Source organism: Eumetopias jubatus, unplaced genomic scaffold (genome assembly GCF_037043125.1).
Source record: "Eumetopias jubatus isolate StellerSeaLion01/CBP00866 unplaced genomic scaffold, mEumJub1_p1.0 scaffold_13, whole genome shotgun sequence".
NCBI classification, from domain to species: Eukaryota; Metazoa; Chordata; class Mammalia; order Carnivora; family Otariidae; genus Eumetopias; species Eumetopias jubatus.
The window spans coordinates 56,825,073-57,368,155 of record NW_028274819.1 but is presented as its reverse complement, the minus strand read 5'-3'; the positions used below and the strand labels follow the sequence as shown (position 1 = coordinate 57,368,155).

At 43.2% G+C, this 543,083-nt stretch overlaps 4 protein-coding genes, 1 long non-coding RNA gene and 2 pseudogenes across 6 annotated transcripts; 1 reads left to right on the top strand and 6 right to left on the bottom strand.

Moving 5' to 3' along the window:
• The first annotated feature begins 24,934 nt into the window (after window positions 1–24,934).
• WNT11 (Wnt family member 11) lies at window positions 24,935–40,501 on the top strand. Its single transcript, XM_028116083.1, has 5 exons — window positions 24,935–25,017; window positions 31,987–32,222; window positions 33,810–34,087; window positions 36,496–36,788; window positions 40,327–40,501. Exons 1-5 carry the CDS (start codon window positions 24,935–24,937, stop codon window positions 40,499–40,501), a joined length of 1,065 nt encoding a protein of 354 aa, XP_027971884.1.
• A 44,728-nt stretch (window positions 40,502–85,229) lies between these two features.
• Window positions 85,230–412,975, bottom strand: UVRAG (UV radiation resistance associated). Of its 2 annotated transcripts, XM_028115861.2 has the most exons (15): window positions 412,677–412,975; window positions 373,296–373,413; window positions 365,633–365,667; window positions 348,366–348,527; window positions 339,927–340,001; window positions 318,591–318,676; window positions 268,391–268,496; window positions 250,203–250,329; window positions 223,811–223,895; window positions 221,915–222,002; window positions 219,723–219,783; window positions 212,151–212,316; window positions 170,189–170,267; window positions 110,320–110,411; window positions 85,230–87,132 (listed from the first exon to the last, which is right to left on the bottom strand). In XM_028115861.2, exons 1-15 carry the CDS (start codon window positions 412,791–412,793, stop codon window positions 86,430–86,432), a joined length of 2,100 nt encoding a protein of 699 aa, XP_027971662.1. In that variant the 5' UTR covers window positions 412,794–412,975; the 3' UTR covers window positions 85,230–86,429. The 2 variants fall into 2 exon arrangements, with proteins under 2 accessions (XP_027971662.1, XP_087873801.1); XM_088017675.1 differs by lacking the exon at window positions 348,366–348,527.
• Window positions 190,677–191,091, bottom strand: LOC114218670 (large ribosomal subunit protein eL31 pseudogene; annotated as a pseudogene).
• On the bottom strand, window positions 192,214–193,137 carry LOC114218669 (small ribosomal subunit protein uS5 pseudogene; annotated as a pseudogene).
• A 17,015-nt stretch (window positions 412,976–429,990) lies between the features above and the next one.
• Window positions 429,991–460,802, bottom strand: DGAT2 (diacylglycerol O-acyltransferase 2). Its single transcript, XM_028115831.2, has 8 exons — window positions 460,542–460,802; window positions 445,664–445,792; window positions 440,326–440,433; window positions 439,858–439,928; window positions 434,126–434,330; window positions 433,341–433,515; window positions 432,732–432,934; window positions 429,991–431,135 (listed from the first exon to the last, which is right to left on the bottom strand). Exons 1-8 carry the CDS (start codon window positions 460,579–460,581, stop codon window positions 430,981–430,983), a joined length of 1,086 nt encoding a protein of 361 aa, XP_027971632.1. The 5' UTR covers window positions 460,582–460,802; the 3' UTR covers window positions 429,991–430,980.
• A 503-nt stretch (window positions 460,803–461,305) lies between these two features.
• LOC148162663 (uncharacterized) lies at window positions 461,306–472,142 on the bottom strand. Its single transcript, XR_015766672.1, has 6 exons — window positions 472,059–472,142; window positions 471,477–471,644; window positions 471,213–471,357; window positions 469,512–469,606; window positions 464,495–464,606; window positions 461,306–461,503 (listed from the first exon to the last, which is right to left on the bottom strand). It is a non-coding gene; the product is annotated as an uncharacterized LOC148162663 (long non-coding RNA).
• A 12,084-nt stretch (window positions 472,143–484,226) lies between these two features.
• Window positions 484,227–508,650, bottom strand: MOGAT2 (monoacylglycerol O-acyltransferase 2). Its single transcript, XM_028115829.2, has 6 exons — window positions 508,492–508,650; window positions 502,943–503,121; window positions 494,265–494,469; window positions 493,736–493,910; window positions 492,921–493,120; window positions 484,227–491,468 (listed from the first exon to the last, which is right to left on the bottom strand). The coding sequence occupies exons 1-6, from the start codon at window positions 508,580–508,582 to the stop codon at window positions 491,314–491,316; spliced, it is 1,005 nt and encodes a 334-aa protein (XP_027971630.1). The 5' UTR covers window positions 508,583–508,650; the 3' UTR covers window positions 484,227–491,313.
• Window positions 508,651–543,083: the final 34,433 nt, after the last annotated feature.

Here is a 543,083-nt window from a genome sequence, read left to right as displayed (position 1 = left end):
GGCTCAGTCACATGTGCGGATTCCGTCGTTTAGCTCCCAAACCTGGGTGGAGTTCGCCTACTCTGGTTCCCGCCGGGGTGGGCCTCCCAGAACGTGGGGTGCCTGGGCCCCTCTTACCGGCTTCGCCTCCGCGACCACGGGCCAAGGCTTCTAGGCGACCCGAGAGGCCTCTGTGGGGGGCAGGGATGCCAGACCCACCCAGAGAAACAGGGGTTCCCTGGAGCCCCTCAACCATGTAAACTCATCAGGCCCCTGGGAAGTAAGAGCCAAAGTGTTTGGGCTGCCCGCCTGTTGAAGTGGAGGTAACAAGATCTGCCCTCCTCTCTCTGTTGAGGGGGTGGGGGCGAGCGCGCGCGCACACACACACACCCTGGGGAGTGGAAGGTTAGTGGCCGTGCTGGTTCCCAGTACACAGGCTACCTACCCAGTGGTCCACCCAGTTCTGGCCAGTTGCATTGCTTATCATCCCTCCCCCACACACCCTGATTTCAAGATGGGAAAACTGAGACAGTAAAGCTCCGGAGGGACTTTCCCCCCGTGGCCCCCAAACCCCTTAGAGCTGTGCCCTGCGTTTTCAGGAGCTTGCCAGAGTCTCACGCCTATTCCCAGGTCTGAGGATGTGCGGGCAGGAAGAAATACCTTCAGTCAGTCTGCTGGAAGCATTTGTAAGGCCTCTTTCACCCCAGGGCACACTTTTCCTGGCGCCTGCTCTGCCCCAGCCCTGGGCTGGGCCCTGGGGACAGGGATGAGTCAGGCCTGCCCCCAGAGCCCCGTCCCCAGGGGTGGCCACACTGCCTGTGCCTTCTGCCTAGTCCAGGGCTGTGGGCTGGTCTGGAGGAGCTCAGGCTGGGCCCCTGGCTGTCTGTGGTTGCTGCGGAATGAGGCTGTGGCCTGGACACACAACCCAGGACCTCACCTCCTCTGCCCAGGCCCTCCACGCCCCCAGAAAGGCCTTCTTCATGGACAGTCACGCTGCCCTCAGACCTTGCAGGGGCTCTCCATGTGCTCTTTGCCTCCCAGTCTCACAGCTCTGAGGCCCTCCTCATTTCGCCTCAAACACCCAGGCCATGACTATATTCAAAGCTGCCCCTGCTACCAAGGATGCCCCCAGGTCCCTGTAAATTGCAAGCCTTGCCCTTTCTGTTCTAGAACCACCCCCTCAAGGCAGACCTGACCTGGGGCAGGGCCTCCTTCAGTGCCACCAGCTTCTGAACTCCCTCTCATGCTGGCTGCCTGCCCCTTGCACACATCTGTGTCCCCACCAGTGGAGCTGGAGAAGGGCTCCTGGGGAAGGCCAGTGGCCATGTCAGCACGGGGCCAGGCGCAGATGACCTGGGGTGGGGGGAGTGTTGTCGAAGGAGTTTCATTTTGTCTCTTTCTCTAAAAGCTGAAACCAAAGAAAAATGTCACGATGGCGAAAAGTCTTGTGTGAGTCAGAGGTTCGAGGCTTATTTGCCCTCTCAAGGGGCACAACATGCCTGTCAGCCACAAAACTTCTTAGGAGGGTTCTCTGGTCCCTCTGTCAGAGTGGGGGCCCTTGGAGATGACCTCACTGGACGGTGGGGTGACAAGGCAAGAGGAACCCGGTGGGTGAGAAGGTGACTTCCTGGGTCAGGGACCTCAGTGTGAAGTGAGTAGGCCCAAGAATGTCTCAGGAAGGCCAGAGTAGAGGCCAGAATCTGGGGGGCCTGTGGGTACAAACGCCTGAGTTTGTAGCGAGGAAAGGGGCAAGGATGTATGTGAGTGTGCTTGGGAGGAGGGGTGGTCTTTGTGCCTGCTGAGCCCGGAGGTGGGATGTTAGACCCATCAGGCCTGAAGGCTACTCCTCCAGGCACATCTGGGCTGCTGTCTGGGCTGAGCAGATGGCGCGATGTAAGTATTTAGGCCCCACTAGCTGTTCTCACTCTACTGTGGGGAAAACCCCAAGCCTTCGCAGATGCAGGGCTTTGATTGGTACTGGGTGTTTGACAGCGTTGCTGGAGAAGCACAGACAGGGAACCGCGGAGACGGTTGGCAGCCGGAGCAGAGGGCAAGGGGCAGTCTCCTCCACACACACCCGCACTTACCCTGTCCCCCCAGCAAACAGCCCGGGACAGGGACCTCGGGGAGGCACTCAGAGCCATAAGCTGATTGCTAAGGTGCTCTGTCCAGCTAGGGTGCTGGTGCTCCAGAGAGGAGAGGAAGCCTGGGGAGCAAAAGGGAGGAGGGGAGGTGAGCAAGGAGCGGAGGTGAGAGGGAGAAGGGGCCAGGGAGAATGAAAACCCAGCCTGTTGGTGGTTTCTTCTTTTTTTGAGAGCCACAAGCTGAGATCAAAGGTGATATTTTTACAGCAACTGAAATAGAAAACCACTGGGCGCACAGTGGGAGGTGAGCGGCCGGAACACAGGCCCCTTTATGCAGCCTGCGGCCACGGCAAACCCACTGCCCTCTGCCCAGCGAGCGCCGTGGGGCGTGGGGGCCAGCGTGGCCTCCATCTTCCCAACTCGGCTTCCAGAAAGAAGTCAAGGGAATGAGCTACAGCCCTCCTCACGGGGAGAGGAAAGGGCGGGCAGTGAAAGATGGTAGTGAGCACGGTGGCCCTGACACCTCCCCCATCCCACTCTCACCGTTCTTGCTGCAGTCGGAGTGACACCAGGCTCTGTTTAGAGGGTCGCGGGGCCCTATGAGCAAGGATTGCCGAGACCCCTGTGGGCCCGAGGAGAAAACCAAGGCTGCAGGGGGAAGAGGACTTGGGTCAGTCCCACGGGGAGTTGGGAGCGAATTCAGGGCGAGAACCCCGGGGCTCCTGGCCCAACCCCCTTTCTGCTCTCTGGAATCATTTGCAGAAGCGCTGGGTCACCGGCCCGCACTGGCCCTGGCACAGCGGGGACCATGCTCAGCTCTGCGAGAGCTCAACTCCAGCTGTCACGGTGTGGGCGCTGGAGCAGCGGTATGGGCCCCAGCTGGGACCATGCCAGAAATGCCCATTCTCAGGCCCCAACCTGGACTTAACCCGAACCAGAAACCCTGGCAGTGTTTCCCAGAGTTTAATATTTTCATGAACTCTCTGGGTGATTCTGACGCACGCTAAGTTTGAGAATCACCGTGCTGCTACCTCAGTTTTCCACATCTGCACTTCAGGGAAAATTCGAAGGCCGGTCTCAAAGCCCATTATCCACGAACACATATGCTTGGTGTGTACCCTATGCCAGCCAGCCTTCTAAGCCCTTTACAAATATTAACTAATTTAATTTCAGCACTCTATGAGACAGGAACTAATATTATCCTCATTCCACAGATGAGGAAATGGAGGCACAGAGAGGTAAAGTTACCTGCCCAGGGTCACACAGCTAGTAAGTGGCAGAGCTCTGGAATCTCAGCTCGTTAACAGGTAGCCAACAGAAAGTCTCCAGCAGAGGGTCTGGCTCCCAGAATGTGTTCCAGGCATGGCTGAGGATGTTATGATGGCAACTGGTATTACCTCACCTGAAGTCGAGATGATGATCCATATTTTGTACATGTGAAATCTGCTGTCTCGTCCAGATGGAGGAGGGAGTTAGCTGCAGACGCGGCCTCGGTATCTGAAAACCCCAGGGCAGCCCACAGATCCTCACCATTAACGCAGTTTTGAAACCACAACATACCATCTTGGTCTTCTGGAAACGTGTCAGTTTGCTGTAGGGAAGAGCATGGGCTCTGGCAGAGGTCGGCTAGAACCCCAGCTTGACCATTCCTGGGCTGTGTGACCTTGTACAAGGCACCTCACCTCTCTGCACCTCCCCTTCTTCATCCATCAAGTGGATGGTGACAGACCTAGCCTGGCAGGGTTCCTGTGAGGTCAGAGAAGATGGTGTTTGTGCCCCACCCAGAGTGTGCCCGGAGCTGGGCACCTCCCTGGGGCTACCTCAGTGCAAAGACCAGCTCTGGACCCAGAAAAGTTTTGAAAGAAGAAGAAATTGTTCCCAAATGCTCAAAATGCCCTTGTCCTCCAGCCTCCCAGTCCGTTTCCAGATCTTGAAATAACCACCCCAGCCAGGGACCCTGGGGAGAAACGGTGGCACCTGCCGCATCCAGGCAGGGAGTTAAGTGAGCAGTGGAGGGAAGATGCGACCTCCGTGCGCCACCGCCACTGGCCAGGCCTCCGCAAGCAGCGCCAACATCTGAGCGGCCGCCTGCCGTGAAGCATTTTGGCCCAGACATCTGAAGCTCGTTAGCTGCCTGCTCCCCGGGGGACTGACCCTGCTCGGTGAGAATTATCCCAGACAGAGCCACAGAGGATGGAGCAAACGAAGACCAGGTGAGGTGTGGCTGCAAAAGAGGGGGGAACATAGTCTCCTAAGCAAAGAGCAGAGGAGGCCGGGAGAAAGCCCTGGGGCCTGAGCCCAGCTCCAGCCCAGCCACCAGCTCCCTGGCTATGCAAACTGGAGACAGGAGGTAGAAGGGGGTCCCTCTCCCTCTTTGGGCCTCAGTTTCCCACCCTGTGAGCTTTAGCGGAAGGGCAAGTAAGGCCCATACTGAGCACCTCCCAGCCTGACACTGGGGGGTCCCAGCCTGACCTAGAATTCCTGGCCGCTGAGGTTTAGCTCAGTGCCGACAGGAGGTGAGTGATGGGTGGTGGGTGCGGAGATGATTCAGGGGGTGGAGAGCCAGTGATTCCTCCCTTGGGCCCAGACATCAGAGGGGAGTTGGCAGGGGAAGACCAGAAAGTGATACTACATTTCAGAACAGTCAACTGGGTGCCCTCTCGGTGTCCATAGGGGGCAGGGCTGCTGTGAGCCTCCTGGAGATGATCCCCAACTGGGCAGATAGCGGGGGTCAAGACACCCTTTTCTCTTTAGACTTCCAGTTCCATCCTGCTGGCCAGATAGGCCACAGTTAACTTTCACCTAGCAGTTTCTATTAGCTCATTTTTTTATGCCAAGCACTATTCTAAACACTGTACACATATTAAAATCATTTAACACGTTCACTGGTGGCAGGTCCTGGGTGATAGACCAGCCTGGCATCTGGCCCTCACCTGCCCGGTCCTGACGTTGAGCTTTCTCAGGACCCCCAGAGAGGTCGAACAGGCTGACCCTAACCATGTCCCTCAAGATCGATGCCTCCTCCCATCACTGTTATATCCGACACGGAACAATCTCCCTTTCCACGGACAGGAGTGCTCTCGTCCCCTCCCCCAGTCTCCTTCCCTCCTGGCAGCCGAGTCTCTGCGAAACTGTTGCCCAGTGGGCCCAGAATATGACCGAAGGGGCGAGGGCGACTAGTGCAGAGGATTGTTCACACAGGCCTTGGTGAAGCCTGCTGAACCATTTCCACTCTGAGCAGAGAGGCCCTCTGTGGGGACCCGATGGGCATCCTCAGACAGTAACTCTGCCCTTCTGGACAGCATTGGACATACACACGCGGGCTTCTCTGAACCTTGGCTTTTCTCTGAACACCTCATTCCTGGATCGCTGTGTTCTTTTCTTTGGATGGGTCGGTATCTGTGATGACCAGGCGAGAGAGCTGTGTCCTGAGCCAGGGAGCCTTTTGGATTCATTTACTTCTCGTGGGGCAACCTCATTCCTGGCATTTCTAAGAAAGGCCTAGAGAGAGGTAGGGACCCACTCAAGTTCACACAATCAGTCAGGACCGAGGCAGCCCTGGATTCCCAGACCATTTTCTTTTCTTTTCTTTTTTTTTTTTTTTAAGATTTTATTTATTTATTTGATAGAGAGACACAGTGAGAGAGGGAACACAAGCAGGGGGAGCGGGAGAGGGAGAAGCAGGCTTCCCGTGGAGCAGGGAGCCCGATGTGGGGCTTGATCCCAGGACCCTGAGATCATGACCTGAGCCGAAGGCAGAAGCTTAATGACTGAGCCACCCAGGCGCCCCTCCCAGACAATTTTCAACTAAATAGTTCATCAATTAAATAGTTCAATTAAATAGTTCATCATTTTCAAATAAAAAAATGAATTATGTAAGTGCAGAAAGATTAGAAAACACAGATAAGCAAAAGCAAACTAAATATAGTTTTTATATTTAGTTTGCATCTCTGAGAAAGTTCCATTGCCCGTTCCCACCCCTTCTCCCTCCCTGGGGCCTCAGCCACACTCCCCCAGCCCCAGCCATGATCAATACCTCGCCTCCTTTGGCCAACAGCTGTTCCCTGAGGAACAAGCCTTGACAGCAGATCCTGGAAGACAGCTTTAGACCGGAGGCTGGAGAGGCCTGGCGTCTCTTCCGGAACAGCACAGCTTCTGCCCAAACGGAACTGTTTAAATGCAGGTTATAGGAAGAAACACTCCCAGCTAGGAGTCCAGAGCCTGCAACCAATGCTGCCAGGTCTGTGGGTCAACTGTGTGATCTTGGGCCAGTCCCTGCCCTCTCAGTTTCTTCCACTGTAAAATGAAGACTTAAACTTGGCCCAGTCGTTCCCCCATAGCCTTTATCAGTCTGCCGGCTTCTTGTGGGCAAAGACCATGCCCTCTCCTTTCAAGTGAGCCATAGAACTTAGAATCAGAGAATGGGGTTCCAGCTCTCCACCACTCGATGACTGTGTGACCGTGTGCAGGGCACCACCCCACTCTGCGCTCTGCTCCCCCATGGAAAGACACAGAGCAGAGTGCTTGTCCTCTGTGTGTCTCAAGGCTGCCTTAGATCCCGTGAGAAGTGGATCTTAAAGACCCCCCGTGGATGACGCAGAGGGAGTTGCTATACTAGGTTATTGCTCCGGGGTACCCCCTGCTTGCCTGGCTCCACCCTGACTCAGGGGGTCGGGCCCAGGCTTGTAGATGGAGCCTGTGCCTGCCCGAGGGCTCACGTAACTCTGGCAAGAGGAGTGTGTGGACCCTGGGCCCGGCCCACCGTATGAAGTGTCAGTAACGTTGCCCAGAGGGCCTCGGGGCCCATGACATCATGGACAGCCTTTTCCATGTTGGAGCTCACAGAGCTAAGGCCATTTTAAAAAATAACACTGCCTTTTTTCCTTTCTTTCTTTTTCCATTTTGGCTAAGGCATGGAATGTGAAAGCGGCTAAATTACTGCAGGAAGGGGTAGAGGCTGGGCTCAGAGACTGACTCTGCTTTCTGGGGCCCTAAGGACAATGGCAAACCTGGGAGGTCTGGCCCCTGCTTCCTCATGCCCACGTTGAGCCCACCCCAGCCTTCCCTGACAGGACCAAGGGTGTGGCAGTAATGGTCTGCCTCTGGTTGCCAGATGACCTTTCTGGACCTCAGCTTGCCATTTATGATGGACTGGATGTTCGTATTCACCCCCCCTCCCCCCCAAATTCAAATGTTTGGTCCCCACCCCCCAGCATGATGGTATGTGGGGTAGGGCTTTTGGGAGGTAATTAGATGAGGTCATGAAGGTGGGCCCCCATGATGAGATTCGTGTCTTTACAAGAGGAAGAGAGATCAGAGCTCACTCTCTGTCTCTCTCTCCCCCGTGTGTGCACGGAGAGGTCACGTGATCACACAATGAGATGGTGGCCATCTGCAGGTGGGGAAGTGGGCCCTCACCAAGAACCAATCTGTCAGCACCTTGATCTTGGACTTCCCAGCATGCAGAACTGTGAGAAATATAAATGTGTGCTCTTGAAGCCATCCGGTCTATGGTGTTTTGTTATAGCAGCCCGAGTGGACAAAGATACATCTGTGCATAAGGATAATAATCCCTCCCCTAACTATTGCTGATAAGAATAAAATGCAACCACAGCTAACCATTCATTGTATCACGCACTCATTCAGTCAGTGGTGTTATGGAACGCCTGTGTAACAGGCACTGTTTGGAAGCCGGGGGACAGCCGGCAGCAAAGCGGACAGAGACCCCTGCCCTCAAGGAGCTGAACTCTTGTAGGGGAAGACAGACAGTAACCAGAGGAAGAAGTGAAGGATACAGTCTGTCCGGTGGAGGATGGTAAGCGCTGTGGAGGTAAAGTTCACCTGGAGGGTAGCATCAGAGTGTTAGCAGGGCCCTTCTGCACTTTTAAATAGGGTGGTCTGCACAGGTGACCCTGAGGAGGAGGCCTTCGGGGATGCTGCAGGAGGCGAGTGGAGGCCATGCGGTCACTTGGGGGAAGGACATCCCCAGCCATGAAAGGACCCTGGCGATGGTGGGAAGCAGTGTACACCCTTGAAGTGACCGCCAGGTGTGTCTCCTGTGCCTCCAAAGAACCTCAGCTCCATTGTGGGTGCAGGTGGGCTCTGAGCCGTTGGGGGGCATAGCTGGAGGGGGGTACAGTCTCATCTCACCTGTTCGGCCTTTATTGAACAGCTCTTTCATGTCAGGCCCCAGATGGTGCCCGGGGGGGCCAGAGAGAACCCAGACATGCTGCCCAACCAAGCACACTGCGTGTCGGGAGCCCGAGGCTCCAGTCTTGGCTCGGCTGCTGGCTGGCTATGGGACATCAGGTGGGTGACGGGGTTTCTTTCTGGGTTGATGAGAATGTTCTAGAATTAGTAGTGATGGTTGCACAACTTTGCGGCTATACTAAAATCCACTGAATTGCACACCTAAGAAATAACAATAACAACAAAAGAAAGATGGTTGATCGGACAAGGGGTCCTCTAAAAGAAGGAACACCAGTATTTTTTTGTGCCTGCAATACCCCAGGGCTTGCACTTGGCGTGTTATCTCATGATCTCTAGGGTTCCTTCTGGTTTGGACTTCTTGGAATCTGCCGCGATGCTATTCACATTGTGATCGCTCCTCAGTAAATCCAACTGGAGCCCCTCCTTCCGGCCCCAAGCTAGCCTAGAGGCTGGGGAAGAGAAGGGATGGGCGCACAGGCTCTCCCCGGCCGAGCTCAGAGCCCGTGGAAGAAATCAGAAGTGCACCTTGTACCCAGAAAGTTATTCTTTTGAGGATTAGCTTCCTTTCCTTTCCTCATATAGGAAAGAACCCCAAATTACAGGATGGCACCCACGTGAGTGGCCATACAGGGGGTCCTGGGAGCTGATTTATTTACTGAAGCACTGGGGTCTTTGGCTGGGTGTTCAGGATCCAGCCCTGCCCTTAGCAAGGGAGACAGACTTTTAATCAAACACACAATGAAGAATTTCTTTCATGACTGTGATTGTCATCGGTGCTGGGGAGAAAAGCACAGTGGGTATTGAAGGCCCTGGCGTGGCTGGAGCTGAGTTCGGAGGGCGAGGAGAAACAATGAAGGGGTGTGGCGAGCTGGTGGTGATGGCCTAAAGTGGGCTGTTCCAGACCATGTCGAGGCCCTAGGTGTGTGCAGAGGAAGGCCAGTGTGGATGAAGGGAACCGGGGGACAGCTGCAGCAGGAACAGGCCTAGAGGCTAGGGGCCATGCCTCTCTGTGTGCGCTTGCTGTCCCCGCTCACTCTCCAGGGTCCTGGTTCAGAGAAGAAACTACAGCCACGCTCCTTGCAGGCCGCATTAACAGGTCCATGCTAAGAACAACCAGTGTCCCCGGAAGGCCTGGTCATGGCTCCTGGCCTCCCGGCCCCCGAGCCTGCTGCTCTGCACGTCCAGGAGCAAGGGCCTGCCAAGCTCAGCAGCCACGGGGCTTATCTGAGCTGGACGATGTGCGAAGAGCCCTGCTTGGCAGCCCCCTGGCCATCCGGCCCTGCCACCCTCCTCCCAAGCAGACCCTGCACAGCAACCACGCCCCCCTGCCCCCCCGCCCCCCGCCGCCCCACGCCAGCTTCCCCACTTCAATACCTTGAGGTGAGAACTTTTCCACCAGGTCTCAGGCCAAGCATGGTTCTTGGCTCCAGGTTCGGTGAGCTGGTTCCCGGCCATCCCCGCCCTCCGCTGCTCCCCAAGGACCCGCTCCAGGCCTCGGCTGCAGCCTCACACTCTTTCCACTCTTGTTTTTTTATTTTTTGTCTCTCTTTATTTTCCTTCCGGGGTGACTCTCCCCAAGCCGGGCCTCTTTCTATCCTGCCCCCCTTCTTTCTTTCCCCCCTTTTCTCCAGGGTAGCTAGGGCATGAAAGGAAAAGCATGTGCTGTAGGACAGATGGAACAGGGCTCAGAGCCTAGCTCTGTCACTTATCATCTGGGGCAGATGTATCCTTCCCTCGGAGCCAGTTTTGGGTTCTGTGCAATGGGGATGATCCTAGTTCCGGTTCCTCTGGGCGGTCCTGAGCTGAGGTGAACGTCACAGTGTGCCTCTGGGGAATAGTAAGTGCTCCACTAATGGTAGTTTCTTCTTACCCTCCTGCACATTCTTCTCCCTGAGCATCTGCATGTTTTGCTCCCTTAACCACAAAGTAAGACACAGAAGGCCCAGCCCCCCACCCACCCCACCCCCGCTGGACCCCAACCACCTTGCTCTCTCTTGCACAGCCCCACCACCCCCAGACTGAGCGCAGCCAACAGCATCAGGACACGTGCAGCCTGCTTGCTGCTAGCCCTGCGGTTCGGAGGCCTCCGTGGATGTCCTAGCTGGGCCTCTCTGCCATGGGGCTCCCGAGGGGGACATGGGAGGTGTCTTCTGAGTTGTGCTATGACGCAGGCACCAGAGTTTTTGGTTTTCCATCAACCTAAGAATAAGAGAGGCAGCCTTTCAACATGCCCCCACCCCGTACAGACTTCTTACTGCTCCTCCCCCAACATCGCCCCCGACACTTTCTAGCTTCCAAACCATCGCTTGTGTCCTTGACCCCACCTGGAACCCCCTTCTGCTTCCTCCTTCTCATTTTGAGCCTTACACCAGCTCTAGGGCTTAGACGGGACAGAAGAGAAACTGAGGCTCAGGGATATCCAGACGTTGGTATTTTTTACAACGAGAATGTGTTCAGGGGCCCCTGGCTCGATCAGTCGGGAGAGCATACAACTCTTGATCTCAGGGTCATGAATTCAGGCCCCATGTTTGTTGTGGTGCCTACTCAAAGAAATAAAAATAAAAAATAAAAGAGAGAATGTGTTCAGTATAACATATTGTGCTCTTTTTTAAAATACTTATTTAGGGCGCCTGGGTGGCTCAGTCGGTTAAGCAACTGCCTTTGGCTCAGGTCGTGATCCTGGAGTCCCGGAATCGAGTCCCGCATCGGGCTCCCCGCTCAGCGGGGAGTCTGCTTCTCCCTCTGACCCTCCCCCCTCTCATGTGCTTTCTCTCTCTCTCATTCTCTCTCTCTCAAATAAATAAATAAACTCTTAATAAAAATAAAAATAAAAATATTTATTTATTTGAGAGAGAGAGAGACAGCATGAGGAGGAGGGGCAAAGAGAGTCTCAAGGAGACTCCAAGCCCAGTGCAGAGCCCCAGTGGGGCCTGAGCCCAGGGCCCTGACCCCATGATCTGAGCCGAAACCAAGCATCAGATGCCCAACCAACTGCGCCACCCAGGTACCGCTTGTGCTTTTCCTTAAAAGACAAAAGAAAGCAGTTTCCTGGGGTTATACTGGATCCACTCCACAGGATTCCACATTTCTCACTTGTTCTCCTCTCTTTTCCACACTCCTTGTCACACAGTTGTGACGATGCAGACCTTACTATAACTTACTCTTGGATGTCACTTAAAAGGTAATGACGTAGATAAACCCATACATTTATGACCAATTGATTTTTAATAAGAGAGCCGAAACAATTCAAGGGAGAAAAAACAGTCTTCTTTTTTTTTTTTAAGACTTTACTTATTTGACAGAGAGAGATGGAACACAAGCAGGGGGAGTGGGAGAGGGAGAAGCAGGCTTCCCACTGAGCAGGGAGCCCGATGTGGGACTCGATCCCAGGACCCTGAGATCATGACCTGAGCCAAAGGCAGACGCTTAACGACTGAGCCACCCAGGCGCCCTGAAAAAACAGTCTTTTTGATAAATGGTGCTGGACAACTGGATATCCACATGCAAAAAGCATAAGTTGGACCCCTACCTCACACCATTTACAAAGACTAACTCAAAATGGATCAAAGACCTAACTAAGAGCAAAAGCCAGAAAGCCCTTAGAAAACCACACAGGTGTGCATCTTTGCAGCCTTGGATAAGACAATAATTTCTAAGATATACACCAAAAACACAAGCAAACAAAGGAAAAGATAGGGAAACTGGACTTTATAATAATTTTTAAATTTGTGCTTCAAAAGACACTATCAAGAAAGTAAAAAGACAACCTACATAATGGGAGAAAATACTTGCAAGTAATGTATCCAGCACAGATATAGCATCCTAATCTCCAGTGCATATAAAGAACTCCTACAATTCAACAATACTTTTTTTGAATGATAACCCAATTTTTTAAATGAGCAAAAGATTTGAATAAATATTTCTCCAAAGGAGATCTACAAATGGCCAACAAGCACAGGAAAAGATGCTCAATCATTAGTTACCGGGGAAATGCAAATCACAACCACAATGAGAAACCACTTCATATTCACTAGGATGGCCAGAATAAAAAAGTTAGAAAACAGTAAGTGCTGCTGAAGATGTGGAAAACTGGAACCTTCGTACCCTGTGGGAAGACATGTAAAATGGTGCAGCCGCTGTGGAAAACAATTTGGCAATTCACCAAAAGTTATATAGACTCACCCCATAATCCAGCAATTCTACTCCTAGGTATATATGCAAGAGAATTGAAAGCATATATTTCATACAAAGATTGTACGTGACCATTCTTAGCAGCATTATTCATGATAGCCAAAAAGTGGAAACAACCCAAATGTCCATTAACTGATGAATGGATAAACAAAATGGGATATATCCATACGATGATATATTATCCAGTTATAAGAAGAGATGAAAAAGTACTGGTATATGCCAAAACATGGATGAACTTGAAAATGAACTTGAAATGTCTGGAATAGGAAAATCTATAGAAACAAAAAGGAAATTAGTAGTTGCTAGGGGCTGAGGCGGTGAGTGGAATGGGGAGTGATCGGTGTGGGATTTCTTTTAGGGATGATGGAAATGTTCTGAAATTAGATAGTGGGGATGGTTGCATACTAAAAACCACTGAACCGTACGCTTTAAAAGGGTGAAGGTATATCTCAATGATATGTTTTTGATTTTTTTTTAAGTAGTTGCATAGATCTGGAGAGGATCTTGCAGAACATTGCACCCAACATCCACCTCCCACCACCACCCCTGCCCATGTGAAAAGTAGGGAAATTACAGGCCAGCGAGGGGAAAGAACACACAGCAAGTCTGAGACAGAGTAGGGATAGAACCCAGAACTATACTCTCTCCTCTCCCTCCTAGCCAGATTGTTAGTTCCTGGAGGACAAGAACTTTTATTACACTTCTATTAATCCTGTACCTCCTATCACAATGGCATAACTCATCGCAGAAATAAGAGTCAGGACGGCTCCTATTGCAAGAGCCTAAAGACCCACTTCCTAGGAGCCTAAGGAACACGGATCCCCTGGCCCACACACCTGGGAGGGACGGGGGTGTGGTCAGGGACTCAAATGACTTCCCCCACTCTCCTGCCTGTTTCTTCTCTTCCTTCCTCAGTCTCCTGGTCTTCCTCACAAGGCAGGCAATCTGGTTGCTGGAAGCTCTGGGGAATTATACGTTTTAGAGCTTGCATTCCAAAGGGGAGCTAAGTGCTCCCTCCCAGAACCTATTTATGCAAATTGAGGACAACAGCTCTGTTTGGTCCAGTTGGGTCATATAATATGGCTAGGAAGATGGAATTCTCCGAAAGGCCAGGCCTTCTAGCAGATGACTGGTCTCTGTGACTATTCGCTAGAAACTCAGAAAGTGGGGGGATGGCAAGGGTGGGGTGCTTTTACCATCAGAAGGAAGGGAGATGGGGCACCTGGGTGGCTCAGTCAGCTCAGGTTGTGATCCTGGGACCCTGGGATTGAGCCCCTCATCCATAGGGCTCCCTGCTCAGCAGGGAGTCTGCTTCTCCCTCTCCCTCTGCCCCTCCCCGCCCCTCGTGTGTGCACTCTCTCTCTCTCTCTCTCTCTCTCTCAAATAAATAAATAAATAAATAACATCTTTAGGGGAAAAAAAGGAAGTGGGGGGGAGGCTGGGCAGGCAAACACTCAGCCACCCCCTTCCTTAAGGGTCCAGTGTGGGAGGATCTAAGAGCCAGAGGAGAAGGCGGTCACAGTTTTTAGGTGCAGAATGACCTGGGGTGTAAGTCCCAGCTTTTGACTTTCCGGCTATGTGTAGGAGGGCATGTGACAGCCCCCTCAAACCCCTCTCAGCCTCTGTTTTCTGGCCTGCTGAGAACAGTGACTCCTAGCCCATACAGTTGTAAATATTTCTGATAGGGAACATAGAGCCAGGCACCCAGTAGGGGCAATGCTAAGGGCAGTTAAGCATTGTTATTGATGCTTTGGTTGATCATCAGCCTTGGGTCAGGAGCTGGGGATTCAGAGAAGATGCTTTAAACAATGGGGACTTCCCAAGGCCTGGATCTCTGGCCCAGGGCTGAGGGGGCGGCAGTGAAAGGGATCACTCCTCCCTGAGTAAGGATCATATAAGGTGTCATACCCATGGGGGCATGACTCAGGGTGAGCACAGTGCTGCCCCAACCTGCTGGTGACCTTGGCTTGGTGACCTGCTCTTTCTGAGCTCAGTGGCCCCTGAACCAGAGAGCACTGCTCAGGGTTCCTCCTCATCTAAGGCTACTATGACTTCACAAGTGTCACCTCCTGAAGTGGCCTGGACACCCCATTCTATACAGGGACCAAGTAGCCCTCACTACAGAGTTGAGCTCTGCTCTTGGCAAGGCCCTGTGCTGGGCATGGGGACTCAGATGACTCTGACCAGGCCCTGCGGCCTACTAGATGAATAGACATGGTCACCTAATGAGGGAAGCTCAGGTCATTGACTCTGTGTGACCTTGGGGAAGTCACCACCCTGCTCTGGAGATCCCTTCTGCCCTGTTTGTAAGGGAAAGAGTTAACCAGGAGAATGACAGCCTGTGGCCAGGACCACAGCCCCATCTGGTCCCAAAGAGATGACTGGGTAGCCCATCCCCCATACCTCAGCCTCCGAGTCTAGTGACATCATTTCCAATCCTCTCTGTTTCCTCGGCAACTGGGGTGCTGCTGAGGCTCCCCAGGGGCCCAGACCGTCTGGATTTCCTTACATATAACTGTACCTTGTCCACATTTTCACAATTAAATTGTCAGTTTAGGTTAAGTGTTGTCTGCTGACAGCTGTCAACCTCTCTCTGGCTCCCCTCACTCTTCACCCAGAGCAGGTAAGTGAGAACATCTTGCCCAGTCCCTCAGTGCTGTGGAAAGAGGCTAGGATGGGAGTGGGAGGCAGGAGGTCCGGCTTTCCGCCCAGCTCTGCTGTACATTTGCTGTGTGGTCGTGGGCAAGTCACTCGCCCTCTCTGGGCCTAGGTTTCCCCATCTTAAAAAACAGAATCATCTCCGCTCAGCCTCCCTCCCTCCCAAGGCAGCTACAAGTCTCAAAGGAGCCCATAACTGTGGCAAGGCTTAAAAAACCGTAAAGCTCAGCTTGGAGGCCGAGATGGTTCGTAAACTGAGCAAGCAGATCGTGAAAGGGACTTCTCTGAGTCCCCACCAGAGAAATGGGTAAGATTAGTTCTCCTCTGGTCTACCCTGCATCTCTCTGGCTGCAGACCTAGGTCAGGTGTTCTCTGGATTCTCTCACAACCTGCTCCCAGACTGAACAGGCAGAAGAGGTGGCTCTTCCCAACAGGTCCTGGCCAGAGGGTCAAGGGCCCGGCTCCTCATGACAGGCATGCACATGCTGAGTGGCCAGGCTCTCCCTCCCCATGATGCACCTAAGCACCCCCTGCTCCCACCCCAACTGTCCCCCTCTCAGGCTCCCAGAAAATCTCTCTCCCCTCCCCTCCCGACCCCAACCCCCCTGAGATCTGCACAGACTTGAATCCCACACCTGACCTCAACCCCCTGCTTATGACCTCCTCCAGGCTGCCCTCGAAAAAGCCCACGCTGCTTAGTCCAACACTCAGGGTCCTCCCTGGCATGGGCCTGTCCTCCCTGGTCATTTCCCTTCCTGCTGCCTTCAATGCCGGCAGCACTGGGCCCCTGACTTACCCTTCCCTGAAACCAAACTTCTCCCTCTTGTCTTTGCTTCAGCTGTTCCCACTGCTGGGAATGCACCCCCTCGCCTCCCGCAATCCCCAGCCACCTGACAATTCCTTCCTGACCTGCACATTATTTATATAGACATGAACGCTAAGCACAAATGAGCTCTCCATCTGGAACTGTTTATGTACCTGGCAGAAAAGGAACTAACCTTTATCAAGGACTGATTGCATGGAGAGCGTTTTACATATATCATCTCTTTAAGCCCCATGGCAACCCTAGGCGGTACATTTCACTACTCCTATTTTCCAGATGAGATGACTGAGGCTCAGAGACAGAAAGTGTCTTATCCAAGGCCATAGAGAGGTGGATTTGGGGTTAAAACCCCAAACTGCATGATCCCAGAACCCATGCTTGTTTGGGGCCCTGGTGGAAACACTTCCTTAAGGGTCTGGGGCAGCTGGCCTTCTGTGTACATGGAAATGCTTGCTATTAAGGGAGGTTCTGCAAACACCAGGGACCACTGTGATATACATAAGGCCGTCCTATGGAAGAGCAGATGCAGGAAGAGAAGCAGCGCCGCCAGAGGAGTCAAAGATCTCTGCTCTAGATGGAGGAGAACCTTCTCCCAGGGAGTGCTCTCTCATCAGGGAAGAGGTTGTCCTGGAGGAAGGGAGCTCCCTTCCCTGCAGGTTTGTGAGCAGAGGCTGGGTGAGGCCATTCACTCACTCACTTGGCAACTTTGGCGCAGCCCCTGTTGGTTGGTCTTGAGGGAGCACCAGGGATGCAGCGTGGGCCAGACAGAGCCGGTCCCTGACCACATGATGTTCCCAGAGCAATGGAGACATTCACAGGGGGCTCCAGGGGCCAGAACTTCAGGGACATGCCCAGGTGAATGGTCCGACTCTAGATTCCCAAATGACCTGAGACAAAAGCACATTTTTAGCTTTTTCACAAGCGAAGCCCGGTCACTTCAGGTGTCACTTGCCAGGTGACAAACCATGTCAAAATGTAGTGGCTGACAGGAACAGCTGACTGATTCTCCTGATCCTGCGGGCTGCCCGGCCCGTCGTGGTGCTCCCAGTGGGCTCGCCTGGATGGCTGCATTTGGCTGGTGCGTCAGCCGGGCCTGGGTTCGGCCGGGCCGGCTGGTCCAGGCTGGCCTCTCTCCGTGTGGCCCCAGGGCCTCCCTCTCAGTTTGTAGCTCTGGCTGGACTTCTGACATGCAGTTGGGCTGGGCTCCAGGGGGTGCGCACAGAAGCTGCAAGGCCCCTGGCATCTGGGCCCCAGAACACGCACAGCTTCACTTCTGTCACATGCTTGGGTCCCAGCGAGCCACGAGGCCAGCCCGGAGGAAGGGGTGGGGAAATAAACTTCACCTCTGGATGGAATCACATTTCAAAGGGGGGGGGGGTGTGTCCCAGGATAAGAGGAATTGGTGCCTGGTGCCGTTCAAAACTACCTCACTGGCCTTCCCAGAAAGAGTCCAGACCAGTGACAATAATAATACTCTGCCCAGACCCCTGTTCACCTGCCTTCTCAGGAACACCTTCTAGAAAGCACCCTTGAGCTTGAAATAGCACCCTTCGGTCTCATAGTGTGCACCATGTCCATGGTTCATCCTTCGACACAGGTTAAGTCAAGGAGATCCAAGACCCAGGTTCTGGAGCCGGAAAAGCCCACAAGGGTTACCTAGTATAACCCCCTCACAGATGAGGTGCCTGGGGCTCTGAAAGGGCAAAACAATTATCTGCTATCACCCAGCAAACTACTGACAGCTTTAAGGCCTATTTCCAGGTCACCTGTCTCCCCATCCAGCGCTCCCGGAAATAGCTGATTCGCCCCAGCAGCTCCACCAAGGCCTTGGCCCCCAGGGAGGGAAGTTGAGGTGGGTGGAGGGGCCAGTAGAGGCCAGCATGATGAACAGAACTAGAACTGTAGCTTCGCCCACCCCATGTCCTTTCAGCCTGGGTGCCCCCCGCCCCAGCAGGCTGTGTGCATGGGTGGGGGATGGAAAGATGTGTGCCCCTGACCAATGGCAGTCAGGCAGGGGCTGAGAAGCCCGTGGACAGGAAGCCCCCAGCACGTCTGGGCGATCAGAGAACCAGAATCACTGGGGGTAACTGAGGAGAAGGAAAATATACTAAGATCTAGAGCAAGCAGCAGCCAAGAGCATGCCCACCCAGCCTAGATCAGAGCATCCTGCCCCTGCAAGGGAGCTTGCAACCCAGGCAGCCCAGCTCCCTTGAGGAGCCCCTGGACAGAAAGAAGGAGGAGGAAAAGGGAAGGGGTGAGTTCAACTGGTCCTAAAGATAAAAAATTTTTTTCTCACGAGTGTCTCTGAGAATCCTAGAATATGAGATGGTAAACTACTCCCCTTATACAAATGGGGAGCCTGGGGTACAGGAAGGGGCAGACTTTTGCCCCAGGCATGCCTTGACTCTGAATCCAGGGCTTTGCCTCCACTTCATGCCTCCCCTCACCTCCCAGGGCAGGGTTTTCAGCCCTAGCTAATGCCTGGGTCTTGATTCACAAGATAGAGCTGGGGGTGGGGGGTGGGCAGGAGGGCTCAGGGTTGCACTTCAGGAATTCTGGGACTTTCTCCTGGCTTCCCTCAACTCCATTCAGACAGTGGGAAGTCAGGATCCTCGCATTCGATTCAATAGGGGCCATCAGCTATAGTGCACACTAAGCCAGAAAGATCCAGGTTCAGATATCAGCTCAAACACTTGCCAGCCCCACCCTTTTGAGCCTCAGCTTCCATATCTATGAAATGGGGATACGAATCCCATCTTGGAGGATACAGAACATTTGATGGGATTGCATTATTCCTATTTTATGGATGAGGAAACTAACACTCAGGGAGTTTAAGCAACTTGCTCAAGATCACACTGTTAAAAAATAAAATAGGGCAAAATCACTATTGGAGTCCAAGTGTGTGTGACTCCAAAATGCTTTCTGTTTCTACTCTAGCTGGGAGCCAGAAGGAGATTTCTGGCTGAAGGACCGCTTATGCAAATGTTTGCAGGCAACTCATTTAGCTTCTCTCTGAGCAGAAAGACCCAGAGGAGGGTGCATCCTAACTGGACAGAGGCCACCTGGAATGGCTCTGACTGTGGTGGCCAGAGTGCCTTGGGCTGGGAGAGCTAAGGACAGTCTGGATGCCTCTTAGGTGGAGCAGCCTTGTCTCTCCCCGCCCCCTTTCTAGACACCCCACCCAAAGTCCCACTACCTTCCTGCAGCTTTTATAACCCCTAGCCTCCCATAGCTTTTACTGACCCTAATGCTCTGGGAGAGGAGATGGGGGTGTCCCAGCCTGTGTTCACAAGGACATTCCTATGACTCTACGCGGGAGTATATGTGCATTTGGTGTGACATGCTTGGAAACTGCGTGTGCATCCTCACTGTGTGCAAAAGGAAGCACATGTGTGTGCACGAACTGGATGGGGGCAGTCACGTGTTCGGCCTCAGCTTGAAGATGTATACGGCCATTTCACCGGGAATCTGCTACTGAATGAATGTGTGTGGACATATGGTGTGTGCAAGTATCTCCTGAGTGTGCTGTGACCATTTGTCGGGTGATATGTCCCAGCCCTGCGTGTGACGTGCAGAGGGTATTTGTATGGCCGAAAGCCTGCAGTGGGCTCTGTGGGCACAGACGTGTTTGTGTAGGTGGTGGTACCCGCAGCCGGGCTGGGGCAGCCTATGGGGGCCACTTGGTGGACAGCTGCAAAGAATGGACAAAAGTGTACCGTGTGTTTTTGGCACCTGAGGCAAGCCCCTTGTCACAGTCTGTATCTCTCTTCTACTAATGAACTAGATTCTCCTTGAGATTATGCTTGGGACTGAGGCCCCTGGCTTTGGGGCAAACAGAAGCCATGGAAACCTCAGCACCTGACTCAGCAAGTTAGAAATGGGAGAGGGGGGTGTACCCTCAGCCAGAAAGGCCAAGGGGTGTGTGCAGAGAGGGATGGGCACTCACCTAACCAGTCCCAGGGGAGTTGCCTCAGAAACACAGCCCTAGCCGCAGGCTGGCTCCATGCTGGGTGGGAAGCACCTCTGTAGTCCTAACTAGTTTCTAAAACCCAGTTCTCCGCTGGTACCCCCCTCCCCGGGGACAGGAGGCAAGGTGTCCAGAAAACTCCCCACAGTCACCCCAGAGGCTGGACCGCCTGCCTTCCTGGGCTTCAGGTTTACAGCGCGCTTCACAGGGCAGCGCGCTCTCGTTCCTTTTCTCCGCAGAAAGCTCTGGATGGCGGATCCCTTCTCCAGAACTGGAACCAGAGGACTAGAGAGGTGACCCTTCGAAGGACGTCCTGGGACCCCAACGCAGTCCTCAGGGACCCTCGACGCCTCAAGTAACCGAGCTGCAAGACGAGCACCTCGTGATACCCGCCGGGCTCCAGGCTGAGACCCAAGCGGGACTTCCCTGTGAGCCTTGGCTTCCTCCTCTGTCCAAGCAGACTGGTTGAGATTCCTTGCTCGGCTGGCTGCAAGCTTTAGAAACCTGCCCTACCTGGGCCCCGCGCACCGCAGGTCCGCAGTAGGCTGGCCCAGGCACGCTTATTAAACACGGGCTACAGTTAAGAAGTCCCCCCCTTTGTAACTCGACAGGGTGCGAAGTCCTCTGTGCCGCCGGCGCCGCGGGTCCGTGGCGTCCGCGGGGACCCCGCCCCCGCCCCCCGCGCGCGGCCCGAGCCACCCGGTGGGGTTTCGGCGCGCTGACGTGGGCGGATCAAAGAGACTGCCCGCGCCTTATAAAGCAGTTTGGGCGGCCGGCGCCGGAGACCGTGCGGCGCGAGGAAGAGAGCCAGGGCGAGCGGGCGAGCGGGCGAGCGCAGGCCCCGACAGCCCAGCGCAGCCCCCTGCAGCCTGAGTCCGCGCTACAGGAGGTCCTCGCGGAACCGGAGCCGGCCGCCGCGCGCCGGGATCCCGGGCGTCGTTCTGCGGCCGCTGCGCGGAGAGGGCGCCCTCGCCGCCTGCCCAGCCCGGAGAGCGCTTGGGGGCCGCTGGGGGCCGCGCTAGCCGCTCCACCGCCGGCCGGGGCAGCGGGGCACTCAGGGCGCGCCCGACGAGCGCCCCAGGAGGTGAGCAGTGGCCGCGGGCAGCGCGCGGGTGCTCAGCGGGGACCTGCTAGGGCGGCGGCGTCCGAGTCCGAGGGCGACGGCCCGACCCCGGAGGGTGCCGACTCGCGGGTAAGCACATCAAGTCCTCCCTCCACACCTCCTTTCTGCGGTTCTCCGAGGAATCCCCTGGAGGAGCGCAGCCGCGGGGGCTTGGGGGGCGCGGGCTTTCCCGGCTCGTATGCCGGAGGTGGGTTGTGCCAATTGTGCGGGCCGCTGCCAGCCTTCCCGGCCCAGTTCCCTCGATTCGACCCTCTCCCTCCCACTCGGCCCGAGAATGAGGTCATGCCCGAGCCATCCCGGGGGTGGGGGACTTGGATCGTGCGGCTGGGCAAGAGGGTGTGTGTGGCGGGGCGGGAGAGGGTGGCCAAAGGCAGAGACCTACGGCAGCTCCTACCAAATTGGGGTGGGGTGGGGATGGGGGCGGACGCCTCGCTTTGAGACCGACTCCCCGAGGCGGCGGGGGAGGGGGAGAACTGGGACTTTGTTTACAGACCTGAGCTCCAGGCTGGGGGTTGGGGAGGAGGAGAGTCCTGTCCCGGGACCGAGGCGCATCTGGAGCCGCCGCGAACATCTGGCTGAGCTCGCGCACGAGCCCCACACCCCCCACCTCCTGGTGCTGAGGTATCTCCGTGACCCTGAGTGTCCTTAGGCTCTCAGGGTCCGGCTCCAAAGGGGTGGCAGGAGGTGCCCCGCGTTCTCCCACCCCACCCTTCCCATTTCCAAAATAACCCGTCTCGCGGGTGACCCGGCGCGTCGTTCGCAGCCTAGCAGACAGATTTCGCAAGACTCCCGGCTGGGGTCAAAGCCGGGTTGTGAGCCCGGCCTAGCTTCGCGTCGCAGGTAACCTTGAAGCGGTCGCTCGGCGTCACCGGCTCGGAGGGTCGGCTCTGCCAGCTGCGCAGCCCGAGGCTTCAGGCCCGGCCCACGCCGACCTTGCGCGCGGCGTGGACACTCGGCCCAGAGCGCGGTGCCCGCTCCCGGCTCAGTGCGAGCTCATCCCGGTAGGGGAGGCCCGGCGTGGCTCCGCCGGCTTGACTCAGAGGGGCGGCCGCCCTAGCGGCGGCGTTTCCAAGGACTTCCAGAGCCCAAGCCTTATAACCACCTGTTGGAGCGGGTTGCTGCTACTGAGCTCACGGAGCGCAGCCCGGGAGGCCACTTCTCTCACCAGCTGCCAGTGGAGTAGCTTGGGCCCTAACCCCAGCGCGGGGAGGAAGAGACAGCTTGTCTCTCCCAAAGGCGCTGCGCTTTGACGCGGGCCCACTACGCGCCTGGCCCCAAGGGAGCTTCTGCGCTGGGGCCTGAAGCAAGGGGTCGAGCAGTTCGGGGCTGACCGCGGCAAGTGGATGTCTTATAGAACGACCAGCGCGGAGAGGGCACTTAGCCTCCTCCCATCCCCAGACCGGGACACCGGGGCCCAGGAAGAGGAGGGGACTTGCCCAAAGTCCCACGGCGCGGGAGGCAGCTGCGGATCCCACCTCGAACCCCGGCGTAGCGCCCCCTGGCGGGCCGGGGGCTCCGGGAAGCGAGTGCGCCCTGACTCGCAGGGCGCAGGCTGAGGGTGACCCAGCAGCCCGCGCCGCTGTCCTGGACGCTCTTACACGGGACAGGAATAATCCGCCAGGACTCAGAGGGCCAGGCCAGGCGCTGCCTCTCCCAGCAACATGCAGGGGTGGTGGAGTGAGAAGCCCGGGATCACCGGGCCTCTCAGAAAAAGCCTGGAGTAGCTGTAGGCCTGGGTCCCTGATTGCTGTGACCAGGGCGGCCCCTCCTCTCTCTGGGAGAGTTGAGCTGGACACGGATTCCCCGCTGTGAGTCCGCACTCTCCTCCGCCCTCTTGCACTCCCTTCCTCCTCCCCACTCAGGAATGCAGGGCGCCTGGCGGGGGGTGGGGGGGAGAGCCCACATTTCGGGACGGGGTGGGGGCGAAAAGAGACTGTGGCTGGAGTTTTGATCCTCTCCCCTCCCCCCCCCCCATTTCCAGCCGATATACTTCTCGTCCTCAGGAGTGTGGCAAACTTTCAGGGCCATAAAGACAAAGGTTTTGGATGCAGGCTGGGTGGAAGGAGGGGGCTCAGTTACACCGAGAACCCCGCTGAGACCCCTAGCCTTGGACTCCGCACGTTTGTAGTGAGCGCCTCCGTGTTAGGCGCCTAGCGGGAGACTGGGAAGGAGGAAAAAGAAACGTAATTCAGGGTTTTCTCCCTGCCTTCTGGGTTATGCCGCAAGCCTTCAGAAAACTGCGGTTTCAAGTCAGTGTGTGTGCTTAAGGCACACACGTACACGCACACACTACACAGGTATACGTGACAGTGGAAACTCAGGCAGAGAGGGGAGCTCAACGACCCGCAGGCTCCTGGGAGGCTTGAAAGACTTAGGGAGATGTGCGGTCAAGTCCACTCCCTTTTTTCATAGAAGGGGAAACAGCGTGGGAGTGGTGGAGAGCTCGCCCAAACTCACACAGCCAGATGAGAACGCCCCCTTCCCGCTCAAGCGCCCCCTGTAAAGAGGGCGCCTCCTTTTCAAACTCCCCGGGCCCTTTAGAAAGGAATCTCTTTCTTTGTCTCTGCTCCTCCCCAGGGGTGAGGGGCTGGAGAGCTGTGTTTGTCTCCGGGAGAACGCTAGGTGTTGGTAAATTTGGGAGAAGCTGGGAAGGGAGTTAATGAGGTGAGAATGAAGAGAGGGAAGACCAAAAAAAAAAAAAAAAAGAAGAAGAAGAAGAGGAAGAAGAGGAAGAAAAAGAAAAAAGCCCGAGAAGCGGCCCTGCGACCTGCGGGCGGGCGGGCCGGGTAACGGTTGCTCCGCGGCCCCAGGACGCCCCCTGGCGGCCAGAGGCGGCTTCGCGCCGGTCCCGTGAGTACTGCTTAGCCTTGGTCAGGCTGTCCCGCCTTGGCTCCGGCCTGGGCACCAGACGACACTCCAAAGGGGGGGTGGTGCGCTAGGCGGGGACTTGGAGACTCGCGACCACTGTACAAAGACCTTTGTCATTTCATTTCTCATCCCCCCTTCACTGATGCCCAGAGCAAGCCCCTATTTCCTAGTCTTCTGACATCAGCGAACTCACAGGACATCTGGGAGTAGAACACGGGGCATGGACCTGCCGCTCACTGGATAAACGACGCCCTTCCACATCCCCCGGCCTCAGATTTCTCATCTGTGAGATGGGGGCAGTGATGGTACCTATCTCACAGGGTTGCTGGGAGGAGCAAAAACGATCATGAACTTCCTTTATAAAAGGCGAATTGTGTCTGAATCCCAGATCGAATCACAGTTGTGTCCCTAGTTTACAGAGGAGGTAAACTGAGGCCCAGCGGGGAAGGAGAATTGCCAAGGCCCTCCCTACTCACTAGTAGTTAATATTTTGCAGATAACGCAGATCCTGGGCCCGCCATCTGCCCGCGCGCGCGCCCGGCCTCGGCCCTGATCCCCTTCCTCCTTTCCTTCCCTTCCCTCCCGAGGTCTGTTTGTGCCCGGCTGCTCCCTCTGCCGCGGTCTCTGACCGGCCGTCTCCCCCTCTCTCTCTGTCTCTGGTCCAGTCGCCCCTTTCCCTGCCCGCCGGCAGCCTGGATCCCAGCCTGGGGCCGCGCTAGGTGGACACACCCTCGGCCGCGCTCGGGCGACACCTAATTTGAGCCAGACGCCTGCGGCGTCCTGGGCTATGCGGGGCGGGAGGCGACGCCCGCCGCGCGCTCGGCCTCCCGGGCGGGACCCCTCCTTTGTAATTTGAATAAAACGCCCCCCCCCCCGGCGGCCCCCGCCCTGCGCGCCGCCTTAACCCGCCGCCTCGGCTCTCCCCGACTGCAGGCGGCGTGCGCGCAGGACGAGCGGCTGTGGCCGCGCGCGGCGGGACTTCGGTGCAGCTCCTCCGGGGTGCGACCCCCGACCGCGCGTGCCGCGCGACCATGAGGGCGCGGCCGCGGGTCTGCGAGGCGCTCCTCTTCGCCCTGGCGCTCCAGACCGGCGTGTGCTACGGCATCAAATGGCTGTAAGTGGGGACCTCGCGTCTACGCAGTCGGGCTGTGGGACAGGCGGCTGGGGGCAGCGGCTAATGTGAAGGGGTCCCCTTGGGGATCGGGTGAGCGTACCCAGACCCGGGAGCAGAAGTTGGCTTGGGGGTCCTGGGCAAGTCACTCTTCTTTAAGCCTCCTTTTCCTACTCTGTAAAATATTGTCCTTACCTCCCCGAGGGTTGTGAGGCAGGAGCGACACAGGGCGTGGGGAGCGACAGCACTGCCCGGTCGGTGCGGCTGAGCGTCGCGCAGGACCTCCACCGGGGCAGATGGAAAAAGACAGTGTGGTCAAGGGGCCCAATCGGGAGGGTCTGTGCCCCTGCGCGCCGGCCTGCTCAATATCACGTTTCCTTGTCAGTCTCCTGACCCCTCCACCTGGGTGACCTTGGGGAAGTGTCACTCAACCTCGGGGAGCCTCAGTGTCCTCTGTCAAAGGAGGGAAGGAGTCTCTAGCTCACTCAGATCGGATGAGAAGCGGCTCAGATGCTGTGCACATGTGAAGGATATTCCTTTAGCTAGAAATTATCAATGGACCGGTAGGTGGGAGACAGAGGCTCTCTTCCCTCCGGCAGAAGGGAGTGCGGCTCTGTTCAGGGCTGTGGGCCGTGCAGGGGGGCGGAGAGAGGAGTAAAACCCAGCCCCTTCCTGGAGGAGCCGCCCTCCGGGCTGGAGGAGAGAAGCCCAGGCCGTAAATAACTCCCAGGCGCCCTAGGAGTGACCAGGGTGGTGGTGTGGGGTCCGGGGGGTGGGGGAGACTACCTGGTGTGGGGCACGTACCTGGGCCCCCCGGGGTGATCTGTGAGCCATGGTGCCCCTAGGTAGGGCCTGAGGAGTCTCTGGGACTTCGATGGGTGGGGGCAATGGGGAGGAGGGGACGTCCAGGACGTCCAGAGAGGTCTGGAGTTGGGGGGTGGAGAGGGAGCCACGAAGATAAGACAGGCAGGGACAGATTATGGGAGCTGGGGAGGGGCTATGAGGAAGGTGCTTGGATTAGCTGCAAGACAGGGCGATTGTGGCTAGGCCACCAGCAAACAGTCCTGAGGTCACTGGCCCTGCCCCTCCTGGGGCTGAGTTATCGATTAATTGGTGATTCAGAAGGGGGACCCCATCTTCTTTCTAGCATTTCTTGTTTGCAAGAAGCCTGGGCTCAGTGGCTCTTCTCAGCTGCTTCTGATTAGTTTTGTGAGACGTCAGCCACCTTCTACTGCGGGTGCCTGGCACTGTGCCAGCTGGTGGGACCCTCCAAGCGTCCAAGCCCTCCTTACTAACACCACACCATTGCCAAAGGACACTAGGAGCGTCAGAGGCTAAGAATGAGGCTTGCTCCTAGAGCACTGTGGGGGACGCTGCTACCATTCCCACGCCACAGCAGGAATGCTGAGGCTCTGACAAGTGTGTGGCTTGCACGAGCCCCCATGTGGCATGTGGCCGGGGAGGGCCTGGAATAGATGGCTAGCTAAGCCCAACATCCATGCCGTCCCCACTGCACAGTTTGGGCTGCTGCAAAAATGGATACAACTCAGTGTCTGCCTTACAGGAGCTCCTCTCCTTGGAGGAGATGGACATGTAAAAATGCAAAGTGGACTTTGGGCTGTGTCCTAGGAGAGGGAGTGTGGGAGCCCAGAGGAGGAGCGCGGATAGTCCCATCTAAGGGAGGTGACTTTGGGCCGGGCTTCAAAGGGTAGGTAGGATTTCGATGGCCAAGGATGGAATGCAAAGCAGGCATCTCGGCAGGAGGAACAGCAGGGACGAAAGCAGAGAGGCAGGACAGTGCCCAGTGGGGAAACAGAGAAACCAGGAGTTATAGGAACCCGCTTGTAAATCCTCAGACTCTGTTCCAAGAGCTTTCGTCACTTAAGTTTGATAATACTCTCATGAGGTAGGTGATATTCTTACCACTAGCATTTTACAAATGAGGAAACTAAAGAACAGAGGTTCAGTTACTGGTCCAAGGTCATACAGCTAGTGAATGGTGGCTGTGGGATCAGAATCCAGGCAGATGGGCTCCATTCAGCCAAACCCCTTGACAGTGGTTAAACTCTTGCTGGAGCTGAAGATATAGCGGGAGACAGGAGTGGAGTTTAAGCATAACAACTGTGTGTGTGTGTGTGTGTGTGTGTGTATGGCCTTGTTACATGCCAAGCACTGTTCTGAGAGAGAGAGAGAGCGAGAGTGCACAAATGGAGTGGGGGAGGAGAAGAGGGAGAAGCAGGCTTCCTGCTGAGCAGGGAGCCCGATGCGGGGCTCCATCCCAGGGCCCTGAGATCATGACCTGAGCCGAAGGCAGACGCTTAACTGACTGAGCCACCCAGGCGCCCCTGTTCTGAGCACTTTATGTATATTGTTTCATTTGAATCTCTTGACCAGCATGGGAGGTGGGTTCTGCTGTCACCCCCGTTGAACAGAGCAGGAGATGGAGGCGTGAGGGGCCCCTAACTCACAGGGTGTCACAGTTAGTAGGCAGCAGAGGCAGGATGTGGAGTTAGGGGGTCTGGTTCCGTGGCTTCTTGGTCGCAGGGGGCCATGGGACAGTTGGAAATAGGGAAGTGTACAGTGGGGCCAGGAGGCTGGGGGCTCACCCAGGAGACTCAGCTGTCCCAGCGCTGTCCCTGGGGGTCCTGCTGCCCTGGGCTTCAGAAAGCAGCTGAAGGTGAAAGGGGCATCTGACACAGAAACTGAAACCAGATGTGGCTCGGTGGCGCAGAATGCCCACCTGTTGGGAACCTGGACCTCAGCCTGAGCTTTGCCAGTCCATAAGCCACGAGCCATGCCCCAGGCAAATCAGTAGCTTCTGCCTCTCTGAGTCTCAGTTCCCTCATCTCTAAAATGGGACTGAAAGAGCTCTAGCCTGGGATCTGGGATGCCTGGGTTCTGGTTTGGCTCTGCCTGATGGGCTGTGTACATGTCTGGGCAAGCCTTGCCCTTCTCCGGGCCTCGGTGTCCCCACTTGCACAATGAGATGGGGACACTGAGGCCCAGCAAGGGCCAGTGACTTGCCCAAGGTCTCACGCTGGTTGAGTGACTGAGCTGGAGCTGAAACCCAGGTGTCTGGCCCCGAGCCACTCCCAGGAGAACCCTCGACTCCCAGATGAGAGAGACCTTGACCACCACAGTGGTATCCTTGGCACAGGCCTTGCTTGTGAACTCTGTTCCCTTCTGTCCTTTCTTCTACCCTCTCCCCCATGTCCCCATCCCCTGATAAACCAAAATGTTTTCAATTAGGGGTCTGCTGCAGCGAGGTAAGCCAGAGGAGATGTCCAGACGGGTAACTCCCCCGCCTCCTGCCCTAATCCTTGATTACCTCCCCAAGGGGGACATAGTTAGAAACGGTCATTACCTCTAATTACCAGATGACCACATTGCCCTCCACAGGGGGGGACTCCACTGCCCCCTGCTTCCAGATCTCCCAGCCTGCGTGCTGCGGCTGGCCGCTCCAACTGCCCTACTCTCTCCAGCAGTTCCTCGCCCACCAAGGCTCTCCAGGATGTTTCCTATCTGTCCTCTGCCCTCCTTGGCGGTCCAAGCCTCATCTTGGGGTTGGGGGTTCCTCACTGGGGTTTCCCCTAGCACCTCTTCTTACCCCCAGCTGGGGAGGTGGAGGCTGGGTGACTTCAGAGTGGGACAGACGGATACCCAGAGTGGCCCAGGTCCCCAGGCCAGGAGCACAGAGCACCCCCAACTTTGGGGCCAAAGCACGTGGCACTGAGGAATTGGCAGCGCTGAGCTCCTCTGGAAAAGCCTGGGTCTTCATTATCCACTGCTGGGCTGGAGCAGGAACCCAGGGCAAGGGCTCGGAAGGCAGCCTCACTGCCTGAGTGCCCACGGCGTGCTCCCCGGGGCTGTGCCAGGGATTTTCTCGAATATCTCCTATCACCCTTCCCACTGTGAAACAGAAAACTGGCACGGAGGGGAAGGAAGAAAGTTGGGCCAGGATGAAGGGCTGAGCGGGCTCCGGACAGGCTGAGTGTGGGCAGCCCCCAGCCCAGCAGAGAGGGGGCCCAGGAAGGAGAGGCCAGGTCTGTGGGAGGATGGTGCCAGTTGAAGGCGGGGCATCCGGGCCCCAGAGCGCCCCTGTACAAAGGGCAGGGGGTAGTCATCTCCCAGGCTGACCCCTCTGTGAGCATGGGATGGGCCGTGAAGCAAGAGGCTCTGCCAGCGGGGGGGGTGCCCTGCCTCCGTGGGGTAGTGCATCTGCGTGTGTGGGTAGTGTTCACTGGGTGCAGGTGGGGGGCTGTACCAACTAGGAAACAGGCTGCAGGGATGGCATCTGCCTCTCTGTGGCCACACCTCACCCAGTCTAGGCTGCAGGAATCCAGACCAGAGATTCCCTGAGGGGTCCTGGCCTAGACAGGCCCCCAGGGCTCAGAGGGCCAGGGAGGAGCGGATGGCTCAGTGTAGGTCAAGAAACCATGCCTAAGCTCTGCATCCAAATACACCAGACATTTCCTTGCTCATAGTTTGGAGGGTAGGGATGGGCCGGAGGTAGCAGTGAGGAGAGGGGGCCCTATATAGCCATGATTGATCTGAGGCTGGGTCGTCCCAACTGGACTGCAGACATCAGGCTGGGCCCACTTGTCCTGGGTCTGCTTTCTCTACTTTGGAGTCATAGGATGGGTGGGGCATATGACGGAGAGTGAGAGGCAGGGGCAAACTGACTTATTAGGACTTAATGTAGTTCCTAGTATCCCTCTCAGCCCCTCCAAGACCTCTAGGAGTTCCCGTTTTATAGGTGATGCTCAGAGAGGTGCAGCAATTTGCCCAAGATGAACAGCACATAGAGGGCAGAGCTGGCACTAGAACCCAGGTCTTTTGACTCTCTCTGGTCCAGGATTCACCCGGCAATAAGCAGAGGCAATCCCATGTATGAATGTTCCAGATGTTTTATATGCATTATCTTATTAAAGTCTTGCCCTCACCTTTTGAAGTGGGAATTATCATTTTCCTATAACAGATGAGGACCATGAGGCCCAGAGAGGTTGGGTAACTTACCCGTGTCACACAGCTGTGCCCTAAGCCTGGGCTCTTCCCTGGGCCAGCCCATGAGCTGGAACATCTGGATCATTGCCTTATAACTGTGGATGGGTCTGTGTAGCCATTAGACTCAGGGCTCCTTGAGGAAAGGACCTGTGTCGTGTTCATTACCAAATGAGTTCAGGAAGAGTTGGTGCTTAGTAAATATTTCTTCCACAAGTAGATCAAGTTCATTTATTCATTTAGGTACAGGAGCAAGGGGAAAGGTATTCCTGGGCAAAGGCATGGTGGTAGGGCAGTCCCCCATCAGAGGAGCCAGGAGTCTGGTATGGCCAGATGTTAGAGCACACCAGGGCCAAGGACGAGACACTGGAGAGGTCTGGGGGACCTTGACTAAGTGGGCGCAGGTAGGAAAAGACCACCGGGTCAGTGACTGTAGTAGCTTCCCTCCCTGAGCACTGACCGGGTGTGTCAGCCCTGGGCAGAGCACACGAGGCCCACCGAGTTACTCCCCCAGGTAGTGCTGAGAGGTTGCTGGCCTAGGAGAGGCCAAGTGACTCGCTCAAGGTCACAAGGGAGAATGACAGACCCGGGAGTCTACCCCAGCCTGTGCTGTTCTTTAGCACGTTGCTATGTCCCTTGGGAATCTCAGGTGGGGGGGTTCTGGGAACTTGGCCTCACTAGGTCTTAGCCCTGACCCTGGGTGAGGACTGTGGTGGTGCTCCAGCAAGCGGGGTGGGGGTGGGGGGGCAGCACTGTGGCTGCAGTTTGGCCCCTCCCCCCCTCCCCCGCCCTGCTTCCTCTAGAGTTTCTGCTGGCCTGCTGAGGGCTAGCTGGGTCTGGGGCAGGGGATGAGTCTATGCAGAACCCTTTAAGGCTCTTGGGGTCCCTGTAGCCTGCACTTAGATTAGGAGCTGCCTGATGCAGCCTGCTCCTTGGAGAAGGCCCTGGGAGAAACGTGCGTCCAGGATGGAGCCTTGCAACCCCAGTACCTAGAGCCAGGATCTGGGAAGCTCCTCGGTGCTATAATGTCACCAGGGTTCATAGAGACCCCCAGGCCAACATTTCCCAAAGCATGGATGAGGTCCTCGTTTCTTAAACAAAGGGCTTTGTGCTTAGCCACCTCCTGAGTTAAACAAAACCAAGCCTGTTGCTTTGCTGTGGGACTTCTCAGGCAGGGCCTTTAAAATGTGAATGTGCTTCAATTACTCTCCAAAGGGGGACAGAGTATATCAGGTTCCCCCAAATGTGCTTATGCATAGATCCCGTTTTTCAGAGTATCTCACTGGAACCGATTCTGGGAAATAGGGTTTACAGGTACAGACCCTGAAGCCCAGAAGAGGACAGTGATTTATCTAAGGGCACACAGCAAGTTCATGGCCAAGTCTGATTTATCACAAAATTGAGTGGCTCCTTAATCCTTTAATAAATTCTTTGCATGTGTGTGGGATTTTACAGCCCAATAAATGACTTTAGTAATTACATGAAGGGATGTATGGTAAGCTCCTAACTCATATTGTGCATCTAGTAAGTGCTCAGGTAATGGTCTGGATTCTGAGGTGACTGTAATAATCTAGCATGTAGCGCGGTGTCCGGCACATACAGGGGCTCGGCATTGACTGCTGAGTAAGGCGTCGCAATTCACAGCTGTGTGAGAACTAAACAAGGAAGCAGGTGTGAGTGCTTTGTGAGCTGTAAAACTGTTTATTGTTAGGCTAATGATAGTGAAGCGTAGGTGGGATGGAGGTCATGATCCTGCATTATGAATGAGGGCCTGGCCCAGAGAGGGACAGTGATGTGCCCAAGGTCACAGGGAGCTGGAGGGTCTTAGTTTAGTGCGTCTTAGCTTCCCAACTCCTTCCAGCAAAGGCCCCCACGCCCACTGAGGGAAGGCTGGGACCAGAGGGGCAGGTGCGACGTGGCCCCTCACGCTGTCTTTCCTTCCATTGGTTGTTGCCCTCCGGTGGTGTGCAGGGCGCTGTCCAAGACCCCGGCGGCCCTTGCGCTGAACCAGACGCAGCACTGCAAGCAGCTGGAGGGGCTGGTGTCTGCGCAGGTGCAGCTCTGCCGCAGCAACCTGGAGCTCATGCGCACCATCGTGCACGCCGCCCGCGAGGTCACGAAGGCCTGCCGCAGGGCCTTTGCGGACATGCGCTGGAACTGCTCCTCCATCGAGCTTGCCCCCAACTACCTGCTTGACCTGGAGAGAGGTAGGGAGCCGGCGGGGGCTGCCAGGGCCTGCGGAATGCGTGCAGGTGGGGATGGATGAATTCAGGCGTACATATATGTGTGTTTGGATAGGTGGGTGAATTCATGGCTGGCTGGCTGGATGTTGATGGCTGTGCGATGGGTGGACGAGTGACTAGGTGGGGGATGGACGGGTGCACAGAGAAGAAGACAGGTGTGGATGGATGGGTGGCTGAAGTAATCACAGACGTGGGTATCCAGGCCTGAATTGATGAGTGAGTGAGCACATAGTGAGTGAATATACCAGTGTAGGGGGAGCACAAATGCATGTGTACCCTGATGCATGAAGCAAGGGTGGATGCAGCCCAGGAGGCTCTTGGGAGGGGAGGCGGTAACACGAGGGCGGGAGAGCCCCCTCCTCGGGCAGACAGGTGGGCACAGGTCATTCTAGACCGAGGTGACCGCAGAGCTGTGAGATGCACAGCGGGAGGTAGCGGCCCCACTGTCCGGAGCAGGTGCCTTCCGGGGTGGGTTTGGGGGTTTCTGATGGGCAGAAGGGCCCCAGCGGGTCTAATCTCTCCCCTGCACGGTAACAGCTAAGGTTTGTGGAGCACTTGACAAAGCTTCCTTCCTTCCCAAATTATTTGAACTCTAGAGGAAGCCTGTGAGGTAGGTATTATCATTCCCATTCTATAGTTAAGCAAACTGAGGCTTGAGAAGGGGAGGGGACGTGTGGGGAGCTAAGGCGAGGGCACCCTACAGCAGAGGCACGTTGGGCTCCAGATTGGTTTCCCGAGGCTGCTGTGACAAAGCCCCACAAACAGGGGCTTCAAACAACAAAACTGGATCTTCCCATAGTTTCAGGCTAGAAGTCTGAAATCAAGGGGCCGGCAGGGCTGTGCCCCCTCCGATGACCGCGGGGGGGATCCTGCCTTGCCTCTTCTTAACTTGCGGTGGCAGCCAGCAGCCTTGGTGTTCCTTTGCTTGTCGTTGCATTGCTTTAGTCCCTGCTTCTGTCCCGTGGGGCGCCCCCCTGCCACGTGTCTCTGTATCCACGATTCCCCCTTCCTGTAAGGGCACCAGTCATTGGATTCGGGCCCACTGTGATCCAGGATGCCCTCATCTTAGTTCCATCACACCTGTCAAGACCTTGTTTCTAAATAAGGTCATGTTCACAGGTACCAGGGGTCAGCACTTGACCCTATCTTTTTGGGGGACAAATTTCAACCTACAGCTGGCTTTTTGCACACTCATGTGCCCCTCGGGGACAAGTTCTCTGAAGAGTAGCCCCTAACACTGAGCGCAGGGAAGCAGGGGCAGATCCAGCATCGTGAGTGTGTGGGAGCAAGGGTGCCTGTGGGTGTGCGGGCTTTGCGGGCCTCTGGATGTGGGAGTGAGTTTGCGAGTGAGTGTCCAAGTCCGCTAATGTATGTGTGGGAGAATGGGTGAGCGACAGATTAATGTCCCTAGTGCTGTCCTCCCCCTGGTTGCAGCCCCTGTCCCCTGCCGGCCCCACCGAGGCAGGCAGGGGCTCAGGAGGAGGCCCTCAGGCCCAGGTGGGGTCCTGTCCCAGGGTCACCCGCGCCAGCTGACCCGGCACCTCCCCACAGGGACCCGGGAGTCAGCCTTCGTGTATGCGCTGTCGGCGGCCGCCATCAGCCACGCCATCGCCCGGGCCTGCACCTCCGGCGACCTGCCCGGCTGCTCCTGCGGCCCTGTCCCAGGTGAGCCACCCGGGCCCGGGAACCGCTGGGGAGGATGTGCGGACAACCTCAGCTACGGGCTCCTCATGGGGGCCAAGTTTTCCGATGCTCCTATGAAGGTGAAAAAAACAGGATCCCAAGCCAATAAACTGATGCGTCTACACAACAGTGAAGTGGGGAGACAGGTAACCACCCACCCCCCCCACCCCAGATGGTTGTGCTTGTGCCAGTCGGCCAGGAAAGGGCCACCAGTGTGCCTTGATGGAGTGGGGGGCGGGCGGCGGGCCCTGATCCACCCACACCCATGTGCTCCCGGCCCCCCCTTGGCTCTCCCCTTTCCAGCTGCTTGGGGCTTGCCAGGCTCCTCCTCCTCTAGGGGGTCCACCAGGATTTCAAGTGAAAATGTTGGGTGGAGCAGAAGGAACACTGGGCTAGGAGTCAGGAGCTCCGAGTTCCCGCCTTGGCTCTGGCACTAAACTGGCTGGGTGATGTTGGGCAAGTCACTTCCTCTCTGGCCTCAGTTGTTTCCAACTATAAAATGGACTGGCTGGGTGCGCTCTAGTCCCCGTTGGCCGTGTTCCTCAGGCTCCTCCCGTGGGGCCTCCGGCTGAGGCTGGGTGTGGGAGGAGGCGTGGGGAGGGCTGTGGGGCAAGAGCCTTAGCCTCTGGGGTTGTCTCCTTGGCCCTAACGGGGATTCCCGCCCAGCTCCAGACTCAGATGGCCCTCAACATCTGTGACTCCCCGTGTCTCATTAATTACTCACCTCATTCCACAGAAGGTTGGGATGAATGCATAAGTGAATGAATGGACCTTTTTATCTTTAGAAAATTAAAAAAAAAAACAAAAACGCTTTATACCAATCTGAGCACTGTGAGCGCTGCGGTGGTGCCTGATGAGTTTTCTGTCTGGTGGTCCACAAACCCCCCCTGTGAGGAGGGGCTGCTACCCCCTTACACACGGGGAGCGGGGGGCCTGAGGGGCGGAGCATCAGGTGCAGATGGTGTCTCACGGTTTCCTGCAGGCCCAGCAGGCCCATTGTACAGAGGCAGCAAGGGGGGCAGAGAGAGCTTAGGTGGCTTGGCCAAGGATGCAGCCCAGGTGCAATGGAGCCCAGGTCTGTGGGACTCCCAAGTCCAGAGGTTTCCACGTCCTCACCTTCCTCTCTCACTGGGCTCCCTCATGGAAGGATTCTAGGACGTCCAGGCCACGTTTGGACAGTTGGGGAAACTGAGGCCAAGAGACACTAGGGGCCTGCAGCGGTAGTTACCTGTCCTTGATGATTCAAAAGTACCTTGATGCCCTTGGGAGGTCGAATGTGCCCTGCAGGTGGGTTCACCTCATTCCTGTGCTCTTCACAGGCTTTGCTGAGCCAATTCCAGATTCTAGACCCAGTGGACTCCCTCATTCCCCACTTCCTGGCACCAGTGAAGGAGAGGAGCCCTGGGACCTTGCCAGCTCCTGCACTAACTCACCGAATGACTTTGGGCAAGTCTCTGCCCTCTCTATGCCTCAGTTTCCCCATCTTTCTAATGCAGGGGTAGACCCAGGGGACCCATAAACCTTGCAGCTCCGCACAGGAGGGCTGGCCTGGGCAGAGGGATCCGAGTCTTGTGTGCCAAGAAGCAAGGGTTAAAACGCAAAACTTCACTGCCTGCAGAAGACATTTATCTAACTCGTGCCCCTCAGGTACACCTGGGGAAACTGAGGCCTGAGGAAGATGATGGGACAGAGTCATTTCGGAAGCCGGGACTAGAGTCTCCCCAAGCTCCAGAGCCCAAGCCTCCCGGCTCCACCACAGTCGGTGGTTGACTGTTCACTGATTTTTCAAACCAGTGTTGATTTGATTTTTAGAGTTCACAGAACCCTTTCATCTGCAACCATTCTGCAAGGTAGCAGTTACGTGTCTGCCCTGCACAGAGTAGGACAGAGCTGCTGACTGGTGGGGGGGGGGTGGGGGCTGCTGGGGGCCACCAGGCAGTGGAGGGGAAGGGCCAGCCAGGCCAGGGCATACACCCCCATGCACTTACCTCCTGCCTCTTTCCCCTCCTCCTCCCCCCTCCTCATTTCTCTCCTTCCTTCCTTCTCTTTTTTCCCTTTCTTCCAACAAGCATTCAGTGAGCCCCAGCTTTGTGCAAGAGAAAAGCGTGGAACAAGTAAAAGCCATGGCTTTGGGAATTGCCTTCAGACCTGAGTTCACATCCCGGCTTCAGGATTTTCTAGCTGTGCAACCTTGAGCTTGTGACTTGGCCTCCCGGAGCCTTTGTTTCCTCTTTTGAAACTGGGGAAAGTAATGATACCTCCCGTGAAGGACTGTTATGATGATTAAGCCATATTATGTTTTTGGGCACTTGACATCTGTTACCCCTGCAAATGCCACTCCCTTCCTGTCCCTGCCAGCCACCCCCAGGCTAGGGAAGGAGCCGAGAACCTGCAATAGTCCCCAGCTTTAGAGCCAAAAGCTCCCTCACCTGAGGCCCAGAGTAGGCGATGACTCCCTGAGAGCACCCAGCATGTGTGGGGGTGGGGCAGGGTCCCCGGGCAGGCCAGGGAGAGGGCTCTGGCCACCCAGCCCAACGCCCTCCCCTGTCTGCAGGCTCTGCGCGCCTCTCTGGAAATGAAGTGTAAATGCCACGGGGTGTCTGGGTCCTGCTCCATCCGCACCTGCTGGAAGGGGCTGCAGGAGCTTCGGGATGTGGCTGCTGACCTCAAGACGCGCTACCTGTCGGCCACCAAGGTAGTGCACCGACCCATGGGCACTCGCAAGCACCTGGTGCCCAAGGACCTGGATATCAGGCCTGTGAAGGACTCAGAGCTTGTCTATCTGCAGAGCTCACCCGACTTCTGCATGAAGAACGAGAAGGTGGGCTCCCATGGGACGCAAGACAGGTAAGGCCCTGCTGCCACCCTGGCAGGAAGGGGTCAGCTCTGCTGACAGGCCCCGCGCCAGTGCAAGGCCAGGCATAGAGCCTCGCCTCAGCTGCCATTTGGGGGTTGGAGTCCCTGCCCGGTTGAGGGAGGTGTCCCCAGGAGTGCGGAGCAGAGGTGCCAGGGTCCGGGGGGGCCCCCAGCAGAGCTCCTGGGAGGGGCCGCTGGGGAGTGGAGGCTGGTGGGGGACCCCTCCTTCCCCCTGGTGGGGGAGATAGGGAGAGACAGGACCACACTGGGAGGCTGGCAGGGACAGAAGCTGCCCCGCGGAAGACAGGTCCTCATTAAGTGTCAAATGAGTGAGTGAAGGGTCAGCGTCGTCTAAGCCGCTGGTTGGACAAATAAGGACCTGAGGCACAAGGGCTCAGTAGCCAGCCCATAGCCGCGCAGGGAGTCTGCACAGAGCTGGAGACAGAGCCCGGGCGCCTGCTTTTCAGAGGGCCCCCAGGAGCGGGAGGCCTGCCTTGAGGACAGACAGTGTCCCATGTCCCCTGACGGGCACGCGCCCACCTCCCGGGCCCCAGCTCTCTCTCCCCTTGGTCCCCAGTTTCAGAGCCGGGGCTGGGGCCCCATCACTACCGCCAAAGCTGGCTCAGGACAGGAGAAAGAAAGGGAACCCAGGTGACTGCAGACCTACTGTGTGCCGGGGCGGGGCTGGTGAGGATTCAGGGCAGCAGTATTTCCCAGAGATGGCTCTGGGGGAAGTTAGTCCTGAGATGCTATAATAGAGACAGTCCTGCAATCAAATGTGAGTGGGAAATTCTCTTTGGCGATTCACAAAGCATGAGAACATTTTAAAGGCTTGGAGGAATCCCACAGTAAAGGATCTGCCTAAGCCAACGTTTCCCAGAGGTGTTTGGCTGTGGAACTCTTTTATTAAGGAGCCCCTAATAGCATTCCACAAAACTAGTGTTCTGCGGGGTTAAAAGAATATTGAACCAGAGCGAGGGTGTCTGAGAACGTGTCTGGCACATAGTTGGTGCCTGGCCAGCATTTGCTTCCTCCGCAGCCCCCGTTCCTGTCTCCAAGAGAGGGGGGCTGGTTTGGGGGGGGGGCTCCATCTTCACAGGCCAGGGCAGTAGGCTCTGCGAGGAGGCCCTGGCTCCCATCTGGAGGCCAGATTGAGGGGGTCGGGTGGAGTGAAGATGGAACCAGGTCAGGCCCGGGAGACAGGAAAGAGCGAGAGTCTGGTCTGAGGCAGCCAGGGTGGGTGTGATGAGGATGGGGTGGGGGCAGAAGGATTCTAGAACCCAGAGAGGCTAGGGAAAGCCCAGAGCACACAGAGGGCCTCCCCGGATCCATGGGAGGATGTGTACACGCGCGTGTGTGAGGGAAGGCTCGTTCCCACCCCGGCGCCACAGTTTCCTAGCTGTGGGACCTTTAGCGAATCCCTTCACGTCTCTGAGGCTCAGCCTCATCTTCTGTGCAATGCAGAGGGTACCACACCCCTCAGAGGGGTGGCCAGCCAGCTCCAGTTACACTTACGGGGCAGCTCCTCTGTGCTATGTCAGTCCCATGGGAAGGGCTCATCAGTGGTGCTCTCTCCTCCCCATCCCCTAGGCTGCCAGGCCTCTGCTTTCCCAGGGCCCCCCACTCTGCTTGCTGACCAGGAGGCCCCATCCTACAGCACCAGCTGCCTCCCTTGCTTTCTCTGAATGCCTCCTTCCCACTTGCCACCAGGTTGCCTGCCACGCTCAGCTCTCAGCCATTCCTCTGAAGATGGGCTTTTGCAGACATCTGTGTGGGTCAGCTTTTCCTGCAGTAACAAACAGCTCCAAGATCTCAGTAGCTTACAACCACAGACTCTTTCCCGTCTATTTATTACGTGAAGCTCTGGCAGGCATAGGGAAGGGGGAGAGACAAGTGGTTGGATTGTGACAGAGGAAAGCCCAAGGGTGAGGGGAGTCTTGAGGTGCCCTGACTCAGCCTGGACATCGAGGAAGGCTTCCTGGAGGAGGGGGAAACGTGAGCTTTACTAGGTGAGGAGATTTGGAAGTACAAGGGGCTGGAGGGAAATGAGCTTCATTAACTGTAAGAAGCATGTGCTCAGGTGGCACCTCTCTAGAGGCTGGCCCCCTAGCTGGGGACAGTGCCCTGCGGCCCTCCTCACATCCAGCTTGGTGACCTGAGGCCTCAGCAGCAGTCAGCATTCCAAACCCCGGTCCTCTTGTCATGGTTCTTTCAGTGGCCCCTGCACTGATGAAACCTTCCCTGGGCCCCTGGCTCTTTCTCCAAGTCCCACTCTCCTCAGTGCCTCCCCCGCCCCAGCCCCCTGCAGATCTTGTCTGGTTCTGGGGTTGGAGGCCAGGTTTCAGACACTGCATGTCAGGGATCTAGAAATAAAAATGAAACTCTTCCCTCTTCCACCCTTTCCTGGAGGAGTCATCCGGACACCTCCAGGATATGGCTGAGGGGCACGAATGGTGTTGAGTGACTAGACAAAGTCACCTTTGTTAAGTGGCTTGCCTTGATTCACACGGCCAGTAAGTGGCAGTGCTGGGGCTTGAACCCAGGTCTGTCTGCCTCTTGGGGCATGTGTTCTTCCACTGTTCCTTCCTGCCTGGAACTGTTGGCAGCCCTGACCTGCAGGCCACGGTCACCTCCTGACTCTCCTTCCGGACACCACCACCCCCTTCCCACCCCACGGCCTCCTCCCAGACCTGGTCTCAGCCTCTCTTTCTCTGGCCTCCCTACTTCCAGCCCTACCCCTTCCATCTGTTCTCGACTCTTAGATTAGGTCCGGTCCTGTGCCTTGTCTTCTCCCACAGGAGTGTGATTCGGGAAGAAATGCAGCCCCTGGAAGCCTCTGGGTTGTCTGCCGTTAGGGTAGGGAGAGCGTGTGCTAGACTTGGTTTCAGGACCACTGAGCTTCAGCCCTGCTTGCCCACAGACTCCTGTGAGAACTTGAGCAGGCCTCTGCCCTTTGCTGAGCCCATTGCCATCTGTACAATGGGCATAATAATCCCACTGACCCAAAGACGCTGCGTGCCTCCTAGAAGATAAAATACTGGCGGGAAGCGCCTGGCACATAGGGGCAAATGGTTGATAGAGGCTGTCTCTCAACGAACAGAGCGCCCCATACTCACTTTGCCTCGCCTCCAGTGCCGTTTTGTCTATTCCAAAATTATCCTGGGATTCTCAATGTAAAAACGATCTTTACATTTGTTACAATATAATTCAAGAACGGATATGAAGACAGGATCATTAGAGTGGTTTGAGGCTCCTTCCGGTATTTAGAAGTAGAAGGAATAGAAAAAAAAAAAAAAAGACACCTCCAAGAAAACAAGCCACTCCCGTCATTTTGATACATGCCTATTAGAAATCTGGGGGAAAGTGAGAAGTACCCTCAGGGAAAGGGATTATTTACAATTCCCCCAAGACCAAGACACCTTCCAAGAGGAGCTGTGGGGGCAGCCCGAGGGCAGCGGGAGGCTGCGGGCCCCGAGTAGGGGGAGCGGGCCCTCCCTGACCGCCCCTTGCCCTCCCCCCGCCCCCCCAGGCAGTGCAACAAGACGTCCCACGGCAGCGACAGCTGTGACCTCATGTGCTGCGGCCGCGGCTACAACCCCTACACGGACCGCGTGGTCGAGCGCTGCCACTGCAAGTACCACTGGTGTTGCTACGTCACGTGCCGCCGCTGCGAGCGCACGGTAGAGCGCTATGTCTGCAAGTGACGCCGCCCCGCCGGGACCCTCGGAGCCCCGCCCCCACCAGGGGCCCAGACACACCCCGGGGATGGTCGCTTGGGGATCCCAGATGCCAGGCGTGGGAGGTGGCTTGTGCTTGGCCTCCACTTGGAAGCTGCCGGGGACAGAAGGCCTGGCCACCCTGGAAGGAGGGCCGGGACATCAAAGGAAACCGACAAGATTAAAAATAACCTGGCAGCCGGAGCCCGGGAGGGCCCACTCGCCGCCTTCCAGGCCGCTCTGAGAAGCCAGGGGCCTGGGGTTGGCAGGACTGGTACGGACTTGACCTTTCACGGCCAGAGACGCCAACCTCCCGGGAAGGGAGTGGCGGGGTCTGCCTGCCCTCATCAGAATGTTCTGCAGGCCCTGCCCTTGAGACCCCCACGGCTGCCCCCAGGGTCTGAGCCTGCTGGGCCCACCACATGGAACCACTAGCTTGGGTTGTAAATGTTTTTTTTGTTGTTGTTGTTTCGTTTTGTTTCTTCCTTTGGGATGTGGGAGCTACAGAAATATTTATAAAACATAGCTTTTTCTTTGGGGTGGCTTGCCTCAGTTCCTCTTTATATATTTTATATATATATAAAAATAAATATATATAATGATCTCTATTTTAAACAAGTTTTTTAAACAGCTGTATGAAATAAACGGTGAGAGAACCCCAGCCCGCCCCTCAGGTCTGTGGCCTCCTCAAGTGAACTCGGAAGGTCCAGGGCTGGGTGAACTCTCGGGTTTCCAGGCAAGGCGGCTTCCGATTGATGTCCCTAGCCCCCCAGCTCCGGCCCTGATCTCCCCGTAAGATCTCTTGGTCAAGGGCGAGGACAGACGTCTTGAAACATAAACCCAGCTGGCAGATTCTTTGTTCCTCAGGGACATACACGCAGGCGGGCGCGCATAGCCTGGCTGTGTCGTCAGACCTGCTAAGCTAGCTTCCAGAGAAAACCTACTCCAGGGAGCCGGGGACACAGACCTCAGGGAGGTAGTGGCAGACCCAGGCTCCTGTCAGCCCTCGTGGGTGTTCCGTGTGACTGTGGGCGAGGTTCCCCCCCCCACCCACCCTCTGTGCCTCAGTTTCCCCATTTGTAAAAGGGGGATGGCGAAGATTAAGGTTGGTGGTTGGGAAAGCCCCCCCCCACCTCTGCCTGGGCCAGGCTGGCTGCCCTGGGTGTGGTGAGAAGTGCCTCGATTCCTGTTCTGTGTCAAAGGTGGAGCCATGGGGATTTGCTCTCTTTATGGCTGTGGAGTGTGGGACAAGGAGGGTCAAGAAGGTCGCAAGCATTTGCCCGGGGTACCTCGAAGTCCTGAGACGGGGATGGAGAGAGGGCTGGTGCTCAGACTTGGCCACGTGGGGACTGTGAAGTCGATTCGGTCCCAAGTGGCACTGGTGGGGAGAGGCTGAGATGCACATTTAGGCATCATCACTAAGGGGGGGTGGCGTAGAATAGCAAAGAGGACCAAGGCCAGGGTCTGGGGCATCTTTGCTTCGGAGGTCAGGGAGATGGAGGGGGAAAGAGGCAAAGGCGCTGAGAAGTAGCAGCCAGGGAGATGGGAGGGTCTCCGTGTGGTCAGCTCTGCCCTCTCTGAGCTTCCGCTTCCTCTCCTGAGTGGGTGGTGGGTGGTGCTGTTGGGCAAGTAGAGGGTATCCTCCGCGCCTGGCCCTCGGCAGGTCCCCCCAGATAGAAGCACTAGGTGAATCACACATGCTCTGGCCGTGGGGTGACCCCACAAGTCCAAGGCTGTAAGAGAAGGGAGTAACCAGAATTTCTGGGTGGGGGGGAGGAGATGCGGACACGGGGGAGGGCTCTCCACTGCCCAGAGCTAGCTAAGGCACCCCCTGGAGGGGTTGGGGCAGAGCAGGGCCTCGGAGCCCGGGCAGGATTTGGTGAAGCGAAGCAGGCACCTGGGGGTGGGACGTCATGGACATCCACCCCTGCCCCCACCAGAGGCTGGTCTGATCACTGAGGGGAAGAGAGAGGGCTGTGTGGCCACCCTCCAAGTCCCTGCCTGGGAGCTTGCCTCAGGGTGGCCAGAGTCACGGAATCACAGGCTGGAAGGAACCTCAAGATAAGTCTTCTGGTCTCCCAATCTGTTTTGCAGATGAGGAAATTCCGAGATGGGAAGGGCCTTTCCTGTGGTTACAGAGCTGATAAGGCTTGGTGGTGGGGTTGCAGGGCATCCCAGGGAGAGGCTCTTGCTAGCATCTCTGCAGAAAACTCAGTCTGCATTGAACAGGCCCTGGAGTGTGCTGTCTTCCGGGCCCAGGGCTGCCCCTGCTCCACACGGCCCACAAAACCAGTCCCCAGTTCCCTGGCCCGGCATCCAAGGCCTCTCCCCCAGGTCATAGGTCACTCTTCCAGGGACATTTCCTGCAATTGCCCAGGCATCCCCTCTGCTCCAGCCACAAGCAGACCATGCATGCACTCATGGATGCAGAAAAACCTGACTGCTAGGCCTGCCTCTGGCTATCTGCTGTGTTTCACAGGCCTGGAATGGAACTTTCCCTGTTGGAGTCCTGTTCAGCCGTCATGGCCATCTCTAGCAAGCCTTCCCTAGCGACCCGGGTGGGAGGGATCTCTCCCTCCTCGGGCTCCCTGCAACCCTTTGAACCATTAAGGCAGCCATCACACTGTTGCTCTCTGTGGCCAGCCACTGTCCAATCTTCCTTCAAGGCCCAGCTGACTGGTCCTCTCCTCCGGGAAGCCTTCCCTGACCACCCTCAACCTGGGCCTCCTCTGGGTTCCCACAGCCATTGTGCTCCTCTGGGACATTGCATTGAACCAGGTTGTAGTACAGGTCTGTGTTGTGTCTGTATCTGCCTCCCCCACCCATCTGGAGCCTCCTCGGGAGCTAGGACCAGCCCAGTGCACCTGTGGGGCCCTGGGATCTGGGAGTGGCACACCTGGGGCTGAGCTCATGCCTCAGAAATGTTGGATTTCGGGGTGTTCTTTGGACCTTAACCAGAACAAGCAAATGAAAAAATCGGACCAAGGACCCAGAGTGATTCTCAAAAAGGGTGATCACAAACCTCAGGGCTTTGCAGAGGAGGTGGCTTGCCCCAGATCTCACAGTAGGTCCACTGTGGTGCGGTCTGGAGGCCCAGGTGTGTCTGCCACCAGACCCTGCGCTCTTCTCACGAGTCCTCACTCTGGCCAGGTGCAGGAAGAGCGGCATAAAAGGCATAAGACTCTTCCCGGCTCAGGACAGGAGACCCAGCTGGGCCCCCGACTCAGTGGGCCTTATACACTTGCCACTTGCCAGTGCCCAGGCCCTGCACCCCTCTGGCTGGTCAGGGGCTGGGCAATCAAGAGGGGTTGGGGGGCTGGTGTCTGCGCTGTTCCTCCCCGGCCAGGTCAGGGTTCGAAGCATGCAGCCAGGCTGAGCCTCCACCCAGGTGAGACAGGGGTGGGGCCTCCAGTGTGAATCCCAGAACCTCAGAGCTCTAGGACCTCAGGATCTCATTGTGTGCAGAGATTTCAAGCCATAAAATCTTGGTACCTTGGACTTTTGGAGTAGAAATCTTCAAACCATTGCCTTGGAAGCACTGTAGAGGCCCCTGAACCAATAGCCAACCCTGAAAATATAGAAGGCCCAGGTGTGGCCCTGTGGGTGTCAGAATGCGGGCCACCGGCAGGATTGCCATGCTCCACCTCCCTCCTGCCTAAGAGAAGCGCAGGCCCAGACTGGGCTCTGTGAAGCCCAGAAGGCCCGCGAGAGAGCATGACTCCCCAAGGATGACAGGACCAGCTGCTCCGAGGAGGCTTCTGAACCGAGTGTGGGAGGCCGGCTGGAGACATGGGAGAGACGGGGCCTGAGGAGGGAGACAAGAAGGCGGCAGAGAGGAAACAGGAACTCCTGAAAAGAGGGAGAGATTAGGTTGGTGGGAAAGGAGAGAATGGACAGATAAGGGCCCCTGGGGAGGCCAGGTCAGGCCAGAGAAACAACCAAGGGGGGCCCGGGCGCAGCCCTGAGCAGGCTGATGGTCTGTTGTTCCTCAGGTCATGGTGACCAGCTGCCAGGTTACACGGAGCAGGCCTCCAGCAGGATGCAGGCTCCTGCCCGGGACCCCGGACCAAGGGAGGCTGAATGGGGTAGGGGGAGTTTGGGGCTGGGAGGCAGAAATCCCGGCATGTTTTCCACTCTCTTGCTATGTGACCCCAGGCAGGCACTGGCCCTCTCTGGGCCTCTGCAACAGTTGCCTCATTTAATTCTCACGATTTTGAGAGGTAGAGCCCAGTATCTCTATTTATTGATGAGGAAACTGAGGCCCAGGGAGAGAAGCAAGTAGCCCAAGGTTATAGAGCCGTAAGGGGCAGGGCAAGGATTCAAGCCCCAGACTCCCTGGCTGCAAGTCTGTGATGGGTGTCCGAGGGATGGAGGTGGCCTCTGGCTGAATGGCTATTGACCATGAACCGGAGTAGCCAGACAGGGCTTCGCACGGGAGGGAGAGGAGAGACCAAGCAGTTTTTAATAGGTGTCACGGGGCCTGGAGAAGGCAGTCCAGAGAAAACCCACCTCTCTCAAAGTGTCGGGGATAGGGAATAGAAAGCGTGGAAGACTTCATGGAGGAAGTGCCATTTGCACTGGGTCTGGAAAGCTGAGGAGGATTTCAAGAGATGGAGGAAGAGGCAAAGGGGAGGGGTCTGCATGAGCAAAGACATGGTGCCCGGTTTGCTGGGAGGAGGCCAAGAAGTGGGGTGTGGCTGGAGCTCAGGGGTCTGTGGGCACCAGGCCGCCTCGGGCCCCAGGCTAGTACATTAGAGCCAGGGTGTCCGAGACCACCCCCACCAGGGTGCTAGCCACAGGCTGGCCCAGCCACCGCCTGCCCGCCAGGTCCCCTGGCCACCCGCAGAGATGGCTGGCTTCAGGCAGAGCGATTTCACAGCAGCCCGTTTAACGGGTCCCTTTGCTCCCATAGACCAAATCAATATCCGCTCGGCTCCCCGGGCCTATGGCTGCTGAAGACATTCTCCTCATCGGCCCCTCGGTCCCCATTGCCTCACCTGCCGGGCTCCAGTTCGGGGCTGGAGGGCTGGGGGAGGGGCGGGGGGGGGCAGAGGTGGCAGATCACACGACCATCCAGACACCGCATCCAGGCTGGCCTCGGGGCTGTCAGGGGAAGGCAGAGTTTGGAGAGGCCTGGGCCCCAGAGCTCCTGGACAGGGGCACAGCTGTAGTGAAAACCCAAGTGTTCATGTCCCCACCATCTTTGCATCCATAAAAGTGTGCCTTGCTTGCAGGGGCTGCCGAGCGGGTGACTGTCTGGGAGGTGCGGGCGCAGCAGCCCATTAGGTGCCATGCCCTTGAAGGCACCTCCTAACTCAAGATCCTGATTCAGCTTTCCTTAGATTCTGGACCACCGCCCAAAACATTCCACGGTCCGGGGAGCCCAGGACTCCAGGATGCTAAGAGTCTAACATGTCTAGAATCTAAAGAATCTAAAACCATGCCTTTGTTTTCCTCTTCCTGACATGGGAGTGTCATGGTGATTTTTCTAGGGTTTATATCGTCCTTCTTCTCCCCCAAGAGCTGTCCTGACATCCCATCACATCTGACCCAAGGGAGGGTAGACCTAGCAGGCAGGAAGCCTGCTTGCTGCAGACCCTGGCTCTGGACACTGCCGGATAAAAGGCTAGGTAACCATCATCAGCTGGGGACCCGAGGGCAGCTTCTGGGGACAGGACGCTTGTCTGATGCTTTCCCCACAGGCATGTGACGGTTCTTACCTGCGGTGCTCCATCGTATCCCTTAGCAGCCCTCCTGCCCCCCCGGTGTCAGTTTGGGGGTCCATTCTCCCCCTGCTAGTTGCTGCCCTTCCCTCCTGCTGTCCCTGAGAGCTCCTCTCCCCGCCAACAGAGACCCCATCGTCACCAACGGTGGCTCCAGGATCCTCAGGAGTGGGGGGCAAGGATGGCGGCTGCTGACCCTCCCCGTCTGTGCCAGAGCCCAGGCGGAGTCCAAAGTCCATTTCTGAAGCCTAGGGAAGCAGACATCCACCATCTCCAGCACCCACACAGCCTCCCTCCCACCCCAGCCCGTGTCCACATCCACACAGCAGAGACAGCCCACCAGCCTCTCTACCTCTGTCTCCAGAACACATTTGAAATGCACAAGCTATGCAGGAGGCCGCACCGTGTAGCAGGAAGGGACATGGCCTGTTAAAGGCACAGAGCCAGGGCTTCATCCAAGCCACTGCTCCTACGAACCAGGTGACCCTGGACAAGTCTCAGCTCCCAAGATGCCACTGCCTCACCTGTAAAATGGGGGTGAACACAGGCTCATCCTGACCTTAGGACAGAGCGTGGAGCACCTCACTGGGCTGGACCGCCCAGCCAGGGCTTGGCCACGGGACCATGTAACACACTTTCCTTCCCCAGAGCTTCCCTGAGCTTGGGCCCCAGGCCCCTCTCTGTGGTGCATGCCAGGGATACAGGAAGGACACCGGAAGACACACCTGCGGGGGGCAAAGGGAGGACTCTGCCACGGGAGGGGCTAGGAGCACGGCTGTGGTTAGGGGCACGACTTTGCTCTTGGCCAGGCCTGCCTGGCTCCTGGCTCTGCCCTCACTGACTGTGGCACCTGGCAGACGCTTCTTCCTTTATGAGCCTCCGTTCGTTCATCTGTAAAGTATCATGAATAACAACACCCACCTCTCTGGATTATTGTGAGGTTCAAACTAGATCATGCACAGCAAACACTGGGCACTTCAGATGGCAAGAGTTATTTATTGGTAGCCATTGTTATTAAATCAGAATTCGGTCACTCGGTCAGTCAACAAACCTCCACAGAGCACTGTCCGGAAGCCACACTCTGCCAGGCACTGGGGAATCAGAACCAAGACTGATATGGCTCCAGCCCTCAGAGTCTCCAGACATGGGGGGAGCAAAGTGAGCTGGGAGCCTGGGGCCGGGGGATAGGGAGGGAGTCAGGGAATCCCTACAGCTGGACCTGGAAGGACTAGAAGCAGTGCCCAGGTGGACTGGAGGACCCCCAGGCAGAGTGGGCAGTGTGGCACAGGCTCAGAGACTGGGAGAGCAAGGTTTCTTCCTTCCGGAGACATGCTCTCAGGGACTTGGGGTTGGTGGAAAAGCCCAGCTCTGGAGGGGGCGGGGGGCGGGGCGGGTCCCACAGGAGGCTGTGCGGAGGGCTGCGCTGCCGTGAAGCCCAGCTCTGCCCTCACACACTGCTCGTTTCACAGCTGGGATGGAGTCACTGAGAGGGTTTGCCCAACTCCTCCATGAGGCCCTGAAGGCCCGTGGCCGCCGGAACACACAGGCATCCCCTCACCCTCTCCCCAGGAGGCTGTGCGCTTCCAGGAAGGCCTTTCCCCACATCAAGTCCCGAGGCCCAGCCCTGCACAGTGCCCCTATGGGTCCCTTAGGCTGTCCTGGGGTTCGTGGGGACACCATCTCGTTCCCGCTGTCTCCTCAGAACCCAATGCAAGCCTGGCCCAAAGACAGAGAAGTCCAAGGCCTGATGGGGTGAGGACCCCCACTGGAAGGGCAGGCGCCCCCCAAGGCCTGAGGCTGGGGTTCTGGACCAGGTTCTAGGTGGGTATCACCCACTTGGCACACAGAGAAATTTGTGCCTTCTGGAGGATGCCTGGTGACTGGTAGACGCTCAGAGAGGCAGCCAGATTCCCATTCACCTCCAGGTTAATGCCAGTTTATGGATGAGACACCTGAGGAGAGAGGCCGTTCCTTCCGCTCTGATGCCCAGGGGCTCTGACAGCAGCAGGCCCCATGGTGCTCCCCCCTCGTTCATGCTCATGTTTCCTGAACACCTGCTGTGTGCTGGGGCTGCCCCTCAGCATGCGTGCACATGGGGGTGTCCCCCAGAGCCTCCAAGGACTGGGGCCCATGGAGAATTTGAGGCACAAGTATCCAAGCTCAGCTCCACCACCTGGCTTCCAGGGGGTGCCTGGCTGCTTAAGGCTGGACAACTCTCCCCTGGAAGAAGCTCACAAATGGGGCGCCCCAGGAAGGCAGACGGCTTTAGAATCAGACTCCTAGATCTCACATGCCTTGGAATGTAGACACCTAGACTGAGCCTCTCCCGCAGTGATGAGCAATGGCTAGCACCTACTGAGCGCTTCTCACACACTGGGCACGGTGGCGCCCACACGCCCTGCCAGCCTGATCTTCCACACAGCCCCGGGAGTCTGTCACCCCGTTATCACTATACAAACAACTCATTGGAGGGGACTCTAGAGCCAGGCCAAGGCTCAGCCCCACCGTTTCGTTCCTGGGTGACTGTGGCATCTTGTGTGCCTCAGGTTCTTCATCTGTAAAATGGGGACAATCATAGCCCCCACCCCCACCCCTTCAGGATGTTGAGAGACATGGGTGAGGTCAAGGGCTCAGGACAGCCTGTGGCAGAGTCGAGGCCTTGTAAATATTTGCCGTGAAGATCAGGCTGCTGGGATTTAACACCTCCGCTCTTCTGACGAGACTCCACCCTCAAAGCTGGAGCCAACAGGCCATGTCCATCGGGCCCCCACTCCTGGCCTCCTGCTCAGCCCCTGCCACGATACTGGACAGGTGCTTTTCCTTATTTTGGGGAGGAGGGACAATATGAGTGGCATTTGGAGGTGCTTTCACATAAGCCAGCCCCTCCCCTGCAAAATGCCAATCTGGTAAATAGAGTTCTTCCAAGGCCTTCCATCTTTGGTAAAGGTCCATCTGTGCTGTCACTGCGTCTGCCCACCTCCCTGCTCAGAAGGGATTGTCCTGTTTTGCAGGTGCCCTACCCAGGGCTCACAGAGGGCCGACTCTGACAGGTGCCTTGGGGGAGGTTCAGCGAGGCTGCCGTCACCAGGAAGCCAGAAGGGGCCTTGGAGGTCATCAGCCTGTTCAGCCCTCCTGCCCCTCTCCGACTCCACAGATGGGGAAACTGAGGCCCAGAATGGCAGGTCTGCCCCAGGTCTCACTGTGTCAGAGGCAGATTCTCCGCTGGTGGTGCTCTGTCCTTTGAGGGACTGGCTGGTCCAAGCAGGGCCTTCTGTGATCAATCTCCACCACCCGCCTGCCTCGCCCCTGAGGCAGGGCCCTCCCCCTCCACAGCCCCAGAATCCAGAGCGGCCACACCACAGGGGTCCTGGGTCCCGCCAGGCCGCCAGGCCCGGGAAGGGAAAGCCCAAATATTTAGTCTGTGCGGAAGGAAGCAGGGCTCAGATCCCGGCTCTTGGTGGCCCTTCCCCAGGCCCCACGCCAGGAACTACATCACAGAGGGGTGTGAGCCCCTATCCACCCCCCACCTTGCATGTCCTAGGGCTCTCATCACAATTATTTTTTTGCACAAATTTATTATGGTGCCTGGAATGCCATTCACTATTGCTCTGGGTTAAGGCACCATATTTTCTCGCTAAGTCTCCAGTCCCTGGAGTAGTGGTAGTAATATAGCAACTCGCCCATGCACACGGGCGTGCAGCGTGCACAAGGTTTCCTACCCCGCAGTACCCGCAGCAGCTCTGGAAGGCAGGGACTATTATCCCATTTTAGATGGGACTCCTGAGCTCTGAGGAGTGTGAGTCGACCAGGGTGACAGAGAGTCTTGGGGGACTAGGCTCAGGTCCCTGTCTCACAGCACTCTTGGGTCTGGGCCTGGGGCTTCCTGGAGGCTGGAGCCTATGCTGCAGAGCTAGGTCTCTGGGCAGCCGGGCCTACGCCAGAGGCCTACTCCCCCCCCCCCCACCCCCACCCCCGGTCAGGGCAGGGACCAGTGGTGCCCCAGGGGCCTCCCCTTTTCCTCTCCAGCCAGATGCTTGCCCCTGGCCTCAAGCCTGCCTGCAGCCTGACACCAAGATCTGGGTTCCTGCGGGTCCTCTGAGGCCTCAGACTTTCCTTTCCTCACCCCCTAGTCCTGAGCCCCTCTGGGTTCCTGTCTCAAGATGGAAAGCCCAGCCCTTCCCTACCCCGGGTGTTAGAAATGCAAAAGTGCAGGCCCCACCCCAGCTCTACAAAATCACAGGCTCTGGGGGTGGGGCGGGCAATGGCTATTTAACCAGCCCTCGCAGGGGTGGCTCTGATGCTAGAGATTGAGAACCACTGCTCTAGCGCACACCCTGACTCAGCACTCTCCTGCTTCACACTCCTGTGCTCCCGAAGGCCTGCAGGATACATCCGAGGGCCCCTCTGACCTCGCCTCTGACCCTGCCAGAGCCCTCTCTCCCAGCCTGCTCCTCTCCACACCCACACGCGCACACTCCCTCCGCTCCTTCCCACCTCCTCCCTGAGCCCCACAGCCTCCCACAGGCCATCTCCTTCCACATCTCCCAGCCAAGTCCAGGCCATCTCTACTGCCTGTCCCTAGGCAGCCTGGAAACTTCTTTGATCCTGCGACACCCTCTGTCTCTGGGAAGCCCTGCCTGACTCCTCCAGGCAGAGAGGGCTCCAAATGGTACCCAGTGCTTCTGGGCTCTCTCAGGGACAGGCCTTGTCACCCTGTGTGGTCCTGCTTCTGGGGACATCCACCTCCCTCAACAACTGGTCTATGTCAATACTTGGGCCCAGGGGAGGCCTCCATGAACACTGAGATGACAAGAAGAGCAACAGGAGGTTGGGCTACATCAGGGATCAGGGGCTGCATCTTCTAAACTGAGCCTGGCTGCTTAGCTCGTCTCTGGGGACCAGGCCCTGGGCTGCCCCCACCGCTCCTGCCTCACCATAGTCCCTGAATAGGTAGGTCCCTGCCCCCGGGGTCTCTGTTTCCCCACGTTGGCGGAAATGGAGCCGAGGCAGCCCCTTGAGGTCAGTGGCCCTTGGGTCAAAGTTGCAGTGCCCCTCCTTCCGGGGACCCAGGTCCCCCCGCTTTTTGCCCCCGAAGCCCCGGGAATGGTGACCCCAGCCCCTGCCTGGGTCCCTGCACAGTCAGGGCGTCGTTGACCTGCCCCTCCCCCACCATGTCTCCCATTTTACAGAACGGGAAAGTGAGGCTTGGGCAAACAGGCCCTGGCTGCCAGCTGAATCCACTGAGGGTTCAGGTCACCCCTCACGGGGCTGACTGGGAAGATGTGAGCTTTCCCCTCCCCCCAGCTGGGGAAACCAGCTCCCCGAAAGTCTCCGTGAGCTCACTAGGGCCAGGCCGACCTGGTGGGAACCCTTAGTACTGGCCGAGTTCGTCCACCTCTCTGCTCCTGTTTGCTGTCCTTTTACACAGCCCGGCGCTCCGCAGGGGCTCCGCACGCGTCGGTCTTCTCCCCAGCACACCTTTCCTTCCGTCTGTTCCATACCAGCACGCTGGGCACAGAGCAGGTTGGTCCTGCTCTGTCTAGGAAAAAGTTCTGCCTCCCCGTTATGAGCCGGCGGGTCTGGGGGGCCCTGCTCCACCCGTGCTTGAGGCTTCCCTGCCTGGGGTTCCTGGGGCGAGGCCCCTAGCAGCGGCGGCCACTGCCCCGGAGTGGGATGCTGCCCCCTGGAAGCCTCCTACCCAGGTGCCCTTCTCCCCGCTCCAGACTGCTGCCCGTCACCCCGCGCTCCTAACTCCCGCCCTCAGTCCTGGGGGCCCACCCTGGTTACCCCTCCCGAAGCTTAGCCTCCGAAGTCTGGATGGTTCCTAGTTTCGTCCCTTACCAGCTGGGCGACTTTGGCCAGTGTCTTCCCATCTCTGTGCTGCCGTAGTTAACGGGAAGTTTGGAGCTAAGCTTCACTTTAATCACAGCCATCGTACAAGTTACGACGTGGCTGACAAGTGTACTTCCTACCCTGTCTACAGGGTTTTCGTTCAGGTCTCTGTGGCATCCTTTCTTTTAAACGACCCCTAATCTTTAAAAAATTATGTTACTGTTATGAAAATTACTGTTACTTTTCAATCCTGCCTGCCCCACGCCTCCTCCGGCCTCCTCCCGGCCCACCCACCCCTCTTCTCCAGCATCTGGCTTCCTTGCATTCCCATGTTCATGTTTCATGTCCACGCCTGTCCTCAGGCGTTTGGTTGGACCCCAGACTACAGTGCCTTCCTCTACCACCTGGCAAATGCCCAACGCGGTGCCATTCCCCCAGATGTTCCCTGGCTTCGCCAAGCCACGCCTTCCCTTCCCCAGAGTCCCACTGCCCCCCTCCCTCTCCTTCCTCCCTCCCTCCCTTTCCCACCTGCCCACTGGGGCATCTACTTTGTTCCAGGCACTGTCCCAGGGATTCCACAGTAAACAAGAGACAAAAATCTCCACCTTCCTGAAACTGATGTTCTAGCTGGGGAGAATGACAATAAACAAAACTTGGATTTCTTTTTTTTTTTTTTTAATCAGGTGGTGGCAAATATTAAGGACAAGGTTAATACAACAGCCTGAAGAGGATGGGGACTGTGGGCCAGGAAGGGCAGTTGGGGGGAGAGGAAGGAGTCTGTTTTGTTTAGGTTGTCCGGAAGGCCTGACAACAGAAGTGGGGTGAGGGCGCAAGCCGTGTGGACCCGGTGGGGGGGTGGGGCGGGGAGTGTTGCAGGCAGGGCCCCCAGGGCCGGAGGGAGGGCCGGAGGGAGGGAGAGCGTGGGCAGACGTGAAGGTAGGTGGGGCAGGGGCAGACAGGGAGCCGGGGCGCCACCGCAGGTTTGGGAGCAGAGGTGCAAGGAGACCCACCGTGTGCCCCGGGCCAGGCTCCGAGCAGGACGCTAGATGTCCAGCTCCTCACTCGCTCCTTCTGGCAATTAATTCCATCATCTGAAGTTGGTTTTCGGACCCATTTGAAAGGCAGTGGAGGCCCAGAGAGAAAGGACCTGCCAGAGGTCACACGGCCCTGAGGCCCTTTCTCCACCTCCTGTGTCTGTGGCAGGGTGGCGGCTGGGGAGGACTGGGGACCACCGTGCCCGAGACTGCTTGTGTTTCCCCAGCCTCCCCTCTCGGCATCTGCCCATAAATCACTCTGACACCCGACGAGGCGGAGGCGGGGCAGGGCAGATTCCACATCACCTCGGTGGGTTAGCGCTTCCCGGGGCCCTGGACTCCAGGGGAGCCTGTGGTTCTTGGCTCCAGATGCTGGCCACCCAGCCCGGGGCTCCAAAGGCCAGGCCCACAACACCAGGGGAGTTGTGTTTGCCCTGGGCTGGGAGCGGGGTTCAGGAGAAACACTCAAGTCCTGCCGCCCCGGCCCATCCACTGGCAGGTGTGGGGGACGAGGTGAGCCGGGGGCTCAGGCCTACCCTCACAGCAGGGGGCCTCCCTCTCCCTAGGCCACCCCTCCCTGCCCAGGGTGCTGAGAGCTCCAGGCGGTGCCAGAGGTGTCTGGGATTGTTTTGGAGCTGGCAGAGGAGAAGAGGCATTCTGAGAGAGAGAGAGAGAAGAACCCCCTCAACCCCACGGCCTTCCACCCCCGCCCCCCACGCTGGTGAGTCACCAGCACAGGAATTATCAGATGCTTCGTACCTGGAAGTGGGCTGACGGGCTCTTTGGACAAGACCCCAGGGCTTCCCAGGGCCCCCCTGGAGTGGGAGCAGCCCTTGTCTGGGACCTGCCTTGGGGATTTGGGGAGCACCTGCCCTGTGTGCGGCTCTGAGCGGTGCTGAGGTAGCGTCATGAACAAGGCACCTGCCCTCAAAGAGTGGTCAGCCTCCAAGGAAGACCCACTTCTCAGCTTGCACTCAAGGCCTTCCCGGCGGGCCTGGCTGACCTCTCCCACCCCCAGCCCCGCCATGCGTCACCCCATCATTTTCCATACTTGCCTTGGACTCAGAAGCCATCACACCTCTGTTCAGGCCCACCCCTCCGCCAGGCCTGCCCTTCCTTCCCCTACCAACTGTCAGAGTCTAGATCAAGTTCTCTGCCCCCCTCGCGTGTCCTTAAGTAGCCACCCACACCGCACCTCATTTCCGGGTTGGCAGTCACCGGGCATGGGTCACACCAGATGCTAAGAAGCAGGGTGGTGCCAAGGGGGTGGCAAATCATGGCTTCCGGGGTCAGAGGGGCTTGCTGACCTCTGGCTCTGCCACTTGCTGCACAGCGTAAGCCTCGGCTTACCGATGGGACGCTTGGGGCCAGTCTTGTGAGGACACACGGCGTGCTCTATGCGTGCGTGCTCATGGAGGGCAAGCGCAGGACTCAGCCCAGCCCTGGGGAGCACTAGCAGCTCTAGGGCCTGAGCCCCAGCGGCTGGCCCCAGGAGTCACCCCTACTGGGACCCCCGCTGAAGCTCCCACCGGCCACCTCCAGCCACAGGGTGGGCGCAGCCTCCAGAGGGCGGGCCCTCCCTGGATGCCCATGCTGCTCTTTTCCTTTCTGATGGGGACCAAGGGCAGCAAGGACAGGGCTGCTCCAGGGAACAGGGGGGAGTCAGGACAATGGAGGCCAGAGATGGGCCATGGGTCTGGGCCCTCCCAGGATCCTAGAATTCTAGAGTTCTAGGAGGTTGAGGATGATGTCTGCCCCCCCAATCCCCCCAATTTCAGTCCCCCTCCCTTCCAGAGTTGAGGGCAGTAAGAGGCTGACCCTTAACGTTTGTCTGCTCCTCGTGGCCTCTCCTGTCCTAACAACTGTGGGCCCCCAGCTTCCTCTATAGCTGGAGTTCCTCCAGCCCCAGCGTCACTTAGCAAGGGGCAGAGCAGGCTGTGCCCCCAGCGCCCTCCCCCTCTGGGGGCCCTGGTTGTGTGGCAGGTGAGGTATGGAGGGGGCCTTGCCATCCCTAGGAGCCCTGCCTGCTCTGAGTTTGTGGGGCCCCTGCTCCCCTCCCCCCAGCAGAGGGAGCTGCCTGAGCCCAGCACTGGCTCTTCCCTGCCTCACTGTGTGGCCTTGGACAAACTGCTGCCCTCTCTGGGCCTATTTTTCCTCTGGTCCATGGCAGGGTCAGCCTCAGAGGGTGTGGAGGAGTCCATCCAAGGTGCCTGAGGCTGAAGAGGGATGAAGCCCCACCTTGTTCACTCAAGAGTTGTTGGTGCTTTAGGCGAGGGGGAGGGACCTGGGGGGCCCAATAGAAGGGACTGTTGGGCAACGGCAGGGTGTGGGGGATCGGTGAGGGTGGGAGTTGGCGGGTGGCAACCTCACTGCAGCCCCTCCCCCGAGGCCCCCTAATGGACCCCACAGAGGCTGCTTGTCAAGGCTTCTTGCCTAATTATCAAATTGCTGCCAGATCCCCTCCTGCAGCCTGACGCCCTCCCAGCCAGAGTCTGCTAGGACACATCAGGCCGAGCCCAGAGATGGGGACACTGGTGTGAGGGCAGCCGGACCCTGCCAGGGCCCTTCCCTCACTCCCAGCTGTCCAGGCCCAGGCCGGGGTCTGCCCCCAAGTCCCATGAGGGACAAGGGTTGGTTTAGGAGCCAGTCCCACTTGGGGACCTCGGCTGGGTTCTCTGGTTCCTGTTTTCTTCTTCCTTAGAATGGGATTTTAATCTCAACCCCCCACCCAGGGATATAGAGATAGTGTTTACCAACTCCTGGGGGACCCATGCCCGGTGACTGCCAACCCGGAAATGAGATGCGGTGTGGGTGGCTACTTAAGGACACGCGAGGGGGCAGATAGTGTCTCTGAACCCCAAACCAGACTCTGGGAGGTGGAGTGTGGGCTGACAGCTGGCCCCAGGCTGCACCCCTGCCTAACCCTGACACCAGGCTTGTTTTGCTCGAAGCAAGTGCCCCTCACTCCTGCAACCTCCTGGGACAGACTCAGCCTCCCCACGAGTCAGCCTCTCTGTGGAAGACTGGCTTTCGGCTGGCTAACCCCCATGCCAGAAGAGAAGGTGCCTCAGGCTCCCCCACAGCCCCAGAGCCCTGCTGACATCCTGCTCTGCGGGCACTGCGCAGGGTCCTGGGGTCTCGTGCAGATGTTGGGAGGCTATTTCCCAGGGTCCGGCTGTGAGCCACGGCACAGCCATTCCACCCCCAGGCCCCCATTCGGTGCTTTCCCCACTCCCCAGGGCAACCTCACACGTGTGTGCACACCCCCCCACACGCATATGCACAGGCAGCCGCACACAGATGCAAGGTTGCATGCCCGCGCGCTCAGGATCCGGCGGGGGTGAGGGGCAGCTGACATCTGCCCACCAGGTGCGGCCCAGCTGTTAATCAGTGCTTGGAAGGAGCGGCTGGTGCCGGGACCCCTGGGGAGATGAGGGCAGCCAAAGGTCACCTGGGGTTCCCACAGCCCCTCACGGTGGCCGCAGGGACCGTGCCAGGAGCCTGTCAGCCCCCGGCTGCCCCCTCCCACTTCCAGATGGGGAAACGGGGCTCGGAGCTGTGCGGGGACAGAGTGGGGGCCACACATCAGCGGCAGGTGGGGCTGGACTTCCCGCCCTGCGTTTGGGGCCTGAGCTGGGCCTCTCCCCTCCCCATTCGGCCCCAGATGTTTGCCCCACATCTGCCCCTGCTCCCTGCCTGGAGGAAGAGGGCCAAGGGGACCTTGGCCACTGTCTCCAAACCCTAAGAGGCCACAAGAAGGCACAGGGCACTCAGCTCCATGGGTGGAAAGACATTCCTCCAGTCAGAGCTGTCCCATACGGGCGGAGGCTGCCCCAAATTGAAGGGAGAGAGCCCACTGTCCCTGAGGGTGTTCAAGCAGGGGCTACAGGCTACTGGGGACTTTGATGGGTAGGCTCACTAACCACCAAGAGTCTTTCCCGACAAGGCATTTTCCTGTTCTAAGATTCTGAGTGTTAGTGACCCCCTGAGTTAAGAATTCCTCTGAAGTTTGGATTAAATGCACCCCCCCCTCCAGGCTCCACCCAGCCCCCTTACTCCGGGACTTTCTGAGCCTCTAGAATCCTCTTGGCCAAGCCCCACGGTCTGTGAGCAGACCGCTCAGGACTCCAGTCCCTGCTCATCAATGACTCTGTCTCATCAGACTTAGTGGCTCCATCTGTAAGGTTGGGCCCATCCCAACAGCACCTGCTTCTCGCACTGTGGTTGTGGTGGGGAGAAATTAAGGGCCACACATGAAAGCTACTGTGAACCAGACCAGGAGCTGGTGAACTTGACTCTGGCTTGGAGGGTTCTGCAGGAGGAGGAGACAGTAGGAGCGGAGACTGGAGGTGGTTGGGGAAGATAAAGGAGCTAGGGTGACCAAAGGGCTGGGTGTGAGCAAGGGAGCTATGGGGGCCAAGTCTGGGGGCTTCGGATAGCAGACAGAGGCCCCAGGACCTGTGTTGGTGGACATGTGTTCCCCAGCGGGACACCGGGAGGGCGCATCTATCACTGCCCGTGGCCTGCCAGCCCAGGCTCCAGCCACTGGAGCTGGTGGTGGATCAAAGGGCTGTGAAGACGAGGCTGACAGCTGGCCCAGGCCCGGGTCACCTCATTGACCCCAGCTGGTGGCCCAGGCCTTGAGAAAGTGGGGCTGGGAAGTGCTTGAGGATGGGGCTCCAGGAGGCAGATTCTGGTCTTCAAAGAGCACCTGCTGAGCACCAGACTGGGTGGGGCTTTGCCCTCATCATGGGTGCCCACGTCGGGATGACCCATTTTACAGATGAGGACACGGAGGCCCAGAGATCTCTTCTGTCTGGGTCTCCTCCTGCCCCCTATCCTCAACCACAAAGGAGAGGGTGTATCCAGGGAAACAGGGAAAAATTCTGGGAAGCACCCAGATTAAATGGGGAAAAATTCTAGAAACTGGAAGGCAGGACATGGGCCCTGGAACACCGGGATCATGTCTCTAGACATACTCTGTACAGCTCGGAGAGCTCCAGAACCACACTTCTGCCTGGCCTGGCGTGGCCCTCCCAGACGTACAGCAACCCACAGCGGCCTTGGAGGGGCTTCTTCAGGCCTCTGTCTCCCCATCTGTAAAACGGGTCGCTTCGACTCACCATTCTCCAAGAGGCCTTCCAGCCCTGAGGTGGAATGGGGAGGGCTGGCGAGGGTTCCAGAGAGGAGGCCTCTTCAGCTCAGATTTAACGAGCCGTCTGTTCAGTTGGAACTGATCAAAACCAGACTTGAGCTCAGTCGTGTCTCTGATTTGCACGGACTGAAGCCGCCAAGAATTCATCCCTCACTGTTTCCAGTAAATAATTGGGCTCCCGTGGGGTTCCCAGGGCGGGCCGGACGTCTCACCTCCTCTCTTCACAGTGAACTTGACCAGGGGAGGCCTGGTGGGAAGGAAACCCACAGCCGGGCCTCCATCTGTGCTCCTACCACACCAACCCGTGGTGGGTGGGGGTTAGCTCGGGGCCCCCACCCCTCACATGGCCAGGGTGGTCAGGCTGCCAGCTGGAGCCCACGGGCCCGTTCGCCGGGAGGCTGGCGCCATTGTTTCCTTCGTGCACACGGCCCACAGCCCCTCACAGAGCTCCCGAGAGGCGGGATGGGAGGCAGTGGCCCGGCCCCTCCTCGAAGCTCCCCACAGCCTCTCAGAGGTCCTGAGGGGTCACCACCTCTTCCTTTGTTGTTCCTCCCCTTTCTAAAAGAAACCAAGAAACGCCAAAACCGGGCTTGGAATAGTGCCGTCGTGGAAGTTGTGCGGTGAGCCCCGTCTCTCAGTTCTGTGGGGCACTGCCATGGCTGCGAATGTGCCACTGTGGGGTGAGGGGCCCACGAAAGCCCAAGGGGCCGCAGCGGGGGGCGGTGACGCCTGGATCAAAAGCCCGCCACACAGCGGGCGCACGTGCACGCACACGGCCGGGTGGGGCCCCGGCTAACGCACAGGGGCGGACGTGCACGCACACGGCCGGGTGGGGCCCCCGGCTAAGGCACAGGGGCGCACGTGCACGCACACGGCCGGGTGGGGCCCCGGCTAACGCACAGGGGCACACGTGCACGCACACGGCCGGGTGGGGCGCCGGCTAAGGCACAGGGGCGCACGTGCACGCACACGGCCGGGTGGGGCCCCGGCTAACGCACAGGGGCGCACGTGCACTCACACGGCCGGGTGGGGCGCCGGCTAACGCACAGGGGCGCACGTGCACGCACACGGCCGGGTGGGGCCCCGGCTAACGCACAGGGGCGCACGTGCACTCACACGGCCGGGTGGGGCGCCGGCTAACGCACAGGGGCGCACGTGCACGCACACGGCCGGGTGGGGCCCCGGCTAACGCACAGGGGCGCACGTGCACGCACACGGCCAGGTGGGGCGCCGGCTAACGCACAGGGGCGCACGTGCACGCACACGCGCAGTCGCGTGGGCTGCACAGCATGCTCTTGAACAACGGTCCGGGGACGGGGCGCCTGGGGGGCTCAGTTGGTTGAGCGACTGCCTTCGGCTCAGGTCATGATCCTGGAGTCCCGGGATCGAGTCCCACATCGGGCTCCCTGCTCAGCGGGGAGTCTGCTTCTCCCTCTGACCCTCTTCCCTCTCGTGTGCTCTCTCTGTCTCTGTCTCTCTCTCATTCTCACTCTCTCAAAATAAATAAATAAATCTTAAAAAAAAAAAAAAAACAAGGGTCCGGGGAGATTCCACCTTCCTGCCATGTTTGGGAGCGCAAGATCAGAGACCCGACTTTGACAGAATATCCACTCTACCCCTAAGATTGTAACTTTGGAGTTCTCTGGACTCCCAGTCACCCTTCTTGCTCCAAAAATAAAAATAAAAAACCACAGAAAATAGAAAGATGTGGGTGATAATTTGCTGCCATGTCACACTGAAGTGTGAGCGATTGCATTTGACTGCATAGGAGAGTTTGCACTGAGGAGGTGAGGACGGGCCCAAGGAGTCAGTGGGTTGCCCTGTACCAGGATAGAGAGGCCTAGACGACTGGCCTCTCACAGTCCCCTTCGGCCGGGAGGAGAAGGGACACCGGCACATCTGTGCTCTGCCCACTGCGGCCTCCACCCTGCTGCGGATCGGATCATAGTTCGGCATTTGCATTTGCTGAAAGTGGGGAAGGCAGGAAGGCCCTATCAAAATAGGGGCACAGCTAAATCCCATTGTTCTCATGTGCTTTGAGTGACAGGGTTGAATTCATTCTGAATCTCAAATAATATTCAAAGATGGCAGGAGATTGTATGTTTACTCAAAGGGAGCAGGATATTTTGAAGTTCCAGAACTAGTGCTAAGAGTTGGTGGCTGCCGGCCTACCCAACCTTCCAAGAGTCCTCCGTCTGGGCTCAGCATCTGCATTCTGAGTTCAGGCTCTGAGTTACCAGTTTTGATTCTAAGCTCTAGTTGGTTCAAGGTCAAATAGATCCTCCATGGTCCTCTGGGCTCCAGACAACGTTCTATGAATAAATCTACCAACCAGCTAAGCAGAAGAAGGGGGAAGGAGGGAGGGGAAGGTGTGGAGGGGGAGAGGGGTAGGGGAGGGTGTCTCAGCCTTCCCAGACCTTGGCTCTGCCTACCGGCTGCATTTCCCTCGGACTGTGGTTATCTCATCCTCCCTTTGGGTCTCAAAACCACGGTTGGGGGGCGGGTGTCCCTGGAGACGGGGCTATTCCTTCTCTTGGTACCCTGAGAAAGGGATTTGGAAAAATCTCTTTCAAGCCCCCTCTTACTGCCTGGACCACTTTTGGCTCCCTCTTCCTCTCCCACCAGCCCGTCTCCTGGGGGCCAGCAGCCCAGTTTGGGAAAACAGCCCTCTGGCCCTTCCCTGCTTTGTCCACCTCCCGGCTCCCCTGTGCACAGGTGGGCCTTTCTCTTCGACTTCGCCTGCAGCGCAATGAAGCTGAATGGGGGAGGATGGGGGAGGCCTCTGCCTCCCACCTTAGGTGGATGAAGCTCCAGAAGGTCAGTTTGCAATTGGAGGGGGCTTAAAAACATGGGGGTGGGGAGTCTGCAGACATTGCCTCAGTTGGCCACTTGTTCCCTTAACAAGCCCTTTGTCAGGCTCTGGGGACCCAAGAGGAGTTTGACCCGGTACCAGCCCACCTGGCTCTCTCTGACCCCAGACTGGGGGCACCTCCTAGGTGAGGACGGGGTCAGACCCTCCTGATCCTGGCATCCAGCCCGCGCGGGGTCTAAAAAGGTTTTGGAAAATATGAGCGAGGCCCCAGCCTCCCCCACACTTACCACATCCAGCATGAGATTGACCCAGAGAGAGTGTGAGGTGTGAGAAGCAGGGAGTGCTCCCCCAGGGAGCCCCGCTGGTGGCAGCACCTGTGCCAAGTGTGCATGGGTGTCAGGTCCACGTGAGAGCCGTCCTGCTAGACCCCAGCACCCTTTTCCCTGAGTGCCCGCCTCTCTGCGGGGGACCCTTCATGCCTCAGGAAGCTGCACTGCCTGCCCAGGCTGCCAGCACCTCTCCCTGCCCCGAGGCCTCCACCGGGCCCCTGAGCTGCCCCGGAGGGGAGAGGGGCCAGCCAGCCAGCAGAGGGCTGGGGGCTGAGGTTGCCATGGACAGCTTAGCTTCCCCGGGGCCAGCCTTCCCACCCACACCTGAAATAACAGGCGTTTCCAGTCTGTGACTTTTACTCCCTTGTGATTCCCCCCTCACTTGACAGATTAATATTCAGGGAAGCCCCAGGGAATGGCTGGAGGGAAAGCCACTGCCCAGGCTCCCCCCATCTCCCTGGCCCGGGGCCCCTGCTGCTGAGGAGGTGGCTCTGGTTCTGCCTCATCTGCATCTCAGACCTGGATGGATGGCAGACAGGTGCCTGGTGTTCCGGCCACCTCCCTGTCCTTCCCACGCCTAGCCAGAGAACGTCACCAGCTTGCACGTAATTGGCCCCGGAATCCCCGTTGCAGGCCATTCTGGCCACCGGTTCTGGGAGCCAACCTGGGCACAGCTGGCCTACCGATCCCCAGTGAGACCCCTGTAGACCCTGCTCCCCGCAGAGACCTGGCCACAGAGGCTTGGCACAGCCAAGACTACGAGGCCCGAATCAGGAATGCCGCCCTGAGAGAACGAACCACAGCCCAGAGGGGTCAACGACCATTGCAGCAGTAACCGCGGATACCGATTGCCTGCTTTCTCGGTGCTGTTAGCCAGGCTAAGTGCTTTGCATTATTAACCCATTGAATCCTCAGAAAACCGCAATGAGTCTGGCCCGGCTTTCAGCCCTATTCCACAGAGGAGGAAACCCAGGCTCCGAGAGGTGAAGGGCTTTGCCCTTGGCCACACAGTTTGTGAGCGGTGGCGCTGGGGTTAGAATCACGACATGGGACACCCAGAGCCTGTTATAACCTATACCTGGCGAGACTCAACCCCAGATGTGCTAGCCCATAGTTCCCCGGATGTGTCTGTTCCTGCTGCCTCTGTAGGTCCGTGTGTGGGAGGAGACTCCCAGGCTGCAGAGGGGGACCAGGACCAGGAGAGCGAGGCCTAGTTCCCTCCCAGCCGAGCACTTCCCAGCAGACAGTGGGGCCTGGGTGCGAGGGTGCTGCCTGCCTCGGACCTGGGCTGCACCCAATTCCCCAGAGGCCAGGGCTGCGCACAGAGCGGCCAGTGGCCCGGGGGTCCTCCCTGCTGCCCCACCCCCACCCTCCCCTTGTGCTTGCGGAGGGAGAGCTTGGGGGCCTTGTTATCTCGGGGCAAATGCAGACTGGGCTTTGGTCACCAGGCTCTTGACCTCTAGATGAGCTCTGGGAGAAGGAGGCCAGGTGGAGTGTGGCTGCCCTGGAGGGTTTCTTATCTAACGGCTCCCCTCCCCTCAGGGTGAGAAGGAGAAACTGGCCCCTAGAAGGTCAGTGACTTGCCCAGGGTCATGTAGCCAGCCAGTGCTGTCTGCAAGTCTCTGGGCCTCAGAACCATGGCCCTTCTCCTCTAGCTACCTTGAGGAAGTCAGCAGGGAGGGGAACTTGCTGAGGAGAGCCCAGAGGCTTCTTCCCCTTTCCCCTTTGGGATCATGGGTCTCAGGATCCAGAGCCAGGGGTGAGCAAATATCTCAGGCCACCGCACAAAGGGCTCCTCTCCACGCCACCCCCCCGCCCCACCCAAGCCGTGGGGCTCTCTTGCTGTATGGCTGTGTGAGAGTCTGGGCCAGCTCCCTCCTCACGCGCACCGGGATGGGGGAGCTACTGAGGGGCAAGGATAACCGCGATATCCCCAGGTGCTTTCATGTTGCCAGGAGGCTCAGGGACCCTATCCCACATGCCAAAGTGCCGCATGAGTGCTCATGACACGCTGACTTGTGCACCCACCCAGCTTCCACTGCAGAGGAAGGCCCCATAGAGCAGGGACCGGCTTGGGAGCCAGAGGCCCAACCTGAATGAGACAGAGATGGAGAGAGACGGCCTCAAACTTGCACTCTGGTCCAGCCACGCCCCCGGGTCAGCCCTCCTTCTTCTCGTGTAAAGTGGGGACGTTGCCCCTTTCTTTTTTTTTTTTTTTAAGATTTTATTTATTTTTCAACAGAGAGAGAGAGACAGCGAGAGAGGGAACCCAAGCAGGGGGAGTGGCAGAGGGAGAAGCAGGCTTCCTGCCGAGCAGGGAGCCCAATGCGGGGTTTGATCCCGGGACCCTGGGATCATGACCTGAGCCAAAGGCAGACGCTTAACGACTGAGCCACCCAGGCGCCCACGTTGCCCCTTTCTTGATGAGAGTTTAGGTGCAGGTCCGATGAGGTCCTGTGGGGGGTGGGGGCGGGGAGGCATTCTCAATAATCTTAAAGGCCTTTTCGTCAGACACGGGCTGGGGCCTCCGCCCTGCCTCCCGGCCTTCCCCTCTTGGTCTCTGGCTGTCCATCTGTTCAATGAGGAGATAGGGCTGAAGGATCCAGAAGGCTGCTTCTTGCTCTTAAAAGTCACTTGTCACCTCCCCGGTTGGGAAGGAGGGGCCCAGCAAGATCGAGGAGGAGGGTCCACAGAATACTAGGGGGTTGGCTGGACCTGCAGAAGTGAGATTCCTGGGTCCCCTGAAAGCCTTCGATGTCCAGCAGAGCCATCTGGAGCAGTCTGGAGCAGGGCCAGGCCTGCCGTGCTGGAGATGAAAAACGGCCCCAGGGATGTGGCTGAGGGGGCAAGAGGGTGGGGAGGGGGTCTGTCACCCGCCGGGCGGGTGGGATGAGCCGAGTCTAAATAAATCACTAACACACGGGTGGAGAATTCCTTGAACAGGCGCCCTGGATTATGGACAGCAGAAGGGGAGGGGCTGGGGGAGAGGCTCAGGGGAGCCATTCCTGTGATCTCCCCCTCTCATGCACCAGGGCCCTTCCCCCTCCCACATCGGGGGTTGTGACTATCTGAGGACTGGCCGCCTCTGGGGTGGGGTTGGCCTTGGTCGGGGGGCTCTCGATCCACGTCGTGAGAAACTCGAAAAGCCCCGAGCCCCTCCGAGGGGAGAGAGGTGTTGAAAGCCGCATCCTGCTCGGAGGGTTGCGCCAAGGCCAGAGATAATATCATGTGCCGGAGAGCAGTGGGGCTGGGCCTCACCAGCCCCTGCCTCACCCCCACCCCCTGCGCCCTGCACCCCTGCCTGGGCCTGAGTCTGTGCTCTTGGGCAGGGGCCCTGTTGCTCTCAGCCTGGGAGGTGGCCTGGCCCCCATCCCACTGGACCCACTCCAAGCTTGAGAAACCCGAACCGGCGCGGGGCAGGGTCAGAGATCGGTGTGGGGGTGGGGAGGAACAGTCTGATGCTGAGGTCTGGAACTGGTCAGATCATCCTAGGTTCCCTCCGGCCTCTGGAAAGGGGAGCTGGGGAACCCTGATCACCTCTAAGGGGGTCTGAGGGCTTACAGGGCCTGTCCTGGGCAGGGGCACGAGGCTGGCTCTGGCTGATGCTGTCCAGGCTCTCCTTGCAGCTCTGGGGGCGGGGGTTGGTGGCTGCCGACTGGACAGATGGATGGGTGAGTGACTGAATAAGAAACAGGCAGGATCCAGAAACCCTACAATCCAAGCATGACTGGAGAGCAGGTCCAGAGAAGGGTTTCCACTTCCCTGCTCAGTAATGATACCTCATGAGTCTCATGCTTCACGACTTAAAAAGGACCTTCGCATTCACTCCCCTGGCCCCAGGAGGAAGGACGTGGTCAGATTCTCCCTGTGGCAGATGAGGAAACTCGGAAAGGCCCAGCTCGGCACCAGGCGGTCTCCCTAAGTCTTCCGTGTCCTCTGCCTCTGAGCTCCCAGGAGCCCAGAACTGCTAACAGGGCAGGAAATGTCAACCTTCTCAGTAGATGAGACAGCCAGGTCCTGGGAGGGTCAACATAGGGGACTAAAGGCCCAGCCAGGACCAGAATTCAGCTGTTCAGCTCCGAGCCTAGCCCTGTGAGGGCCAGGCTTGAGCACGCTGTATGACTCTGCGGGAGACGGACGCAGCCATTTCCCCGAGCAGAGAACGGGGGCCGCGGAGGCCAGGCCCCAGGTCTCTCTCCTGCTCAAACCCCTTCCTTGCTCAGGCTCTCTGCCCCGCTGCTGCACCTCACGCCCCGGCCCCTGCCAACCTCTGTGGTGTCCTCCCTCCGCCCCCTGCAGCTGGAGCCCCGACCATGTGCCAGGCAGGACAGGGAGGCCTTTCCTACAAATCGGGAACCACTTGCCACCCCTGGAGCCTGAGCCACTCCAGACTGCAGCCCCCATCTCCCTGCAACACACATCTGTTCTGGAGCCTGAAAATGTCTCATTGAAGAATGGCTCTGCTAGTTCATTTCCTCTCATCAACAGCCCAAGTGTTCTCTGCCGGATCCCAGGCCCCTGCCAGGCCCTGTGAGGGATAGAGAGAGGCTGGGCTTTGGCTTTGAGTTGGGTGGACTGTGCCCCTTACCCCTTGGGTAACCCTTGCCCACCCACCACCTTTCTCTGAGCCTTAGTTTCTTCACCTGTAAAATGGGACGATGACTCAGGTCAGAGGATGCCCAGTATTGCAAGACTCAAAGGAAAGAAGAGATGTGAATGTATTTTGCAAATTATAAAATGCTGTTCAAAATACAAATGAAATATGAGGGAGGAGCCTAGGTGACTTCCCAGGGTCACACAGAGGTGGTCCCAGAAGCGGACCACGTCAGTGTGGGAGGGCTGGACCATGGGGGCACCTAATTCTGAAGGGCCTGGGGAGCCGCTGTGGGGTCCCTGACAAGCATCTTCTCAGGGAGGGCTGCCCTGCGCTGGTCAGAGGGCTCCTTCTCTGAGAGCAAGGGGAGGCCTTCCCTGGGAACTTCTCAGTTGCTCCATTCAACCTCTTAGAAAATAGGCCCATTGAGGGGAGAGACCTACCCAGAGTCACATGGCCACTTGGAGGGGGCCAGGGACAAACCAGGTCAGGGTGTCACCAGCTGGGGCAGCTTCCTGGCGACCCTATGAGCACTCACACCCCCTCAGGCCTAGGAGCCCAAGCCCCTCACCCTCAGGCCACACCTCAGACTCCAGCCACGAGTAGCCCGTCAAAGCCCAGCAGGAGGCCAGGCAGGGCACCTGGCGGTGTGCAAGTACAGGTGGAGGGGCAGAGAGGGGTCTTCAGAGAAGAACCAGAGTGGTGGTGAAAGGGGCTGGAGGAGGCTGGTCATGGGAGCCAGAGGCCCAGGGGAGCGGCTGCTCTGGGCCCATCCCAGGAGTCTCAGTCAGGGAGACTGAGGCCTGGCCCAGCACAGAGCTCGTCGTGCCTCCTCAGCCACTGCCCAGCGATGTCCCCACACAAGGTGGGCCCCACAGCAGAGGGGTCAGGGGCCAGCCAGTGCTGGCAATCGGGGATTTTGTGAGGCTTTGGTACAAGTGACATTTACTCCTCAGAAGAGTTTGTGAAGCTAATAAATAAAGTCAACATGATTGCTTAACCTGCTGAGGAGTTGAGGGGTCAGTCAGGATCAAGGGCAAATCAGTTCAGTGCCCTCTGCCCGCCCGGGAGCAGTGAGGCCTGACCATCTGTCCGCGCCTTGGTGATGGTGGTTTCGTTAGCTCCTTACAAGAGCGCTGAGGTGAAACAAGTACTTCCTGAGTTGTCGATGAGGACACTGACATTCAGAGAGGTTAAGTCACTTGCCAGCAAAGGACAGAGCAGGCATCTGGACTCAGGTCTGTGGATTTCAGGGCAAGGGTCCTTTCCACTCCCTCCCCTGCCACCCCTGCACTCCCCACCCCCACCCCCACGCTATGGTCCAGAAAGGAATCTCACAGGAGGACGGGGCTCTGTCCTGGCACCCCCACTGGCCTCGGCCGGGCCATCCCTAATGCCTGTCATCCCTGCTGTCCTCAGAGTTCACCCATCAGCTCCCTATGTTTGCTGTCCCCCCAAAGCCCACCTCCCACAGCTCCTTAGGGAACGAGGGGAGCTAATAAAGTCCCCGGTGACCACTGAGGACCTGAATGCCCAGCTTTTCCCTGGGGGCAATGGGGAGCCACAGAAGGGTGTTGAGCAGGGAGAGACAGGGTAGGACTCAGCTGAACTGGGTTTCCAGAGAGGCTGATGAAGCTCGAGCTTCAGGTCCCTCATTCATCTGGGTTTCTTTCCAGGCTGGCGGCGCTGGTAAGAGGGTGGAGGCTAGCAGTGTGTTCATATGAGTATATGGTTTTGTGAAATTGGCCGAAACAAAATGTGTGAACTCCAACTGGTTAAGACCTCTGTCTCTTTCCACTTTGACTTTCACCTCGCGGGCTGCTGGAGAAGCCCAATACTTTTGGAATCTGACTAAGGGCAAGTTGAGTGGAGTTTGAGTTTCATTTGGGTTTCTGGGGGTATAAGTACATATGTGTGGCTGAGTGCTGACCATCCTGGTGTGGACTGGCTTCTGGAAATACTCTCCCTGCCTCCTGCCCGTGCTCGGCCGGCATCGTGACCTCATGGTGCAGGGCCACAGGTCATGTTGTGACATCAGTGTGTCCTACAGACCCTGGTGCTGCCAGCATGTGGGCCGCAGGGGAGAAGCAATAGTTGAAATTGGCAGAGCCAGCCGATAGTCTGTGGCGAATTCTGCTGACCATCAGATTGTGTAAGACTGTAAGCAGATTTGTTTCTCATTTATGCATACCCAAAAGAAAAGTTTCCTTCTGTCCAGGATATACTCAGTAAGGCAGCAGGTATAACTATAAAAGCACCATTTGGGTTTTCTTTTCTCCAATGCCAATCACACAAAATAAAATTTATTGGAAGTCCCGTGTCTTCGGCAAACCTGTAGCATTAGTACAAACGGCGAATGTAACTGTGTGTGACCCATCTCTCAGCGTTCTGGTACCTGAGCCCTCCTCCTCACGGGGGCTCAGCCTCTGCCCCCATACCTGCCCCTACCTCCACCGTGCTCATCCCCACTCCGGGAAGCTCCTTGCACCCTGGCCAGTCACTTCCGTGAGAAACCCTGAGTGGAGGGAACCTCAGCCTCCTCGCGACCTCCACCCACCCGCAGGCCTTGGGTCCACCGCTCGGAGCAAGCAGAACAAACACAACCTCCCTTTACCACCTGGAAAACCCTCGCTCCACCTCACCCTGCAGAGCCCCGGTCAAACACTGCTCCTCTTTGAGGTTTCCCCTGCTCCCCATCCAAAGTCCAGGGGCTCCCATGCAGGAACTCTTGCAGTGGGAGGGGACTGGGTAGCCATCTCCCTGTGCACCGAGGACCTAGCACGCCTGGCCCAGGACAGGGTGTGAGGCCACAACCCCCATCTTCACTCCTCCAGGAACTCCCCCCCCCACCCCCTGATGGGGTCAGAGCCTCGCCTCCCCCAGCCCAGGCTCAGACCTGACTTGGCAGCGACCTTCACCGCCACTGGCCATACCCACTTCAGGAGAGCCCCCTTTCCTCTGGACTCCCTGCCTCCCTCCCACCTTTCTGGCCATTTCCTCTTAGTCTCCCGTGAGGGCTCCTTTCCTCCTCTTTCTCCCACCTCTAAATGAACCCCAGAGCTCAGTCTGAACGCATTCCTCCCACTCTGTAGTCTCTCTCTGACTAGCCAGTGACCTCTTGTCTGCACACACGGCCCCTACCGACCTCTACCCTCGGGAGTCAGGTGGGCGGGCCCCTCAAACAGATCGCGTCTAAGTCGGAATCAGCATTCCCCGATCAAGCTGCCTTTCTTCTTGTTTGCACTACGGCCCCCATCCTGCTTCCATTCCCGTCTAAGTTACCCTTCTGTCCCTCCATCCTCAGCATCCACTGTGCTTTTTCTTTTTAATTTAAATTCAAGTTAGCTAACATATAGTGTATTATTAGTTTCAGAGGTAGAGGTCAGTGATTCATCAGTTGCATGAACCCAGTGTTCATCACATCACGTGCCCTCCTTAATGCCCATCACCCACTTACCCCATCCCCCCACCCACCTCCCCTCCAACACCCTTAGTTTGTTTCCTAAGATTGAATCTCTTATGGTTTGTCTCCCTCTCTGGTTTCGTCTTATTTTATTTTTCCTTCCCTTCCCCTATGTTCCTCTATTTTGTTTCTTAAATTCCACATATGAGTGAAATCATATGGTATTTGTCTTTCACTGACTTATTTCACTTAGCATAATACCCTCTAGTTCTACCCACATCGTTGCAAATGGCAAGTTTTCATTCTTTTTGATGGCTGGGTGATATTCCTGTGTGTGTGTGTGTGTGTGTGTGTGTGTGTGTGTACCACATCCTTAACCATTCACCTGCCAATGGACATCTGGGCTCTTTCCACAATTTGGCTATTGTGGACACTGCTGCTATAAACATTGGGGTGCAGGTGCCCCTTCAGATCACTATGTTGTATCCTTTGGATAAATACCTATAGTGCAATTTCTGGATCATACGGTAGCTCTATTTTTAATTTTTTGAGGAACCTCCACACTGTTTTCCAGAGTGGTTGCACCAGCTTGCATTCCCACCAACAGTGTAGGAGGGTTCCCCTTTCTCCACATCCCCGCCAACATCTGTCGTTTCCTGACTTGTTAATTTTAGCCATTCTGACTGGTGTGAGGTGGTATCTCACTGAGGTTTTGATTTGGATTTCCCTAATGCCGAGCGATGTTGAGCACTTTTTCATGTGTCTGTTGGCCATTTCCATGTCTTCTTTGGAAAAATGTCTGTCATATCTTCTGCCCATTTGTTGACTGGATTTTTTTCTTTTTTGGGTGTTGAGTTTAAGAAGTTCTTTATAGATCTTGGATACTAGCCCTTTATCTGATATGTCATTTGCAAATATCGTCTCCCATTCCGTCGGTTGTCTTGTAGTTTTGTCTACTGTTTCCTTTGCTGTGCAAAAGCTTTTTATCCTGATGAAGTGTCAATAGTTCATTTTTGCTTTTGTTTCCCTTGCTTCTGGAGACAAGTTTAGTAAGAAGTTGCTACGGCCAAGGTCAAAGAGGTTGCTGCCTGTGTTCTTTTCTAGGATTTTGATGGATTCCTGTCTCACATTTAGGTCTTTCATCCATTTTGAATTTATTTTTGTGCATGGTGTAAGGAAGTGGTTTAGTTTAATTCTTCTGCATGTGGCTGTCCAATTTTCCCAGCACCATTTGCTGAAAAGACTGTCTTTTTCATGTTGGATATTCTTTCCTGCTTTGTCAAAGATTAGTTGACCATAGAGTTGTGGGTCCATTTCTGGGCTCTCTGTTCTGTTCCATTGATCTGTGTGTCTGTTTTTGTGCCACTACCATACTGTCTTGATGATGACAGCTTTGTAATAGACCTTAAAGTCTGGAAATGTGATGCCGCCAGCTTTGCTTTTCTTTTTCAACATACCTTGGCTATTTGGGGTCTTTTCTTGTTCCATACAAATTTTAGAGTTGTGTGTTTCAGCTCTGTGAAAAATGCTGGTGTTATTTTGGTAAGTATTGCATTTAAAAAAAATCCACCTTATTGAGGCATAATTACATGCAGTAGACCACACCCTTTTAAAATGTACTTTTATAATTCTTATGTTTCTCCATGTATTGAGCTTTTTATTGTCATTCTGGAATACACTTCTTGATGCCTGGTGATATCTTCTTTTTGAGTCTACTCTATCTGATATTAATATAGCCACTCCAGCTGTCTCGTGCGTACCATTTGCATGGTCTATTTCATTCCATCCTTTTTTTTTCTCCCAGTCTGTGTCTTTATATTTGTGTGTGTGTGTCTTTATATTTAAAGTGTGTCTTTTTTAGGAGGCATGGAATTTGTTCTTGCTTTTTTTTTTTAATTCAGTCTGACAATCCCTGCCTTTTGATTGGAATATTTGTTCCATTTGTATTTACTGTAATGATCGAAATGCTTTTCTTTTAGGGGCGCCTGGGTGGCTCAGTCGGTTGAGTGTCTGACTCCTGATTTTGGCTCAGGTCATGATCTCAGGATCCTGGGATCAAGCCCCGCATCGGGTTCCATGCTCATCCGGGAGTCTGCTTGAGGTTTTCTCTCTCCTCTCCCTGTCCCCACCACCCCCTGTGCTCTCTCTCTCTCATAAAAAACTTCAAAAAAATATATTTTTAGTCTGTCACTTTGCTGTACATCCTTTGTGGGTTTTGTTCCTTAATTCCTCCTTTCTGGCTTTCTGTTGAGTTAACCAGATATATTTTAATATTCCATTTTTAGTGGCTTTCTAGCCATATCTCTTTGTATAACTTTTAGTGGTTGCTCTACGGATTACAATATGTGTCTTTATTATATTCATATGAACATTATACACACACACACACACACACACACACACACACATCTTTATCAGAGTCTACTTGGAGTTAATGAATTACTTAATTTAGGAATGTTGCAATAATATATTTCTATTTATTCCCCACTCTCCTTAATGCTATTGTTGTCAATTACATGAACATACTTTATAAGCCCCCAAAATATATATGTAATCTTTTCATTGACCACATATTTACCAGTTCCAGTTCTCTTTTTCCTTACTGTAGATCTGAGTTCCCTTTAGCCTGAAGAACTTCCTTTAGCATTTCTGGTCATGAAGAACTCCTGGTCATAAATTATCTCCTTACTTATTTATCTTAAAATGTCTTATTTTATCTTCATTTTTGGAGGATGGTTTGCTAAATATAGAATTATCTGTGAGTTTTTTCTTTCAGCACTTTGAAGGTGTTGCTTCAATATCTTCTAACATCTACCGTTTCTGATGAGAAATGGATCACTAATTGTATCACTGTTCTGCATGCAAGGTACCTTTTTGTTCTGGCTGCTTTCAAGATTTTCTCCTTAACTTTGGCTTTCATCAGTTTGACTATTTTTTTTTAAGATTTTATTTGTTTATTTGAGAGAGAGATTGAGAGAGAGAGGGCGTACATGAGTAGGGGGACGAGTATAGGGAAAGGAAGAGGGAGAAACAGACTCCTTGCTAAGCACAGAGCCCAACTTAGGGCTTGACATGGGGCTCGACACGGGGCTCGACATGGGGCTCAATCCCAGGACGCCAAGATCATGACCAGAGGCTTAACCAACTGAGCCACCAAGGAGCCCCTCATCAGTTTGACTTATGTGCCTAAAAGTGATTTTCTCTGTGCTTCTCTCCTTGGGATTTATTGAGATTCTTAGCTCTTGAAGTTAGTTTTTCACCAAATTTGGGGAGATTTTGGCCAGTATGTATTAATACATTTTCCTGCCATTTTATCTCTCTCTCTTTTCCTTCTGGAATTCCAATTACACAGATTTTAGACTTCATGATATCCCTCAAGTTTTCAATCTTCAATCTTTCTTCTCTTTTCAGATTAAGTGATTTCTATTCATCTGTCTGCGGGATCAGTGATTCTTCTTTACGACCATCTTCAATCTATTGTTGAGCTCAGCCAGTGAATTTTTCATCTCAATGATTGTACTTTTCAGTTTTGGAATTTCCATTTAGTTTTATACACACACACACACACACACACACACACAGACACACAGACGCACATAATTTCCATTTATCTGTTGAGATTCTCTTTCTCTTCATTCATTAAGGCCGTTTTTTTCTTTAAATCTTTGAACATATTTTCCTTTTACTGAATGTATAAAAGCTGCTTTGAAATGTTTGCTAAATCCAACATCTGCATCCTATTTAGCTGCTTGTTTGTCTTTTGTCACATTTTCCTGTTTCTCCGCAGTCTGAAAACTAGACATTGTCATAATTCTGGGTTCCGTTGTGCTCTTCTGATAACTCTTGGTGTTGATTCTGATGAGCCGTTAGTCTGCCTCGTTCAAACTGCAAACTCTGCCCTCTATGGTGTGCAGTAACAGGTATTTCTGTTACAACTTCCACATGCTGCCTTTTTTTTTTAAACTCCTGACTCCCAGGGGTCTTCTCCCCGAACCTCTATAGGTTGGCAATCATCCAAGCATTGGGGCAGTTTATATTCAGATTTGGGTGCTCACTTTTTGGTGGTTCCCTTGTTTCTGTGGCTTGTCCCCTAAATTTCCAGCAGTTCTGCCAGTCTTGGATTCTGTACTCTGAGCCTTCTGCTACCTACGTTGCTACAGGTTGGGAAAATTCACTCTTTCTTAAAAGCAGAGTACTCACACATCTTCCCGGTCTGGTGTAGCTCTGTCTTTCATGGGTAGATTCCTCTCTGCTCCCTATTTTTCCATAAGGCCCTCTAGCACTGGGCTAAAGATGTGGACAACGTTTATATTCAGATTTGAGGTCTTAGACCTTCTGCAATTCTCTCACTTCCAGAATTTCCCCTTTAAATTTCTGGCTGCTCCTAAGGTTCTGAACTCCACTCTCTGCAACTGAAGGAGGCGAGGCTGTGTCCCGCCCCCTACAGTGGTGGAGTGTGGGGAGCACCACCATGATTCTTGCATCGTCCAGGGGCAGTTTTTCCAAGAGTAAACTTTCCTCTGGCTTCTGTCTGTTTTGAGACACTTCCCAGGGCCTTTCAATGGTTGTTTTGTTTTGTCTTTAAATTTTGTCCAGATTTCTTAATTGTTATCTTCAGGAAGGTTCATGCCTTCACTTCATACCACCGCTATTACCAGAAGTTTCTCCCACTGCATTCTCTTTAAAACATATCCTACAGCATGTCACTCCCCATGCTTAAGACCCTTCAAAGGTTTCCCACTGCCCTAAGGTAAAGTTCACAACCCCTAGTAAGACCTGTGACACCATACAAAAAGTAAGGTACAGACTCTTTTAAAGTTAAAAATTCCTGTGGAAAAAAAAATAAAATAAAAAAATAAAAATTCCTGTGGATCCCCTAAGGTTCAAAACATTTTTATTTATAATATTGCCTAAACAAGTCTGTGCCAGCATAGGATCTTTTCCTTCCCTTTCCATCCCCTTCCCAGGGCCTGGCATACACTGAAGCCAGAAATCAAAAGGAGCATTTGGGAATGCGGCCAAGGTGAAGCAAGAGACAGAAACTCTTCTGGCGCAGCGATGCTAGGAGGCGCCCCATGCAGGCCCTGCAGATGATCAGGCTGTCTGGTGATGCTCAGCCGGCAGAACCCAACGTTCCTCTCCTTCTGCCCAGACCCTCCAGGGGCTGAGGGGAAGAAAAACTGAAACCCCAAAGGGGAGGAGAACCCAGGAATTAAAGGCATCCAGGGAACTAGAAGGGAGGGGAGAGCCTTTGGAACAGAGGTGTTGGCCACAGAGGACGCTCAAGGATCTAGACCAAAGGCCAAAGCTGGGGGCAGGTGAATGCGACTTTCCTACAGCCTGTCCCCCTCCTATCTCAGGGACGGGCAGGTACGGCCCAACCCCGAAGTAAAGACTCCTGACATTTCCTCCTGGATCCTGTTGTTTTGTTGGGGGGCAGGGGGGGGCGGCGGCTGGTGAACAACTGCAAGGAAAGTTCATCTAGTGTAGACTATCCCACCCTTCCGTTTTTACTCTCAAGAACATTTGACAAACAAAACACCAAATATAAGCTAATGTTTATAGCTCTCCTACAACCAAAAACCAAAACAAGTTTACAAATTTCAACCACACAAAACTACAAAGCCCATTAAATTCATATTAGCGATAGGAGTCTAATGCGACGGACGACGTTTTTGCCAAGACTACGTCACCGCCGTCATGCGACCGGCACTGCCCCAACGCACTAGCAAGTTCTTCAGCCTCTCATAAGTCCCTACGCCGACGACGACTCGCTTCTCCCACGGTTCTCTGCCTCTGAACTTCTGGGATTCGTGGGGGCCACAGGCCCTGATGTCATTTGGACTTCACTCAGCAGGAACCCTTCGTTACTGGTCCAGTTGGCTTCCGTCGTCCCTGCTCAATGGCGGCGAGAGCAGCGGAGCGTTCAGCGAGGTGTTTGTCATGCCTTTGACCCCTCTGCTTGCCCCCACCCCCCGTTTACTGCCTCCAGGGCAGAGAGTGGATACCGTCCAACACAATAAAGGGATTTGAAGGGCCGAATGTCCCAAAAGCCGGGCTTTCATTGCAAAGCCAGGCTTTGTTGAGCAAGAAAAGGATTTGTAAGTTCTGACCAGACAAGCCTGGAGTCTGGAGAACCTTGAGCGGTACAGTCATAAAAATAAAATTAAAAATTAAAAAAAAAAAATAGAAGCCATGGAGGGGAGAAGAATATAGGCTGGTGTTGTTGTAGAAATGTTTTCCCACCTCTCAAAAAGGAAGTGAAAGTTGGGAGAACCTCAGGGTGCGCTATTTGGAAGGGGCAAAGCTAGACCCCAAAGTCAAAAGACTGGTAGAGCCTGAGAGGAGCGCTTCCCTCCAACCCTGTCCCCATCCGGAGTCTAAGCAGGAGGTAGGTTTGGGGCAGTCCAAGACAAGGGACCCAAGGGTCTAGGGTCTGCCAGGGAGACCTAGGCGAGCCTTCCCAGAAGCGCCATGTTTCTCAGGGTGTCTGGCAGCCACCTAGCAGAGGGGGAAAGTCTAGGCAGGGGGGGCTGAGGGCAGCCTCAGGGCAGCGAGAGAAAGGGGGCCGGGTGGCCTGAGTCCCCAAGGGAGGCGAGCAGGGCCGAGACGGTCTGGGCCAGGGGAAGAATGACACAGAGTATAAGGACCCAGAGACCAGACCCGTGGAAGAACCTGAGCCGTGGAGGCCAGCAGCCAGCACCCGAATGAGCCACACCATGGGCAGGTCCAAGAGACTCTCGTCGGAAGCCCCAGACCTGGGGCCAGAGTGGGTGAAGGGTGGAATCAGGGAGGATTTGGGAATTTGAACCCTTCCCGTGAAGAGGTTAAGCTTTAACCAAAGATCACTGAGTTGCCTTGAAGTGGCACGATCAGGGGTTTTCTGACCCCAGCTGAAAGGGCATAATGAGCTTGGCTGAAGAACAGTTATGGGGAAATCGAGTTACATCTCTGCACGCCTGGGTTGTGGCTGCGCATCTGACCCTGCCATCTACGGTAGAAGCCCTCGTGCCAGTGGGAGGGCCCGCACAAAGGCAGGGGCCAGCCAGAGGGGGCAGGATGTAGTTCTATTCTTAAAAAATCATCAAGACTATAAAACATAACTGGAAGCAAATAGTCCTGAGAGGGGGAGGGTTTTGTCTGTGGCCTAGCCGCTGTGCACCTCTCCAGCGCCCTGGTGTGTCACTCTCCTCTAGCCCATGGTCATCCTCAAGTCCTTCACACGTGCTAGGCTCCTTTCTAGTCCAAAGCTTCGCATGTGCTCTTCCGTTGGTTGGAATGGGTTCTCCGTGGCTTTGAGCTGTTTAAATTACACTTCTGCAATGAGCTTGCTGAGATCCCAGGGCAAAGTGGCTCCTCCGTGTCATACTCCAACAGTCACCTCTGGGTTTTCTTGCTCGTCCCGGCCCCACGATTTGTTTGGCCAGTGCGGACCAACAGGGGGCGCCCAATCAATGCTAAATGAATGAATGACGGCAGGAAGGGACCCGTGCCCAGGGGCCCTGATGGAGTTCAGAGACAGGACTCAAGGGTTCCGGTTTTGGCTCTAGGGACTTGGCTATGACACTGACTTCTCTGGGCCTCAACTGCTTCATCTGTACAATGGACACTCAGCACACTGACACTGATTGAGCAAACCTTCCTGGGCACTAGCTGTTCCCTAAACAAAATGCCTGTCCTCTGGGAGCTCGCAGCCTCCTGGAGGTGACAGACCAGGAGACACACACCTAGGAAAAGTGTACGAAGGGCTGTGGTGGGAGCACGCACAGGTGGTGGGAGTAGCACATGGGAGGGTGGCCTACCTGTTGTGGGCTGGAGGCGGAGACCAGGGCAGAGGGCAGGGAGGACTTCAGTGAAGAAAGGAGAATGGCTGACCCCTGGCTTATAGGATGAACAGAAGTTTGCTGTGGGCGATGGAGAAATATATTCTAGGCTCCGAGAGATGCAGGAGCAGGGGCATTCTGGGAATGACAAGCATCCAACTGGCTGGAAAGCCAGGTGCAGGCCAAGAGGCACTGGGGGTGGGAGTAATGGGCCCCCAGTTGACTGTCACCCATCATCCACCACCAATCCTGTATCATCTACACCCCACTACACACCACACCCCCAAACCCAGACACCTGCCTTTCACCTGCACATATTTCAGTATGCATCTCTAAGAGACAATGGACTTTTAAAAAAAATGTTATATTATTTTTTTCTATCACTATATCACACCTAAAAAAAATAACAAGTCCTTAAGACAATCAAATATGTAGTCAGTATTTGCATTTTGATTATCCCTTAATTTTTTTTTTCAGTTTGTTCAGTGTATGGGAACCAAACCAGGTTCATCACAGAATGGATTGATATGTCTCAAAGATATTGAGTCTCTTTTTAGGAGGTTTTCCCCTCCTTGTTTCTATTTTTTCTTACAATATATTGGAGAAACCAGGTTGTTTGTCCAGCAGGGTTTCCCACTGTCTAGATTTTGCTGACGGCATTTTCCGGGTGTTAACATGCTCATCTGCCCTCTGCTTTTCCTATAAACTAGTCGTTAGATCCAGAGCTGTTCTGTACAATATAAAGTGAGTCACAGATGCAAATTACATGTGTGCTTTTAAATTTTCTAGTAGTTACTTTTTTTTTTAAGATTTTATTTATTTATTTGACAGAGACACAGCGAGAGAGGGAACACAAGCAGGGGCAGTGGGAGAGGGAGAAGCAGGTTTCCCGCCGAGCAGGGAACCCGATGCAGGGCTCTATCTCAGGACCCTGGGATCATGACCTGAGCCAAAGGCAGACACTTAACGACTGAGCCACCCAGGCGCCCCTAGTAGTTACATTTTAAGAAGTAAAATAAACGGATGAAATTAGTTATATTTTACTTAAGTCACTATATGCAAAATATTATCATTCCAACATGTAATCAATATGAAAATTGATATAAAGTTATCATTCTATTTTTGTACTAACTCTCTGAAAATTCAGGGTGTATTTTACACTCACAGCACACCTCGGTTTGAACTAGCCACTTTGCAATTGCTTAGTAGCCATACAGGGCCAGTGTCTATTACACGGGACATCACAGAGAGAGCTTTGACCCTACTTAGGGTCAAACTTTTGCTAAGAGTACTTCATGGGTGTGGTGTTCTTCCATCAGGAGGTGTAAATGCCTGGCTCGCTCTGTAACACGAGCAGTGACCGCCCATCATTGTCTTAGATCCATCAGATTCATTAGGAGTTGCATCGTGGTTATAGTTTAGTTCCATTGTCCCTTCTGGATCTTTTTACTTGGAATATTTCAGTAAGAGAATTTTCCCCTCATCAGCGATTCGGTTAACTTAGCAGAGTACAACCCATCTGGTGGAGTAAGTAGTATCTGTCTCTTTCCTGTAGGTAACAGTTCTGGAGGGTTCGAGCTGTGTCTAGGGAGCGTGGAGGGTGGCTGAAGGCCGCCACCAGGGAGAAGGTGACTGCAATCCAGGCAGAGACCCCAGCCACCGGCTGCCCCCTCCCTGGGCAGCCAGCCAATCCTTGCCCCTGAACCTCCGGAATCGCCCTCAAAAGGCTGGAAAGCCCCCGCCACCTGCCTGTACCCTGGGACAGTCATCCCATCAGGCCGCGGTCCCAGGCGCCGGGCGTCAGGGGCTAGGCGGGAAAACCGCAGCTCCCACCGTCTGCAGAAGGACGCTCTAGTCCAGTCCTGCCCTCCCTGCCTTCCTCCTGTCCTCCTCTGACCCAGGTCATGTCTGCGCCACCCCCGGGGCTCCCGTCTCCCTAACCCCCTCCCATTTGCTCTGAGACCTTGCTCCTGTCATTGCTCTTCTTCCTGAACCTTCACCTGCTCCCGGCTACTGCCTACTGGCTTCCTCCCATTAGCACTTACATGAAATCTGCCCTCGGCCTCACATTCCTCTCCAGCTTCCACCCTATTTCTCTCCATTTCTTTACAGCTAAACTTCTTGGGAGTGTTGTCTACACAGGCTGTCCCCGTTCTCACTACCACTGCCCCGGCCCCTTCACTGGTCCTCTGAGCGTGCAGGGTGCAGACAGTAACGACCTGTGGCATGAAGAGATAAATACAGGGCCCTGGAAATTCCTTCTCTCCAGCTTCTTGCCCTGGCTGGTAGCCCTGCCCCCATTTGATCCCCTTGACATACCTGTTGGACGCAGCTAAGGTGCGTCCTCAAAGGTGACCCTCTGGCTCCCTGTATCTTACGTGTCTGTGAGTCACGCTTCACATGGCTGAACTCATGAGCTTTGTCAGTTACACCACATTCCTGACAGTTACAAATGGACATTTCCAGTCCCTGGAAAGTTGCGATCCACCTCACAACACAATGCTCATGAGGTGTGGACTTTTTCTACTCCTTGGGCAGGAGCGTCCTCCTTCTTAGCAAGGGGCTCCCGAATGGGGAAGAGCTACTGTAGCTGGCAGGATGTTCAGATGGCCGGGCAGAGGGAGCTGGCTACATACGGGGTCTTGATAAGGCTCAGGGTGCAGAAGGAGCTCTGGGGAGGGGTCGGGGTTTGGTTTGGCCCCAGCGTGGCTCTGGGATCTGCGTGATCTCAGGCAGGTCACCCGCACTCAGGGGCCTTCTGCGGGCTTCCTGGTCAGGTGGTGATGGTAACACAGGGCCCCCATCTCCCCACGGCTGTCCTCAGCATCAGATGCCGTCATGGAAGCGGCTGGGGTGGGACGGGACACACCACACATTTGAGGAGTCACGGCGTCGAAGGGCAGGTACCTGCACAGCAGCCGGCTCAGCCCCTGCACTGGTTTCCCAGCTAGTGGCGGCTCATTCCCACTCCGGATGTGCACTGAAACTCTGATAATCCCTCAAACGTGCACCTCTTTTTACTGTTTACAAAAGCCCCGCTCCAGAGTCTCAGCTAATCCGTGGACAGTTCTGCCTCTAAAGGTCGCCAGTGATTTTTGAGGCTGACTCTGGGCATGCTGGGCCCCCACAGAGCTCCCAAAGGACCAAGAGAAAGGCGCAGGTGAGTTACAAAATCCTCACATCTATGCTCTCATTCTGCCATGCCCCCAACTTCAGGAGCACCTGCCGTGTGCCACCAGAGAGCTCAGACAGGGCTGGGGACAGAGCGATCAAGACAACTGGAAGATTTCTAGAAGCAAAGGGTGTGGCCTCGAGGTCAGCAAGCCTTAGGGACCTCTTTTGCAGGAGCAAAAGCTCCCGTACCATCCGCATGAAAGGTAGCCTGGGGCGGGGAGGGGGTTCTCCTCCCATCACAGTAACAAGGTGTGGCCAAGTCCCTCACCCGAAGAGCAAGAAATCTGCGGACACGAAGTGATGCCTGTTTCTTCAAGGAACAGGTTGTTCCCTGTAAGTGAAGTAAACATTTTTTTTGCAAGTAAAATTTTGAGAGAACGAGTTTATCCTAAAATATCAAAACTTAGTTCAACCATATCCCTTAAAATATTTTATGCACTGTCCTATCAAACTAAAACTAATTTATCATTTTCCTGAGGACAGAGGGCCATCTTTAGGAACGGTAAAAATCATTCTAGCTGAGTTTTATTGTTTTAATTTTTGTTATAGATTTCACAAGGATCTTGAGTAGATGGCTGTTCTGCTGCACCCAAATCCCTGAGCAGAAGTAGGCTGTGTTAAATGGCTTAGCCCCAAGCTCTCCACCACAGGCAGAGAGGGACAGGGGAGGGTCCTCTCCTTTTCCACCATGCTCTGGAGCCCAAGGCCAGCCGAGGCAGGTTTTGAAGAATGAATACCGAACTGCTCTTTTTTTTTTTTTTTTAAAGATTTTATTTATTTGTTTGAGAGAGAGAGGGAATGAGAGATAGACAGCACGAGAGGGAAGAGGGTCAGAGGGAGAAGCAGACTCCCCGCTGAGCAGGAAGCCTGATGTGGGACTCGATCCCGGGACTCCAGGATCATGACCTGAGCCGAAGGCAATCGCTGAACCAACTGAGCCACCCAGGCGCCCCCGAACTGCTCTTAAGGCAAGAAGAACCTCTGTCTGGGCACAAGGGAAAACCTGAGCAAGGGGCTAGCTTCACTTTTCAGAGGATCACATGGGCTCAGAGAAGTCAAGGGCCTTGTTCGGGTCACACAGCTGGTGAACAGCAGGCTGGGTGGGATGTGTCAGGCTGCAGGCTCCTTGCTCATACATCCAGACCGCTTCCTTCCCGCTTCTATCTGCTTCTTGAGAGTCAGGTTACCCCATATTTCTGTCCACTCGTACCCTCCATTCCTCTGAATTTGCTGCCTGTAATTAACGGGGACTGAGGGAAGCTGATTGCAGTCGTGTCTTGGACAGAACTGAAGGGATCCCCGCCTGCCGCGGGCCCACTTGTGATGTCCCCCTGGGGCTCGGCTGGCCACGCCCAGCCTCGCCAACTGGCGGTCTTTCTCGCTTTTATCCAGACTCAAGACCGTTCTTCTGGATTGCTGACATCGCCAGCCTCTAAAATGTGTGCACGTATTTTATAGACGTGTTTTTTATTCATTTAAAATCCACAAGGCTGAGCTGTCTACCTACAAAACTGTAATTAGATGCGCTAGGAGGGGGAGAAAAAAAAAAGAAAAAGAAAAAGCTTCTATCTACTTCAAGCAAAATTAAGAGCTCTGGGCACTAGTTCAGCATGCGGTGAGGCGGCCAGGGGCTGTTTAAGAGAATATTTATGGATGAGGTGGGCCTGAATAAGCTCATCTGCCAGGTGTTAAAAAACATACAAATTAAGCTAATTAGGCTTATAGACCATGTCTCAACACTGTGTCCATACCACCCACTAAAACACCTCAGAACACTTGACATTTGTTTAGAGCTTAGTTTTTCAAAAGCCCAGTTTCAGCCCTGACACATTCTCAATGTGTACAGAATAAATATCTGCACTTCAGTTGCCCCCCTCCGGCCCCCATGGCCTGGTATAGATGATGCCAGAAATCCTTATTGAAGGACTAACTCCTCCCAGTGTGCATGGTGCTTTGCAGGGATCACTAAGTGCTTTCATAAAAATATTGATCTCTTTTAACACTAAATCCAACCCTGTATGGGGCGGGGGTGGGAGGCACCATCCCTACTCCACAGAGCAGGGGCCAGATTCAGAGATGAGGTGGCTGTGCCCAAGTGTTAGAACGGGAAATGGTGAGAACAAGTCTTGGGCATCCTGTCACTAGGCGGTGGCTTCCTGTAGAACAAAAGGGACCACCGTTGATGGCACAGGCTCCATAGAAACATAAGGGTAAGGATAGAGTTCACTCCAATTTTTTAGCTTAAGAAATGGCAGGGGGGGTGGGGGCCCTTAAAAATTCAATGACTTGAGCAGGGTCACAGGTTCAAAGTGGCCGAGTTGGGGCCTGGGAGTCAGCTTCTGCAGATCAGATGTTGGCTGTGCTGTGTCCGCCCAGTACCTGTCCTGCCCGTTACCCAGTACTTACCCTGAAAACATCAGGATGCAAGGAGGCGCCTCTTTTTCAGACAGACTTCTTTTTTTTTCACAACAAAATAGGAAAGAAGATTAAACAGACTCAAGTCTGCTTACCACTACTAAAGTCCAGCCCCGACTTGGCTGCCGGCTGCTACTCAGATCTAACCAAGTTACTCTTCTGCTTCACTGCCTGGAAAGGGTGCCTCCCAGCTGTGTCTCCGCCCCCCCGCAACCCCCCCCCCCCCCCCCGCAGGCGTCTAAATCTCCTGTCTCAGCACCTGACGGCCTTCCCCACCGGCCTGCAATTCAATCTCTCCTCACCTTTCTTCACGTCCACTCAGGCCACTAGCAGGGGAAACTTGCCAATTTGCAAACACTCGAGGCCCTGCCTTGCCTCTGGGCCTTTGCCCATGCTGTGCCCTCCACCTGCAATGTCTTAAGACATCTTTCATCCTATCTAGCTTTCATCTGCTTGACCTCCACGAACCTTTCCCAATCCCTGAGTCAGTGAGCTTTCTCTGCATTCCACACCCTGGCTATACATCTCTCCATCACAGCATTGATCACACTGAATTCTAACGCATCAATACGCCCATCCCCTACCCTCCACCCCTAGAGCACATGGCAGAGGCCAAGGCTTATTGGTCTTTGTATTAACCTTGCTTAGCCCAGTCCCTCACAGAGAGAGAGCTAGCTCAGTAAATGTGAAATGGCTGGTTGACGGTTTTACGCACAAGGTTTTCATAGTTAACTCAGCTTCAACATGAAGTTCAAAACAATGAAGAAGACGGGACTCAAACATGGCAGGGAAATAACATACACTTTTACTCTCAAAATAAATACTAATCAATTTTATTTTATAAATACAGATGCTGAGTTTTCTTCCAATTACCAACAGATCAGTTTCACATGCCATTTATTATTGGTGGTGGTTTAAAAAATTATTTAAATAACCGGTTAGGTCAAGATAAATGGGCACCATTAGAACTGCTAAAAAAATATAGCTGGATACAATCTTCCAAAACTAATATTCTGAGGGGGAAAAAAAATCTCTGGAATTTCTAAAGTGGGTAAGGGGAAGTGGAGAGAGAGAACACAATCAAATATTCATTTGATAACATTTGCCGGCTGTTAAAATTGTCTCAGCTACATGAAAATGGAAAGGGCTCTTAGCAGTTCCGACATGGATAGCAGTGAATTGCATTTCAGCTTATATCCTCAAAGCAGATTTTATTTTTTAGTGATTTACAAGACTAATTAAAAAGATTAGTAGGAGATAGTAACTCATCTCATATTTTGGCCTTGGACACTTTAAACAGAAGCAAAACGAATTCTGCAGCTTTGGAAAATGTCGAGTAGAGTTCCTCCTGAAGATATATAATACTGCAGGTTCTACCCAAGGCAAGGCCGCAACTGGAGGCACCGAACAAACTCAAGGAAAACCTGAAACCCCAACCAAAGGAACCCAAACCTAGGGGGTGGCGCTGTGAGGCATAATGTCACTGAACACAGCGTGGACCGAGCCAGCGCATGGGTAACCGGTTCTGAGCTAATGACATTTCAGCGACAGGGCTCCGTGCTGTGGGTCCCAGAATTAGGAAGTCCAAGACAGAAGACTGACAGAGCCCCAGAGCCCCGGGCTCTGTCTGGCTGTGTGGAACCTGAGATGAACATTGTAACTAGGGGTGCTCATCCAAGCACGGGGATGGCCAAGACCCAGGCTCCAGGACCTGCACCTCAGTGTACCCTGTCTTTAAGTCTGGCATGAAGTTTAAAGTCCACTCCCATCTGTGGACCTTAAGCCACATGTGATGTGCCTCCCATTGTTCAATACTAACACAGTCCTCCCAAAACCTTGTCCTTTTGGGGGGTGCGGGTGGGTGTTATTTCATTGGAGGGCTCCACACAACCCAGTCTGACGTAGAGCCAGGCCCACGGCTATCTCCCCCCTCGTGGACTCTTAACATGAGTGACAGTACACTGCGAAGAAGCTGTGACTCGACAGATGGCTTCTGTGTTAGGTCTGGAGGAGTTCCACCTCTTTCTGTGGAATAAGATGGATTTCTCCAGATCAAGTTAAAGCTTTTAATTGCTTGCAGGTCGGGTCTGTCTGTCAAGCATGGATTCAGTGAGATCTCTTTATGTGGAAAATAACAACATGAACTATTCTCCTCGATAATGTAGTTGTCAATGAGAACTTGAGCCCAAGAGTGCTTAGACAATATATGAAAAGGACCGCGAGACCTCGGAGTCCAGCTGTTGCTGAACTACCGGGCGGTGAGTGTGTGAGGGTGTTTGCGTGGCTACACAAACCGTGTTGACTCAAGCCAATGACATTAGTGTGGACACAGCCACAGTTTTGGTTCAGGCTCGCCCTGTTATGATGTAACATGGAGATGCAGGTTCAAGATGAATGTCAAAACTGGAAAAAACAAATCGGGTCAAGTGAAGCAACTTCAGTTTTTATTCTTCTATACAATACATGGATATATGCATACATTTTCCTTAAAGAGCTTGCAACCCTGAGGCAATGTCCTTGGGTATATAGAGTATAGAGCAATAGCAAATGAGATCTGAGCTCCAGGAATGAAACCGGACTTCGAGAACATGATTTACTACGAATACACCTGCACATACACCAATGGTATCTACGCCTCATCTAAGCCTCTTCATCCAGTTAAGCCCAACTGCCTTGTGGTCTGCACATCAGACAGCCTGACTCTCTCCAGATCCTACATCCTACCCAGCATCTTCCTTTCCAGCTGGAATTTAATACATCAGCATGGAATTTACATATAGGGATTTCTGTCTGGTGAGTGCATTGCCAGAGAGCATGCCTGGTTTTGGACTACAGCATCTGCCCACATAGAAACTCTGGCCCCCAAAGGGGACTGGATACCATCTGACTGTTGTAATCTTGCGGGGGGGTGGGGTGTCCTTGAGCGTCCCCTGGGATCTACCACAGAGGTGAGGTTTTTCCTCTGATTTCAGGGTTATACCAAGCTGGGGAGGTGGAAGGTGTTGGCTTCTGCATTCAAGAACCAGTGAATCTGATGTCCTCAGTTTTCAGGGTGCACAACCCATCCACTGTGAAGATGCGGCAGCAGATGGGGTGACTGGGGGCGGGAGCAGGGAGGCCTGGGTGTAAGGAGACCATTGTGCTTCTTATTCATCAAACTCATGGATGGTCAAAGGTCTTTCAGTAAATGGTGAAAACCTTTTTTGGATTATTTGGTTTTCCCAAGCTTTATAAACTATGGTGAGGGCAAATGCTTATGAGAAACTAAAAGTGAGTTTATTATATTATTTATATATTATCATCTCCCCTCCGAGGATAGCACAGAAGTGTAAATTAAAAAGCAGACAAATACCTATACGGTGACTCGAGCTAGAGAGTGACTTTTGCCTTAAAACGATCGTCAGGCCTGAAAAGCAAATCTTGCAAGCAAAATCTAACTTTGTTTGGCCCACTGATACACATGATCCTGAGTCCCTCCTTGATTTACAAAGTCTGTTTTTTGAGGAATATCCTCCATTAATTAATATTCATTTTGTGTCATAATTATTACAAGGGGTAACCAGTGCAGCTTTATCCTTTTAGGCAGCGCCCCTGTCCTGGTCCTACTGGCTGTCTGCTCACTTCACTTATCAGAACTCCTGCGTGGCCGGCGGAAGCTGGACACGTTTTCATTCAGTGCATAGATCCTTCGGGAGAACTCTTCAAATTCTCCCAGAACTTGCTCGTCACACTCCACTGCCACGGCACTATCCACTGGGATGCAGTTAAAGGCTTCCAGCTGATCGCCTGAGGTGAAACCTGTGGCTTCCATGCCGATGATCTCTTCCGCTTGCTCCACAGTACAGCAGAGCTCGGGCTCTGAGACTGGGTGGAAGTCCCCCGGGAGGTGGACGCCGGGGGAGCCAGCCTGCTCGCTGGGCAGCAGAGTGCCATTGACGGTGGCTGCATGCCCGGAGAGGCCTTCTTCTTGTTCCTGGCTAGTGTTCACACTCGCATGACCTCCGTTTAATCTGTCACCCAAAGCAACTCCTTTTTTCTTGTTTTCTTTGGAGAAGTCCAAGGAGGTATCCAGGGAGGAGGACAGAGATGTTGTCTTTCTCTCGGACTCTCCTATGGAAGGGATGGCGGGAACAGGCTGGGCGAGTGCTGAGTTGTAACTAGGGGGAGGGGTTTTGTACTGGAGTCTCTCATTCTCTGAGCTGGCCCGTTTTCGGTGTCCTTTGTCTGGGGACGGGATCCCCCCAGAGAATCCTACATCTGCGCCTCCAAATATGGAGCTTTGTCTCTTTGGAACAGGGATTGCACTGGAGGTGTGATGTCTGTCGCTGGAAGACAAACAAAAATGAGAAGTTACTTTCAACTTCTGAACTCAGCCTAAGCCTTCTGGACCCAGAGACAGGAAACGACATACTTAGGTTTGAGAGAATAAAAATTGATAATAATCAACCTTAGCATTAATTGTAGTGTCCAAATGCAAGAAAAAACATGAAGCATTCTGAATTCAAGTTTGAGAGCTTCCTTCAAGAAGGATACAAGACACACTAAAATATATCCAGAGGACAGTGCTCAGGGTGGGATGGGGGATGGAAACGATGTCGTGTGGGGAAGAGTTGAAGTAACTGGAGGCATGGGATCTGAAAGAAAATTATCTGAGGGATGTAATCAACCCCATGGCTGAAGTGCTATCAACATCCTTATTCTTGTTTTATATATTCAACTCTTAGGGTACCTGGGTGGCTCAGTCGGTTGGGCAGCTGACTCTTGGTTTTGGCTCAGGTCATGGTTGTGGGGTCCTGGGATTGAGCCCCGCATCAGGCTCTGCACTCAGTGGGGTAGTCTGCTTCAGGATTCTCTCTCTCCCTCTCCCTCTGCCCCTCCCCCTGCTTGTGCTCTCTCCCTCTCTCTAAAATAAATAAATAAATGTTAAAAAAATATTCAACTCTTATTTTATCTTCATAAAGCAGGCATCCTTATTTGGCAGAGAAGTTACATGACTTGTTCCTGATAACCTCAGGGAGGTGGTGGCAGGCTAAACCAAAACCCCTGACTCACGACTCAGTGATCAACAGCTTTTCTGACACCCAGCGCGTTACGGAACCGGCGGGGTGGGGGTCTGCACCTATGTCTATACCTGCCTAAGAGGTTATTATCTAATACCTAGATCCAGCTATTTCTTTTAATGAAGCATTAACTTGGAAAACTGCTTCTCCTTCATAAGGCTATGTAAACACACATGGTTTACACACATGTGCAAACACACAGGGTTGACAATACTCGGTCTTCAGTGCCTTCTTCTGAACTTCACTTCCTTCTCAGGAAGAGACTTTAGGGCCCGCAATAACAATCACTGTTTCGCTATACAAAGCATTTTGTTTCTAAAGTAATTTCATATATATCGTTTCACTTGGTTCTCACAAAAACCCTGTCAAGAAAGCAGGGTAATACACTATTACTCTTGAGTCTGAAACAATAATCACGACTTTTAATGGAAGTCGAGCATCTAGACCCTGGAAATGATGGTCATGTGATATGCTGTGCTAGTTGAGCCATCCTGGAGTATCGATCTCTGTTCTAGATATTACACTTGGATGAAGCCAGTCAGCTCAATACACTGGTACGAAAAGACTGGGCCCAGAGACAGGAGGTGCAAACACAAGACCCGTTTGACTTGTATTCTTCAGAGGAGGACACATACAGAGAAGTGGCTGCTCACAAAACAGCAGCTACGAGGCAGGCACAGAGGCTAGACTTGAAACTAAACCCACCCACCAAACAGCTATCACACGAGCCAGGCCTTGGGGAGGGGAAACACGCAAGACAGAGCAGGTCTGCCTCTGAGGAGCTTCCAGTCTTGCAGGAGAAAGACAGCCATAATTACCGAAATAATACATTGTCAAATTAGTTGTGATAAGTGCCCTGAAAAAGAAGGCAGGATCTAGGGCCCCTTCCACCTCTGTCCACAGCCACAAGCCCTCGTACCAGCTGCCTGCTCCCTCTTTTCTCAGATTTTTTCTGATGCTTGATTATGCCTGTGGTCTCAGACACCTAAGAAAGGGTTATTCTTCTTGCAAAAAGGCAACCACCAGGCTGCTAATCCATGGGCTCATCAGACTCCGTAGCTTGGCTGTAAGTGTTGGTGCCAGGAGAGATTTCATAATCAGGGGTAGTCACTGGTGCACATAGAAAACAAGGCAAGTAGACCAGCAAATTACTGTTTTTAGTTCTCAAGAGAAACAAAACAGAGAAAAATCTACTGGCCTTAATCTAGGTTTTCAGTTAATATGTTGTCAAAACTCACAGTAATTGGGTAAGCCACACATTTTTTGCCAACCTTGTTGTTTTTACTCTACCACTTGCTGACAGTATCCCTCTCTAAATGATTTTGCAGGGGGCCTAGGGAATCAAACCAAAACAGAGCATCAGCACCACCCACAGACTTTCTACTCTGGGCAGCCAGGCCAAGCTTTCAGTCGCCACCCCAGCCCAGGAGTGGGGGATAAATCACGTGAACCAGCCTAGAATGCTGAAGGGTGCTATCGCTGGAATACAGCCAGAGGTCCGGGGCTTGACCACTCATGGCTATGAAGGGTGAACGACAGGATAATCCCCACCGCCACTGCCACCCGCCCCCACCCCGCAAGCACCCTGTTCCACTTCTCTGCTGGGCTGCAGGGGAGCTGATAAAAGGCAGGGCAGGAGAACAGGCTTGGGCACAACAAGCTGTGCTTATGACACGAGAGGAAAGGGGGTTTTGTAGCCCTCTCAGATTCTGAGACTCTCTGAAAGCTCTCCACAACTTTGTACAACAGAAAACTAACAAAGTGTGACATCCCTCCCCTCAACTATAATGGGAAGGGAGCCATGATTTTCTTGCCCATCAATAAAGCTGAACCCTCACATCTACCTTGTGGCAAAGGTAGGTAGGTGGATGGGTTATGTGGTTTGTTCAAGGCTGCAGAACCCACATCTGAACTAGATTCGGTCTGCCTCCAGAGCCCATGCTGTCTGTTGCGTCCCAAGTGGGAACATCACATTCAGATTCAACTAACATTTGCTAACTGCTAATGAAATGCCCGACCTCAAGCTAAATGCCATTACATAGGCTTTCTCATTTAACCCACCCAGCCTGTCTCTAAGCTCTGGGGTGCTACTCCTATTTTAATGGATGGATTCTAAGGTTTTGCAAGGTACAGACTAGCATTTTCTGACATCCTGACATCAAAGTTCCTTTAGATTTTTAGGAGAACCCAGGTAATGACAGTATCAGATACAATCTGGAAAGCCCAAGTAACAGGAAAATGTTCCCCCTGGAGAATGGTAAAGAAATCAGTTACTATAGGTAGTCAGGAAAGTCTCCGTGTCTAGAGTTTGCCCTTCAATCACCACATGTTGTCTTTCCCCCATTTTTAGCCACATGTAACAATACCTTTTGAAACTTTTTATTAAAGTCTTTCTTATAATCTTAAAGAGAGTAAGTTGAAGAGAAGGGGATCTTCTTGATAACGCTGGGCTATCGATACGAACATGTATGACTGAACTGTGACAAGGGGAAGAGATGACAAGACGCTCAGTGGCGTGGCGTCTGGGTCTCAGGCTCTCTCGCCCTCACCCACGCTTCCCTGGGTCCTCTCTCACCACCGGGCTGGCGGTGCACCTGAGACAGTGCCCTCATCTGCAGGCCCTTGTCTATTGTTAATGTCTGCTTTGGGCTCGCTGTGCCCGCCTGTGGTGGATGGCCCGAGAACTGTGTGCAAAGTAAGAGTACAAAGGCCTGAGTGAGGGGCATATCATGCTTGACTTTATGAGTTTTGTAACATTAGTTTTGGCTGCTCAGAGTTAATTTTTTTTATTACTTCCAGGATCTTAGCAGTGGTCCAGATTTTTCAGATAGCTGAGTTCTAAACAGCTCAAGTGTTGAATGATTACATTAAAATATATACAAACACACATGCATTTTTAATTATTATAATAATTTATACTCCCCAGAAAACTAAAAAAATATAAACTATATAAAAAATAGAAATCACTCACAAGCCCATTACCTATCAAATAACCACAATTAATTGAGTATTTTGTTTTTAGACTTTGATTTTACATTATGTGTGTTTAAAAAAGAGAAAAAAACCTAAAGTTATGTTTGTGGCCTATATATACAATTCCGTACCCTGCCATTGGATTTCATTAAAACCTTTTGGTAAACAATTCTAAACGGCTGCTCCATTGAATGGAATACCATTCCCTTATTTTGTATTTCTAAAATTTTACTATTAAAAAACAAACTGCTACAAGCATCTCTATATAGAAACACAATGTATAGATTTTTGATAAAATAATTTGGATTTTAACATTTAAAAGAAAGTTCGCAGAAGAAACCTTTGTTACACATTTTAGTACAAGCTAAAGTCTTTCTTTCTTTCTTTATATATATTTATTTATTTATATTTATATATTTATATATATTTTTATATATTTATATATATACATATATATACAAAATTTATATATATATACATATATATAAATATATGTATATTTATATACAGTCTCTCTGTATTTCTAAAATTTTACTATTAAAAAACAAACTGCTACAAGCATCTCTATATAGAAACACAATGTATAGATTTTTGATAAAATAATTTGGATTTTAACATTTAAAAGAAAGTTCGCAGAAGAAACCTTTGTTACACATTTTAGTACAAGCTAAAGTCTTAAAATAAGAAGAGGGGCGTTTTACCTCTACTACCGCCTAAAATACAGAAAGGTAGCAATTAAAGAGGCAAATGAGAGATGAAAAAAGAATGCCTGGAAGGTTTCAAGATTCTTTCTGTCTGATTACAGTCTGGCTTAATGACTATTTCATCTAAATGGAAGAAGAGGTCGAAATGCATAGACTTACTAATTACATGACCAATTTTTAAAGGCTGTTGACAATTTACTTATCAAATGAAATTAGTACATTATTTAAGTTGTGATGATGAGTCACTTATTGGGAATTTTTACTCTTAGAAACAAAGAGAGTAAACCTGGATGTTTTGGGGAGGGGTGGATGCTGTAGGAAACATGGTAGCTTTGCTTCATCCTCCACTCTAGCCAGGGGTCCCTAAGTGTCCTGCAGCACTAGATCAGGGCCCAAAGTCTGAGGTTTGGCAACTGGACCGAGTCCCCTAGTTCACCGCACACATTCTCATTAGCCATTTGCCTTGAGTGGATGTCTTTTCCAGCTTGGCCTAGGTCCAAACTGGAAACCTGGAAACATGACATCTGGGGTTTAATGCTGAAATTAAAAGGAATTTATTAAAAAACAACCACCCAAAGATACTGTAATTGCCAATTTACCAGGCCACGGTTTAGGGAACCATGGGATAGGTTGTTGAATAATTGAACCACATCGGGACTGTTAGATTACTTCATAATCAACCTTTTGCTACAAGTACAAAAGGATACCCTAGAGTCATAAACAATAGCCTGATGAGGGAGAAGCCAAGTAGTTTGGAGTTTAGAGATCAAGGAGGGCAGTCTGGTTTAAATTTGGCTTCTTTGATCAAGTCTTTTCTGATCTCTCTAAATTAAGGTGATTAATTTATTTCTCATTCTGTGAGTCCTTATTTATTGTAGTCAGTTACCTTTTGTTATGTCTTCAGCTGTATCTGGAGAGAGTGCTGGTGATGACAAAGGATGCTCAAAACGTGGATTCTACTCCAAGCTCTGCAACGATGACTGTCTATTTGGAGTTACAATTTAAGTCAGACTCTGCACTTGCTCATTATATGACTATATGACTGTAGGCAGCCCCTCATCTTCTTTGTGCTTCAGTTTTCTCCTTCATAAAACAGATCACTGGACTACAGTAAGAATTAAAGAGAATAACGCACTTGCAATCTTAACAGAATGCCTGGCATATATGCTACTGGCAGCAGTAGCTGTTAATTGTGGTTGCTGTCATCAGCTTCCATGGGCTTCGGATTCCAAAAGAATTGCCCTCATGTTACAGAAGGGGTAACCGAGGCTCAAAGGCATTAATGTCTGGGACCATAGAACACAGGTAATCAGAAATAAAGACCAGAATCTCGGTCTCCTTCCTCCTGCCACGTCCTCCTATACGGAATGCTGTTTAGAATAGGGACAAACAGAACTCTTCCCACCTGCTCCAGCCCCACTTCTGCACAGAAGGGAGCCAGCTGCAAGAAGGAGAAAAAGAACTGAGGCAAGTGTAAAAGAGTTCTGGAGGAAAAGAACTAACTCAAAAGCAAAACATCGCCCCAGTTTTTTTTCTTTTTTCTTGAAGACATGGGGCGGGGAAGGCTTTATGCTCAACTGCCTCTATTTACATGATCTACCAAATGCTCAGGGACTATAAAAACTTCCCAGAATCCTTGGAGGTACATTCCAATTGTCCCCAAACCCCTGATGTATCATTTTTCTATATGAATCTAGCTTTGGGGAGAAAGAATTTTTGTAAGAGGGGAATTTCTGTTGTCCCAGCCTAAATATGGAGGACCCTGCTCTGCCTTTTATGACCGTAATACGGATACTTTGCCGTGAAGCCAACCTGGGAGACAGCAGAACCCAGTTCATCCCCACCCCCTGCCACTAATCTTGCCTCTGCCACTTTCTTCTTTCTTCTCTTCTTTCTGCTAGTTTTATTGCTTAAAGCAATAGCCTCCTTTAAACAGAAGGATTGGGAGAGAGAAAACAAGGTAAGAAAGCACTGGTCCAAAATGTGTTTCCATTTCTGCGTCTCCCTATATAATGTTCCAGATGTCGGTAAGGAGCCCCGCCAGCATGGGGCACGGGACACAGGACATGACTGAGCACTGACCGCTCTGAACCAATGTCTCCTCTTCTGCAAAACGTGAAGATCCACCTAACAATGCTTAGGGTAGGAGTAAAATTCTTAGCACAATGAGTAGGTACTCCACAGATTGCTATTAATGATAGAACAGCAGCAGCTAACATTAACGGAGTGTGATGAAGTAGGTATTCTGTTGATAGCTTTCTACGTGGTCTTGCTTCATCGTCACATCTCTATGAAGTATTACGAACGTCATCCTTTTACAGATGAAGAAACTGAGGCTCAGAGGTTACGTCACTTGCCCGAGGTCAAAACAACCCACTGTGCTTGAACAAATGCAATCTGACTAAATAAATGTTAGTTTCGTTCTCTCTCTCAGTCCCCAGGGCTTGCCACCAGAACACTGACATTTGATCAGACTTCTATTTGAGGGAGGAGTGAGACTCAGAGGGATAATTTTTAGGCTAAGTGTCTTAGTGTCTTTTTTTTTCTTTTCTCTTCCTGCCTCTGTTATTAAGTTTGGGTGGCTTTTTTGGCTTCCCAGGAACTGTTGTTCTGTTATAAGAATGCTGATGGATTCCAAGCATCAATTATGAAAACAGGAAGACACCTTGCCACAAAACGATATAAATGTGGAGACTTAGGGGAAAGGGAAATAGAGGAAAAATGTAAAGATTTACCACATCGAGGCAGTTCTTGAAGGCAGGGTGAATTTTTAGCCATTTGAAATGATTTTGTTCCCTATTCTCTTTCAGATTCACTTGTGCTGGTTTTATCTGTCTACAACCAGGTTTCATTCTGTAAGGTACTGGGAAAGAACACAGTTCACAGTCTCAAATATGTGTCTTTCCCTCCTACAAAATGTTTCCTCTGAGGAACATTACTAGATCACAGCTGGTCAAAATGCTAAGTCTTGATTGTCTGGATCCTGGCCAAAGTCTACAGCTACAATTCGGTGGACTAAGAATACTTAAAAAGAAAAAAATCCCACTTTTTTAAACAACATTCGATCTTCTTTCTCCCCCTGCAGCAAGCTATGACCTCACGGCAGTGAGGTCTCTCCATGGAGGTGTTTAAGTTGGTTTACGGCCATTAGAAATGTTTGAAGCTCTAGGTACTACTCTGCGCCAATAGCATGTCAACTGTGCTAAAAAAGCAATAATAGTTTCTCACCTTCTTAAAGATTACTGCTTAAATAATGCAGAGCAACGCCAGGGCTACGGAGAGTGCCAAAAGCAGGTTGCCAAGGCGAAGCTGAGGTAGAATTACGTCTGTTGGCAGCTACGAAATTATGACATAAAGTTAGTTTTTTTAAAAAAACAACCTCCATATATTAGACTACTATCCTTTTTCAGAATCCAGCAAAAGCTGGGATTTATCTTCCTCCTTGCTCTCTCTTATATCAAGTAGAAGCACAGAGATTCCTTTTGGGAGAGCCAAATTTTACAGCTAGATCTTATCTCTCAGGAGGTGGCTGGGGGTTAACAGTTTTAAGCATGCAGTCTCCTGACCACAGGCAAGCAATCTAAAGGCCACTCGCCATTACCAGATAAGCGAAAGTGCTTCATCTTTGCCCTGGATGTTAACAAAAACAAGAAACAAAATAAAAATAGAAACAATCTTGGGCCAAAAGCATAGGCTGAAACCTGTGCCAATGGTCACCTTTCCCCTGGGCTCAGCTTGGAAGGTTTACTGCCGAAGTCTGACTAAATAAAAACAGAAAGTTTAAAAAGGTATAACCGAACAAAGGAGCCTTTAAATTTTATTTAAACTAAGGACTAATGGAAAGATGAATTTGTGAAAGAGAAAGTTCCATAGGCAAAGGGTAAAACAAGCAAGCTGAAGAAATCCATTTCCCCAGGCTATGTGATTCGACCGAGGGCCTGGCCATCAGGCCTCCGTCGCCCCGGACAACAGGGCTTAGCTTGGGAAAGAGAGGCCTCAGCGCAGGGCAGTGGACAGAGGCTAAGGGAGTGCCCACAGGCAGGAGCCCATCTGGAGGCCAGCTCACCTTAGTCTCAAGGCTGAGCTCCCTGGAATCAGGGAATAGAGAGAGATCCTTAGGGAGATAGAGAGGGGTCTCAGGAGGAGTCAAGTCAACCACTTCACCCATCAGCTTTCACTGTAAGAAATCATCATACAAACTGATGTTTTAAAATCACATTATGTGGGCCCATTTTAAAATGGTCTGCAGAAACAGAAAGAGGTGCCAGAGATGATACCGGGCCCTCCCTGGACAATACTTGGGACATGGGGAGTAATAAAGTATTTATGCTGAGAATTAGTGGGGGACAAAATAGCCCTGACCTTTGCCAGGGAGGAACAGCAATCTCACAGAGCCCAGCCTCAGAGAGACCTCAACAGAGAGACTAGACTAAAACCTTGGTCAGGGAATGTTTTCTGAATTTCAAAAAGTAGACTTGCAGAGAGAAAACTAAAGGAAGTTCTAGGCTCCAGAAGCCAGTGACAGACTCTGTGAAAGATACTGCTAAAGCTGAGCTACCACTACATTTCTAATAAGCTCTGACATGAGCTGAACCATGGGGCTTTAGTGCTTTGTTATTTTAAAAGAAAAACGAAGAGCTCTGCCTCCATTTCCCGAGACGCTGGAGGCCTTCAGAAGAACTGCCCGAATTACACTTAGCCACCATCTAATCATTACTTAGTGACAGACTGGGGGGCTCCAGGGGTAATATCTGGGGAACCTTATCTTTGGTAGTCCTCCAGACTATGAAGAGGTGCAGCATGAAACTGTATGCATATTGACAAAGAATTTACTCCCTAATTCAAATATATATTGAATGTCTCTTATGCACTAAAGACATTTTCAATAATGATTGAAAATAAGGCCACAGCTCCTGCTTTGTAGCGCTTACCCCAGAGTGGGAGAGGACACATACCTGTCACAAAATTATGACAAAAATGTAAAATGATAACCTCTGACACATGCTGTGCAGGAGAGGACATGGGCTTAGAGAGCGTGTAACAGAACTGACCCAGAAAAGGCCAAGAACTGAAGGGTTAGAATTTTTCACCAGGTAAAAATTGGTGGGCAAGAGCATCTTCCAGGCAAAAGGAAGGGCATATGCTAAGACCCTATGTCAAGACAGAGAACACATTTGAGGACCCAAAGGGTCATCAAGTGGAGAGCAGCATGGTAGAAGATAAAGCTGGCGAGGGAAACATGGGGATCATGCAGAAGTCCACAGACCATGTTGGTAATTTTTCTCTTTAAGCCTTTAAAATGTTTAGGCTAGTGGTGTGGGGGCGGGGAGGGGCGAAGGTGGTAGAAAGAGAGATCTATTAATTGATTGATTGATCTGTATTTTGGAAACTGCCCTTTGGCTGAAGTTGGACAATAGACTGGAGGGGCCCCAGAGCGGACACTGGGGACCACAGGCTGTGTGGCAGTGTAGGTGAGAGACGATGGGGGCTTGGAAATATACCAATATAGACAGGCAGACCCATCAGGGGAAATCAGCGGGTGTTGCTAAGGTTAGATGTGGGGATGAGAGGGAAAGTGAGGAAGCAGGGATTATGAAAGCTTTCTGGCCACTGTGAACGAATGGGTGGAGATTCCATTTGCTGTAAACAGAGCACCAGAAGCCCACGATGCTCATGGGGGTTGGGATGGACGGCAGGAAGAAAAAAACACAGGCACACAGAATGTGCCATGAAAACATCCAGGAGGCAGTCTGAAGAGAGGCGTAATATCTGAAAAGAGACCTGGGATGAAGATTTGTACTTGTGCTTCATTTCAATGGGGGTGATAATTAAAATGATGGTGATAGGTAAGATCACCTTGGCCTGGAGAACAAACTGAGAAAAAAGAGGGTCTAGGACTGAACCTTGAGGAGCTGTTTTTTATGCTGAGGTAGAGGAAGAGGAGCTTGTAAATGAGATAAGAAGGAGCGGTCAGAGAGGAAAGAAGCAAACTAGAAGAGGGTTATGATAGCATTCCTTCTCTGAAATCACAAGGTGCTAAATAGTCCCTTGTATGAAACATTTTAGTCTTAACATTGTTACAAGCGAGGCTGTACTGAGTAACCAAGTGGGGGCCTAAAATTGTCCGGCCTGAACCCAAGGCTGGGTCACCTTTAAGTTATTTTAACCTCTCTGTGCCTCAGTTTCCTCATCAAGAAGATGAGGCGGGATAATGGGTCCTAATTCCCAGGGTTGTTATGAGGATTACATGAGTTAACTAATATATTCAAAATGCCCTGGAAGAGTGCCTGGTTTGCTGTAACAGCCATTTGACATTAGCTATAATGGCATTACTTACTATATACTGCTCTTTACTAACAGAAGAATTGTTGAGGAAGCATCATATAAAATGATCTTTAATGTTAAACTCCAAACTTAAAACACAGGGAATTGTATCTGAATTGATTTTAAACTCAAAGATCTTACTGAAGTAATCGGCGGTCACTTTTACTGCTGCAAACCCTTGTCAGCTTTTGGCGGGCACAGACCATAGTTCTACAGGCTTCTTGAAACTTAATATAGTGCTTTAGATCAGCTTATCTGCTGATACTTAGCACGTGCTAAAGAGTCCCTCCTAAAAAACACTGACTTCTTAATGCAGGATATGTAAGGGCTTTTCTGCTAATTCTTTCCCTCCATTCATTTAAATATGCCCATCTTCCAAAGCCCAATTCAAGTCCGACCTCCTTCACTAAGCCTTCTTTAACCATGTCAACTTAAAGTAATCTCTTTGAACAGCCACGGTACTTGTAATTATCCCATCCAACTCATGTTTAATATGACCACTTGTGTTTCAACACCTATTTCAGTAGACATTACTGACATCCACATTCACTGCCTAGCAATCTGCTTGGCTCTGGAAATAACGAAACGTATAAAATAAGGTTTCTATCAGTAAGGAGTTCCCACTATAGTCGAGAAGATGGAGAGAGTTAACCAATAACCAGCACACCACGGGGCTTTGCGTACAATATATACTTTGTATATTGTAATGGAGGAGGGAGCCGGTCTTCATCTGGAGGACTCATCACAGGAGGCTATATTCAATTGGCATCTTGAAGGACAAGGGGGCGTTAACCAGGCTGTGTGTGTATATAGAGGGAAGAGTAAGAAATGATGGGAAGGATAGTTTAAGGAGGATATGTGTGCAGTCCAACTATGGAGCCAAGTCTTGTAAACACTGTAAGGGGGAACTTGTCTTCTATTTCTTGAAATCTACTCCTTCACTTTCCGATCTAATGTAGTAAAGATTTAGTGAGTATTAACTGAACTTACTTGTTTTATGAATAAATGGATTTAATTAGTTATACTCAAAAGGAATAATTTATGGTTTTTTCTTTTGGCAATGTGTTGAGAAACATTCTGTTAATATAAAAAAAAGGTAAAAAGAAGAATACTACACGGTTACTTATAACATGAAAAAACTATTTAAAGATACAGCTATAGTAAATCTAAATGAGAATATTATGCAACCATTAAAATGATGCTAAGAAGTTTTAAATGGCAGTTATAAGAGGCTTAAGATATGATATACAAAAAAGTCTGGTATGTACAACTGTATCAGCGATGCTGTCCGACACTGTAGCCACTAGTGTATCTGCAATGTGGCTAAGCTGGGTCTGAGATGTGCTGTGTTAAAATATATACTGGATTGAGAAGGCTTAGTATGAAAAAAGGAATGTAAAGTATTTTATGAATAATTTTAAAAATCATGATTATATGTTGATAAGTTATAAATGGATTTTATTGGGATTAAAGAATATATTATTAAGATTAATTTACCTATTCCTTTTTACCTTTTTATAATACAGCTGCCAGAAAATTTAAATTTACATATGTGGCTCAGACTATATTTCTATTGGACAGTGCTGGTATAGACCACAGGATCTCAACTATGTAAGAAACACACAGAAAATGGATCAACTTAACAATGGAGTTTGTTCCTAGATTGTGGGGTTATTGTTCTCCCTTCTTCTGTATATTTTTACATCTTCCAAATCTGATTCATTGAGCACTTATTATTTTATAATCAGAAGGAATTAATAGAAATAAACAAGATACACGTGAAAAACAAAGAGAAAAAGATTCCAAGTTGGTTCAAGACTTGGTTGCCGGAGGTTGAGAAACGAAGCCCAGGGATACCCAAATGACCTTCTGTCACTGATGGAGTGGTTAGCACACAAAGGATGTTGGCCACAGCTGTTCTCCATCCTGACTGGAGACAGAAAAAAGCGGAAATGGGTGTTAACCGCAGGAGGGGGCCTGTAAGTTAAATATAGGGAAGAATTTCCTGAAGCGAGGGTGTTTAAACTCTGGAATGAGTTATGGAAGAAGCCTGGTCCCCCAAGGTCTTTTAAAATACTACAGATACCCACATGCCTTGTGTGTTCCTGTCTAGAGGCAACGAGATGCCTTGTAAGGTCCTTCTAAAATAGCGATCTTAGAGTAAATAACTCCAATAAAACTTTCGTTTTCATTTATTTTTGACCAGGCTTCAGTTTTCATATTAAGGATGCCAGCCTGCAAGAAGTACTTGAAAGGCAAGACCATCTGATGCCGCTACCTTAAGTGGTACACTTGAGACTTCAAAGACAATGTCATTTGATCTAAATTTAAAACTAACATCAGTTAGACAGCATGTTTTTTAAGTCCCTCAGGGTCTCCTGCCAGAAACACTAGTTAGCATAAGCATGATGGAGGGAAGGAAAGAGGACACATTTGCTTTTAAAGAGGATTTAAAAAGTTGCTAATGCTGGATACTGCCTCATTTCCAAAGGTGAATAGTTTGGCTTGAGAGCCAAACTATTATATTGTTACCCTCAGCTTTTAAAGAAGGTAGACTGGCTCACTTGCTCTTGATTTTCATTATCCTCAGTTTACTTAAGGAAAAAAAAAAAGACTTTCTTAAAATGTGCCAAAGTTCGTTCTTTCCTTCCTTCCTTCCTTTAGCTGTTCAGCTTGGTCCTCTCTATTTATGAAAAGGAATGGAAGACTAGATAAAAAGTAGTTCAGCAGAAACACTATCTAGAGATTTATACCACTTAAGTGAGATGACCATACATAAAGCCACTAGTCGTTCCTTCCTAAGTCACATCATTAAGTACTAGAAGGAATCTGAAGAAATATCCCAGCAAGCTGCGGAATAGTCAATGATGCTTCTCTTTAGTGTCTCATCTTCAATAAGGTCACTGAAATTGACGTGGTCTCTATAAAAAAGGCACACCTGGTCCTAAAACGTCAAACAACTCAGACCAAGGTTGACCTCCATCGGTTAACAGACTGTCCACTGAAGCTGGGTCTCAGGCTCCAGGCCCCACATGACAGCAAGAATGCACAATGCACAGGAAAATTTTTGCAAGTCACGTCCTTCAAAATATTAATTTGTTTTATCTATTCATTTAGATTCTAAACTAAACAACTGTCATCTAAACAAAGCAGGAATTATCTTACACTTTTGAATCTTTTTCGTCTCTTAAATAGTGCTCTATGCAGAGGAGACCGTTAATGAATTGTTAAAAGCATAAATCCTACTTAATAATATTTTGCACAGTCCTTTTTAGTTTATAAATCGCTTAGACATGATCTTATTTGCTCCATACAACTATGCTTGGGAAATAAGGCTGGTGCTATTAACTCCATCTAAAGAAGTAATACTCAAAAACAATTTATGAAAATTAAGTGACAGAGCTGAAGTTGGAGCCTACATTTTTTGATTCCCAAATCTAGTGCTCCTTCTGCTATATCACGCTGCCTTGCACAAAGCTGCTGGTTTAAGCTCTATAGTCGAGAAAAATTAAGCAGAATAAAAAATTCCGTGTATAAAGCAGGACAGATGGTTTTGAAATCCCACTTTTATCATGTCTTATTCTGAAAATAACAACATGAAATTGGAGGACAGCAAACACTGGAGGCAAGCATATGTTTTAGGCCAACCCATGTCCTTCCTTCAGTTTTCTTGTTTCTTCAGGGAATGGAGTTGAAACATAATCATTTTTGTTTCTTTTTGTTCTTAAAGTTCCCAAATTCTTCACAAAGTTTTAAGATTCTGAGTTTCTACCTCTCTGAGTATATGGGGTAGGATAAGCTTCAAAGATTGTTTTTACCAGAACTGCAGCCCTGATATTGTAGCAGTGTATTTTTCTAGTACTCTGGACTTGACTCTGGTGCATTTCCCTGTGGAAGGTAATAGGTGTTAGGTGGTAGTTGGCACAGAGACAGGAGAGCTGGCAGGGCAGAGAAGGAGAAAGATGACCACTGACTAAGAAGGGGCAGCATCGTGTGATAAAAAGACAAGAGCCAGATATCTGGGTTTCTGGCCCTAGCCGTATCACGTAGGAGCATGTGACCTTGGCAAATCACTTTGCATTTTTCTTTTTAAGATTTATCTATTTGAGAGAGAGAGCAGGGGGAGAGACAGAAGGAGAGGAGGAGAGAATCCTCAAGCAGACCCCCCTGCCACCCTGCTCCCGCAGAGCCCTTATGGAGCCCACCGTTGCTGGGCTCCATCTCACAACCGTGAGATCATGACCTGATCATGACCCGAGCCAAAATCAAGTGTCGGCCACTTAACTGACTGAGCCACCCAGGTGCCCCTCACTCCACACTTCTAAGTCTTGGCTCTCTGGTCTGTGAAATGGTGATTATCGGCCTTGTCCTCACAGGGTTATTGCAAACTTAAATAAAAACATGGAACATTTTGCAAGTAAGAGACTTATTATTTATAACTTCTAATTCCATGTGAGAGGTACCTAAGAAGATAGGTATCAAAAGAAGTAGGTAAGCAAACAGATTTGTAGGATACCAATCTCTATGGCTCTCAAAGGGTTTTATAAAGGACTTGGGGAAAGCAAGAGGGAGAAGATGACTATTTTGTATCATTAACATACAAGAGCCACTATTAAAAAATGTGACCAAGAACCATATTCTATACCTATTTGTAGATATTAAAGGAAAAACAAAATACCTATAACAAAGAATGGATTACTACTTGAAAACAGAGATTCACTTATCCATTACATGTGTATGAGAGCTATCAGTAACTGCTGCTGTGTGCCCAGCAGTATGCTAGACGTCTATCTATTTAACCCTCATAGCAATCTACCAGGTAGGCATTATTGACTCCATTTGCAGATAAATTTAAGCTGACAGTTTCAACTTGTTTGAAGTTTTAGAGACCTTGTCCCAGCTCTCACCCACAGCCCCCACACCAGGAAGTCAATGACTTCCTCTGACTGTTCCAAAGAACTTATCTACCTAGAATACTTCATGCTTTCTATTTCTATTATATATTGCTTGTTCCTATTTCGTTGCCTCAATTAGACTATACCCCCCCTGAATGTAAGTTCAAGGAGTATATTCCATGAATAGAACAAGATGGATGGCTAATTTATCTACTCAGTCCTCAGCTGCTCAAGAGCCTAGCGGTTAAGATTTTGGTGGAAGAAATGAACCTATGCTACGGAGGGACTACATATTCATCTCGGCATCTGCCACTGTGCCTGTTGAGTAAATGAATGAAGTAGGATGTGTCTTAAAAGTGAGAAAGCAACATTCGGATAGGGCAGAGGCAAGGGGAGGCTATTCTGGGTAGTGGGAACTTCAGTTCTGAGTAAAGTCTGAGTAAAGAACTGAAATCAGAAACGAGCGCGGTCTGTCTGGGGCTTGGCGGAGAGCGGGTGAGAGAGCAGAGGAGAGACACAGTCAAGGCACTGTCCCAGGACCTGAATGCTGGGGCCCCATCACACGGTCCGTTCACGCCCACCAAAGCAACTCAGTTTTAAACTTACTGCCTTACCGGCAGGCATCAAGCAGCAGCTTTGCGTGTGCATTTTTCCCTGACTGTAATTTAGCATTAGCATCAGCTGTGCATGTGCTTGTCAGCTTCAATCATGGGACTTTGTAGTTAGTAGTAAAAGAAAAATGGGATGTTTAAATGGCATGCTGGTGGCTTTTAACCAAATGACTCAAGAGTACAACCTCTGACTTGAAATTCTGCTTTTCAAAATTGTGTTGCTTGGCAGTTACACTGGGGTTAAGTGATCCTAGGATGAGAAAATGGGGACTTCTTTTGGAAAGAGCTAAAGCACTGAGGACTGTGCCCCATGTAACTGTGTTCAAGAGGAAAAGGGGTTAGTTTTGGGATTAATCAGATAGATGCTTTTGATATTAGATCAGAATTCTGTAATGGGAAAGAAAAAAAAAATCACGTCCTTAAAGAAATTTTCATCACACTGTCTGTTCTTTAAAAAACAAAACAAAACAAACAAGCTGTCACATAACTTTGAAGCTTACCATAAGGAGGAATTCAGTGACTGCACTGATCCTCAGCCAGTTTGAAATCCTTGACACCAAAAGAACATACAGCAAATCTGCTTCCACTGGGATCAGTCTGTGAATGGTAACAACCACACAGAACATGGAAGTGTTTTCTTTTACAAAAGATGTAAGAGGCTCCCTCAGGAGTGTGAGTTTTTTTACCCTCTGCCCTAAGGAGCACAGGCTTGGGAGGTAACTCCTCAGTCCATGGTTGCTCTCGGAAATTCTCAGATTTCCTCGGAGGCTAAAAGTGCTTGTTCCAGCTTTGTTTACATTTGTAACTTCCAGCCTGGCTTCCCGCAGTGGTTTTTACTTGGGCTCATCATGTGGCACTCATTTTGTGGTGCTTCGCCTCTACCTGTAGCCCATTTATCACTAGAGTACCATAAAGTGGTACCTGCTACTCACTCAGTGCTAATGCGCTTGGCACAGTTGGCACAGAGGGGCATTACATAAATGTGTGCGCTTTGGGCTTAATGGCTTTACTACATCAGTGCCAGGAGACCTAGATTCTAGTTTTATTGCTACAGGTTCATGGGTCAACCATGCTTGGAAAGTCATTTATTTTCTCTGTACCTTAAAAGGGAGAATTGCTGGAAACTGCAGTGTTTTAGGAGAGGAAGGGTGGGCAGGCTGCAATGTGGAAGCATTTCTATGTAAGCATTTTGGGTAAACTGTCTAAAGAGATCTCAGAAGAAAGGAACTGAATCTCTAAAAGTTCCAGACATTTACTGCAACTTTGTTTTTTTAATTTTAAGTATTTAGATTTTTCTAATTTTGTCTTTGTAGTCTTGTATTCTTTTTCTTGAAAAGGGGTCCCAAATTGTATAAGCTCTAAGTACCATAAAACCCAGATTCTCTCTGCTCCAAATGTGAATGTGCACTCTAGCCAACATGGTCTGTCCTTTGCCAATAAAGCTACCGGGCCTTTTCTAAAACCGTTCCCTCCATATGAGGGGATAGGTGAGGATGGTGGTAGGAGAGAAAGAAGAAGAAGAACACACCCTAGACAGAGGAGCAGCGAGTCAGGAGAGAACTTGTTCCTGTAACTAAGAGGAGGCCAGGACAGAGACCATCCATGAGAGGACAGGAGAATGGTGTCAGATGGACCATGCCAAAGAGCGTGAATTTTATTCTGGCCACTGAAACCAGTAAGCGATTAAGATTATAGCTAAAATTTAAAAAAGACCCCTCTGGCTACTGTGGGGAATGAAGAGAGGCGGGACAAGAGTGAAATTAGGGAGACAAACCAGACCAGCGCCGTGTGGGGCAAGAGAAGGTGGTGCCCTGGACTGGAGTGGTCACAGTGGACATGGAGGGCAGTGGCTGGATTCGATATATACACTTTGCAGGGAGAGATGACAGGGTTTGCTGATGAATCAGGCTGGATCTGGTGGGAGGGGAGAAGGGAAGGGAATCAAGGATCATGCCCCGGTGTGAGCGTTTGCTGACAGGAAGAAGAGAGTAGAATGACAGTTCCAGATATGTTCAGGCTGAGGGGCCTGTGCTACTCCACTGGGAGGCATCAAGTAGATCTCAGACTTGGAGAGTGGGGAGGAGAGATCTACACTGAAAGTGTAACTTTGGGGGTCATTAGCATAGAAATGGTTTTCAAAGCTGAGGGAATGGATGAGATCACATGAGAAGAGAGAGGAGGACCTAAGATGGGGCCATGGTGAACTCCATATTTGATGATTAAATAAAGGGGGAGGAACATGAAAAACAGAAAGAACAGCTGAAGGGTAGAAAACCAGGGGAGGGTGGTGTTAAGGAAGCCAAGAGAGGAGATGCTTCAAGGAAGGCCAAACACCAGCTGTGGAACAGGATAGGGTAAGGACAGAAAAGTGACCTTTAGGTTTTGTAACACAGAGTTCCATAGGCATCCGCTTAGATAAAAGGAATTTCAGTCTACTGACAGAACTGGAAATCATGCTGAAGTGAGTTAATGAGGAACTGGAAAAATAGAACATAAATAGACCTATAATAATTAAATCAGAAGTTAAAAATCTGCACTTCTTCCCTCAACAAATAAAAAACACTACGTTTTTTCTGAGTTCCTTTTTTTTTGGTTTTTGCTAAGTTTTATCAGACCTTCACTATATAATTTTTTTTTAAAGATTTTATTTATTTATTTGAGAGAGAAAGAATGAGAGATAGAGAGCATGAGAGGGCAGAGGGTCAGAGGGAGAAGCAGACTCCCCGCTGAGCAGGGAGCCCGATGCGGGACTCGATCCCGGGACTCCAGGATCATGACCTGAGCCGAAGGCAGTCGCTTAACCAACTGAGCCACCCAGGCGCCCCACTATATAATTTTTACCTTACACAAACTATAAACTGTTCCAGAGAATACAAAAGAAGGGAAAGATCTCCATTTATCTTATAAGGCTATTAAAACCTTGTTACCAAAATCAGACAAGGATTATTATATGAGAAAGAAAAATACAAGGCTAGCTTCATCTCAGTTCACAGAGGTAGATCTTCTAAAGATTAGCAAATTGAATCTAATAATATAAGAAAAAATAATTACACATCATGACCAAGTAGAGCACATGCCAGGAGGCAAAGATGATTTAACATCCAAAAATGTATTAATACTTATTAACATATTAATATAGTAAGGGAGAACAAATATAGTGTTATCTCAATAGATTCAGAATAAGCATCTGATAAAATTCAAAATATACACTCAGTGTATGTGTGTACACATACACAGATACACGCACACACAGAGGACTATTATTCAGTCATAAAAAAGAATGAAAGCTTGCCATTTGCAATGATGTGGATAGAGCTAGAGAGTATAATCGTAAGTGAAATAAGTCAGAGAAAGGCAAATATCATATGATCTCACTCATGTGTGGAATTAAAGAAACAAAACAAATGAACAAAGGAAAAAGAGAGAGAGAGAAACCAAGAAACAAACTCTTAACTATAGAGTACAAACAGATGGTTACCAGAGGGGAGGTGGGTCAGGGGATGGGTGAAACAGGTGATTGGTATTAAGAGTACACTTATCCTACAAAAAAAAAAAAAAGAGTACACTTATCCTGATGAGCACTGAGTAATGTACAGAATTGTTGTCACTATATTATACACCTGAAACTAATATAACACTGCATATTAACTATACTGGAATTAAAATTAAAAACTTAATTTAAAATATGGAAAAAAACCCCAAATACACACATTCATGATTAAAAAACAGTGAGCTGGGAATAGAAATTTCCTTTTGCTAATAAAGGATATCTATCCAAACCTGCAATAAATATAATATTTAATGGTGAAAAGTTAGAAGCATTCTCTCTCTTTTTTTTTTAAGATTTTATTTATTTATTTGAGAGACAGAGATGGCAAGAGAGAGCATGGGCAGGGTGGAGATGGAGAAGCAGGCTGAGCAGTGGCAGGGAGCATGACACGGGGCTAGATCCCAGGACCCTGGGATCATACCCGAGCTGAAGGCAGATGCTTAACCAACTGAGCCACCCTAGCATCCCTAGAAACATTCTCTTTAAAGTCAGGAATAAGACAAAGCTATTCACTATTGCTGCTCCTCTTCCATAATAAAATATGAGAAGAAAAAGTAATAAAAGTAAAAACAGAAAGGAAGAAAAAAATGCCATCATTCACTAAAATAGTATGATTGTATACAAAGAAAATCTAAGAGACTCTAAAACAAACTACTGTAAGTAACGTTAGCAAGGCTGCTATATATACTCTCAAAATACAAAAATCAGTGGTACTCCTGTACACTAGCCACAAAAAAGTTGGATGCTATAATAAAAAATTTGTAACAGCCACCAAAATGGCAAGCTACCTGGAACTAACTAATAAAAGATGTGTAAGACCCTTTATGAAGAAAATCTTAAAACTTCATGTTTAAAAAACAGAAAGAAAACATATAAAGAGATACCAAGGGGGCGCCTGGGTGGCTCAGTCAGTTAAGTGCCTGCCTTCGGCTCGGGTCATAATCCCAGGGTCCTGGAATCGAGCTCCACATCGGGCTCCTTGCTCGGCGGGGAGTCTACTTCTCCCTCTCCCTCTGCTCCTCCCCTGGCTCATTCTTTCTCTCTCTCTCTTTCCTCTCTTAAATAAATAAATAAATAAATAAATAAATAAATAAATAAATAAATAAATAAAATCTTTAAAAAAAGATACCAAGTTCCTGGTAAGGAAGACTTGATATTATAAAACTGTCAAATCATACAAATACAATTCGTAAGTCAAGGAAAGCCAAAAGAGTTTTGAAGAACTGTAAGTAGGAGCCTCACCCTATCAGATACCAAGAAAATTGGGGGTATCTTCTTTTTCCCTTGCTGTGAAGGAACAGGATTTAGGAGTAGCACTCCTGGCTTTTCTCCATCCTCTCCCTCTCTCTGTGAGGAGGGACTTTTCTGATGGGTGAATTTAGGGGTAAAAATAAAACCTGGGTATTCTTGGCTTAGCCCCATCTGGTTTCCTACAGGAGTCTCTGACTGCTCGCCACAGTGTAGTCAAGGGCCTGCCTCTGTGGAAAAGCCTGAGATTCTCGAGTTCACAATGCAACCATGAAGGGAAGTTTTATTTTGAGTGACATTTTTGCAAGCCCTTTTTATTACAGATCTTAAGCCACATTTTCCAAGAGGCTTTATCAGTAATGAAACTGACATTTTGACTTCTATTAGTCTGTCTCTTGTATCTCCTCTCTCCAATGGTTCCAAATTTAGGGGGAGAAGGGATGCTATTTATTGGGCATCCTCAAACCTCAACATGACTTACAGAAATTACAACTTATAATAGTTTAAAAATGTGGTATTAGCCCATAGATAGACAAATCAAAGGAGAATTGGGAGCCTGGAAACAGATTCATGTATATAAGTAAACTTGGTACGTGAAAGAGATGGCATTACCAAATAGTGGACAAAAGATAGACTCTTCAATAAATAATACTGGGACCATTTGCTGTCTGTACTGAGCAAGATTCATTTAGTGATTAATCAGGTGGTATTATGGGTTGCCTCTTTTTTAAAAAAATATTTTAGGTTATTTATCATTTGCATTATAAAGCCTTTCATGAATTATATGTCTTATTTCCAACTAGATCACAATCCTTTGAGGCTAGGGCTAGAAACTTATACTTCTTGTTAACTCTCCAGAGTGCCTATCACAGAACTTTACACAGAGACAACAACACTAAGTAAATGTCTGCTAGCTCATTATTATTTTACATTAAAACTCAATTCCTATCCCTCATGCCTCAAGGCATACAGGTCCATATCAGTAATAAGCTTTTGTAGTTATTTTGATATTCTGAGTAGAATTCTTGAAACAATTGTGCATTCACTTAACAGGAGTCCTATCTAAAATCAGACAACCAGAACTTGCATTTTGAGGATCACATAGGACAAAAATAAAAAATGTCAAAGTAAAGGTCAAAGATGTCACTTTCTCAGTATTCTCAAGGCCTATCCTTATGGCACAGAAGAAAATGAAACCGATCTTGTACCTTCCTCTCCACAAACAGTTTTTCTGTCTAACCTCTTATTTCATCCTCACCACAAACTGGTGAGATGAACAGGGCAGGGATTATAGATGAGGAAATTCAGTTTCTGAGAGGTTACACTTTAGGCTCACCAAGCGGCTTAGAGAAAGATGTGGGACGAGGAGCCAGTGGTCTTTAGAAGAAAATACGCTGCTCCCAGCTGTCTAGCTCATCAGGCCTGATTTCCATTTACATGATTTTGTAAGTTACTGCCCATCACCCAAGAATTCAAACTTCAAGAATTCCTAAATGGCTAGAGCCAACAGCTTTCTACTTATTTAGTCAGGTGAACCAATCGAATGATTTTGCAACAGACCTTCCCTTGCTCCTTCTCTTTTTCAAAGAGTCAGTCTATCCTGACAAAGCATTTTAAAGCAGCAATTTGCCCTCATGGTACAACAGGCACTGACATCAAACATAAGAAACATTCTAACATGTGTCTCCTGGTCTCAGACAAGGTCCTGCCAAGCTGACCTATTTGTTGTCTGCTTTCTTCCCTTAACTCTCATGGCCACTGATCCTGATGTTATTTCTGTAGTTCTGTCCTTCACTTGTTCTTTGAAGAAGTCCTAGTGGCTCCATGTCTCCCTTTTATGAATCCCATGGGCTGTCCCCCAGTCTCTGCCTCAGCAATGAACTCAAGGATTCCTCACCCAGCCAACCTCCCAGTGTTCAAACAATACCCCTTCGAACCCACTCTCCTCCTGAGAGTGCTTCACCCTGCTTAGCAGGACTGGGGCTTAGACCCACACATGTACAATGGCTGCCTTTCCCTTTCTTCAAGTATCTTAATAAAGAAGGAAACATAGAAAGCAGGTGAGGAGCAACCTGGAAACCAGGAAAGTCTTCCCAGGATTATCATCCACATCCCAGTTTCTGGGTGTCAGAGATAAAAGTACTTACCACCTGACCATTAGTCCATGTTCCATGAAGTTTTTCAGGTTAGGGAGGGTTTGCCTCAAGTCTGGAGTCCCTAGTCCATGTTGATATCTTAGCTGCAAAGGTGGAAAAATAGAATTAAAAGAAATTCTGGCAGATACTAGGCAATGTTTCTCAAACGTGGTCCATTCACTAAATTTTTCTTTCTTCTTTTGAACTCTAAAAGAGGAAATGTAAATATATGATTCCAATATCACTGACCACACTTTTGGGATAGTATTTAAAGGTAGCCTCTTGGGGTGCTTGGGTGGCTCAGTCGGTTAAGTATCTGCCTTTGGCTCAGGTCATGATCCCAGGGTCCTGGGATCAAGCCCCACATCAGGTTCCCTGCTCAGCAGGAAGCCTGCTTCTCCTCTCCAACCTCTCCCTGCCGTGCCCCGCCAGCTCTTGTGGGTGCTCCCTCTCAAATAAATAAAATCTTAAAAAAAAAAATAAAGGTAGTTTCTTTGTCTCCTGCTCCCCTGTCTCCTAAAGCTGGAGAAGACAATGCATGATCAACTATGGAATCAGCATATTTCAAAGAGCCCCGTAGGGTTTGCTAACATCAACTCCAGGGACATATACAATAAAACCAATATTTTGTGTTATTTTATTTATGTTTTAAAAAAGATTTTGTTTACTTATTTGAGAGAGAGAGAGAGAGACAGAGACGGAGATAGAGAGCATGAGCAGGGAGGAGAGGGAGAAGCAGGCTCCCCATGAAGCAGGAAGCCTAAAGCAGGGCTCAATCCCAGGACCCTGGGATCATAACCTGAGCTAAAGGCAAATGCTTAACTGACTGAGCCACCCAGGCGCCCCTCAGTATTTTTAGATACTGAATGGCTGGCATTACATACTCTGGGCACATTCAGCCCATCTTTCACTGACCCTTTCCCTTTGTATAACAACCAAGGTTAAGGGTCATGTTGTGTTCATCTCTAATCTCCAACAGTGTCTGACAGTGCTAGCACTCAGTTAATGCTTATTAAACAAACAAACTGCAAGCCACTTTTGAGGACGCTGTGCTCTGTTTTTCTTTTGGATTCCTAACTTTCCCTTTTGTCCAGAACCAGTACATAAAGTTGTAGAGCTGGCATGAGAACACTATGACCTGTGGATGGATCTGGTCTTAGTTCTACTTATTTCTGCTTGAGCTGACTTTCTAACCCTAGGTCCTTCTATGGACCTTGAGTAACTCACTAAATGGTTTTCATCCGTCTGTTTCTTGCCTTCTCCCACTGTCTCTGAATACCATTTGCTTCCTTAACTGGTCATGACAGAGATCCGAGGTAAATATATGTGCATATTCATACACATGCTCTCTCTCTTACACACAGAACATCAACTACACAGTAAAGGTACAGCAAAAATGTATTTTTCAAATGACATATATGAAAAAGTACTCTGTACACTGTGTACTGGTGTACAAACATGAAGGATAATCACTCGTGAAGTTTTACTTTTCCAGCACCTAAATTTAAAGTTTGACAAAGTCAAACTTCTAAATATTTTCCTCTCTTAAAAAATAAAACCACTATGAACAAAAAATATCAAAGTTTTCTTTTGTTTGTATCTAGTACTCAACTGATTTTTTTTTACTTAAGTGTGAGTGACACTTAACAGAGAAAGAGTTTATTCTTTTTTTTTAATTAACATATAATGTATTATTTGTTTCAGGGGTACAGGTCTGAGATTCATCAGTCTTACACAATTCACAGCGCTCACTATAGCACATACCCTCCCCAATGTCCATCACCCAGCCACCCCATCCCTCTCACCCCCCTCCACTCCAGCAACCCTCAGTTTGTTTCCTGAGGTTAAGAGTCGAAAGAGTTTACTCTTACTACCCTGAACTTTTAAAGGAAAACCCCCAAGCCTAATCAGATCTCTTGAATGGTCTGAATACACACATAAAGTAAGAAGCAGGAAACACAGAATGTTAAAGCTAAAATGTATTTTGAATATTATTTAAGGTAATTCTTTCCTTTTGCAGGTGGGGAAACTGAAGCCCAGAAAGAGGAAATAAATTCTCCAGGGCCGCATGTTTCAATAACAAAGATATTATTAGCTAGAGCCTCATTCTCACAACCATGCTATTCCACCATCTACCCCAAAGTCTGAGAGGAAAACTGGTTGAAATACTTGAGAAGACAAAGGGAAAATATTCTTTTCCCTTTCCAAAGCTAGCTTGGTGACCTAAATCACCTCCTGAGATTTGCTGACCTTGAATTATAAGATCTACTCCATATTAAATGACATCATTTCTTATATTACTATAAAAGCATTTTTTCCATACATTGATAAAAGTAAAATGGCTGATATCCCAATATGACATTCCTGAATTCATTGTTTCAATAAAAAAGTGAAATTGTTTACACATGGCATGGAAATTTCACCTGTGATTCATACTGAAAAATATTAAATATATATAAAAAAAACCCTAACCCATACTGAAATAACACTAAAGCTATGTGTCCCTGAGCCAGTACATAGTCAATTGCCTGCCCCAGGCTCCACAATGGAAGGTAGGTGTTGAATTCTTTTCAGAGACCACAATGAAAAATTTTCTTCAAGTCTGATTTCAACCAAAAAAGGAAAATATGGGAATTTCAAGCCTCTACCCAGGTCTTAACTCTTCATTTGCTATATAGCATTATCATTTTTATCATAGAATCATATGATATTATAGCTTAAAGAGATCCTGGAGATCATTTTTCCAACCTCCTTCCTTTCATAAATGAAGAAACAAAGGCTCAGTAAGGCAAGTGTCCTGCCCAATGTCAGAACTGACAAGGGACAAAGCCAAGGCTGGAATATTTTTAAATTTTTATTTATTTTTTAAATCCAAGTATAATTAACATAGATTCAACATTCATCATGTATAATGATTCAACAATTTTGCACATCACTCAGTGCTCATCACAATAAGTGTACTCTTAGTCCCCATCGCCTGTTTTACCCATTTCCCCTCCCACCTCCCCTCTGGGAACCATTGGTTTGTTCTCTGTATCTCAGAGTCTGTTTTTGGTCTCTTTTTTTCTTTGTTTTGTTTCTTAAATTCCACATATGAGGGAAGTCATATGGTATCTTTCTCTTACTGACTTATTTCACTTAGCATTATATCCTCTAGGTCTATGCATGTTGTTGCAAATGACAAGATTTCATTCCTTTTTATGGCTGGGTAATATCCCATTGTGTGTGTGTGTGTGTGTGTGTGTGTGTGTGTGTGTATCACATCTTCTTATATTCCACTGCATGTATATATACATGCAATATTTATATATATCACATCTTCTTTATCCATTCGTCTATGGATGGACACTTGAGCTGCTTTCATATCTTGGCTATTGTAAGGCTATTGTAAATAATGTTTCAATAAACAAATAAACATGGGGTGCATATATCCTTTCAAGTTACTATTTTTGTTTTCTTTGGAATAAATACCCAGGAATGGAATTACTGGATAATATGGTATTTCTATTTTTAATTTTTTGAGGAAACTCCATACTGTTTTCCATAGTGGTTGCACCCAGTTTACATTCTCATCAACAGTGCATAAGGGTCCTTTTTCTCCACATCCTCACCAACACCGGTTGTTTCTAGTGTTTTTGAATTTATAAGGCTAGAATTTCTTTTCTTTCTTTTTTTTTAATTTTTAAATTTTGAATTTTTGAAATTTTTTGAATTTTTTAGAATTTCTTTTTTTAAGATTTTATTTATTTATTTGACACAGAGAGAGATAGTGAGAGAGGGAATGCAAGCAGGGGGAGGGGCAGAGAGAGAAGCAGGCTTCCCACTGAGCAGGAGCCCAATGCAGGGCTTGATCTCAGAATTTTTTAGAATTTCTTAAAAACAACTCCAAATTTTTTCTACCATGTCACCCTTTTGATTTTTAACATATAAAACCAAAAAAATTCACACATAATACATATATATTACATTTTAAAAATAAAGTACATGTACTATTTAATAAGCCTAAATTGCTATAGGCTTATAATGAAAAAACAAATTCTTTGCTCTTCAGTAGCAACTACTTTTAGCTGTTTCTTCTTTACCTTCATATTTCTAAGTAATATGCTTGTATTCATTTTCCTATTCTTTCCTATTCTTCCCAGTTTTAGATATCTATTGCATTCCTATTACAAAAAATGAAAATTCAGCTTTTATATTACTCTTCTCTTACACATTTTATCCCCTCACTCATACATCATCTACTGACTTTTTGTTAAAGAATATGAGGATTTAACTACCCTCCTAGATAAACTTCTCTTTATCCTCAAGATATTCAATATCACATTTTTGTTAGATCAGTATTTAGCACTCACCTTATTACACCTGCAGAAATACTGTGCACTGCCAAGCCATGTAATATACTATTCCTTTTCTGAACTTTTTTTTTTTTTTTTTTAGGTTTATTTATTTGAGAGAGAGACAGCGGGGGCTGGGGAGAGGAGGGGCAGAGGGAGAGACAGAATCTTAAGCAGGCTCCATGCTCAGTGCAGAGCCCAACTTGGGGCTCGATCTCACCACCCTGAGATCACCAACTGAGTTGAAACCAAGAGTTGGAGGCTCAACTGACTGTGCCACCCAGCCACCCCTATACTTTTTTGTTTGTTTCTCCTGAAGTGATAATTGTCATTTTTTCTATGCGTTTAGTACCTATCTTGATGAGAGTATTACTTGTGTACTTAGGTACCTATCACCAGATCCTTCCCAAACTAGAACAAAACCTTAAAATCCTTCTTATTCTGATTAAATACACCCTATAACCTACAACATCCACTTCCCCCTTGGAAGCACCCCTCTCTGTTCCATTCTCAGAACTTTCCTTCTCTGTCACCCTGGAAATCACTTACTTCTCTTCTGTATCAAAGCTGTTGTTTCTCAGATCTCATGACTTTCTGGATTTAATGCCTCACCTTGGTGGCACATATCCTATAATAGCTTTCCGGGAAAGGAGAGCATGGGAGGTATCTTTTTTGACACCTTGAATATTTAAATATAGCTTTATTCTGTTCTCAGACTTGAATGACAGTTTGCCTGGGTAAAGAATTCAAGGCTAAAATAATTCCCCTTTGGAATTTCTAAAATATTGTTTCACTGTCATTTAACTTTGTACATGGCAACTGAGAAACCTGATAACATTCTAATTCCTGATCTTTTGTATGTGAGCTGATTCTTTCTGGAAGCTTGTAGGATTCTATTCTTTAAAACCCCAGTGTTCTAAAATTTCACAGTGCTAAGCCTCTGTTTGGGTCTTTTTTCATTCATTGTGCTGGGCACTTTGTGAGTCCTTTCAATATGAAAATGCTTATCCCCGAATTCTGATCATTTATTATTATTATTGTTGTTGTCGTTGTTAGCAACAGCAGCCTTGTTTTGTCATCTCTTCCTTCTCCCTTTCCTGTTACCTCTGGGTTTCTTTTTCTGTTCTTCTCCCTCCTCTCCTAGACTTAAAGAAACATTAGAGGCATTACAAATGAGACTTTAAAAAGCTGAAGGGAGAGTCTATGCACTGGCAGCTGCTTGCGCACTGGGGAGTTTCACTGTAGACTGAGTGGATGGAAGCCTAGCCCCTTCTGTGGGGCACACTGAGATCCCAGCAGTTTTCATTGCAGGGACTATACTTCTCCAGAGGGATTCCCCCAACCTTTTGTCTAGGAGTGTAATCTGGATACCACTCTGAGACTTAAAGCAGGAAAAAGTGGTTGGGGGAATTCAATGTTCGTATGTTGGACTTCACTGACTCCCCTTGTTTTCAGTAAGGTATCTTACTTCTTACCCCAATATACAAGGCAGTTCAGAGTTCAGAGGTTCTTCTGTTCAATTTTTTCAGAAAGTCAACCTCCATTCCCCCAGTAGGGTGTGTGCAAGGATAATTGTTTGACCATATGCAGGGTGGGTGAAGTGAACTGAGAATCTTCTCTTTCTCTAGACTTTCAACCAATCCTCCTGGTTTTTTGACCTATTCCTTACCCTACACTCTATGAGATACTTGATACCTCCAAATCCTAAATCCTTCTGGAGTCCTATGGCTTGAATTGCATTGCTACTTGAAGGCTTTAGGTTTTGTTTTTCTCCATTCTGTCAACTCAGTTTATCACTCATTTATTTGTTTGTATTCTTCTAAAATTTTGTTGACTATCAACTCACTCTTGTCTCTTCTGTTCTTTCATCCTCATGAGTTTGCAAGTTTAAATTGTTTTATCTTTATTAGTATCATTTCATTAGGGAGCTGACATAAAGGAGTATATTTGTTTATCATGCAGTCCCCTATATACATTACAGCGTTTCAATAGTGGCTAACAACCTTCCTTATACCTTTTACAGAGTACTCAATAGAGCTCTATTTTCTGTCTATAAGTCTCTCTCTACGCATTGTCCATCTAGCCATATTCTATCCACTCTCAAAGAGCCCATCACAAGTTCCATTAGCTCTCTCTGACTACTCCAAGATAAGGGAGTATTTTACCTCTCTCCCCAAATCCCTTCCTACACCATGTTTGTATGTACTGTCTTTGGAAAGCCTTAACTAATTCAGTAGGTACTTGATAAATATTTGTTAATTAATAAGTTAAATCAATGCTGTATGGGAGAGAATAAGAAGCATCATGACACACTGCTATGAGCTTTGATGGAGAAGATCTGGATGTGAATAACAGTGCTGTCACTTACTAGTTGTTTGACTTTGGATAAGTCCTTTTGCTTCTCTGAGGAGTTTGCTTCTTCACCTGTAAAATGGGGAATGTTGTCTGTCTTGCAGAGCTGTTGTTGTAAAGTTTAAATATGATAAAGTGTATAGAGTACCCCAAACAATATCTGGTACATAGTAAGTGCTCAATAAACTATACTTATTACCATTATAATACATATATACTCTATACATTATCATTATCATAGCATCTGCCACTGGACTGGGCATAAATCTGGAGCTCAATGATGGCTTATCACTTAATTAATTAAAATGAGAATCAGAAAAGGGAAAAAAAAGAGTTCAACTCAAAGGGAAGAAATCTTAAGTATATTGTTCACTTTTTTAAGTGCTAATTCTTACTAATTTACTAAGCTTCTGACTGCAAGCACTCCAAAGGTGCAGCAATGAACATAATACATGTCAGTATCTTTAAAACAATTGCACAGGGAAATGGAAAGACTGATATGTGACGTGGACAGTCAGAAGATCTGGGGGACAAAGCTCTGCTATATGATCAGGAACGAGGGCTGGCCAAAGAATTTTCAAACTTCTTTTTGTAGCCCTGGAATCCTTTGTTCAAATGAAATATTATTTATAGCCCCAAGTGTAAAACAAATAGAGAACCACTCTAACTGTAGGAAGTGGTGGAGTAGAATCAGAGCCCAGGTAGGCATCCCATCTTACAGGTAAAACGCTCCTGAACTACAAGATCTCTAGGAGCCTTTCAAAGTTCTGTGAGTCCATTTTAAATGCTCTAAAATTACAGGTTTGCACCATGCATCTAAGGATTTTAATATAAAAACATGGTTTGCATAGTGCATGTTCACAATGTGAGCAAGGAAAGAACATCAGCCCAGTCAGTCCCATTTCTGATGGTGTCAGAAGTCAAACTTGGCTAAGAGGGTGTCAAATATTTATGTATTCACTTGAGGGGTAGGTTTGATGTTAGAGTCTACAGAAGGTACCTTTCTGGACACCTGAGGGGAAATGCATAAAATGGAAGGGATAGGACGGGCTTCAATCTTTTCTTATTTTAAAGTTTTTGTTTATCTATCTATCTATCTATCTATCTATCTATCTATCTATCTATTTATTTATTTGAGAGAGAGCGAGAGAGACAGAGAGGAGAGGGAGAGGGACAAGCAGACTCTGTGCTGAGCACAGAGCCCAACACGGGGCTTGATTCAACGTCCCTGAGATCATGACCTGAGCTGAAATCAAGAGTCGGGTGCTTAACCCACTGAGCCACCCAGGTTCAGTCTTATATGCTATACTATGTCAGGTAGAGCTGAGCCACTATTAAAATGTAAATACTTCAGGAAAGAAACAAATCTAGATTTTTATTAAGTAATTTTTGAACAAGTTACTCTGGTGATGTATTAGTAGAAACAGGAAGACACAGGAGTTAGGCTGAGGAGGAAAAGACAAGGACAGGGCAAAGGGAGAAAGAAGTACATTTACTAAGTTCCTACACATTCTGTTCTTTTATCCAACAAGTATTTATTTAGTGTCCACTAGGGTAGGCACTGTAAATCAGCTCTGTCTCTGGAATGACAGGTCTGGACTCACAGTTTGTTCTCACCACGTAATGTATGTTAATCTTGAACAAGTCACATAACCAATCTGTGCCTTGTCTATAGAACACGACCAGCACTATTTGTCTCATAAGATTGTTCTAAGAGTTCGGTTAGGATATTTATAGAGAATGGAAACTCCTGAGGCCTGACGTTTAGAGAGCAGTCATTAAAACTGTTGAAGGCCTAGAGTCACTAAGCTCAGGAGTTCAGACTTTAACTTCCTTGTCAGCAGTGAGAATCTACTACAGGGTTTTAAGCAGGAGACTGAACGAGGAAAACAACTCCAGGAACAGCTCTGAAGGGCAGGTTAAAAGAACTAAGTACTCTTTCCTCTAAAAAATCTTATTTCACATTCCATCCAAACCTGCCCTCACCAACTACTATCCCTACCACACTTCCCTAAAGAGCTCCTTCTGCTCTCAGTTCTGATTAGAGACGGCAGATGCCAAGAAACCCAGGCAAATAAAATATTGCTTTGGGTCTGTCTAACTGCCTCAAATTAGTCTCTGAAATAAACACCTTTTGTAACAACTTCCTACTGCACCACCACCCAAAAAGTCTAAGCAGTTTTTAAGTGGAATTTTGGTTTCAATTAGCTTGAATTTCAGCTTTACTTTGATTGGTTTAGAACTCCATGGGAGCAATTAAGCTTTTGTGCAACTCTAGAGTAGGCTGGTAGGTGAAAACTACATATACATGATAAATTAGATGGGAGAGTGGGAAGAAGCAATGTTCAGTGGTTTCCCTGGAAAAATGAACAAATGCTATTGTCTATTAGCAAAAGAAAATCCCTATACTAAAATAACCAGGAAGACCTGGCTTTATAGTTACTGGAACAAGTATAAGGAAATAAAACTAGGGCAAAGAATACATTTAGACCTCAACAGACAATTATAACCATGTCAATTCCATTAAGTATCTTTCTCTATTTTCTTCTCCCACACCATCTTCTTGTATAAAAATACACTATTTTTCCGAAGCCACACGCTGGTTTCATCCCAAATCACTATACATTCACTGTGTGTTTCACCAAATTAGACTGATCATCTATGACTTTAGAGCCTTTGTAGTTTAAATTAACTAGTTCCTATAGCTTGATAAATGGTGCTCCACTGACTAGGTAAGAACATTTGCAGCTCTGTAGATCATATTTTAAAATAAAGTGTGATTGTACCTCTAAGAAACAAATGCTGAGTTCTTGTACTCAGTGAGCATCTGCTTATTGAGCTAAGAGACCTAATTTAATATCAAAGTGCTCAATTTTATTTTTTTTAGTAAACACACAATTTTTCCAGACCAGGAAAGGCTCTAGGGTTCAGGAATCATTTTGTCATTTAGGTTTTGGCAGGAGAAATTCAGTTTAGACAACAGACACACACACGTGTGCGTGCACACACACGCACTCACACACACACCCTTCCAAACTATATTCATCTACACAAGGCCACTTACTGCGTGGCTTATTAGTTCCATATGGGACTTGAGCTGAGCTGCATGATATGTTTGATACAAACCGTCTGTTACTGTGAGGGAATGTGGATTAATACAATGCTTCAATAAAGGTTACTAAAAGATCAACACTCCCGTGATGGGATTACAATGAATTTGACTACAAAGAGAACTGGACTATAGGAACTGAAAAAATAAGAAATTAAAAATGTACATATGCATCAGAGACTTAACTCTGGAGTTTTGGCTTACATAGTCAAAAATCTCTATTGGACTAGTTACCAATATTTCAATTCATTTTTAAATGCTAAGGTTTCACTGACATGAAGAAAAACTACATTAAGAGCTTAAAAAAAAGGGTACCACCATGTCAAAAATAAAACCTGTTTTCTTAGAAGAAACTACAACTCTTTCAAAGATAATGGAAAAGCTACTTAAAGAATATTTAATATGAGCAATAATATCATTTCTTACAGTGAGTCATTGCAATATATACCTCTAAGGAAAAGTATAAAAACCTGATTATGGGCCTCTGGTTGCAAGCACAACCTAAGTAGTTTTCCATCCCCATCTACAAACCATGCCAGTTCTTTTTCAAAATAGGTTATGTTTTAATGTAAACACTGGACACAGCTGACCTCAGACCTCAGAAAAGCCTTTCAAAAGTCAAGTCTAAGAAATGGAAACGTTTCTTCTATTCCTCCTCCCAATTATACTATCAACTACTCTTAGAGTCATGGGATTCATATTAGAGCTGAATGGCACCTTTGAGAGCATCGGCCCACCTGCTTCAGTGACTCTGTATGGTAAGTGCAAGGCTATGCAACCTATCTAAGGTTGAACGAGTTGAGTCTAGGGAGCAGAATCTAAGTTTGCTGAGTTCTAACGACAGGCTCTTTTCTTTATATTAACATGTTGTATTTATGAAGCACAGATTTTATTTGAGCCAAACTTATCATTATAAAAGCTGTCACATTAAAAATACTTCAATTAAGATAGTCCTTTGCTTCAGAAAGTTATGTTTGCCAGAAAATAGCCAGAAGCACTATTACACATTGACGAAACTCCGGGGTCAACCTGATCTGTAAGTGTGGTCTCTGTCGCTGCCAATTCTTAGGAGTTGCTAAAGAGGGTCAGTAAAGCACACTGCAAATGGACAAGCTAGGCAGAACTGGACATCTGTCAAAGGCAGGCAGATCATACCCTTGATAGCAACTGCAATCAGCTTTAATTAATGATCATCAAAGAAAGGTTATGTTTTCTGGAAGCTAAAGGCTATGTGAGAAGACAAACTTGTAGAGGATCCACTGAAGCAGACATTCATGCTGTTGGATCCAGCCTCCTGCCCTCATGTTAATAGTCCTGTGCATCCCGATTTACCCCAAACTACCCTGTATTGACCTTTGACCCAAACTAGATTCCTGATTCCCTTGGCAGCTATACCTTGGTTCCCTAAACAGTTCAAACTCAGCATTTCTGCTTCCAGTTCATTGACTTTGATGCAATCTTGGTGCAAAGAGCTATATCAGACCAAGAAGATCACAGTCTAATAAGGCAGAAACTGTTTTCTAGAATGTCTTATAAAGGAATCTCTTATAAAAGGAATATGTAGCCTATTGTGCTTGTCTTCCTTCATTTATGTTTTTGAGATTTATCCATGTTGTATGTGGATCCTTTTTATTGCTGGTGGTATTCCATTGTATGGATATACCACCAATTGTTTATCTGTATGCCAGTCGATGAACATTTCGGTTGTTTCATGTTTAGGCTATTATGAATTAAGGTGCAATAAACATGTGGGCACAGGTTTTTGTTTGGACTTGTATTTTTATTCCTCTTAGACCAATACTTAGGAGTGGAATTTCTGGAGTGAATGGTAGATATATGCTTAACTGTATTTTTAAAATACCAAACTGTTATCCAAAGTAGCTACACAATTTTGCATTCCCACCAGCCACATATGAGTGTTTCAGTTGCTCTACATCATCATCATCAGGACTTGATACTGCCAGTTTTAAAAATTTTAGCCATTCTAATAAGTGTGTAGGAGTATCTCACTATATGTTTCATCTGCATTTCCCAAATCCTACTAATACCATTGAGCATTTTTTCATATGCTTTTTTTGCCATCTGTGTCTCTTCTTCTGGCCCCCGTGTAGTTTCTGTAAGCTACTTCTGATGAATACCTGATATATCTGATTAATACCCTCTGATTAATCTTAATACCTTCTAACCAATAACTTCTAGTTAATACTATTTCTACTTAATCTAGCTAGAGTAGATTCTGTTTACAACAGCACCACGATCCTATTTGTAATAAGGTTAGTCACAGGGAGTTCTTATGTATGTAAAAGTCAAAAATGAAAATGCTCTTATGAATGCAGGAATTCGCTCACAGAAATTTAGGTAAATCCAAGTTACCAGTTTTACTGGAACGAAAAATGCCCTTAAATCAGCTGTCATAAATTTGATTACGTAAGAAATAGAAAAGCCCAATCTGACATCTCCCCAGCAATGCACAGTGACTACAAATACCTGACAGGATCACTAGTAGAAGTTACTTAATTCAATTCAACAAATAATTACTGAACAGTGTGTGTATATGAGGGGTGTGTGATAATGATAGAAATGGAGATATGTATATGGCATTGTTTGTAAATGGGGGGGAATTTGGAAACTGAATATATGCTAAGCCTTTGGCCAGGTTACATGGTGGAATAATGACTGTGTTACTGATAATGAAAATAATGCTAGAGCTGCTAATATATTTACTGAGTGATTAGTTATGTACTAGGCATTGTGCTAAGCATTTCACATTACATTATTTCATTCAGTCCTCACTATTACTCTCTTACAATTGAATATACTAAGGCTTAGGGTTCATAAGTGGTAGAGCTTGAGCTGGTACCCCAAGTTTGTCTGACCCTAGCACTTTGAACTCTTAACCACTCAACAGTGATGACAATAATGGCAATGTCAATAGCATCTACTGTTCTTTTCCACCTGCAATCTGTGCCAGACATGGAACTTGACTGTTTACTTATGTCATTTCATTTAATCTTCATAATAACCCCATGACATCAGTGCTATAATTCTCACTCTACACATGACAAAGTTTAAAAGGTTAAAGGAGTTACCTGAAATTTCATAGGTAAGCAAGCCGAGGAGCTGGGATTTGAATTTAATGGATACTTTACATCCCAATACACAGTCTAAATGCTGCTTATAAGTTGGTTAGAAAAGATTGTTTTCTCATTCCCCATTTAATTCCAATACTTGGAAAGAGACTCTCAACTCTTCAGAGAAACACATTCCTTCTCTTGATACCAGACATTTGACAATAGCTACATCTCTACTCAGCTGTCATTCAGCTAAGTTATAAGTATTTAGTCTTTTAAAATCTTTGCTTGTAAATTAATCCCTACAGCCTCTTCATCATTCTTGGTGTCTCTGAACTCCCTCCAGTTTCCCTTAAAGATTCTGGTAACGAGGTGCCCTAAATGGAACAGTTTTCTACAATGCTCCTTTCTCTCATTAATGATTTTTTCCTTTAAAATATTAATTTTGCTATATTATCTACTACTTCATGCCTTTCAACTTTTTTCGTGGAATTCTTCTGACCTCAGAAGTCTGCACTGGAGTCTAAAGCCCATGTGTCCACTATTTTAGTCTCCCTGGTTGATCATAAATAAATGTAGTTTCAAAAAAAGAAAAAGGAAAAGAAGACAAAAATGGCAATGAACTGTCAAGTGTACACTGCTCCTCCAACTGGACAGATACTCTTATAGTTTGGTCTGGTAATATTATTCATCTTTTTGATCTCACAATTCATTTAATGAAAAACAATTCGTTAGGTATGTACTGAATGTCTACTACAGGCAAGGTATGCAAAGTATGATAGGGTATCACAGAATGACTCAGCCGGGAATGCTATCCTGAAGGAGGTTACCTTTTAAAATGAACCCAGGGCGCCTGGGTGGCTCAGTTGGTTAAGCGACTGCCTTCGGCTCAAGGTCATGATCCTGGAGTCCCAGGATCGAGTCCCACATCGGGCTCCCTGCTCAGCAAGGAGTCTGCTTCTCCCTCTGACACTCTTCCCTCTCGTGCTCTCTATCTCTCCTTCTCTCTCTCTCAAATAAATAAATAAAATCTTAAAAAAAAAAGATTTATAAAATGAACCCAGAAGGAAAGTATAACCTTCTATGAGAGTTTGAAGGGTGGGATAGTGGTCAGAATTTTAAGATGGCCCCCCTGACCTTTATGCCCTGGTGTTACTCCCCTGATTATTTCATGTTTATGGCAAAGGAAGATTATCTGGATGGGCATAATCTAATCACACGAGCCCTTTAAAAGCAGAGAGTTTTCTTTGGCTGGCAACGGAAGAGAAAGTTCTGAAGGATCTGAACTGTGAGAAGGGCTTGATGGGACATTACTGGTCTGACGACAGAGGGGTCATGTGAGAAGAGGTGCAGGAGTCCTCCAGGAGCAAAGGCTGGCCCCTGGCTGAAATCCAGCAAGTAAACATCACTTCAGACCCACAGCTGCAAGGAACTGCGTTCTGCCAACAATTTAAATGAGCTTGGAAGCAGATTATTCCCAAGAACCTCCAGATAAGAGCCCAGCCTGACCAACACCTTGATTTTGGCTTTCTGAGACCCTGAGCAGAGAAACCAGAGGAGTCCACCCAGACTTCTGACCTACAGAACTGTGACATATAAATGCATGCTGTGTAAGCTGCTAAATTTGTGGTGATTTGTTATGAAGCAATAGAAAACTAATAATGGTGAAAAAGATTCCTTCTACCTTTTACCTGAAGATACCTGAAGTGAATTCATTGGGGATAATGTGGCCTGAGCAGTTAGTTCCTTGATGGACAGATAACATTTTTGTGTATCTACTATGTGTCAGCACAATGGGGACAGCTCTATACACGGGCACAGAGGTTTTTAGTTAGCAAATAATATTTTGAACATTAAACACATGCTGGGACATACTTCTCTGATGGCTAATTTAAGTGCTCAGGGGAAAGGGTTAGAGACACTGAAGAATCATCTCTGACTTTATCTATTTTGGGGAGTCTGAGTTTTTGTTCTCCAGAGATACTGATTCTCTAAAATATTCTCCACAAGATCCTGTCAGGCTAAGAGCCAAATTTGGATGTTCAAGTTTATAGAAGACAGACTGAATAACTAAAAACACACGAATGACTAGTTCAGAACAGGACAAAATCTCTGGCTGTTTAAAGCAAAGCACAGCAGTAAGTGACCTTATTTATCAAGCTGGGAAAACAAAACACATTGTATATAATAATCTTTTTCAAGTATAGTAGTCACAAATCAAGAGTCACAATATAAATAACACAAGCATGTTCACTACCATCACAGCACAAATTAGGTAAGAGAAAGAGTTAAGAGATATAAAAATTGGGGGAAAAAAGGCAAAATGATCATTTTTTAGAGATGATATGATTATATATTAAGAAAATCCAAGCAAACCAACTGAAAACTCATCACAAACTATAAGATAATTCAGTAGAAAATTTAAAAACAAAAATCAGTAGTCTTCCTTCATATAAATAACAATGAATTAAAAAATTATATGGTGCCATTTTAAATAGTAACAAAGATAAAATATCTAGAAATAAACATAACCAAAATGGCAAGATCTATATGAGGAAAACTATTACATTCTATTAAGAGATGCAAAAGATATTTTAATAAATGTAAACTCACCTTGTTCTTGGATAGGAAGATGTTAGTATAAAGATGACTTTTTTTTTAAGATTTTATTTATTTATTTGACAGAGAGAGACACAGTAAGAGAGGGAATACAAGCAGGGAGATGGGAGAGAGAGAAGCAGGCTTCCCACCGAGGACGGAGCCCGATGCAGGGCTCAATCCCAGGACCCCGGGATCATGACCTGAGCCAAAGGCAGACACTTAACGACTGAGCCACCCAGGCGCCCCAAGATGATATTTCACTATAAACTAATCTATAAGTTTATTATGCTACCAGTAAAAATACCAATAGGATTTTTTAGAACTAGATAAAGTGACTGCAATGTTCAATATTGTTTTGGTAAATAAAAACACTTCTACAGCATTTTCTATTTGCTAGGACCTACCTTAGGAACTTTATAAATATTAACTCATTCAATCATTGTTAAGAACCCTACCAAAGCAACTACTATCATCATCTTCATATTATAGATGAAGAAACTGAGATACACAGAGATTAAATCATTTACTCCCACAGATCCTACATAATATCTACAAGACCATAAACTCTTTAATAGTGGAGATCTATTTTATTTATCATTAAATGCCCAGCACCTAACATTATGCCAGGTGCATGGTTAACTAATAATTTTTTTTTTTTTTTTGGAGCACTGAGTTACAAATTGCAGGGGTGAAATTCATATTTGCTCATTTGATTTATAAAGAAATCTCTGTGGGAAAAGCTTTCTTGAAGTGTTGGGACCTAAGCCATAATCTGACAGAAAGTGGGCTGAGCCGAGCTGGAGAGTAAATAGTAGGGTAGGATGAAAGCCTGTGGAATGGGAAGAAAGAACCTAAGCAAAGCTCAGAGGCAGGGAAGTGCGCTAGATGAATGTACATGGTTGCAAGGGTGGGGGGTAAGTGGGGTGGGGGTGGTGGCTGAGGAACAGACTTGCCAAGGAACTATTTTATTTAATTTCTCATAATAGAGCAGGAATGCTAATTTTTTCTTTGACAAGTGCACTGAAAATAAAGTTTCTATAATGTGTTAACCATCAAAACAGGTATGAACAATTTTGGACAACTTTATTGGGGGTACAAAAAAAATCAGCACAAATTTTAGACTATGTTAAAATTTCCATCAAGAGATTTGCTAAATGAGAGCTCCATTTGCTATTTAAATATTAGTCTCTGGCACTATTAATCTTTGAACAAGTTATGACACAAAACCACCCCATCAAATCAATTAGCTGTTCCAAGGACTATGCCAAGGTTCTTAACATGATCTTCTATCTTCAAACGGCTACTTTCATATTAACTTCCTAGTTAACTTCCAAAATTCTTACATCAAAAATAATCAAATAAAAGACTAATTTAAAATATACGGACTGGCGTAGGAGAAGGAGTTAAAAAGTGAGAGTCACGGGTTGGAGTACGTGTGTGAACTCAAGCAAGTCACTCAAACCCTCTGAGCCTCTGGTTCCTCATCTACATGGGATGCCCATCACAACAGCTGCTTCGTGGGGTTATTGTATGGCTTAAATAAAACAATGTATGTAAAACTCTCAACACACTCTGTGAGCCACAAGTACCTTACAATTATTAGTTCTTGTCCTTTTTCCTCAACAGCTATTCTTAAGAACATTACTGTTTTTACACTAAACCATTAATGCTGTACCTCATTTTTCTACTTCATTCATTACTAGTTTTTCTTTCTAACTTCCTTTAGTTAAGGCTGTATGCTATTTTTGGTCTCAACTGAATCAGACACATTTTAAATGTGACATGTTAAAGCCTCAAAAAACAAGACTCACCAGAAAGAAAACATCCAAAGTAAACAATATATCCATAGCATTTTAAAGATAAGAAATGGCAAAATTCTGTGGATGAGAGTAGATTGAAGTAAGGGGATTGGAAAATTGACAGAAAAACAAAAGTGGGATGATAGTGCTAGGGTTATCAGGTAGAAGGCATAAAACCGTAAGAGGTAAAGGGCAGGCTTACATTCTGAACCTAAGTTCATCAGAGTGTGTGTGTGTGTGTGTGTATGTGTATGTGTGTATGTACATATGTATATATGTATGTATATATATGTTTCAAACAGAATTTGAGCTAGAAATAAACTAGCTATAGTAACAATACCAAGTCTATTCCTTTCTGTTCTACCTTTGGTCTTATACAGGTACAAAAAAGACAAGCAGCTGAAATCATGTATTCATTCAGTCAATAGATACTGAATGTTTTCTATGTGCTAGGGCCATGGGCTGAAGTCACAAAATAAAGAAAAGGCAGTTTCTCCTTTTAAAGTAATCTTAATAAGGGGTGCCTGGGTGGCTCAGTTAAAAGTCTGACTCTTCCTTCAGGCTCAGTCATGATCTTGGGATATTAGGATCAAGCCCTGCATCAGGCTCCATGTTCAGCAGGGAGTCTGCTTGAGGATTCTCTCCCTTTCCCTCTGCCCCTCCCTGGCTCATGCCCTCTCTCTCACATAAATAAATCTTTTAAAGAATAGTCATAATATAATGGAAAACAATCAGAAACATAATTAAAGAATAATAAGCATCACATCAGAGAAAATTAGAGGAGGGAGACCTAACTACGTTCAGGGGAGGCAGGGACATTTGGAAAGGAAGTGGTAACCTATCTGGTTAACATAGTACCAGTTGGGTTTTACTAGGTGGAAGGGCGGGGAAACAATATTTCAAACAGAGGAAACTGCATGTGGAAAAGCCCAGAAGCAAAAGTGAACATGGAGAATAGCAAGCAGTTTGGCATTGGAAGAACAGGGATGAGACTACAGCAATGCAGGGTTACTACAGGAATAGCAGCCTAGAAAGGAAGGCCTTTAGCAAGGTTCTTAATTCTGACCGTACTTATTACTTCCAAAGAAGTAACTAGCATGTCAGATGACCGTGACTTGGTGTGAGACATAATGGTTTTACACAAGGAGGGAAAAGTCATGGTCTGGAGAAATGGACAAACTATCCATCCCTCCCCTCGACCTTCACCACCTCGCTGTTGCTGAGTCTCAGAAAACAAGGCTCCAGTAGAAGGGGCTTTAGGTTTCGGTTAAGATAAAGAGAAGGAAAGAGATCTATGGCTGCTAGGGGCTTGCAAGGGGCTGGCAAGCCCTGTTCTGAGGTGTCTGGAGGCTCCTGTTCAGTGAGGATGCCCTTCAGATCCATGGAACAGCATCACCTGGATGATTGTGTTCAACAGCCTTTGTGGAGAAGTTCCTGGGTAAGGCACCAAGAGGAGCCTGTTCTAGTGAAAGCTGCTGGAGGTCTACGAAGCAGCTGAAACTGCTGTGACTCAAAGAAGGGACTGCCTCAAGGTATTTGTAACAATCCTCAGTGTCCTTGTTTGTGGAATAGGCAAGGCCTGAAGCAAGGTGTACATCTCGATGACAGCAAGAGCCCTGGTTAGGCACAGAATCATATGCAGTAGAGTGTAACCTTAGAAGGCACTTGGTTTCACCTTTTCTCAAAACAGATCTGTAGTTCTGTAGCATCCTTGACAATCATTTAGCCTCTCATATCATTTAGATACTTAATTCCTCCCCAAGTTTTTCATTCCAATGTTGGACAGTTCTGTTAAAAATCATGATTTTTCACATGAACTAGAAATGTCCCCTTTCTGATTTCTATCTTTTTGTATTAATTTACTCCATCAGCAAAGTTTAATTTTATTCCTTCCTTTCAGATAGAAAGCCTTTCAGATACAAAGATAGGTATCTTCTTCGCTTGGACATAATCTTTACTTACGTTTTTGACTTGTCTACAATAACTATATATATAACAAACATGTTTCAGGTTTACCAATAACTCTCATTATAATTTCGACCTCTATCAGATCAAGTTGTTAAAGAGTCGTATTAAGTTGCTTTAACAGAGAAGGGATCCTGGTCTCCCCAGCGGTTCTTTGTTTTGTCTGTCTACTAAGCAATGCAGTATATGAGAACACCAGCTTTTGTTCTACTAAGGTGCCCTACCTATGTCAAAACCTTTCAGCCTCCGTCACATTATGCCTTATCATTTCACATGTTCCATAATCCAAACACCTAGAATTCTGTGCCTATTCCTAAATAAGCCTCAGACTTTGGTTCTTTGCATAGCTATGCTTTTGTAATGCTATTCCTTCAGTCTGGAAGGTCTAACCTAGTCCTTTCCATCTCTCTGCCTTTTCTATTAGAACCTTACCCTCTCTTCAGGTCTACCACCGAAACGCTTTCCCTGGTTGACTCAGTAAGAAGGATAATGGGTATCACTTAATGATCAGCCTCCCTGTGCTAAGCTCTTTGCCAGGTTCTTCAATACTTTATGGTGTTTAAAGTTTATTAACCCTCAAAGTATTATTATCTTTGTTTCACAGATGAAAATACAGGTTCAGAGGATAAGTAATTCCTAAAGGTAATACAACTATTAAAACAAAAAAAACCTCTGGATCTACCTAATTTAAAGCCCATGAATATCAAATAATGCTGCTCCCAAAATATTGTTTATCTTCTTTATAGCATGTATATTATGGATAAACATTACAGAGTCAGAACTAACCTTCCATTTCCCTTGCTTCCTTCACAAACGATCTAAATGTATGAAATGTCTCAGAAGGTAAATACACTCCTTGTCAATTAGTTTTAAGAATATCTAAAAAGATATTCCTACCTCTTAGGACTACTATGGAAAAATGTTGGAAATTAGAGGAGGTGTCTCTGATCTCTAAATACTGTCTCTGTGGACTTTAATTCTTGACCAGGAAAAGACAAATATTCGGCAAAGCCTGGTTGTGGCTTTGGGACATTCACTGGTTGTACTCAGATCTCACTCTTTTACTGTTGGAAATGCAATAAAATCAGACTGAATTTGGTTAAAATAAAGAAAATATTTTAACATTCACTGTTTTTCTCATACCTTTAAAAAACCTAGTCTCTTCATTTAAAAACTTATTTTGGGGGACTTGTGGGTTAAATTGGCAAACTGAACAGATATATTTACTCCTGAAACTCCAATAACATGCCAGGAATGAGATTTTCTATCTTTATCCTTCCATTGTTTCTAATGAGAAGACTGTTGTTACCTCTATGTATCGTACTTACGTATAAATACAAGAAAGACAATAAGGGAGGATATAATAACAACAAAATTTTGGAAACTGAAAAGAGGATAAACAAGTGGTAAATAACTGAGCAGACTTTAAAAAGCTGAGTTGTAAGCCAGCAGAAGGAAAATGAGAAGGGATTACTATACTTCAGTAACCCCCATAAGGCTCAGAAACTGGCGACCCCATGTACTTCTTGAAGTGGCAGCAGCAAAACTGGGGTTAAGAACAGAAGACTGGGTGATCATCTTGCAGTGTATACAAATACTGGATCACTATGCTGTACACCTGAAATTAATATACTGTTGTATGCCAGTTATATCTCAATTAAAAAAAAAAGAAAGAAAAGGAAGACTGGTTGAAAATCTATAGGACAATTGTATCTCCAGATCCTCTCCCAACTCCACAGAGCCGGGTGATAACCACTCTTACACACTAACAAATAAACTCGAATTTTATTCTTTGGAAAGGGAAATATTAGCACAATTAAAGACCAAGGCACTGTGTTGAATGCAAGGTAATTAAGTGAACATATGCGTATTAAAAGCTGAGACCGCCAGTCATCTTCCCCCCACTCAGCTTCCAGAATACAGGCCAATACTTGACAGGCTTATACTTTACAGCTGGATAACTGCAAGACTCTCGGCAAGCCCACGAGGGAAGACTTAGGTAAAATGACGTTACGTATTCCCCAATGAAAAGAGCACAAATTACCCTACAGTGAACTCCAAAGTTAACAACCTCTATCCACACGCTAAAAGCTTCCTATGTTTTCCAATCTTCTCTTCTCAAAAATCAATGTGCAATCAAGTAGTACCAGACTTCCAAGAAAAGCCTCTCATGAAAATAATATATCAAAATCAAACCAAAACCAAAAATAAGAATAAAAAAATTTTAAATCATTACTACGCTCTGGTAAGAGAAGACACCACACACATAAAATAACAGGATGCTACTCAGAGAAAAGGAGTTCTTAGAAATTTAAAATATAGGGGCGCCTGAGTGGCTCAGTCAGTTAAGCATCTGCCTTCAGCTCAGATCATGATTCTGGGGTCCTGGGATCAAGCCCTGCACTGGGATCCCTGCTCAGCGGGGAGCCTGCTTCTCCCTCTCCCTCTGCTGCTCCTTCTGCTTATGCTTTCTCACTCTCTCTCTGTTAAATAAATACATAAAATCTTAAAAAAAAAGCAGAATATGAAAAATGAAAACACAAGGGCAAGATGCAGAGTTAAAGGAATCTCTCAGGAGGTAGAACAAAAAGACAGAGATGGAAAATATGAGAAGAGATAAGAACATGAGAAGATAAGTATGGGAAATCTAATACTAAATAACAGTAGTCCCAAAAGAGAGATAAGAGAAAATAAAGAAGAAATCATCAATGAAATAATTCAAGGAAATTTTCCAGCACTTCATGACTTGAATTTTGAGACTGGAAGGATCCACTGAGTACACAGGACAAAGAATAAAAACAAACTTTTGTATGGTTTTGACTAACAGAAAAGAAAATGGCACCCAATATCTTATTAACAACTTACTACCACAGGCATATGTTTTGGGGAAAATGCTCACTGACTGCATAATTTTTCCTTAACCTCCCTCCACTTCTCAAAGCCCTGCATTATCTTTCTGGACATATAACAAAGCCAAACACATATAAGCGAAGACAGTAATTTCATCTGATACAAATGTGTGTTGCCCCTTCTCTTTTCAAATGGCAGGCTATTCCTTTCAGCGTTGAATTCTCAGTCCTTAGTCCAAGTAGGAAAGCCACTGATTGACTCTATCTTCCACGCACAAACCCTTCCTTGGCCCATTTGATGTGCTAGGCACTGTGGCAGGATAAAGGGGTGAGAAAGCTTCAGCCCCTGGCCCTTAAAGAGTTTATTCACCTAGTAGAGGAGACACACATACTAAATAATAATGGAAATGTAAGAATACTGGTATGCTCGATTGACTTTTTAAAGAAAATTTCAGCAGGGAGATCAGAAGATGGAGGATAACTTTGTTCAGGAGGGTAAAGAAAGGCTTCATGGAAGAGAACGGCCCCCTTCTGGATAGTGGAAAACGAGTAGGAGTTTAGCACATGGATGAGAGGGGGAGATTTCAGGCAAAAAGCGTATATATAAAAGCAAAAGCAGAAGGTGGGTCTCACATCAGTGTAGTAGTCTAGCTTTCCCGGCACAAAGGGCCAGTGGCAGGAGTTTGGGGGTAAGTGACAGCAGGAGGTAAGGCTAAAAAGGAGGAAGAAGAACATGCAAAGCCTCTGCCAAGCTAAGGTTTTGTTGTTGCTATTATTTTTTGAGGGAGAAGGGTTGTGGGAAGGTAGCCTCCTGAAAACTATTAAAAGTTGTTTTTTTGTTTGTTTGTTTGTTTTGAGAGCACACACATGAGGTGGTGGGGAGGTGCAGAGGGAGAGGGAAAGAGAGAAGCTTAAGTAGGTTCCACACGCAGCTTGGAGCCTGACACAGGGCTCAGTCTCAGAACCCTGAGACCATGACCTGAGCTGAAATCAAGAGTTGGACCCTTAGCTGACTGAGCCACCCAAGAGCCCCTGAAAAGTATTAAAAGGTTTTAAGTAGGGGGTTGACATGAACAGATTTTTGTAAGGTTTCTCCCACCTTCCCCATTGTTTTTTCACTGTAAGAGTGCTTACTTGAATGCCAAGTACTTGAGCAGGGATTCTATTTCGGAGGCAATGAAGAATGTCTTAACAAAAATTAGCCAATGAGAAACCACAGGGGCATTACAATGCTGTGGTCAATGCCATAACTGGCAGATGAACGTCTATAAATGCCAAGTAATATCAGGGTTTAGAGGGTAGTATCAGACTGAACCCGGCCCAATGCAGTGACCATGGCTAAATTACTAAATCTCTTTAGTGCTAAAATGAGAATAGAAAAGAATTTACATTCTGTCCACTTCAAGGATCATTATAAGGATCAAATAAAATAATGCACATAAAAATCTTTTGATAGGAGTACCTGAGTGGCTCAGTCAGTTAAATGTCCGACTCTTGATTTTGGCTCAGGTCATGATCTCAGGGTCCTGAGATAGAACTCCGTGTTGGTCTCCATGCTTAGTGGGGAGTCTGCTTGAGATTCTTTCTCTCCCTCTCCCTCTGCCCCTCCCCTGATCTCCACCCCACACACACACACACACAAATATTTTGGTAAAGTATCCTGACCCTCCCTTTATAAACTGTATGACTTTAGGCAAACTGTTTAATTTTTCTGAGTTTCGAAGTCCTCATTTGTAAAGTGGGGATACTCCCATCTATCTTAAAGGGTGCAAAGAGGACTGAAGTGCCTTGCCTGACACACAATGTTTGTAATAGTATCTTAACCATTTACATTGGCTCACTGAATAGCAATTGGTCAGTTATGAAACCAATAAGTATTCACTGAGGACACAAAGTGTACAGAGTCCTGATTAGTCAGAATTCCTAGAAAAAATAAGCAAAACTGGAGCAAAATTTTAAAATACTGCCATAATGCTCAAGATCAGGTTAATTCAAGAGCACGGCATCAAGTACCTATAAGCTTAAAGCTTTCTCTAGAATCTCATGCAAGAATTATCCAAGAACACGTCTGACTTTCTCACTGGCATTTCTGTGTACCCACACACATTCACAACCATGTGTGTGCACGCATGCAGAAACATTAAGACTCACTAAGGAAAAATAAATCTCTCACACTTGAAAATTAAGGACTGCATAGGCAGCAAATCTCTGGGTGAAGGTGATACAGAAGATTATACAAGCCAATAATTTATGTTAGGGCTTCACAAAATGTTCGGCACTAGGAAAGGAACCAAAATAAGTCCAATTACATCAATAAAAAGGTATGACTAGCTGTGCTGCCTGGGCTGGGATGCTATTTCTTGCTATAAACAGAAATGGCTAGAATTTGGATGACTAAACAGTGCAATAATAAAAACAAAGCATGTTAAAATAGCTGCTGCTAGATCCACAACCTTGGGGATCAATCAAATAATGCCTGTTGCCATATATACACAATCTCATGGGTTTTTGTTTTTGGGGAAAAATAGGTTCAGATCATTTCTAAACTAGCAAATTGCCTAGGTTTTGTTAAGTCTGTTATGGTTAAGAGAAAATATGATTTTTCATAAATCATTTATGACCTTGGTAAAAATATTACTTTATATTAACTGACTCTTGGGACACTTTAATTTTATGAAACATGCACTTTAGTTTTTAAAAGTATGAAAGCAAAACTACATATTCCTAATCTACTACATCATGTTAACAAGCTATCAAAGATCTGGGAATATAAAGGGAAAAAATACACGAATCTCCATCTAGTTAGTTTCAAATGCGAAAGGATACCTGCAATTAGAAACAATATACAGGCAATACTTTAAATCCTTAAACATATAACAAACACATTTGACTGGCTCCCTGGATTCATATCTCCTTGCCCCATATTCCACAGAAGAAGGTTACCAAACAAAGTAAAAGGTTATGGGAAAATCCAACACGCCCTTTAGGGTAGAGGTCAGCAGCTTTATGGATGTGATGACAAGTATTTCTGGAATACATAGTAAAAAGAACTAAAGAAACATTATAGCTCATGGATTAAGCTAGGGCATCCACAGTTCAAAAATATTTCTTACACAGTTCCAGCAACAAGCTCAAATTTTAAATTATTAATATGTAACTAGGAAGAAAGTCACCTTTGTATTACTTATTTAAATCAGATTACTTTCTTCTCAATTAGTGACCTATCTGCTTCCTGAGGGAATGGGACTTTGACCACTCTGGAAAAGTGAGGGGAAGTGGATTTTGGTGGGGCCTCACAATTTGGGGGTTCAACAAGGTTGTGACATAGCAGCGTGAGAACAATGGGCATCAGCAGGTACATGGTATCTGGAAGGCAGCAGAAGTTCAACGAATATATGCTAATAAATGAGTTGGGAAAAGGACTTGGAAATATGACAATGACAAAGCTGCCTACTTTGATATTTGATCATGGGCCCTGAAACTGACAAATGTTAAAAGTGCCACTGGCTGCCACTGACATAAATAACATGAACTGCCAATGTCCTGCTTAAAGTGGTTTCCTCTATAAAAGACAAGCAGAAATACATATGATAAAGCCCCATATGTTTTGCTTTTATATTTTACTAAACCCCAATGCTGCTCAAAGTGCCAGTATACAATAAATAAGGAGCTTGTGCCAGAATACAAATAAATGCACTACCTTCCTTAATTGAGAATGTCTTCATATTAAAAAAAAAACTGCATCTAAGCTAAGCAGTGTGTTTACTGACCTAGCTGACTTTGGTACAAGTTCTTTTTCTTGCTGCACAGTGGTAACAAGCAGCTCTGTGGACTACAGACTGCCTGTGGGTCTATGGACCACACTGAGCAGCCCTGGTATAGACAACCTCGGCACAATTTATACTCAAATGATGTTTTTCTAAGAAAAATAAGTTAGAAAACAATCACCCGCTATTATAGAAGAGGTCTATAAAGGAAACTAACACTTATGATTATGATGATGATGATGATGAAGATGACGATGATGTTCCAAGGCTTTTACATATATAACTTTATTTAACCTTCACAATTACCCTGTATTGGCAGTATTACTATTCACAACTGAGGTTCAGAGAGGTGCTAATCTTATCTAAAGTCTTGCAACTAGTACAGAAGCCATGAAATGTGCCCCTTAGATCTCCTGCAGAGGGAGTATAACTGGCTAATGGCTCCAACTACTGTATGTTTGGATCTTCACTGCATTTGTGCCCCCACTCCTGCAGGCTGCTCCCAGCCAATGACTGCACCATTTGGGTGAGATATGGGACGCCTCCAATGGTCAACTCTGGCTTGACTTCTCATCAACCTGGATGAGTCTTCCTTAGAACCGAGTTGTAGTCTAAGACTCTTCTACCCAGTCCTCCTTTCTTCCCTTTCTCCTCCTACAAATATGTCTGCATTGAGTCTGAAGGCTCTTTCCACCTTCTTCTGCTCCCTCCTCCAATAAATCTTTGTACATTTAATACCCTCTGCTTCTTGCTAAATCCAAACTCGTGCAGTTAGTAAATGCAGATATTAGTCCTGACCATGTGGTTATTTTGGAGGAAGAGAATGTTGGTATAGAATTAACTACAGTGAGTCTAACACAATGTATTTTACTCCCAGTAAAAGAATTTTGATACAAGGAGCAAATTTAAAAGGCTGCCACTGTCTTTCTCTTTCTGCACCTGGGATAATACACTAAGAGTGAAGGCCAGAAGTGGAAGGTAATGATTTTGGTAGCAAGACTAATAGAAGTGTTGTGGGCTAGCAGATTTGTAAAATTGCCACTTATTGGTATTAATAACTTCATATTGCCAGTTTTTAAAAAAGCAGTAACAGCAAAAACCCAAAGTATAACAAAAGGGTACCATGTTACCATGGTGCTGCCATAGCCCCAGAAGGCAGTAATTTATGGACTCCTCAAATGTAAAGTCACACTAGCAACTTTGCCAAATGTCTCAAATGGATATGATAATGAATGAAACTGAAGAGAGATTTATTGAGCCTCTATTTCGGTTAAGGTGGTATGGTGAGGAATTCATCAGAATAATTAGATTTTATGGACTATTTTTCATACAGAACATCTTCTCTTATACCCTCTTATCCACCAGAGCCTCATATAGTACATTTAATTAATATTTTTTGGCTGGCATATGTAAAAGGTACACAAACTCTGTATATATTCTGAGTTTTAGATTAAAAGTAGAAAACCAAGATAATTTATAAAGTACAGGGAAACTAGAATAATGTATTTTGTTTAGAAAAGGAGATTATATAAAAGTAAGATATTAATTAACTTTTAAAATAAATGATATTATATATCTATTTTTAATGGCTATGATTTAGGGAGAGAAAGAGAATAAAAATCACAACATAATAATGAATGTCTTTGTTTCTCACATCTTCCATATCTCACCAGAATAAAGATCTTAGACCAGTACTAAAAGCTTTGCATTCTTAGACTCTTAAATTCAGATATTAATAACTCCTTTATAGAAATAAATAAAAAAGCACTGATGGAAGATGGAAAGTGCATTAGTGTTCATGTTATCTCTCCCAGTATGAATTTAATGGGTATCTTAATAAGGAGATATAAACTAATGTCACTGATTAGGAAATATATCCCCTCACATCCTTTAGTCACCTCCAATGGGGCTTGATGGTGATGTCTGAGTGGAATTACTATAAAGCAGATGATGAATTAGTGTCGGGGCAAAGGGACACATAAATGTGTCTCAGAGATGAAACAATTATATTCTATATCACAAGTTAAAGGTCAACGCAAAGACAGTGCAGTCAGTCCTAAAGCAGGGCTAACCAATTTGGCTAAGCCCATGGCTTGGAACTTGCTGAAGCTAAGCTGTTTTGATAGCTGGGCCACAGGCTTCCTTGGCTATAATAACCTGAAAGTAACATTTACGTGTTTTAAGTCTCTTTTAATCTCCTAAATACCATGAGGTGATGTTTATCAGATTTTAAGATGCAGGCACATTCCACGCAGATGATTTCATTCTCGGGGGACCTCGTCATTATGAAGGCTTATTAAAAGAAGGTGAAGGTTCATAAGCTTTTAGAAGAATCCTAAGTGACACTGCAAACTAAATCTAAAAAACTTGTTTTGGGCTTGGCTATACAAAGTAATTTCCTTTCTGTGGTTAGTTTAGTGGTCATAGTTCAGCAAACTTTGGATAAAGTGACCACCACAATTAGTCTATCAAAAATGTAGACATTGTTTCTCTCACTTTCTCTTCTAATTACATTCAATTTTAACACTCAGCACAGGGGCTTGACCTGTAAGTGGTAAATGCCCTAATACCCACAAACTCATTTACTACTAGGTATTTCAAATACCTTCCATATTCTTCGGCACATTTTTAAGATTTATTTACTTATTTGAGAGAGAGATTGTGCACACATGCGCGCGCGCGCACGCACACGCACACACACACACACACACACACACACACACACACACAAGCGTTGGTGGGGGGGTGAGAGGGAGAGAGAGAAATCTCAAGCAGACTCCTCACTGAGTGCAGAACCTAGCACAGGGCTCAACCTAACACGGGGCTCGAACCCAGGACCTTGAGATCATGACCTGAGCTGAAATCAAGAGTTGGCTGCTTAACCGACTGAAATCAAGAGTTGGCTGCTTAACCGACTGACCACCTCTGGGCACATTTTAAAGAAAAGAGATCTATCCAAAACTCAGTCTATTGATTTATTTGGGGTTTATTTTTATATTACACATCCTTAAAATGGTCACAAATGTTGCTTCCAATTTATCTTTCCACAACATGAAGGAGAAAAAAAGTATCAAAAACACTCCATGCTTATTTGTTTCAGTGATTTATTTAGAATTCCTCCTTGGCCAAAAAGTGATTTAATTACCCTAAGCCTCAGTTTCCTCATTTGTAAAATGAGGATAATAATAAAAACCTAAAAGGGTTATTATGAAGATTGGGGATAAAGGATAAAAAGTGTTTTGCATAGAGATAGTTAATAAAAATAGACATTCTTATTTGTGAAGCTAAGATAAAGGAACTTCCAAGTGTTCTAGTTCAAAATCCTTTTTCTTTTGTTATAGGACACTGAAATATCAAGTCCTTAGTAGTAGCAAGTATTTTTCAGAGACTACAAGAAATCACTGAAACAGTACCACACATACTTTTTTTACTGTTGTTATTCTATAATGTTTTAATGTGAAGATATACATATAGCAAAATGCTTGAAATGCATATGTGCATTGCTTAAAGGACCATTATAAAGCAAGCCCCTGTGCTGCTAGCACTCAGTCATGAAAAAGAATGCTGCTGGGGCCCTAGAAGCTCCCCATGAGCCCCTTTCTCATTACTACCCCTCTTCTCTCCCAGAGGTAGTCACCATGCTTGCTTTTTGCATAGTTTCCATCCCTTGCAATATAGTTTAACCTTGCTTATTTTTGAACTATACATAAACGGAGTAACATTGTGGAAATTCTTTTTGTTTTTCTTCTTTTACTCAACATTATGTTTGTGAAATTTGTCCTTATCACTACATATAGCTACGGCTCCATGGCTGCACAGTATTCCATTACATAAATATATCAGGATTAATGATAAACATATTGCTGACAGAGTTGAAGCTGTTTCCAGTCTCTGGCTATTACGATTAGTGCTGCCATAAACATTCTCATATGTGTATCTTCAATTTCACCAGATAATGCCAAATTGTTTTCTAAAATGATTCTTATCAATTTATACTCCCATCACCTCTACTTTAAGAGAAATCAATTTGGGGTGTGTGTGTGTTTCGGGTTTTTTTGTTTTTATCATGTCTGTGCTCAAAACAAGATTGGGAGGAATCCTAGAACATTACTGCTAGAAGGAAATGGAGAGATTATTTACTTCAACATCCTTACTTTAGAAGGGTCTAGGGCTTAGAAAGATTAAGAGAGTTGCCTAATGTCATAGTGGGTAAGAGGCACATTGAGTTAGAGATCTCAAGAGAAACAGAGGCAACGCTGAAGGTAGGATGAATATAGGGCTTTGTCTATAGACATTAAGCTGCCTTACAAGGCTGTCTAAAAACAATGATTCAAAACTATTTTCTGTAAAGGTGAACACAATGAGGTGAAAGACAGAAATGTTTCAGAGCAGTTTTTAAAAGGCGGCAACAACATTATGTTGCACAATAGACCTCTGTGAGCCCCATCATATACATAAAGACATGGAGGCCCAGAGAGAAATTTCTCATACAACACTACAGTCATCAAATGACAATACTGAACCAAGAATTTAAGCCATGTCCATTTGTGCTTATGTTCCTAACCCTATTATACTGCCCTAAAACCTACTCAGCCAATGGAATACCGCTGTATTGTAGAAAGTACAAAACAGAATAATGTTGATTTTGTTAATTTTACTAAGAACTAATGAATACCACAGGTCAAACACGTATTATGAAGAAAACAATGTCCCGAGGTAACCTCTTTAAAACTGGAATCTTTATACCTCCTGGTATATCAGTACAATTTGATGGTAGAAACCTAGCACTAACGGATAGATTAAGGAATGTTGTTTCTACTCCCAGGTTCACTACAAAGCATTCATGCCATTTTGAGAATGTCAAGAAACCTTACTAGGCCTTGGTTGTTAGCTGAAAATATATATAATTATATTTTTTAATATTATTATATGTTTATACATATTTTATTATAGAAGCAATAATGTACTCAATAAAAAGAATCAGAAATAGGTGTAGAAAAATTATGCCAAATCCCACAAAACAAACATGTAATACAATTTTGGCACACATCTGGGCAGTATTTTCCCCCCATAAAGGATGAATGTTTATTTGGTGCCTTTAAAATTTTTATTTCCATAACTGTAGCATATACATTCAACTCCATATCTTCTTTTGTTCACTAACAACAAATGCATTTCTATACTATTACCTAATCTTCATAAACATTTTAATGACTGTGGATGCTCCTCAGTTTATTTAACCTACCCTTAGGTAGCTATTTTCACTTACGATAAACATCTTTTAACTGTTTCCAGGGAGTTAGAATTATTTCCTTATGACAGAGTTTCCAAGAAGAATTACTAAATCAAAGGTGAAAATTCTTATTAAATCTACATCAGAGGAGAAATTGTGAGGATCAGTATATAAGCTTTTCCTGGGAAAACACTTTTGAAAACTACCAAGCACTACATAAACATATGGTGGTATTATCATTATTATAAGTCCATGTCATATGGACTTCTATTGACCCATTATTTACCTGGAATGATACTCCATAAATCTCTGCTTATTTTCTACAAATGAAATCACTACCATATAATACTGTTTACAAGTTGTATCTTAGAGAATCATAAAATCTTTTTGATCTTGCTGTGGTAAGTTAAAAAACTTGAAGGTAATAATAAAAAGCAACAAACAGATTGAAATATGAGTGGTAAAGTTAAGAAGCACAAATTCAAAGAATAGGACTGATATGGACCTCAGAGTACATAAAGCTCAACTCCTTTACTCTTTAGATGAGATGACTGAGGCCAAATAGAAACCACTTGCCCAAGATACCAGCAAGTAAAAAGAGATGGAACAGAACACCAATATTTCTAATTGTTGGTGCTATGTTCTTTCTATTAAACCATTTCATCTACCTTTTTGGAGTCCACTGGATGATAAAATTTCATTCCTCCCATTATATCTTCCCAAGTTACTTAAAAATAAAATGCTAGCTTGAGTTTATAATATATACATCTTTTAAACTGACAACTTATACAAGTATCTATAAAGCTAGTGTTCTAAATATAGGACTATGACTTGGGTCTATCCACAGATAACTGTGGGTCTGTTAGAATAACTGTCTTTTCTTGCTCTCTTTTATTAAAAGATAAATTAGCAAAATATAATCATTAAAAAAGTTTCAAAATCTAGAATCTCAAATCAACTGTGCTATCTTCCCCTAAAAGCTAGAGATCCTGTGGGTTTTGAATCAGAAGACCAAGGTTCAAGTTTGGGGCACTTAACTTGTTCAAAGCTTAGTTTCCTTATTAGCAAAAGAAGACAATAATAATTTCATGCCTCATAGGGTTATGAGAGATTATAAGAAATGTGCCCTGTTACCTGTACAGTGCTAAGCTATAAACATCATTATGATTATCTGTGTAACCATTATACCAAGCAATAGAGAAGAAATAAAAGTTCAATGCTCAAAGTCCAATCTACCGTGCTTAATCCAGGAGAATCAAAGCCAGACTCAGTTTCTGTTTTCATAAGGATGACTAGAACAAGAGATTTGTATTTTTTGTTTTAATATCTTGAATATATAGCACCACATCTCTTTATGCAGTTCTAAAATTATTCCATTATGAGATAAAAATATCATATCAGTTTGCAAATAGCAAAACCGAAAAAATACTGCTAAATTTTGGGGGAGCACTCTAGGAATGTAATATTCCCCCTGATTAAAAATGTAATGCTCCAGTTCCTCAAGAAGTTGAAAATAGAGCTACCCTATGACCCAGCAATTGCACTACTGGGTATTTACCCCAAAGATACAAATGTAGTGATCTGAAGGGGCACATGCATCCCAATGTTTATAGCAGCAATGTCCATAATAGCCAAACCAGGGAAAGAGCCTAGATGTCCATCAACAGAAGAATGGATAAAAAAGATGTGGTAATATATACACAATGGAATATGATGAATCCATCAAAAAAATGAAATCTTGCCATTTGCAACAACCTGGATGGAACTAGAGGGTATTACGTTAAGCAAAATAAGTCAATCAGAGAAAGATAAGTATCATATGATCTCACTGATATGAGGAATTTGAGAAACAAGACAGAGGATCTTAGGGGAAGGGAAAGAAAAATGAAACAAGACAAAACCAGAGAGGGAGACAAACCGTAAGAGACTCTTAATCTCAGGAAACAAACTGAGGGTTGCTGGAGTGGAGGAGGGTGGGAGGAATGGGGTGGCTGGTGATGGACATTGGGAAGGGGATAAAAAAAAGAAGAAAGGAATGATGACAATGAAAACAAATTAAAGACTGCAAAAAAAAAAAAAAAATGTAATGCTCCAGGTAAGGGTAACATGTTGTAGAGACAGTGAGAAGAGTTCATTGTCCAAGAACACAGAATAAGTCACGTCATCAAGAAGCCTAGGAGAGGCACGGACTGATCTCAGTGTGTGTACCTACTCTGAGCTTTGTTCACACTCATACCTATGTTTTTTCTGGGGGGTGGGTCTTTACCTTCCTATTTCTACTTCCCTTCCCTCTACTTTTGGAGCAAACTTTGACTTGCCCTTAAAGGTCTAGCTTGAGTGTTTCCTTAGGAATACCTCCCAAAGAAAGTTTCATATATCTCTATCACTAGCACACGCTATACTACGGTGTTGGTTAGAAGGTGAACACCTGGTTTAGGAACCAAGTCCTATTCATCCTTGTCTTCCCCAGTGCCTAGTCCGGTACCTGACACAGAGTAAGTGATGAATCAGCCCTACTTGCAGCTACAGAAACACCAAGAGAGGAAACAGAAATAGTCATACTAGTCATAGGACTAAGATGAATGAAAAGAAACATTGACAGCAAATAAAAAGTGCCAAGCAGAAGAAAAGAATGAAGAAATGAGCCAGGCAGTGGAGATGGGAGTTTAGAGGCTCTTCCAAAAAATGTCTTCATCCAGCCTTTGCCCTAATGCCAGAAAGCTTTTATATGGCAAGAGAACTGACAATCCTAGAGAGGACTGGGGGAAGAAAGGAGGTAAAAACAGAGAAATAAAATAAAGACTGACACAAGTCTGTGACTAGCAAATTCTCCACTCTTAGTTGCAAGGCCTATGCATTATTTCCTTATATCTTATATCATTTTGGGGATTCTACAGTCCACCTACAATTTTTAAAAAGGCTCATTTATCAAAAGGTATTGACTATTCACAAAAGAACTTGAAACAGCAAATAACATAAGGAATAGCATGGAGGACATTAGGAGGAGGAAAGGAAAAATGAAGGGGGGGAAATTGGAGGGGGAGACGAAACTATGGGAGACTATGGACTCTGGGAAACTGAAGGTTTTAGAGGGGAGGGGGGTGGGGGAGGTGGGTTAGCCTGGTGATGGGTATTAAGGAGGGCATGTATTGCATGGAGCACTGGGTGTTATACACAAACAATGAATCATGGAACACTACATCAAAAACTAATGATGTACTGTATGGTGACTAACATAATTAAATTAAAAAAAAGAAACAGCAAACAAATATATGAAATACATGAACTGAACATTCACTAATAATCAAAAAGCTACAAATCAAAGTACAGAGATACATTTTCTCTCTCACATAAAAAAAGTTAATAAACATACAATATGCAATAACATAGAATATATATATAATATTGGCAAGAGGGTAAAGAAGCACCTATATATAACTTTAAAATGTATATATTCTTTGACCCAGCAATAAGTATTTATCCTAAACAAATAACCGAGCACAGGTATAATTAAGTAGAAAGATGCTTTCTCATTACAAAGTTGTTTACAAAAGAGAAATTTTGGAAAACAATCTAAATGTCCATCAATAAGGAAACTGTAATAGTATGTCCATACAACAGAAGGCGATGCAGACAAAATTTTACACAACTATATTTATCAACATGAATCTATCTTCACAGTATAGTTAAATGAAAAAAGTGGAACAAACAATAAATGCACAGTATGAAACCATTTACAAAAAATTTTACTTATTTAACTTATGTATGTATATTTGCACAGATGTTTGGAAAGGTGTTCATCAAGATATTACAATGGTGTCTCTGAGTAGTAGAATCTCAAGCGGTTTAAATTTTTTTCTTGAATGCTTTTCTGTATTTTAAAAACAAATTCATAATGAGATTGAATAATTTACATGATAAGAGTTATCTTTATTTTGAAAAAAGAAAACTGTTACCTTAACTTGAAACTAAAAGTTCATTTATAGTGAACAAGGTATCTGATTATTTTCCTTCCATATACATGGTACTCACTAATACAGCTAAAAAGGCAATTTTCCCCTTTCTTTGCTTATTTGTAACTTGTATTTAGCTTGTAATCTACTTCCACATGTTGTTACCTTATTTCTATTTGTGGAATATGGGATTTATTTATCACAAAGTTATACTGTACTTTGCATTTTATGTACTTAGCAAACATTTATTTAGCACTTACTCTGTTCCAGGCACTATTCTAAGTCTTTAGAAATATTATTTAATCCTCACAACTCTAAGAGATAGGAACTATACTATATAGGTATTATTATTATTATTATTATTTTCCCATTTTACAGGATACTGAGGCACAGAGAGATTAAGTAACTTATCCAAAATCATACAGCTAAAGTGATACAACGGGAATTTGAACCCTTGCAGTCTAGATTCATAGTATTTAGTCTTAAACACTCAGCTATGATGCATTTCTTTTTTTTTTTTAAGATTTTATTTATTTATTTGAGAGAGAGAGAATGAGAGATAGAGAGCACGAGAGGAAGGAGGGTCAGAGGGAGAAGCAGACTTCCTGCTGAGCAGGGAGCCGGATGTGGGACTTGATCCCGGGACTCCAGGATCATGACCTGAGCCGAAGGCAGTCGCTTAACCAACTGAGCCACCCAGGCGCCCAGCTATGATGCATTTCTTTTAGTTCATTTTATTCTAGGATTTTGGCTTTGATAAAGTTACATTCATTAGGATAATAATTTTATCATCCCTGGAAACCCAAGTCGACATTTTAAAATGCTTTTCTCTAATAGGTACCAAAATTTACATATAATAATTTTTTTGAAGTTCATTTCCTTAAATAGCTTATACCTAGGTTATGCTTGTTCCTTTGATGCCAGCTAAAATCACTTTTCATAGATATTATTTCTCATCATTCATTTCATGAGGCTTAACCATAAAAAAGTTAGAATTTATAGTCTACCTTCTCTGAACTAAGCACTGTGTATTTCATTTCACTTGAGGTGCATTCTTTAAATGCTTTTCTCCCAGCAAAAAATGTCACTCATGGTGGCGATTTGGAAAAGGCTAATGTCATTACTGAATACGGAATTTATTTCTTTAATTGAAGAAAATAATTTGGCAGCCTAAAATATTAAAATATGCAAAATAAAATGCTAAAGTAAATCTTTTAAAACAACTAGGAGAAAGGAAGAGAGAGAAGTTATCAAAGAGGCTAAACCAAATAAGCTGCTAAATTTATACTTAGTTCTTGGGTAGCCACAGATAAAAGGGAAACCTGTTATTTACTATGTTTCTTTCTGTCTGATAAAAGGAAACCAGCAAGTACAGTCCCTTGAACTTAGTCAGATGATTAGGGTCTGAATTTCTTTGCTCACCTTCAGAGGTTCAGTTTACCTAAACGTAAAATGGGGATAATACTACTAACACTTCTAGGACTTTTGCAAAGAAAAAAAGAGATGATATATGTGAAAGATCTTTGTACTCTAAAATAAGCTATATAAATATAGGTTATAATTGTTTTATTTTTCATTTGGAAAGATATTTTTGACATTGGATTTCTACTTTCAGTTTAAAGTGAGAAAAGATATCCAATGAAGGTAAAAATAAATTATTTTGTCTTGCCAATTTATCACTCAGCTTTAAAGAGTACAGTGATCACAGTCAATATGTCATTAAAAATGTCTAGTAAACCGGTTAATAACTAAAATGGTTCTTAATAATGAGAACTTAACCAATTACTTACAACTACAAAAAGGTAATATTATCCCTTTAAATACAGAATACTTTTGAAAAACAGCTATATATACGATTTTTCTACCTCAATTAAAGCCTTTATGTAAATAGATATTAAGTCAAGATACATTCAAATATATATTTAAACATACACATATTTAAATAGAAATAACTATCAACCTTAACAAGGAAAAAACAATCTTCCGGCTAATTCATCCACCATTCATTCTTTCAGTAACTATTTACTAAACATCCCAAACATGCCCAGGGAGCTCATACAGACCACAATCAGGTTCAAGTATAAAGACTGGTAACTGACCAATGGTGGTCAACCAAAAACGTCTTTCCTATCTCTGCTATTAAGGTAACTCTCTGCTTCATCCAGGCTGGCCTTGCTACACCTTAAGCAGTGCTTCTTCTGCACCTTCGCTCCCCCTCCTCTCTCACTAGCCAAACACCTTCATCCTTTAATTCCCAGTTCGGGTGCCATAGCTTTCTACTGAAGGATTCTTTCTCCCTATCAGACTAACAGGAATGACAAATCAACATCAAGAATAAACAATGGCAGCTACCAATGATTGAGTACCCTTTCTGGGGACAAATTCTTAGCTATAAACTTGACATTCATTGTTTCTAGTCCCCACAACAATCCTATGAGGATTATTTACAGAGATAAGTAAATGGAGATGCAGTGAGATTTTATTATGCCCAAGTTCATCCAGACAGTCAGTGGGATGCACATCCAGGTCTGTGGAACTTTAAAACCACCATAGGGCTCTACCTGCCATGAGCCAGATATGTACCTTGGACAGAAACTCTCCTTTGATAGTGATTATTGTATGTCTTGTACTGCTGGCTAACTATTTACATATTGTACATATTTTTTTATCCCCCCACACCCAAAATATAGACAACTTGAGAGTAAAGTCAGTTTCTCATAGACCTTCTACAAACACTCAGATATTTGTGGGTTGAGATAAATACATACACAGAAGAAAATGTGATTTTTCTACTTTTAAAGAGAAAAAAAAATCACACAAAGGAGTAAATATGAGTTAATTATGATCATCTTCAAAGTAAGGATTTGACTGAAAATCTGCTTTGTCCACAGCAGCATAAAGCTTAGGTTTGAAATGATTTAGTGGAAACACTACATGATCCACAGAAAAGTTTGAAAGACAAGATTTCTGCCACTGCAGAGCTGCAGTGAACTGCTTTAATATTCACCTTACTATATCTCATATCTGAATATGTCATTCTACAGGGGAGAAATATATTAATATATACATAACATAATAATATATTTAACAATAAGTATATGTAAACATTAGTGTTAATATCATAACCAAAACCATATTTTTAAGAAAACTCTAGAAGAATATATGTCCAAGATTATAAGAATGGTTAAATTAAAATATATGCATAGAGTGGTACCTGGATGGCTCAGTCGGTTTAAGTGTCTGCCTTCAGCTCAGGTCATGATCTCAGGGTCTTGGGATCAAGCCCTGTGTCAGGCTCCCTGCTCAGAGGGGAGTCTGCTTCTTCCTTTCCCTCTGTCCCTCCCCTCTTGCTTGTGCTTCTCTCTCTCTCTGTGTCTCAAATAAATAAAATCTTTAAAAAATATATGCACAAAAATGAAATATTATATATTTAGAAATGTATATTTATGTATTAAAAATATTGACTAAGTTTTTAATGGCTTGGGAAAAAGCGTGTGTTCAAAAAAGCAAAAAGATATAGAGCAGTATATATAATGTTACTTCAACTATGTAAGAAAAAGACAAGGGGCTCCTGGGTAGCTCTGACTCATGATTTTGGCTCAGGTTATGATCTCATGGGTCATGAGACTGAGCCCCGTGTTGGGCTCCACACTCAGTGGGGATTCTGCTTGAGATTCTCTCTTTTCCTCTCCGTCTGCCCCCCACACACCATGCATGCTCTCTTTCCCTCTCTTTCTCTTAATTAAATAATAAGTAAATCTTAAAAAAAAAAGAAATGGAAATTAAAAAAAGACAAAGAGTTTGGAAGATTTGGAAGGCACATATGAATGATGAGATTATAGAATCTTTTATAAATTCTGTTCTTCTATCTTCTTTTGTACTTCAAAAAGTTTCTATGGGGCACCTGGGTAGCTCAGCTGGTTAAGTGGCCAACTCTTGATTCTGGCTCAGGTCATGATCCCAGGGTCCTGGGATCAAGCCCACTTTGGGCTCCATGCTCACTGGGGGGACTCTGCTTGAGATTCTTTCTCTCCCTCTCTCTCTGTCCCTCCCCCCACTCACATGTGCTCTCTCTCTCTCAATTAAATCTTTAAAAAATTTTCTACAATTGGCATATATTATTATTGAATTTAGAGAGTATTTTTTAGAAAATATTTTAGAAAAAAGATATAGGGTGCACCAGCATAAGGACAGACATAGAGATTAATGGAATAGAGTTTAGAGTTCAGAAATAAATCCTCACATTTATAGTTAATTTTCAACAAGAATGCCAAGACAACTCAATGGGTAGAGAGTAGTCTTTTCAACAAATTTTTCTAAGACAATTGGATATTCACATGCAAAAGAATGAAATTGGACCTCTTCCCTAAACTTTACAAAAAAATTAATTCAAAATGGATCACAGACCTAAACATATGAGCTAAAACTACACAGAAGCAAACCTTGTGCTAAGCTTTCTTAGATTTTTTTTTTTAACACCAAAAGCACAAGCAAGAAAAGGAAAAATAAATTTAAAAATTGAACTTTATTGTGGCGCCTGGGTGGCTCAGTCAATTAAGCATCCAATTCTTGGTTTTGGCTCAGGTCATGATCTCAGGGTCGTGAGATCGAGCCCCACATTGGGCTCTGTGCTCAGTGCAGAGTTGGCCCGAGGATTCTGTTCCTCCCTCTGCCTCTCTCTGCTCTCATGCTCTCACTCTCTCTAAAATAAATAAATAAATCTTCTTAAAAAATTGGACTTTATCAAAACTAAAAACCTTTCACCTAGCATAATTCTCTCTAGCTCCAACCATGTCATGGCGAATAGGAAGATTTCATTCCTTTTTATGGCTGAGTAAATATTCCACTGTATATTTACACACCATCTCTTCCTTATCTGTTCTTCAGTCGACGGACATTTGGGCTGTTTCTATAATTTGGCTATTGTAGATAATGCTGCTATAAACACAGGGGGGGCATGTATCCCTTTGAATTAGTGTTTTTGTATTCTTAGGGTAAATACCTAGTAGTGCAATGGCTGGATTTTTAAGTTTTTGAGGAAATTCCATACTGTTTTCAGAGCGGCTAGACCAGTTTGCATCAACAATAGTGCAAGAGAGTTCTTCCTTCTCCACATCCTTGCCAACACTTGTTTCTTGTGTTATTGATTTTAGCCATTCTGGCTGGGGGATGGGTTAAATGCGTGATGGGGACTAGGGAGTGCTCTGGTTGTAATGAGCATCAGATGATGTATGGAAGTATTGAATTATGATATTATATACCTGAAACTAATATTACACTGTACGTTAACTAACTGGAATTTAAATAAAAACTTAAAACCTAAAAACCTTTGTGCTTCAATGGACACTATCAAAAAAGTGAAAAAAGCCTATGGAATGGGAGAAAATATTTGCACATCATACATGTGAGAAGGGACTTGTGTCTAGGTTATATAAAGTACTCTTACAACTCAATAACAAAGACAAATAATCCAACCTAAAAATGGGCAAGGAGTCTGACTGAACATTTCTCCAAAGAACATATTACAAATGTCCAATAAACCCATGAAAAGATGCACAATATCATTAGCTGTTAGGAAAGTTCAACTCAAAACCACAATGAGATACCATGTTGCATCCAGCAGGATGATTATAATCAAAAACACAGAAAATAACAAGTGGTGGTGAGGATGGGTAAGGGAATTGAAACTCTTATACACTGCTGCTGGGAAGGTCAAATGGTGTAGCTGCTCTAGAAAATTGTCTGGCAATTTCTCAAAATGTTAAACAGTTATCATATGGCTCTTCCACTCCTAGGTAAATAACCAAGAGAAATGAAAACATATGTCCTCACAAAGATCTGTATGTGAATGTTCATAGCAGTATTATACATAATAACCAAAAAGTGTAAACAACCCAAATGTCTACCAACTGATGAACTGATGAATAAAATGTGGTATATATTCGTACACATCTTCAAAAAGCCAAAATGATTTGACAAAGAAAAGGAACGAATGATACATGCTATCACATGGATGAACCTGGAATCTATGAAAGTGTAAGAAGCCAATCACAAAGACCACATACTCTAGAAATCTATTTATATGAAATGTCCAGAACAGGCAAATCTGTAGAAACAGAAAGTAGAATGGTGGCTGCCTAGGGATGGGGGTCTTGGGGAATAGGGAGTAAGTAATGGGTACAGGGTTTCTTTGGGGGCAATAAAAATATTCTAAAGTTGACTGTAGTGATAGCTGCACAACTCAATGAATATACTAAAAACCATAGAATTGTACATTTTAAATGGATGAATTGTATGATATGTGAATTACATCACAGTAAAGTTTTCTTTAAAGATATAGGTATAGGATTTAAAAAAAAAGTTTCTACTACATTCCTGGCAAATTTTGTAGGCAGCAGGGGGAGAAAATGGCAGTCTGACTATTAAAACATCCTTGGAATTTATATTCTCGATTCCAAGAATTAAGAAAATAAAAATACATTTTCTCCCCACATGTCATATAGATTGGACTGTATGTTGGAGAAATAGACATGAATTTAAGCTGCTGGGTGTAAGCTGGCATTGATCCCTTCTAAAGAGCTCAGCACTGTGGGCCCCACGAGTAGTCAAGGTTTAGATAAAGACCATGTCCTTGGCAGAACAGAGGTTTCCAACTGTTTTTGGAAGGAGAAGCTACTTTTACTTTCTACGAAGCCTTAAAATAACCTGAGGGGAAAGAGGTAATAGAGTAAAAGGAAGAGCGGTCATGAAGTCCCCGGGTTCTAGTCCTGGTTCTTCTATTGAACTCATGCTCTCAGCCTTCCTATCTGTAAAAGGCAGATCACTGTCTGTGACCTATCTACCTCATAGGATTGTTAAGAAGGCCCACATTTTTTAAAAATTTAAAAAAGAAAGGAAAAGAAAGGTCAGTAGGATATGGCCGGATTGACGTCAGAAGATTTGGTCTTGATTTTTGTTTGCCATTTGACAGTTTTGTCGTTCTCTGGAAGTTAGCATAGCAGCAGTTCAATTTTTTATCTCTAAAGATAGACCCGGTCAACATGCTTCATGGAGCATGAAGTGTGATAAAGAAGTAAAAGCATAATTAAAGGCCATTACATTCAAAACAAATGTAAATCATCATTAGTATTTGTAAACTGGATCCTCAAAGTGTTACTGTTAAGTCCCTGAGGTTTCAAGAAAGCAGAGAAAGACGCCTGGCTTAAGAAAAGCCAAAGGCAATAAGCAAAGAGCCCACTGATAGCAGCTGGCCTTGTACTCAACACACTGCACTGGACTTGTACTGAACATATTACCAGACTTCAAACTGTTAAGTCTCTTATATCATGTTCCAAATTTGGGGAACCAATAAGTGTGTCTTAACAGACGATGAGCAACTCAGGTGTTTTGTAGGAAATCTGGATGGCCACATTCTCTAGGATAGCAGTTCTTAAACTTTTTGGTCGCAAGATCTCTATACTTCTTAAAATTACTGAGGATGTTAAAGAACTTTTTTTAAAAATATGGGTCATTTATACCAAATGTTTACCATATTAGAAGTTACAATTGAGAAAACTTTTAAATATTTCATTTAAAAATAGGGAATTGGCTTTGTTCCTCTGCTGAATACCTCAGCTCCTGTCTGGTAGCTTTTACCTGAAGTTCTCCACAGGTTCTGGTTCCTCTTCTCTCCCCTGCCCCTTCAGATTTTGATGATTAAGAATAAATCCGAGGGGCGGAGCAAGATGGCGGAGGAGTAGGAGACCTAGATTTCATCTGGTCTCAGGAATTCAGCTGAATAGGGATCAAACCATTCTGAACACCTACGAACTCAACAGGAGATCGAAGAGGAGAGTAGTAACAACTCTTTGAAGAGAGAAGCGACCACTTACTGGAAGGTAGGACGTGCGGAGAAGTGAATCCGAGGCGATATTCGGGAGGATAGATGGCGGGGGAGGGGGCCTCCATCGGCCGCTTCTGGCAAGTGATAGAGCCGCGGAGCACAAAATCGGAACTTTTAGAAGTCGGCTCCGCTGAGGGACCTCGCTCCAGTGGCTAAGCGGGGAGTGGAACCCTCGCAGGACAGTCTGGTCTCAGGACCCTTGGGGTCACAGAAAGACTGGGGGTGCCTGAGTGCGGCAGAGCTCCCAGGTATTGGAGCGGGGAAGCCAGCTGCAGAGACGGAGCCGAGGCGACGGGCTCTCAGCTCGGGGTTGCCATAAACTGTGATCCGCGGCCCAGTCGGGCCACTGCTCCTCCAGCAGGGATCCAACAAGCGGCAGAGCCGGGGAGACTCCCCTTTCTCCCCCGGGAGGAGCGGCGCGGGAACGCACCGCAGGGATCTGCTGGGTTTGGAGACTCCACACGGGGTCGGGTGCCAGAGACAGAAACGCTGGGTCACAGGCCGGGTGAGCACGGAGTGTGGCCAGAGACCGGGGAGACGGGAGTGACTGCTTTTCTCTGGGGGCGCACTGAGGAGCGGAGCCCCGAGTTCTCAGCTCTTCCGGGTGGAGATTGGGAGGCCACCATTTTCACCCTGGTCCTCCAAAGCTGTACCAAGAGCTTACAGGGAATAAAAGCTCCTGAGAGCAAACCCGAGCAGCTTGCTTAGCCCAGAAGGACAAGGGCGGGGCAATTCAGCCTCCGGCAGCACGAACAGCCAGCAAGCCCAGACCAAGTTTACCGATCGAGGACAACGGAAGAACTCCAGCGCTAGGGGAATACTGCACATAGAATTCATGGCTTTTTTTTACCATGATTCATTAGTTCATCAAAGTTAATTTTTTTAACTGTTTTTTTTTCCCTTTTTCAACCAACATCTTATCAATCCCTTTTAAAAAAAAAACATTTTTTATTTTTCATTTTTAGAGTCATATTTTACCCCTTCATAGTAGTTACCCTTATTTTTGGCATATATATATATATATATATAAGTTGTTCTCTCTTTAAAATTTTGAGATACAGTTTCTTCTAACAGATCAAAATATACCCTAAATCACTAGTGTATGGCTTTGTTCTAGTCTCCTGCCTGATCACATTCTCTCCCTTTTTGCTTTTTTTTTTTAAATCTTTCTTTTTTCAAACAACTTATCTTATCAATTCCTTTTATAAAATCTTGTATAATTTTCATCTTTACCGTCGTCTTCCATCCCTTCATTGTATCAACCCTTATTTTGTACATATATGTCTTTCTTCCTTTAAAATTTTAGGAGGCACTTTTTTCTAACAGACCAAAATATGCCCAAAATCTAGTGTGTGGCACTGATCTATGCACTAGCCTGATCATATTTGATCATATTCTGCTTTTTTTGTATTCTGTTTTTGTTTTTATCTTTTTTTTTCCTCTTTCTTTTTTCTTTCTTTCCCTTTCTTTTCCCCTGGTTTCAGGTCTTTTCTGATTTGTATACAGTATATTTGCTGGGGACGTTGTTAACCTGTTAGCATTTTGTTCTCTCATTCATCTATTCTCCTCTGGGCAAAATGACAAGATGAAAAAAATCACCTCAGCAAAAAGAACAAGAGGTAGTACCGTCAGCCAGGGACCTACTCAATATGGACATTAGTACGATGTCAGACCTAGAGTTCAGAATCATGACTTTAAAGATACTAGCTGGGCTTGACAAAGCATGGAAGTTATTAGAGAAACGCTTTCTGGAGAAATAAAAGAACTAAAATCTAACCAAGTCGAAATCAAAAAGGCTATTGATGAGGTGCAATAAAAAATGGGGGCACTAACTGCTAGGATAAATGAGGCAGAAAAGAGAATCAGCGATATAGAAGACCAAATGATGGAAAATAAAGAGGCTGAGAAAAAGAGAGAGAAACAACTACAGGATGACGAGGGCAGAATTCGAGAGATAAGTGATAGGATAAGACGAAAAAACATTAGAATAATTGGGATCCCAGAAGCAGAAGAAAGAGAGAGAGAGGCAGAAGGTATACTGGAGCAAATAATAGCAGAGAACTTCCCTAATGTGAGGAAGGAAACAGGCATCAAAATCCAGGAGGCACAGAGAACCCCTCTCAAAATCAGTAAAAATAGGTCAACACCCCGACATCTAATAGTAAAACTTACGAGTCTCAGAGACAAAGAGAAAATCCTGAAAGCAGCTCGGGAGAAGAGATATGTAACCTACAATGGTAGAAATATTAGATTGGCAACAGACCTATCCACAGAGACCTGGCAGGCCAGAAAGGACTGGCAGGATATCTTCAGAGCACTAAACGAGAAAAATATGCAGCCAAGAATACTATATCCAGCTAGTCTGTCATTGAAAATAGAAGGAGAGATAAAAAGCTTCCAGGACAAACAAAAACTAAAGGAATTTGCAATCACGAAACCAGCCCTCCAAGAAATATTGAAAGGGGTCCTCTAAGCAAAGAGAGAGCCTAAAAGCAGGATAGATCAGAAAGGAACACAGACAATATACAGTAACAGTCAACTTACAGGCAATACAATGGCACTAAATTCATACCTTTCAATAGTTACCCTGAATGTAAATGGGCTAAATGCCCCAATCAAAAGACACAGGCTATCAGATTGGATTAAAAAACAAGACCCATCAATATGCTGTCTGCAAGAGACTCATTTTAGACCCAAAGACACCCCCACATTGAAAGTGAGGGGGTGGAAAACCATTTACCATGCTAATGGACACCAAAAGAAAGCTGGGGTGGCAATCCTTATATCAGCCAAATTAGATTTTAAAACAAAGACAGTAATAAGAGATGAAGAAGGACATTATATCCTACTTAAAGGGTGTATCCAACAAGAAGATCTAACAATTGTAAATATCTATGCCCCTAACATGGGAGCAGCCAATTAGATAAGGCAATTAGTAACAAAAGCGAAGAAACACATTGACAACAATACAATAATAGTGGGGGACTTTAACACCTCCCTCACTGAAATGGACAGATCATCTAAGCAAAAGATCAACAAGGAAATAAAGACTTTAAATGACACACTGGACCAAATGGACTTCACAGACGTATTCAGAACATTCCATCCCAAAGCAATGGAATACACATTCTTCTCTAGTGCCCATGGAACATTCTCCAGAAATGATCACATCCTAGGTCACAAATCAGGCCTCAACCGGTACCAAAAGACTGGGATTATTCCCTGCATATTTTCAGACCACAGTGCTTTGAAACTAGGACTCAATCACAAGAGGAAAGTCGGAAAGAACTCAAATACATGGAGGCTAAAGAGCATCCTACTAAAGAATGAATGGGTGAACCAGGAAATTAAAGAAGAATTAAAAAAATTCATGGAAACCAATGAAAATGAAAACCCAACTGTTCAAAATCTTTGGGATACAGCAAAGGCAGTCCTGAGAGGAAAGTATATAGCGATACAAGCCTTTCTCAAGAAACAAGAAAGGTCTCAAATACACAACCTAACCCTACACCTAAAGGAGGTGGAGAAAGAACAGCAAATAAAGCCTAAACCCAGCAGGAGAAGAGAAATCATAAAGATCAGAGCAGAAATCAATGAATTAGAAACCAAAAGAACAGTAGAACAGATCAATGAAACTAGGAGCTGGTTCTTTGAAAGACCTAGCAAGATTGATAAACCCCTGGCCAGACTTATCAAAAAGAAAAGAGAAATGACCCAAATCAACAAAGTCATGAATGAAAGAGAAGAGATCACAACCAACACCAAAGAAATAAACAATTATAAGAACATATAATGAGCAACTCTATGCCAGCAAATTAGATAACCGGGAAGAAATGGGTGCATTCCTAGAGATGTATCAACTACCAAAATTGAACCAGGAAGAAATAGAAAAGCTGAACAGACCTATATCCACTAAGGAAATTGAAGCAGTCATCAAAAATCTCCCAAGAAACAAAAGCCCAGGGCCAGATGGCTTCCCAGGGGAATTCTATAGGACATTTAAAGAAGAATTAATACCTATTCTACTGAAACTGTTCCAAAAAATAGAAATGGAAGGAAAACTTCCAAACTCATTTTATGAGGCCACCATTACCTTGATCCCAAAACCTGACAAAGACCCCATCAAAAAGGAGAATTAGAGACCAATATCCTTGATGAACATGGATGCAAAAATTCTCACCAAAACACTAGCCAATAGGATCCAACAGTACATTAAAAGGATTATTCACCAAGTGGGATTTATCCCTGGGCTGCAAGGCTGGTTCAACATCGGCAAATCAACCAACGTGATACAATACATTAACAAAAGAAAGAACAAGAATCATATGATCCTCTCAATAGATGCAGAAAAAGCATTTGACAAAGTACAGCATCCTTTCTTGATCAAAACTCTTCAGAGTATAGGGATAGAGGGTACATACCTCAATATCATAAAAGCCATCTATGAAAAACCTACAGCGAATATCATTCTCAATGGGGAAAAGCTGAGACCTTTTCCCCTAAAGTCAGGAACGCGGCAGGGATGTCCACTCTCACCACTGCTATTCAACATAGTATTAGAAGTCCTAGCCACAGCAATCAGACAACAAAAAGAAATCAAAGGCATCCAAATCGGCAAAGAGGAAGTCAAACTCTCACTCTTTGCAGATGATATGATTCTTTATGTGGAAAACCCAAAAGACTCCACCCCAAAACTGCTAGAACTCATACAGGAATTCAGTCAAGTAGCAGGCTATAAAATCAATGCACAGAAATCAGTGGCATTCCTATACACCAACAACAAGACAGAAGAGAGACAAATCAAGGAGTCGATCCCATTTACAATTGCACCCAAAACCATAAGATACCTAGGAATGAATTTAACCAAAGAGGCAAAGGATCTGTACTCAGAAAACTATAAAATACTCATGAAAGAAATTGAGGAAGACACAAAGAAATGGAAAAACGTTCCATGCTCATGGATTGGAAGAACAAACATTGTGAAGATGTCAGTGCTACCTAGAGCAATCTACACATTCAATGCAATTCCCATCAAAATACTATCCACCTTTTTCAAAGAAATGGAACAAATAATCCTAAAATTTGTATGGAACCAGAAGAGACCCCGAATAGCCAGAGGAATATTGAAAAAGAAAAGCAAAGCTGGCGGCACCACAATTCCGGACTTCCAGCTCTATTACAAAGCTGTCATCATCAAGACAGTATGGTACTGGCACAAAAACAGACATATAGATCAATGGAACAGAATCGAGAGCCCAGAAATGGACCCTCAACTCTATGGTCAACTTATCTTTGACAAAGCAGGAAAGAATGTCCAATGGAAAAAAGACAGTCTCTTCAACAAATGGTGTTGGGAAAATTGGACAGCCACATGCAGAAGAATGAAACTGGACCATTTCCTTACACCACACACAAAAACAGACTCCAAATGGTTGAAAGACCTAAATGTGAGACAGGAGTCCATCAACATCCTAAAGGAGAACACAGGTAGCAACCTCTTCGACCTCAGCCACAGCAACTTCTTCCTAGAAACATCACCAAAGGCAAGGGAAGCAAGGGCAAAAATGAACTGTTGGGATTTCATCAAGATAAAAAGCTTTTGCACAGCAAAAGAAACAGTCCACAAAACCAAAAGACAACCGACAGAATGGGAGAAAATATTTGCAAATGACATATCAGATAAAGGGCTAGTATCCAAAATCTATAAAGAACTTATCAAACTCAACACCCAAAGAACAAATAATCCAATCAAGAAATGGGCAGAAGACATGAACAGACATTTTTCCAAAGAAGACATCCAAATGGCCAACAGACACATGAAAAAGTGCTCAACATCGCTCGGCATCAGGGAAATCCAAATCAAAACCTCAATGAGATACCACCTCACACCAGTCAGAATGGCTAAAATTAACAAGTCAGGAAACGACAGATGTTGGCGGGGATGTGGAGAAAGGGGAACCCTCCTACACTGTTGGTGGGAATGCAAGCTGGTGCAACCCCTCTGGAAAACAGTATGGAGGTTCCTCAAACAGTTGAAAATAGAGCTACCATACGATCCAGCAATTGCCCTACTGGGTATTTACCACAAAGATACAAATGTAGGGATCCGAAGGGGTATGTGCACCCCAATGTTTATAGCAGCAATGTCCACAACAGCCAAACTGTGTAAAGAGCCAAGATGTCCATCGACAGATGAATGGATAAAGAAGATGTGGTATATATACACAATGGAATATTATGCAGCCATCAAAAGGAATGAGATCTTGCCATTTGCAATGACGTGGATGGAACTGGAGGGTGTTATGCTGAGTGAAATAAGTCAATCAGAGAAAGACATGTATCATATGACCTCACTGATATGAGGAATTCTTAATCTCAGGAAACAAACTGAGTGTTGCTGGAGTGGTGGGGAGTGGGAGGGATGGGGTGGCTGGGTGATAGACATTGGGTAGGGTATGTGCTATGGTAAGCGCTGTGAATTGTGCAAGACTGTTGAATCACAGATCTGTACTTCTGCAACAAATAATGCAACATATGTTAAGAAAAAAGAAAAAGAAGAAGATAGCAGGAGGGGAAGAATGAAGGGGAGTAAGTCAGATGGGGAGAGGAACCATGAGAGACGATGGACTCTGAAAAACTGAGGGTTCTAGAGGGGAGGAGGGTAGGGGGATGGGTTAGCCTGGTGATGGGTATTCAAGAGGGCACGTTCTGCATGGAGCACTGGGTGTTATGCACAAACAATGAATCATGGAACACTACATCAAAAACTAATGATGTAATACATGGTGATTAACATAACAATAAAAAAATTTTTAAAAAATATTTCATTTAAAAATAACAATAGAGGGGTACCTGGGTGGCTCAGTTGGTTAAGTGTCTGCCTTCAGCTCAGGTCATAATCCCAGTGTCCTGGGATCAAGTCGTGTTTTGGGCTCCCTGCGCAGCGGGGAGTCTGCTTCTTACTCTCCCTCTGCCCCTACACCCTGCCCCCCCATGCTTGCTCTTTCGCTCCCCCCACCTCAAATAAATAAAATCTTAAAAAAAATCAATTACTTGTTAATATAAATAATTTAAATGAAAAACAAGCATATTTTCTAAAAAAAGAAATTTAGATGAGTGACATTGTTATACATTTTTGCAAGTGTCTTTTGCAATGTCTACCTTAACAGAAGACAGCTGGATTTCATATATCCTTCTGCATTCATTTTGTTATGCATATGCATATGCATATGTTTGCATATGTTGTTTGCTAAGAAAATCCAGCCTCATACAGATAATATAGTTGGAAAAGAAAGGAGTATTTTAATAGCCTTTTCAGATAATTATGGATATTCTTCTCTAATACTACCCCAAACTCAACAAGTAGTTGTTTTATTTTTATTTTTTTAAGATTTTATTTTTAAGTTATTTCTATACCCAATGTGGGACTCAAACTCACAGCCCTGAGATCAAGAGTTGCATGCTCTACTGACTAAGCCAGCCAGGCAACCCTCAACAAGTAGTAGCTTCTTAAATGTTAGTTATCAGTGTAGAATCTGAAACCACACCAATATACTTTTCACATCTGTTACATTAAAATCTTTTTTTTTTTTTTTTGCATTTTAAATAAGAGGTCTTTACCTACACCTGATTTCACAGCATCATATACTGGTCACTTGGAAAATACTGGCTAACTAGTTATATAGATTTTAAATGTTGACACATTCATTACACAATATTTAAAAATCACATTTGTTAAATACCACTACCAATCTCATCAAAAACATCCTTAAGGAATGGAAAGCTGTCAATCTCATGGCAGCAAACACAAGTTTTCCAAAATACTAATTTTCATTTAAAATCTTAAATTTTATCATCAGTTGATTTCCTTTGAGAGGCTCACTTCACTCATTTTTGAAAGAGTATTTTTCAAATACCTAAGTCTGAATAGTTTGTTGGTTTAGTCATTCTTTCAAGTAAAGATGGTGCTCCATGAAAAACCAGGTAGTTTAGTTGGCAACTCAACTGCATAAGTGCTTTTCCTTGAAACACCATTATACTTCAGTATGCAGCAGAAGTGCTTTATGTCTATTTCCATTTCCATCACACAGAATACTGAAAAGATATGTACTTAAGGGTCAATAATTTTACTGCTTCATCAAAGGCACTCTTAAATGCAACTGGCTTTTCTTTTTTTTAAAATAAGTTTGTTGCAAGTGTCCCCTTTTCTTATTTTAGGTCAACATGTTCACTTATGTTCTGTATCCTATTTCCTCTCCCCTTCTCAAAGACTTTACTCCTTCAAGTATCCCTTCTTTATCTTGTATTGATAATTTCTCTCTTTATTTGATCACTCTCATCAGCCTATAAACATGGCCTGCTATTTCCCATCTTAAAAAAAACAAATTCCACATTCTCACAAAGGAAACAAACAAACAAAAAAAAACCCCAAGGACCTTCTCCTAACCCCAGTCTTTTCTAATTATGAACCCATTTATCTATCTCACTTCACAAAAAACACCTCAAAAGAGTGTCTACAATCAATGTCACTTCTTCACTTCCTATTCACTCTTCAGCACACCTAATGATCTACTGAAATAGCTTGTCAACGGCTTCCATGTTCCCAAGTCTACTGCATGCTTCATCTTATGGTAGAGTTTGACATAGCTGATGACTCCTCCCTTCCAGAAATTTACTTCTTTTAGTTTCCAAATTATTACTTTCTCCTGGTTTTCTCTCCTACCTGATTGGTTATTCCTCTCAGTCTTTGCTAGGACATCCTCTTCCGCCCAACTGCTAAATGTGATTTCCCAGACTAAATCCCATTCTGTGTTTCTGTCCGTATTTGTCTCTCTCCTCAGATCTGCATTCTCTCCCTGGTTGATATCATCCAGTTCCATGGATTTAAATATCATCTTTATATTGATGACTCCCAAATTTGTATCTCCACTACTGACCTCCTTATCCCGAGTTCCAGACCCAAAGACCCTCTTGCCTATTTGATGACTCTACTTGGATTTCTTTTCTTTCTTTTTTTTTTTAAAGATTTTATTTATTTTTTTATTTGAGAGAGAGACCGCAAGAGCAGGGTGGAGGGGCAGAGGGAGAGGGAGAAGCAGGCTTCCTGCTGAGCAGGGAGCCTGACGCAGGGCTAGATCCCAGGACCCTGGGGTCATGACCTAAGCTGAAGGCAGATGCTTAATGACTGAGCCACCCAGGTGCCCCTCTACTTGGACTTGTAAAAGGTAATTGAAACTTAACAGTGCCAAAGCAAAACTTTTGGTTTCCCTACCCCCATCTCCTAGATCCTTCCCTATCTCAATAAACGGCACTTCCATCCATCCAATTGTTCATACACAAAGCCTAGGAGTCACCCATGATTAGTCCCTTTCCTTCAATTCCCACATTCAATCCATTAGCTCATCTCCCATTATATAATCTTATTTTTTATTAATATATAATTGACATGAAACATCATATTAGTTTCAGGTGTACAACATAATGATTCGATAGGTGTATATGTTGTAAAATGATCATCACAATTCGTCTAGTCATCCATCACCACACAGTTACTATTTTTTTTCTTAGGGTGGGAATTTTAAGATATATGGACCATCTCTAACAATGATTTGACTTACGATTTTTCAATGTTGTGAGTTATGGAAGGTTGAAAGTGATGCACATTCACCAGAAACCATACTTTGAAATCTGAATTTTGATCTTTTCCCAGGCTGGTGATATGTGGTACGATCCTCTCTCATGATGCTGGGCAGCAGCAGAGAGCTACAGTTCCGTGAGCCGTGTGATCACAATGGTAAACAACTGATACTTTTACAACCGTTTTGTCCCCATAAAACCATTCTGTCACTTTCAGTAGAGTATTCAATAAATTACATGAGATATTCAATACTTTATTACAAAATGGGCTTTGTGTTAGATGATTGTGCCCAACTGTAGGCTAATGTAAGTATTCTGAGTATGTTTAAAGTAGGCTAGGCTAAGCTATGACATTCAGTAAGTTAGCTGTATTAAATACATTTTGGACATGGTATTTTTAACTTATAATGGGTAATGGTAATCAGACTGTAAGCCCATCACAAGTCAAGGAAGATCTGTACTTTCTTAGCAACTTTTTTTTTAAAGATTTTATTTATTTATTTGAGAGAGACAGAGACAGTGAGAGAGAGCATGAGTGGGGAGGAGAAGCGCAGGGAGCCCTACGGGACTCGGGGCTCTATCCCAGGACCTTAGGATCATGACCTGAACTGAAAGCAGACACTTAATCAACTGAGCCACCCAGGCGCCCCTCTTAGCAACTTTAAATATACGATACAGTTTTATTTACTATAGTTACCATGCTGTACATTACATCCCCAGGACTTATTTATTGTATAACCAGAAGTTGTACATTTGACCACTTTCAGACATTTTACTCACTCCTTAACTCCCTCACCTCCGGCAACCACCAAACATTCTCTGTACCTGAGTTCGATGTTTGTTTTAAGATTCCACATATAAATGAGATCATTTGGCATTTGTCTCTCTCTACCTGACTTGTTTCACTTTGCATAATACCCTCAAATCCATCCATTTGTTGCAAATGGCAGGATTTCTTTCATTATGGCTGAATAATGTTCCACGAAGTGTGTGTGTGTGTGTGTGTGTGTGTGTGTGTGTGTGTTCACATACCACACTTTCTTTATCCTTTCATCCACTGATTGACATTTAGGTTGTTTTCATATCTTAGCGATTGTAAATAATGCAAAAATGAACATGTGGATAAAGATACCTTTCAGAGTTAGTGTTTTCATTTTCTTTGGTTAAATAGCCAGAAGTGTAATTGCCAGATCATATGGTAGTTTTATTTTGAATTTTTTGAGGAGCTTCCACATTGTTTTCCATTCTGGCTGCACCAATTTACATTCCTGCCAACAGTGCACAAGTGCTTCCTTTTCTCTACATCCTTGCCAACACTTGCTAATTCTTGCCTTTTGATAATAGTGAAGTGATATCTCATTGTGGTGTTGATTTGCATTTCCCTGCGGATTAGTGAGGTTTAGCACCACCCACCACATATTTTAGATCTGTTCAATTCTCTATCCCTACTATCCTAGCCCAAGCTACCCTCAACCCTCATCAGGTCTTTTGAAATAGCCCTCGCACTGGTACCGTACTTCTATTCTAGTTCTCTATAATTCATGAGAGCAGGAAGAACAGTCTTTGAAAAAATAAATCAAGCCATTCTCCTGCTTAAATTATTCAATGGCTTCCCTTTGTATTTAGAATAAAATTCAAACTCTTCATAATCTCTAAGGCCTTATATGATATGCTCCCTGGCTACCTCTCTCCGTACTTACTATACCCCTATCACATTAGCCATCTACACAACAAGCTCTTTCCTACATCAGGATTTCTGCACTAACTGTTCCCATGACCTTAACTTACTGTTTCCTAGCTCTCTGCATGGCTGGTTATTTGTCATATCCACGTCTTAGCTCAATATCGCTTCCTCAATAAGGCTTATTTGACAACGTTATCTAAAGCACGTCCCTCTCCAGTTACTTCCCATTATATTGCCTAAATGATTTCTATTACAGCACTTACCACAAATCTAAGATTATTTTGTTTACTGTCTGTCTTTCCATTAGCTTATAAGTTTAATGAGACAGTTTCTTTTCTTTTTTTTAAAAACAGCTTTATTCTGATATAACTCACCTACCATAAAATTCACCCATTTGAAGTGTATACTCCAATGGTATTTAGTATATTAATTTTTTCAAATTACAATAAAATATATTGCATAATATATGTCACTTTGGCCATTTTTAAACTATTTTTAGTGTATAATTCAGTGGCATCATCATTACATTCACAATGTTATGGAACCATCAACACTATCTTCTTCCAAAATTTTTTCATCACCCCAAACAGAAACTGTAACAGCATTAAGTAATAACTCTCCCATTTCCCCTTTTCCCAGCTCCCAGTAACCTCTAATCTACTTTCTGTCTCTATGCATTTGCCTAGTCCAGATAATTCATATAAGCGGAACTATACAATATTTGTATTTTTGTACCTGGCTTATTTATGAGGCAGGGATCTTGTGTGTCTTATTCACTGCTCTCTCAGCTGAGACCTAACTCAGAATATATAGCACATGGTAGAGGCACAACAAATACTGGTTGACTCAATTCATCAATTTTAAGCAAGTCACAATTTTTCTGGATCTCAGTTTCTTGATTACTCACTGAAATATCATAATGTGCAAAATAGCTGTCTCTGCTCAATGAACATTCAGTTTCTTTCCTATCTGGGAATGTCATCTTCTCTGATTCTGTTCACTTTTAGGATGGAAATACAGTGGACCATTGAATAAGGGTTATGGATGCTAACTGCCCACACAGTTGAAAACTGCATTTATCTTTTGACTCCCCAAAACCTAACTACTAATTGCCTATTGTTGACTGGAAGGCTTACCAATAACATAACCAGTTGATTAACACATATTCTGTATATGTATTACATACCGTGTACTTACTCTTATAATATGCTAGAGAAAAGAAATTAAGTAGTAAGAAAGAGAAAATACATTTGTAGTACTGCCCTTAGCAAAAAAAAAAAAAAAAATCCATATTTGAGTGGACCCTCGCAGTTCAAATCCATGTTATTTTAAGGGTCAACTGTATATGGAACAATGAAGCATACGGAAGTAAGGGAATCTCTGCCTCACCTGTCAGAATACGTGATCCTAACTGGAGTGACAGATGTCAAAAGCCATACTGTCTTCAAATTCATTTAACATTAGCTGCACCTTTCATTCTGTAGGGTGATAATGAGGGTCACGTGGATATATATATATGTGCGTTTCAAACTATAAAACTCTCCATAAATGTAAGGTAAAAGTATTGTAATTTTTGATTTATTACTTTTTATGCTCTGGGAACTAAAAGCAAACTACTGCACTATATACAAATTCTAATGTAATGTACTTATAAACTTACTGACAAACGTGGCAGAACCTGGTTTTTTAAATCAATGTTAATTATACTGTGCCTGAATTTTGCCAGGCCTGTTCCTATAGTGTTACATGTTGACCAACAAAGAAAGCTATTTCCAGACAAAGGGGCTGATGGTACTAAAAACAAAGCACTATGCTTTATTCACTTTCAATACCCAGCACAGCACACACACATACCTTTAAACCGCAATGACACGAAGAGGGCAAGCAGGCCTTACCAACCCTCTCAGCTCTTCAAACAACACTTGAGGATTTCTACTTGAAGGCCTGTCTTCCTAAGCTTGTGCTTTCAAAACGGGCTGGACTGATCCCAAATACTGAAGTAACAAATATTACTAAATTCTGTCATTTCCTCTAACAAAAAAGTGATTTTACTACTACTTCTGGTTGTGATGAAAGGTCCTATTGACTATTCAAATCCGCAACCAAGTTATGGATGCAGTATTAAATGACTTCACTCCTTTTTTTCTGGCACTTTAACACATGCCAATGCTTTCATCCACCTCCACTAACCTGGCTTATAAATTACTGAGGTGGGGCCATTTTAATAGTATGATTTGTTCACATCTCTAGAGATGGGGTACAAATGAGACTGGCTGAGAAGACAAACTCTCCTTTGACAACATATATTAGTATGTAAAGTATAGAAAAATAAATCTTCAAAAAGTTGGAAATTTTTTACTGATATATAATGTGGTTAGGGCCATACTAATTAATGGTTCTTTGATTTGTTATAAATTGAAATGTAATAAAATGATGGTATTAAAGACAAAATGAAACATTCCCCAAGAAATAGTAAAAGACGGAACATAAACACTTGAAGCAAAAAAAGGTTAAAGGTCACAAATTTGCTAAAAAGTTTCTTTCTAAATTGTCAGAAGGGGACTCCTGAATGCACTCTGAAACCTAAGAAAATTTGTTTATAAAAAAAGTTTATTGTTCTCTCCCTTTAAAACTGCCACAGAGTGATGAAAAAACATCAGAGAGCAAGATGCTTGTTCTCTCTGGATTTAAAGGAATTAACTTATCCATCTCAAACCCACACACAAGTGACAAGTGTAGTCACTCAAATCTTCAAAAAGATTATTAAGTTGCAGAGGATACAAAATAACTAAAAACTATGAATTGCTTAAACAGATGAATAAAACTAGTTCAGCATGCTTGTGGCCTTAGTTCAGTTAAAAATAAAGTCAGAAGCTTCTTGGGAAGTGCTCCAAAGTGAGGACCAAACAGGTACCAGAGTTAAGAGTCTGAGATGCAGGGTTGACTTTCCCAAATTTTCCACTGCACACAGCCTCCATCTCTGTCTTGTTTTCAAAGCAAGCTGGGCTATCTGTCGAACCTCTCTCTCTCTTTTTTTAAGATTTTATTTATTTATTTATTTATTTATTTGCGAGAGAGAGAGCACATGAGAGGGGAGAGTGTCAGAGGGAGAAGCAGACTCGCCGCCGAGCAGGGAGTCCAATGTGGGACTCGGTCCCGGGACTCCAAGATCATGACCCGAGCCGAAGGCAGCCGCCCAACCAGCCGAGCCACCCAGGAGCCCTGTAGAACCTCTTTCACCATACTCTGGCATTCTTATTGGGCCCACAGAAGAAAGAACTCAATGTGTGTATGCCTCCATGTGGATATATGTGTATGTGTGCACGTATGCACACGCAAGTATGTGTCTTCAGCTGAGATTTACCAGGAAATCCAGGCATTTTGGCTTTACCTTAATCAGCAGTAGGCTCCACCTGGAATGTTCCAACAGACTTGGGACCTTAGTGTAGGTACTCAGGGCAAGAAACAGAAAATAGGGCAAGGAGAAACAAATCTCTGCATTCAGATCAGAACTTAGGTCCACCAACTCTTCTGACATCTTGCCCCCCAGACTCTGGACTCCTGTGCCCTTTTCCACATTGGCTGACTTCACCTGGAGATACTCTCTAATTTACTTAGACCTCTTCTCCCTTCATGCACTCTTAGTTAGGCCACATCTGTCTAAGCACTGCCTTTTCCATAGTATGACAACTATAATCAGTAGCATAAGACAGCCTTGAAATTAAGTCCTTTCTTTCTTTCTTTCTTTCTTTCTTTTTCTTCCTTCCTTCCTTCCTTTTCTTCCTTCCTTCCTTCCTTCCTTCCTTCCTTCCTTCTCTTTCTTTCTTTCTTTCTTTCTTTCTTTCTTTCTTTCTTTCTTTCTTTCTTTCTTTCTTTTCCTTCCTTCCTTCCTTCCCTCCCTCCCTCCCTCCCTCTCTCTTTCTCTTTTTTAAGCAGGCTCTATGCCCAACATGTGGCTTGAACTCATGACCCCGAGAGCAAGAGTAGCATGCTCCACCAACTGAGCCAGCCGGGTGCCCCTAAAGTCCTATTTCTTAGACTAAGGTACTTTTCTGCCAAAAACGGAGGGAGGGAAAGCATCAGGTGTGGGAAGAATGGCACATGGAAAGATGAGTCACAGGCCAGAGACTGTGAGCAAGGCTGCCTGCCTAGAGTAAAGAACATGGGCTGGAACGGCAGTAATAAGAAAGCAGTATGACTGAGAGGGCAATGAGTATGAGCTTATAAAGCAAATGATTAACTAAAGACTGCAGAGTAGAAATTTGATCCAATATCAGAAAAGGGTAAGAATCTGGGGCGCCTGAGGGGCTCAGTCAGTTCTTTCCTCTGTAGGAGGCTCAGGTCATGATCCCAGGGTCCTGGGATCGAGCCCCGCATCAGGCTCCCTGCTCGGCGGGAAGCCTGCTTCTCCCTCTCCTCCCCACTTATGTTCCTGCTCTCGCTGTGTCTCTCTCTCCGTCAAATAAATAAAAAAAAATCTTAAAAAAAAAAGGATAAGAATCTAAATAAAAATCAAATTAAAAAACATTAAACTGATATTTGATGAGGGATAGCAAGGCAAAGATGATACCATAGGGAGGAATAAATCAAGAAAGAATAAGGGAACTGTTCAGTGAGTCTTTAGATTCACATGGATAAAAGGCAGCCTTTTAAAAACAAAAATATCATAAACCTTCTTGCTCCTATTAAAAGAAAAGGTCTGGGTGCCTGGGTGGCTCAGATGGTTAAGTGTCTGCCTTCGGCTCAGGTCATGATCCCAGGGTCCTGGGATTGAGTCCCGCATCGGGCTCCCTGCTCAGCGGGGAACCTGCTTCTCCCTCTGCCTCTCTCTGTCTCTTATGAATAAATAAATAAAATCTTTAAAAAAAAAAAGAAAAGGTCTGAGGATACAGCTGATAATGTCTTTAAATAACAGTCAAACTGTGGATACTCATCCATGTGATATTCCAATTGGGTATGTCCAAATAAAAACAAAGCACTGAAGCTGATCTTCCTTTACAACTAGAAAATATATGAAATGTCTACCTCTTAGAAGTACAATCAAGTATGCTAAAGAAATACTGCATATTTCTTTCAGGAAAATGCAAACCCAAGCATCTGTTAGTCTTTCTACAGCATATGGAAAGACTTTATTTAAATGAGATACTAACTGGCTTAATGTTGAGAGAGTCACAAAAACCCCAGATGGGTTGGAAGGACCACGTGGTTGGTCTTTTCTTTTGGTTCTTGCATAATAAGGTGAGGAGACCATTAAGGACTTGCCAAAGGCACTAAACTTTTACTCCATAAACAAATCCCAATGCAAAATGAGTTCCTAAAAGTGGTGATCTAAGAGAAGAAAGCTGTCTGAGAAGCTACAGAGGAAAGAAGTTATAAACACACATTCAAGTACAGTCTACTAGCAAGTAACAACCTAGTAAAGGGCTTCCGAGTTTAGTAGGGTTTCAATGTGCACCCATTGCTTCTCAGTAGTATTTATAATGGCATGAAATAAGACTGTGGCCAAAAAAGAACTTCACATTATCACCGCAACTGTTTAAATAAAATAATCAACCACAGTACTTATTTATAAAGAAACAAGGTCAGCAATCCAAAGAAGTAGGTTGTATGTGAGAAGTAGAGAAGGAATGAAGAGAAGTTACTTACCTGTGCTATATTTTTGTTCAGAAGATAGACACCATAATCGAATTGTAACTTCTCCCCTCCTTTTGGATATAATGGAAACCTAAAAAAAAATTAAGTAGGATCAGAAATTTTCCAAAGCTTGACTAAAACAACCTCCAAGTTGTTGACAAAGATAGAAGTTCCTTGAATACAGCATAAATATCTGGAGACTTGGACTACACCACTTGGTTATAGTCACTGCAACCTATTATCTTAATATCTTCATAATTGGTCAAATCAGATCAATGGTTGCTTTGTTTCAAAAAAAAAATTGAGGTGGCTCAGTTGGTTGAGGGTCCATCGGACTCTCAGTTTCGGCTCAGGTCATGATCTCAGGGTGGTGAATCTGAGCCCCGCAATGGGCTCTATGTGCTTAGAGGGGAGTCTGTTAGGGATTCTTTCTCTCCCTTTCCTCTGCCCCTCCCCTCCCCCCACACGCACGTGCTCTCTTTCTCTGTCTCTCAAATAAATAAATATTTTCATGCAATTGAGTAGGTCATGCAACAAGGAACTAATACATAAAAAAGTGACCCACTAAGCCCAAGGAGTTGAGGCTACTATGTTTCATATTTACGTATCATAAGTTTACCACCCTAAAATTAAGATTCTAGAAGCTTTTTCCTCTAATACTTTGGGCCTGACATCTCAACTTCTATTAAATAGAAAAGAAGATTAAGGGGGAGAAAAATCAGACTTGAAAGTAACATATAAGATTTCTGTTTCTTTCAAGGTGGCCAGTCAAATCAACAGTACTAATGAGTGAAAATTCATCCAAAATTCATTCACATCCACAGGGGTGGCTATTTGGATGTTATTCCTCCAAGGCAATGTCATGCCACAGAGCTCTCATAAGACTTTCCATTTTAACCTGACTCACTGAATTAACAAAGGCATGAGATTTGTGGATCTACCAAGATGATGTTATTTTAGAAAACAAGTTTCCCTCGCTGTTACCTTTTTCCTATCCCTGCAAATGAAGAAGAAATGGTTATATTCTACCCATAGTTTCCCCATTCTCAAGACTAAGCATACATTTCTATCCTCTGAAATAAACACACAAACACAGATCAATCACAATTCAGATACGATCAAGAAGAAAACTTCACCTTCCTTAGTTTTGCAATATATGATTATTCTCAAAAATAAAATAATCCTATTGAAATGAATGGAAGGTGACAATTAGAGGATATTCTTAATTTCAATTGCCCGAGGGAAAGATACATTCCATACAATTTGGTGGATATTGTTTTCCAGGAAAAATAAAATAAAGGAAATAATGAAAAACCTTTATGTTAAATTCTTGAAAACTGTTGATTACAGTTTCCGAAAGGTAAATTCATTGTGCTATAAAATTACAGGCACTGGAGTTTGAGCAAGATCATGAACCTTCTTTTTTCTCTACTAAAGAACACCAAATGCTTCATACATCCATCAAGAAGATACAGCTTTGTATTTAACTGAAGCAGCAAAAAATAAACTAGGCCATGTAGTATGGCCCTAAATTGAGATACATAAAAATAACAGCAAATTCAGGATAAGCAAAGCGCAATACTAGGCTTTCCCAGGGTGTTTGGGAATCATCCAAATTTGTATGAGGTAGCTTGCAAAGAAACTACCTAATTGCAAAGACATACTAATACGGGGGCCTCTGGAAGGAATCGAGTGGAGCCCTAAAGCTCTGTATTACGGTAGTTGTTATTCTATGAACCATCACATGTAGACTATCTGCACAGCTCTCCGACCCCACATATATCTCCACTTTCGAGTTATCAATACAGAAACAGTTTTAAATGTTAGAAGAGTACATTGAAATAAGCACACTGAAAGCCAAGTCTCTAAATTCCTGAAAAATGGATATCACAACATGGACTTTATTACTTCATCAGGACTTCTTTATAGAAAAAGTCACAAGGTGTATACTTAACATTAAAATAAATCTGAAGAGTGATTAAAGCCAAAGGTTCAAATAGGACAATTTTAAGACAGATCAATCATTAGGACAGAATTCATATCTTATACTGCTTTCAAATTCTTAAGGGGCCACTTCAAGTTAACAATATAACAGCTTATAACTATTATACATGCATCTCACTTTGCAAAAGTACATGGATCTATAGATCTATTAGGCAATCTAGAAAAATGAAATCCGTTTTAAAGGGTAAAACCTATTACCATCAGGACATAAGATACAAATCAAAGGCATCATAATTCAATATAGATAGAGAATCACATTAGCAAACTGTAGAGGGTTTAGGTAAGAATCATGGTCATTCAAGTACAACGAGAAAAATGTCCTTAGCTCCACAAATAGGATTTATTAAAGGGGAGTATTACATTAAATAACTGGAGGAAGAACCATATATTCCCTATTATAAAACTCTTACAGAAAAGGCAATTAAAATGATTGATATTAAATTCATTTCAAATTAAATTTCCAAACTGTTTGAAAAGTTCACTAACTCTACATGGTACATATCAGTGAATATAAAAGTAATAAATAGATTATGTGTGAAGATGATCTGGAGCTCTCGAGTACATAGTAATTTCAGTATGAATAAAGAATTAGGACACGACTACCACAAAGCTATTGTCATCCCAGGCTGTATTAACATAAACAGAGCAGATAATCAGGAAACATGCTACCGGCAACTACTTTGTACTGGGTCAGACTATACTGAGAGATTTATGTTCAGTTCTGGATATAGATAAACAACTGGGAACTTCTTACAGGTTATGTTTATTACAGGTTTTATAATAATCTCATTTGACTATAAAAAGCATGAAGTGAAGTAGAGTGGTCCAGAGTTTTTGTTAAAGAAACTGATTTGCCTTGATCACCTACTCAGTGGAAGAGACATGACTGGAGTATCAGGTCTTCAATTATAAATTGAGTATTCTTTCTATCACCTCTGAGGGCTTTAGAGAAGCAGCACACCCAAGATCACTAGAAGAATGGGAGCTGTGGTTCTGAGAGAAGTGGCTGAAAGAACCGGAGATGTTTCGTCTGGAGCACAGAAGTCCCAGAGAAAACCAGTGAAGGACTTCCAGAGAGAAAAATAATTGTTTTTGTTCCCATGGTGTCAAATAGGGAGAACAGAAGTTAATGGTAAAAGTTATAAGAAAATTCATTTCACCCCAGAGTTAGTCAAAATCCAAAAGATCCTGGGTAGAGGCAGCCAATCAGAAGCTGGACAACAAATAGTGGACATATATGCAGGGGCGTAATAGGCTGAATGGTGGCCCCCAAAAGGTATGTCCATATCCAAATTCTGTGAATGTGATCTTTTTTGGAAAAAGGGCTGCAATTAAGTTCAGGATCCTAAGACGAGATCATCCTCAATTATCTGGGTGGGCCCAAATCCAATACATGTCTGTATAAGGGAGACACAGAGGAGAAGGTCATGTGAAAATGGAGGCAGAAATTAGTTACATAGCCACAAGCCAAGGAATACCTGGAACCACTAGAGGCTGGAAAAGGCAAGGAAAGATTCTCCCCGAGAGCCTCTGGAGGGAGTGTGACCATGCTGTCACCTTAATTTTGGAATTCAGGTCTCCAGAACTATGAGAGAATAATTTTCTGCTGTTTGAAGCCACCAAGTCTGTGATAATTTGTTACAGCAGCCCTAGAAACTGACACAGGGGTGTGTGTGTGGAGAGGGAAGCAAACACTGAATGACTCATTAGACTAAATGAAGTATACCTCCTCCATCTCCGAGATTCTGTAATATTGAATAAGCAAAACTAAATATACTGAATATAACTTCATCTTTCCTTCAGGAACCAAGAAAATATTTCAAGACTATAATGCCAAAGAGTCATCATGATAGGCAACAGCTAAGGATGCAAAGTGTATCTACTGAGGTGCTAGTAAATGGAATGAGAAAAAGAGATTCATATGTATATGAATTCATACACACACACACACACACACACGCACACACACACACACCCCCAATTACTTTATATGTGTGTGTATGTGTATATACATGAAGAATATATCTCACTCAATTTGGAAAAAAGTTGTAAAATAAAGTGATTTTGAATCATTCTTACTTTAAAAAGATACAGTTATTAAAAGCACTATCCTCTCCCCAACCTAGACATTTTTATAAAGGACTCCAAATTGGTGACAGTTTCTTGCCTTCACCTTCAGAACCCCACATCAAGGTCTGGTTCTTTAATTATTCAACTGGGGATAAGGATATGGTATAGTTAATTCAAATTTTTTTATTGTGTATATTAAGATCAATTCTGCTCAATGCATTTGTAGAAAATGTGACAATACATACTCAACGTTTTGAGGTCATGACTTTACTTCAAACTAACACACTTTCTCCTGCTCAGATTAGTTTTCTACCACCACTTTTATCAGTTACTCAGGCCTAGAATGACATTCAATTTTTACCCACCTTCTTTGCCTTTTATATATGCAATGATTCACCAAGTCAACAAGTCATTTTTCCTATGAAACATTCTTATCTCTCCATTCCACTGCCACTCTGGAAAATTCTTTGTTGTTGTGCGCATTGTAGGGTATTTTAGCAACATTCCTGTCTACTCACTAGAAGCCAATATTATTCTTTATCCTCTTAAGTACAAGTTTTTATCATGTTGCTTTTCAGCCCTGCTTCCTAATCACTTATTGTCTTCAATTTCCACTCCTCTGCCCAGCTTTCCAGGCCTAAGCGATCTGACCTGTCTGCCTGATTTATGTGTAGCTTATTATGCTCAAGTGGTTTCCTCACAGTCTCATGAACACACGAAGCTCATCACTCTCTGCCTTTGTTCACTTCCTAGAAATGCTTATCTCCCTTTCCCTCCACCTGGCAGAGGAAAAGAGACTGTTTCACTTCATCACGACTAAAGAAAAGAAACTCACATTTTTCTACTGAGTTGTATAATATCCCTAAAGCCTTATCGCTGTGTCACTGCAAGTTGATGATAATGCAGTGACACCATAAGGCAGACCACAGGCATACATACAGGATGGGAAATGGCTGCAGTAGAGTGAGGCAAAGGGAAAGGAAATAAAATCAGCAAGGTAAAGGGTCTGTCCGGATCATGCCGGGTCTTATAAGTCACAATAAGGACTTTGGCTTTTACTCTGAATGAGGGGATGCTCTGGAGGGTTGTGAGGATAAACTGCAGGGGAGCAAGAAAGGAAACGTGGAGAGGCCACTGCAAAAATCCAGGCAAGAGAAGAGGGTGGTTTAAATCAGGATAATACCTGTGGAAGTGGTCAGAAGTAGTTGAATTCTCCTATTTTGCAGACAGAGCCAACATGATTGGTTGGCAGATCTTATATAAGGTCTGAGAGGCAGGGGAGTCAAGGAGAACTTCACAGTTGTTGGCCTCAGCAAGTAACAGAATGAGGTTGTCATCTCAGTGTTGATAAAAGTACAGGTGGCATTAAAACAGACAGCTAGGGGCTGCCGTGAGAAACAAGAGTGAGGGCTCAGTGCTAGAAGATTCGGCTGGAGAGGCCAGCAGGGGCCAGACAGGGTGGGGTCCTATAAACCATAAGACATCACGACTATATCTTTAAGGACAATGGGAGGATAATCAAAGACTTTTTTAAGTGTGGCAGTGATAGGACTGGGGTTCTATTTCATAAAGAGCACTCTGGCTACCGTGTAATAAATAAAGGGGAACAAGACCTGGGTAGGAGGCTACTACAATGGTCTAGGCCAGAATGGTAACAGTTTTGATTAGGATTCCAGTAGTGGAGAGGAATATATGTGAATAGATTTGCACCATAATTGATGGGTGGAACTGAAAGGACTTTGTGACAGATTGGTTGTAAAGGTGGTGAAGAGGGAGGGGCAAAGGTGGCCATCTGGGGTCTTGATTGAGTAAGTAGGTAGATGGTGGTGTCTATGAAATGAGACTGGGAACATTAGAGGTGGAACAAGGATATATGTTATTTATGTATATAACACATATAAAATATATGTGTTATATACATAACACAAATATAAAATATATGTGTTATATACAATTTTATTACATATAAAGTTAGAAGAGCAATTTGGGATAAAAATATTAAGGAATTATAAAAATTGAGATGGGGGCGCCTGGGTGGCTCAGTCGCTTCAGCGTCTGCCTTCAGCTCAAGTTGTGATCCCAGTGTCCTGGGTTCAAGCCCCACATCGTGCCCCCTGCTCAGCGGGGAGTCTGCTTCTCCCTCTCCCTCTGCCTACCGCTCTTTCTACTTGTGCGCTCTTCTCTCTCTCTGTCAAATAAATAAATAAAATCTTTAAAAAAATAATTGAAATCGGTACTAAAGCCATAGATATGAATGAGATGGCCTAGAGAAATCATAGAGAAGACAGCTATTTCAGAGCCTTGAGAATATCAACAAAGGATGGAGAAAATGAAGAGCAGCCAAAAAGCACTAGTCAGAAAGATTTGAGGAAAACCAAGTGCCTCACCAAAAAAGCTCAGAGAAAGTGTTAATTAAGAAGGAAGATATTATCAGTAGTCAAATGCAGCTGACAGATTAGGCAAAATGGACATGAAAAACATGTCTAATGGGTGTAATTGTAAGAGTTCATTGGTAGGTAGATTTGGTAATATGGTAAACACAAGTTTAAATGAAGTAGTGGGAGATGAAGGAAGGCTGGTATGAGTTCAGGAGTGAAAAAGTGGGAAAATGGAGCTGATGAGAATTTGGCACAGAGAAAGGAGAGCTCAGTAACAGGAGGACAGGGTGAAGCATAGCAAAACTTCCTGAGAAGGTGAGACAGACAGGCTCTCCATCCTACAGGTGAGGATGCAGGAGGAAGATCCATCCTAAGATGGCAGGTGGGACAACTGTCCCATTATAACAGGAAGGATGAAGGAAAACGAAAAAAAACCTGGATGGATACAGTTTATCCATTTGAAAAATTTTCAATGAACTCACACTGTGCCAGCTATAGTGCTAGCAGCAGAGATAGGAGGGTGAGCAAACACAGACAATGAAGCCTAGAGTCCAATGGAGTACACAGGCATTGCTCACATAATCATATTAACAAATATATAATTTATAAATTAAGTACCCAGAAGGAAAGAAGACTATTCCAGAAAAGAGCCAGACAAAAACTAAGAGTCAGGGAAGACTTGTGAAAGATAGTGACACCCCAGCTGAGATCTCAAAGATGGGTAAAAGCTAAGGGAAGGAATGTTCCAATTAGAGAAAGCAGCATATGTAAAGGCCCCAGTGTCAGGAAGGAGTATGCTGCCTCAAGGATTGGAAGGAAGGCTGAGGGGAATTGTGCTGAGAGATAAAGCTGAAGCTGGATAGGAGGGGAAATTATGCAGGGCCTTCTACCCTCTAGACATGGTCTATCATGGTCTGACTTTTTTCCTAAGAGAAACAAGAAACCATGGAAGGACTTTATTTTTTTTTTTAAGATTTTATTTATTTATTTGAGAGAGAAAGAATGAGAGATGGAGAGCATGAGAGGGAAGAGGGTCAGAGGGAGAAGCAGACTCCCCGCCGAGCAGGGAGCCCGATGCAGGACTCGATCCCGGGACTCCCGGATCATGACCTGAGCCGAAGGCAGTCGCTTAACCAACTGAGCCACCCAGGCGCCCCCATGGAAGGACTTTAAACAAAGGTGTTAACTTGCTCAGAATTATATCTGATACCTTCCTTCTTAAATGAATACTTTCTCTTTGAACTTTCCTGATGATGACAGATTTGCATTTTGAAGAAATTAGGGCTGATTACAGCAGAAAATGGTTTGGAGAAGGAGAGATCAGCTTGCTGCAGTAATCTAGGGGAAAGATCATGGTTGCTTGCACTAAGGTGGTGGTTTTAGAAATGGTAAAAATAAGACTAATTTAGAAGGCTTTGAGGAAGTAAAATCATAAAGATTTGGTTATGGGTTGGAAGTGAAGAGTAATGGAGAGGGAGAGATCATGGATAACTCTTAATGCTTGCTTTGCCGAACCAGATAGGAGCTTGATCAAATGGCAGAACAACTTGAACACAGAAATGTAATAGAACTGCTGAGCACTACTGAGAGCCTAGAAGTGGTTATTCATCATGAGTTTATAAGGATGCTATTGTGTGACTTTCTCTAGACATCTGCTTGGATGCAGCAAACAGAGAGAAAATGGACAGCAGGGTTATAAAGATGACAAAAAGCCACAGGGGGGCCACGATAAGGTGTTACTAAATAACGGGCCGTAACATCTAAACTGGAAAAAACGGGCCAGGGTCTAAAGGTCACCAAGAGGAGCAATGAACAAGTGTCTGAACGAACAAGCAGAAGAAGAGGAAGTAGTCATCAGAGAGCAAGACGTTCAAATCAGATTTTGGATGTGAACTGAAATGATTACATGAACCATAAGAGTAAGTGAAAACAATGAAATCCAAGAGGTCATTGGTGACAAAGATCAAGAAAATGAGAGGCCAGGGTGTTGGATGAATCATCCACTTGGGTGTTAATTTAACCCATAATAGCAAGACTTTGAATAAAGAGAAAGAGTATTTCTCTTTCCTAAGTTCTCTGCTTTCTCTGTTTCTCGGTTGCCAAAATATATGGGTAAGGGCATTACAACAGAGAGACTGGTAGGGGAAAGAGTGGTATAGTTGAAGAGTATATGTCTCAAAGGAGAAGGGTCTTGTATGTTTACTTTACCGACAGAATAGAGAAGTGAGAATCTAGAAAAAAAAATGAGGAGCAAGAACACACTAACCTCACCTCATAAATCTGAATACCTAGCATTTAAAAAAAATGAATAATTACCAGTGGAAAGGCTATAGGAAAAGTGGGGTCCTCAGGGAAAATTCAGGTTCAGTTGGGGCAAGAGGTAGGCTGAACTCTGATAAGAGCCTGAAGATACAGGAGAGTTTGCTGATTATACAGATGCACTTTCAGAGGACCCAGCTGAAGGACTGGAGGGCTGGGTCAGGGTCAAGGAAGCAGAGGGCATTTTAAGGATGATGGAGATGATAATACAAGATTTTTTTTTTTAATGTACGTTCAAATGTCAACTTATTTTTTTTTATTTAAAACTTTTTATTGACAATAAAACATTTTGAAGTGTTTTGGTGGAAAGTTGAGGTACTCTCATTTGATAGTGTCTGTTTTCTCTGTAAAATCAGAAATGAGGCAATTTATCAAGCATGAAAGGGAAAACTGGGAATGGGGAAAAAGGAGAGAAGGTTTGATATAGTCACACAGCAGGAGAATAGGTATCTAGGATGTATCACTCCAACTGCGATGGATGACTCTGAATATACACTGCTACCACTCTTTCTGTGTGACTGTTTTTCCAGTAGGTAAGTGGATTAGAGATAAGAATGATGAGATAGGGCATTTAGGATATTGACAAGAGAGAGGCTATGAGTAAGAAGCTACTACGATAGAAGAGTAATGACAGTGGCCTACCAGGGGCAGGATGATGGGGCTAGTCTATGAGGGGGTACAATATCCATAGAGACTTTTTAAATGATCATAAAATAGATCAAAAATTGGTCCATGTTTTATCATCACTGTGAGCCAACAAATCTAAACAGTGTCAATGATAAAACATTTCTCCCAGAAAAAAATCTTTTGTAGGTCTAATTTCTAAACAATTTCTGCAGTGACTGTTTAATTTCAATATATATGTAAGCTCCAAATCAGGATTTTTTTTCATTATTCACACTCTAATAAAAATTTTATCTATATGGAAGTTAGTTCAGAGAGCTCCCAGTTATACAGTCAGCCCAACAAAGTGGATTAAGCTTACACTTCCATTTCTACTATATTTTGAATGGTCTGGAATACTCTGGGCATAATCGGTGTCTCCAAACTGTTCCATGCTACATATTCCTGTGTTTAAATAGTAGATTCAAAATAAACAATGATAGCAACATATAATTTCTTTTCTGAGTTTTTTTCTGGTGTAGAGTTTTAGATAAGGTTATTCGGATACAAAAATACTGCAGTTGGCCTTAAACAAGGTACAGTGACATACAAACTTTTAAAATTGTTCTTTGAAGATGAGCACACCAAAACTGTGTTCAATATGAGTAAATGCATATACATTTTTCAAAGAAAATTTTCTGCTTTTCTTTTTTTGCCATTATTATTTGTTTTATTTCATGATCATTCCTGAACATAATTTTATCATATAGAGAAAACAGTATTAAAAATGATCCACTGAGCACCTGACTCTTGATTTCGGCTCAGGTCATGATCTCAGGGTTGTGAGATCCAGGCCCACATCAGGCTCTGTGCTCAGCAGGGAGTCTGCTTCTGCTTCTCTCTCTTTCTCCCCCTCTCGCTCTGCCCCTCCCCCTGCTCATGCTCTCTCTCTCCCAAATAAATAAATAGTGATCCACTCCAAGTATCAAAAACAGTAGGTACGTGCCACTGAGAAATGATTTTAAATTGATACCAGGAAACACAGTGGATATTAGCTGCTTTAGACCCAGAGATAATGGGAGGTGTGACAAGAAACAGTCTCCCATTAAGAAGGTTCTAGGGTAAGTGATACTTCTAGGAGAAAGCCACTTAATCTACTTACATCAAGCAGTTGTATATTCAGTGGTATATCTTAGTTGTATACACAATAATATAGTAAAGGGGTTGAAAGCTTGTGTGTATTATAATCATTGAAGAAGGGTTTCAGAAAGCACAGAGGAAAGATCTAGGAGGGAAGTAAGGACAGTGGTAACAGATGAGAGGAGAAGCAGCAAACAAAAACTAACAATGTAGAAATAATTCATGGGCAGAGAGTGACAAAAGTCCTTACAGGAGAATAATAAGAAGAGTGATTTTTCCCCCCTCTTGCTTTGGGGGGAAGAAAAGGGAGAGAGAGTGTATAATAGGAGATCATATATGCCAGTCAAAAGAGATTACATTTGATATGACAGGTAATAAGATGCCATCACAAATTTTTAAAGGAGAAATCATGTAATGCAAAGATTTACATCAGATTATTTTCTTTGCTAATATTAAATATAGTTCTTTATAACTGTACTAAAAAGAGAATGGAATTTCAGGGAAATAGAATTCCAAATAATTTCAGTAAGAAGGTTAAAAATAATCCCCATTTTTTTTACTTGGTAAGCTGCAGGGTTGTGGAAATTGTTAAAGAACTCAATATCAATTTCCTTGCAGAAACCCAGTTTTTCCACACCCTTTTGGGAACTGTTGAAAAATAGTCTACAGGCAAATTTCAGTGAACAGGACAAAATTAAAGGATGGAAACCATGTCTTTTTTAATAGTCAGTTTTGTAAAATAAAAATTCTGCCAAGTAAATCAAAATCACATTCCACAACATTAACAGCCATCTTCTATTTGCCTGGGTTTAATAGCACCTGTTTCCCACAAAATCTGCAAATGTTAAAAGACCCCCACAAAATCCTTCAATTAAACATGCAAGGTGCATAAACCTACCGTATTTGGTAATGCCAGAAGATTTTTCCATCTGGAACAGGAATTTGGAAAAAAGACCATTCACCATCTAAAATTTCTAAAGACAACTTCCCGAAGTGTGCATATAATATAGGTTTGTTTAAATATATCAGTGCACCTAATGGCATATTCTCTGTAAACCACTTCTTTATCAGTGCTAGGAACATAATAGGTGCTCAATGTTGTGTATCAAAATAATGTATTCAATTATAGTACCTATTTCGGGGTGGGGGAAGGAGAATGAGAAAAATAGAAGGGGGACATGAGGCTTTGAAGTTATGAAAGTCAGAGTTATAAAAGTCTGGCTTTGAAGTCAGAGAGGCATGGGCTCAGATTCCAAAAGCTTTGTTATTTACTTATAGTGTGAACTTAGGCGTAATGCTCTAGAACCTGTTTCCAAATCTCTACAATGGGTTTAATAATACCAATCTTTCAGGACTGCTGTAAGAATTGAATTAAACAAAAAATCTAAGAGCAAGCACAGTTACTAGGATACAGAAGGCATTCAATTATTATTACTACTATGCCTTATTTCCCGGCCTCACTTCTCCCACACCTATCTCTAAGTACTACAATGGGAGATACCATATTTTATTCATTTTGCTGCCTCCTGAAATCACAAAGTATTCTTATGCACCTGGTACTTTCTATCCTATATTTTAGTTGTTTACACAAAGCTCTTATTTTCTCTATTACACTATAAATCCCTTGAGAACATAAGTGTTAAACTCAGAGTCTTATCCACAGTAGGTATCCAACAAATACCTGCAAATAAATGAATAAAGAATAAATTTAAAAAATAAATGTTGAAAACAAATATCTAATGATACATAGCCCTGTGAATTAAAAAAACAATAAAGATTTTAAGACTGAGAAATATTTTCATCATTCTTTCTTAACCTTAATATACCTAGACAGCCAATTCCTATTTTTAGAAAGTGCTTTGAACTCTGCTCAAAAGAAAAATTTTTTGTTGGGAAGGAAATTTCAAGTTACAGAATGGTGTTTACTGTGGATTAATAGGAAGCAGTGCCCTCCAGCACTACAGTAAAGGAGCCAGTGAGCATGGCCAACACAACAGCAACACTGGATTGTGTTCTACTGGATATAGAGGATGCATGAGGTATCCCATTTAACATACATTATCCATACAATATGACTGTCCTATAGGTGCCCACGGTCACAGTCTTTCTTAACACTCAACTACAACCACCAATCCCACTCTACTCCACCTCACCCCTGCCCTGAGTTTGGATTAGTTATGTCCTCACAGAACCCTGTACACTAACACAGTACCTTTTACATTGTATTGTAATTGCTTGTTTATTCCTTTGAATCTTTCATAAGAATGAAAAATGTGAGGCTAAGTCTTAATACTGTACCCAGTTTCTAGAGCACAGCATCTGGAATATATTTACTTGTGGAATGGACGGAGGAGAGAATGTATAGATGGATGGTAGAGCTACAATTCCAACTCATGCCTGTTTGACCCCTAATCCTATGCTTTCAATTCTACACCATTCTCCGCCTCTAGTAATAAACCCATTTTGTGAATCTGTGTTATTTTGTAAACTTCATTTATTCAAGATTTCTATAAAAATTCATGGGATTTCCTTCTTCATCTCACAAATCAAATGTTCATGAAGCAAATTATTACCAAATTCATCAACTGCCTGGATAAGCTGGCACCTTGAAAACCACCCAAATCTAGCTTTTATATGACAACATTTTGGGTTTGTAGCTAAGTTGAAAAGGCAGAGATTGTTAACACCAATAACTATAGACCTCATTAAAATCCAAAATGTAACTTCTAAAGTCCTAGCAACAACATTACGTATATTTATTACTTTGGGGATTTATACATAAAGAAGAGTGGATACCAAATATGGAAATGAACCCATAAGTTTTTGAAATATCCACTTAATTTCACTAAACTGATTTTTCAATAATTGGGTACATAAATTTGTTAACTAAAGTTTTAAAGGTTCATTTTAGATCATTTATCATAAAGCCTAAAAACTTCTATGTGCTTTCTAGATGTCAAAGCTCAAAATTACATATATAAGTTAACTAAAGTGAGTTTTCTAAAATAAATATGCTGTCTAGGAATTCCATATATTTAGAATATATTTGAGAAAGACACATTTCAATTCTGAAATTGCAAAAGGAATCACTTCAACTCATTTTACCCAATTTCAGAGCACAGAAAGATAATTTAGTGGCCCTTAAAAGTCATTCTGTTAGGGCGCCTGGGTGGCTCAGTTGTTAAGCATCTGCCTTCGGCTCAGGTCATGATCCCAGGGTCCTGGGATCGAGTCCCACATCGGGCTCCCTGCTCGGCGGGAAGCCTGCTTCTCCCTCTCCCACTCCCCCTGCTTGTGGTTCCTGCTCTCTCTCTCTCTGTCAAATTAATAAATAAAATCTTTAAAAAAAAATAAAAAATAAAAAAATAAAAAAAGTCATTCTGTTAAAGTATGGATTTCACAGGAGGAGGAAACTCCAAGGCTCACTGATCTGACAGCAAACAATGCTAACATCTAGGCTGTCATAATCAATCTGCTTTAATTATCAACAAGTTTTATCCATTTCTGACCAGTCATTTAGAGCTGACCTCTGACAAGTACTTACAAGTCATCGAAATCTCATTTTATTTTATAGCCTCATATTTGTTATTGGGCTAATCTTTACCTGTTCTACATCACACAACAGCTTAAATATTTGAATGGCCCAGCAATAAATTTCCATGGTCCCCCTGGGTCAGTCAGATGTTAGCTGTTAAGTAAAGCTAAAAGGATCTATGCTTCATAAATTTCCTTCAGGGTCCACATTTGCTCTTACAGGCTAGGCTTTCAAGCCCAAACATCTTTATAGCTATGTGCAGTGATTTATTAACTCCTCCTTGTTTTTATCCAAAAAGATCAATCACATATGTATCAATAAGCTGGTGTGCCGGTGACTGCTTTTTATTGTACATATAACCACCTGCCTTTAATACAAACTTGAGTCTAAAGCTTTTGTAAGCGCTTGCCGGATTTAACTACCTTCACCTGTTTCTAATTTGGTATAAAACATATGGTTTAGCTCTGCTATTTAGTTCTAAGTCAGCCTTTCCTCTTATGGACCCAACAATATAAAACAAATCCAGAGCACAAAAAGCTAAATTTGGAGGATGTTAGACACAGACAGACACAGACACAGACAGACACACACACACACACACACACACACACACACACGCATAATTACTTCTGAAGAGCACTTTTGACAAATAACAGGAATAAATTATTTCACAGTTTTCTTTGCAAACAATTAGATATGTCTATATTACTCTCGAGGGTTCTAAGAATTATGCCCAAACTGCAGAAGTCTCAGGACCTCAAGAAAGGTAACAGCCATATCTAGCTGCCTGTGAGGTCAGGGAAGAGAGTTCCCATCTTTACATTCAGGAATCTACATCCAGCCAGGTGAAAGCAAGATTTTCTTTTCCCTTCCCTTATCCTTCTCTAAATTAGACCAAAAGTTTAAGAGGCGGGATGCCAGCAGAGAGAGAACCACCACCTACCCCAGCATGGTAAAGTCAATACTAAAATTAAGAGTGTCTGGGTGATAGGGGCAGGGAGGAGTAAATCCTCAGGAAAAAATGACTAATAGAAATGTCTAGGAAAGGCAGAGAAGTCAACACAGCCTCCCACAGCTCTACCAGACTTCTTTCCTGCTCACATTAACTCTTCCAGTCATGGTGGGACCTGACAACACTGGCCACAGCTGGCATTTAATCTCCCAAATTCCTCTCATCCTTTGAGGTCCAATGCAAAACCTCTATCTATTCTAGGTTTTCCCGAATCCCCAATCAGAACTGATGGTGCTTCCATAAGATATATTAGTATTTATGCATCATTTGGGGGCTTTGTTTTACAATCACATATTTACATGCCTCTCTCGTACAATAATCTAACAGGCATTGAATAAATGTTCACTGAATTGTATTAAATTGGTTCACAAATAAAAAGATTTTGTATAAATGAAGTACATGGAGATTAATGTTATTTTTATTAAAATAATATTTATACATGGTTTAAAAAGTCAAATTTCTCTACAAACCTGACAGTAAAAACATCAGTTTGCATGCTTATTAGCTAATACCTTAACTCTACCTCAATTCCTAGATCCCAGAGCCAATTATTCTCAACATTTTAAGCTGCTTTTTCCCCTTGCTTATTTACCTTACGTATATCTAATTAATATCCTGTATTCCTGTTTCTTAATTCTATGGCTTAAAAAATAATCTGTTGACAACCTGCTGGGGAAGATGAGGATATAGCTCTCTTACACGTCGCTTCCCCATCTTGTCCCCAAACACCCACATTTCCCCTTCCTCCCATTCTCTCAACAGGGTCAGCACTACAACTTTTGGTTAAATCAATATGTAACATTATACCATCAAAAGCACCTAATTTGGTATATATACACAATGGAATATTATGCAGCCATCAAAAGGAATGAGATCTTGCCATTTGCAACGACGTGGATGGAACTGGAGGCTGTTATGCTTAGTGAAATAAGTCAATCAGAGAAAGACATGTATCATATGACCTCACTGATAGGAGGAATTCTTAATCTCAGGAACAAACTGAGGGTTGCTGGAGTGGTCGGGGGTGGGAGGGATGGGGTGGCTGGGTGATAGACATTGGGGCGGGTATGTGCTATGGTGAGCGCTGTGAATTGTGCAAGACTGTTGAATCACAGATCTGTACTTCTGAAACAAATAACGCAACGTATTTTAAGAAAAAAGAAAAAGAAGATAGCAGGAGAGGAAGAATGAAGGGGAGTAAGTCAGAGGGGGAGACGAACCAGGAGAGATGATGGACTCTGAAAAACAAACTGAGGGTTCTAGAGGGGAGGAGGGTAGGGGGATGGGTTAGCCTGGTGATGGGTATTAAAGAGGGCACATTCTGCATGGAGCACTGGGTGTTATGAACAAACAATGAATCATGGAACACTACACCAAAACAAATGATGTAATATATGGTGATTAACATAATAAAAAAAACTCTAATTAGAAAAGAAAAAAAAAAGCACCTAATTATTATTTTGAGCTAAGCTACATAATGTACAATATTTACATCTTCCTTCTTTTAAACTTGGTTCTTCCTGGAGTTAGTAACTATCGAGTTTGTTCATTTGCTAAATTTATCGATGTATACCTCTCACTAATTCAGTTCCTGACTCCCTGAAAGCCACGAGAATGCCTTCTTCATATAGTTAAATACATCAGATACTCTATCCGTTTCAACTCTTTCTCCGAATCCTTAGTCCTCCTGCTCACTAGGCCAGTTGAAAAGCTGACCTACAAATTCCCTTCATCATCATCCTGAGATCCCTTCTTTTCCTTGAATGATGTTTTCCTTTTACTTGCTTTATTCCCTTGTATTAATAGAGCACATCTTCCTGGAGCTCCCTAGGAAAGGTGCAGAGGTAGGTTTTTTAAAGGACTTTCATGTCTGAAAAGTCTTTTTTCTAGCCTTACATTTGATTGATGGTCTGACAGATATATAAATCTAGGTCATAGGAATGACTCTCCCATCACGGTCTGTCGAGGGCATGTCCCACTGCTTTGTAGTTTTCAGTGTCGCCTTTGAGCAGTCAGATACTATAACTCCTATTCCTTTGTATGTATTTATCCCCCCTTGCAAGCTTTTGGGATCTTCACTTTACCTCCAGCATTTTAAAATATCACAGTGCTGGGCACTCAGTGGGCTCTTGCAATCTGAAATCAAGGCTTTCAATTATCGGAATTTTTCTCACAGTATTTCCTGGATGATTTCCCACACTCTGTTTTCTCCGTTCCTTTTCTGTACACACCTCTCTAGCCTCCTTGCCCTCAGAAGAAATAGATTTCTCAGTCTCTTGTGGAGGCTGGAGAATGTGAAAGTCCTTATAGGAGGAAAGAGTGCTCATTTTCCTGATGGTTGAATAATGACTTACACTCCAACAACCATCTTGGTACGATGAGGGCCACACCCTAGGGATGGCAGAGCAGAGAGCTTCATGGAGCCTGGATTTTCTGAAGCTTTTATGGAACTGCCATTCTAGCCGTGGATTACTGATCCCTGGATTTTTATGTGCAATAATAAAATTTTATATGTTTAAGTCATTGTTAATTTGAGGTTTCCATTACATGCAGACAAACCCCAAACTGATACTCTTTTCCCAGATTGAAGCTTGGAGAGCGACCTGACCAAGATTAGAGTGAGGAGGAGAGCTAACTCAGGTCTTACACCAAGGTTGATACATACATACCTTACTTCACTGTGCTTTTGCTTTATTGTGCTTCCCAGATACCACCATTTTTTGCCCCCAAATTGAAGGTTTGTGGCAATGCTGTGTTAAGCAAGTCTGTTGGTACCATTTTTCCAACAGCATTTGCTCACTTTGTGTCTCTGTGTCACATTTTGGTAATTCTTACAATATTTCAAACCTTTTCATATTACTGTATTTGTTATGGTGATGTGTGATCAGTGATTACAAATTGCTGAAAGCTCAGATGATGGTTAGCATTTTTAGCAATAAAGTTTTTAAATTAATACATTGGTTTTATTTAAGACATAATGCTCCTGCACAATTAATAGACTACAGTAGTGTAAACATAACTTTTATATGTACTGGGAAGCCAAAAAATTCATTTCACTTGCTTTATTACGGTATTTACTTTGTTGCGGTGGCCTGGAACCAAACTGACAATATCTCAGATATGCCTAAACTTTCAACTGCAATTGGTTTTCTTTACGTTATTACATTCTAGAACCAGATACACATGTATGTCATAATTTAAGAACTGTATACAATTACTATCCCAAGAAAAAATAATATAATTTAGGGGTCAGAGTTCTGATCACTCTCCCACCAGAGATAAGAATAAAATTTGTTTTATAAATTTTACTTAGCCAAATGATGGAGCCAGACATGTTTTTAAAATCATGCAAAATATGGTTATGGAGGTTTTCACCAAATTTGGATATAATGTTGGAAGTGGTCTAAATTTAAAATGTAGACTTTAAATAAATAAAAGTAAAATGTAGACCTTAGTGTAGACATATAGGAAGTTATCCTACAGAACACTGAAGACATGTACCAACATATTAAGATGCTCTTTATAAAAACAAACAAAAAAACCCCCCAAAACATAGTGATTTCAAGTATAAGTCCCAAGCTGAATGTCACAGTTGCTTACACACAGTAAAAGCCCAGTAAATATTTATTAAATGAATACAAATTAGTTCTTGATTCATTTGCCAAAAAATATTTCCCAGCTGTTCCTCAACTTACAGTAACCATTCCCACATCTTTGTTCCTGATGTTTATACAATTCATCTGTCACCTTTTCTTTCTTTTTATTTTTAAAGATTTTATTTATTTATTTATTTAAGAGACAGAGAGAGAGAGAGAGAAGTCAACTCCACACTGAGCAGAGAGCCGGAAGTGGGGCTTGATCTCATGACCCTGAGATCATGGCCTGAGCTGAAATCAAGAGTCCAATGCTTAACTGACTCAGCCACCCAGGCGCCCTTATTTTTAAAGATTTTTTAAAAAGATTTATTTATTTATTTCAGAGAGAGTGAGAGAGAGAGAGAGAGAGAGTTGGGGGGGGAGGTGGAGAGGATGAGGGTAAGCAGACTCCCTGCAGAGAGGAGCCCAATGCAGGGCTCCAGACACTGAGACCATGACCTGAGCCAAAATCAAGAGTTGGATGCTTAACCAACTGAGCCACCCAGGAGCTCCGAGATTTTTTAAAATTAGAGAATAACAAGCAAATAACTATATATCCACTACCTAGGCCTGACAATTGATATTATTTTTGCATTTTTTAGTTAAAATAAATAAAACATTGCAAATAAAGTGAGCCTCCTTTGTCCCCCACACCAACTACTTCCCCATCTTTGACAACAGTTAGGATGCTTTCAACTTCAAGTGACAGAAAACTCAAATCAACTGATTTAAATAAGAAGAATGGAGACAGACTAGTTCCAAAATTGGCTAACTCAGGAACTTGATGGCTTTATCCAGGACTCAGGTTTTCCCATCTTTGGGATGGTTTAGACCCATTCATGGTCATAAAATGGTTGCAACACATTCAGGTCTCATTTCTGGAGACAACATATAGTAGATGATGATGGACTTTTCTCCCGTGCCATTTGTCATACATCACATATATATTATATATACATTTTTCATTAAAGTACAACATATAGGTAAGTTCAAAACCACTGAATTTTCACAGAATTAATGCTCCCATGAAACCAGTTCTGAGATCAAGAAATAGATTATTATTAACATCCTAGCCATGTCTGTCATAGTGCATAAAACCACTCCCAGAAACACCCCTTAAAACTAGCCAGAACTGTGACATATTTTATGTCAAAACCAATCACTGGTGAGAGGAATGGGAATACCATGGTTGGTAAAAAGCCAGTTGTGGTTTAGTCTCTGGGGCCCACCTTCCATATAGTAAATGAAGAGAAAGGGTAACGAAATTGAGCTTCACTAATAAAAAGGAAGCCAAGAATGGTTGTGGGTAGACAAGCAACTGCATCTGCCATAGCATCTCCCACAAGTCACTAAGCTTTATAAATTTGGTGAACATCTGTGTATATCACTTTTTATACTTTTTAAAATTCAAATGTTTACATAAGTAATAATGAGCCATGCATATCATTCTGCAACTTAACTTTTCCCCCTCAATATTGTTTTTTGAGAACTATTTTTGCCAATATGTGTGTGTGTGTGTATAATGCGTTCCTTTGAAGTCCTAATTAGTATTCCATCTTACATATATTCCAAATTTGATTTCTCCACTCCATTACTGATGAGATGTAAGCTGTTTAATTTTTTCTATTTATTCGTTAGTACAAATGATAAATTTATTATATTATCTTTATATGCCCTCCTGTGAGCAAGTTTCTCTAGTATGTATGTACAGTCTCTAAGTATGTCCCCATTTTACTAGACTCTGCCAAAATGTTGCTGCTGTTAATCCTAAAGAAAAATGTGTAGCCTTGGAAGTAAATTTTTTTTTTCAGTTTTATAACTTTATTTGACAATCAGCGATTAGTTCTCATCCACATTAACTGTCTGTAGATTTTTGAAAGTGGTGACAGGTACATAGGTAACCAGTGTGTAGAGCTTGTTTGGTGAATCTTCATCCTTGTTACGTTTTCTGGACAACCGCACATGGATACGGTATGGAACATTCCTTATTCCTTTAGCCCAGACAGCTTTGTTGAGCCTGGTGTCAATGCACACATCTGGAGTTCCCATCTCCTTCATGGCAAATTTCCAGATCTCTTTGAGTGCCCGAGGGGCACGCTTCTTGAAACCCACTCCATGGATGCGCTTGTGAATGTCGATGGTGTATTCTCTGGTCACTACTTCGCTGATGGCAGAACGGCCCTTCTTCTCGTCACCCTTCTTCGCGGGAGCCATTCTGCCGGGCCCTGGTTGGAAAGCGGAAGTAAATTTCTTGACCTATCGGTGACTCAGTCTACACATCAATATAAGGGAGATAATAACAGTATTAATCTCATACTGCTTTTGTGATGGCTGTGACAACTGCTGTAAGATATATATAACAGCAGTACCTGAAACACAGCAAAAGCTACTATAATTTTCTGAGTGATTACTATTCTCTTGTTCTTATTTATCTTTATATTCCTAGAATAAAGTATAGGGCCTATTCATATCTGTTGTGGGTTTTTACTGTGTTCACTTGGCTAAGCTGGAACTATTTCCCAGAATACCATTGCCCATATGGATCCAGGCTAGAGTTGAACAAAAGATAAATTTGCATGAGGTTTGGAAGACAGAAGTGAAGCAGCGGCCATTATACCCTGAAGTTCACAGTGGTTAGACACAGAAAGAGGCAGACATAAGGCTGCCTACAGAGTCCATCTGGTCTTTGTGCTCCTGTTCTGCATCTAGCTTTTGTTCCCAACGGCTGGCCTTACTGACAAATCGTGACTCCAAGCCCACTACCAGATGCAGTGGCAACAGTCTTCCATAGATGTCTCCACCTGCTCCCCTTTGGGGTTCCGCTGAGCAGCTGGACAGATCTTGCTTCCCACTTCCTGGACTGAGTTGCCCACCTGCACTGGACTTCTGAAGGGCCGGTCAGTGACTTTTCTCTAATCCTCCAACTCCCCCTTTCGGGCTCTTATTCAGCTTCTCTCACAATTGTGTAATATCTTATTCCTATAAATAATTACCTTTATGCCAAACACTCAGTGATTCTGCTTTCCTGACTGAAATCTGACTGATGCAACATCCTTTCACTATTTTTCAACTGAGCTGTTTCTTTTTAACTATTGAACCAAAATGTTCTTTATATAATCTAGATTGATTCCTTCCTTTCTTCTTCTGTTTGCTATTTTTGTGCTAAAGTTTTCACTAATTTATACTCTGGTTTCTCTTCAGATCGCATAAATCTTTCACCTTTTACTCACTAATTTATAAATGGAAACTTCTTATTGAATACTGACAGCAATAAGGGGTTCTCCCATGATTTTCTGGACAAAGGCCCCAAATGTGCCCCCCAAAATTTGAGTATCCTATAATTTTTTTTAACAAGCTTTAGTTCACTTTATTTTTCTTGTATAAAACTAGGTGGTGGCCACAGCTGGAGCCTGGGTCCTCTGCACAGAGACTCTGGTGTGGGTCTTCACAAGACAGTCGTGAATTCCTGATACGGAGACTTGGTGAACACCGTCTCCTTCCAGAGGTCAGGGGTGAGATAGCTGTAAGTCTTGGAGATGGCATCAAAAGTAGCCTTAGCGAAGTTCCCCAGCATGGCAGTGCAGCCTCTGGCTGAAGTGTAGCAGTCGTCGATACCGGCCATCATCAGTAGCTTCTTGGGCACAGGGGCTGAAACAATGCCAGTGCCTCTGGGGGCGGGGATGAGATGCACCAGCACAGAGCCACAGCGGCCAGTCACCTTGCATGGGACAGTGTGAGGCTTGCCTATCTTGTTTCCCCAGTAGCCTCGCCTCACGGGGACGATGGAAAGGTTGGCTAGGATGATGGCCCCACGGATGGCAGTGGCGACCTCCTTGGAGCACTTGACACCCAGGCCGACGTGTCCGTTGTAATCTCCGATGGCAACAAACGCCTTGAACCTGGTCCGCTGGCCAGCACGGGTCTGCTTTTGCACAGGCATGATCTTCAGAACCTCATCCTTGAGGGATGCTCCCAGAAAGAAATCAATGATCTCAGATTCCTTGATAGGCAGAGAGAAAAGATAGATCTCCTCTAGGAACTTGATCTTCATGTCCTTGACCAGGCGGCCCAGCTTCATGACGGGGATCCACTCGTCCTCGGCCTTGCCTCCACGAGCTCCGCGGCCTTGACCCCTGCCCCAACCACTGCCGCAACTGCGGCCCCGGATGCCGCTGCCGAAGCCTCCGTGGAAGCCGCCGCGGCCTCCCATTCCAGGGCCCCCCGGGCCTCCAGGGCCCTCTCGCAGCACCGGCGTCATCCGCCATTTCGTGTTCTCTCGGAGAAGTATCCTATTCATTTTTAGACAAACTAATTTTTTTTAAAGATTTTATTTATTTATTTGACACAGAGAGAAAGAGCACAAGTAGGCAGAGCAGCAGGCAGAGGCGGAGGGAGAAGCAGGCTTCCTGCTGAGCAGGGAGCCCGATGCAGGACTGGATCCCAGGACCCTGGGATCATGACCTGAGCCGAAGGCAGATGCTTAACTAACTGAGCCACCCAGGCGCCCTGGAAACAAAAACTTACTCAGTGTTCCCATTTCTTTTCGAATCAATATTGTTACATTTCTTTAAAAAAAGAAAAATCCATCCTAACTTTTAAAAGTTGTTCAAAGTACATTATATGATTTTTCAATCTTTATTGTATCTGCCTTTTTCTTGTTGTCATAAGTCTTCTCTGTATTTTTTTTCTTAACCATTTAAAAAATATTTCTTCCTTGCCATTCCCTCTAATCTCTACTCCTAGAATTCCTATTATACGTTGATACCTCAATCATCCTCTATGTCCTGTAAGTTCTGTTTCATATATTTCTCTCTTAAGTGTGTCCTCTCTCCTTAAGTGTGTCCAGTCTAGTATTTATCTTAAGAGGTTTTTTGTTTTGTTTTGTTTTTTAAGAAAGAGACTTTTCCTTTCCAATACGACCTTCTAAAAAATCTTTTTTTGAGCCACAATTGCCTATTTCTGTTTCATAAGCCCCCATTCTTGTTTTATGGATGCTATTTCCTCCTTTATCTTTTGAGAATTCTGAATATATTTAAAAGCCTTTTTTTTTTTTCAAATTATTATTTCTATTTCCAAAGGTGTGCATTCTATTTTTTGGCTTCTTTCCCACCTGAGTCCTTGAATTTCCCCTCTGGATTTTCTATTCCCAGGATGTTTTATAAAAGATTAGAGTGGAAAAAGAGTCAATTGAAGAAGCCATAAACAATTTAACCTTCAGTGAGTATACTACTCCTGGACGGATAGTAGATTGGGCAGTCTTTATGTGTATTTATGGTGAATCTTATTTTTAGTATCTTCTAGGAGTTAAAATGTTTGGAACACAATAGAGAAAAGAGGATATTTTACTCAAAAGATATCTGGTGAACATAATGATTCTAGGAATCCTTGTGTTTTTAAGTATTATCTGATATTGCTCTATGTCTATACATGTGTACACTCAGGCACACCCATGTGTGAAACTCGTAACAATAAATCATGGTATTTCTAATTCAATATTATAACCTTTTATTTCACTGGCTAGGTTTGAGCAGATAAACACTATTTAACATCCCTCTGAATTAAACTTGTCAAACAAATAGGTCCTCATGCTAGCATATTTTTGCTGGGAATAAGCACTGGGTCATTTAAGCATGTTATTTTCACTTGAAAAGCCAAAAAACTAAAATAGATATCCTGAGCAAAGTAACTTTTAAGTTGGTCCCAAAACTATAAAGTACTTTCTAGTCAATAATCAGTCCTTTACTTTTAACAACAAAATGGCTGTTGAGACTGTTCCCAAACCACCTCTACCGGCCATATCTTTCTTTGCTCAGACTGAATGGTCTTTCTTGCTCTCCCAAGGGGATGCCTAATTAATCCTACAATGTGTTCACAAGACAAGGGCATACCAGATAAAGAAAGAAGTGATACTGAATAAACGGCATGAAATAAGGTAGTTTTTGTTATTTCTTGAATTAAATAATAAGTTTAGATAATATGCTCACTTTCTTAGTCTGTATCTGTTCTGTAAAACCATCTAGCATAAAGTCTATTCATATGGCAGATAGTACTATTTGTGGGATTGATTTTAAACTAATCATTTATTTTATTTATTATTTTTTAAAATATTTTATTTATTTGAGAGAATGAGAGAGAGAGAGAGAGCACATGAGAGGGGGGAGGGTCAGAGGGAGAAGCAGACTCCCTGCTGAGCAGGGAGCCCCATGTAGGACTCGATCTGGGAACTCCAGGATCATGACCTGAGCTGAAGGCAGTTGCTTAACCAACTGAGCCACCCAGGCACCCACTAATCATTTATTTTAAAGAAAAAAAAAAGATAGTTTTAATTGCTGATGTTGCTCATACTGTATTCCAAAGACTTAGAACAATGTCTGCCATACATTACACACTTACTAAACATATGATGAATAAATAGGTGAGTAGGTTCATTTGTGCACCTATAATTCTGATACTATATGGCTTGATTTTGAATTTGCACTTAATAGTACAAAACTGAGTTAAGTGCTTATTCCAAATTGCATACTAAAAAGACAGGTAGGCTTCCCCCAAAATGATACAAAAACGGGAAGGGGAGCTTCTCACAATTTAATGTGACTAACCCGTATCTTCTTAGAATGGAATACTACTACCTATCATTTCCCCTGAAAATCTGAGGGAAAATAACAGGCTATTTACCAAATTGCTTTTCAACCAGCTTATGAATCTCCTATTTTGTGATTTAAGCAGAGACCACAATTAATACAGAAACCAGAAAATAATAAAATAAATTCTGTCTCTCGTGCAGAACAATATTTAGCAAATTCAGTATTAGGAGGCTGCTTCTAAAAAAGTTTTTCCTCTAGTAAGTAATTTTTTTAAAGCTGGAATGACAAAATTATGCTACTGCACACTCAAAAACAAATATTTCCTGTATGGAATATCTTACAACATAAGTTGTCTCAATAAATTCATGCGTCATCTACACATTTAAAAGAGTTTTAGTACAGGTGTCAATCAAACTCCAAGAGACCTGCCACTTCTCATTAGCTTACCAACCTTATATTTATACAAATTAAAATAATAAAATGCTTCAGTTGCTTATTGGTGTGTTTAATTAACTCAGAGCAATAAATTTCTATAACTTACTACAGTTAACACTTCTAGGATTTCATCACTAGACTCTCCACACCATGAACCTGGGAGCCATCATTTACATTAATGAGAGTTACTAACAAGCAGCATGGGAAAAATTAATTCGTTTGTAAGTCTTTTAAAAAGGTTTCCAATAATATAAATGAGTAGCACTCAAAATTCTAGGCATTATTAACATCAATATTTGCTCTAAAGGAAATAGGGAGAACTACTGCTATAAATTTAAAACCAATCAAGAACTGGTATATAGAAATGATATGAATTATGAGAAAAAGTAACCACCCACATCAACCCTGTGTTAGTAATGAGAAAGAAGCTGTATATGAAGAAACATGTATTCCAGGCTTAAAGGAAGTAGTTGTAAAAGAAAAGAATGTTTTATAGTAATAGAGATTCTGAAAGGAACAGTACAAAAGGATAGATGCACTTTAAGAAAATTAAATGCCAGCTATATAATTGTGAATAATTTTAATACAGAATAGAGGTAACCAAGAGATAATCTAATTATCTATCATAATGGGATACAATAAACATTTGTAGACCACATCCATATAAAAGCTACTCAGGAATCTAGTATATAAACCGGGAGTGAGGTTGTTGGGAAAGGTTTGTAAAGGTTTGTATTATCAAATTATCCTCTGAAATAGATTAACTGAAATTTTCACAAAGGATGAGAGCTCCTTTTCCTAGAAATGTTCACCAAATTAGGTACTAAAACATTCTATTTTTCCCAGGTTGTATCTCTTCTGGTATAAATTTGTATTTGCCCGACCTGAGTATCTTTTCTTACGTTATTAGACATTTAGGGCTTGTTCTTCTGTAACAGCTTCTTTACATACTAGGTCCATATTCCTGTTGGGATGATTGTTCCTTTTCTTATTGATGATATAAAGGTTTTACTTATATATTCTAGATACTGACCCTTGGTTAATTTATGTGCTAGAAAATATTTTCCGATATGTAGCTTGCCTTTTCATTTTTGTGTATGTTTTCTTTTGTTTTAAACAAGTTTTTTTCTAATGACAAATTTATGGATTTCTCATAATATGGTCTGTGTTTCTGTGATTCATTTAAGAGATCCTTTCCAAATTGAAAACTAAGGACTTTCCAAGTTTTTCATTTCTACTGGAAAAAAGTAAGATCAAAAAGTTCAGGTAGATGGGAAAGAAATCAATGCTGTGACTACTGTGTGCATTTATTCAGGGTACAAATATTTACTGAATGACCATATGCAATGGTAATTTTATATAAATTCTTTTACTCCTCACATTTCTCTAAAGTCATTATCTTCATTTTCAGATGAGTACACTGAGGATGGTGAGGTGAAATAAACTGATTCAAGGTGTGTTTAATGCCAAAGTTCTTTCAAAAGACTGAAATGGGAAGTTCATGATTTCTCCTTTCCTAACTTTAGAATACACAGTTTTTATTATTTAAATACCAATATGGTTTTTATCCCTGTTAATACATACAAAAGTGAATGTATGTTTAAGTCAAATTAGTCATATATTTATCATAACCAATCTGTGATCCAAAATACTTTATAAAGTTATATTACTATGCCTTGAATAAATGTATATTGATATTAACCACTTATAGCTAATCAACTTTGAGAGTCATTTTTATTTTTACATAGACTACAGACTGAAATATAAATTTTTCCTTCTTTTATCTATGCCTGAAGAAAACTGCTGAGCAACTTCAAGTGAAGTCACTTTACAAAGCTAGGTGAGACACTGGAAGCTTTGGTCAATGGACAGGTGTAATACCTCTTTTGTGTCAGTGTATGTGTTGGTCTGCTGCATCTAGCCTTAGCTGGAACATCTCTTAATCTTCTACACGCAGAAGCTCTGATGTTTAGGGGCCATCTCCTCATGCATGCCTATGCTGGCCACCCCCGACTCAACCCCATTCTGATCTCCAACATGGCCCTTATCATGCTATGCATGACTGTCTGCCCACTTACTGTCCATTCCTGATGCCACTTCAGCAATGAATGATTTTACCTAATGCTGGCATCTTGAACAGTAACTGATAACGGACTAGTCCTCAATACATGGTTTGACTGCTGTGATGTAACCTTTTTATAATTTAACTCTCCTGTGAATTAACTATGTATGAGTTAACTCTCCTATCAATTTTTCATTTCAAGGAATTAGAGAAGAAAAACACTATGAAAACCAGTCGATCATTTAATCTGATTCAGCAGTAATGTTTGGTGATCTTATTAGTTATAAATTATTACGGGGAGGGGTATAAAAATATGGCAGCAAATAGAACTCTCTGGTTAAAAGAATGACATAAAATTGTTTTATAATGATACTATTATCCTGGACATAAATGTTATCCTTAGAAAATTGTCTAAAGAGGGGCACCTGGGTGGCTCAGTTGGTTAAGTCTCTGACTCTTGGTTTCGGCTCAGGTCATGATCTCAGGATCTTGGGGTGGAGCCCCGCATCAGGATCCCTGCTCAGCAGGGAGTCTGCTTCCCCACCCCTCTCTTTCCCTCTGCCCCTCCCCCTGCTTGTGCTCAATATCTCTTTCTCTCTCTCTCTCTCAAATAAACAAAGCTTAAAAAATGAGAGAAAATTGTCTAAAGAACTATTATCATATGATGTTTTGGGAAGTTAAAATAAGTTCACATGTACCTAAAAATAATTTTTTTATTCTTTCCATGCATTTGTTTCTTCAGAAAAACAGAGTCCATAAATCACCTACTCCAAACTTTCTGGCTTGATACAGTTATCCCCATATCTCTCATTATTTGCCTACCAAAAAATCAAACATATAAGAACTAAAGAAAAGAACAGTGCTACCTTCAATGTAACACCAACAAAATAAAGTCTCATTTATTAGAGTAAATGATTAATTCATATCAGAACCCAAAGCATCTATACTGTCATATGATACATATTGGCAGACTCCAAAAAGCCAATTCATGGACTACCTGGAGAGCTCCCTGGTGCTCTCTTGAGAAACACTGATTTCACATATTCTAATAATGTAACGTTCTTTACCCCATGACACCATGACATAGTCCACTATTAACTAAATATTTTATCCTCCTCCACCAACCCTGCCAAACATTACACTGAACCTCTATTCTGATTTGAGTACACTGCAAACAAGAAAAGCACTAAGTTCAAGTTGGGGTCACATGTCAGAGTCATCTGGTTTTCTTTTTTATCCCGCTGTCCCATTACATTACTGTATTTTAATTTAGTTAGTTGCAGAAAGCTGAGATGACAATAATACTAGAGAAGACTTCCTCATCCAGATAATAACATCAGCACTGTAAAAGCACACTTCATTAAAAACAACACACACAACAATATGCTTCCAAGTGTCAGCAATGAAATAGCTGCACAATTACTTTGGACTCATTTCCCACATTTCCCTTCTCTCAATGGAATGCCTAATCTTCACAAGGTGTTCATTTCCTGTCTCACCCAGCAACCACCTTCTGCATTTTTATTTTGTTGATCGCTCCTGCTTAAATTTCCATGGGGATTCCTCATTTTAAAACATGCTTTTTGCTCTCACTCCTGAACACAACCCCATCAGCACTGCTGCCTGTGCCTGGGATTACAACAGGCACTGGAGTTAATAGCTTGCCATGGTCCTACGGGACCGTATGAAATAATGATCGTCCTGGCCAGAGCATCTAGAGTTAAAACTATGGGCCTACGGTGTGGAGTGTCAGATTACCTAATAGCATTTCCAAAAACTGAACATCTCTTTTGCTCTCCTAATTCAATTCAAGAAATATTTATTGAGTGTCTACACAATACAAGGCTCTCTGCAAGGCAATGGAGTTAAGTTTGATGCCAAGTAAGATGCAGTTTCTACACTGAAAATATTTTGGATAAGAAGAGGACAGACAACTCTAGCACATGACTTGTATCACTGGATTGTTGTTAAATGAAAAAGAGTATACATAAACTTAACTTCATTCTGAGACAGTACTTAGAGAGAACTGCTCATAGGATTAAGGAAGGCTATGAGAATACACCAAACTATAGGAAATCAAGAGTTTATGAGAAAAGTTTTAGATAAAAAGAGAAGGGTTTTATGTACAACAATTCCAGGCATTCCAGATAAGCAGAATAGCATAAAGAATATCAAGGTGAAAAATAATGTAATATATCTGGAAACCAACAGTTAGACTGAAGCATTGGTTATGAACTCAGAGGGAACTGGGATAAGACCAAAAAAGTAAGTAGCAGGCCAGGCTGGGAAACAGTTTGTTTGAACATGCTGTATTTTCCTTCAGCACTCACTAAACTGATAGCTTCTAGGATACAGACACTTGCTTGACTCATTAGTAGATAACAGGCACTAACCTCCCTGCATAGTTGAAGTCAAAGAGCCAAGTCTTCAGACCTGGAAGTTTTTTCCCCAGCACTATGGGAAACCTCACTAGTCCTTTGCATTGATATCACTGACTGAAAAAATGATGTACTTCGTGGCATTACTATAAAAGAAAACCTAGTGCTATGCCACTGGGATTTTTGATTTTCCTTAACCTTTCCTTATGTCCACCTTTCCTCTTAGCATCTACATTTAATAAAAAAAATTACATGGCTGCCTGGAATTCCAGTTCCAAAGCTCAATGTATACATAAAAGGAGCTGCAGATTTTACTGGGAGCATCTTCCATGTGCCAAGCACTGTGCTTCATTTAATCCTCATAATAACCTAGTGGCATGGGTATTATATCAGGCAAACCAAGACTCAGAGAGGACATTTCCACAGCGGCTCAGTGATAAGAGGTGAAGCCCACATAATTCTAAAGCCTTATATAATTGGAAATAAAAAATCAAGACAAATCCTACCAAATTTAAATAAATTGAGGCAAGAGAGAGAAGGAAAGAGAGGCATTTTACATTGTACCTTTTAGAGAAAAAAACAAATGTCAAGTGAACCAACTGATAAATGGGATTTAAATAATTAACCTTTTTCACCAGAACTTAACAGAATGACAACATACAAGAATTCACATCATGGTATTTTCATCAAAGAGATTTCCCTAAATCAGGAAGAACAGTATTTCAGTCTCATATACAGCCCCTTCTTGATAAACATACTTATTTCATCTCCCAAGTGTTTGCTTAAAAGTACTACACTTATAGTTAGCATACCATCTTCTGGGCTTGCTTTCCTCAGTGGGCCATATTAAAGTGAATGCTTAATTAACTTGTTACATGACCTCATTTCATTTCTCAACCTGTTTCTCCATGTGTGAACTGAAGGGTTAAGTCATAGGATCTGATAATACTCTGGTTCTAAAACACAATGAATCTGTAATTCTTCATAGACATAAACATTTTTTTTCTATCTTCATTTTTGTTCGTTCCATGGTGTTCCCTTAGGCAGTTATAATGGAGTCAGACCACAGACATTTGGGAAAGTTTTCACACTAACAGAGATTTTTTCATCCTAGGTCATATTCCTGTAAAGTGAAAAAGCTGAAAGAATAATTGCATTCATTTCAGTAATATTAGTCACCTTGAAAAATATTTGTTTGATTATACTTTTAAGTTATACAGCAAGGAAAAAATTAAAAAAAAAAAAAACACCAAAGCATTTGGTCCACCCAACTGCCTTAAGTTATCACATTTGTTGTTCAATTTAAGGTCTGAGATCTAGGATACTGAGTGTTCTAAATGCCAGCATCTGAGCAGCAAACTATAATAAAATGAAAATGAAAGGTTATAAAGAATATTCAAATTTATAGGATAAAGAGAAGAGTTGAAAATTAAAGCCACAGCAGTGAAGCCTAATCATGATGTGAAAATCTCTACTTCTGGAAGGAGGCCATCAGATTTAACTGGATGCTATGAAAGCAAACAGATGCTAATTTAGTGAAAACAGCAACCCAATTCTGAACGGTCTGCATTAAAACAGCTTGATTAACAAAGAGAAGCGGAGGATTCTTATAGGAAGGAGTCTGTCATTCTTAATATAAGATGTGTCAGCAGGTAGTTAAGAATGCCTGAAGCAGGTAATAATAGAAATGAAGAGTCAGAAGTATAGCAGTCTAAAAACATTTGTGTTTTTAATATAAGTTTTATACCAACGAAAACCCAGGTCCTGGTCACTATTTCTATAGAGAATTTCCTTCTTTGCAAGCAATGTTCATGGTATCCTAATTGCTTCAAGGAGATACCATTAGAAAAATTCTCATTCATTTATTCAACAAGTCAGTGTTGCCAAGTCAAAAAGTAGGCTGAAGGAATAGAGAAATAGGGAGTCTCTCAGCTCATGGCCACTCTGAAAATTCCTGTCTCCTCCTTCCTGGCAAAATGCAATCTAGTTATGCTGAAGAGCAAGCTCCAGAAACATCTAGACATGCCACGGTGGCTGCAAGAAAACTAAAAGACTCTAGTCACAGGACTGGAACCTGTCTGACCAGTCTCCTTATATATAAGCATATATGACTGCCTTATGCATTCAGTCACAGAAAAGGTGTTAGATAATTAAAACAGACCATTCCTTCTCTCATGGGCATCAGATCTACATGCAATGACTATGATCTGGGCCCAATATTATCTGTTTTTGAACACACCATATTTTCTTTATATACTCTAAAATTTCTGTCTCTAAAAGAAACCAGAATCAGCCAGGTAAAAAAGACAACTCCTAGGGTTTAGTCCAAGATCTTCCATAGGAATAAACATAAGAACAAAACAATCAAGTAAATGGGAAAAGCAGCATTAACATGTGTCTAGGTGCCAATGATTCCATTATAGAAAAACAGTTACCCATCTTTTAGAGTTTTGTAAAAGTCTTGTTGTGGACAGGTCAGGAAGTTTCGAAAGTGCGTGCCAATTATACCACTCCTTCTGAGAATAAAACAACAACCTTAAGACATTTTTTGAGGGCTTGAAAAAGCCATATGCTCTGACTGGCTATGTCCTAGCTCAATGATTGTTTCAATAATCCATCCGGAACGTATCATCTAGCAGACAGTTAAGTAGCACAATAACAATGACTAATACATTTCATTTCAAAAATCACTTTAAAACCTACTTTTCAGTCCTCAGTGAAAGAAGAAATAAAGGGTAAAAGAACATTGTGGCTGGACTCTGGTTACATTCCTTCGTGTTTTGTGGTCTGAGCCTCAAAATGAATGCAGCACAGATTTCAGAGTTTCCCTTTACAGTGTGCAGGTGCACAAGTAATGGTTTAGGCAAGGCATCAGCAGTTCAAACCTGTGTTTCAAACAGGCCAGACAAAGAACTGTCTCCACCCACCTGCACAGCAAAACTGGCTAAATAGGACTCTGAACTCCACTATCTCATGTGCCAATAGCCAGATGAAGCAGGTAATCAGAGAGGGCAGAGGCTGAGATTCGTAGGCCGATTACAACAAGTATAATGTATCCGATGAGTCATTCAATTCCTATTTTCCATCTCCCATGAAGACCTGATTCCATCTAATAACCTGGAAAGGTTTACATCAACATTGACACACTCAGAAGAAAAGAAAACCAGGTCTCATCTGCTATTCCAATGATCCAGGCTAAGAAAAACTGAGAGATTGATTCAATCAACAAGCATAATCAATAAATTTATTTTTATTTATACATCTATTTGTACATCTATGTTGTTCCAAAAAGGATACAAAGTGTTTTACTAAACTGCATAAAGCCACCTAAAATATTTGATAGTTTATAAAATCTAAGACAGCATCAACTGTGAACTGCATCATTAATTTATGTACCACTAAGAAAAGATAAATGCTCTCAATCATAATATGGCATGCCATTAATTGTAAGATGCACCTCATTTTTAACAACATGAAAATGTCAAAAATATTTATATTAGAATCAATAAAATACAATATATGTTTCAGTAAAGGGGGAAGACAGAGGTAAAATGCAAAAATTAGTTCACAAAAATGCAATTCCTGTGTTTCTTGTGGCTGCCAAAGAAATGGGTAACACAATAACCTAAATCTAGCTGGCCTTCCCAAACTAGTTAGGAAAATAAATTAATTGATAAACAAATTATTGCTACTACTCACACTGGGGCATACTATTTGGAGCTGCCCACATGTTAAGCTGCTCCTTCACAAATTAAAGTGTGCAGCTGATCTGGAGAGAGAATATCATTTTAAGGGACACCCTTCCTTCAAGCTCCCAAACTGCTTTTCTTACATAACTAATATTTTAAGTCATATCACAATGTACAAATTTGATAATTTGATAAATTTGATAAAAACCTAGAGATATTTAATTTGTTTAATATGGAAGCTAGGGAATGTTGGGAGGAGTGACCATTCTCAAAACTACAAGGTGATGTTATGTGGTCATGCTTAATTAAAATCATGGGTCCCCTTCATCCCTTATAAGTAATGTTTTTCATCATTAAACAAACAAATGGAATGATGGCAGCTAAAAAAGAGGAGGAGGTAGATCTAAGGACTTGTCCCTCCAGAGAAACTTTTTTTTTTAAAGCAAAAACTGTTAGAATCAACTTTACTAAAACTCTGGAAAAAGTCAAGAGTGTACAACAGGCTGAACACTGAATCAAGAAAAAGGAAACTCAAAATCAAGAGGAAAGCTTCACAGAATTTCTATTCACACTATCCTTAACTCTATCCCCAACTCAGCAGTGATCTTGAAGAAAGTAGCCTGCCATTGTGGGGCCTTGATCCCCAGTGCATAAGAGAGCCAAGCAGACTTTATTCCAAAAACATTTATGTCTGTCTGTCCTAATTTGTCTGGGGGCTACTCGAAGTACAATGCAAGGGGCTTGCCTTGGCTTTGCATAGTCCAAACTACTCACTCAGAGGTGAAAAGCAGGGGACATTGTTCAAGATATAAGGCAAACAAATCCCATAGCCTCCTTGTACAGAAGATCAAGGCTGAGACATACAAAAGACTGTCTAAAACCTGGGAGGTAAAGCTGGGGAGAGTTTCTTTGAAAAATTAGTGTTTTCAAAAGTGCCTGTATATAACTGGGGAAGGAAGAAGTTACCTACATGCCCAGAATAGGATGCATACTCAGAAAAGACCTGAGAAGGTCCTAGGCTTTCACCTTTGGCTGAGTGCTAGGCTTACTGAAAGCAAGAAGTGAAGGCTTCATGTTGAAATGAAAGGACACCAGACAAACTCAAAGCTGTACAAAGAAATAGTGATCGCCAGTAAAGGTAACTGCATAGGTAAATGAAAAAGTATTATGGGCACACAGTGTATAAAGATTAATTTCTGACAATAACAACATAAAGGTGGGAGGACGGAGATACAAAGGGGCAGAGTTTTGTATACAATTAAAGCTAAGTTGTTATCAATTCAAATTTGACTGTTATAAATATAGGATATTTATTATATATATTAACTGTAATCCCCAGGGTAATGAATAAGAAAATATCTTTAAAATATATTGAAAAGGAAATGGTATACCAAATCAAAAATGTGTACTGAATCAAAAAAAACGGGGGGGGGCCGTAATGGAAAAAATGAAGCACAAAAAGGTATACGAAATACAGAAAACAAATAGCAAAATGAAAACAAATAGTACTTCCATACAAATAATTATATTAAATGTAAGCAGATTAAACTCTCCAATCAAAAGGCAGAGATTTGCAGAATGGATTAAAAAACATGATCCAAATATGCTGTTTGTAAGAGATTCATTTTAGATCCAAACATACAAATAGGTTTAAAGTGAAAAGATGGAAAAGATGTTCCATTCATACAGTAACCAAAGGAAAGCTGGGGTGGCTATACTAATAGCAGACAAAACAATCTTTAGGTCAAAATTGTTACAAAAAGCAAAAAGGGTTGGGGCACCTGGGTGGCTCAACTGGTTAAGCATCTGCCTTCAGCTCAGGTGGTGATCCTGATCTGGGAGTCCTGGGATCAAGAGTTCCAGGTAGGCTCTCTCTCAGCAGGGAGTCTGCCTGTCCCTCTCCCTCTGCTCTTCCCCCCTGCTAATGCTTTCTCTCTTTCTCAAATAAAATCTTAAAAAAAAAAAAAAAGGCAAAAAGGTCAATGAACGGGTCAATTCATCAAGAAGAAATAACTAAAAACAGAAGCACCAAACAAAAGAGCCCCAAAAGAGCCCCAAAATGAAGCAAACATTGACAGAAATGAAGACACAGTCCTACAATAATAGTTCAAGAGTATATTTAATACTACACTTTCAATAATGGATAAAATATCTAGACAGAAGATCAATGAAAATATAGAGGACCTGACAATACTATAAAACTAACTACACCTAACAGATATATATAGAATACTGCATCTAACAACAGTAGAATACACGTTCTCCTCAAATGTATGTGGAACATTCTCTAGGATGGATCATATGTTAGGCCACAAAACAGTCATAAAAATGTTAAAATACTGAAATCACACAAATTATTTTCTCCATCACAATGGAATAAAAGTAGATATAAATAATGGAAGGAAAACTAGAAAATTCATATATATATGAAAATTAAACAAACTCTCTTAAACAACCAATGGGTCAATGAAGGGAATTAGTACTTTGAGATGAATAAAAATAAAAACACAACATACTAAATTAATAGGATGTGGGAATTTATAGAATTAAACGTTGACATTAAAAAAAAGAAAGATCTTGGGTGTCTGGGTGGCTCAGTCAGTCAGGCACCCGTCTCTTGGTTTCTGTTCAGGTCATGATCTCAGGGGTTGTGGGATCCTGGGATTGAGTCCCATGTCAGGCTTTGTGGTCAGCATGGAGTCGGCTTGTCCCTCTCCCTCCCCCTCTGCCCCTTTCCCCCTACCTCTCCCCTAGCTCTTGCACGGGCACTCTCTCTCTCCCAAATAATAAATAAAAATCTTCAAAAAAAGAAAGATCTTATATCAATAACCTAACTTTACATCTAAAGAAACAGAAAACAAAACCCAAAGCTAGCAGAATGAGGGAAATAATAGAGTGGAGATAAAATAGAGAATAAAAAAACAGTAGAGAGAATCTATGAATGACAGATGAGACTGAGAGCAGCTTATTAGTCACATACAATCACAGCCCAGGGAGGAGGACACTACATGCCATGCAGGGTTACATGAGGGTTACACACAGGAAGATAGTGAACAACCAGGGTCTGTGGGAGACAAGACTTTTTTGTATTAAAAGGAGGCAATGCTGACTGGTCCCTGTGGGAAGATGTGATTGGTTTCTTTCTACAATTCCCTGGCTGGCAAGGAACTGAAATTCACTACTCAGGAATAAGAAGAAACTACACCTAGGTCCCTGGATAAGGAGTCTTGTTTAGATAAGGGACCTTTATCCACAGGAGCAGCAAAGGGAGGGGATATTCTAGGCCTTCCAGGTTTCACCAGACATCAAGGCTGCACATAATACATACCTTAGTTTTAGGCCTTAAACTATAACAACCACACAGAGAATGGGAAGAAAATATTTACAAATGATATATCTGATAAGGATCTAGTATCCAGAATACATAAAGAAGTCTTCCTGCTCAACAATTAAAAAAAAAAATGAATGATCCAATTAAAAAACAGGCAGAAGACTTGAACAGATTATTTCTCCAAAGAAGATAAACAAATGGCAGCAAGGACACAAAAAGATGCTCAACATCATTAGTCATTAAGGAAATACAAATGAAAATTACAATGATATTCACACCAGGAAATGTAAAGTGGTGTAGCTGCTCTGGAAAACAATTTGGTGGTTCCTCAAAGAGTGAAACATAGAATTACCGTATGACCCAGAAATTCTACTTCAAGATGTATACTCAAAAGAACTGAAAATGGATACTCAAATACTTGTACATGAATGCTCAGAGCAGCGCTATTCACAACTGCCAAAGGTGGAAATAACCCAAACGTCTATCAACAGATAAATGGATGAACAAAATGTGGTATATACATTCACTAGAATATTATTTGGCCGTAAAAGTGAATGCAGTACTGATTATGCTACAACATGGATACCCCCTGAAAACACAGGCTAAGTCAAAGAAACCTTAAACAAAAGGTCACATATTGTATGATTCCATTTATATGGAATACCCAGAATATAGGTAAAGCTACAGAGACAGAGAGCAGATGGGTCACTAGCAGGAGCTGGGGGGAGGGGGTACTGGGCGGGGTAAGAATAGGGAGTGACTGCTTAATGAGTACAGGGCTTTCTTTTGGGGTCATTAAGTGTTTTGGAACTAGACAGAGGTGGTGGTTGCACAACAATGCAAACATACTAAATGTCACAGAATTGTACACTTTAAAAAAGTTAATCTTACGTGAATTTCACATCAATTTTTTAAAAAAGAGAAAAGAAAACCCACCAATGTCCCCTTTTGTCAAACATATACATTTCAGGATCTCTTTATATGTTTCTGAAATAATACTTCGGCTATCAACTAACCAATGGTTTTAAAAGGCACTGATTTAAAGTAAACATGTGCTCCCTGCCCTCTATTTACAAGCTGAGTGTCACTGTCCTACCAGATACAGTACTAAATTCCTCCATTTGGTGCCTACCTTTTCTGCCTCTCCTCTTGCAGTTTCCTAAATATAGTGGAGAATATTTCATTTCTTCATTCCAATGAACACAACAGTCTCTCAATCTAGAACAGCGGTTCTCACCCGACTGCACATTAATAAAATCACTTCAGGAGCTTTAAACAAAACAAAACAACAACAACAAAAAACCCCCCTCATGTCTGGGCCCTGTTAACTGAATCAGAATTTCTGGGGAAGAAGACAGGAATCTGGGGGTCAGGAGCTCATTTTTAAAGGCTCCCCAGGTGACAATAATGCGCAGCCAGTGTTGAGAATAATTGACCTAGAATCATCTATATCCACTTCCCTTTAGCCAAGTGCAGTGTTTTCTAAACTCCATCATTCACATATCAGTTTTGGAAAGTTGTGTTTTTCTAGAAATGTAGCCAATTGCATTTGAATTTCAAATTGAAAGCACAATGTTGTTCCTAAGATCTTATCTTTTTTAATGTCTATATATCTGTAGTGACGTCTTTTTTTCCCTTTACTTACACTTGTTTCGCCTATCTCCTCTTTCTAAATTAGTCTAAAGGGCTTATCCATTTTCCAGTTGTTTCAAAGGCTAGAATTTTTTTCTTTTTTTAAATAAAGATTTTTTTATTTATATGCCAGAGAGAGAGAGTACACACACACAAGCAGTGGGAGCGGCAGGCACAGGGAGAAGCAGGTTCCCCGCCGAGCAGGGAGCCCGATGTGGGACTCCATCCCAGGACCCTGGGATCATGACCTGAGCTGAAGGCAGACGCTTAACGACTGAGCCACCCAGGCGTCCCAAAGGTTAGAACTTTTGCCTGTATTTTTTTTCCATTGTTCAGTTGTCCATCTAATTTCTGCTCTTACCTTTCTTTCCTTCCTTCTAATTTCCTAGGGTTTAATGAACTCTTCTTTCTCTAGGGGTTTCAAAAGGAGACTTAGATGAATGATTTGTAAATCCTTCTTTTTTCTAATACACACACATTTAAGGAAATAAATTTCCCTCTGGGAACAGATTTAGCTACACCTTACAAGCTTTCATATGCTATATTCTCTTATCATTTAGTTCAAAATAATTTCAAACTTCCTTTACAGTTTCTTCTTTGACCTATAGGTTTTACAGAAGTATACTGTTTAATACCTGTACATTTGGGGATTTTATTATTAATCTCTCATAAATTCCACTGTGGCCAGTAAACATACTGTAAATTACTTCAATCTCTTGAAATTTGTTGAGGCCCACCATAATCAATTTTGGTAAATGTCTCATGTATACTTGAAAAAGAATGTATTTGGTGTTATACGCAACTAATGAATCACCAAACACTACATCAAAAACTAATGATGTACTATATGTTGGCTAACTGAACATAATAATAATAATAATAATAAAGAATGTATATTCTATAGCCATTGGTGCAATATTCTTTACCCATAACTCAGGTCTAGTTCATTGCACTGTTCAAGTCTTTTAGATTCTGATTATCTGCTTTATCTAATAATTAGTAAAAAAATTTAAAGTCCTCTGCTATGATTGTGATTTCCTTGTAATTCTGTGAACTTTTGTCTGTATGTTTGAAGTCATGCTTTTAGGTATGTGTGTGTATAACTGACAGTTTAAAACACCCCACTTTTTAAAATTGCCTTAAACTTCATTTTGTCTGATATTAGTGTAGTTATCTTAGCTCTCATATGGATATTTGCATAACACATCTTTTTCACTCTTATATTTTCGATATTTCTGTGTCCTTATATTTGAGGTACCTCTTGCAAGGAGGATAAGGGTAGTTTTTTATCTTTAAATAGTATATTAATAACATTTACATTTAATGTAACTGCAGAACAAGTTTGGGTTCATAAGTAAAAATTTACTATTTGTCCCACTTGTTTAATGTTTTTTCCTTTCTCTTCTTGCCTTTTTTTGGATTAATAAAGTACTTAAATTTTTTTCTATTTATATCCTGTATTAATTTTTTGCTTGTACCCAACAGTTCTTTTAGTAGTTACAAGATTATGACATGCATCCTTGATTTAGTAGTCTACTACAAAGCAGTATCTTTACCCTTTTCCAAACAACGCTAGGATCTTGGAATACTTTAACTCCATTTCTACTTCCCAACTTTTGTGTTAGTCATGCATTATAATTCCACATATATTTTATGTATATGTATTTCATTATTTTATGACCCTACCATTTGTTTTGTAGTCAAAATTAATTTAGATATACGCACCCTTTCTTTTTTTTTTAAAGATTTTGTTTATTTATTTGTCAAAGAGAGAGAGTGCACAAGCAGGGGGAGCGGCAGGCAGAGGGAGAAGCAGGCTCTCCACTGAGTAAGGAGTCCAATGTGGGACTCGATCCCAGGGCCCTGGGATCATGACCCATGCCGAAGGCAGATGCTTAACTGACTGAGCCACCCAGGCATCCCACATACTTACCCCTTCTATTGTCTTTTTTCCTTCCTGCAAATATTTCCATGTTTCTGTGCTATGTTTATTTTTATTCTGCCTTTAGTTTTTCCCTTAGTATAGGTCTACTGGGATGCATTTTCTCAATTTTAATGGTCTGAAGTGTCTTTTATTTTGCCTTTAATTTGAAGGATTATTTACTGAGTATAGAATTCTAAGTTGGCAGTATTGTTTTATAGTACTTAAAAAAAAAGATTTATTTATTTGAGGGGGGGTGGGAAGTGGCAGAGGGGGAAGGAGAAAGAAATCCAAGCAGACTCTGCACTGAGCATGGAGCCTGATGCTGGGCTCCATCTCATAACCCTGAGATCACAACCTGAGCCGAAACCAAGAGCTAGACACTTAATTGACTGCGTCACTCAGGCACCCCGCTTTATAGTACTTTTAAAATGTCATTGCATCACCTTTATGGTTCCTAAAGATTCTATTGAGAAATTAGCTTTCAGTCTTATTAATGCTCTTTTAATGCTAATCTGTCTTTTTTCTTCTAGGTACTTTTAATATTTTCACTTTGTCTTTGGTTTTCAGCTATTTTACTATAATTTCCCTATGTTTGCTTTGTACTTACTATGGGTTGTATTTAATGCTTCTAGAATTTGTAGCTTAATGTGTTTCATCAAATTTGAAAAATTCTATCATTACCTCTTAAAATATTGCATTTACCCTATGTACTTTCTTTTCTCACTTTGTGACCCCAATTATACGTATCTTAGACCTTTTTATTGGGTCCTACATAAGTCTAGCACTTTTCTATATAACCCATCTTTTTTGTTCTTTATGTTTTGGTCAATATATTTTCTACTGACCTTTCCTCCAGTTCACTAATCTACTTTTCAGACATGTACAACCTGCTGTTCAGTCTTTTATGCTTTTCTTGCTTGTCTGACAAATCTTTAATCATTTCACTTGGTAACTAGCAGGCAACAGGTACTACATGAATACCTGCAGAGTATATAATACTTGTTTCTCACAAAAGCAAATTATACTTAAAATGAGTCAACCTTGCTATCATTAACAATTTTAAGAAGTGTAGGATTTGATTTATTATAATCTAAATTAATAACCACATTCTACTTAAAAGAAATGGAGCACTTTACAAAGGATATACAAAAAATCACCACAGTCTAGGTCACATTTCATATTTTTAATATACTCCATGTTTCAAATTGGCTTATGTTAAAAGTACATAAAAAAAGATACTTACTCTCTCTCCTTTTCAGTCAGCTTATCATTGATATTATCTTTGATTGTTGATCTAGATCCCTTATGAATTATAGGATATCTTAGGGGCACTTGTAAGAAAAAGGAAATCATGGAGACCAAATGTGCTGTGTAACCAAGGGCAACAGCAATGCTTCCATCATCTTTTGCTGTAAATTCAAAAGCAGAGAAAAAGCAAACAACTATTTACCTTATAAACGTAGCTACAAGATCATAACCAATTTCAAGAGAATAAATAAAATATTAATCACATCTAAATTACATGAATTTTATACAAATCTAAACATATTAACAAGACTTGAAATTTCATCTACTATATTTAGAACTATTGTTCAATAATTACTGTGATGAGATTAGCATTCCATATACATCTTAAGAAAGAGTTCTTAGTACACTCAAATATCCATTACTTTCTTTCCTTCCCAGCATTTTTTTTTTAAAGGCAGAGATAATACCTAGTCTATCATACGATGTGAAAATGAGTTTCAGAGGTTTAATCATAATGCATTATATGAGCATTATGTATTTTATTCATTACCTTTATAATCAATATAGTTGTACTGTTGTACTATTGTACAAATTAAGTCTAAGGTGAAGTAAAAAAGCACAATGCATCCTTATGGGATATGTTCTCAATATCCATAAAGATGGTGTTGCATAAATAAGACTGAAATTTGACATAGGATAGGGAAGAAAAATATTTTAAACAGTAAAAGTAAAATGTCAAAAACCACAGTTAATATATATCCTATTCATGCAATTTAGGTGGAAGCAACTATTAGGAAAAAAAATGTATGTACCCTACAGTCAAACACAAGCATCTATCTTTTTTTTTTAATTTTATTGTTATGTTAGTCACCATATAGTACATAAGCATCTATCTTTTAAGAAGTCACAGATAATTACATTTTTAACTCACCATCTAGATTTCTGCTACTACCTACCAAGTGATAATAATCATCAGGTACTCAGAACAGAGTAATACAACAAAACATTTTAAGCCTGCCCCAGGAGGAAGAAAAAAGCAACTGTTTGGTATATAGTATTCCCAAAATACTTTTAAAAGTTCACATACACACACTCTGAAAGATTTAACACATAATCTAGACTATCTCAGGCTAGAGAGAAGCTGAAATAATTGAGATATCCTTGGCTTGACTGTTTCCTGATTTCTAAGGGTACCTTAACTTCAATTATTAGAAATGTTTTTCACATTCTTTTTAATATTTATACTTAGTTATCTAAGTACTAGCTTCTTGTTGTAGGAATGCCCCTATAGTCATCTATTCATCAGTTCGTTCTCCACCATTGACGACCATGGCAGATTCTTGGTTTCTCTTTGATTATACTATAAAAATAGGTAACTTTCATTGTATACTGCTCTTCCGCCAGGAACTGACCATAGTACTTTATTTATGACAGTCATCAATTCATCAACAATTACTAAGCTGGGCACCTTTTTATATGCTATTTCATTCATTTCATAGATGAAGAAACTAAGGGTCAAAGAAGTTAAGGAATCTGTCTCAAGTAATAGAGTAATACAATATAGGTTGGCCTGACAACAATGCCTCTGTCCTTAAGCACTCTACCATACTGTCTCAGAAGTTTACTGTGGAACACATAACAATTTCTTAACTTGGGAACCTAGAATGTACCAAGCAGATGACACACATGTACCACCTCAGTTTCTTCACACTTTTCTTGTAAGGGCAAAGAACACAGAGTTCCCGGTGACTTGGACCACGCTAGACTGAGAATGGGCTTCTCAAACTAATGTTTGATGTTCTCTCAAACCAAACTGATAAAAAAAAAACAAACAAAACAGCATTCATTTCAACTCACTACTCAGTCATGCCCTAACTGACAAGAATCCTAATTGTTTTTAGAGACCATGTCCTCTTGCCCCAGTCCCACCCAAGTACCTTGAGTACTATAACACTTTACTTCTTTTGAAGTCTGTATATCACACCACCTTAGAGACTAAAATTAATTACACTACACTGTAAATTCATTACATTATAATTTAATCATCATATAATGTTAGAGCTAGGAGAAACCTTTAGAAATCACTGAGTCTGATGCTATCAATTTAGAGATGAGAAAAATGAGATTTAGGTGGTATAAGTGACTTGCTCAGAACCATATAGGTAAAATCTATGAGTGATGGAATAAGAGGGAGAATTGTATATACACCCCTGCCCCCCAAAATACCTATCCCTGGAGTCAGAGCTGGGACAGTGAGTTCTATCAGAGGTCACTGAATCCTGCGTCTCCTGCTTTCCATAAAGGATAGAGCTTATGGAATTTGAAATATTCCTATCAGTAAAAGAACTTGGTCTTTAAGAAACTTCTTTTGAAGGGAGAGGAGAAGAAGAAGACGATTTACAGTAATAAAGGATAATGCTACACTAAGTTTGGACCTTCCTGTATGTGCTTTACACTAAGCTTTTCCTTTCCTATGTGGCCGGACAGAAAAGAATTTGCAAACTTCTGGAAAGCAGGAGAAGGCCTCTTAATTAGCCTTCCGAACAGCTCAAATGCAAACTGAATGCTTAAAAACAAACAAACAAACAAACCTATCCAATGCTAAACACGCAAGCATCTACATTTTTCCATATTTCTAAAAGCTTAATACTAAGGAATTGCATTTGCAAATCTTGAGACCACATCCACATATCTATTAAAAGAACAAAAACTAGTCTTCTAACACACCTCTCTTCAATGATCAAAACAATTTTGCTTAAATTTAAGATAAAAAGGCATCTCTAAAAGAAGTCTCCACATGGAAATAAAAATCCAAACAGAAACAGCAAAACCTAGAAACTAGATAATACTGGAAATCAGCTTTGATTCCGATTATTTGCACTCACCATTGTTTCCACCACAAGACTCCCTGCTCCACCTATTAAAAACCCTAGGTTGTTTCCCATTCCAGGCCACGGTGCTCAGGCACAGCCTCACTGTTAAACACCATGGTGTTGGATTTCCAATATTGAAGCTTTATATTAAAAAGCATTTTAAAAGACCACGGGTGAGGCATTACAGGGCCCAAGGGTATTCCAATACCCTCAAAAGGAAAACCACCTCCTGGTAGGGAAGTCACTTTCATCACCCCAAGACCACTGAACCTCCAGTGGGAAAATGTGAGCTCATGTGGTTAATTATGGCTATTGCCGGCCACGAACCTCAGATGTCACTTTCTGTTGCCAATCACTTTAGCTAAAAAACCAAAAGGTTTAAGGTTTCCAGCATTCCAAGATCTAAAGGACTTTTTACCTGCCAAAGCCAAAACCTGGCTCTCTGGGGTGTGCTTTTCCAGTAAGCATTAATGATGTCCCTAACACCAAATGCAGAGCAGAGGTTTGTGTTCCTTATGCTGCTCTGAGGGTTAGAAAGGTTACAGATGATAGGTTTGTTGGTGAGAAGAAGTTGGGGGAGGGGAGGGAAGGATTCAGGGAGGAACACAGGAATAAACTGTAAGACTCAGGTGTGTGAAAAAGATTCTATTTAACAATGTTTTCAGGGGCTTAAAAACAAAACAAAAATCTGCAGTTTCCTCATAATAATTAATTCTGATTTGTTTTTTAAATGTAGGATAGTTATTCAGAGTGGCAGCTTTTGTGTAATTTTTATGATAATAAATACCATCAACCCACAATGGCCATGACAATATTAAAAATTAATTCAAATGCCCCTTCAACTTATATGTTGGACAAACTATTAATATTCAAATGCATCCAAGTATAATAAGTGATCTAAAGGCTCTTACCATCCTGCCTTCCCAATCACTGAGGCAGCTGATTTGTTAAGGAACCAAGCACCCACTGATCCAGACAGGACAAAATATTTAAGACTCTAATCACTGCCACAGCATCTATGGAATCATTCCATGTTCTCAATGAGACACTGTTTGACATATGGTCTCTCCTTTCCAAGAAATCATGCCTGCATAAAGGGATACAGACACAGAAGGAAATCTGGGTCTCATTACCACAAAAGGCTCTTGTGTTATGGATTACTTAAAAACACACACAAACAATTTTTTTTACGAGAAATGTCTCAGTCAATGGAACTCAAATGAATACCCTTCAGCAGACAACTTTCTCCCATCATGTCCAGGCCTCCTTGGCATACTCTACCAGTAACTTACCCATTTAAAAAAAGCACAATAAAGGTTGGGCCGCTATGGTAGAGTTTCTTAGTGTCAACCCAAGCAATGGAAAGTTTGTCCCAGCAAAGTCTCGTGAATATCAAAGAATAACCAGTTTGGAGGTCCTGACTAGAGAAGGACCGCGAATGCAGCTGTTATAGAACACTAAAAAGTCGTCAGAAGTTTGGAAGAGGTTTTATTCAAAACAAGGACACAAAGTGCATCATGGCAGGAATAATATGAATCTTAAAATCAGGCTGACCAGAAATGACTTTAGCTCTGCCACTGGCTAGTATGAGTCTTTGGAAAAATTAACTAATCTCGCTGAGCTTCAATTTTCTTGTCTTAAGAAAATGAGTAGAATTCTTTCTCTCACAGAAGGAATTCGTCCTCACAGTTGTGAGAATTACACAAGAAGCACCACGCATAATGTCCCATGCTACCGTATTTCTCTACCCGCCCAATCTAAAATGTCCTCCTCCTCTTCCTTCAACAGGGAAACACTACTTTGTCTTTTAAGACACCTCAGGCACCATCTTCTCTGCAAAGGTTTTCCTGCTCCCCTCCTGATGGCACTGATTATTTCTACTTTTTTGAATCTGTGTCCCTGTTATAAACTTCAAAGTGTCTGACACAGAGTATGAAATCAATAAATATGTCTTGATGGCTTTGATTACAAGTTTAATGGCCTCACCTGGACTGAAATCTCACTGAGGTAGGATCAATACCCTACACATCTTTGCGTATTCTCAGCACCTGGCCCGGCAGGTGATACACACAAGAGGCACTCAGTGAATTGAGTATACGGAAGTGCCTTGCAGAATGCTAACATAAGATCTTAAAGTCTAACACTACCACATGTGCTTCTTAAAATTTCTGATTGCCGGGCGTCATAGGGATTGAATAGGGCCTTAGAGTAAAATTACATATTTGTTTCATTTCATCTCCCATTTCATTTTTCAGCAACTACACTAAAAAGCTAAACTAATTTTTTAGAGGGCAGGAAAAATATATTGTTTGGTGGACATACTAACAACAGAGAGCTAACAAAAGCTATGAAAAACTAGGGAAATAAAAAAAACTTCATATAAAACAAAAGTAGAATCAAGAAACATCTCCGAGTGGAGTAAGGTGACCATCACCAATACGGAGATCCTTCCCTTACTGCCTCCCTGCAGATCATTCTGTATTTAGCAGGCAGAGTGACTTTTAAAAACATAAATCAGCTCATGTCATCCCCCTTCTTAAAGCCCTTAAGGGTTTTCCCACTCCACTGAGAATAAAACATAAACTCCTTACAGTGGCCTCAAGGCCCTGGCTGACCTTTCCTACGTCCTCTGATGTAACTCTTCCCCCTGCTCTCCACTCTCCAATCATACAGCTCTGGTCTTTTCTGTCCCTCCTTCTTTCCCTCCTACTTTCTTTCCTTTACCTCCTCTCTCTTGCAACTAATTTCAATTACATTTATATAAATACTTTATATGAAAAGTGCTTTCAAATATTATCTCATCCAGCTGTCACAATAAATTATAGATGTAGATATTACCTCATTTTACAGTGAAAAAATTAAGCTGAGAAATTACGTGATGTGCCCAAAACATAGGTCTTTTCTCCCATACCCCCCCACCTTGAATTTTTTTCAGATATATCAAGCCTATTCCTCCATCATGAACTTTGTACTTGCTGCCCCCTCTTCTAGGAAAGCTCTTCCCCCAGATATAGCAGAGGTGGATTCTTTCAGCCTTCAAATTTTCTGTTAAATGTTTTTCCTCAGGTCTTCTCTGACTGCTTTATCTAAAGTAGTTTCCCTATTGTCTATGATAGTGTATTCCTTTACGAAACACTTGTTAAATATTTATTTTCTTATTTATTGGCAGTCTCCCTTAATAGGATATATGCTCCATGAAAGGAGAGAACATACTTGTTTTTTCTATCATTATATCCTCAAAACCCAGTACAGTGCCTGGCATATTGGTGTGCTCAATTAATATTTTTCCAATGAATGAATGTTTTGTATCCCTGGAACCTGGCACAGGGCTCAAGGTACTCAATAGGTTTGTTGAATGAATGAACAAATGAGGAAAAAGATGTGTTATGGCCTTCAGGCCATCATAACTGCTAAAATTAGCAACAAAGCACATTTGTATGACTTATAGAGATTGGAACATTTTATAATGGAAACCAAACAAATTTCAGCTAGATCATTGCCTAGCTTTGTGGTCTTGAGCAAGTCACTAAATAGCTCATTTACACGTTGTAATATGAGATTACACCACTTTCCTTATAGGTTTCCTTTGTTTTTGTGAGGATTAAAGATTAGGCAAATGTCATGCTTTTACAGATTTAATCTTCACAATAATAACATAGAACAGGTAAGGACATGAATCAGTATGTTCATACTATCGATGAGGAAATCAACTCAAAGCACGGATGGTTTGCTCCAAACTACATGGTTTCTAGAAAGGGAACCAGGACTTTAACATAAGTTTTCCCATTCCTTTTTTATCACTCATATTATGTCCCAACTACTTGTTATAAGGCCCGTTGTATAAAGGCCAAAGGAGGTAATAAGTTAGTCTTAAATGTTAAAGGACCATAAATAACAACATTTTCTTTATCGGGAGATGGAAGAAGGTCTCAAACAAAACTAGCAATGCCCTTTTTTTTTAATAACTTCTTCCCAAATAGATAATACACTACCTTTGGGAATAATCTATAAAGCTATTTAATAGGCCTCAAAGCATTGTATAGGCTAAGGGAAAAGAACCCACTCTGCTAACAATAAAAAAAAATCTCTTTACCAATATGTCAAATAAAGTAAGTTTTTTCCTTTGGCCTACTGGTAAAGAGAATAGGAAAATTAAAATAATTTAAATATAGCAACTACTAAGAATCATAGTCTATAACATCTTTAATGTCATTTTTTCTCACTGGAAAGAGGACAAAAATGACAGTATAACAAAAGTTGAACCTGTCGTAGTGGTTTCATGTTACCAGAAATGTAATTTTCTAAATAACAACAAAACAGATTAATGTTTGTTGTTCTGCTCTCAACCACATACAAATTTTTCATGAAAATCAAACCAAAAGGACAGAGAGATTATTAGTATTCTTACGAACCCTACTGTCTGATTTTCTTAAAGCTCACTTAAAAATGATTTTCTTTAAATTTCAAATAGACAACTCAATAATTTTTTCCCATGATTAGAATTAAATATTCTCTTAAGTCTCCCATCAGAGAACCTGACTCTATATACTTTCAGTTGGGAAGGGACAGAAGGTCCAAAAATCCTCTGGATAAAGTGCTAGGCAACCAACACTTCAAGATACCTCTATTTTTCTCTGAAACATATCCGTTTATTATATAAACCAAATCCTTAGATGTAAAAAGAAATAAAATACCTTGGAAGTCCTCAGAATTGGGCAACTTGACACCACATACAAAGTAATCCTTATGCTCATTCTGCGAATATAACCAAAGAACGAAATTAATTTTTTTTCTACGTAAAGCAAAGAAAGCCTAAGTCAAATCTCAAAGAATTCAGTAGGTCAGTGTTAACTCAAAGACAATACTGTCCTACACTCAAAATATTATCATAATGATAAATACTGTTGAAGCTAGATGATGAGTATATGATTCATTATACTACTATCCGTACACTTATATATACTTAGTTTTTAAAAATATAAACATTTAAAACATCATGTCCAAGCAAAAAGCCATGTAAAAATTTTTATTACAAAAATATCCCTTGGGGGCACCTGGGTGGCTCAGTTGGTTAAGGGACTTCTTTGGCTCAGGTCATGATCCCGGAGTCCCAGGATCAAGTCCTACATCAGGCTCCCTGCTCAGCAGGGAGTCGGCTTCTCCCTCTGACCCTCCCCCCTCTCATGTGCTCGCTCTCTAAAATAAATAAAATCTTTAAAAAAAAAATCCCTCAATCAATTCATAGTTATAAATGAAGATTTTTAAGTGGAATTAACAAGATTCCGCAAGCAACCTAAAATCCTATTAGCTTTCCTCTCAGAAAATCAGTCTTTTAAATCACTTTTTGTTAAAAAGAAAATAAAACCTTCAAATTTAGCGATTTGGCTCTCTAAAGAATTCTCATCATTCTAAATTTTTTGTTTGCTTTTAAAAAATTATTTTTTTAATTTTATTTTATTATGTTAGTCACCATATATTACATCATTAGTGTTTTTTTTTTTTAAAGATTTTATTTATTTATTTGACAGAGACACAGGGAGAGAGGGAATACAAGCAGGCAATGGGAGAGGGAGAAGCAGGCCTCCTGCCGAGCAGGGAGCCTGATTTGGGGCTCGATCCCAGGACCCTGGGATCATGACCTGAGCCGAAGGCAGATGCTTAACGACTGAGCCACCCAGGCACCCCACATCATTGGTTTTTGATGTAGTGTTCCATGATTCATTGTTTGCATATAACACCCAGTGTTCCATTCAAATACCTGCCCTCCTTAATACCCATCACCGGGCTAACTCATCCCCCCACCCCCTTCCCCTCTAAAACCCTCAGTTTGAATCTCAAGAGTCCATAATCTCTCATGGTTCATCTCCCCCTCCAATTTCCCCCCTTCATTTTTCCCTTCCTACTATCTTCTTTTTTTTTTTTAACATATAATGTATTATTTGTTTCAGAGGTACAGGTCTGTGATTCATCAGTCTTAACACAATTCACAGTGCTCACCATAGCACATACCCTCCCCAATGTCTATCACCCAGCCACCCCATCCCTCCCACCCCCCACCACTCCAGCAACCCTCAGTTTGTTTCCTGAGATTAAGAATTCCTCATATCAGTGAGATCATATGATACTTGTCTTTCTCTGACTGGCTTATTTCGCTTGGCATAATACCTTCTAGTTCTATCCACATCATTGCAAATGGCAAGATTTCAATTTTTGATGGCTGCATAATATTCCATTGTATATATATACCACATCTTCTTTATCCATTCATCTGTTGATGGACATCTTGGCTCTGTACATAGTTTGGCTATTGTGGACACTGCTGCTATAAACACTGGGGTTGCATGTACCCCTTCAGATCACTACATTTGTATCTTTGGGGTAAATACCCAGTAGTGCAATTGCTGGGTCGTAGGGTCTCAGTAGTGATCTAATTCTAATTTTATTGAAGTTTTACTTTTTACACTTACTCTAAGAAACTAGATTCAAAAACTTTACATCCTGACATTTACCCCAGGAATTTCTTAAGTAGTACTAATACAAATTAATTAGCAATTATATTTTTAAAGCAGTACATATGCATCTGCATGTATGTGTCAGAATTGATGGTAGTTGATAATTTGGCTCAGTAAGAAAGATTTTAAAGAAACCAGAAATTATTTGTCATTTTTTTCAGATGAAGTTGAGTGCATTCTACCACCAAACTGATATAAAAAATCAAATGGTGGAACCTAACATCCACCCACTTTTTAAATGGATATTAGCTTCTGAATGAATCATGACAGAGCATATGATTAAAACTAGAGCAATGAGTTTTTTCATTGAGAAAAAATGTCAAACAGAAACCATCTTTAAAAAAATTTTTTTTTCCAGAAAATTTGAAACTTACCAAATCAATAGGGTAAATGTAGGAAAGCTCAGATAGTAATTGCCTGCAACGAATTGTCAACTGAGCATTAGTCTTCAGAAAGAGTTCTCTGATGAGGAAAGATAAAAAGCACATTTGTTAAAAAAAAAAAAAGTTTTCATGCTTTCTAACATTTAATTCCACATAATGATATGGAGGAAGATTAAATGGCCTGCAGTAGGCCACAGAAACTCAGAAGTAGAGTCAAGCATAATAGCTAACATGAGTTCTGACCTATCTCTAAATAGTATAAATCAAGATAAATATATACTGAGGCCTACTGTGTGTGTCTAGCACCATGCTAAGAGATGGAAAGGGTAAAAATAATCATTGACTAAGCACCTACCACTATATGCCAGGAGCTTTACAAATGGCTTTATTTAATCATTACAACAACTCTATTAGGTTGATGTCATCACACCCATTTTACAAACAAGGATACAAAATTTAGAGAGGCTCAGTAAGCAGACTAGGGTCTCATTTAATCTGAGGCCAATGTGATTTCAGGAAATATCCAGATGGTATTATTTTAAAGAAGTATTCTCTTTTTCACTCACAGTTACCTCAAAAAATAGCCTGTTGCCATATTCGGAAAATAACAGAATAAAAAGAACAAACAGTAAGTTGTGGCAAGAGATGATGTAGCTCTTCTCTTGAACCAAAGAAATAAGACCCAGAAATAAAACACCTATAGGATAAATTACCTGCTCAACTGTGTTAACAATTTAAGAAAAAGAGGGATTCAGAAAAACTGTAGGTCAAAGTGGAATGTAAAAGTAGTAGGAAACACAAAGAGCACTAAAGACCTAAAGGGATCTAGTCCTGTTTTCCTCGTGATCTGGACAAAGTAACTTCCCATAGCTTTGCCTTCCTATCTGCAAATTGAGAAGATTAGACCAGATGATTTCCACGGTTCTTTCCAGGTCTAACATTCTTGAATGTTCAACTGCTAAGGTTTCTTGAAGAAAAATGTAGGATGAGATGACTTTCCAGAAAAAGTGAGTGAACATGAGCAAAAGAACAGAGGTGGCATCAAATTAAGCATGTGCTGGAAAAAAATAAAGAGAAAAACTATTAGCATCTGTTAAATGAATGTTGTGGAGGACAGAAATTAGCTAGTTGTATAGTGCCAATTTATTGAACACTATTTGAAAATTTGGCAAAATAATCACCATGACTCCTTAAGAGGAGAAGAAATATGATAAAACTAGTATTTTAAGAGGAGAGGTCTGGGGCGTCTGGGTGGCTCAGTCAGGTAAGCGTCTGCCTTCGGCTCAGGTCATGATCCCGGAAGCCCTGGGATCAAACCCCTCGTCAGGCTCCCTATTCATCAGGGAGTCTGCTTCTCCCTCTTCCTCTGCCCCGCCCCCTGCTCATGTGCATGCTCTCTCTCAAATAAATAAAATCTTTAAAAAAATAAAAATAAAGAAGAAGAGAGGTCTGATAAGCAACATGGAGGATGAACTGGAAAGACGGAGAGACTGATGTTAGACAAGCTAGGAGCTATGGCAGTAATCCCAATGGACTAACACTAAACAGGAGTAAGTCTGAAGACATGACTGAAGAAAATAAGCTACACTACACGTAGAAGATAAGAAGATTGAAACATTAAGTCATGGTGCTGTGGGCTTAAAAACTAGATGACCAATGTTCACGTTTCTGATTATGACTATACACTAGGAGCTCTCATAACTACTTCTAGCATGTGCCTGACACTGAGTAGGTGCTTCATAAATATTTGTTGAATAAATGAATGTGGCACTGACGTGTGTGAAATATAAATTCATACCAGCAGCTTTTAAAGAATGCTACTTTTCTAAATCCTATCCTCAAAGCAAACCCATCACTCTGAACCATTATTCTCAGTGTTGCATTTACCTTTTCGCAGTACACTCCTTCCTCAGTTCATTCAAGGATTCCTTCTGGAGTTGAAGCTTAAGGTGCTCAGTTGAAAATGCACTCCCTAGAGAGAGACGGAGGGAGACAATTTCAGACGTGACATTGCAGATATGACTGCTCAATAACAACCAAAAAGGCAGATCCCATGCCCTGACGGTGAGGGAATAGAGTTCAGAGGCAAAGTAAGCTGCGTATAGAGGTCTTCGGGAGGGGTGACTGGAACAAACCTCCCAGCTTGTTCAATTTGACCAAGTCTGGCCTCTAGGAGGAATCAAAGAGTCTCTGCCTCCAGATTTCTGGATTACTGACCAAGAAACCCTGATGAAATTTCAAAATTCAACTTCATTTTAAAAGAAAGTGAATATGGACTCTGAGTGTTACTGCTTATTCACTAAAGGTGCATCAGTTGTAATAAATAGACCTCTCTGGTGAGGGATGTTGATAATGAGGGAGGCCATGCAAGTGTGGGAGTTGGGGATATATGGGAAATCTTTACAACTTCAGCACAATTTTGCTAATGAACCGAAAACTGCTCTGAAAAATGAAGCTGATTTTTTTAAAAAGTGGTTAATGTCTTTTTACCTACAAATGCTATACAACATTTCTGAAAGTATAAAAAGTAAAACAGAAAAAATTACTTGCATTTTGACTACTTATTTTTAGTTCATAAATATATGTAGTTTTAGCTATAATCACAGTGTGTAGAAAATGTATATTCTGATTTTTCCATATTATGTCACAAGCATTTTTAGATGTTGACGGTCTGAGTTGTAATGTTTAATGGCTGTGTAAAATTCAACTCCATGGATGTGAATTATATGAATATTCTACATTTTAACTGATACCCCATACCCCAAATCCTATTACAGAACATTTAATTTCCTTTAAGTGCTTGCTTTAGCACTACACAGAGATTTGTGTTTGTGTTTATATGCCTGATTGTTGTATTTATATCAACTTTTGGAACCTACATTTCCATTTATGTGATCATAAAATCCTTTTACATCTTCCTACTCTAAGAAATGAGAGCATCTTCTGTTCTTTGACAATCCAGGCCTGATAACACCAGAAATACCGAAGCACAGAAAAACAGTCTTAGATCCAGACACACTAATCTCTGGATCTTACAAAGGGGGAGTTTCATAAACCATGATCCAATAGGAAAAGTGCCTTCAACTAGTCTGCACATCTCCTGCAGAAAGGAACAAGAAGTACATTACTGAACATAATACAGTTTAGACCTTAGCACTAAATTCACCATCCTAAGTAATTTTATCAAAATACTTCTCTTCTCTCTCAACTGTACTTAAATGATCCGTACATTGGTAACTTTGCCCCCAAAACAGAACATAACCACTTATCTTTTTTAGCCCCAGCATAAGTCCTCCCTCCAAATCTTCACCCGCCATGATTTCAGATGACATTCAGGTTGACAACCTCCACCACCCACCCCATGTATGTGTTGAACAATTATCAAATATTTGAAATTTTCCAGATATCTATTAGTGATTTCTAGTTTCTTTTAGTCAGAGACTGTATTATACATCATTTTGATTCTTTTGTATTTGTTTTATGATAACAACTATGGCCTAACTAAATGCTCCATGTACACATGAAAAAAGGTATATCCTGCTGGTATGCAGTGGGGTGGTCCACTCTTATTCGGGTCAAGTTAGTTAGTAGTGTTATTAAAGTCTTCTATTCTTACTGATTTTGTCTTCACTTGTTCTATGAACTACAGAGATGAGTGTTGCGGTTTCCAGCTATAAATACAGATTTAGCTATTTCTTCTTTGGTCTATATATATATATAGAGAGAGAGAGAGAGAGAAGCTCTGTTATGTTCATACATATTTAGAATTATTATGTTTTTGTGACTGAACCCCTCCACCATAATGTAAAATCTGTCTTTATCACAGGTAATATTCATTGTTCTGAAATCTACTTTGTCTAATATTAATATAGCCACTCTGGCCTTTGAATTCATATTTCCATGGTGTACTATTCCTATTCTTTTACCTTTAATCAATCAATTTATCTACCATTATATTAAAAGTGGGTTTCTTATAGGTAGCATTCAGTTGTGTCTTTTTTTATATAAAATCTGAACAATCTTTTTTTAACTGATATATTTAGACTGCTTACACTTAATATAATTGATGTTTAGATTAAAACCTACCATTTTGCTAGCTGTTTTCTATATGTTCCACCTATTCTTTGTTCTTTTATCCCTCTTTTTTTATGCTTTTGGACTGAAGATTTTTTACGATTCCCTCTTTCTTCACTACGTGGCTTAGTCTTACCTCCATTTTAAATTTTTAGTGGTTGCCCCAGAGTTCATAGTATATAACTTCAATAAATAAGGAAAACCCAAAAGACTCCACCCCCAAATTACTAGAACTCATACAGCAATTCAGTAATGTGGCAGGATACAAAATCAATATACAGAAATCAGTTGCTTTCTTATACACTAACAATGCAACTGTAGAAAGAGAAATTAGAGAAACGATTCCATTTATAACAGCACCAAAAACCATAAGATACCTCAGAATAAACCTAACCAAAGAGGTAAAGGATCTATACTCTAGGAACTATAGAACACTCATGAAAGAAGTTGAAGAAGACACAAAAAGATGGAAAAACATTCCATGCTCTTGGATCGGAAGAATAAACATAGTTAAAATGTCTACGCTACCCAGAGCAATCTATACCTTCAATGTCAACCCGATCAAAATTCCAATGACATTTTTCAAAGTGCTGGAACAAACAATCCTAAAATTTGTATGGAATCAGAAAAGACCCCGAATCACCAAGGAAATGTTGAAAAAGAAAAACAAAGCTGGGGGCATCATGTTGCCCAATTTCAAGCTATATAACAAAGCAGTGATCGCCAAGACAGCATGGTACTGGCACAAAAACAGACATATAGACCAATGGAAGAGAACAGAGAGCCCAGATATGGACCCTCAACTCTATGGTCAAATAATCTTCAACAAAGCAGGAAAAAAGGGCGCCTGGGTGGCTCAGTTGGTTAAGCGACTGCCTTCGGCTCAGGTCATGATCCTGGAGTCCCGGGATTGAGTCCTGCATTGGGCTCCCTGCTCAGCAGGGAGTCTGCTTCTCCCTCTGATCCTCTTCCCTCTTGTGCTATCTCTCTTATTCTCTCTCTCTCAAATAAATAAATAAAATCTTTTTAAAAAAGCAGGAAAAAATATGCAGTGGAAAAAAGACAGTCTTTTCAATAAATGGTGCTGGGAAAATTGGACAGCCACATGCAGAAGAATGAAACTCGACCATTCTCTAACACCATACACAAAAATAAACTCAAAACGGATGAAAGACCTCAATGTGAGACAGGAATCCATCAAAATCTTAGAGGAGAACATAGGCAGTAACCTCATCGACATCGGCCACAGCAACTCCTTTCAAGATACATCTCTGAAGGCTAGTTAAACAAAAGCAAACATGAAGTTTTGGGACTTCATCAAGATAAAAAGCGTCTGCACAGCAAAGGAAACAGTCAACAAAACAAAGAGGCAACCCACAGAATGGGAGAAGATATTTGCAAATGACACTACAGATAAAGGGCTGGTATCCAAAATCTATAAAGAACTTCTCAAACTCAACACCCAAAAAACAAATAATCAAGGCAAAAAATGGACAGAAGACATGAACAGACACTTCTCCAAAGACATCCAAATGGCTAACAGACACATGAAAAAATGTTCATCATCATTAGCCATCAGGGAAATTCAAATCAAAACTACACTGAGATACCATCTTACACCAGTCAGAATGGCAAAAATGGACAAGGCAAGAAACAACAAATGTTGGAGAGGCTGTGGAGAAAGGGGAACCCTCTTACACTGTTGATGGGAATGCAAGTTGGTACAGCCACTTTGGAAAACAGTGTGGAGGTGCCTCAGAAAATAAAAAAATAGAGCTACCCTATGACCCAGCAATTGCACTACTGGGTATTTACCCCAGAGACACAGATGTAGTGAAAAGAAGGGCCATGTGCACCCCAATGTTCACAGCAGCAATGTCCGCAATAGCCAAACTGTGCAAAGAGCCAAGATGCCCTTCAACAGATGAATGGATAAAGAAGATGTGGTCCATATATACAATGGAATATTACTCAGCCATCAGAAAGGATGAATACCCAACTTTTACATCAACATGGATGGGACTGGAGGAGATGATGCTAAGTGAAATAAGTCAAGCAGAGAAAGTCAATTATCATATGGTTTCACTTATTTGTGGAACATAAAGAATAGCATGGAGGACATTAGGAGAAGGAAGGGAAAAATGAAGGGGGGGAAATCGGAGGGAGAGATGAACCATGAGAGACTACGGACTCTGAGAAACAAACAGGGTTTTAGAGGGGAGAGGAGTAGGGGGGATGGGTTAGTCTGGTGATGGGTATTAAGGAGGACACGTACTGCATGGAGCACTGGGTGTTATACGAAAACAATGAATCACCGATCACTACATCAAAAGCTAATGATGTATTATGTGGTGACCAACATAGCATAACAAAATAAGATAAAATAAAAAAGAATCAAATGAAGTAATAAATATAAATCATCTTTAAAAATAAATAAGTTCACCTTCAAATATTATTATACTACTTCATGTAGGGTATAAAAACCTGAAAGTACCATACTCCCAATTCTTCCTTTCCCCACTCTTCACATTCCTCACACATTTTACTTTATGCATGTTTTAAGTTCCAAAACACTGCTATTTTTGCATTAGAAAACAGTCTTTTATAATTACAAATAAGAAAAAATGTGTTTATAATATCTTCAACCATTTCTGGATATCTCATTTTTTTGTATGTAGAGCCAAGTTTCTGTCTGGTATCATTTTCCTTCTGCTGAAGAATTTTTTTTCTTTTTTTAAGATGTATTTATTTGAGAGAGAGAGAGAATGAGAGTAGGAGGAGCAGAGGGAGAAGGGGAGAGAATCTCAAGCAGACTCTACACTGAGCACAGAGCCTGACTCAGGGCTCAATCTCATGACCCTGAGATTACGACCTGAGCTGAAACCCAGTCAGAAGCTTAACTAACTGTGCCACCCAGGTGCCCCAAGAATTTCTTTTAACCTTTCTTAAAATATAGGACTGCTGGTAATTAATTATCTTAGTTTTGTCTGATAGAGTCTCTTTGCACTTCAGTTTGGGTAATTTCTATTGATATATATTCAAGTTCACTTAATTCTTTTCTTAGTTGTGTCATATATGCTGAAGAGTCTGTCAAAGGCATTCTCCATCTCTGTTACTGTGTTCTTTATTTACAGCATATCCATTAGATTTTTTTTTATAGTTTCCATCTCTCAGCTGAAATTTACGATCTATTCATGCTTGTTATCCACCTTACCACAAAATCATAGTTATTTTAAACTCTCTCTGATAGTTCCAACATCTGACTCACGGCTGAGTTTTTTTTCTTCTTTTGAGTTAATTTCTTCTCTATAACATTTTGTTGGTGTTGGTGGGAGGGAGGGATAATGATGGTTTTTTCATTTTTGCTTTTCCTTGTCTCAAAAAGTTTGAATACTCAACATCATGTGCAACAGAGAATATAGGACACTAGAGAAAGAAAAGAGCATGTATCTTCTACTGTTAATTTGGGAGTTGAGTCAATACAATTAGGAACTGGGCTGGGTTTGGGTTTTGTTGCTGCCATTTTGTTGTTACCTTCAGTGTAACACATTCTTCAAATTTCCTCTAACTCCCCCTTTTTGGAGGTGGTGATGGTGGTGGAGAGGATTTGCTACAGGGTTTTTCTCAGTGAACCTGTTCCACCCTCAGATTTAGGTATTCCTTGTGAACCTGCACCTATGTAAGAGTGATTCACTATGTTCTTGCCTCTCCTCAAGTGGTACACTATGGTGGATTATTATTCCATGCTCTCTAGCCTGGTTGGGGAGGAGAGCAGAGTTTCTCTTTTATCTTGTTTGAGTTAACAGACCCTGTGTCCTTAGGTATCAAGGTAGGGCTTTCTCAGTGATACTGGCTCTCCCCAGGGGATAGGAGGTTTCCAATAGTCCAGGTCCAACACTGTTCCTGCCCCACCCTCAAGGGTAATGTGTTTTTGTTTTTGCTTTTGTTTTTTCCTTCCTCCAGTCCTTCACCTGTGCCTGGGGGAGTGCAGGGCTTACAGCTCCTCCTCCAGAGGCTTAATGCTTTTGTTCTTAGAAAAGAGTTCTGCTTTCTAGCAACAGTATCCACTCGCCTCCCTCCAGACCTATACCATACCAGGGGAGGCTTTCTACATTTTCTACCCTGTCTCCAATCTTTCTTGTGAATATCCAGTGTAGGTTCACACAGAATAAACTATAAGCAGGTGTGAACTGCCTTCTAGGTGCTATGCAGTCTTACAGTTGTGCACACTTAGTGGTTAGCAATTTGTTAAAAACTCTGACTGAATTATTTTGCCTTCTTAGAGATAGTGGCCCAACTTCCCCCCACACTCTGCCACTGGTGAGTCAGTCCTCACATCCTCTCTCTTCTTGGACACACCCATCTTTTCTTACGTATCATGCTCCTTGGTTGCCCTGTAATCTTAGTTCTTTAGATTCAAGAAAAGTTATGATTTTGTATATTATCCAACTTTCTCTTGTTGTCAGGGTGGAAATGAAGTTCCTTCTATCTTTTTATATCTTAGGCTAAAAAGTTCTTCTCTGTTCTTTGTATTTTCTGCTCCTTTTGGGTCCGCTATTCTGTTTGTTCAACTTGGACTAGTTTATACTGTTTTCCTCAAACATCTGATGACTCTTGGTTTTCCCTTCAAATCCATGAACAGGGGCGTCTGGGTAGCTCAGTCGGTTAAGCGTCTGCCTTCGGCTCAGGTCATGATCTCGGGGTCCTGGGATCAAGCCCCGCGTCAGGCTCCCCACTGAGCAGGGAGCCTGCTTCTCCCTCTCCCTCTGCCTACACTCTCCCTGTTTGTGTCCGCGCGCGCTCTGTCAAATAAATAAGTAAAATCTTAAAAAAAAAAATCCATGAACAAGTAACTAGATTGATTAGTATAGGCAACTAGGGTAGGTTTCCTTTGAAGCTATAAAGATTTATTTACATGAAAGGCATTATTCTCGAATGCCAGCTCAGTGTTAAGTGTGTAGGTCCTATTGACAATTAGGCTTTCCTTCTAAGTATATATGCCATGCTGGAAGAAGGGAGTACCTTTATGTTTAAACTACCACAACTGTCAAGTAAGGAGAACTTTACTTTGGGATTGTGTTACTCTTAGGCATTTCACTTCTAAGTAGAGCTGCCTTTCATGTTTTCCCTCTAGGTCAATTGTAAAAGTCCACAGTAAGGCTCTGTTCCACTTTTCAATGCCAAACCCTTGTACCATGGGACCTAACCAGGTCAAGAATCCATTATGTTTAGAAAGCAGTTGGAGCAAGTACTATAAGTTACTCCAAATTCACAGAGAAAAGAAAATGAGCCAGTAGGCCCAGCTACCCTAATTATTGCTCCATCATTCCTGATTTCTATACTTGGAAATTCCAAGTTGAAGTTTCTGAGAGCTGTACCAAAAACCTTTTCTATTTGTGTTCCATGCTGCAGTTTTTCTCTACTCTGGTTTATGCATCAAAACAATCCTATCTATGTCGTGTCCTTGAGAACTGTGTCAAAATCTTTGCTATTCCAATGGTACCCTCTTTTATTTTCACTACCACCGATTTATTCTTTATGCATGTATCTTTACTATCTTATCACTGGGTCCTTGAGAGGGAGGGAGAGCAAATGCATCTGCTTGGTTTACCATATTCCAAAACTGCTTTCTGAAATGTTTGGCCCTGTCCATGTACACATTAACATTCCACTCTGTTAGGAAGATGGCTCCTCTGTATAGCAAAAACTCAAGTCAGACACTTCAATTTTAATAACCAAATGTCAATGTTGTCTCCTGAAAATCTAATAGCTAAAGAATATGAATCTTGCTTCCATCAACAAAACAAAACACAGACTCTTTGGGCTCTCTCTCACCAGAGAGTTTGGTCTCAGACTGGACAATGGCCAGCTCCTGTCAAAATTACAGTTAAAACCAATAAACTGTCATTCTTCTGGGTTTTCTACATCAAGTCAGATGACCAAAAAGCAATATACTTGAACTATTTTAGTTTCCTTCCCTGCAGAATGGCCTTTTCTGTACTATGATTTATGATGCCGCCCTTCTCAAGGGTTAATAGATACTTCTCGCTGTAACTTTTGCAAAATTGCAATTGACTATATTTCATTATGATATTTAATACATTGCACATAAGAAACTACATGCTAAATTCCTCTCAGAATTTAGTGCCAATAAATTTTTTTTCTCCCTAAAGAACTGATATACTTTCTTCTAACATGCAATGAAGCACTGGACTCCTTTCATAATTCTACACAATTGGCTTGATGGCTAAGGTCAGAGCTCATTTTAGTGTTTCAATACAATAGGCAGATCCTATGGGAGGCAGAGTACTATACTGGAAAGCCCATGTACTTAGGAAGCAGAAAGATCTGGGCTAAAATCCTGCCTATGCTACTTTCAGGACTCTAACCAAGTCTCAACTTCTGAGTTTCATTTTCCTCATCTGTAAAATGGGGATTAATTTCACTTTCGTTCAACATTTTCATTCTCTCAACTTGTCTCTATGAAGCTCTAAGTGGGTAGAGAAAATTACACAATAGTCTGATTGATTCTACTTTAAAAATACAAGCACAGGGTCCACCAGACACACTGTCCAGCAATCCTACTCTAATTCCCTCATTAGTTTGCTTTCCCACTCTTGGCCCTGACTACTCTACATATTGCCCTCAATCCTTAAACCTCCTCTAAATCGAATATAATTGTCTCACCTCATACCATCCTGAAATAATCAGATTCCCTCACAGTCCTACCCACTACCGAATATGTAAACCTGCCCTTGTGCCATTTTCTTAGGCTTCTCCTGTTCAGTGGGTAAGGCAAATAGCTTCATTTATATAAATTCTGAATTCCTTTTCATTCTAATCCATGTCAGTCACACTGCTCTCTTCCTAACAAATTATGTTCCAGCTATAGTGGCCTCTTTTCTGTTCCACAGCCCAAGCCCTTTCCAAGCCTTTTCACTTGCTGTTCCCTCTTTTTCCAGCAATTCTTATCTTCAAGGCTGAGCTCCTCCGGCAAACTTTTTCTGAGCAATCTCTGTAGAAATGGTCTCCCACCGTTAGCATCTATACCACAGCTTGTTTTTAGTACTTGTCACAACCCGACATCTACTTTATTTGGTTTCTTGTTTCCTGTCTTACCCACTAGGTAAGTAACCAAAATTGGAAGTCTTAATTAATTCTTCCTTTTTCTCTCTTTACTCCAATATCTGCTTTTCCTTCAGCATTTGTCTCTGTTTAATCATCTGGTCAGTTGTCAAAACTAGAAATTGGAAACCAACCTAAATCCTTCTCTCCCTCTCTTCTCAAACCCACCAAGCCATTAACAGTAGAGTCTATCATCGAAATATTTCTTGAACCTATATACTCCCTCCTCCCTTTACACTGCCAATCTGTTTTGATTTTAATTACGGAAGGCTTAGATTATTGTAATAACTCCCTAACAGTTCTCTATTGTCAACTCTTCAAAGAGAACATTCTAAAATATACATTTAATCCCCATTCTGTATTATAGTCATCAATATGGTCCCATCTACTTTTTGTCTTTAAGAAATTTGCTTAAGTTATTTCAGTAGATCTCCAGACCTTCCAACAAAAACTTGCTTTATGATTAGGTCATTCTTTACCCCTCTGGCCTCGCCTTTGGACCCTTAAATGTATCCTTAGTTGTAGCTTTACTAGAATTACCTGCAATTTTCTAACCTACCTCTATGTTTCTGTATAAACTGTTCCCTCTATCTGGAAAGTCTCACCTTCTCCCCCTAGCTATACATCAGGTATTTTTCTAGACTCAGCCTAAGTGTGACCTCCTTTACATGGTGCTGACTTTCAGATACTTATCTTCTTTGCTCCTATGACACCTTCGAAATATCTGTGTCATAGACTTTTCACACCTGTCGTTACGTTTCTAACATCTTACATGGTGCTGGAGTTGTTGTAGGTGTTCCATAAATGATGACTAAAGGGCTTGACGAAGGTACACATGCACACACGTATTCAATGTTCTTCCTATTTCCTTTACATGCCTTCTGACCTCTTATTTCTATGTTGAGCCATCTAATTGCAAATGTATTTTTTGTAAATGCCACGTCTAGCTTTTTGGAAGTGGAGAAAAAACGATGGCAAGCCAAAAGAAAATTCTGTCAGGAGGCTATTTCTGCCTATCTATACCTTCCTTTGCAAAGGAGGGAGATTAAAATATGATAGTTTACCTTCCCTACAATCCAATTAAGATACTGGAATAAATCATTACAAATATATGGAAACAGAATCATTCTGAAAAGAAAATCTGAAGTTTACTCAGGACCCACATTTGTCCTCCCCACTGCAAAGCTGTCTGCTTTCACATGCTGCATACAATGTCAACAGCTCAAAGTAAAGAAACTTTAATAGCATAAACCCCAGGGAAAAACTGTCCTCAAGTTCAGAAGTTTTTAAAAGGCAGATGTTAATAATTTTTAAGGAAGTCTGTTTAGGAATTTCTGTCAGATGGCTATAAAAAAATCAGAACATATACACAGGCTAATAAAATTTAAATTCTGCCATCACTTCAAATAAATATATCTTGAATTATAAAATCAGTAAGGTAATATTTCAGTTTGTGACCTTATGATGTAAGAGGAGAAAATTGTTACGTAATGCTTAATAATGTCTTTATAATTTCAAATAGAAACCTATGACCTTTTAATAGAAACTAAAGCCCTGTATGATTCTTTTATGAGAAAAGAGCACAATACTTTACCGACCAAAAAGAAGCTAATTAAATAGAACAAGATACATAATTCATCTTACTCAAATTTATTACAAAATGACAATAAAAATGATTATAATTGATGGGAACTTCATATAAAACAGTTATTTCGGCAATAAAGGATCAAAATGTTCTGTTTACTGAAATTACCAAGAGGATTTTTCCCCCTAAATCTAAGCAATGAAATCTGACATAGCTGACTTCCACATACTACATCACTAAAAGAATGTGCTTGTTTTTGTTCTTGCTTACCAAAATGAATTGAGGATCTTTAAAACACAAGGTTCTCCCACATGGCTTTCCAGTTAATAAACAACATCTATAGACCCATAGACACACTTGGGGTCAGAGAATCAATCTCTCTATTTTTGTACCTTTCACTGCTGGGAAATAAATGTTGGCATCAAACTTGGAAAAATAGAGATTCATAAAAAAGATTAACAGATTTCCCTCCTTTTTGCCAATCCTATCCTTCTGAGATATCTAGAATATTAGAGATGTAAGAAGTCTGGACTGTAAAATTCAAAATTTTTTTGTTTGTGAAGAGGAGATAAGACCAAAAAGGTTGAATGACTTGTCTAGGGACAGACTGAGAGAATGGCAGATCTTTAATCCAGATCTCTTAACAAATTAAGATGTATCCAAATCAAAGACATCTTTGGGGAAAAAATCACTTCACCCATCCTGTAATAAAAAGGAAAAGAATAGAACAAAGTTCTTTATCTAATAGTCCACAGGCCAAATGGAAAACTAGCAAACCATCAGTCAATTTATCTGTTGGGCACATACTAGAGAAAGCAACAATATTTTGTTTAGTGGAAACAAGACAGGTGTTGGAGTCAGAGAAACCTAAATTTGAATTTGGATCTGTTGTTATTTGTGAGAAATGTCTCTGAGGCCCAGTTTTTCTCATTTGGAAAAAGGGGGTAAAAATTATTCCATTAGGACCCTTTTAAGAACTAAATGATATACCATAAGTGAAATATTTAGCATGTTATGGGATTTCAATAAAAGTTACCCACTTTTTAGGATTTATGTAGGGTTTAAATGAATGTATTTTATAAGGTTTTAGATAATATGGAAGAGTGACAAAAGCACAGATTTTAGAGACAAAAGGTCTAGGTCCATATCCCAACTTTGCTCCTAACTATCTGTTCACACCTGGCCCAAGTCACTTATTTTCTCAGTATCTCATATATAAAATGAAGCTAAGAATATTTGCCATACCTAGCTCTTGGGGATACTTTAAAGATCAAATATGATAATCTCTGTGCAAGCACTTTCTAACTATAAGGTACCTCATATATGTTATTGTTACTATCAAGAAAACTAATTGCATTAAAAAATAGCCTCTTCCTACAAAGCTTAGAGAACTGTGCTTTTATAAAGTTCATATCGCTCCCCAGGCACCACTGAAGAGTGCTTAGATTTTATCAACATTTATAAAATGTGTTTAGATTATAACCTAAACACATTTCCTTAAGACCAATGTTTCATACCAATTTCTAAACCAAATTTCAAGCAAACTAATTTAGATAGAGTATTGCTTCTCTAAGATTTGGGGATTGAGTTAAGGCAACAGACCCTGTAAGCCAACATATCATTAATTAACAGGAAGATTATTTGGTTTGAGACACTAATAAGGGGAAATCTGTTTTTTATTAACATCATAAGTTAAACTACCAAAATCTGCCAACAATGAAAATGCATACATTAATAAACATTAATACTGAAGAGATCAGCTCATGGCCCAGCTGGAAGTTGCTGTAGACAAGCTGAACACCACTGCCTTTGAGGTGTGGGAAGTGGAAACTTATAGGTGTGGAGTAATGAGGTCCCTCAGAGTACGTGGCCACTCAGCAAGTCAACAGCATGGACAGAAATTATCTTTTTGCCTCTTTCCAATATATCATCATACTGCAATAAATTTTTATTAAAAAAATATAAAATGTATAATAGACACCTGGTTTCTTCCAAATGTTTACGCAAATTAATCCCAAAGGCACTATTACGAGCTGCTATCCTCACTACACAAATGTGTAAGAAGATGCAGAAGTAATTCCTTTATGATCATTCAGAAGAATCAGTAGCAAAGACTAAATATCATATATTACTGACTTTGTATCCTAACTGAGCTCTTGGGCTGAGAACCAAGTGCCTAGATAAGCCCCAAGTTCCAAAGAGAAGTCATAATACGTAAGATGCCATTAGGATTATTCATATTAGCAAATCATTTCACAAATGACTAGCAAACATGCTAAGTCAAAGCTACAAGCACAAGTAACAAATACATTTTCCCCTTCATGTTACCAATACCAGTCACTCAGATGTTTCTAAATATTTTAACCTGACTCAAGATTCATTAAATAGTACATTCAAAGTCAGTATACAAGAATATTGTTCAACACAAGTGTTCTTTCAACCGATCAGAATAAGTATGTCTCTGGTTACCTAGCACAATCACTATGAAGAACAGGGGTCCCTAACAAGTAGAACAAGATCTACTGGTACATAAATCTGGTTATCTGTATCCAGCCACTCCTGCTTTCCAAACCCCCAGCCCACCCCAGTGCTGATCACTACAGTCTACAGAGATACACAATGGCAGAAAATCTGCAGCCAACAGCAGCATTCTATCCCTTGCTTACATTTTTTATATTTTATATTTTTTATTTATTTTTTATTATGTTATGTTAATCACCATATATTAGATCATTAGTTTTTGATGTAGTGTTCCACGATTCATTGTTTGTGTATAACACCCACTGCTCCATTCAGAACGTGCCCTCTTTTTTTTTTTTTAAGATTTTATTTATTTAAGAGAGAGAGAATGAGAGATAGAGAGCACGAGAGGGAAGAGGGTTAGAGGGAGAAGCAGACTCCCCACCAAGCAGGGAGCCCAATGTGGGACTCGATCCCAGGACTCCAGGATCATGACCTGAGCCAAAGGCAGTCGCTTAACCAACTGACCCACCCAGGCGCCCCAGAACGTGCCCTCTTTAATACCCATCACCAGGCTAACACATGCCCCACCCCCCTCCCCTCTAGAACCCTCAGTTTGTTTCTCAGAGTCCATAGTCTCTCATGGTGCATCTCCCCCTCTTCATTTTTCCCTTCCTACTATCTTTTTTTTTTTTAACATATAATGTATTATTTATTTCAGAGCTACAGGTCTGTGATTCAACAGTCTTACACAATTCACAGGGCTTACCATAGCACATACCCTCCCCAATGTCTATCACCCAGCCACCCCATCCCTCCCACCCCCCCTCCACTCCAGCAACCCTCAGTTTGTTTCCTGAGATTAAGAATTCCAAATATTAGTGAGATATGATACATGTCTTTCTCTGATTGACTTACTTCGCTCAGCATAATACCCTCCAGTTCCATCCATATCACTGCAAATGACAAGATTTCATTCCTTTTGATGGCTGCATAATATTCCATTGTGTGTGTGTGTGTGTGTGTGTGTGTGTGTGTGTGTGTGTGTGTGTGTGTGTGTACACCACATCTTCTTTATCCATTTATCTGTCACTGGACATCTTGGCTCTTTCCATAGTTTGGCTATTGTGGACATTGCTGCTATAAACATCGGGGTACACATAACCTTCAGATCACTACATTTGTATCTCTGGGGGAATTATCCAGTAGGGCAATTGCTGGATCGTATGGTAGCTCAATTTTCAACTTTTTGAGGAATCTCCATACTGTTTTCCAGAGCGGCTGCACCAGCTTGCATTCCCACCAACAGTGTAGGAGGGTTCCCCTTTCTCTGCATCCCCGCCAACATCTGTCATTTCCTGACTTGTTAATTTTAGCCATTCTGACTGGTGTGAGGTGGTATCTCACTGAGGTTTTGATTTGGATTTCCCTGATACCGACCAATGTTGAGCAGTTTTTCATGTGTCTGTTGGCCATTTGGATGTCTTCTTTGGAAAAATGTTCATGTCTTCTACCCATTTCTTGATTGGATCATTTATTCTTTGGGTGCTGAGTTTGATAAGTTCTTTATAGGTTTTGGATACTAGCCCTTTATCTGATATGTCATTTGCAAATATCTTCTCCCATTCTGTCGGTTGTCTTTTGGTTTTGTGGATTGTTTCCTTTGCTGTGCAAAAGCTTTTTATCTTGATGAAGTCCCAACAGTTCATTTTTGCCCTTGCTTCCCTTGCCTTTGGCGATGTTTCTAGGAAGAAGATGCTGCAGCTGAGGTCAAAGAGGTTGCTGCCTGTGTTCTCCTTTAGGATTCTGACGGACTCCTGTCTCACATTTAGGTCTTTCAACCATTTTGAGAATATTTTTGTGTGTGGTGTAAGGAAATGGTCCAGTTTCATTCTTCTCCATGTGGCTGTCCAATTTTCCCAACACCATTTGTTGAAGAGACGGTCTTTTTTCCATTGGACATTCTTTCCTGCTTTGTCGAAGATTAGTTGACCACAGAGTTGAGGGACCATTCCTGGGCTCTCTATTCTGATCCATTGATCTATGTGTGTGTTTTTGTGCCACTACCATACTGTCTTCATGATGACAGCTTTGTAATAGAGCTGGAAGTCTGGAATTGTGATATCACCATCTTTGCTTTTCTTTTTCAACATTCCTCTGGCTATTCGGGGTCTTTTCTGGTTCCATACAAATTTTAGGATTATTTGTTCCATTTCTTTGAAAAAAGTGGATGTATTTTGATAGGGATTGCATTAAATGTGTAGATTGCTATAGGTAGCATTGACATCTTCACAATATTTGTTCTTCCAATCCATGAGCATGGAACGTTTTTCCATTTCTTTGTGTCTTCCTCAATTTCTTTCATGAGTATTTTATTGTTTTCTGAGCACAGATTCTTTGCCTCTTTGGTTAGATTTATTCCTAGGTATCTTATGGTTTTGGGTGCAATTGTAAATGGGATCGACTCCTTGATTTGTCTCTCTTCTGTCTTGTTGGTGTATAGGAATGCCACTGATTTCTGTGCATTGATTTTATATTCTGCCACTTTACTGAATTCCTGTATGAGTTCTAGCAGTTTTGGGGTGGAGTCTTTTGGGTTTTCCACATAAAGAATCATATCATCTGCAAAGAGTGAGAGTTTGACTTCTCCTTTGCCAATTCGGATGCCTTTTCTTTTTGTTGTCTGATCGCTGTGGCTAGGACTTCTAGTACTATGTTGAAGAGCAGTGGTGATAGTGGACATCCCTGCTGTGTTCCTGACCTTAGGGGGAAAGCTCTCAGTTTTACCCCATTGAGGATGATATTCGCTATGGGTTTTTCATAGATAGCTTTTATGATATTGAGGTATGTACCCTCTATCCCTATACTCTGAAGTTTTGATCAAGAAAGGATGCTGTACTTTGTCAAATGCTTTTTCTGCATCTACTGAGAGGATCATATGGTTCTTGTTCTTTCATTTATTAATAAATATATTGCATCTCATTGATTGATTTGCAGATGTTGAACCAACCTTGCAGCCCAGGGATAAATCTCACTTGGTCGTGGTGAATAATCCTTTTAATGTACTGTTGGATCCTTTTGGCTAGTATGTTAGTGAGAATTTTTGGATCCATGTTCATCAGGGATATTGGCCTGTAATTCTCCTTTCTGATGGGGTCTTTGTCAGGTTTTGGGATCAAGGTGATGCTGGCTTCATAGGATGAGTTTGGAAGTTTTCTTTCCGTTTCTATTCTTTGAAACAGCTTCAGTAGAATAGGTATTATTTCTTCTTTGAATGTTTGGTACAATTCCCCAGGGAATCCATCAGGCCCTGGACTCTTGTTTTTTGGGAGGTTTTTGATCACTGCTTCAATCTCGTTACTGGTTATTGGCCTATGCAGGTTGTCAATTTCTTCCTGTTTCAGTCTTGGCAGCTTAGAGGCTTCCAGGAAGGCCTCCATTTCATCCAGATTGCTCAGTTTATTGGCATATAGTTGTCGATAATAATTGATTCTATTTCCTTGGTGTTAGTCGTGATCTCTCCCCTTTCATTCATAATTTTATTAATTTGGGTCCTTTCTCTTTTCTTTTGGATAAGTCTGGCCAGTGGTTTATCGATCTTATTAATTCTTTCAAAGAACAAATTTCTAGTTTCATTGATCTGATCTACTGTGTTTCTGGTTTCTAATTCATTGATCTCTGCTTTAATTTTAATTATTTCTCTTCTAATGCATGGCTTAGGCATTGTTTGTTGCTTTTTCTCTAGTTCTTTAAGGTGTAGAGTTAGTTGGTGAATTCGGGATTTTTCTATTTTTTTGAGTGAGGCTTGGATGGCTATGTATTCCCCCCTTAGGACCACCTTTGCAGTATCCCATAGGTTTTGGACCGATGTGTTTTCGTTCTCATTGATTTCCATGATTGTTTAAGTTCTTCTTTGATTTCCTGGTTAACCCAAACATTCTTAAGCAGAGTGGTCTTTAGCTTCCAAGTGTTTGAATTTCTGCCAAATTTTTTCTTGTGATTGAGTTCCAATTTTAAAGCACTGTGGTCTGAGAATATGCAGTGAATAATCTCAGTCTTTTGGTGTTGGTTGAGACCTGATTTGTGACCCGTTATGTGGTTTGTTCTGGAGAAAGTTCCATGTGTACTCGAGAAGAATGAGTACTCTGTTGTTTTAGGGTGGAATGTTCTGTAAATATGTATGAGGTCCATCTGATCCAGTGTATCATTCAAAGCTCTTGTTTCCTTGTTGATTTTCTGCTTAGATGATCTGTCCATTGCTGAGAGTGGAGTATTGAGGTCTCCTACAATTAACATATTGTTATCAATATGACTCTTTATTTTGGTTAACAGTTGGCTTATGTAGATAGCTGCTCCCATGTTAGATATTTACAATTGTTAGATCTTCTTGTTGGATAGACCCTTTAAGAATGATATAGTGTCCTTCTGTGTCTCTAATTACACACTTTAGTTTAAAATCTAATTTGTCTGATATAAGAATTGCTACCCCAGCTTTCTTTTGAGGTCCGCTGGCATGGAAGATGGATCTCCATCCCTTCACTTTCAGTCTGGATGTATCTTTAGGTTCAAAATGAGTCTCTTGTAGGCAGCATATGGATGGGTCCTGTCTTTTTACCAATCTGCAACCCTGTGCAGTTTTATGGGAGCGTTTAGGCCATTCACGTTGAGAGTGATTATTGAAAGATATGAATTTATTGTCATCATGTTGCCTGTGAAGACCTTGTTTTTATAAACTGTCCCTGTAAATTTCTGTTGTATATCACTCCTGGGGTCTTTCTCCTTTTATAGAACCCCCCTTAATATTTTTTGCAGGGCCAGTTTAGTGGTCACATATTCTTTCAGTTTCTGCCAGTCGTGGAAGCTCCGCATCTCTCCATCCATTCTAAATGAAAGCCTTGCTGGATAAAGTATTCTTGGCTGCATGTTCTTCTCGTTTAGTACCCTGAATATGTCTTGCCAGGTCTCTGTGGATAGATCTGACGTTATCCTGATGTTCCCCTCTCTGTACGTAAGGAATCTCTTCCCCCTACCTGCCCTTAAGATGCTTTCCTTGGTTCTAAGATTTGCAAGTTTTACTACTACGTGCTGGGGTGTTGGCCTGTTTTCCTTGATCTTGGGAGGGGTCCTCTCTGCCTCTAGGATGCGAACGTTTGTTTCATTCCCTAGATTAGGGAAGTTCTCAGCTACGATTTGCTCAAATACATCTTCTAGTCCTCTTTCTCTCTCTCCACTTCCTCCGGGATTCCAATTATTCTGACATTGGAACGCTTCATGGTGTCACTTATTTCTCTGATTCTATTTTCATGGATTCTGAGTTGTTTTTCCCTGGCCTCCTCTTTCCCCTTTTTGTCTATTATATTGTCTTCCAGGTCACTTATTCATTCTTCTGCCTCACTTACCCTAGCTGTTAGATAGATTATCTAGATTGGATTGGATCTCATTGATAGCATTTTTAAGTTCTGCCAATTCAGCTTTCATTTCTGCTCTTAGAGACTCTATGTTGCCATTAATTGATTTCTCCATTCTAGCCATTGTTTTCACAATTGCTGGCCTGAATTCCACCTCCGACATCTTGGTTATATCTGCATCCATTTGTAAGTCTGCGGCATAAGTCATAATTTCTGAGTCTTTTCTATTTTGGGGGCTCCTCCTCCTAGTCATTCTGTTGATGGGTGTTTGAGGGAATGTATAGAGTCCAAATTATTGACCAGAACCCAAGCGAGATGCACCTGTTTTCTTGGGACCTTAGGGTTGTTGGCCTCTTGTTTTCCCAGCCTGTCTTCTGGGGGAGAGGCCTGCCGCGCTGTTGCTCAGGCAACCCTGTTTGGGCGGAGTTGCCCTGCCTCCCTGTGGCGGGGGATGGGCTCAGCGGGAATCAGTTTTTGGGGCTTTTGTTCTCTGGCGGCTTTCCACACCTCTTCCGCGAGTCAGAGCAGAAGAGACCGTTTCCAACCCTCTGCCTCAGAGCAGAGAGACTGCAGTCTGTTCTTCAGTGAACTCTCCAGGCCACACACCGTCTCTGTTTCTGTCTGTGCTGGTATAAACTGCAGCAGCCTGGGTTGTGCGCCCCCTCCACAGCGCTCCCAGTCCTGCCTCCAGGTTGGAGCGCTTCTCTGCCCTTTGTGCTTCTAAAACCGCCAGCCGCCCCTAGATCACATGCGCGACCCCGCTGCTCTGGGTTTCCGCCCTGGGGGCTGCCCTAAGGTCCTTTCCCCCACCGCTACCAGTCTGCGAATCTGTGCCCCGTCCCCAGCGCGCAAGGCTCACGGGCAGTGTAGGATCCCCACAGCCAGGCTCCTTCCTGCTGCCATTTATCCCCCAATATCTGCCTGCGGAATCAAGGCTCCCCGCTTCCTACCTTGAAACCAATTGCCTGTGATATTCTGTTTGTAGAGATCTAGATCTTCTTACATCTCAGGCTGGTTTCGTGGGTGCTCAGGGTGGTCTGATAGATATCCAGCTCAATTCTGGGGACCAGTTGAAATAGGGTCCTCTACTCCTTCACCTTCTTTCCTAGTCCTCTAGAGTCTTCATTTTTTATTGTACCTCATTAATAGCCTTTTTGATTTCGACTTGATTAGATTTTAGTTCTTTTATTTCTCCAGAAAGGATTTCTCTAGTATCTTCCATGCTTTTTTCAAGCCCAGCTAGTATCTTTAAAATCGTCATTCTGAACTCTAGTTCTGACATCTTACTAATGTCCGTATTGATTAGGTCCCTGGCAGTCGGTACTGCCTCTTGTTCTTTTTTTTTGAGGTGATTTTTTTTCCATCTTGTCATTTTGCCCAGAGGAGAACAGACGAATGAGAGAACAAAATGCTAACAGGTTAACAACGACCCCAGAAAAATATACACTAAACAAATCAGAAGAGACGTGAAACTGGGGGAAAGAAAGGAAAAAGAAAAAGATTAAAAAAAATATGATCAAATATGGTCAGGCTGGTGCATAGATCAGTGCCACACACTAGATTTTGGGCATATTTTGGTTTGTTAGAAGAAAGTGCCTCCTGAAATTTTAAAAGAAAAACTTATATATGTACAAAAATAAGGGTAATTATGATAAAGGGATGGAATATGACTGTACAGATGAAAAGTATAAAAGATTTTATAAAAGGAATCGATAAGTTGGTTGAAAAAAGAAAGAAGAGGAATTAAAAAAAAGGGGGAGGTAGAGAATGTGATCAGGCAAGAGACTAGAAGAAAGCCATACACTAGAGATTTAGGGTATATTTTCGTCTGTTAGAAGAAACTGTATCCCAATATTTTAAAGTGAGAACTTATGTGTATGTGTGTATATATATATATATATATATATACACACACACACACAAAATAAGGTTAACTACTATGAGGGGATAGAATATGACTCTAAAAATGAAAAATAAGATTTTTTTAAAAAAGGGATTGATAAGATGTTGGTTGAAAAAGGGAAAAAGAAAAATTCAAAAAAAAAAAAGAAAATTAAAAAAATTAACTTTGAACGACTAAAGAATCAGGGGGGAAAAAGCCATGAATTCTATATGCAGTATTCCCCTAGTGCTGGCATTCCAACATTCTCATTGATGTTTAGGTTAAAATTGGTCTTGGCTGGCTGTTCCTGCTGATCTTCTGGGGGAGGGGCCTGTTGCTGTGGTTCTCACGTCTCTCTGCTGGAGGCAGAACTGCCCCGCCCTTGCCCGGTCTGGGCTAAGTCACCTGCTTGGGTTTGCTCTCGGGAGATTTTGTTCCCTGCAAGCTTTCCGTTCAGCTTTGGAGGACAAGAGTGAAAATGGTGGCCTCCCAATCTCCACCCCTGAGGAGCCGAGAACTCGGACCCCGCTCCTCAGTGCGCCCCCAGAAAAAAGCAGTCAATCACTCCCGTCTCCCTGGTCTCTGGCCGCACTCCGTGATCACCTGGCCTGTGACAGAGCGTTTCTATCTCTAGCACACGACCCCGTGTGCAGTCTCCAAACCCAGCAGATCCCTGCGGTGCGCTCCCATGCCGCTCCTCCCGGGGGAGGAAGGGGAGTCTCCCTGGATCTGCCGCTCATTGGGTCCCTGCTGGAGAAGCAGTGGCCTGACTGTCTCTTGCTTACATTTGAGACCAAGGTGTTAGATTTTAACCTTTTAATGATTCTAACAGTTCAGGAAAATACAAAATAATATTCGTCTCAAAAGTACGTATAAAAGTGGGGGGAAGCTCCTGCAATACAGAGTTACTGTTAAAAATCAATAATTCTGACCCATCCTGGCAAATATATATTTAACTTTGAGCATTACCATCCTTTATTTCCATGATAAAATGGAGATATAAGAATGTGCTAATTCTGACTGGACTGTCAGAATTAAAACACTAGAACAGATATCTACAAAACCCTATAATCTTCCTTTGCTGCAGTTAGGCACCAGTAACTTTGAACACAGGCTCCACTACAACTTGCTATGTGGCTTTGGGCAAGTCACTTAACCTCTCTGAGACTCAGTTTCCTCATATGTAAATTGAATAATAATATATATTTATTATTAGGAGGATAATACGAATACCCTTAATTCATAGGACTATAGGTAAAAACCAAATAAGGTAAAGAATACGGGCGCCTGGGTGGCTCAGTTGGTTAAGTGTCTGCCTTTGGTTCAGGTCATGATCCCAGGGTCCTGGGATCAAGCCCCATGTCGGGCTCCTTACTCAGTAGAGAGCCTGCTTCTCTCTCTCCCTCTGCCACTCCTCGCTTGTGCTCTCTCTGTCAAATAAGTTAAGTAAAATCTTAAAAAAAAAAAAAAGATAAAGAATAGAAAACACAAGACATTGCCTCACAGTAATGAGTATCCTATAAATATGAGCAATTATTATTACACTCAGTCTTTTTTTTGTTTGCTTGTCAGAAAGAGAAAGAGGGAATACAAATGGGGGAGAGGTAGGCAGAGAGAGGAGCAGGCTCCCTGCTGAGCAAGGAGCCTGATGCGGGACTCAGTCCCAGGACCCTGGGATCATGACCCGAGCTGAAGGCAGACGCTTAACCGACTGAGCCACCCAGGAGTCCCTACACTCAGTCTTTTAAATGGGATAGAAGTCACTGTTTATAATTTTACCTGTTTATAGGCTGATGATAGACTTCCTGGCACTTTACTCTATCATTAAGAAAACACAGATGGGAACATATTGGGAGAACTCTAATCTCCCTATCCTTTTACCATATGCTATTAATAATATACATCCATAGGCTTTACATAGCATATCTACGGTAAAATGTAGAATTATACAGTGAATGAGAGTTTTGGAATCAATGGATTTTAATTCCAACATCACCTGTCACTAGCTGTGTGAACTTAAGAAAGGTATTTAATGTCTCTGACCCTGACCTAGAGTCTCCTCAACTGTAAAATGTCAATAATAATAGTACTTACCTCACAGAATTATTGTGGTGATTAAATAACATCACATCTATATAGTGATAAGTATGGTAACTGAAACATTAAAGCTATTAGTAGTATTACTTCTCTTTTTAGAAAACTGCAAATGCCCTGAACCCCTCTAAAACCCTATAGTGTTCTCATTTTAAAAATCGATGACCTTAAAAAAAGATATGCAGAAATACATGCTACAGGTAGCAGGCAATTTGAGTATAATAAAAATTCCAAAGCACCATAAGAAATGTGTCTTTTCACAAAAGAGAAGACCTCTTAAAGGCAATTTTTGTATGTACACAGCTACCTAGTTATTTGGAGTCACTCAACAGACTGTGGAAATGGACTTTGCTCACAATGTCTCATGACTTTAAGTGGCATTATCCCAACAGACTCTCATGTCTAAAAATCAATATGCAAGGTGTGTTGCAGTGCAGACAGTTTTAACAATCACTGCCAACAATATACAGTGTTTTTTTCTATAGTGTTTCACATGAGAGTATCAGTTTTCCCAAATGAATGCTAAGCTAGAAGCTACAGAAGTCTTTATGCTTTAGCAATGATGCCCATGACATTAGACTGATAACCATGGAGATGATTCATTCATTCAATAAATATTCATTCAATGCTTACTGCACCCCAGACATTCTACCATGCTCAAAGAATAGAAGAATATTTAACACAGTGCATGGGCAATGTCTTCCCTCAGAGATCTTAAAGTCTAGAGGAGGGGATAAACTAATAATTACAATGCCATAATGGAAAAACAGGATGCTATGGAAACAAATAGTAGTACATCTAACCAAGGGGGCAGAGGTAGGAAAAGGGAAAGGGAGCCAGTGAAAAATTTCCTGGAGAAAGTAACATTTAAAAGAGGCTTAAATGCAGGCAAGACAGACTGAAGCATATTTAAGAAACTAAAAGAAGTTCTTTATAGCTGAAGCATTCAGATTGATGTGGGTCATAGGAGGCCTTTGTAAGTCATGCTGAGTCAGGATGTGACATAGGAATTTGCACATATAATAAAAATCAAATGCTTTAAAACAATCAATTGTTTTGATTGTTCTATATTATCAGCAAAAAGTAGAACATAAAATTTAACCGTATTTATAATAGTATAATAAAATATCAAAAAATAGAAATAAATTCAATGAATCATAGGAAACATCCATGTATTAACAGTTTATTTCAACCATGTTTTGTAAAGAAGATTTTTTTTTTTTAAGATTTTATTTATTTGACAGAGAGAGACACAGCGAGAGAGGGAACACAAGCAGGGGGAGTGAGAGAGGGAGAAGCAGGCTTCCTGCTGAGCAGAGAGCCAGATGTGGGGCTCGAACTCAGGACCCCGGGATCATGACCTGAGCCGAAGGCAGACGCCCAACGACTGAGCCACCCAGGAGCCCCTGTAAAGAAGATTTAATCAACAAAGGCATATACCATTTTCTTGGGTTGGAAGACTCAATACTGTAAAGATGTCCATTATCCCCAAATGTATTGATAAATATATTAAATGTAGTCCCAATCAAAATACTAGCCAGATTTTCTTTTCTGTGTAGAACCATATGAAAATGCAAAAAGGATAAGAATAAGCCAGTTATTAATCATGCTAACGGCCACAGATTCTATTTATATGAAATGTCCAGAACAGGCATAACCATAAAAACAAAAAAGCAGATTTCCATCCTAAGATGAAGAAAGGTGATCTTGAAAAAGAATAACTAAGCGGAAGAACTTTAACAGATATGAAGACCAATTATAACACGAAAGAAATCAAAACAGTAAGACAATGGCAAAGGAACAGGCAAATAGATCCACGGAACAGAGGGTCCTGTAACAGACATATAAGTACATGGCCACCAGTTTATGACAAAAGTGAACCTGCAGTGCAAGGGAGAAAGGTTTTTAATAAATGGTACTGGGTCAACTGACTATTTATATGAAAATAATGAATCTTATCTGACATCATGTACAAAAAATCCAAACCTGGTGAATTATAAATGTAAAAAGTAAACAGTAAAGTACTTAAAAAATACAGAATAACACTTTTATGGCATTAAAATCAGCAAATATTCCCTAAACTGGACATAAAAAAATCTTAACTATAAAAGGAAAGATTGATAAAATGGAATTTTTGTTCATGTAACGGTATCAATAAAGAATGAACTAGCAAGGGGGCCTGGGTGGCTCAGTCAGTTAAGCGTCTGCCTTTGGCTCAGGTCATGATCCCAGGGTCCTGGGATCGAGTCCCACACTGGGCTCCCAGCTCAGCAGGGAACATGCTTCTCCCTCTGCCTCTCCCCCTGCTTGTGTTCTGTCTCTCTCTCAAATGAATAAATAAAAATCTTAGGAAAAAAAAAAAAGAATGAACTAGCAAGCCACAGAATGGGAGAATACATTTTTAAATGTATATTCAAACAAAGAACCCTTATCTATAATATATAAAGAACAACCGTTCCCCCCCGCAATAAAAAAAGCCGGTGGGGGGAGTGGGTGGGGGCAGGTGGAAAGGTCATGGCAGGAAGACTTCAGCAGGTACTTCACAAAGGAGTGTATCCCAGTCAGCAAGAAACATGAAATAGTGTTCAACTTCATTAGTTTTCAGGGATATCAAAATTAAAACTGCGAGGAGATACTACAACATACCCACTAGCTAGACTAAAATACAAAAGACAAAGTTCCAAGTGCCGACAAGGATACAGGATAAGAGATCTGATACACTGCTGGCTGGAGAGGAGGTAAACTGGGCACAAGTGCTTTGGAAAACTTTTCGACACAATCTACTCAAGCTGAAGATATGCCTCTCTTGTGACTATGTAATTCTGCTCCTAAGTTTATACCCAACAGAAATGCATAAAAAAAAAAAATCTTCATTAAGGGCGCCTGGGTGGCTCAGATGGTGAAGCGTCTGCCTTCGGCTCAGGTCATGATCCCAGAGTCCTGGGATCGAGTCCCGCATCGGGCTCCCTGCTCCTTGGGAGCCTGCTTCTCCCTCTGCCTCTCTCTCTCATGAATAAATAAATAAAATTTTAAAAAAAATCTTCATTAAGAAGCATGCCTGAAAAAGTTCATGGAAGCGTTATCTAATAGTTCTGAACTAGAAATTAGCAAAAGCCAGAATCAATAAATTCATATTTATATTTGCACAATGGGATACTATTGGCAGTAAAAATGAACTAAGACTACAGTACATGCAGGTTAGGATGAAACTTACGAACAAAATATTGACCAGAAGCCAGCACATAAAATGCACATATTATATGATCTAACTTGCCTAAAGTTTAAGATGAAGCAAAACCAATTTTGATGTAATAAGTCAAAGTAGTGGTTAGTCTGGCTGGAGATGTCCTAAACAGAAGGGAACATGAGGAAGCTTCTGAGATTCTGGGCTTCTTTTAATGCTCTATTTCCCAGTGGAGATGCTGCCTGTGTAAGTGTGCTCATTTTGAAATTTTGAAATATAATGTGTGTGTGTGTGTGTGTGTGTGTCTTTCTACACGTTTCTGTATGTATCACCTTCAAAATACTTCCCAATAATTTTTAAAGTCGTATCAGCATATCTGTACAAAGATGACTATTTGAACCTATGGAGAAAGAAAAAGGAAAACTGAATGTAGAGGTTAGTCTGTTTATATGGTTATTTTTACTCACCTTTGTCCTGTAACGCAATTTGGTGCTTATGCAGTAATGCCACCTCCCGTCCCAAAGCTTTCTTCTGTCTTTCCAGTTCATTTCGAAGCACCAAAATTTTTAATTGCAAGCACTCACTTTGTTTTCTCTAAATAATTAAAAAGCACAGGTAAAATTTATGGCTATGAAAGTCATGACTATGAATAATTATACATGCACAGTGTCTCCAAATGAATAATGGTGTAAAGCACTTTAAAATTCATCTAATTCATAGATCTCTTGAGTAACTTAATTATCAGCACCTGTTATTTTAATGAAAAGAATACAGATGTAAACAAAGAATAAACCTGAAGTCTGGGGACAGTTCTTTCTAAGAACCCAAAAAACACTATAAAATACCTCAGGCCTCTTTACTGAGATCACAATACAATTAAGACAAAAATTAATTTTTAGAAATGGAGTTCTCAAAAACTTAAACACAGAGATACCACAGGACCCAGCAATTCTACTGCTAGGTACATATCCAAGAGAACTGAAAACATGTTCATACAAAAACCTGAATATGAATTTTTATAACAACATTATTTATAATAGCCAAATGGTGGAATCAATCCAAATGTCCATCATCTGATGAACAGAAACAAAATGTGGTACATCCGTGCGATGGAATATTATCTAGCAATAAAAGAAATGAAGTACTGATGAATGCTACAACATGGATGAACCCTGAAAACACTATACTGGGGTGCCTGGGTGACTCAGTCAGTTAAGTGTCTGCCTTTGGCTCAGGTCATGATCTCAGGGTCCTAGGATCCAGCCCCATGTCGAGTCCCTGGTCAGCAGGGACTCTGCTTCTCCCTCTCCCTTGGCTGCTCCCCCTGCTTGTGCTCCCTCTCTCTTACTCTCGCTCTCTCAAATAAATAAATCTTTTAAAAAATTAAAGAAAACACTATACTAAGTGAAAGAAGCCAGTTTTAAAAGGCCACAAACTCCATTTATATAGAAATGTCCATATTAGGCAAATCCATAGAAACAAAAAGTAGATTTCCATCCCTGCTAAATTGAACCAACGTGCTCTAATATCCCACAGATTTCAGAGAAAGTCAAGCAGGGACCTGGGGCTTTCACCCCCTCCAGGTGGTAACCAACCATATTATCAGTGGACACCACAAGGGAAGACTGGATTTACAGGAATAATGAGATAATCCTCTCCCTCCCTGCTGGGTGATATCAGAGGAGGCTTAGTGGAGAGTGAGAACTTTCCTTACTACACAGTGTTAATGAGGCCAGCCTATTCAGCATGCTATCAGTGGAGGCCATGTGAGGAACAATATCAAAGTATTCTTGTACCTCTTAGCCGGGTCAGTAGTAGTGGAGGCCTAGTGGAGAGCTGGAACTCCCAGGCCTGGTCAAAAGTAGGGATGACCTCCTCCCCCACACTCCTGACACTTGGGTGTCAATGGAAGCTGCTTGAGGAACCTGGACTTTTATACCCACCTGGCAGTAATGAGATAGCATCTCTCCCTTCCCTATCAGAGAAAGAGGTGTCAGAAAAAGCCAGATCAAACAGGCTTAAATAAGATCTAGAGACTCATAACATAATACCCAAAATGTTTAAATTTCAATCAAAAATCACTCATCATATCAAGAACCAGAAAGATGTCAAAGTAAATGAAAGAGGATAATTATGAGATACCAATACTGAGGGGCACCTGGGTGGCTCAGTTGGTTAAGCATCTGCCTTCAGCTCAGGTCATGATCCCAGGGTCCTGGGATCAAGCCCCACATCGGGCTCCCTGCTGAGCGGGGAGTCTGCTTCTCCCTCTCCTTCTGCCCCTGCTTTGCTCTCTCTCTCTCTCTCTCTCAATAAATAAATAAATAAATAAATAAATAAATAAATAAATAAATAAAATCTTTTTTAAAAAGAGAGAGAGAGATACCAATACTGAGATGACAGACATGTTACAATTATCTGACAAAGACCTGGAAGCAGCTATCATAAAAGTACTTCAATAACAATTAAGAACATCCTTGAAACAAATGAAAAAATAGAACATCTTGGTAAAGAAATAGAAAGTCTCAGTCAAGAAATTGAAGCTATAAAGGGCAATCAAATGGAAATTTTATTTCATTTAGCATAATCCCCTCCAGTTCCAAAAAAAATAAAAAGGCAGTTTTAGAGCTGAAAATATCTAGAATAAAAAACTTAGTGAATGAGCTCAACAGCAGAATGTAGGAGACAGAGAAAAGAATCTTTAAGCTGGAAAACAGAACAACAGAAACTACCCAATCTAAACAAGAGAGAGAAAATAGACTGTAAAAAAAAACAGAGCCTCAGGATCTGCGGAACTATATAAAAAGATCTAATATTTGTATCCTCCAGTACAGGGAGGAAAGAAGAAATAAAGCAGAAGTGAAAAAGTACTCACAGAAATAATGATGAAAAACTTCCTAAATTAAGCAAAGAAATACATCTACAAATTCAAGAAGTTAATGAACCCCAAAGAGAATAAATTAAATGGAGAAAAATCACAAAATAAATAAAACCAAAAGCCGGGTTCTTGAAAAGGCCAATAACTTTGATAAAATTCTAGCCAGGCGAACCAAGAAAAAGAAAAAAGAAATTACTAGTATGAGGAATGAAAGAGGAGCCATCACAACTGATCCCACGGACATTAAAAGAATAAGAAAAGAATACTATAAACAACTCAATAGCCACAAATTTGGTAACTTAGATGAAATGGACCAATTCCTTGAAAGACAATCTACTAAAACTCACGCTAGGAGAAATAATCTGAAAGGGCATATATATGAAATAATTAAATTAATAACTAATAGCCTTTTAAAGTGGAAAGTACCAGGTCCTGATGGTTTCACTGGTGAATTTTACCAAGCATATAAATAAATAACACTAATTCTTTAAACTCTCTTCGATCTAGGAGGCCAGCATCACCCCAATACCAAAATCAAACAAAGACATTACTAGAAAGGAAAATTACAGACCAATCTCTCATAAACACAGATGCAAATTCATCAACAAAATCAACAAATCAAATCCAACAATGTATAAGAAGAATTATATGCCATAGCCAAATGGAATTTATTCCATGTATGTAAGGCAGGTTTAACATCCAGTAATCAATGAAATTCACCATAGCAATCAGGCAAAAAAGAAAAGTCATATAATCATATCAAACACCCATTTATGATAAAAACTCTCAGCAAACTAAGAATAAAGGAAAACTTCTTCAACTTGTAAAGAATATTTGCCAGAAAACTTAGAGCCAACATCATACAGATCCTCCTCAACTTATGATGGGGTTATGTCCCAATAAAACCATTGTAAGTTAAAAATATTGTAAGTTGAAATACATCTAATACACCTAACCTACTGAACACCACAGCTTAGCCTAGCCTACCTTACGTGTGCTCAGAACACTTATGTTAATCTCCAGTTTGGCAAAATCATCTAACACAAACCCATTTTATAATAAAGTGCTAAATATGTCATGTAATTTATTGAATACTGTACTGAAAGTGAAAAACGGGATGGTTGCATGGGTACAAAATGGTTATAAGTGTATCAGTTGTTTCTTCTCATGATCACATGGCTGACTGACAACTGGTTTGTTACTGCTGCCAGGCATCATACCATATATTGCTAGCTTGGGAAAAGATCAAAATTCAAAATTTGAAGTATAGTTTCTACTGAATGTGTATCACTTTCATACCATCATAAAGTCAAATCTTACATCAGGGATCGTCTATACTTAATGGTAGAAAACCAGATGCTTTCTCCCTACACTGGAGAAAAAGGCAAGGATGTCTCCTTTCACCACTCTATGAAACGTGTACTGAAAATCCTAACTATGCAATACAATAAGAAAAGGAAATAAAAACTATCAGACTGGGAAAAAAGAAATAAAATCATCTTTGTTTATAGATGATTTGATTATAAATGTAGAAAATCTCAAAGAATCAACCCCCATCAAAAAACAAAGCAAAACCCAAAGCCTCCTGGAACTAGTAAGTGATTATAGCAATATACAAAAGCCCATTTCTTTCTTATGTAACAGCAAGGAACAATTAGAATATGAAATCTAAAACACAACATTACATTAAAATTAAAAAATGAAATACTTAGGTATAAACCTAACAAAATATGTACAAGACCTAAATGAAGAAAACTGAAAATGTGATGAAAGAAATCAAAGGATTTGATGAATGTCCATATTCATGGATAGGAAGACAATATTATTAAGATATCTATTTTTCCCAATTTGACCTACAGATCCAGTGAAATCCCAGCAAGTTATTTTGTTGATACTAACAAACTGATTCTAAAGTTTATATCAGAAGGCAAAAAACCCAGAATAGCTCAATACTGAAAAAGAACAAAGTTAGAAGACTGACACTATCTAATGCTAAAACTTACCATAAAGCTACAATAATCAAGACAGTTTGATTTGGACACAAAATAGACAAATCAATGGAACAGAATAGATAGCCCAGAAACACATACACACACAAATATAGTCAACTGATCTTTGTCAAAGGAACAAAAGCAATTCTATGGAAAAAGGACAGCCTTTACACTAAATGGTGCCATAAGTACTGGACAGCTACATACAAACAAAACAAAATGAAACAGAACATTTAGATACAGACCTTAAACCTTTCATAAAAATTAACTCAAAATGGATCACAGAACTAATGTGAAATAAAAAAATTATCATATACAGGGTGCCTGGGTGGCTCAGTACATAAAGAGTCTGACTCTCAATTTCAGCTCAGGTCATGATCTCAGGGTCATGGGATTGAGCCTGCATCAGGCTTTACACTCAGCCTGGAATCTGCTTGTCCCTCTCCCTCTGCTCTTCCCCCCTCCCTCTCTCTCACTCTCTCAAATAAATAAAATCTTTTTAAAAAATTATATAAATTCTAGAAGATAACACTAGAAAATTTAGGTGACTAAAGTGGAGATGACTTTATATACAACATCAAATGCATGATCATGAAAGAAGAAACTAAGTTGGCCTTCACTAAAATTAAAACTTCTGCTCTGCAAAAACCACTATTAAAAGAATGAAAAGATATGCCACAAACTGGGAGAAAATATTTGAAAAGCACTTATTTGATAAAGGAATGATATCCAAAATATACACAAAAACTCTGAAAGCTCAACAATAAATAAACAACCCAATTAAAAAATGGGCAGAAGATCTGAACTGTCAGCTCATCAAAGAAGGCAAATAAGCATATGAAAAGATGTCCAACATCATATGTCATCAAGGAACTGCAAATTAAAACAACAGTGAGATACTACATATATTTACTAGAATAGTTAAAATCCAAAACACTGACAATACTAAATGCTGACAAGATCTAGACCAACAGGAACTGTTGTCTATAGCAGCTTTATTCATAATTGCCAAAACTTGCATGCACTTCAACAGGTCAACAGTTAAAACAAACTGTGACATATCTATACAATGGAGTACTATTCAGCAATAAAAAGAAATGAGCTATCAAGCTATAAAAAGTCATGGAGGAACCTTAAATGCATATTGCTAAGTAAAAGAAGCCGATTTGAAAAGGCTACATACTATATGACATTCCCGAAAAAAGCAAAACCATGGAGAGAGTAAAAAGACCAATGGTTGCCAGGGGTTCTAAGAGAAGGGGAAAAGGATGAATAGGTAGATTCATCCGAGGGGATTTTTAGGCCAATGTTACACTGCATGATACTGCAGTGGTGGATACAGGACACTCTGTATTTGTCAAAACCTAGAGAACTGTACAACAGGGAGAAAACCCAAATGTAAACTAGAGAATTAAGTTAATATTGTATTAATATTAACTCAACAATTGTAAACAAATGTATCGCTCTGATGTAGGATGTTAAGAACAAAAGAAACTGGGAGAAGAGGGGAAATAACTTTCTGTGCAATTTTTCTGCAAACCTAAAACTACTCCAAAAAATAAAGCTTTTTTTAAAAAAGTAATAGAACCATACCTCAAAAAAGTCAACTTTACTGAATGTTCATTTGATAAAACAAGTCCCAGACACATTATACTAGAGATACAGTTAACTTTGCTAAATAAGTTTGTTAACTTATCTTTCCATTAAAATAATTCCTACCTAAACCTACAAAGCCACACTGTAAATTTTACTCAGACTTCCTTTTAATCCAAATATCTTTAGAGGCCAGAATTTGCCGACAGATAAAATCTGAAATCCTGTCCCCACAACAAACATATATGTGCTTGCACATGTTTGCATTCACACACAATTACTGCCCGATGAATGTGTGTGCCCTTCTCTCCTGGTCTTTATCAAGTGTCAATAATATACTTTAGGGCGCCTGGGTGGCTCAGTTGGTTAAGCGACTGCCTTCGGCTCAGGTCATGATCCTGGAGTCCCGGGATCGAGTCCCGCGTCGGGCTCCCTGCTCAGCGGGGAGTCTGCTTCTCCCTCTGACCCTCTTCCCTCTTGTGCTCTCTATCTCTCATTCTCTCTCTCTCAAATAAATAAATAAAATCTTTAAAAAAAAATAATATACTTTACATGATTTTCCAGGACATAAATCTTAACCAAACAGTAATATTTGGCTATGCCTAGTAAATTCTTGTCTCCTTCCTAAAACATATACTAATTAAAATTGTAATGAGAAAAAAAAACCTTTTCATTAAGTAAACTAAATAGGTTTACCAAGCTAGTAAAAACCTTTAAAAGATGAAAGTCAGCATCTCTATTTGGCTCACAGATATTGAAGAAGCAAGGGCACTCAGTGAGATGGGTAACGGTATGGCCTTCCTGAAGCAATAGGCGTGGAAAATGACTTGGCAGTTGTGTGGAAAGTACTTTAGAGCTATTGTTGCTCACCCAAAATGCTTTCTTCCTCATCACTGAAATATTGATTCTAAACAGATGGCATGATCATCTGTTAAAGACATTCAAGCCAAGAAAACAAGCACAAAAGCTTATTTCTCCAATCATCATTATTATATCTGACTGGAAAACTCTATGAAATATGAAACATTCCTAAGCAATTTTTCTTGAACAAAGCAAACATTTATGAAAGGCATACTATGTGCTTCTAAATGAATGAGAAATGGTGTCTGCTTTCTAAGAGCTTGGGTCTAATAGAGAGAAAAGCCATTTTGCCCTGTCAACCCACTGTAAAAACAAAGACCAAAGTCAGTGAGGTTGTTTATCATTAAAGGAAAAGGAATCAAGAAACAATTTGGGTTTCTTTAGTAATTCAATAGTGTGATCATGACATGTTAGTGTGTTTTTACATCACTGAGAGAAAAAATATGTAAATTCTTAGGAAGCAATCTTTTCCCACAAAGAAGTGTTCAATTTTCATAACTTGAATTTCTCCATAAAATATGCAAACTGAATTCTACCTGGGCGGAGGAAAAAAAAAAAAACAAAAAACAAAAACAGGAAAACAACTTTTCACAGAACACAGAGATACGCCTACTTAGAAGGTTAATCTGCTCTATTCCAGGCTATACACTCAAATTGGGAAATATTTTCTAGAATCAAAGAACCAAGGGTACAAGTTAATCTAAATACTAAACAAATAAAGGAAGGCATGTTTACAGTGTGTTTGTATTATGGTCCATATGCAGAAACTGGCCCACTTACAGAAATGTGTCAAGTCATTCAAAACCAGGATGGTTGGCTCTAATTTCTGATGAGTAAACAAACCTGCCCAAGTGGGATCTGGCTCTGCTTCCTTTCTAATGCATCTAACACAAGAGCTCAAAGACCTTAATGTTCTATAAGTATCTTCTTTTTTTTTTTCCAGTGTTCTATTTATCTGTTTACTCCTAGTTAATGTCACATGTGCAACGCCAATGGATCACTTTTAATTGGATTTTAGTGTTTTTATACAACATGTTCTGAAAATCACAGACAGTTTCATCTATTTGCAAGCAGACACATTCCTATTTATGGGTCTTTACATAGACAATGATGGGCAATGTTAAAGATTCATTTCAGAATGACAGACTAATTTGTAAATGACATACTAAAGGAAGCAATTTTCTTTAGATCACATTGGAGCTAAAAAGCCTTAGACAAAATGTTCTCAAAGCATGATCCAGGAAACCATGAGAATTTCTGAGACCATTTCAGAGTCTGTGAGATCAAAAATATTTTCATAATACTACTAAGCTGTTATCTCCCTTTTTCACTCTCATTTTCTCATAACTGTATAGCAGAGCTTTCCAGAGTCTCTAAGATTTGTGGTATCACAACAGATTGATTGCAGAAATAAATGTGAGAATCCATCTGTCTTTTATTAACTTAGGCATCATCAACAGATATATGCTAAGTTCTTTGAGGTCTTAATAATTTTTAAGAGCATAAAGGAGTCTTGAGACCAAAAAGTTTGAGAATGGTGGGTTAGGGTACATTCTCTATATTAGTTTTCCACAGAACCTGGAAATAATTAACAATCTGGAAAAAAAAGTTTTAGAACTATGGCAGTTGTCCTATGAGAACAAATTTGCTTTTAAATGTCATTTGTAGGTTCTTTCTATTACACTTACACCTTCTCAACCACTAAGAAAGGGAAAATATTTCCTTAGAAAATACTTAATCCAACCCAGTAATTTCACAGACTCAGTGGCAATATAAGGCCTAGAACCCAGGTCCAGCTACAAAGATAAAGCAAAAGATATATAATAATAAAACATACACAAGTTCTACTTCTGCTATAAGAGAATGAGCAAACTGGTCCTCTCATAAATCACAGCTCTAGACTCTAGATAAAATACAAAAAGCTACTACTTGAGGATTCTGGAGTTGATCAGTGACAGATAAATTCTGGAGAGACTCAAAACCTGGTGCAAGCAACCAACACACAGTGTGAATTTCCCCTTTTCTGTAGCTTTTTCCAGAGGGTGGCTACAGTCAAACTCCAGTGAAAAACAACTATCTTTCTGGCCAGAGGAACCAGGGGAAAGAGATCACACAATCAAGGCCACCAGAATGGAGGAAGTCAGAGAATGGACAACCCAGATTCTGTTTAAATTCGATATGAATCTCTGAATCCTAAACCACACATGTACAAGGCAAACAGAAAGCAGCTGCGCCTAAGGGTAAAAGTACTGAACTGAATGAAATCTGAGCCAATGTCCCTTGCAGGCATGATAGTTTGACCCTAACCAAGTTAACTACCTGCTAAAAGGAAAACATCAATGTTCTTCAAAGGAAAGTAACAAAATCCAGAGATTCCACAAAATTACATTCACATTGTCCAGGATACTATGCAGTATTACCCAATATATGAATAGTCAGGAAAATGTGACTCACTCTCTAGAGAAAAGACAACCAACATATGCCAACCCCAAGATAACCCAGATGTTAGAATTATCATACAAAGACTTTCTTTTTTTAAGATTTTTATTCATTTTTTGACAGAGAGAGAGACAGCAAGAGAGGAAACACAAGCAGGGGGAGTGGGAGAGGGAGAAGCAGGCCTCCCTGCTGAGCAAGGAGCCCGATGCGGGGCTCGATCCCAGGACCCTGGGATCATGACCTGAGCCAAAGGTAGACGCTAAACGACTGAGTCACCCAGGCGCCCTCATACAAAGACTTTAAAGCCACTATTATAAATACACTGAGTAAGAAAAAGTAAAATATTCTTATAATGAATAAAAAGATATGAAATCTCAGTCAATCCCAGAAAAAGTAAAATACTCTCATAATGAATACAAAGATGAAATCTCAGCAGAGGACTAGAAAATATTAAAAGCAGAGACTTCTGCTTCTGGTCAAGATGGAATAGGAAAAAGGAACACTGTTCAACTAATTTGACCAGGCTACCATAATCCTAATACCAATCTGATAAAATAATTTAAAACACTGTATTTCATTATCCCTAATAAATACAGCATAAAACCCCTTAAATTATTTCCAGATCAAATCTAGCAAGATACCAAAAAAAAAAAAAAAGAGTATATATTGTAACCAATTCAGGTTTATTCCAGAAATGTAATGTTAAACATCTGAAATTAAATTATGGAGAATCAAGGAGAAAAATCACATGATTATTTCAATAGATTCAGAAAAAGCATTTGACAAAATTCAATATCCATTCATGATAAAAACTCTCAGAAACTAGGAATAAGAGGGAACTTCCTAACACCAATAAAAGGTATTACTACCATTATTCTTAAGAAAGGAGGAATCATTTCCCCCCATGATCAGGAACAAAGAAAGGATTTCCACTTGTACTACTTTTATTCGATATTGTACTGTATGTTCTAGCTATTGAAATAAGTCAGAAAAATTAAATAATAAAGCACACAAGGCAGTCTAAGTTTGCAGGTATGATTGTTTACATAGAAAAACCCCAATAAATATACAAAATAACTACAAGAACTAAAAAGTTAATAGAACAAGACTGTAAGATACTAGGTTAATAAATTAGTAAGAATTGTATTCTTTCCTACTAGCAACAAAAAGAAACAAAAATTCAAAAACAATCCCATTTGCAAGAATGCCCCCCTAAAAAAATACTTAGGAATAACTCTAATAGAAGATGTCCAAAATCTTTACAGTGAAAGCTACAAGATATTGAGAGAATTAAAGAAAAGTCTATAAAAGATATATGCCATATTCAATGGACTGGGGAACTCACTATTGCTAAGACGGCAATTCTCCACAAATTGATCTACAAATCCTTATTAAAACTGCAATAGGTTTTTTTTTCTTTTTAAGAAATAGATAAACTGATTCTCATTTCACTTGGAAATACAAAGAACCCATGGGAACTTATATAAAACGAACAAAATTGGAGGACTTGCCCTACTTGGTTTTAAGACGACAGATCTCTAAGAGACTTGGGTATTGGTGAAAAGTAGACATATAGATCGGTGGAACAAAACAGAATCCAGAAATAGATGAACACATATTTGGTCAATTGATTTTGGACAAACATTTCAAAACAATTAAATTAGTTAAGACTGTTCAACAAAAGATGTCAAATTTAACTGTATATTCATATAGAACAAAAGAACCTTACTGAATTTGTACAAAAAAACTAGCTTGAGGGTGCCTGGGTGGCTCAGTTGGTTAAGCGACTGCCTTCAGCTCAGGTCATGATCCCGTGGGGATAGAGTCCTGCATTGGGCTCCCTGCTCGGCAGGGAGTCTGCTTCTCCCTCTGACCATAGCCCCTCTTGTGCTCTCTCTCTTTCAAATAAATAAATTAAATTAAATCGTAAAAAAAAAAAAGCTAGCTTGAGATGGATCATAGATCTAAATGTCAAGCCCCAAACTACAAAACTTCTATAACAGAACAGAAAAATTGATGCAACTTTAGGTTAGTCGAAGATTTCTTATAAAGAAAACAAAAAACCCTACTACAAAATAACATTAAAAATACACTGTATTGGGGCACCTGGGTGGCACAGTCGTTAAGCATCTGCCTTCAGCTCAGGTCATGATCCTAGGGTCCTGGGATCGAGCTCCACATGGGGCTCCCTGCTCTGCAGCACGCCTGCTTCTCCCTCTCCCACTCCCCCTGCTCGTGTTCCCTTTCTCGCTGTGTCTCTCTCTGTCAAATAAATAAAGTCTTTAAAAAAATACACTGTATTTCATTAGACTTTTAAACTTTTGCTCTTTAGAAGGCATCATTAAGAACATGAAAAGGCAAACCACAGAACATTAAGAAAATATTCCCAACATACATATCAGAAAAAGGACGTGTATCCAGAAAAAAGAAAAATACAAATATACATGCAAATGTGTACATGATCCCAACGGGATCATGACCTGAGCTGAAGGCAGTCGCTTAACCAACTGAGCCACCCAGGCGCCCTCAAGCTAGTTTTTTTGTACAAGTTCAGTAAGGTTCTTTTGTTCTATATGAATATACAGTTAATTTAACATCATTTGTTGAACAATCTTTCCTAATTTAACTGTTTTGAAATGTTTGTCCAAACTCTCTCCTCCTCTCTCTCTCCCTCTCCCTTCCCCGCCCCCCGCCTTAACACAAGAAGACAGAAATCCCATTTAAAAATGAGGGGAAAAATATGAAACTACTTTACATGTATACTAGGACTGAAAAAATATGTAAATAAATTACAGATAATGGGAGCCAGGTTTCTCATTAACAGAAAAAGATACTACAAATAAAAGTAAAGGATGAGAATGAACTCTGTGGTGTTAAAGTTGTAGGTATTAGTACAACTCCTGTTTAGTTTTAACACATATATGAGACAGATACTTGCATATACCAGCTCTGTCCACTGAGAGGGCCTAGAAGCAATTACAACCCAGTAGCCATAAGCACACCCAGTGCCCAGCTCTTGTTTCTAAATACCATTACCCAATGAAAGGAACAGGACTTCTCGGAAAAGGGCTGATTCAGGGATGAGACAGGGGAAATACAAGATAAGCGTGGATCATATAGTGCCAGAAATGAAGGAAGTGCTTTAAAAAACAAACAAAAAAGAGAGGCATGTCAAAAGGACACAGGAGGAAACCTGAAAGAGCTATCGATGCCTTAAGTTGAGCAAGAAAATAAATGACATAGTATTCAAGTATACCTAAAGTATAAAATAAATACATTCAAGTTCATACTAATAAGTAAATGAATGAATAAATAAATAGGGGGGCAAATCTTCCTCACAAAGAATTCAAAATAACATACATATGTAAACAGTATCCCCTCTAGGAGGTGGAACGCAAGTCCCCTCCACTGAAGTGAAGGCTGGACTTAGTATCTCGCTTTCAAAAAATTCAGCATGGAAAGGATACTCCAAAGGAGTATAGTGGATAAACTTGGGGGAAACTGCCTTAACCAAGGAGTGATTCAGGTAAATATCAACACTGATTAGTAATAGTGATTTAAATATAGGAAGGAATGAGAAACTGTCATAGATCAGAGAAGCCTAGGAAGCATGACTAAATTCAATGTGGAATCCTGGGCTGGATACTGGAACAACAACAAAAAAAAACCAGGATATCAGAATCTAGGCTAATCATGGCAAAACATCAGACAAATCCCAATCAGGGGATATTCTTTAAAATATCTGACTAGTAATCCTCAAAATTGTCAAAGTCATTAAAAACAATGAAAGCCTGAGAAATTTTCACATCCAAGAAGAGTCTAAGGAAGCATGACTACTAAATGTAATATGGTTTCCTGCATGGGATCCTGGAACAGAAAAGAACTTTAGGTGAGAATTAAAGAGATCTGAAGAAAGCATGGATTTTAGTAAATGATGATTTATCAGTACAGGTTCATTAACTGTAACATTAAAATAAATGTTAATAACAGGAGAAATTGGCTGTAAGGTATACTCTTTGTACCATCTCTGTAATAATTCTATAAATCTACTACTGTTGTAAAATAAAGTTTATTTATTTAAAAGAAAGACATTAGTGGAAACACTGGTGAAATCTGAATAAAGCCCCCAGTTAATGGTAATGTATCAATGTTAACTTCTTGGTTTGATAATGTACCATGTCAAATGTAACATGGTCATAGAAGACGTTAATATTAAGGGAAACCAGATTAAAGTCAAATGGAAACTCTTCTGAACTATCTTTGCAAGTGTTCTGTAAATCTAAATATTTTTTTAATGGGCAAAAGTACTTAAACTTACACCTCTTAAAGAATACAGAAGTGACCAATAAAGATATGAAAAATGTTTATCATAGAAATGCAATTATAAACTAAAATAAGAAAACACTACACATCCACGAGAATAGCTAAAATTAAAGACTAACTTCTTAAATGAAATGGACAAATGCTTGAAAGACATAAGCTACCTAAGCTCACTCAAAAAGCAGATAACTTCAATAACCCACAACTATTCAAGAACTGAATTCCTAGTTCAAAACCCACAAAGAAAATTCCAGGTCCAGATGGCTTCACTGGCAAATTTTAACAAACATTTAAGAAATATTTCCAATTCTATACACAATTCTACACATATTCTTCTAGGAAACAGAAGAAAAAACACTTCCCAAATCACTAGTTATGGCCAACATCACCCTGACAACAAAACCAGACAAACAGATTGTAAGAAAACAAAACTACAGACCAATATCCCCCATGAATATAGATGCAAAAATCCCTTAAATGGGGGCGCCAGGGTGGCTCAGCCGGTTAAGCGTCTGCCTTTGGCTCAGGTCATGATCCTGGAGTCCCAGGGCATCAGAATCCCTGCTCAGTGGGGAGTCTGCTTCTCCCTCTCCCCCTACTCTTCCCCTGCTCATGCTTGCTCTCTCTCACTCTCTCTCTCTCGCTCACTCTCTCTCTCAAATAAATAAATAAAAATCTTTTTATTTATTTTATATTTTATTTATTCATTTTTACTTACTATTTATTTACTATTTTAAAAACTTTTAAAAAATTTTTAAATAAAATCTTTTAAAAAAATCCTTTAGACATTTTAGCAAATTCAATCTGAATAATTCCTCATGAACAAGAGGGGCTTTCTCCAAAAATGCAACATTGGATTAACATTCAAAAATTAGTCAATGTATTTTACCATCATAATACAAGAACATGGAAAAAATACAATTATCAACAGATACAGGAAAGGCATCTGACAAAATCCAAAACATGTAAGCAAAAATTCAAGATGACAACAGCAGAAATTTCATAAGAAACATAGTTAAATGTCAAAAAGATATGTTAGCTATTGATGTAGTGTGAGAAGATGCAAAATCTTTAAAAGCCATCAAGTATGAACTCAACTGCTAATAACAGAAGTAGTACAGTTGGTCTTACAAAGAATTTTGATTTCTTTCAGCATCAAGTATGCCTTCTGACTGATAATACATAGACTAAAATTATTGTATTTACTTATTTATTTACTTATTTTAGAGAAAGAGAGTGAGCAAGAAAGAGTACAAGCCAGGGGGGAGAGGCAGAGGGAGAAGGAGAAGCAGGCTCCCCACTGAGCAGGGAGCCTGATGCAGGGCTCAATCCCAGGATCCTGGAACCACATGAGCCAAAGGCAGACGCTTAACTGACTGAGCCACCCACATGCCCCTATACATAGACTAAAATTAAAGTCAATTCTTAAAAATTGAAAATGCTTGGGTTGAAGTATAATGACCTTGGGCCAACTTAGAAAGGGAATGAGGAAAAAAGGTAAGAGTAAAGGTTTCTAATTTGCTACAGGTAAGTCTTAAAGTAAGAAAATTAACAAGTAAATGGCATTATTCCCTGAAAGAAGACAAGTAAACCAAAATTTGTCTCTACTTGTCCAATGATTATGGGAAAGTTGCTTCCTTTCTTCAAGCCTCATTCTCCGTCCTTTTTTAAGAGTTTAATCCTTGTTTTTATGCTTGTTTAAAAAATAAATAAATAAAAAGACAAAATACAGGCTCAAAATGGTGTCACTTAGACCAAGTTCCCAAACCTCCTCTAGAAATGTAGTCTTATCTGGCCAGCCAAGAATTTTTTCAAACTGTGCCAATAAGTTTGCCCCTTTGGTGCTCTCTATCCCCACAAAAAAGATGAGGCAATCCACATGATAAGACACCTTGCTTTTATCCCCAGAAAGCGGCCTTGCCTGAACCGATTCTTTTCTTTTGTTAATAACTTTCCTGCCCCTACCCTCCTTCTATAAAAACCTTGCATTTTGTAGGACTCTTTGGAGCTCCTCTCTACTTACTAGAAGAGGTGTCGCCCCATTGATTCACGAATCATTTGAAAAAGCCAAGTAGATATTCAAATTTACATGGTTGAATTTTGTTATTTAACATGCTAGATTCATTCCTAAACTCAATTATTTATTGAGGACCTACTATGTGTTAAGCACTTTTCTAGACACTAGTGAATACAGTAGTGAAGAAACACAGACAAAGAGTTTAGAGAGACAGACAAATAAACTACCGATGTAAAATATCTGGCATGTTAAAGGGTAATAAATACTACGGAGAAAAATATAACAGGGAAGGGGACAGACTATACTGAGGAGGGTTGGTTTTAGTGAAGTTATACGGGAACTAGATGATGTCTAGGTTCACTTTCAGTTCAAAAATCAACGATTCTTTTCTATGTTGACCAGGCAGCATAAAAACACACAGTGAACCTCTGAACCTGACCTCTTTAAACTCACACATTCTATCACCTTGCTCTGTGTGTCACCACTTATATTTTAGAAAAATAGGATTAAACATACATTTTTCCATACTGAGACAAAACATATGCTGTCATTTAATGAAATAAGTAATTTCCCAGTCTTGCCTTGGGAGATGAAAATATGAAAGAAAGAAAGAAAAAAACCCTAGCAATTTCTCCTCGGACAAAGGTTCTAAAAATGTGGCATTTCTGTACACTACAGAAAGGCTTAAAATTAGCTGCTTTTTCTCTTTTTCCAATATATTTGTGGTCTGGGTTTTCTTCCTTTACTGAGGCTGAGTTAAAACAAGAGGTGGTTTAACAGCTTCTCCAAAACAGATTTTCCATAGGCAAGAAAAGTCATATGGATAAGCATTACTACTATAGTTATTGTAGCTACCGTATTTTGTATGCCCGCTCTGTGCCAGGTACAGCACTAGCCATTTTATACAGCAGGTTGAATTATATGAAACTACCATTTATGGGTCAAAATCAGCAATTCTATATAGTTTAAATACATCATCATCCATTCACTTCAAATCCCATGAGAAAGAAGTCTGTGTTGGTGGTTAACTGCACTGTGTTTCCATAGTTCATCTATTAAATTACTATCTTGGGCAAATCTTCAAGATTAAATACAGAATGTTTGTTTGGAGGTGAAAAGGTCTCCTAAGATGATAGTGCTATAAATGACAACTGGAAGATACTGCCTATGTATGAGAATGAGTTTGTACAAATAAATACTTAAAGTTTTTTGGGTAGGACTTAATTTGAGGATTTGAATTATATTTTAACTGTCATAATGCATAGCAAAAATTCATCAAAAGCCATGTGGCTTCATTTCGAAAAAAGTTCAATTTATTTGTTATGCCTACTATTCTGCTTAAAAAGACAGAATCTTTATTCCAAAATTAATATTTTTTTTCTCCACTAGAAAGAGTATAAAGCAACCCCAAATTATACTAATATCTTAAATCTGTCCATTTGGGCTGGAATTTCTATTTCTTTGGAAATGCCTCATTAAAGGAATCTTTCCCAAAAGAGAACCCTGTCCATAAACCAACCAATTACGTTCACTCCAATAATTTTACATTCATCTTTTATTTCATTTTTTTTATTAACATATAATACATTATTTGTTTCAGGGGTACAGGTCTGTGATTCATCAGTCTTACACAATTCACAGCACTCACCATAGTGCCTACCCTCCCCAATGTCTGTCACCTAGCCACCCCATCCCTCCCACCCCCCTCCACTCCCGCAACCCTCAGTTTGTTTCCTGAGATTAAAAGTCTCTTACGGTTTGTTGCCCTCTCCGGTTTCATCTTGTTTCATTTTTCCCTCCCTTCCCCTATGATCCTCTATCTTTTTTCTCAAATTCCTCATATCAGGGAGATCATATGATACTTGTCTTTCTCTGATTGACTTGTTTCGTTTAGCATAATACCCTCTAGTTCCATCCACGTCATTGCAAATGGCAAGATTTCATTTTTTTGATGGCTGCATAATATTCCATTGTGTGTGTGTGTATATATGTATATATATATACACCACATCTTTATCCATTCACCTGTTGATGGACATCTAGGCTCTTTCCATAGTTTGCTATTGTGGACACTGCTGCTATAAACACTGGGGTGCATGTGCCCCTCCGGATCACTACATTACAAATGTAGTAATGTACTGGGGTAAATACCCAGTAGTGCAATTGCAGGGTTGTAGGGTAGCTCTAAATTCATGTTTTAAAATGAGATTAGTTCCTAAATTTTTTTTCCTTCTGGCAGCTATTTCTTATTCACTATATAGTTCACGTCTAGAGTTCACATTGATAAGACATTAATAAAATAACTTTTAATTATTTTCTCAGTAACTGTCTGTAATCTAAAGTTTCATCTAGCAGCAAAAGGCGAGCACTTTGCATGTTAGATTATTAGGAAATAGGAAAGTGTTTTCCAACATTTAAATGCCAACATAAGTCTCAGCAAAACATTAAGAGAAAAAATACTTAAAGCTTTTTGAAAAAAAATTAATATACGAAGAATATGATGATCACATTTAGAAATCAAGGAGTCTAAACAAGTAAATATATTTAAAAACCTACCAGTTCATTGCTTGTAGATGTAAGCCTTAGCTTTTCTTCAATTTCCTTTCCAATTCTCTGAACAGTTACCTGAGTCTGTTTAATTGCACACTGGGCTCTATGAAGCCTAGAAATAAAAGTTGCAGAAAAATTTAAGTGAGTTAACTATAAACTCTTAACACAGAGCAACAGATATAAATGGAACAAAATGAGGACAAACCTTCCAGAATATGCAGAACTAGTAATCAACTCAAACTGATCATTTCATAATTCCCTAGCATATTTATAATGAAATAAACAGGGATTACTATGGATCCTAAAAACACCCTCTCTATGCCTGCCTGCCCACCTCTGATATATTGAGAGTTTTTCTTTTTTCTAAAGATTTTATTTATTTATTTGAGAGAGAGAGAATGAGAGATAGAGAGCACGAGAAGGAAGAGGGTCAGAGGGAGAAGCAGACTCCCTGCCGAGCAGGGAACCTGATGCGGGACTCGATCCTGGAACTCCAGGATCATGACCTGAGCCGAAGGCAGTCGCTTAACCAACTGAGCCACCCAGGCGCCCGATATATTGAGAGTTAAAATGGCGAACTCACAGGAGTCCGGAAGACACCTTAGAAAAATAATCTAAGGGGCTCCTGGGCAGCTCACTTGGTTAAACACCTGGCTCTTGGTTTCAGCTCAGGTCATGATCTCATGGGTCAAGGGATCAAGCCCGCAGTCAGGCTCCGCACTCAGAAGGGAGTCTGCTGGAAGATTCTCTCCCTCTGCCCCTCCCCCAATGGTCTCTCCCTCAAATAGATAATTTTTTTTTTTTTAAAGAAAAGAATCTGGTTGAATCCTATCATGTTAGAAAGGTGAAAACGGAGGCCCAGAGAAATTAAGTGGAGTGCTAAAGTCACCAGGAGAACATCACTGATAACAAAGCTGAATATTACTTAGGGCAATACACAAAGAAAAAAAGAATTAACAATAATCCCAGTTACAGCAACAACAGCCACTTTGAAACAAGGAACACTGAAAAAATTAAGAACTATTTTTCTTTTTTGCTTTCATTATGGGTTTGTGTTTTTCTTAGTCTCTTGGTCTTCAAATATAGATTATATATTTCTTATACATACACACAGTCAAATTGTCTTTATTTTTAGATGTCATGATTTTCATATAATGAAAATGAATTTTTTAAAATATCTTTTTAATATTTTTATTTATTTATATGATAGAAAGAGAGAAAGAGACAGCGAGAGAGGGAACACAAGCAGGGGGAGTGGGAGAGGGAGAAGCAGGCTCCCCGCCAAGCAGGGAGCCCGATGCGGGACTCGATCCCAGGACCCTGGGATCATGAGCTGAGCCGAAGGTATACACTTAACAACTGAGCCACCCAGGCACCCCGAAAATGAATTTCATTAGTAATCTACAAAACAACTACTAGAACTAATAAGGTCACAGGATATAAGGTCAATGTACAGAAATTTGTTATATTTCTATAGATGGGTCATTGTTCCACAATCAAAATTCCAATCTCAAAAGGCTTTCATTTTTTTGAAAGAAATTAAGAAGCTGATACTGTAATTTATACAGAAAAACAAAGAATCTAGAAGAGAGAAACCAAGATAACTTTTTTTTATAAAATTACATAATCAAAACAATATGGTACTAGCATAACAATCAAAACATAGATCAATGGAACAGAGTAAAGATTATATAAATAGAGCTACACATATATGGCCAATTGATTTTGGACAAAGGAACCCAGGTAAATTAACGGAGAAAAGAAAGTTTTCTAAGCAAATGGTACTGGAACATTGGATAAACGTAGGCAAAAAAAATTAATTTCATTCCCTACCTCACAGCACATGAGATTAATTCAAGGACAGCACAGTAACCATAAACCCTAAAATCATAAAACTTGTAGAAGAAACAGAATCTCTTGAAACCTTGGGGGAGGTAAAGATTTCATAGAGAAGGCATGAAAAGCACTAACCATAAAATTAAAAATAGATAAATTGGACCTCACAAAAATAAAAAATGTCTGTCCATCTAAAGATGCCATTAAGAAAATGATAAGCAATCCACAGACTGGGAGAAAATACTTGCAAAACATCAATCTGACAAAGGACTGTGTCTGGAGTATATAAAGAACTCTTATAAATCAGTAACAAAAAGATAACCCAATTAAAAATGGGCAAAAAAGTAAAATTCTTCACAAAGGTGACATAAGAGTGGCCGGCCAATAAGTATAACAAAAGGTACTCAACATCTTGGTCATCATGAAAATGCAAATTAAAATCATGAGGAGATACCATGTTACACCTGCTAGAATAGCTAAAATTAAAATGACAACACCTAATACTGAAAGGATGTGGAACAACTGGAACTTGTACACATTATTGGTAAAAGTGTAAAAGAGTACTATCATTTGGAAAACAGTCTCTTATAAAATTAAACATCCATCTAACCTATGACCCAGTATTTCTACTCCTAAGCATTTACTCAAGAAATATAAAAACATATGTCCACACGAAGATCCGTAGAAGAATGTTCATAGAAAACAACACAAATGTCCATCAAACAGGAGAATTAATAAACAAACTGAGGTATAATCATGAAATTCTACTCAATACAAAGGAAGACACACTGAATCACACAACAATATGAATGAATCTCGAAAACATTATGTTGAGTGAAAAAAGCCAGAAACAAAAAGTATACTGTATGATTCCATTTATACATAGTTCAAGAACAGGTAAAAGCAATCCATGGGGACAGAAATCAAGAGTTGCTAGTTGTCTACGTGGGTCCAGATTGACTGGCAGAAAACAGGGGTACAAAGGGAACTCCCTGAGGTGATGGAAATGTCCTATATATCTTTATTGGGGTGTGGGTACATAGTTATATGCAGAATTTAAAGTTAAGATCTATACATCTCACTGTATGTAAATTTTACCTCAATTTTTAAAAATTACTCAATAATTGGGGCACCTGGGTGGCTCAGTCGTTAAGCGTCTGCCTTCGGCTCAGGTCATGATCCCAGGGTCCTGGGATCGAACCCCGCATCAGGCTCCCTACTCAGCAGGAAGCCTGCTTCTCTCTCTCTCCCACCCCCCTTGCTTGTGTTCCCTCTCTCGCTGTCTCTCTCTCTTTGTCAAATAAATAAACAAAATCTTAAAAAAAAAATTACTCAATAATTATGGTGATAGTTTTCTATATTTATAACTTTAAAATACTATATTCAAAACAAAAATCAAATAAAGACCACTCACTTAAGTAAGGAAACATGAAATTTTTACCAAAAAAGTTATCAGAATTCTAATAATAATAACAGGCATTATCAACTCAGAGCAGAAATCAACAAAATAGCCTGTTACTTTAAAAGGGGGAAAATGCTGCCTGAAACTCACTGGTACTATGCAAACAACCTTGTCAAATGGTAAAGACTTTAAAAATAAAAATGATTCATGACCATAATTAATGTATGACTTCAACTATTTGGCTCTCACTGCCCCAGACGCTTTCTGATCTTACCTTAGGGGCTTAAAGCACACAGACAGAGTCACATTTCCTCCAATCTTCAGTGTTATCCAAATAGACTTTCAGAGCCCCTGCTACATCAAGACAGAGCTAATAACGTCCCCCTTTCAAACCCAACAGAAGAATAAAAGTTTGATGTGTTTAGGCTTTTAAATATAACATGAGGCATCCTGATTCCCCTGGGGGTGAGGAGGTGAAGGGCTGACAAGAAAAGAAACAACTGCTTTACTTCCAAACCAGCGAGACAGTTTCAGAGGAATGTTTCTTCATTTTGCAAACTATGAAATGATACTAGAAAGAAATACACATCATCTAGTTATCTGATGGCAGGTCAAATACCAACACTAACACTGCCAAGCTGAAATAAACTCATTATCATGGGTTTGAGGAGGAGGGATCAAATAGCTGTCTGATAGGTACTCTGATTGGAGCAAATAGATGCATCCCTATTACTTAATATGCTTTGAGATAACAGTAAAATGGAACCTGGGCTTTAAAATAATGTTTTGGAGGGGCACCTGGGTGGCTCAGTTGGTTAAGCATCTGCCTTCGGCTCAGGTCATTGATCCCAGGGTCCTGGGATGGAGTCCCACAACGGGCTCCCTGCTCAGCAGGGGGCCTGCTTCTCCCTCTGCTGGCCGCTCTGCCTACTTGTACTTTCTCTATCTTTCTGTCAAAGAAACAAATAAAATCTTTAAAAAAAAAAAAAATAATGTTTTGGGGTGAGAAGTGCTGTGAATATAAGAATCTACTGAATAAAAGGTATTACGTCAAATAAATAATAAATATTAAGACCATACCAATCAAATATTAACAATTGTCTCAGTAAAGGAGAAGTTAGGAGACAATTTTTGTCTTAGTATTGATCATATCACATCTGAAATGCTGCATTCTATTTTTAGGTGAAGAATCCCTAGAAAGGCAGTATACTTCTAGAAAGGCAGTATACTTCCTCATGGCCTGCGGGCAGAGATAACAAAGGAGAAGTAAATACAAGAAAAGACAGGTACCTATTGAGACAGATACCTTATCATTGATGGACTTTGTATTTCATAGGAAGGAGCATATATATATTTTTTTTTCCTGAAGGAATTAGTAAATTATCAAAGTTTTAAGCTAGAAAAGATTCAATGACATTTGCACTTTAGAAAGATCTTTCTTCCTAAAAGAAGGTAAATAGGACACAGAAGAAAGACTGTAAACAGGAAGTGTGGTTATTACAGCCTCCCTAGGAAAAGTTTGGCATCATTCTAAATTAAAATGGGAACAGGAAGGATGGTGTAGATGTGAAAAGTGATAGAGAAGGAGAAATAAAGAACAATGCCCAAAAACAAATTACCAACATCAGGAACACAAGCAAAGACATCACTAGATCTTATAGACATTTAAAAGGAATTACTGGGAAATTATGAGCCATATGCCAAAAAACTTAAAAACTTAGATAACATAGTCAAATTGCTTAAAAAATCCCAAGTTTCCAAAACAAACAAATGAATTAGAAAATCTGAATCGCCATTATCCATTAAAGAAACTAAACTTGTAATTAAAACCACTTTCACATAGAAAACTCTAGGTTCAGAGAGCTTCACTGGTGTTATACTAGTTTTAACAGAATCTTTCAAAGAAGAGGGAACAATTTTCAATTTGTTTTATAAGACCAGTATAATCCTCACACCAAAAACATGACAAGAAAAGACAAATATCACACATGAATATAAATGCAAAAATCATTAAGAAAATGTTAGCAAATCAAATCCAGCAATGTATGAAAAGGGTAATACATATCTTGCTCAAATAGGTTTATTTGAGGAGTTCAAGGTTAGTTTACCATGTGAAAATCAATAACAACAAAATAATGAAGAAAAATATGGCTATCTCAAAAGATGCCCCCCAAAAAAGCATTTGATAAAATTCAACACCTGTTAGTGATTAAAAGCAAAACAAAAAAACCTTTGACAAACTAAGGAAAAAGGAGAGCTTCCTCTAGTGAAGAATTTATTTTTAAAAAATCTACAGCTAATACAAAAGAGGGACTTATATGAAAAAATCTACAGCTAATATTAAGATCAGGAGCAAGGAAAGGTGTCCACTTTCACCACTCTAATTCAACACTGTAACCCAGGTCCAAACCATGCAATACGGCAATTAAAAAACCATAAATATAGGAAAGGAAGAAGCAAAAATGTCACTCATAGATGCTTTATTGCACACATAAAAATCCAAAAAATCTGTAATTAAACTGTAAGTTTAGCTAGATTGCAAGATTCCAGATTAATATATAAAAACCTAATGCTATTTTTATATCATATAAACAAATAACTACGTAACTCTAGTGAAAGATGTGAAAGGCCTGTGCACTGAAAACTGTAAAACACTGCTGAGAGAAATTTTAAAAACCCTAACAAATGGAGACATGTAACAATTACATGGGTTGGAAGACTCAGTGTTGTTAAGAAGTCAAGTCTCCCCTAAATGTATTTAGAGTCAAAACAATCCCAGCCAAACTCTTGCAGTCTTTTTTTTTAATTGACAAGCTGATTCTAAAGTTGATAGAGAAATATAAAAGTCCTAGCCAAGAAAATGTTGAAGAAAAACAAAGTTGGAGCTTACACTACCAGATTTTATGACTTATCACAAAGCTAGGGTTTATAAAGCAGTAGTTACAGAAGTCTAAACAAAGAGATGAATGAAACAGAATTCAGATTACAGAAACAGACCCATTATATAAAATAATTTATTTTTTGATTAAGGTAAGAAAAATTTTGTCAGCAAATGATGCTGAAATAACTGGATATTGACATGGGGAAAAATGGACCTTAATCTCTACCTCACATCATACACAAGAAGTTAAACTGAAATAGATCAAAAACTAAATATAAAATCTAAAACATAGCTTCTAGAATAACATGTAGGAAAATATACTCATGACCTCATGACCTTGGGTTAAGCAGAGTCTCTAAACAGTAAACAAAAGGAACTGTCCATAAAATAAGAAGTTGCTATAACATATTTTAGCAAAATTTGAAACTTCTACTTATTAAAAGGCATTACTGCAAAAATGAAAAATCAAGACAGAGAGTGGGAAAAATTGTGGGTGGGTGTGTGTGTGTGTGTGCGTGTAATCTGACAAAGGACTTGTATCTATAATACACAAAGAATTCCTACAAATCAACAATAAAAATACAAACCCAATAAATGTTATCAAAATATTTGAACAAACAGTTCACAAAGGATATAAGAATGGCCAATAAACATGAAAAGGTGTTTCACTATTCATGATAGATTTAAAAATTAAAATCAAAATGATATTCCAGTACAAACCACTATAATTGCTCAAATTTACAGAACTGACAATAACCAAATGATGGCAAGGAGTAGAAAAGCTGGAGCTTTCAAACATTGCTAACAGGACTGTAAAATTGTATAACTAGTTTGGAACTAGTGGAAAACTGTTTGGCAATTTCCAATAAATTAAATATATACCTATCATATGAGCAGGTAGTTCCACTCTGAGGTATAATAAAAGAAATAAAAGCATGTGACCACAAAAGACTTTTGTAAGGATACTCCCTAGCAGCTTTATTCAGAACAGCCAAAAAAGTGGAAACTCAAACATTCATCAATAGGATAACGCACAGAAATACCACTGAGCAATAAAATAAACTGTTGATCTATACAATAACATGGATAAATTTCAAAAACTGTATGTTGAACAAAAAAGTCAGAAACCAAAAGAGTATACCATATGATTCTATTTATAAGAAGTTCAAGAACAGGAAAAGCTGGTAATGAAGAGGCAATAAGAAAAGGGTTTAACTCAGCCAGGGGTGGGATTGAGGGTGTAAGAATGACTGGCAAAGGGGTTATTAAGGAAACTTTCTGGATAATGAAATATATTCTACATCATGATTGAATGATGACAACATGGGTGTGTATATTTGTCCAAAACTCATCAGACTGTATACTTAAATTCTCTGCATTTTATTGTATATAAATTAAACTGCAAAGAAAAAAAGGGGAAAAATGATAGCTGGTATACAGTTTGGGGAATCAGGAAAATGGTGATGTTATTTATTGAGATGGGGAATACAGAATGAGCAGTTTGAAAAGAAAATTCTACCTTCAGTTTGAGGTGCCTGTGCAACAGCCAAGAGGAAGTGTTGAATATGATTTCAATATAAGGGTCTGGAGCTTAGGAGACTGATCTTGGCTGGAGACAAAAATGTGGCAATCATTAGCACACAGATGGTTATTAATGTTACGAAAGTGAATGAGATCATTCTGGAAGACTGTGAGAATGAAAGAGAACAGAGCCTAGAACAGAATCCTGAGGAACATCAATATTTAAAGGATTAGAAAAAAAAATGAAAAGCTGCAAAAAATTCTGACCCAGAATATTCAGAGAAGTAGAAGGACAGCTGGGAGAGTTGGTGTTACAGCAGTCAAAGGACAGAACATCTCAAGACAGAACGATCACTGTCCTAACACCAAGTAACCTAAATCTACAGATTGAGCAACAAGAACTTGATTAAAGCTGTGTTGAATCTGTTCACCTTTCTCCAAGTCCACTCCCACCATCAACTTTCATCTAGCTAATAGCCTCCTAACTGGTTTCTCAGTTTCTACTCTTGTTCTCAATTCCACTCTCTCCTTTGTACCAAAGGTAACCCTGTCATTTGGTCAGTATCAGGTGTAGCTTATCTGCCCAAAGAGTCTCCAAAACTCCTGCCTTATCGAGCTATATCTGGTATCACCTACATCATTATGCCTGTTACAACCTGTCAACACTCTCGTGAGTGAAAGAGAAACAGGATATAAGGACTGAAGACTTCGCCTCAACTAGCAATAGGGTCCATCCAGCACTCCATGTTTCTCTTCTCACAGACTAACAGAGATAAACCAGTTCTCATTTACATTGTAATTACAGATGCTTTGATACATATCTATGATTAAATTCCCTTGGAGACAACTAGAAATACTACAATCTACAAACTTGTAACTTAAAAGATTAGTGCTGTCTAATGCAGCTATACCTAACCATTTCTCCTTTCTTCATCTCTACAGACACAAAATGTTTTAGATATTCTAGGTTCGCTAACAGCTAGTGTTTGTGTACATAGTTCCTATCATTATGTAATACACCTAGAGAGAGTTAACATATATGTACTTCTAATACTTCTAGTCATGTTTATAACACCTTCTATTACTGACGAAGATCTAGACACCATGATAGTCATGAATCACCACAGTGCTGTGGAAGTGTTAACTGGCAGCAGTATCGCATTACACTAGTCTTTTCCCTCTCTCTCCTCTCTCCTATTCAGTACCTAAATCTGTTGATTCTTCTTCCCCAATGCTCTTATCTCCATCATTTCCTTTTCATTATTCCCACTACAGGCACCCCAGCTTGCAATTAAAAAAAGGGCTCCTGGGAGGCTCAGCTGGTTAGGCGTCCGACTCTAGATCTCAGCTAGCTCAGATCTTGATCTCAGGGTCTTTAGTTCAGGCCCTGCATTGGGCTCCACACTGGGCGAAGTCTACTTTAAAAAAAAAAAAAAAAAAGGCCTCCCTCCCACTTTGTAATCTCTGCCCTCCTCAATCCATTTGGAACACTGCCATGAGAATATTCTTCCCCAAACACACATTTTAATGGTGTACTATAAAAAAATCAAAACGATGAAATGGGGTCCAGGAGACCTTCCAACTCTTTAGTGTGTCAAGAACTAGGCTGACTACAGGCACATTAGAGCTCTTTACGCAGAAAAGCCAGGGCCATATGATCACAAATTCTAAAATTCTATGATTAGATGTTATTCTTTGCTTGAAAACATTCTATATTATGGAATATATAATGTGGCTATTTACATACAGATTAAAACTCAACTGTTTTAGCTGAAAATTCAAAGTCAAATAAAATCTAGCTCAGGCACAATATTTAATATTTATTTAAACCCTGGGGCCAAAATGAACGTCTGGCACATGGTACATATTTATATATTTAATAAATAATTGAATGAATAAACATTTATTTAGTGCTTACTATGTTGCCAGGCACTGGGCTAAAAACCTGAAATATAAAATTCCATTTAACCTTCATAACAATCCATAAATATACATTATCATTCTCATTCTACATGTAAGAAGCTAGTAAGGGCCAGAATCAGAATTCAAAACCATGTCTGTCTAAGTCCAAAGCCCATGGGTTTTCACTGTTACCTATCTTCTACCCATAAACCTATCATTCCTAAACTAATCTTGCCATCATCTCCCCAACAAACCTCAATATCAGTAATGCTTTGCAGGTTAAATGAATTTTTAGTTTCCAAAGTGCCTTTTTTCTCAGATATATTGTTTGGCTGAACCTTCCAAATACCCAGGTCCCAGTTTAATGCTCCTACCACACCAGGTTGCTGTGTACTTTTTCTACCATCTACTCACAATAACCCTCATACCTGATCTAACTCTGCTACAGCTTTCTACCCTACTATCTTTGTAGTAGGCAGAATTCTAAGATGCCCCCAAGATCCCACCCCCTGGTATACTTGCCCTGTATAATCCCCTCCTCTTGCAAGTTAGCAGGACTTGTGAATAGGAAAGGACATTACTCCCAAGATTATGCTACTTTATAAGGTGAAGGTATTTGGAGGATATAATTAAAGTCCTAAATCCAATGACTTTGAGTTAATCAAAAGGGAGATAATCTGATGCTAGAGACTGAAATGTGTGCCCATAAAATTTATATGTTGAAGTCCTAACTCCCAAAGAGACAGTATTTGGGGAGTGGGCTTTTAGGAGGTAATTAAGGTTAACAGTGAAGTCGTCAGGGAGGGATCCAAATCTGATGGAATGAGTAGCTTTGCAAGAAGAGAAAGATATCTATCTGTCTCCTTCCTTCCTCCCACTACAGAACAGACCCAGAAATTCCTCTAGAAGAGGAAAAACTCAGGTAAAAGTCCAGAAATATTTAGTAGTTAATATTTGGTAAGGCTATACCCTTATCTGAGTTGTGGTCTTCTTCATTAACCCTGGAAACATGGCTCTATCTAGAGTTCAGATCATGTTGCAATAATCTGCTATCTTTCCCTCCAGCACTGGATTCCATACGCCTTGAAAACACAGACCTATATCTTATTAGTGTTTGTTGCTCCTCATTTGAGCTTCCTCATAGTACCTGCTACAGACCTTCAATACATATTACTTCTCTTCCTTCCCTCAGGAATAGAGAGGAGCCCAAAAGCACAGGAGACACTTAAACCCTCAAAGCAAAGGAGACGCTCAATAAATAACAGATGACTATTTTAAGATTTCTTCTGATTCTGTTTCTCCTAGGTTGTATGAAATGCTGACTGATAAATTTACTCATGTTTTCTTCTAAGTGTACCAAGCATAGAAAAACTCCTGGAAAACTACCTTGAGAACATTTTTTTTAAGTTTGTAAATCACATATTATTAGAATACAAATTTCTAATTGTCAAATTCCCTTTTAAAGAATGATTTTTATAAAGGAACCTAGGAATTCAGATATGTCTGCCTGGAACAAAGGTCTATCATTTCTCATTCTAGATATTAAATGCCTATCAACATAGTCTGAATTTTTCTAGCAGTCACATTCCACTGATTATTAACACTGATCTGACTACTAACTTAAGGTTCTACATCTTTTTTTGCTCAGGCTGTGCCCATTGTCATGCCTTCCTCTTCTCATACAATTGGTTTTGGGACTCAAGTATAAGGCTATATCCTTATCCCAATTAAATTTCACCTTGGAATTTAAGATGGGCTGAATATATATAGTCTACTTTCCAGCCTTCAGATAGCTTATAGACTGACTCTGTTACACAATGCAATCACCATTTCCATAAGCTCCCCATTAACATTGCATTAGCTTTCTAAATTTCTAACTTTGCATGTTTTCCATATCTTCGTTCAAATGCTTAGATTGTAATATCATAAAGGGAAGTACATCTCCCTAGTTCACTATTATATCCCCAGCATACCGCAGTTTCCAACATGTAGTACTCAATGAACATTTGGCAAATAACTGAATGAATGGACATGTTGATCAAGACTAGATCAAAAACAGAGCCCTATATCATGCCATTAGAAATTCCCCTCTAGATTGATAAGTGGTTACAAATCTTCCTATTTTTACTATCATCTAGCTTATACTTCTTCACTTTGCTCCTAAAGGTTTCATAACAGATTGTCACACACCTTCCTAGAGTTATTGTCTGGATCTACAAATCAAACTATCCTTTCAAAATGGAAACATAGTCTGAGATAACTTGTTCTTGTGAATGGCTTACTAAAGGGGAAAGGATTTAAGCTTCAATTTGAAGGAAAGGTAGATAGGACAACTGTATGCAAGAGAAGAGCCATTTCAAGTATTGGGAATAGCTTTTCCCAAAATCATTAAAGGAGCATTGCATATTCAGAACAGGAAGTGGGTGGTGTGCTAAAGCAAAGAGTACATGAGAGCAATGTCATGAGAGGCAGTCTGGGAAGGTTAATCAGTGCCAAATTACTATGAACTTTAAATGCCTGAGAAATCTTTTGCATTTCCACAGCACCTACAGCAGTTTTGGACACATGGGAATCACTCAAATACTTGTTGATGGGTTTATTAAATATGATAGCTTCCCAAAAGACCAGAAATCTACCCTAAAGCCTACTTCTACATTCCTCTGTCTAGACCATACACATAGTTGAGAAGAACACATCGTCTCATGGCAATGGCATCAAATAAGACAGAACACTATTACTACTTATGAAATTAACACTCTCATGGAAAAGTAAATGGTAGCATGGTGGGTGGGAAAGTTCTACTGAGGAGAGTTAGGTGGTGTGAAAGCGTGTGATAATGAGTGTGTCAGGTCTAACTAAGATGTATCCTCAAAAACAAACAACACTGATGAAGCAACAGTTACAGAACAATAATCAACTCTTCAGATTTCTAATTTACGTCTTGAATAACTCATTTCAGGCAAAAATAACCACATTTGGCATAAAAGCAGGCCTAAATCATTCCCAGATTTTTTCATGATACCATCCATGTGCTAAAATGCAAGTTTAATTTAAAATATATTCATTGTATAATAAACATACTTGAGGAAGTACATACAAAAAAGTACCTCAGAATTAGAAACAAGAAAGGAGACAAACTACACTAAGGGCAAGATTTTAAAAATTAAAAGGAATACTATATACAACTTTATGCCAATAAACTAAAAAAAAGTAAATGATTTTCTAGAAAACTATAAATTACCAAGATGCCTCAACAAGAGGTTGAAACCTGAATAGATGAATAACCACAAAGAAACTGGAAAGGTAACCAAAGGGAGGTGCAGGGTTCGTAGGCCTTGATGGGTTTATGGGTGAGAACTACCACCTAAATCTAAATTATATAAACTGTTTCAAATCATGGGAAAATACAGAGAGCCTCTCAATTCATTTTAGGCTGGGGCAGCTCTTACTAGTTTTGATTTGGATAAGAAGAATATACAAAAAAATAAAGCTATATGCCTGTCTCATTCATAAAGAATTGCAAAATACTAAATAAAACATTAGCAAATCTAACCTAAATCTAACCTAATTAAAAAAATATATCATAAGCAAACAAAATTTATCCCATGATTATACAGAAGGTTTAATATCAAGTCTGTGTAGTTGCTATATTAACAGAAGAAGAAAAATTAGACTTGCTACTGAGTAAAATCCTTAGTTATACTAGGCACAGAAACATTCTTTTAAGACTTTATTTGAGAGAGAGAGAGCACATGCGTGTGCACGAGTGCAGGGAGGGGCAGAGGGAGAAGGAGAGAGAGAATCTCAAGCAGGCTCCATGCTGAGTTCAGAGCCCAATGCGGGGCTCGATCCTGTGACCCTGAGATCATGATCTGAGCAAAATCAGGAGTTGGACACTTAACCAACTAAGCCACCGAGGTGCCCTGAAATAGTCTTACTTGATAAAAGGAACCTATCAGAAAAATCTAACATACATGATACTCAGTGGTCAACCGTCAGAATATGAAGGATATCCTCTGTGGCAAATTAAATTTTCTGTGTATGACCACAAAAATACCTCCCACCCTACCTGGTTTTCTGCAATGTTGCCTTAATATTTCTCCACCAAGAGGTGGAATGTATTTCTCTATTCCTTGAATGTAGGCAGGCCCTATGACTGTTTTGACAAATACAGTATGGCAGAAGTAACCCTGTGCTAGTTCTAGGCATAGCCCTTAATTGGGCTACAAACTTCGACTTCCTCTCTCTCACCACTCATCCTAGGAGAAACCAGCTTCCAAGTAAGGAATCTGACTACCGTGAGAATGCCATATGTGAGGAAGCCCAAGCTGGCCGTGTGGAGAAGCTGCTTAAAGGAAAAGACAGAGATAGAGCTGGCCACTCTCCACTGTTCCAGCCATCCCAGCTAAGGCACCAAACATGTCAGTGAAGAAATATGCATATGTCCAACCCTTCAGATGACCCCACTCACTGTTGCCATTTGACTGCAACTGCCCCATGTAAAAACTACCCAGGCTATGCTCAAGTCATCCCAAAGAACTGTGAGGATCTGAGGATAATAAATTGTCTTAAACTACTAAGTTTGGGGATGATTTGATATGTTACGATAGAATACTCATTGTGGAAGACTTAGTCAATTGTAGTAAGTTATAAGAAATAAGAGGTATACACTTAGAAAATAAGAGACAAAACTGTTACCATTTGCAAAAGATGTAATTATCTACATAGTATACCCAAGAGAATCAGTTAAAAACTATAGTTAGAAACTATTAGTTTAATAGTTAATAACTATTAAAAGACTTCAGTAAAGTAACCATATTCAAGACCAGCATGCATAATCTAGAATGCCTTTTCCATTAACTTTATATGCTATACCAAACAGACCAATTGTTTCAATTGGTGAAACCATGGTACCAATGCAGTAAAAAACATATTTGCACCAATGCACTGTTTGGCTTTGTTTGACTCACAGTCATAGATCTTGCATCTTTAACCCTGGTTAACCAGCTTATAAATTTTATTCTTTGATCATGAGAAAGATGGGGCAAGAGTAATGTAGTTGAACTAGTATATTTCATTCTGAAAATACTGATTAAATCTCATCACTCTCAGGCCACTTTAAAAATAATCCACTGCCGGGCTCCTGGGTGGCTCAGTCGGTTAAGCAACTACCTTCGGCTTGGGTCATGATCCCGGTCCTGGGATCAAGTCCCACACTGGGCTCCCTGCTCAGCAGGGAGTCTGCTTCTCCCTCTCCCTCTGCCTGCCACTCCCCCTGCTTGTGCTCTCTCTCTCTCTGACAAATAAATAAAGTCTTAAAAAATAATAATCCACTGCCTCCATACAGCCTCTCCCACAAAATTAACACTTCACAATGTGAATTTCACTCTGTTCTGCCATTTGTATAATTTCAAGATGATTCTTCTGCGCCTGTATAATCTTCCTAATCTATTTATCTCCTTCTTTATTCTTACTGTATGGTCTTTTACCTCTTTACAGACCCTCAAAACTCTTCTACTCAAAGAGCTTTCTTTATTCCTTCCCTTTGAAGACTTCAGAAAAATCACACCGGCTTCTTCTTTCCTAAGTCTGTTTTAATGCTCACGAAAATAAGGATACTAAGTATCTTATATATTCTTTCATTCAAATCCCCTATGTACCACAAAGGTTAGCACTTGATTATGTTTGTCTTCACACTAATTTTTCCAAGTACTAAATCTTATTCAACTAGATAGACAGTAAGCCTCTTGCCTTCTTCTCTTGTGTCCTCTCCCCCACTGTATCTAACAAAGGGTTGTACACTTTACAAGTGTTTCATATATACTATATGGTTTTTAAAATCAATTTTGAAATTATAATTTAAACAATATCCTTCAACTAATGGGCTTTCATGAGAATGGTATTTAAAAGGAAATTGTTAAGCTTGATTAAACCTTTTTTAAAATTGAGGTATAACTGACATAACATTATATTAGTTTTAGGTGTACAACATAATGATTTGATATTTGCATATACTGCAAAAGAGATCCCCACAATAAGTCCATTTGTTTTCACTATTCTGATCTTTTATGATCAAGCCTTATCCCCCCTTCATCTCCTTTTGAGAAATTACATGGGTACAGAGAGAGGCCACATTTTCTAGGATTCTGAATTTTCAGGCTTGTGGTCATCAGATAGAACAATGCAAGGGTTCATAATGACTTTCCACTGGGTTCTGAGGTTCTAGCAATGTGAAATTCTTGTGGACTATGACTTTTAGTGTAAAATGGAAGATTTTTAGATTACTCAATGGTGGAAAATGACATTTCCTTAATTTTAATCTTAACTCTGGACCAAAAAAACCAGTATCAGGTTGGAGGGTGAAGATGACAGATGCAGTGATAGTAATGAATAACTTTAAAGGAGGCTTTATTGAAGAGATGACACAGTTAAGGTTTTGTTTTTTTGTTTTATTTTGGTTTTTTTAGGTCTTGTCAGATGTTCCCAGAGAAGTTCTAATTTTCAGGGAAATTAACAATGAAGATATGGAAAAGTATATACAACAACAACAGCAAAAATCTGAACAGAAAGATTTGGTTTCCATCGTATTCTTGGGTATACACAGATAACAAAAGTAAAGTGAGAAAAGCATTTTTATGGAGTTTACTCCTGAAAATAAATCCATGAATGATGTTTTCTTCATTGAGCAAAACTTCCTACAAAAAAAATGTCAGCTGAATTAAAATGTATGCCTGATGACATAGCTGAAAACTTTTGGTGCAAACTCATTTTGTTAAATAAATGGTAACAAACAGTTCAGACTGACAGACAATCCAGAGGCTACCCAATAATTCATTATCAGGGTATTCATCAGAATCACCTGAGCTGCTTTTTTTTTTTTTAGGATTTTATTTATTTGAGAGAGAGAGAATGAGAGAGAGAGAGCACATGAGATGGGGGAGGGTCAGAGGGAGAAGCAGACTCCCTGCTGAGCAGGAAGCCCAATGCAGGACTCGATCCTGGGACTCCAGGATCATGACCTGAGCTGAAGGCAGTCGCTTAACTAACTGAGCCACCCAGGTGCTCGTGAGCTGCCTTTTTTAAAAAAAATAATACCTAATAACTCATTCTTGAAGCCTCTTGATCAGAATCTACAATAATTAAAATGGTTAATTATCTGTAAGAATGAAAAAATATATCATAAAGTCATGATTTTTTAAGGCACAATTTTTACAATTAATGAATATTGTCCCTTTATGGAAATACAATAGACAATTTGATACACTTGGATTTTATTAATATAATGTGTAGCATAGTGTACTAGTTAAGAGAATAGGCTGTGGCACTAGTGGTGGTTCAAATCCCAGCTCTGTTGTTTAGTAACTATGTGACCTTGTGCAGGTTACTTAACCTTCTGTGCCTCATCTGGAAAATGATGATAAAAATGGTACATTCTTCAAAGGTTTATTCTGAGGATTAAAGACTTATAAAGCATCTATGATCTTATCATTTGAAAAGTACTGAAATATTAGCTATGATCCTAATTATTATTATCCTCTTAAAGCTTATATATTTATTCCATCAAGAATGCCACTGTCCAAAGCACTCTTGGGAGCTGCCTACAAAACTTGTACAGTCTCTGAATATCTTCAACAATGGCAAATCTCTATCTTTGCTGGAGGACTTCATATTTTAAGAATCATCAAAAGTAATCTAGGCCAAATTTCTGTGAATTAGATGGGCAAGCAGGCTGGATAATGACCTTTTAAGTGAAAAATAAAACGTGATGATATAATAAAGCAATTTTTAAAACTGTTGTTAGTTCCGGAAATAATTAGGTAATTGACTCATTGTCGGGTAAGGTCATCTTTGCAGTCAAAGGACCATGATAATGTTAGTATTAAGAGTTATTTTAGAGGTCTTTTAAATCAATGTTCTCATTTTAAATATGAAAATGAAACCCCAGTTAGTGTAAGTGACTTGCCCCAAAATCTCAGTCAGGCTACACTAGTCAGAAAGCCAAGACCAAAGCTCAAGATTCTGGTTCACTTCTTCCTCTATACCACACTGCCTTGTTGTCCTCTTGGTCACATCTGCATGCTACATTTATACTCATATAAATGGTCTTATTGCTGGTATCAGAAAGTAAAAAAGTTGCTCCCAGAAACTGAAAGGTTTTCATAGAACCTCCTATTGCCAATACATGTGATTAACTTTGGTCATTTTGGATTTTAGTATAATGTTTCAGAATTGGCTTAACAAATTTCTCCATTTGGCCCACTATCTGAAGAAAATGAGCAAATACAGAACTCCTTCTAGATTGGCAGTTCTGTTGCAGTTTTAACTGGACACAAATCAAAGTTACTGCAGTGTCTCCAAAGACATGCTTCTACCAGCACATTACTACTTATAACTCTTGAAGTCTGTTCCAAAAAAATAAATGAGCACAACTCTCCTTTTTCTTCCCCCTTCATCCCATTGGACCTGTAGTTTATTACCAGTCTCACACACTCATAAATGCCTCGCCTCACAAGTCTTTTAGTCACTGATAAGCAAAAACCAATCTGAATAGGGTGAGATTTTACAGTCTTGTAGTCTTTAGACTATATATTCACGAGGCCTCCTGAGTTCTACAGAGTATGCATGCATGTATGTATGTCTGCATATATGTATGTATACAGATATATGTATGTTTTTATGGCTGAATATGTATGTGTACAGGATTATATAAGGACACTTTGCTACAGTAAAAAGATATTCAACTGGAAACCAAACGATCTGGTTCAAACTCTGTTCTACCAATTTAAGAGCTGTGATTTACAGGATATTCTATTAACCTCTCAAAGCAACTCTAAGCTCTGAGTTCTCTATGGAAAGGGATGACATCCTATTAATCTTTTAAATCCCCATTCTACTGTATTTGGCCCATAGTAGGCTTTCCATAAATTTGTTTCAGTTCAAATTTGAATGGGAACAAAGAGAAACAGAGAAAACGACACAGGGGTAAGAAAGGTAAGGTCCACATCTTCCACAAGAAAGGAGTGTAAAGTCATTTTTTTTTACCTTAAAGTCACTAAAATGTCCTATAGGACATCAAAATCCTTAGAAACAGCCTAACTTTTTCTACTTTCTGGCCAAGACAGAGTAATATAGACTGTATTTACCCTCCCAACTGAAACAACTAGAAAAACCTAAGAAAACATATGAAACAATGGTTCTCAAAACACTGGCTATCAGGCAAGAAACAACAGTAAAACACATGAGGTAAGCCCTATGATTGCTCCAGCCTTATTGTGTGGAGAAAGCTTCCAGGCTGATGCAAAGGGAAAGGGATCCCAACAGGTGGTCTCCCTGAACTGAAGAGAAAAGTTGGGAATCCAGAGAAAGCACAAGTGCTAGAGTTCTCAGCACACAGTACTGGAGAGGAGAAAGCTGCATACAGAAAACTCCAGAGATCTGGAGAGGGTCAAGTTTTCAGTTGTATACTGATCAGTGAATCATTGGAGGAACTACCAAAAGCCAGAAAAAGAACCATTCAAAAGGACTAGAAGAAAAAATAAGCAGAGATTGCACAGGGCCAAGAATAATGACTATTCCTCACAGACAGAGTATGGCTCATAACCCATGGACCATACACAAAGTATTGAGAAAAGTTTTGTTTCGGGAGTAGGTAAAATTAACCCTAGACTAAATGACGTTCTAATTCAGCCTCACAAAGCTTAAATGCAAGATGTCAAAGGATCAAAATTTTTCCAAGTACTATAACTATATCTCAGAATAAATCTCAAGAATATTTATAGTACTAAAAACATACCCAACAAACAATAAGGCAAAATTAACAATGCCTGGCACCCAATCAAAAATTACCACACATGCAAAGAAGCAGGAAATAGAATACAAAATGAACGGCAAAATCAATTAACCAACATGAGCCTGGGAAGTCAGTGGTGATGAGGATGGATAGAAAAGAGGGGGAAAAGAAAGAGAGGGAGTGAGGGAGAGGAGAGAAGAGAAGAGAAGGAGATCAATCAATCAAAACTGACCCAAAATTAATAGAGATGATACAATTAGTACAGGGCCATTAAAACAGATATTACAACTGTAATTCATATGTTCAAAAGCTGGAGAAGATTGAACATGTTAAGTTGAGACATGGAAAAGTTTTTAAAGACCCAAATGGAAAGTTGAGAGATGAAAACTACAATACTTGAAATGAAGAATAAAAATTTCTTGATGGATGAACAGATTAGATAATAAAGAAGAAAAGATTAGTACCTGAAGATATACTAAATATGTGTGGCTATTTGGATAGGAAATATTCAAAATGAAAAAGAAATAATATGAAAACAAAAACAGAAACAGACAAAACATCAGTTATTGATGAGACAACTTCACCAGGCTCAATATACATGTAACTGCAGTCCAAGAAGAATAGTGGAGGAAGACAAATAAATTTTTTTTAAAAATTAATGACTGAAAAATTTGATGAACACTACAAACCCAGATCCAAAACTCTCAATAAATCCTAAGGATAAGAAGGACAAGGAAAACTATACCAAGATACATCATAATCAAACTGCTTATAGCAGTAAGAAAGAGGAACTCTTACAAGCAGCTGAGAAAAGCCATATTACATAAAAGAGAACAAATACAGTGTAAGCCAGAAGACATGGAGCAACATCTTTAAAGAATTAAAAAAACAAAAACGAAAACATTAAACTACATTTCCATACTCAGCAAAACTCCCTTTCGAAAACTAAGATAACATTAAGATGGTTTTAGACATACAAAAGGTGAAAGAGTTCAATTACTAGCAGACATACACCATAAGAAGTGCAAAAGCAAATACTTCAGGCATAAGGAAAACGATACTAGATACAGAAAAAAATGAAGAGCCTCAGAAATGGTAACTATGTGGGCAAAAATAAAGACTGCTATTATTTAAATTTCTTTAAAAGTTAATCAACTGTTTAAAGCAAAAAGAACAATATATTGTAGGGCTGGTAACATGGGGAAGTAAAATACATAATAAGAATAGCAAAAAGCTGGTAAGAGAAAAACGTGCACTGATGTGAAGTCCTTATACTGTATGTGAAGTGGTATGCTATCACTTTAAGATGTACATTATAAACCCTAAAGCAACCACTAGAATGACAAAACAAAAAATTAAAAGCTAATAGAGACAACAAAGGAAATAAAATCTAAAATTAGGGAAGCCTGGGTGGCTCAGTCAGTTAAGCATCCGCCATTGGCTCAGGTCATGATCCCAGGTTCCTGGGATCGAGTCCTGCATTGGGCTCCCTGCTTCTCGAGGAGCCTGCTTCTCCCTCTCCCTCTCTGTCTCTCATGAATAAATAAAATCTTAAAAAAAAAAAAATCTAAAATTAAGCAGATAAAGAGGAAAGGGGGAACAAAGAATAAATGCAACAAACTGAGAGAGCAAGATAGTAGATTTAAGCTCAGTAGTAAGTAATTAATGTAAATTAAAAATAATCCAAACACCCCAATTAAAAGGTAAAGACTGTCATAGCTGATTTAAAAAAAAAAAAAAGCAAGATCCAACTTGACACTGTCTACAGGGAACTCCCTTTAAATATTAAAATGTAAAATATGTTAAAATACAAAAAGCAAACAGAGAAAAGATGCACCGTGCTAACACTATTCAAAAGAAAGCTAGGAGAGGTGGGTGCCTGGGTGGCTCAGTTGGTTAAGCGTCTGCCTTCGGCTAAGGTCATGATCCCTGGGTCCTGGGATCCAGCCCCAGGTTGGCCTCTCTGCTCATTGGGGAACCTACTTCTCCCTCTCCCTCTGCCTGTTGCTCCCCCTACTTGTATACTCTCTCTCTCTCTCAAATAAATAAATAAAATCTTAAAAAAAAAAAAAAAAAAAGCAAGCAAGCTAGGGGTGCCTGGGTGGCTCAGTTGGCTAAGTGTCTGACTCTTGATTTTGGCTCAGAGCATGATCTCAGGGTCATGGGATTTAGCCCTGGGTGGCTCAGTCGGTTAAGTGTGTGCCTTCAACTCAGGTCATGATCTCCAGGTCCTGGGATCAAGCTCCACATCAGGCTCTCTACTCAGTGGGGAGCCTGCTTTTCTCTCTCTCTCTCTCTCTTCCTCTGCCCCTCCCTCCCACTCATTCTCTCTCAAATAAATAAATTTAAAAAAAAAAAAAAGAAAAAACAGGGGCACCTGGGTTGCTCAGTCGTTAAGCGTCTGCCTTCAGCTCAGGTCATGATCCCAGGTCTTGGGATCAAGCCCCGCATTGGGCTCCCTGCTCCGCGGGAAGCCTGCTTCTCCCTCTCCCACTCCCCCTGCTTGTGTTCCCTCTCTGTCAAACAAATAAATAAAATCTTTAAAAAAAGAAAAAAGAAAAAACAGAAAATAAGTAAGGATACAGAATATTTTAAAAATTTGACCTATTTAACATACAGTATAAACAGAATACATTTTACAGAATATAATTTTACCACTTACATAAAATGGACAAATTCCTTGAAAGATACAAATTACCAAAGCTCACTCAGGTAGAAACAGATAACCTAAATAGTCCTATATGTAAAGAAACATAATTTTAGTTAAAAATATTCCTACAAAAAGAATTTCAAACTCAGATGGCTTCACTATGAATTTTAACAAACACATAAAGAAGAAAGAATACCAATTCAATACAATCTCTTCCGGAAAACTGAAAAGGGAGTATTCCTTAATTCATTCTAGATCCCTTACAGAGGGATCCCTTACAGAGGAATCAACTAATGATGGACATTTGTATTGTTTCCAGTTTCTGACTAATACAAATAAAGATCTTATGAATATCTGTATATAAATCTTTATTTGGACACATACTTTCACTTCTGGATAATTATCTAGGAGTACAATGGCTAGATCACATTGTAAGTATATGTACTGCAAGATTTCCATACAATTCAATCCCACTTAATAACAAAAAGGAATGAACTACTGATACACACAACATGGATGAATCTCAAAATAATTATCTTGAGATATAGAAGGCAGACAAAAAAGAACACATCTTATACAATTCTATTTACACAAAATTCTAGAAAATTCAAACTAATCTATGGTGATAAAAACCATATGAGCATTTGCTTGGAGATGGGAAAAGAAGGAGGGATTACAAGAAGCATATGGAAACTTTTGGAGCTGTTGGATATATTCATTGCCTTGTTGTGGTGACAGCTTCATGGATGTCTGCATGTCAAAACTTACCAAATTCTACACCTTAACTTTGTGAAGTTTATTGTGTCAAATATATCTTAATAAAGATTTTTTTAAAATCCTTAACATCAGAACTCAAGACCCTTCATCTCCATTAATTCTTACACAGGTACACAACTAACCCTATGGACAGAGATCATGATACTTCCTTAAAACTACAGTGGAAAATTCACCAAGTATTTATTAGACATGTTCAAACTTTATCATCCATTCTTTCAACCAATATTTATTCAGAACCTAAAATGTACAAGAGTGCTGAGCTCGATGCTAAGACTGATACAAATGATTAGATACAATGTTTTCCAACAATCTCTTTTTTTTAAAGAGATTTTTAAAATTTATTTTGAGAGAGAGAGCGAGTGCACATGCGTGCATGAGCAGTGGGGAGAGGCAAAGGGAGAGGGAAAGAGAGAATCTCCAGTAGACTCCCCACTGAGCACAGAGGCCAACATTGGGCTCAATCTCACGACCCTGAGATCACAACCTGAGCCAAAACCAAGAGTTGGACGCTTAACTGAGCCACCTAGGTGCCCCCAACAATCACTTTTAAAATATTTAATAAAATGTTTACTCACAATAGTTAACAATGATCTTTCTCATTTTCTGATACCTCATTTATAGACATGTACACACAAGCATTTATAGACATGTACACACAAGCACATACTTGTAAGACTATTCCTATCTCTCTACAAAACTGATGTAGTATTTTGCTCTATTTTTTAAATATAATTGATCACCAGGCTGGTAGGAAATATCAATATTACTATGTGTGTTATGAACACATGAGGTTGGAGTTTCACCATCTACCCATACATTCTGACATACAAAGCTTACAGCAGGATGCCTTTAGCCATCATATAGTGTGTCATCCATGGGTATCTGCTAGTACTTATGTACAGTTCCTTAAAAATCACATTAATGTTTTCTAATGAAAATATCAACATTTGGAATAGTTAGGATGAAAAGACTGGATAACAGTAGAACAGGATTTATTACAGTTGCCACATTACCCACCATCCCTATCTAAGTAGGCTGCTTTACCCATCACACCCTATACAATGAAAATAATCTGCTGTAAAGAGAAAGCCACAAAAATGTAAGCCTTCCTTTTTTCCTTCCATCCTTCTTGAATAGTTCAGTCTAAGAACCTTAGGTGGAGCCAAGCAAAGCAGACTTCCGTGCAGTATGGGAGATGGTGGGGAAGGAGCTGCAGCCTGATCCAGAATGTAAGAGTCTGAAGAAGGTCAAAAAAAGGGAGTCTAAAGGAGGGTAAGAGGATGATGAGCCATTGCAGAGTATAGAACCTCAGCAGGGTAAGGACAGTGTCCACATAGTGGTGGTGGGATGGCAGCAGTAATGGTAGATTAATTACATACAGGGGGAATTGATCTAATAAGTAAACATAATGAAGATAATGGGAAGGTAGGCTTCTTATTGTTGGAGAAGAGAGTCACAAATACGAAAAGAAAACTAAAATGAACCTGTGATGTTGAACTGGAATTGAAAATAACTTTGTGAACTCATGTTTTCAACATCGGTAGGTAGGCAGGCAAATAGATGGATGATATAAAAATATAGAGGAGTGTGTGTGTGTGTGTGTGTGTGTGTGTGTGTGTGTGCACATATACTTCCTAGTTCTCTCCACTCAGGGCCTGGGAGCAGTGATACGCCAACTGCAAGGAACACACACAGACCACCCAGACCTTGGTTTCTAAAAAACTGTTCTTCACCAAAAGAAACCAAAGTTCCTTGGGGAAATGACGAATTCTAATACAGGTGCAAAGGTAATATAAACCTGGAATAAGCTGTGCCAGAAAAAAAAAAAAAAGGATGTACTCAGGGGCGCCTGGGTAGCTCAGTCAGCTAAGCATCTGACTTTGGCTTGGGTCATGATCTCAGGATCCTGAGATCGAGTCCCCTGACAGGCTCCACACTCAGAAGGGAGTCTGCTTGTCCCTCTCCCTCTCCCCCTACCCAATCCCTTGTGCACTCTCTTTCTCTCTCAAATAAATAAATAAAATCCTTAAAAAAAAAAAAAAAAAGAAAAAAGATGTATTCAAAGAGTGAAATATGTCAAATGAAAACAGAAGCCAACTTGAAAATGTTCCTATAGCCAAACCTGAAATAATGTATCAGAATAAATTACTATAGTAACAGGGGCACCTGGGTGGCTCAGTTGGTTGAGCATCCGACTCTTAATTTTGGCTCAGGTCATGATCTCAGGGTTGTAGGATCAAGTCCTGTGTAGGGGTATGTGCTCAGAGCAGAGTCTGCAGATTCTCTCTCTCTCCCTCTCCCTTTGCCCCTCCCCCCACTCCCAATAAATAAATAAATAAAATCTTTTAAAATAATTAATTATAGTAACAGATTATAATCCATTAGATCACAGAGGAATCCATGAGTCCACACTGATATAAATAAATAAATGAGGAAGAGAAGAGAACTTTAACTGATGAATACAGAAAAGGTGATGGAATCAGAAAATAACCAGCATCATATTAATAATTAATTCCACCAAGAAACATCAATGTATGTTAAAAATGAGGGGTGAAATTTAATGAGAAACGAAATGAAATGTTTACATAATCTAAAAACACCGCCCCCATACAAGATAATTACAGACTGCAAAGTCAAAAAGGGCAGCTTCACAGAGGAGAAACTTGGCAGACAACACTCTAAGCTAATGTTCACAGTTACCATCACAAGTAATGAGGCAAATGAAAATTGTACACCACTTGACAGGATGCAAGCATACAACATCACTTCTATAACATTCCATCAAAAAATATATAACCTGAATCTCTTCATGAGGCAACATCAGACAAATCAAAATTGGGGAACATCACAAAGTAAACGGCTAAAATCTTTTAAAATGCCAAGGTCATGAAAGTCAAGGAAAGACCGAGGAACTGTTTCAGACTGGCAGAGAATAGACATGGCCATTAAATGCAGTGTATGGCCCTGGATGGAATCCTTTTGTTATAAAAGATATTGAGACAGTTGGAGAAACTTGAATGGGGTGTGTGAGTTAGACGGTAGTAATGTGTCAGTGTTAACTTATTTTGATGGTTGTACTATGGTTATAAAGAATGTTCTCATTCATAGAAAATACACTCTCATTTATTTGGATCATCTTCCTAATTTTCTCTCAAATGGGTGGAGGGGAGGAGAAGCTCTTTATACTACTACAATAGTTCTATAAATTTGAAAATATTTTAAAGGAAAAAGACATAAAATGCTCAAAATATAAAAGCAGGGAGTACTGGTAGAAAGTAGCAGTATCCCAATCTCTTCCACAAGGCAGCCCTGTCTAAACCCTTATTCTGTGGAGATAAAGGTAAATCCAGTGACACTGATACAGCGCTTAACCATGTATTCATGACAAACACACAAAAGGAAAAAAAAACTGCCCGATTGGCCAACCGATATATTTCACAATGCAGTCAACAGTTGCTTCACAGTAATAATCCATATGGTAGTAGTTTTGTAGGGACTGAGCTTTCAGTTACTAACAAAGTTATTTCCATTGCTATCAGAAATACACTACGCAACTGGGTGTTATGCACAAACAATGAATCATGGAACACTACATCAAAAACTAATGATGTAATATATGATGATTAACATAACAATAAAAAATTTAAAAAAATACACTACACAGAATAACCACAATCCTGCTGACATCATAGAAGACAACTCATGCAAATTAACTTTCCAGATAACCTTATCATATGCTTATCATTTTTAATTGTCAAAAACAATTTTTTAATATAACCATTTTAGAAAGGAATATATATATCTTCAACGTATTACTCACTTTGCTAGTTTCTGAAAATCTGTACCATGAAAATAATGATACATTTTCTTCAAGATCAAGGATCATTATGAACATCAGCAAGATCCTGAGGCTTACAGAAATGACTGCCCTATATCATATAGTCCTTTGTCATAATACTTTTAAGATTACTGTCAGCTTTTCAACTTTTTCTGCCTTTCCTCTCTCTATAAGGCTTTCACATGATATTTCTCAGGGCTTTCAATGTGCCTGCCAGTTGCATCACTAAATTATAGCATTTACTCAACTACGGACCTGAAGACTAAGTCATCATAACTGGTAGAATGGCACACAAAATAAAAGCAAGCAGTTTCTGAATGAGGCCTATGGAGTCTTCCTATCCATAAAATATAGACCTTTGTAGATATGAGATGTTTTTGCAGCTTAGTACATTTTTATACTCACTTTTTTTTTTTAAATAGGCTCCATGCCCAGCATGGAGCCCAACACGGGACCTGAACTCATGACCCTGAGATCAAGATCTGAATTGAGATCATGAGTCAGGCACTTAAGAGACTGAACCACCTAGGTGCCCCTTTTTATACTTACTTTTATCTTATTGCTTGGCTATTAGAAATTGATACTACCAAATAAGTGAGGCACTACTTTATTTCAATTTTCAAGCAAGACACTACATTTTTCTCAGAAAGTGGGTTGGAATTCATATATCCAATCACAGGAAATAAGACATTGTGTTTAAAAAGGGGGGGTGCCAAAAGTCTATCCACTGGACCCCTACTCTTGGGAAATTCTTCTGGTATTAAGACACAACATAAAATTATAGTCCTTTGCTATGAGATCAGTCACACTTGGTCTATAGTAATATTATGAAGGGTATTTCTTTGCGGCTCAGTTGTCAAAGTTAACCTACAGACAAAGCACAAAGGAGTTAATTATAATAACACGGCAAAATGTAATTTTCTTTTAAACTTGATAATGTAAGAATAAGATAAGTAACAAAAACACAGAGGTAGAGGGAGGGAGAAAAAGTGGCATATACTGTAAATGTGCGAAATTCTTCATCTTTCATTGTCCAAAGCCAAGAGTCACCATCTAAAGTTTATTTATCAAGTAACAGAAACAAAGCATATCATTTCAAGTTTTCATAGTAACCATCATAGAGGAAAACAAAGTGCTAAAGGTAGTTAATGCTAAGGAGTGAGACTGGGGCAGCGTTGAGTAAGGTAAAACAGTAACTTTTATTTTAGAGTTTGGTTTAAAAAAAATAGTATGCAGGTTACACTTTAACTTTTTAAAAGGCATGGAGGAAAGGGTGATAGAGAAAGAAAAGGAAAGAAAGAATCATTTCCTCCAGGAAGTCTCCCATGACCACCCTGGAGTGTCCCAGAGAAGCAAGCATGGCACACTATCAGAGCATTTATTACAAGGTTCTGTGCTTCTGTGCCTAGTTGTCTGACCAATCCAAAGATTAAAATCTTGAAGGCTGGGATCATATCTTACTCACTTTTGTATTGCCAGCACATAACTAGTACAGTAACTAGTAGAAGAAGAATAAACAGCTGTTGAATGAATGAACAACAAATGGTGGTCACAGTGAATAAAACTGATGATACCAATTCTTCATTTGGAAACAGCATTAAAAAAAGGAAAACAAAACCCCAAAAATCGTAAAATGAACACCAACATTTATAGCTGTGTCATGCCAACTACATCTCATCAAAAAACGCATTTTGAAAAGAAACTTTTGATGAATTCCCAGGAAAGGTTTAAAGAAATTTAAAAGGCAAAACAAACAAAGAAAAAAAGACCCAGCACCTTGCCTTTTCCATTTGCTTTCTATCAGAGGTCCCTTTTCGCCACCTCCTAGGAATAGCCTAAACTCGGTATCAAATACGGGCTGCCTTGCAGATGCCAGCACATAGTGTGCTGGTTCAGAACATTTTTCAGAGTGGTGAATTTATTTATGTATAAACAATGTTTCAAGTCTATTCAAGTGGCTCCACAGAGTAATTCCACATGACAACTTTTTTCTACCATCAGAATCTACTTATATTAAAAAGAAAACCATAGTTTAAAAACAAGCACTTAGAAGTCATGGTTTCCAAGGCTACAGGGAACAGCTTAATGTCTGAAGCATCAAAACTAAAATGCCTAGCACATTTTGAATAAGTATATTTTTTCTCTGAGCAATGGCAAACTTCATTTTTCTATGTGCTCCATAAAAAGGTTTTATAATAATAGTTTATCAAATAAGTAATCATTAAGTTAGACATTCATTTTTAACCTTGAAAACACAACATTTGAAGTTAGCTATTTCATCAGTTTTACTGTTCAGCTCCAAAGTTTGAAGAAGTGCTAGGATTAGCACTTTGATCCTTTGATCACTCATACACACAAACACACCAAAAAAAAATGATGGAACTGTGATGAGGTCTAAAAAGTTTAAAAAGACTTTCATTAAGTATGTAAATTGTACTGAAGCAATGCATTCTGTTAAAAACAGCGGAGAGCAGAAGAGGCCTCAAGCTTCTGGAGGATGCCAAGAAAGTGTTGTACAACCCTGGACAAGTTATTAAACCTTGCTAAGTCTCAATTTCCTTCTTTGCCTATTGTCCAGGGTTGTTGAAAGGATTAAATGGGATAATAAAATATGTACAACACCTAGCACCATATTTGCATGGAATGGGTGCGCATTTAAAAAAGAAAAAAAGGAGCTAGCACTGAAGAGATAAGAAGGCATCTATATAAAAAGATAATAATGAGAAAAAAAGATAATAATGCAAGGTTAATTAAAGTAAGAGTATGGCTACAGAATGCTTTTTAAGTGCAGTTAGGGTACAGGAAATGAAGTGAGGTCCAAGAAGGCTTCCTTGAGCAGAAGAATGTGATCTACATCTGGAAGAATGTATTTAACATGTCAGGCAAGCATTCCCTAAATTGCATGCTGTTACCCAGTGTAATCTTCTGTTCCTTATACTGCCTGACAAACTCCCATTTATTCTTTATTAATTTAACACCTACCATGTGCTAGGGAATAGACTAAGCACCAGAGGCTCTAATAGTGGGCAAGATAAACCAGATTCCCTGTCCCCACAAAAGGTTACAATCCACCGGAAGAAACAGAGTAATTAAATAGGCAACTACAAATCACCATTTGAAGTTTTATAACGGAAGACAGTAAGGTGCAGGGGTACCTGGCTGGCTCAGTTGGTACAGCATGCGACTCTTGATCTCAGGGTCATGAGTTCAAGCCCCATCTTGGGCATGGAACCTACTTAAACACACACACACACACACACACACACACACACACACACACACACACACACACCACACAGAGTACAGTGTGTGGCTTACAACAAGATGGCTTCCTTTCTCTCCTCCACCAACATACTTCCCAAAATGAAGATACCACTGAGAATGCTAAGGCCAAGATTTAGATTTAGGGTTATAAGGAGGCTCCCTTAGGCTTAAACTACCTGCTTTCCCCCAGCCTTCTCCCAGAGAACCACCTTGACTGTACTTTTCCTCTGGGTACCTGCTCATAAAGCAGCACTCTGATTTTCATTTTGCTATTGTTTCTTTTGTGCAGAGCTCCCACTGGAACTGACACAGAGGAATGACTGACAGAGTAGCATAAGACCCTCCTAATAGCAGGTTCTCAACAAAGATTTGTTGCTAGTGACATTTTATTTCAAATTACTGACAAGCATTCTTTTCTTAGATTACCAGATTACTAAACCCTATACCTAATTCAACCCAAAATTCTCAAGTTTATCACACAACATGCTCCACAGTTTATATTCTAATTTCTTGATTGTTGGTTTCTATACACATTCTCCCAATTATATAATCATAACTGTTTGATCATCAAGACTGTTAGAAAACCCATAAACCCAATCTATTAACAATAAAAACATCAGACATTTCAACAGAAGGACTTTCTACAAAGCACCTGACCAGCAACCCTTAAAACTATCAAGGTCGTCAACAAGAAAAGTCTGAGAAACTCTAACAGTGAAGAGGAGCCTTAGGCAACATGATGACTCAAGGTACTATGGTATCTAGAAGGGGATCCTGGAAAAGGACATCTGAATAAAGTATAAAACTTTAGTTAATAATAATATATTAATATTGATTCCCTAATCATAACAAATGTACTACTGTGAGATAATAGAAAATACATATATTGATCTTTGCCCCCAGTTCCTGGCATAGAGCTCTTAAGACCCATGTAATTTTTTTTTAAGTTGTATTTATTTGTTTATTTGACAGAAAGAGAGAGAGCACAAGCAGGGAGAGCGGGAGAGGGAGAAGCAGGCTCCCCACTGAGCAGGGAGCCCGACATGGGGCTCAATCCCAGGACCCCGGGATCATGACCTGAGCCGCAGGCAGATGCTTAACCAACTGGGCCACCAGGCACCCTGACCCTTGTAATTTCCTAAATCATAAAAAAACTAGGAGCACTCTGGTTCCTAACATATAGTTCCTAAATTCCTTGGAATTTCCTGGATGTAGCAGTGTCTTTGTTCACATGAGGCAACTCTTGGTGGGCTCCTGAATGGGGGCTAATTATCAGAAAGATCAAGCCATGATTAGAAGCTTGGAATTTTCAGCCCTGTCTCCCATTCAACAGAGAGAGGAAAGAGGCTAGGAATGAAGTTAATAACTAATCACGCCTATGTGACGAAGCCTCCATAAAAATCCCAGTAACATGAGGCCCGGAGAGCTTCTGGGTTGCTGAACACATAAAGGTGCTGGGAAAGTGGCACATCAGGAGAGGACCCGGAAGCTTCAAAGCCCTTCCCACCTACCTTGCTTTACCATCCATTCCATCTGAAAGTTCATCTGTATCTTTTATCATATCTTTTTATAATAAACTGGTAAACAGTAAGTAAACTGTTTTCCTGAGTTCCATGAACCACTCTAGCAAACTGATCAAACCTGAGGAGGGGTTTAGAAACCTCTGATTCATAGCTGGTCGGTCAGGAGCCCAGGTGACACCCTGGACTTGAGACTAGCATCTGAAGTGGGGTGGAAGCAGTCTTGGAGGGCTGAGCCCTTAACCTGTGGGATCTGATGCCGTCTCCAAATAGATAGCATCAGAACTGAGCTAGGATGCTCAGAAGGTGTTGCAGAGTTACTGGGAGTGCGAAAACCCCACACACATCTGGTGTCAGAAGTGTTGTTGAGTGAGGCAGCGATGTGAATGTGAAGGAGAAACAGCAGGAGGACTGAGTTTTTCCTACTTGACCTTGAGGAGGGGAAACTGGGTACAAGGTAAATGGGAACTCTCTTTACTAGCTTACCATGTTTCTGAAAAACACTTTGTAATAGTAACATAACACATTTAAAAAAAATAAAAACCAAATAAAGAAAAGCTGATTTATCGTAACATCAGACTCAGAATGTTTTAATACCACCGTGAAAAGCCAATACCTAAAACACTAGTAGGAATTAGTCAACAAAACCTGAAAAAATAAACCAAGAATATATTTTCAAAAAAATTCTGCCAGATTATAATAGAGGCTAACAAAAACACAACCTGCAAGGCCAACAAACCTGTTTTTGCCACTGACTCCTTTCCCAGGGGATTTAGTTGACAAGATGCTCTTTTAAAATATCAACCTAATCCTCCTCCACACACTTTTGAACTGATGTCATAGTTCCAGTTTGAAGATCTTGAAGACTGAGCAAAGTGGTCTACCTCAAATTCTAAGACTGAGAAAAAGTAAGACATATGGAAAGAAGCTTTGTGCCAAGTATGCCACAGTAAGAATAGGTAGAGGAGCCCAAGTGGGCTCCTCCTCTTCAGAAGCTCAACGACGACTTACACCATTTTTTTTGACACCAAAGACTTACCAATTTACATGATTCATTATCTCTTAATACACATATATATATCCACACTTATCCAAACTCTAAGGTCCATGAAAGCAATAACTACCTTTGTACTTTTTTGTACCCAAAGTGCCTCAAATGTGAAATTCTGTAGAATGGTGAAGTGCCAGCAGATTAAAATGGAAATAACCAGTTTAATTACAGACATTTTTAAATTGAGGTGAAAGCCACAGAATACACAACCAATATTTTAAAGTGTACAATTCAGTGGTACTTAGTGCATTCTCACAATGTTGTGCAACCACCACATAATCACTCTTATCTTAGAGATAACTGAATCTGAATTCAACTATCACCCTCCTGCCCCCTCCTCCAAATGTTGATTTTCTCCTTATATCATTCTGCAATTAAATTAGTTTGCAGTGGTAAAGACAGAAGGTAGACATACACTTCTGTGATAGGGAGTTCGCCTTTTCCTCCAAAGGAACACTTTCACTGGTGCCCACCTCTATTGCTAATAAGTACCTTCTTATATTCAGTCAATATCTGCCTTCCTGGACTCACATGATGCCACCTCCGGTATTCATAAGCTATGTCTATCAGGCCAATTATTTTAAGCCTCAGTTTCCTCATCTGTAAAAATGGGGACAATAATACTTACTGTTAAGGGCTGTTCTGAGAAATAAAGAAGATTACGTGGGGCTCAAGTGTTTTCTCCTACACCCTGCACAACACTCAGCTTGGAGATGAAGTAGATGTCTTCCTTGCAACTCACGGCTGCCTTCCAGATCACTGCCCTCTCTGTGCTCTCATAACCCTCTGTCCCTTTAACACACATACTGATTATGCTACTTTCCCTTCTCGCTGCTGGTATCTATATAGTTCTCCCATTCCAGCTTAGTAATTGAAGATTTTAGCACCCGACTCACCACCTCCTGCTCCGCCACTACTCCTGCCATTCTTCTTGACAACTTCCACATTCGTGTAGAAGATCCATCCAAAACTCAACCTCTCAGCTTCTTGACCTCCACCCAGTTCAGCCACTTATTCTCTTACTTTAAATCACAATTAGTAACTGCAGCAGCTTTAAAAACCTCAATTTCAGGGTGCCTGGGTGGCTCAGTCGTTAAGCGGCTGCCTTCGGCTCAGGTCATGGTCCCAGAGTCCTGGGATCGAGTCCCACATCGGGCTCCCTGCTCAGCGGGAAGCCTTCTTCTCCCTCTCCCACTCCCCCTGCTTGTGTTCCTGCTCTCGCTGTCTCTGTCAAATAAATAAATAAATAAAATCTTAAAAAAAAAAAAAAACACCTCAATTTCAAGCAGCCCAACCTCTTACCATCACCATCCATATTTCCAGATCACTTCTCTCCAACAATTCATTCTCACCATCAGAACTTCTAATCCACTGATCCTAGCACTTTTTCACTGACTGTCATTTCCTGCATGTACTCACTTCTCCCCTTATCCAGCTTACACATCATTATTAATCATCCGTATGGCTCATTCTTCTTCCCCTTGAACTCGCTGGGCAAAACCCTATTTCTGGTTAAATTTAAGTCATTGCCTTCCCCACCTTTGTACACAAGTGGCTGAATAAAGCTAAAGAAATTACACTCAAGCATGCTGAATGGTCTCCCTTAAATTTATAACCAAAGCGTGGTCTCTGGTCCAGAAGCATCAGGTTCCCCTGTAAGAGTTACAAATGCAAATTCATCCCTGACCTAGTGAATCAGGAACTCTGGGGGTGGGGCACAGCAACCAGTGTTACACCAAGCCCTCCAGCTGACTCCAAAGCAGGCTAAAATTTGACCACTAAGAGGCCTAACTAATTCACTCTCTCATTCTCCGAAATGCCTATTTTAAACCCTTTCTTTTCAAACCTTATACATTCCTTCCACATTCCCAACACCTGGCTGATGATCCTACTGAAAAACAGAATCAGCGTACAATTTATTCATTCTTCCATCACCAAATTTACCAAGTGATTCTATATCTGTAACCAAAATTCTGTCTTCCCCAGAGGGAACTCTGCCTTCCCAAGGCCAAACATCTTGTACAAGTATTCACTTGTACACTGAATTCCACTGTCCTTCACTTATCAAAGGTTTTTGAGCCTGCTATCATCCCCTCTCTTTCTCATGCGTCCACAAATTTTCCTTCACTGTCCTTCACTTATCAAAGGTTTTTGAGCCTGCTATCATCCCCTCTCTTTCTCATGCGTCCACAAATTTTCCTTCAGCCCATGAATACACTACCTCCTATCTCAAAACAAAAACCATTTCCCTGGACCCCTTATTTCCCTCTAGCTTTGGTACCATTTCCCTGCTCCTCTGTATAGAAAAACTTCACAAGAGGTGTCTATACTGCTTGTCTTCATTTCCTCCCTTCCATTCTCTCCTTCACCTATTCCTACACCACCATCAAAATACTCTTATATATGTCACCAGTGAGTTCCAATTTGCTAAAGTCAGCATTTAATTCTCAGCCCTCATCTTACCAAACCAACCAACAAGCACTTATTTCAGCTGAGCACAACCCGGAACAGACTTGATTTACTCTGGCTCTGGGACACCACATTGTCCTAGATTTCCCCCCATCTCATCAGCTGCCCATTCTCTGCTCTATCCTCTTTTTTCTAAATGTTGAAGAACTTTGAGCAAAATCTGGAAGGTAGAGCCATTCTGCCAGCAACAGTGACAGGCTCTCTCCAGTATGAGTGTTTGCAGTAGCCAGTGTCCTCATATAGGTGGCTGGTGAGTGTGGGATGGCTATGTCACCAGCAGCAGTTTGTGATGACAGGACCATAGGTTTGGTGCGTTGACCCTGAAGCCTAGTGGTAGTGTGCCTCTGAAGCCTAGCAGCAGCTTCTCAACTTCTATTCCTCCAGCCCTCTAACGATTCTATAAACACCCAATTCTCTGTATTAAATCTCTTTCTGATTGGGGCACCTGGGTGGCTCAGTTGGTTAGGTGTCCAATCTTGATTTCAGCTCAGGTCACGATCTCAGGATCGTGAGAGCCAGCCCCACGTCAGGCTCCGTGCTGGGCATGGAGCCTGCTTGAGATTCTCTCCCCCCACTTCTGCCCCCTCCCATGCCTGCTAGTGCACTACCCCCACCCAAAAAAATAAATAAATAATATTAAAAAGCAAACAAAAAAAAATGATAAAAATATCTAGAGTGGTTGATATTTTCTACCCTGAACCTTGACTGATAGAATTCCCAAATTCATATCTCTGGCACCAATTGACCCCGAAATCAAAACTGCATATCCAACTGCCTCTCAGCACGTTCCCCTTCATAACTAATACCTATCTCAAAACTCACATGTCCCAAATATATTCTCGACTCCCCATTACCCCCTTCTTCTCCTCCCAGGAATCTCGCAGCATTTATTTTCATAAATACCACTACAATTCACCCCGTTGTTCAGATTAATTATCTAGACGTTAACCTTAACTTCAGTTTCCCTCACAAACCCACACTTAATCCATTAGCAAGTCTGGTTATCTCTAACCTCAAAATATGTCCAGAATTCTACTTTTCTTAATTAACCTCAAGTGCTACCAGAACAGCCTAAGTCACTCTTCACCTCTTACTTGGAAACAATAGTCTCTCAATGAATCTCTCTCTCCTGCCACTCTCCCTTCCTCCAGTCTCTTCTCCATGCCAGAGTCATTTTCTTTAAATAAAAATCAGATCCCATAACTCCCTTGCTCAAAACCATCCCAATATCTTCCCATCCTACTTGGGAAAAATCTAAAACCACACAATCTGGCTTCTGCCAACTTTGCTCACTATGCTCAAACTAGACTAACAGCTTAGCTGTTCTTGCAACAAACCAAGCTCTCTCCCACCTCAGGGCTTTTATGCCTGCTAATTTGTGCTCTCTAGAATGTTCTTCCTACAGACACCCACACAGGTTGCTGCCTCCTCTTTCTCAAGGCTTTGCTCAAATATTTTCTTCTCAGTGAGGTCTTCCCTGATCACTATCTAAAATAACTCATCCTGGGGTGCTTGGGTGCCTCAGTCAGTTGAGCTTCCGACTCTTGGTTTCAGCTCAGGTCATGATCTCATGGGTGGTGGGATTGAGCCCGTGTCAGGCTCTGCACTCGGCAGGGAGTCTGCCTGAGGATTCTCTCCCTCTGCCCCTCCCCCCACTTGTGCTCACGCTCGCGCTCTCTCTCTCTCTCTCAAATAAACAAATATTAAAAGAATAAAATAAAATAAATCATCCTACCACCATCCTCATTAGTCTAGATCCCCCTTAGCATTATCATTATTTTATCCACAGGAAAAGTATACCTACATACTTATTCTATAGAATGTGGGTGGCAGCATGGGAGAAAGGAAAGAAAATTTGTCTGTCTGGCTCTTTCACAACCCAACCTTATGCAAGTCAATTTCCCTTTCTGGATCTGTTTCCTCATTACCAAAATAAGGATAACAAAGAATAATATCAAGCACATAAATTTGCTTTGAGGATTAAATGAGACAAAGCATGTAAAGGCTTTACCTGACAGTACATGTTCAACAAATGTGTCTATTTTACTATTACCCAAATAACTGTTCGCCAAATTATTTCTAAGGTACCAACTATATTCCCAAAATCCTCTCTTCTCTAAGCTAAATATCTTTTTTTTTTAAGATTTGTATTTATTTATTTGAGAGAAAGAGAGAGAATGAGAAAGAAAGAACATGAGAGGGGGGAGGTCAGAGGGAGAAGCAGACTCCCCACTGAGCAGGAAGCCCGATATGGGACTTGATCCCGGGACTTCAGGATCATGACCTGAGCTGAAGGCAGTCACTTAACCGACTGAGCCACCCAGGCGTCCCTAAGCTAAATATCTTCTGTTCCTAGGGTCCCTGAATGGCTCAGTTAGGCATCCAACTCTTGATATTTTGGCTCAGGTCATGATCTCAGGGTCATGAGATCAAGCCCAGTGTCAAGCTCCGGGCTGGGCATGGAGTCTGCTTGGGATTCTCTCTCTCCCTCTCCCTCTGCCCCCTCACCCCCACCCTGGCTCACACACATGTGCACACTCAATAAAAAAATAAAATAAGCAAATAAATATCTTCTATTCCGAACTAGTTTTCATATGACTCTTTTAAAACCCCTCATCACCCTTGGCATCACCCCTGAATATTCCTCGTCAAAGCAAACAGGGGCTCAAACTAAACAGAACATTCCAAATATGATTTAATGAACATAAAGTCCATGAAGGACCTGATATGGACACTGTATTTTAATTAATGCAACATAAGATCATCTTAGCTCCTTTCTAAAAGCTGTTGACTCCATTTCTTGGCTTACACTGAGTTTTTCATAAATTTAAATCTCCAGATATTTAAATCTCCCCAAAACTGTTTAAAGCCAGTTCTATTCCAAGGTTCATATCTGACTCTGTCACTAGAATCAAAAAATCTGTGAGATGGAAAAATCAGTGCTACTGTGGAAAACTCATTTTACCTCCATGACATCAGTGTGCTTCTTGCAGAGTCAGAATTTAAGGGATGGCAGCTTGAAAATAAGAGAGGGATGCCAACTAAGGAAAAACCATTGTCTAATCACTTTAACTTATCATACTGAGGGAAAAGAAATAAAGGGAACTATGTGGTCAAAGAATTATAGAGACACTCTTCAAAGGCAAAGCTATATAGACTTTGGTTAACACTTCCAGCTTGGGAAGATACAGAGAGAAGGAGTACGCTAAGTATACTTTAGATTGCTCCAGGAAAGACTATTATGAAAACCTCCATTGTGCAAGTACCACAAGACTCTTTAAGAAATGCCTGGCCCATTTTATACTCAGGTTTACCACCAAAGCAATTTTATTGGAAGGGGTATGGGTACTGTTAGGCAGTTTCAAAAAGAGGAAGAAACGTCACAGCAAACTCTTCCATGAGATGGAGAAATATATTAGAAAGGCCTTTGCCTTTGGACATATCTGGACTCTGAAAAGATACTAGCTCAATTTTTCCAAGTTGCAGTTTGCTTCCCAGTAAAATAGAATTATAATAGTAGCAAGGCAATTGTGAGTATTATAAAAAATATATAAAGTTTTTAGCATTTAAATGCCTTTCATGTTTTAGATACTCAGATATTACTTTCCTTCCCTATCACCTGTGTAGGCATACAAAGAGATGGGATTCTGACTAACTCCTGCAATACCAACAAAATATTTAGAAATTAATTTCTCAATGAATGTAAGACCCCTTGCTTGCTGTATCTGTTAATCTGTCCTAGTAGAATATAAGTCTCCAAAGTAAGAATCTGGCTTCTTATGTTAATAGAGCACTTCCAGTCACACAGAATGAACTACTGGAATGAGGCTATTATTATTACAATGTCCATACTCCTCAACAGATAAAAATGTTGAGTTTCAGATTCTCTTCCAAGGTAAAATGTCCCACTCTAACTTTGGTTACTTCAAGGACCAGGTGATATCCTGATAAGCATAATGTATTAATTCTCCTAAAATCTCTGATAAGTTCTCTCAATAAAACAGCATGTAAAAATCCAGTTATGGGTGGGGTACTTGTTTAAAGGTAACTGGTTATTTTTACTGGCAGAGACATCAGGGTGAAATCACTAAGCCTTGGAAAGCTGCCTTGGAACATGCCTGGCACCAGTATGAATGCAGAAGTTACAAGGCAGCCATGTGGGGTGTGATGGTAAAGCCATCATTTGCATTGACATCTTAAACAAAGCAGTCTTAATAAAGTAGCCCTGTGAATTCAAGACAGAACTGAGAGACAGGGGCAGGAACAGAGAACATCTCTTAGGCAGAAGCCTACTCATATACTTACTTGCCCTCAAAGGATGCTCTTTGCCTCTTTACACTGATTTTATACACTTCTTTCATCATTCCAGCAACATTTAAACATTAATTATTGCTGCAAACCAGGAATTCTGAACACCATTTTGGAGAGGGCTCATTTAATTTATCCACTACATTCCTACTCCCTGTTGAACCATTCAATACACTAGAGAAAACAGACTTAGCCTACAAAAGGTCCTAGTTAAAGACAGATCTATTGGTTAACTCATTTAATAAACAGGAGTTAATTTACCATATGATGGCTTTCCATGACTTTCATTAGCAAATGCTTTGTCTAAAATTAAGTACTCAGATATTTTATATTAAAAATATACTATAATGGGAGAGAACATATCCAAAGTGTTATCTTAGGAAAGGTGATTAAAAATCAAAAATCATTTTAGGGGTGCCTGGGTAAAAAAAAAAATTTCAATCTAGCACTTAAAAAATTCATCCAAAAATCTACCTATTATTCAGTTATTATCCAAACAGGTTGTATTTCATCCAGTCATTTATTAATTTAACCATTTACTCATTTAATAAATACTGCGAATCTACTCTAAGTCAGGTTTGTGGTATATACTGGGGACAATATTGTAAACTAGATCCAAATTCACTAAGCTTGTGTAGTTCAAGCTCTCCATTCTTTTTTAAGATTTTTTTAATTTTTTTTAAATTTTTTTTATTTGACAGAGAGATAGCCAGAGCAGGAACACAAGTAGGGGGAATGGTAGAGGGAGAAGCAGGCTTCCTGCTGAGCAGGGAGCCTGATGTGGGGCTCAATGTGGGGCTCGATCCCAGGACCCTGGGATCATGACCTGAGCTGAAGGCAGAGGCTTAACGACTGAGCCACCCAGGTGCCCCTAAGTTCTCCATTCTTATTCTAACATTTTAAAGGCAAAGATTATCTCAAACAGTTTGTTTTAGCTCATACAGTAGAAGAATTCTTCAACATCAGAAAGCATCCTGTCCAAGAATATTTCTAACTGAAGTACTAGAGTGGTTTCTGGGCTTAATTAGAAAATGTGCTGTAAATTATTAAAATGATCAAGTGAATTATAAAATAAAAATATACGTACCATTTCATCAGTAAATTTAAAAATCTAGAGGAAATAGATGGTTTCTTAGCAAAAATTAATTGCCAAGAATAAACCATGAAGTGGGAAAAAAATGGACAGAGCAAATAGCTTGATAGGTATCAGAGTAAGATCTATCATTACAAAAGGCACCTGAACTAGAGAATTTAACAGCTAAATTCTAACAAACATTCAAGAATTGAAAATTTCCAAAATTATTCAATGTGTTTTGGCTGCTTGATGATGCTACTACTTAACATATATAGTGCTAACTATACTCAGGCACTGTACTAAGTACTTCATATTAATTCACTTAATCCTCCAAACAGCCCAATAAGGTTGATGTTATTATTATCATTTTATAGATTAGGGTCATAGAAAAAGATGAAAAGCTTGCCAATGCATTTTCAGATCTAAGGAAAAATGGTTCCCTACTCTGCCCCACTCCCCCACAAGAAACAACTACATATTAGAAATACTACACACCAACCTCACTTACAGTAATGAGCAAAAGAAGAACCTATAACTAATTAGTAACGCAGTATCAGGAAATCTACATACTTTATTACAACTATAAATTTAAAAAAATATAATGTTAATAAGCGTGGAAAGGCATTGCCAAAAATTCAGCATCCATTCCTAATAAAAACGTTAAATAGGAAGAATTATTTATTTTCCAAAATATTCTGAACAGCAAAATATTGGACACTTTCAATTAAAACAACAACTGGACTAGCATGCTCACTATTCCCCTTACTTTTCAACATTATTTTGCAAGTTCTAGAAGGTTTAGTATAGGCAATAGGAGTAGAAAATCACTAAACACTGGAGAAGGACAAATAAACCTATCCTTTCATCGATGATAGTGTATGCAAGAAAATCAAAGAGAGATTTCCTTAAAAAATAATAGTAACAAGAAAAATGATTTGAAGGACACTGAATAGAAGATTTTCTTAAAATTACAGCTTTTCTCTATGAAGCAATGGAAATGGGAAATATAGTTTATAAAATAGTGTAAAAACTATAACATACTTAAAAAACAAACTTAACGGAAAGGCACCTGACCATATGCAGAAAACTGTATTATTGAAGAATCTTACTGAAGGAATAAAATAAAATTTGAACAATATATAATACAATATATAAGACAGCCAACCATGGTTGGATGAGAATACTAGTATCATAAAAATGACACCTCCCAAAATAAAAGAAACCAATGAATACAAAAATCCCCAGTCGAATTCCAATGAAGCTTTTTTTTTTTAAAGAATTGAACAAAATAACCTTAAAGTTCACATGGAAGAATAAAGTTCTGAGACTAGCCAAAAATAGTTATGAAAAAGAAGAGTATCTAGGGGTGGATTTGCCGTACCTGATAACAGAAAATATTAAAAAACTATCCTAATTAAATCAATCTGAAATCAGCAAAGGAACAGACAAAAAGATCACAACCAAAAAAAGAATCCAGAAATGGATCCAGTATATATGAGCTTTTAATATATGACAAAGATTAGGTATTTAAATTCAGTGGGAAAAGAAAGGTACTGGCACAACTTGATATTCATCTGTGAAGAAAATTAATCGACCTCACAATATATGGAATATCTACATAACATATTTAAGAATAATTCCAAGTTGTACTGAAGATTTCATTTAAAAAGGAAGATACAAATCTCAAAAAAAATTATAAAATATATTCAGAACCAAAGTATAGGAGAGACTTCTTAAACCAAGACAGAGTATTCAGAAGATACACAAGAAAAAGTAGAATTATATAATATAACAAACTTTTATGTAAAGCATACCAAGTCAAGATGTAATTTCATAGATTTGGAAAAAATACCAAGAACTCTTAAAATTTTATGAAAAAAATGCAAGCAACTGAATAAAAAAATAGGTTAAGTATATGAATAGGCAAAATCACAGAAGAATACACTAAATGGCTAACAAACTCAAGATACAATGTTCACTGTCACTTGTAGCTCAGACTAAGCACTTATAGTGAGGCTAATGAAATTTAATAAAAATCACCAAAAAATGATTTCCCGTTGCCAGCAGGGGTTCAGGATAAGGAATAATGCCACATATTATTTGTCCTCTTTGGGAAAACAATCTGATGTCTCTTAATATTAAAAAACATATATGCTCCTCCACTCAGAAATGCCACTCTTGGGGGCTCCTGGGTCGCTCAGTCTGTTAAGTGTCAGACTCTTGGTTTGGGCTCAGGTCATGATCTTAGGGTCAGAGGATCAAGCCCCGTGTCAGGCTCCATGCTGGGTTATAAACAGCAATTTATTTCTTAAGGTTCTAGAGGCTGGGAAGTCCAATATCAAGGTACCAGCTTGGTTGGTGTCTGGTGAGAGCCTGCTTCCTGTGTGTAGGTGGACTATCACACATAGTCCTTTCACTATAACCTCAGGAGGTGGAAGGGACAGGGATTTCCCTGGGGCCTCTTTTATAAGGGCACTAATCCCCATCCTGAGGGCAGACCCCCCAAAACCCCACCTCCAAATAAATGCCATCACACTGGGGATTAGGTTTTAATACATGGATGAGGGGGAGAAGGATGACAAACATTCAAGCTACAGCTTGTGGTTTTTTGGCAGGGTAGCGGGGGAGAGGGCTTAAGGAAGAAGACAAAGCAAAATGTAAAAAGATGGGGAAAAAAACTGCACCTAAAATTACTTCCCATATTTTGGGACACCTGGGTGGCTCACTCGTTCAGCATCTGCCTTTGGCTCAGGTCATGAACCCAGGGTCCTGGGATCGAGTCCTGCATCAGGCTCCTTGCTCAGCAGGGAGCGTGCTTCTCCCTCTGCCTGCAGCTCCCCCTGCTTGTACCTTTGCTCATTCTCTCTCGCTCACTCTAACAAATAAATAAATAAAATCTAAAAAAAAAAAAAACCTTTCTTTAAAAAAAAATTACTTCCCATATTTTGTTAAAATTCTATTTTTCTAAATATACGTATGTGTAAGTTTATTGATGTGTATGTATGCATACTTGTGTGTATGTGGGGAGAGAATGATAAATAAGAATAAAATGTGCTCTTACATATAAATATGGTCTTTGCTGAACCAAAACTTACACTAAGTGCCAAAACTTTTTCATTTTAAATTTGGATTGAAAACCTTTCTAAAACTTACATATGTCCCTGTTTTCTGACCCAGGCTCTAATGATTATTAGACTTTTTATTCTACTGATGGTTTGGCATCAACATGGCATAATGGAGAAAAGCACATGCCCTGAGCCTGGCAGACCTTTATTCAAACCTGCTTTGACACTTATTTGTACTGTGGTGCTGGGCAAGTCATGTCACCTTTCTGTGCCTCAGTTTCATCTGTTACACAGAGACAGCATTAGCCAAAACTAACACAGTTCACTCAGCACTTCTCATTATTAATTTCAGTTAGGAAGTGCAACATGGAGATGTACTTGGGCAAAGGACTGACACCTACACACAGAAGAGGTAATCTAGCTATGCTTTTTCACTTAGTCTGTCTTTATAGCTGGACTACTTCACCCCACCCTCGTTTTACGTGAAGTAGTGACAGTGCTATTTACAAATCCAAACACAGTGACTTCAAAGGTAAGAGCGTAGCTAATACGATTTACCACTCAATTCTGTTCCAGAATCAAAGAGTAAATCACAAACAGAGCAAACGATCAACAAGCTTTCACGTCTCTTTGCTGTCAGTGTGTCTACTTTAACAGTATCCTCTTAATTACCCTTCTAATTTATTAAAAATGAGCACAGTGGGGCACCTGGGTGGCTCAGTCGGTTAAGCGTCCAACTCTTGGTTTTGTCTGAGGTCAAGATCTCAGGGTTGTGAGATCCAGCCCCAGGTCAAGTTCCATGCTCAGCATAGAGCCTGCTTGAGATTCTCTTTCCCCGCCCCCCTCGAAACTCCATTCCCCTGCCACCCCTCCCCACTCACACACACATGCTCTCTCTCCCTAAAATAAATAAATAAATAAAATTTTTAAAAAAAATGAATGGCAAAATTATATGAGTTTTAGAACATAAATTCTGGGACATCTTTTGCTTTCAGCTGGGTTCTTAGCCATATTCTCTACACTCGTAATTATTACAGAGAGCTTGGTAGGCAGGGAGGAAAAACTCCCTCTGCAACCCAAAGTTGGTTATCACATCCCAAATTTATATAGACAGAGGTTATGCCCTTATATATCTCATCCTATCTGTTTTCTAAATATTACCTGAAGAATAATGTATTTGACGTAAGCATTTCCCTTTTAAAATTGAAATTTTAAAAGAGAAAGTATTTTCTATCAAAGCAGGGAAGGCACGAACAATTTACCTCCAGACAGCTAGATAAAGACCTTCCAGAAAAATCCATATAAGGAGTAAGATTAAAAGTCACAAAATCCTGAAATCTCACCAGATATTATGTGGAGGGCAGCAGCAGAAAGAAAAGAGGCAGCTGAAGGTTCACAGATCTGATTATACTTTCAACACTTTTTAGATGATGGCCTAGAAATATTTTATGACCCTCATTTTGCCAGAGGCAAACCAATAACTAGAACAACAAAATGCTAGTCCTTTGTAACCTGAAGAATTTGATCAATTTGATCAAACCAAAAGAGAATTTATTATCTGTTTAATATATATGATATGCATTGTGAGAGAATTATTACAGAGACCAACAAACAAAGACTCTTGCCCAAAGGAGCCCTCTGTTTGGGATGCTAAGAGGAGAGAGAATCAGACAATGAAGAACTAATTGCAACACAGTAAGTACTCCATAAATACCAGCTATTAATTGCACAGGCAGTGGTGGGAGGACTTAAAATAAGGACACTAGTCCCTATAGCGTGCTCGGAACAATGTCCTTCGAATAACACATTAAGAAGTGTTTACTTTATCCTGTATGTGCCAAAACTGATACATTTTTAAAGGTCACTCTGACAGAAGTGCAGCAGAGAAGACGCACCAAAGTGATGCACAAGATGAGAGAGCGGTAAAGAATACTGGTTGTAACGACACAGGCTTGGGGGCTAGACTTTCTGGACTTGAATCCAGGCTAAGAGGGACTACTTGTGTGACTCTGGCTAAGTTACTTAACTACTCTGTGCCTCAACTTCCTCATCTGTAAATAGGAACAGAAACAGTTCTCCCCACAGAAGGTTGCTGTGAAAATTAAAAGAATTAATGTAAAGCAGTAAGAAAAGTTCCTGACACAAAGTAATCGCTCCATAATAGCTATCAGTTGCATGAAGGAAAAACTAGTATGGAGACTAGTTAGGTCAAGAAATAGTCCCAGAAAATAGAGATGAGAACAAAGAACGGTATGTTCCCTTACGTGCCTGAGAAGATCATATACAGGACATGAGACATACAAGGGAAAAAAAGGAAGAGGAGAATAATACCCACGAACGTAACTCTGGACACGTCAGGGCTGAGGTTCCTACAGAACATGAAAGTAGAAATGTCTAATGGTCCCTGGAAAATACAGATCAGAAATCCAAAAGAAAGGAAGTAACTAGAGGTATAGATTTGAGAGTTACTAACATGTGGCTGTGCTGGGTGAAGCTGTGGTAATGGAAGAGAGTACTCAGGGAGAAAGACGAAAACAGAAGGGTTGTAGGATCTAGTCCATAGGACCTGGGGCTCCAGGATCACAACAGCATTCACAGGAACTCCAACATAACCGTCAACTGTCAGGAAGATAGAGAGGAAAAAACACAGTCATATGAAATAATCCCTTCCTTCAAGAAGTTTTCAATGTCATTAGGGAGAAAAGACATATACCCATTAAATAATTTTATCGTGATTGTTCCGGACTAATAAAAGTAAGGCTAAAAGCAGAGGTGGTAGACATTAGAATGGCAAGAAAAGAAAGAGAAATTAAGCTGAAAATTGAAAAAACTAACGCTAACATAAAGAAACACTGGCATAGAGGAGAAAGCTAATTCTAAGCTGGGGGAAGGAAAGGAGAAAACGAAAACTATTATGTATTGAATGTCTACTAATATGCCAGTAGCTGACCTAGGATCTTTCAAGTATTTTATCTTATTTAATTCTCAGAATATCCCTATGAGATAAATATTACTGCCATTTTACAAAAGTAGTTTCAGGCATACCAAAGTAATTTGCCCAAAGTCTTACATCCAGTTATGGGCATATGACAGTGTTAGGACTGGAACCTAGGTGGAGGACCCATGATTAGCCACCATACTTCCACTTCTCCAGCTGGCAAAAATAGGACATGTCAAGACAGGGAAAGGGGCAATAAAAACTGTACTAGAAGAAAACCTGAATTATTCATTATTCTCACTTATCTCACTACAGTAGAGCTACCTTTTTGAAGAAGTATGAAAGGGGAAAAAATGACGTTTTAAAAATCAAAAGTAATCTTTCACTCTCAGAGAGCAGATAGGATTATGGATGTCTCCTGCTTCCAGTCCCATCCACTGATTCCATGCCGTCGCCACAGTTAGAGATCTAAACTGCACACCCGACACTCCTTCTCTTTCTCATCTTTCAATAACTCTGTACCACCAAGAGGATTAAAAAAAAATCAGAACCAAAAGGAGAAAGTTACCTAATAAGCCTAGAAACTCCTTAACCTAGAAGGAATAAAAGAGGAAAAAAAAGTTAACTTCTAAAAATAAATGCTCACTTGTAATTTATAATCCAACTTTTCTCACTTTAAAACCATAAAATAGGGCGCCTGGGTGGCTCAGTCGTTAAGCGTCTGCCTTCGGCTCAGGTTATGATCCCAGGGTCCTGGGATCGAGTCCCACATCGGGCTCCCTGCTCAGCGGTAAGCCTGCTTCTCCCTCTCCCACTCCCCCTGCTTGTGTTCCTGCTTTCGCTGTCTTTCTCTGTCAAATAAATAAATAAAATCTTTAAAAAAATAAAAATAAAAAAATAAAACCATAAAATAAATGAAATTTCAGGTGCCAGTTAAAGAGCAACATTGACACCTTGTGGTGAACATCCTAATTTAAGGGTAATGAGTCAAATGTAATGAGTAAAGTGGCTCCTAATTAAATGTCTACTTAGATGAACACTAACCCTTAATCCAGGAATTTCCAAGGGTTAAAGAAGCAAAATGTAATTACTACCACACACACTGAATATAAATTTGGAAAGAGCTGCTATTACTTTGGTAACATTGAAATCAGCCTACATTCTTAACTACTGGCAGAAAAATCTAAATAAAACCTCAGGTTACTGTTTTCTTACAAAATGGTACAACACATCCACCTGAAGGGGTTCTAATGCTCTGGTTGTAGGTGTTGCAAAATCCCCGCCTAGTCAAGATTTCCTATTTTTCTGTAACATTCACATTATAGGAAGTGGAAGGAAATATGCATCCTAGTGGCACAACACAGTGAAAGTTATTAACTAGAATATACTCTCAAAAAACAGAATCAAGAGACCGGGGTTCTAGTCCTGATTCCAAATGGCACTGAGAATTTTGTGAAGTTAAGTGATATTAAAGAATTCAGACTATGTTTTCACATAAAATTACAGATCAAGAAGTAACAATTTCACACACCAAAAAAGGATCAAGGAAAAAAGGTATATTTTTAAAAATTACTCCCATCCAGGTACAATGTTGCCTGAGTTAAAGAAGGGAAACAGAACAAAATTGATCAGCACAAAATTACGTTTCCCAGCAAGCATAAATCATGACAAGAACTGTGAGAAAAGAAGAGCTTTTGATTTAGCAAACAGATAGATGGTGGTTACTCCTTACTGATGTCTAAGAGAATTATCAGAGAAAGTTCCATTTTACTCATTAATGTTGATGACTACAATGTCAAGTTTCTGGTTCCAGAGTAACTCTCTGGGCTCAGGTAATTTGGTTGATAAATGGACACTTGATCTGGTCCAAAAGAGTACATCTATGTTACCAGCTATAAATAATTTACACAATGCTAATGACAAGGCCACTGTTAATAAGGCAAATCAGACTGCTAACACACCTGAGGAATCTGGAAAGCACCCTAGAAATGAGACCCCCAAGAGACATATCATTGCAAGAATCAATGTTAAATAATTGAGCACTAACTACCAAATTCCCCCAATGACTTCGAATTTACGGAGGGCTCTGTGATTTTCAGAAAATTTTCTCTGTCATAATGCTATGTGCACCTTATAACCACCAATCTAGGAAGGTAAATGAGACTCTGAAAAGGATCTGGAAAACTTGCTTGCAGGAAAACTTCACACCAACCTCCAGTCTGGCTCTTACTTGCTGTGTGTTCTCAGATAAATCCTGTAATGCCTCTTGGCCTCAGCTTCTACACTGAAGACAAAGGCTGATCCCTGGTGTCTGAATACAAAAAACTTCGGAGTGTAAGATAATAAATATGGAAATGCTTGTAAGCTACACAAATTTGTAATATTACTGCCTCTACCTTTTAGAAGAATGAGAGAAGTTAAATGAATTTGGATAAACCAGGGACAATTGAAGTCAGGGTCAAGTTAACCAAAGCATTATCTATTGTACCACATTGCTTCCCAAGATCCTACAGCATTTCTTCAGTTCTTATTTTCCTGTCTCGTCACAGAGCATTCAACATTGCTAGAATCTCTACTCCCTTAGTTTCTATGATGCTGTCTTTCCCCAATCCTCCTCTTTTCACTGACTTCATATTTCTTTTTCTTTTGGTTCCACTGATTTCTCTAGTAAGATCACACCATCTCACACTTGGACAGTATGTTTAAAATAGTAAAATCCATACCCTCATTTCATGAGGAAAATAGGTCAAGAAATATTAGTGGCTTACTCACATTTCAAACTACTTCTGTACATTGCTCTTTTCAATACTTAAAACTCAATGTAGTCCCAAACTGAATAGACTCAAAAAAATACAAGTTATATATCTTGACACCTCCTGCTTTCTATCTCCACCATCCAATTACTAAATCCTGTCCATTCTCTTACATATCCTAAGAAGTCAAAGTGAAAGTACCTCTCAGATAAGAATCAAAAGTCCTCAAATGTCTGTGGTTACTCTAGTTGAAATCATTGTCTCTTAAGAGCAATTTACACAGGCCATGTGACCAAACTTTATCATCATGTATAATAAGATTCAAGATTTGCAAAGAAAAGGCCCATTTCATAATGTTTATAAAATAAACAATCATCCAATTGGACAAGAGTCCAACCATCCTTCTGGACTCTTCCTCTAGTAGATATATTGAGGATGTCTAATGGTCTGAAATTTATGATGTGTTACGTAAACATTAGAAAAATACTGCCAAAATCAAATTTCAATGAACCATCTGTCTGAGTAGGGTGAACATAGGCTGAGTGTCACTGTTATCTTTATTTTGAACTGCATTTATTTTGGTTGTCTGCCTCCTGAGAAAATGTCCTTGATGATCTTCCACATTGAAAATTAAAAACAAATTTAGAAATGTTTCAAAATTAAGCCCAGGCATTATGAAAATATAGAGTTAAGGCAGTTAGTCAAGCCTCTGGGCATGAGATTCATGCAAAGCTCCTTTGCCTTGTCAAACATGATTCTTTTAGATGAAGAGCAGGTCAAAACTCTAAGCCATGTCTGGGGCTATTGGAGGGCTTTTCTAGTAAAGCTGTAGTTGTTAAGATTTTAATAAGTCTAAATTTTGTACCTCTGGTTGCTGCTCTTTATAGTACAGAAAACCAGAAATGGCTCATGTCCCTGTTTTAAGATCATTGGCTTCCAATCATTCTCTCCCACTGTCCAGAGAAAGGAAATGGCGTTCCAACGGCTTTGTGAAAGAGATAAGCTTAAATCACTGTAGCTACAAAATTTATGAAGCTCTCACTAAAAAATGTTAAGCCTGAATAACAGCTTCTAAAGCTCCCATACAATTCCTCACACAGAAATGTCACAAACTCAAAATGAAGAACATTCTTTAGAAAATGCAGGAGGTCTAAGAAGTTTCTTACCGCAGCAAAGAGAAGACATCATAAGAATTGCGAACACAGTTCTGATCCACCTGAAGAAGAATATTCTTCTGAGCATTTGAATAACCCTGAAAGACATTAATCACCAAATTAATGAAAGTAAAACAAAATATGTGTAAAAATTAATCTTACTGTTTGTCTTCTGAAAATTATGATTTAGAAACACCTCAGTAAATTCAAATCATTAAGGGATTCCAAAAAGTAAAATTTCCATGTAACTGAAGTTTAACCTTTTAAGTAAGTGAATTTAAAATAAATATCTTCTAGTATTTTCCCAGAGAAACCATGTTTCACATTATAAATTGTAGTGAACTTCCCAGGGGAGCTCCAGAAGTCTTTTTAACATATTATGTGACTGCAGACAAGTACTAACAGTAATATTTCAAGGGGCGCCTGGGTAGCTCAGTCAGTTAAGCATCCAACTCTTGATTTCGGCTCAGGTCATGATCTCAGGGTCCTGAGACTGAGCACCACATCATGCTCTTCACTCAGCAGGGAGTCTGCTTGAGATTCTCTCTCTCCCTCTGCCCCTCCCCACTCCCGTTTGCTCCCTCCCTCTCCCTCTCTAATAAATAAATAAATCCTTAAAAAAAAAAAACCAATAATATTTCAAGTATGTGTAGCCATCATATGTAATGTTTTTATGGGGAAAGGAATTCCAAGTTCTAAGTAGTAATACCAGAGCAAATATTTCCACTAGCGGAATAAAGGTGGTGGGAGCACCAGAGAGAAAACAGCAAAATTCCATAAGAAGAAAAGAACAGGTAACTGTCATTTAAGAAATACAAAGTAAATAGGAGTCAAGAAAAAAGGACTCTGGAGCCAGACCATCTGGATTATAATTTAAGCCCTTAATACACCAGTTCTGTGATCTTGAGCAAGGCACCTTAACTCTCTTAGTTTAACTTTGGTTTGTTTTTTCATCTAGAACATGTAGATAACATTATCTACCTCACCAACTACTGTGGGAATTAAAAGAGTATTATTTGTAAAGTGAAACGTATGTAATAAGCACTATATAAATGTTTTCTACAATCTAATATAAGCATTTTTTAATTACATTGCCACAGAAGGTTATTAGGAGAATATGAACAACTTTATGCTAACATATTTGACAACTTAGATGCATCAGAAACCCTCCCTGAAAAAAATCCAACATGCCAAAATTGAAATGAAACAACATCTGAATAATCCTATATCTTTTTTAAGTGAATAAATAATTGAAAAGCTTCCCACAAAACAGTCTAGGTCCAGATGGCTTCACTGATGAGTTCTATCAAACATTTAAGAAATAACATCAATTTAACACACACGCACAAAAAATAAAATAAAATAGAGGAAAAAAACAATTTCTAACTCATAAGGTCAACATTACTGATGCTAAAACTTGACACAAACATCACACACGCACACACACACATGCACACACACACACTTATAAACCAATATCCCTCATGAACACAAAGAAATCCTTAGCAAAATATTAGCAAATTGAATACATTGAATTTGCTATATATACATTGAATATATATATATAACATATAATGAAATACATTATAAAGATAAAACAGTAACACATCATTATTCATCAAATTTATTCTAAGAATACAATATTGGTTTAGCATTTAAAAAATCAATCAGAAAAATACATGATACAATCATAAATCTATCTTGATAGGCACACAATTATAAAGATGTAACATGACAGTAACATAGAGGTGGGGGTACAGAGCTATATAGAAGAAAAGTTTTTGTATAATATTAAGTTGGTATTAATTTAAACTACATGATTATAAATTAAGATGCTGATTATAATCCTGAGGGCAACCACTAAGAAAATAACTAAAAGATACATTGTAGTGTATATATGAGAAATGATAAAGAAATCAAAATACCACATGAGAAAACATAGAGCACAAAAGAAGGTAGTAATAGAGGAGTAGAGAAACAAAAAAGATATAAGAAACAAACAAAAATAGCAGAAGTCCTTCTGTCTCTGTAATTAAGTGTAAATGTATTAAACACTCTAATTAAAAGGCAGAGATCAGCTGAACGGATTTCATTTTAATGCTGTCTACAAGAGTTGCACTTTAGAAACAAAAACACAAATAAGTTGAAAATGAAAGGACACAAAGATATTCCATGTAAGCAGTAACCAAAAGAGAGCTGGAGTGGCTATACTAATATCAGACAAATAGACTTTAAGACAAAAATGTTACAAGAGACAAAGAAGGACACTGTATAGTGAAAAAAGGGTCAAGAATATATAAATGGTTGGGGCGCCTGGGTGGCTCAGTCGGTTAAGTGGCTGCCTTCAACTCAGGTCATGATCCCAGGGTCCTGGGATCAAGCCCCACGTCAGGATCCCTGCTCAGTGGAGAGCATGCTTCTTCCTCTCCCTCTCCCTGCTGTTCTGCCTACTTGTGCTCTCTCTCTCTCTCTCTGTCAAATAAATAAATAAAATCTTTAAAAAAAAAAAAAACTCACATTTTAAAAAAAAGAATATATAAATGGTTATAAACATATATGCACCTAATGACATATAATAAAATATATGAATCAAAAACTGACAAAACTAAAGTGGGAAATAGCTGGAGATGTCAACATCCCACCTAACAATGGAAAGCACAGCCATATAAAAGATACACAAGGAAATATAAGACATAATAATACTATAAATCAACTAAACCTAATAGACGTATATAGAATGTTCCACCTAACACAACCATATATACATTCTTCTCAGTGCATATGGAACATTCTCCAAGCTGGAGCATATGTTCAGCCACAAAACAAGTCTCAATAAATTATTAAAAGTTGAAATCATACAAAGTATCTTATCTGACCGTAATGGAATGAAACTAGAAATCAGTAACAGAAGGAAATATGGAAAATCCATGAACTGCAAAGTAAACAACACACTCTTAAACAAGCAGTGGGTCAAAGAACAAATCACAAGGAAAATTATTAAATACTTTGAGGTGAATAAAAATGAAAGTACAGGGATGCCTGGGTGGCTCAGTCGGTTAAGCATCTGCCTTCAGCTCAGGTCATGATCCCAGCGTCCTGGGATTGAGTCCCACATCGGGCTCCTTGCTCAGCAGGAGCCTGCTTCTCCCTCTGCCTGCTGCCCCCCCTGCTTGTGCTCTTTCTCTCTCACTCTCTGACAAATGAATAAATAAAATCTTTAAAAAAAAAAAATGAAAGTACAACATATCAAAACATATGTGATATAATGAAAAAGTGCTGGGGCGCCTGGGTGTCTCAGTCGTTAAGCGTCTGCCTTCGGCTCAGGTCATGATCCCAGGGTCCTGGGATCGAGCCCCGCATCGGGCTCCCTGCTCCGCGGGAAGCCTGCTTCTCCCTCTCCCACTCCCCTTGCTTGTGTTCCCTCTCTCGCTGTGTCTCTCTCTGTCAAATAAATAAAATCTTTAAAAAAAAAAAAAGAAAAGAAAAAGTGCTAAGGGAAATTTACAGCTGTAAACATCTACATTTAAAAAAAAAAAAGGTACTGAAGAGTTCAAATTAATAACCCAAACTTCCACTTTAAGGAACTAGAAAAAGAACAAACTAAGCCCAAAATAAGGGAAGAATTAATAAATATTAGAGCTGAGATCCAGGAAAGAGAATACAAAAACAATAGAGAAAATCAACAAACCAAAAGTTAGTTCTTTGAAAGATCAACAAAATTGACAAACCTCAAGCTTAGACTAAGAAAAAAAGAGAAGACTCAAATCACTAAAATTAAGAATGAAAATGGGATTATTACCAACCTTATAGAAATAAAAAGTGTTATAGAACACTTGTAGTGTTATTAACAATTGTATGTCAATAAATCAGATAATCCAAATAAAATGGAAATTCCTGGAAACACAACTCCCCAAAATGACTCAAGAAGAAATAGAAAATCTGAACAGCCCTACAAGAAGTTGTTGAGATAAGTCAAGTCACTGATTAGCTAAACTACTCCCTGGTATTGCTGCCTCAGCATCCATTTTGTTTGGCCAAGGGGCCTGCAAGGACCTTAAACTGACTAGACCTCTCAGGGAAGCACATGTCCTAAATAGCAGGCCACAGAGATACAAGCCATGTAAGTTTGCTTACAAGAATTAATGATAGGACTTGTGATCAATGGTCTCTCCTGGTTCCCAGTGCCTGTATGCCTTAAGCGCCCCTTAGATAAAAATCCTGCTGAGCTTACCAAAACCCTACTCTTTTGGTTTGAACTGACAAATCCAGCTCTAGCCCAGGATCTCCAAAGCACTCCACCCACAGACCTAATAAAGGCACTGTACTCCAGGTCCTACCTCTCTCTACACTCTGCCCTGATCTCCCTGTGGGGCCCCTTAATGTATGCCCTTGTAATTCCTCCAGGACCTGTAAGTAAAAACCTTTTCTATTTCAATTTCTCTTGTGGTCTGTTGTCGAACCATGGCTTACCAACCAGCACTCTGTGCTCCACCTAATAAATGTTAATTTAATAAAATCATAACAAAATAAGCTGAAATCAGTAATCATAAAACTCCCAGCAAAGAAAAGCCCAGAACCACATGATTTGACTGGTGAATTCTACCAATCATTTAAAGAAAAAATAGCACCAATCCTTCTCAAAAAAATGAAAGAGGAGGAAATACTTCTTACCTCATTCTATGATGCCAGTATTACCCTGATACCAAAGCCAGACAATAATATCACAAGAAAATTATAGGTCAATATTCCTTATGAATATATATATGTAAAAGTCTTCAACAAAATACTAGCAAAGCTAACCCAGCCACATATTAAAAAACATAAACCACTGGCCAACAATTCCACTTCTAGGTATATATGCAAAAGAACTGAAAGCAAAGACTCAAAAAGATATGTGTACATCCATGTTCAGAGGAGTATTATTCACAATAGTCAAGAGGTAGAAGAAACTCAAGTGTCTACCAACAAATGAACAGATAAACAAAACATGCTATATTCATACAATGAAATATCATTTAGCCTTAAAAAGGAAAGAAATTCTGACACATGCTATAATACAGATGACCTTTGAGATGATTTAGATTTTAAGTAAAATAAGTCAGTGACAAAAGAACAAATACTGTATGATCCCAATATATACCCAGAGTAGCCAAATTTGTAAAGCAGAAAGTAGAATGGTGAGTGCCAGGGGGCTGTGGGAGAGGGAGATGGGGAGTTACTGCTTAATGGGTAGTTTTTCAGCTTCACAAAATGAAAAAAGTTCTGGAGATGGATGGTGGTGATGGCTCCACAACAATGTGAACACACTTAATGCCACTGAACTAACTGTACACTTAAAATGGTTAAGGTGGTACACTGCGTATTACGTATATCCCACCACAGTTTAAAAGTAATTTTTTTAAAAAGGATTATATACCAGGAACAAGTGGGATTTATCTAAGGTATGTAAGGGTGGTTCAATAAATGAAAATCAATATAATACACCAAGTTGGAAAGACTCACACTTCCCAATTTCAAGACGTAGTACAAAGCAGCAGTAATCAAAATGGTGAGGTCCTGGCATAAAGGCAGATACACAGATCAATGAAATAGAACTGATAATCTATAAATAAACTCACACAACTGTGGTCAACTGATTTTAGACAAAGGTACCAAGACTACTCACTGGAAAAATAATAGTCTTGTCAACAAATGATGTTAAAGCAACTGGATAGCCATATGCAAAAAAGAATGACTTGGACCCATCCCTAACACTATATATAAAAATTGCTTCAAAATAGATCAAAGGCCTAAATGTAAGAGCTAAAACTATAAAACTATTTAAAGAAAGCACAGGGGGTACACCTATATAACCTCAGATTTGCCAATGGATTCTTAGGTATGACACCAAAAGCCTGAGCAACAAATGCAATAATAAATATGACTTCTCAAAATTAAAAACTCTGTGCATCAAAGGACACTATAAGAAAGTGAAAAAACCCATAAAATGGGAGAAAATATTTGCAAATCATATATCTGATAAAGGTCTCACATCTAAAATACATAAAGAACTCTAACAACTCAACCATAAAATGACAAACAATCCACTTAAAAAATGGGCAAATGACTTAGAGACATTTCTCAAAAAAAAGATATACAAATAGCCAACAAACACATGAAAAGATGTTCAACATCATTAGTCATTAGAAAAAGGTGAATCAAAACCACAATGAGATACTAATTCATACCAAGATAACTAAAAACAAATAAAAAAACCAACAAATAAACAAGCAAAATTTTTAAAAATTTTTAAGTAATCTCTATGCCCAAAGTGGGCCTTGAACCCCAAGATCAAGAGTCACATGTTCTACTGATTGAGCCAGCCAGGCATTCCAAAAATTTTTAACTAAAAAAAAAAAAAAAAACACAGAAAATAAGTGTTGGCAAGGATGTAGAGAAATCAGAACCCTCCTATAATGCCACCGGGAATGTAAAACGTCGGCCACTGTTTAAAAAAAAAAAAAAAAAAAAGTTTGGCAATTCCTTAAAAAGTCAAACATAGAATTACCATATGACCCAGCCAATCCACTCCTAGGTATATACCTGAAAGAAATGAAAACAGGTCTTCAAACAAATACTTGTATACAAATGTTCATAGCAACATTATTCACAAGAGCCAAAAGGTAGAAACCACCCAAATATCCATCAATGGATAAATGGTTAAACAAAATGAAGTATATCAAGACAATGAGGTATTTCTTAGCCACAGAAAGGAAAGAAGTATTAGCACATGCTACACACAGATGCACCTCAAAAACATCAGGCTAAGTAAATGTGGACAGACACATTTTTTTCTCTTAAAAAATCATCTGTACCCACTAACATACAACTAAAAGCAATACGTTATAGCAAGAAAAGGAGAATTCAAATGAAAGCCAGGATCCTGGGTTTTAATCTACTCTGCCCGTCATGGAAATGAGGAAAACAATTTAACTCTCCTCTAGGCCTCAGTTTCCTTAACTATAAAATGAGATGAAACTACTAGTAATAAAAACAAAAATAAAAAATGACAGCAATACACATAAGAGTAACATTTATGATTATTTACAGTATGCCAGACAGTGTTCTTTTCCAAGTTAATATTAACAATTTAAATGTTCATATGTTAAGGGTTAACATATTTTTCACACAATCCTCTGAAACAGGGACTATTATTATCCCCACTTTAAAGGTGAGGAAACTGAGATGCAAGGAGGATTAAGTAGAAGAGCCATGCAGTCTGGCTCCACAGCCCACTTTCTTAAATGACCATGCTATACTTGATCTCTAAGACCTTTCCAGTTCTAAAATTCTGGGTCCATGTACATTTAAGGCAACTTAAGAACATTATTAAACCCTTCTGCCTTAGCCACCACTTAGCAATTAACTTTCTTAAAATATGCTAAGAGCCTTGTTCTGAATGACATCTAACTTCACCACATGTGTGATCCTGACAGACCTCTGATGAAGGATTATAATGGAAAGAAATGGCTCGTTTGTATCTGGTTATCTGTGTGAGATACTGCCAAGTGCCAAAGAGCCCAGAGGAGATTTACGTGTCACTCAAAATTCTTCTGAAGCCAGGCCTAACAATGCTTTTTCAAGGAAGGGAATAGGCACCAGTCTGGGTGAGTGCCTATTAAATTGTTCAAGAAAACAGATGATTAATTTCACATACCCAGTGAGCAGGAGTAATTCCAGGCAGATGATCAGGTGCGTTTCTACATCAAGGGTCAACAAACTTTCTTGTCAATGGCCAGATAGTAAATATTTCAGGTTTTGCAAGCTACATTTCACCTCTATGGCATATTCTTTGTTTTCTCCTTCAGATTCTTCACAAATGTAAAAACCATTCTTAGCTCTTAGGCCATACAAAACCATGTGCTAGACTATGGTTTGCTTACCCCTGTAGGAGATCACTGGATAAGTCACTTTTTAAATGATGTTACTGTATATTTTGAGAGTTTTTAGCTGCTACAACAGTCACAAGACCAGCCTTAACTTTATTAGAATTATAAATTATACTATAATAATCCCGTTGACAGGATAACTGATTATGAAGCAAACAGTATTATACACATACTTATTTGTTTCAGTGTTTATCGAATACCTCATACATACAGGGTGTCAGGCAATTGTTACCATCCTTATAAAAGTATACAACCCAGTACACTATGATGTATATAACCCAGTTAAGGTTCCAAGTGAAGTAAAAACTGCAAAGGTGCCATAGGAAAGGTTAAAAAGGAAATAGCTACAGGGGTTCTGATATGGTAAAGATTCCATCTAGTAAGAGAAGGAACATCAAAGGCTGCAGGGGTGGCAGTAACTGAGATAGATTAAGAAGTATTAAAAAGCTGAATGGCAAAGAAGGAAAGTCCCACACAGTCTGAACACCTTTAGCCAAAGCATGACAGTGGGAAAACAAAAGTTGCATTCAGAGAAAATTAAGTAGTAGTCCAATTTGTTCAGCTTCAATGACATGGAAATTACTTGGAACCCTGGAGAGGAAAACAGTGGGAAACAGGGTTGAATAAATAGCTTGGGAGGGCCAGAGTAGAGAAAGCCTTGAATGGCATGCTAAAAAGTGGAGACAATCTCCAGGCAATAAGGACTCATGAAAGATTTCTGACAATACAGCATAATGATCAGAGATGCATTTAAGGAAAGTTACTCTGGTAATGACAAATATGATGCATTAGAGAAGGCAGAATGTCCAAACGCCAGTCAGCAGGCTATTCTAAAAATCCACACGTACTAGAGATAATAATAAGAGCTCAAACACTAAGAGAAAGAAGAGATAAAAGCACAGTTAGAACTAAAAGTACTTACTGTACATACCACTGACTGAATGCAGGCAGATGGAGAGAAGGAAAGCAGGTCAGAGATTTAGACACATCTAGCAGACAATGAGAAGTCACTCTACAAAACTTTTAAGCAAAGGAATAAAAAATGAAAGTATGCCTCAGGAAGATGAATCAGGCAGTAGTGAATAAGACAGAGTGGATACAAAGAGACTAGAGTCCATAAGCCCACCAGAAAAGTACTACAGTAACCTAGCCTTATGAGGGCACCAGGCTGAGCCTGCATCATGCACCGCAACGGAGATGGAAAAGTAGCCACGGAGAGTAGTTATTTCAAAGGCCTCCAAAGAGCTGAGTGGCCAACCGTATAGAGTAGATAAAAGAAAGAAATCAATCAAATCTAACTGCAATACTTGGGGCCCAAATAAATGGGAAAATAGTTAAGAAAGATGTGGGAAACTGGAAAGGAAAGAAAGCCTGGGGAGAAAAATGAAGAGTTCCATTTAAAGTATAATAATATGCAAATGACAGGCGTCTATGCAGAAATGGCCCAAACTATTTAAACCGAGAGAACTAGAATTTTGAGTAACAAGCCATACAGATGACGATAACCAGCTATCCCATTATGTATCCCATTAGAATGCTTAATGATTTGCTGCTACAGAAGCTTCACTCACTCATTCAACAAATACTTATTGTATTACTACTATATGACAGGCACAATGCTAAGGACCAGGAATAAATTAGTAATGAAGACAGAAAGACACTGTCCCTGCCCTTATGTAGCTTACAGTCTAGGAAGAGAGATGAGCAAATGGACAATCAGAATATAATCAGATAAGGGTCAGTGATGAGGAAAATGAAAGTGCCATGGGAGCATGTAAGAGGGGTATCCCAACCAGATTTAGGGGTATATCATAGAAAGCCTTTCTACGGAAATGAGATCTAAGCTATGGGTGGGGTGCTTAGAAATCAGGGACCAGATCACACAGTAAGACCCTATAAGCCAGTTATTACTCTGAAATGATTCAAATATAGAGGGACATGACCAGCATTTTCTGGCTATACTCCAAAAAGCAGGAAAGAAGTAGATATTTAGCAGACTCCATCAAGTAGTCATTCAAAAAAGAGGGAGGGGTCCAGGCTGACTCCCCTTTCTGACTTAAGACAGTACATGGATAGCAGTACCATTCACTAAACTAAGGAACACAACAGGAAGAAGTTTTTCAAGATGGGGAGGGGAACTGAGCTCAGTCTGGGACTTGTAGAGTGTGTGTGTCTTTGAAACATCCAAGCAATTTAACTCAAGTCTGGATATATGGAAATACAGACGAGATGTAGACTTGGGAGGGATCTAAATGCAAATACAACGTGTTCATGAGAAGACAAAAGGCCCAAGTGGAAGCCTGACAACAATTGCTTAAAGGCTCCACCAAAAGCTTTCCTCAGCAGAACTGACAGCATTCTAGATGTTATTTATAAAACTATTAAGTGAGCTTTGCAAATAGTCCTTTTTCTACTTACTTAACTAGAATAAGAAATTGTGATTGGCAATGGAAAAAAACAATGGCTCTCTACTACTTGAGCATATTTTCAGATGCAATCAGTATCCATTTTAAAATACAGTATTTATTTGTACAACTTTTCTTAAAATAACTACCTGATGAATCAACAGATAGCCTGTGCTCCTATGTGTATATGTTCATTTGGACCTTAATACACTTTTAATTGCCAGCCAAGTTTAAACTGAAAAAACTGTGCAAGAATCTCTGTCGAGCACCTTCAAACCTCGGGTACCTTCTGCCTCTGAACTCTACGGAAGCCCAGAAGCTAAGCTTTTAAGGAGGGAAGGCAAGACCTCTTCTGAGACACTAAACCAGAACTGAATATATGTATTCCCCCAGATTTGGTCTAAGGTTTGAGACCACAGAGGAAGTTCTCCTCTCCCTCAAAATAGTGAGAAACAATGAGAAATAAGAAGAGCACTGTTAAGCAAAAGTATACAGATCCTGAAACTAAAATCAATTCCTTCTTTTAAATTCAATAGGGTAAAGAAATCCTTGTTCATGTTTTAGTGCTTTAAACTACCCTCAAAAAAGCATCACAATCAGAGTCACACAGTGTAAGCATGAAGTGGACTTAAATGCCAACAATGCTGCTCCATGACAAGAGGACTGCAGGTGCCCCTGCTAACGTAACCTAAAAGTATATTTTAGAGTAGAGATAGGAACCATGTGATCCTAATACACTGAGTTCACTCATGGAAAAATATTTACTAAGTAAAGTCTATGCTAAATCCTGAGACTCACAAAAGTTGAGTAAGATACAACTTCAGTGGAAAGGAGCTTACGCCTGAAGAGGAAAAAGACACGCACACAAATTCCCATGGGTGTGAGAGGAGAAGAGAAGGCAACAGTGGCATCACGCTAATGAGCATTAGTGGGGCGGGGGGGGGGAGTGTAGAAAGGACTCCCAGCTTTGAAGAACAATTTAAACCGAAACCGACTATCAGAGGGGGGAACAAAGGTCAAGCATGCCCTCACTACAAATCCAAGAAAGAATAATAAAAACAAGTTTTCAAAATTCTAAACTCTGAATCCTCTAGTGAGGATAAGTCTGGATCTCTGTTTCTGTTTACTTTTCAAGAATCTAAAACATCTATACAAAGAACCATGCCCGGCTTTGAATTTTCCAGGATTAAAATTCTGAAAACCTCAACAATTGTGCTAAGAAGACAAGATCCTCCAAATTCGTAACAGGAAACGTGGCATTTTCCCAGATTATTTTCTGGCTTCAATGAAGAGGGAGAATGGGGACCACACTGCAGCAGCAGGATTTATAAATATGAATTACAGGATAACATGATTTTCCAAACATCTGTCAGAAGTTAATTTGATCCAAGAGAAAAGGGGGAAAAAGAGAAAAAAAGACTTGAGAGAAGCCAAGTATAGTGACTAATACGTGGACTTCAGTGGGTTGATGGTCTCACGGGCATTGCATGCCCACTCTACAATAATAAATACATAGAGTCTGTACAATAATGCACTTCATACCATTCAAAGCACTTTCCCATGTACCCTCTCATTTGATTCTCACAATGCACACAGTGGAGATCTCTGGTTAAATATAAACACAGAGACCTAGTACTTTGAACAAGATATATGAAGTGGGAAGAAATGCAGAGATGGCATGTAGCATAGTGTTTAAAAGAAAACACCTTTGAATAAAGGAGACCTGGTTTTAAGTCATGGTTCGGCTACTCCCTAGCTATATCATCTTGGGTTAGTAATTTAACGTTTTCCTCTAGGGTACTTTACCTATAAAATGAGAATAATAACCACCTCATGGAATTGTTACACAAGATTAAAAAAAAAACATGTAAAATAGCTAGTATAGTGTCTGACATATAGTAGGTACTTAGTAAATGAAAACTGGGAACTACAGCTTTCAAAAGCTCTATACCTACCTGGTATAAGTAACACTGTTACTAGATCACACCAGCTCAAATCATTCAGAAACAAAGTTTTACCCTGGATTTAAACTGAGCTCAGATACCTAAATGTTTTATAACAAAGCAGGCAGCTATTAGAAACAGCCCCTGAGGATTTATTGTCTTTATATTTTGTAATGTGGGGGGGGAGGGGGAGAGGAGACTGGAAAGGAAAGCTGAATAGAGTATGTAAAGGAATGGTCTATTTTTATGACTTTCCAACCTTTGCTTGATGATGTACTGAAAGACCTGGACAACATTATACCATATCCCTTTCCCTATTGTTAAAACATAGGCTACTTGGGACATTTAATCCCCACCTCTGAATGTCCAGCTTCGCATACTGTGTGGGACGTGCTTTGGAAACAAGTTAGTGTCCATTAATTTGACTGGTAAGAGGAAATAGCCATTTTTTTAACTTCTCAGTTCTATAAAGTTAACTAAATGGAAATATCTTAACTGGGATTAGAATTCAGATTTTCTACTTTTCAAAAGTATCATGCCTTGAAAAATATAAAATAAGAAATTTTCATTTGTACAGGTTCTGAAACTTGGTATTGTCCCTAAGTCTTTAACCTAGGCTCGACGATGTACTTGAGATGATTAAGTTATGTGACTGTGTTTGTGAAATTAATCACCAAATTGCTATTTCAATCTCCTAAGAGTTTCATTCCAAAAAGATTTGATCCTTTTTACTAGATTCTACTCCTGCTCTGATTTTTTTTTTCCATTAAAGTGAGAAACCATTGCCATCTACTGGACTCTGAAGATAACTGCTGCTATAACTTTTAGTCTGAGAAAAGAATTCTTAATAATCTAATGCTTTTTGTACTTTGTCAAAAACACAGTAGTTAGAATTATTATGGCAGTATGAGTTACATAAAAATAAAACTCCAGAGGGGCACCTGGGTGGCTCAGTCGGTTAAGGGTCTGCCTTCAACTCAGGTCATTATCCAGGGCCCTAGGATGGAGCTCCAGGTCAGCTCCCTGCTCAGTGGGGAGTCTGCTTCTCCCTTCCCTCTAACCCTGCCCACCCAGCTCATGTTCTCACTCACTCTCTCACAAATGAATAAATAATTAAATCTTTAAAAATAAAACTCCAGAAGTTGGGACTAGGGTTAAAGTAGGGTAGGAGAGAGAAATAATACCATCCTCTCAAGATTTTTATTCTCAGTTACTGCTATGATAGTCCCAAAGACAGCATGCATTCACCTACATTCATTAACAAACTTCTATTGAGCACCTACTATACTATATGCCAGATACTGTGCAAGGGACGCAATGTTAATGCAATAGGATTAGAGAGGTAATCCCTTTTACCATAGGGTTTAGAGGCTAGTGAGTAGTTTCCATTTATTATTGAACTCTATTCATGTGCCAGTCTTATACTGTACATTATCACTTTTCATCCCCAAACAATTTGAACAAATTGTTCTCTGTATAAGAGGAGAAAAACTCAGAGGTGACTTAATTTGCCAAAGATCTCCCTCACAGGTAAGTTGCAGAAGTGCCTGGAATTAAACTCACATCAATCTGACTCTAAAACCTGTACGTTTAACTACTAGGAGTATACACTCACCCAGGTAAGCTGTCAGCATCCTCCCAAAAATAAGAGTAGCAAAAAAAAAAAAAAAAAAGAGTAGCTGACAAAAGGCAATTCAGGCAAAGATAGTCTTACATGTCTTTATAAAAGGCAAAACTCCTAAACTGAGATCTGAAAGGTTTCCAGCTTAATGGATAAAGAGCTGGCCCAATAGCCTCTTAGTAGTCCTCATGCTCCCCCAGATGCCATTCTAGAAGTTCAATCCACCTAGAAAACATCCCTCCCAGCCACCTAGCTTTTATTCACCAACCTACATCCACTCCAACTTAAGCCACAACAGTGTTGCTCTCTGGTTCTCCATAGTCTCCAAATGTTAAAAAAAAAAAGCACCTCCTTCCTAAGGTGCTCTTCAGATTATTTAAAGTTCTGCTATAATTCACCTGTGTTATCTGCAAGACCCAAATAACTGACATCAAAAACAATTTTTCAAACTAAATCCATGGTAAACTAGAGCTCTTCTGGAATACATGGTGTTTTATCTCACCTGGATAAAAGAAATCTGCATCTAATACTTTTGTATCCCAAAACACTTAGTTTAATAATTGGCACATAGTAGGTACTTGATATTTATTGATGGAAAAAAAATCACTTTTGCAAATACAGACAGAAGAAGACTTTCATCATTTACTCAATCATCTCTTCATCTGCATTGCTGCTAAATAGCTAAGAGTTCTATGTTCATAGGCCAAAAAAATACACTCATACTACATAAAGTTAACAAGAACATATCACTCCCTAATAATGTCAGCAGAGGTTGCTGAACAAAGGATTCAAACCCACAGCATATTTTAGTCAAAGATTTTCTGTGTTAAGTGTTTCCACATTCCTGGTAGTGAGACTGAACTACTGGTCCATTGTCCTATGTAGTTGAGAGATTGACCAGGTTCCTAAAAACTCAACAGAAATGAGTAAGGCCTTTTCAAGAAGGAGATGAACAAACAAAGAGGCAAGAGTTCTGAGCAAATAAGTAATTTCAGCTTTTAGACCCATAGTGGCTGAAGGCACTTTAAGTAATATGGACACAGGAAGGATTAACAACAACAGAATCATCAGAGGTAATAATAAGTGTTTCTGGTTACAATTAATGTAAAACAACAAGAACACTTAAGAAATGGTCAACAAAAATTCTAGTCACTATTTATAAAGTTGCTTTAAAACGTGCTTCCTTGGGGCACCTGGGTGGTTCAGTCGTTAAGCGTCTGCCTTAGGCTCAGGTCATGATCCTGGGGTCCTGGGATCGAGCCCTGCATCGGGCTACCTGCTTGGCAGGAAGCCTGCTTCTCTCTCTCCCACTCCCCCTGTTTGTGTTCCTGCTCTCACTCTCTCTCTCTCTCTCTCTCTGTCAAATAAATAAATAAAATCTTTAAAAATAAATAAAAAAATAAATAAAATGTGCTTACCACCCCACAGGTTTAATTCTTCTTAGCGTATATACATTCTTAAAATACAATCCTATTCTCGGGGCACGTGGGTGGCTCAGTCAGTTGGGCATCTGCCTTCAGCTCAGGTCACGATCCCAGCGTCTTGGGATGAAGTCCTGCATCAGGCTGCGTGCTCAGCAGGGAGCCTGCTTCTCCCTCTCCCTCTGCCTGTCTATCTGCCTACTTGTGATCTCTCTCTGTCAAATAAATAAATAAAATCTTTTTTTAAAAAAAAGATACAATCCTGTTCTCAAAGCCTTGTTACTTTAGCATTTTATAAAATCCTTTATGAGGGGCGCCTGGGTGGCTCAGTCGTTAAGCGTCTGCCTTCGGCTCAGGTCATGATCCCAGGGTCCTGGGATCCAGCCCCGCATCGGGCTCCCTGCTTGGCGGGAAGCCTGCTTCTCCCTCTCCCACTTCCCCTGCTTGTGTTCCCTCTCTCCCTGTGTCTCTCTCTGTCAAATAAATAAATAAAATCTTTAAAAAACAAAAATAAAAAAAATAAAATCCTTTACAAAATATGTCCAACATAGATATGATTATCTGTTTACAATTACTGTCATTACAAATACATTTGGACTTATTTCTACGACTCTACTACATGTTTTTGTTTACCACTTGTTTTCTTTTCTCCCTCCTATTAGTCGACAAAATTTTCTACTCTTCATAATCCCTTTTTTCCTCTGCTACTTAAAAATATATATTCTCATGGGCGCCTGGGTGGCTCAGTTGGTTAAGCGACTGCCTTCGGCTCAGGTCATGATCCTGGAGTCCCGGGATCGAGTCCCACATCGGGCTTCCTGCTCAGCAGGGAGTCTGCTTCTCCCTCTGACCCTCTTCCCTCTCGTGCTTTCTATCTCTCATTCTCTCTCTCTCAAATAAATAAATAAAATCTTTAAAAAATATATATATATATATTCTCTGGTTTCTAACCTATACTACTTTCACATTTTTAACATGCACACTTGACCACAAATTTTTCTAACAAATTCTGTAGTTGTTTACTATCCTCCTCCCAGATCAGTGACCTCAATGAGTCTTAACTCTTTACACACCCTCCCTCACCTCATTATTGTTGTCTAGAGAACTGCTTCTCAAAAGCTCTGTGGCCAAGGACCAGTTGCTTTTCCTTCAATCCATTGTGAACTGATACTTTTGTAAAATACAATAAAAAGGCACAATAATGTCAAACTGCTATAAAAGTTTTGAAACATTTACTCTTACTTTTTATACTTGGCTCACCACAGACTAGTGACAGACAGTTCTTAGACTACCTCTGGTCCACAAACTGTTCTTTGAATAACAATGGTCTAGTTTGTTTTTACCTTAAAACATAACTTATTACATATTAAGTTTTTGTTTGCATGTTAGTTTGCTGTCAGTAGTTAACTGCATTCACTAACGTTGTAACCACTTTTTTGTATTTTGCTGTAACTTGCTGTTACTTCCTACATCTTCCCTTTGGGATCACTTCTCTACCTCCACTATTCAGTAAAGATAAAGGGTCGGGCGCCTGGGTGGCTCAGTTGGTTAAGCGACTGCCTTCGGCTCAGGTCATGGTCCTGGAGTCCTGGGATCGAGTCCCGCGTCGGGCTCCCTGCTCGGCGGGGAGTCTGCTTCTCCCTCTGACCCTCTTCCCTCTCGTGCTCTCTCTCTCTCATTGTCTCTCTCTCAAATAATAAAATAAAAATAATAAAAAAAAAAAGATAAAGGGTCTGTGGGCAGTAAATTCTCAATCTGTGTGTCTTTAAAATTGTTCCTCTTTCACCCTCGCCCTTGACTGAAGGTTTACTAGAAATAGAATGATACATTTAATAGTTAATAGCACTTGATTATTTCTCCTGGCATCAACTGTTACTGCTGCAAAGTCTGCTGTCAGTCTAATTTGTAGGTAATATTTCCTTTCTCTCTGCTCATTTTTAAGATTTCTCTTTTTATTTTTTTTAAGATTTCTCCTTTTAAAATTAACCTTAAAGATCTGCAGTTTCTCTAAGATGTCTTTTCTTCAGCCTCCCTCTGTAATTGGGAGATTCCTACCTTTCTCAGCTTTGTGTTCATTTTGCCCAGAGGAACACATCTTTCAACGACTAGGCTTCTGCTTCTGCCTACTTCTTCAAGTTTTTATTCCATTTCTGTTCCAGATAGGTTTATTTTCTTGCTTTTAGTTTGTTTTAGCAAAGTATGTCTCTTTAAATTTCTCTGATTTCACCGATCACTAGGGTTTTTTTGTTTGGTTTTGGTTCTTTGGGTTTGGGGGAGTTAAACGAATCATTGCTTTTTGTTTGGTGCAGTGGAGGGTCTCAAAGTGTGCACTTACAAGGACATCTGGACTGGAAAAATTGCTTATGGCTTTCTTTAAAAAGGAAAACTAATGTTTTTTAAGGTTCAAACTATGTATCGGATGTTCATCTGAAAGCTGGTACAGGGGCAAGATAAGACTGGACGTATAAATTTGTAAAATTCACTAACTGAAGGACTATAGAATAAAATATACCACTTATTACAATAAAACATACTCAATAAAGTTTTATTGACCATTTGGTCTTGAATCCCATCTCTGCTACTTAGTAGCTCTGTAATCTGGAGAAAGTTACTTAACTTCTGTGTGCAGGCTTCCTCTTCTGTAAAAAGACAATTGTGAGGTTTAAATGAGGTAAACTATGAAAGGAATTAGAACAGTACCTGGCATTATTATTAGCTCACAGAACATTAGCTATCATCATCATCATCATCATTATTATTGTCAGGGAGAACATTCTGCACTCATGTTTCCACACAGGCAAAAGATGTTCCACGCCTTGAGCCCCACATCAGGGTCTCTGCTCAGCGGGGAGCCTGCTTCTCCCTCTCCTTCTGCCTGCCACTCCCCCTGCTTGTGCTCTATCTCTATCAAATAAATAAATAAAATCTTAAAAAAAAAAAAAAAAGTCCCACTCCATTTCCCAGGTCCTAAAGAGAACATTTCCAGTTTCTCTGTGTCCTTCCAGGACAGGCAGAAGACTGACTGCTGAGCTTGGGAGAAGAAACAGACCATGATGGCCTCAGTTCTTTCCAGTTTCCCTCCCAGTCAGGAACAGCCTGCCTAGAGCACACATAAATTCTGCTTTTAGCTTGGAGGATTAGGATTTGTCCCTGTAAGAGGGCAAGATCCTGGTTTTGCTTGTTTTGTTGTTTTGGGGGGAAGGTTCAATTTGGGAGGAAGTATACAAGCTCTTTTACTTGTAGAATTTAAGCCACAATTGCCAATTAATTTTATTAGTAATAAAGCCAACATTTTGATCTCCATTTATCTATCACCTGTCTTATTTCTAAACTTGTTCCAAACGCATGGGGAGAAGAAAGGGGCATTAGTCATCGGCTATCCAAAACTTCAATTACTAATAGTATCTGACTATGCAATTCTTTGGGAGATTAAATAGAATAACAGATATAAAGCTCTTAAAAGTATTTGATACACAGTAACGTTCAATAAATATTCGCTTTAATATTATTACTATGTACCAGATATTGTGCTAGATAGTGTGCTAGTTACCAGTTGTAAGAGGAACTTAATCCCTCAACAGGGTCAGGATGGTTAACCCTATAAATGGGACACCGTAAAAAAAAAAAAAAAAACAGTAGCCATCCCATAATTCTCTCATTAAATCAAACATTTTTACTAAGCAAATACCATGTCTCAAGAACTGTGATAGGTACTGGGAATTCAAAATTACATATACAAATATGTCCTTAAAAAGCTTACAGATTAGGGCGCCTGGGTGGCTCAGTTGGTTAAGCGACTGCCTTCGGCTCAGGTCATGATCCCAGGGTCCTGGGATCGAGTCCCACATCAGGCTCCCCCTGCTCTGCGGGGAGCCTGCTTCTCCCTCTGCCTCTGCCTGCCACTCCCCCTGCTTGTGCTCTCTCTCTCTCTCTCTCTGTCAAGTAAATAAATAAAATCTTTAAAAAAAAAAAAAAGCTTACAGATTAGAGGATCTATACAACAAAGGAAGAAAGAATTATAAAGTGGTATCTCTATGTCAAAGGTATACACATTTAATAAACTTTAGGAACTCAGAATATAAGGGTTCTGAGTTTAAAACAAATTTTAAAAAAAAGCTTATCAGAGCTTGAATCAAATTTGATGAAGTCACCTAGAATACCTTCCATTTTGCCAAATCCAATGGGCAATTTTCAATCCTCATGTTATCTGACCACTCCCGCCCCTTAAAAGCCAAAAACCAAAACAAAACAACTCTTTTTCTTTGGACTCTGAGATCCTATGAGACTCTACATTCTTTTCCTTATACATCCCTCATCACTCCTTCTCAGTCAACTTTTCCAATGCCTCCACCTCTACTTGGCCCTTAAAAGTTGGAGGTCCTCAAGGCTTGGTTATTAAGGCCCCTTTTTCCTCACTGTACAGTCTGCCCCTAGCCTGAACTCATCATTTCAGTGATTATGTGCCATTGGCCCCACATTTATATCTCTAACCGACTTCTCTCCTCTGAACTCCAATCTGCACATGGGTATCTTGAAGGCATCTCAAAGTCCATATGATCAAATATCAGCTCTCAGTCTGCCTCCACCAAACCTGCTGTCCCTTAGTTCTCCCAGTGCCTGGAACATTTATCCATCCCATTACACTACCCAAGCCAGAAACCCAAAAGTCATCCTTTACACCTTTTTCCTTATACCCTAAATTTGAAGCATACCAGGTCCTAATGATTTTTACCTCCTAAAACTTTCCTAAATCCACCTTCTCTCTATTCTGCCATAACTTTGTTCCAAAGTATCAGCATCTCTTACCTAATATACTGCATGATCCTCCTTTCTGTCTTTCCACATATATTCTTACCTCCTCTACAATCAGTATTTACTACAGACAGAGTGAAATCAAAATACAAATCAAATTATATCTCTGCCATGCTAAAAATCCTTCAACACAATCCACTGCTCTTAGGATAAAATCCTTTAAAAGGTTCTATATGATGTGGTTCCATACCTTCCTGTCCAGTCTCATCAGGTATCACTCTTCCTCATCACTCTGACCTTCCTTTAGTCCCTAAAACCCACCACATGCTCTTCCACTTCATGGCCTTCGAACTTGCCAACCTCCTCTGCTAGAACGTTCTTCCCATTCAGCCCACACTCCCTGCACTTGGTTCACTTCCACTCATCCTCTGGATTATAGCCTTAAAAGTCTAGTTCTCAAATAGAGAGTCCCTAAGAGTGCAGGTAAGGTCTTCACTACATGCTCTTATAGCATTACCACCACTTGTGTTTATATATATTCATCTGTTAGGTTACTTTACCAGTGCTTGTCTCTTCCACACACTCGTGCTGGAAAATATCCATCTGTTCACCAATGTACCTTTAGCACTTACAGAGAGGGCCCAATGGCTGACAAAGAGCAGGTACTCAATAATTAGCTGCTGAATGAATGGAGCATTTTAGCGATAGTATTTCACACAACCAAGAATTATGAAGCAATGTGTTCACTAAGAGCAAGTAATATAGAAAACTCACCTCATTTGGTTTGTGGCTAGTATTAAGTGGGATAAAGAACATGAATCACCTGGCATAGTAACATAGATAGTAGGTACTTGGTAAATATGAATTCTCTTCCCTTTCCTTTCTCTAATCGCCTGTAGATACAGATAGCACTGACTATAATATCACTTGACTCACAGTTTCTTAAATTTACTCCAAGTATAAAAGGTATCTGAAACATTTAATCAAATTGTATTGTACTTAATCAAAATTCACCATTCTGTTTTGACTCTCCAAAGAATTACATAGAATAAGAGCAAAAAGCCAGATTTCCTCTTAAAAAAATAATCTGGATTTAGAAAAGATGAATCAGGGTGGCTACAAAACAAGTTTTCACTTTAAAAAGCATTCACCTTAAGCCACACTAAATAAATGTACAATGATACTTAAAACAAGATTCTATTTACACAGAGCTTTGTACACTATGTCAAGGCACAGCTGCACTAAACAAAACTCACAGCATTAGAAAAATCCTCTTACCTTATGTTCAAATGGAGCACCATAGTAGCCATCATTCAGCCCAAAAATTATTTCATTTTGGTTGCGGGCATGAATCTAAGAGAGAAGAAAAACACGTTATCAGTTCTCATTCCAATTAAGTTTTGTTATGATTAAGGCACGACAGTTACCACAGGATCTACTTCAATGCTGAGAAACAGGCTGACTAATCTAACAAGCCAGCAGAAACCATATAATTTATCCTAAGACCAGGTAATCAATTCAGTGCTTCCTGCTTTAGTCAAAGGGCTCACAAAATCATCACACAAGAGAACAAGCATGATCATTCACTTTCATTTTCCACAAACACTTCTTGAGATTGCTATGGAAAGACTATTTCTGAAATACAAGGGATCCAGAGACATACTATACATTCTCTGATCTCAAAGAAAACACAATCCAATTAGTCTATAAGAGTGCTTTAAAAACTATAAAGTCCCAGAAAAAAACACAAAAGATTAATATTATTTTCTATTTTCAAGAAGACAGTTTAGGGGCACCTGGGTGGCTCAGTCATTAAGCGTCTGCCTTCCACCTATGTCTCTCTCTGTCAAATAAATAAATAAAATCTTTAAAAAAAAAAGACTGTTTAAAGATAATAATATCTAATTTGCAACATCACTCTGGACTCTAGTTTCCTCAAGTAAAAATGAATGAATCAGATTATGCTCTGTTTTATCATACTTCCGTGCCTACCCCCAGCTCCTCTGGCTAAATCTAACATATCATTCAAATTTCACTCAAGATTATCAATTAATTTAACCTAACTGACATCTGGATTCAACGACAACAGAATACACATCACTTGTACGGGAAACATTCACCATAGAAGAGATTTTATATTCTAGGCCATAAAATAAACCTCAAAAAAAGCTGAAAAGATTGAAATCATACAAACTATTTTCTCTTAACTCAACAGAATTCAAGTAGAAAACAACAAAAGAAGGATATCTGGAAAATCCACAAATGTTTGAAAATTAAACACTACACCTCTAAATAACCAATGGATCAAGAAGAAATAAAAGGGAAATTAGAAAATATTCTGAATTGAATGAAAATGAAAATATAACATCGAAGTTTATGAGTCATGGGGTGCCTGGGTGGCTCAGTCGTTAAGTGTCTGCGTTCAGCTCAGGTCATGATCTCAGGGTCCTGGGATCGAGCCCCGCATCAGGCTCTCTGCTTGGCAGGAAGCCTGCTTCTCCCTCTCCCACTCCCCCTGCTTGTGTTCCCTCTCTCGCTGTGTCTCTCTCTGTCAAATAAATAAATAAAATATTAAAAAAAAAAAGTTTGTGAGTCACAGTTAAAGCAAGGCTTAGGGGAAAAATTACTAGATGCTTACTCTAGAAAAGAGAAGTCTCAAAACAGTAATGCAAAAATCCTACCTTAAGAAACTAGTAAAGAAGAGCAAAGTAAACCCAAAGCAAGCAAAAGAAAGAAAATTAAAGGATAAAATCAGAAATCAAAGAAACTGAAAACAATAACAATAATCAATGAAACCAAACACTAGTTATTTGAAAACCTAAGAAAACAGATAAATCTCTAAGCAGAGTGATCAAGAGAAGAGAGGAGACAGAAATTACAGATAGCGAGAATGAAAGAGGAAAGGATCATTATATAGCCTATATACATTACAAGGATATAGTAATATTGTGGAAATCTTTATACTAACAAACTTGAAATCTTAGGTGAAACCGATAAATTCTTTGGAAGACAAACTATCAAAGCATAAGAAGACACAGATATGCTAAATAGCCCCACATCTAATAAAGTAACAGAAGTCATACTTTTAAACTTTCCCACAGGGAAATCTTAACACCCAGATGAGTTCACTGAAGAATTCTGTCAAATATTTGCTGAATAAGTAATACCAATTTTACACAAATTCCTCCAGAAAACAGAAGAGTAAAGGCATCCCAATCCATTTTACAAGACCAGCATTACTCTCATACTAAACCAGACAAGGACAATGCAAGAAAAGTACAGACCAATATCCCCCAAGGACATAGATGAAAAAAGCCTTAACAAAATATTAACAAATGTAATCCATAATGAAAGAAAATTTACTTTCCTTTCATAAAGTGTCTACAAAATTTACAGCTAATATTATACTTAATAATTAAAGACTGAATACTTTTACACAACATCAGTAACAAAACAAGGATGCCCACTCTACTCACTTCTATTCAATACTGTACTGAGGTCTTACCAGTGAAATGATAAGAAAAGAGAAAAACACATATTCATTAGGAAGGAAGAAATTAGACCATGTGTTCACAGGCATGATTTCCTACATAGCAATCTACAAAAGGAATCTACCAAAAAAAACTATTAGATCTAATAAATGAGTTTAGCAAGGTCACAGAATACATGCTCAATACAGAAATGTTTCTATATACTAGCAACAATTGGAAATAGGAATATTTTTTAAATGAATAGCATTTAAACTACCATAAAAAACATGGAATCCACAAGTACAAATCTAACAAAATATGTGTAAGAGCTGTATACTTAAAACTACAAAACGATGAGTGAAATCAAAGATTTTCACAAATGGAGAGATATGCCATGTCCATAGATTGAAATACCCAATACTATTAAGATGTCAATTCTCCCAAAATTTTCTCAGATTTTTGTAGAATTGACAAATTAATTCTAAAGTGTATACGTAAAGGCAAAAGATCTAAAATAGCCAGAACAATTCTGAAAAAAGATCAAAGTTGGAGGATTCAGATTACTTCAATTCATGATGTATAAAACTACGGCATTCAAGATAATGTGGTATGGGAATAAAGACAGACATGCAGAACAATGAAATAGAATAGCGTCCAGAAACAGACCCAGGCAAATTATTTTAAACCATTGATTTTCAACAAAGATAACAAGGTAATTCATAGCTCTTACAACACAGTACAGGAACAAATGTTCATCCATCTGCAAAACAATGAAATTTACACCTTAAATAAAAGTTAATCCAAAATGATCATAGACATAAACATAAAACCTAATACTACAAAGTTTCTAGAGGAGAAACCCCACAGGAGAAAATCTCTGTGATCTTCGATTAGGCAAATATGTCTTAGATAAGACACAAAAAGTATGAAACATAAAAGCAAAAACCGATATAGTGGAATTTAACACTTATAAATTTCTGTTGTTTAAATGACACTTAAAGAAATGAAAGGACAAGGGGCGCCTGGGTGGCTCAGTGGGTTAAGCGTCTCCCTTTAGCTCAGGTCATGATCCCAGGGTCCTCGGATTGAGTCCTGCAGTAGGCTCCCTACTCAGCAGGGAGCCTGCTTCTCCCTCTCCCTTTGCCTGCCACTCCGCCTGTTTGTGCTCTCTCTCTCTCTCTCTCTCTGTGTCAAATAAATAAATAAAACATTAAAAAAAAAAAGGGACAAGCCACAGACTGGCAGAAAATATTCAGAAAATACTATCTTATAAAGAACTGACTCATATCCAGAATACAGACAGAAATTTTACAAGTCAATGATGAGAATTCAAACAGCCAAATAAAAATTGGGCAAAATCTCTGAATAAACCTTTCACCCAAAAAGGGGCAAGAGAGAGAATGATGACAAATAAACATTTTTTATTGTTCAACATGACTTCATCACTAGATAAATTCAAATAAAATCACAAGATTCTGTATACCCATAATGAAGCCACAGAAAGAGAAATTAACAAAACCATCCCGGGGCACTTGGGTGGCTCAGTTGGTTAAGCATCTGCCTTTGGCTCAGGTCATGATCCTGAGGTCCTAGGATCGAGCCCAGCATCAGCAGTCTGCTTGTCCCTCTTCCTCTGCCACTCCCCCCGCTTGTTCTCTCTATCAAATAAATAAAATCTTTTTTTAAAAAATAAGTAGAAAAAAGAAAACAATCCCATTCACAATTACACCCAAAATAATAAGATACCTAGGAATAAATCTAACCAAAAGGATGAAAGACCTGTACTCTAAAAACTATAAAACACTGATGATGAAAGAAATTGAAGACAACACAAAGAAATGGAAAGACATTCCAAATTCCATACTCATGGATTGGAAGAACAATATTGTTAAAATTGTCTATACTACTCAAAGCAATCTACATATTTAATGCAATCCCTGTCAAAATACCAATAGCATTTTCCATAGAAATAGAACAAGCAATCCTAAAATTTGTATGGAACCACAAAAGACCCTGAATCTCTAAAGCAATCTTGAAAAAGAAAAGCAAATCTGGAGGCATCACAATACCAGACTTCAAGTTGTATTACAAAGCTGCAGTAATCAAAACAGTATGGTATTGGCACAAAAACACATAGATCAATGCAACAGAATAGAGTATCTAGAAATAAACCCACAATTATATGGTCAATTAATCTTCGACAAAGCAGGAAAGAATATCCAATGGGAAAAAGACAGTCTCTTCAACAAATGGTGCTGGGAAAACTAGACAGCCACGGGCGAAAGAATGAAACTGGACCACTTTCTTACACAATACACAAAAATAAATTCAAAAGGGATTAAAGACCTAAATGTGAGGCCTGAAACCATAAAAATCCTAGAAAAGAGCATAGGCAGTAATTTCTCTGACTTTGGCAACACCAACTTTTTTTTAGCTAGGTCCCCTGAGACAAGGGAAACAAAAGCAAAAATAAACTATTGGGACTATATCAAAATAAAAAGCTTCTGCACAGCAAAGAAACAATCAACAAAACTAAAAGGCAACCTACTGAATAAGAGAAGATATTTGCAAATGACACATCAAATAAAGGGTTAGTATCCGAAATATATAAAGAACTCAACACCCAAAAAGCAAATAATCCAATTAAAAAAATGGGCAGAAGACATGAACAGACTTTTCTCCAAAGACGACATACAGATGGCCAACAGACACATGAAAAAATGCTCATCATCACTTACCATCAGAGAAATGCAAATCAAAACTACAATGAGATATCACAACTGTCAGAATGGATAAAATCAAGAACATAAGAAACAACAGGTGTCGGTAAGGATGTGGAGAGAAAGGCAGCGACTGTGGAAAACAGTATGGAGTTACCTCAAAAAGTTAAAAACAGAACTACCCTATGATCCAGCAATTGCATTATTAAGTATTTATCCAAATAATACAAAAACACTAATTCAAAGGGATACATGCACCCCTATGTTTAGAGTAGCTTTATTTAGAATAGTCAAGATAGGGAAGCAGCTGAAGTGTCCATCAATTGATGAATGGATAAAGAAGATGTGGTGTACACACACACACACACACACACACACACACACACACACACACAGACACACACAAACTGTGAATATCACTCAACCATAAAAAAGAATGAATTCTTGCCACTTGCAATGATATGGATGGAGCTCGAGAGTATAATGCTAAGTGAAATAAATCAACCAGAAAAAGATAAATACCATATGATTTCACTCACATGTAGAATTTAAGAAATGAAACAAATGAGCAAAGGGGGGAAAAAGAGACACAAACCAAGAAACACTCAGCTAGAGAGCAAAAATTGGTGGTTACCAAAGGGGAGGTAGGTGATAGGGATTAAGGAAGGCACTTTTCGTGATCAACACTGGGTAATTAAAATTAAAACTTAAAAAAAAAAAATCACAACAAGATAACCATTTAAAATCCATCATAATGGCTAAAACCCACTACAATGGAAAACAACTTGGCAGTTTCTTATAAATTTCAACATACACTTACCACTAGACCCAGCAATTCCATTCCTATGTATTTACTCAAGAGAAATGACAACATATGTCAACCTAAAGACCTATATTTAAATATTCACAGCAGCATTATTCATTGTGGTGGTTACTAGACTATACATTTGTCAAACCCACTGAACTGCATACCTTATAAGGGTGAATTTCATTGTATATACATTATACCCCAACAAACCTGACCTGTAAAAAAAGTTTCATTCAAAAGTCAGCCCTCCTTGACTCTACCCCAACTTGTCTAAATACCTCTTCCATATACTCCTCCAAATTATATTACAAAGCTATAACAATCAAAACAGTATGGTACCATGCAGGTCTATGCAGGTATTCACCAATCATCAGTTTACCAAGTCTAAGGATCTTGTCTTATCCGTCTCTGGAACCTTAACAGTAAGAGTAATATCTGGTAGAAAGCAGATGATCAGTCAATGAACCTAAGTAATTCTGGCTATTCTCCTGATACATCTTAGTCTTGCTTTCCTCTGAAAATTTGTAATTTTATTTTATCTGATTTCCTAGTCGTATGTTACTTGTTATATCTATTCTGTAGGGGAGTTTTGGTTTCTACAATGATAAGTTTTTAATTGGCTTAAAAAACATGTTTTCTCTTGCTCTTGTTCTCCGTTATACCCACATAACCAGCTTTGTAAGAAGACACCCAAAAACTGACTCTCTGAAATTAGAGCAGGTTCAACATAAACACAGTTGGGTATTTCAAGAAGATCACTACCTAAGGAATATGTGAGTTGAAAAGCATGAAGTCCATCTTCTTTGGCCAAAAACTCCCCTACCAAATTATAGCCATACAACTCTAATGTTAAGAAGCATCATCCTCCATGAAATGTAAGTACTTTCAGAAGATAAGTGCTCAATACCACAGTCTATCCACAGCGAGCCAACTATGGTATGTGGGAAGACAGAAAAAGTATGCACCTCAGTGCAGGGCTCTGGCTGGCCAGCCAAAAGGCAACAAGTATCTCATACTGAAAGAGAGGAGAAAGGCCCTAAGCCAAAAGTCATTATTTTATAAATTTTTGCTGAGATCAGTCGTAAAACAGAAGGAAAAATATAAAAACAAAAAAAGCTTAAGAATCTACAGCAGTTAGAATTCAGTTATGGAAAATATCTTACATGCATTGTTCTGATCTACTATAGGAAGACACAAAATAAAGTATATGGTAAGCAAAATGAGGGCAGAGGGGTTTTTTTAATCTGAAAAAAAAATATGTAGAATTAAACTGTTTCTTTAAAAGAAATAAAGCAGGGGCACCTGGGTGGCTCAGTTGGTTAAGCAACCAACTTTTGATTTCAGCTCAGGTCATTTTCTCATGGTCCTTAGATCGAGCCCTATGTCAGGCTCTGCACTGGGTATGGAGCCTACTTAAGATTCTCTCTCTCTCTCTTTCTCTCTCTCCCTCTCCCCCTCTGCCCCCTCAACCCCCTACCCCCATTCACATGCATGCTCTCTAAATAAATAAATAAATAAATAAATTTTGGAGTTACCTTTAACAGTATCCCACAGGTATCACAAAAAGACACAGCATTTATTCCAAGGTAGGTTACCAAGGACTACAAGTATATATCAGTGTGGTACAGCACAAAGAATGAATCTGTAAGTCAGCCAGGCCTAGATTTAAATATTAGCTCTACCTAGCAGTGTGATCTTGAGTAATTAAACTCTCTGTGGTTCAATTTTCCCATCTGGAAAATAAGGACACTAATACCAACCTTCACAAGCCTGCTATAAATATTAAGTATAATAACCTATGTCTGGGGATGGTAAATAGGTTTCATATCATCAGCAATTCTGATATATTACTAGCTGCATCCCAGAACACTGTGTCCAAAGGGATTATGGAGCTACTTCTCAGCTTACAAAGAGTGCTATGATCCAATAGCTACCTCACTCATAGGGACTTGTTAGTAGCATGCAAGTCAGGCACTTGTCAGCCCTGTGCTCAATGAACAGTAGTAGCTCTCCAAAAAAAAAAATAATAAAAATAATAAATAAATAAATAAATAAACAGCAGTTCTCTTTCTTCCCGAAATAATGCAACTCTACTGGTCATAAGAGAAGTTTTTAATAGTATGTTCCATATTTGCAACCTAATTTTTAGAACCAATAAAACAGAAGATCGCTTCTTGGTCTTTTGGCTAATATCAAGTGCAATAAAATAGAAGAAGCAGAATGCTATGGGAAAGCATATTCTTTCCTACAAAAAAAAAAAATTCCTCTTAAATTAACAGCTTAGGGTGCTTCTTTTTAAGTTTCTTCAGTTAAAAATTATTTTTAAACTTGGCAATGACTCAAAATTTCTATAATTGGGCACCTGGGTGGCTCAGTTGGTTAAGCGACTACCTTCGGCTCAGGTCATGAACCTGGAGTCCCAGGATCGAGTTCCACATCGGGCTCCCTGCTCAGCAGGGAGTCTGCTTCTCCTTCTGACCCTCTTCCCTCTCGTGCTCTCTATCTCTCATTCTCTCTCTCTCAAATAAATAATTAAAATCTTTTAAAAAATGTAAAAAAAATAAATAAAAAATAAAGGATATTTTAAAAAAATTTTCTATAATTAAGTAAACAATCATAAAGGTTCTCTATAATAGGAAATGTAGAATCTAAAGAATATACAAAAAGGTTAGGTAGGTTTAGAGAAGACAAATACTCAAAACTACAGTCTAAAAGTTACCTGCTGACCCAAGTATTTCAGCCCATCCAAACAGACTTTCCATTCAATCAAAAGCTGGTAGATGTTCTCCTTTCCACCCCATATCTTCACCACAAAACAAGACACAGATGTATCAAGACGGTCTGGCATTATTCCAAAATCAAGACTCCGCCACGTTGGATTCTGTTGATGGAAAGGAAAGCATGAAGACTCTAATTTGTTTACAATTATTTCAATTAGATTATAAATCATTTTGTTTTTGAAAACCAAAACACCTCAAAAATATATCAAATTGCAGACTTAAATAAACCAGGAAGACATCTAATTAACACAATGGGGATGATAATGGTATAAGCATACCTCAAAGATAATTGCAGTTTGGTCCCAGACCACCACAATAAAGCAAGTACCAAACTAAAGCAAGTCAAATGAATCTTTTGGTTTCTCAGTGCATTTATGTTTACACTATACCACAGTCTATTAAGTGTATAACAGCATCATGTCTAAAAAAAAAAAACCAATGTACATACCTTAATTAAAAAGTACTTTATTGCTTAAAAATGTAACCATCATCTGAGCTTTCAGCGAGTCACAATCTTTGTGTTGGTGGAGGGTCTTGCCTCAGTGTTGATGGCTGCTGACTCATCAGGGTGGTGGTTGCTGAAGGCTAGGGCGGATGTGGCAATTTCTTAAAATAAGACAACAATGGAGTTTCCTGCATTGATTGATTGACTCTTCCTTTCACGAATGATTTCTCTGTAGCATGTGATACTGTTTGATAGCATTTTACCCATAGCAAAACCTCTTTCAAAATTACAATCAATCCTCTCAAACCTACCACTGCTTTATCAACCAAGTTTATGTAATTTCTAAATCCTTTTTTGTCATTTCAACCATCTTCACAAAATCTTCATCAGGAGTAGATTCCTTCTCAAGAAACCACTTTCATTGCTCTTCCATGAGAAGTAACTGCTCATCTGTTCAAGTTTTATCATGAGATTGCGGCAATTCAGTCACATGTTCAGACTCCACCTCTCATTCAAGTTCTCTTGCTATTTTCACATCTGCAGTCACTCCCTCCACTCTTGAACACCTCACAGTCATTTATTTGGGTTGGAATCACCTTCTTCCAAATTCCTGTTAATACTGATATTTTGACCTCTTCCCATGAATCACAAATGTTCTTTAATGGCATCTAGAATGGTGAATCCTTCCTGGAAGGTTTTCAATTGACTTTGCCCAGATTCAGCAGAGGAATCACTACCTACAGCAGCTATAGCCTTACAAAATGTATTTCTTAAATAGTAAGACTAAAAAGTTGAAATGACTCCTTGATCCATATGGGCTACAAAATGGATGTTGTGTCAGCAAGCACAAAAACAATGTTAATTTCACTGTACATCTCTATCAGAACAGGGTGACCAGGTGCATTGTCAATGAGGAGTAACATCTTGAAAGGAATCTTTTTCTGAGCAGATCTCAACAGTGGGCTTAAAAGATTCATGAAATCATGTTGTAAACAGATGTGCTGCCATTCAGGCTTTCTTGCTCCATTTATAGAGCACAGGCAGAGTAGATTTAGCATAACTTTTAAGGGCCCTAAGATTTTCAAAATGGTAAATGACATTGGCTTCAACTTAATCACCAGCAGCATAGCCTCTAACAAGAGAGTCAGCCTGTCCTTTTGAAGCTTTGAAGCCAGGCATTGACTTCTCTAGCTGTGAAAGTCCTAGAAGGCACCTTTTTCCAATAAGAAGGCTGTTTCATGTACGTCGAAAATCTGTTGTTTAGTGTAGCCACCTTATTAATTATCTTCACCAGGTCTTCTGGATAACTTGCTGCAGATTCTGTATCAGCACTTGCTGTTTCACCTTGCACTTAAACCTCATAAACATGGCTTCTTTCCTTAAACCTCATGAACCAACCTCTGCTAGCTTCAACTTTTCTTCTGCAGCTTCCTCATGCCACCCAGCCTTCATGTAATCAAAGAGAGTTAGGGTCTTGCTCTGGATCAGGCTTTGGTTTAAGGGAATGTTGTAGCTGGTTTGATCTTTTATCCAAACCTCTCAAACTTCCTCCACATCAGCAATAAGACTATTTCGTTTTCTTATCATTGTGTGTTCACTGGAGTAGTACTTTTAATATCCTTCAAGCACTTTTCCTTTAACATTCACAACTTGGCTAACTGTTTGGTGCAAGAGGCCTAGCTTTCAGTATATCTTGGCTTTCAACATGCTCTCCTCACTAAGCTTATTCATTTCTAGCTTGTGATTTAAAGAGGCATGTGACTCTTTCACTTGAACTTTTAAGAGGCCACTGTCGGGCTATTAACTGGCCTAATTTCAATATTGTTGTATCTCAAGGGAATAGGGAGTGGCCTGAAGAGAGGGAGAGAGGTGGGGGAATGGCTGGTCTGTGGAACAGTCAGAACACACACAACATTTATCAATTAAGTTCACTGTCTTCATGGGTGCAATGCCTGGTGCCCCAGAACAATTGTGACAGCAATGTCACAGATCACCATAACAAGTATAATCACAATGGGACACCTGAGTGACTCAGTTGGTTAAGCATCTGCCTTCCACTCAGGTCATAATCCCAGAGTCCTGGGATGGAATCCCCCATCAGGCTCCTTGCTCAGCGGGGAGCTTGCTTCTCCCTCTCCCTCTGCCCCTCCCCTGCTTGTGCTCTCTCTCTCTCTCTGACAAATAAATAAAATCTTAAAAAAAAACAAGTATGATCATAATGAAAATTTTGAAATATTGCGAAAATCACTAAAACATGACACAGAGACAGGAAGTGAGCAAATGTATTTGGAAAAATGGCACCAATAGAATTTCTCAAAGTCGGGTTGCCATAAACATTCAATTTGTAAAAACATTATCTGCAAAGCGCAATAAAGTAAGTGCAGTAAAATGAGGTATACCTGTAAAGAATACACGCACACCCAATAACCATTTGCTGCGTGAAGAAACCAAGAAGAGGAGGAACATCAGCCCGGAGGCTAGTGCAGTGGTGCCTGCGGGAGACGGTCTGGGAGGCGGAGAACGGAGATGGGACACGTAAGGGGGAGGTGTTTCCGAACTAGATGTGATAGGAGTTGCTGATGGGTGAAGGTGAGGGCCAGCTAAGGGAGGAATCTAGAACGTCTCCTGGGTCTCTGCCTCAAACAACTAACTGGGCAGATGATGTGCTGTTTTCTGTGCAGGGCAAGCCTGGCAGAGGCAAAGCGGTGTGGTGTGGGGGCAGGGGTGGGCAAGAGAACCGGGAGTCCCCACTCCAACGGGCCAGTGGTGAGATGCCTTTGGGACATGTGAGTGCAGATGTCAGGTGGCAGTCTGGAGCCCAGAGGAGAGGTGAAGGTGGAAGGAGCAACCATGTCGCGAGCCAGGTCAGCCAGGGAGAGGGTGAATGAAGGGAGCAGAGGACCAGGAACCACATGGGTCCCCAACGGTCTTCAAACTAAACAAAACCCAAACAAAACCAACCAACCAAACAAGGTCATGTTCGTGTGGTGAGCTGGAGAAACCTGTTTAGGCCCCCTGAATTTGTTTCTCCTCTGTCAAAGTAGATACTAAATCTCCCTCATAGAACAATACCCCAAGGCACCAGACACACAAGTAGGGGCTCAACACCCTGGGAGGGCTCTGAATTCTCCATCCTGACAAGGCCAGAGCTAGCTCTTCTCCAGCCAAAACCAGCAGAAATAGATCCCTTAGCCACCTCAGTGATTAAGTCCCCCTCACAGCTCTGCCTGTTCTCCAGGCTTCTCCAGAGCATTAGCGGGCCCTGACCTAGAAGGGAAGTCCATGCTGCACGCAGTTCCTCAGAATGACCACCAGTACTTCTGAATTTTGCTGCTTATTTATTATAGTCATTAGAAGAATATATTCTAATTTCTTATTAATATGGCTTCATATGGTAATTCATTTATTTATTCAATACTTAAGACACACAATTATTAAGAAGCAACACATAAACAAAGGCCTCAAAGTACCTCCAGCTTATTAGATTCAAACCCGCATTTAAATAATTACATTATCTCATGAAAAGTTCAGTAACAGAATTATGCACAAGGTTACACAGTAGCACAGAAGGGAATAATAAACTTTGAAGGAATAGGGGAAAGACATCACCACAAAGGCTGTGAAACTTGGCTTTCAAAGGACAAACAGGATTTCCCCAGGTGAAAATAAGGAACTTCAGGCATAGGGACCACAATAAACAAGGGCTCAGCAGGGTGATGTAGCAAGGTGTGCTCGGGGAGCTAAGACAACTCCTGGGATGCTAGCAGGACACAAAGCTCAAGATAAACCAGCAGCTACACTGAAGGATCTTTGGGGGCACCTGGCTGGCTTAGTTGGTCTACCAGACTCTTGATCCCAGGGTCACTGAATTAGAGCCCCATGTTAGGTGTAGAGATTACCTAAAAATTAAAAAAAAAAAAAAAAAAAAAAAAAAAAACCTAAAGGATCTTTCATGCCTTGCCAAGGAGTACTTTACTCTGTACAAGATGTGGAGGAGCCACTGAAAGGTTTTAAGGTTAAGAATGACAAGGTCAACTTTACGCTCTGAAAGAATTTTATTGTTCATTAAGAGAATCATTCAGGATGGCTCAGTTGGTTAAGCATCTGCCTTTGGCTCAGGTCATGATCCCAGGGTCCTGGGATCAAGTCCCACATCGGGCTCCCTGCTCAGCGGGGAATTTGCTTCTCCCTCTCCCTCTACCCCTCCCCCTGCTCATGCTCTCACCCTCTCTAGCTCTCTCTCTCTCAAATACATAAAATCTTTCTTAAAAATCTTTTTAAAAAAAGAGAGAATCATTCAGATACTTAAAACATTCTGAAAAGTCAAAACATTAAGGAGCTCTAATGACATCAATAGAATTGAACTACAATACAGATTACTTTCATTTATTTCCTCTATATTAAATGTTAGGGCTTTCATTGTAAGTGTAAATATAATCAATCTTATTAAATTAACAATTTTCATGTTATATGAATCAGTAAATCAAAAAGTCCTCATATAAGGGTAATTGTTCTTGGCTCTGTGGCATTTATTTTTCTGAGTAAAGCAGGAAGGGGAGTAGGGTAGTGCTTGTTTTTGTTTTAGGGGCTATACTGGTAAGTGTTTTGTGGGTTTGGTTTTTGAAGCTTCTGGAGCTAAGACATGACTTCCAATTTCATAGTACTTTATGCCCGATATATCTTTTCACTTATATTTTGATATTTTTATTGTGTGATTTCCTTCAACTAAAATAAAAGCTTTGACAGACAGGTACACTGTCTGATTTGTTTACAACATCTTCAAAGCTTGAAAAGTCCATGGTATGCACTCAATACATTTTTGCTGCATGAGTGAATGAATGTCTGATCAATGGATATGGATGTCTGAGGATACTGAAAGACCATCAATAAATAGCACGATGATAACACAGTAAAGCAGCACGTTTATGTAATCAGTTTTATATTGAATCATAAACAAATAAATTCCAGCTACCCAAGAATTTTAACCTAAGATCAACAGAATTCCATTCTTATATGACCCCCAGTATCTATCTCACTACAACTGTTTTAGTAGCCCTGCTAAATAAGGGTAGAATTTCATTTAAATATCTGAGCACAAACTTTGGTCACTAATCTCTGTAGACACCAAAGTGATCACTAGAAATGTGGATGTAACAACAGAAGACAATCAACCAAAGAGAACCACTGGCTTGTGAAGTAATGTACCTTCAGGCTTCAGTCTATCAAACAGAGAGCTGAGAGGCAGTATGGTAGAGAGGCAAGGGCTGAAATCAAACTATACTGTTAAACCACATAATCCCCTCCGTATCTTAAAATACTCACTTATAAAAACCAGAACAACTACCACTTCACAGAGTTTTAAGCTTTAAAAGAATAGGGCGCCTGGGTGGCTAAGTTGGTTAAGCAACTGCCTTCGGCTCGGGTCATGATCCTGGAGTTCCAGGATCGAGTCCCGCATCAGGCTCCCTGCTCTGCAGGGAGTATGCTTCTCCCTCTGACCCTACCCCCTCTTGTGCTCTCTCTCTCTCTCTCTCAAATAAATAAATAAAATAAAATCTTTAAAAATTAATAAGGCTTAAAAAGAATAATAATTATAGTAATAGCTGTCATTTAACACTTATCAGTGGTAAGTACTATATAAAGTCAGATATATATGAAATGGACACAGAAGAATGCCTATCCTAGCATTACACAGCAGAAGTATCTATCTGTTTAAATAAAATAGCCCTGTTCCTCTCAACAATAAGTTCACCTGATGTAAATAAGACAACTTGTTAACTTCAATAGTTAAAAAGACAAAATGTCATTTCATCAAATCTGAGATACCACCAATTATAAGATGCATCATTATTTTATGTGCCATTAATAAAAGGGTGGCTGAGGGCTCAGTCAGTTAAGCATCCCACTCTTGATTTTGGCTCAGGTCATGATCTCAGGGTCCTGAGATCAAGCCCTGTGTCTGGCTCATGCTGGGCATGGAGCCTGCTTAAGATTCTCTCTCTCTCTCTTAAAAAAAAAAAAAGTAGTAGTAATGATTTTAAGATGCATCTAGATTTCAGAGGTGTTAAACTTGGGGAAAATGTGCATCTTAGAATCAATGAAACACAGTAGCTAAGGGTCTTGTCTAAGGTCTCCTAGTAAACACAGCACCAGAATTTCAACCTAGGTCTCTAAAATTCCCCTCACTTTTTTGTGTGTGTGTGTGGTTCTTGGGTTTTTTTCTCCCCAATAAAGCACAGAAGACAGAATTTAGAACAAAAGGGCCTCATGAGATTGTCAACAATTTCCTTGTTTTAGATCCCACAGTCAGAGGCAGAAAGAGGAAGAAAGAACTTTGCCCTCTACCTGTGCCCCATTCTCTGGGCAAAAGGAACTGGGGTCACTTCACATGATTCAAACTTGCCCTTACTGCCCTATCACCACACTATACCCCTGAGCAGGGCTGAGACACAAGTAAGTAAGTAAACATGACAGCAAAGGCTAGAATATTACTACAAGAATGAAGCATTCATTACAGATCAGCTATACTTTATCTTGACAAAACTCAAAGTCCTGTGGACAGCTTCATCCCAATTTTTCAAAGGAGAAACTGATACTATAAACCATGAAGTAACTTGCCTAAGGTCATAGCTTTGGTTATATCTGGAGCAAGAAGTCAAAGTCTACATATCTGACTTTAAAGACATGATAACAATGAAAAATAAAAAAACAAAAACAGTGATAACATCAAGTAACTTCTATATAGGAGACAGGCCATGCTGCTGGGGACCATTCAGCATAAAGCAATTGGGCTTTATGTCCTAGGCAGCCCCTGAAGGATGACTCTAGTAGAAGATGTGATGTTCTTCATGATAAGCTTGAGTCAATGAGAAAAAGGTAAATAATGTCCCCTAAATAGGAAAGGGGAGGGGAGGGAGACCAAAAAAAAATGTGATGTAGATACGAAAAATTCAAATGATAACATTTCACCTAACTGAATTCAACAGATCACCAACTCCACTATCCTCGAATAGTCAAAAACAGGACGCATGAAAACAGAACTAATTAAACTATCAAGTTAGATCAAATATATTCTATAAATTTAAAAAGGTGTCAAGTCCTTGCATAGAATTTGTTTATTCCTAATTGGCATTAATTGGCATATTTTTCCAGAACATGCACTTTATTTAAAAAAAAAAAAAAAGAGGGCTCCTGGGTGGCTCAGTCAGTTAAGCCCTGATTTCAGCTCAGGTCATGATATCAGGGTCCCGGGATTAAGCCCCGTGTCAGGCTCCCGGCTCAGTGGGGAGTCTGCTTGTCCTTTTCCTCCTGCTTGTGCTCTCTCTGTCTCTCTCTCAAATAAGTAAAATCTTAAAAAAAAAAAGAGAGAGAATCTAAATGGCCAATAAGAGCATAAAACCAGAAAAGTTACTCAATTAGAATAGTGTATGAGGAAATGTAAATTAAAAACATAGTGCAATACTGCTGTCCAACCAGAATGGCTAAAATTTTAAAAACAGATAATACCAAGTTTGGAGAAGGATGTAGAGCAACTAAAAACCTCACAGTGCTGCTAGGGATGTAACTGGTATAACCATTTTGAAAAACTATTTGGAAGTATACACTAAAGCTGAAAGTAACCTATGACCCAGCACTTGATTCCACTCCTAAGTATATACCTAACAGCAATGAAATGCATACACATGTTCACCAAAGGACATGTCATTACAATTGATAAACTACTACATGCAACAATATGGATGAATCTCATATATGTAATGCTAAGTAAAAGAGGACATGCTATATATATGTGTGTGTGTGTGTATATTCAAAATATATATATATATTCAAAAACAAGCAAAACTAATCAATGGTGCTTGAAGTCAGGACAGTGGTTCTCCTTGGGAGGAGGGAGTGACCTAGAGGGAGAACACAGGGGTGCTGATAGTGTTCTACTTCTTGATCTATTCCCTTTGAAAAGTCATCAGGCTATTATTTTTGCCCTTTACTGCAATGTGTGCTCTATCTCAATAAAAAGTAATGAAACTATATTCTTTAAAGACCCAATAGCAGAAAAAAATACAGCATCTTAAAAAGAGGAACCTGCAGCAATAAATCAAATAAAGATATCTCTTCATGATGTAAATTCAGGCCTTAAAGTCCAATGTCTAAAGGTGTTGGAGGACCTTCCTGGCCTTCAAATTATACCAACTGAAAAGGTAGCCATTTACTCTCATGTATAAGACCACCTCTCAACAAAAGTACATGTCCCCTAGATTATGACATAGTAATCAAATTCTCACTCTCAGAGTAATGAGATCAGAGTAATAAAGCACCAAAAAAGCATGAAGTAACCACCCTTTCCAAAATGAAAAAAGGAAAAGACTTGGTGAATATATCCGAATGGCCATATTGCATCAGGGAGAGGGAAGACTTGGGGGGCAGTTGTTGTATTAAATATTTGTAAATACTTCATTCTGAAATAAATTAAAAGCCTTTGAAAGTGAGAGTGGTGTTCTGAAATTGAATCATACAGTTGAATAGATGACATGGGTTTCTTGTCTAAGCCAATACAACATTAATAGAGCACAGCTCTTATCAGTATTCTCATTACAATGCCCTTCCTTTATACTTTCAAGAAGCAGATGCCAGACAAAGAGCGACAATTCCTGAGTCGGAACATTCAGACACAGACCGATATAGTCTGCCAGACATTAAAAGACTTTATTGCCCAATAATGTTATTATAAAGACCCAGATAATTTTTATTTATATTTAACCTATACACGTCAGCCCATTTTCTAGAGGGAACAAACCATTCAAGTACTAAGATGATCTAGGGACCTATACCATATTCACCAGAAGTACAGTGGCAGAATATCAGGATATTTATGGCTTTGAAAAGTTCACTGCCTACTCACTACCCACAGGGGAATCTAAACTCATTATTTAGCCAGGACAACTTCTCCATAACGCTGCTCAATGACTGCTTTTTTATTAAAGAAACACACTTGTAAAAGAAATTCCAAAACACTCATAAACTATCACCGTTCTTATCACCTAATAACAAATATATGGTCATAAGAAACACAACTTAAGAATTCATAACAGGGGTGCCTGGGTGGCTCAGTTGGTTAAGCGACTGCCTTCGGCTCAGGTCATGATCCTGGAGTCCCGGGATCGAGTCCCACATCGGGCTCCCTGCTCAGCGGGGAGTCTGCTTCTCCCTCTGACCCTCTTCCCTCTCATGCTGTCTCTCTCTCATTCTCTCTCTCTCAAATAAATAAATAAAATCTTTAAAAAAATATAAAAAAAAAAGAATTCATAACAATTTCTCTAAACATACAAGATAACTCTTGGAAATTGCATGCTGATTTTATAAGCAGTAGTTATTTCTCAACCCAATAAACTCTCTTTCCCTATCTAATTCACCTCTACTCATCCTTCACATCTCAACTTAGAAATTAGTTTCAGTTAGAAACCCTAGCCAGCCTCTCTTAAAATGAGATAAATAATACTCCTACAGTGTTTTCAAAGAATCCTGTTCTTCCCTGGTACCATAATTGCTATGTGTCAATTATCTTAGTCTCCCCCCATATCATGTAGTTGACCAGACAGGAGTTAGAAAACCCCAAAGATGATGCAGTTTAATACAGGGTAACATAATTTGGCATAATCAAGAGGAGCCAACTCTCTACTCACATACACACACCCAAAGAGATGAAATGTTAATTTATTTGGTTACAATTCAACTGAAACATAAACTTTGACAATCACGCAGTCCAGTAACTCACAAAAAGTATACCGTTCAGTTTTTTCCCAAAGATTTAAAAACAGCTCAGGCAGTCAAAATTCCAACCAAATTATGATTCTGATAATTATGTTACATGCTTTCCCCAAAAACACATGCTCTAGACCTTTGCTTATTCAATTACAAGGCCCATCACTGACCTCTACGAGACCTCTAGCAGACACTGAATCAGTTGAAGGAAGGAAGCTGAAGGCAGTGTGACATAAGGAAGGTAGCACAATGCTATAAATGAGCGGGGCTCTCCAACATCAGTTTGACCAGTGACGACTGGCCTGGGGCCCTAGAGCAAGTTTCCCAGCCTGTATGAACCTCAGGCTCCCTAACTATCAAACAGGCATATATCTTACCTTGTAGCACTGCTATCAGGATAACAACCAATGTACAACAGGCATCCAACACACGACTAGAATCACAGGTGGGTACTTTATAACTGATACCTCTTATTTATTAAAGAAACACACATGTACAGACAAATTTCAACACACACACAAACTACTACTGCTCTTACTCCCACCATGAGATTTAATTTTGTAATAAAAGTTTAAAAATTCCCTTTTTGTAAAAGTATCTAACGATCAACTTTATAATTGTTAAAGATGGGTACATATGGATTCATTGCATAATTCATCTGTACTTTTGAGAATATACAAAATCAACTGTAGAGAATTTAGTTACTTCCATTCTTACTGCTTCAATCATTTTAGTTATTAACCAATGACCCTTCAATCTAATCTCCTCCTGAACAACAACAACAAAATCCAAAAGTTAACAAATGGTTTGGAGAATATGGCTAGCTGAAGCCAGAGACCTTTAAAGATGAATTGTACACTGACAACTAATTGTTCTATGTTAAATATATCTCAGAAGAAACCATGACTCTGACTTGTAACTTGGAGACACATCTCCACCATCTAGCCTGTCAAAGGTGGATTATTCAGTTACTCAATGCAATAGGCATATATTGGACTTCTCTGGGTGAAGCACTGTGGTAGGGACATTAGAAAATAGAAAAATGAAGGGCGCCTGGGTGGCTCAGTCGTTAAACGTCTGCCTTCAGCTCAGGTCATGATCCCAGGGTCCTGGGACTGAGCCCCGCATCGGGCTCCCTGCTCTGCAGGAAGTCTGCTTCTCCCTCTCCCACTCACCCTGCTTGTGTTCCCTCTCATACTGTGTTTCTCTCTGTCAAACAAATAAATTCTTAAAAAAAAAAAGAAAAATGAGTATTTTCAGTGTCTTTGTCTACCCCTAATTTTTTTTAAAGATTTTATTTATTTATTTATTTATTTGAGAGAGCGAGAATGAGAGACGGAGAGAGCAATGAGAGGGGGGAGGGTCAGAGGGAGAAGGAGACTCCCTGCTGAGCAGGAAGCCCGATGCGGGACTTGATCCTGGGACACCAGGATCATGACCTGAGCTGAAGACAGTCACTTAACCAAATGAGCCACCCAGGCGCCCATGTCTACCCCCAATTTTGTGTGACCTGTAACTATATCCCTGCCCAAATCTCTCTCCTGCTGGCCAGCCTTTGACCATCATCTCCTATCTCTCCAGGTCATTTCCATTGCTGCCCTGACCCTCAATTCCTCTGTCCCCACCCCAGCCAGACTAGCTTCTTAGCCAGTTCTTAAAGACTCCTGTCTTTGTACTTTCCTGCTTCCTGGCCTGCAACAGTCTTCCCCCACACAGGTACATAGCTTGCTCCCTCACTTCTTTCAGGTGTCTGTTCAAATGATTTCATCTATGTGACATTTCGTCTATGTGACTACCATAGAAAACCAGCAACCAGCCCTGCCAGATACTTTTTATTCTGCTTTATTTTACCCCATTATTTTCATTACCATGTAACATAGTCCAACTTATCATTAATTCTAACATGCACTTTCCTTCACATTGTAAGATGAATTTTAATTTTAGAAATGTTAAGATCAATAAGGTTCTACTATTTTTGACCGCCAGGTGGCAGTCACCAGGTGTCACCTGCACAACTTTAAATAAAAATAGCTGTTCTTAAACTCTTAAATTAGGCACGCTGAAGTTAGGCATGATGTCCGCCCTACCTGTGCTGAGTTTAATTGCCATTTAAAATATCTCTCTGGGTTTAAATTGAAACAAACAAACAAACAAACAAAAACCCTGTATATAATACCTACCAAATTTTTAAATTCAAAAGGTTAAAAAAGCAGCAAGTGATTACAACAATGTGGAGTAACCCAGTACTCTCAAAGACTGCTGGCTAGAGTGTAAATGAAACAAGAATTTGGAAAAGCTATTTGGCAATATATACTAAAGTGGATCATATGAATATTCCCTGCAGGTCCACTCCTAGATACGTATCATATTAACAGAAATGTACACATAGGTTCAACCAACAGATATACACGAGAATGTTCACGGCAGCACTACTCATATTAGCTCAAAAACTAGAAACTAACCAAATGCCCATCAACAGAAGAAGGGATAAATTCTGGTACATTCACACAATGCAATATTATAGACTAAACAAACTACAAATATACCCACAATATGAATGACTCTTAAATACACAGTTGAGATTCTTTCAATATAAAGTGCAAGTCAGACACAAAGGAGTCCATACTGTATGATTTCATTTCTGTAAAGCTTAAAAGTAGGTAAAATTAGGGGCACCTGGGTGGCTCAGTCGTTAAGGGACTGCCTTCGGCTCAGGTCATGATCCCAGGGTCCTGGGATCGAGCCCTGCATCGGGCTCCCTGCTCTGCGGGAGGCCTGCTTCTCCCTCTCCCACTCCCCCTGCTTGTGTTCCTGCTCTCGCTGTCTCTCTCTCTGTCGAATAAATAAATAAAATCTTTAAAAAAAAAAAGTAGGTAAAATTAATTTATGATGTTAAGTCAGGACAGTAGCAGTAACTGAAGTAGGCATGAGGGGCCTTCTCGGGCACTAAAAATACTCTCTTTCTTGACCTGGATGCTGGTTATACCAGTATATTCAATTTCAGAAAATTCATCAAGTTGTATATTTAAGAACTGTAAACCCTTCTTTATGTATGTTAAACTTTAATAAAAAGTATTAAGTTTTTGTGTGGGCAAAAAGGCACAGATATAAAGCAACAAAACATGAATTTGGTATTAGAGAAGCAAATATTTGTCAATGAAGAGAAAATCTCAACCATCCTTTTCTATAAGACTAAATGAAATTCCCACAGATTGATAAAGTGTACTTATATTTTGCTACTGAGATACAAAAGAGTCCCATCACAGGTCAAGCAATATACCTCCCCTAAAGGAAGGAAAGACTGCTAAATAAATTCCTTGGAATGGGTAAAAGAAATTTCAAAGTAACAAGAGGCTAGGAAGAGCGAATCACAACTCATTCAGGACTATTACGAAGGCCCTGTGTTTCAATTTAATTAGAAATGTTTATTTTTCTTGGTGAACATAAATTAATGGTGAATCTTAGAAATAACTTGGCTTAGGCTATTTTTTCTTACTTGTTTGCCAAATACAAGCCATGCACAATGGCTACGGAGGTTATAAAGATGAAGCATACAGGTCCCTGCCTTTATAAGGTTATCATATATATTAAAGAAGCTAAGACAACCGTACGAACAGTTATTATACTGCTTTAGGATGGTACAAGTGGTATAAGTACAAAGTTCTTTGTTTTTTGTTTTTTAAAGATTTTTATTTACTTAGAGAGAGAGAGAGTAGGGGCAGGGCATAGGCAGAGAGAGAGAGAGAATCTCAAGCAGACTCCAAACTGAGTACAAAGCCCCAGACAGGGCTCGATCCCCTGACCTGAGCTGAAATCAAGAGCCAGTCCCTTAACCAACTGAGCCACCCAGGCACCCCCAAAGTTTTGTTTTTTCAAAGCACACAAAAAGGGAAACCTCTTCCTGCTAATGTTACAGATTGTAAGAAAGCTCTTCAGAAGCATCCAGAACCATGCTGTCCAATACAATATCCATTAGCCACTGGTGGCTATTTAAATTAAAATTAAATAAAAGTAAAACTTTAGGTCTCCAGTATTACTTCACCACGTTCTAAGTGCTCAGCAGCCACATGAGGGCAGTGGCGGATGTACCAGGCAGAGCAGAGAACTCTGGCAGCATGCAGCACTCATCTGCAGGACCCAAAAGTTAGAAAGATGCAAGGGATAGGCACATATGGACAATTCAATCTTTGGACGAAAACATTCTTTTTAACCTTGTGTCCATTTTCCATGTTTCCTTTGACTTCATAATGGCAAAAGCAGCCACTGTGGTCTGGGGATCAAGCTAAAAATATAAAGCTAGAGAAAAGAGATGAAGCCTTGAAGTTATAGGAGTAAAAAAAGAATACAAGCTTACCAGAGTCCAACTTAGTTCACCAGAGTGAAAATTTACCCAAAGCTTCAGCTAAAAATAAATGAAGCATTACGTTGCCTCATCTTTAATAGCTAATTGAGGATTGGGGGTTCAGGATATAACTTACAAGTCAGTCAATAAACATATTTATGGAGGAATCCATTCATTAAGAAACACTTGCTGAGCACCTTCTATGTGCCAAGCACAAATGGCAACCAGGAGGAATAAGAGCATTTAAATCACTAACTCTATTCAGCAAATATCACAACAGCTTAAGAATCACCAACTCCTAAGCAGGGAAAAAAAACAACAAATTTTGCTCATCCATGGTTCTTCAGAAACAGCAAGCAGGGAGGTAATAATGTGCCATCTCCAGCATATTCTCTGAAGGCTACTGACTCCTGTGGTACTCAATGCCCATTAATCTGAACCAGTCACAATGATTTAGCAAAAAACAAAGAAGGAAGAGTCCTTTCCAAAACAAAAGAAAAAATGAACGGTAGTTTATCAAACCTATATTAAGCTATAAAAGAAAGAAAAGAATCCTTGCCAGAAAGATCATAATCTCAAAGAATATCCTTAAAAGGAAACATAAATCAACATTTATCCAACAACTCCCAAGAAGTACACTGGGAGCTAGAGGGACATAAAGAGATTCAAGCAATCTCCTGACCTCCAAAAGCTGTCATCTACTTTGGGAGAGGAAACCGTTCATGAACAATCACAATGGACACAAACGCTCCAAGTGGGATCCCCAGGAAACAACTACAGGACAAACTGTAACCTGAAAGGACCTTCGAAGTCTTCTGTCCAAATCTCTCCCTTGTCTGATATCCATTCTACAATATTTTTATAAAACATTTATTCAACCTAAGTACACCAGGGATGAAGATATCAAAACCTCACAGACATTTCAGAAGCAACAGAAGACAGGAGCCAAAAAGAGGTGAAAAGTTAACATTCAAAGAGATGGTGTTTAGAAATAGGAACTTGAAAGTCAAGTGAATAGCAAGTAAATACAATACAATAAGGTAGGACAATACACTAAAGTAGAACTATTAGCACAGGGTCCACTATGACACAAATCCAGAGGAAAAGCAATGGGATGGTGTAAAACCATTCCCAACTAGACTTTTGACTATCAAAAGGGGGGTAGAATAAATCAAGGTGAAATTCTATTCTATCTTCCCCTGCAAGCACCCACTCTTCCCCAGCTCTCCGTGGTCTGCAGGACACTTCTATTTTCACCTGAGCCAGGGGAGGAAGAGAAACTAATATTGACTCATTGGCTACTATGTGTCAGGTATGGTGCTAGTCATTTAATATATGTAGAACAAGAGCTGTAACTGGTGATTGGAGCTCCTCAGAAACAGGCTCAAGGAAACTGTCTGGCCTAGGATCCAAACTTATTATTCTATTTTAGAGACATTTAGAAGGCAGCTTGATAAAGAGGAAAGAGTAGCAGAGACCTGAAGACAGAGGTCTGAACTTTGGATCTGGCCCTACAGTTATGTGACTACAAAAGTTGTTGGGCCTCTCTGGATGTCAGTTCCTTAAGACCTACCTCATCTCCTTACACGTTGTTCTAAGGATCAAAATGGAACACATATGTAAAAGGATTCTGTAAACATCACTGATATCCATTTATTCATCTAACAAGTATTTACTGAGTATCTATACTATTCTAGACTCTAGGCAAGGTCCCTGCTTTCATGGAACTTATGTTCTAGTAGGTGGGAGACAGGTAATCAACACAAACAAATGAGTGAACAAAAGTTTCCAAGAGTGATGAATGCTCTAAAGAAAATAAAACAGGTGACGTAAAAAAAGAGTGACCAGGAGAAAGGGAACCACTTTCAATGGCATGGTCACAGAAGACCTAACCAAAGTTCTGTAACTGAGACCTCAGAGACATCTTCTCTGGGGAAACGAAGAGCTGGGAAAACAAGTGTTCTAGACATAAGAAAGAAGACAGGCTCGGCATGTTTGAAGCACTAAAAAAATGAGGTAGGCCTGGAGCACAATGAGTAAGGAAAAGTACTAAGAAATGAGGTTGAAAAAGTGGACAGAGGCCAAATCCAGTATAGTCTTGACCACTAAAAGTATATAATTCCCATAAAGTCCTTTTTTATCAACATGGCCCAATAAACTGAGCCATTTATGCAAATATCTCATGTGTACATTATCAAAAGTAGGACACTTCCAACTTTCTACCTTAGCAATGCCACCACTAAAAAATAAGTGGGAGGATCCTATGCAATGCCGCTAGACATATAATTCTTAAGAACCTTATCTAAACAAAGTCATCATTTATGTTTGGTAAATCAACTAGAAAAAAAAAACCCTGTGAATAAAACTAACAGAATTACAGAATATGAATAGAAAAAAAAACACTGAGGTTTTTAACAGAGGAAATATCAGTTCATTCAGCAAATATTTATCAAGCACCTACTATGTGCCAGGCATGTTCTAAGCATGAGAGATACATCAATGAATAAATCAATGAAAATTTAAGCAATAACTAAACAGAAGATTTAACTGTAGAAGTATCATAATAAATACCAGAACTGAACTTGAACTTATGTCTCAGCGTTTTCTGAAACAGGAGTTATGGACCTTAGTCAAGTGTACCTGCCAGAAAGCAAACTTACCAAGGAATTCTTAATCACTTCACTTCTATAAAATTCTGGAAAAGAAGAAAAAAAACAATAAGTGATATGAAAGAAAAAAAGCTCATTAACTTTTTTTTTTTAAGATTTTATTTATTTGAGAGTGACAGCAAGAGAGGGAACACAAGCAGCGGGAGTGGAAGAGGGAGAAGCAGGCTTCCCGCTGAGCAGGGAGCCCGATGTGGGTCTCGATCCCAGGACCCTGGGATCATGACCTGAGTTGAAGGCAGACGCTTAACAGCTGAGCCACCCAGGCACCCCTAAGTTCATTAACTCTTAATCCTGTAAATTGTTTAATATATGTTCCAGTATAATATTTAAAACATTTTCAAGGGATCTATTTTCTCTGTATCTTTATCTGCAAAAAAAAAAATTAAAATTAAAATAAATAAAAGGGTCTTAAAGGAAAAATCTTAATAAAGAAAGGTCAAAACCTGTTAAAATTTAATTTAGTAAATTTTACCCCAGATTCAAATTTGACCCCTTAAAAATTTAGACTTTCTTCTCTCCTGCCTTACTGCCACTCTACAAAAACTGATTTTATATGCTCTGTTTTTCTCAAACATCTTTAATGATTATCCACTGTAGATAATCCACTGTGGAATGGACACTGATCTAGCAACCACATAACCTAAGTTCTAGTTCTACTGTCATTAGCATTCTGTCTCTTTCATTTCCTTGGGCCCATTTTTCATTAGACAACTTAAAGAATTAGACTAAGTAAGCAAAGTTCCTCTGTAAGCATTAAAATTTCATGATTCTATAGACCTTCATGTATATTGTAAATGTTACAAACCTAAACACATAATCAAAAGAGAGAGGCAGACAAACACTGCCTCTGCTGACCCTGCTGAAGTCACCATCATGATGCTCTGTCTCTGCAGAGTCTACACGGACCCTTGTATCCTTGTGTTGCTATAAGACAAATTTCCCAGGTGTGATGCATGGACCACTGGTATTTGACATGATGTTAAGTGATACATGGATATACTTTATTTTCTTCTTATATATTTAAATTTACATCTCATATATTCCTCAACCCCTAATTGTAAGCTCTGAAAAGACAGAAGCATTTGTTTTATCCAACTGCTGTGTCCTCAGCACGTAAAACCATTCCTGGCACAGAATAGACACTCAATAAATACTTTTTAATTGAAGGAACTATTTTACTTAGACATAAGTTTAAAAGTAATGAATTTAAGGGGTGCCTAGGTGGCTTAGTCAGTTGAGCATTGGACTTTTAATTTCGGCTCAGGTCATGATCTCAGGGTCATGAGATCGAGCCCCAAGTTGGGCTCTGTGCTCAGCAGGGAGTCTGCTTGAGATTCTTTCCCTCTGCCCCTCCCCTTGCACGCACACGTGCACACATGCACAGTTTCTCTCTCAAATAAATAAATCTTTAAAAAATTTTAAAAATAATGAACTTAAAAATATATATTAAGTATGTAATGGTATAGATGAAACTCAAATATAGTGAACCATATCAAAGTCTACTAACAACTGAAGCTAAAAAATAGGCAATAAATGCAAAGTAGGCCTAAACATCAAACTCTTATGGGAAAGCTCCTTAGGTTAAAGCACTTCTTGATACTATCTATATTACTCTGTTTGTCTTTCCTAAAAAAAAAAAAAAAAAAAAAAAAGATATGGATAATTATTTTGTGGAGAGATAGTCGCTATGTATTAAGTTAAAAAAAGGTTCTAAGAATTTACAACAGGATCCAAATTTTTCTAATTATGTTAATAATGTTTAGGTGATAAGGTGATAGGAGTAGGCTACTAACTTTTATTTTCTACTTGGCAGTTTCCTATTTTTCTATTTTGAACAATTATTTGAAATAAAAAAAGGGATAATTCTAATTGTTTTTAAAAGGACCCTCTGGTGAACATTTAGGTTACTGGTAATTTTTAGATATTTCAAGTAATGTTATAAATAAACAATTATTTAGAGATATATATCCTAGGCACTTGGATCTATAAGATAAACATTTAGAAGTAAAATGCAAGATAAAAGGAAAAATACAGTTTGAATTTGGTAGATACCGCCATATTGTTCTATAAAAGTGTTGTATCAATTTACAATCCCACTTATGAAAATACCTGTTTTCCCAACACTGGCAACCTTAAGTATTATTCTTTTCATTTTTTCCCAAATGATTAACCAATTATTCCAACCATAAATTAACTATAAAAATGTTTGTGTGTAGGGGTGTGTGTGCGTGCACACGCATGTGTGTATTCTAATTTATATGTACCATGTTTATTTTTAGGGGGAAAAAAAACCTAGAAGAAAAAAATTGTTTTTTATTTCAAAGTACTTTCACTTTATACAAAAAAAATTTTTGTATTGTTTGAATTTTTTGCAAGCATGTATTACTTTAAAATCAGTGGAAAAAAACAGATATTCCTCTTTTCTTTAGAAAGAGAAAACTCCTCAGTTTAATCTGCAGTGTCTAAATTAAACAGTTCCCAAAATATGTATCTTCAGCTCTAAGAAGATGACAAGTATCATTATTTCTTCCAAAACTTTGCTGACTGAATGACTGTATGTATAAATAAAACTAAACAATCTGCTTTCTCCCCACTAGACCTTCAAAAGAGACCTGCTAATTTAAATGGTAAGAGTTCCACAAAAAAGCCATACAGGAAATCATGGAGTCTGAGGTAATTTCAAACATGCTAAACATGGGCCTCCACTGTCCACCATTCTGTTACATCTAAAATATTGTCAAAATTAGGGGCGCCTGGGTGGCTCAGTCATTAAGCGTCTGCCTTCGGCTCAGGTCATGATCCCAGGATCCTGGGATGGAGCCCCGCATCGGGCTCCCTGCTCAGCGGGAAGCCTGCTTCTTCCTCTCCCACTCCCCCTGTTTGTGTTCCCCCTCTCGCTGTGTCTCTCTCTGTCAAATAAATAAATAAAATCTTTTTTAAAATAATAAATAAATAAATAAAATATTGTCAAAATTAGCAGCATGATACAAAACATAATAGTGAACGTAGGAGAATTTAGAGTCAAAAAATAGTTCCAGTCCCCAATCCACCTATGATCTTCACCCTGGACAAGTCAGTTAACCTTTTGGGTCACACAGTTTACCTTTCAGAGGATAATGACAAATGGAAAATAACAGGGTTATTGTGAGGCTCAAATGAAATAGTGAATTAAAAACACTTTATAAACTGTAATTTTTATTAACACAGTTCTATTAATTTTTATTCAATTTAAGCAAAACTATTTGACAAGTAAATTTTCAAAAAGATACCACCCAAGACCTATTTCTACACGAAAGGGCCCATTAGATACAAATGCTTCTCTATCCATACTAAGTAAGACCTAGAAAAACAAAGCAATCAGAGATTGCAGAGCATGGTTTCAGTGGCATGTTTTGGCTGTTATGCAGCATTACATTCATTTAACAAATGCTTTTTTAGTACCTCAACCTCACTCATAAAAGAAGAAATACAAACTTAAACTATATTATAAAACTATTTTTCACCTATCAGATTGGCAAAAATTCAAAAGTTTTGATTGCAGTCTGTTGGTAAGCCTGTGGGAGAAAAGGCACTCATACCTAGCAAGTGGGAATGTAAATAAAGACAATTTTGCAATATCTACCAAAACCAGAAGTACACATCCTTTGTACTTCCACTTCTTGGAAATTTACCCCATAGCTATATTAGCACTCATACAAAATAATGTACTTATGAAGTTATTCAAAGCAGTACTGTGTGCATAACAAGACTAGAATAACCCAGATGCCTACCAAGAGAAGCCAGTTAAATAAATCATGGCACAACTATTTAATGCAAAACTATGCAGAAAAAAAAAATTAGGGAAGCTGTCTATGGAAAAACATCTAAGACATTTTAGGTGAAAAATGCAAGACACAGAAATATATATAGTTTGGTACTATCTTTACTTGTATTTGCATAAAGAATTCAGAAAAGAGAAACAAGAACAATGGTTATTAGGGTGGGGTAAAAAACTAGGGAGATGGGACAGGTGAAAGATTTTAAACCTTTATATATATTTTGAACCATGACTGCATTAGCTATTCAAAAAATTAAATGAAAAAAAATATGAGGGCTTAATGATGTGCTAAGCATTGTTCCAAGTGCAGTGAACAAAACCTAAAATTTTCTGGATTATACAGAGTTCATCTTCTGATGTATTCAAAATAACTGGTTGGCATTCTGGGCACTCACATTTCATGGGTGAAAAAAGAACTATGACTGAAGAACAAACCTGATTTTATAAAAATTTCAAGTTTAAGAGGAAACCACAATTAGAACCTAGCTCTTCATCCATTAACACAAGGCTTTGTTCTCTGGGGGTGTGATAACTTTGATCTCAACTACCTAACAAAGTAGGCAATGTCCTAAGAGCACTAAAAGATGTCAAAAGTCAAAAAAAAAATCTCACGCATAACTTCTTAGGATCTGCTGTGAATTCAGCCAAAATAAAAGAATAACTTAGAGATCAGTATTTGAAATATTCTCCCAATTTAAAAAAAAAAAAAAACTTTCTTTTATAACTAAGAAATAGGGGTGCCTGGGTGGTTCAGTCAGTTAAGTGTCTGCCTTTGGCTCAGGTCATGATCTCCAAGCCCTGCATCAGGCTCCTTGCTCAGCGGAGAATCTGCTTCTCTTTCTCTCTCTCTCCCTCTGCCCCTCCCCACCGCTCATATTCTCTCTCTCAGATAAATAAATCTTTAAAAATAAGACCAAACAGGTGTGGGAAGAACCAACTGGCCCTCTATCATGGTCATCCTACACCAAGAGCCACCTAATGATCATGAAATGAATATTCGTGTTTGTCATCACAGGTCCAATAAGAGAAGGTGGATTAACTAGGCTTATTAAGGAAACAGCTTCCTGGCCCCTCCTATGGTAGTTAAAAGTTAAAAAGCCCAACATGTGGGCCCACAAGAAGACCATAAATAGACTCCATTCAACCATGAGATTTTGGAGTAGGAGGAAGTCTCAGAAATCATCAATTCTAGAGATAAATTCACCAAAGCTCCCAGGACGAACTAAATGCCCTAGCCCCAGGGCTTGCCAATTAGTGACAGACTCAACACCACTTGCAGAGACTGTACTTCCCTGTGGTACACCAGCTATTCTCTTACTGTATCAGTGACCATTTCACTGCGAGAACTTTAAGAAGCAGTCTGTAACTTCTAAACTCAAGGTGTAGTCTGAGCTAGAAGAAGACAAAAAATAAGCCAAAAAAGTCACTTTGTTTCCATCATATCTCTTAGACAACTTTTTATAAGATGGTAATCAACCAGTCCCATGATTACTCTCTTCTTTGATTGTTAACATTACAAATTACCAAATGCCTAAAATGTGCTGCCAAGTACTATGTTAATTATTATTATCAAAGATAACACTGGAGGAACAACATAGAAGTTTTATGAAGATAATCAAGCGCTGATTATATAGAAAACTATCAAAAATTTTAAAACACTTGGGGTGCCTGGGTGGCTCAGTCAGTTAAGCATCCAGCTTAGTTTCAGCTTAGATCATGGTCTCGGGGTCATGGGATGGAGCCTCCATGGGACTCTGCACTCAGCGGGAAGTCTGCTTCTCTCCCTCTCTCTTACCCTCTGTCCTTCTCCCGCCATTAAGATGGATAAATAAATATTAAAAAAAAAATTTTTTTAAACACTCTGGCATGGGTCACATGTCTGGCTCAGTCAGTAGAGCATGTGACTCTTGAGCTTGGGGTCGTAGCTTCGAGCCCCACACTGGGTGCAGAGATTACTTAAAAATAAAAAAAAAAGTTTTTAATCTAAAAAATAAAATAAAACACTCTAGCATTGTCATATACTGCTAGTGATAAAATCTATTAGTGAGCAGTACATCAAATGTATTAAGGTCTGCAAAAATGCTTATACCTTAAGACAAACAATGACAAACTGTTTCATTTTCCTTCAGCACACATAGGAAGACAATCTATCCCGGTCCCCTTTCCATCTAAAAAGGATGACACTACTGATTTATGGCCAATGGAATGTTACAGAATTGATATAGGCCATTTCCGTTTAAAAAAAAAATCTCCCTCAAATAATCCTTCTCTCTTGCCAAAACTCATATATTGACGATAGCCGCATTCCAAAATAGAAGAAGCTGGGATACCTGAGTCACTGCTTAGAGGACAGCTGCTAAGACTATGCCTGATAAAGAACACCTGCACTGGACTTAGTGTAAGAAATTTATTATGTTACGCCACTGAGATTTGCAGTATTTGTTATAGTAGCTAGCATTAATCATTCAGATTAATATAGTGTTTTAAGAATATGCAATGGTTACAATGAAAAATAAAAATGAAATAAAATTATATGAAAATGCAGAATTCAGAGTCCTTTTTTTCATCCTTAAAAATTATCTTAATGCTATTTACATTATGGTGGGGGCTCTACCCTATATAATTCCTGATTGAATCTTTTAATGAGCATATACTGGTATTGAAATTAAAAAAACAAAAAAGGTGTTAAATGACTACTGCTTTAATAATGGTCTTTAAAAGCAATTAAAACCAGGGGTGCCTGGGTGGCTCAGTGGTTAAGCATCTGCCTTCAGCTCAGGTCATAATCGCAGCATCCCGGGATCAAGCCCCACGTTCTTAGGCTCCTTACACATCAGGGAGTCTGCTTCCCTTTCCCTATACCCCTCCTCTGTTCATGCTCTCTCTCCCTCTCTCAAATAAATAAAATCTTCTTAAAAAAAAAAAGTAATTAAAACCAAAAAGGTAAAATGTCATTTGAATTTTTCATCTTTGCCACAGGACAAAATTCAAATAAGCCCTTAGTACCTCTAATTAAAATACCACTTTTTGTTTATATAAATAGATCTTCAATCACATTTTACCAAGTGTTATCACTTTATCTCAGTTGTTCCTCATAAAAATGTCTTGCCAACTTCATAAGGCATCATTATCTCCTCTTTACAAATGGGAAAAGTGAGGTTCAAAAAGCCATGATCTTTGTCCAGTGTCACACAGCTAGCCCTACTATCTATTTTCAAACCTAATTCAGTATTCCCATCATATACCCTGTTTGTTCCCTTGTACCACCCAATGCAGGTCAACTGATTACATCCAAGTGCCTTTCATCCAATATGTATTCAAAAGAGGCTTGTGATTTTGAATCAAATATTTATTTGGTCTACTCTCAGAATTGCCACTTATGGAACAGTCCACAGTACATGTGCAAATGAATTCAAGGAAACCATGCCATTCTTCTAAAACTAACCCCATATATACACAAGGAATTACAGATATGAGAAGACATAAACTGGTTCCAATTTTACCATAATATTTTAAAAATTAATTATGTTTAAAAAAAATTAGTACGTATACTGTACTCATATATCTATTTTAATGATAGCTACTGGAATAAAAACATTAATAGCAAACATTCATAAATAAATGATAAATTTACCAATTTAAGAACTATCTAAAAGCCATGTTTCTTTTATATATGATATATGTAACAACTGTTCATGCAATATTTTCAGACAGCATGACAGTTTAGCTTTCCAATAAGCAATAATAGCAAATCAAGAGGCACTGACACTCACTTGTGTTACAAAAGGATAAAAATGAGATGTAACAATCTGTGGGCAAGTCCACAGATTCCCTTACCTTTATATATCTTTTCAGTATTACACAAGTGAAGCGTGAAGTAGGTATCAAGGAGCTGATGGCCATTTCTATTAACAATGTTCCGGGCAGCAATGTTCCGAAGGTGTCTAAGACGTCGCTAAAAAATAACAACAAAAAAGAGGGACACATTCAGCTCTTCCTCCCATAAAATCTTCTGAAAGTTACAATCCAAAAATGAAACACAGGAAGTTGTCCCAGTTATCGATTTGTTGAGCCAGTAACCTTAACCCAGTCTCATATTTATGCCTCAGCATCCCCTCTGTCAAATAGGAATTATACCTGCCCAATCTCATTTACAAGGTTATTGTGAGCATGAAATGACAACAGATAGGAAGTATTGTCGAAGAGCATAAATACTATGTAAGTACTATATACCTGTACAATAGCATTAGTATTTCCTGGAATATAAACTAAATAGTAATTTGCTTTCTTCCCTTCAGAAGAATACTAGTAGACATGCAAATCCATCTCATGCCTACAAACAAGCAGTTTTTACATACATACACTCCTGTGGCTAGTATACTCAAGATGCCAGATCATCTGTACAACCAGGAAAAGATGACAAGCCAAAATATAACTCACTGGGCACTCCAGCCAGCCAATAACCCAACTGTCGTGAGCTTAAATTAAATCTTCACCTGACCAGCAGCCAACCAATCTTTCTTTTCTTTTTTTTTTTAAGATTTTATTTATTTATTTGACAGAGAGAGAGACAGCGAAAGCAGGAACAAAAGCAAGGGGAGTGCGAGAGGGAGAAGCAGGCTTCCGGCTGATCCCAGGACCCTGGGATCATGACCTGAGCCAAAGGCAGACGCTTAACAAATGAGCCACCCAGGCGCCCCCCAATCTCTTCTTTCCTAATCAGGCCTTCTTCCCAACAATTTCTCCAACTAAGATGCACAAATCATATGGAGTCCCAATTGTTGAAAAGGCAAATGCTCCCTAAGCAACAGGAGAAATCAACAAAAATACAAGATAACAAATAGCCTAATAAAAGCATATCAAAAGAGAAGATGTTGTTGGGGCGCCTGGGTGGCTCAGTCGTTAAGCGTCTGCCTTCGGCTCAGGTCATGATCCCAGGGTCCTGGGATCAAGCCGCACATCGGGCTCCCTGCTCCGCGGGAGGCCTGCCTCTCCCTCTCCCTCTGCAGCTCCCCCTACTTGTGTTCCTTCTCTCGCTGTGTCTCGCTCTGTCAAATAAATAAATAAAATCTTAAAAAAAAAAGAGAGAGAGAAGATGTTGGCAACGCTCAAGTCTCAGCACATCAGATTCATTCCCAAAGGCTAATTCCCTGTGTCAGATAATTATTTTCAGGCTTAAAAATAGAAATCAAGTGCTCAGTTTTAAAATATGCTTAAAGCTCTCCCTTCAGGCTGAAAGACAGCCCAATCTACTGAGGTAAGTCCATCTTCAATTACATATGCAGTCAGTTGGAAAAGTACAGTTCTTTCTTTCCATGTGCACAGCAACCTAATCCTTTCTCCCAATCTAGAAATTAAGATTCTTTGAGAGAAGTTATTGTCTAATAAATTTGTTCAATACTCTAAGTATGAAAAGGCCCAAAGATATTTGCAAAAAGTTCCTCAGACTGGGGCACCTGGGTGGCTCAGTGGGTTAAGAGTCTGCCTTCAGCTCAGGTCATGATCTCAAGGTCCTGGGATGGAGCCCTACATGGGGCTCCCTGCTCAGTGGAGAGTCCATTTCTCCATCGCCCTCTGCCCTTCCCCCCGCTCATGCTCACACGCTCTCTCTCTCTCAAATAAATAAAATCTTTTAAAAAATAAAAAGTTCTTGGGCGCCTGAGTGGCTCAGTTGGTTAAGCGACTGCCTTCGGCTCAGGTCATGATCCTGGAGTCCAGGGATCGAGTCCCATATCCGGCTCCCTGCTCAGCAGGGAGTCTGCTTCTCCCTCTGACCCTCCTACCTCTCATGCTCTCTGTCTCTCATTCTTTCTCTCTCAAATAAATAAAAACTTTAAAAAAAATTAAAAAAATAAAAAGTTCTTAGGACTTATTCTAAAAGACTCATTTTTACACAATCTGCCAATGGTTTCCATTTCATCCCCTGGATTACAGCAACTCTCTCTTCCTCCTATATATTTTTCATTAGCCCTCTCAATCAAGATTTTAAGTTAACAGGAAGCACTAACCACATCTATTTTGCTGTAAGATTACAATCTTGGTTCTCTGTTCAAAGACCTGAAAATATTACCCAAAGCCTCTAGAATAAAGTACAAACTTGCCTTATTGCTTTCAAAGCCCTGTACAATCTGACCTCTCCACATCCTATCTTTACTTCTCACTAGATCTTCTACATACCCAACCCCTCAGTCACACATGAATGCTTAAGGTTCCATGAAAAAGATCACGCACGTTCCTAGCCCTAGGCCTTTGCTAATGCTAGCTCCTCAACCTAGAATACCATTCTCTCTCTCTTTTTTTAAGATTTTATTTATTTTGAGAGAGAATGAGAGCGAGAGAGCATGAGCAGAGGGGAGGGGCATAGGGAGAGGGAGAAGCAGACATCCCTCTGAGCAGGGAGCCCTATGCGGAATTCGATCCCAGGACTCTGGGATCATGCCCTGAGCCTAAGGCAGACACTTAACCGACTGAGCCACCCAGGCGCCCTAGAATACCATTCTCTTAAAGGAGATCCTATTTCTACTTCAAAGTTTAAGGAGAGAAGACTTCTCCTTCCTTTGTCTCTAACTGAAATTAGTTGCTCCTTTATTCGAACAAATAAGAACTTTGTTTCTATGTCTCCTATAGCACTTATTTCATTTAACCTAGTCTTATTAGCTGATAGTTATCTTCCCTATTAATCTAGGAGGAAATGACTTGATAACAGAGACCATTACCATCACTACACTGTCAGCACTTATTAAATGCTTAAAATGTGCCATGCTCTGTACTAAACACTTCATACATATGATCTTATTTAATCCTCTTAACAACCATATGATGTAAGGTTTTACTCATTATCATTATTCATCTCTTTATCCCAACATTCCTACATAACCAAATATAAAACAGTAAATAATAAATGGGCAGTATATCTCAAAAGAAGGAAGATAAGAAAGCAGAAGGAAAGCAAGGGGTTATACCTATATATGTGGATATATGTAATACACTTACATCATACACACACACACACACACACACATACACACACATATATGATACAGTTTGGTCTTTACACTCCCCTATTGCCACAGAGGGCAGACTGAGCAATGATCTATCCTTCAACACAATAATTTTATGACAAATATAATAATAATGGAACAGACTCCTTACGAAGCAATGTGCAAAGCTTGGCCAGAGATGTAATCTATAATCGATGCATAGATATTACTGAAGAGATCTTTCCACTATCTAGGAAGTTAGCACAACCAGCTCCAAGACACCTTCTGCCTCCAACCTCTACAATTCTAAAATCAGCAATGGAGTCTACAAACATTTATCCGAGTGGACTACCAATGTATCACTATTGTTTCCGTGCTCCTTCCACTAAGTGGGTACAACAGAACTGACCACATCAGGACACTTTATAAGAAAGTTTACAAAAAACAAAACAAAAAACCACACACACAAACAAAAAACAAAAACCTCCTCCACAAATTAACCAACTATACTTAAGGCACTGACTTTGGGTTGTACGACTTTTTGCCTTTTCCCCTATTTTATTTATTTCAAAAGCATTAGGGTAAGTATTCTCATTACACCATGATTAATTAAAATCCAAGATGCTCCCAGCAGCTCAAAGGGACAAAGAAAATCAACTCTTTACAGGTAAATTATTGATGTAATCTTGGTGAAAGGCAGTAAATGTACACATGAACCTTCTTGTGCCCTTTGTCTTGGCTTGCTCTTTAATAACATTCATTCTAATTTTATCATAAAGCTTTTTATTTTTAAAAAATGCTAAACTGTAATAAAACGGAGTTTACTTCATAATAATGTGCCAATGCTACTTTTTAGTTTTGACACATGAAAAATGGTAATGTAAGATTGTATTAGGCGAAACTGAATAAAGGAAATTCTCTGAACATTTTTGCAACTTCTCTGTAAATTTAAAATTATTCCAAAATAAAGTTTATTTTTTTTAAAGTTATTCCCTTTTTCAGAGTTAGGAGATGTGTAAGCAGGACAAAAAGAGTGCCAATAAAACATTATTTCACAAGCACTACTTATTAATAAAACTCTTCTTCATTTCCACCATTCACTTCCTTCCTTTAGACTCCCACTTCCTCTCTTCCTCTCCTTCCCCTAAGATTTAATGCAATTATAAAGGAACACTGGAAGGTTAAGACAGAAACTCATAAAAAATTATTAAGTATGGGGGTGAGAACAAGCCAGAGGGAATACAGATAAAAGTAAGACTTCCCTGCTACTTGCTTATATAGTTTTGACTTCTGTACCATATAATGTCCTACATACTGAAAAAATAAAGTTAAATAAGAAAAAGTTTAAATCAACTAAACCTAGTCCAAAATATAACAGAAACACCAAAAATTACCACCAGTTTGAAGACATATCGTCTACCTTCACCCAAATTATTACCCTATGATCCAAGAAGTACTGAAGAAACCAGAGCGACCTAAAGGATCCTCTCTTGTTCTCAGTTCCCCCAGAAGATCTATACTTGAAAAACAATATGTAATTTTACTTAACATGGAAAAAATACGGTTAGTTCCAGGTTTTGTATATCTTCCCCAACAAGAATATAAATCCTATGAGGAAGAGATTTTGTTTACTTTTTAAAGATTTTATTTATTTGTCAAAGAGAGCCCACACGCACAAGCAGGGGCAGCGGCAGGCAGAGGGAGAAGCAGGCTCCCGCTGAGCAGGGAGCCCGATGCGGGGCTCAATCCCAGGAGCCTGGGATCATGACCTGAGCCAAAGGCAGACGCTTAAACAACTGAGCCATCCAGGCATCCCAGAGATTTTATTTATAGCTGTATCTCCAGCATCTAGCTGAGTACCTAGCAAATAGCAGGCACACAATAAATGTTTTTTGATTGAATTAATAAATCTCCAGTGAATTAACCCAGTCAAGAATGTCTTGGTATGGGACACCTGGGTGGCTCAGTCAGTTAAGCGTCTATCTTCAGCTCAGGTCATGATCCCAGGGTCCTGGGATCAAGCCCCGTGTCGGGCTCCCTGCTCAGCAGGGGAGCCGGTTTTTCCCTCTCCTGTCTGCCGCTCCTCCTTTTTGTGCTCTTTCTCTCTGACAAATAAATAAATAAATCTTTAAAAGGAAAAAAAAAAAGAATGTCTTGGTATGACAAAGGCCTTGCAATAGTCCTGAGTGGCATGGAAACCTCAGTGGATTCTGACACCCACCCACCAGACAGTGAAGGAATACAGACCTAAGAAATGAAAGTGGAGTAAAGCGTAGGCAGTGATTCTGCTACAGTAAATCCTAAGAACTCACCTACTTTCAACTGCTCTAGAGTTTACAACCTAGCGGTAATTCATGGCCTGGTGGCACCAACTAGCATAAATACACTGCTTTTGACCTTGTCTAAACAGAATTAAATAAAAGACTACCTCTTCTGGACACCTGGGTGGCTCAGTCAGTAAAGCGTCTGCCTTCAGCTCAGGTCATGATCTCAGGGTTCTGGCACTGAGCCCCACATTGGGCTCTCTGCTCAGCAGGGAGCCTGCTTCTCCCTCTGCCTACCACCCCCCTGCTTGTGCGCTCTCTCTCTGACAAATAAATAAAATCTTGAAAAAAAAAAAAAGACTACCTCTTCAAATGGCCCACCTAAAGACAGTTGAAATCAAATCTCTTATGATCTAAACTGGCTCAAGTTATCTCAGGAAAGTATGAATATTCTGAGTAATTAAAATTGCCACAAACTTTGGAATTATTCTTTAAGATAACATCCTACATACTTTTCTTTACCAGCAATCTCCTTAAACTTTCTCAAATCTACTATGCCTTTATGGTTATGAAATGCAATTTTTGGGTCTGGTCTCAGGAATTCAGCTGAATAGGGATCAAACCATTCTGAACACCTACAAACTCAACAGATCGAAAAAAAGAATAGCAACAACTCTCTGAACAAAAAAGCGACCACTTTCTGGAAGGTAGGACGTTTGGAAAAGTGAATCTGAGGCGATATTAGGGAGGATAGACGGCGGGGGAGGGGGCTTCTGTCGGCCGCTTCTGGCAAGTGATAGAGCAGCGGAGCACAAAATCGGAACTTTTAGAAGTCGGCTACGCCGAGGGACATCGCTCCAGTGGCTAAACTGGGGGTGGAACCCTCGTGGGACAGTGTGGTCTCAGGACCCTCCGGGTCACAGAAAGACCAGGGGTCCTGACTGTGACAGAGCTCCCAGGTATCGGACCAGGGAAGCCAGCTGCAGAGGCAGAACCGAGGCGCGGGCTCTCAGCTCGGGATTGCCATAAACTGTGATCGGTGACAGTCCGGCCACTGCTCCTCCAGCAGGGACCCAACAAGCGGCAGAGCCGGGCAGATTCCCCTTCCTCCCCTGGGAGGAGCGGCGCGGGAGTGCACCGCAGGGATCTGCTGGATTTGGAGACGCCACACTGGGTCGGATGCCAGAGATAGAAACGCTCGGTCACAGGCCAGGTGAGCACGGAGTGCAGCCGGAGACCGGGGACACGGGAGTGACTGACTGCTTTTCTCTGGGGGTGCACTGAGGAGCGGGCCCCGAGTTCTCAGCTCCTCTGGGCGGAAACTGGGAGGCCGCCATTTTCACTCTCATCCTCCAAAGCTGAACCGAAAGCTTGCAAGGAACAAAAGATCCCGAGAGCAAACCCGAGCAGATTACTTAGCCAGAACCGACAAGGGCGGGGCACTTCTGCCTCCAGCAAAGACATTTGGGAACCACGGCAACAGGCCCCTCCCCCAGAAGATCAGCACGAACAGCCAGCCAAGACCAAGTTTACCAATCAAGGAGAATGGGAGAACTCCAGCGCTAGGGGAATACCACACATAGAATTCATGGCTTTTTTACCATGATTCATTAGTTTTTCAAAGTTAATTTTTTGAACTTTTTTTTTAATTTTTCTTTTTCCCTTTTTCAACCAACATCTTATCAATTCCTTTTTGAAAAAAAAAATTATTTTTCACTTTTAGTCATATTTTATCCCTTCATAGTAGATACCCTTATTTTTGGCATATATATATGAGTTATTCTCTCTTTAAAATTTTGAGATACAGTTTCTTCTAACAGATCAAAATACACCCTAAATCACTAGTGTATGGCTTTGTTCTAGTCTCCTGCCTGATCACATTCTCTCCCTTTTTTTTCTTTTTTTAAATCTTCTTCTTTCTTTTTACAAACAACTTCTTATCTTATCAATTCCTTTTATAAAATCTTTTATAATTTTCATCTTTACAGTCATCTCCCATCCCTTCATTGTATCAACCCTTATTTTGTACATATATAACTCTTTCTTTCTTTAAAATTTTAGGAGGCACTTTCTTCTAACAGACCAAAATACACCCAAAATCTAGTCTGTGGCACTGATCTATGCACTAGTCTGATCATACCTGATCATATTCTGTTTTTTTATTTTGTTCTGTTTTTGCTTGTTTTTATCTTTTTCTTTTTCTTTTTTCTCTTCCTTTCTTCTTTCTTTCCCTTTCTTTTCCCCTGGTATCTGGTCTTTTCTGATTTCTTAAGAGTATATTTGCTGGGGACGTTATTAACCTGTTAGCATTTTGTTCTCTCATTCATCTATTCTCCTCTGGACAAAATGACAAGACGGAAAAATCACCTCAGCAAAAAGAACAAGAGGTAGTAACATCTGCCAGGGACCTACTCAATACGGACATTAGTACGATGTCGAACCTAGAGTTCAGAATCATGATTTTAAAGATACTAGCTGGGCTTGAAAAAAAGCATGGAAGTTATTAGAGACACCCTTCCTGGAAAAATAAAAGAACTAAAATCTAACCAAATCGAAATCAAAAAGGCTATTAATGAGGTGCAATCAAAAATGGGGGCACTAACTGCTAGGATAAATGAGGCAGAGAGAAAATTAGCGATATAGAAGACCAAATGATGGAAAATAAAGAAGCTGAGAAAAAGAGAGATAAACAACTACTGGATCACTAGGGCAGAATTCCAGAGATAAGCAATACCATAAGATGAAACATTAGAATAATTGGGATCCCAGATGAAGAAGAAAGAGAGAGAGGGGCAGAAGGTATATTGGAGCAAATTATAGCAGAGAACTTCCCTAATGTGGGGGAAGGAAATAGGCATCAAAATCCAGGAGGCACAGAGAACCCCTCCCAAAATCAATAAAAATAGGTCAACACCCCAACATCTAATAGTAAAACTTACGAGTCTCAGAGACAAAGAGAAAATCCTGAAAGCAGCTCAGGAGAAGAGATATGTGACCTATAATGGTAGAAACATTAGATTGCCAACAGACCTATCCACAGAGACCTGGCAGGCCAGAAAGGGCTGGGATGATACCTTCAGAGCACTAAACGAGAAAAATATGCAGCCAAGAATACTATATCTGGCTAGGCTGTCATTGAAAATTGGAAGGAGAGATAAAAATCTTCCAGGACAAACAAAAACTAAAGGAATTTGCAAACACTAAACCAGCCCTACAAGAAATATTGAAAGGGGTCCTCTAAGCTACGAGAGAGCCTAAAAGCAGCATAGATCAGAAAGGAACACAGACAATATACAGTAACAGTCACCTTACAGGCAATACAATGGCACTAAATTCATATCTTTCAATAGTTACCCTGAATGTAAATGGGCTAATTGCCCCAATCAAAGACACAGGCTATCAGAATGGATTAAAAAACAAGAGCCATCAATATGTTGTCTGCAAGAGACTCATTTTAGACCCAAAGACACCCCCACATTGAAAGTGAGGGGGTGGAAAACGATTTACCATGCTAAGGGACACCAAAAGAAAGCTGGGCTGGCAATCCTTATATCAGACAAATTAGATTTTAAAACAAAGACAGTAATAAGAGATGAGGAAGGACACTATATCCTACTTAAAGGGTCTATCCAACAAGAAGATCTAACAATTGCAAATATCTATGCCCCTAACATGGGAGCAGCCAATTAGATAAGCCAATTAACAAAAGTGAAGAAACACATTGACAACAATACAATAATAGTGGAGGACTTTAACACCCCCCTAACTGAAATGGACAGATCATCTGAGCAAAAGATCAACAAGGAAATAAAGACTTTAAATGACACACTGGACCCAAATGGACTTCACATATTCAGAACATTCCACCCCAAAGAAACGGAATACACATTCTTCTCTAGTGCCCATGGAACATTCTCCAGAATAGATCACATCCTAGGTCACAAATCAGGTGTCAACCGGTACCAAAAGACTGGGATTATTCCCTGCATATTTTCAGACCACAATGCTTTGAAACTAGAACTCAATCACAAGAGGAAAGACGAAAAGAACTCAAATGCATGGAGGCTAAAGAGCATCCTACTAAAGAATGAATGGGTCAACCAGGAAATTAAAGAAGAATTAAAAAAATTCATGGAAACGAATGAAAATGAAAACACAACTGTTCAAAATCTTTGGGATGCAGCAAAGGCAGTCCTGAGAGGAAAGTATATAGCAATACAAGCCTTTCTCAAGAAACGAGAAAGGTCTCAAATACACAACCTAACCCTACACCTAAAGGAGCTGGAAAAAGAACAGCAAATAAAGCCTAAACCCAGCAGGAGAAGAGAAATCATAAAGATCAGAGCAGAAATCAATGAAACAGAAACCAAAAGAACGGTAGAACAGATCAATGAAACTAGGAGCTGGTTCTTTGAAAGAATTAAGATTGATAAACCCCTGACCAGACTTATCAAAAAGAAAAGAGAAATGACCCAAATCAACAAAATCATGAATGAAAGAGGAGAGATCACAACCAACACCAAAGAAATACAAACAATTATAAGAACATATTATGCGCAGCTCTATGCCAGCAAATTAGATAACCTGGAAGAAACGGATGCATTCCCAGAGATGTATCAACTGCTAAAACTGAACCAGGAAGATATAGAAAACCTGCACAGACCTATAACCACTAAGGAAATTGAAGCAGACATCAAAAATCTCCCAACAAACAAAAGCCCAGGGCCAGATGGCTTCCCAGGGGAATTCTACCAAACATTTAAAGAAGAATTAATACCTATTCCCCTGAAACTGTTCCAAAAAATAGAAATGGAAGGAAAACTTCCAAACTCATTTTATGAGGCCACCATTACCTTGATCCCAAAACCAGACAAAGACCCCACCAAAAAGGAGAATTATAGACCAACATCCTGGATGAACATGGATGCAAAAATTCTCACCAAAATACTAGCCAATAGAATCCAACAGTACATTAAAAGGATTATTCACCGTGACCAAGTGGGATTTATCCCTGGGCTGCAAGGCTGGTTCAACATTCGCAAATCAATCAACATGATACAATATATTAACAAAAGAAAGAACAAGAATCATATGATCCTCTCAATAGATGCAGAAAAAGCATTTGACAAAGTACAGCATCCTTTCTTGATCAAAACTCTTCAGAGTATAGGGATAGAGGGTACATACCTCAATATCATAAAAGCCATCTATGAAAAACCTACAGCGAATATCATTCTCAATGGGGAAAAGCTGAGAGCTTTCCCCCTAAGGTCAGGAACGTGGCAGGGATGTCCACTATCACCACTGCTATTCAACATAGTATTAGAAGTCCTAGCCACAGCAATCAGACAACAAAAAGAAATCAAAGGCATCCAAATCGGCAAAGAGGAAGTCAAACTCTCACTCTTTGCAGATGACATGATACTGTATGTGGAAAACCCAAAAGACTCCACCCCAAAACTGCTGGAACTCATACAGGAATTCAGTAAAGTGGCAAGATATAAAATGAATGCACAGAAATCAGTGGCATTCCTATACACCAACAAGACAGAAGAGAGACAAATCAAGGAGTCAACCCCATTTACAATTGCACCCAAAACCATAAGATACCTAGGAATAAATCTAACCAAAGAGGCAAAGGATCTGTACTTAGAAAACTATAAAATACTCATGAAAGAAATTGAGGAAGACACAAAGAAATGGAAAAACGTTCCATACTCATGGATTGGAAGAACAAACATTGTGATGTCAATGCTACCTAGAGCAATCTACACATTCAATGCAATCTCCATCAAAATACCATCCACTTTTTTCAAAGAAATGGAACAAATAATCCTAAAATTTGTATGGAACCAGAAGAGACCCCGAATAGCCAGGGGAATGTTGAAAAAGAAAAGCGAAGCTGGAGGCATCACAATTCCGGACTTCCAGCTCTATTACAAAGCTGTCATCATCAGAACAGTATGGTACTGGCACAAAAACAGACACATAGATCAATGGAACAGAATCGAGAGCCCAAAAATGGACCCTCAACTCTATGGTCAACTAATCTTCGACAAAGCAGGAAAGAATGTCCAATGGAAAAAAGACCATCTCTTCAACAAATGGTGTTGGGAAAATTGGACAGCCACATGCAGAAGAATGAAACTGGACCATTTCCTTACACCACACACAAAAATAGACTCCAAATGGTTGAAAGACCTAAACGTGAGACAGGAGTCCATCAAAATCCTAAAGGAGAACAAGGCAGCAACCTCTTCGACCTCAGCTGCAGCAACTTCTTCCTAGAAACATCGCCAAAGGCAAGGGAAGCAAGGGCAAAAATGAACTCTTGGGACTTCATCAAGATAAAAAGCTTTTGCACAGCAAAAGAAACAGTCCACAAAACCAAAACACAACCGACAGAAGAGGAGAAGATATTTGCAAATGACATATCAGATAAAGGGCTAGTATCCAAAATCTATAAAGAACTTATCAAACTCAACACCCAAAGAACAAATAATCCAATCAAGAAATGGGCAGAAAACATGAACAGACATTTTTCCAAAGAAGACATCCAAATGGCCAACAGACACATGAAAAAGTGCTCAACATCGCTCGGCATCAGGGAAATCCAAATCAAAACCTCAATGAGATACCACCTCACACCAGTCAGAATGGCTAAAATTAACAAGTCAGGAAACGACAGATGTTGGCGGGGATGTGGAGAAAGGGGAACCCTCCTACACTGTTGGTGGGAATGCAAGCTGGTGCATCCACTCTGGAAGACAGTATGGAGCTGAACTGGGTATTTACTCTGGGTATTGCTCTACTGGGTATTTACCCCAAAGATACAAATGTAGGGATCCGAAGGGGTACGTGCACCCCGATGTTTATAGCAACAATGTCCACAGTAGCCAAACTGTGGAAAGAGCCAAGATGTCCATCGACAGATGAATGGATAAAGAAGATGTGGATATATACACAATGGAATATTATGCAGCCATCAAAAGGAATAAGATCTTGCCATTTGCAACCACGTGGATGGAACTGGAAGGTGTTATGCTGAGTGAAATAAGTCAATCAGAGAAAGACATGTATCATATGATCTCACTGATATGAGGAATTCTTAATCTCAGGAAACAAACTGAGGGTTGCTGGAGTGGTGGGGGGTGGGAGGGATGGGGTGGCTGGGTGATAGACACTGGAGAGGGCATGTGCTATGGTGAGCGCTGTGAAGTGTGCAAGACTGTTGAATCACAGATCTGTACCTCTGAAACAAATAATGCAATATATGTTAAGAAAAAAAAAAAAAGAAGAAGATAGCAGGAGGGGAAGAATGAAGGGGAGTAAATCGGAGGGGGAGACGAACCATGAGAGACAATGGACTCTGAAAAACTAACCGAGGGTTCTAGATGGGAGGGGGGTAGGGGGATGGGTTGGCCTGGTGATGGGTATTAAATAGGGCACGTTCTGCGTGGAGCACTGGGTGTTATGCACAAACAATGAATCATGGGACACTACATCAAAAACTAATGATGTAATGTATGGTGATTAACATAACATTAAAAAAATTTAAAAAAAAAGAATTGCAATTTTTGTGCATCATTCTTCAGCAGTAGGTTTAGGCAGCAAAGTTGTACTCTAATAACACCCACCCCCAAAAGTAAAGCTGAGCAGATTTTAAGTTTTAAATTGGAATTAACATGGCTTAAAATCTTTGAAACACTATCTCTAAAACATCCTATATAGAAAATAAAAACATTCACTAACATATAAAACTAAAATCTCCTATTCAGCTTTGATTTGAAAGATTGATAGCTATAATTAGGGCACAACTCTGCAACTGAAATGTTGGTGGTGAGCAAAAAGGCCAGCATGACCCTAAATTCCTAAATACTTTTACAAATCTTTCAAATATAAACTCTAAAACAAGACTTAAGTGGTATGCATTATAGATCTGAAGCATTTGCTTTAGTAAAAAAATAATTACTCATTAGTAATGACTGAAACTGATGTCTCTAAAGAACTTGTTAATACTATTACTTTTGTTAGCCAACTGCTTCCAAACATAAAAGTCGTCTAGGGGCACCTGGGTGGATTGGTCCGTTAAGCGTCTGCCTTTGGCTCAGGTCATGATCTCTGGGTCCTGGGGTCGAGCCCCACATTGGGCTCCCTGCTCAGCGGGGAGTCCGCTTCTCCGTCTCCCTTGGCCTGTCTCCTCCGACTTGTGCTCTCTCTTTCTAAAATAAATAAAATCTTTAAAAAAATAAATAAATAACAGTAGTCTAAAGAAAGGGTTTTTGTTTTTTATATTATGGGTTTATTTTGTCCAACAGGTATATGACTAAAACAAAAAAAACTTTGCAGAATCACCCTCCCCTACTATCAATTTCTATGCTTCCTCTAAGAATTAACTCTACCTCCACCCCAAGGATGTTCAGCCATGACTCAGGTCAGGTCAATCAGCACATTCCATCCCCCTGATCATAACTATATATAACTTAATTAGGACCACTGAAAGACTCGGAAATTATATTAAATTATTGAGATTTTTTTTTTCTTTCACACTGGCCCTGAACCTGAAAGCATACAGAGCTGGAGATGTTGGCAGCTGTCTTTCATCACAGTGAAACCAAAGAATGAAACCAACAAGGAGGAAAGCAGAGTAAAGAGATGTGAGATTCAGGTCCTGCCAACAATTTAAGTGTCTCTGGATCAAATCATACCTAAAATGAGAATTGCAATGACAACCACCAGCTGAGTCCCCATAAAACTGTCAAAGATTACAACTAAGGAGATTTATATTGTGACTATTTATTTAGGATTTATCCCATAACAAGGTAGTAGATGAAGAGTAACATTTAGTGGCAGGGTACAAAGAAATGTTTCATTTTGTTAAACATCCCCATGTTTTAGAAAATGACCATTTCTGGTAGGTCAATTCATTTCTGTTGATACAATTTTGAATCTCAATATGCGTGACAGTACAGCTTTCAAAACAATCAAATCACACCCCAGAACGAAAAGAAATCCAAAGAAATTTTCAGTAGTGAAATACATCATTGGGGTTCTATTCCTCCTGAGTTTTACCATTCCCTTGCAGGTATCTAAAATGTTCTGACTTCTGAGGCATAATAACGACCAAAGAGAACTAATTAATATGCCTTTGATCTTGTTCCTCATCAGTGCTGCAGAGAGTGATTCAGGGAGGTTGATGGCAACAGGAGGCTCCCATTCACCCTTCCTTCCCTATCCGTAACCCTTGCTTCAAAAACAAAAGTACTAAACCAAAGTTCTTAAATATAATCACTCCACAAATCCCACCACTGCCAAACTAAATAACCATCCCACACACACCTTTTATGACTTCTAAGATCATAGAGAGGTATCTTCAAAAAAATTTCGAGTCTAATTTGCTTAATGTACAAGAGCTATCATAAATCAATAATATAATCAATAATCGATAGCCCAATAGAAAAGGGGGCAAAGGACATAAAAAGAAATGGAAATGGTCAATAAACCATATGAGAAGAAAAAGAAATGGAAAAGAAAAAGAAATGGAAACGGTCAATAAACATATGAGAAGATGTATAATCACACTCCTAATTAAAGATATGCACATCAAAACAATCATTCCACCTCATGGTGACTAGTTTCCAAACAATGGCTGTACCAACACATCACACCCTCCATGCTCTCTTATAATGTGGTATCGCCACTCCTCCATTACAAAATGGGGTCTATGTTCCCTCTCCCTTATATGTAGGCAGGCCTGTAACTATGGCAGAAATTAGACTACATGACTTCTGAGGCTAAATCATAAAATTACCTAGTTGCCTTAGGATGCCCTTTCTTAGAACCCAGTCACCTGAATGTGAGGACACCAAGCAGCTACATGAAAAGGACTTCGTAGCTGTTCTCCACAGCCTCAAGCGAGATCCCAGCTACAGCTAGACACGTAAGTGACCGTGTCCGCCCCCAGCCTTGGAGCGACCAGAAATGACATCAAATAAAGCAGAGACAAGTCATTCCTACCACAGCCAAATGAAACTGCACAATCATAAGCAAAATAAACGATGATGATGTTTCATGCCACTAAATTTTTTTTCTTACTCAACAATAGAAAATGAAGAATGCTATCTGATTAAATGGTCAAACTATTTAGTTTTTGTCACAAGTTGATATGAGTAAGGAAAATAATGTGGGAGGAAATATAAACTGGTTCAATTTGGAGAGAGGGCAATTTAGCAATAATTATTAAATTTTAAATTGTATGTAGTATTTGACCAAGCAATTCCACAAGTCACAAAAATGTGTGCAAATATGCTTATTCTGATATTGGCTATAAAAGCAAAAATTTAATAACCACTTTTAAATTGGGTTGGTACATTCATACAATGGAAATCTATGTAACCATTTTTTAAGAAGTACTAATATGGAACACAAAAGAGCATGAAATTTTAAATGTTCACATAGAGAAATATTACTATATCCCCTGAATGATGGAGATCATGGGTTGCCAACTCATTCTGTAAAGAGGCAGAGAGTAAATTATTTTAAATTTTTCAGCCCATGTCCATTCTCTGCATATTATTTGTTTACAATCTCTTAACCATGATAACCTTTCTTAGTCGTCTCAGTTACAAATGTCAGTAATAACTGTTGGCCAGTTTGCTAACCCCTAATGTAGAAAATCACAGATATTATGAGATAATTTTTTTTAAATAGCATTTGGTTTAGGAATGTAGTCAAACTTGTTCTGGGCACCTGCCCCCTTTCCAATCCTCAACTCATTTGTTTTTTTCAGGTCAGACATTTATTTTCTGCCTGGGACTAGGCTAAATGGCATGGAGGAATAAGGCCCAGGTTGCTTCCAGTAAACTCAGATTACCACTATTTTGGTATATTTTTTTGAGGGACAACAAAAGCAAACCTGAGAGATTAGTTTTCTACATTCCCACAGAAGGTAAAAATGTTGATTACTGAATTGAGAATTTAAGCTTGATAAATTAGATCAGTTTTTTTCAAAAACACAAAAGCTCCTTCTATATTATAGCACTCAGTCACCTATTTTTTCTAATCTTTTGATCCCACCTGAAAGAGTCCCTGTAAAAAGTTCTGAAAAGAACCCCAAAATGCTTTATTTATAACTAGTGCTTGGTGCTCTTGGTTACAGGCAAATAGTACCAAGAGCCAATGTTACAGATTTAAACAAAATAAAAATCTAATTCTACTCTCATAAAATGCTCCCATTCCTAACTTGAGAGCTCTCTGATGCAAATCACACAACCTTGGAACTAAAGCCTTTATTTTGGCATTCACTCTGCTCTCACTCAGTCCCAGAATTCAATTCAGTCATTTAGCAAACACTACTAAATTATAATACAGGCTTCTCCACAGGAAAAGACAAAATATATCTCTGAACTTTCTACATTTCTTATACACTTTGGTTCTGGGTTTTTTTCTCTCCACCTTATCTATCCCCAATCTTGGTGGAAGGTCCAAACTTGCCCTTCTTCCTCCATGTTTCCTTTGGGTAGTGTTGCTCTAAAACACAAGCCTTTGTAGTGACAGGTCTAGCACTGTTCTCTGCCTGTATCTCTCATCCTCCCTCTTGTTCCCTTCTTCCTTCTATTTTATCTTGCTGGTATTTCCTACACACACCATGCTAGGAACGCTGGGGATACAAACACGGCATTCCCTAATTTCTGAGTATGTAAGCTCGCTAAAGAGCTGGAGTTTGTACACACAAAAAGGCCAATTTGAGGTCAAATAATCCAGCAGTATAATGTCAATGAGCATTTATTAGAGAACCATTATTCTAGAAATGTAAGACCAAAGAAGAAAGACACAGATTTACAAAGGATGACCTGGAAGATAAAAATCAGATGACAGGAGACAGCTCTGTGGTCCAAGTGTTAAGAGTAATATCGTGGGGATGCCTGGGTAGCTCAGTTGGTTAAGCATCTGCCTTCGGCTTAGGTCATGACCCCAGGTCTGGGATCAAGTCCCACGCTGGACTCCTTGCTCAGCGGGGAGCCTGCTTCTCCCTCTGCCTCCCGCTCCCCTGATGTGCTCTCCCACTCTCTCTTTCCGACAAATAAATAAATTTTTTTTTAAAAAAAGAGTAATACCATGGCCATAATTTGCTTCAAAATAATTGGGGTGAGGGAGGGAGGATGATTAGTTAGGCATATAGGCAAAACAAGATATGCCATCACATAACATAACCTGTTATGTTATTGAAGTTATGTAACAGGTACCCTGGGAGTTCATTACACACCCCTCATATATACGCATTTCAATATACACTGATATATACAATACACATTACACTATACGTATTTCACTATTCTTTGAAATTTCCATAATAAAAAAGTTTTAAAGAAATATTAATAGGAACAGAAAGAAAGGATAAGACCATATAGGAGCCTAAAGCAAAAATGGGCTTAACAGGGAGATTAGATAATGGATATGGTTGAGGATAAAAAGAAGATTGACAAAAGGAATAAGGGAGTCAAAAGGCCCTTAGGGCAACATGAACTAATCAGTAAAGGTGTCAGGGCAATAGAGTTGTCAGAGAGAGAGAGAGAGAGAGAGAGGAAGAAAGAAAGAAAGAAAGGGAGTGAGGAAGGAGAGAGAGAGAGAGGGAGGGAGGGAAGGAGGAAAAGGTGTGTGTGTGTTTAGGAAATATACCCTATACCTTATATCAAATTCCAAATGGCTTAAAAATATTTAAATATTAATAATTAATACATAAAGTATCAAAAGAAACCATGAAGAATTATTTTATAACCTCAAAGTTCTAAGAATGACAAAAAATTCACAAGCCATACAAAGAAAAAAAATACATAAATTTTACTACATAAAATGTTTTTAAATTATGCATGGCAAAAACTGTCATATGCAAAGTCAAAGGAAAAACAACCTAACCAAAACTTTTTAACTCACATAACCAATTTCACTAAAATACAAAGAGTTCCAGAAATCAATAAGAAAAAAATCCAACAACCCAATAGAAAAAAAAATGGCAAAGAATGAATATTAACAGATAATTCACAGAAAAGGAAATACAAATAGCACTTAAACATGAGAAGATTCTCAACCTTACTCATAAGAGAAATGCAAATTAAAACTACACTAAAACTGGCAGAGACCAAAAAGTCTGCTAACATATTCAGAGGCAAGGCAGTGGCAAAACAAGCACTTGGCTGAAAAGAGTACAAATGGAAAAACCTCTGAAGATGGCAATCTGGCAATATCTACCAAAATTACAAATGCACATATTCTCTGACCCAGTAATTCCACTTCTGCATTTGTGAAAAAATATATACTTAGAGATATGCATTATATGTTATACACTATTGTTTGTATTTGCAAAAAACTGGAAATATGTTAAACGTCCATCAATAGGGGACTAGCTAAATTATGATATATCCTATAGTGGAATACAAAGTGGCCATAAAGAATAAATTATATGGCAGCTGTTTAAGCACTGATATGGAACAATCTGTAAGATATACTATTAATTAAAAAAAAAAACACAAAAGTTTGGGACACCTGGGTGGCTCAGTTGGTTAAGTGTCTGACTCAATTTCAGCTCAGATCATGATCTCAGGTTGTGCAAAAAAACCCCGCATCTGGCTCTGTGCTGGGCGTGGAGCATGCTTAAGATTCTCTCTCCCTCTCCCTGCTGCCCCCCTTCACTCTTGCTTACTCACTCTAGCTCTCTCTTGCTCAAAAAAAAAAAAAAAAATCACAAAAGTTTATGCAGTCAGTGTGTTTAACATGTTAGCATCTGTGTTTCATAGGAAAAAAATATAATTATGTAATTACTGGAGATACATAAAATATAACTCATAACACTGGTTATCCCAGGGAAGAGAAAATGGGTATTTGGGGTACAGAGTGATATGGAGACTCTTCACTCTTATGTACCTTTGAATTGTGATCCATATGAATATACTGTTTATTTTTTAACATAAAACCAGGGGCACCTAGGTGGCTCAGTCAGTTGAGTGTCCAACTCTTGGTTTCAACTCAGGTGATGATCTCATGGTCGTGGGATCAAGCCCTGCATCAGACTCCACGCTCAGTGGGGAGTCTGCTTGAGATTCTCTCTCCTCTCCCTCTGCCCCTTCCCCCTGCTTTCTTTCACTCTCTCTCAAAAAAAATCTTAAAATAAAACCAAATTTACATTTTTTAAAAAAACAGAGATAGCAACTAACCTTTAAGCACAGGTATCTGTGATAGCCATTACCAGAAGCAGTGTGACATAGTGGTAAGAGTTCAAACTAGAGTCAATTAATTCTGAACTCTAAGGTAGTTCTACCATTAACCAGTAGGCAAATCACTTACTTTCTCTGAGCTTGTTTCCCCTCCCATAAAATGGAGATATTTCCTGTATGCCTAACTCTGTGGGTTATTTTAAGGATCAAATGAAATAATGGATATAAAAGCTTTCTGAAAAATCATAAAGTACTTTATAAATATAAAGTATTAACAGAAATAGGTACGTTGAGAAAGGGATGTGGTTATCAGTATAAGACGATGAATTGGTTTAGGCATTTCTAATTTGAAGTGAAGAGACAGATTTAGAATTCATTTATCTAAACAGAGGTGACATGGTCTCAAATATAAGAGATCTCCAAAGGACAAACATTCAGTAAACAGAATTACAAAACTACAAAACTAGAAAACATCCTGAAGGTCATCTAAGCCTTTGCTACTCAGGATTACCTGGGAACTTGTTGGAGAGACACAATCTCAGGTCCCACTACAGACCTACCCAATCAAAATCTGTATTTTAACAGGATGCCCAGGTAACTTTTATACACATTTTAAGTTTAATAAGTACTAATCTAGCCATCTCATTCATTTTTCAGATAATAAAACCGGGGCCACAAGTAAAGGATCTTGGTCATGTTCACACTGTCAGTAAGCACCAAAAATCAAGATTTGGACCCAGGCCTGATCTCTTGGACTATGTGTAGATGTATGCATGTACATTATGTATTTGCTTCCCAGATACCTTGTTGGTTTTTTTTTTTTAAGATTTTATTTATTTATTTGACAGAGAAACAGCAAGGCGAAAAGCAGGGCGAGAGAGAGAGAGAGACAGAAGCAGGCTTCCCACCGAGCAGGGAGCCTGCTACGGGGCTCCATCCCAGGACCCTGGGATCTTACCCTGAGCCAAAGGCAGACACTTAAGGACTGAGCCTTAAGACTGAGCCACTCAGGCGCCCCCCAGATACTTTGTTTCAAAACCCAGGAGACATCTTTGCCTTGCAGATATCCCATGCCCCCCCGCCCCCATTTCTGATCAGCCACCAGCCCAGTAATTCTTTCTTTCTTCATAATATCTCTGGCATATATTCCTTCTTTTCCACATCCTTCATTCATTGCCCTAAAACTACTGCTATGCCCCACAGTGAAAACCCAGCTTCCTTCTCTTACACATGTATCAACTTCCACTCCTGGAAACAAAAGCTCTCTAACAAATAGCAGGCTCTATATAATTCCAAAAGAAGATGCAAGCCATTAAAAAGCATTAAATATTAGCATAACTGATTCCAGGCAGAATCTATGTTTGAAAGCAAAACTAGCACACTCTAATTTGGTAATCCTAACCCAGAAACTTCCTATTGCCACTCCCACTATTTCTTTCCCATCGCCTCCTTCTCTTTGCTCTAAAACTGACCCAGGTTGCCTTCTTCTAGTAAGGCCTTCCACTATAATCAAGCTTTACTAAATAAATCCAAAGGCTATGAATCTACTTTCTATTACCATCTTCTATCCCAACCTGTCCCAATACACTCTCAACATTCATAAACATTCTCCTATCTTCATAATTCTCTCCTATACACTGTACTCTAACAAACCAAAGTATTTCAACATTTCTTGAGTATCCACGATGTGCCAGGAACTACACAATAAAACAGAAGTCTAAATACCTCTGAAGGGGCGCCTGGGTGGCTCAGTCAGTTAAGCGTCTGCCTTCAGCTCAGGTCATAATCCCGGGGTCCTGGAATTGAGTCCATCAGGCTCCCTGCTTAGAGGGGAGTCTGCTTCTCCCTTTCTCTCTAACCGCCCCCCCCACTGCTCCTGCTCTCTCCTCTCTCAAATACATAAAATCTTTAAAAAAATTTTTTTAATAAATAAATAAATAAATACCTTTGAATACCTTTCCTACATAAATTCAAGAAAATTAAAAGCCCTGGTCTCTGCCCTATTTGCATTTCTGCACCAAGAAGTTTTGACTTTTTGGGCGCCTGGTGGTTCAGTCGGTTAAGTGTCCGACTCTTGGTTTTGGCTCAAGTCATGATCTCAGGTCCTGAAATCGAGCCCAGAGTGGGCCTCCATACTCAGTAGGGAATCTGAGATTCTCTCCCTCTGCCCCTCCCGCACCCACCCTGCTCACGCACTCATTCTCTCTCTCTCTCAAATAAATAAATAAATCTTTTAAAAAAAAAAGGAAGTGTTGACTTTTTAAAGAGCAAATAATATGGAAAGACTTTTTATAGATGTTCAGCCACAAAAACAACAGGTGAACAGAGTAAGACACCCACAACATGAAGCCTGCACAGCATGAGGGTAAACAGTTCTAGAGACTCCTGTGTACAAATCGGGCTCAATTAGATCAACCTGAAAAAACAAAGGGAGTATGCTTCAATTCAAAATCAAATTGTGAGCTATTTATTCCAATGATCCCAAACACCATCTTTGTGTTACAGCATGAACTTGGCAGACTTGGGTCTGAGCACCACCCTGCTATGTCACTAGGAAATGTATTAAAGCTCTCTAAGCTTTATATTCCTCATCTGTAAAATGGAGCTAATGACAGTTTGTATCTCTCAGAATTATAATGAGAAGTAAATAGAGTAACTGCAAAGTCCTTAGACACAGTGCTGGCACATGTGACAGTTAAATAATATTACTATTATTATCAATCATCCTAAAGTTTCCTCATTCTTTTGTGGTGAGTTTACCTCTAGAGCTTCAAAATCTATCCTCCAAACTGGAGCTATACAGGTTTGTGAAGGTACAGGCAAAGATGAAACTGGAAAACTGCATTTTAAATTCAACAAGCAAGAGTGACATAGCAGGAAAAGCTCTGAATTTAGAACCAGAATAGGTGGATGTGAACTCTAGCTCTTCCATGTTTCTTTCTTGGCCTTGATTTTCTTCCCTGTTAAATGGGAGAGATGGCTCTAACTACTGTAGCTAAAAATACTATGAGAATGGTTTATAAAGAGATTAGCTACTACAAACAAAGCAGCAGGGTAAAAGATAAGAGTGGGAAACTTGTTCATGAATAACTGTTAAAGGATATCTCTATAATGGTATGTGACAAGAAATCAGGAATCTTAGCTGGAGGAAAATATGGCAGTAAATGGTAATCACAAAGTTAGACTAAAATGATTATCTACAATTAAGTAGGCAAACACCAAATCACTCTTTATGACCCAGCTCCAGAATCTCCATTTTTGATATATCCTTCCTGACCTCCCTGTCCCATCCACTACCCCAAATGAAGATGATCATTTCTACCCTCTGGGCTACCACCACCCTGTGTACATGCCACCATCAGACAGCACTTGCCGTAATTATGCTTTATTGTCAATGCCCCCCTCAAAAAGAGAGGTGATCTCTAAATACAGAAACCAAGTTTTATTCCTTTTTACACCTACAGCACTTAGCACAAACCTGGCACAAAGTAGGTCCTCAGTAAGTGTTTGATGGATGAACCAATGAGTGAATCATAGACAATATTAGCGATTTCACTCTGCCATGTCAGATAGTACCCTTAAGTATTTGGTAACATTTAAAGCTGTATTTTATGCAAAGCTCTTAATAACATATATTTCATAATTCTTTGCCCTTCTGTAGCCTCAATGACTATAAGCGCCTTAAGGACCAAAACTATGTCTATTTATCCCAAGTGGCTAATGGGCAAGCACACAGATATTCAATAAATGTCTGTTGATAGAAGAAGAGAATGATGAATGCATGAATACCACTGCCTCACCACTCAGACCTCAATCTTCCCTTAGTTAGGAATTTTGTCAGCAGGGGCTCAGTTGGTTAAGTGACTGCCGTTGGCTCAGGTCACGATCCCGGGGTCCCAGGATCGAGTCCCACATCAGGCTCCACGCTCAGTAGGGAGTCTGCTTCTCCCTCTGACCCTCTCCCCTCTCATGCTCTCTCTCACTCTCAAAGAAATAAAATCTTTAAAAAAAATTAAAAAAAAAAAATTTTGTCAGCAGTCTTCTCACCACTCTTTCCACCACCACTCTCTCTCTCTCCTTGTGTCAACTAGACTTGAATAAAAAAAGTAGTGAACTTTTTTAAAAAAGACTATCCTCCCATTCTGGCTTATAGTACAATGTCAAAGTCAGAATGGTAAATGTGGAGGGAGTGTTAAGAGCTGAGATATCTTTGTTTTGTAACGTCATAGCCAAGACTGGCTCAGATAAAAACCATCAATGGATGATAAGTCTGCAGGGTGGGGGGAAGCAGGATATATGCATGTTCTCTGTCTCCCTGCAAACTATTCATTAGTCACACACATGTGCACATGCACACATGCAGACTTCTAAAGTTGAGAAATCACGTAATATCTTGACCATGTGATGAAACTTAACCTCACCAGTGAGGGACAAATGGAGACCATGTGCCTCCAGAAGTGATACATTATGAAGGACACATTACCACACATAAAATATTCCAGGTGAGAATGCATAATCTGAATCTGATCATGAGGAAACATCAGATAAACAGAAAATGAGGTATGTTCTATTTTAAAAAGGGAAGAGGTGATCTGTATTATGATAATGACATTAAAAAAAAAAAGACAAAGCTGTGAAAAGCTCTTAAAGAAGAGATAAGACAATTAAATGCACTACCTGACCCCAGACTGAAATCATGAACTGGAGGAGGAAAATTTTATAAAGGACATTACGGGATCAACTGACAAAAGTGGAATATAAACCCCACATTAAATAAAAGGATATCAATGTTAAGTTTACTGAAGTTGATAACTATACTATACAATAACTAGCATATGAAAGAGAATATACCTATTTAAGAAATACATATGCAAGTATTTAAGGGTAAAAGGTCACGATAACTTCAAATGACTCACATATACCAAAAAATATTTATCTATACCTGTACAGACAGAACTTGCAAATGATAAAGTACATGGAATAATGTAAACAGTAGACAAATCTGGGTAAAGGGTATAAAGGTGAGGTGTTCTTGTACAAGTTTTATTTTTGCAAGTTTTCAATAAGCTTGAAATTCTTTCTAAACAAAAAGTTTGTTAAAAAAGGAAAAGAAAAACAAGTCCTAGCTAATGCAATAAGACAAGAAAAGGTATAAACATGTGTAAAGATTGGGAAGGAAGAAATAAAACTGTTTTTGCCACATATGACCTGATCATCTATGTAGAAAATCTGAGAAAATGGACAAAAAATTCCAGGAACTAGTAAGCAATAATAGCAAGGTTACAGAATACAGGTTAACATACAAAAGCCAATCACTCTCCTTTATACCAGCAATGAACAAGTGGAATTTTAATTTAAAAACACAATACCATTTACATTAGTAACCTCAAAAAGTGAAATAGTAGGTATGAATCTAACAAAATATGTACAAGATCTATATAAGGAAAACTACAAAACTCTGATAAAAAACATCAAGGAAGAATGAAATAAGCGAAGTAACATTGCATATTCATGGATAACAAGACTCAATATTGTCAAGATGTCAATTCTTCCCAACTTGATCTACAGATTGATGCAATCCCAATCAAAATCCCTGCAAGTTACCTGTGGTTATCAACAAACTGATTCTGAAGTTTATATGGAGAGGCAAAAGACCCAGAATAGCAAACACAATGCTGAAGGAGAACAAAATTAGAGGACTGACACTACCCAACTTCAAGACTTACTATAAAGCTACAGTAATCAAGAAAGTGTGGTACTGGCAAATAAATAAACAAATAAATCAATGGAACAGAACAGAAAGCCCAGAAATAGACCCACATAGGTATATTCTTTGTATACATGTCAAAGTATACATCTTTGACACAGGAGCAAAGGCAATACAATGGAGCAAGATAGTCTTTTCAACAAACAGTGCTGGACCAGAACTGGACATCCACATGCAAACAAATGACTCCAGACACAAACCGTACATCCTTCACAAAAATTAATTCAAAATGGGATTACAGACCTAAATATAGAATGCAAAACTATAAAACTCATTGAAAATAACACTGGAGAAATCTAGGTGACCTTCAGTATGGCAATTACTTTTTAGATATAACACCAAACACACTCTCCATGAAAAGAATAACTGACAAACTGGACTTGATTAAAATTAAACACTGCTGCTCTGCAAAGGACAATGTCAAGAAATGAGAAGACAAGCAACAGACTGGGGAAAAATATTTGCAAAAGGAACATCTGACAAAGGACTGTTACCCAAAATATACAAAGAACTCTTAAAACTCAACAATAAGAAAACAAAACAACCCAATTGAAAAAAATTAAAAAAAAAAAACCCAAAGACCTTAGCAGACACCTCACCAAACAAGATATACAGAGGGCAAACAAGCTCTGGAAAAGATGCTTCACATCATTTTTCATCAGGGAAATTCAAACTAAAACAAGATGATACTATACAGACCTATTACAATGGCCAAACTCCAGAACACTGACAGCACCAATGCTGGCGAGGATGTGCAGCAACAGGAACTCTTAATTCATTCATTGTTAGTGGGAATGCAAAATGGTACATCCACCTTGGAAGTCAGTTTGGCAGTTTCTTATAAAACTAAGCATACTCTTATTACCATACATTCCAGCAATCGTGGTCCTTGGTATTTACTCAACAGAGTTGTATGATTCAAACTATATGACACTCTGGAAAAGGTAAAACTATGGACACAGTAAAAAGATCAATGGTTGCCAGGGCTTAAGAGGGTGTGAGGGATGAACGGGTGTAGCACAGGAGATTTTTAGGGCAGTGAAACTACTCTGTATGACACTATATTGGTGAATACATGTCATTATACATTTGTCTATAACCATATAGATGTATAACACCAACAGAAAACCCTAATGTAAACTATGGACTTTGGGTGACAATGATGTGTCAATGCAGGTTCACCAAATGTAATAAACGTACCATAGAGTGGGGGATATTGATAATGGGGGAGACTATGCATGTGTGGGGGCAGGGGTATTTGGGAAATCTTTGTACATTCTGCTCAATTTCACTGTGAATCTAAAACTGCTCTAAAAAGACTGTCTTCCCCTCTACCTCCAGGATATCCAAATCCTAAAGCATGGCATATATGGCCCTTTATAATCTAATCCCAGACTACGCCTCTCCAACTCATTTGTTTCCACCATCCTCCAAACTACTTAAACTCCAGCCTCACATAATTATCAGCCATTCCTTTTTATACCTTACCTTTTTACTCAAGGGGGTCACTTGGCAAGAATGCTTTTCCTCCCCTTTCCGACCTCAGCATTTGTTCAAACCACCTCTTATATACTGCACTAAAATGGTTTGCTGATATAGGTGCCTTAACCATTAGATTATGTGCACCTCCAGGGCAAGGATAGTTATTGATCCTGTATCCTCAGTGTCTAACAAATAGTAATAACAATAGAAGCCAACAACTAACATTTCTGGAGCACTTTCTCTGTACCAAGCACTTTTTAATGCAAATTTATGACTCATTTAATCCTTTCAACAACCCTATTGGGTAGGTGTTATTATGCCCATTTGATTTGAGCCTTCCTGAGGCATAGGGAGATAAGTAACTTCCAGACTGCTCAGCTAGGAAATGGAAAGACCAGGATTTCACCCAAGCAGTCAGTCTGGCTCTAGAATCCATATTCTTCGCCAATGTAGTGTACATAGCAGAAAGTCAAAAAAAATAACTGTTGAACAAATGACAGTGTAGAACAGAGTTGAACACAATGTTTATGGAATGAAAATATTAGGGAAGAAAAGTCAAGCAACTGGCAACTGAGAAAAAGGAGGCACACTGAGGTTTAAAATGTTTAGAGATATAAATAATCCAATCTCTTTCCAATCTTCTCTTGTTAAAAAGTTAAGACCAGAACAAAGTTTCCCAAAGTTACCTTAGTTACTCCCAGAACGAGCTTTACAAGTCTTCCCACTATACCACATTAAAGGAATGATTATCTGTTTTAAGAAACTGTAAAACAAGAGCCCCTGGGTGGCTCAGTTGGTTAAGCATCTGCCTTTGGCTCAGGTCATGATCTCAGGGTCCTGAGATCCAGCCCTGTGTCAGCTCCCTGCTCAACAGGCAGTCTGCTTCTCCCTCTGCCTGCCGCTCCCTCTGCTTGTGCTCTCTCTCTCTGACAAATAAATATTTTTTTAAAAAACTGAACTTGAGGAGCGTCTGGGTGGCTCAGTCGTTAAGCGTCTGCCTTCGACTCAGATCATGATCCCAGAGTCCTGGGATCGAGCCCCACATCGGTCTTTCTGCTCGGCGGGAAGCCTGCTTCTCCCTCTCCCACTCCCCCTGCTTGTGTTCCTGCTCTAGCTATCTCTCTCTCTGTGTCAAATAAATAAATAAAATCTTAAAAAAAAACTGAACTTGTTAAAAAAAAGAAACTGTAAAACAAGGGGTGAGGGATGAACTGGGTGAAGGGGGTCAAAAGGCACAAATTTCTAATTATAAAATAAATAAGTCATAGAGATGTAATGTGACTACAGTTAATAATACCACACTAAATATTTGAAAGTTGCTATGAGGGTAAATCTTAAAAGTCCTCATCACAAGAAAAAAATTTTCTTGTAACTATATATGGTGACTGGGACACCTGGCTGGCTCAGTCAGTAGAGCATGCGACTTTTGAACTCGGGGTCATGAGTCTGAGCCCCACATTGGGGATGGAGTTTACTAAAAAAAAAAAAAAGAAAGAAAGAAAGAAAGAACTATGTATAGTGACATATTAACTAGACTTACTGTGCCAATCATTTCATAATTTACATGAATATCAAATCATTATGTTATATACCCAAAACTAATGATGTATGTCAATTATACTTCAATTTTAAAAAACAATAATAAATAAAAATACCTAACACCAGGCATTGTCAAATCACTCACAATAAAAATGAAATACAAATTAAAAGAAAAAAGAGGGACACCTGGGTGGCTCAGTTGGTTGAGTGTTTGCCTTTGGCTCCTTGCTCGGCAGGGAGTCTGCTTCTCCCTCCGCCTGCGCTCCCCCTGCTTGTGCTCACTCACACTCTTTCTCTCTGACAAATAAATAAAATCTTTAAGAATAAATAAATAAATAAATAAAAAAGAAAAGAGAAATATTGTAAAACTATGTTCAAACATATTCTGGTATTCCAACAAGAGAAGTTGGAAAAAGACGTACCCCAGTCTGATGCAGTATTTGATACACAGCAGGACTTTAATATCAATTAATTAAATTTTCAATTTTTAAGAGGTCTTATGTTTACTTCTAAGTATCAATTTATTTAATTTTTATTTTTTATATAACTACCTAAAATATGCTGCATATTTTGCTACCTCATTAAAGAGGATATTGATACTGTAACCTTTTCTTGAAAATTCAAGGTAATAATCATGAGCAATACTTTTTAGTAATTTTCAGGTAGTCCTAAAATAGCCAAGTTTATTTATCAAAAATGTAGAAAAAACAAAAAATGCAGCTAAGGTGCAATTAAGAAATTCTGCAATTCTAGTGTCCCCATCTAATAATCAGTCTGATGTCTTTTCATAGAAAAACATGAAAATCAAAAGTAAACTAGTCACTCCAGAGTACCTGGACAACTGTTCTTTACTTTTACATTTATATTAAATACCTTCCAAGCAGAATAAACTCCATTAAGTCAATTCATGAAAACAAGACTGAAATACCTACTCTACAGTAAGTCTATAATCGGACCAACTCTCTCCTGTTATGAGTACAGTATTATAAAATATCCTAGACCTGTAATGAGCACCCACAGCCTACCTGCCTATCTTGCTTTGTGATCTATTTTCAAAATGAAAACTTAGAAAATCTTCTTCATATTGCTGCTTCCCATATATAGCTAGATATTAACAGTTTAATGGATGAAAGCAATACCAGTTTTCTCATTAAGATTATTCTATTCATTAAGGTAGACAATCAAGGTTAAAAAAAGTTTTTTCATAATTCTAAATAAAGTTATTTTCATGTTACATTTTTTAAAAAGTTTAGTTTTCCTGTACTCATTAAAAAAATGACTGGCATTGTGACAGGAAATAATTCATATCCTCAGAAAGACATAAGTAGGTTGGAGGAAATAAGGCATACCGTTTCTAATCACATGCCTAACATAATTCAAAGAAGGTGCTTTATAAATAACTGTTGAATAAATGGCTGATGCAGTTAAGTTCCTTCTATACTTCTTTTAATAGAGGCTTACATGACATATGAAGTACTTATAGTTCAGAGTTAAACCCTTAGTAAAAAAAAAAAGTACAGTCATGGTGAAGAACACCAAGCTTTTCCTGGGAAAAAAAAAAAAGATCATAGGTCTGATTTCCACTTTTACTTGTTTGTATCTTCTCTTTTTCACCCCGGAGTCTACTGATAAAAGCCAAAGGTAACTGCCAGTTTCAGCTTCCGAGTTTTCCTCATTGTTTTTGGTTTTTTTTTTTAAGATTTTATTTATTTATTTGAGAGAGAGAGACAGCAAGAGCAGGAACACAAGCAGGGGGAGTGGGAGAGGGAGAAGGAGGGTTCCCGCTGAGCAGGGAGCCTGATGCGGGGCTCGATCCCAGGACCCTGGGATCATGATCTGAGCCGAAGGCAGACCCTTAACCAACTGAGCCACCCAGACACTCCTTCTTCATTGTTATTAAAAATATCTGAATGCTTCTTTCAGGACATTCTAAAAACCATGGTGGGGAGAAAAGTGCCAGGTATTTCAATGGACCAACAAACAAACAGAAGATGCTTAAGTAGTAGGTTCTAATGCTCAGCTTTAGCATTATCTGGCTCAGCCTTTAACCAACAAATGCACTTTACTAAAGTTTTCAATGCCTAATAACATTTCTAGTAAATGAGGTCTATGGCAATCATCGTCAAATATTACAAAGAATGAAATTCCTGACATCACAGAACCCACAATCACCAGATGTTGTTGTTTCAGAAATTTAAAAAGGTAAAAAAAGAATCAGTACTTTTAAGTGTACTATTCAAAAAGGATAGACATGGTAAAAAAAAAAAAAAAAAAAGGATCAGCCTGGTAACTACCCAGGGACAAAACAGGAAGACTGATCACTTCAAATACAGAGGGATTTTCCAAAGTTTCACTCTAATTCATACCATAAAAGAGGGTGTGGAGGTGGGGTCTGAGTGTTCTGCCTGTAAAGAGAAGTTTAAAATATAGTCTTTCTCCCGTTTCAATTCTAGCCTAAAATCCCCAGAGCTGCGGAAATGATGTGTCAAAGCACAGAGGTAAGTTTAAAACACAAATTCTCAAATACCCAGCCAAGCACAGTAGAACTAAGGCCCAGGATCTGGTCAGGTATCTGTCACTAAAAGGAACAAGAGGAACTGTCAGGTAACTGTCACTAAAAGGAACTAAAGGAACACTCAATTTGGATTTGTTAAACTAATACTCTTTATTGACTCCTCGAGGAACGGAATAAACAGATGGACCAAGTCTATGACCAGGGAAATAGTTTCAACTCTGAGGGCTTCAGATTTTGCATCTATAAAATTCTACTATTCAAATTCACACTTCTACCTTAAAATAAGATGGAAAACAAAATTATATAATATTAAACCAAGGTATACTAGGAATTATACCTTATTTTTTTAAAGATTTATTTATTTATTAAGAGAGAGAGTGCATGCACATGCGCGCACAAGCCAGAGGGGCAGGGAGAGGGAGAGAGAATCCCAAGTGGACTCTGTGCTGAGCTTGGAGCCTGACACAGAGCTGGTCTCACAACCCGAAGATCAGGACCTGAGCCAAAACCAAGAGTCAGATGCTCAACCAACTGTGCCACCAAGGCACCCCTATACCACTGAAAATTCCAATGTCAACTTTTCGGTTCTCCATGTGTTCCTCTACCTGTATAACCTAAGTATATAACAACTACTAAATCATGCAAGGCATCAGAAAAATTTAACTCTTCCTGAGACATTACTGATGTCATCAGACCTCATTTAATATAGACCTAGTCTTCAATTTTTCTAAAATACCCCTAGTTTCTTGCTGCACTCATTCAAGTGCTTTAAAAATGATAAATATTCCTCCACCCAGTGGTAATAAGTCTGACAGGTAAAAATACACAGATATCAAAAGTACAAATATGGAAACTATGAAAACCTTTTTTTTTTTCATTTCACCATATACTTCAGGCCCAACTTATTAGTTTCAATTCTGCTCTTGCTCTATTTCCAGTCAGTTTCACTTCTGAATTTTCTGCCACAAAGTTAAGAATTGTGACCCTGTGGAGAAATTTTAAAGTAAACGCTAAATAAGAACAAAGCTTTTACTTTCAAAGGAGAACTAAACATTTTCACAGGAAAAACAAAGAAACAAACATAAAAATTCTTACATTCCTGATGGCATTTTGTCACATAAAAATGATTTTAGAGGGTGCCTGGGTGGCTCAGTCATTAAGCGTCTGCCTTCAGCTCAGGTCCTGATCCCGGGGTCCTGGGATCGAGCCCATCGGGCTCCCTGCTCCGCGGGAAGCCTGCTTCTCCCTCTCCCACTCCCCCTGCTTGCGTTCCTGCTCTCACGGTCTCTCTCTCTGTCAAATAAATAAATAAAATCTTAAAAAAAAAAAAGACTTTAGGCTGTTGATTTTTTTGTCAAGTTTCTGAAGCTTCATCATACAGTTCTGTTTACAAGAGCCAAAGCAGCTAAAAATTGCTATCATTCTATTTTATAGGTATTACATGTTTTAAATTTGAGTCACAAGTAAGGGGTTCAATAAATATTTGTGGAAGGAATGAATGTACATAGCACAGTGCTGTGCTGCATGAAGCATACATTCCCAGTAAGACACAACTTTCTGCCTTCAGTGGCCTTACCAACAAAACAGATTTTTTTTTGAAAACATAATAAAAAGATGATTAGATAAGATTAGCAAAAGTAAGATATCTAATAAACGTTTAAGGGGAAAATATATATCATGTACAGCTAAATTAAGCTTTATAAAGCATTTTGGTGCTTCTCTACCATTTTTTTCTTGTATGTGTTTCAATCCCATTTCCTTCTCTTTAGGCTGTAAAGTTGTTCAAAGGAAATTTTCATACAGAAATAAAATTTAAAAATAAAAACATAGGCACGCCTGGGTGGCTCAGTCAGTTGAACATTCAACTCTTGGTTTCAGCTCAGGTCATGATTTCAGGGTGGTTGAGATCGAGCCCTGCATTGGGCTCTACACTCTGTGGGGAGTCTGCTTGAGATTCTCCCTCTCCCTCTCTCCTACCCCTCCCCCCCACCACAGGCACACCCGCTCACTCCCTAAAATAAATAAATCCTTAAAAAAATAAGTAAATAATATATAAATAAATTAAATAAAAATATACAGCTCCTACTACATAATCAATAGTGCTTGATACAGGTGCTATGGGAAATAAACTACACAAAGCATGATGGTCCTGAACCTTGTGGTAACTTAAAACTTCTGTACTTCGCCAGCAATCTACAAAGAGTGGATGCCCATAGCAACTAGGGATCAAAGACCTTGACTGCAGTCCCTGTGTGGACACTGTGTGACTTTGAGAAAGTTACCCAGACCTTAGATTCCTCATCTGTAAAAGGAAGTGGTTACTGATATAAATCTCCCATGTGGAAGAACTCCAAATAATTTATGTAGATATTCTGCCCTCAAGGAGAGGGAACAGGAATCCCCCACTCCTTAAGTGTGAGCTATGCATAGTGACTTCCTTCCAAAAAGGACAGTAGAGAGAGGTGAATGGGAAAGAGTAACCTTATAGAGAGAAACCCCAGTCTAATCATAGAAAAAAACAACAACAAACCATGAGACTTATTCCAATACAGGGACAATCCAATACAAAACACCTGACTAGTACTCAAAACTGCCACGGTCATCAAAAAGAAGGAAAAATCTGAGGAACTGTCACAGCCAAGAGACTAAGGAGATAGGACAAATATAATGTGCTTTCAGGATGGTATCCTGGCACAGGAAAAGGTCATTAACAGATGAATGGATATACAAACCACAGAAGCTCCCTGCTGACTCAGTCGGTAGAACATGGACTCTTGACCTCCAGGTTCTGAGTTCGAGCCCAACGCTGGGCGTACAGTTTACTTAAAAAAAAAAAAATGCAGCATATACATACAATAGAGTATTATTTAGCCATATAAGGAATGAAATTCTGATACATACTCCAACACAGAAGAACAATGAAAACATTATGCTGAAAATAAGCCACACACAAAAGGACAAATATTGTATCATTCCACTTGTATCAAGTACTTAGAATAAGCAAATCCATAGGGACAGAGAGTAGAACAGAGTTTACCTGGGGCTGGAGGAAGAAGAAAATGGGGAACTACTGTTTAATGGGTACAGTATCTGTTTGGGATGATGAAAATGTCTGGACATAGATACTGATAACGACTGCACACACAACACTGAGAATATACTTAATGCCCCTGAGTTGTACACTCAAGAATTACTAAAATGGCAAATTTTGTTATGTATATTTTACCCCAATTTTTTTAACTAAGGAAATCTGAATAAACTGTGGACTTCAGTTAATAATACATCAATATTGGTTCATGAATCATAACAAATGTATCATACTACTGAAAGATGTTAAGAATGGGGGAAATGGGCATAGGGTATATGAGAGCTTTCTGTGCTATCTTTCATCTCAATTTTTCTGTAAATCTAAAATTGTTCTGAAAAATAAGGTCTACTTAAAAAAAAAATCAGGGAAGATAAAGGTTAATAGCACTAATATAGCCCACCTGTTCCAAAAACAGGACAAGAGGGGCGCCTGGGTGGCTCAGTCGGTTAAGCGACTGCCTTCGGCTCAGGTCATGATTCCAGGACCCCACATTGGGGGGGGGGGTCCTTGCTCAGCCGGGAGCCTGCTTCTCCCTCTGCCTCTGCCACTCCCCCTGCCTGTGCTCTCCTGCTCTTTCTGTCAAATAAATAAATAAAATCTTTAAAAAAACAAAAACAAAAACAGGACAAGAAAACTGCTCTTCAAGTCAATGAAAAACATAAGCAATCAGAAAAATTAATGCCAAGGACATAAATAAACCTGCAATTCACAAAAGAAATTAAAATCTACACAAAGCTAGGCAAAGATGAAATTTATAGGGTTGTATAAGGATAAATGAGATCATGTACTTAACATAATGTTTTATATACAATAAATGAAGCTATTAAAATATAACTAATAATTAAAGAAATACAAATTTAAATAATAGAAACATATATACATATGAAGGTTATATACATATTCATAAATTATATGATTATATTCTATATATATTATTACATGCAGATAAAATCTGTACACATAAAATCATTTTTGAAAACACTGAGAAAACTTCTGAGTCCAAAATTGACAAAATATGGAGAAAGAAGTACTGTCATAATTTGGTAGTAGCAGTGTAATGGGCATGTCCTTTTAGGGAAACACTTTGCTAGTATCTTCTAAAGTTAAAAAAATGTATATACAAAAATCTTAATTTATATATTTAATATAAAGCATAATTGTATACATTTACATATATCCTTGAGTGATTTCACTGCTCAAAATTCATCCTACAGAATTATTAGCACAAGTATACAAAGATACCTATACATGGATATTTACTGCAACAACGTAATAGAGAAAACTGGAAATAATCCAAAAGGCTACCAAGAGTTGAACAAAGGTAACCGAACATTATTGTGCAAAATGTGGTGGATGTATATACACTGACATGGACGACTGTCTAAAAGAAATAATAAACTGTAAATTTAAAAAAAATATTTTAAAGGAAGGGAATAAACCAGTTTAGGACTATTTAATCTGGGCTCTTCCATATACATATGGTTCAAGAGAACCAAAACTGCATGTAAAATTGTCTATGTATGTAAGCACATTTTCTAAGGAAAGTGTCTGTAGCTTTTATCAAATTCTTAAAGGAATATGTAGCCTCCTGGAAAGGGTCACTAAACAATCAGGAAAAAGCATCCCAGCTCTGAGTATCTAAGAAATGTAATTAGGTTATACTCAAGTGAGGAAGACCTTGGGGAGGAAAGAAATGCTCTCAATTAAACTCTTAAGAACATATTAAATGCCTCTACCACAAAACACAACATTTTATTTCAAAACTCCTAAATCTAAGGGTGTGAAGGAAGTTACTCATCAGATGAGATTATATTCACTAATTACAAACCTCAACCAAAAATTAAACATCAAAAGCAGTCTTCCAAATGCATGACTAGTCCATGCTTAAATTACAGTTAAAGTAAGATCATACAGAAGCAAAAGGAGGCAAAGATTAAGTGGTAGTCCCATTTGACACAGTCAGGTTGATAATTATGGACTAGTTACTCACACATATAAAGATTCAGGAGTTATGCAGCCTTAACTAAACTTTATTTTTTAAAGATAAGTCGATTAAAATAAGACAAAAATAACTTAGGTCTTATACATAATTTTGTGAACTTTCTCTGAGCAGAATAAATAAATAAATCTTTTCCTGGAGGCAGGTTAGGAAGAGGAATCCAATACCTTTAGAACTAATACAATAAATTAACATTTTAAACATTATAGCCACTAGAGTCAATGGGACTTAATGAAGACTGAAATAAATGAGTAGAAAGTAGCAGGAATACTCTCTATCCTAAAATGAAAATATATCTTAGGGGCACCTGGGTGGCTCAGTCATTAAGCATCTGCCTTTGGATCGGGTCCTGATCCCTGGGTCCTGGGATCGAGCCTCACATCGGGCTCCCTGCTCAGCGGGAAGCCTGCTTCTCCCTCTCCCACTCCCTGTTTGTGTTCCCTCTCTCACTGTGTCTCTGTCAAATAAATAAATAAAATCTTTAAAAAAAAAAGAAAATATATCTTAGAACAGTGGTTCTCAACCAGGAGTAATTTTGCCCCCCCTAAGGGACATTTTGCAACACCTGAAAACATTTTTGACAGTCAGAACTGGACGAGTGCTCCTGGTATATTGTGGGTAGAAGCTATGGATGTAGCTCAACATCTCCCAGACTCACCTACCCACTCAAAATGTCAACAACGCCAAGAAGTGGGCTGGAGGAACCACTGAATCAATGCTTTGAGATAATCAACTTAACAACAGAAATCCTAAAGCAAGGTTTAGTTATTTGTTTTGAAAGACTGACACCTTATCAAATAGCATGGATCTTATTAAAATGATATAATTTTTGATGTGTTATTTAAAAGAAACTTATTAACTGAATTTCCAATTTATCTAAACCTTTTAAATTATGCAAAAGCCATAGGCGAGGAAAAAAAAGACAATGAATTAATGCTAAAAGAAAAAAGTTTTATACACACACACACACACACACACACACACACACACACACCCCTATCATGCTCACAAACAATACTGAGCAAAGGAAACCAGACACAAAAAGCTCCATTTTGCATGATTCCATTTATATGGTTCAAGAATGGGCAAAAACTGATCTCTTGTTAGAAATCAGAATAGTGGTTCCTCTGGAGAGAAAGAAAAGGTAGAGATGGGAGAGAACATAAGGGGGACTTCTGGAATGCTAATAATTTTGTATTTCTTAATCTGGGTAATGGTTATATAACTGTGTTCACTTTGTGACCATTCGTCAAGCTGTGTACTAAGTAATCAGTGCATTTTATACAGTTAACGCTTTCACAAAAATGTTTTTCACAAAAATGTTTATTTTTTAAATGTTATGTATTCACACCCTAAAAATCTGAACACTTTGACCCACAAAGCTAAATGAACGTCAACTGCAAAAGTAAAAGTATTTTTGCCACATAGGCTACCTTCCAAGAATTCAAGAAGGATGACACCCCCAGAAAGCTGTAAATACCATACTGAGTTCATACAGCATTCAGTTGAACACTTAAGCCACCATATATCCCTCAGCACAAATCCAAAAATTTGACAAAGGCTTACAAATGCAGTTAAATTTATTCCATGGACAGTCTGAATTATTTCCCCCAATTTTAAACTGTGAACTGTTATTAGAGAATGCATTCTATGAAACAAATGATGCTTTCTCTTTCTTAATCCCACATTTTCCCAAAGCTCCCCCAAACTAAACCCCTCTTGGCCATTAACTTCTTAGGATTTCTCCAGGCTGCTTGCAACAGTGCCCACCAACGCCTCTCGGTATCCATTCTTAAAATCCACCTCCCCACACACATGAAAATTCACATTAATGCTCATTCCAGAGGCTGGTCTCCCCTACCAGACTTCTACTCCCTCCCAGGACCTCATAAATACAATCCAAACCTAACTACCCTCAAACTCCTAATACTCTCCAACAACTGGCTTCCCAACAGCACCACAAAACTAGGGCATATGCTAACCCCATCTTTAAGAATCTTCTTCTACCACATAAAAAGCCCTGCTTCTGCACACAATTCAGCTCAGTGGCCACTGCAACTATGATCACCAGTGTCGCTCTCTGCTTTAGCACCCCCTCTACTGCATTCAAATCCAACCCATTTCCCACCCACCCCCTGCCCCAAACTCTACTTTCTTCTTGAAGAATCTTTCCTAAGTACTACAGCAAGGATATAAAGTTGAAGGAAGAATAAAGGAAATGTGCTCCATTCTGAGTGAAGGTAGTTGCCCCAGTGTCAAGCACACAACCATGTGCATGGGCTACAGGGTCGGAGGGCAGGAGTGTGAAACCCAGCCACTGCCCTTCCCAACTGCAAGGCTTTGGGCGAGTGATTTTACATCTTTAAGCCTCAGTTTGCTGAACTACAAAATGGGAAATCATAAAAATAGCGATCTCATAGAGTCGCCAGGATGAAATGAACTACGGGCTGTTGAGCACTTTGCACAAATCCTACGTGGTAAACTCTCAGTAACTGAGAGTTTTTCCTAGGTCCTCGTCTTGGAAGAAGGAATACAAGAGAGGGTGAAAAGTACTTTATAAGGGCAAGGGAGTGATGGAGGGAGGAAGTACTGTACACACATTGTGTCAGATCCCCAAACAGCGTTCTCTCTTTATTATCCCCTTACAATGTGGACCCAAGAAGCCCTCAAAGCCCCTGCTAAAGGATGGGGGAAGACACAAATAGATATATCAAATCCTCCTTCCAGGAGAGTCATTTAAGGGAATGAAAGTGCCCCCTAAATTGCTAAAATGAGATCCCTGGGGGTCTGAGAATTAGGAAGGAAACCCCAAAGTCCCAAAGGATTTCTCTTGGGAAGCTGAGGGGAGTACTTCATAACAAGGAGATTAAAAGTAAACGCTAGAAACCATGAAGACTCCTCAACTTCTCCCCTAGGAAAGAGTACTAACTGGTTTCTCCGCAAATGGCTTGAGAAAGGAAAAGCGCTTTCCCCGTCTCTCATGGGACACCCGGGCTTCCCCGGGCTTCCCCGGGTCCCCTCCCCGGAGGGATAAGGAGGAGGGTCCGCGCAGGGGAATCCCCAGCCCCCTCCAGCGGGGGAGAGGCGGGCTCAGGCCGGGGCCCCCAGGGAGTTCCACTGGGTCTCTTCCAGTCTCTTTGCAGCCGGTCTCCAGTAACGGGATCTCTCCGGGGACTCGGGGATCTCCCAGAGCTTCGGCCATCGCTGGCTCCCTCCCCTCACAATCCTTAAGTCCTCGGTCCGGCGAGTCCTCCCCGGGCACTTCTCCGGGTCTCCTGGCTGGCACAGGGTCCGCCCGCCGCCCACGGGCTCCCCTCCCCGGCCTCCTCCCGCCCCCCCACCCCCCGCCGAGCGCCGCAAGCCCGCGGGGTTACCTGCTGAGAGGGCAGCTCCACATGCAGGGCCCGCGCGGCAGAACCGGGTGGCAGCGAGGAGGCCGGGCCCGGGGGCGGCGGGGGGACCGGGCCCCCGACCGACGCTGAGGCGCTCATCTTGACCCAGCGGCCGCCAAGCGGCGGGGCCCGCGTTCCTCCGGCATCCGCCACCACCGCCTAGCCTCGACCCGCCGAGCCCCTGCAGCCCAGAAACCCGCCACACGAGACGCAGAACCGCTCTACCCAACCTCCAGCCGCCACCGCCGCTGGCTAAGGAAGAGCCATATTACCGCAGTGCAACCCCCACCACCCCGCCGAGACCCGGCTTGCTCATTGGTTCGGCTGCCACGGGGGCGGGACCCAACGACAGACAAGGGACATGCTATTGGGTAGAAGATCTGTCCATCGCCGGCCGGAACGGACTCGGGGCGGAGGAACCCGGGGATGGCCTAAATCGCGTCTGTCAAACCCGGGTGAAACCTGGGGCGTTGCTTCTTTTTTTCCCCAGTCTAATTGGTTCTTTCAGTACCATGGGGCGGGGTCTCCTGGCGGATCCGCAAAGGCCATTCCTTTAGGTCGGTGTCAGTTGTCAGTAAGGGGAGAGAGGGGCGGGGTCTGATTAGGTAGAGAGCGCGCCGGGGCTCTGTTGTCACGTGCAGGAGGCAGGAGAGTCACCTGATTAGTGAGAGTCAATCTTCCGAGCCACTTCCGCCCGAACCTAGTTGCCATGGTAACCGGCCTCCCTCGGAGGGCGGGGACCCGTTTGGCGCCCGCTGGGTCGTGATGCCCGATCTACTGTTGCAAGCTCCTTGAGCAGCCTTTTCCTGAGGGGCTCCCAGGAACATGCGGGAATTGAAAAGGAGTATTTTATGGGTTCGACAGAAGGCCACCACTCAGGACGCACGGAGACTAGAAACCTGACGGGCAGTCCCACCTGCTCTTCCGTGACCAACTCCAACCCACAAGTCCACGCCCCTCTTCGCACTCCCCTGACTAGTACCCTGAGCTCTAAGGTGTGCCAGGCACCCAGGACGCTGTTTCACCTCTCGGAGTGTGTTGCTTATGCTGTCCTTAGAAAGCCTTTGCTACTTTTCTCCTCCTAGTGCTTACTTACCCATCAAATCTCATCCGGGGGTGGGGGTCCCTTCTTCCAAAAGGCTTTCCTGATCTACTCTGGGAGCCTGAGTTAGGAACCTTGCCTCTACCATATTTCTGATTATTCTACTTCATTGTCTTTTAGTAAGTGTGTAAGACACACACACACACATTGAATTCCTCAAGCAAAAAGACCTTGTCATTCGTCTCTGGATTTCCAGGACCTGCTGGATAATCAGTACATGTTTGTTTTTTAAGTGAAGACCCAGCTCAAATGCCACCTCTTCCACGAAGACTTCCTTGATCATAATGATAGCATATATAGCAATTGCTTCTATAATAAAGAGCATTGAATCATTCTGCAGGATATCAATCTGCCTTCCCCCACCCACCCCCACCCCCAGACAGTGAATTTATCCACCACCTGGACTGGTATAACTGAAAAGAACAGAGTGTTTTAGAATCAGACACAACAGAAATCAGGCAGTTTGGGAATCTTGGCTCTGCCACTTTCTAGCTATGTGTTCCTGGGCAAACCAGTTCCCATCTTTCCGCTTTGGTTTTCCCATCTGTAAAATAACAATAAGGTTGCTGTAGGGATTAAGTAAATCAACATATGTAAAGTGCCAGTGAAGACCTCACATATAATAACTGCACCAAAAATAGTTTAATCGAAGGTAAGCATACTATCTTTCCAGGGTGTTCAGAAGCCTGAAGACACTTTGGATCTGACCCCAGGACTGGCTAACATGGATGTCACACTGTCTCCTATTCTGAGACATGGAGTGGTTCCTCATGGGTGTGTGGTCAGGTGTTTGTTGAGAAGGGATTAGTCAGGAAATCCCAAATCTCATGTGGTTCAACTCATGTAGTGCCAAGATCTGGTGGAATTTCACAGAAAGCACTTTTCTGTTTCCAAGCTGTATTAGTTCCCTGAGTCTGCTGTATCACATTACCGCAAGCTAGGTAGCTTACAACAACAGCAACAGAATTTTATTCTTTCACAGTTCTAGAGGCCAGTAGCCCAAAATGAAGGTGTTGGCAGGGCCTCACTCTCTCAGAAGGCTCTAAGGGAGACTCTTTCCTTGCCTCTTTCATCTTCTGGTGGCTCCAGGTAGTCTTTATCCTGGGGATGCGTAGTTCCAATCTCTGCCTCCATCTTCTCATGTCTTTTCTTCTTCCTGTGTATTCTTTTCTTTTCCATACCAGGACACCTGTCTTTGGATTCAGGGCCCACCCCGATAATCCAGATCTCATTTTGAGATCCTTAATTACAAAGACTCTTTTTCCAAGGAAGATGACCTTCATAGGTTCCAGGGATTAAGAGTATGGACTCATTCCAGGGGGAGAGGGACATCGTTCAACCCACTACATAGGTTAAGAAGATAGACCTATAAAGACAGAACACAGAATTACTTCATTCCTCTTTGGAGGTCAGCTCTGAATACTAGCCAGCTTTATTACTTCGTTCATTCAACAAATTTTCATTGACACAAAGGTGTCAAGCCCTTTGCTGGGTGCTGGGAAATCAGACTCAGACTCATCCCCAGAGGAGCTGCCCTCTTTATCGTGTAGTCCAATACGTAAACAAAGACTGATAATCCAGTTGCTCAGCCTGAGGAAAGTTCGGGAGCTGTGGAAGCCAGAGAAGAGAGTCAGATTTCCGTCACAGTAGAGGTGACATTTAAACTGGGTATTGAAGGACCAATAAGAGTTTACCAGGCAGGAAGGGAGAAAAGGATATTCCAGCAGAGAGAGCAGGATCCATTCTTTCTACAAACTTCTATTGAGATTCAACTCTGTACCAAGATGATTACCAAGCACTGGAGATACACACTTCAAGTAAACAACCCTTCTCAGACTTTTCCACTCACATGTCACTAACACCAGGATAGCTAGAATGCTCACCTCTAGGGACGGGACAAAGAACGGAGATACCTGCAAAGTATTCAAGGTAATGAATGCAAAATGTTTTGCACTGTGCCTTGGGTATAGTAAGTGTTGGATAAATACTATCTATCATTATGTTTATATGTCCTGTTTCATTCTAAAAAATCTTGTATTATCTTAGATCCTTTTCTGTTATATTTATTTCAAAGGAAGAATACTTCTAATCACTTTGAATTAAAATACTATAATATTTATACAGTGGTATATATCCCCTAGGGAAACTTGTATCCAAGTGCAGGGAACGTGGATTCTAAAGTGGCCAAATACAATATACATGCAATAATAGAAGAAAGATCAAGGTCCAGTGGTAACAGAATGACTGACTCTACTGGAGCTGGTGGGCAAAATCAGAGGAGCCGTCACAAAAGTCTTAAAAAACGATTAGGAGGTTGATAGATGAACAACAGGTTAGATCTGTTTGGGTCAGGGATGACTGGTGCTTTAACAGCTAACTAGAACCATGTTGGATATTGAAACCAAGCATTGTTTGCAGGGCCAAAAAGCTAAAGCCACTCCAATCCATTTTACCTCCTCTTCTTCCTCCCTCCTCATTCTCTAGATCTTATGGGTGTGATGCATTAAATAAGTAAGAGCAAGACAAGCCAGGGTGGTCTTTTGATGTCTCAAATTTAATTAAATTAGATCTAGCCCCTTCCTTTCGGCAGAGTCCTCTTTCTTCCATTTACTCACTCACTAAGTCAAACAGCATTCAGACCAGTACCAGGTGCCCAGCCAGGGCACTACGTTTACAGAAATAATGCAGATAGAATCCCTGACTGCAAGGAGGTCATGGATAATTTCAGTACAAAGTGGTCAATGCAGTCATTGGGACGATATATAAAGTATAATGGGCGCATGGAAGAGGAAGTTGCTAACTGCTGTGTGTTGTACCAGAAGGCTTTCCAGAGAAGAAAGAGTACTCTAGGCAGAAGCATGAGCTTTGCATGAACGAAGGCCCTGAGGCAGAGGACATGACATTAGCGTAGTTTAAGGTGGCTGAAACAAAGGTTGCATGAAAGAAACAGGCAAAGAGGCCAAAAAGGAAGGGGGGCCCGGTAAAGAAGAACCTGGCTGCTAGGCGGAAGAACTCGGGCTACATCTTAGGCAATAGGAAGTCAGTTAGAAAGATCCTCAGGCAGCCCTGGAGATGCAGGTTTCAAGGGGTAGGATTTGAAGAGCAAGACTCTTGCAGAAAGCCAGATGAGAAGTGTAAAACAAGGAGACCATTCCGCAAAGAGCCTGCACCCAACAAAGGGGGGTCCCTGGGCAGCATTTCTCTTTCTCCTTTCTCAACCCTCCAAGGTCACTTTTTTGGAAAAAAAGCTTCTTAGATGTAGGCTAATAGCTACCTTTTCTGGGCTCCCACTGTGGCTGCCTGACCTCTCTTCAGTACCTGTATCCGCGTGCCTAGTCATACGGTTTGTGTTTGTCTCACCCACTCTACTTTGAACTCTTGCTTTTCATTTCAATCCAAATCCCACAGAGGGCAGGCTGCAGAAGCTTCAACGCACCGATGCATAAAATCAGTGAATGAGTGGACGAACGCTTGAGTAAGGGAATGTTTAGGTGACGTGGAGCCTCCATACCTCTCCCACTGGAAACAGCCCCAGAGAGAGGAGGTGAGATTGCGCAGGGTCACACAAAGTTTGTAGCCAAGCTGAGACAAAGACTTAGGCTTCTTGCCCCCAGGGGCAGCGCTCCTGCCTCAATTCCAGTGGTTTTCACACTGTCATGGACTATAAATGTGCCAATGTGGGCACCTGAGTTTGTGAGTTCATGGGCCAGCCAGGGTGGCAAGCATTCGACAGAAGCACATCTAACCCATGGGGCTGATTTAGTGGGAGCCCCAGAGAAAGCTTTCTTGGGAACTGCCTTTTACAGTGAGGTCTAAAGGGTGAGGGGGAGGTAACTGGACAAAGCCGGCTAGTGAGAAGAAGAGGAGAATTCGGGCAGAAGGAAGAGCCTGAAGAAGGAGCATGGAGCATTGAAGGAACTGAAAGGGAAGGCCGGGCGGGAGTAGGCAGAAGAGGCAGCCGGCATGGGGGTGGGGGGGGGAGGAGAACAGTGTTTGAAAGAAACTGATATTTCAAAAATAAAATCAAAGACCTCCTTCAATCTCTTTTACAGTTTTAGGGATGCTTTCATTTGTCATTTCATAGAGCAGCAGCAGCATTGTCTTTTCAGGGCTTAGAGCTTGCGCAGCTTTAGTCCAGCTCTGATGGCACAGAATAAGTCGGTGATGCTGGCAGGGTCCAGATCCTGGGGATCTGGGGAGTCTGACCAGGGGAGTCTGACCTTGAGGTGTGTGGACCACCACGGAAGGGTTTAAGCAGGGGAGCTACATGGTCTGATTTATGTTTTAAAAAATGTCACTCTGGGGGCGCCTGTGTGGCTCAGTCCGTGGAGCAGCCGACTCTTGAGCTCCGCTCAGGTCTCGATCTCTGGGTACGGAGTATAAGCCCCGTGTTGGGCCCCACGTTGGGCGTGGAGCCTGCTTAAAATAAATAAATAAAAATATCACTCTGGCAGTTGGTCACGAGCAGATGCAAGGGCGGTGGGGGGGGGGGGAGCGGTGAAAATGGCAACAGTAAATTGTGACTTTCCTTTGTTGAGTTAGAGGACAGTTTGAACACAGAAATGCGGCTGAGTTCCTGAGAAGACAGCGGCTCAACGGATGCCTGATTTCCCTCGTTGCCCGCCGGAAGCGGGCGTGATTTCCCAGGGTTCCTGAGACTGGGCAAGCTGGCTGCAGAGCGGGGGCGGGGGGGGGGGGGGGGGGGAGGTCTGAGAGTTCCGAGCCAAGGGTCAGAAAAAACAGGGTCTGGCCCCGCAGCTAATTGGCTAAAGGATTTGAGGCAAATTCATTCCCCTCCCTAACAGGGTTCCCTGGGGGCTAGACCAAACTAACGTTCCTCTAGTACTCTACATACATTACCATGGACAATCCCCACAGGACCCTGTGAAGTAGGTATTATTGCCCCGCTTTCACAGAAGCCTAAAAAGCAGCTCTGGAAATGGAAATGAGCTGCCCAAAGTCACATGGTTCTTAGTGGCAGATTGACTTGTGAACCCAGGTCTCTTGCTTGCTGGGCTGGGGGCTCTGTCCCCCATACCACACTGCCTGCATTAGGTAGAATACACTATGTAGGACTGAATTTTCCCAAAAGAATGAGACTCTTAGGGCGCCTGGGTGGCTCAGTTGGTTAAGCGACTGCCTTCGGCTCAGGTCATGATTCTGGAGTGCCGGGATGGAGTCCTGCATCGGGCTCCCTGCTCAGCGGGGAGTCTGCTTCTCCCTCCGACCCTCCCCCCTCTCATGTGCTCTCTCTCTCTCTCATTCTTTCTCTCAAATAAATAAATAAAATCTTTAAAAAAAAAAAAAGAACGAGAATCTTACTTCCATCAACAGCAAAGTATAACCGCAAAAAATCCAAAAGCTAGAACTCTCTACACAGTTTTTCTTTCTCATTCTCTTCCTGAATAATGTAGTTCAAAAGCACTTAGGGTGGGGCTGAGAACAAGATCAGCATGGGGTGAGCGGGTAGTGTGGAGAAGGCCCAGAGCAGGGAGTCAGAGCCAGAGTGAGGCGAGGCGGGTGTCCACACAGGGCCAGCAGTGAGTGCGGGAGGAGTGCAGAAGGCTAGGGATTGACCAGAGTAGGTGAACAGGATATCCACTGGGAGGCCAGCCTAAAACAAGATGTCAGAGCTGAAGCAGGGCTAGATGAGGATTGGCTCCATCATTAGTGGGGCCTAGTGAAAATGAAAATGCAGAGTCCCGTGTTCAAAATTATTGAGTTCTAAGAAGGCAACAGCATTAAATCAAGCATGGGGCCTTTCTAAATATTTTATTTATTTATTTGACAGAGAGAGAGAGAGAGAGAGCACAAGCAGGGCAAGTGGCAGGCAGAGGGAGAAGCAGACTCCCCAAGGAGTGGGGAGCCCGATGCAGGGCTCCGTCCCAGGACCCTGGGATCGTGACCTGAGCTGAACGCAGCCACTTAACTGACTGAGCCACCCAGGTTCCCCAAGTGTGGGGCCTTCTAAGCACCAGGCCTGGGGCAACTGCTTAGGTCACATCCGGTGAAGCTAGCCTAGATGACAAGAGCGTCAGTATTGGGTTCAGGGTTGGAGGACAAAATGGTGACAATGGAAGATTGGTTATGTACAGAGGGATTCATCAAATAAATAAATATATTAAGGATAATGGCTGCCAGTTTCTTTTCTTTTTTTTAATTTTATTTTATTATGTTATGTTAGTCACCACCATACATTACATCGTTAGTTTTTGATGTAGTGTTCCATGATTCATTGTTTGGGTATAACACCCAGTGCTCCATTCAGTACGTGCCCTCTTTAATACCCATCCTTCCACTCGCCCCAAAACCCTCAGTTTGTTTCTCAGAGTCCACAGTCTCTCATGGTTCGTCTCCCACTCCGATTTCCCCCCCTTCATTTTTCCCTTCCTACTATCTTTTTTTTAACATATAATGTATTATTTGTTTCAGAGGTACAGGTCTGTGATTCATCAGTCTTACACAATTCACAGCACTCACCATATGTCTTATCACCCAGCCACCCCATCCCTCCCACCCCCCACCACTCCAGCAACACTCAATTTGTTTCCTAAGATTAAGAATTCCTCATATCAGTGAGATCATATGATACATGTCTTTCTCTGACTGACTTATTTTGCTCAGCATAATACCCTCTAGTTCCATCCATGTCATTGCAAATGGCAAGATTTTGTGGGTTTTTTGATGGCTGCATAATATTCCATTGTATGTATATACCACATCTTTTTTATTATTATTGTTATGTTAATCACCATACATTACATCATTAGTTTTTGATGTAGTGTTCCATGATTCATTGTTTGCATATAACACCCAGTGCTCCATGCAGAATGTGCCCTCTTTAATACCCATCACCAGGCTAACCCATCCCTCACTCTCCTCCCCTCTAGAACCCTCAGTTTGTTTTTCAGAGTCCATCGTCTCTCATGGTTCATCTCTTCCTCCGATTCCCCCCCTTCATTCTTCCCCTCCTGCTATCTTCTTCTTCTTTTTTTTTTAAACATATAATGTATTATTTGTTTCAGAGGTACAGATCTGTGATTCAACAGTCTTGCACAGTTCACAGCGCTCACCATAGCGCATACCCTCCCTAATGTCTGTCACCCAGCCACCCCATCCCTCCCACCCCCCACCACTCCAGCAACCCTCAGTTTGTTTCCTGAGATTAAGAATTCCTCATATCAGTGAGGTCATATGATACATGTCTTTCTCTGATTGACTTATTTCACTCAGCATAACACCCTCCAGTTCCATCCACGTCGTTGCAAATGGCAAGATTTCATTCCTTTTGATGGCTGCATAATATTCCATTGTGTATATATACCACATCTTCTTTATCCATTCATCTGTCGATGGACATCTTGGCTCTTTCCACAGTTTGGCTATTGTGAATATTACTGCTACAAACATTGGGGTGCATGTACCCCTTCGGATCACTACATTTGTATCTTTTACAGTAAATACTCAGTAATGCAATTGCTGTAGGGTAAGCTCTAAGTAGGGTAGCTCTCTTTTCAACTTTATGAGGAACCTCCATACTGTTTTCCAGAGTGGATGCACCAGCTTGCATTCCCACCAACAGTATAGGAGGGTTCCCCTTTCTCTGCATCCCCACTGACATCTGTCATTTCCTGACTTGTTAATTTTAGCCATTCTGACTGGTGTGAGGTGGTATCTCACTGAGGTTTTGATTTGGATTTCCCTGATGCCGAGCGATGTTGAGCACTTTTTCATGTGTCTGTTGGCCATTTGGATGTCTTCTTTGGAAAAATATCTGTTCATGCCTTCTGCCCGTTCCTTGATGGGATTATTTGTTCTTTGGGTGTTGAGTTTGATAAGTTCTTTATAGATTTTGGATACTAGCCCTTTATCTGATATGTCATTTGCAAATATCTTCTCCCATTCTGTCGGTTGTCTTTTGGTCTTGTGGACTGTTTCCTTTGCTGTGCAAGAGCTTTTTATCTTGATGAAGTCCCAAGAGTTCATTTTTGCCCTTGCTTCCCTTGCCTTTGGCGATGTTTCTAGGAAGAAGATGCTGCAGCTGAGGTCGAAGAGGTTGCTGCCTTGTTCTCCTTTAAGATTTTGATGGACTCCTGTCTCACGTTTAGGTCTTTCAACCATTTGGAGTCTATTTTTGTGTGTGGTGTAAGGAAATGGTCCAGTTTCATTCTTCTGCATGTGGCTGTCCAATTTTCCCAACACCATTTGTTGAAGAGACGGTCTTTTTTCCATTGGACGTTCTTTCCTGCTTTGTTAAAGATTAGTTGACCATAGAGTTGAGGGTCCATTTCTGGGCTCTCGATTCTGTTCCATTGATCTATGTGTCTGTTTTTGTGCCAGTACCATACTGTCTTGATGATGACAGTTTTGTAATAGAGCTCGAAGTCCAGAATTGTGATGCCACCAGCTTTGCTTTTTTTTTTTTAAGATTTTATTTATTTATCAGAGAGAGAGACACAGAGGCAGACAGAGGGAGAAGCAGGCTCCTTGCTCAGCAAGGAGCCTGATGTGGAACTCGATTCCAGGACCCTGGGATCATGACCTGAGCCGAAGGCAGACGCTTAACCGACTGAGCCACCCAGGCGTCCCTGCTTTTCTTTTTCAACATTCCTCTGGCTATTCGGGGTCTTTTCTGGTTCCATACAAATCTTAGGATTATTTGTTCCATTTCTTTGAAAAAAGTGGATGGTATTTTGATAGGGATTGCATTGAATGTGTAGATTGCTCTAGGTAGCATTGACATCTTCACAATATTTGTTCTTCCAATCCATGAGCATGGAACATTTTTCCATTTCTTTGTGTCTTCCTCAATTTCTTTCATGAGTGTTCTATAGTTTTTTGAGTACAGATTCCTTGATTCCTTGCCTCTTTGGTTGGATTTATTCCTAGGTATCTTATGGTTTTGGGTGCAATTGTAAATAGGATTGACTCCTTAATTTCTCTTTCTTCTGTCTTATTGTTTGTGTATAGAAATGCAACTGATTTCTGTGCATTGATTTTATATTCTGCCACTTTACTGAATTTCTGTATGAAATCTAGCAGTTTTGGGGTGGAGTCTTTTGGGTTTTCCACATATCATATCATCTGCAAAGAGTGAGAGTTTGACTTCTTCTTTGCCAATTCGGATGCCTTTTATTTCTTTTTGTTGTCTGATTAATGGGTGCCAGTTTCTATCAGAAAAAGGAGTTATAAATATAGGAAGAGAAGGAACTTGGATGAACTCTGTGGTGATAGAACATAATTGCCCAGATCTTGGTTTCTAAATATCATCTTCCACTAAGAGGAATCAAGATTCTCTGAAGAAATGGCTGACTCCCAGGAGTGGGCCAGAAAAAGTACAAGATGATCGATCATAGGATGTCTAGTCGTGTCAGAAAGTAAGGAAGTACTCCTCTCCCCGCAGAAAAGGGAGATATGTCAAAAGAACACAGAAGCCAGTTTGATGAGTCTCCCACTGGCCAAATCTGGAGCAGTTTGAACATCAGGATAAATAATGATAGAATAGCGGATAGCCCACTGAATAAAATAGGGATACATGAGTCTTTATTGATATAAAAAGGTGGGGAAAGAGAGATTTTCAAAGTATGGAGAAAGAGTAACTTTACAATGTAGACGCTTGACAGTTCCCACCTTAATCACGTGATCAAGTGAACATCACCTAGTAGGATAAATTGAAATCATGACTACCTCCTAGGATGTGGTAAGTAGAGTCCATCATTACTTCTGCGATATTTCAGCTAAAGATGGATAGTTAGAGTCAATCATAAGGAAAAACTAGATATAACAAAACTGGTGTTCTACAGAATACTAGACCCATAATCTCCAAGGCTGTCAAGGTCATGATAGTCAAGGAGAGACAGAGGAACTGTTTCAGAGAAAAGGAGTGTGATACTGTGATTTATAGTAAGTAATAGATATTTGGTCTTTGGGTTTTTTTTTTTTAAAGATTTTATTTATTTATTTATTTGAGAGGGACAGAGATAGTGACAGAGAGCACCAGCAGGGAGGAAAGGGAGAAGCAGGCTCTCCGCTTAGCAGGGAGCCCCATGCAAGACTCGATCCCAGGACCCCGGGATCATGACCTGAGTCAAAGGCAGACGCTTAACCGACTGAGCCACGCAGGCTCCCAGTATTTGGTGTTTGTTCACTGTTCCTGGCACATAGCTCCCAAAACTCCTGTAATTTCCTATATAAGAGCCACAGGGGCATTTTTTTTTTAAGATTTATTTATTTGAGAGAGTGAGCACGCAGGAGGTAGCATGGGGCATCTTTTGTTATATTTAGTTTTGTCCTCACTTCCTGAAAGCTTCAGAGAGGGAAATGAATATCTTTTGTTTCCATAACAAGTCCCTTTCAACTACATCTGAGTTTATGTTAATGAGTTGACATTTGGAAAGCTCCAGATAACTTAAGGTTGGGGACTGGTTGCCAGGGAAACCAACCCTGATTAGAAGGTTGAAAGCTTCAGCACCCTCCCTCCGCATTAGGGCTGGGACTTGGGAGCAGTCTTACTCCAGTGTTATAAACCCAGCATTTTACTGCCTGTAGTGAAACAGTGTTATAGCATTTTTTTTTAAAGCAAGCTCTACACCCAATGTGAAGCTTGAACTCACGACCCTGAGATCAAGAGTCACATGGTCTACTGACTGAGACAGCCTGAGGCCCCAAATTTTATTTATGCAGTGAAGTCATATTTATTTTCAGAATACATTTTTATATCTTACATGTTAAAAATATATCTTTTGTGTTGAGAGGAAAAATATTTTGTATCAATTTTCATCAAAATTAAAAATCTCAAAAATTGGGTGCCTGGGTGGCTCAGATGGTTGAGCGTCTGCCTTTGGCTCAGGTCATGATCCCAGGGTCCTGGGATCGAATCCCGCATCGGGCTCCCTGCTCCTTGGGAGCCTGCTTCTCCCCCTGCCTCTCTCTCTCTGTCTCTCATGAATAAATAAATAAAATCTTAAAAAAAAAATCTCAAAAATTGTTGATATTTTAGCACTGAGAAAAGGCACTTACTAAATGTGTGCCAGTGCAATTCAATGTTATATAAAAAATGTAGGAGATAAAATTGTGTGTATGCATGACACAAATGTTAGATGAAGATACACAAAGCAAAATTCCCTAAGCAGGAAGTGGTGGAAAATATCTTGAAAAAGAGTTTACAAGGAAGGGAAACAGGATTGTGAAAAAAAAGAAGTTTGGAATACATATGGGACAGAGATTTGTTATAAAAATTATGGTTGAAGCCAAGGGGTGGGGGGGAATTCCTGTTTTCTCCTAGTGATCCTATTCATTATCATTACAGGGGAATTTCTTCCACCTCTCAGAAGTAGCAGGAAAAAGTGCCTTCTAAAACTGCAGCCTGGGGGCACCTGGGGGCACCTGGGTGGCTCAGATGGTTAAGCATCTGCCTTCAGCTCAGGTCATGATCCCAGGGTCCTGGGATCGAGCCCCACATCGAGCCCCACATTGGGCTCCCTGCTCAGCTGGGAGCCTGCTTCTCCCTCTCCCTCTGCCTCTCTCTGCTCATTCTCTCTCTCTCTCTCTCTCTGTGTCTCAAGTGAATAAATAAAATCTTTTCAAAATAAAAAATAAATAAAAATAAAACTGCAGCCTGCCCCATGTAAAGAAAAGTGAAATACAGTTGACTCTTAAACATGGGGGTTAGGGGTGCCAACCCCCCACCACACACAATTGAAAATTTGAGTATAATCTTGACTCCCCCAAAACTTAGCTACTAATAGCCTCCTCTTGACCAGAAGCCTTACCGATAACAGTTAACAGTATTTTTGCATGTTATTTGGGGTTTTTTGTTTCCTTTTTTTTTTTTTTAAAGATTGTATTTATTTATTTGTCAGAGAGAGAGAGAAGAGCACAAGCAGGGGGAGCGGCAGGCAGAGGGAGAAGCAGACTCCCCGCTGAGCAAGGAGCCTGATGCTGGACTCCATCCCAGGACCTGGGGATCATGACCTGAGCCAAAGGCAGATGCTTAACTGACTGAGCCACCCAGGTGTCGCTGTATGTTATTTGTATTATATTCTGTGTAGTTACAAGAAAGCTAGAGGAAAGAAAATCATAAGAGAAAATACACTATAAAAAAAAGAGAGAGAGAAAATACACTGTAGTAGCACTGTTTCACAGTTATCAAAACCAATCTGTGTGTAAGTGGACCTGGGCGGTTCAAACCCATTGTTGTTCAATATTTTATTGATGAGAAGGCCAAACTCTTCCATTCATGGGTACAGCTCCTCTAGTAGGTGATATAAACATATTGAAGGTCACTGTTTGTATTAGGTCAAGCCATAAAGTGGCTGACTTAAAACAGAAATTCATTCTGTCCCAGGTCTGCATGCCGGAAATCCAAAGTCAAGGCGTTGGGAAGCCTTTGCCCCCCAAAGACTCTAGGGGAAAATCCTTCCTCCCTATTCCAGCGGCTGGCAGCCGGCGGCTGGCGTATGCCTGGGCTGCCTCCTCCACAAGGCCCTCTCCCCTTTCCCCTGTGTCTGACTTTCTCCTAGAAGGACACTTGTCATTGGATTTAGAGCCCACCTACATAATCTAAGATTATCTCATTTTGAGATCCTTGACCTAATTATATCTACAAAGGCCCTTTTTCCAAATAAAGTCATATTCCTTCATTGATAACAGGGTTTACGGTATGTACATATCACGTTGTAGGCCACTATTCAACCTGCCACATCATTCCTACGTGTGACCTGCCCTTTTTTCCTCTCAGGCCAGCCTGCCAAAAGATGGAGAAATTAAGTTCTTATTAATCTGAATGAGACTGTTTTAAATTAAGATGTGAATTTTAATCTCCAGGGTAACCATTAAGAAAATAACTCAAAAACATACAGCGAAAGATACAAGGGAATTAAAACAGTGTATTAAAAAATACACACTTAACAGAAAAAGCATCAAGAATGGAGGGAGAGAGGAACAAGAAAGACTAAGAAAATGGCAAAATGGCACATGTAAATCCTACTTTATCAGTAATTATATTAAATGTAAATAGACTTAACACTCCAATGAGAAAGGTAGAAAGTAGGAGAATGGATGAAAGGAAAAAAGATCCAACACTATTCTGCCCACAAAAGATACACTTCAGGGGCGCCTGGGTGGCTCAGTTGGTTAAGCCACTGCCTTCGGCTCAGGTCATGATCCTGGAGTCCCGGGATCGAATCCCGCCATCAGGCTCCCCGCGCAGCAGGGGGTCTGCTTCTCCCTCTGACCCTCTTCCCTCTCGTGCTCTCTATCTCTCATTCTCTCTCTCTCTCAAATAAATAAATAAAATCTTTAAAAAAAGATACACTTCACTTTCAAAGACACAAATAGGTTGAAAGGAAAACGATGGAAGAAGAGGTTCCATGTAAGTAGCAACTAAAAGAAAGCTGGTGTGGCTATATGTCTATAGGCTAAATAAAATAGATTTTAAGACAAAAATTGTCACTAGAGACCAAGGACATTTTATAACGATAAAAAGGTGACTCCATCAGGAAGATGTAACAATTATGGACATATGCATACATAACAGCAGACTCCCAAAATATGGGAAGCAAAACTTACAGAATTGAAGGGAAAAATAAACAATGTAACCATAATAGTTGGAGGCTTCAATACCCCATTTTCAATAAAGAATAGAAAGACTAGGCAGACGATCAACAAGATCAGCAAGGAAACAGGAGACTTGAACAACCCTATGGACCAACTTGACCTAATTATAGATATCTGGAAAATACTACTACTGTAACACTAATAGTATCTAGAAAACACTTCAACAGCAGGAGCAGAACACACATTTTTCTCAAATGCACATGGAACATTCTCTGGTACAGACCATCTATTAGGTCATAAGAGAAGTCTCAGTAAATTTAAAGAGACTGAAATCATACAAAGTATGTTTTCTGAAATAAAATTTGAAATAAATGACAAAAGAAAATTTGGAATAGTAAATATGTGTAAACTGAGCAACATTCTCTTAAGTAACTGAAAGGGTCAATGGAAAAATCAGAGGGGAAATTAGGAAAAACTTTAGGATGAATGTAATAAGAACACAAGATACCAAAACCTATGGGATGTGGCAAAAGCAGTTTGAGAGAGAATCTTAGAGATGCAAACATATTAAAAAAGAAAAAAGAAAAAAGATCTCTTAACTTTCTACCTTAAGACCCTGGAAAAAGAAGAGTTCCTGGTTAGCTCTGAGCATTTGTGAGTCAGTTTTACTCTCTCGAGTTTCTAGCCCACGGTCGGAGCGCTGAAATGCCACAACGTGAAAAGAAACCCCAGGCCCCTGTGGGACGTTTGCCTCAGAACTAGCCCCAGTGCCCTCTAGTGGCCATATCTGTGAACCACAAGTAGAATCATGGAATTGACAACTTCAGGCTGGGACTACAGCCCCACCTCTGATGGTCGTCTGGAAAAGGAGGAGCCTGTTCCCTCTCCCGAGGTAACAACTCCCCATCAGAGGCAATATTCACAGCATTTACCTAGAGCCCCCCACCCATTGCTTAGAGCAGGCTGCTGCTAGATGTACATCGCCCTAGGTGAGGTCCCCCTCTGGGATTTGGGGGCCTGCTGATTGTTGCTGTTCGTAGGCAGAGATGGTGGAGTTCCCTTGCGCACAGTAGGTGTTCAATCTTCACAAAATTAATGCTGAGAATAAGGGCCTACCTTTGTGAGGTGGCCTAGGTTAGGGCCAGGGCTCAGCCTGGAGCCAGAGGCTGAGAGTCATGGCTAACCTCAGACTGGGGCTGGAAAGGGGCTGAAACTGTCATCAAGAAACAGGCCTTTCCTCCATCCTAAAGGAAATATCTGTCCTCTACCGGAGCTCTGTGGACCTGAGGCCCCTCCAGGGTACCTCCCGTTGCTGCCTGCCCTCCTGCCCATCTAGAAACTCTGGAGAAGTCAACCCGCCCACCCTTCCAAGCCAAGCCCCACTGCAGACCTATCTCCCAACACCTCCTCCTTCAACACAGCAGTGCCGTCTCCCCGGCCTTTGCACCTGCTTGCTGCTCTGCCCTTCATTTCCTCCCTGGCAAACTTCCAGTCACCCTTCAAGTCCCAGGTCAGACATCGAGGTCCCAGCTCAATGAGGCACCCCACGTTGGATGCCCAGAGGAGCGGTCCTCGAAGTGGATAAATGAATGGCAAGGGTGGGCACTTAGGCAGTTGGAATGAAGTCATTTGGTCTCAGCTAGCAGGGGTTCCCAGCTGCTTAGTACTCGTTGAATCGAATGGAATACGAACAGAGAGAGGTGCCATCTTGTGAGACCTAGTTGTGGCCTGAAATCACTACAGTGACTGGAAGAGCTCTCCCTCTTTGTGGTGTAACTGAAGCCAGGGGCAAACAACATAGTTTGAGTGATCATGGAGGACGCTTCCAGCTCAGTCATCTCGGGACCATAGCCCTTACCTACATATAGGACAGAAACCCTTACCACATGTAGTAGCCAGCCATGAGGGGGCTCCAAGGACCCCTGCCTCAGGGGGGGTCACTGAGTGTATACTCAGTATACTTGAAAAGTATATATGAAAAGTATATATACTTTTCACTCAGTGTATACTCCTCTTGAGTGTGAGCTGGATCTAGTCGCTTGCATCTCATGGGGAGAATACGGCAGATCACATCTGAGATTAAGTTATAAAATAATGTGACTTGCACCTTGCACACTCTTTCTGGCTCTTCCTGCTTACTCTCTCTGATGAAACCAGCTGCCACGTTGTGAGCTACTCCATGGAAAATCCCACATGGTAAGCAACTAAGAGTGGCCTCTGGTCAATAGCCAGTGAGGACGTGAACCCTGGGAGCAACCACATGGATGACCTTGGAAGTGGAGCTTCCCCCAGTCAAGCCTTAGGATGACTGCAGCCCAGGCGACACCTTGACTATGGCCTTGTGTGAGCCCCTGAAGTAGAAGCTGCACCTCAACTACTGACCCTCAGATTGTGTGGTGGACACCATGTTGTTTGAAGCCACGACATTCTGGAGGAATTTGTCACACAACACTAGATAACCAGTACCAGATAACCAGTACCAGTACCAGTACCAGTAACCAGTACCGTAACCAGTACCAGACCACACAGGGTCATGTAGCCCAATGAGCAAAGGGGAAGGCTTGGCAGGCAGCCCAGATGGGGCCCTGGTTTCCCCAAGTGTCAGTGGCAAGATACAGATGTAGCCCCAGCAATAACTCACAGAGGACTCTTGTTTTTATTTATTCGTTTTGGAAAATACAAAAGTCTGACATGGTACAATAATCGCATCAAAAGGAAACAGGATGCACAGAGGAGGGCCTGGATTTCTTCCCTGGCCCCTGCCCTCTCAGAAAGGCACAAATATGTGAGGCTTGAGTTCAGGGGCCTCCTGACCTGAAACCAATCTGCTGCTCAGAAGGCCAGGCCCCTCTGTGAACAGGAAAGAGGACCCTTTCCTCACACCCACACTTGGGGGTATGGGTTAAACAAGTTGAGGCCATGGGGGAAGTATGTGATTCAGGCCAAGTCCGGGTCGTTCTGGGTCCATGTCAGCACCCTGTGGAGGACCAGTCACTCCAACCAGACATGGTGGCTGAATAATCCCGGAAATGGTGCATCTGGGCACAGGGTCATTGCCAACCCCATTCCTGCTCTGGAGGCCTTAGATTTAAAAGACTGGAGACACTCAAGCTGGAGCATTCAAGATGGGGACAATTGTGCCCTCCGAGTCTTCCCCTTGGTAAGAGGGACCAGTCCTGCAGTTAAGTGCAGGGTAGGTAGTTTGGAATAGAGGTGTTTATATTACAAGTGGCTTCTGCCCCTCATCCCGCAGTGGGAAAAAGCAAATAATCTAACCAGCCTGAGGCACGAATGGCTGTCCTTCTTTCCCAGTTAACCAGGACTGAGTTTTCTCTGTAATTTTGGGAAAGGAAGAAGGGTTGGTTGAGAAACCGTGAAGGCCCAGATATGTTAGCCATCACCTAGAGCAGGACAAATTGGAAGTGAAAGAGTTTGTAATATTCGTTTTTTCCTTCTTAAAAAAGACCTAACATTTGTAATGGTTTAACAAAATTATTATAATTTCTTTTAAATAACCCACAGACACCCATGACGCTTCCAAATTTACAGAACAAAAAAGCATTCGAGAACTTGGTAGAAAACGATCTGTAGCTGATTCTTCCCAGGAGCTGGCCCCCAATGGTGGGCTCAGTTCACCTCCAGAATCTCGGTCTCCGGGAGGCCGAACTTGGTCTTGTGCTTGTCGAAGAGCTTCACCAGGGCCTCCATGTACATGGTGTGGTACAGGTCTATGTCCTGCTGGGTTGGGTGCTCCAGCTTGGGGATGGTGATGGGCTCACCCACTGCAAGGATGGGGCAGAGGCCTCTGGTTAGTCAGCCCACTCGGTCCACCTCCCTGAGAGTCTACCACGATGTTGATGGCAGTGACCCTGCACTACGTGCCAGCCATGTGCCAGGAACTGGGCTAAATGTGCTCCAGCTCAGGCTGTCCTCCTGACAGGTGAGGAGGGCCTAGGGCATGGAAGGGACCTGCCCCAGGGCCCACAGCCACTAAGCAGCGGGTGAGATCAACATTGGCTGCACCCACTCACCCGACTGGAAGCTCCTGGGAGGGCTATGGGAGCAAGTAACGGCATTGCTCTTGCCCCGCTCTGCGCAAGTCACATAGCCTCACTGAGCCTCAGTTGCCTCACCTGTCCCATGGGATCCTTCCTCCTAGGGCTTTGCTGAGGATCACGTGCTTTGAAAAGTGTGGTGAGGGAGGAGGAGGGGTGCAACACTCATGCACACATGCATTGCTTTACTTCCTGCATCTTCACACCCAACTCATCCCGAAGCCCTGGCAAAGACATTTTGGAAATTTCTCCCCAGTTCTTGCCCTTTCCACGGCCATTCCCTCAGTCCCCCCCTGGCTGCCAGAGAGGCATCTGCACCCATTTCGGGGGCTTCCGTTTTGACCCCTGTAACCCATTGGCTATCCAGCAGCCCCAAGAATCACTTTAAAGTGCAGTTCTGAACCTCTCCTCCCCCCAGTCCTCAAGCAGCTCTCCATTCTTAAGGTGAAGTGCAAACTCATTCCCACTGCCCATGGGAGCCTGTCCCTCTCCAGCCACACCTGTGCATGGAAATGTCCCTGCTGCCTCAAAGAGATCAGGCCTGGTAATGTAGGCCTATGCAACGAGAGCAGAGAGTGAGTCTGGGTCTGGGACCTCAGATGCAGGAAGTTAGTCTTTGTAAAAATCCAAAGCAAAACACCTGACCCTGATAACTCAAAGCATCTATGTGAGCTTTGACCCCGAAAGTCCACGGCTGGTGGCCTACACACTTCTGTGTGATCTCTGGCTTATGAAACACACACACACACACACACAGAACAACGCAACTGAGGGACAAGAGCAGCCAGTTTTTTGCTATACTTCTCAGAGGCCTATGCTCCAGTCATGTTGATGTTTTTCTTTTTGTTTCTCAAAAATCTATACAATTTTGCTGTGGAAGTCCACTCAGGCTCATGTTTCCGACAAATCTCTCCTCCATGTCTCTTTTGCTAGATGATTCCTCTTCAGCTAGAGGTGTAAGAGTCACCTCTTCCCTGGGGTCCACTATAAGGCCCCAGAGCACCCTGCACATTCCCCTCACACCCCCTCCTGGTCTTTGCTCCACAGACTGGTCTTCCTGCATAGGCTCCGGGCTCTACACACACAGACTGCCGAGTCTTGTTTTCTCACCTGGCACTGCTTGGCTCATAGCAATGGAACTAATTCCCCACCGCCCGCTCCCCACCCCCACTCGCCATCCCCAACAGCACCCAAACATGTCTGCATCCACAAGGTTTAGAGCGTGGACATCAGAACCACATAGCCTGGATGTGAATCCTAACTCCACCACAAACTAGCAGTGGGGCACCCAAAGTTCAGGAGCTGCGGGTAGGGGAAGCTCACCAACGGTGGTGATGGGCTTAGAGTAGGGCACCAGCCCCCATGTGTCAGAGGAGAAGAGGCCTCGGCCATGGAAGATGCACGGGGCAAAGCCAATGTACTTCTGGAACTTCTTCTGGACCCATCGGCCCCAGGAGCCCTCTTCAAAGATCACCTGCTTGTATACTTCATTCTCCCCGAAGGAGTAGGTGGGAACCAGGTCCGCTCTGGAAGGGAGAAGCCAGGGTCCGTCACACCCTAACTGCCGGCCTCCTGCTCTCCTAGCAGCATGACATGTGTTGGCCTGAGGGCACACAGTCCCGCACGGGAGCCTGGCCTCTCGGCCTGTCTGCAAGGGCCCCGGGGAGCACAGGTGGCATTTCTGCTCCACTCAGACCCTCGGGCTACGCTCGGGCAAACTTGCTCTGCAGCTCTGGCCGCCAATCTCCCCCCTCCCACAGGATGGCAAACTCTCATCCATGCCTTCCTGGGGTCTGGGCCTTGCCTCAGGGGCCGAGGAGTTGCTCTGTTGGGGCCAAACAAAGCTTCGGAGGGCTGTGCGTGCACTGCACGCTGTTGTGTGTGCGTGTGCGCTCGTGCGTGCGTGCACGCGAGTTGGGGGGGGGCACTTACCCGTGGCGTAGGGCCAGTTTTACAAAGCCCTTGCGATTGCGCAGGGTGACCGCATTCTTGCCAGGCATGGAGCTCAGGGACTCGGCTGCGCCCCCCACTACGATGATGATGGCATTGCCACTCCCATTCTTTGAAAGCAAGTAGTCTATGGTGTCCCTGTTCACAGGGCAGATGCCTGGCAGGGAGAAGGACACAGAGTCAGGGCTGCCCACAAAGGCATTCCCTACCCCCTGCATACAGCCGGGCATGAAGAGAGAGAGCCCTGGCCTTGGGCCCCAGATCTAAGCCAGCCACTAGAAGTTACATGGCCCTGCCTAAGCTATTTCTTTTTCAGAGCCTTGGCTTGCTTATCTGTAAAAGGCGGATAATGATATGAGGTTGTTTAGGGAACTCCTTCATTTGGCAAACATTCCTTGAGGTCCTAGCTCTGCAGGCTGTTGCTAGGTGCTGGGGAGCCCAATGAGTCGGGGCAGCAGGGGTCACAGCAGGTGGATAGGACAGAGCCACTGACAGTGATTCACGTGTGCAAAGGGCAGCACAGGGGCTGGGGTCGGAGAAGGCTTCCCAGGGAAGATGTGAGCCAAGCGAAACCCTGACGACCGCATGGACAGCTCTCCTGCTCAGAACTGGGCCGCCGTGCCTGGGCCACACTGCGTCTCTCCACACAGGCCCAGCCACTGGGGCACGGCGTATTGACCTCCTGCTCCCTCTCTCACCTCGCTCAGTGGCGAGGTTCGGGCCTGGACAACAGAGCCCAGCAGGGGCAGGCGGAGGCGGCGTCTCACCTCCAGACATCAGGTACTCTCTTAGCACTGGCATCCGGAAGTTGCCGGCCAGCGTGGCCAGGTAGGGCCTTATGCCGGGGAACTTCTTGCTCACTTCTGTGGCCTCTGTGCTGAAGTTGCAGAATGCACCCAGGCCCATGATGCCATGTGGGTGGTACCCAAGGATGTAGTTCCTGGTGGTCAGCAGGTTGTGTGTCTTCACCAGCTGCAGGGAAAAACTCGGGTTAGAGGAGATGCCAGGAGAGGGGTATTGGGACATGCCCAGAAGATGGGGGAAGGACCCGGGGTGCCATACCCTGGGCGACTCTGCACACATGACCTGAGACTCACTGCAGTCTCCATTGAGACTGTGAGTCCCCACCCGGGAAGGGAGTGGGGAACTTTCCCTCTCATTCCCTTACCTCTCCAGCCAGGCACACCAGGTCCTGTCATCTGCACCCTGCCAGCCTCCTGCCTGCCCTCCTCCTGGGCCCATTGTCCTCATTGAACCCCTGCTGCTCTCAGATAAAGAGGGGTGTCCAGTTTTTGTCAAGGTAAAGTCCATGTCCCTTAGTTTGGCCAGAGAAGGGACAGTGCAGGTGGCCTGAATGGAAACTTCCTTCCAGGCAGCCAGGCTCGGCTCATGCTGTATTGCAGGGAGGCCAGGGGCGAGCAACAGGCCTATGCCAGCGCTGGCAGGGGCAGGGGGCCAGCCAGGCAGCTGAGCTGTGGTACTGTCAACAAAGCTGTCTTGGGATGCTCTAAGGAATGACTGGCTTCCTCTGGGGGCTGCTCCCTGCCCTGGGGTTGGTGGCTTGGAGGGTGGGGTGGGTGGTGCAAAGTTGCCCTAGACTCTGAGGCACCTGCCCAGCATTGCACGGAACATGGTGGGGGTGGAGGGTGCTGAGCACGCTGGAGAGCAAGGCTATTCAGAAACATCACTTCTTTTCTGATTAGAAAATTAATGAATAATCATAGAGTACTTTAAAAATACAGGAAAGTAAAAAGGTAATCTATCCAAAGCACCTGCCCTATCTCCATCCGGATAAACCACTTTGACGTGTTGAGTTCTTTTGCTACTCTTTTTTAAAAACCACAAAATTAAGGGCACATGGTTGATATCATTTTTACATAATTTACTTTTTTTAAAAGATTTTATTTTGTATTTAATTATTTGACAGAGAGAGAGAGCGAGCAAGCACAAGCAGGGGGAGCAGCAGAGGGAGAGGGAGAAGCAGGCTCCTCACCGAGCAGGAAGCCTGACGTAGGGCTTGATCCCAGGACCCCGGGATCATGACCTGAGCCGAAGGCAGACGCTTCACCAACTGAGCCACCCAGGGGCCCCTCATTTTTACATAATTTTCTACCAAGCATATCTTAACTATTTTTCCTATCACAATCCCTCGGTCACATGTCTCTCCTGGCTGCATTATCCTGCCCCACAGTTATGCTGTGGGTAACAGAATTATAATCAAACTCTGATGGATGGATCTTTAAAAACCTTCCAGAATTTCCTTCAGAAATAATGCTTCCATAAGTACCTTATTTTTGTCCACATATCTGATTGTTTGACAAACTTCTAGAAATCACAGTTCCTGGGGCCAAGGGTATGAACATTTTGGTCTCATGGGCTGCCCGGCCTCTAGCGGGGTCCACTGATAACACCCGCCTTCCCATGCCAGAAAGTGCCTGTGTCCCTGCACTGGCGTGAGCTGGACAGAGACCCACGGGCCACTGGCAGAATGTCAACGGCCTGGGTTTTCCATGACTCCCGAATTGGGAACCCCTGGCTGGGGAAAGGACCTGGTGCTCGATTTGGGGGACGCAGTGCTGGTGGCTGCCCCTGGGAAACTGAAATCTGAACCTTCAGGTGACAGAGGCCCGAGGGGGATGGAGCAGATGGTGGCTGGCCCCATTCCCAGCTCTATGACTGCGGGGACGTGTCTGAGCACGCCCCCCCGAGTTCCACCTCCACTGCCGCTCGGGCCTTCCCTACTCTTTCTCCCACTTTGCCTTTGGCAAGCACGTTAAAGCTGCTCAAAAACCCAACCAGCGCTTTGCTGCCCGCTACATAAATGGAAAACACAGGCAGCCTAAGCCATGACTGTTGGGTAGGGGGTAGAGGGGGGGTGTCTAAAAGGGGGCCCGGCTTCACGTGAGCTCTGCGAGGAGACTGCTCCGAGAGTTCACCTCCCGAAGAGCAGGTGTGCCCAGGACACTAGCTCACAGGAAAGCTGGAACCTGGAGCAGGCTTCCAAACAGTAGGAACATGTCAAGGTAAGAGCGGAGGCTGCCAGCACCACCCTCGTAACCTGCTCCAGAACTGAAGGCTGGGTCTGGGAGCCCAAAGCACAAAATGTGCTGGAAGAGCCCTGATCCAGGCCCTTCCTTTGATTGCAAGGTGGAGACAGAGGCCTAGAGAAAGGAGCTGCCACTTCTCTCAACCCTGCTACTGACTTGCTTTGGGACCTCGGGACAGTCCCACCTCTCTGGGCCTTAGTAGGACCAACTGGGAAATGAAGGAGATGGACAGATAGATCATTCAAAGCTCAGAGAGTCTTTCCTAGTCTCCTCGCCAGAGATCCTGCCTATAACTCAGGGATAGGTGACTCGGGTGCCACCACCCCTACTTCTGGTAGCCGGTGGTGCTGGTGGCCACTGCTAATGCATGAGCCCTTCTGTGCTGGAAGAAGGGATGCTCTCGGGGCTCGCTGAGCTGCTCTGGTGGCAGGGAGCTATACAAAGAAGGGTGTGGGGAAGGGCGGGCGGGTGGTTACAGCCAGAGATCGTTACATAACCACTGGCAAGAGGCCAGGAGAAGGGGGAAGGCCAGGAGGGCCACACAGAACACGACAGAGCATCAACCCTGACATCAGGTCACCAAGGCCAAACCCTCTCTGCACAGAAAAGCAGCCTGAGGCCCTGAGGATCAGGGGCTCGGCCAAGTTCACCAGTGGGCAAGAGCAGAGCCCAGGCTGAGGCTCCATGCCCTGGCCGGCCTCAGGCCCAGGTTGGCTTGGGTCCTGGTGCCTAGGGGCCCTCTCCCGGCCAGCCCACGTGTGCCCTGTAGCTCCAATTCCCATCTGACTTCTTGGAATAGAGGTGCGAAAAGGGACACAGGGTTTTGTTTCGGTTCTTTTGGAAATGTGGACATAAGTGGGGAAGGGCACCTGCTTGTCCCAGCTCTGGCCAATGGTCATTGGGTCATCCTGTTTTGGGTAGAGGGGGCTATTGGACTCAAGGAATCTTCCAGAGGGACAGGCTGCTCTGATCACTGTGGCCTGACCTCTGAGGTAAAGATCCCAGCAGAGAGAAGAGAATCCATAATCCCTCACACCCATCCATAATTTACCACTTTTTATCATATGAACAGCTCCATTTTGCAAGTAAGGCTAATGAGGCTCAGTGAGCTTGAGAAAGTATGCCTGTGGTCCCTTGGGCAGAAAGTGACAAAGTCTAGCAGAATCCGCTAGATGGTGAGCCCACCTGAGGGGCCAGGGCTGACTCCTCCGTGTCCCCATGCCTAGCACAGAGCCCAGCGCAGGGACAGGGAGCTACAGCCCTGGGCAGTGAACAGAGTGACAGAGCAGGAACTCAACCCAGGTCTCTAACCACAAAGCAGAGGGAGGGAGACCCAGGAAGTGGGGCTCAATCTGATGAGGAAATCCGGGACTGAATCTCTCCCAGAGAAACAGGCAGTAGGAATTCAGTGGGAAAGAGCCTGGGGCTTGGATTCTAGTACGAACGCCAGCATGGACTCGCCATGCAACCTGGACCAGACCATGCCCGTCTCTGGGACTCAGTCTCCCCACTTCCAGAATGACAGGGTTAGGTCCGATGATGCAACTCTGTCCCAGCAACAGCAGGCTTGAATTCCTTGCAGCCAGGGAGATGGGGTCAGGGGAAGGGAGGAGCGGGAGCCCTGACCCCAAGGATCCTGGGAAAACTGGCTCAGGCTGCGGCAAGCAGAGGGAGCTTCCTCCCAACACTGAGGGCAGTGGAGGAATGTAGGGTTACCCGGCCACCTCCTCTGGGCAGCACGCCAGGATGTCTTAGTCGCTGACTCACAGCAGCAAACATACACCACCCTGCACCACACACACATTCACTCTCACACTTGCTGCCTCGGCTCTTCAGACCCCACTGCCTTCTGCTGGGGTCACCCTAAGCAGCTAGGATGTGCCAGTGCTGGGGTGCTCAGTGAGCTGGCCAGACAGGTCTCTCCCCTTAGGGATTCTGCCAGAGTTAGCCACAATCCCCCAGCACTAGGGCCCAGATGGCCTCTGCCTTGCCAGCCTGGCTTGTAGACCACTGGCAGGGGGCCAGACAAAGATGAGAAAAAGTCCAGACCAAGCCACCACTGATCCTGTCAGGACCTGGAGGCTGGCCCCAGAGAAGACAGGTGCATAGAAGACCAGCATGGGGGTCCCAGAGCAGCTAATGGTGGTGCGGCAGGAAGGAAACCCAGAGACCGACTTAGTCTAAACTCGCTTCATATGGGGCGACTGCATGCTGGAAGGGACGGTGCCTCACTCAGGGTCATACTGGGCTCTTCCTCCAAGCCTGAGGGAACCTGGAGTCCCCGAGCTTATTTCCTACAGCTCTGCAGCATAGGGAGGCAGCATGCTGTTGGGAAGAGTCCAGCATTCTGAGGCAAGGCAGCAAATGGAATTTCAGCTCAAACTGCTACTAGCCTCATTCAGCTTTACCACTTTCTGACCTTCAGGTTTTTCCTCTGTGAAAAAGGGATAAAACGCATACCCGCCTCACGGGGTACTGCGAGGGTTAACGGGGACTCCTTGAGGAAAGGTGCTGGTTCCTGGAAGGCTCCCAATAAATGGAGATCCTCCTCCTCCACTCCACCGCCTCAACATCCCCCACACGGCAGGCTTCTTCTCAAACTCAGGTGCCTCGCGTTCTTCCGTTTCCATGCCTCTTTAGTGCTACTCATCTTTAAGGTGGAGTTCTAGGAGCACGTCCTCCAGAAGCCTCCCCTGAGCACTTCAGAACTAGGGTCTCACTCTTATTTCACGGCACATCTAATTTCCTGGACCCTAATTCCCTGGTCATGAGCCCCAGTGGGCCACCTGCAGCTGGCTGAGAGAAGTGATGATCTTTCAGAGCTTCAGAAGGAAAAAAGAGCCCCTCATACCTACTGCTTTAAGTTGTATCCGTGGTTCAGGTCAGATGGACTTGGAACTATCTTAGTATTGCTCTTGATAAATTGTTGCCATTTCAGTTACGCCTTTAATATTCACTGAAAGGCAGACAAGCAACGGCCCTAATATCTGCTATTACACATGCTTATATCACTAAGGATCTCAGTGTCGGAAACATCTTTTGGATCCAAATGCTAGAACAAGTCCCGTTTCCTTAAGAAACTAGCATGCTTTGTCCTTTCTCAAAATAAAATCCAACAACTATCATGTTTCCCTTTTTGCCTTGGCTGCCAGGAAGCTAAGAGTTGACCATGAAGCTCAACTACTGCAACTTTGTTGACCCTTATGGCTGAACTGCTAGTAGCTTCTCCCTCAGGTCTTGACTTTTGTTTTTACCTGGTATGACACTGTATGTATCCTACATTGCCTCAAAGCCTGCATAAAGTGGGGTAGAACATGAACAGATGTCCACAGTGGAAGGGGTCACGTGGTTCAACTCAGCACATGTGGTACCCACAGACGGGTGAGTTAAAGCTTGCGCTCAGATTTCCCACCCGTTCCCACCCTCCCGAGTTAACACCCGCAAGTCTTTACCTGGATGGGAAAGTAGTCTCGAAAGTAGCGCCACACAGCCCAGTTTCGGACCCACTGTGACCTCCTGCCACCTTCCAGGAACAAAATACAGTGTTGGGAAGCAGCGGGAGTGGGGGCGGGTGACATTTGGGCAAGGCAGAGAAGACAGGGCCAGTGAGACCCTGAGTGAGGGGACTGTCACCCTATGGGGCATCTTCTCCCGCCTCCCCACTGGGCCCTGTCTCACCTTTTTTCCCCTCACGTTAGGCAAACCCTTGATGGAGTGTGAGCTCCTCTGAGGACCAGGACGGTGCCTTCTGAGGGGCTTTCGACACCCCAACCCGGAACCACACCCTGGCCTAGCTCCCCGCTTTTTACATAGCAGGTGCTAAGTAAAAAGTGGTGGCCCCCACGCTGAGGAACTTCCGCTCTGCGCAGGAGGGCGGGTCCCAAGGGCGAGGGGGTGGGGCAAGGAGGGTGTGCTCTTACCTTTTTTGGGCGTGTTCCAGTCAAACACCAGCCAGGTGAAGTAGAGCACGGCGATGAGCCAACAGTCGGTGCAGAATATGTACATGAGGATGGCGCTGCAGGCCACTCCTGGTGGGGAAGCAGAGGGCCCCGGGTCAGGCCCTGTCCTCCCTGGGTGGGCCTCAGTCTCCCCTCTGGGCAAAGGCTCACCAAATGACACGCCTTCGGCACAGCTGGGACCACGGGCAGAGGAGGCCTGCAGCCACAGCCCAGGGAGGATGACGCTCATGGGGACAAGAACCTCATCCCCTAGATGCTGACGGGCGTCCCTGGCGTCCAGGAGCTCGTGGGCTCCCTGCGCTCTGGGCAGTAGCACTGGGAAAGCCGTCCTTAGAGCTGTTCTTTCGGGCCCCTCCTCACACGTTCTCCCCACCCCAGTGCCGACCACAGTTACTGTGGACGCAGGGAGGGACCCACCGAGTGCCTCTACACCGCAGGACTTGGGCCGAGCCACCGTCTCAAGTGTGAGGCCGGGGAACTTTACCCCACTTTGGAGATGAGAACACTGAGGCTCCAGGAGGAGGTAATATGCCAAAGGTCACTCAGCAGGACAGTGGCAGAGCCAGGATTCATAAAGATTTTATTTTATTTATCGGGGGGGGCGGAATGGGGAGAGAGGGCACAAGCAGGGGGAGCGGGAGAGGGAGAAGCGGGCCAGCTGCCAAGCAAGGAGCCTGACGCGTGACTCGATCTCAGAACCCTGGGATCATGACCTGAGCCGAAGGCAGACGCTTAACTGATTGAGCCACCCAGGCGTCCCAGCAGAGCCAGGGTTGGACCAGTGAATCCATAATCTGCACCAGGCTTTAGAAGTTCACCAAAAATGAGAAGGCCCAGCCTACCACCGGAGGGACCTGACAGAGGTGGCTTCCTGCCCCGGGAGGAGGGCCGGCCCCTTCCAACATAAGAGGGCTGCAGTCAGGCCCAGGCCAGAGCCCAGAGCCCATCAGGACCCCTTGAAAAAACCACAGCAGGGCCCTCAGAAGACTCCCCGGGGCCGCCTTCCATGCAGTCACTCCTTTCTGGGTCTTCTGGCCCTAATGTTGAATAACCTGGTGCAGCAATGAAGTCTGCACCAGAGCTGGCTTACCTCAGGGCTGGCCCCTGGAAGCCCTCATCAGGGCCTCTATCCCCATTTTACCCAGCCCTCCAGGTCTCACTCAGACCAGATCTCTCCAAGAACCATCCTCCAGTATCACATTGCCCTCCCACATGGATCTCTCACCTCTGAATTCTCCACACTAGGTGGGGGGGGGCACATCTTCTTTGCCCCCTGACACTCAGCACAGGGCTGGGCGCAGCCGGTGCTCATGCGAGGTAGAGCGTGACTTCCATCCAGCACCCTCCCCCACTGCTCAGGGAGGGAAGTCAACCCTTGCTGTATGCCCACCCTCTGCTGGGCCCTGAGCTGGTCATGGGTGCCCTAGGGCTGCCTGGCTCTGGACCCCATGCTCTCTCTTCTTCCTGCTATGCTGAGCCTCCTCCGCTTTCCTCTGAGGGAGAGGGGAGGGCCAGATGGACTCCACCCTGAGCCTCAGAGCAGGAAAATGGTGATCCCTTGTCATCCACAATGCAGTCCTGGTCTACTTCTGAGCTAACCTCTCCCAAGGTAGCTAAAAATAGTACAACTATCTTGGGAGGGGCAGTGAACATAGAGTGACCAGGCATCCAGCTTCTCAGGACCAGCTTAGGAGTGTGACATCACAGACAGGGAAGAGGTAGTCTCTAGGGAAGCATTTGCAGCCTACAAAACCCCACTAAAGGCAAACTGTGAAGTACTCGGAGCAGCTGGGTGAATGGCTATGTCTAAGTTAAGGCCACTTACCAAGTCGCTCACACTGTTGAGCAGTTTGCCTTTGGTCCCCTTTCTTAGGCCTGGGAAATGGGCTGTTCCAGCCCCCTAGACGCCACAGGTATCCAAGCTCCTTCAGAGGCCAGGTGGATTCCCCAGGTGGGCCTGGGCAGGGCCGTGAGGTTCAGGCGAGGGTCCGAGCGGCCTGGAAATCTAGCTGCCGTCAAACCCCTAACTCTCCTAAGGGGTACGGGGAGCAGAGGGGGCTGAGCCGCAGGCCCCACTGCCTCCAAGTCTGAGCTCTCTGGGAAGGAGGGAATCCCTACCTAGTGTCCTCACACTGCTGCTCAGGCAGCCTGGATGGAGGAAGAGAGAACCCACTGGGAGTCCAGAGACTGTATTCCAGTCCTGCTGCCCGTAGCCCCCATGTGCCCACCGCCCCTCTCTCACAGCACGCGCCGGACTCCCTCCTGCGCACAGCCCTTCAGTCCCTGGGCTCCCTGGGAGCTAGAGCTCTGATGCACCTCTCCAGCCCCAGCAGCCGACCCAGGAAAGGTTCATGGAGCAAAAAAACGAGCTGAACCCTACTTTCTCAGAGCCTGATCCCAGTCCTCTAAACTGGGGGCTCCCTGCTTCCCCCTTGTGGGCCACAGGACTGCAGCTGGGTCAACAACCACTTAAAGACCCTGCGGGCTCCATGCACGGAAGGCCCAGGGCCACCTTCACCAGCTTCACCTCCCCACATCTTGGTGAAGCCGGGGATTCAAACCTCCGGTCACAGAGGCCTGTGAGCAGGGCTGCCCGTGGCGGCTCAGGGGCTGGGAGGCAGCACGACGGGCTGCTTCAGGACGCCTCAGCCCTGCCACTCACGGGTTGCAGCCCCTCCCTGAGCCTCCATGTCCTCACAGGGCATTGGGAAAGTTACATGACGTGATGTGGAGGAGAACAAACACACAGCCAGGCATCCCGTCCGGGGATCCATGCACTCGGATGGGGAACAAAATGACACCTTAATTTTCACCCCTCTCTGAGGGAAATTGAGTATTTCCTCCATTGACTCGTGTAACAGACCACAGTGTGTTAGCAGTGAGCTGTCGACAGTGGCTCCGGGGGAGAGCAAAGGTGTTTTCGTATCACATTTAGAGCAGCGGCAGAGACCTTAAAACATCATTTGTTCTCCGAAATGTTTAAGAATTAGAGCAACGGTTACGTCTGCCCCTAGATCTTTTTATTTCATGTAATAATAAAGAGGCACACGTGTTACTCTCTGCCTCATTTGACTTCTTAAATGCGCATATATATATATATATATTTACACTTAAATATCATTGGTTTTCTCTGAAACCCAATGAACTTTGTATTACACGTTTAAAAACCCCAAGGAAGGTTTATGGCCTTTACCAGAATGCTAGAGGGGTCCACTGGGCAAAAATGGTAGAGCCCGCCTGTTCGAGGGTAAGCTGCGGGGCCGTGGCAGCCTTTGAGACACCAGAAGAGCCTCTGCCGGCAGATCTGGGTGGGAGCAGGAAGGAGCGGCTGGGGCTGCTCAGGGCAATAATTAGCCCCAGCTCAGCAGACCTGCCCATCCGAGCAGGCTTGGCTCCCACCTACACAAGGGCGTTGGGAAGATGCTGGGCCGGTTTCTGGGCTACGTTGGACCTGATCGATTGCAAACCTACAACTTGAGGCCAGTCCCTGTTGCAGCCTGCACGGGCTGGGGTTCTGGCAGCTGCTCAGCTCCCCGGCAGCCAAGCTAAGACAGGGACGGTGGCGGCTTCTTGGTACAAACGGGGCCTAAGGGAGCGGGTGCAGCAGACTGCACGTGTGTCTGGGAGGCTGCAGTCCATGGGGTCTTGCCCTGGTCCCACCACTTCCTCCTCATTCTGGGCAAGGCTCTGCCCCCTCCGGCCTCTCTACTCTAGGATCCTAAGAAGTGGCCAGATGTGGGCCAGGGTAGAGGTTTGAGCCCGAAGGGAGCCAGTTTAATCTGCTCTGTTCCCCAGACCAGTGTTTATCTCATTGAGGCCATATATCTCTCTAAGAATCTGAAGATGGTAATTGCCCTTCACCCCAGAAAAAGGTGCACATATTCTCACATATAATTTTTCACCTAATTTTGGGGGTTCATGGCCCTCTCCCTAAAACCTACTCTTGGGCCTAAAGGTGAAAACTGGTTGTTTTAGACCAGGTCCACCAATTCTGAGCTCTCCAGTAAGGTGGGCTCCCTGGTGAGTGCTCTGGGCTTCCCCCCAAATCCCAGCTATGCCATTCAAGGAGCTTCACAGTCTCAGAGAGTCAGTGAAGCTCTGTAAGTTTCTACTTCCTCACCTGTGAAGTAGAAAGTCAAGGAAAGGCACATTAGGTGCCTGGGGGCACCGTGCAGCCTTGATAAACAGCACCCCTGTCCCAACCCTCTGCCCTGCAAAGGAAGGCGGAGGCAGCGTGGAACTGCTCTGGAAGCGTGGTCTCAGAGGCCCCCATGCCTCCTGGAAGGACAGGGGCTCAGCGCCGATATGGTAGCTCATCAGGTAGATCATCCCCCGTCAGCCCAGACAATCCTAAAGAGGGCTGTGCCCAGAAGGACTGTCCCACAGGCACTGGAATGTGCTCTGTGGCGCTCCGCGTGGACATGCTGGGAGGCCGCTCATGATGCTGAGAACACAGGGGCCTGGGGAAGAAGCGGGGCGGCTAGGAGGGCAGGGGCTGGCCCACGCACGGGCCCTTTCCTCTTCCCAGACAACCCACCATGGCCTGAGCCTGGTCTGAGGGGCAAGCCGGGGAATGAGAGCACCAAGCTAGCCCTGCAGAAGTAGCCAAAGCACTGGTGGGGGAGGGGTTGAGAGAGAGAAAGGGAGGCAGCTCTTAATGGGCTAGGGCGAGCAGCTGGGGTCTGTGTCCAGCAGGGGGTGCTGGCAGCCGGGAGTGGGGTCTGGGGGCACATCCCAACAGCGGCTCCCCTATAATGGGCCCCCCCCCCCATGACCAGGCCCTGTGCTGCATGTTCTCATCCCGCATCTTCAATTCCCACAAAGGCCCTGTGAAGAAGGCAGCATTTTTGCCACAGCTGAAATGAGGAAATGAACTTCCAGAGAGTTCAAGGTCACAGAGCTTGCCTGTGGTAGAGTTAGGCCTCAAGCCGGCACCACACCACACTAAGGCAAAGCAACACACTTGCTGGGAAATGGTTGTTGGTAGGCAGGGTAGCATGTGGGAGAAGCACAGGCTTTGGGGGTCCTATAGACCCGGATTCAAATCTGTGTGACTTGGGACAGGTCACTTACCTTATGTGAGAGTTGGGTTTCCTAACTGTAAAATGGGACGTGTACCACCTCCCACTGCATCTCACTGCGTCCTCATGCATGCCTAGGGCTAGAGCACTTGATCGGGCACTCGAAAGGGGGTAAGTGGGAGGGTGCTCTCACACGTCACCCCTGCAGAGCAGAGCTCCTGCTCTAAGCTCTGTCGTCGAGGACCCTGCCTGCCCTCGCCCTCTAAGCCCCGGCTTACCAAGCACAAGGAAGGACAGGACCCATTGTAGCACCGAGATGACCTGCAGCTGCTTTTCCACCTTGGATCTATTGAGCCAAGTGACGGAGAAGAGGTCCTGGAGGGCGGAGAGGATGCTGGAGCCAGTGCCTGCAGCAGAGGGCAGAGGTCAGTCTGTTGCCCCACTTCCCTCCAGCCTCAGAGCCCCCAGCACCAACCCACCTCCAGAGACACCTTCCGACATGTGACAGGAGCATGGCCACAACATCAGACTGATCCGGGTTCAAGTCGCAGCCTGCCACCCAGTAGCTTTGTAATTCTGGGCTGTTTGCATGCTTCCCTGTGCCCCAACTTTTACATATACCCATTGGGAATGGTGTTCCCCTCACGGGGTCATACTGGAGACCAAATGAAGTATCCAAAGACGCTGGGGTGGGGCAGGGGGCGGCTCTCCATAATTGCCAGCTCTCTTCCCTTCCCTCCAGCCCAAACTCCGGGCCTTATCCTTTATCTGGATCTAGTACAAATATTTAATCTTTGCTATCTGTGCCTGTGAGGCCAAGGACAGAGGTTCAATATCCAATTTGCAATGTTTTTTTCTCCAAGTGTACTTTGAGTACCCCAATCCCTGCCCCCTCTCATCCCCAGGACCCCTTGCCAGCAGGCTGAGCCCTCCTGTCCTCAGCCCAACACCACCACCACCACCATCACCACCTTTAGAGGGATTTACACTTTCAGCTTCATCTCAGGGCCCAGAGCTTGGGGCCCAGAAAAGAATCAGGCGGGAGCTTTTGCTTCCCCAAAGGACCCAGTGGCCAGTGAGCTTCGGGAAGCCTGGGATAGTGAGGGCTGCAATTATGTTTGCTACCAAGCGGCTACCAAGCCTCGAAGTTAGGAAAAGATGTGCCCACTTAATTGGCTCTTTGATTGTGCCCCCAGGATGATGCCCTGGACTCCAGTGGGACCAGAAAGCCTGGTGATGGTAGGAGAGGCAGCACTGGGGAAGGGCACGGGCGGCTAGACCAGAGGAAGGGAGCCACTTCCAACCCCCATGCCTGCTGAGCCCCAACTGCATGCCCTTCACTCTACACATCTTCAGTGAGTGCTTGCTGGATGCTGGGCAAACATTCCTTCACACCAGCCACTCTGCAAGGCCCAAGGACTGAGTCACAATGTTGTCCTTGAGGGTCTCATGACCTTTCACCCTGGCCTACTGCTGGGAGACGGAGTTAGGGGCTTACACTCAAGCCTTTGCATTTCTTCAAAATCTGGAGAGCAACAGGGTCACAGCAGAGTTTAGAAAGGGACATAAGCCTCATCGGCTGAAAGTTAACTTTTAGGAGACGTACAGATAACACCAGACCTCAAGGCAGACACACCAGTCCTGTCTCCTGTGCCCTGGTCTAGTAGATTGGAGGAAGGGGGCATGGTCCAGGAGAAGAGCCAGACGCCAGTGGTTCCACTCACTAGGTGACCCCAGGCAAGACCGCAAGGGTTCCCTGCCATATCCTCAGGGCATAGCACCTATGGGTGCTCAGTAGCATCTACTACTCCACAGGCATAACTGGGTGGAGGTGGTAGTATGCGAACTCACAAAAGCAAATGAGGCTGGGCCACAGAGCCATGGCAGAGGTTTTGGCGTAACTGCTCCTTGGCCCTCTAAATGAAAATCCTACCACCACAAGCCCTTCCCACCTCCGCACCTTTCCAAAACCCATGCTGGGTCCTGAGGCCCCCCTCTGGTCATCCGGTAGGGCCCAATGAGACCCTCAGGTCACTGAGGAGCACTGACTTGCCAGGGTTACCCAGGCAGTGGGAGGCAGAACAAGGGCTAGAACCCAGGATTCCTGCTTCCTGCTCAGGGCACCTCCCCTTCCCCCACAGCACCTGCCAAGGACAAAGAGCTCCTGTATGTGGTACACAGCAGGTCTGAGGTAGGTTGAGCTCAGGGCCCGGTAAACCAGTCCAGAAGTAGGGAAAGGTCTGTGTAGGTTCATGGCGGAGAGAAGTGAGGCCCAAGCACAGGCCTGAACCCCTGATCTCAGGGCTGGCCTGCCCAAGTCATGGCTTAGCCGCTGCTCAGCCTCCTCAGCTGTGCTGGATGAAGTGAAGCAGGAGCTGGGGCAGCTAAGGGGAGGCAAGCCCCTGCTCTGGGTCTGGGGCCCACTGCATGCCCTGGCTGGAGAGAAGACAGAATGTACTCCAGCACCTTCCTATTCAAAGTGGAACCTGGCATGATCTGGGTCGTGGAATCGAGCCCTGCATCGGGCTCTCTGCTCGGCGGGGAGCCTGCTTCTCCCTCTGCCTGCCGCTCCCCCTGCTCGTGCTCTCTCTCTCTCTCTCTCTCTGTTCAAATAAATAAAATCTAAAAAAAAAAAAAAGAAAAGAAAGAAAAGTGGGACCTGGGAGCTGTTTAGAAATGCAAGATCTGGAGCTGTTTAGAAATGCAAGATCTGGGGCTCCAGACTGGATCTACCAAATCAAAATCGGCATTTTTAACAAGATCCTCAGCCAAAGTCTCAGGAAGGGCCAGTCTGGGGCAGGGAAGGAGGTAGGGCGAGGTGCTGGGGACCTCCACCTTCTGCTAGGCAGGGAATAAAAGATAATGCAGGGAAGGGCATCAGACATCGCTTCATGTGACCAGTTCCTAGAGCAGACAGGAACCCCGAGGCCAGCAGCTTGAGGAGCTCTTAAGGAAAGGGCTCGCTGTCTAGCCCCTGCTCTGGGTCAGGGCCAGCCGACTGCTTCCACTCGGCATACGGAGTTCTCCTGCTTGGAGAGGGGCCGCATGGTAATTCCACACTGGTGGCATATCTCCCATTGAAACCACTGAAAAGACACATTCTTGCTAATGCCTAATCCAAATCCATCTGCTATGCTGATTAGCGGTCTCTCGCAATTAGATACGGTCAGAGCGCAGGAAGGTGTTCGACCCTCACCCTATTGACCAGACAGGAAGAAGGGGCCTAAGGAACTTGCACCAGCTTCATGGCAAGCGACCAGCACTGGGCTTTTTCGGCACTGCCCAGCCTGTTCTCACTGTGCCTTACTCCAACCACCACCCACAGCCCGCTCCACAACAAAGTAGGAAACATCAAGTCCACTGAGGCATGACAGGTGTTTCTGTGGAAGTCAGAGTGAGAGGCTGCCTAGAAGGGAGCCCAGGGGGAAGCTGCCACTCTGCGTTCCTCATGCCTGGCCCACTCGGCTGCCTCCGGGCCAGACTGTCCCAACCTGGCTGACCGCAGAGCCCGGCCCCGGAGCTGGCCTGTCCATGATGCTGAACCCCAGCCCCAGGGGAAGCCCCGTATAGACCTGAGAGATGTCGAGCCATTGCTCCTCTGCCCAGAAAACCCCTCCTTGCTGTGCCCACCTGATGAGACCCTGACAATGAGACGAGGCAGCTCATCCTTCGAAACCCAGAAAGGGTAAGCCTTTGGAGAGAGGTCGTCATTCTTTCTCTGGGATTATAAACTCTAAAGCCCGTGCAAATCTGGAATGGTCAGAAGCATGGAGAGAACCTGTCTGGAATGAAGTCAGGAGAGGCCCACAGAACAGAGAAATAAGGGAGAGAAAAGAAGGGGGTCCCTCTGGATCCCACAGCCCCTCACCTTGTCCTAGCTGCTGATTACACATCCATTCTCCCATGATGGAGCCAGGCCCGGGTCTGATCCACATCTGGCTTTCCAGTAGCCTGCCAGGGCCTGGCCCAGAGCAAACACCAAGAAGGTTTGCTGAGTGGGAGGAAGAGCAGGTCTCTGCTCTGGCTGTTCCTCAGGCCCCCCAGCTCCTTCTCTTCACAGCTAGGTGACAGCTGTGCCACGCACATGACCCACACAGCACTTTCATGGGCACCTGGATTCCTCACCAGGCCCGTGAGCTTGGCACCATCACTCCCATTTTGAGGGTGATAAAAAAAAGTGACAGGGTCAAGGTCACTTGGCCAGAGGGTCGCAGAGTTGGACTCAGTTCAGGCCCAACCTCCAGGCTTGGATTCTGTTCCCAGGCCGCCGGTCCCCCCAAGTTCCTTCTCTCTTCTCCCCAAAACAAAGTAGGGGGAAGCTGGGAGGGGACCGTGTTCAGGGGCAGGCATCTCATGGAGCAGGTGGAGTGGCAGCATGCCTCGACATTTCAGTCCCAGTTCTGCCACCGACACCTGTGTGACCTTGGCCACGTCACTTTGCCTCCCTGGGCTTTGGTTCCCCAATCTATACCGTGAGGGTAGGGAGGATGAATTCTATAATCTCCTCGACTGTTGGACTCTGGTGTCCGCTCTCCTGGGGACACGACCTAGAGGCTCACCACCCAGCCACAGCCCCGGGACGGTTGCCCAGCTGATGGGAAGTGAGGTTCAGCTGGGTACCTGCAGGTCACAAGCCAGCCCTGACCTCCCAGCTGTCAGCACCTCCTCCCGCCAGGCTGTGGCAGAAGCAGGTGTGGATGCCACACGGCCGCCACCTTCACACTTAGTCTGGCTGTCCCCAAGTCTCAGGTGGGCCTGCAGGGAGCCTCAGCATCTAGCCGCGTCTCGTCTGCCCACACCACCCTCCCCTGGCCTCCCGTGGGGCAGAGCACCCTCCACGCCCTCTCAGCACCTCTCAGTCCCACTGGCCACCCTCCTCTGCCAGTGTCTCCTGGGCGCCAGGGCTCACACCGGTGCATCTATGTGCCCAGGTGAGAGCAGGTGCTCAGACAGGGTTACGCGTGAACAGACAGACCCATGAGCCACAGAGGCAGTGGGAGGCCTTGGTGTCCGAGTCAGACTGAGCAGCCTGACAGGAAGGCCCCTGGCACCCTCACTGAGGACCTTGGCCGGGGTCAGGGTGGGGGAGAGAGCCTCTCTTGCCCTCCCTGAGCATGAGTTTCCCACTGTGATGAGAACAAACCCACTACCGACACGTCTTTTCTTCGTGGAGGGAGACAAGACAGGCCATACAGTCGCTTCACTAGTCCTGTGAAGAAATGTCCCCAACAGCTCATTCAAGCGGCTGCTCCCAGGCACCCCCTATCTCACCACTTACTTTACACAGCTCACGTACTCCTAGATTTGTGGAGGGCAGAGCGAGTGGGGCTACCAGAGAAGCCCAGAGCAGTTCTCTTATCCCCAGAAAGGAAGGCCCCCCCCATCTATCTGGGGCCTCAGGGTCCCACAGCACTCCCCAGGAAGACAGACAAGGTAGGGATGGGCAACCCCATTTCACAGAGATGGAAACTGAGGTGAGGTGAAGCCAAAAGAGGTTAAACCAGTCGCTTGAGGTCAGGGTACCAGGGAGCTAGGACTCAAGGCTGGAATTTGGGCTCGGCATCCCTCACCATTCCCGTGATGCCAAACCGTTGAGGGCTGGTCCCCACTATGCAAGCCAACGCACACCCAGACTTCAGGAACATACCCCTGCCTAAAGGAGGGCCACCTGCTTGGCCCCAAACCATGCCCCAAGTCTACCGGGGACATTCTCCCACGGACTGGCTGTGCAAGGGACGTGACCCTCCCACCCGCAAGCTCTCACAAGTTGGGCGGCAGCCGCCAAGGCTAAGCCAGAGCTGCCTGTAGCAGTGGGGACCAAACACCCCTCAGGCCCAGAGCTGAGGCTGGGGTGGCGGTGGGAATGGCTGTGTGAACACCTTCTTGCCCATCATCTGATAGCAGAGTGACCAGGGAGGCCACACCCAGGCTGATGAAACCAGGGTTTCCTGGGCTTCCTCTTCCACATGCCTGAGGGGGGCTGGGTCTGAGCTCTAATCCCCTTAATCTGAGGAAAGCCTCTCAGCCAGCTCTGCCCCCCCACATGGCTCTGTGACCCAGGGAAGTCACCCAGCCTCCCTCAGGCTCCGTGTCCTCATCTGTAAAATGAGGAGAATCATCCCCCCCTCACAGGGTTGCTGGGATGATGAAGTGAAAAAAGAACAATGCGTGTGAGGTACATTCGGCATTTGTTAGGTGACCAGACGGTAGCTACCACCATCGCTTCTACCACAGACCACAATGGCAAGGGATAGAAGTGAGCAAACACAAAGTTCGTCAGGAAGCGCACGGCCCTGAGGTGGTGCGCGATGAGCAGAGGGGGCAGAGCAAGGGTGCTGGCAGGGGAGGGCCCGAGGGGGCGGCGAGGCCTCAGCCGGGCCTCGGAGACAAGATCTGGGGGGTGAAGGGAAGGAAAGCAGGCTCTGTGACTGGGGGCAGCTGTGGGAATAAAGGCTCAGAGGCAGTTATAAAGGGCTGCCCTAACGACCCAGGAATGGGGGTTCACATTTACCAAAAACGGAAGCTGAAAAAAGCTGGCAAGGACCTGAGGAGCCAAAGGTGGCCTCCTGGAAAAGGTAGGCGGGGACAGAGACCAGGCTTGAAGCCTGGGGCACTTAGGGGGTGCCAGGGTACTAGGCACCGGGGGCACAGCAGTGAACACAGCAGATAAAGTCTCACATGTTCGGGGGCTTGAATCCCGCTCAGGGAGAGATAAAGCACCCACACGTAAATGTGCGACATAATGCCAGATGAGAGCCCTAACGAAAGATAATTTGGGGTGATGAGCTAGAGAAGGGGCAGGAGGATCCTCTGACCTGTGGAGAGGAGGCACTGAGCGAGGCCGGCCTCCCTGAGGAGGCAGGCGCACACACGAATGGCCATAGGTCAGGCCGTGGGATGGCCCCCCGCTGCTTCCTCCACTCACCTTCACTCCTGGCACCAGGGGAGGGGGCATGCCAGCCTGGAAAAGGTACAGAGGACAGGAGGCTAGGCGTCAGGAGACCCTGGCCTCTAATCGGCAGCAAGTGTAGCCTTGGTGAGTCACTTCCTGTGCAAGCCTCAGTTTCCTCATCCGTGCAGTGGAGCTAATACCCTCCTTGCCAGATTTTTGCGAGACTTAAATGAGATGAGGTAGAGGCAAGAGCTTCATAAAAAGTAAAGAGCTGCGTGAATGCTAAGTAATTATCAAGTGAGCCTTGGTTTCCTCTCCTGCCTAATGGGCGTAACAACCCCTGCCCCGCCTGGAAGCAGAGGCGTTGGCATCAGCATGCCTGGGATTCAACCCCTGGCTCTGAGTCTGGCCTGCTGTGAGACCCTGAGAGCCGCTGCTCTGCCTGAGACTCAGTGTCCTCCTTAGTTATAATCCAGGATTGCCGTGAGGAATCTAAACAATGCATAAAAAAGGGGACAAAGAGGGTCTGGCACATCTGATAGAGGACTAGGAAGATGCCAGTGAGGTCACAGAGATGCGACTAGCCCCCAGGGGCTTCTTGAGGAGGGAAGTCATCTTGCTCATGTCCTCAGCCCCAAGGGTGTCACACCTGGGCCCACCTGGACCTAAGCTCTGCCCTCAGACATCAGCTGCCGAGCGGACAGTGAGGAAGGTGCCCCAAACTACTCCAAACGGCTGGGTACAAGTCTGCATAGAGGCAGGGAGATGGACATACTGACCCCTGGCAGACCCTTCTAGCCCCAGGGAGGTCCAAGAAGCTAAGCCAAGTGCTTAACAGGTGCCAGAGACAAGTTCTCTTCTATGGCGCCCCACGAGCACCTTTCAGCAGGAATCATACGTGTGGTGATGGAAGGCCAGTCAAGGCTCTGGGGGGACATGCCTCTGGATTTTAGAGTCCCAGTCCATGCCTGGGCTCCTGGAAGCCTTGCACACAAAGCACCTCACCACCTGCTCAGCCAGATACTCCTTCCTTCCAGGAAAACTCTCCGCACTCTCGGCCCTGCCTGCAGTGCCCCCAGCTAGAGTCCTATCACCTTCAGGTACAATCTGGTCAGTCGTTCAACTCACACTTGGTTGACACCTGCCAGGCACTGAGCGCTGACCCCTCAAAGACTTTCCTCAACCTTCCTGACTGACTTCCTCAGGGAAGCCTACCTCACCCCTATACTCAGCAGTTCTCATTAGAGGAAAGAATGTGCATTTGTTTGCAGGGACTGCATCTTGTTCATCTGGGTCCCTGTGCCCAGCATGGGGTCAGGCACAGGGCAGGTGCTCGGTCAAGTGTTTCCTGAATGACTGGATGCTGGAGGGGACTACAATGCATAGACAGGGTCCAGACACCACAGAGATAGGCCCAGTCCACAGCTGACTGACCTGGGCCACGACAGATGGTCAAATGGAGCTTTCTGGGAAATCAGGAGGGATGGGTCTCCTCCAGCTAGACAGGCTGGGGTTAAAGGCAGGGGCAACAGTGGAAGGCTCCAGAGTGAGAGAGAGAAGGATGGAGCCCAAACACTACCATTCATTCAACAAGTGCTTTCTAAGTACCCTTTCCACATCAGGCCAGGTGCTGCAGACCTAGGGTGAGAGCTGCCCGACCCTGCTTCTCCTCTGCTTCTTGGGCACCTGCTGGAGGCTGAGCTCTGCCTCTAGGCAGCAGCCCCCAGCTATGGCTGGGGAGACCAGGCTGTGAACAATTAGGCCCAGAGGGTAAGTCAGGACGGGGGGACCTGGGGGGGGGCCCCAACGTGATCTGGAGGTTGTTCTCACAGATGCCCTCCTGGATGAAGTAATGGGCCAGGTGAGGTGAAAATAATGAGTAGGGGTTAGCCAGGCGACAGGAGGGAGGGGCAGGGGCAGGACCCCAGGTGCTGGAGTCCTGCAAATGGCATTTGCAAAGGCCTGGAAGGAAGAGAGGGCACACACTGGAGGAATCAACTGCAAGTAGTTCAGCCAGGCTGGAGCATAGCGGCTGTGTGAGTGGGTGAGTCTAGTTGAGAAAGTGGGTAGGGAGCCATGAAGGACTGGGAACGTCAGGCCAGGGAGTCCTGGGCTCCATCCCAGAGGTCGAGAACACTGCCACCCACCCCTCCCATTCCCTTCACCAGCTTCACATGATGCCTCCGGGCCCCTTGGCAACAAGCCGGCCATTCACCTGGTCCCAGTGCACTGGTGAGTTCTTTCCTGGGAAGACTAATAGTCTCCCCTGTGAGGGGTAAGTGTCCTTAAAGCAGGGCCAGTTAGGACATCTGGCCCAAAGGGGAAGCCAACACACAGCCGTGGTAGGCATGCTGGCTGTGAAGCTCCTGGCTTGGCCATCAGGACGGTGTGGGGGGGGGGGGGGCGGCTGCTCAGTGGATCCCTGCTTGTTTGTCTTCCGGGTCTCCTGTGTAGGGTCTTGTCAGGGAGCTAGGCGTCCTCAGTATCCACAGGTAGGCTGGGACCCTGGGTCTCCCCCTTCCCTCTTTTCGTCTCAGACTCCCGAACCCTGGAGGTGATTGCTGAGGACCCCAATGGCCCACTTTCCCCACCCCCACATTCTGGCACATTAAAAAATAGCTACTGAAGTAGGAGGAGTTGCCATGGCAACACCACCAGCTTGTGGGTATGTCACCGAGGAGTCTCCAAATAGACCCTTATCATAATCCATGAGCAAGTGTGGGGAGCTAGGCTCTTCTGGGGTACTCACCTGGGCCCCAAGCAGGACATGAGCCCATTTTCACGAAGATAAGCAGAGAACGGGAATGAGGAAGAGGTTGGGCCCCAGGTTCCCAGGGCAGTCAGGGACAGGACTGACATCCCATTTCGGCAGCAGAGCTGGAATGAACCCGAGAGGACCAGCTCTTCCAGCTCTCCTCTCCTTGGGCTGACATCCCAAGAGGGCAGGGTCTTGCCAAGGTTACATGGGAAGGAGATGCAGTTAGGCTCCTGGCCCTTTACTCCGGACTCTTAAATCTGCTCTACTAATAAAAGGAATTCATGTTTCCTGCGTCTATTGATTTGCCCAAAGGGTTTGTGGGTTTAGCTTCCTTGGGTCTGCACCATAACCTGGGCAGCTACTCCTATCATGCTGTTGCCCATTTTACAGATGAGGAGACTGAGAGGAAAGAAGGGGCAGTGGTTTCCGAGGTTACAGAGCAGTTCAGGGATGGCACAGGGGCTCGACACACCCCAGATCTGACTCCTAGCCCCAGGCCCTCAGCTCTGCCAACAGCAGCTCCATCCCAGGGAGACCCTAGAAATGGTGGAGGCCAAGAAGCTCTCAGTGCACCTTTCTTAGGAGCCCCCAATCCCCATCCCCCTGCCAATGATTACAGGTGAGCCACCCAGGGCCTGGATATGGCATCCTCTGTCTCCCTTGTCTCTGCCTCTCGGCACACCAGGGCCTCAGCCCACGTTCATCGCTCAGGGGCCCTGTAGGCAAACTGCCCATCCCACCCAAATCTCATGCCTCTGTTGATACTGTTCCCCGTACCTGAATGTTCTCACCTGCCTTGCTAATACCTATTCATCTTTCAGTATCCAGATTGAATGCTGCCTCTTCCAGAAAGCCTTCCCTGACCCCAACCAAGATGATTGAGCTGTCCCACGTTCACCTTCAGGCCTCCACAGCTCCCCATGCTTCCTTCCCTGGCACTGTGTACATCCCCCTCAAAGGCAGGGACCAGGGCGGATCGACCCAGGGGCAGTACAGAGCCTAACACACAGAAAGTGCTCCAGCAGCAAACCAAAAGGCCCACACCCCAAGTCCCCATCACGGCAAAGCCTTCCTGGATGCATCAGAGCGGAGGCCGCCACTCTCCACAGTGTTGGGAGCCTGCTTGCGTGTGTCACACAGGATGAACGACAAGGATGAACTTGAGTGTCACAAGTTAGTTTATAAAGCACTTTCCATGCATGTTCGCTCAAACCCTCACATTCTTGAGAGTTTGAGATTTCCGATCCGGTTTTCCATATGGGGGAGTGAGATTCCCAGAGGGTAAGTGAGCCACCCAGCCATGTCCCAGAGGGAAGGGAGGGCTGCCATCCTGGCTCTCTGGCTTCTAAAGCTCTGGAAGTGATGAGGGGGACCACGGAGAGCCCAGCGCCCCCCCCACTCGGCACTCTGCCTGGGAGCCAGACCCTCACGAGATGGAGGGTGTCTCTGCAGCAGGGAAGAGCTGCAGCCCCGCCACCCAGCACAAGCAGGCACAGAGGAGGCCTGAGGAAGGACTGAGGAATCACACTGAAGCTAAAAGCAGGACTTCCTCCCAAGAGGAACAGGACAGCTCTCAGGAGGGCTGAGGTTCCATTAATGATTCACTCATTCAACAAATATTTACCGAGCACCTACTACATGCCATACATTATACGAGATACCAGGGACATAGCACTGAGAACGACAAGGTCCCTGCTCCCAAGGGGCTGACAATCTTATGGGAAAGACAATTACTAAACAGGTAAGGCCACATGATAATTTAATAAATAAATTATTATTTATTTATGTTTATGTTTATGAGAAGGGCTATAAACAATAAAACAAGATGTGGCAATTAGGGGGCAGTTCTACACATGGCACGGTCAGAAAAGGTCTCTGAAAGGAGACTGAAGGATCCAAAGTAGCCATGTGAAGATCTGGACAGAGGGACAGCATGTGCAAAGGGCCCAAGGTAGGACAGAACTGGTGGCAATATTCGCTGGAGGAACAGGAAGACCAGTGGCAGTTCTAGAGCACAGCATGGCAGGAGATGAGGTTGTGAGGTGGTGGGGGCTGCTCATGGCGGGGGCTTCATGGCCTCCTGGAAGAGTTTGGAAGGTCTGACCCATGATGAGGGGAAACTGGTAGTTCATCACCTGGCAGCAGAGCTCTGGGGTGGTGTCTCTACCCATCAGGGCAGCTGGGAGAGCTTCTGCAAAAAAGCTTGGGAAGGAGTGATCTACCATCCCATCCTGGAGACTGGGAGCAACCTCTACTCATTCAGAGTAAGTCGCTGAGTGTCTACAATAGCCAGAGCCCTGTGCTCAGCCCTTCACCCCCTCTCTTGGTTAAGGAGGCAAGCCACAGACTAGGAGATGGATCTGGGTTCTGACCCTGGCTTTGATAACTCTGAACCAGTCCCTTCTCTCTGGGGCCCTCAGTGCTCCCTAGGTAACATGGCAGCTGGGCCTGACCCAGCACTAACAGATAGCTATGATTTTATGACTAATTGCTGCTAAATTTGAGGTGGGAGGCTGGGGTGAGGCAGGATTTCCACATTGGCTACTGAGTCACCCAGCCTGCCAATCAAATATTACTCTCGGCCCTCCTTTTACAGCACAGAAGAACCGTTGGTAGCAGAGATAACCCCAAAGTGGCCTCTGTGCAGGTAGGGAAAGGATGCAGGGGAAGGGAGACAGGGAACAGGAGAGTGACATTTCTATCCTATGATTTAGGACGGGGTTAGGTGACTATCACCCCACAGTTCCAGAGTTTCCCAACAATCTAGCCTCTTAAGTTTCACTCCCTACCAAGCTCCTGCTTGTATACCTCCAGTAATGGGGAGCTCCATCCCTACCCACTCCAGGATTTCTCCATTACATCAAAACCTGCCTTCTGTAATCCCACCCCTTGTTTTTTGGAGACACAGAGAACCAATGAATCAGCTCAGAATTTTACTAGAGTTGCCATCATTTTGTTCTGGGTCTTGTGCTAAACCCGGAGGATCTAGGCAGGCGTCAGAGGGCTCTGACCTGAAGAGCCTCTGGTCCAGGGGCAAAGGCAGAGATGCAAACGTGACTAACTCTGCAGCCTCCACCCCAGGCATAGGATAGTCCTTCAGAGATCAGAAGTTACCAACACAGACTCCCACCTCCCCCAGCAGACACCCACCTAGCCATAGCCATGCTCCCACAGCTGGCTTTCTCTTTTGGCCAAGAAACCAGTCACCAAGGTATCTATTTCAATCTCTCACCCAACACAGGACTTCCTTTCACAGAATCCATGGTCTCTCCTTTGAATATTGCCACTGACAAGGTGTTCACCACCTCGCAACAGTGGACACTTATCCACAGAGACAAACCAGGCCACTGAGGAGTGTCTTCAAAGACCAAGGATGTAAGAAGCCGGTCTAATGGAGATGTCTAGATAACATAAAATCTGCTTCAGCACCCTCCCCTACCCCACCCAGTCTTTCGTCAAAGTAGATCCAGAGAGCTGACACGTGACTGGTTTGCATTTCATACCAGCCCATGATGGAATTCCTTGCAGCCAGTTAAAAAAAAAAAAAAAAAAAGAGGGGCGCCTGGGTGGCTCAGGTCATGATCCCACGGTCCTGGGATGGAGCCCCGCGTCGGGCTCCCTGCTCCGCAGGAAGCCTGCTTCTCCCTCTCCCGCTCCCCCTGCTTGTGTTCCCTCGCTCGCTGTCTCTCTCTGTCAAATAAATAAATAAAATCTTAAAAAAAAAAAAAAGGAAACAAAAAGTTCTTAAGATCTGAAAACAACATCGGGAAATGCTCCTGATAGGATATTAAGTGACTTGGTCAAAATCATTCACTAAAAGTCCTGAAATACAAACTAGAGGTCAAAAACATGAGAGTCAACAGCTCCTGAAAGATAGAGCTCACAGCCTGCGGACATCAGAGGCGAGGGAAGGGGATCTCCGGGAAGGACTACCGCAGAGAGCATCCCTATCCTGTTCCCTGAAGACAAAAGCATATTTAAAAGCATGAACATGGGTGAGTCCCTTCCTTCCCTTGTTATGGGCATCAAAGGGTACAATGAACAGAAAAGCACTCTTAAGTGAGAGAGGAGGCTGTCGTAGGCTATTGGGCCGGATACATGGGGCAGCTCAGGCTGCTTGCCTCCAAAATGGCAACAGCAGCTCGATATCTCTCCAAGGGCAATGAGCAGCACTCCAAGGGCAATGCCAATGCCCAGGACCCAGTTAAACTGTGATACAGCTCCACGGTGGTTACTTGGCAGCCACTAGAACATTATAAGTGATTCTGAGCAAGAGAGGAAATCCTCAGAGAAACCAGGATTCGGAACTATAGCTGTAGCATGACCTCAACTTTATATAATGCGAATAAATAAAATTGAAAGACATATACTAACACAGCACTAGGAGGCTATTTTTGGATAGTTGAGGACCCAGCAATTGTTATTTTCTTCCTGTTTTTCTCTATTTTTCAAAATTCCAATAATCAGTGTTTTATTTTTATAATGAAGGTGGGTAGAGTAGGCGACTGTCAGTTACTGAAGAAAAAATGATAAGAGAGGTTCAGCAAGCAGAATAAAGACTGAGAAGGAGGGAGGGAAACTTCAAGACACACACAAACCTAGCACAGCTGTGACTGACTTCCCAGGGTCTCCCTTGGCCAAGGCATCTGTCAAGGAAACCTCAAGAAGGTCATGCCTCTTCCCATCAATTCCTCCAACTATAAGTGAATATCTGTATATTCACCAAGGGCCTCAGTTCCACACTGGTGGAAGAGGGGCCTGGGCCACATGGAGGGCACCTGGGGTCTTCCGCCCCACCTTCTAAGGGTGTGGCGCTGAGCTGCTGCCGCGTGGGCCCCCTGAGCCTGGGCTCGAGGATGGGAGGAGGGCAGAGTACTGTGTGGGCACACCTGTCCCAGCCAGGCATGTTCCCGGCTGGTGGCTGTTTCAGGGGATTGCAAAACCCTGCCACTCTGCCCCATCCAGTCTCTCAGGGCTTGGCTCCACCTGGTGAGAAGAGAGGGGAGGGAACTGCCAGGGGCCACTACCCCCCCTTGCTCTGGGTTGGGGAGGGCTTGTTAAATATCAACCTCATCTAACAGATGGGGAAAACAAGCTGGGGGAAGGAAAGCGATGTAACAGAGGTGACAAAAACGGATCAAGTGCCAGAGTGGAGCATGAACTCAGCCTTGACTACGACGCTGCCTGCATCTGCCGAGGTCCCCAGGATCCTTCCCTCTTCCCAGACCTAGATGCGCGGCGTGGGGCACGCTTTCAGAAAAGAAAAGAAAGGGCTTGGGACCTCAACCTGCACGCTGGCCAGTTCTCCAGCAACGTACCCTCGTACCCTCGTTGTAAGAACACACTCCTGCCTGCCTTAGAGCCCTGTCACGTCCTTTCGCGAAAACCCCCTGCGGCTTCCCAGCCCGGGATGAAAGCCGCGGAGGCCCTGCAGAACCCCCCACCCCTGCGCCCCGGCCCACCGCCGCCCCCCACCCCCAGCGGGGCAGCCCGGGCCCCCGCTCACCTCGCAGGACCCCGGAGTAGGCGGCTATGAGAGTCTTCATGCTGAAGCCGCTGCAGCTCACGGCCCCGCGGGAAGCCGGCTCGCCCCGCACCCCTGGCCCATGCCCCGGCCGCCGGGGCCAGGGCTTCGCGCCGAGCTCGGGGGCCGGGGTTGGGGGGACGGCGCTGACGCTGGGGCGGCTACGGCGCGGGGAGCTGGAGGCGCACCGCCCGTCGCGGCGCGAGCAGCAGCCGAAAGCGGGCCGTCGGCGGCGGCCACTGCGCTCGGCGCTCGCAGCGCGGCGCTTTATCACCTCACAACCCGGCGGCCCGACGCGGGCTGGGGCGGGGCCGGCCGTTCCACCCCGCCCGCCCCTCGTCCCCCACGGGAGCCCGAGCGCCGGGCGGCGCGGGCGGGGCGGGCGGGCGCGGGCTCCGGGGCTCCCCGCGGGACGCGCGCCGGGGCCGGGCCGCTGCTCCCCCCGCGCCCTCGGCCGCTGCCCGCCGGGGGCCCGTGGCTCCTGGGCCCGGATGCAGAGCACGTGCAGCCGGCGGAGAGCCTTAGCGGGTGTGTCTGCCCGCAGCGGGGCCTGCGCTTGGCTAAGATGCTAAGGTCCCGCCTCGGGTCGCTGGTGCCGGGATTCGTTAGGGTAGGCCTGGGCTCCCAAGCTGCCTCTACCTTTCCGTCTGGTTATCAAGAAAGCCCACAGAGCATCTCTCCACTAAGTGCCGCGGACCCAGCTCAGCCAGCCCCCCCGTCCCTGCCCGTGGGGTGCTCACGTGGTTGAGGGGTGAGGGTCCAGGACGCAGGAGACAGCCACACACAGATGCTGTTGGCAGTGCCGGGACAGGAATCAGAGGAGAGAGGCCCCTGCCTCCGCTGGGGCTGGACGCACTTCCCGGAGGGGTTTATGCACAGCAGCTTTGCACTCAGAGCTGGAGTCTGATTCTGGCCCTGCCTTCCTTGAACCTCTGTTTCCGTATCTGTAAAATGGGAATAATAATAACCATCATCATTTGTGTGAAATGCTTTGAAAACTAAATGAGCTAAGATACAAAACAAAACAAAACAAAAGCCTAGCATAGTGCCAGGCACATTTTTCAAAATTATGTTCCTTGCCCATTGATGAGTGGTTTTGCAGATGGAGTCTGTGGGCGCAAGGCAGAAGGACAGACATGATGTCTTAAACTGGGAAGGTTAAGAGGAGATGGCATTTGCCACTGGACCGGGGATGATCAGTACATTTCCGCCAGGCTGAGAGGAAGGAGAAGGGCATTCAGGCAGAGGCCACAGCATGGGTGAAGGCCTGGAGGTGAGACCCCAGAGCACCCTGGAGTGGCTGGAAGAGGGATGCAGGCAGGGGAGGAGTAGAGAACAAGGCTGCACAGATGGACAGGGACCAGATCTGAAGGGCCTTGTAATCCTGCGGAGAAACTTGGACTTCATCCCCTGGGGGATGGACCAAAGGAGGGGTGTGAAGAGCAGGGCACCTTGATTAGATTGGAGGGTTAGAAAGAGCAGGTGGGTTGCTGGTAGGGAGGTGGGGCTTGAGGACTAGGGCAATAACATGTGGCTTCAGTTTGACCCTTCACACATACATGGCAGCTTTCTTTGTCCTGGGACTGTGGTCTCCTGCATGAGGAGAGAGCAGGGGGGACTCACACTAGGCACTGACTTCTCCTGGCCCCCTCCCCTCACCTCCCAACGTCCCTACATTCCCGGCTTTAATGGTCTGCCCTGTTCCTCCTGCAGGTACGTGAGCAGGATGGCTCTGGGACCCGAGCCACATTTTCTTTATCTTCTCCCTATCCAGCCCCTGGGTGCTTTGACCAAACCAGGGATAGAGAGGCCAAGTCAAGCTGCCAAGCAGGAGTTGACCGGGGTGGGCTTCACCAAAGATGGCATGTCCCACCGCCCCCGCCCCCGGTCGCCAGTGTTGTGTTGCTATTGGGAATTACAGGTGCTGCTTTGTAGTTTGTGGGGGTTGGACACTTGCACACCTGAGACTCCTTACCATGACAGCAGCCTTGGCCCTTCTGCACGTGGCCAGCCCACAAGGCAGAGAGCTCACTTGTCTTAAGAGAGGCCCGGGGCAAAAAGCAAACATAAACATTTACCAAGTACCCTGCTCTATGCCAGGCTCTATTCTGTGTGCACGTACCCAATCCTCACAGCTGCCCTGCAAGGGGTGATTATCACCGCACTTTGCAAGGGAGGTACAGAGAGGCAAAGTGATTTGCCAAGGATTACAAAGTGAGGAAGTAGTAAAGCTGGGATTGACATTCAAGCCTTCCTGAACTTTCAGCCCATGTGCCTTCCCTGACTCACAAGGTTGGGGAGAGGAACAGGCCCCAATACTGGAACTACTTGACAAGAGCAAATTCCCATTCATTCCCTCCTTTAAACTTCCGCCATAGCCCTGAGAGATTATTCCCATTTTGTAGTTGGGAAAACTGAGGTTCAGAGAGTCAAAGAGCTTGCCAGATGTCAGTGGTGAGGCTGGGGTTTGAACCAGTTCTCATGCCCAAGCCTAGGGCTTGTCTGGGTCAAACTCATTCCCAATGCTCAGCTCACCCAAAGGGTGGGTCAGGAGAGCCTGGCATGGCCTTGTGGTCCAGAAGCTCACCTACCTCCTCCTTCCTCATCCAGGAATTTGCTTGGCACCCTTACTGGGACTGCTTCCCTTCCCTCCAAGCCCCCAAGTGTCCTCCTTCTGAGTGACTTTACCACATGCTGCTTGGTCATCAAGAGCCAGATGGTGTATAGTCTTAGGTACCAGGCTAAGGGGTCTGGACTTTATCCTCAGAGCAATGGGGAGCTATAAAGGGTATTAGCAGGGGTGACATATGATCAGTTTTGTGCTCTAGAAAGATCATTGTCCAAACAAGAACACGTTCAGCTGTCACCTCCGTAGCATCCTTCTTGATTACCTATGGCCTGTATCAGCCAGGGTCCCTGAGGGAGACAACATCTCCGGAATTGGGTAACTTGAGGCAACTTTAATACAAAAACTTTGCAAAAATATAGGCAGGATATAGAGAAAACTCAAGGGGTGGTGCAGTACTCCAAGGCTAGTAACACGGGGGGGGGGGGGGGTGTGCGGCCTGAAGGTCCAAAGGGAGGAAGCCAAGCAGAGGGGAACAGACCACCCATGGTGACCTGGCAGAGTCACACTCTGTCCCTCCCTCCAGTCTTCTGCCGGGCTTCCCATTGGCCAGAGGGTAAGGAAGCCCAATAACGTAGTTCATACAGAGAACTGAGGAAGTGAGCAGGATAGAGAAAGGTAGAGAGTGGGCCTAGGACAGTAAATGGAAGGTACACAGCACGTGGCCCCTAGGAGGACCCTCTCTCAGCTCTGTGTGCCCATCAGATCTCCGGCTTCTCTCTGTCAGAGCGCCTCTACTCTTAATGTTTACAAAGCTGTCCTGCCCAGGAGAGGCTACTTGAGGGTAAAGGTGGAATCAGAGGGCTCTCTGGGTCCCAGTGCCCAATGCTGGGCCTGGCCCACGGGAGGGATTTGGGTAATACTGGATGGAAGAAGGGAAGGGAGGGAGGGAACGTAGAGATGAAGATAACACAGCCCGCACTAAAGTGATAGCAGAGCCAAAGGTAAGAAAAAGAAGGTTGAAGAAAAGCTGAGGTCTTAGAATTTCCAGGTTTTGGTGACATGGACATAGGGCTCAAGGCCCACAGGGGTGATCGAAGATGACTTCAGGTTTCAAACCTCCCAGCTCTAAGGCCAGGCATTGGGGGGAATGGGTAGTAGCCTTTGGCCGTAACTTATGTGACAGGTCTGGCCAGCTGGAGAGGAGCAGGGCTGAGACCCTTGGGAACAAGCCATCAGCACAACCCCAGCCCCATTTTAAAATGCTCTGTTGCAATGTGTACTGAAAGTTCCCCTTGCATCATTCTGTCTGCAAGGTTCTTACTCAATTTCCCCTAAGACCGTCACCCTGCAGGAAAAGGGGGCAAACCTTATTTTGCACAGAGAGCTCCTGGTGCATTCGGTCTGGCCCACCTTTGCCGAGACCCTCCTAGCCCAGTGCTGGCCCAGGATGCCGTCCCTGCTCTCCAGGAGCCTGCATGCTGAGGGAAAAAGCAGACATGTTAAAACAAAAACAAAAAAAAAAACCATGACTATATGTGAGGATGTATGTTAACTAGACTTACTGTGGTGATCGTTTTGCAATATATACATATAGCAGATCATCTTGTACACCTGAAACTAATGATGTATCTCAATTATGTTTTTAAAAAGACCATTACTATTCAGCAGTTGTTTTCTCAGCTTTCTTTAGCAGTGCAACCTTTTCTTCAAATCCAGCCTTGTTCAGAAGCCCATGAGGTGACAACAGACGACGGGGCCGCTCTGGTTCGGCAAGGGTGGCCCCAGGATTCCACATGGTCATCTTCTCACTTGGGCAGCCCCCACACTCCAGTCTCCAGGGCTCTGGGAATGCAGCTGGAAACTCAGTGCAGAGTAGGGAGTGCTGGGACAAGGGACTTGACCCACCGAGGATGGCAAGGCTCATGTTCCCCGCACCAGGAGCAAAGTGCGGCTCTTAGAGAGCTGGGACCTGGTCACATCCATCTCACTGAGCAGGTCTGCTAATGGATCGTTTTTAGAGTAACTATAATAATGCCACCTGTTAATGTCGCTTACTGTGTTTGGGCCCCAGTTTCCCTGCACTCCATCCAAATGGGAATAAAAGTACCTCCTTCCTAGGATGGTAAGGACTAAAATAATGAACATAAAGTGCCCAGCACAGAGCCTAGCATATAGTATCAGACAAATGTTATCAATAGAAGTACTATGATTGACACTAAGAATTGGGAGGACAGGTTTACCTGGAAATGGGGCAACCTGTCCGAAAGCCTATGAATGAACATAATGGAGGAGGGGAGAGTGAAATACCCAGAGAAACCAGCGAAACCGGAGGGCACTAGAGAAAACAAACAGGCACCTCAGCGTGACCAAGGGTCCTGGAAGAAGCAGAGGCCCAGTCAAAGGAGACTAGAAACGTGTGTGAGGATCATGTTCAGCTAAAGAAGCACTGGGAGACTGGAGCGGGCTGGAGTGGTTTAGATTTTTCCAAAAAGACAAGAGGCAGGTTTCATGAACTACAGCAGGTAGTAACCAGTGCTAAACTTGAATGAGCATTTACTCACCACCAGTTACTATTCTAGCTACTTTACATGTGTGGATTTGTTTCAGCCTCATGACAGCCCTACGGAGTAAACACTACTATAATTAGCCCCATTTTATGGATGAAGAAATTTAGGCACAAAGGGGTTAAAAAAAAAATTGTCCAGGGGGCGCCTGGGTGGCTCAGCTGGTTAAGCGACTGCCTTCGGCTCAGGTCCTGATCCTGGAGTCCCGGGATCGAGTCCCGCATCAGGCTCCCTGCTTGGCGGGGAGTCTGCTTCTCACTCTGACCCTCTTCCCTCTCATGCTCTCTATCTCTCATTCTCTCTGTCTCTCAAATAAATAAATAAATAAAATCTTTAAAAAAAAAAATTGTCCAGGGCCACACAGCTAAGAAGTGGCAGAGCCAGGATTTAAACTGATGTAGTCTGGTTCCAGAGCCTAGGCTTTAGAGTAGCTGCAAAATCCTGGCCCTTTCTCGGGTCAACGGAATATACTGCCTATTTTAAAAAGCTGTTTGGTGTCCCTTGAGAGAAGGAGGCATTGGTTATCAGGAACTATTGCTGAGTCACCTAGAGGGAGTGGTATTAAAGTACCAGTTCCCTTTCCGATGGCCTTACTAGGTTCCCAAGCTGGCCTAGGTGCAGGCCCATGGCGCTCAGCATAGTTCTTGAGTGTGCAGGGTGACCAGCAGGCACTCATGGGCCCTGCTAGGGAGGAATAGCTGTCTCAAACAGAAGCTCATCCTAGAGTGAGGGGTCCTGGTGACTCTAGGCTCCATTCCCAGCCTGGCCTTGTGGAGTTTTTTCAGTCAGCAACCTATACAAGGATTTTGACACAAGGCATGAAGGAGACACAAAGAAGGACAGGAAAACATATTTTATATGAGATAACCAAGACTAACATTAGATTTAGATGAGATAACCAACCTAAAAGCCTGCAGAAGAGTGTTGAATCTCTCCTTAAAAGAAATATAAAGTGAGGCACTGGATAGATGTGTTTCAGCCTCTTTAGTATCTTTGGCCTCCCCCAGGCTTTGGGTATGATGGGTTGTGAAACGGAGTAGGGTTGAAATTTTTGATCAGGCTGACCCTCTGTGGAAGAATGCATATCTAAAAACATACACACACACACCTCCACTCTCAATAAGCACAACAAAGTGCTCTCCATCTCTGCTGGGCCATGCCACCTTCCTTTGCAGGGACAGCCATACTGGCCTCTTCACTGGTCCCCTGTCTCCATCCTTGCGTTCCACGCTGACCCCCAGCATGATTTTTGGAACACGCAATCCAACCATTCTCACCTGTGGCTCCCATAGCTTTAGGATAAGACCCAAGCTCCTTAACTTGGCATTCAAAGTCTCATGTGATCCTGCCCCTACTACCCTCTCCAGCCTTCCTTCATGCCTCTCTCTGATATGGATTCAGCTCTCTGGTCACAACAGGTCACTTGCTGTGTCCTTGAATGTGCTTTCCCCCTCTGGATCTTTGCTCACACTGTGCTCTGGAACCGAGGTGCCCTTCTCCCTTCTTGAACTGAAGAGTGTCTCCTTTTCTGCACCCTGCCCATCCTTCCTATCTTTATACATCTTCCTCCAAGAAGCCTTCTCTACAACCAAACACACTTTTTGTTGTTGTTGTTGTTGTTGCTGTTGTTTGTTTAACTTTCACTTGAACTTTAACACTGGGACCTGGGCTAGGAATATGGAGGTATATAGGGCAGGGTCCTGCCTTCTGGAGGTTCACAGCTTGGAGAAGTACATAGTTTGGAGAAGCCTACATTTTGGAGAAACAGTTTGTATAATTTATCTGTCTAGATTCCTCCCTCTCCCATCTGACTGTAGGCAAAGACAAAGCTGATTCAAAGATCCCAGCACCTAGCATGAGACTGGTATAGTGAAGACATCAGAAAAGAATGTATCGACTTCCTCAAGGGTAAGGAGTGGATCTTATTCATTTCATTGCCCACTCCCTGCTTCTGCAATCACATGCACTCTTGGGACCTGGAAAATACAGTGTGGGATTCTGTATTACATCTCATGTCACCCAGAATAAATTTTGTCATCATTCATTCATTCATTTATTCATTCATTCAATACATTTTTCACGTACATACTCTTTGCCAGAACTGTGCAGGTATTAGAGATATAATGGTGAGGAGAAATCAGACCCAGTCCCAACCCTCCTGGAACTTTTGAAGTTCAAGGTCAAATTGACAAGAGGAAGTACAGTCCTCATTGGAGTTTTCAGGGAAGGGGCCTTTTAGTGAAGAGACCAGAGATTGAAATGAATTTAGCCCTGTCCTTGTGTATAACACTGAATATGCAACCTTCAGAACCCTGAAGATATGAGTTCACAGCAAGCTTAAAATAAAAATGAAGAAACTGAGGCTTAGAGAGGTGATAGTGAGAAAAAGGGCTGAGTCTGGTATCCTAATTGATCTGATGCCAAAGCCCTCACTTGTTCTAATTCACCTGGGCCTGGATGGAAGGGACAAAGGGAGGAAGGGAGAGAGGGAGAAAGAGAGAAGCTGAGCTACCCCTTCAGTCCTGTATTGGGATGGTGCTGTGGAGGTGGCTTGGGCAGGAAGGTTAGACAAAATCTGGGGGTTTTCCAGCACTGCCATTGGGCAATCCCCAGAATTCAGTCATGGTTGTCCCTTCCCGTGTACCCAGTGTTGAGAAAGAGGTTCAGGCCTGAAAATAAATTCAGGGGAATTTGAACCAGGGCAGCTAGCCCAGTGTGGCCTCTGCCAGGCTAATGCTTTGAGCTTGGAGGATTGTTCTCTACAGCAGTTTGGACATTCTGTGGTCTGAAATTCCCTTCTTGTCTACACAAGGCTCCGGATTATGCCAGGCACAGATAGGGGTAGAAATGGCTTGGTTACTCCATCAGGACATCTCAACTGAGATATCAAATATACTGGCACACAGTTGTTCATAATATTTACTCATTGTCCTTTTAATATTTACAGGATCTGTAGTGATGTCTCTTTTTCATTCTTAATATTGGCAATTTTTTCTTTATCTTTTTCTCTTGACCAGTTTGACTAGAGGTTTATTGATCTTATTTATTTTTCCAATAACAATCTTTGGTTTCAGATATTTTCTCTGTTTTCAATTTCATTATTTCTGCTCTTTATTATTTCCTTCCTTTGGCTTGCTTTGAATATAATTTTTTTCTTAAGCTTAGATTATTGATTCCAAGCCTTTCTTGTTTGCTAACATAAGTATTTAATGCTATAAATTTCCCTTTATGAACTACTCTAGCTACATGCCATAAATTTTGATATGTTGTGTTTTCATTTCCATTCAGTTCAAAATATTTTTAAAATTTCCTTTGTACTTTCTTCTTGATCCATTGTTTATTTAGAAGTGTGTTGTTTCCAAATATTTGGGGACCTTTTCAGATATCTTTTTGTTATTGATTAATAATTGGATTCCATTTTTATTAGAAAACATACTTCATGTGATTCTAATTCTTTTAAGGTGTCGAGGTTTTTTTCAGGGGCAGAATATGGTAAAATGGTCTGTCTTGGCAAATCTCTTTTTCTCCCCCCAAATCTTTAATGTACATTGGAAATGAGTGTTTATTCTGCTGATGTTGTGTAGAGTGTTCTGTAAAGATCAGGTCAAGCTGTTTGATATTGTTATTTGGGTTTTCTAAATCCTTGTGATTTTCTGTCTACTATTTCTGGTAATATTCCTTGTTCTGAAATCTACTTTGCCTGATATTAATATAGCCACCAACTTTCTTTTGATTAGTGTTTGATTAGTGTTTGCATGGTATAACTTATTCCATCCCTTTTTAACCTATATGTTTTTATATTTAAAGTGAAGTCCTTACCATACAGATGGTCAACAGACACTTGAAAAGATGCCCAACATCACTCATCATCAGGGGAATGCAAATCAAAACCACAATAAGATATCACCTTCCACCTGTCAGAAAGGTTAAAATAAAAAAGACAAGAAATAACAAGTGTTGGTGAGGATGTGGAGAAAAAGGAACCCATGTATACTGTTGGTGGGACTGTAAATTGATATAGCCACTGTGGAAAACAGTATGGAGGTTCCTCAAAAATTAAAAATAAAAATACTATATGATCAAATCATTGCACTACTGGGTATTTACCCAAAGAATATGAAAACACTAATTTGAAAAGATACATGCAACCCTATGTTTATTGCAGCATTAACAGTAGCCAAGATATGGAAGCAACCTAAGTGTCCACCAATAAACAAATGGATAAGGAAGATGTGGTATATATAATCAATGGACTATTATTACTCAGTCATAAAAAAGGATGACATCGTGCCATTTGCAACAACATGGATTGACCTAAAGGGTGTTATAAACGGTGTAAAATAAGTCAGACTGAGAAAGCCAAATGCCATATGATTTCACTCAGATGTGGAATCTAAAAAAAAAAAAAGAAGAATAAATAACAAAAAGCAGAATCAGAGCTCTATATTCAAAGAACAAACATGGTTGCCAGAGGGGTGGGAAGATGGGCAAAATGGGTGAAGGGGAGCGGGAGATACCGGCTTCCAGTTATGGAATGAGTAAGTCACGGGAATAAAAGGCACACCATAAGGAATACAGTCAGTGGTATTGTAATAGTGCTGTAGGGGGACAGGTGGCAGCTACATTTGTGGGGAGCACAGCATAATGTATAAACTTGTCCAGTCACTATGTGGTATGCCTGGAACTCCAGCAACAGTGTGTGTCAGCTACCCTCAAAAATAAATCAATGAAGTGAGGTTCTTAAAATAATAAATAAATAAGAGTGAGGGTCTTATAGACAGCATATAATTGAGTCTTAAAAAAAAAAACCAACAACCCCGTTTGACAATCTCTGCCTTTTAATTGGGTGTTTAACAAGATCGTTCACCATTTATATAATCATCGATATGGCTGGATTTAAATGTACCACCTCACTAGTTTTCTATTTTTTTTTTTTAAGATTTTATTTATTTGACAGAGAGAGACACAATGAGAGAGAGAACACAAGCAGGGGGAGTGGGAGAGGGAGAAGCAGGCTTCCCCCCGAGCAGGGAGCCCGATGCGGGGCTCGATCCCAGGACCCTGGGGTCATGACCTGAGCTGAAGGCAGATGCTTAACAGCTAAGCCACCCAGGTGCCCCACTAGTTTTCTATTTTTGAGATCTAATCCTCTATCTCCTTTTTTCTCTTTTCAAGCCTTATTTTGGATTAATTTAGTATTTTATTAAAATTCCTTTAGATTCTACTACTGAGTTATTGATTAGAACACCTTAAAAAGTTTTTAGTGGTCGATTTGGGGTTCACAATATACATCTTGAACTTAAGTCTACCTTTGAAGAACAACGTACCATCTCGTGTACAGGTGAACGAGCCTTATAATAGTATACTTCCATTTCCGTGCTCCTATTCTGTGTGCTAGTTTTGTTATACACTTTATTTCTACAGATGTTATAAATTCTATATGTTGTGACTCTTTTTGCTTTGGATAATCAATTACCTTTTAAAGTGATTAAAAATAAGAATAAAGCTTTTTGTATTTACCTTCTTTTTTTGTTGTTTGTTTTACAATTTCCTTCAGTCTTCATTGTGTAAATCCAGGTTTCCACCTGCTGTGGAATGCACTCTGCCTAAAGAATTTCCTTCAGCATTACTTGTGGTGCAGGTCTACAATGTCGTCTCTCAGAGACTTTAAAATAACTGTGATTATTAAGTGGAGGATCAAGAGGAGACAAGAGACAACTTGTAGAAACAGATAGGGGATTTTAGCACAGAGATAACACTATAAAAAAGAAGAATCGGGGTTACCTGCATGGCTCAGTCGGTTGAGTGTTGGACATTTGGTTTCTGCTCAGGTCACGATCTCTGGGTTGTGGGATCGAGCCCCACATTGGGATCCAGGGTCAGCGCAGAGTCTGCTTCTCTCCTTCTCCCTCTGCCCCCCTCCACCTGCTTGCACTCCGTCTCTCTCTTTCTCTAAAATAAATAAAACTTTTTTTTTTAAAAAGATTATTTATTTATTTATTTGACAGAGAGATAGAGAGAGAGAGCACAAGTAGGCACAGCAGCATCAAACTGGAAACAACCAGGAAAGAACCAGTGAACTTGAATCTAGGCAGTGGAAATTATCCAAAATGAACCATAAAGAGAAAAAAGAATGTGGGTAGGGAGGAGAGAACACAGCATCCAAGAACTCTGGGACAGTATCAGAAGGTCAAAAGATGCATATAATTGGAATTTCAGAAAGAAAAAGGAGAGAGAGGGGAAGGAAGAGAAAATATTCAGAGAGATAATGGCTGAGTCTTTTGCCAATTTAATGAAAGATAACAAATCACAGATGCAAGAATTCCAGAGAATCTCAAGCAGAACAAATGTAAAGCACATACACACCTAGATATATAGATCAACTACCGAAAACCAAAAGTAGAAAGTAAATGTTTAAAAAAATAATAAAAAATAAAGAAAAAAAGAAAGTAAATGTTAAGGGCAGCCAGAAAAAAAAATGAAATATTATATAAAAAGGGACAAAACCCTGTAGTTGCCAGGGCAACTGGAGGGAAGGGAGAACACAGAGTTTCTGTTTGGGGGTTGAAAAAGTTCTGGGAACTAGATAGTGGTGTTGGTTATGCAACACTGTGGGTGTACTTAATGCCACTAAATAGTAGGCTGTAAAATGGCTACAATGGGGGGGGCACACGGGTGGCTCAGTCATTTAAGCTTCTGACTCTTGATTTTTGGCTCAGATCATGACCTCGGGGTCGTGAGACTGAGCCCACGTTGGGCTCCATGCTGGGTGTGGACCCTGCTTAAGATTCTCTCTCTTCCTCTCCCTTTGCCACACCTTCTCTAAAAAAGTAATAATAATAAATAAATAAAATGGTTACAATGGTAAATTTTATGTTATGTGTATTTTATCACAATTAATTTTTTAAAAAAAGAAACCCTCCACCCTTCAGCTCTCACTCCCCAATCCCCCATCCCTCTCAACCCTAAGCAACCATTCCTCTATTTTCTATCTCTATATATTTGCCTCTTCTGGACATTTCATATAAATGGAACCATGTAATATGGGATCCTTTGTGTTTGGCTTCTTTCACTTGGCATGTTTTCAAGGATCATCCTTGCTAAAGATAAAGTGTTTGTGTTCCTCCAAAATTCTTATATTAAAAACCTAATGCCCAAGGTGATGGTAGTAGGTGGAATTTGGGGGAGGTGATTAAGTTATGAGGGTGGAGCCCTCATTGGGATTAATGTCCTTATAAAAGAGACCCCAGAGAACTAGCTGCTCCCTTCTACCATGTGAGGACACAGCGAGAAGCCATTGGTCTGCAACCTGGAAGGGGCCTCTCACCGGAACCCGATCAACACTGACACCCTAATCTTGGACCAGCCTCCAGAACTGTGAGAAAGAAACTTGCTGTTTATAAGTTAGCCAGTCTGTGGTATTTTGTTGTGCAGCCTGAATGGATTAAGACAGTCCTTGTGCCAGTATCGGTATTTTTTATAGTCAAATAATATTCCATTGTATGAGTACTGCACTTTGTTTATCCATTCATTAGTTGATATGGGTGTATGGGTTATTTTCACCCTATGGCTATTATGGATCATGCTGCTACCGCCATCAACATTCAGGTACAAATTTTTGCATAAACATGCTTTCCTTTCTCTTGGTCCATACCCAGGAGTGGGACTGCTGAGTCCAATGCTAACTCTATTTAACTTTCTCAAGAACACCCAGACTGTTTTGCAGAGTGCCTGGACTATCTTCCATCCCCACCAGTAGTAGTATTTGAGGGCTCCAATCTCTCTACATCCTCACCAACACTTGTTATTTTCTGACTACTTGATTTTAGCCTCTCTAGGGGGTGTGAAGGGGTACCTCACTGTGATTTTGATTTGCATTTTCCTGATGACAAGGGATGTCGAGCATCTTTCCACATGTTTGTTGGCCATTTCTATTCTTCTCTGGAGAAATGTCTATTCACATCCTTTGCCCTTAGTCCTTTAATTGGGTTATCTTCTTATTGAGCTGAAAGAGTTCCTTATAGATATTATATATTATGGATACCAGTCTCTTATAAGATATATGCTGTGAATATTTTCTCCCATTCTTTGGGTTGACTGTTCAGTTTCTTTATAGTGACCTTTCAAACACAAATTTAAAAATGTGGATGAAGTCTTTCCCAGTTTCCCATAGTCCCTGTGTTCCTGTGCCATGGGGGGGAGGGGGGCAACTCTCTCCATGCTCTTGTGTCCCTGAGTGATACACTGCTGTTGGCTTGTTACTCTATGCTAGGGTCACAGTGGGTTCAGTGAGTTCTCTATTATGAGGGTTCAGCTGCGTCTTGAGCAGGCCCTGTACACCTTGGTCTGGGGGGGGAGGGGAGGGTTATCTCAGCATTCCTGAGCCTCTTCCCCATGGCAACTATCTGTTGCGTTGTATCTGTGGTTGGTCTTGTAGGGGAAATACCAGTGGTAGCCCACCTCTGCTTGGTATCATTGCAGGATCCTAGGCTAGAGACATTTCCTGTCTGTCTTCCAGGGGAGACAAGTTTTTCTATCTTTTCTCTAAAACCAGTGGATCTTGGCCTGTGTCCTAGGGGCAGCAAGAAGGTTTTTCCTAACCCTCCTCCAAGAGTCAGATGAAGTTTACTTCTACTCTTTGCCCAGAGGCAATGTATTTTTACCTAGACTCTGGGAACAAAATGATTTCTGTCCCTTCCCTAGAGGCTTAGGTTTTTGCTTGGTCAGAAGGGAGTCAGAACAAGGGATTGAGGGTTTTTTTTAACTGCCCAAAACCACAGAAGGCAGTTCTCTCAAGTGCCTCACGGAATCTTTCTTGCAAGTGTTGGGTGGAGGCCTGTGGAGAAGAACTTGCAAGTCAGTCTGAACCGCCCTTTCCCGCTGACATGCTGGGCCACACTAGATCTTTAAGATTCATTATGAGTTTACCTGATTTCTTCTTACCTACTTATATAGCAGCCAGCCACCTTTCTTCTGTGTCCTGACAGAGGTAACAGCATTTATGTGTGCTGTCTTGGAGGACTTGCTATATGAACTCCAAGTCAAAGAGCTCCAGGCATGAATTGGAGCAGAAGCAGAACAGTGCTTCAGGAGGACTCCTTCTTTGCCGTCTACAGGGACTGTATGTCAGGGCCTGAGGGGCAAGTACTTGGCCTTGAACAAATCCCCTCAGTCTCCCCACCTGTGCAATGTAGTCCCACAGAAGAGGGGTAAGGGTGGGGGCTGCAGACCAGACTGCCTGGAGTTGAATCCCAGCCTCACACCATACAGCAGAGTGACCCCCCCCCCAGGTGAATTACTCAACGGCTCTCTGCCTCAGTTACCTTATCTATCCAATGTGGATAATAATAAAACCTATCTCTATCTATGATGCCTGGCATATAACATTAGGTACTATCATCATTAGTAGTACCAGTAGTAGCAGCAGCAGTAATAGTAGTACCAGTAGTACCAGCAGTAGTAATAGTAGTAGCAGCAGTAGTAATAGTAGTACCAGTAGTAGCAGTAGTAGTTATAGTAGTAGCAGCAGTAGTAATAGTAGTAGCAGCAGTAGTATCATACTAAAAGTAGCAGCGTTATTAATATTACTATTCTTCTTAATGATCTCCAAGCTTCCTTCTACTACTATTTGTGATATATGAAGCATTTATTCATTTATTTTGATAAGAGGATCTGCCAGGTAGGCCAGGTAATAAAATGACTCCCCTGGGAAGGGGAGGGCAGGCCTCCATTTGCTGTATGACCTTTGCTCAGACCCTGGCCAACTCTGAGCACAGACATCCTTCTGTAGAGTGCAGATTGAACTGACAGGCTGGAACTAGTTGAATCTGTGTCAGGGAGTGGGGGGGGGAGGGAATCAAGGGATAGCTTTGGAGCTGTCAGCCCAAGGCATCATGATGCCTATTTCTCTAAATTACAAATCGCAGAAGATGGGGAATCAGAGCCCTCATGTTCACAGAGCACTTGAATCATCACAATTCACCCATATTCCTGATCTCATTTAGCTGTGACAAGGGCTGCTTTGGAGGTGTGTGTCAGGGATCGTTGATCCCAATTTGATAGTTAGCAGAGTGAGATCCAAAGAGGGATTAGGCCAAGGTCACCCAGGGAGATCAAGATAGAACTGGGCCGGAACCCAGGATCCAGCCTTGGTGCTTCTCCGTGAACTCCAGGCAGTGGGGGCCTGCTGTCATGCATTTTCCCTGCAGGTTGTTCCTCCCTCTGTGGAAGGGCGGGTAGGATCCATCGAAGCAGAGAGGCCTGAGTAGGGAAGTCTGGAAGGGCGATAGTTGGAGCTGCTCATTGTCCCCAGCGCCAGATAACAGCATCCCCAGGCCGGGGGGGATGGGGTATCCTCTTTTGCAGCTTCCTGCCCCATGGGCCTGACCGGGTCATAAGAGTTCTGTTGAATGAAGACATGAAAAAAATTCTCTTCCATTTTTATTCAGGCTTATGGAATCCTAACCCTTCAGGGCCCGGGATGAGCCTTGAGTCCCCGGAAACTACTAATAAATATTTGTTAAAGGGCTCATACCACCAAACCCAAGTCTTGCACAGATTCAAACAAACAAACAAACAAACAAACAAACAAACAAAGACAAGGGGGGAGGGGAGAATGGGAAGTTACTGTTTAATGGATATAGTGTTTCCGTTTTAGAAGATGAAAGAGTTCTGGGAATGGATGTTGGTGATCATTGCAACAACGTGAACATATTTAATGCCACTGAACCTGAACTGTACACTTTAAAATGGTTAAGATGGCTCCCTCAGAGCCTTCAGGAGGAACCAACACTGTGGACAACTTGACTTTGGACTTCTGGCTTCCAGAACTGTGAGAGAATAAATGTCTGTGTTTTAAGTAAAAAAAAAAAAAAAAAATTAAGATGGTAAATTTTGTGTTACTTATATTTCACCATCGTTTAAAAATTTTGAAAAGAAAATTGACAAAAATACATTTTCTAGCCCGAAGAAACAAAACAAGATTAAGCCTGCATTATTTCTATCCATTTCACCAAATGGAAAGGAAATGCAGTTGGGCTATGCTCTTCAGCAGACCCTGTCAGACACACAGACACACACGCATCCTTACCCTGGATTAGCCCACCCATCGTGAGGACCCAATAGGCACCCAGCCCCGGCCTGGAGCCCCCAGGGGCACTGTGGTCTTCTTTCTGAAGCCAAGGGAGGAATTAGAGGTCGGGCAGGTGGGACAGGGAGGAGGGAAGCCCTTTAAGCTCTCCCTTCACCAGATGGTGTCTCCTTGGTGCCTCATCCTCTGGCTTTGACAAAGGGTAGGGGTTGTCTCAAGTCCATATAGCCACAGGGCCCAGCCAGTGCTACAACCCTGGGATGGCACATAACAGGCGCACAAAAGCCCTCAGCTACTCAAACCTCGCTGTGTGCTGGGCGTGTGTGAACCTCTTTAATCCTCACAACCAATCGTGAGGCCAGTCTTGCAGTCCTCCGCAGTGACAACTGAGGAAACTGAGGCACACATGGGGTAAACAGCTGGCTCATTCAGTGTGCCATGAGCATAAGAAGCAGGTTTGAGGCTTGAATCCTGTGCTCTGAATGTCATGATTCTCCATGCTCTACAGCAGGCCTTCCACAGATGGGGAAATGGGCCCCTTAGGGTCAGTGGACCGCCTTAGTAGTCACTCAGCCAGGCATTGGCAGAGCTGCCCATGGGATCCGGATCTTCCAATACCCAGGATGGTGCCCTTCTACCAAATGAGGCCTCACCTGAGAACGAGAAGGTCTAGATTTCGTCCACTGGGACCCCGGGGATCTGCCTCCCAGCTGTGCATCCTAAGGGCAGTGAGCGGAGTTGGCAGAGCGGTTTCTGCCTGGCTGGCTTCCACCTTGGAAGATTTCTGTTTTCCTGCTTTCTGACTCTGGGTACTTTCTTTTCCAAGAAGAGATGAGGGTTTAAGGGGACACTCTCAGGAATGGGGTACCGAAGCAGGCCAAAGCAACCTTCCTAACCCAAGGCTGTTGGCCATGTTGCAGAGAGGGCCTGGGACCCGCAGGGGAGGTGGGGAGGGTGGCAGCAAGGTGGGGCTCTGGAGGCGAAGGGCAGGAGTCCGGCCTCTGGAGACACACGTCCCCTCTCCGGGTCCCAACACCCTTTGTTCAGCGGGGTGGGGGAGAGAGTTGGGCTAAGTGGTTTCTAAGCCCCTCTCCCTGTTTTAGGTCGGGCTCCTTAGAAGCCGAGCTTGAGAAGAGGGGCCCCTGTGAGACTGGTTTTTTGAGGAAATGCCCACTGGAGAAACTGGAGAGGGGGTTGGGGCGGTAGGCCAAGGAAGGCAAAGAAGCTAAACAGGGTGTGATTCTAAACTCAGAGCAAGCATGGTTGGGTCCTGCGAAAATGCCCCCCGAGGGTGCCCCAGCTTAGAGCGAGGCAGCTGGGCTTTCACTGATTGGTCTGGGCCAAGGGTTACCTGGGGCGGGGCAGGGCAGCAGGGGAAGGATGAGAGCCCAGCTGTTTATCATCCTCTGCACGTGGGGAAGAGTAGTCCCAGGCGAGCCCGAGAGAGTTGCAGGGCAGTTGGTTAAAAGGAGAAATTGACAGGAACATGGACTGGGGCCCATAGCAATGATCAAAGGGATCAGTGGCGCGCTGACAGTGGCCCCGGCACCGCCTTCAGGTTTCATCCTAATATTTCAGATCCTGGGTCTTTCCCAACAGCATCAGATGGATGAGAAAAAGGGGTGAGGGCGCCGATAGACTGAGAGCTTGAAGCCTGTTGCTCGAGTGGGCGCTTTGGCACGAGGCTGGAGGGTACCAGGGAGCGTCAAAGGACCAGATGTCACAGGCTGTCAGGGCTAAGGGGGTTTGACGACCCTCTCAACTCCTGCCTTTACCCATGTGCACAGTCCTGCGCACTCAGACACATGGGGCACAGGAACGCACCTGCGTGGATGTGCACGGAAGCCAAGGCACTGAGGCACATGGACATGCGCACGTACACGCTTTCACACCCGCCCATGTACATACATGGTTACTCTTTTTTTTTTTAAAGATTTTATTTATTTGAGAGAGAGAGAGAGCGAGAGAGAGCACAAGCAGGGGGAGTGGCACAGGGAGAGGGAGAAGCAGATTCCCGGCTGAGCAGGAAGCCCGACTCTGGTCTCGATCCCAGGACCCTGAGATCATGACCTGAGCTGAAGGCAGACGCTTAACCAGCTGAGCCACCCGGGCGCCCCCATACATGGCTACTCTTACAGAGACGTATCCGTAGACATTCACACTCACTTGTGCGCACATATTCTTGAGCTTGCACTGGAAGCATGGCCAGCCAGGTCCTTTCTATTTCTGGCTTTCAGGGGAGGGCAAAGAAGGGGGATGGGGAGGGCCCAGAGCCAGGCCAGTTGCAGCTGGCTACTAAAGACTGACCTTTGGCTACAATGGTCCGGATCACACCAGTCCCAGACCCCAGGCTCGTGTCTGAATGGGTTACTTGTAGAGGACTGATAAAAGTGTCTGGAAACTTAGCTGCTGCCCCCCTGCCCCCTCCTTGTCCCCCCAAGTTTCCACTCCCACCTTTGACCCAGGCCTTTGTCCATCAGTGGATCAGAGGCCTCCTGCCCCTGTTGTACAGGTGGTGATCTGTGGTCCAGGGAAGGAAATTAACTGGGGCTCCTGACACGTAGCCCGCTTCCTCCTCAAGTGGCAGCAACCAGCAGGAGCATTGGCATTCACAAGCACGGCTATCAGCGCAGAATCAGACTGACCCCAGCTCTGAGGGGCTCCCAGTCTTGTGGAGGTCACAGGCATTTAAAAAGTGTGATCTGTGCTGGGCTGGAAGGAAACGTCTGAGGAAGCCCAGAGGAGACACCTAACAGCCTGGAGGGAGGGGGATCGGGGAGGGTTTTCTGAGGGAGATAATGTCTAAAACGACTCTTAAAAGATCAAGAGGAATTGGGTATGGGTAGGAGGAGTAGGGTAAAAGGCATCTTAGGCAGAGGTAACAACTTGTGCAAAATGCTGGCACTGGGGGAAGCAAGGTGCCCCTAGGGAGACGTTCAGCAAGGCTGGAGGAGGGTTGAGTAGGTCAGAAGGAAGGCAGGAGCCTCGCTCCTGCTACGAGCCAGGCAGCCAGAGGGCAAGGAGAAGCCATGGGGAAATTTTAGCCAGGGGCAATGATTGTGTCAGAGCTACTCTATGAAGATCTTTCAGACTCCAAAGGGCAAGGTGAATCTGGGAACGGCTTAAGACAGATCTGAGATGGAACACAGGGCAACTGATGGAGTGGGGGCTGGTAGAAGCTTTGCAGGTCAAGAGGAAAATCAAGGAAATTATGTAGGAGACAAAGAGAGGAAACAAGAGAGGAAACAAATTTCCACAAAAGTTTGACTGACAAAATTCAAAGTAAATAATAGAGCACAGTTTTTTTGTTTTTTTGTTTGTTTGTTTGTTTGTTTGTTTTTTTGTAATGCAGGTCTACTAATGAGAAGAATGGAATTTTTTTTGGAGGATGACATTTCACTTAGGTGGGGCTCAAAGTCAGTGTTTCTTACCATCAAATTGATTGCAATGTTCATCGGTAAAAATCACTCTCAGCTCATGGGTTATTTAAACACAGGCTGCAGTTTGTTGACCCCTGGTCTAGACTCATGGGGCCCGGGTAGAAGCAAGTGAGAAACGAAGGAGTCTCCTCTGTCCCCTGCTCCACCCAACAAATCACAGAGCCTCAACCTCCCCATGAAAGCTGCTCCTATGAGAGGGGGCTATTGCTTCCAGTTAAAAGGTACCCTTGTTACTGGGAGGGACCGAGATCCTTCAGCCAATAGGCAGTATAAACATCTGTAATCATAACATCTCAGGGCAGGAGGGAGCGATGTCCCTCTCCAGGCCTCTCCCAGGGCAGGACTAAGGTCCACGTGTTTCATGGAGTCGCACTATATCCTAAATACGGAAAGTAACGTGTGAGGTCACACTGCAAGTTGTAGACAGTTGAGATTTGGACGCAAGTGTTAGGATTCCCAGCTGGGTTTCCTTTCCCTATACCACCACGTCCTGGCCATGGACCCCACTGATGGGGCGGGCGGGGCCCAGGGGGAAGGGAGTAATAGCAGGACTCCTCTGCCTGGGACAGCACACCCTTCGGGCTCCTGCCTCCTGCAGGGAGCAGTCTGGTGGCAGATCAGGCCTCCTCGTTTACATACATTTATACATCACTTCTGGATGAGGAACCTGAGGCTTGGAGAGAATCCATAATTTGCATGGCATCTCAAATAGGCTAAAATTTGGCCCCCTGAAAGATATCCTGGTCCTAGTCCCTAAGAACCTGTGAATATTACCTTACATGGAAAAAAAAAAGGGTCTTTGCAGGTGTGATTAAATTATGGATCCTGAGATGAGAAGATTATCCTCAATTATCTGGAGGGGCCCTAAATATAATCACATGTATCCTTATAAGAAAGATGCAGAGATATAGAGGCAGAAGGTGATATGAAAATGAATAGAGGAAGATGGAAGAAGAGCCCAGGAGCTAAGGAATTTATACAGTTCTAGAAGCTGGAAAAGACAAGGAAACAGATTCTCCCAGAGGGAGCACAGCCTTATGAACCCCTTCTGAAACTGACACCAGTGCAGCTGATTTCAGATGTCCGGCTTCCAGAAATGTGAGAGAGTACATTTCTGTTGTCTCAAGTGACCAAGTTTGTGGTGATTTGTTATAGCAGCCTCAGAAAACTAATAAGGCATTCTGCAGAGATTTTTCCAAATTAATTATTTAAATTAAAATAAACTTTTAAATCTTAGAATAATTTTAGATTTACAGAAGAGTTGCAAAGACAGTGTAGAGAGTAACTTATGTACCCCTCCCCCAGGTTCTGCGACTGTTAGCATCTTACTTTACTGTGGTACATTTGTCACAACTAAAGAGCCAACATTAGTTTTAGTTAAAATCCAAAACTTTATTTAATTTTCACTGGTTTGGGGGCGCCTGGGTGGCTCAGTTGGTTAAGCATCTGCCTTCGGCTCAGGTCATGATCCCAGGGTCCTGGGATCGAGCCCTGCATCGGGCTCCCTGCTCAGCGGGAAGCCTGCTTCTCCCTCTCCCACTCCCCCTGCTTGTGTTCCCTCTCTCTGCTGTGTCTCTCTCTGTCAAATAAATTAAAAAATCTTTAAAAAAAAATAAATTTCACTGGTTTTTCCTAATGATCTTTATCTGTTTTGGGGTCCCATCCAAGATACCACAGTACATGTAGTTGTCATGTGTTCTTAGCTTCCTCTGATCTGTGACAGTTTCTCAAACTTTCCTGGCTTTTTTGATGACTCACTTTGGAGGAGTACTAGCCAGGTTATCTTGTAGAAGGTCACTCCGTTTGGATATACCTGATGTTTTCCTCCTAGTCAGTTGGGGTTATAGGGTTTGGGGAGGAAAACAACAGAAGTGAGGTTCCATTCTGATCACATCGTATCAAAGGCACATACTGCCGCATGACTTATTGCTGATGTTGACCCTGATCACCTGGCTGATGTGATATGGTAAGGGTACTCACCTTCCCTCTCCTGCCCCCAACTCTTCCCACACACTACTCTTGGAAGCAAGCCACTAGCCTTACCCCAATTCAAGTGGGGAGGGTTACGCTCCACCTCCTCGAGGGCAGACTATCTCCATTCATTATTTGTGATTCTTCTGTAAGAGAAATTTCACTTTTCACCCCCACTTATTTTTATTTTTCAATCATTTATTTATATCAGTATGTACTCATGGATGTATGTTTTATACTTCGGATTATAATCCAAATACTGTTATTTGTTTTGTTGCTCAAATTGTTCCAGACATGGCCCTTGGGAGCTTTTTCAGTTTGGCTCCTGCATTCCTTTAAGATGCTCCCATCAGGGTGCCTGGGTGGCTCAGTTGGTTAAGCCACTGCCTTCGGCTCAGGTCATGATCCTGGAGTCCCGGGATCGAGTCCCGCATCGGGCTCCCTGCTCAGCAGGGAGTCTGCTTCTCCCTCTGACCCTCTTCCCTCTCGTGCTCTCTATCTCTCATTTTCTCTCTCTCAAATAAATAAATAAAATCTTTAAAAAAAAAAAAGATGCTCCCATCATTTTGTTTTTTTGAATACTTCTTTACTTTCTGGCACTCCAAGATGCTTCACGCTCTATTTTCCCTGCCCAAGAATGCTACTGGGGTGAACTTCTAGGCTCTTTCGGAAGGCAGAACTAGGACCTAGGAAATACACGTATGTAAGCTAACCCATGCATACATACATACTTACCATGATTTCTGTATCTACCCATCTGTCTCTATATCAAACTAAACATCAATTCATACTGATGTCTCCTGCTGTTCGTTCCAGCCTTCCTCCCTCGCTCATCTGTAACCGCCCTCTCCAACAGTGAGAAAATCATCTGCTTACCTATTTGTACACTTTCAGATACAGCACAGCCATTTCCAAGTTGTTAGCGCACACCCCCATGAGAAATTCACATTTAACTACAGTGTGGTATTCATCTACAATTTATTTTAATGCCAGTCTTAGAGTTTCCAATCAAAACGCTATTTCCCAAAGTTCCCTAGGGCAGTTCTTCCCCACCCCACCCCGCCCCACCCCGCCGCAGTGAGGTTTTCTCATACGTTTGTAATACAGTTTTAAGATTCTTTTGTCACAAGCCCACATTCCATCTTGGAATCCCCAGGCCTCTTGGTTGGTTTTTTAAAATTTAATTTCTATACATTAAGGTTCACTCTTTGTAGGTCTTGACAAATGCATAGTGTCATTTATATGCCAGTCCAATACCATCCAGATTCATTCCACCAACCCAAAGAATTCCCTATGCTTCTCTTAGTCAGAGGCTCGCCCTTTCTAAATCCCTGGCAACTGCTGATCAGCTTTCCATTCCTCTATATTATCATTTTCCAGAATATCATATGAATGGAATCAAATAGGCTTTTTACTCTAGCTTCTTTGACTTAACAAAACGCATCTTAGATTCATCCATGTTGTTGTGTGAATTAATAGCTCATGCTTTATTTCAGAGTAGTATTCCACAGCCCTGAAGGTACCACGGTGTGTTTATCTATTCACCTTCTGAAGGATATCTTGGTTGCTTCCAGTTTTTGCTGATTATGAAGAAAGCTGCTGTAAACATTGATGTGCAGGTTTTGTGTGGACTTATTTTCAAATCAGTTGGGTAAACAGCTAGGAGCATGATTGTTGTGCTGTATAGTAAGCCTTTATTCAACTTTATTTAAGAAATGCCAAAATGTCTTCCAAAGTGGTGTGCCATTTTGAATAGAGTTACTTTAAGTTTCACAACTTAAATACAATTTTTCTGATCCTTTCCTTTGTTTCCCAAGCTGGTAGACAAGAGGTCTCACTCCTAAGGCAAAGAGCGCTGGCTTTGCCCTCCGATCTGAGTTTAAATCCTGACTCCAAAAACCTAAAAACCACTTAAAAACTGTGTGACTTTTGACAGGTTAGTTAATCTCTCTGAGCCTCATATTGAGATTTAACTCTTCATATATGCATGATGTCACGGGTTAGGTTCTCCAGGAAGTGGATTTTGAAAGCACGTTTAGCCTGTGGGATGTTTATTAGGGAGAACCCTTGGGGTCAAAACCTACAGAAGGGAGGGAAGGCAGCCGAATAGGGCAGAGGGAGAAGCTGAACAGAAATGACCCATCGGAGCTGTCCTGATCTGGGCTGAAGTGGTCAAGCCTTTCTGCCCCATCTGGATCAGTCATTGGCTCAGTGCCCTGGAAGAAGCAGCTCTCCGCACCCAGCGCAAGGTGTCCTTCCTTGAAGATGCATCTGGGTGATGCTTTCCAGGATCCACTGCACCAGGCAGAGTGGAAAGAACATTGCAAGAGAGTGAAGAGTGGTCCCCCGTTGGAGTCTTTCTAGCTCTGTGCCTTCAGGCAAGTCCTTCCTTTCCCAGAGCCCGCTCAGCCACATAGAAGTGGCTAAGACCACGGCCCCACCAATCTTGTAGAGCACTTTGCAGTTCACCAAGTAGCTTTGTGTAGCTTAACCACAGCAATCTGACAATACCAGTAACTAGCCCCTCAGTGCGCTCTAAGGCAGTGCGGCTCTATGTGGTCTGAGGGCTGGAGTGTGTCCATTCACCGCTTGTTCCTGGTTCCTGACCAAGTTAGGTACAGAATTTGAGAGTACCTGCTCAGAAACTTTAGAGCAAGGTGACAGAGGAATTTTATGTCTGTTGAAAGTAAGAATAAAAACTTGGACTTGTACTATGTTTGTCTTTGTTTTCATATTTCATTTTTCTGGTAATTTATATTGTATTTTACAAATGAATAGGTCCAAGATGGATTAGGGAACCGTCCCCACAACACACACACAAGAATCTGGTCCTACACCACAGACGTTTTGAGAAGCATTGGTCTAGGGCACACCCAAATGCCAGCTTCTGACAGTTTTTGCCTTTCTTAAAGGGGGAGGCCCCTTTTGATCCTATCATTGGCATTGTATTGATAAGGCCAGGGTTTCCTGCTGTTTTTTTTTTTCTTTTCAGGGGCCCTTTAAAAGGGGCTACTAGAAAGAGTCTTCCTGCCCATCTGGTTCCACCCATTTCCTCACTAAAGATATAACTGGGTGTACAGGGCACCCCTTGCCCTGGTTAAAGGTTTTCTAGCAAGGAGTGAGGGGTGAGTTAGAGTCTAAGAAAAGCCCAAACCTTGTGTGTTATCCACAAACTCTCCCAGGTCTTTCAAAATCCGTTTCCTAGCATTTTCAAAGGGGAGGAGTGAGGAAGAACCGGCATTTATTGAATACTCGCTTATGGGTGAAGCACTTACAGGTGATGAAACCAAGCCTCAGGGAGGCATGTGGCGCAGGGGGAAGGGTGGGGAGGGCGTGCAGTGCAGGGAGGTGTGCGGCGGGGCCAAGCAGGTGGGTGGGGGGCTAGGCACACCTCGAGGGGTCTCAGGCCCGGCCACTTCCATTGTGCCCTTCTGCCCAGTTGGAGGCTGGAACTAGGCAGAGTGGGAGCAGGACAGAAGAGCTGTCTGGGCAGTCAGCCTTCCTATCGAGCCCAGGATTCCAGAAAGTCCTTACCCTTCTCTGACACAGGAACCTCATTGATTACAAAGAGTGGGCGTCGCTGCCGCTGTTATTGAGATAACGCCTGTAGAGCGTCCCACCCGGAGCCTGGCATGGATTCTGTGCTCAGTAAGCAGCTCGGTGCTGGCTCTGCCCTTCCGTGGGGTCATTAAGACAGATGCCCAGTTCAGCCCAAGGCATCCACTGCCCATCTGGTCCTGTCCCTGGCCCACTCCAGCTCAAGGACCTTCCGGGGCTCCCCCCTACCTCAGGGAGAAATTCCTGACGCGCTGACTGGACATAGGAGTTGCCCCAGACAGTAGGCAAGGCAAAGTCAGGGACCCTGGCTGCGTTGGTCACCACTCTCGCTCAAAGTTTGCTGAACAAAGGCCTGGCCTTCCAGCCTCCTGTTCCCTCAACCTCACTTTTGCCCGCCCCATCACAACAGTGGCCATCCCGAGCCTGTGCCCTGCCCGCCGTGTCCGCTCCCTGCCTTTGCTCACTCAGCAGCTTCCACCCTCCCTGTGTTAGCCTCCTCCTGTACCCTCACCAAGCACAGTCAACTCCCTTCTGAGGCCAACGCGTGGCCCGTGCCACGTGGCTGCTGGCGGTGCTGTGCTGGCTGACCCCTGTCCCACCCGGCACCAGAAAGCTGTGTCACATAGGCTGGGCCCCACTGGGCCCTTTGTTCCCTGGGGGTAATGCCATTTGAGAACTTCTCCCCAGGCCAAAGGGCAGCATGATTTCTGGAAGACTCCAGCGCACCCCACCCTTAAGGGCCTCTGACCCTTGCTACCACGCCTGACAAATCTTGTCGTCCTCTGTCTGTCTGAATCTATCTGTGTGTGTGTGTGCTGGCGTCGGGGAGCTGTTCTCCTGCACCATGCGGAGGCCCCCGAGGCGGGCTCGGGGGCCCTGAGGAGTGTCAGGCAGGAGGTACTAAGTTAATAACTGACCCCTTATATGTGAGGTTCTGGTACACTGTGTTAGCTGGGGAGGCCAACCACTAGACAAACACCTGCAATCTCTCAGGAAAAGGACATGTTTTGCTCAAAGTCCAGTGTGGCTGTTCCCTACTGGGCAACTCTCTGGGGCAGCCCTCCTCTGAGATCAGGCCCTAGCTTCCTTTCTTGTGCTGCCGTGGTCTTCCATGGGAGGCCGCCAGGGTCACCATGCAAAGGGAAGAATTCTCTGCCCTCTGGCCCCCCAAGTCTCTCACCACTCCCCTCCCCCATCCGGACCCCCTCAAATCTCATGGTCACCTCCTCCTCCATCCCAGGCCAGGCCAGGGGGTCATGGACAAAATTCCCTCCCCCGATCTCTGCTCATGCTGTGCCCCACCCATTTGGGGACCCTCTCTATGGCCAGCCCTGGCAAGCTACCTTGCGCAGCAGTACACAGCATGGTGTGGCCCAGTCTGGTCTCGGAGGGCTCATCCGCCATCACTGTGGTAGCTAGCCTCCAAGCCGGCCCCCAGGGGCCTCACATCCTGGGATTCACACCCTCGTAAGGAGTGTGACGGGACTTAGTGAATTCACATCTCACCAATACGATAAGGTAGAACTGATAGTGTGTGATACAGAGTCTAGGTCATAAAAGGTAGTGTGGTCCCTCTCTCTCCTTACTTGCTCTGGGAGAAGCCATGCCCTTGGCAGCCATATGGAGAGGCCTGCACAGAGCACAGAGCCTCCCACCAACAGCCACATGGGTGAGCTTGGGAGTGGATCCTCCAGCCCGACTCAAGTCTTCTGGGACTGCAGGCCAGGCCAACAGTGTGGCTGCAACCTCATGAGACACCTCAGCCAGAACCCCTTAGGGAAGCCACTCCCAGATTCCCGACCTCAGAAACTTTGAGACAATAAATAATGTTTGTGGTTTAAAGCAGCTAAGTTTTGGAGTTTCTGTCACATAGCAATAGAGAACTGATTCAATGACCTCCAAAGGCAAGGCATGGGTCTTCTCGGCCTCATCCCTGCCCCAGGCCTAGCATGCTGAACCAAGAGGAAGTGCCATGTGAGGATTCATTTATGCAACCAGTTCTCATCCAGTGGGGTGCTGAGGCGCCCTAGGTCCTGTGCTGGGTGCTGGGTGGGGCTGAGGGCGACCAGGATGTGGTCTTGGCCCTCAGGGCTGTCCCAGTGGAAAGGGAGACAAAGAAGTCCACTCACCCATTAATGACCCTTTCACCCCCAAAACTAGCCCCAAATGAGGGTAACTAACTCTGGTTCAGGGCAGTCAGGTGGGAGGCAGAGTAAGAGGGTGGGTGGGGCGTGCTGATGGATGACAAAGGAGGTGCCCTTTGGGGATGAGCGAAGTCAACCAGGTCTAGAAGGAAGCATGTTTCAAGGAAAGGGAACAGCATGCCCTGGAACTGTGATGCAAGAGCAGCATGCACTCCGCAAGAAGCGAGGGGTGACAGGGTGATGGGGTGCAGGGGAGGAGATCCAGCGGGGGAGGCTGGTGAGGTCTAGGAGCAGATGAGGAAGGCTCTGGAGGCTGAGGAGGAGTTTGGGCATTATCCTGAGGCGTTGGAGACTATTTTAGGGTGTTGGGTTTTGTCTGGACAGTGGAGGCAGGTGCTACATGTGGGTAGGCTAGAGGGAGATCACTGGAGGCAGAAGTATCCTGCACAGGATTGTGACCACCCAGCAGCCATCCCAGTGCTGACTGCCATGGCAGAGGAAAGGGAAGTCTGGGGCACCCCGTGGAACCCCTACCTCAACCAAGGACGTTAGGGAAGGCTTTCTTGCATAGAGGAAACCAGTATTGAAGGATGAATAGGAATTTTCCAGACAAAGGGGGAGGTGAGGAGGGGGAGATGCCATTCCAGGCAGAGGGAACAGCGTGGGCAAAGCCTAGAGGGGAGAAAGAGCAAATCTCATAGAAGGAACGGCAAATGGTTTGGTATCATGGGAGCCCATGGTTAAGGGAGGGGGACAAACGAGGATGGAGAAAACTGGACCAGATGATGGAAGAGTGGCAAAAGGCAGGCTAAGAAACTTGGACTTGAAGGTGGACATCTCTCTTCCACTGACCCCTGCAGATGCACTGTCCACCTGTCTCCACCCTGCTTGTTACTGGAGGCCTACCTGTGTGCATGGCAGCCACAGGCCCTTGTGCCTTCCAGCTTGCGACTGGGCTCAGGCAGAGGGGAACCTTGGCAGAAGAGGGAGGGGAGAGAGGGAAGCGGAAATGCTCATTCCTGGCTCCTTCCCTGCAGGGTCACCAGCACGGTCTGTGTCCTCTGACCAGCGATGGCCCCTACACCCTGGCTGGTCACTGAGGATGGACTGGGGAGAGCGAGGTGGGGATGGGGCAGCGGCTGAGAATGAGCTGGTGCCCTGGGGATAAACTACAGCTCTTATCATGGTCACACAGCGAATTCCACTACACCTGGGGGGAGGGCGGAGGTCCTGCTGCAGGCTTTCATTGACCACTGTTTTGTAGATCGTTTGCAAAGATGGCCACAGAATCTCTTCATGTACCTCCAGCCCATTGTATTGTGACACCCATGCTCCTTCCAGGCAGAAGCAGAGTCTATTCCTCACCCCTGAAACTTCCCCCGGGGTGGGGGGGTTCCAGGAGTTGCTTTGATCAACAGAATGGGATGAAGTGACTCTGCAAGTTGTTCAGCCCAGTATTTAAGAGCTCTTGCAGCCTTGCTCTCGTTCTTACAAATTCCAGCCACCGCTGAGTGCTGAAGACCCATCAGACCCACCTGCAATGAGAGGCCCAGCCAGCCCCACCAGCCGGCCCAGTTCCAGCTGAAGGCACCTGCACGGAGCCCAGGGCAGACTGAGAAGAGCCACCTGCCCAAGCCACAGAACCGTGAGGAATAATTAACTCCTTGCTTCTTCAGCCATTCAGTTTTGGCCTGGCTTGCTAGACAGCAATAGAGAACCATAATGGGTGAGTACTTCTCTCCTTTGCAAATCTTGCCCTTCTTCATGGCCCTGCCCACCTGTCACCTCCTCCACTTCCTCCTGGTTGGAAATCATCACTCCCTCCTCTGACCCCCATCGCTCTTTGTTCCCGCTTCCCTTGTGAGCCCCCTAGCACACTACCTCTTAGGATACCAGGCACCTTCCTGAGACACGGGGTACCTTTATCCCCTGAATCCTAATTTACACTTATTCCACACCATTCCAGACATGACGTGCAGTGACTCACATGTTCAAAATATTACCTTACTACGTTCACAACACCAGAGATGGGTATGGTAGTCCTTCTCAGCTGGCAAAATTGAGGTTTGGAAATGACAGGACTTGCCCAGAGTCACTGAAAAGGGATGGGCCAGGATTTAAACCCAAATTTACACCTCTTGGCTGTCCCTCCTGTTGTAGTTACCGGTACGATTTGCTCCTGGAGGGAAAGGATGCTGCTTCCCTGCTGGAGGGTGAGGGGAGTCACAAGTTTGGTCCCCGCCGGGCATCCTGCCCTTCACTATTGACGTTATGTGCCAAACCTAGGAATCCAGAATCTTCTCGTCAGGGCATCTGTCCCCATCTCACCCACCCTGCAGACACACACAAACATGCACTCCTCGCATCTGGTCTTCATCCTCTGTGTTGGTCTGCCCCGTGTCCTAACATAGCCTCTCAACTTTCTTGCCCAGCAGAACAGGACCAGGGGTGGTAAGCTTGGGGCCAACGGATCAGGAAGGATGAGCCAACATGGCATTCTCTGGCCCTGTCTCATCCACCTTCTGGAAAGATGAGGTATGGCTGCAGGGCCACAGGGCCAGGCTGGGGGTCCAAAGAGGGGGCCTTGATGAGCCCTCTCTGTTGGGGAATGGGGAAGAAGGCTAAAGTAGAATCCTTTCGTTTGTTGAACTGACATTTTTGGGACCCCCCCCCCAACCTTTCTGTGCCAAGGTCAGGGGCTGAAATTACAATGGACGAGTAAGACGTGCCTCCAGGAGCTCTTCGCCTCTGTAATGTCAGAGCTGAGACTCAGGGTTCATCTTAGTCAGTTGGGGAAACTGAGGCTCAGAAGGAGGGCAAAAAGGTCTGCCCACTGCCACAGGGGAGTGACAGAGCACAGTTCTCCTTCTCCCCCTTTCGGGCCCCTGTGGCTGCCAGTCTACAGCTCAGAGGACCCAAAAACGCACAAGTGCTTAGCAAGAGCGCAGAGGCTTCAAGGCCACTCCCCCCCCACCCGGCGCAGGGAGGGAAGAGTGGGGACATCCAGGGAGCAGGATGAGGGAGCTTGTAGGAGACGGGGCTGGAGCAGGAGGCTTCTTTTGCGCTGTTACTCAAGGTCAAGGAAGAAAAACCTGGTGACGGTTGCCACTCTGGCTCTTGAGTGACATGACAACAGGGGACCGAAACCTCAGAAATTCCTCTCTTCCAGCCATCTCTCCCATTCCCAGAGGAACAGGCTGAGGAGAGGGAGGCTCGCAGGGGTTTCGCAGCAGGGGTGCAAACCACCCACGCCAGAGCCTGGTGACCGCTCCCACTCGCCACTTGGAGTCCTGGCGTGGTTGGATTTGCAGAAGTTTGGGAAGGCTGTGAAGATATGTTCAAAAGATGCCTCCAGGAAGACTTCTCAGATCACAGCACCTCCCGCTGGGCTCCCTAAGGCCAACCTTCTGGGGAGGCACTCAGCAGAACTCCAGGTGTTGGTCCACGGGGACATTGTACTTGAGCTTGTGGGCTTCGAAGAGGTTGCACAGCTCCTTAATATAGCGCTGGTGCAGCTTGTCCACCTCCTCTTGCGAGGGGTACGGTGTCTTCTGCACCTCAATGGGCTTCCCCACTACAAGACACAAATGTGGGTGTTGGCCCCAAGCAGGAACCACTGGGTTGCAGGGGCCCTTCCCCATGGGCATTCCTGCAGCAAAGTGTTCTTACTGCCATCCCTTTCAGCCCTATTTTGGGTGATGGGTTCTAAGAAGTTATGGTAACTCCATGATTCTGATATAACAACACCCACGGGCATTGCAATGGAATGGAATGTGCCATGGAATGTGCCAGGCGCTTGCCACGCATTATCTCCTTTAATCCTCGTAACCGTCCTATGTGGATAGAAACTCTTATTACACCCCGTTGACAGGTGGGGCAATGAGGCTCAGAGAGGCAAAGTAACTTGTTCAAGGTCACATAGCCAGGAAGTATCTGTTCCAGTTTTTAAATCCTGGGGATATGCTCTTAATTTCCAGACCACGTGGTTCTGGGAGCCCAAGATGCAACAATTAGAAGTGCCTGTAGATCTAGGATGAGGTGGGCCCACAGCCCACGCAGCTCTTCTTCCTCTTTCTCTCTCCACCTGGACTGCAGTGCCTGCTTTGTTCTAGGGAAGCCCTAAATGACCTCCTTCCTCTGGTTCTGCCTGGCTGGGACGGTAGCTCCGCTGCCTTCTCCTCTTGGGATAGCTCTGGTGGCAGCAGCAGTATTAACACATGAAAATATTGCCACAAGACACGGGGAAAGTCATGGTGTAGGGGGTACACCAAGTCTGCACTCAACTAACAAATAAATGGATGGATAAAGATGAACCAACGTCCCTCTACAGGCTTCGTCAGAGGGGTCCAGCTGCGATCCAAGAAGAAAGCAAATGAGGGGTCCCAAGAACTGAAAAAGACGGTGCTGAGTCCATGCACTAAAGCTCATGCCCATTATTTACAGGCAAATCCCTCAGGCTCTAATTCAAGCGTAGCAATTCCTACTCTACACCCAATTCTAATTGACTTGGAATGGCCTTTCCCTGTGTCCACCTTTTCCAATAAGCCTTATTAGAGCCTCTGGGTCAGAATTAAACCCTCCTTCTCTAGCACAATAAGAACTCAAATAGATCCTGATCCAATTCTCAACCTTGTTACTCAAAGGCAGCATGATCTTTTGGAAGTTACTTAACTTCTCGGAGCCTCAGTTTGCCATCAGTGAAATGGGGATAATAGTCCCTATCTTGAAGGTTGTTGGGATAGATCGAGCTGCTGCACGTTAGGGAACCTGCCTGCCACACAGCAGGTACTCTGTAATCAGTAGTGACTACTGTTCTTTGTGCCCCTGTTACAGTTCCCATCCCACAGTGCCTTCTCTTAGGCTTATCTGCTTGATAAGCAGTGTCTGTTTCCTGGTCTAGAATGGTGAGCTCCAGGAGGGCGAGGATGTGTCTCACTCATCTCCGTGTCCCCTTGCAGCCCACAGCCCAGGCCTCTTTCCCATAGGACCCACCCCTCACCCCCGGCCAAGCCGGCTCGCGGCTCACCCACGGTGGTGATGGGCTGGCGGTAGGGTATGAGACCGAAGCTGTACTGGAAGACGCCACGGCCGTGGAAGAGCGGGAGGGAGACGCCCATGATCTTCTGCAGCCGGTTCTGGATCCGGCGCAACCAGGAGCCGGGACAGTTCTCAACCTGGTCGAAGAGCTCATTCTCCCCGAAGGAGAAGATCGGCACCAGGGCTGCCCTGGAGAGAGACAGGAGAGAATACGAGTGGAAGGTCCCACAGAGGGCCCCTAAGCTAGCTTCCTGCAGGGACGGAGCAACCAGGAATTGGAGCAGAGGACAGAGCCCTGGGCCAGCAGTAGGAGGCCTGGGTTGTCTCCCAGCCCTGCCATAGCTTTGCTTTCTGACCTTGGGCAGGTCCTGGCCCCTCTCAGGGCTACATTTTCCCAGTTGTAATAGGACAGATAGGCCAGAATCCTTCAGAGTCCTCCCAGGTATAAAATATCTGTGAGTTTTGTAGAAAAATCTCTCTGGCCCCAGCTAGCTTGTGTTCTTCAAAGATGCTTTGAAGTAGAGCAGCTCTGTGATATGCCCCAAACTCCATCCTCCCAGATCCCATAGATGTCAGATGCAGTGCCAGCTTTGGGCAGACATGTCCCTTCCCACCTAGTGCCATTGATCACCACGCCTCCCTTCTGAAATCTTCTCTGGGTATTTGGGCATGCCATAGTACATTTCTCAATATAATCTTTGCTGTAAATAGACTGAGAATCTCCCCGCCAAAATACAATCTGCACTAGTCTCTGCTGTCTTCCTGCCAATCTCCCCTGGAGCTGAGAGCCCTCTCCCCAGATACCCGTGCATCAGGGCGAGCCTGACGAAGCCCTTGCGGTTCCGTAGCAACAGTGTGGAGGAGCTGGGCCTGGCGTTCAGAGCCTCCTGGGCACCCCCTACAATGATGGCCAGCAGATTACCACCTTCCTTCCTGCTCAGAATGTGAGCAGCGCTCTCCTTGTCCGATGGGACCAGCCCTGGGAAGAGAGGAAGGTGGTCAGGTACGGGAGAAGGGGGCAGGGATTGTGGGGTGGATGAGACCCAAGAGAGAGACCACCAAAAATGGCCCGAGAGGTCCGGGTCCCTACCCCATCCCCTCCAGCTGGGAGTCCCCTGAGGACTGGAACTAAGTCCTCTCCCTTTTCCCCACAGCCTCATTGAGCTCAGTGCCGCGCATGCAGCTGTGGGGAGTATTTCTTTGGGTTTAGCCACTTCTCCCATTGCACCTGCACTTGCAAGAAGTATGGAAGGGTTGGCAGCCCTCCCTGAGATGCCTCTTCCCGTGCCTCCAGCCTCATCCTCCTGGACTACCCAGGCGTGTAAAGACTCACCCCCCGACATGATGTAATCCCTGAAGAAAGGGGCCCGGAACCAAAGGCTCAGCATCATCAGATGGGGACGGATTCCGGGGAAGAGCGAAGGGAAGCCCGTGCTCTCTGTGCACAGGTTGACAAAGGCTCCGGCCGCCAGGACCCCGTGGGGGTGGAAGCCCGCAAGGTAGTTCCGGGAGGGGTCCAGCTCAGCAGTCTTGACCAGCTGCAAGGACAATAACCCGGTGAGCCAGAGCGGGACCTGCGTGCCAACCCTGACCGTGCCACCCATCAGTGTGACCTTGGGCAAGTCGTTCCCCCTCTCTGAGCCTCAGCTTCTCAGGCATACTGAGATACAGTGTGTGAATGCATCCAGGGACACCGTCTGATTCACGGCTGGCTTTGGACAAATTGCTTCCCTCTCAGGCTCTTCATCTGTAAAATGGGGACATTTAGCCCTGTCCTGCCTACCTCCCAGGACTGCTGAGAAGCTCGGGTCTGTGGTACCCTGAAATTACCAAGATTACTACAGGACCAAATATCATTTGAAGGCATCAAAGGGACACACGGGGGCACCACCCTCCTGGAAGAGCCCGGGTTTAACAAAACTCAGTCAGTATGAGAAAAATAGGCACTTAAGCCCTGGGAGTGAGCATTAGCAAGATATAGCAGGAGTGGTTGAAAGAACATGCAGTCCAGAAGGCTGGCTCCAGGCCTATTTACCCTTCCATACAATGCAAGTGTCTCCCTGGGGCTCCCTGCTCCCCCTACGCCAGACCTTCATTGCCCCTCGACCATTTTCTTCCCCCAGCCATGGGCTCTGCTGGCAAGCAACTTGCCAGGGTCTGGGCAGGCCTGCAGCATGGAGCGGGAGGTAGGGATCACCAGTTATTGCAGATGTCCTAGGGGAGGAGAGCTGTTGTCTTTAGCAGCTCCCAGCTGAAGGGGGATGAGGGTGGGGGGGGGCAGGAACTGAGCAAACAAATGCTGTTCTCAGCCCACCCGTCACTGGACAGGCTGCTCCATGGTCCAGTCCACAAAGATTATTGCTGCGGGCAGTGATTGTGTGTGTGTGTGTGTGTGTGTGTGTGTGTGTGTGTGTGTGTGAATGGGGGCAATCCCTCCCCCACCCTGCCAGGACCGCAGGCCCACCTTTCACACTGCCCTACACTCTGGGAGCCATAGCCATCAGAGTCTGAAGGCCCCTGCGGCCCCTGGGCCATGCCCTGAGCCCCTGGCAGGAGGTCTCCTGATAGAACTGCCCAGTCCCCGCAATCGGCTGCAATCGCCCTCCCAGCCGCGGGGCAGCCCATCCTGGCTCAGCTTTGCCACGGTGAAAGTTCATCCTATCATTGAGCTCAAACTTGCAGTGGGTGGCTCCCTGAGGGTTCTTGCTGCTGCCTTCGGGGCCCAGAGGTCTGGCTGCCTGCCCTCAGAGCAGCCTGGAGGGGCCTGGAGGGACCTGGAGGGCAGCGACGAGGATCTGAGCCCAATCTGCCCCATCCAGGCCAAATGGCCCCAAATTCTCTCGGACTTCACCTGGACTTGGTTTCTGCAACACCCTCCTGCCCAGTATGGCCCCCAGGCACCCACTGACCCTTTGCAGAAACCTACAGGAACCACAGTTGGAGGGCCCATCGCCTCCCACACGAGGACAAACCTCTCCTGCTCACGCGGTAGGGACTTCCTAGATGTGAGGATAAAACCGGAGCAGCGAAATCTCTGGTTATCCTCAGTGGGAAAGGTGCTTGCTTGGGAACCCATCTGGCGACATTCCCCTACAAACCCACCTGGCTCCCCGCCCTGACTCACGGGTGCACAAATTCTTTCTCAGGCAGTGGGAAGGCGATTTTGTACAGCTCCGGAAAGGCGATTTGGCAATAGCTATGACAACCTAAAAGCGTGACTAACCTTTGAACCCAGCAACTCACTGCTAATTTCTTGTGCTTGCGCAGAATGACATGTGAACGAGATTATTAACCGAAGCATCACGTTTTGGTACTATCAAAACCTCGGCACCCCCTCCAGTGCCCATCAACAGGGCCCGCTGAGACAAATTCTCAAAACAGCCACACAGTGGGGCACGGGGCAGCCCTCAGGAAGTATGAGGAAGAACTCCCTGGCCTGGCGGGGGAAGATGGCCACAGTCGCTGGTCAGGACAAAGCAAAGGGCAAGACATCGTGGGCAGAACATCCCTGACTGTGCTGGGGAAGGGGACACGCACTTGTTCGTATGTGGACACACCAAATGCTAGCTGTCCTAGTTACCTCTGGGGCAGGGATTTTCACCCACATACCCTCTCGTCCCTTTGGAATTTTGAACAAGAATGTATTACGTACTATCCTTAATAAAGAAGCCTTTGCATACAGAGAAATATCCGGCTGAATGTGAGGGCCTGTGTCTGGGCACGTGTGCCAGTATTTGTCCGTGCATTTACATGTGCGGTGTCCAAGTATGTGCGCTGATGGGGTCATCACTGTCCGCACGTCCCTAGACATGGTCTCTGCTGCGATCCTTCTGTGCGCCCCTCTTCTATCTGTCCCCTGTGCCCAAGGGATAGCACTGCCTCCCCGTGAAGGCCGTGAGACGAGAGGCCACCCGTCTGCTGCACCTACTGACCCAAGCACAGGTGTGGAACAGAGGAGACGCTCTGGAAAAACTGTGGGATGAGGGAAGGAAAGAATGAACCCACGAATGGATGAGGCTGAGGCGGCCTGCCTTGGAAGGAAGGCCCCCTGTTCCCGATCCTGTCCCAGCCTGTCACCTGGGTTCCAAAAGCAGGGGAAAGAACTCTGAGCTGCAAGTCAGGAGACCTGGGTTCTGCCACCAGCTCATCACATGACCTGTGCCAGGCCCCTGCGTTCTCTGGGCCTCCGTTTCTGTCTGCCCCCCAGGACAATGATAATGCCTCCCTGTCAGGGTGGTTCAGATGAGGTACATGGCGGGGGGGGGGGGTTGTAAAGCGCTGTGTTCTCTGCCTTGCTCCCCTCAGTACTCCTAGGGGAGAGAGTGGGACTAAGCGAAGATAGATGGTGGACGGGGAAGGCCCTCTCTGCATGCACATCGTGGTAGGCCACGTCACGTACCAGGCAGTAGCGGCTGGGGAGTGGAACGGCCAGCTTGCTAGGCTCTGGGGGGACACCTTGCTATTTCTTTATATATATATATATAATTCATGCACCATCAAATTTACCCTTTTAAAGCACACAATTCTGCAGTTTTAGTGTACCTCAAAGGTGAACAACCATCACTACTATTTCATTCCAGAGCATTTTCAACACCCCAAAGGGAAACCCCATGCCCATTAGCAGTCACTCGACTGTCCCCCCAGCCCCCGGCAACCTTGGCTTCCTGTCTCTATGGACTTGCCCACTCTGGGCATTTCGTGTGAATGGCATCCCACAGCATGGGGCCTTGTGTGTCTGGCTTCTTTTGCTTTGGCAGAATATTTTCCAGGTCCCTCCACGCTGAAGCATAGATCAGCACTTCATTCCTGTTTATGACTGAATACCATTCCACTGTGTGGATACACCATACTTTTTGTTCATTTATCACTCAACGGACATTGACGTTATTTCCACCCTTTGGCCATTACAAATAATGTGGCCACCAACACTTGCACATCAGCCTTTGTGTGAACATGTTTGCAATTCTCCCAGGAGTGTCACTACTTTGAACCCCAAGACCCTCGCCTATAGGACCGCAGCCCTGCAGGAGGAGAGAGGCATTTCCGGGAGAGGGCTTCTGGACCACGGGTGAGAGGGAGGACAGTGAGGGCTGTGTCTCTGCCCTGTCTGCCCAGACCCATATCTCAATGAATGCCCTTTGGCAGTGATGGCCACTGCCCTGATGGCTCCTTTATGGTTCACAAAGCACCCACACCCCTAGCCTGTGTAACCGTGGCCCTCAGGAGGTGGGCTGCAGTGTGAAAGCCCCCATTTGACAGTTGAGCAAACTGAGGTGCAGAGGGCTAAGTGACCTGCCCAAAGCCACACAGATGACCCGAGCTCAGTTCCGCTGTCTCCTGCCAAAAACAGAGAGCAGAGAGCCTTTGTTCCAGAACCAGAGAGGTATCTCGAGACTCAGGACTATCTCAGGGGCCATTTCCTTTCTAGTCAAACTTGGAATGTCCAGGGCTCTCAGGAGAAGGTGCTTCCTGCCCATCAGCAACCTGTCCCTCCCTATTCTAAGGCCTGGCCCTGGAGAACCTGTTCATGACCTATTTATGTACCTCAATTACTTGGTAGTTTAAAAATGCAGGGCAAGCAAGGTCTGATTCAGTAGTCTGGCTCTGGCCTTGGGCATCTGATTTGTGGCAGATGTCCGAGAGGATTCTGATGTATATCAAAGTTTGAGAATCACCCCTTTAAACCAAAGGAATCCCTTCCAGCTTTAAGCCTTTGGCTGGGGGGCGGGGGCAGGGGGGGCGGGACTCGGGTCCTTCCCTGTCTCCTCCCATCATGGCCAGATGGAAGGAAAGGCTTGGATATTTTCCCTGGCCCTGGTGGTCTCGGTATGCTATCAAGAAGGGCTTCAGACCCCCTCGCCCCTGCCTCTCACCTGGTTCTTGGCTCTGCCTCTCCCCCTTGCACTCATGCACTCACAGAACAGACACCCACTGACATCAGCGGCTATATTCTCTCAATTCTAAGATGCACCTTTTCTTTGCATCTTAACATTATGCTCTCAAGATGCATTTGACGATTCCTTTGGAGGGATTGTTTCTTAGTGGTACATAAAATACTGGTATGTTTTGCCATTAAGGATATCTTAGAGGGGCGCCTGGGTGGCTCAGTCCCCCAACTCTTGGTATCAGCTCAGGTCTTGACCTCACAGTCATGAGTTCAAGCGCTGTGTTGGGCTTGGGCGTGGAGACTACTTAAAAAAAAAAAAAAAGGGATGTCTTAGAGTTGAAGAAATACAGGATGTGCTGAGCACGGAGAGCTGGAAAGAATGCCCCAGGTGGTGCACATTCCCAGCACCTCCTGTGCCCAGGGACCTCAGTACACCGACTTGCTCCATCTTCTGTTCATTCTGCAAGGGAAGTACCGGTGGCAATGTCCCCATTTTACAGATGAGGAAACTGAGACACAAGGTTAATTAACGGGTTCGAGGTCACATAGCTAGTAAAGTGGCAGAGGCAAGACTTTAATACAGGCGGCCCGGCTCCTATAGGCTCTGCTGCTTTGTAGGAATCCCCAGGTGAAAAGTGGTGGGGGTTAACGGGGCAAAGGGGTGTACTTCCAAGAAGGGTACCAGCCCAGGAGTACTTGGAGAATTTGGATGGCAAAGGGGGCAGGTGAGGCATAAACAGGGGTCCAGAGTCCAGGCACCTGCAGGCTGGACAAAAGAATTAGATTTGATTTTAGGTGTCACGGGAGTCACTGCTGTTTTACCATTTTAGGAGTATTCTGGCTGCTGTGTGCAGGATGGACTGCAGGGGGCGTCGGCGGAAGCAGAGCCCAGATAAAGAGCCAACTGGTCAGGATTTAGGTAGTGAGTGGGGGAGGTGTTTTGGAGAGACCCCAGGCTCCAGAGCAGTTCTCAACCAGGGCCAGTTCCTCACCCCACCAGGGGACATGTGGTCACGTCTGCAGACGTTTTTGGTTGTCACTCCTCGTAGAGGGGAGTGCTACTAGTGGGCAGAGTCCAGGGATGAAGGCACCCCCTGCCCCACACACACCCATCCTTCAGCCCCAAATGTCCATGTGTCGATGTGCAGAAAGCCTCCTGAGAGCTGCTGGCCGAGGAGGGACAGCGAAGACAGGAAGTGAACAGGAAGGAAGCCCCCTCCCTGCAGGGCAGCCATAGGGCTGAGGGAGGGGTGTCAGGACGGGCACAGCTCGGTGTGAAGGAAGACCCTCCCCCAGGCAGAGTCCTCCCATGATGAAAGGAGTCATCACAGGGGGAAGTATCACTCCTGGGTCCAAGTGTAAGCTGGAGATTTGTCCGGGGCAGGCAGCTGGCTACCCACCTACCTCTGACTCCAGTTAAGAGCCCCCAGTATGCTGGCGTGGGGGTGGGGGTGGGGAGGGAGGGCCTGAAGTCCCTAGTGACGTCCGCAGGGCTGAGGAGGCACTGAGGCAGGGCCCAGGTGTGGGTGGGGAGGTGTCCTGCGCTGCCCTGGGCCTGCAGCATTTCCTGACACCAGGTCACAGCCCGGCTGCAGCACTCCATCCCTTGTCAGGCCTTGGCCTGTGTAGACAGTGTTTACTCCGGGATGATGAAATCTTCACAGGGGAAACCCAGCTCTGGGGCCGGTCTTCAGCACGAGGTGGGGTCAGTGCCTCCTATGTGAAACATCGCCCATCGCCAGATTCTTCATCATTAGCTCTTTAGGAAGCCTGCAGCGTGAGTTTAGAAAGCTGCAAGGCCCAGAAAGTTTCCTAATTTTGCTTGGAATTCCATCCATAGATGCTAGTCCATAAAATCACACTAAGAACTGATAGGAGCTCAGAAATCTACACGCACTTGACAGAGGAGTGCAGAGGCCTGTGAATGTGCATGGGAGCGTCACCTACCTTCCGCCCCTCCCAAGATCCCAGCAGGGCCTGGGCTGTACAGGTGTGTAAAGGGTTCTAGAGGGGAGGGGGGTGGGGGGATGGGTTAGCCTGGTGATGGGTATTAAAGAGGGCACATACTGCATGGAGCCCTGGGTGTTATACGCAAACAATGAATCATGGAACACTACATCAAAAACTAATGATGTAATGTATGGTGACTAACATAACATAATAAAATAAAATTAAAAAAAAAAAAAGAGTGGGAGGGGAGGGGAAGGGAATCTGCCGGCCACAGCCCCAGCCCTGCAGGCTCCCAGCCTAGGCCAGGCAAAGTCCAAGTGCATGCCGTCTCGCCCTCTGCTGGCCACATGGTGGTACTGCCCACCCTCCGCAAGGTCGTGATGCAACTGGCCTACAGTGGGCATCCATCCTGAAACACTACACACAGAATTGCGGCAGATCAGGGCAGTGTCCCACCGGGGTCAATAGTGCCAAGGTTGAGAAACCCTCCTCGAGGGCTGGCTGGCTAGGGAAGGATCAGGAAAGGCAGTGGATAAGATAGGCACAGACCCTGCTTGTCTTTGCTGACAAGATCCTGGAAGAAGCAAATATGGGGAGAAGACCTCCCCCAACCTGGACTCCCAGGTTAGCTCAGTGCTGCTCATTCGCTCTGCCCTTCAACACCTATCACCCCTCGTGAGCGTGGAATTCTCTGCCAGTCAACTTCCTGCCCTCTGCCCAGTCCCTGCCCTGATGCCCTACTGCCCTGCCCTGCCCTGCCCCGTCCCACCCTTGCCCTTTGCCCAGGAGGCCCTGCTCACTGTGGTGCTCGGGGCTTCGAACCCCAGTTCTTGCCCCGCTTTTGCTAGTCCTCGCCGGGCCCCAGGACTCTCAGAAGGGAGCAAAGAAGGAGCCCTGAGTCCGCTGCTGAGTGCCCACGAGTCAGTGGGCTGTTTAACCTCTGTGAGCCTGTGTCCTCCACTCCCTCCCCCTTCACCAGCTGGGGACCTAATGCCAAGGGGGGGCAGGAAGAGGCGGAGCACCAGGACCGGGCAGGAGAAGCCCGGCAGGTGTGAAGGTCAGAGCCGTCCCCCGACCACAGCCACGTGCGCGCCTCTCCACGCTCCCCACTGACTCGGTCACATAATACTAGCACCGAATGTCCTGCCAGCCAGTAGGACGTTCCTGCCAGCTCAGCGAATCTGCCCAACTCAGTGACGTGTGTTGTGTCATCTCCACGTTACAGATGAGGACACTGAGGCTGACAGAGGCTATGAAACTCTCCCAGGGTCACCATGGGCTGTGGCGGTGCTGATATTAGAACCTAGTCTGTCCTGCTCCAGAGGTCACAGTTTCTGCCTTTCTTCTCCCCGTTTCCAGGGTCCGGTCAGCTGCCCCCGCCTGGCACCTCTCCGTGTTCCCCACTGCCTTCCCACCGTGGCCCATCTGGCCAATAAGCCAGCCCTGCCCGGCCGCTCAAGTCCCAGGGTTCAGTCTGTCTGGGATTTGGTAAAGGAGCCAACAGGAGGGTCTGTTCACTCAAATCCGAGGGTCCGCTTTACTCAGGACTGACATTTGAGTCCAGGGTCAAGTATCCACGATGGCATGAGATGCCCTGAGTCAGAGTGAGAGATTCAAACGTGCTCAGAGGTGGAGGGATCAGTCTGCTTCCTGGATACATGGGGAAACTGAGGCTTCGAATGGGGCAAGGTTTTGCTCAAGGACACCCAGCAATCTGGAGTTGGGGGTGGGTTAGAACTGAGAACCAGTTCAGGGCTCTCTCCCCTGCTCCTTCCCCCCTGGTTAATGCACACACTTTAAGAGCAGGAGAACTTGTCCTGTGGAGTTGGTCACACCTTTGTCCCTCTCAAGAGTGTCATTCTCCCCATCTGATGAAGTGTGGGGCTTGATGGGTCTCTTAGGACCTTGAGTTTATTATATTCACCCCCTACCTGGCTGCTGAGGGGTTTACACCTGTAAGATACATATGTGTGCCACACTATATGCCCACAGAGACCTTCAAACCCTGACATTTCCCAACCCTGGGAAACCACAGCCAGAGAGAAGCTGGACTCCTCCCCAGACCATATAGTGGTGTAAGCCCTGGCCCCTCCCTCCCAGCATTCTGCTCCCTGCACCCTGGGCCGTGCTCCCGCCATGAAGATGGACGCATCCCAGCCAGCCCCAGTACTCACCGAGACAGGGAAATAGTCCCTCATGTACTTCCACAAGAAGCAGCGCTTTAGGGCTTGGATGGGCCTGCCCCCCTGCCGTGGCTTGTCTAGGTCCAGGTACCACCAGATTGCATACAGGACACTGACCAACCAGAATCTTGTGAACAGGAGGCCTATGAAGACCACAGTGCAGATCTGGGCTGGGGAGGGAAGCAGGAACCATCAGAGGTCTGAGAGGAAGGAGGTGAGATGGTGGACACTGAGTCTCCCATATGCCCAGCACGAGCAGCATGGTCCCGTCCAGCCCGTGGCCCTGGGAGGGAGAGCTCAGCTTCCCACGCCTTCAAGGAGGGAGGGCACCTGCCAGCCCGCCAATGTCTCGCTGGGAGCACAGATTCGAACCTAGGTAGCTCCAACTTCAAAACTCATTGTTCCCACTGTCCTGGCTCCCTTGTTCATGCTGGTCTTCCCCCGCACTACCTCCCTCTCCCCAGTCAAGTAGTCTGCATTCACCAGGTGCTCCAAAAATGCCTGCTGGACAACCGACTGGATTCCTGTTTTCTAGTTTCCATCTTTTGGGACCTCAGAGAAACCGGAAACACTCTTTCTGCCCACTCTCTGCCCCATCTTTCCACAGATACACCTGGCCAGATCTGCCTCTCTTCAAAGGCCTTCCCCGGCTTTCCCGTAACTTCGGGAGGAGCCGGCCTTCCCCGCCTCCTCGCCCACCTGCACCCCCAGCACTCTGGCCACACTAAACTGCTGTGTTCTTACAGCTCACTGAGCTCCTTCAGTCCCTTAGCTTTGGCTCGTGCTGATTCCTCCTTCCCGCAGTGCCCTGTCCCAGTGAAGGAGGGAGGGAGAAAGAGGCCAACTCCTGGCTGGCCCGTGGCTCAGGGCTGTAGCAGGGCTAGGACTAGGCCCCGTGAGGAACTCCCTCTCTGACCCGCAGCTCTGAACCCCTTGCCATAGGCTAATCCCAGCTTCATCTCAGGGTCAGCTGGTCCGTGGGCCATCGCTAATCTGATGCTGACGGAAAGAATATCCCCAGAGAATATGGCTCCTTCCCCATCCCATTTCCTCTACTCAACACCAGGCACTCATCCTCTTAAAGAAGGTCAACTTCCAGTTGTATATTCTATTTGAAAGTAGGGGAGATTGGGCCTGCCATTCCTGGCACCTGGAGGAGGGTCCTTTTGACCCAGTCTGAACAGTGGTGGAATTCATAAGCCGGACGATGTAGGCTGGGGCTCACGGATGTTCACTTTACACAGAGCATCTCTCACGGGCCAGGTGCAGGTGGGCAGCTGTGAACAACAGACACGAAGTCCTGCCCTCAGAAAGTGATGTTCCAGGGTCACAATCAGGGCGCTTTGTTTTTTAAATTGTTACTGTGATGAAAGACGCGTAACATAAAATATATCACCTTAACCGTCTTTAAGCATAGAGTTCAGCGGCAGTAAGTCCATTCCCATTGTCGTGTAGCCATCACTACCACCGTCTCCGGGCCCGCCAATCTCTGAAACTGAATCTCTCAAACTGAATCTCTGACTCCCCGGGCCCCTCCCCCAGCCCCTGCCGGCCGCCATTGGCTTTTCTGTCTCTACAAATGTGACTATTCTAGGAACCTCATGTATAAGAAGAGTCATGAAGTATTGATCTTTTGGTGACTGGTTTGTGCCACTTAGTATGATGCCCTGATGGTCTACTCATGCCATCCATGCTGTAGCGTGTGTCAGAATTTCCTTCCCTTTTGAGGCTAACTACTATTCTTTCTCATGTACCGACCGCATGTTGTCTATCCGTTCATCTGTCGATGCACCAGCGGCCACTTGGTCCATCCTTTGCACTTTAAATTTTCAAATACGATTGAATTAGTCACTAATAATGTAAAATGGGGAGGCTTCACAATACAAACCCCGACATCTGATTTCTCTTGAAAAACTAGAAGACATGGTAGCCCCGAGTCACGAGTCACTGCTCTCCCAGGCAGCCCTTCCCTCCAGCATTTCCTCCCATTCCCAGACCTGATGGCCAGTCTTGAGCAACCTGTGCTTTATGCTCAGAGGCCTTGCAGTTTCCTGAGCATGGTGGAAAGGACCATTCGCCGTTGGGGGGTTGGTTAACTTTTTGTTTGTCTTAAAGATTTTTTCATAAAGATTTTGCAAGAGAAAGCCACAGAAGGGCGGGACCAAAATGCCACCGTTTGTATGAAAAATAACCCTGGGGCACCTGGGTGGCTCAGTTGGTTGAGCGACTGCCTCCGGCTCAGGTCATGATCCTGGAGTCCCGGGATCGAGTCCCGTATCGGGCTCCCTGCTCAGCGGGGGGGTGTGCTTCTCCCTCTGACCCTCTTCCCTCTCATGCTCTCTGTCTCTCATTCTCTCTCTCTCAAATAAATAAATAAAATCTTTAAAAAAAATAAAAAAAAACAAACAAACCCTGGCACGTACATATACAGCGGCACACGCAGAGAGGAGAAAAGGAGCCCACGGCTCTGGAAGAAGGAGACAGGATGTGGGGGACAAGAATGGCAGGGAGCTTGAGTAAGTTTAATTTATTCCTTTTTCCATATTAAAAATGTTTAGTGTGGGGGAAAAAATTAAAGACCCCCGGCTAGGCCTCTCTCCCCTTGGGCAAAATCAGAAGTCTGTGTGAGTGGTTCCCACCTTAAGAAAACCAGCTCCAGAGAATAGACACAAATGGTTGATCGTGGCTACCTGGAGGGTAGGATTCGGGGAAGTCTTGCTTTTAGGACATTCATCACGTTTGAATGTTTTACCATGGCACGTATTAGTTCTGCAGTCAGAAAAAGAGATTGGGATAAAACACACAGGGCATTTGCACTTGACCAGACAGAAAGGCCTTCCCCGTACCTATCATCCTTCACCCTTAGCTTACCCTTCAACTCCTCCCAGCAGGCAAAACTGAAGGCTATGGAATCACTTAGAAAGGGAAACACTTTCTCTCACTTAATCCTCACAACTCTGAGAGGAGGGGAAATATTTTAAACCCCACTTTACAAAGGTCCAGAGAGGGTATGCTAATTGGCGAAGGTCACACAGCAAGCTGGTAGGATGGGACCTAAGATTCAAATCTACCGTTTTGGCTGCATCTTGCTCCCATTTATTCACTCGACAAACATTCATGGACTCCCATTCTTGTAGGAGCAGGAGATGCAGTTGAGGACAAGACAAACTATTTGAATGGCGCTCACCTTCCAGGGTGAGTTATAGAGGAGAGGAAATAGTAAATAAATTACCCACTTGGGAAGTATTTGGCTGTTGGCCCTGAGTCCTTAGTGACGGGTCTTAGGTGACCTCTCCAGTCACTTCTCTGGCCTCTACCACTCCCTGCAATGCCTCTTCTGACTCCAGTATGAACGAGCTGTTCAGGAAATGCACGTAGTATTTGCTCTTCCACTGGAAGCCCTCACTCTCTGACCAGCCTTTCAATCCTGCCCCGTGGCCCCCATCTCCTAAACAGCTCCTGAATGGGGCCACTTCTCCCCACCCACTGCCAGCCTCCCTAGACCAGGGTTGGCAATCTTTTTCCTTAAAGGGCCAGACTGTCAATATTTTAGACTTCGCGGCTCAAGAGGCAACTTGGATGATATTACATACGTCCCTAACCATTTAAAATACAACCCCTTGAAAATGTGAAAATCCTTCTTAGCTCATAAACTGTACAAATACAGAAACATTCAGTGGGCTGGATTCAGCCCATGTGCCATAGTGTGGTGCCCCCTGATGTAGATTGTACGGCTCCCTGCCAACAGCCCATTCCCCCCCCCCCCCCCCCCCGCCCCACGCCAAACACAGTAGATACCTCCACTGCAGCCACAGGGAACTTCCGCATACAGATTGGACCTTGTCACTCCCCTACCTAAAGCCCTCCTGAGGCTCCCCTTTGTCCCCAGGATAAGGGATACTATAAAAACCTCCTACTCCAGGCCCCAGGGGGCCCAGATCCCTTTTCCCAGCTGCCCTTCTTCTAGTCGTCCAGGCCCAGGGCTACCTGACCTCTCTGGGCTGCGCTTGATATTCCCAGGCTCCTCTGCCCCGGGCCTACTGAGGCAGGGTGGGGTGCAGCGGCAAGGCCAGTCAAACACACTCAGCTTGCAAAGCTCACACAAGGCATGCTGCACCTGACGAACCTTATCCCCTGTGATCCCGAGGCCACAGCCTTCCTCTAAGGCCCCGGGCGACCTTTGTCCAGGAGCCAGCGGACTTGCAGCCTGCCCAGGGCTAGGCCTCCTTCCCCAGGCTGTCTCCATCCGCCCATTAGCCCCTTAGCCCCACCTCCTCCCACACTGTCTGCCCTCTCTCCTCTCTGCCCCTCCTTCCCTTTCTTCCTTTGGCTGTAGAAGGGGCCCAAGACTCTGGACCTACAACCTTGGGCAGTTAAGGCACTTAGTGTTTCTGCCCATCTGTGTAATGGGGATAACCAGGGATATTTAGAATGTTTAACAACCCCTGGGACAGAGACACAGATGATTTATAAGGGATTCATAAGGGTGCTGGAGGCCTGCTTTGCTGGGGGTGAATCCTTCAGCTGCAGAACTGGGAGGTGGTTCTGAGGGAGCACATGAGGGGTGTGTGTGTGTGTGTGTGTGTGTGTGTGTGTGTGTGTGTGTGTGTGTGTGTGTGTGTGTGTGTGTGTGTGTATGGGGGGGTGCTGTTGACCAACTGGTACAGAGCATACCCATGGTGTAACACCAGGATAGTGGCATCTGTGCACAGGCCGAACGCCAGTCCCGGGGGAAGCAGAGGCTACCCTCTCTGGTGCTGGCAGAGGAGGTGAAGAATCCCACACACCCCCAGCCTTTCCCTTCCCCTGCTCGGCCCCGGGCCCTCCTCCAAAGGGTTCCCTTCAGCAGAGTGGAGTTTGGGCAAGGGCAGTCTCCCTGGTCACCATCAACGTGCTCCTGGCGGGGGTGGGGTGGGGAGGGGGAGCTAAGCATACTTCCCATGGGCCCCCAGCCCAGGGGTCTGGCCTAATCTGGGCCAGGCAAAGCAAGCACATTCTCCACTTCATCCCGCGGAAGCTCTGTGCCAGCTCAGCAGTGATAGTCCCACTCCACAGCTGATGAATTAGAGACCTGCAGAGGTCTCGCTCCAATCCCCTGGCAGTCTGTGCTTTCTCTTGCACTCCTATTCTTTCCCTGTTCCCTTCTCTTTCCCTACCCACCAGTCTGTGTCCTCCTCTTTGAAAGGAAGGAAGGAAATCCATTCCCTCTGAGAAGCCCTACAGGGCCTGGAACTTTCCCACAATCACTCAGATCCTTCCCCACACCACCACAAGGTAGCCTGAGGCAGGGTCTCTGTCCTAGTACTAAGGTGGAAAGCTCAGTAACCTGTCCAAAGCCACAGGCAGCGGCTTCTACCACACCCTGTCCCCATGCCCTTCCATACCCTCCAGAGGACTCCGGGCACCGGACTCTATGGGCAGGGACTCTGAGTGCAGCAAAGCCCCCTTTAGGACAAATGTCTTTCCACCATCAAAACACTGTGTGCACCTGGAGTGGCAGGTGCCCATGGTCTCCCAACCCCCAGCCCAGCTCGCCTTACCCAGGACCAAGAAGGAGAAGACCCACTGCAGGACCATGAAGGTCTGTAGCCTGCGCTCCCATGGCAGGAACAGCGGTGCAAACTTCACCATGCTGGCTCCTGTGACGGCTCCAGAGGCTTCTCTGAGCACTGCTGCGGTCTGAGACACCAACTGATTTTTGTTGCTATTGGAGGTTGCATAAGCGTTTGTAGGGGATGGGGGGAGGAGCGTGCCCCACCCAGCCCCACCCAGCCTCAAGGCCTCTGCCCCTACAGTGGCAGGGACACGGGAAAACCTTTGAATCCACCTGCCCTGGGCCTAGGAGGAAGGAGGAACGAAAGGAAGCGTATAAGCCTTATCCAAGGCAGTTGCCTCCTCAGGCAATGCCTTATCTGCAATGACCTTTCTCTGCTAGAATCTTGCCTTTCACTTTGAAGGTGAAGCCCCAAGTAGAAAAAAGCAATCCTGTCTTCATCTGTCCAATAACCTGGCTCCAGTAATTATCTCCTCTCTCTCTTATCATGTGGACTGCTCCCCGCTCCACAAATGTGCAATAATAGCTGTCACCTAAAAATTCCTGGGCCCCACCATCTCCCCCACCTCCTGCCCCATTTCTCAGCTTGGCATGGCAACACTCTTGGAAAACCTGTCTGCATGCCTTGCCCTCACCTTCCTTTCTGTCCTCCCCTACTCCATGCTTCAGATGCCACTTGTCCATGGAACTACCCTTGGCCAGTTCACCCATGACCTCCGTTGGTGTTGCTAAATCCAGGATCGATTCTCAGAGCTCGTCTTACCCTATCAGCACGGTTAATCACTCCCCCTCTCCTTGAAACCACCTGGCCGATGGATGGCATGCTCTCCTGGTTTCCTTCCTATCTCCCTGGCAGCTTCTTGGTCTCCTTTGTGGCTCTTATCCTTTACCAGATTGAGTGTTTGAGCACCCACCTGCCGCCTCAGTCCTTGGGGCTTCTCTTTTCTCTTCATGTGCCCTCCCTCAGAGATCTCATCCACACTCACAGCCTTGTAGTCTATCTACACAAGGGAGATTTTCAAATCTCCGTCTCCAGCTCTGACATCCCCCTGGGGCTCCAGGCTTGAATATTTAGGTGGCTACTTGACATCTTTACTCGAAAGCCTGCTGGGCACCTCCCTCATAGAATGTCTAAGACCAAACTTGATTTCCCCTCACCTGCCCATGCCAACCTTTCCTCTACTCTTTGCCATCTCAGTGAAGGGTAACTCCATGAACTTGGTTCCTCAGGTCGAAGCCATAGAGTAACTCTGGACTCTTTCTGTCCCCCTCAATCCACGTCTATTGGTCGATTCTCCTAAATCTCTGCTTTTACATATACACTTTGAATTGAAGTGTATTCAAAATACAGTAAAATGCACAAATCCTAAGTGTACAGAGTAATGCACCTTCACAAAGTGAACACACTCATGGAACTACCACTCTGATCAACAAATAGAAAATGACCAGCACCCCGTGCCCTCACCAGCCACTCTCCACCTCCCTGTAGGCTACCACCACCCTTACCTCTGCTTTTGAACTTCATGAAAAGCGAATCTTACAGGATATACTCTTTGGGGACTGGCTTTTTTGGCTCAAGATTATATTTATTTTTATTTATTTTTATTTTTTTTTAGACTTTATTTATTTATTTGACAGAGAGAGAGAGAGAGAGACAGCAAGAGAGGGAACACAAGCCGAGGGAGAAGCAGGCTTCCTGCAGAGCAGGGAGCCTGATGCGGGACTCGATCCCAGGACTCCGGGATCATGACCTGAGCCGAAGGCAGTCGCTTAACCAACTGAGCCACCCAGGCGCCCCTAATGTTTGTTGTTTTGTTTTTTTTTTAAGATTTTATTTATTTGACAGAGAGAGAGAGCACAAGCAGGGGGAGCCGTAGGTAGAGGGAGAGGGAGAAGCAGGCTCCCTGCTGAGCAGAGAGCCCAACGTGGGGCTTAATCCCAGGGCCCTGGGATCATGACCTGGGCCTAAGGCAGACACTTAACCAACTGAGCCACCCAGGCGCCCCATGGTTTTTTTGTTTGTTTGTTTGTTTTTGGTTGGTTTTTTTTTCCCTTTGTTTCCCACATCCATCTAAATTGTATTTGTAGTACATTTGTTCTCATGGCCATATAGGATTTACGGTGTGAGTATCCATAATTTATCCATTTTACTGCTGCAAGGCATTCAAGTTGTCATGTGTTTCTGGCTATTATGAATTGTACTGCTATGGACAGTCTTTTTTCCCCATTTTATTGAGAAACACTTGCCGCGTATCACACAGCATGATGATTTGATTGATTTATTTTATGAAATGATTGCCACAATAGGATCAACTATGAACTATTATCTCATACAGATACAACAAAAATAAAGGAAAATAATTTGTGTTTGTGATGAAAACTCTTAGGATCTACTCTCTTGATAACTTTGCTATATATCGTACAACAATGTGGGTGTTTTTGTCCCTGTCTTGGTGCAAATTGGTGTATATTTCTGTCTAATGTGTGCCTGGGAATAGAATGCTGGGGCTCCTGGTATAAAGCCATATAGTTTTCCAAAGCAGTTGTACACATTTACACTCCCACAGCCAAACATGGGAGTTCTGCTTGCTTCACACCCTCTTCGACATTTTAAACATTTTAGTGAGTGTGCAGAGGCTTCATCGTGTTTCTAGGATTTTCCTAACGCCAATTGAGGTTGAGCACATTTTAATATGTTTACTGGCCATTTGGATTTCATTTTCTGTGACGGTCTTGTTCTAGTCTTTTGTTGATTTAAATATCTCTTGCATTAGAAAGCTGCTTTCCACCCCCACAGCTAGCCCCTTTGACTCACTTGACACCAGCTTTTCTATTGGTCCCTCTGTCACCATGCCTCTTGGTCCTCCCACAGTCTCAGCACAGCTAGAGGGACAGCTGGGCCAAAGAGTGTGTGAATGCTCAAGCTTGGGAATAGCGCCAAACTATTTTCCAAAATGGTAGCATCAGTTTACATTCTGACCGGGAATATGTGAGAGATCCCATAGATGCACACCCTCTCTGACCCTTGGTATGCTCAGACTTCTTATTTTTTGCTAGGGTGTGAAGCAATATCTTGTTGTGGTCCTGACTTGCATTTCCTGATCACTAATGGTAAACGTGTCTTTATTTGTTGGCATTTCCTCTGCTGTGAAAAGCTCATTAACTTTTACCAGTTCTCTACAGTGTCCTTTGTGGGTTTTGCCTGAATTTAAAGAAGATTTTCTCTGCACTTATGCTACTAGTTCTTGGTTGGTTGCATATATTGTGACTCTCATCTTCAAATATTTAGCTTGTCTTTTCAGGTGTCATTTGATGAACAAACATTCTTAATTTTAAAATAGTCATGCTTATAAAGTCTTTATTCAGTAGACATTGCTTGGTCTGATTTGAGAAACCTCTTCCCCTCTGTATTTTCCAATAAGAATTTCAAGTTTTGTTTTTCATATATAAGTTCTTGATTCGTCTGGATTTTTATATAGTATGAGTCAGGTTCCACTTTTGTCCTTTAAAACAGATGACCATCTTTTGCAGCTCCGTTTGTTGAACCACCACCTGCCCCTTTCCTCCACGTTATAACGTTCCACCTCTGTCATCCAACAGCATTCCATACATAGCAGTCTGACTCGGGGGTTTTTCTTCTCTTCCATTGGTCAATTTCTCTGTCTCTGCCAGTGCCACACCATCCTAATTGTTTAGTTCTCATCTCTGGGAGCGCAAGCCTCCCCTTTGCTCTTCTAACTTGGAAGTGTCCAGGCTATCATTAGCCCTTTACTCTTCCATTTACATTTTTGAATCATCTTAACAAGTTCCCAAAAAACTCTCCTAAAACACTGCAGTTCGTAAAATGTTGAATCCACAGTTCATTTAGAGCAAACACATACATGAATAAAAATGAAAGAAAGCAAAAATGGGTTAAATTCCTGGGTCATAATATCTAGCAAAAGAGCAATAGAGACGCCCAAAAGAAAACAAGGAGGAGAATAAAGGTAAAAGCAGAAATTAATGAGATAGAGATTAGAAAAAGAATAGGTCTAATTAATACATTAACAATTTTGTTTCCTAAAGAAATCAATGTAATAAATTACCAGCTGATGAATCAAGAAGAAAAGGCACAAGTCACACAAACACAAAATGAGAAAGGATGGTGGAGAAATAATTGAAACAAGAAATTTTAAAAATTCAAAAGAAATTATGTTGCAAACTTCAATGCAAGTAGACTTGCATTCTTGGATGAAATTGATAGTTTCCTAGAAAATATAATTTACCAAAATGACCCATTAAAGATAGAAAACTTAAACAGATTAATTTCCATAGAAGAAATAGAGATAATTATCAAGGAATTTCCTTGCAAAGTACTCCACGTTTTACCAAATCTTTAAAGGCTAGATAGCTCCAAAGCTCCATAAATCGTTTCAAACCTTTTAAAATGTGAAGAAAAACTTCCAAATTCTTTCTTATATAGCAGGTATAACATGGATACTTAGGCAATTTTTTAGAAAGCAGCACACAAAAAAAGAGACTATAAACTTATTGAATTCCTTATGAATATTAATACAAAGTATTCTCTAATATAATATTTCCAGTATTTTATTTGTTTTATTGTTTTATTTGTTTCCTATGGTTAAGAGTCTCTTATGGTTTGTCTCCCTCTCTGGTTTCATTTTGTTTTATTTTTTCCTCTCTTCCCCTATGATCCTCTGTTTTGTTTCTTAAATTCCACATATCAGTGAGATCATATGATAATTGTCATTCTTGACTGACTTATTTGGCATAGCATAATACCCTCTAGTTCCATCCACATCGTTGCAAATGGCAAGATTTCATTTTTTGATGGCTGCATAATATTCCATTGTGTGTGTGTATACATATACATATAGATAGGTAGATAGGTAGATAGTGTGTATATGTATATATATGTGTGTGTATGTATATATACACACACTATATATAGATCACATTTTCTTCATCTGTTCATCTGTCGATGGACATCTGGACTCTTTCTACAATTTGGCTATTGTGGACATTGCTGCTATAAACATTAGGGTGCAGGTGCCCCTTCAGATCACTACATTTGTATCTTTGGGGTAAATACCCAGGAGAGCAATTGCTGGATCATATGGCAGCTCTATTTTCAACTTTTTGAGGAACCTCCATACTGTTTTCCAGAGTGGATGCACCAGCTTGCATTCCCACCAACAGTGTAGGAGGGTTCCCCTTTCTCCGCATCCTTGCCAACATCTGTCGTTTCCTGACTTGTTAATTTTAGCCATTCTGACTGGTGTGAGGTGGTATTGCACTGTGGTTTTGATTTGTATTTCCCTGATGCCGAGTGATGTTGAGCATTTTTTCATGTGTCTGTTGGCCATTTATATGTCTTCTTTGGAGAAATGTCTACTCCTGTCTTCTGCCCACTTCTTCATTGGATTATTTGTTCTTTGGGTGTTGAGTTTAATAAGTTCTTTATAGATTTTTGGATACTAGGGCACCTAGGTGGCTCAGTTGATTAAGCATCTGCCTTCGGCTTGGGTCATGATCCCGGGGTCCTGGGATCGAGTCCCACATGGGGCTCCCTGCTCACTGAGGAGTCTGCTTCTCCCTCTGCCTGCCGTTCCCCCTGCTTGTGCTCTCACAGTCTCTCTCTCTCTGTCAAATAAATAAATAAAATCTTTAAAAAAAAAAGAAAAGATTTTTGGATACTTGCCCTTTATCTGATATGTCATTTGCAAATATCTTCTCCCACTCTGTCATTTGTCTTTTGGTTTTGTCAACTGTTTCCTTTGCTGTGCAAAAGCTTTTTATCTTGATGAAGTCCCAATAGTTCATTTTTGCCTTTGTTTCCCTTGCCTTTGGAGATGTGTCTAGCAAGAAGTGGCTGCGGCCAAGGTCACAGGGGTTGCTGCCTGTGTTCTCCTCCAGGATTTTGATGGATTCCTGTCTCACATTTAGGTCTTTCATCCATTTTGAGTCTATTTTTGTGTATGTTATAAGGAAATGGTCTAGTTTCATTCTTCTGCATGTGGCTGTCCAATTCTCTCAACACCATTTGTTGAAGAGACTGTCTTTTTTTCCATTGGATATTCTTTCCTGCTTTGTTGAAGATTAGTTGGCCATAGAGTTGAGGGTCCATTTCTGGGTTCTCTATTTTGTTCCATTGATATACGTGTCTGTTTTTGTGCCAGTACCATACTGTCTTGAGGATTACAGCTTTGTAATAGAGCTTGAACTCGGGAATTGTGATGCCACTGGTTTTGGTTTTCTTTTTCAACATTCCATTGGCTATTCAGGGTCTTTTCTGGTTCCATACAAATTTTAGGATTATTTGTTCTGTTTCTGTGAAAAAAGTTGATGGTATTTTGATAGGCATTGCATTGAATGTGTAGATTGCTCTAGGTAGCATAGACATTTTAATAATATTTGTTCTTCCAATCCATGAGCATGGAACATTTTTCCATTTCTTTGTGTCTTCCTCAATTTCTTTCATGAGTGTTCAATAGTTTTCTGAGTACAGATCCTTTGCCTCTTTGGTTAGGTTTATTCCTAGGTATCTTATGGTTTGGGGTGCAATTGTAAATGGGACCAACTCCCTAATTTCTCTTTCTTCTGTCTCATTGTTAATGTATAGAAATGCAACTGATTTCTGTGTATTGATTTTATATCCTGCCACGTTGCTGAATTCCTGTGTGAGTTGTAGCAATTTCGGAGTGGAGTCTTTGGGTTTTCCACATAGAGTTATTACGTCATCTGCAAAGAGTGAGAGTTTGACTTCTTTGCTGATTCAGATGCCTTTTCTTTTTGTTGTCTGATTGCTAAGGCTAGGACTTCTAGTACTATGTTGAAGAGCAGTGGTGATAGTGGACATCCCCTCTGTGTTTGTGACTTTAGGGGAAAAGCTCTGAGTTTTTCCCCATTGAGAATGATATTCGCTATGGGCTTTTCATATATGGCTTTTATGATATTAGGGTATGTTCCCTCTAACCCTACACGGTGAAGAGTTTTAATCAAGAAAGGCTGCTATACTTTGTCAAATGCTCTTTCTGCTACTATCAAGAGGATCATATGACTCTTGTCCTTTCTTTTATTTATGTAGTGTATCACAACGATTGATTTGCAGATGTTGAACCAAACTTGCAGCCCAGGAATGAATCCCACTTGGTTGTGGTGAATAATCCTTTTAATGTACTGTTGGATCCCATTGTCTAGTATTTTGGTGAGAATTTTTGCATCCATGTTCACCAGGGATATTGGTCTCTAATTCTCCTTTTTGATGGGGTCTTTGTCTGGTTTTGGGATCAAGGTAATGCTGGCCTCATAGAAAGAGTTTGAAAGTTTTCCTTCCATTTCTGTTTTTTGAAACAGCTTCAGAAGAATAGGTGTTAATTCTTCTTTAAATGTTTGGTAGAATTCCCCTGGGAAGCCATCCGGTCCTGGGCCCTTGTTTGTTGGGAGATTTTTGATTACTGCTTCAATTTCCTTACTGGTTATGGGTCTGTTCAGGTTTTCTATTTCTTCCTGTTTAAGTTTTGGTAATTTATACATCTCTAGGAATGTATTCATTTCGTCCAGATGGCCTAATTTGTTGGCATATAGTGGCTCATAATATGTTCTTATAATTGTTTTTATTTCTTCGGTGTTGGTTGTGATCTCTCCTCTTTCATTCTTGATTTTATTTATTTGGGTTCTTTCTCTTTTCTTTTTGATAAGTCTGGCCAGAGATTTATCAGTTTTATTAATTCTTTCAAAGAACCAGCTCCTAGTTTCATTGATCTGTTCTACTGTTCTTTTTGTTTCTATTTCATTGATTTCTGCTCTAATCTTTATTATTTCTCTTCTCCTGCTGGGTTTAGGCTTTATTTGCTGTTCTTTCTCCAACTCCTTTTGGTGTAAGGTTAGGTTGTATATTTGAAACCTTTCTTGTTTCTTGAGAAAAGCTTGTGTTGCTATATACTTCTCTCCTAGGACCAGGTACCTTTGCTGCATCCCAAAGATTTTGAACAGTTGTGTTTTCATTTGCATTTGTTTCCATGAATTTTTTAAATTCTTCTTTAATTTCCTGGTTAACCCATTCATTCTTTGGTAAGATGATCTTTACCTCCACGTATTTGAGTTCTTTCCAAATTTCCTCTTGTGATTGAGTTGCCGTTTCAAAGCATTGTGGTCTGAAAATATGCAGGGAATGATCCCAGTCTTTTGGTACCAGTTGAGACCTGATTTGTGACCCAGGATGTGATCTATTCTGGAGAATGTTTCATGTGCACTTGAGAAGAATGTGTATTGTGTTGCTTTAGGATGGAATGTTCTGAGTATATCTGTGATGTCCATCTGGTCCAGTGTGTCATTCAAAGCCCTTATTTCCTTGTTGATTTTCTGCTTAGATGATCTGTCCATTACAGTGAAGGGGGTGTTAAAGTCCCCTACTCTTATTGTATTATTATCAATGTGTTTCTTTGATTTTGTTATCAATTGGCTTATATATTTGGCTCCTCCTATGTTAGGGGCATAAATATTTACAATTGTTAGGTCTTCTTGTTGGATAGACCCTTTAAGTAGGATATAGTGTCTTTCCTCATCTCTTATTATAGTCTTTGGTTTAAAATCTAATTTGTCTGATAAAAGGATTGCCACCCCAGCTTTTTTTTTGATGTCCATTAGATGATAAATGGTTTTCCACCCCCTTGCTTTAAATCTGGAAGTGTCTTTGGGTCTAAAATGAGTCTCTTGCAGAAAGCATATCAATGGGTCTTGGTTTTTTTTTTTTTATCCAATCTGATACCCTGTATCTTTTGATTTGATCATTTAATCCATTTACATTCAGAGTAACTATTGAAAGATATGAATTTAGTGCCCTTATATTACCTGTAAAGTGAATGTTACTTTATATTGTCTCTGTTCCTTTCTAGTCTATGTTACTTTTGGGCTCTCTCTTTGCTTAGAGGATCCTTTTAATATTTCTCGTCGGGCTGGTTTGGTGATCACAAATTCTTTAAGTTTCTGTTTGTCCTGAAAGATTTTTATCACTCTATTTTGAATGACATCCTAGCTAGATAAATTATGCTTGGCTGCATATTTTTCTCATTTAGCACACTGAATACATTATGCCAGTCCTTTCTGGCCTGCCGGGCCTCTGTGGATAGGTCTGCTGCCAATCTAATGTTTCTACAACCTTGTAGGTTACTGACCTCTTGTCCTGAGCTGCTTTCAGGATTTTCTCTTTGTCTCTGAGATTTGTAAGTTTCACCATTATATGTCAGGGTGTTGACCTATTTTTACTGATATTGAGGAGGGTTCTCTGTGCCTCCTGGATTTTGATGCCTGTTTCCTTCCCCAAATTAGGGAAGTTCTCAGCTATAATTTGCTCCAGTATACCGTCTGCCCCTCTCTCTCTTTCCTCTTCTTCTGGGATCCCAATTATTCTGATATTGTTTCACTTCATGGTATCACTTATCACACGAATTCTCCCCTCGTGTTCCAGTAGTTATTTATCTCTCTTATTCTCAGCTTCTTTATTCGCCATCATTTGGTCTTCTATATCCCTAATTCTCTCTTCCGCCTCATTTATCCTAGTGGTTAGAGCCTCCATTTTTTTATTGCATCTCATTAATAGTCTTTTTGATTTCGACTTTCAAACTAGATTTTAGTTCTTTTATTTCTCCAAAAAGGGATTCTCTAGTGTCTCTATGCTTTTGTCATGCCCAGCTAGTATCTTTATAATCATTATTCTGAACCCTAGTTCTGATATCTTACTTATGTCCATACTGATTATGTCCCTGGCAGTCAGTCCTGCCTCTTGTTTTCTTTTTTTGAGGTGAGTTTTTCCGTCTTGTCATTCTATCCAGAGAAGAATAGATGAACAAGAGAACAAAATACTAAAATGGCAGCAATGACCCCAGAGAAATATACACTAAACAAATCAGATGAGACCCGATTTGTGTGTGTGTGTGTATGTGTGTGTGCAAATAAGATTAAATACAACGAAGAGATGGAGTGTAACTGTAAAAATGAAAAAAAAAAATTTTAATTAAAGTTGAAAGACCAAAGAATCATGGGAAAAAAGCCATGAGTTCTATGAGCTGTATTTCCCTAGCACGGGGGTTTAGCCATTCTCATTGATTGGTAAACTTAGTCTTGGCTGGATGTTCTTGCTGATCTTCTGGGGGACGGCCCTGTTGCAGTGACTCTCAAATGTCTTTGCTGGAGGCGGAATTGCCCTGCCCTTGCCAGGTCTGGGCTAGGTAATCTGCTCGGGTTTGCTCTCAGGAGCTTTTGTTCCCTGAAATCTTTCCATACAGTTTTGGAGGATGAGAATGAAAATGGCGTACTCCCAATCTCTGGTCCCAGAGGAGCCAAGAACTCCACCTGACTCCTCAGTGAGCCCCCAGAGAAAAGCAGTCAATCACTCCCGTCTCCCTGGTCTCCAGCTGCACTCCGTGCTCACCCAGCCTGTGACTGAGCATTTCTGTCTCTGGCACACGACCCCATCTGGGGACTCCAAACCCAGAAGATTCCTGCGGTGCGCTCCTGTGCTGCTCCTCCCGAGGGAGGAAGGGGAGTCTCCCCAGATCTGCCACTTGTTGGGTCACTGCTGGAAGAGCAGTGGCCCAACTGTGCTGCTGATCACAGTTTATGGCAACCCCGAGCTGAGAGCCCACTCTTCAGCTCCATCTCTGCAGCCGGCTTCCCTGCTCCAATACCTGGGAGCTCTGCTGTGCTCAGGCACCCCAAGGGTCCTGAGACCACACTGTCCCAGCGAAGGTTCCACCCCCACTTAGCCACCGGAGTGATGTCCCTCAGTGGAGCAGACTTCTAAAAATTCCAATTTTGTGCTCTGCTGCTCTATCATTCGCAGGTAGTGGCTGACAGAGGATCCCTCCCCCACAGTCTATCTTCCCAAATATTGCCACCTCAGATTCACTTTTCCGCATGTCCTACCTTCCAGAAAGTGGTTGCTTTTCTGTTCAGAGAGTTGCTGCTATTCTTTTCTTCAATCTCCTGTTGAGTTCATAGGTGTTCAGAATGGTTTGATAACTATCTAGCTGAATTCCTGGGACCAGATGAAATTTAGGTCTCCTACTCCTCCGCCATCTTGGACTTCCAAGATTAATAGATTTAAGAGGAAAATTACATGATTATCTCCATAGATGGTGAAAAAGCCCTTAACAAAACACAGCATAGAATGTAATTGATGTGTCTTCTTAGTATAATAAAATATATACTCTGTTCCTAAAGTTAGAATTATACTTAATGGAGAAATACTAGAGACATTCCCACAAAGATCAGCAATAAACTGAAGAGCACCTCTACTAGTCAACATTGTACTGGAGGCACTAGACAAAGCAGTTAGAGAGGAGAAATCAATAACAGCACAAGAATTAGGGAGAAATAGAGTAAGTCCATCCCTTGTAGATGATAGGATTGTGTACCTGGAAAGTCCTGAAAGTATTTTGTATTTGTCTTTATTCTTACGATTTCTGGAGTTCCTCATTTCTTTGTATAAACCCAAGTTTTTCTTGGTATCATATTCCTTCTGCCTGAAGAACTTCCTTTAATGTTTCTTATAGCACAAATATGCTGGAATTAATTCTCTTGGCTTTTGTTTTTGGCTAAAATCGGTAATTTTTTTTTTTAATTTTGAAAGCTGTTTTCACTTGTAATAGAATTTTGGGTTGATAACTTATTTTTCCCTTTCAACTCTTTAAAGATGTAATTCTTATCTTTGCTCCTCTGTATGTAATGTATCTTTTTCTCTGGCTGCCTTCGGGATTTTCACTTGACCTTTGGTTTTTAGCAATTTCAATATAAGGTGTCTAGATTTTTAAAAAATTATCCTGTTGATTCTCTGTGTTCTTGGGTTTATGGTTTCATATCTTTCATTATTTTTGGAAAATGTTCAACCTGTCTACTTAAATATTTGTTCTGATCTGTTATTTCTTCTTCTGGAATTTCAATTACATGGATGTTACACTGATATTGTACAGCTGTTGAAGGCTCGTTCTGTTTGTTTGTTTGTTTTTACTCCTTTTTCTCTTTGTGTTTCAGTTTGGGTAACTTTTATCGACCTATCTTCAAGTTCACTGGTCCTTTCTTTGGATGTGTTGAGTCTTCTGATGAACTCAGAAAAGTTCTGCATCTCTGTTTTTTAGTCCTAGTATTTCCATTTGACTCTTTCTATTGTTTCCATCTCTCTGTTAACTTTAAGAGTAAGATCTCAACACAGCAACCTGCCTATATTTGAGACACACTCTCTTGATCCCCTATGTTCCTCATCAGCAAAGGAGCTTCTTCCATTCCCTCCCTGTTGGGTCTCCATGGGTTGGCTGCCTCCTTCCACTTAGCTCCTGTCAGATAGCCCACTCCTTATAACCATTGCCCCAGGCTCCAGTGATAGCTCCCTCCCCTTGCTCTGTTATACCTGTGAGTGGCAAGATCCCCTTGGTTTGGCACACAGTAGACTCATATATTTATTGAATGAATGAAAGTATCTGAAACATAAAGTGTTGAGGGAATGGAGGGTGACAAGCATGGAATTAGGACCCCTAGGTAAAAGGCCTTGAATGCCTCAGGGCTCCCACCCAGCAGGGTGAATTGCCTAACTAGAAATAACCAAATGGCCCCAGGACCAAAGCTAAGTGCTCCAGGTGGACTACAGAGTGCTACAACTGCTGGGTACTGAGTCCCCACCCATGTGGACAAGGCCCTGCTTGCTCTGCCATCCTGGTGGCCTCTTGCCTTTAGCAGAAGATGAAGGGAACCTTTTTTGACAGTTTGGCCAGAGCCCAGGATTTCTGTCTGTGCTGCTGGCTTTAGGCTGGGCCCAGAAAAAAAGATGTGGAATGGTCCCTGCTCTGCTCTTCATTCCCTAGGTGACTTTGAGGAAGCACAGACCCTCTCTAGGCCTCACTTTCTACATCTGTACAATAGAGATGGGGTTAGAGGTATAGGAGAAAGAAAAGAGGGAAAAGGGAAGGAGAGGAGGAGGAGGAAGAGGAAGAGAAAGCCCGCAAGTACCAGCCTTGGGGAGGCGCTCTCTCTGGTGGTCATTCTGAGGAGCTGCATGCTGCATGGACTTCCCTTCCAGGTCAGGGTCCGCCAGTGCTCTGGAGAAGCCTGGAAAACAGGCAGAGCTGTGAGGGGGACTTACTCACTGAGGTGGCTAAGGGATTTATTTCTGCTGGCTTTGACTGGAGAAGACCTAAGTCTGTCCCTCTCCCGGCCTTGTCAGGATGGAGAATTCAGAGCCCTCCCAGGGCTGTTGTCATCTGTTGAGCCCCTACTTGTGTGTCTGGTGCCTTGGGGTATTGTTCTATGAGGGAGATTTAGTATCTCTTTTGACAGAGGAGAAACAAACTCAGGGGGCCTAAACACTTTTCTCCAGTTCACCACACGAACATGACCTTTTTGGTTGGTTGGTTTTGTTTGGGTTTTGTTTAGTTTGAAGACCGTTGGGGACCCATGTGGTTCCTGGCCCTCTGCTCCCTTCATTCACCCTCTCCCTGGCTGACCTGGCTCGCAACATGGTTGCTCCTTCCACCTTCACCTCTCCTCTGGGCTCCAGACTGCCACCTGACGTCTGCACTCACACGTCCCAAAGGCATCTCACCACTGGCCCATTGGAGTGGGGACTCCCGGTTCTCTTGCCCACCCCTGCCCCCACACCACACCCCTTTGCCTCTGCCAGGCTTGCCCTGCACAGAAAACAGCACATCATCTGCCCAGTTAATTGTTTGAGGCAGAAACCCAGGAGACGTTCTAGATTCCTCCCTTAGCTGGCCCTCACCTTCACCCATCAGCAACTCCTATCACATCTAGTTCGGAAACACCTCCCCCTTACGTGTCCCATCTCCGTTCTCCGCCTCCCAGGCCATCCCCTGCAGGCACCGCTGCACTAGCCTCCGGGCTGATGTTCCTCCTTCTCTTCTTGGTTTCTTCACGCAGCAGATGGTTGTTGGGTGCGCGTGTACTCTTTACCGGGCACTCCTCCGGTCCCTGGAAAAAAGGCAGGAACAGGACTTGCCCTCTGGCCTCTTACAGGCAAATCTTCAATGTTGTCGTTGTTGTTGTTGTTGTTGTTATGCAAATTCCCCGCTTAGCAACTACAGGATGCCTTCCAAACTCTTCACCTTAGCCCCCAAGTACCTGTGTGATCTGGTCTCTCCAGGAGCCTCTCCTGCCAAACTTCTCTTCTTCTCCATCCCCCTGCCTGTGATGTAGCCACACTGCTCTCCTTTCATCCTTTCACTCCCTTAACTATGCCATCCCCTGCCCCCTGGGGGCCTCTACTCCTGCTGTCCCCTCTGCCTGGAGTGTTCCCTCCCCAGCCTCTGTATTCTTGTGTCCTCCGCCTTCAGGTCTTGGTTAAATGACACCTTCTTTGAACACCACATATTATTTTTTTTAAAGATTTATTTATTTATTTATTTGAGAGAGAGAGAGAATGAGAGAGATAAAGAGCACGAGAGGGCAGAGGGTCAGAGGGAGAAGCAGACTCCCTGCCGAGCAGGGAGCCTGATGTGGGACTCGATCTCGGGACTCCAGGATCATGACCTGAGCCGAAGGCAGTCGCTTAACCAACTGAGCCACCCAGGCACCCTGAACACCACATATTATTCCCTCTCCTTGCGTTCTGGATGTTTCCTCCACAGCCCTTATCTCAATGGGTAGTATTGAAATCAATAATCTTTTACGTTTTAAAAATCAATAAACCAAAGATAATAATATTTTACGTTTATCTCTTACATAGTGGTAAGCTCCTTTCGGGCAGGAAACGTGGTTATATAATTCACCAATCTATACCCAGCCCCTAGCACTTATGAGGTGCATTTATTGAATAAAGGAATGTGGAACTAAGGCTTTCTCCTCCCCACTTAGCTTTTCTGAGAGCTAAAGGAAGACCTACTCCCCTGAGTCTTCTTTTCTTCAGGCTGAACACCTCAGGAATTAACCTGGTGAATGCAGCACTGCCCAAACTGTGTTCTGTGGAATGTTACTCTTTCAGAAAAGTTTCATGATGAATTGAATTTAGAGAGTCAGAGTACGCGGCATGGTAAAGGCTCTGAGAAGTCCTGCTGTAAAGAGCCCGTTTAGCTCTGTTCATCTCGACTGTCCCTAACCTTGTCTGCTTCATTGTTGAAAGATAATTTAGTTAGAAACTAAGCAGTCTCTGAGCTCTGGGGCAGTAGCCAGATTCTGCACAGGAAAGTCAGCAAAGTCAGCCAGAAATAGAGATGGAAAGCCGGGGCCTTGGACCAAACAGGCTCCCAGGGTCTGAGTGTGGTTGTCCGTGTCCTGGTGATGACACACATGCTGGGCACTACTGGCTGAATGATGGCCCCCAAAGATGACAACAGCCTCACCACCAGATACTGTGCATGTGGCCAAAGGGACCATGCAGGTGTGATTATTAAGGAGTTTGTGATTATCCTGGATTATTCTGTATTATCCACTTGGACCCAGTATGACCACAAGGGTCCTTGTAGGAGGGAGGCAGGGATGAGTGTCCCAGGAGAAGGAGAGGTAATGATGGAAGACGCAGGCTATAATGAACTTGGAACACAGAGGAAGGTCCATAAGCCAAGGAACATGGACAGCCACAAGGAGCTGAAAAAGCAAAGATAGCAGATCCCCCCTTGGGGCCTACAGAAGGAACACATCTTGCTGATCAATGCCCTGATTTTAGCCTAGTGAGAATGATTTCAGACCTCTGACTTGTAGAACTGGAAGAGAATACACTTGTGTTGCAAACCACCAAATCTGTGGCAATTTGTTACAGTAGAGATAGGAAACTAACACAACCCCTTGCAGGAGTTCAGTAAGTCTTGGTTCTGAACTTTTTTTTTCTCTTGTTCTCCCCAACAGCCATGGCAAAACCCTTAGCTAATAATCTGGGCTCCAGGGGCGCCTGAGTGACTCAGTCAGTTAAGTGTCTGACTCTTGATTTTGGCTCAGGTCATGATCTTGGGGTCGTGAGTCTGCTTAAGATTCTCTCTCTCCTTCTCCCTTTGCCCCTCCCCCTCTCTCTAAAATTAAAAAAACATTAGGGCTCCATGAGCTAGCCTGCTCCTCTCTGTGCTAGAATGACTCCCATATGTACCCCACCCAGCCTTCCAGATTCCATTCAAATGCCACCTCTACCACGAGCCTTGCTATATCCCCAGCAGATGGGGAACCCTTCCACCTCACAGCACATCTCCCTCATCCATGTCTCATTCTCCACCAGCCTGTGAACATCAACAGAGGTTTTGTGCATGGAATTAGTGGGTGGTGTAGTAGGGGAAAGCCCCAGATGAAAGGGCTCTGCTTTATGGTCCTCCTGGCTGGGTGCCCTCATCTGTGTCTTCACCTAGGGCCCACCTGGTGAAGCCAGCATGTCACTTTGTATCCTGGATGGTTTCCTTTGGACATCCCACAAGCCCTTCAAGCCCAGTATGTTTGCATGATGTGAACTGACATCAGCATCTACCAAACACGTGCTCCTCCCACATTCCCTGGCCGCCTCTGGCACCACCACCCAGCCCTCCAGGACTCTGAGGCTACCCAGGACTCTTCCTTCTCCTTCTTTCCACTTCCAGTTATTTAGACAGTCTTGTCATTTCTACCTGAGGCACATCTCTCAGATCCATCTTCTTTCTCTGTCTCCACTGCCCCTGGTGCGGCCCAGAGACCCCCATCACCTCTTCACTGGTCCCCGCTCCACCTTCCTCCCTGTCTTTCTGCCTCCAGGATGGCCCCAGTCAGCTCCTTCTCCACAAGCAGCCGCCAGGGGGCGTTGTTAGAAGCGCATCAGAGCATGTTGCTCTCCTGATTCAGGCAGAGCAGCGGACAGACCACAGCTGTTGATGGCAGATGCCCGCCCCCCCCGCCCCCCCGCCCCGGCACGTCCCAGCCTACTGAATTGTGATCCCCAGTTCCACCAAGAGACCGGCTGCAGCTTCTTTCGGCCCCTTCTGTGACCCAAAGGGACCCTGCGCTGCAAGGCCAGCCGAGTCCTCAGGCCTTCATAGGCTAGAGACGCATCCTCATCATGACAAGCGTTATAAATTTCTCCTGCATCAAATACCATGTACTGCAGTAAACGTTTTGAAAAGGATTTTTGTAATTTCGAGTTTTGTGAAGAACAAATTATTCATTTTGGTTTGTAACTTGAACTTAATTGTGTTTATTATAACTATGTAAGAATTGGTTTGGGTTGCCCATGACTAGTTGGCATAATACTGCATTTGTAGACATTTTAATTCAGCATTTGTTAATTTTGATTTTGCTGTTTTTCTGCTCACATTTTGGAGTCAATGTAGTTTTCCTTCCAGGGCTTAAATATTTGTGTAAGCTCTTGAAAAGCTCAGGGGCCCCAAGCCATGAAGCCATGAGACCATTAAAATATCCCTCGATCTTTGCAAAGAGGCCTGGGCCTCCAAAGAGCTTAGGGCTGAGCTTGCAGCTGAGCTGGGTGGCTGGGGTCAGAGGGCTCCCAGCAGTGCACACACAGACACAGACACACACACACACACACACAGAGGCATCAAGACCACCCCTGCTGTGCCAAAGAGTGGTGAGAACAAGGGGGAAAGAGGCTTTGGGTGGGGAGGAGATCTGGGAAATTCTGAGCATCCCCTGCCTCCACCTTACACCTTCCTGCCCACCCTGCCCCCATTCCATGTGTTCTGGCTCAGACCTAGCTCTCTCTCTCTCTTTTTTTTTTGAAGATTTTATTTATTTATTTGAGATACAGCGTGTGCACACGAGCAGCAGGGAGGGGCAGAGGGAAAGGAAGAAGCAGGCTTCCCGCTGAGCAGGGAGCCCAACACGGGGCTCGACCCCAGGGCCCTAAGATCATGACCTGAACCGAAGGCAGACCCATAACTGGCTGAGCCACCCAGGCACCCCTCAGACCTAGATCTCTTGAAGTTTGGCTCCTTGAAGAACTGAAGGCCCTAAACAGACTAAGTGGCAAGAGATCAGAGCTGTTGGCTCTCCCACACCTCAGTCTCCTTTTTAATACCCCGTTTCCCCACTGTTCCAACCTCACAGGGCTGTATCATGATGAGTGGAGGCTTTGGGGTCAGAAAGGCCTGGATTCATATGTTGGCTCAATTTTGAATTAGTTTCATGACTGGGGGCAAGTCACTTCTTTCCTCGTTTGCAAAATGAGCTGAATAATACTAACTCATGATCCTCATGAGGATCAAACATGAAGCCACTAGCACAATGCTGGGCAGTCTGTAGGCACTTGATAAAGAGTAATTTCCTTCTCTCTAGCTATTTCTGAACCCACAATCTCACCAGTCACTGAGTTTGGCCACCCAAGGCCTGGCTTCCTTCCCTTTCCAGGTGGTCCTTGACACCAGGGCACCAAGATGCCAATCTGATGGGGAAAAGGGGTGAGAGATCTATTTACCACATAGCTGATGTATGTTGGGCACAGTGCTGGGTGCTTTAAGCAGGTGACACTATCACCCTCCGAGGCCTGCCTGACAGATATATTTATCTTTTCCTGACAGGATCTGCTCCCCCTTCTCCACTTTCAGTCCCTCCAGTGCTCCACCACTCTGCAGAGGGGTAGAAAGCAGAATGTGGAGCCTCTTTGTCAAGTTTCAAGCCACAGTCCCCCATATTCATCAAGTGAACATTGATTCTAAATAAACACTGCTTCCCCTGACCATTGCGCTTGACCCTATTATTTAAGCCCAGCACAAAGGCATATCTTTTAAAACAGAAAAAAAATGTAATTACTTAATTTAAGCAGTCATCGTGAAAGATTCTGAGTCAGCAAACCAATATAATGGATTGTGACTAATGCATTTTCCTTGCAGAAAGCAGATGGCTGGTATCCAGCTTCCATCAAACCTGCAGTCATCCTATAAAAGATGGCAACACAAACTTGGTCCACCCTTCCACTCTCCACCAAAACTTGATGTGGATTTCTCAATTCCAGGGGCAATGTTTCAAGAAATCTGAGTCAAATACTGCTCAACAAGCAAGAAGTAAGGTTTCTAAACTGTCTTCCAGTTACCATCATCATCACCACCAACCACCACCATCACTACCATCAATCCTACCGCCATCACCACCACCACCACCACTACACCACCACCATTACCACAACTACCATCACCATCACCAACACCACCATCCCTGACACCATCACCACTACTACCACCATCACCAACACCAACACCATCATCACGACTATCATCAACACCACCACCGTCACCATCATCAACACCACCATCCCCAACACCAACACCATCACCACTACCACCGCCATCACCAGCGCCACCACTACCAACATCATTACCATCATCACCACTACCATCATCAACACCACCACCATCACCACCACCATCACCACCATCACCAATACCACCATCATCACCACCATTCAACCATTATCTATGAGTGCCTACTATGTATCTCGCAGGATCTACTCTACATAGCTTTGAGGTTAGTATTTATTTTCCAGGGAGAAAACTGAGGCCCAGAGAGGATAAATCATTTCTCCAAAATTACCCAGCTGGAAAGAAGTAGGGTTGGGATTCAAAGTGTGGCCACTCTGACTTTAAAGCCTAAATTATATCTAACGTGATATATTCTCTCTCCTCTTTCTCCTTTTATCACCCTGACACAACTCTTCCTTGGCTTATCAGCTCCTGTTAGCACCTCCTCTCCGATCCTCCCGAATTTCTGGCATGCCCTCAAGATTAAATTCTTCGTTTTCAACCATGCTCTGTATAATGCACTTGTGACCACCTCATAGCAGTGCTTATGCTATAATAGTCTAATATGCTAACAGTAGTCTGTTATTATTTTATGTCCACTACTCTCCCATCCCCTCCAGACTTACACTCCTTGCGGACAGACTGTCTATTGGTCAATGTATCCCTGGAACCCAGGGCATGGTTCATGATTTTCCTCATGGTTCACTCAAAAGCCTGTGGTCTGAATCCATGAATGAATATATAGGTGCATGCACGGATGAGTGAAGAGACATGTGAATCAGTGGGTGAGTAATTGAGTGCACTAACAGATGGTTAAAGAAAACTCTCAAATCTACATTTGTAATCCTCTCCAGTTCACCCCATTCTTATATCTCCAAATACCTGTCAGAGCTTTCCACTTGGCTCCTTGCTGTCATGTAAAGCTAAACCAGTACAGACCTAAACTCCACCCTAGCTGATCCCTTACCTCTTTTCTGACAATAGTACTCCTATTCTTTCCAGGATCCCCTCCACTGGTCCTCTGACTGATTCATTCAGTCAACAATATTTTGTACTTGTTTGTCTGTGTGTTTGGCTGTCTGCTATGTGCCAAGCACAGTTCTAGGGAATGGAAACAGTACTGAATAAGACAAGCAAGTTTCTGGGGGAACTCAAAGGAGTTCACAGTCAACAGTGGGGTGGAAGATAGCATAGCAGACAATAGGCAAGTACAAAGTTAACAAGATAATTACAGAGCATAATGAGTGATACAGTAAGGAAATACATAGAGTGATGAAAGAGAACTAAGGGACCTCACACTAGATAAGATGGGGAGGGAGGGCTTGTTTGAAGATGTGATATTAAGCAAGACCTGAAGGATGAGAATAAGCCATTCAATATAACAGCTGAAAGAACATTCCAGGCAGAGGAACCAGCAAGTGCAAAGCTTCCTGGGCTGGAAAGAGCCTGGTGTGTTTCAGCAACAGAAAGGGAGCAGATGTGGCTGGAGTGCAGTGAACAGCAGGAGACTGTATGAGAGGAGGTGTTAACAGACTGGAACCAGGTCATGCAGGGCCTTGAAGGTCATGGCAAGGAGTAGGATTTTATTCCAAGAGCAGTGGGAAGCCATTGAAGAGTCTCAAGCAGGGGAATGACATGACCCCTCTGGCAGGTAGGCAAAGAGCTCCCCCCATCTCCAGTAGCCCCAAGTGTAGATGATTCACAGGTGAGTTATCTCAAGTCATCAGGAAAGGGTTAAATCCAATTCCATTTAAACCATTACAGTGCACAGAAAAGGAAAGCATCCAAATGCTTTTTGTAGAGTCATCATGGCATTGGTGGCCACTCTGAACAAAAGGCACAGCAAAAAGGAAACAGACCAAGCTGTTTTGTAAGTACTCATTAAAAAAAAAAAGCTTTAAAATTTTAGTAAATAAAATTCTGAAGCACTTTAAAAGACCAACACACCACAACCAAATTGACGTTATACCGAAAAAGTCAAGAATGGTTTGATAGTAATAAGCTATATGATAATTACATGTTGAAAGATCAAAGTGAAAAAGACACGATCATGTCTGAAGAGACTGAAAAGACATTTGATAAATTCACCATCTATTCTTTTTTTTTTTTAGGATTTATTTATTTATTTGACAGAGAGAGACACAGCTAGAGAGGGAACACAAGCAGGGGGAGTGGGAGAGGGAGAAGCAAGCAGGGAGCCCGATGCAGGGCTCGGTCCCAAGACTGTGGGATCATGACCTAAGCTGAAGGCAGACATTTAACAACTGAGCCACACAGGCGCCCCTCACCATCTATTCTTGATGTTTAAAAAATTTCTTAGTAAAATCGGAGCAAATGCATAGTTTCTAAATATTTTGTGCCAAAAGTCAACGTCATGCTTAATGGTGAGATACTGGAAATGTTCCCACTAAAGCCGGGAACAATAATTCTAGAGGTACATTAAGAGCAACTGGGAAAGAGGAAGAAATGAGAGCTATAAACCAGAAAGATGGAGACAAAATTGTCATTTATGTGAACCATAAATCTATAAACAATTGAAACTAATTAGAAAGTTGAGTATGGTTGATAGAGATCAATACATGCAAAAATTCAACAGTCCTGTTGTGTATAACTATAATAAAAGATGTAGTTTAAAAATACGTCAGTTCAAAGAAGCACATGAAAAGATGTTCAACATCAGTAGCCATTAGGGTGATGCTAAATTAAAACCATGATGAGATATCATTACACGCATATCAGAATGGGTTAAAAATAAAAAAGAAATAACAATACCAAATATGGGCAAGGAAGTACAGAGCTGGATCTTTCCTCCACTGCCAGTAGGAATGCAAGATGGTGGAGCCATTCTGGAAAGTAAATGGCAGTTTCTTATAGAGTTAAATATACACTTAAATGGCTCCTGAGCACTTATCCTAAAGAAGTGAAAATGTGTTCACAGAAAAACTTTACATGCGTGTCCACAGCAACTTTATTTGTAATATCCCCAAACTGGAAACAACCCAAATGTCCTTCCATGGGTGAATAGTTAAACAAAATGAAGTTTATCTACACAATTGAGTAATACTCAGCAATAGAAAGAAACAAAGTGTTGATAAATGCAACAATTTGGGTGGCTCTTAAGGCAATTATGCTGAGAGGAAAAGCTTATACACAATATGATTCCATCTATATGATGTTCTAAAATGTCAAAAACTCAGAGATGGCAAATGGATTAGTGGTTGCCAAGGAAACCAGGAAAATCAGGGAAGGGTGTGATAATGAAGAGGTAACAAGAGAGAGATCCTTTGTGGTGATAGAACAGTCCTGTATTTTGATTGTACTGGTTCTTATACGAATCTATGTACGTGATAAGATGTCATAGAACTATGCATGAAGGCATATTAAAAAATGAGTGCATCCAAAAACTGGTGAAATCCAAGTCAGGTCTGCAGTCTAGTTAATTGTATGGTCTTAATGTAAAATTCCTTGTTTTGACAATGTACTGTACATATTTGAGATGTTACCCCTGGGAGAAACGAGGTGGTGGCTACAGGGGCCTCTTGGTAGTGTTTTTGCAACTTCTTGTAAGTTTATAATTATTTAAAAATAAAAAGGAAAATTTATGTCATTTCTTGTTATGACAAAAACCGTTACAAAAGAACATAAAAGAACTGAATAAACAAGAGAGCTTCACCATCTCTTTATGAGTAGAAAGTCTCAAAATCCCCACAATGGAAGTTCCTCTTAAATACTAAATAAATTCAATGCAATTCCAGAAAGCATTTCATAAGACTTTTTGTTTTCATAAAAGTTTTCAAACAATTTGACAAGCTGATTCAAAGGTTAATATGGAAGGATGAAGAGCAAGACTTCCAATGCAATGTAAGCTCCATGACAATAGAGATGTTTATCTATTTTGTTCAATTCCATACCCCAGGGTCTAGAACAGTGCCTGGCCCCTAGTAGGTGCTCAAAAAATATTTGTGAACGTATGAATGACAACCTAAAATAAGAGGAAGAAGAGAGATTGCCCTACCAAATATTGAGACCTACAATAATTTTAGACTATAATATCGGCATAGACTAATAAAAACTAATAAAACAGAATATAAAGTTTAGAAACACATCCACATACATATGAAAACTTGTTATCTACTGGAAAAAGCATTATCAATCAGTGAGGAAAAGATAAACTTCAAACATGCTTAAAGAACCGGCTGTTATAGGGCGCCTGGGTGGCTCAGTTGGTTAAGCAACTGCCTTCGGCTCAGGTCATGATCCTGGAGTCCTGGGATCGAGTCCCACATCGGGCTCCCTGCTCAGCAGGGAGTCTGCTTCTCCCTGACCCTCTTCCCTCTTGTGCTCTCTATCTCTCATTCTCTCTCTCTCAAATAAATAAATAAAATCTTAAAAAAAAAAAGAATTGGCTGTTACAGTGTCGTATGGTGACAGAAGTTACTACACTTGTGGTGAGCACAGCATAACATAGAGATGTGGAATCACAATGTTGTACACCTGAAACTAATGTAACATTGTGTGTCAACTGTACTCTGTCAAATTAAAAACAAAACAAAACAGAATTGGGTGTTTATGTGGAAAAAAACCTAGGTCCTTTTCTGTATTAAGATTTGCATTCTGCTACAAACCACCCAAAAGTGGCCTAACCAAAAATGGATTTCTTTTCTCTCATAAAAAGAATTCTAAATATGAGCAAAAGAAAAAAAATCACAAAAATTAAAAAGTCAACAACAAAGTCCAGAGGCAGACTGGTGTAGCAGCCCCATAATGTCATTAATGGTCCAGATTCGTTCTTTTTCTTTTTCTTTCTTTTTTTAGTTATTCATGAGAGAGGGAGGGAGGGAGGGAGGTATAAAGAGTGCAAAGGCACGCATGCATGTTCATGAGTCAGGGGAGGGGCCGTGGGAGAGCGAGAGAATCCCAAGCAGACTCCCTGCTGAGCTCCGAGCCTGGCCCTGAGCTCAGAGCCAGGTGCGGAGCTCGATCCCACAATCCCGAGATCATGACCCCAGACCATGACTGAAGCCAAAACCAGGAATGAGATGCTCAACTGACTGAGCCACTCAGGCGCCCCTGCTCCAGGTTCTTTCTATCTGTTCCTATACAATCTTTAGCTTGCGATTTCTGTCTTTAAGATTGTCACCTCATGGTGTCAAAAGGGTGATTCACCTCTAGCCTCTGTCTATTTTTCAGAAGAGAAGTAATAGAAGAAAAAAGGGCAGTGGAAGGGAAAACACCCTTAAGTCAATGTTTTCCCGGAAATCTCTTGAGGTCTTCTGCTTACACTTCAGTGACCCCTTCTGGTCTCAAGGAAGTCAGGAAAGGTGGACTTGCACTGAAGTAACTTGGGTGTATTGTAAGTCAGGCAGAAGGGTAGTCTGCCACACAACTTTACATGGTGCACAAAAGATAGATTGAAAATAGATGAAAACTTCTTAAAGGCGGTAGAGGAGAATATTCTTATAACTAACAGAGTAGGGAAGAGTTCTTAAAGATGCAAAAAGCACAAACTTTGGTTAATACGTTTAAATACATTAAAATTTTAAACCTCTGTGTGTCAAAATATACTATAAACAACATTAAAAGATAAGCCACACACTTGGAGAAGATCTTGGCAACACATAGAAGCCATGAGTGATTAATGTGCAAGATATTTAAAGAATTCATATAAAATAATTCTTTAAACAACCTAACAGAGAAATGGGCAAAGGATATGAACAGGCAATATACAAAAACTCCAATAGGGCAATAAGTACATGAAAAGATACTTAACCTCACTTGTATTCAAATTTAATGTTTACACTCACCAGGGTGGAAAAAGTTTAAAAGTCTAGTCATTCCAAATATCAATGAGGATGCTGAGAAAAAAGAACTCTCACATATCATAGGTGGGTGTGTGAATTGGCACAACCACTTTGGAAAGCAAGTTGTTTTTCATATATTGGAAGAGGCATATTTTGTATGGCCTAGATATTTTACTTCTGGGTTATTAACCCTAGAGAAATGCTGTCACATGGGCTGTGGAGACACCCATAAGGAAAAATATATTGTATTATTTGTAATAGCTAAAAAGTTGAAACAATCTAACTATTCCTCAGTGGAGGAATAGATTTTTTTTTTAAGTGGTTTATCATACAATAGACTGCTAGAGAGCAGTTAAGATGGCCTAACTAGTTCTAGGTGTACCAACATGAATGAATCTCAAACTCCTATTGACGAGGGGAAAATCACATTGTAAAGGTTTCATAAAGTTTGACACCATTCATAAAAAAAGTCAAATTATAAATGTTTAATATGCATGAATTTAATTTATTTATTTAATGCTAAATACACATGTAGGTACATGTGTATTAATAAATGTGCAGAAACATGTATGCACACCATCTTCCACATGGTGGTAACACTGGAGGGAGGAAGGCAGGGTGTGTATTCACTGTGGAACTTACATGTGCCTGTGTCATTTTATATAAGGGAGCTTCAGAGCCATCACCAAGGGGCTCCCACTGAGAAAACAATGGAACAGCTTGAGCATCAAAATAAGAAGTGATAGTAATGGATTACAGCCATTGAAAAAAGTAAGAATTCATGAATCCATGCTGGTATAAAGAACGATGCCAAAGAATAAATGTAGAAGGAATAATGGAGTTAGAAAATCACTTATTTGGCAAACATCATAGTAATAATTGTCTCAGGCAACAGCCATCAGTAGTTGTTAAAACTCATGGATGAAAATTTGATGAGTAACAGGAGAGCTATAGAGTCTCAAAGTATCTGGCTTTAGTATAATATTTAAGTATTATACTAAATGAAGAAATTGGGTATTTTTATCCTGAGAAGAGAAGATCAGGGAATACAACTGTTGTTTTTTTAATATGACTTTAAAATGCTGTAATATGTGGTCTCAAGGCAAGATGGAAATTGCAAGAATTCCTATTTTGGCTCAATATAAGGAAGAATTTTTTTAGCCTGCAACAATAAGTAAAAAAAAAAAAAAGGTTCAGAAACATATTAAATTATTCCCAGACTCAAGGAATTTTAACATTCATTTATTCAGGGTTCTAGGACTGTATCATTCTATTAATCTGAGATTCTAGGACTCCAAATATGATTCTAAGATTCTCATTCTTTTATTTTGATTCCAGGGTATGAAGATTTCATGATTTTGGTATAATCCCTGTTTCTGTGGTCATACTAGTCATAGTGAAAGCACTAAGGTATTTGACTCTAAATCTCACCTAGCTTCATAACTGGAAATCCGAATGCATTGGACCTTCCTACCCAACCTTTATGACTGGGATCAACTCTCCCCTGGTTGTGTTCCTGAAAATAGAGGGAAGGCTTCTAGCATTTCACCCTAAAATATACTATTTCTAGTAGGTTTTTGGTATATATCCTTTGACATACTAGTAAGTTCTACCTTGCAAAGAGCTTTTAAAATTAATTAAAGGGTGTCAACTCTTATCATATTTTTCAAAATACATCTATGTGAGAGGGTTGTGTGATATTTCTATGGAATCTGTTAGCACGTAGTACTATATCTACAGATTTTCTTTCATTAAATCAGTGTTCATTCTTGGATAAACATAACAATATTGATAAATCATGACTTTTAGGTACAATTCTGAATTGTTTGCTAACATTTCATTTGAGATCTTTATATCTATGATTGACTTATAATTTCTTCTTCTTCACATTATTCTTGTCTAGTTTGTCTCTGTACATCTATTATATTGGCTTTTTAAACTGGAATGGAAAGTTTTCCCCTTTTTTCTGTTTAATGGAATAATTTACATAACATACAGATTGTCTGTTCTACGAAAGTTTTGTGAGACTCACCTGCAAAATCAAATAGATCACATAGTTTGTTTTATCTTGTTTGGTTTTCCTTTGTAGGTATATTTTTAACTACTGATTCAACTTATTGAAATATTCAGGTTTTCTACTCCTTCTTAAATCAGTTTTAGTAAGATATTTTTAAATAAGATTTACTTATTTACCTGAGTGTTAGTTGTCTCTTGCCGCATAAGAAATCACCCCAGGACTTCAATGCAATTCCAGTGAAAATCCCAGGAAGTTATTTTGTGGATATTGATAAACTTATTCTAAAGTTTATACAGAGAGTCAAAAGACCCATGATAGCCAACACAATATTGAAAGAGAAGAACAAAGTTGGAGGACTGACGCTACCTGACTTCAAGACTTACTATAAAGCTACAGTAATCAGGACAGTGTAGTATGGGTGAAGGAAGAGGCAAATACATCAATAGGACAGAACAGAGGACTCAAGAATAGACCTACATGAATCCAGTCAACTGATCTTTGACAAAGGAGCAAGGCAACACCGTGAAGAAAAGATAGTCTTTTCGACAAATGGCGCTGGAATAACTAGATATCCACATGATTTTAAAAAAAGGATCTAGGTATTAGCCTCTCACGAAACTTAACGACCATAGACCTCTATGTACAATGTGAAACTAGAAAACTCCTCGAAGATAGCATAAGAGAAAATCTACATGACCCTGGGTACGGTAGTGACTTTTTAGATGCAACACCAAAGGCATAATCCATTAAAGAAAAAATTGATAAGCTGGATTTCATTTAAAATTAAACACTTCCAGGTGCCTGGGTGGTTCAGTTTGTTAAGCATCTGCCTTTGGCTCCGGTTATGATCCTAAGGTCCTGGGATGGAGCCCCAGGTCAGGCTCCCCGCTTAGTGGGGAGCCTACTTCTCCCTCTGCCTCTGCCCCTCCCCCCTGCTCGTGTGCATGTGCTCTCTCTCTCTCAAATAAATAAATAAAATCTTTTTAAAAATCAAATCAAATTAAATTAAATTAAATCAAACACTTCTGCTCTGCAAAAGACACTATCAAGAGAATGAGAAGACAAGCCACAGACTAGGAGAAAATATTTGCAAAAGGCATATCTGATAAAGGACTATGACCCAAAATAGAGTAAGAACTCTTAAAACTTCCAATAAGAAAAGGAACAATCTGATTTAAAAATAGGCAGAGGACCTGAGCATATACCTCACCAAAGAAGATGTACAAATGGTAAATGACATAAGAAAAAATGCCCCACATCATATGTCATTAGGTAAATGCAAATTAAAAAAACAATGAGATACTACTACACACCTATTAGAATGGCCAAAATCTGGAACACTGGCTTCACCAAATACTGGTGAGGATATAGAGCAATAAGAACTCTCACTCACTGCTGCTGGGAATGCAAATGGTACTTTGGAAGTCAGTTTGGTGGTTTCTTACAAAACTAAATATAGTCTTATCATATGAGGCAGTAATCATGCTCCTTCGTGTTTACTCAAATGAGCTGAAAATCTATGTCAGTACAAACACTTGCACACGGATGTTTATAGCGGTTATATTTATATTTTCCAGAACTTGGAAGCCAGGATATCCTTCAGTGAGTGAATGGATACACTGACTGTGGTATATCCAATGAAATATTGCTTAGTGCCAAAAAGAAATGAGCCATCAAGCCATGTAAAGACATGGAGGAAGCTTAAATGTACATTACTAAGTGAAAGAAGCCAATCTGAAAAGGTTCCATACTGTATGCTTGCAATTGTAGGATATTCTGGAAAAGGCAAAACCATGGAGACATTAAGAAGGTCAATGGTTTCCAGAGGTTAGAGGGAGGGAGGAATGAATCTGCAGAGCAGAGAGGATTTTTTTAGGCAGTAAAATGATTTTGTATAATACTATAATGTGGATACATGTTATTACACATTTGTCAAAACCCATAGAAGGTAAAACACCAGGAGTAAACCCTAATGTAGACTACGGACTTTGGGTGATGTGGTATCAGTGTGGGCTCATCGATCATAAATGTAACATAACGTTCTAGCATAGGCTGTCGACAGTGGGGGAAGCTGTGTGGTTGTGGTTATGGGAACTCTAGTTTCTGCTCAATTTTGCTGTGAACCTAAAACTTCTCTTAAAAAGTAGTCTATTTACATTGGGGAGGGTATGTGCTATGGTGAGCGCTGTGAATTGTGCAAGACTGTTGAATCACAGATCTGTACTTCTGAAACAAATAACGCAACATACTTTAAGAAAAAAGAAAAAGAAGAAGATAGCAGGAGAGGAAGAATGAAGGGGAGTAAGTCAGAGGGGGAGACGAACCATGAGAGATGATGGACTCTGAAAAACAAACTGAGGGTTCTGGAGGGGAGGGGGTGGGGGAATGGGTTAGCCTGGTGATGGATATTAAAGAGGGCACATTCTGCATGGAGCACTGGGTGTTATGAACAAACAATGAATCATGGAACACTACATCAAAAACTAATGATGTAATATATGGTGATTAACATAACAATAAAAAATTTTTTAAAAAGTCTATTTAATATAAATATGTAAACAAAGTCTATTTAAAATAAATTACCCCCAAACTTAGCACTTTCAATAACAAGAAATATTTCTTAATCTCACATTGTTTCTGTGGGTCAGATTCCTGGATTCCTGGTCAGGAATGACTAGTGGGTATGCTTTCGGTTCAGGGTCTCATATGAAGTTGCGGCCAAGATATCAGCCAGGGTGGCAGTCATTTGAACACTTGAGTGGGTCTTGAAGATCCACTTATTTTTTTTTTAAAGATTTTATTTACTTATATGACAGAGAGATACACAGCAAGAGAGGGAACACAAGCAGGGGGAGTGGGAGAGGGAGAAGCAGGCTTTGAGCAGGGAGCCCGTTGCAGGGCTCGATCCGAGGACCCTGGGATCATGACCTGAGCCAAAGGCAGACACTTAACGACTGAGCCACCCGGGTGCCCCTAGAAGATCCACTTCTAATTTGGGTCACTCACATGGTGGATAGCAGGAGGCCTCAGTCCCTCACCACGTGGAGCTCTCCATGGCATTGCTTGTGTATCCTCACAGGATGGCGGCTGGCTGCCCCAGAGTGAGAAATCCAAGACAGAGCCAAGTGGAAACCACAATGAATTTTCTGACCTAGCTGTGAAAGTCACATGCAATCATTTTCACGAGATCCTACTGGTTACACAGGTCAGCTCTAGTCAGTGTTGGGGAGGACTTCACAAAGCTGGGCCACCCGGAAGCCAAGACCATTGTAGGCCATCCTGGAAGTTAGCTACTCCATAAGGTTTTGCAAATTTATCAGCAGAAAGTAATTCTTAGTATTTGCCAATCATCTGCTGTATCTACAACTGTCTCTCTTTACAATCCTAAAATTAATTGTTTGTTTTTGTTCCGGATAAGTCTGTCAGAGATTTTATTTATGTTAAGGAAGAACTTTTTGGAATTTTTGACGGTCCCAAACGTATGGTTGTTTGATATTTAATTACCTTGCTTTATATTTATATTCTTTATATTTTTTCCCCTTCTGCTCGCTTTGGTTTGTTCTGTACTATCTCTCACTTCTTGAGTTTAATCATCAGTGTATTTTTACTCATTTTTGTTTCTAAAGTATGTATTTAGGTTACACATTTCTCTGTGAATATTGTTTTTAGCTATAGCTCATAAAAGCTGATATGCAATGTTTTCATTTCCTTTCAGCTCTGATTATTCTCTAGTATCCAGTATAATTTCTTTTTAGACTTGTGAATCAATTTTGAAGCATTTTTTTCCTTGTTTAATTCCTAAATATGTGGAGGTTTGTGACTATCTTATGTTTTTTGTTCCTAATATTGTTGTACTGTCACCAGAAAAAGGGATTTGTCTGTCTTCGGTATTTGTTTATATTTGCTTTGTGGCCTAGTACGTGGTCAATTTTTATACATTCCTTATAAGTTTGGAAAGAATGAATATTCTCTAATTGTTGGATGCAGGGTCCATTAGATCCACTTTATTAATTGTTGAAATCTTTTACGTTCCTAACAACATTTTATGTGTTTGTTTTACCAGTTATTTAGATGTGTTAAAAAAAAATCTCATGATGATGATGAATTTTGCATTTCTTCTTTAAATTCTACCAAGTTTTGCTTCATATATTTTGAAGCTATATTGTTAGATGCAAACCATATCATATATTTTGGTGAATTGTTTCTTCTATTTTTATGTGATTATCTTTTTTTTTTTAAGATTTTATTTTTAAGTAATCGTCACACTCAACATGGGGCTTGAACTCATGACCCTGAGATCAAGAGTCACACGCTCCACCAACTGAGCCAGCCAGGTGCCCCTGTGATGAACATTTTTATCCTCAGTAATGCTTTTTGTTTTAAGACCAGTTTTGCCTGATAGTAATGTAATTGTACATTGGTTATAGTATTTTTCTACTATATATTTTCCCATCATGTTTTCCCCTATGTTTATATGTATGTTTTTTTTTTTAAGATTTATTTATTTGAGAGAAAGAGAGCACACCCAAGTGGGGGGAGGGGCAAAGGGCGAGGGCGAGAATCTCAAACAGACTCCCTGCTGAGTGCACCACCCTGAGATCGTGACCTGAGTCGATACCAAGCGGAAGCTTAAATGACTGAGCCACCCAGGTGCCCCGTATGTGTCAGTATGTTTTAATGAAAACAGTGTATGGTTGCATTTTGCTTTGTTTTGTGTTTTTCTCTAATCTGACATTCTCTATCTTTTAACTGGAAAGTTTTGATTATTTACATTTACTACAATCACTAATATATTTGGAAATATTTATATCACTTTATATTGTATTTGCTATTTGCCATGTTTTTTCCTTTGCTTATTTTTACTCTTTTTCTGGCCTTAATGAAGTTTTCCATATCCCCTTTTCTTTCTTTTAATGTGCATTTTGAAGTCGATAAACACTTTTGTTAATAAGTTAATCAGTACCTCTACTCTCCTTACAAACAATAAGAACTTTAGGATACTTGAAATCTGATCACTCCCTCCCATCAGACATGATATTATTACCCAGTATTTTAGTCCCAAGCTGTTTTCATATCCCTCAAGTTAGTTTAAGCATGGCCAGACCCAAATGCTCAAATGACTAGTATACTAAAACAGAGACCTTCAAAGCAGTGGTTCAAACAAGAGAGAAGTGTTCTTCCTTTCTCGCAAAGTATTCAAGGAGCAATCAAGTGGTTTGAGGTGGTTAGGCAGCTCCATCCGATGAGGTCACCCAAGATAGGTTTTTTCCATCTTGTTCTGCTACCCTTCCCTACCTAGGGTTAAATCCTGGCACTGGAATGTTCTTAACCACCAAGTCATAGTCATCTTAACTACCCAGATGATAATTCACCTCTACCATGTCCACATACTACCGTTTGGGAAGGGAGAAAGATGAAGTTGAAGACTTCATCTTTCTTTAAGAAAGTGACCTGGAAGTTCATATGATTGCTCTTTGCTGTAAAGTCTCTTGCTGGGTGATCAAGAGTCCAACTAAAAACCTTGAGGCTTCTGTTATTAAAGGGAAGAAGGTGAGAATGGGCTTTGGGAAACAAGTTGCAGTCTTCATAGACATTACCAGAATTCTGTGTCCTTTTCTGATTTTCTCTGTGTTTGCTTCAACCTTGGGCAAGCAGCTCCCCCCACCCCCAACTCCCAGTGATGGCAAAGATGACCACTAACAACACTATCCTCATGATCTCTCATTTTAGCAATTCCAGTAAAAAAGAGAGTGGCTCTTTACAGATAGTTCCAGCTAAAGTCTAGGACTTCCTCTAATGGCTCCAATGTGGATCACATGTCCATCACTAAACTAGTCACTTTTTTAAAAATATTTTATTTATTTATTTGACAGAGAGAGACACAGCGAGAGAGGGAACACAAGCAGAGGGAGTGAGAGAGGGAGAAGCAGGCCTCCCGTGGAGCAGGGAGCCCAATGTGGGGCTCGATCCCAGGACCCTGGGATCATGACCTGAGCCAAAGGCAGATGTTTAATGACTGAGCCACCCAGGCACCCCTAAACTAGTCACTTTGGCCAGGGGGATGCAGTGCCCTGGTAAACAGGTGTGGGTCACATAGTCAGTTCTGGAAGGTGGGTTAAGTAGGGTTAATCCCATCCAAACCATATGAACTGAAAATAAGAAAAGAGTGGTCCCCAAAAACCAAATAATGAGGTGCCGTCATCATCAGAATGGATGCTGAGCAAGCCACATTAACAGATAACCATTAGATTTATCTATCCTATTGGGCCATTGGATGGTTCGATAAGGTTGTACCAATGAATGTATTTTAAAAATCCAAAAGAATGAATATAGAAGGTGATATTGATGATAAGGTGGCCTGGAACTCTCTTACTTACACTTCTGTTAGGAAGTGGGCAGAGCAGGCATCAGGAGATGAGACTTGTTAAAGGGGGGCTTGGATCAGGAGCCAGCCAAACTGAATTCAAATTCTGCCCAGTAATTGGCCGATAACATAAGCTTTCTTTTTAAAGAGCATCTATTCTGGGACAGACATTTCACTAGGGATATTCTTCATATTTTAAATATGAATTTTAAATAGGAAGTCTCCTTAGTCATTCATTCAGCACCTTGAGAATGAACCTCTGTTATGCTGACCAGAGACCACACTGTTTGCTAATTATTTATTTGTCTGTCTTCTGGTTCTCCATAACACACCCTTCTAATTGAGGGCTCCCACAGAGCTAGAATTCGTTTGTGTTCCTTAGTGCCCAGGGCATAGAGTGGGCATCAGGAGATGAGACTTGCTAAATGAAAGAAGGGTAAGGTCTCAATGAACACTCAGTTCCCTCCTCCAATTTCGAGTTGCCTTGAAAATCATTATTGGAAAGACATCAGCCAAATCCCACGGAGTTCTACGGAATTGAGGGTCAGACCAGATTACCTTGTTTGTAGAAATGTATCTCCTAATAACTGGAAAACACTGCCAGGCATCATTTTATTTATGGAACTCAAATCACATCATAAAAAGACAAAGACCCAAGTAGGAGGAAGTTCAACAGATAATTGATTAATCAGAGTCGTCTTCTCATCCTGTTTGATTCTAAGGTGATAAAACAACAAAAACCCAGCGGTGTCTTGCAGTCAGTTCCCAATCTAAACACATAAATTACTTTCTTCCCCAGAAACACCAATGACCCCAGCTTACTCGACGCTGACAACTCTGCCTATCTTGGAGAGAAACAGAGCTGAAGGCCAGTGAATGTTGCTAGGGATAAGGAGTAGAAGACAATGCAGGAAACATAAATGGAGGGACATCAAGGAGAGGCCAAAAAAAGTAGTTGGAAAAACAAGAGGTCTTCCTGGAGAAGGTGTCCAAGTGGCTGCCCTGCTTGGCAAGCTCCATCTAGGCTTTCCTGGATGGGTCCTTTGAATACTAATAGCTACCATTCATCGAGCCATTGCTATATGCCAGATGTTGTGGTAAGCATTTTTAGTGCATTATCTCATTTTAATTCTCAAAACAACCCCGCAAGTCCAGAATTGGTACCCCTGTTCAGAGATAAAAGTAAAGCTC

What these genes read in the sequence shown, in the direction of transcription:
- WNT11 (XM_028116083.1), top strand. Translation starts at nt 24,935, where the DNA reads ATGAGGGCGCGGCCGCGGGTCTGCGAGGCGCTCCTCTTCGCCCTGGCG. An exon ending in CCTGCTTGACCTGGAGAGAG is followed by an intron (nt 32,223 to 33,809) that starts GTAGGGAGCCGG and finishes ACCTCCCCACAG; the next exon opens with GGACCCGGGAGTCAGCCTTC. An exon ending in TCCCATGGGACGCAAGACAG is followed by an intron (nt 36,789 to 40,326) that starts GTAAGGCCCTGC and finishes CCGCCCCCCCAG; the next exon opens with GCAGTGCAACAAGACGTCCC.
- UVRAG (XM_028115861.2), bottom strand. Translation starts at nt 412,793, where the DNA reads ATGAGCGCCTCAGCGTCGGTCGGGGGCCCGGTCCCCCCGCCGCCCCCG. An exon ending in GATGTCTTCTCTTTGCTGCG is followed by an intron (nt 268,497 to 318,590) that starts GTAAGAAACTTC and finishes TTTTATTTCTAG; the next exon opens with GCTTCATAGAGCCCAGTGTG. An exon ending in CTGACTGAAAAGGAGAGAGA is followed by an intron (nt 170,268 to 212,150) that starts GTAAGTATCTTT and finishes ATTTTTTTTTAG; the next exon opens with GTTTCCATTATATCCAAAAG.
- DGAT2 (XM_028115831.2), bottom strand. Translation starts at nt 460,581, where the DNA reads ATGAAGACTCTCATAGCCGCCTACTCCGGGGTCCTGCGAG. An exon ending in AGAGTACCTGATGTCTGGAG is followed by an intron (nt 433,516 to 434,125) that starts GTGAGACGCCGC and finishes TCTCCCTGCCAG; the next exon opens with GCATCTGCCCTGTGAACAGG. An exon ending in AAACTGGCCCTACGCCACGG is followed by an intron (nt 432,935 to 433,340) that starts GTAAGTGCCCCC and finishes TCTCCCTTCCAG; the next exon opens with AGCGGACCTGGTTCCCACCT.
- MOGAT2 (XM_028115829.2), bottom strand. Translation starts at nt 508,582, where the DNA reads ATGGTGAAGTTTGCACCGCTGTTCCTGCCATGGGAGCGCAGGCTACAG. An exon ending in GGGACTATTTCCCTGTCTCG is followed by an intron (nt 494,470 to 502,942) that starts GTGAGTACTGGG and finishes TTGTCCTTGCAG; the next exon opens with CTGGTCAAGACTGCTGAGCT. An exon ending in CCAGCCCATCACCACCGTGG is followed by an intron (nt 491,469 to 492,920) that starts GTGAGCCGCGAG and finishes TGTGTCTTGTAG; the next exon opens with TGGGGAAGCCCATTGAGGTG.